Below are 500,425 nucleotides of genomic sequence, written 5' to 3'. Positions count from 1 at the left end.
GGTAGAATACAACAAGGTAGAATACAACAAGGTAGAATACAACAAGGTAGAATACAACAAGGTAGAATACAACAAGGTAGAATACAACAAGGTAGCACAGCAATCGAAGGTGACCGACCGCATGCGTCGTGGCAGGGCGCAGTGTGCAGAGTGCAGAGTGCAGAGACATCATAGCGGGGTACACAGACATCAAGAAGGACACGACAACTCAGGGCAGCATGATAGGTGGCAATACAAGGAGAAGGAGTTACTCGGTGCAGGCGAGATCAATGACCGGAGACGGGGGATAAAAGGGACATACAACAACACGAAACGAGTCTGGAAAACCCAACCGTGATGCAGCGGTGAGGAAGCAATGAGGGTGACATGACAACTGGGCGAGCATGACTTACTTCGTTACGGCGCCATCGTAGCTGCCTCGCGAGTGTTGCATGCATCGCACTTACCTACTCGGCGGCAGAGACGCTGAGTGACAGACCTTACCTTCGTTTGAAAACAACACATGGGCACATCAGCGCATCAGTAGCCAGAGGCTGCTGTGTGAGAGCGAAAAACACCTACGATCAGGACGATCTGGCTCAGTCAGTCTTGTATCTCACACACGTGGTCGTCTGATCAAAGTTACATGCAGCCTTTTTCGCAGCCAACAGAATCTCGACCGTTACGTAAGCGAAAGGAAAATCTGGGCTCACAGCTTGGGGGACTTTGAAAGATCATGATAATTCGTTACCCGTGTTCCTGAAGGCTGAAAGCCTCCCCTGAGATCGAACCAACGTCGGTGTTACCACGTCCGATGGCGAGCGAATGCGCCGGCCCTGGTGGCCGCTGGCTCCCTAAACAATACTGGTCAGTCCGACGACAATGATCCACCCACCGTAGTCCAAATCCCCGGCCTAGATGAACGCTGGGCTTCCGTTTGCCACATTTTGTTCGCCTGCACTCGTGCTCCTATCCCCTCGTCGACTCTTGAGAAAGTTGCTCACCATCCTCTTACTGCCAAGGAGGCCGAACATTTTTGCCGCACTTCTCCCGGCAGAGTAGGATCTGGATGGCATTGCGTCCGTTTCGTCTGGCGCAAGTTCCTTGTTCGGCTCAGTCACATCTTCAGAGATTCTGGGCGCGACGCTCAATCGGTTGTCCCCGAACGTGTCAGGATGGCCAAACGTCCGTTTCCCGAGGTACATGCTATCGAAGGGGCGATTGTGTGGAGGCACATCCATATTGAACGGCCGAGAGAGTCGGGCCACCAGATGGTGTTTGGCATTCTCACTCGGACTCTCGTGTGATCGGCTGGGTGTGCTCGAGACGGAGCCTTGAGGCGTCGAGTAGACACCGTTTCGAGTATAGAACGCCGTTTCGCCAGCCTTCTGGCGTAACCGACCCGTGGAGGGACCGTTTCGGAATTGAAGATGGAGTCGCCCTGGCGTGCTAATTGGCGGCGAGCCCTCTCGAGCCGCCGGACTGTTTTCTTTGCCCGAGCTTTGAGGTCTGAGAGGCTTCTGCGGTTTTCTATCCTTGAACATCTTTGCCAGGTTTCCTGGGCTTAGCTTCCGCAGACTCCTACTGTCCTTACTCCCATCATCGGCCTTGTTGGAAATGTTGCTTAGCGCATCGGCACTCAACTTGTTGCGTAGCTGATCGTGAGCCTGACTCGGAGCAGTGTCAATGCGCACTTTCGGCGTCTCCGTTCCAGGGAAGGCGTTCAGATCAGCGCGAGGAGTTCCACCGGTATTGTTCCCGGAGAGCATTTCATCTCTGCTGGCCGAGTCCTCTTCGGACCTAATCTGAGCTCTTTCCCGGGTGTGTGGGTTGTGTTCGGGCGCAGAGAGTCGCACATCGACTGGGTCTGACCATGGATTCCATTGACTTCGATCACAAGAAGCATGTTTGACTGGCAAGATCGACGCCATCCCCATTGATTCAGATCCTGTGTGCGCTGGGGCAAGCAGCTCCTCTGAACTGTCGACTGGAAGGCGGTACTGGTCGTTCGATCCACCATTCGTAGTTCGCGAGTAAATGCTGGCGCTGCTCAAAGCAAACCGAGGTCGATTCATCACAGGATTGCTAGAATGTCGAGTGATGATGACGCTTGCGCCGTCCGCATCTGCTGCATGGTCGCGACCGCTGCTTCGGCTCCTGCTCCGGTTACGAGCCCGACTTCGCCTCTCGTTCAGGAACTTCTTGAAAGGACTTGGGGTGTCCGGACTCTTTTCGCTCGAGAAGGGAAAGAAGCTTGACTGCGATTCTTGCTCGACTAGCCGCTCCCGTGCCCTGCCAGAGTTCTCCTTACATCGGGCATCCGTCGTAGGATCATTGGTTGTCGAATCCAGGTCCCACGAGGTAGAGCGACTGCTAAAGCGCCGGCTCTGATGGTCGGCCGTTAAAGTCGCCAGCGAGGAATCGCTCTGCACTGCTCTGACAGTCTGTCTTGCCGCAAGTAGACCTCTGTTGACCCCTTCGCGCTCCTGGTCGAGAGTCTCGACCGCAAGTCGCGTCCTTTCAACTTCTGCTTCTTCTTCATTGATTCGTTTGATCAAAGCAGAGTAAACTCGTTGAGTGTTAACAGCAGAGGCTATCACACCATCGTTTGTAACTGGCTGTAGAGGCTCGCGGAATATTTCCACTCCTCCGATATGTTTCCCTGCAGATGACGAAGGCTGGTGTGGTCCACCGTCTTCCTTGATGATCGACAATCGATTGCGTTCCATCAGACCTGAACGCAAACCAATGGAGCCCGTCATGCTGGAGTTGGTCCAGCTGGTCACCCGGGATCCTCCATTGGAGTGAAGGCTCTCATGGCTCGTCGCAGACGCAAGAGTATAGGAAACCTTGTCCAGGTCTTCGAGGACATCATGTTCGGGGACAGAAGGGTCGAAATCCGTCTTTCGCAGAGTATCTTCAGCGGCTGCGTATGCATCAAACCCACACGGAGGCCCGACATCCCGGTCTAGCTCCGAAAAGTAGTTGCGCTGGGCCTCGAGCTGTTGAGGGGGAAGGGTGTCTTTCCTGTTCCAAGTCCTTCCAATAACCTGTCGAACACGGTTGCGAATCGTCGCAGTAAACGAGGACGATCTCTTGACTGCGGGTGGAAGGTGGGCATCTGCAGTCAGACTTCCACGAACCGATTTTCTGAACTTGTGATGCTCTTTCCTGTCGATCTTGTGGAAGCTATACAGCTCTAGTTCTTGTGTGTCGTGATGATCGGACCCGCCAAAGTACTGTGCTCGAGCAAGCTGGACGGCTTCGTCGTGCCTTTCCCATGGTGAACTTGAGCTCTTGTGGAATACGGTTGTGCTTTGCCGACGAAGGAATGGAACAGAACGTTGGATTCGCAGACGAAGGTTGCTACTTTGGTGTACCGTCGCGAGGGACCTTGACTTCCGGATGCGTCGACGGTAAGAGGATGGCAGTGCTCGGTAGTTTTCAGAACCAGCCTCGGAGGAGATCATAGCATGTCTGGCAGCAACCATAGCGAAGCCATCGCCTCCAGTTCTATTGCTCATACTGGATGTATCCAAAATTGCAGGCCTGGGGATATGGCGGCCTGAGGAGCAGAGCACAAGTACAGCTCGTCTAAGTAGTGCATGTCCATGGCGAGGAAGGAGCGACCCTTGCGCATGGAAGCAGCATCTCCCAGGCTCGAGACAAGAGCGATGGCGGCAAGCAGCATCTTGAGTGAAACGCCGTGGAATGATGCCACTATCAGGAATGGACGTCCACGACTATGCGGCTATGTATCAGATCCGGGTATTTTTTTGAGCGACTCATTGTGATCAAAATCGTCGAGAACCCCATGCACATGAATATGGGGTCGTGACCACCATCATAGGAGGCTGCGGATGGTCGGTGTCTGGATATACGGCTTGCCTTGAGTATGCCGGTCTCGAGAGGCGTCGACGCGACGTGAGGCAGCTTGAAGCCTTCGCCGTCGAATGAGAGTGGCATCGCCATGGAGGGTGGATCGAGTAGTCAGCCACAGAAGGTGTCACATCTAGATGAAGGTCAGCAAAAACCGATGCACCGGACTGTTACTTCTCACGTCTGGAGACGAGGATATCGACCTGGTTGACGCGTCGAGCACGCTTCGGCAGATCTAACTCAATCCCATTCGCCGTCGGTGGAGCTTGCCTCGACGCAGCTGAGGATGTGCAAGCTGGTGTGTGCCCCTCGAAATCGCACGTCGGATTGGGCGACATTGAGTTCTAGCAGGCAACCAATCATGCCACCTTGTGGGCGGAAGACGAGTGGCAAGCAGATCATGTGAAGCACGCGGGATGAGCCGGCGGATCAGGCGACACAGCGACACAGCGACACAGCTCGCTGCGAAGCGCTTTACCCTCGCTGACTGGCTGCATGAGCACTGCCCTGGTGTCTCACCAAACTTCCAGGTTCCGCTCTTGCGAACGCCCGAGGCTTGCTGCACTCTCAAAATTAGAGACAAGCTGAGGCCCCCAGATGCGACTAGCACTTCATTTGCTCCGGTCCTTAACTTAATCAGTGAACGTCGGACGCATGTTTCTACGCTTGAACAGCAAAGTCTCAATGTTGAGCAAATGTGCGTCTCACCCACTGATTATTGTGCGTTCTCGGTTCGGAGTGGGGGAATTTCTGCAGCGGCCGTCCGGGGACAGGCTGAGGCATTTTCATTCGCACGCAGGGACTTGAACCTTGCGAAAACCCAGGGAGGTCGCGGAATTCCTCATCTCAGCACTTGTCAAGGGACTGCATATGCAACACGCCAGAACTGAACAGCTGTGCATGGCAGCAGACGGGCGATTCAAGTGCGCTCTCACTTTGGAAGCGAAGCCAGAAATGACATGTTCAACCTTTTTTTTGGGATGATTCGTATATGAGTCTCTCTCCGTGTGGAGGAGTTCGTCTGTACTGTGTAGAGTACAGGTAGTTTGCGATGGCGCTATACCCCATCGCAACTAATATTGGTACATGAGCAACAAACCAGCTGCCGCTTCATTACCAAAAATCCGTACACCCCAAGTCCATCGCTTTTCATTCTTCACCGCGAGGTGCTTTTAGAGCCCATATGTTCAGAAAGATCGACAATCCCCGCCCAAGCTAGTTCCACAGGGACCCTTTGCTTGCAGCTGCAGCTGCAGCAAGTCGTCACCAGTAGTGGAATCTGGCGTCATTGATAAAGGATAAGGCGTCGGAACACATGCCTACGCTGAAAAGAGTAGGGTGACTGAAAATCGCAGTCGAAAAATAGATGATTGTGCGCTGGCCCCCATGCAAGCGTCGCTGAAGCTTGGTGGTGTCAATTGCGCCCCCTAGACGCCGTCGCTGAACCCCAACAAGACAGAATCGAGATGTGCCGTAAAAGCGGTGATGGAGAAGTAGCGGTAATAACAGAAATGCCAATCGGGTGGGTGCGGTCGTAATGTCATCGCTCGTAGGGTATCGGAGTCGTGAGCACCCCCTCCTGCCCATGTCCTCTGCCCGGCATGGGGAAATTCGCCAAGATTGGGCAAAGCAGGAATGGGTAAAATGGAGGATAGGTGGGATTGGTTGAGATGTCGTGTGTTGGGCGTGTTTTCGCTCCTGAGTGGGCGCTACCGCGCTGCAGGGACGTGCTGCATGGTGACATCAGCCTCCGACGATGGAGTCATGAGGCCCGACCGGGAGTTGAGCGGTTGTGTGAGGACCGATCGGTATTGTTTGCTAGGCCGAGTACGAAAGTTGTACATCTGAGAGCAAGCCATGTCAGAAGCTGTGAAGAATACAAGGCTGCAAACAAGCGAGAAGAGTGGAACGTACTCTGCATTCACTGCACTTGGCCCCGGGCGTATCGCATCGCCCACGGCAACCCCGAGGCTGGTTTGAGCAGGAGAACATGGTGCGTTGTTGACGACAGAAGAGCAACACTCGTTAAAAGTGTGGAATCGGTCAACAGTGTGATCGACTGAAGACCGATGACGTCTTCGGAGGATGCCACTGGTGAGGGCCCGAGTGTACCAGAAGACTCCTCTGTGCCTGAGGCGGTTGTTGTACAGTAGCAGTATCGTACGCGAAGGTCGGTACTCTTGTTGATGTGTCTCGTCGATCGTGCGGTGCTTGTGGAGAGGAAGCAAGATCGAAGACTCGAAGGAGGATGAAACGAGAGTGATATACCGGTGCAAAACCAGGGCCGACCGGACAGTTTCGAATAAGGCAGCAATTTGGCAATCGTGCAGCAAACGGGGCTTGAGCCTGTTGACAGGGGTGCAGATCGCATGCAATGAAGATGTCACTGGGGAGGCCGAACCACCAGGGACCACCAAGACTGTTGGTTAGGCAAAGTTTAGTCCACTGGCAGCAGCCTGGCCTGATTCCTGCAACAGGGGGAGCCAGGGACCGCCTGACTGTTCTCCCGCAGGCCGCCCGGCGGTCTCATCACGTTATTCCTTCCCCACCCGCAACAGCAGCGGCTCCAGGGCGTCGCAGGGCATACGTAGGCCTCCCTCCCCAACGCGGTTACCGTAACCCAATATGTCATGCCCACCTCGTCAGGCCATTCTCTGTCACGAAGCTTCGACACCACCCAGGCACAGCATAACCTTGGGTGCTTCCTGTGGAATCATGGCTGAGCACCGCGACACGCAAGTCTCACTGCTGCATTGCTTGATTCAGTTGCTCCGATCCTGCAATACTGAGCATGCAGCAACTCAAAGTCCAGGCTTGCTTGTTGAGCTCATCAGCACCAGCCAGTGCTACTGATCAATTAGCCAGAGTTCCGGGAAAACGGTGGTTTGCCCAACCCATGAAAAGTGCTCGTATTTGTGTTACTCTACAGTTACATTGCGCGTGCTCACTCTAGCAATCCTGCTCTCGTGGTTAGCGCCATCCAGCGTCCTCCGTAGACGCGCTGCGCTTTCCTTATTCTCTCGCATCTGGCTCTCGCACTGCACGGCCGTCGATTGGACCATTCCTCCCAAACTCCGACGGAGCTAAGAAGCCTCACTTAGTCAGACAAGCATAAGGCTCTTGGAGGCAGGCTGCCTTTTGAGGCCTCTCATCCGCAGCTTGAACCGCGACGGATCCTCTCGGCCTCGTCCGCAGGTGCTGTTTTGTACGCAGTACATATCTATTGTTGACTGTCGGCCGCAAGGCCAGTCATCCGTCGTGCATCGTGACCGAGGAGCTTCGTCCCAGTAGACCTGGTGTTATCGATGAGCAGGAGCCGTATGTTCAATTTTGTGTTACGGTCTCAACTGGATGCCAGTTTCAACACGGAGGCTTCGACTGTGCCTGGTATGCTCTTGCGAGCAATGTACTCTGCACTGCAACCACGAGAACGTTGTGTCGCTGGGCTTCACCTTCGGATGCCCGCTCCTAATTGGCACTTTCATTCATTCTTTCCCACCGGCGAGTAGAGCCCCGTCATGCGCCAGAGCTGAAACCACTTGGCGACCCCTGCAACTCAGCTGATGGGCGTAAGGTCCAGACCACAAGTCCGGGAGGAAGGGTCTAGACTGTCTCCGCCCTCGACGCCATGGTTCCTCGGTGCGACGCCACGAAATGGACAGATACAGATACTTCGGAAGTGTCAGGGCTCTTCAACCGGGTAATGCCAACCCAATTTTCACCGAAATGGCAATCGTACGTAACTTCAGCACTCAAGAGCCGGACTGAACCGCAACGCACAGTACTTGTCAATAGTAATCACACTGCAACCTTCAGATCATCGAGATGCGCGTCGGACCGTCCGCCAATACACTACGCCTTCAGTGTCGGGCCATTGCTGACGAGAATGCGCGCAAGACCAACGTCGAATCATCGTCTTGTGTGGGTTATGTCAGCTGCACAGTGACCGGGCAGACTGAGCAGACTCGGGCGGTTGCCGAGACAGAAATCCGAAAGAGATAATCATAATCACATAACGGGATGGGAGGGTGCTCAACAAGAAAGTGCCTGTCGTCAGTCCAATTCGTTGTAGATGTGTCACACCGCGCTCTGGTTCGATTATATTTTTGCGTAGAGAGCCCAACGCAGAGACAGCTGGTGTACACAGTAGAATGTCCCACTGGCTCTCTGGCAGACTGGGTACTCCGTACATACCCGCGGTATCAGGACGTTGTGTGGCTTGGTGGAACAGCCAGCTTAGTGTGCGCCATGCGATTCAGCTAGGCTCATCTTCTTCTGCGTTCCCTTGTGCGGATACAGGCTCAATGTGAAGGATCAGCAGGGGAAATCTCCCAACCGAGTATCCTTCCATGGTACGAATACGCTAGAATGCCTCATCGAAGCTTTTCGAGTCTTCGACAGCTGTCGCTTAATCCATGTTCCTTTACTGGGTAGGCGAATGTTGATTACGGAGGACATCCCCACTCTTATGAATCAGCCAGCCGAAGCACATCCTTTCCTACTCTCATTGTATGAGCACGTGGTCCCGTTCAATTCCTTCAAATGGAAAAGTTCTCTGTCCTCATGCGCTTTCCCAGCCTGGCGAACGCCCATGTCCATTGAATGCCGAACATCCGACCGAGCTTCGCACCTTCATCTCATCCGGTGAGGAGAGATCTGATAATCAACCACCCTCCAATTGCACCAATCGTCGTCGCCAACAACAATCCGTTTCCCTCCCATGTCAGTGCCAGGTAAGCCATAAGACCCACGGCAAGCTCTTTTCTGCGTGCCTGAGCTCGTCTGCTCCTCCAGTCCGGGTCGATATCGAATGGTGCTGCCGTGGGGCCACGTCCACCCTCACCCCCCTGCCCTGCGTTCGCCAACGCCTTCAAAGGTACCGTAGCAGCCAGCACTACTGGACGATGATCCGAGGTTGCAAACAATGGTAGACACGTGTACTTCTGCGGAGTCACCTTGACGTCACCGCTACTTCCACGATCGTTCCAGAAGAAGATTCTATCACACCAGGACGGCCAGCGATGACGCGCCCAGCTCCAGTGTTGTCGATCCTCCTCTTCTCCATTGGCGAAGATGACAGCCTTGCTCCCGTCAGTGTGGTACTTGTAGGTGGGTGGGAAGGTGATTGGTGCTTCCGACAAGCCGTGCAGGGTCTTTCCAGCCTTGACCTGCTGAGTAAGTTGGTCTTCTGCGAGGAGCTGCTGAAAGTGCTTTGGGTCAGCCTCGTTGGTGGTGGGGTGCGGGAATTTCTCATCCACGTCTTGCGGCGACGGCCGAAGCAGTGACGTCCGATAGTTGAGGTCCCCAGCAAAGAACAGATGTGACGATGAAGCATACATGCCGCTTTCAAAGGCCTCATCGACTTGCTGCGACGGATCATTGCCCTGTAGCAGAGGGGCATCTTCATCTTCCTCATCTCTTGACACGGGCTTCTTGCTGCTGGAATCCGGGACGAACACCAGCCTCCTCACAATGTTTTTGTAATCCTCGTTACGCCGCTCCAGGCCGTCCTCCATTGGCGCCAGATGAGCAGACACAAAGGTGAACTCGACTTCGCTTGCCATACCAGGCGATTGATAGCCTATCCTCAAGGCAACCGCGCCTTTGTTGCCCATTTCACTAAAGCCAACACCAACCCCAGCTGTCTTCAGCCATTTCACGTGATCCGCAACATCATCCCTTGCAAACACCATGATCCCCGTCATCCCCACATTGCGGCTTATCACGTTGACATAGCTGTGATCTTTCGAAGTCGAAGCGAGTCTAACGATATGCCGCCAGGCGTTGAAGTAAGGCGTTATGAAGGATCCGCCCAAGAACGCGTAACTAATGGGCGCGAACTCTTGTAAGCAGATGACAAGGAACTCCGGTGAGAGGCTGTTGGCCGGAAGACCGTGGAACAGGTGCGGTGCAAATATGCTGGGATTGACGAGAGTTCGGGCACAGTTATACGTGAGAATGTAGATGTTCAGAGCATTGGTCTGCTCAGGCTGGGTCGGCGCAGCCATTATGCCTCTCAAATGGGTTCCTGTGAACGGTGGTGAGTTTTCCAACAACCTGGATTGCGGACAGGCAGAGAGTGAGTTGGTGCAGGGCCCTCCTGGAGTTGAGCCGATCCAAAGCTGGTTCCCTCGCTACTACATAACGTTCACAGACATCAGGTACGAGCTACCATTTGATAGAGAGACAACTCGATAGAGCTCACGATGCCGTCAATGGACGCTTTTCTGATTCGGATCTGGCTTAGCTTGGCCTGGATTAGCCGAATCCCAGCTTGCGCTTCAACTACGTCATATTCCGGCACGCGTAGCCGTCTGGGTGCTAGCTTCCCTTGCTTCCACGCTTTCCCCAGTTGGTCTTAAGACGACTAGCGTTTGAAGAGTCCAGCAAAAACGTCCTGCGTGTCGTAGAAGCGTCTCCGATGAGTAAATACTCTTCATTGTCGCCCGTCTTTCTCTCGTACCAGGGGCTTCACATGATGTGGATTCAGTCCTTTGATCATGTTGCTCCAGCTCCAGCTCCAGCTGCCACAGATCGCCGAAGGATAATAGCTCAAAGGTCCAGAGCATGAGACTATGCACATCGTCTCAGTCAATGCCCTATATGAGGGGTACCGCAAAGTGCCTGAGACGTCCACTTCGGTGCCCTCTGTTCCCCATTGCTGATGCGGTCAGCATTATTATGTCTATGGCCGTCCTGATCGACGACCTCCGGCCTCATTGTGCTTTTCCGCACGGTATTTGCACTTCATGGCCTGGAGCTAGTATATTGAGGCAACTGTTGCAGACCGAATGTGTCTTGACAGAGTCAAGCTGTTCTCAGGATCATGTTGCTTGGGGGATGAAATACCCATCCACTGCGGGAATATACAAAACGTCTCTCTGGCAACAACGCTTCACCCCGGAGCGTCTTTCTGGTATGAATACTCCCCCTCGTGAATCGTGTATCCCGTCCTTGCGGTCCTCTGTACTGGTTCTGTTTTTTTTTTTGTGGGCTGCAATGTCACTCACAAACGTCGACAATTTCTGCTCTGCTGCCCTTCTAGTCAGCGAGTTCACCCTGTGCAATCCTTCTGCGGGAGGTCTGCGAGAAGGAAAACACCCACCCTTGAGCACAGCTGTGTCTTCCCTTCTTGTCTCTTCCCTGCCTCCTTCCAGAATCTTTTCCAGTGGTCAGACGACAAGAACTCACCATGGCGAGCCGACGCTGTGAAACCACCGACCACCTACGAGCTGTCATTGTCCTTTCACGCACCACCTACGCACAAAACCCAGACGAGAAGGAAGCAAACGCCGAGCACAACAAAGGCACATACGAATTCATCATCCGACACATCCACGCTGAATTGACACATCACAAATGTGCCCCTCCTCCGTCCGGTGGCCGTGCCCCTGACCCCGCCCCAGCAGCCCAGTCCACAAGCTCTGCCTCCTCTGGAGCCGAGATCCAGCTGCTTCCACTACCCTCCCCATGTGCTGCGGCCTCGGAATTTGTAAACATCAACCTCAGCCGCGTCCGACTCGAAGCCAACATCGAGGAACTCGCTAATCGTGGCAACGACGAGCTCGTGAACCTTCGCTCCGCTCTTGACTCCTACGAAGCCGAACCGAACGCGCCAAAAAGCCATGTCATCCTCGCGATCTACGAGAAGAAAGGCCTCGGTACCAACATGATGGGCATCAAGGACTTCTTCAGCCGATATAAGCGCCTCACAATTACGCTGGTCATTCTCGAAGAAGTGCGAAATCAATGGGACTACACCTACCGCTGCTATCTCATGCACAAACTCCTGCGCTCGACAGAGTTGCCACACCCGGACAAGTACCTGGACCTGCTCGAAGATATGTGTGTGCTGGCCTTGGAGAGAAAGAAGGATACGGACACGCTCGCGGAGCTGGTGGCGCGGCTTGGTGCTCCTCCTCCCACGGCCCCATGGCAGATCGCACGAGACCAAGAGAGGGAGGAGGTCGCTCAGTGGTGGCATGACTTTGAGAACATGGTAGCGCGCGACCAGAATTTGCAGGATCGCTAAACGAGACTCGGTTCTAGGGGAGAAGTCATTTCGGAGCGAGACGAGATGAGACGAGGTGATACAAAAAGAGTGGAATGAAGAACTGGCTTCAGGTCGGTTTGTCGGTCGGTTGCATAGCTTATGCTGGAGACGTCCAATACCCCCTCAAGCACCATGTGCTCAACACCGAGATAGCAGTGCCATTGCACCGAGATAGCAGTCTCATTGTGAGCAGTAATCAATGATGATGAAAGGCCATGGCCATAGCGCCAGGCGGTCACACACATACATACTGCTCCCTCCTCCTCCTTCCTATGTACTCAGTACTTAGTACTTCACATCCAGTCATCAGTCCACATGCTGATGAGCCCGAGTCCTCTCCAGCTCCGGCCCTTGTTCCCCGAATGAATCAGGGACCGTGGCGTCTCATCTCGTCAGATACTTCAAGGTACTGCCAGTCAGTCATTCAGTCAGTCAGTCAGTCAGCCAGTCATTCAGTCATTCAGTCACCAAGATACTTATCCATTATACAGTAAGCAACGTTTATTCCAAACGGCGACTGCCTCATTCCCCATCATAATAATCCTACATCCATCCCGGATACCTTGACAATTCTCTTGTATGCCCCTCCCCGCTTTTGGTCCGCCATCACTTGTCTATCTCAGGTTGGGTTGGAATACGATCAGACCAACAAGACAAACAAGACAGGCAGGCGGGCAGAGAGGCGGGCAGACTCCACACCTACAGTAGTTTATGCGTACATACACGTACATACTACCTCGTACGCATCTCAGCGCGGCCTGTGTTTGTATCAGTATCTGATCGCCGTGGGGCGTTCACGACCTCATTAATCAGCTAGATACAGTACTGTAGGGTAATCCATGGGCTGCCGTGTTGTGTTTTGTTGTGCAGAATTGTATTGTATTATATTGTATTGATCGATTGCTTGCGTTGAGCTGTGTCGTGTCGTGCCGCTACAGACTGTAAGATTGATTTGTAAACGCGAGATACAGGTCGACGCTGCCCCCTCCCAGGCAGCTTGCAAAGCCATTACTGACTGTACTCTACTCACGTTGAAACAATCCTCAGACTTAGGTACCTACAGTACCCAAGTCATTCATTTTCATTTTCATTTACATCTTCATATCAATCTCACTCCGACGTCGTTTTTCTTCGCTATCGCTAAATCAAAATCCACGGTGTCCCACGCTTGCTCAGATGCATCATCCCCGCCGTTCCGAACATATGAAACTCGTGTAAGTCTTTGGCGCATTATTGCCAGTTCATCAAGTACATCAGACATCAGATCGTCAGATTGTCAGCCAACGGAAATCAGACATCAGACATCATATCATCAGATCATCGGCCAACAGACACCATATCATCAATATAACCCAATCTAGAACAGATTTATGCGATGACTGCTTTCAACGTCTCCAGCCTGGAGGTGGAGGGGGTCTGCCACCCCGATAGAGGACTTCGCGCTCGATATACCGTTCTTCCTCTCGATCCCATTCCTGACGTGGCCGTGGGGGCGGCGGCGGTTCGATCGCAAGCGGACGAGGGGCAGGTTCTTCAATGGGAGGAGGGAGCACCCTGTTCTCCCACTCAATCTCCTTGATGCGCTTGCGGCGTTCTTTGCGGATGTCATCCGACAATCCTACCAGTCGCGCAATGTCCTCCTGTGATGGGTCAGTCAGTATCTTCGACACGCAGGAACGATCGTAGAGACGTACGTAGCGCAAGTAGGCAATAATGTAGTAGAAGTCCTCAGTCTCCTCAAACTCGTAACCCATCTCCTGGATGGCTTCCTTGACCACCAAATCCTTGGTCACTTCTGTCCACAGGCCATCTTTGGGGTTACGTTCCCTGCCGTACCGGCGCGCTATCTCGCCGTTGGCCGATGGCAGAGGTGCGGGATGTGGAAGAGGTACAGGAACCGGCGCCGGCGCCGGCAAGGGGTTCGGTCGCGGCGGGGCAACCTCGTAGCCATCATCAACCCCGTCAGGGATGAACTTGCTTCTCCTCACTCCGTTGTATCTCTGCCAGGTAATCTCTTGACTAGCCCCACCGACCCCGTCCACTCGCACACGGTTGGTTCCAGGAGGAACATCGACAATAGCCCAATCCCGAGTGGCTCCATGGTAGCCCTCACCGATATAAGCTCGGTCCATAGCACGGGAGTTGTAGTAATCGGCTTCTTCTTGCACGTCCCGGTCATATCCCCGATAAGCTTCACGACGAGGTGGTGCAGGTTCGTGGTACGGCTCACGTGCTGGCGGAGGATGGTTGTACGGTGTCATACTCCTCGGTGTGATTGGCGTGTCTCTTTCTTTCCGGTCGATAACAATGTCCTCGGCCTCGGTGCGGCCGTTGCGGGTTTGCACCCTGCTGATCTCGATCCGCTCCTCCGACCGAGCTCGTTCACGTGGAGGGGGGGGCAGCGGTGCAAGTGGGGGGCTCGGGGGTGACGGTGGTCTCTCGATCACCCGTGGCCGCGTGGGAATTGCTACTTCGAAGCCATGATCGATATGCCGATGATGTGTGATGACTTCTTGGTGGATGGTAGGCGCATTAATGACCGGGGGCTCTGGGGGAGGAAGGGCGACAGGGGGAGCAGTCCGGGCGGACGTGACCGACGTGGCGGGAGACCGAGAGCGAGAACTCCGTCGAATGATGATTTCTTGTTGATTGCGGGTTCCGCTGCGACCTTCCCGCTCCTCTTGACGAATAATGATCTCCTCATTGGAGGCGTCACTCGAGCGTCGTGCCCTTGATCTGGCCCGCTCGTGCGACTTGGGTCGAGTCGGCGGATAGTCATCGTAGCGCCGGCCGTCAACGTTCTGTTCATCACGGCGGATGATGATCTCTTGCCTGTCGACGTCTCCTCGAGCGGGTCTCCGATCGTAGTCCCCTCTCCGGGAAATGACATCGTCATCGTCATAGTATCGCGAGCGTCGGTCTTCCTCTTCATTGCGGCGGATGACAATCTCCTCCCGAGATGAATTGACCGCCCGTGGCGGTGGCGAACGAACGGCCTCGCGCTCCCGCTCGTCGCGTCGGATGACAATCTCCTCCCTTGAGGAATTGACATCCCGTGGCGGAGGCGGTCGAAAATCCCTCTCGCGTTCATCTCGACGGACGATGATTTCCTCACGGTCAACGTCCCTTTCTCGGAATCGGGGGGGAGGCCTTGACCGTTCCCGTTCGTCTCGACGGATGATGATTTCTTCACGATCCACATCTCGCTCCCGCTCCCTTATCCGCGGAGGAGGCGCCCGGACCTCAGACTCGTCCCGCCTGATAATGATTTCCTCCTTTTCGACCTTCCTCTCGGGTTCAGGTGAAGGAGACCGTCGGCGGGGGCGAGCAGCGAACTCGAAATCTTCTTGTTCTCGCTTGCGTAGAACCACAGGACCAGCCGAGGTGCGGCCATAGCCCTCTTCGAGGAAGGCAGGGGTACGTCCAGGACGCTCCCGGACCTCCTCACGCACCATCGTCTCTCTCTCCCGGACAGCGGCAGGTGCAGGAGTGGAGCGGCGGTAGTCTATCTCCTCCTCTGTGTACCGGTCATCGTAATAGCGGCGTCCGTTTCGTGACACATGACTTTCTCGTCTGTCTTCGTAGCGGTCAACCGAGACGTCGTCGGCATACCGACGTCCTGCCATTTCACAGCTCGGTCAGCTTGTCGACGCGAGGTCGAGATACGAGTAGTTGGGGTCAAGTGATGTGGCTGCTTCGTGGGCAGTTTGGGTCCGGTGGGGTGCTTGCGGGAACTTGGTGGAAAAGCGAGGCGTTGGAGAAACTTATACGGTGTATGGCTGCTGCAGCTGTGTCGCCAGCAGGCCAAGTGAAGAACAAGAAGCGAAAGGCCGTTGCAGCAGAAGAAACAGTGGCTGAGCGAGGGCAGATTGGGTTGTCACGACCGGGTGAGGTGAGAGAAGCCCAGCTGGAACCTGCTTCTAGTTTGGGTGGGCTGCACATCGCCTGCTGGGGGGGCATGTGCAGGCTTTTTTGCCAACGAAGCCTACTCGCGAACAACGACGAAACCCTCGGTGCATGACTTGTTGGTTACGTCACCGGAGCCCAATGAGCGGGGGGTGGCCTTTGACACACGTTAATGCAAAGCCCTCCCAGAACAATGCAGCAGGCTCGTTCTGTTATCAACAGCGGGCTGCAACTGGTGGTGTCCTGGTAGGCCCAGTCTGGTCTTCCGGAAAATTCGCTTTACTCGGCCGCTGGCTGGTCCCAACAGACGGCTTTCGTGTTCGTCTCTTGAGCCGGGTCACGAGAATCAGGCACAAAGATGCTTGCCGACGGGTTGGCCCGAAACTCAGTGACTCAAAATCTCAGCCTGAAGTTGGTCGAAGCCCAAGCCCAAGCAAGCAGACTGCTTCCTCACAGCCTTGCCACCATGGACCTTTGGGCATCAACCCTAGCTCACAGTCTTCCGCTGCGTCACGGAGAAGCCACTTGGGCACAGGCAAAGAGTGCACTTTTGTCTTCAGCTCATCTATATAGGCCCTTTGTGAAGCGTCTCGAGACCGCCAGAGGCCGCTGGACAACCGAGTTAAATCCTGGCACGAGTCCACTCGGCAATTCTCAGTGCCTATCCGTGTACAACGTGCACACGCTGGACGCACCAGGCTGATGCCCCAGAAGTTGCTGTGGTCTGTTCATGTCCCACCGTTGTATGTCGAACGCCGGACCCTATTGCATACAAAATCCCTTTCGTGCGTGTCCTGTTACCATACGCCCTCTTTCGCTATGCTAAATGTACATCGCCTCATAAACGCCTCCAATGCTGGTCAACATGCTTGGATCAATTGTTGCAAGTCGCCGGAAGCTGACACCTCGTCTCGTCGTAAAGATCATTCCTTCAGTGCAAAATCATCGTCTTTCCCTGGGTCCGATAAGGGCAGTGTGAGACTGGAGCCTCGTGGCGAGGCTTACTCCGCCGCCCTAGGATATGCCATGCTTTTCGAACTGCTTCCGAAAAGCCGTATGCCATGGGTCTCAGGCCTTTGCAATCAGACGCGTATTAGCCGGCTCTAGCCCGGTTGGGCAGTCGGATTAATCTGGATTGGCCACCTAGCACACAATCAGTCGTCAGCCTCCAACGGCTTGCTGAGCAGCACTTACCCGAAGTTGTCTCGAATAGTCCTGGTTGTCTTGCAGGGACACGTTGCTAACGCGCCCCTGCTCACTCATGTACAAAGCGTACGGATTCAATCTTTGATCCGTGCCCAAACTACGACGATCGGACGCCGAGTTTGATGAAATGGTTGGATCAGCACTCCGTAGATCACTGCCCAGGATTCCCATAGATGTATTGATCCGGGGAGCTTTAGAACCCAGTAATCCAGCCGTCGACATTTGACTAACTTGCCGAGACGGGACAATATTGGGAGGGGAGCCATCTCCGGCCCGAGGGACGAAAGCCGTTTCTGGTCCGCGTTGCTCTTGCAGTTTATTGTGCCGCCGACGGAACCACAGGTAAACCGCAATTCCGATCAAAATGCCGATGCCGAGTGCTACGCCCAGCACAATCCCAACAACCTTGCCAGTGCTGACGCCGCCGCCCCCATCGGTAGAGCTTTGCCCTAAGGTTGCGTCTGACGAGGCAGCGGGAGATGGTGTCACGACCACAGTACGGACTTCGCCCGTAACCGTGGTTACGCTCGTGTAAACCTCCGTAGGTGCGGGAGTGGGCGGCGGGTTATAGGTGGAGGATGGAGGAGTTGATGTTGGCTAGATTTGAATCTTGTCAGTTAAGAACATTCATCATAGGTCAGAGAGGGCGAAAGGATCAAGAGTGTGCTTTTCAAGGTCGGGTTCTCATACAAGGAAGCTTGTTGAGGTCGACGAAGTGTCCGTTGACCAAGTTACAATGCTAGCCTCGGCAGAGCTCTGAGAGGGTCCAGGTGTTACCACTGAAGAGGAATGATACACTGGCCAGGTAGAGGTGGAGCGGGAGGATGTGGCTAACCCAGTATCCAACGGAGACGAGGAGGCGGAAGTAGAGGTGATAATACTAACCGATGAAGATGACGACTGAGATGGTGTTGAATATGTTGCTGAGGGTGTACTTGAACCAGAACCCGAGGTCCCCAGGGGGACTCCTGCGCTCAGGAGGTAATATCCATAGAGGCCATCACTTGTGGAACCACACCATTCGGAACCGTAGCCGGGACACACTTGGTTGCAGTTGTATGTGCTCTCCTGCTGTGTGGGTATGTAGTTGGAACACCAGCAATAGTAGCCTTGGAGGACCGCGAATGCGTAGGATCCTTGACAGTGGCCCTGACATAACCCATTTGACTGAAATTCGCTATAGACTGGAGCCGGCCGTCAGTAATTGGAGCAACTCAAGAACAGGACAACGCTTACAACTGGGATAGCTGCCCGCGTTGTTCTCCGAGGAGCAATAGGAAATGTCGAGCCCATGACACAACGACAGCCAGAGGGAGAATACGGCCGTGTACAGAAACAGGACCGTCCAAGACGAGCCCGGGGACATTGAGACAACCATTTAGAGAGAGAGAGCTGTTCCACCTATTGCTGCATTGCAGTGCTCTTGGTGTGTGCACAAGTGAGAGTCCCCGAACACTACCGCCCTGTTGATCGTGCCAATGGTGTGAGGTCGCCGGATTATCGCATCGAACGTGAGCGGGAGAGCTCGGTTCCGAGGGAGGACGCCGTCAAACTGGTTGGGTTCGTCGAAAGGTAGCAGTGCCGACTCGAGATCCGATCTCGAGCTCTCTTTTGTTCAGTAGGAATATGCCTTGCGACGCCCCGAGGGACACTTGTTGTAGGTCGAGATGGACGCAAGCGCGGACGAAATTGCGCGCCTGGACATGGACTGCTTCGTGGCAGTGGGGACCTTTGTTTCCGTCTGAAATGTAGTGCGACCCGGGAGCCTGATATTGGGTTGTCTACTCCTCCATATGAGAATTATGCCTTCCAGGCGGTAGATGCTGAAGACAGAACGGGTTTGACAACATTAAGAGTCTAAAGCAGGGCTTGAAAGAGAGTGGAGGTTGGCGTGGAAGAGATTGGCAGCAACCCCGACGTTGAGCGAGCGAGAGTTCAGGTGCGGCAGGAGCTCGCGCATTCAGCCACCAGGCGAGATGGGAAAGCGGAGAGCAAGGTTGCAAAAAGACTCGCAGGATGCAGGTTTACAGGGACAGGAGAAGCGGGAGACTGACCGAAAGTGAGTGATAGACGATTGTCTTATTTCCGGGGTGGATCCTTCAGTGACCGGTTTTGGCAGGACAGGACACAGTCAAGAAAAGCAACAATCCTTGAAGAAGCTCCGATCCGCTGCTGACGCTGTAACTTGGGGTGAGCAAAAGTGGCCGTGATAAGAGGGAGAACTGTGAATGAGTGCAGTCGTGCTGTTCGGGTGAAAGGCCGCTGGCAACAAGCTACAGACCTTCAAGAAAGACAAGAGATCAAGGCAACGAGATGACAGCAAGCTGTGTGTGAATTCAGGGCGGAGCCTGTGGACATGAAATTGATGACGCTGATTGACGGGGCGAGCGAGAGTCAAGAAACTCACTGACGACGACGATTCCCTCGAGCTGCAGCCGCCCCAGTTCGCCGAGCCCATGCCCTGGTTCGAATGTCGTTCTCTCGAACCATGAAATTTACAGGGATTTTCGTTGTACAGTACCCTGTACATACATCTATAGCAGATCTCCAACTACCTCACCCATCCAGCGTGTCCGAGTAACCGTGTACCACTCCACAAGCCAGAGCACCAGCCACGGAACTCCCTCGTGCATGTGGCATCGCTGGATCAAAATAACCGCGCAACTCCGTGTGCCTGTCCTGATTTTCACCCGAGCTTCAGAGACAAATCACAGCGGCCTCACGTCTCCAACCTCGGGGTTCTTGATTGGGCTTATTCCGAAATACCCACTGCCACCTGTCTAATACTCATCACTGTTATAGAGGACGTGCCCCACGGCCTTCACTCGTGCGAGAGATCTCCAAGGACTCATCACCCACATATAGACCCTTGGGTTTCTCGCCTTCACTGCGAGGCGCGTCAACCTCTCCGTGACTTCTCGCTTGTGGCAGCTCGACCTTTCTTCATCGTCAAATAATCCGAGGTTGTGCTGGGTAAAGCTCGAGCATGACCTCTACATCCACTGTAGTACGATTGGGTATTGTGGGACAACATTAGCCTTCGAGCTCGACGTCTGCCCTGGTTGCCTTTGAGCCATTGTCCTTGCATCTTGCGTTGCTTTTTCCCGACTCTTTGGGAAGTCGCTTCAAACAGACAGCACATATGCATACGAAGCTGCAGCGCCGACTGACGGATCACCAAGCCGATTCGCCTGAACAAGTATCGTTGGTTGACGAAGCAGTGGTTTGGTGGTCAGCCTTTGCGCCGGCCTTGATTGGACGGTATTTGCCTTTAGCTGCCACAAACTGCATCATGCACTGATCCTTCCCGATGTGGCGCCTGCATTTGTACGTGCCTGGTTCAAGAGCTCTGCCGACGTGATTTCTCGTTGGAGGACTGCTCCGATATACTCTGTGGCTTTGGATTTCATCGCCACGCGCACGATTCAACTGTGTTACAGGACTTGCAATTGATCCTCGTGGTTGGGTTCGGTGGGATTGTCTCTGGTTCACCGTCTATTCAGACCTACGTGCCTGACACTTCCAAACAGGCTTCCGACAGCACAAGCTCTCAAATTTTGTCGCAAGGTCGTGGCGAAAATCACCAGACTCTTCTGGTGGCCGGCGAAAGTTACGCCTGCGCTGTGCGTCGCTTCTTCATGCAAAGTACGTAAAAAAAGGGAGCTCTACCACTGGCCATGTCTCATCTAAAACCGCCGGGCGGCGGCACGCGTGTCGAATTGGAACGTCGTGGACAACCGTGTGCGCAATCCCTCGAAGTGCGGGGGTGGAGAAGCTTCCCAGCTCTCGGCCGCGACACGCGCGCCTGTGACTGCTTTTTGATTGTTCGAAGTTTTGCAACTGGTACCAACCGTGGATCCCATCGGATGGTGAATGAACATTCGCGAGCCAGCAGTGTTCAGATCGAACATGGACCCCCCGCTGTGATCATGGGCTACTGTGCGTTCGATAGTTGCCGTCCGGAGAACAATTACCGGATGGTGCATTATGACTTGCATACCGCTCACATTTGACATTCAGGGCTGGTCAATTGAGAGCTGAATGACAATTGATTGGCTTCGAAGACGGTCTAGACTCGAGGTCCAGCTGCGCAGCTACAGGTATCAAACTTTGGAAACCCAGCCTCGCTATTTTTGATACGCGTTGGTTTCCACGGGTCTGATAAAGACCTCCAGATCTGGAAACGTTACCGGTGCCATCTGCATCTTCACGTCAGTCGCGGTCCGACACCGGCAGGCTACTGTGTGTGCCGGCGCAAGGTGGAAGTTTCGAAGCATGTGACAGCCGAAGCGAGGCTCTACCAAGTTAGCATCACACCAAGCCGGCCTTTGCATTGCGTCGTCCAATGTGAGGAGGGAGTGTATGCACTCGGCAAGCAGAAAAATCACCACCGTCGCCCCGCTTATCGATGGTCCATGCCGTCCGTCCGATCACGAGTGCATGGGTACGAGTTATCTCGACGATAAGTGCTCGGTAAGAATGCCAGAATGCGACTTTCGGATATCAATGTTGTCATTTCAACAGTAATATTTCCAGCTGTCTCACGCGCCGACGTTAGCGAAGAGACCATGTTTCGTGTTCGAGCCGTGTTTAATTTGAGGAAGACGAACTTTGTGGCGATCAAGCGCCAGAGCGCACGCTTGATCGGCAGCCAGATGCGTCATTTGGTTTCAGGGTTCTGTCCGAGGCTGCCGCTCAGCCTTTCGAGTTGAATTGCACGTTCCACATCTCATCTCTTTATTCTCCGATCCTCGTTAATCGTCATGAAGATCGATGTCCATGAGCGCTATGATCCTGGCAGGATACAAGAACAGCAGTGATTTTCGGAGGCGCGTCCTGATGCCTCTGGATCTGAACGTCGAGAAAGGACAACGGGCGCTTACTGCAACCACGATCTTCTTCCCTCCTGATTGCTGCCGGCGTCAACACCACTTCGCTCAGGGGGCTGCAGGCCAACAAGCGATCGGGGGTCAATTGCATGCAAGGTACCCCGTACCTCAAGTTGAGTCTACAGAAAACAATTGTGCGAAGTGCAAATGTGACTGCAAGACGACCAGTCCTACACCAGCCATTTGATCAGTGTACGTGTCTTGATCATCTGAAAGACGGAAGCCTTTTGGCAGTCAGATAGATTCACAGGTACTATCGATTCTTCGGCGATGATGAACCGAACGGGCTCAAGATCTGGATCTGAATCGTGGTGTGCATATCTTGCACTCACTGAACAGGGGGTAACTCTGTTAATAGGCTCGATAGTCTCGGTGCTTTCGTCCTGTCCGTAACTGCCTCGTGGAAGAGTGGTCTTGTACTGTATACAATAGATATATTGGCCATAGTGGGCAGGCTAGACCTCGGCAATTTCTAATGATCTGAACCGCTGCATCGTGTTAGCTATCGATCCTGCTTCCGCAACACCCAGAATGTAGATATGTTGGCCGTCCTCAGGAACTGTACGCCTAAGGAGTTGTCGAGGGTCGCAATCAACTCTGCCTCACGAGACCCCGAACATGGGAAATGGTTGTCCGCAACGGGGAAGTCCCGTGGATTTTGGTCTCCTTCTCCATTCGAACCTCCCCGCGCCTCGGTCTAGATGGGCCATGGCACGATGATGGGCAGACAAACCCAGCTTCCTAAGGACATCTTGAACGGCGTCGAGTTCTCTGGACATGTCGGCATGTCGGCATTTTGTCGGCGTTCATAAGGTGCCGAGTCACGTGAAGGGGCAGGCTCGGGAGTGAAGGGAGCTCAGCGTCCACGGGGAACCTAGGTGCGGGGTGCACCGTCCAATAAATCAGCTAAGCCTGACTGCTGTCCACGGTAGAGCTTAGGCCAGACAATGCGAGACCCGGTGGGAGCCCGGCGGAGCCCAGAGCCAGTGCCACGCCCACACCAAACGGCTCAAGTTACTTACTCGCACCGTCCTTAGGTCATCCCTCTGGGGTAAGTGCTACGCTAGGATGACGAGCTTCTTTTACCTCGGGTAAAGAACCACCTCTGACGCAGAGCCCGGCCCAGCCCAGGCCGGCCCTGCGAGCTGTCGCGTTTCCAATCCCATGGAGCTCGTCCGATCAAACACCGTACCAACCGTTGGTTTTCTGTCTTTGTTGACCATCCTGCGGTCTAGATACGGAGGGGTTTTTTTCTGACACTAAGGGAGACTCCTTGCGCTGCAGCCATCTTCCCTCGTGACTTCAATTCCCAACTACGTCCGTCCACAATCGCAAACATGGTGTTCAAGCCTATGAGCTGGGTACCCCAGCTCCCTGAAGTCCCAGATACCGTGCCGATATGCGAATTCATGCTGGATGAGAAACACGGCCGGCTGCCTTTCTCCGAATCCAAGGCCGCCTACACCTGCGGCCTGACAGGGAAGTCCATCTCGGCGTCACAGCAGAAAAAAGATGTGGACAGTCTATCTCGCGCATTGGCGAAGGAACTTGGCTGGAAGGTCAATGCCGGCACGGAATATGACAAGGTAGCCGGTGTATTTGCGCTGAACACAGTATGCGAAACCCCCGGGTTTGACAGGTTCCACACGCACACACACATCTGACAGCCATGTAGATCGATATCATGACCTTGAACTGGGCGATCCACCGACTCAACGGCGTATCGTCTCCCGCGAACGCGGCCTACAACGCCGACGAGTTACGGCATCAACTGACCAATTCTGGCGCCCAAGTCCTCTTTACCGTCATGCCCTTGCTGCAAACCGCCCTCGCCGCTGCCGCCAAATCAAACATTCCGAAGCACAGGGTCTACATCTGCGAGATGGCAAACGATCCTCCTATTCCCCCGGAATTCAAGACCCTGACACAGTTGATCAAAGAAGGCGAGAACTTGCCCGACCTCGAACCAATAAAATGGGAGAAGGGCCAGGGCGCGAGGCAAACCGCTTTTCTGTGCTACTCGAGCGGCACTTCTGGACTGCCGGTAAGCGTTCCCTCGCACAAACAAGAGTAAAGCACCCTGTGCACCAAGCAGTCCTGACAAGATTACAACAGAAAGGAGTCATGATTTCCCACCGAAATGTCATCGCCAACACGCTCCAGATCTCTCTGTATGACAAGCCATCTCGCGAGGCAAATGGACCGGGGTATCGCGAAGTTGCGCTCGGTCTGCTGCCTCAGTCGCATATCTACGCCTTGATTGTGATTTGCCATGCCTCCACGTACCAGGGTGACCAAGTCATCATCCTGCCTAGATTCGATCTGAACAACTACCTGTCGGCCATCCAGAACTACAAGATCAACACGCTGTATATTGTGCCGCCGATCATCATCGCGATGGTCAAGAACAGGGATTTGACCAAGAAATACGACCTTTCCAGTGTAACGTCCATCTTCACCGGCGCGGCCCCACTGGGCAAAGAAACGGCCGAGGAGCTGGCATCCCAGTTCCCAACCTGGAAGATTCGACAGGGATATGGTCTAACCGAGACGTGTACGGTCGTGTGCTCATCGTCTCCTAGGGACATCTGGTTCGGTTCCTCTGGCTGCCTGATCCCGGGGTACGAGGCGAAGGTGATGAGCATCGAGGGCAATGAAATCACCGGCTACAATCAACCCGGCGAATTGCTCGTCAAGTCACCCAGCATTGTGCTTGGGTATCTGAAGAATGAGAAGGCGACGCAGGAGACATTCGTCGATATGCCCGAGGGGCGGTTCATGCGGACTGGTGATGAGGTCGAGTTCCGCGTGTCCCCGAATGGCAACGAGCACATCTGGGTCGTGGACCGCATAAAGGAATTGATCAAGGTCAAGGTAAGTGCATCGCTCCAGAGGAGTTTGCGCAGCGATTCTAACACCAGCCAGGGTCTGCAGGTTGCCCCTGCCGAGCTCGAGGCGTGTCTGCTCAACCACCCCTCCGTGGCTGATTGTGCTGTGATCCCGGTCCAGGACGACCGTGCCGGCGAAGTCCCCAAGGCGTTTGTCGTGAAGTCGAAGTCCGTAGGTCTGGAGGAGAACGACGCGCTTATCAAGCGGGATATCATCAAATATGTCGAGAAGGAGAAGGCACGGCACAAGTGGCTTGCTGGTGGCGTCGAGTTCATTGATGTCATCCCCAAGAGTCCCAGCGGGAAGATCCTGCGACGGCTGCTGAGGGACAAGGAAAGGGAGGCCAGAAGGAAGGCTTCAGCCAAGCTATGATTCACGTGGTGGCCGGGTCTGGTTGAAATGGATATGAGGAGTATATACGGGTTGCGTCAAGAATGTAGAAATCGCCCGACAGCACAGTGCTTAAAGCCGACTCGATCCAGACTGCACATATATCTCCGTCATACACGCTGTCTTGCTCAAGCGCTGTCCGTGAGCTGGACTGTACTGTGTATATACCGGGACGTAGCGAGGATTAGACGAGAAAGTCTAGTTCGCTCCCTCTCCCCTTCCGTTGGCAAATGATGGTGAGAATCTCCGCCATGTCAAACAGATTGCAGCAGATGCGCTTGAACAGCCTTTGGGAACAATAAATAATGTAGACGCCAATTCAAATGAAACACGGTTGCGAGTACGGAGTATGTACTTACCTCGGAAAATTCAACGTACAGTACGGAGTACTGTGTCGTCTATGTACACTGGATCCACACGTGCCTTGGAACATACTCGTGCGCATCAAGCTGTTACCCGCGCCACCACCGTGTGCACACACAAAAATAAAAAAAAATCCCGCTTCGTTAACTGCCACGCAGTACCCAAAAATCTGTGGACAAAGACAAAAAGAAACGTTCTAGATGTGCCAGTGCATCAGCCGTGAATCGAACACGGGGCCCATCGATGGCAACGATGGATTTTACCACTAAACCACTGATGCTGCGATGCTGATATTGAAGGGCTTTTTCGGTAGTTTAGGTTATGATCAGTAAACTTTGATGAGCCCACTTCTTATAATGAGGGATCTTTAGCGTTCAGCGAAAATGGTATGATTAGGTGGGGTGTCCCCCTTACTGCTCTCACTTGATCGACCCTGACTCGCCGGATTGCTCGTTCACAATAGCTCGGGGGGGTTCGGCATAGAGTTCGCCATTGCCTGAATGTCCTTGTACTTACGGAGTACTTGTACTTGGTACTCTCTCTCGCTTTCATGTGCCCCTTGGGTTGTACTTACAGAATAGCTTCACGAGCTTCACGATGATCTTCTCACTGAGCTACCTACTTAGTATCTTGCCACTTCGATTTCTTCCAGGCAGTCGCTCCTTCGCAAGCAATTCGACAACATGTTTAGACAATACGAGTCCTCATGAGTCCTCGGATATGTTCGCTTTCAGATCTTCGCTGGCCATATATCGATCAGTCCCGACCGTACCCTTCGAGTTCGAGCGTAGGGACATCGAGGACAGTACTCGTTTCATCTCGTATCTGTGCTGGCGACGTTTCAGCAGCTTTTCGATCTGGCATGAACGCAACTCCCTGGACTCTTCTTCTCGCCTGGCGCGATCTGGGTAGTCTAGCACTGGCCTCTTACGCGAGCAAGCGATCGTCCATGTCCGGGTATCCATATTCTCTTTCTCCTGCTGTGTTCTCGTGGCGCTGGGTAGCTCACAAGGATATAGATCAGCTAGCTTGCTGGCAGAGGGCGTCCGATCCAGCATTCATGGTTTGAGGCTGGCTACAGCATTTGGAGGTTTTCCTTGGTTTTGTTGTCCTCATAGGCCGCCAGGACTGGTGTCACCGTGCAGTCTACAGTACGTAGGTAGCACTGGACGTCCCTATGGATAGGACCTCGGGTGCGGTCTAAGCTGTACCGGAGCATCGAGCATCTGGATGTCTTGTGGCCGCCTTCGCCTCAATGTTCCGCCATATTCTTGATCATCTCTTCGATCTGCCGAGGGTTGAAGATGGTCTTCCGATTTTCGTGATCCTCTTCGAGTTCAGGACATTGAGTGCAATATGCCCGGGTCATATTACCTATACCTCTCTCGCCCGCCTGGCGGCCTCCCATCCTGATGTCCTCTAAGAACTGCTTATGCAAATCTTGCTCGACAAGAGATACCCCGGCTGCTTCTTCGGACGATGCGTATCTAACCATAGAGATAGATAAACGCTCTGGAAGACTTCCTTCCTGCCAAGTGAGGCAAGTCAGGTCTAAAAAGTGCGACACACGTCGGCAGATGGGAATCAACCCCGTCGACTGCCCCAGTCCCAGAGCCAGTGTAGATCCAGTACTCGAGATCCTGACATTCTTGAACAGGCGACAAGTTGAACTACGAGCCAGTTTACCGCCGCACAACCTATGTCTGATGTAAGTATGTGACTGTCACGGCTCCGGTAGATTAGCTGCACGTCCTCTACATCTCCAGCTGAATCCTCGATGTCCTCGAAATCTTCGGACTCCACTGTATAGGACAAGACTTCGACTCACCAGATTGTGATGGGTGGACGGCTTATCCGTTGGTGTGTCACTGAGCAAGTCCAGAGAGAAACCCTTCATTTCGCAAACGACTCGAGTCAACGACCTTGAATCTCATTGGAGAGAAGAGGCGTCTAGGCGCTGACCTTGAAGTCGTGATCTGCTGCGAACCCGGCGTCAATAATTGTGTGAGCTGTTGGACGGAATTCCTGCCTTGTTCCGTGGCTTTGTCACGATTGAAGAGATATCGTTAGCAGGACCTCCGACCTCTGGGTACCCCTTGAGCCACGCGACAAATTCCATCACTCGCGCTGCGCTCGACCTTGCTGTCTCGAGCCTGCTGCCGCGATTGGACTTATCCAGACCCGTAAGGATGCCGTAATCTCCTCCGGTTGAGCATGGTGGAGTCAAATGAGGGTGAGATGAAGTGGCGGAGACGAGGTCCAGCATCTGCAGGCCTGGTATTAGCGAGATCTAGTAGAGAAGAGCAGATCTAGCTTTCTTTGAGCGCCGTACCGGAGAGATTCAGTAGCGACACCTGCCGGTCTAGACGCTCCCCCTCCGCTGCCTCATATTGCTCCTCTACCTCGGGGGAAAGAAGGCCGACTTTTCGCTTGTTCTGGTCGATAGCTCTTACTTACCCATACCACGGACAAGTCGCATCCCTGAGGCACGGGGTGTATTTGGCGCGCGGTCCATCCCCTAAAGTACTTTATCAGTCCTGATGAAAACGACAGTCGCTTCGGAAGTACTCACGCGGTCGCGAAGTCCATTTGTCATCCTCCCCTTTGGCCACAGCCACACCCCTGTCACTCACAGACCCTCAATGTACTTATTTAGTATTCTGTTCATTGGCTCACCATTCCTGTCGAGCTTGACGTACGGCGACATTTCCGCAGGCGACGCCAGGTCCGGATTCGAACGTCGATCTCAATGCTGTTCATCAACCGAGACTTTGCCTCTTCGATCAGCGTGGAGACTCCACCACAGTATTTGCAGGTGCAGAGGACCTGTCTCTCTTACACTGACCGGTGGAAACTTGAGGGCAGGCATCGAGCGCCTGTTTGGCACGCAGCGTGTTCATTTCGTTGCGTCTTGCTGAGACCGATAGCTCAGAGTCACAAGTGGCGCGCACTCGATCGCGCATGCCGTCCACGCTTCCCTTGTCTGGGGGACCTCAGGACGCAATAACCCATCCGCTACACCGTCTTCTGACGCTCCGAGTCTCCAGGCGTTCTTCTGGGATGCACATCAAGTGAGACTTTGCGGTATGCCTTTTGCTGCGAGGCATCCAAGCTTCGTACGATTCAGGGTCGGCCGTCCACACTCTGTGTAGGCATGAGACGGTTGCTGATGTTAAAGAACATGGGGCGTTGCGTTCCTCAACAGCGTAGCGCAGGACCGCAGAAGTAGCAACGCTTCGACTGTCATATGATCGACCGGCGTACGATCGGCGGCCACATTGTTCGCGGCGATTGCTGCTCGAATCCGTCTGGACGGCTGTCCTATGTCTAGTCGCGGCGAGTCATCTGGTCTCTGCAGCAAATATCTTTAGTGCACTGATGATTTGGAAAGCCGGATCGTTCGCTGTTCATCAGCCAGAGAAAGGCATTTTCGCATTTGCTGGATCTCGGCAGACAGACGTCCTGCTAATCGGACCTGGGCACCTCGACCAGTAGGTTTCGTCAACCTGGAGACCCAACGGAAACGGACCCATGCGCGATGCCATGAGATACCGACCAACTGCAAGAGAAACATGAACCCGCTCGTTTTTATCTATTGGGGAGAAGGAGGCATCTCCATGGCAGTGGTGAATAGGGGTCGGATCCGTCTTCTCGGCATGGTCGAGCAATGATACCGAGCTTTTCTATATAAACGTCTAGAGCCTTGTTAATATCGAATGGAAAGCGAAGGACTCCGTCAGGGAAGGATCGTGTAGTGACAACCGCATGGTAAGTACTTGACGTCCAAGCGATATGTAGTGTCGGCGCGGGGGACATGTGCCATATGCCAGCTTCGTGAAGAACGAACGCGCAAAGCGATGCTGAAAAGGAAGCCAGGCATTACCATAACACTCATACCGGCAACGGCAGAACCCCACCGATATTCTAGATCCGTCAAATGCTTTGCCATCAAACGATAAACGGCAAAAGAGGTTCCGTGGTTTTTGCGCCGATCACCGAGCTGCTATCCTTCGCGCAATACAACCAGCAGTCCAGCGACCGTAGTATCGAAACGTGCGAGCACTCTAGCAGACTGCTTGCCAGAAGACTGACGACCCATAGCGCACAAGCACGAGTAGACCTAGCTGTGCGAATATCGACAAGGAAAGCTCACCGAAGGCTTTGGAAAAGTCCGGACGCTCTTCCACGCCCCGGCACGCATTGCTGGAGATGATGGTTTTGCATCCCAGGCCATGGGCTCACGGTTTCCACTTGGCACTTGCTCAGTCCACACTCTGATTGAGTCGTGGTCGATGTGCCGTATCTTGGTCGCGATACAAACGCTAGGCTCTCAGCGAGGAGAGTCGTGTGTGTGGACAGAAAGCCGCGCACGAGACGCCGGAAATTGATCTTCCCGGACTCCTAGGACGGTGTTGGTACCCTCAAAGGCTCCTCGCCAAAGAAGGCGGCGACAGCGTGTTGTTGATGCTCTCGACACCTTCGGCCGAGGAGTCGACAACATCGACTTTAGATATGAATATAAATATATATATCCAGAGCCGACTCGATATAGTCAACGAATCCTCAAATTCCCGATATGTCCATCCGCTGGGGTGACCGGGAGCCACCCAACCGAAACGGTGCCACGAGCCCAGAACGTAGGCATAGCGAAGAGTGTCACGGTTCCCGAAGGAGGCAGAAAGCTTATGAAGGGCCCGAGAGCGCTCGCCTTGTGGATACAAGAGGTAAGCAGAGCCACGGACGGCGCCTGGTCCGTAGAGAAATCCTTAGCCCGGTGGCCTCCTCATTGACATCTACTAGTTGTGCAGAAACCCCGACATTCCCAGTCACGGAGAAAGAACCGACAAATGTCGGAAACAATCGAGATAGTCCACCCAGCCCGCTGGTGGCCTGGACTTTGGCTGGCGGTGCTCTTCATAGTTCTTGTGTTGACGTAGCCGTTGTGCCGTGAAAATATCCCGCTATCGCGACGAGAGCGACGAGTGTCCCCGTTGCTTAACTAGCACGCATGTCAACAGTCCTCCATTGCCAGTAGGTTTGGTAGTTTCTCTCCTGGCCACGAGTTTCCCTTCTTTTAAGATTCGACTCCCAGCAACAGGCAACCAGGCACCATCGAACCATGGCACCATTCCGGTAGGCACCAGCGGCAGCCCCCCTTCACCTTGTGAGAGGAGCTCTTCGCGTTCCATGCGTTCTCGCGGAGCTGTGGAAGAAAATTATTGAGGTGCAACAGGCACTTGCCAGGCCCTGGTCTGCCAGGCAGGACATGCTCGAGCGTGTCTTGGCTGAACCCATACCCATAGCGAGATCCTGATCTAGCTCAACCGGATGAAGAAAGCCAACAGAGTCCAGAGACTCTCTATTCCACAGTGTAAATGTCCAGAACACGGAGCGTTGGATCCTCCTCCCCTGCCTGTCCCTATTCCATGGAGAAGGTTGACGCATGGCGCGTTTTGTCCAGTCCACGGACTCGCCACTGCGATTCGGTATGACTGAGTACCGCAGTGTCACCACCGTGTGGAATAGAGCACTGTGTTCCAGGAGGAAGTCTTTTAGAGTTAGCCATGTGGAGAGACAAGCGTGTGCTGTCCAGGGTCGACTTCGTGTCTAGAAGGGCCAAAGCGCTCCCCGAGACCGTAGGTGGTCTTTTTCCGAGTAACCACTCCACCGGCTTAATAAGGCAGACAAGCTGCAAGATTCGTCAGCTCGTCGACAAACTGCCAGCCTGTGGTACCTCGTTTTGAGATGAAACAAAAGCATCCCGCTGACGCTGGAGTCTTACCCAACCCCATGGTGTCGAGGGGAACACCAGTCGATACGCTTGCGGCGAACCGCCCGTGGGATCTCAGTCTCGTCTTCTGTAGCACATATTGTCCGTAATAGTTGCGTCGATCTTGCGTGGCATGAGCCAGAATGACGGAACATGCGTTCAGCTTGAAGTACTTCGTTCGCCCCCCGTGAAATTGCGGTTATAAGCATCGGTCAAGAGCCGATACAATAGACTCGGCCCACAAGCCCAGCACTGCGCGCAGAACCGTGGCCTCTCCACAGTGGTGATAGGCTTGCGCACGCTTATCCATTCGATTCGCGAACTGCTCTCGGCCCAGTCTTCTCTCATGCGAAGCTCGCTCAACCGGTACGTTCTCACACAACAGCTCAGAAGAATTTCTACCTTCTTGATTGCAGTTTCCGTTGCGAAGTATCCGACCGATCATTAGTTCCCACGATCCAGGGTCACCGTGTCGAATCCAGTGTCCCATACTATATTGAAAACGTATTCCTTGGTTTTGACAACAGGTAGCAAAGTGATGATTCTCGTCGGTAGTGGGAGGCTTGGGCGAGGCAATCAGTTCTGAATCGAAGGACCGAATACATTGAAGGAAGTGATCCTTGTGGCCGGTCCGCGTGCAGTTCGTCAAGGTGTCTGGCGAACATCCTTCAGATACATCTGAGTGTGAAGAGCTGATCGTAGTTGATCTTCGAACTGCCGTGCTTCTCGGTGCTCGTGGGTTTTCCGATGGTGTCGAGCCATACCATGTTGCTTAGCCTGGCCTCTTGTTTGTCCTTTGCCGAAGGTGGTTTGATTTCTCGTGCGGCATTACGGGCTCTCAAAACGCAACGGGCCAGCACGTTCTTCATTTCCCCTTTTTACACCGAGCGATTCGACAAGCTCGCGATCTCGGGCACCATGCGGCTTTGTTCGAGTAATCGACTAACACGGGGATCCGAGCTTCTGGAGTCGGATGGGTAGTGGCAGGTAGTGATAGAGGGCGAAAGGCATCTCGTCGCGTGAGAAGATAGCAGGTAATGCAACCCATTGCCTCCCAGCGCCAGGCCATCGTCAAGACCTCATCGATATCGAAGACGAACACAATGATGCGGTCGTCAGGGGGGACCGGCCTACCAACGGCACGTAGCTGATGCGGTCTTACAATACCCCTATCTCCAAAGCCGTAGAAGGAGCCGTACTACAGTCCTGGTTGGCAGGTTCGACACGCAACCAAGCCGCTCGTGAAATCGGGGTTCATATAGGAGGAAGCGCGGAAGATAACCACACTTTCGGCTCTGGATGGCGGTAGAAGGTTGTATAGACGTCCTGAACAGCCGGTCGTAGTCACATCGTGCTTAGGCGTGAAAAGATGCCGTCCATAAAGCCGCAAACAACGATGATTTCTCCTGTTGTCATCGCCAGAGCAGATAGACCGGCAAGAGACGCCTCACGCCGCGCTCCGCGTGGTAATGTCATTTCCAAATCCATTTCCAGATGCACGATACAGCCAAGATGGCCGACTACGCAACCGGATGAACACAGCAAGATGTTCCACAGGAGAAGGACGCACCAGGCCCTAAGTCTTCCTTATGGCGTAGTCCCCTCGTACGCACGATCCAGGAGAAACGAATCTCGGTCGGGTGTAGTCGCTCTTCCCATGACAGCTCGAGGTACGCAATTTCAACGGAATCGCCTCGAATGGAGAATTCTGCTCTACTGACTGCGTACCGTCGATTCGTCGAGGTGTGTATATTATATATCGGCTGGGGACCAGATTGATCTCCAAAGCTGTTGTAGTCGTAGTGATTTTCTGGGATCTGTTGCCTCGTCGTTGTTTTGGTTGCACCTCATCTCCATAGCCAGCACCCGCAGACACGGTCGTTTTGCTTTCGGTTCACATGCGGTCTTGTGCAGCTTCGCAGATCAAACAGCGCACGGGGGATGTCGTATCCTGCTGCAGCCAGCCTTCCGTGATTCCTGTTATCCATGGCAGGAGATCACCTTCAGGTGTCGTACACATAACCAAGTACCCGCGACAAGAGGACCGGAGCCCGAAGGAGCACACCTCAGGAATGCTCGCAGAGTTCACTGCGTGTAGCTCCGTCTTGCACTGCAAAGTCGTGTGGATTGCCATACAATAGTAGCAACAGGGACAAGTAATTCGAGGTGTGTGATGGGGTGTTGCGCCGTCCAAACAATGTAGGGCGTAGAAGCACGGCCGGCAAGATGCTCGAAAGTTCCATCTCGTAACCCCAGTCCGTTGTCGTTGCTCCATACCCTGCACCAGGAAGATGCATGCCGTAGTTTTCGTGAACTGTGCATTTTAACGACGACCGGGACCTTTAGCTCAAGGTCCTCGATACATGGAAGAGCCGACATTTGTTCGAGACGGAAACTGTGACGTCCAACATATTGCATGCATACCAAGCGTATGATCCAGTAGCATGTCCACTGCTAGAGACAGGAGACACAGTCAAAGAGGTGCATGGCTCGAATGATCGCCAACTTCAGCTTCTGCATCCGCAGTGGATTCGCCGATGAGTAGGGACGAAGCACCCTGTAAAATGTAGTAAACGAGCCTCGCACAGACAAGAGGTCAGCCCACATGACACGATGTGTCAAATACTGGACGTGTTATGAGGGAGCCGTCTCTCCATCCGAAGAGATATGCCGATGAGAACGCGACAAGAGCACAACCCACATGTGCGTGGTAGTGGTAGTCGCGCTCTACCTGACCCAGGCAAAGACAGGCCACAGCCGTATCTAGGACGGGTTGATGTTCTTGAAGAAGTAGCATAAGCCTCAGCGGCCTTCATGAAGGCCTCTTGCGTTTCCCAAGTGAGACCCTGGCATCGTGAGGCCGTCATTCCACATCCCTTTCCATGCTCGCTCTTGCAACAAGACTATTCACAGGGGGAAAGTCAAGCCGCAAACAGAGGTGCACGAGATTCGAGTCGTCTCGATAATCGCAGGGGTAGTGTAGGAAGGTCGCTCCCTGACCATGTCCAAATACTCCAACGCATCATCGATCGCGGTCTGGTCCGGCCGCCCGAACCCGTCCAAGCTATCGAATACGGAGCCCTGCCTCTCGGTGAGCTCGAGCTGGCCGACTGAGTCTGCTCTTTGATGATGATCACCTGCTGGGGCATTCTCTTCCGCGTGCGGTCGAGCAATTGTCTAAGCTGACACCTGCTGTCGAGTTCCAAGGGACTGTCGTGGTTAACAGTGCCAGAGATCGGGTTTATCGTCGTCCGTGTCTGCTGGCAATGGCTTCCCATCCCAGGTCCAGAAAAGTCGCTTCTTCTGCTGGTCCTTCGGATCTTCCTTGTCGTACTCCCCGTCGGTTCCCCGCGTGCAGAAGACAAATTGACCATATGTGGCAGGGCATCACAGTATGTCTTCATTGTCTTATTGAGTCAATCCTTGAGAGCTCCAACATCTGATTGGGCAAGGGGTAGTCAGCTCCAAGATAGCTCCGGCATAACCGTAAATTGAACGCGTCCGTGTGCGGAGTTTCGTGCCCAAGACTCTCCTGCTCACGACACAGGCGAGAGGCTCGAAGTGCTGGATGGAAGAGAGTCCGGAGCAGTTGTCGTACCCCCTATTCAGAGGTGGAACGTGAGCTCAGAGTACGTCAGGGCCAAAGGCCCGGCTCCACGAACTCTGTTACTGGACGAATGTTCCCGGGGCTGGTGTATGGGTTCTCACCATCAATTCCACATCGCTCGGGTATATATATATGTATGTGATCTCTGCAGAGTGATAGGGTAGAGTCACGCTACAAGTGGAGGAAAGCGTAACAGGAGAAGGGCAGGACGGGTGCTCTGAACAAGAAAATAGACAATGCTTGCTTGCTGCGGAAATTCAAGGGTACAGAAATGTAGGAAAGGGGTACTTGTATAGTCCAGAGGCAAGAAGGTAGACCGCCGGTGTGTTGAGAGGGGCCCTACATACAAAGAGTCACATAGGTGTCATTGCAGATGTACTGACTCCGAGCGCCGTGAATCTGATATGGTGTGACGATGTTTCGAGACAGGGGTTCGAATACTGTACATTTCTTTCAGTCTAGGCGGACCTCGACGAGTAGGACCCCGGCTGTAGTGACTGTACAAAGCATGAGTCACGACCACCAGACTGTTCCAAGGTGACGATCTCGCATGGATCAGTGACTATACCAGTTCCCGTCCACCAGAATGCCTTGTCACTTCTTCTCAGACGGTGCAAGCATGAGTTCGGGCCGGACATATTTGTCAAAATCCTCCTCGGACAGCGCCTTCAGCTCCATTGCTGACTCCTTCAAAGTTAATCCTTTCTTGTGAGCATTCTTTGCGACCTTGGATGCCATGTCATAGCCGATGACAGGGTTCAGGCAGGTGACGAGCATGAGACTAGATGAAAATTCAATACGGTCCAGATGACTCAAAGGACGTGATGCTTACCTTTCGTGCAGAAGAGTGCTGATTCGCTTCTCATCGGCCTGCAGACCTTCGACCAAGTGCTCGACAAAACCATTCATTGCATCTGACAGAATCCTGGTGCTGTGAAGCAGGTTTCTGATCATGAGGGGTTTGAAGACATTCAACTCGAACTGACCGCTCAAGCCACCAACGGTAGCCGCGGTGTGGTTACCCATGACTTGAGCCGCGACCATAGTCATGGCCTCGCATTGCGTGGGATTGACCTTACCAGGCATGATACTGCTGCCAGGCTCGTTCTCGGGGAGGATCAATTCACCGAGTCCACAACGAGGACCGGATCCGAGGTATCGAATGTCGTTGGCGATCTTAAAGAGACTGACCGCCAGAGTATTCAATGTGCCGGAGGCCTCGACAATGCTGTCATGGGCGGCCAGAACCTCGAACTTGTTGGGAGCCGTCACAAACTTGGTGCCTGTCAGCTTGGTCACCTCTTCGGCAATGCCCTCAGCGAAGCCCTTGAATGTGTTCAAGCCGGTGCCAACAGCGGTACCACCTTGAGCCAGTTGCCGCAGATGTGGAAGGTTGGACTGTATTCTTTCCAGGTTCCGGTCCAGCTGAGCAACGTAGCCACTGAACTCTTGACCGAGTGTCAGAGGCGTGGCGTCCTGCAAATGCGTTCGGCCGATTTTGATAATCTTGTCAAATGCTTCCACCTTCTTTTGCAAAGCGTCCCTCAAGTTTGTCACGGCCGGAATGAGTCTCTGCTCGAAGTCGAGAACAGCAGCAATATGCATAACCGTAGGAAAGGAATCGTTGGAACTGGCAGACATGTTGACGTGGTCGTTCGGGTGGACAGGCTTCTTGCTGCCCATTTGTCCGCCGAGGATCTCAATGGCACGGTTGGAAATGACCTCGTTGGCATTCATGTTGGACTGAGTGCCGGAGCCGGTCTGCCAGACAACGAGAGGGAAGTGGTCGATCAAGGTGAGATCTGCTACCTCAGCCGCAGCTTTCTGAATGGCCTCTCCAACCTTGGGATCTACCTCTCAAAGTCAGCACCGCAACCGGTCAAAAGGCACCAGTTTAAAAGCGTACCCAGGCCATATCTCATGTTCACCGTCGCCGCAGCTCCTTTCAGAATCCCGAACGCACGAACCACGCCTTCCGGCATTCGATCTTGGGGCTGATTGATCTTGAAGTTGCCCAGTGATCTTTGCGTCTGCGCACCCCAGTACTTGTCTGAGGGGACCTCGATAGGCCCGAACGCATCCGTCTCTGTTCGTGTGGAAGCGGCCATGGTTGCGGTGCTGCTGAACGCTCGATTTGGCTTCGACGCAGCTCGGAGTGGTATTGAGCTGGTCCTTCGTGCGGTCTGGGAGGGGCAGGAAGAGAATGTTCGTGACGAAGGAGCTTTCAAACAACTACTCCGCACTGCTGTACGAGTCAAGAGCTTGGATGAAGACGCTGCGGCCTTCCCAGCGACCGAAGCCCGTCCCAACATGGTGCTCCGTTTGTGAACTGGATAGTGTAGACGCTACCGAGTCAGACAGGAGTCTGGACTATATTACCTCTCCTCAAGCAAGGGAACACAGAGAGCTACTATTCGAATGCCTCTCGGGGCGAAAGGAATAATACATCAGAGGAAGCAATTGGTCGGGGAAAATGTTGTCGACACGTTTCATTGGCGGGCGACAGTGACCAAGTGTGGCTTCCGAAAGACCGGATCGAGCTCACCGGCGCCCCGACATGTTCCGACGTGGAACATGCCTCGCACGGTCACGCTCCTTGTTTTCCCGAGAGAAGCCCTGTCAATTGATGTAATTACTATGCTCGCTATATCTATGTATGCAATTCCATTTCCAGCTCAGGCTGTTTTCCTGTCGCGCGGGTGCTGATGAAGACCGGGTATCTCAAGAACAGAAGCGCCAAACAAAATCTTCCGACAATTCCGACAGCGGCGTGAAGCCTTACGCTGTGCCCTCCACGGTCTTGACGGCATTGCCAATCATGAAGTCCTTGCTCTTGGCCATCTTGACCAGGAAACTGGGCAGCTTCCAGCCAAAGGCGATGCCAACGCCACCCTGAGAGCCGATGGGAACGAACTGCATGTCGCTTTGGATCTTCTTGTAGATCTTGTTGGTACGCGGACCGCCTGCGGTTGGGTTAGCCACGGTTACCGCAATGTCAATTTGGGCGCATCATACCTTTGCCTTGCAGATCTAACTTGATACTCTCCAAGATGGCTGGTGTCGCAAATTTGACGTCGACGACAGAGCCATCTGAGTAGCTGCCGACCGTGCCAATGACATAGACGCCAGTGACACCTCGCACGTCCAGACGGAGAGTGTGAGGATCCGTCTTGACCCTCTGCTTGTCGTCGAGCCACTCCTGAGGCACGAATTTGGTGTTGGGTTTGTCACCCGTGGCCTCGATGTAGATGTCGACAGTTTTCGTCTCCCCGTTGCTCAGTTTCAGAACCTCCTTGCCATTCTCAGTGGTGTGCTCGGTGACGCGCAGGCTGTTGTGGATGACCTTGACTCCCATCTTCTCGAGCCTGTGTTGCGCATCGACACCCATCTTCTTGTTATGGAGTCTCGTGAGCAGGCCTGTGGAGCCCGACAACAGTGTGATGTCCTTCTTGTTCCCGTAGACCTCGCCCAGCTCACCGGCTGTCTCGACGCCGGCCGCGCCACCACCGGCGATCAGAATGGTCTTTGCGTTGGGCAGTTTCTGGTGGATCTCGTGGACGGCTTGCTTGAGGGGCTCGGAGCCATCTGTGACGGTCCACAGATGAGAGGAGAACGTTGTGCCGGACGCAATGACAAGAGAGTCATAGTGGATGGAGTCATTGGTACTGGTCTGGACGGTCTTGGTCGAAGGATCAATCGAGGTGGCGTACGCTTTGATGAATTGGTATTGTCCTTTCGGGTACGCTTTGAAGCCGGGGGCGATTGGGATCAGGGCTTTCTCGAGGGGCAGCGACTTCGCGTTTCCGATCACCCTAGGAGCCCCGATCTTCCAGAAGAACTCTTCGTTGGGGGCAATCTGCACAACTTTGTACGACCCTTTCCCGCTGGGCAATTGGGGGAAGACATTCTTCAGGAGACCGTGCGCAACAGCCAGGCCACCGAAGGAGGCGCCAATGATAACAACGGTGTGTCCAGACATGGTACCGGTCAAGAATGGGTCGCTAATCCAGTCTCAGGTACGGTGCGCAGGGAGTCGAGGAAAATTCTTGAGGGTGAGACAGATAGTCGGAGGAGCGCAGTCGGACAGTGTATTTATCTTTCGGTGGAGAAAAGGGGGTCCGTAGTGGCTGTCGGGTCGATGTTTCGGTGTGGTACGTATAGCCCCGGAGCTGAAGATGTAAGATGTACGAGTAAGACAATCTTCAATTCGCCAACAGAGCGGCGAGCCACCGTATATAAGTCTAGCCGCAGGCCTGATAGCACGCGAAGTCAGCTCCCCAGCACCCTCCTGCCTGGTGATATCCGGCCGTCTCCCGCACCGGCTGACAAAATATTCTGTCTGCGTCAAGATTTCAGGAATCGCAATTTATCGATCGCTGGGGTGGCTTGCAAGACGCGATTCCAGGGCGCACTTTCTATTGGCTCTGTGCATCGCTCGCTCCCACTAGTGCCTCCCCATTCGGCCATCGCTCTTTGAAAGGCACGTGAAAATGGCGCGGAACTCCCTCTCGGTCGAGTCGACAAACGCCGGCAAGGAAGTGCAGCCAATCAACGGGCCCCACGTGACGATCACCGGCGATCGATATGTCTAATCAACTCTCCAAGGCTCTCGGTCGAGAGACTTTATTTCCAACAGCTTCTTTCGATAACATCCTCCCTTACGTAGTACTGACGGGGTACTGCTTTTGTGTCCTGCAGCAATCGCCGCAACTGTCCACTTAGTGCAATCCCCACCGTCTTGCATTATTCCATTACGCCGTATTCGTAAAGAAATACGATCAGCTAAAAGTCACGAGCACATCGTTCTACGCAGAGCATGACCAGTAAACAAGTGTCACATAACCTGACTCATCCTCCACACACTCAGATATGCAGGCTAAGACATATTCGGATATTCAGAGCCGACTGTTTTTGCACATACAACAAAATTGCATTCAAACTACTCAAATTTCTGTGGCTGCAATTCACTGATCAAAGCAAAGTTGGGTATCATTCGCGCAACTCAAACCCTCGGCTACCTTCTCATTCCTCTCCTGACCCTGACGATCGATCTTGATAATACATGTGGTGCTGACAAGGATCTGCCTCTACATCTATGGGTGAGGGAGCCAACCAATGCTGCGGCGCCAGGCGCTGACTCGATCTTTCTTGTTGAGAGCCTCGGGGTGCTCAACAGCGGCAGCCTCAGCCTCAGTACTTGTTCTCGGTTGCTCAACAGGAACAGGGGTGGCGGCGGTAGGCTCACTTCCATGGCCAGAGGCTGCCTCGGGTATGGCGATTGAATTCTTCCTCGACTCGAGACCCTCAGTGACAATGCTGTGTCGTCTGGTGGACTTGCTTTCGCGGCGGCCGTCGCGGGTGAAGTGCTTGCGGTAGAACTCAGAGTGCTTGATGAGCCATGGCTCGAGCCAGGACTCGGCGGCGTACGGTCGATTGCCGGTGCCAGCGGGCTGGTCCATGAGGACTTGGCCGTTGAATGCTTCAGCCATGGAGATTATTGGTTCGCGAATTGAGGCTTGCTGACGTGTGATATACCAGGTGGACTTGTTTGGTGCTTTCCTTGGGGTGATCGACCCTAGTTTCACTCTGTGATTGAAGTGTCAGATGTGAATGCTGAACAACGCCTATTGAGACGATCAGCTCGCCCATACTTATGTCTCGTGCTGACTGCCAGGGGGCTCGAGCTCACGCGGGAAAAAATCTCGCAATGACGTCGGACTTGCCATGTGTGAGAAAGTCATATGCTCACACATTAAGCAATCGGAGGGTTTCTTAGCGCGAACCCAGGATGAAAAAGTCCGGGGAATAGTCAGCAATGAGACGCAATGGACTAGCCAGCATGCAACGCGTGTCAGACCCGAGGCTGAAGGGCAAGGCTGTGGTCCTATGGTCCTTCTGATTGCTTGCGATAGCACGGAGTCGGTGGGTGGCCTTCTTGCTAGATGCTTCTAGCAGCGGAGGGCGTCGGATGCACACCTGCATCCGGAACGAGTGGGAGTGCCCCAGCCTCAGCAATACGAGGTAAAGATAACTATAGGTGATGGTTTGATTATGCCCAAGCACAGAAATCGCGCAACGAGGGTCTAGGCGTCCTCGATTCTCGTCCTCAATTGAAGCCTGTTCGCATCTGCACCCAAGGATGCGGAAGTCGTGGTGTTCATCGGAATTCGCACCAGTGCTCTGGCGAAGGGCTTGCTGAGGCAGGTTTCACAGTTGACAACATTCTGTGACATATGATTCTGGCATCGATACAGCACAACTGGCAGCTACTTTGATGCATGCGTGCTGTACCTCAGTAGTGACTGTGCAACGATTAACAGTACAGAACCCTGAGTGATGAGTGATGGGTGAAAGATGTGTGAGATGCCCACCTTGTCCCTCGACGCGCGGAAAATGCCGCGGTGACGTAATATTCGCGCTTTCCCTCTTTGGGACTTGTTCGCGATTTCGTCTACACAGTCTTGACAGCGACACAGAATTTGACGAAAAATATCGGACAGTCAGTCCATTGCAGTGCGCATCAACAGCTACTCTTCTTCAATCCCATCGCATCAGGCTACACCATCCCTCCATTCCTCTTGATCAGCTCCCCAGCGGTGCAAGGCATACTTCATGCAAGCTGAGATGTCAGATAATGGCGCTTATGGCGCAGTCTTCGAAGGTGACCAGCCTCTGTCAAGGACAGCCGGGCTCGTGCTGGTCATGAATACGCCGAAAGGTAGGCCTGGTTGAGCAGGTGAAGACTTGTTGTCGCGGTCGCGAGGGGGTGCAACGCTGCTATCCAAAGCTATCTCCACAGCCCAAGTGCCAGTGCTTCGGATTCCACGTACCTTTGACACTGACCTGGCCTAACGTGTCCGCTCTTCAACAATTCTAGGCCGAGGTGTCTTTGCAACTAAGCACATCCCCAGGGGTACAGTAGTGGAAGTCAGTCCTGTGCTGGTCTTCTCCGAAGATGAAGTGGAGAATCACACTCAGCATACCGTTTTGCAGCATTACACTTAGTGAGTTCCATCAGGCCGGGCGAAGACGAGCACAATGACTGTCCGCGTATCCAACCCAACGCCTGCCCTGTCCATCACCACATCGCTTACCATTATTTGTCGATAGCTACTGGCCATCCGCATCCGGCCGCACAATGACCCAAGCCCTCGCCCTCGGCTTGGGATCCATGTTCAATCACTCGACTCGGGATCAGAACGTCGGGTGGATACGCAACACCGAGACCGAAGTGATTGTCTACACCACACTCCGGGACATCAAGGCCGGGGAAGAGTTGTGTATATCATATGGAAGTGCCAGACTTTGGTTCCCCGATGCCGATGCACAGGCGAACGCCAGCGAGAGGACGGAAGATGACGATGACGATATTGGCGGAGAAACGTTGGCAGAACTTGATCTGAGTGGGTTGAGCAAGATGGATCTCTAGCCCATCTGCGCCAATCGACCGACCGACCACAACCGTAATCGTCAGGACTCGCGGAAAGAACTTGACAGCCGCTTCTGCAGATTGTCGCGCAGCTACTGTGACGATGACTTTCCACGTCTATAATGTCTCAGAGAACCTCTGAACATGTCAAACTTGCTGATGCTTCAAACCCTCTTCCAGACCAGACTAGCCCGACCTCGAAAGTCATAGAGAATCCATGAGATGCGCCATGCTCAACAACTTTACCGAGACGGCGCGATTTTTACCGTGACTCCCACCGGGACTGTCTCAGCCGCATAACGACATCTATACCGTCGTCGGTCTGAATATTACTCCGCCCGGCCCGCTCAGGGCAATCTCATGTCCCGGCTCTCCGGACCCCGTGGTCTTTTCTACAATGCCGACCCATTGGTTTCGGAGCTTCGGGCTCAATTTTGATTAATTAGGGCTGGCTGAGAAGAGGTCCTGAAGGAAATACGTCGCAGATGCGAGTGTGAGCCTCGGCATACAGTAGCATAAAATACAAGTTCGGGCCCAGACGCCGACTCAGATACATATCCTACTACCTACCTAAGTAACATTTGCATATGTATTTTACACAGTACGGAGTATATGAGTGCTGCTTTCTGAGGTTACTTTATTTCTTCAACCGGATCCATCTGTCTTGCTACGAATACCTAATGGTCAGTCTGTCGCATCCTTGTCTACTGTAATTAATTACTGTAATTACTTACCTTTTCACCTTTCCTCACTGCGCCATGTGTCCTACATAGAGCTACTTGTCCGGATACCACGTCCTCCCGCTATCATCCCAACTCAATGTCGTCCTGCGAGTGCGGAACTACTGCAAAATCGCGTCGTGTAGGAGGCAGGCAATACTCTACCGGCGAGTTGGAACATGACAAAGGCATCCATCAGGCAGTCCGCAGTCCGGCAGTCCGGCAGTCAAGGTGCGTTCTGGTCTGGATCTGGACCTGGATCTTTATCTTCGCCTGTACTGTACCAAATACTGCACATGTCTGAACATACTCGGACTGGAGAGCGTATCTAGGAACAACGGGAGAAGACATACTTGGGATTATGTGCCTTCATTCTGTTCGATGGAAACTATCGACTTTGCTATATACGACGGCCACTTCGCTCCGCTCAGCTCAGTTCCGCCCCGCTTAATGCATAACCACGGCAACATGATCATCCATGTACTTGTTGATGTTGCCCAGGAAGACACTGGCCAGGATGGAGATGCCTCCAAAGGCAATACTGGTCAGGTACACGTACTTGTACGACTTGGCGTAGGCGATCTGCCCGGCCAGCACCACCATGTCGTACGCCGTGTCGTTGCCCTCGATGCCGGGGATGGTCCTCAACAGCGGCAGAAGCGAGGCGGCCGTGTATTCGATCGCCTCGGTGATGTACGTGACGTTGGTGATGTTGAGCTGCACGGCCATGGTGCCGCCGATGTATTTGGTGGCGTTGGGCACAAATTTGTTGACAAACACGTTATAGTAGACCGTGTAGCCGATGCAGCCGCCGATGACGCGGATGGACAGCGTCAGCGCCGCGACCGTGGCGATGATGTCGTCGGGACAGATGATCGTCGTCATGATGGACGCGGGGACGACGATGCCGCCGATCCCCAGGCCCCCGAGTATCAACAGTCCCCAGAGCGTGGAGAGGTTGTGGCGGTCTGCGACGGCGAGCGCGCCGCAGCCCGCAGTCATGAGCACCGAGGAGATGATCATCAACTCGCGGTTGTGGCCGCGGAAGACGGACAAGAGCCAGAGCACGACGCATGCGCCCGTGAGGATGCTGAAGCCGATGGGGATGCCGCGGACGCCGACGCCGATGGGATCGTGGCCATACACGTTGAACGCCTGGGTCGGCCAGAACATGATGACGGAGAAGAAGTTTGCGCCGGAAATCGCCGTGATGATCAACGTCAAGGTGAGGATCCTGGCTTCCTTCTTCATCCTCGAGGGGAACATGGGGAACTTTGCGAATTTGATTTCCCATATGGGGAAGGCAACGAGGAGCAGCAGGGCGCCGATCAACAAAGGGGCCAGCACGTGGGCCGAACGCCATGGGTACTGGTATCCGCCCCACTGCAGACCGGCGAGGAAGAGGATCATGCCGCTGATTGAGAGCGCGCCGCCCACGAAATCGATCTCCCCAATGATCTCTTTCTTGGTGAGACCGCGCGAGTTGGGTCGAGGCGGGGGGAAGTAGAAGATCAGAGTCCCGACAAATCCGATGCACGCCCACAGCCCGGAGAAGAGGCCGATGTACCGCCAGCTGGAATAGTAGGCGATCAGTTGACCCCACAAAACGGACGGGCAGAATGGGATGATGGTGAAAACGAGGATGGCCACGTATTTGCCGCGCTTTCTCGTCGGTGCAAGTTCGGCCGTGACGGCGAGGGAAGTCAGTTCGCAAATGCCGGCGCCCACGCCTGAGAAAGTCATGCCCACTGGAGCACAGAAGAGTCAGCAAATCTGGAGCGAGAGAGAGAATAAGATGGGATCCCCCTTACCGATGAACACGTTCATGTTCTTCGCCACACTACAGATAATCATGGCAATGACGAGCAAGCCAGAACCACCGAGTGCCACCCATCGTCTGCCGATGAGGTCTGAGATGGACCCGACAAAAGGACAGATGGCGGCCAGTGCCAGAAGGTAAGCCAGGACAAACCAGATCCATCGATCAACGCCGCCAATGTCGGAATATATATAAGGCGGCACGCCTCCGAAGAGATAGACAGGGATCTGAGAACCGGTCCACAAGAATGCCATGGCGACCAAGCTGAGTGCTCTATGCACCGTCATCTATACACGACGAAGGTCAGTCACGGCCGGTATGTCTCCTGTATGAGGCGGGCGGGACATCGGGCGGACTTACAGGCGGTTCATGGTCGTGGTCCTCATCGTCGCCATATGTTCGCAGGCCATCTTTCTCGTAGTAGCCGGGATGACCTGGAACCCGCTCATTGGTGTGGACTTGTTCGACATGGTGGGATGGATCTTTTTCGAGCGTAGGTGAGTGCGCCACATTGTCGCTGGAGCTATCTTCTTGTGCAGTCATGATGGGTTCAAAGCAGGGCGAGCACGGGAAGAAGGGCACGGGCACGAGTCAATGCGATAGGAGACCGCAAGGGTCAGTGGGAAAAGCAGCAATGTCTGGACGGCGGGTGGGCAAGAAAAGAGTTGAAGGGGAAAAGAGCGACTGAAGTATGTCTGGAGTGGAGGGACATGAGTCGGTACGGTCGCGTCGTACTTGGGTTGGCAAGTAGCACCAACCCTCTTTTCGTCGACATGGCGATGGATTGAGCTTGTGGCGACAAGCGAAACAGAGGTCGAGACCCATGCAGAACGGAGGATGAACAACAACAACATGGGGTAGATGCTTTGGCTCCAGAGCCAGTCTTTGAGCTACGGCGTTAACCCACCGGCAGCGAGGGCTTGTCGCGACGCTAAGGGATATGGATGCGTGGAGGTCGATCGAAAGCAGTAATTGGCAGTTACACAGTATCTGCACAAGGAGCAGATTTCCAGCCGGAGACGTGGACTGATTTGATCGCATGGCTTAGCGTCTTGGACAGTGGGTGGCGGCAATGATGATTTCGGTTCCGACACAAGACTGGCTGGATTGGAGTGGGCAGGGCCATTGCCGCCACGTTATATGCTGGGGCGGAGGCGAGACGAGGGTTGGGAAGCAGAGAGAGGGATCTGGAAAAGTGTCACCGTTAGTCAGGGAGAGTCAATTACTGCGAGACTAGCAGTAGCCTGGCTGCGCCGTGAGGTTGGGTACTGTAATGGCATTATGGCGGTCGGCGTCGATATCCCGATGCTGGCGGAGAACGACTGTTGGTCCTGTGTACCCCAGTACGGCATCTGGACAAAACGTTCATCTTGGACCCAGTAGAGTCCCCGAGTTCTTGGGACCTATTCAGATCGAGTAATGGCTTTGTCCACGCCACCGCTGGGTGACCGCCCGAGCGCGCCGATGGTGCGATTGTCTCAGCTTGCTCCTCGGTGCAGTCGTATCTCTGTGGGCACAAGCAATCAACTGCTGATGCCGCCGTCGGTCCTGCATCATGGGCGCAGGGAGAATTAAGAACTTGTGAATCGATTAAGAGGCCTAGAGCAAGAATTGAAGCTTGAAAGACAAGCGCATGAAAGCATTGCAGCTACTGTAAGCATAACCAGCGAAGCGAAGTCAAGAGAAGTGGAGCTTGCGAGGGAAAGATGAACCTGGGGTTTGGGGGCGAGACGCTCTCCAGGGGAGGCTAAAGTGCGGGGTTGGGGGCTTCTGGGCACGTGGGCACTCTCCCAGAAGCCTGGGGAGCCCGGGGAGCCCGGGGAGTGGTGGGCCTTTGACTTTGGGCGTCGCATGCCGAGATCACCAGTTGCAACCCACCGAATTACTGTACTCTATACATTGACTGGCTACAGCCGAGCAGCATCTTTGTGCCCAGCATCACAAGCGGATCATACGATGGTGGTACTACTCCCTACTCAGTAGATGACCCGGTGCACAGACTGTTTTGGAACTGAAGCCGCGGAAGTCCCTCGAACAACCCACTCTCTCCGCAATCTCAACGCTGCGTTCGTCCCCACGATCTGGAGTAGTGCGAAACCTCGTCTCTGGTTCCCGCAGCTAACCTCGGACACAGTCGTCTGCCCTAATGACCCTCGAAGACGCCACGATTTTCTCTCGTCCATGCCATTGGCGAAGTCAAGCGCATGAGGTGTGCGGTGAGGTGAAGGAACGATACTGCTGCCCGCAAAGGGATGGATGAGCTTCCTCCTCCCAGCCTCCGAAGAGTAGATTGCGGTGACAAGTTTCCTGGAGCTGCGCCATCGCAGATGGGCGGAGCTGAGGTTTAGCTTTGGCAATTCCATCAAGCATGATGGCCATCGCTGAAGCCTCGGCCACAGTCATACTTCCCTTCTCGACTTCAGCTTGGCTGCTCGACAAACCGACTGATGACTGATGACTGGCCCGAATGCAGATAACACCTGCTGCAAAGCTTCTGCAAGTCTACCCTTCCGACTAGGCCGTAACAGCGCCACTCCTCCGATGTCAAGAGTGCGTCCCGAATCAAGTTGGAGGCTCTTGGAATTCCCCGTCCACGAACAAGAACACCATCGGGGGGGAGGGGGGGGGCATATGGAAATAGAAAAGCCGGAACTGTCCAGCCCGATGATCCATCGAGAGAGTAGGGATCACGCGGATACTGTTGCCGTGGTACCGCTGATGTGCTTTGTTTGTCAGGATTCAGGATGACGGTAGTTGGACCGTCGTGGCGGCTCTGAAATTGAGTGTTCCGTATTCAGAACTGGACTGAAGCGCAACTTCGAATTGCTCCTTGACATGACCTGTCGGCAGTTTGGTAAACTGGAACTACTTGTGGAGCAAAACGTGATCGTCTCGATCGAACATGTCGACGGTATTTAACTGTCGTCGGGAGGAATCAGTGCTATCAGCCGTCCGCTGGACCGTGTTTCCTGAACGTCCGTCGCCTCCAAGTGTCAGTATCGTTCCCTCAACTTCCTGGCAGAGTTGAGGTCCGCTAGTGAGAGATTTGCGACAAGTTCGAGGTCCCCTACGACGCAGTCCACGAAAGTCCCTTACCTATCTCTATCGGCGCGCAACCTCTGATACATCGTCTCCTGAGACATCGGACATTTAATCCAGTACGTAGGCATCTGTGTCGCCTACCTGACCCTGTTAAGTCCACTATGCTCCTGCGGACAGGACCTAATAAGTCACCCATACTCGTAGCCTCGCGAGCCTTGTCATGTCCCTAACTACGGCTGACTAAGCTCAAGAGACTAACCTTTTTGGGTGCCTCGTGGTGCCGGTTGCGGACCGGACAAAACATCAGTTAACTACCAAGATAATTATTGTTTTGCGAGCTGGTTTGGGAGTCAACCAAAAGCTGCTTAGATTGTTCATTCTCATCCTATCCTCCTACTTCCAGACTTGGTCCTTGACACGCTTCCCGCGGGCGGAAGCTCGCTAGGTGCTCTTCTATGCAGGCGCTCAGACCTACGCTGTCTCGACAAGCTCGACGAGCAGCTGCTGTCGCTCCAGTAATAAGGCCGCTGCGACCAGCTTCAGCCTCTGGGCTCCTTCGAGCTCGATATCAGCATGGCCAACATGGCCCCCACAAGGAGTATTTTCAGACACCTGGCCAAATGCCTGCGCCCGATACGACCCCCTACGTGCACGGCCAACAGTTCGGAGCTCCAGTCCATACAGTCCCCCCGGCGCCTGGCGCAGGCGGCCGCTCGCTCTTCGTACGCTTCACACGCTCTGTCTTCTGGGCGATTCTCTTCAGCTCCCTCGGCGTCGTGGCAGGCACAGCATTGATAACATGGGAATACCTACAGCCGCCGTTTGAGCCAGGTTCAGAGATGGAGCGGGATCTTCTGGACGAAATCATGGATGCGGTGGAGTTACACCCTCTGGTCGACTCCCTACGCCAGGCGAACTGGATCGAAGACAACTACTACGCGGGTCACGCCGACTCAATAGGCACAGGGGGAATGCACCTCGTGGCAGAGAAACTGCAAGGCACACAGGGTATCACCATGAGAACCTTCAAACACCCTACACAAGAGTTCACCATGATGGTGGCATTCTTGGGCTTCGGCGTGGAAGGCTGGCCGGACGTGATCCACGGCGGAATCATCACGACTCTTATCCAAGAGGGCATCGACCGCCAGATCCACAATTTCTACGAAAAGTACGGCAATCAGCACGCGCAGGCCATTTCGGTCGATTTCAAGAGGCGGATGAGGCCCGGAGAGGTGTATGCGGTGATTGTGCCGCCGGCGCAAGTGGAGATGAATCCGCCACAGCCGGAAGTAATGCATTTGCAGATGATGCCGATGGTGGTCAGGATTGAGGCGCCGCCCAGAATCACTCCCGAGGCGCTAACGATCGAATTGCCGAGTATGGAGGAGCTGCATGCCGTTGCAAACGTGCAGGTGAGGTTGGTACAGGATGTCACTCCGGAGAGGATGGCCGAGCTTGAGGCAGGCTTCGCAAGCCAGAAGATCGAGGACAAATAAGTCAGCCCCAGCACTCGTGCATCCAGGCAACTCAAGGCGGAAATTTCTCTGGCCTCGTTTTGAGTGTGATGACCACTCCGGAAGGACTGCCAACGACAACAGGACAGAGGTCGGGATGATTGCTGCACAGGTAATGCCCTCTTCATAGGACGTTTCGTCCGATTTTAGCTTATCCACCACACAGGAACAGCGTTTCGCGCGAAGCACCGACTCGGGCCAGGCAATTGAGCACTCTACTGTTCCGGCAGTAATCGGATCAAGAGCCGCGTGATATGTCGGTGCTTCCGCCTGCCGAACGTGCACGATGTCGGATCCCGTCCATCCCGGTGCTACCGTGTAGTTGCGAGTCCATCACAAGCTTCCCATCTCGGCCATCTCCCGTATCATCATTAGTTTCCGATGGGTTACGGCAGACGCAGGTGCAAGGGTCGAGTCGACTGCATCGACACGTGGGTGCTGGCTCCCTGGACCTTTGACGGTGGATCCAGAAACGTGGCCACCATCCCCCAGCCCCCAGCCATCCCGTTAGAGTTGCTCCTTCACGCGGGGTAGTCAGGCGCTAGTGGCATCTTTTTCGACGAAAGGGCATGGCCAGAACATTGGCTACTCTCCGTCGTGCAACAATCGAGGGCACGAAGGATTTCGCCGAAGTGGCTAGTCGGCGCTGCGAGCGTCAACGTGCATGACAGCTACCAAGGAACAACGACTCCAGTACTTCCTCTCCCAGATTTCGTGGCCGAGAACGACGAGAAGGCGTCCCTTTATTCGCACAAACACCGAGCTTCGGCTAACATTTGGTCGCCGTCCGCAAACCTTGGAGAAAGGAGGAACCCCGTACGACTGAGACGTGCGGAATGTGTATGCTTGTGCTTATCCCGCCCAACAGCTGGAGCATCGTACATCAGGGGATGGAGCGATCTGTATGCACAAAAACACGAACACGAATTAAGCATATCACGCTGCTTACAGGCACGGAATTCTCAAGACGTCGCTGGGGAAAGGTCTGCGATCACCTTTCGACGCGCGGTCGAATCGCTTCGCGATGCTCTCGTTGTTGCCTTTTCAGGTAGATATTGATGATTCAACCAAATCCAAATGTCTTGCAACGGGTTATCCCTAAAACTTTTCAGAGTTAGAGGCAGTATTCAAGTCTGATCCCGATGAACCACTGGCTGATGCCTTCAGAACACCCGTCTGGAACAAAATCGCAAGGGTCCAATCCCACGTTTCAGCCATGTCGACCTGACATTCAACTGTAAAAGCTAGATCTGCGGTGTGCATTTTGTGCCTGCCGGGCATCGCAGTTCTGACCACTTTGATAGCCCGCAAGTCTCTAGAAAGATCAAGGAGGCGCCACGATCTGTCCATGTGGAAACAGCCGTTGCGAGCCTGCTGCAGAGTCTGGAGGTTCCGCAGAGAGGTCGCGGGAAGAGCTGAACATGGGACCCGGACTCGTACAGTCAGTCAGTTGGTAATTAGCTGATCTTGTCGTGTGGCTGCAGCAGATTTCAAGCATTCTCACCCTCTGTGAATTTACATTGCTGGATGTAAATCGCGGAGAAGCATGCAGTGGGAATGTCACGCGAGCTAGAAGGATTGCATGCGTTTCCGAGGCTCTACTGGGTAATGCACACAGATTGGGCTGAGTTGTTTGCTTACCTTCCCGATTCTGTCCTGTCTGTGCTGGGCGAGGGGCGTACGATGTGGGAAGGCGTGCCAGTGATGCATGGATACATCTTACGATTCACAACGATCGAGAAGCCCGGGGGTCTTTTGGTGTACAGTATCACCCCCCTTGAGTCGACTTGATTTCGCCATCCTTCCGACCACGCCACAAACGTGAGGTGAGACGTGAGAAGACAGCCGAGACGCTCTTCTCTGCTCTGAATGTCCTGCAGCGTGATCTTCGGGAGAGACCCAGTCGATGCGATCTGCGTTCTCATTTGGCCTGCCGCTAGACTCTGCGCTCACGGGAGGACGTTCACGACCACCTGCCCAGATCTTTCAGAATCAGAGTATCCGCTCTGATATAGCGCGCGGTTTAGATATCGACCAGTCTGAAATGGACCTCATCCACTATTGACTGTGTTATCCACCTCGAGACTCGGTGGGACAAGCGAACGACATCCATTGTAACAGATTCGAGCACGTACTGTTAAGCTCCTTTCGCGGTTCCACTAGTCGAGAGCTGAGCTCGGCATCATGGAGCAGGACGAGGATATGAACACAAGAAGTTCTTCTGAAGTTCTTCTGTTGAACCTACCGTGTCCGCCAGAAAACCCCCTCCCGTGTCGACGAAATAGGTCGGGCCAACTTTATACTCTTATACTGTATGCTCGATCCGGATACAGGGCACTGGGCCATTGTTGGTATCGACACACCTACTCGAGAGTGATGAGGTGTGTAAGCACCGCGCTCTCGGGCTTATGCTTCTCGCAGTGAATCTCGGAAGGTGGGCGTGGGTTCAAGAGAAGGAAAAACCATACCGTACATGAGATTGAGACACTCACTATCATCGTCGTCTCGTATTCTGCCCGCTCCGTCCACTTCGTTCCAGGTAGTTACCTAGGTATAGTATCCAGCAGGATGGTTCCGAGGATATGGACATGTATGTATGGCATTTAAAATCTACTTGGCCTAGTTTGCCGCCCCCGTCGACGTAGGTGTGGCGAGACGTGTCGCCAAGACAGGGTCTACGATATGATCGCGATATTGCAAGCGCAGAAAGGCTCACGAGCGAGGGACAACAGACGCTGCTGGGGTTCCGACCAGTGAAGGAATTAGAAAGCGGGACGGAACTACAGTCTGTGTCGAGCAGACCCAGCCAGCGGAGTCGTCTTCTATGCCTCTCATGAGACGAGTAACTAAGAGGGTAAGCGGTTCCTCGTAAAGCAAGCGATGGATCGACTGGGACGAGATTAGATTTGTGGACAAGCCATTCGTGATTTTGGTCTGGCAAGCACGGTATGCTCCTTCAAGAACGCCTTTTCCCAAGCATCAGCGCAGCTGGAGCCGCGCATCCTATCTTCAAGCTCGGGGTGATGCCTGTGCCCGGCTCTAAGGAATCCATGCTTCAATCCACATCCCATGCATGCATTTCGAAGCTGTACGATGCTAACGACATGCTGCCGCTGCCGCCGCCGGCGACCGCCCGCTCCGAAGTCAGTATCGTGTCGCTTCTGCTCTTTACATTGCAGGTTTGTCGACCCATGTCGCACCGATACCACCACTACCACCACTACCGCGAAACATAAACAGAGATTTTATGACGTCGGGTTGGGGTTCATCTGGAATGTGTAAGCTTCGCTCATGGACTGCGGGCCTCGCGTCCCTCCGGCCCCCTGGATGTGTGTGTTCATACCTTTCTCTTGCCACCGGTCATTGTGACGTTGACGAATCGTCGAGTATACGTTATTCTCTTCTTCGCACGGCCCTTGGGCGTCTTCTTCTTCTCTTGAGGTTCGACCTGATGGGGAAGTTATAGTGAGTGAATGTTTGTGCGAAGATTTGGTTGGGTATTGATGATCGAGGACAGGGAAATCGATTCGTGTGGCGCTGCGATACAGTTGGCATGGAAAGGTGCGCTCAACTCACCTTGGGGGTCTGAGACTTGACCTTGCCGGCACGGGCGAGGGATCCGTGAACTTTACCCATGATTGCGAGTCGATTTCAGTCGATTTGGAGATGGATGGTCGAGATCGAATACCAAGCGCGAATATGTAGTCGACGAAGTGATGGTGAGGTGAGGTCTTGGGGTGATGGATTTTGTCGGTGGGCTGCCAAGAGAGCGGCACAAGTGTCTGCAATCCTCCGTATCTACTGCTGTGTAATCACGTGATATGTTTTCACTTTGCCAGTCTCGGTAAGTGGCTAGCTTCGTACGCAGAATGTCAGGTGGGGAGTTTTCCAGAATCATCGTTCATCAGTGTTGCTCGCGCCGCTATCTATGTCTATCTAGGTCCTTCCTGCTGTGATCGCTCCCCATGCATAGCCAGAAAGTAGAATAGCGCGTTGGCAATTACTCATCGATTTCGTCCTTGGTGGGCAGGTCAATGGCACGATAGAGCAGAATCAAGGCAGAAGCACTCTCGCCACCACCCGCAAGAGTCATAATCCTCTCTGCGTCCACCTCACTGACCTTGTCATCGTTGAACCACCACCACTTGCCATCTTCCTCTTTGCGCTTGCCGCCCGGCGCCTTGGGATCATCGACCAGCCGACCCTGCTTCTTCACAAAACTCGTGTAGTGGCCACTGTCAGCGCTTGCACCCTGGTGAGTGATGACTCCTCTGAGCTCATACAAGCCCGACTTGTTTGCTCCCTCGTCAGCTGCGAGCTCGGGGTCGATCACTTCGAACAGTTCCTTCTTGGCTTGTTTGATTGATGCTGCGCGTTCGGCCTCATACTCGGCGTCCGTTTTGTAGACATCCATTTCGCCACCCTCTGGCTCCTTGCTCTTCGAGTCCTTTTTCTCCTTATGCTCCCTTAGCTTGGCAATGGGGGCAGCCTCGGCAGCCTTTAATGCTTCGTCATGTGCACGGTCCGCTTCTTGCTTGTGGGCAAGTTTTTGTCTCTTTCTAGCCCGCTCAACGTCCACTTCATCCTTACGGATATTGCGAACCTTGTCGCGGACTGGAATCAGTCGCTTCCTCAAGTCGTCAGTACAGAACTCGACCACGTCCAGCTCCTCCGGAAAGGTGACCTTGCGCATGATCTTCGTTTTCTTCTGGATGTCTTTCCTCCAGTAGAATCGAACGAAGTGCACCGTCAGGTATTGAGGTAGTCGAGATATCCGCGATGTCTTCACGTACGTTGCGTCACGATCGAGGGTTGGGGAACGCTTTTCAATCTCCTCGGTCAGACCAGCGAGGATTCCATCTCGAAGGTGGTTGATTGTCTGATCAATATGGCAGTCCAGCTTCAAAAAGGTGTCGTCGGACTCGACCGTAGGTTCGTTGTCTCCCACCTCGGCAGGTGGAGCAAGGGAGGAATGGACTGATCCAGCCATGTAGCGATCTATGAAGGTAATGGCTTTCTGATCTTGTGTATGTCCATCTGTGATCTTGAGCTTTCCCCGTAACTGGTGGACTATCTGTGACCAAGCCTCTTCCGCGTCCTGCTGAGCATAACCATGGCCGTTCTTTGCCTTCTGAGCGAACTGAGGATAGATGGCCCGCAGAGAATTGAGGAACATCAGGGGCGGTAACCCTTCTTGCGTTTCAGACATCTGCTTGTAGAGGTCGCGCAGTTGGGCGGTCAAGTCGTTACTAGCGCCGAGCCCGCTGAGCCCGTGGCGACTCAAATCTTGCAGACTGCCAGTAGACGATTCGGCCTTGTAGATTTTGAGGGTGTCTTGCATCTCGGGGATGCTGCGAAGGACTTGGAGAGTAGAATTCAGGTAGCAGGTGTTTCCCAGGTTCTGGAGGCCGGCCGGAGTAGCACCTTCTTGAGCGGCGGCTTCGGCTTCGGTCATGTCCTCAGCGAACTTGATCTTCTCGGTAGGCGGCGCGATCAGTGCGCTACCCTCGCCAGACGCAGTACCGAGCATGGTGAAGATCTGACCGGGTTTTGCATTGAGCTTGGACAAATCGGTGTCATCTTTCAGCTTGCCACCTTTGATGAGGAGAGATTGACGGTCGGGTTCGACGCCCGTCAAAGAGAATAGCTGGAACTTGAGGACTTCGCCGGTCGCGGAGGGGTCAAGATCGACATCGTACTTTTTGCCCTGGTGCTTGACAACAACTAGGGGCAGGTTAGATTTGGTCTTTGATCGCGGCTGTCTGTGGCCACTTACTGGGAATGGTCGCCATGGTGTCAGCCTGAGTCTGCGGAGAAGACACGAACCAGCAGGTCAAGATGTAAATGCAGAAAGGCAGACGATGGTGAGCACGAGCAGTGAAAATAAATGCGGTGATTTGAAATTGGATCTAGAAAGGCGGCGAAATACTCGTACAGTATGCAAGGCTCTGGACCGCCAGGCACAGAAACAGCACGTCACCGGCCGCTGCAATCGCTGCTGGGCGACTGCTGGGCGACTGATGGGCGACAGCCTCTCCCGCTTCCCCACCATCGTGGTCTCTAACTCAATCGAGTCGCCAAGCTGTGGCAGCCACAGGTGAGCATAGGGACGCCCAAACACATCTCCGCGTGCCTGCGGATGACGGATCTTGCGGACCGCTGTATACTTCCCCTCCAACTGTGGTCTTCCTCAATTTTGGAACCGTGTTCAACTTAATACAGTAGACCTGCCAATTGCTCTCGCGAGTAAGACAACGAGACAACACCCCTCCACGTTGAGGTCCTTTGTCTCCCAGATCACCATCAATGCGTCGTTAAAACACGTCCATCTCCCACAGACTTCTTGAGTGAGCGCACTTGAAAATGGTAGGCCTTCTGGTGAAACCCTCTCCGTCGTCGAGAATGTCGCTGACGCTCCACGCAGTCCCAATCGTTGCGCCCCTATCTTCAATGCGTCCGTTCCTCGCTGACCGCCGCTCTTTCACTTTCGAACTTCGCCTCTCAAGCGTCAGAAAGACATAATGTCCCGGAGATCGAGGCACAAAGCTCCCCAGAAGTCTTATTGAACCCACTCACCGTCGCTCGCAACGAGAATGAGAAAGTCTTCATCGAACCCAGTGTCAACAGCGTGCGCGTCAGCATAAGAATAAAGCAGGCTGATGAGATTGAGAACATCCTTGTCCACAAGTTCACCCGGTTCCTCACTCAGCGTGCGGAATCCTTCTTTATTCTGCGGCGCAAGCCGGTCAAGGTCAGTAGCGACGGTTTTCTTGCGGCTCAAATCCGCTAACAGCGAAAGGGATACGACATATCTTTCCTGATCACCAATACTCATACCGAAGAAATGCTCAAGCATAAGTTGGTTGATTTCATCATTCAGTTCATGGAGGAGGTGGACAAGGAAATTTCGGAAATGAAGCTCTTCGTACGCTATCAGCCTCTCAATTGGATGCCGGTACACTAACACACTCATCAGCTCAACGCCCGAGCCAGATTTGTTGCTGAGTCATTCTTGACCCCGGTACGTCCTGGCGTCTTGTAGGTGCTTGTTGATGCTGACAAAGTGCAGTTTGACTAGATGTGGGCGAGAAGATACTTTGGCACAACGAGCTGTAACGAAATCAATGCAGCCATGTGGTTCCGACGCCCGCCACGGTATTCCAGCCCGCGGCACTGAATGAGCCGCTGAGCTCTCACAAGGCTGAATGCGCAAGGCTGCAAAGCGGAATACGGCCCCTGAGATCATGTGACATGTGCAACAGCACGCCTTCACGAGAAATGCAGGGCAGAAGCTATCAACGTGTGATGAGATCCTGACCACGATCGACCATGAATCCAAACAATTACCATGATTGAGACATGCCTGGTACCTCCTGTGTGGTACTAGCTACAATTGTTCACCTGAGAGCCATACTATTTCTTCCCACGACTGTCCAGACATGACCATATGTGACACTTTTGCTGACTGTGAACGACAGTCCTTGTGTGATATGTGTTTTTGTTGAGCACCTGGTTGATTTTCAATGTCTCCAAAGCGAAAGTTGGATTCCTGGACAAAAACAAAGTTCCCCTGGTCTCATGGATACGACCGGACCTCTGTCGATACACATTTCACAAGAACAATTTCTGCTAACTAGCGCGTGGCGGTCAGGACTTTGCCAAGGAACTTCTGCATTCAAGCAGCGACATTAAGGGTTAACAGGCAGGTGAGGTGAGAATAGGCACTTTCCCTTCTTTCAGAGCTTGGGATTGTGTCGCAGCCTTCGACTCGTTACCAAGTTTTGCGGAGCATCGAGAACTCCAGTGACATGTCAAGCTTGTGCCAGCAGATCTGAACTTTTGACTTGTGTTTCGACACTGCCTCTTCGTCGAAGGGTGAATAGTCAGTGGACGACGCGCTCCTCTCCTCCATCTCTTCGACCTCGTCGTCTCTCTTTCTTCTTCGTCTTCCCTCTCACCCTTCTTTCTCTTCATCTTTCCCCCACCCTTCTTTCTCTTCATCTTTTCTGGTATACCCTCCAAGATCGTCATCATGGACGGTCCTGGACAGTACCAGTCTGCTGACGGGAAAGACACACCCTGTTTCTCCTTCACTCAATCGTCACAACGTCCCCAAACACCTTCTGGGCATGGTCGGGTACCGCTCTTTCAGCCTTTCAATTTCTCAAGCATGGCACAGCAGACTCCTGTGACGCCTCAACGAGGAACAAATATCCCACCTCAGCAGCGTGGCGATTTTCACCCTCGGGTTATGAGAGGTCCATTGCCAGCAAACGAGCTCCCTGTCCTGGCTCTAGCTAACCCTTCAACCTCTGTGCCGGCCGGTCAGCCAATCGTGGGAAACCTGTACCACGGTCCAGTGACAATGGCACAAACAGAGGTGATGTTCGACCCAAGTACCCCTCCTCCTTTTGCCGATCGGGCGCAGATGCAAACCCCTCGACGACATGGTGTTCTGAAGATCACAAATGTAAGTCTGCTCTGCCGAATCCCCGTGAACCCGCCCCAAATCAGACTGTCGCACAATGTGCGTGTTCCTCACATATCCGTCATGTCGCTGTCTGTTCTGAACTCGAGCCACTCTGGGCAAATTCCCCAGATCGGCTGGGTTCAGAAAGTGTGCGATGTGGGATTTATTTCTTTCCACTAGACCTCCTATGTGGTTGCCGCGGCCTTGCTATTTTTTTCTCGTCCTCTTCAAGCAGTCGTGATAATGGAGCTGACACCATCTCAATCTCTCCCAGATCCCCTACACGATCAGCATCCCAGAGATGCACCAGTTCATCGGAAAGTACCTGCCTATGAGCCACTTGATCGATGCCCACATTCTCGGCTACCCCACGCACATCATCATGGAAAGATCAACGGGTAAAACCATGGATTGCTACATGGAAGTCAAGTCGCCTGAGATGGCTGCGGCAGACTGGGAACATGCCTTTGGAACGAAGCAGATGCGGATCCCCAAGATCGGCCAACGCAATGTTGAAGTCAGCCTTAGCAGTCAGGCAGAACTTATGAAGGACATTTTTCCCCGTGCGAAGTGCATCTTGTGGGATAACGATGGGAATGGCACTCCGAAGCTCATTCCAAACCGTGATGTGTACTCATCTGGCTTCAATGGCTTCATCACCACCGAGGAACTCACGTGTATGGCTCGCCATGCTGAGACGCCGCAACGTGTCAGTATTGGCCTTCCAAGTCTTGCATCTAACATTGAACTGACACAGTGTCCCCCTTTAGTCGCAGTTCGCTGCTCGAAGCATGCATCGTGCGTATGAGTGCATGATCTCCACGGCCTACAAGGTAAGCTCCTTCAGCACGCCAAGGCAAGATATCTTCTCATACGCTTGCAGTTTCCATGGTACGCTGCATCGCTGTACACAATGCGCCACGTCCTGGAGATCTTCAAGACATACAAGAAACAACTCGACACCCTGATCGGGAGACTGACTTCACCGGGCATGCAACGTGAAGTTGGCCTCGACAACAAACTGCTTATGGATTTGATCTTTGCTGGGCTCAACACTCCTGGATTCTCAGAACGTCAGAAAGGCCTCATTGCCGATACCTGCATCGTCCTTGGTACTGGCTTCCCAGTTTCCAAGCATGCGCGCACCTGGCCTTTTCAGACTCTTTCCGTTCATCCCCACCAGCTCTCGGATCAAGACGTCGCCATGTGGCTGGACGTTTTCGCTATTGGCGTGAACGTCATGGAAAACCAGGGTCGACCGTTCATTGGCATCTCTTCCTATCTTCGGGTCATTCGCGACAGCGATGGTCATGTCCTCTTCGTGCCGACCGAACAAGGCCTTGACTTGAAGAGAGCTCAGTTTGCCATCCTGGAGAAGAAAATGGTGCTCGATATAATGGATTACGGCTGGAATGTCTATCTCCCGCAGATGGGCATTGACCCCACGACCATCTTCGATTCCCCGACCACCCAGGCCATCAAGAACAGCTTGGCCGAAGACTCCGCTCCCTTCAATCCCGTTGCTTCTTCTGGCTCTACCGGCAATAGCACGACATTCGCGGAGACTGGCGCATACATCGTCGACGACAGTGGACATCGTGAGCCAGCCAGCAACAATGCTGCTTCTGACAATATTGAAGATGACTTTGAGTTTATTCAAGCCGGAGCCACGGGTGTGAGCAGCGACTCTTTCAGCGACCCTGAGCAAGCACTCGCTGCAATGCGGCAAGTCGTTGATCAAGTCCGTGAGGCTCCGCCGGCTGAGCAAGACGGCCATACCAACCTTGGTCGTGCCGACTTCAGCCCCGAAGCCAATGATCCTGGTCCCGGGCAGAACGAAATGGTCCCCAACAATGTCAGCAATGCTCCTGTAGCTCGCTATGTGCCGCCAGCTCGACGCACTAGCAGTTACGGCGCCCTTCTGCCTGCACCCCATCTGCCTGCACCCAACCTGGATCCAGAGTCTCCACCGTTTGAACCGACTCGTGCTTACCCACACCATCTTGGACATGCTCAATACCTGCCTGTGGCAACCGCTTTCGCCGGACCCGGCCTTGGTAACGGCGACTTTACGACATCTCCACCACGCATCAGCACTCGACGAGTTTCAAGCATCAACAGCAACAATGGTAGTGACAAGGGTAAGGGAAAAGAGCCAGCTCTGAGTGCTCCTGCTGCTGGTGTTCGTCTCCAACCTGCTCCGATCCTAGGACAACCCGCTTCAATCCTAGGACAGCCTGCTCCGATCCTAGGGCAACCCGCCACAATACTTGGTGCCACTTTCGGTTCCTCTGCTGGCCAGGGACATGCATTTCCACATGGTCAGATCCTGACTTATGGTCAACCGCGGGGCGTGACCAACCAGTACATCTATGGGTTGGCTGCTCACGCTGCACAGCGCCGTGGTATTGCAATGCGTGATCCCAACAATGGCAATGTTCTCAGCACCTTACGTCCAGCTGCTCCTATCGAACCCACCGCTGGTAATGTCACTGCAGGCATTGGCGGTGGATCGATCCTGCCAGGCACTGGTCTTCCTCTGTACCATCCACGCACTCGTCCCAGCAACTCTGTTGCCCCAAACCACGGCACGGACGGCACAGGTCGAACCTTTGACGACACACTGGACGATTGGTTCGAAGAAACCACCGATGAACCTACCCGCATGGCTATCCTCGCAGGCATGAACATGCGCACCGCCTCAGCGACTACTCTTGTTCCGCCGAGCACCCCTCCTCCAGCATATGCTATTCCCAACTCGCGCCTTCGACGTTCTCCGGGCCGTGAGCACCTGCACACCACGTACGAGTTCGACGAGGATCTGCACATGAGTCAGGCGGAGGGAATGCCATTCGGTCGCCTACCCCCTTCGATGCCTACCACTTCGGCTCCTCCCTTCGGCTCGTCGACCAGCACACCAAGCACACCAGCTGGCGGCCCCTTGCGCACTCCGATCCAGAACCTTCCTCGTACGCCGGTGGCCGGGCCATGCCGCAGCGCAGCTATCCCGGCAGATCCAGACAGCTCAGGCGGCGTGCGCTCCTCTCGCTCTCTCATCCGAGATAGCTGGACTATCAGGTCTCCTGCCGACAACGTCCGTGGCCGTCAGTTCGGGGTTATCGGTGATGGGTCGCCTCTGCGACGCAGCAATTCCAACATTGGTGGAAGAGCAGGTCCTCTGGCTGCTGCTACGGCTGCATCGTCTTCTGCTCCGGTGTCTTCACCGCCGTCGTTGCCGCAGCTCTACACGACCACGGAGACGACGGCGCAAGAACATGCACGTCGCGTCGCGATGCACCGTGAGCGCATGCTCCGTCAATACATCATTGACGAGGAGGAGGACAGTGATTGAGCCTGATGATTGAACGTGATGAGCGATGGCGACGGTGTTCCTGTTGCTGTCTTGGTCTCGGGTTTTGGATACCAACTCGGCTTGAACTCTAAGGATGATAAGGCGTTGGACACTTCAGAATGATCAGAGTGCTACGGGAGATGAAGCTGGCGGCCAGGCCGTCCTTCGATACGGTTTACGGGTGCTTGACGATGACACTCGTCACTGCATCACTGACTGCCTCACCAGTGGTTACCTATGCGCACAACCACGGCTGCAATTGTATTTATTAACCCCCATGGCATAGCATGGCAGTCAGGAACGGCAAGAAACTCCTCGAGAGTACGCCTAGCACGTCATCCAGACATAGCAGCGTGAGATGAGATGAACGGAAATGAACTGAAACGAAGAGAAAATGACCATTCCATTCAATTCAATTGAGTGGATTGGGTGGGACAGTCCTTTGGCCGTGGTTCTGCATTTTCGTGTGCGTGTGCATGTGCTTGTACCCTGCCTTCGTGATCGAGTCTAAAGCCCCTGAGGCGTCTGGAGCATGGCATTTCGTGATAGTCTCCTTGATCAATTGTCCCTATGCCTCTACATCTAGCTGCGCAGCAAGGCATTGTAGCACCATAGACACAATAGTCGACCTACGAAGTTACGGCGCGTAGTTATATCAGGGGCATGTACCTGTACTTGTCGACCCGCGTCTATGTAGAGCGCGCTACGTCCCTTACGAGGAAGTAAGTACAGTACAAAGTACGGAGTATACAGCTTTGGCACCCAACTCAACCCGACCCAAGCTGACCCGACACGATGCCAACAGCTCGGTCCTCCCTATGTATATGCACAGGACATACACAGTCTGCAGCACTGACCCAACACCACACCACATAGCTATGTACCCATTTTACTATATCCCTAACAGGCCACCTACCAACAGTACCTACCTGATTAACCGAGTTGACATGGACGTACAAGGAGAACACTGGGTCCGGCGTAGGACGTGCCGCCGTCTACTGTGTTCTCTATCTTGTGTCCTGTGTCCTGCGTCATGCGTCCTGTGTCCTGGATCGCCACGTACTGTGTACACATATATGCAGTGTGTCCTGAGTCCTTAGTCCTGTAGGCCACTTGTGTCCACACCGAGTACATGTCCAGGAGAGGCACATCGCAGCACTTTACTTGTCTACCTCCCTACCCACCTACTTTCCTACCTCCCTACCCACCTACTTTCCTACCTCCCTACCTACCTCCCTACCTACCTACCTACCTACCTACCCACCTACCTACCTGCCCACCCTACTTCCCTTTCTTCCACAGACACGCCAACAGCGAGGCAGATTCCACGACGGACCAACAGTGGCGGTAGATATATTAATGTGTATACGTATATGTGATGCGCGTGCGTACAAAGACAATCCAACAAGGGACAATATCCACCACCCGTACTCCGTACTTAGTGATATCCTGATATATGTACAATATACAGAGTACACCATCCTCAATGATCAAGGATACAAGCATCCATAAAGTCATACAAGGCACAATGCCCGCAATACCCGCAATAATCCTAGAGATATATATAGTCACGTACGGAATACATATATACACACATATCTACATACCTATCTTACTCCGTAAACACATCCGTCTTGTACACTCATGCCTCGTATGTACGTCCCCCTTTCTTACAGTACATCCGCACTGCACACGCACACGCACACGCACACGCACACTGGGTGACTGGGCCCTGACCCTGCAGCGGGACGTCGCGAGAGGCGAAAAAAAGGGGAAGCAAGGCAGAGGCGGGAAGCGGGAAGCGGGAACAGGCGCACACGCACCAAGCAAAAACAACCAAGCAGAGGCGAAAAGAAGAGGCGAAAAGCAGAGGCGAAAAGCCACGATTGAGTTCAAAATTACACTCGTCCATACAGTACATAAGGTATGCACAATGGGACACTGTGACACTGTGACACTCACTGAATGGCTGGCCTGACTCAGATCAGATCCGCACCGTACCGTAGTGTAGTTACTGCTACTGCCACCTGCCAAACTGCCGTTTCATGCGGAAGTGCATGCATGCATGTGGCATGTGGCATGTGGCAGTGTGGCATGTGGCGTGGGCGTGGGCATGGCCGTGGGCATGGGCATGGCATGCATGACTGGCGACCAGGGAGGCCGACCTAATTCCTTACTGGAATGGGAAGCAAGGTTTCGATCATCGCTGCATGTGTGGCACGAGGTGAGGTGGGATTGGCCGGGGTGGCATCCAAAGGTCGCTACAGTACTGTAACGCTTGCTCTCGACTTGTCTACAGGGCGAGTGTGAGCTGAGGAAGGAAGCGTGTGAGAGGTTGGCAGTCGAATGATTGATGGCCTCGTGTTCCTTTTCCAAACAAAGGGACTCAAGCTCGGGACCCGAGCTCGGGACTCAAGCTCAGGACTCGACACTCAGGACTCAAAACTCAAGACTCAGGACTCACTCATCGGCCCTCTGGCAAGGGGACCAGCGCAGCGTTAGCAAGAGCCCAAGGCGACAATCAATAACAAAGGCAAGTGAGTCAAGTCATGCAGCAATTTAACAGACTAGCAACAAAGCCCATCCATCCATACTTGAATCCGCCACCTGTTCAACGCGAGTCCCCTCTTTCGCCTTTCCGGTTCCCAATAGCCAGGGGTTGTTGGATGTAGCTGGCTGGCTGTCTGGCTGGTCTTGAGAACAACCGTCGAGGTTCGTTGAACAGCCTCGATTGATCGGGGTGTGATCGGTCGGCGAATCCTTTCTTTCCACATCCTTGTATTATCCCTTGTTTTCCCGTCGAACACCTCCAGCAGCATTTCCGGACACCTCGACGCAGGCCTCTGGGCGGGCCGAGTCTGCCCCTTCTCAAATTCTCTCTTGATCTTGCCGCCTGGCCTCGCCAGAACCTGTTCAGAGGACCATCGAACGAAGAGCAACCTCGGCCGACACCACCAGCCGCAAGACGATCGCAGGTTGGAAAAAGTACTATGAGTACATGAAAAGCGCGCACATGGACTTGTTCTTCGCAAAAAGCATAAGATTTCAGACAGCCTTCCCAGATACAGTGTGAACAAAAAAGCATGTGCAGCGGTCAAAAAAGCAGATAGCCACCCAGTTTTCCGTCTCGTTCCAGCATTCGCAGCCAAGGGTGAATCGGGCTCTGATAGCCGTGAAACCACCGGGCAAAAAACATTCGTCATAGCTTTGCGGTTTTGGAGAGTGATCAAACAGCCAACCCACTTGTTTATCTCAACGCGATTTTAGCCCTTTTCCTCCGATTCACCGGCGAAAGTCCCCAGTAAAGACCGAAGTCATACATAGAAAGGAAATGGTGGGTTGCCCCGAGTTGTGTATCTTCTTTAGCAAAAATGAAATCCGAATAGCGAACCGCCGTCGCTCTCGGCAACGAGTGCGGGTGTCGATCGTCGTTTCTTCGCAGCCTCCTCCAGACACCTCTGCATGCGAGCGCGCCTTCATGACCGGGCAAGGCGGTCCTACTTCTTGCCATCCAGCTTGTTGAGCATATCGTTGTCGTTCCTACCTCGCTGCTCGGGCGGTACCCGGGTCGGATCCCCGAGCATCTCGTGGACCTTCATGCCGCTTCTTCCGTTGGCAGAAGAACCCGCGGAGCCGGGTTGGTTAGGAGGCGGGGTCCTCCCGTCATCGTGGTTGGGCCCATGATGGGGTGAGTTGAAGCTCTGCGCGGACTGCGGGGTCAAGCCCGACGGGGGTGAATTGTTACCCTTCTGAGACTGCGTGCCATTGGCGTAACGAGGTTGCTGAGGGAAGGACTGATAGCTCATGGTGGAAGTGGCAGGGGAGGTGGGAGCGCCACTGTTGGGATCTTGATACTCGTTGTAGCTACCGCTGCTGTTCTGGCGCGACTCGTATGTACTGTTGCGCGGGCGAGAGTTGGGGTGGGGAGACTGGGATGCATGAGAATTCTCATTGTGGGGGTCATCATCAGGAGGGGGACGCTTAAGACTGACACGTTCATCATGATGCGCAGGGGGTCCCTGCCCTTGTGCGTCATATGGCTGTCCAGCAGGCGGATAGGGAGGATATGGGTACGGCGCAGGAGAATAACCATGGGGAGGGGCCGGCGGGTAGTTGTACTGAGGTTGGCCATGGGGTCCGGCGGGTCCGAGAGGTTGACCGTGGGCACCATAGAGCATCGGCGGCGCTTCACCATCCCGGGGATAATGTTGTCCATTCTGGCCCAGACGGCCATCGGGTTGACCAGCAAGAGGAGCCCTCGCGGCGTTAGGTCCATACACGGCATTGGCCGGGACAAAGGCAGCCTGGGAGGAGACGGGGTGGAAGAGGCACTGCTGATTGAAGCGGACGCAGTTCTGACAACGGCCGTCCGGTGAGCTGTCGTAGCCTGAGCATCGAATCTAGGTCACGGTTAGCATCGGCCTGTCACGGGTCATGTGCGTGCCCGTCTCGCGCACCTTTCTCTTTCTGCAATACTTGCAGGCTATGGCCGTGCGTTGGCGCGGCGCGGCAGCAGGCACCTGAGGAGGATAGGGAGGGGCGTAATAGCCCGGGTGAGGATGCGGGTAGACTGGAGGAAGACGGTAGGCATCAGGTTGCATGGGCTGAGGAGGCTGTCCCAAATCAGGCCGCGGAGGGTACGCATAGCCTGGATGCGCAGGGTCCTTGTGGTGTTCACGTCAGCTGAAGGGTTCGATGCTGGCGACGGCGTGATAGCCAGCACTTACCGGATAGTGAGGAGGATAAGCACTATGCTGCGCTGGCCAACCCGGCGGCGGATATGGATGAGCTGCCCTGGGATCCGGATACTGGCCTTGTCTGGCAGGATCCGGGGGGGGATATGGGCTCCGGTCGTCTCGTGCGGCCGCAGGACGTCCTTGAGGCGACTGCTGTGAGTAGTAGCCACCGTGGGTTGGGTCGTCCGGCGGCGGATATTGAGGACGTGGAGGCTCCCTCGCGTCGGCCATTTGTGCCATGTGTCGTCCAAAGATCGTGGGGTGGGTGGTACAACAGGTCACGGTTCCAGCAGCAGGGTCGCCAGGTGGCCAGGAAGCAACCGAGGCTAACGGAAAACGGGCAAGGCGAAGGCCGTCGAGGCGTGTCTGATTGCTCCCAGAGCGGGCGTGGGTGGTGTGTGTGTATGTATGTGTGTGTGAAGGAAGAATGAAATCGACCTCAGGACCAGCTCAAGGTCGAGCGCAATCGTCGCAGTCGCAAGCACTGCACCGCAGGGGAAACGGTAAACAAGAGGAACAGGTCCTGCTAGGGTGTGTGAGGTGACCGGGCTGCGGTATTAATTATTGTTTAGAAGGCGAAAGGTTGTTTGGTGTAAGATGGGTACGAAGGTCCGTCGGGCCTGGCTGAGCGATGGGGACGCGGATGGATCAGGATCAGGATCAGGTGTTCGCACCGGCTGCGGCAAGCACGTTCGGACGGGAGGGCTGCGTGAGAGCCGTCGCAGGCGAGTGGATGTCGGGCGTGTGAGCGTCGGGTGAGAGTCAAGGTGAGAGTGGACAGGTCGGTGAAGAAGTGACGAGCTGAAGGATGACGATGATGGTCGAGAAAAGGTCGTGGAGGAAGGATGATTGGCGATGTCGCGGATGTGATGGTGGTGGAGAGTAACTGGAGATGTGCTTGGAATTAGGTGGCAAGCGGTGCCTATAGGCTCTCATCCGCCGCAGGCACAACCGAGGGAGGGAAGAGACTTTTTTCCCAGGGAATCGCCTCAAGAAAGCTAGGGCTTCGGGCGGGAGGGGAGGGCAGGCCAAATGTACTCTCGGCCTCTCTGGTCGCTACTGCGGGCCCTGCTGGGTGCTGTTCTGGAAAGCCTGAGGGCACTAGCCTAGGGACCCAGGGAAACGGGACGGAGAATCGGTAGTGACGCCCACTAGCCACTAGCCACTAGCCCTGCAGAACAGGGATTGTCAGGTGCCAGATGCCAAGTGGGGGGCTTCCGTCCCAGGCTCGTCACTGGAGCCGCGGCTAGTGCTAGCGCGGATGTGCTCTCACAAATCCCAGATGGTCTGCTGCCACCACCAGGACAGTAGCGCCTGCGCTCGTAATCGTAGCCTGCACACCGCGAGTGATCTGGCGGCAGTGCTCTTCACCGGCGCCTTCGGCTGCCTGATGAATGCCTTGCGTACTGGCGACGGCTGCTGAACACCGGTGGAGTGCGGGAGCCGAGGCGTCGCAGCCTGTGTCCTGTGTCCTGGCAGCACAGCAAGGGCGGATGACTTTCCCTTACTTTTTGCTTGACCACCACTTCCGTCGGTGACACCTGTCGACTCCCAGAGCGCGGCCGGCGTGTGGCGGGGATTACACTTTTCGGGATGCCTTGCAGTTTGTGCGAGTGTGCCTGCCCCTCTTCTGCTTCGTCCGCTTGACGCACGGCTATTAGCGCTAAACGTGGGGTGGGTTGAATGGCCAAGCGTGATGATGTCGGCCCTCGTCTGATGAGAGGGAGGATGTGAACGACAGACGGGGTGTCCTTGTTGCCCGTCTGAACAGGCCAGCGACCTGTGACAAATGGCGGACGATGGCGCACAGAGTCGAACGAATCTCACCCCCGACCAAGGATGGGATTTCGGTCGGTTGGGGCGTCACCGCGAGTCGATCCGAAGTTCCACCCAGGGTGTGTCTTGCTGCGTCGCTGGAATTAATTGGACGCAGCCTGACCTGCGCGCGGCGTGAATAGACTCGGTTGTGACAGCGTCGAGGGACTCGTCACCAGCCACCAGGGTAGGTCCACTGCGGAATATGGCGAATGTTGATGGAGGGGTAAAATGGGTTTCCAGCAGCTGTCCTGGAATGCCGTCCGTAGCAGTGGGAGCCAAGCGAGGACGAATGCCAGTCAGCTTGTCAGAAAAGGCAAACGGGAGGCGGCAAAGTCACTGTTGCTTCCCTGTCCTCGTTCGCTGGAGATGGAGGGGAGACTTCCCGTGAATCCGATGGCAACGTGCCAGATGCGTCAAGCTAAAAGTGACCTCCGCGGTGACCACGGGAATGGTAACGCCGCTAGGTTCGTCCCTCCCTAGGATCCTGGGACGGGCTCTCTTTACTTAGCTGAGGGGATGTCACTGCGAGTCCGAGGTGGAGGAAGGGGCGCGGGCTTGGACAGAATTGCCGCAACGAGCCGATGAATAATAGGTCGCCCTCTTCCACTTGGTCGTTAGCCTCAAACTCTTTAGATGAGGGGCACTGCCCGAGATGCAACAAATGATGGATTCGAGGGCTCTATTGGTTCGCATGGGCTTCGATGACTGGCTCCAGGTGGCAAGCAACGTAAGTTCCGGGCGTGCAGTGTAGTAAGACCTGGTAGCAGCGCCGAGCAGTGGTCGCTGGCCGTCGGTCGGTTTGTGATTGTGATAGTGGTGTGAGGATGTTCTGGTGGAGGGGCTCTTTTGCACGGCGCAACAGACGCGGATCCGACGATTGCCGTTGCACGCGCTGATCAGAATGCAAACAAGCACAGGCTGATCTCTGCCGGACTCAATCAATGTCAGGACAGGCGAGGGAAGTTTCGAAATCAGGTCTGCCTGTGAGAGAAGGGTGGTCCGCATATATGATGCAGCTAGACGGCACAGAGATCGGCTGTGCGCTGCTTCGATCCTCTTCGTAACCAATAACCATGCCACTTTGGCAGCGAAGGATGAGGGTTATGGCCGTGTAACTTCGCGGAGATCTATTGAAACAGTCTTATCTAACGGGCCGTCGCCGCTGGCCTTTGTGCCTATGCAGAATAATACCGGGCTTTGAGCCAGCAACATTGCTAGAGGAGCTTCCGCCACGCGTCTCGACCCGGATTTGACCTCACTCTTGCTTGAGACCCTTCTAACCATCAAGCTAGAGTGCTAGTCCCCAGAAACAACTGGTGGCTAATCAGCTCATAGTGCTTCGCGTGGAGGTCCGTACATAAGTTTCGAGGAGCGGCCCTCAGGGAGCATGCATTGGCATGCAATGCAAGAGGGAGGCAAGGACAGACGCCGTCGAAAAAAAAGTCGTGCTATCTCATGCACCATGCCCATCCCTGCCGCTCTGTGCAGTCGGCCGGGCTGAGAGACGGAGAGAGCGTCGAGAGGGGCGGCGAAATTTCTGTCTCACTAACCTTGGTATAGAGTACGAAACCGTATCATACGACGTCGATACGAAGTGAAATGGAGGGCGACTCGATGATTGTCCTCTGTACCTATCGCCTTCAGTGTTTCTGGATTACACACTCCGCATCTGATCTCAAATGGCTGAAGCCGAGATCTGATCGGAAATGTGACACGTCCACTCTTCAGAGCGGTGAGTCATCCACACACTCTGAACGGGGCCTCTGCTCTGACATGGATTGGCATGGATGCTTCGTATAGAATGTCGGGTGTCATGACCAACTACCGCATTTGCAGTCACTGGGGACAAACAAAATCTCCGGATATAGCCATGCGTTCATGGTGTGTACGGCACTGACCCTTCCGCCTGCTGTGCGACACAGAAGCAGTCAACCATGATATGACAGCAGTCTAAGTATGCAGGCTCAAGGATCAGTACCACCCTCGAATTCCTGTCAGCTTTGCCCGGTTGGCTACATTTCCACCCTCCCTTGTCTTCAACGGTTTGCTTCAGCGGATGGTGGGTGACACGCAGCCCACTGCAGGATCCTTAATCCATCAACATCTACCCGTACGAGTCTTGACTGTGGCTTTAACGGGTTGCCCAGGAATATCTGGCGAGGCAGGCACCGTGGAGGGAAGTTTGACTCGGAAGCGGTGTGCGTCGACGGGATATCCCATCTCAAGTTCTTTCACTCGAATCCCTTCTTGGGCGGGACGTAGTTCATTGGCAGACCCTTGTCATCTGACCTTGCTTCAGCTGTGCAGCGCAGCCAAATGCAAGACTAGGCCGTTAGCCATGTAAGTCGTTCAAGCAAGAATGCTCAGTGTGACAGGGCTCCCTTTTTAGACATAAAACGCGCCAGAGGTACTAGTTAGACAGTCTGCTCCAGCTTGGGACTCGTCATAGAACACCGTAGTGCGACCTTAGTGGCGGTTAATTACAGGTCGAATGGGAGATGTACCCAGTACTCGTACTCTGGAGGCTGCAGAGACCGCGGCGGATTTTCGCGGGGCGACGCTCACCGTTCAGTGGTGCTGTCTAAGGATGGCCGCTAACTAGCCAGAGGTGAGCCACACCGGTCAGGCTAAACCACGCAAGCCCGCGCAGCCGTGACCCTGCCACCCAGCAGAGTGGAATCACGGACATACCGATGCCTCGACCATCCTTGGCCTTAGGACTGTCTCGTCGAACTACCCAAGCTACGGTCAAGTGTTGCCTGTAGAACTATAAAGTCTGGAGCGAGGACGTTGGAAGGTTGAAGGGACCCAGACTTCGTCAGCCTGCGGGGTGAGGCCGGGAGGCTTGGGCATTGGCGAGCTCGGGCAAATTCACCTTCACTGAAGGCCGAAGCGCCATCCGGTAGGTACGGAAGGGCGACAGGGGGCGTCGAGGCCCTAGCCGAAGGCGAAGAAGGTACCAGGCTCGGCTCTGCCCTAGGTCCCGTCCTTGTTCAGAATGCGTCGATTTTTGCCTTCTACCTGCAGTGATGATGCACTGTCCGCACCCCTCCGGGCCATACCTCCCAGCAGCTTCCTGCGTAGTTGGCCGTGAGTGGTGCATATGCAAGTAGGATGATAACGTGCCGGAACGTTTAGCTTGCCACTCCAACGGTGTCGACGCTCTCTTGAAGGCACAGTCGAATCCTACAGCGACCGGACACGGGACTGGGATGCTATCGAGCTAGCAACGCCATTGGTGCTCAGTTCGCTGACCGCACCACTCCCGTGGTGTCGTGGATCTCGACGGTTGCTAGCGACTTTCTTTATCTGGATCCGGCGCTGCGGATGCGGAGGGAGGGTACGAGTACTGGATCCAAGGAGGGCGGGATGAATGCCTGAAGGTGTGAGAGAGGGTGAGGCGCCTGTCGTGCATGGTCAATCAATGGGGGCTGGTACCGAAGGCCTTTAAACGGCGCATCCTCACAGTTCTGATCCTCGAGTTGCCCAAACGAGCTGAGCATGGCTCCGGGCGCTCCCTCGGCCGTGCAACCGACATGCTGGAAGCGAATGGAGCCCGCATGCGAGATAGGTTCACATGCAGGATGATGTGGAAGCAGTGTAACCAAGCAATCGGGTTGCATTTGCAGACGGGCCGTCCAGTCGAGCCTTCCCTGTCTCTCCCTGGCCTGCTCTTAACGCGAATTGAGCCCTCAGGCCTCATGCATGTGCCCAGCTGACCCCGTTGACGCGGCGGCTGATGAGCTCCGGATTTTGGAGCCGTTGATCGTAACATCAGGATTTGACTAGGGAGTGGTTATCCTCTTTCATCGCACACTTCGACCTGGGGTGGGACAGTGTTAAGTACAAAGGTAGTCGATCAGACCCCATAATTGCCCTCCTGACTGCCGGTACCGGTGAGCCTGCAGCGCAAAGACCCGCGCCTGAGAAAGGAGCAGTCGTGGGAGAGGAAGCCGCAGGAAATTCGACAACAAGTCAACGGTGCGAAACATCAGATTTGTTCCTAACGGCGCACCTGCAGTTGGACCGGTTCTCGTATTGTTTACAGTACCGGTACGTTACGATTCCCTTTGGTTCAGCTCGGCTCGTGTTTTTCTTTTGGACAGACGGTCATTTGAAAAGGTGCTTGGCGTCACATGACCTCAGGTTGATGTACTGCAGCCGAGACGAGACGGGCTTGTTGCTGATGGGTTAGGCACTGCTGCCTCTAGTGAACAAGGCCCCACAGTCGAAGTTGCCCACCGCCATTTCCCGGCCTCATGATCAGCGAAGGGCAGAGTGAAGGGAACACCAGGACACCAGGACACCAGGGCACTACCAGTGTCTGGTTCGATGGTGAAGGTGCGAAGACAGTTCCCTTTCCTGTGTCGACATTGCCTTTGCGACTTGATCTTGCCACGGATGGCGCCATCTTACCGATTGCTTTTCACGTCAAAGGCAAAATGTGGACTTCTAACTTCTCAGCTGAAAGCCTCAGACAGCATGCTCCACGTCCCCAAGAGAGAGCCGCCATCACGACTCCGACACCGCCAGGGCTGATCCTTGCTCTCTCCCAAATTACAGCACGCTACCACGCATGCTCCATGGTATTTGGTCAGCTGGTCTTCCTGGGTTGTCACGTCGGGCCCACCGACTCGAACTGACAGCGATGCCAAATGTAACGCAAACACAATCTTTGGCAAGCCACAGTGCACGACTCTCTCCGCCCACGACAGCCAGCAGGTGACCTCATCGGCAACCTTATCATCTATTGATCCTAAAAGCAAACACATCTAGCTACAACAAAAAATTGGTTGCAAGGTCAATGGTGGGCACATAGGCTGTCGAGGCAATATCCTGCCATGCCGTTCTTTCATGAGATACAACCGATACACACGCAGCGCGGGCGGCGACCCGAGGCCAGCGTCAGATCCTTGCTTATGGTTGGACACGGTGGTGGCGAGATTCGCAGTACCACAGGTGCCCAAACCATCACCTTATTCAGTGGTCCCATCAGAGTCGTCACTGCTGGGCTCATCATCATCTGGCATCACAACGCTGTTGAGGTAGGTGACCTGGTCGTGGAGCTCTGGTCAGCGCACGCCCTTTCATGGATCGGCTCAGAGAAGTTCGCGAACGGGGCACGACTGATCACGCTGGAGTGTTCTTTTCAGAACTGGCTTTGGGCTAAAGGTCGGCCCGCCTTCTTTGCCTGTGCACATGCCAGTTCCCCACCACCGAGTCGCGCCTGGTCGAGGTATGATTGGGTCCTCAGGCCCATGCAAAGTGTACGCCACGAGTTCTCACCAAAGCCCGGAGCGAGTCATGGCTGGAGTTTGCGTGATAGTTTTTTGTGGGCTCTCCGAGTCGTGGACGGACACAGACTGGAGGCGGAAGAGGTGGACTTACGAAGGGAACCATCACGCCAATCAAGTCGAGAATGGTCTGCAGCCCCTGCTCCCCAACGACCTTTTCATCCGGAATCCTCTTGCCCAAAGTGAAGTTGCGCAAACGAAGAAGCTCAATGTTCGGATTATCAGCCTCGTAACCCTGTCAGAGTGGAAACCGTCAGCCAGGTCTAGATCAGGTGGGAGCGAGACCAGATAGTCGAATAGAGGTGAGTCCGATTTGGGCGTGTGCTCCATCCCGAAGGGTATTATCCGTGGTCAGAGCGGCGCGGGCGGCTTGTCACTCGCCACTGAGGTCAACAGGGAGCACCCGGGAGGGTGCTACCAAGAGGGGGGACCGCAACTCGCTGACTGCCGCACTCACTCGCACACTTTGTAGCGCATGCTCTGAAGTCGCACTCGCACTCGCACTCGCACTCGCAGCCGCAGTCGCAGTTGCAACGCAAATGCATATGCAATATGTTCCAATACGAAATGTGGCGTCAATGGGTGCTCAGTCACCAGGTTCTCCTTTTTCCCGCATTTCATATTAGTGGCCTCCATGCTCACCCACTTCGCCCTCTGCGGTGGGAAATCCACGAGTCTAAGCACGCTTCGTCCCCTGACTCTGAGCGGCGAGCTGCTAACCGACCTCGGCCAGAATCAGGGCTGCTGAAACATAGTAGCTACTGCTTATGGCCCCCTGCATATACCAAGGGCTTTCTCGAGACCAGAGGAGTCTTTGCATGGCGATGCATGGCGATTTAGAGACAATGACTGCCAACTGCGCTGGACTCCAAGAGCCCAGCCCAGACGGGACACGAGACGGCCTCGAGAAAAAAGAGAATAACAAGATACACATACCTTCGGCTTAGTCTTCAAGGCATTTTCCTTGTTCTGGTCGGCAAACGCTTTGATTGCCTTCTTCTCATCGTTCGAGTTGACTTCCAGAATCCTTTTCCGCATCTGAGGTCCAGTCAGAACCTGCCGCAGTTTCTTCGGCTTGCGGTCGATGTTCCGTCTGAGCAGAGCCAAAGGTTGGGCGTCAGGCATCCACAAGCCGGAACCTGTCGAGTCAAAAAAGTTCAGAAATGGGTGTGGACAAAGAAAGAGAACTTTCATACCGACAAAACTTCTGCCTCCTGGCTGGATTTGGACATAGTAACAAGCATAGGGTCCCTTACGACCTGTTCGAGACCTATCGTCAAGTCAAAACACCGCCTCGACCGAGCGAGCAGGGAGCTTTACCAAGCTGCCGAAAAATGTGGCTTGCAGGGAGAGTCAGCATCGTGCAAACAGCCTGGAAAGAGTCCTGAAATGCTACAAACCTTGTAAGGTGTAGGATCAGAAGAGAACCTGATATCGCGGTAGATTCTGAAGACCTAGGGTCAAGCCATTAATGCGAGCGTAAACCATGGGATAAGCTGCTTGAACGCACCAGGTCTTTCGGTGGCAGTTCCGGGATTGTTTCATCGATCTCTGTTATCTTTTCAGTCAACACTTCCACAAAGCTTTCCCAGTCCTTCCAAGACTGTCGATAGTCGGGGTCATGCACTGTGCAGTCGGTTGTTAGCACTGACGTGTCATTTACTCGATAGCACATTGCTCGAGCGTGGCAATCGGAGAGCAACCACCTCACTGAATGGGACGCTTACTTTTCAGCCATTCCCGGTCATTGTTCGCCTTCAAGTCCTTCAGGAATGCCATTGTGTTGGGGTGGATGGTCCCAGGCAGATACTTGATGCCTCCGTCACCTCTGGGTTTGGGCTTTTCGATGAACACCTGCTTGCCCGGACCTAAGCCTGTCTTGACGCCAGGTCGCCACAGCTCCTTGCCTTTCTCTATGACGGCACTGACAGCAGCTCCAAGACCGCCAGCACCTTTGGGAGCTTTCTTGCTCTTCGCCTTCCGCTTCCTAACATCCTGCTCGGAGTCATCATCGTCCTCATCTAGTGATTCATCGCTGGATGGCGCCTCTTGTGCTGACGCATCCTCGTCCTCGTAGCCGGAATCGTCGTCCCCATTGTCGCCGACGTTGTCGTCCTCGCTATCTAGCTCGTGGAAGTACTTGCTTCTGGTCGGGGTCACCTTGCCGGTGCGACGCTCCTTTTCAGCCGACTCTTTGATTCTCTTCGATGCCCTGCTTCCCGGCGTAGCTGCTGGGGTAGACTCCGATACCTGGCGTTTGTGAGATTTCGGGGCAACAGGTGTTGCCTTTTTAGATGCCCCTGACTTCCGTGCTGGCATACTTGCTGTCGAGTACGTCTCTCGACAAAGAGCCGATGACGACGTAAGTACACTATATAGGGATGGACAACGTATACACACAACCGGCGCTGGTGAAGCACTGCTCGACGTGGACGCTTGAAGCCGTACGACCACACCAATAAGTGCAACTCGCTGTTGCAGGGGGATTGGCGAGACTTTGGACGCGTCGAGCCGCGTCTGTTGACGTCATTACAGTTTTGCACTTTAGATGGCCCAGCCTTCAGCTCTTGGTTCCTTCGAGAGCGCATTCTCTGAAAATGTGTTCAGCGTTTTCTATATCGTGATTCCTACAAGCCTATGGTCTTGCGCCTCGAGGTCTCTTCACTGTACGCATTGAGAGCGGAATTGTGTTCTATCTGACTCCGCTTCAGCCCGCCCACAGAGTCGACCAGCAACACACTGTGCCAACACGACAATGTTCAACCCAGAGTTTTAAGCATATGCTAGCTAGTCTGAGGCGACGGGTGGTATATTGGAGGGAGAGTCGGTCGAAGCTCCATGGCAGCGAAGAAATCTTTCTGCAAGCTTGACTCGTGGTGAAAGCTGAGCGCAATCCGAGTCCGATCAGTGCCGACAGAGTACGTAGCGAGTCTTCTCCTTCTATCATGCGGTAGACGGCCTCATGAGGATACTCGCAAATGTTTGAGCGTGTCGCCTTCTCATCTTCCCAACCATAGCCGGAGACTAACAGCTTTATCCAAGTTCACGCAGTCGCAGTGGACCCCGGCGACTTTCACATCCCGCAACAATCACTTCGACTCTTTCCCTCAGGGTTCAATACTGTATCTTCCAGCCGAGTCGACAGCTGCTTCTCGGCGCATTCGAGTGCTCAGGCGACGCCACATAAAACGGCGTACTGCACCTCTGCCGCAAACATACTCAGGCTATTTCACGAAGTGTCACCCAGCTCCCGCTGAACATCTCTCCGCAAACGCCCAAAACTCTCCGAGCGCACTGAGTTTCACTTTGGGTGGTATTCCTTCGGATACATTGAGACTGGTCGGGGTAGGGTGCGCTGTGAATATATTGAGAGGCAGCTGCCTAGGTGGACGAGAGACTCTCTGCCCTATTGTTCTTACCGACGTTGAGTTTCTTGAACAATATTCTGCAATTATCCTTATTTACAATGGCGGAGAGCCATCACCACCACAACCACAGCGACGATCACCATCATGGGCATCAAGATCACGAAGCGTTTACTGAGGCGAACCGAACACACTGGAAGTATGTAAGCAGCGGGCGTTTCTCAGCTCCATCTGCCTTCCTTTGGCTACGGCAACATTCCACCATGCAACCCGCGGAGAATAGCTGATTAACCCTTCAACCAACAGTGACTTCGCCTGCAGATACTCAGCGGAACAATGGCAGCGCGACATGCTCAACAAAATCACTGCCTTCATTCACCAGCACATAAACTGGATCGGCGTCGACTTCCTCGATCCTTCGACAGCCTTCGAAAAGACCTTCTCACCGACAGAAGGGAAACGAGGCGTCCGTGTGCTCGACTATGCCTGCGGCCCAGGCACAATCACACATGCACTTGGCGCCCGCGCAACCGAGTACGTTGGCATTGACCTCAGCGAGAACATGGTGAAAGCATATAATCTCCGCTTCGGGCCAAATCCCGAAGCATTGTCGTCGTCCGCGGACGAACTCCCTCGTGGAGATGATGAGATTTTAAACGCGCATGCTGTGGTCGGCAACCTCCTCGATGCAAAAGAACCCTCACCCAAAGGTCTCGCGCCGCCAGAGTATTTCAACTTCGACCTCGTTGTCGTAGGCCTGGGATTTCACCATTTTCCAGATATTGCTCTCGCGACGTCGCGGCTTGTTGAACGCTTGACGACAGGTGGCGTGTTTCTCATCCTGGACTTTGTGACGCATGCGATGGACGAGCAGTCATCTTCAGGCCAGCAACCGGCTAGGCATACCGTCGCGCATATGGGGTTCAGCGAGGAGGAGCTGAAGAAGTACTTCCAAGACGCTGGCTTGACGGACTTTGACATCGTGAGGATGGACGACGAGGTTCTGCTCAGAGGCGAGTCGAGGAGGCGGCCGTTCCTGGCGAAGGGAAGGAAGGCGTAGACCTCCCACGCTAGCAATAATGCATTCGCAGATCTTCTTAATGCCGTCCGTCCAGGCTCACAGTCATCGCCTCGGGGCTCCCCACAGCCTGAAGCACCGCTCAGCCGATGTCAAGCACATCCAAGACATTGTCGATCGTGTTGACCGTGTCGACCTCGTGTCTCCACGTCGACACATCGTCCTTGATGGTGTTTTCCTCCTCGCCTTCCCTCCTCGTCCTCATCTGCCTCGCCAATCCTTCCTCCCTCTTCCGCTTCCTTCTTGCCTCTTTGTCCTCCCAACCGGTCGCCACACCAGAAGCAAGGCCCTCCCTCTCCATCGCCCTCTTCAACTCCTCTCGAAACCGCTCTCTCCTCTCCTCATTCCACCCGAACCGCTGGTTGACCACCGCGACGCACATGCGCAAGTACTCCTCTCCTACAATCCGATGGACTGTTTCATTGTGCTGGGGCGCGGCAGTATCTCCCTCTCCCTCGTCAACTTCGACTTTACTCTCGTCCACGTACCCTACCACAGTGTCGAAGCTCAATCCCGCCGTCCTCACCGCGACCATGACGCCCTTGTCCGCCTCCTGAGGATCGAGCACGCGCAGGGATTGCACGCCCGACTCGCGGAAGCCGGCGTTGATGGCTGCCGCGAGGAGGGGCCGCGCGTGCAGCAGCGACGCGCAGTGAATGTGCAGGATCAGCGGCGAGAAGGTCAGATGGACCAACCGGGGTGGCGACGACGAGGACGGTGAGGACAGGGCCGGGATGGGGGCCGCCTCGCCTTTACCATCCAGGTTGAACAGTCTAGAGAAATATTCTCCATGGATCGTGTTGTAGTCTTTATCGATTTTCGTGCCCGTACCCGTACTCGTATCTGTCATCATCGTCGTCGTTGTTGTTGTGATTGTGCCACAACGTGACCTCGGCACGGTAATCCGATCATGAGACACGAAGAGCCATCGTCCGCCACCCTTGCCGCCGGGTGATGTCGTCGTCGTCGTCGTCGTTGGGGCTGTGGTGGTGGCTCTCGTACTCGCGCCGTTCACTCCAACCCATGAATCTCCACCACCACCACCACCACCACCAACAATGACAGGCCCATGCCGTCCGTCGTCACGGTCGTCGTCGTCGTCGTTGACCAGATCGCCTCCATCGCCCTGGGAATGCCCCGTTTGCGCTCCGCCCTTTCCAACGAGTGAGTCACCGCCGCCTGTGCTCGTGCTTGTGCTCGTGCTGATAATACCTTTCGCCTTGCCCGCGCCCGTCGATTCCCGCCTCGGCCCTTCCACAAACACGGCGACCCGGCCGGCGCACGAACTGGTCGTCACGAATCCCTCGTAGGCATTGATTTCGTCGATCAGGTCGCGGATCTGCGCGTCCACGGTCCCCTTGGGGGAATTGTCCGTGTACGACTCGGTCGGCTGGTTCAGCGAGCGGAGGACCTGCGATTTCTTGGCGTGGAATGATGGTGGGATTGTTCGGATGGCGGGGGGTCGTGTCATTGGGAGGAGAGGGAGGGAAGAGTTACGCGAATGAATGAATGGACAAACCAGACCGAATTTATCCTGAACGTCGATGTGAATGTGGATGCGGACGTGAACGTGGATCTGAGGCAGCCGATCGTGTTTGATCCTATGAGTAAAGATTGGGCTCTGAGCTGAGGTGAAGACAAGACTGATAGATAGATGGACAGATGTTGGTGGGGACGGCGGTAATTTCCTGGAACAAACACGTACTCCGTACATGTACTCACACTCGGCGGCGCTGCTCAAGGTCACGATACGTCTTTACATATGTTACTGTAGCATTGCGAGGTGTTTGCGGGCTTCGTGGAAACTGGAAATTTTATCCCGAGGGATATGCCTGCCTGCGATTTGTGCCGGAAAGCACACAAACTGTACGGGTCAGAGTCTTCCATAGATTTGTATGGGGTAGAGGCAGCGTGATAACAGGGCGTCTGATTAGGTACCGAGCAATTTGTTTCAAGATTGATCTTCATTACCAGTCTTGAGTATCCTCTTCAAAAGGATAATATCTCTCTACACTCTACAAGAGTCTATATCCATCTGTCTAGACGGATCTATTTTTGTTAGATTTCAAGTCTCAGGTCGCCAAACTGTATCTCGGTCCCGTCCAACGCCAATCGCTATCGTCACACATTAAAGAAGTGAAAAGCGAGTCAAGCACATGGTGCTGCCATGCATGCATACATCGCCGGCACAGATCTTATGCCACAGGAGCAGCGACAGCCACCTTCGCCTCCACATTGTGCGGCACGGTCGCTGGCGTGGTGAAGGTGTCTGGCCACAGGAAAGCCTTTTCCTCCTTTGCCGGAGAGAGCGCGGCAAAAATGGGCACGGCGGCTCTGCTGCTGACTCTTCTCCACATGTTCGCACGAGGGTTGAAGTTGGAGGGAAGCCCTTTGCCGCGAGTCTTTTGTTCGTCGACCTTGGCGATCTTGATAACTTCTTTCTGGATATCGGCGAATGTGTCAAAGGGTATGTAGTCGATGTTGTGCTCGACGCAGTAGTCTTCGAGCTTCAGGCCTCGGCGCGCGAAAAGCACATCGGCCTCGCGTGCGGCGGGGAGATCTGAGACGCCGTCACCGATGAACACGATCATTGGTATTGTGCCGTTGTCACTTTCCATTCGGGCAGCAGCCTTGTATTCGTTGATTGACCGAGCCTTGTCATGGCCAAGTTCACACTCGTGTCTCCAGACTGCTTGCCACTTGTTTCCCTCTTCGGTTGCGGTGACTTTGGCATCGTTGGCGACAATTTCAATATGTTTGCTCATGTCTTCTCCAATGAAATGGTCGAGAACTCTTCGTAATACGGGCTTAAGGCCGGCGGAGATGACGTTGAAGGGGATGCTGTTGTTGACACAGAACTCGTGGAAGGTCTGGAAGTCGGGATCAATGTCCAAGGCTGTCTTCATAACTTCGAAGCAGTCCTCGAAGGGCACGTCGAGTGAGGCATAAAGCTCATCAGAGACTTCTCGGAACGTGCGTTCTCCCGACTCTAGCTGGTGTGCGAGCACTTTCCTTCTCTCCGGACCGCAGCCGAAATTGTCGAAAAGGGCATGACCGGTATCCTGCATGAAGATCGTGCCGTCGAAATCTAGATTTAGCGGTTAGACAAACTCTAAACTGCCGCACGGTATGATTGTACCTGAAAAGCAGATGATCTTTCGTTTCGTGCCCATATTGGCAGTATTGGCACGTTGCATGCTAGGTCGAACCTGCTTTGGCTCGACCGGTGGGGGGGTGATAGCAATGGGAGCCATGGTGTTGGTGTGACTTTGCAACTGGATATACTTTTCGTGAACTCTTGATGACTAGAATTTGGAATGTGCAGCGGCTCAAGGTCCTTCTTATACTCACCGATGAGGCGACTCTGGAGTGACACCAGAACATACTCCGCGGTCAGGATGTACGTAAGGGGCGGCGTAGCCTGCACGGGGTCAGCTGCTATGGCAATGGCATTGTAGCGGTTCCCTCGTGGGTCCAGTGGAAGTGCGCCATGTCTGGATAGTATTTTGAAAGTACCATGGGAACTCTGGTACCCTCTGCAAGCCTGAGGGAATCGTCGAACGATTGGTCGCAATCCGCCCAGATACGCGACTGATGCACGTCGACGCCATCATCGAACACAAGAGACGACGGTAATGGTCAGATTAATCGCTGTGGATACTGTGCAGGATTTCGACCATAGATCATTATGAGTGGCGGAGCTGCTGAATGGTATCATGGTACATTGTGCGAGGCGGGAGGCTGCAGAAAACGCACATGCTTAGCTTTGGGGCTCTGTTGACCATGGCATTTTCATATCTTCGGTATGCATGATGACGCTATGGCAGCGCGGGATTGGTTGAAGGGACAGAACGTGGGAGCAGTCCAACAGCGGCAGTGAGAAAGTGACATAGGAGAGGGGAGAGGCGGTCAGCATCGAGCTGCAAGGCCGGGCCGATGATGCCATGACATCTTTACATAGGACGACACCGAAACAAGGAAGAGGAGTCTTCGTTTGATCAGGTGTGAAGCTGGACTGTGTGGAACTGTAAACAGTAAGAATGGAAAGTCATAGGAAAGTCAGGTGAGTGTCAGAAATGAGGAGCAAAAGAATTCAAAGTCAGCTCCTCAGATTCCCGTCGTCTTTCTGTCTCGGATCGGAAAAACCATAAACAGCAACGAAATCTCTGGCGATCGACAGACTCCTGTTGGTCCCGCGATTGAGCGCGCCTTTTTGTCTACTCTGTCCCTGGCGATCGGTGACCGACGACAATCGTTGCAGTTTGCGTACCCAATATTCTCAGTCTTCTCAGTCTTCTCAGTCGCCTCAGTCGCGCGTCCCCCCTGCTGTGTTGTTCTGTCAACACCACAGATCCGTGAATCTCGCGGGCACCTTTGACAATGTTACTGTCTGTGGGTCGCGCTTGCCTGGCAAGGGTGAATGGCGCTCAACTTGAGTATCAAGATGCCATGTAAATATTCTGGTCGTCTAGATCACACAGTCCTAGGTTTGTCATTGTTTCGACAGCATCATTAGTCTCAGTTCACAATGGTTGAAAGAAAACTCTTTATTCTCGAATCCTATTACCAGCGAGGCAGCAATGAACAGAAGTGGCGCATCATCAATTCCGAGGGATTGAGCTGGCGAGAAGACATTGACCAATACACTTTTGTGAAGCCTTCAATCTGCAGAATTGGCGTGGTCGTCGAGGTCACCAGGGTTCAGTCACTGCTCCAGTCTTCTGGCGACACATGGTGATGCTATTGATTCCGGTTGAAGCCCAAACATCTGACTTTCGCCCAGGGACTTTCTCGGGGTCCTCAGCAAGGGTCCAAAACTTGATATCTTGAAGAACGATGGTGAACGATACAGAAAAGCCATCCTTGAGAAGGTCTCAAGCCAACAACATCTCTGCAGCAATTGCGGCATGCCATGCACCCACAAGTAAGAGTTCACAGTTCCTCCACGTCCTCCGACGAGCTGATGGTCGCCAGTCCACCTCCTCAACGCGTCCGATCCGCCGATGAAAGCTCGGTGCATATTAACACAGTCCAGAAGGCACGTGTACCTTAGGGGAGTTCTGATGTTGAATCCTGCAGCTTTGGGCTCGCGTGTTTGCAGTTTCTGCTAATAAGGGACGCGAACTGTGGCTATTGAGTGGGCAAGTCCGCCAACACGGATATCCCTGTCTCTTGATGAAGGATGTCATCCTCTCACTGTGTAGGAGCACGGAAGATCTCACCCTGTCAAAGATCATGTACACTGCTACTGACGATGTGTGCCTGATGTTTCAGCGGCAGGGATGAAGTTTGTGTCTACGGATACACGGAGTCCACGTATTGTGACCCTGCCATTGGGTGTTCTAGAGGAGACCAACCCAGACATTGGGTCCTGTCCGTCCCGGCTGTGTTCAAGGACTTGATAGGAAAGCTCATGAAAATAATCACCCCCCAATCCCGTACTGTGTATCTCCCTCGTATCAGATTTTACCCTCCACATCCTCGGCAACGCGGTTAGAGACGGCATTCCCAAACTGCGGAGCAACGAAAACTAATGCTCCTCTGATCACTTCTTTACTCTCTGTCCCTTCACTCTACCACCTTTCCCGGTCTATACTATCTCTATTGCGTAAATTTGCAGGCTGCGGAATCGAACTCTCGAAATCATGACATGCTCAATTGTGCGCCCGCTGCTTCGACCATGTGCCCGCTTCACCCAGGACCCATCACTCCTCACCTCGTCTCTTCTCCTTCGGCAAGCCAATCGAAGAGCATCTATACGTGCGGCCTCGACAACGTCCAAACATCCCTCCGGCTTCACCCCACCCTCGACTGAAGACCTCTACGAACTCCGCGAGCGCGTTCAGGAGTTTACCCGGCGTGAGATCTCCGAAGAAGTAGCTGCGACCACAGACCGCAACAATGACTTCCCCCACCACATGTGGAAGAAACTCGGCGAAGCAGGCTTCCTTGGCCCGACCGCGGATGAAGACTACGGTGGGCTGGGGATGGGCTATCAAGCCCACAGTATAATCATGGAAGAGATATCACGGGCAAGCGGGAGCATCGGGTTGAGTTACGCGGCGCACTCGCAGTTGTGCGTGAATCAACTGAGTTTGAACGGAAGTAAAGAGCAGAAGGAGAAATACCTCCCCGGATTGATTAGTGGGGACAAAGTCGGGGCGTTGGCCATGAGTGAGCATAGCGCAGGTAGTGACGTGGTGAGCATGAAGACGACGGCAAAGGCAGTAGATGGTGGATACAAGTTGAACGGTACGAAGATGTGGATTACCAACGGACCAGAGGCGGATTATATCGTCGTGTATGCAAAGACTGAGCCCGAGAAGAAATCCAAGGGCATCACCGCCTTTATCGTGGAGACAGCCACAGAGGGATTCAGCGTGTCCAGGAAACTAGACAAGCTCGGCATGAGGGGCTCGAATACTGGAGAGCTGGTGTTTGACAACGTCTTCGTCCCGCAAGAAAATGTGCTGGGCGCGGTTAACAAGGGTGTCACTGTGCTTATGGAAGGACTCGACCTGGAGAGATTGGTACTCAGTGCCGGGCCATTGGGGATAATGCAGGCTTGCCTGGATTTGGTGCTTCCCTACACGCATCAGAGGAAACAGTTCGACATCCCGATTGCGCATAACCAACTTGTCCAGGGCAAGTTGGCGGACATGTATACAAAGCTGCAGGCCGCGAGAGCATACACTTATGCGACGGCAAAGAAGGTTGACGAGGAAGGACAGGTGCGCACTCAAGATTGCGCTGGTGCCATCCTGTATGCAGCTGAAAGAGCCACGGAATGCGGTTTGGACGCTATCCAGCTCATGGGAGGCAATGGCTACGTGAATGAGATCCCTGCGGGGAGGCTTTTGAGGGACGCGAAGTTGTACGAGATTGGCGCAGGAACAAGTGAGGTTAGAAGGATGGTCATCGGAAGAGCCTTCAACAAGGAGTACAAAGATCAGGGCATTTAAATGCTATCCAAAAGGAAGACGACTCTGACCCTTTTCGACCTTCGAGCCCCGGCCTCGAGTTCCACCACCCCCACGCTTTGGCTTACTGCCAGAAGGTCCAGGCGGCCGACTGTTCGTGGGACCAGTCACAGCAGGCCTGTCTTGAGCTTGAAGCTCACTCGCAAAGTGCCAGTCCTCATGCTCATGCCTGTCAGATTCGCTGATAGTCTGATGACATGCCTTGCAAAGGTACATTGCGATGTCTGATTGATGCAGCTGAGGGGTCTGGTGGCATTGGACGTCGTCTTCTGGAGCGAGATCATGGTGCTCGTCATGGATACCCAGCATCTCATTTCCAGATTCGTCCTCGCCTTCTCCGGTACTCTCCCCTCTGGAGAAGAAGCGAGCGATACTGGGAGGGCCTTCGTCGAGCTTTCGCCGCTTCGAAGGCTGTTCCTCGCCTGGGACCGGTGTTGCTGTGGTACTTCGACACGGCACATGCATGGCCGCCTTGGCTTCATCTCCTTTCAGGAGAAACGAATCAATGCCTTTGTTGCCAGATACACCCTCTTCAAAGCCGCCCACAGCCAAGGAAAGATTTGCGCACGGCCATGCTCGGCCATCAACAATGACCTGACCTAATAATGTCTTCGCGAGTTCGAACAGGCTCACCTCATCGATCTTCTTGCCTCCTGGGATGGGGAGTTGCTTTGACCTGGTCTGGCCGCCCTGACGGTGGTGGAGCGTGATGGTTTTGGGCCTTCTTTTATTCTCAAGGACGCCTTCTTCGACCAAGCGAGCGAAGATATCTGCCACAAAGATGCGCAGCCATCTGTTCGCCTGTTCAGTAGTGTTGATGCTCGGCCTGAAAGATTTTGCCGAGAGCATTGATTTGATCTGGGTTCGTGCATTGACCTCACTGTTATCTTCCCCACGAATGATCCCGTAAAGCCACGACCCGGTGTCGGGCCCAAGCTTGGACTTGAGCTGCTCAACAGGAATCTTAAGCAGATCAGTGACATCCTCTGTGTTGAAGGCGTCAACAATTTGTTCTCCGAGTTTGCCGCCCAAATTTCGGATCTTGGTGAATTTAAAACCCGAGAGGAAGTGCTGCACGGCGCGATTGCGCACGATGGTCTGCTGATTTGGCTTCTTGTAGCCTGCCCCCAACTTGGCCATCATCTTGTTTCGTGCAATGCCTGCCGAGCAAGTATATTTCAGCTTCTCGCGAATGGTCTTTCGCACGCCCCGGACGATCTCAGAGCCAATATTCATCACCACATCGTCCCAATCCGGATCGTCGTCCTCCGTTTCCGTGGAGTCGAGGTCTACAAGCGCATCCACTTCCCAATCGAGGGCTGTCGAAGGCGGAGGAGGGAGATTCTCGGTCGGGTCGTCATACGGGGCATATCGAAGCTCCGGATACCGTTCCAGCAAGATCTGATGGATTTGTGCGGACAAGTCAAGGAAGACTTCATCAATGCTGGCCTTCTCTACTTTCTGTATCGGCGCGGGTGGTAAGGTCTCTTTGACCAGAGCGAGGCTTTTCCGCGACTCGAGGCGGTACGGATCCAGGGACACCTTGTCGGTGTGAATGTGTTCCGCGGCATCGTCGCGATATGCCCACTTATCATCCCCCTCGCGCCAAGTCGCAACATGCTGGATCACGACTTCGGGACATTTCTGCTTTGCTTCTGTGACCGTAACGTGTCTGCTCAATCCGAAGTCTCGTGCTGGATAGTTGATTGCGATGAGACCTTGCCACTGCTGAACGGCTAATGGTTGGGTCTCAGCCACGCCCAGTCTTACCATCTCACACTGCGCATAGAAAGCATCATAATCGATTAGTGCGATGCATCGCAACGGACAGGTGGTTGATGATTGCGCGAGCAGGTGGAGATGCTTGTAGGTGAAGCGCGATTTCTTCCTCCTTCCACCAGTCACGGGCGAGGAGGCCAGGAACGGTTGTGAGGAGGAAGACATTCCACGTCCCAGAGCTGGGGCTTTGCTCACATTTCCATGGCCTGCAACGTCATTCGCTGCTGGCTGTCAGCTGGCAAAGATGCTTGAGCCGGCGTGGGCTGAGACGCGATCATCTGGACAAATCGACGCGTCAGTTGCAATATGCAACCTCTCAAAGGCAACGGCGCATCTTATCTTATCATAACGCTTACCTAATGGAGGCGGGTTAGTGTGCTTTCCACGTGACTATGTTGGTCTTGGCAGCCTGGCTTCGTATTGGATCCTTCACTTCTACGCTGTCGGTTCTCTCATGGCCGCCTTGCCTAGAAATTCACTCAAATCCATGCGGCGATGAGCAAACTTTGTCGTCCTGCAGTCTTCGACGCCTTGCTTGATTCGGACAAAGCGTCGACACATATCTTGACCTGAAATAGACAGAGACTGCTGCCTAGACAGTAGCTTCATTCGGTCAAGAGCTGTTCCGCTCCCTCAGCATCTCCTCACTCACTGGGTATAGATATCCCTTCCACAACTGCTCATCCTGAGTTGACAGAGCATCGTGATCAACGGCGGATGAATGTTGGGCAGCAGCCCGGCAGAAGAATGTGGATAAAATACACCGGGCTCATGGGAGCCGTGGCAGCGGGACTGGCCTACACTGGTTCAGCCTTCCTTCTGCAATATCCCGCAGACCAGCACAATGCCAGCCAGGGATTCGACTGGACAGGTATCAGACCATCAAAAGAGCTCAAGTACCACAAGTGCTACGGTCTCTTTGAATGTGCTAGATTAGAGGTGCCGCTTGATTGGTCCAATCTCTCGAACTCGAACACTGTCGCCCTTGCAGTCACAAGGCTCCCTGCTGTCGTCGATGTCACAGACGAATCCTTTGGTGGCACCATCGTCATCAATCCAGGCGGACCCAGCGGCTCGGGCGTTGCAACTTTACTGTGGAGCGGAAAAAGCATTCAGAACGTGGTGGACAGTGACAAACACTTTGAGGTTTTGTCATTCGACCCGCGGGGAGTACAGTTTACAACACCTAGTCTGTCATGCTTTCAAGATGACTCTGTACGCCAGAATCTCCACCTAATGTCAGTGGCGTCTGGTAGCCTCGAATCAAACCAATATGCATTGGACACCAAATGGAGCATCGACAAAAGCCTCGGCCTCCTCTGCGCACAGACGAGTAACGGCAGATATCCGGACGGCTCGAGTATTCGGCGGTATGTCAGTACTGCCCTGGTCGCTCATGATATGGTGGCAATCATTGATGAAGTCGAGGCACACCGACACCGCCAACTGCCCTCAGATGGGAAGCATCTGCAGAAGCAACAGACCGCGTTCCTGTATGACTCGGAAAACTGGCCTCCACTGCTCAACTACTGGGGCCTGTCATATGGCACATACCTCGGTAATACTTTTGCCTCAATGTTCCCTGACCGGATCGGTCGTATGATCCTGGATGGTGTTGTGGACGCGGATGACTATGCCGCTACGGGCTGGACCACCAACCTCCAGGACAACAATAAGACGTGGGAAAAGTTCTTTGACTATTGTTTTGAGGCTGGCGATAAGTGCGCCTTGTCCGATGCTTCGATACGCAGTCCTGCAGAGATGCAGGAGGAGGTTGAAGTCTTTCTAGCCGAGTTGAAGCACAACCCGCTCCCATTAGTGGAGAATGGGAATGCCTATGTCCTCACCTACTTTGACCTGAAAACCATCATCCACGGTCATCTATATCAACCGATCCAGCTATGGCCGGTCTTAGCTCTCCTTTTAAGAGCCCTGATGGAGCGAGACGAGAGAAGCGCGATTTCCGCACTGAGGTCCCCGAGGACGTGGTATACCCGTGGAGATCGACACTTCCACCCGTCTCTGCCCAATTTACCCTTCGTACCCTTACTATCGCAAACTCTCCTGGAGCAGGAGTTGAGCCTGCCAACGAGCTATCCTTGGCAGCAAGAGGCGGCCATCTCCATTCTTTGCGGCGACGGCGATGACATTACCTCCCGGACCAAGGAGAAATTTGCCGAATACCTCACCTTGCTTGAATCTCAATCACCGGTGGTGGGCTCTGTTTGGGCAGAGATCACGTTACCCTGCGTCCACTGGCAGAAGGTGAATCGTCCTTCAGCCGAAAATCGATTCACAGGCCCCTTTGCTTCGAATCTGTCTGACTATGATCCTCGAGGCAGCCCGCTCTTGTTCATCGGCAACACCGCGGATCCGGTCACACCGGTAGGCAACGCGCTCAAGATGTCCAAGAGTCATGAAGGTAGTGTTGTGCTAACGCAGGATATGCCCGGGCATTGCGCCGGATCAAGCAACCCGAGTGTATGCATATTTAGTATCGTGAAAGCTTTCTTTGCGAATGGCACGTTGCCGGAAGCTGGCCTTGTTTGTGAGGCAGCCCTTAAGCCATGGGATGTAGGACGTTGAAACCTTCCGAAAGATTGCAGCACCGAGGTCGAGAAATGTGCAAAGCTAGCAATAAAGTTGGCGGAGCGTGCTATGACCCAGTTATACTATATATGGCCGTGGCATGTCCTTGGAAAGGCGGATAGCAGTGCACGTCACATGGAACACATCAAAAGCGGGACGGAGCAGGAGAAATCATCTATGTGCCCCACGTGAGAGGTACAACTGCGCCGTGAAAATGCGATGCAGTTCTAAGTCCAAGAGCAGTTTCAAGACTTCCTCCAGACAACCCAAGAAACGCCCTTCTTGCTGGTATGGGCCCGTTCGGATGACCATTTATAAGCCACCCAAGCGGCTCTGAAGAGCACTCCCCAGCAGAAGACCGCCAGCAGAAAGGTCCACCAACTGCTCGAAGACTCTCGTTGGATCACATCTGTGGACCTCAGTACCTGCCCATTTCGGTCCAATGCTGCTACACGGAACCAAGAGTACTGCGACAGCTGTTCCAGCTCGAAGGTCTCCTCATAAGACTCCTTGTCCACCACGTCTAAATCAACGAAGCCTTCATCATGCTCGCTCGCGCCCTGCAGCACCCACGCGGCCACCTCTGTGGCCCCATTCCAGCTCACATAGAGGGTGTCGTCTAGAATCTTTGCAATGGGAGGCTCACGAGGCCTCCCCACCCAGTTGGCGGATTTGAAAGCTCGATATGATACGGCCGTGTTGAAGACGTGCAGCCACGGCGCTCCGTAGTGCGTCTCGCACAGCAACGTCCCGTTCAGAGTGAACTCGCTCAAAACTGGAGAGTGGCCGAATCCAACGAACACGTGCCGACTCGCAGGCAGATATTGGGTCGAGCCCTGTGAAGGCGTGCGAGTGTGGTGTAACGAGATGTATGAGTGCAGAAACGTGACCGTCCGGTTGGGCACGTCCAGCTGGAGCATCATCCCGCGGCTGTACGGCCCATCGATGTGCAGCGGACCTCCTTCCTTGTTGTCGAAAAGGGTGATGATGCCGGCTTCCTCATCCATCCAGCGGGCATCGTGCTGCCAGCGGAAGGTCAGGGCCTCGCCCCCGGAGAGGTCTTGAAACTGATTCCGTTGGCCGCCGAGGATCCACAACATCTGGCCGTCGGGGCTTACGCAGCTGACGGAATGGGTGTGGCGCGAGGAAATGAGATAGTTGCCCTTGGAGTCCTTGTCCACGCTGTTGATGTGGAAGAAGTCGAAGGGGATGCTCTTGAAGTAGCCGCCAAACGGGTGGGTCATGAAGGTCTCGTTGACCTGGAAATGCTCCGAGGCTCGCCATTCGAAGAGCAGCTCGCCCGTGGCGATGTCGACTTCTTGGAATCCGCTGTCGATCAGCCAGCCGGTCTTGGTCTTGCCGAGCGACGACAGGTCGGCGGGCGTGACGTTGTAGAAGGTCAGCAGCGCGGTGTCGTCTTTGGTGATGAGAAACTCGTGGAGGTCGCCTCCAAGGCCGACCGCCGAGACGGTGTGTTTGACGTCGTATGAAGAGTCCAACTGCAATATGGGGCGGGCTCGTCAGTATTCCATTCTGGCCCTTTCGCACTCGCTATTCGCAACTCGCGACTCGCACTCACCATGTGATAAACGCCGCTCCCCATGGTCCCTCCCTTCATGCCCGTCCAGTAGGTCACGTACTGCTCTCCCTTGTACGTCTGCACTTTCAGGTTCGTGGTCGTGCCCTCGGTCTCCAGCTTCCACACGAGCTCATTGTCGGGATCGAGGATGGCCGGCCCGGAGCGTGCCATGGACGCGCCATTGAAATTCAGAAACGTGTAGGCCTTGTCGCATTGCGGGTCGGACTTCCTGGTGCTGATGCGCGGCGAGCTCAGGCCGTTGGATATGTACGTCTGCGAGGGCGAGCCGCCATAGAGGCCCAGCTCGTACAGCGTGGGATGGAGTGTCGGCGAGAGCACGATCAAGAGTGGAATCGCCACATACGCGACACTAAGATAAAGCACGCCCGCGCCGGCGGCGACCAGGATGGCATACAAGAGAAGCCGAACAAGCAGCGGCTGCGACTTGGCCTTGAAGCGCAGCCTTCCCATCAAAGGCATTGGACTGGGGAAAGGGCATGGTGCGTGTCAGTGAACTGTTGGGACCCCGAAAAACTGGCCATCCCGGACTATATGTGATTGTGTTGAAATGATGTGGTGTTCTGTCCCGGTCCCCGGTCCCGGTTTTCGTCCAAGATCGTTTGCGCGTGGGTCCTCAAGTCCAAGTCGCAAAACTACGAACTTTGGGGTTGGCTTGCGTCTCGGGAGATCTCAAACAGGGGGAGGGGGGGTGGTGGGTGGATATCCCCCTCTGGCTAACACGCGTATCTGTTCGACAACGGGCGAGGGACTAGGAGTATCTTGTCTTGAGAGCGGCGGATTGGCGACGACACTAGGACTGGGCTCCGTACTCTCCACGGTCAAGGTGGCAACGGCAGCGGCACACACACATCGACCACGGGGCTACGAGTACCACGCTGGTCCGCATAATTTCGGGGGGGTGGGAGGGAGGCTATGACGATGGCCGGCCGGCCACGAGCTTGCGAAGATCTTCACGCTGTTGTCAAACCTGCACACACACACACAACAAGGAGCGAAGATTGGGGATGTGGATAAAGGTCCCGGGCGATATGATGGGCTTCCCAGACGGTGATGAAACACCATCCTATCAAGAGCGCATGGGGCGCCGACGGCGGCACCGGTGGAGAATGCACGAGGCGCGATGCCAACGCTGGGCTGATGCCCATATCGCCAGCCAGCGCGAGCGGAATGGATCACGACAGGTCTTGGAGGCTTGGGAAATACGGAGCAGAGACGCACTACCGGCTTAGAATGGGCCACACTGGGCCACACTGGGCCACACAGGCCGCACAATGGAGTGACAGGCTCCGCCGCCACTTGTCGCTTGCAGGCGGCTGTACCTTGCCTAGACGATCCACTCTCGGCTAGTGCTGCCATGATGGCGAGCATGCTGGCTTAGACACTGAGATATGATACGAGGAACAACACTGTTGATCGGCTATCTGCCATCACTGATTTCACGGTCAAGCAGTCCGCAGTCTTTGTCCTGGCAATTTACCTTTTTTGCCCGTTCGCACAGCATGCTCGACGAAGAAGGCTCGGGTTGTGACATGACAGTATCACGGCAGTTACTTGTATCGACGGCTGTCACTGTCCGGTGGTGGGATTGGCACTGGCACTGGCACTGCCCTGGACACATGCGTTACCCAGTATTGTGTATATTGGGTACTGGGTATTCCGTACTGGGGACTAACTGCTGGAGATGCCGTTCAAGCCGACCGAGGAAGCCAAGTGCCACCCCCCTCCCTCCTCCACCACTACTATCGCCACCAGTAGTAATTACAGTACCCAGCACCACCGCTACCGCTACCGGAGTCTGGCACCGGTAATTAGCCGCTCGCATCTCCTGCCGCGAACATCGTGCCTCATTTACCCCGACAAGCCCAATTCTGGTGAACTCCTTTCGAGATACGCAATACCAAGGCTTTGGATAATGTACTGGATATGTCCGCTTCGACACCTGCCTCTCCGAGGGCGATAGCCCCCTTTGTAGGTTCGAAATAGAGTGTCGGCCGTCGGCCACGAGGTCATGTTCATTCCCATGTCCCATTGTGTACGAAGATACCACAGTATGTCTGGTTTGATGATCGGCGCTTTGCACGGCGAGGGCCACATGATCGATATAGCCTGTCCAAGTACTGTATTCTGTATATCCTCTAGCTCCCAACACCGCACGACGAACCAGCCCACACTACTCGGACACAATAGGCGTCTTGCACATGGAAGGAATCCTCGTGCAGCACATCCCATCCACATGCGTCTCCACGTGTTTCGAAACTCCACTGTTCTCCTCCCAAACCTGGACTGTGCAAGGAACTCTGTACTCCGTCCTGTGGACAAGTCCAAGCTTGGATCGAGGCGCAGCACAGCCACGCAACGCCAAGCAGAGGGACGAGTCAGAGGGCGGCGATCGACTCCGTGGTAAACCCGTTCGAGCTGTGCTGTCCGTGTCATGAGCGACAAACAAACACAGCCGTGTCGCTGGCTGTCACCGATGCCACCTCGTCACTCACTAAAAGTGCCGTCACATCCCACTACTGCGTCTCTGTGTTAGCCGAACTCCCCTCCTGACCTTCACGTCAATTGCACGTTCATGCGGCCCTTTGCAAGATTGGCAAACGGGCCCGCGTCGGCGTTGCGTGAAAACTGCTGCTCGCGCCGCCGAATGCCCAGATACGGCAAGTAATGGCCCGGGTGGATGACGACGAACAGCACGGCGACCAGGAGCATGAGCGCGGAATCAAAGGCGTAGAAGAACCACTCGTGGTCGATGAGGTAGTTGGTGGTGCCCATGGCGAACTCGACGAAGCGCAAAATCGTCCGAATCAGGATCAACACGTTGGCCACGTTGATGGCGGTCAGGAACAGCTCCCAGTTGCGCTCCTTGGGCAGGGCCACGTCGCGCATGCCGCGGCGCAGGAGCACGTTGAGCCGCAGACTCGCGACGACGAAGAATCCAAACGCCGCGAGTTGCAGCGCCAGGCCGACCATGACGATGTTCTTGCCCCGGTTCGCGCTGGCCGCGGTGTTGGCCGCCGCGACCATCGCGCCCCCGATCACCTGGACGAAGAAGCTGAAGACATCCGACCCGACGAAGACGGGCGTGATGCGCCGCGCCGGCACCCAGAGGTGGCGCGCCGTCTGGAACCGCGGCGGCACCACCCACAGCACGATCCGGCCGAACGCCATGTAGCACGCCGCGGCCATGACGGCCGGCGCCACGAGGATGACGACCGTCTGGATGATGAACAGGCCCCGGCTGTCGAGGTCCTTGATCGACATGGCTCGCGTCAGGTAGCCGACAAATTCCACTGCGTGGGCACGTCAGTAAGGGGTCGTCGCACACGAAAAAAGAAGCACTTGTGTGCGCACAAATCTCGCTCTTCTGCTCCTGGGCATCGAACTCGCCGTGCACGCTCCGTGCAAAAGAAAGGTAGGGATGAACGGCACACTCACATGATACCGCGAATATCATCACCCACCAGAACCAGGCTCGGTGCCAGATGAACTGCACCACATTCGCCGCCAGGACGGCGCTGAAAAGGATCAGAAAGATCACCGCCGCGGCGAAGGATGGCGCATAGTTGTATCGGCCCTGGCTCGCGAATTGCTCCGGACTCTTGTTGCCGGGTCCGCTGTCGTCGTTGGTGTCGCCGTCGGCGGCGCGAGCAACGAGGTGCACGAGGTGAGGAATGACGGCGTCGAGAATCGCCATCCGGGAGATCTCTTTCGTAGGTTCTGCTGCGGCCCTGGGAACTGACTTGATACTGTAGCTGATGGTGGTAACGTGATGGGTTGGCCTGGGCAGGCAGGTAGGTAGGTAAGTAGGTAAGGAGGACAGTATACGAAATGCAAGATGCAGACGCCGATGCCACTTAAAGACCAATTCAGAGTACGAGGCTGAGGCTGAGTCTTAAATCCGTGTGGGCATCGCTTATCTGTCGGTCGTTGTGGCAGTGTAGTGTAGGTCTTTCTTGTCGGCGTCAGCGTCAGTGTCAGTGTCGGTGGGGTGCAGCGATATCGAGTCCCTCAGGGAGACGAGACTCAAACGGCTTGCAGTTTGCAATCTACAGCCTCATCACGCAATGTGTGTATGTATGTATGTATGTACGCCCTCCGTAGGCCGTACGTGACCATGCACTCTGAGGAAATGCGAAACCTCGCTTTCGAATCCATCCCCCTATACGGAGTACGTACCCCCACGGAATACAGGTGTATACGACCGACGCGTGTCTTGTCTCGAAATGTCAACTTACTGGCTGATACTGTAGCCAGGCAGGCAGACAGGCAAGCAGACGGGGTACCTCCTCCTGAATCCTAGCCAGGTCTGGATCTAAGCCCACTGAACTGGCCAGTGTGGTGGGTACATATGCAGTCTCGACGGCGATAAGAGCCTCTGTCTGCATTATCAGCACATATCGCGCATAAAACATCAGGTACAGGTACAGGCGGAGGTACCAGGCACCAGGCACCAGGCAATATGAAACCAGGGACTCCGGAATAATCATAATTTCCTGCAAATAAGACGAAATAGGGGCTCCCGATATGATGAGTCTCGCAACCCCTTCCGAAGGCGGTTTAGCGGGTCCTCTCGCGCCCTGGGAACCGAGACTCAATTCCGGAGGATGGAGTACATACCTCGTACCTCGTCCAGTAGAGAGGGAAACGTGTCGACCTCCGAGGCTGTGCGTTCGAGGCGAGGCGAGGCGAGGCGGGACGAAAGCACTCACGAAAGCCGACCAGACAGATGAGAGGAGGCTGTTGCTTTGTGTTACGCTACATGTTCGTTTCAGCATCGATTAGGTACCTCGGTGCTTATCACTTACTACTTACATATGTCCTCTGCAGTACTGGATGGAGACGCACGATTCGGTCACGAAGCATATTTGTGGGTTCGTGGTGTCTGCCTCGCACCGGTGACCGTGATGGGGACTGGGATCGGACCGGCCTTCTGTCAACACAGTACGCTATAAACTACTACAGTCTGCAGTGCTCCGTATTATAGGCCGTGAAGACTGTTTCCTCCCCGCGCATGGGATCGTACTGCGTGTCGCGCGACTTGTTTCGGCAATTGCGTTACGAGGTGCACGCCGAGTCCGGTAAGTAAGGCCTCCTCGTCCGGAGTACTGTACCTCGCAGTGGCCGGACAAGGCAGTCATGGACAGTTGCGCGCGGTTATTGATACTACATTCACATGCATAAGGGGGACCACTGATATAGCATTCCACGATCCAATTACGGAGTACCGTCATGTTTATCCTGCTGCCTGCTGGGCCTGCTCAACCTCTTTCCCCTGGTGTCGCCATGACGCTTCCCTGGTCCCGTCCCCGGTCTGGCCTTTCGATTTGAGCCTCTGCTTCGCCTGTTTCGCCTGCTTGGCTTGCTTCTTCAACTGTCGCTGGCTCTTGGGTGCGTTGGCCACGATTGTCACGTTCTTTGCCCATTTCTCCTGCGCTGCAGCTTCATCCTCGTCAGTCCATGCACGCGGCAGAATCGCAAAGACCAGGTACGACGTATGGGTCTTCAATTCTGGCTCGGTTCGGTGCACAAGTCTCCCTTCGTTGAGGGGTAATTTGGTGGGAGCTTCTGGCTGCCGATTGTTCTGTTTCCTCTTCCCACTCCTGCCATCGTTCCCGGCAGCCTTCCCGGCATGGAAATCCTTTAACCTCTGCTCCACCTCCCGGAGCCGCGACACAGCCTCGTCCACGTCCGCCGCATACAAGTTCACTCCGCGCATCCCGTCGTATCGCTGACTCGTGTATTCGCGACGGACCTCAACGCGCTTGTGCTGCATCTCAACCATCTCAATGTCAATCCAGTCGTGCCTCCGGAGCGCCGAGACGGTCTTTTGCGCCTGCTCAATGCAAGGGCTGAAGGTGCATATATGCACTGTGGACTCAGGGTCGAGGACGGACGGTGTGCCGTCTGCACCTCGCTGCCTGGTTAAATGGGGGAGTGCCTCCCATGGTGCGGGCAAATCGAGGAACACCGCGTTAGCTCGAGGAGAGGTTGGACCCCTTTGTTGGTCAGAGTCATACACCAAGAACCCGTCTCTGTACACGTCGCGGTGCGTGGCGTGGACGATGGAATCAAGCCCGTGCAATGTCATTTCTGCTTTGACTTTCTCGTGGCGTTCTTGGTGGAACTCGTACGTGAAGACCCGTCCGCGAGCGTCATCAGGCTCGCTTTCTTCACCACGAGCCTCTTCTTCGCCATTCAGAGCTTGGACACCATCGGTGTCGGTCTCTACCTTGCCTGCCTGACCCTCGCCGGCAATCCCATCCCCATAGCCGCTGAACACTGCCCGCGCCGCCGCGTGCGTGAAACTCCCACTCCCGCTACCCGCTTCAATCAGCCGAGAGCCCGGTCTCGCGCGGATCCGATGCAAGACGTAGCTGTAGTCGGGCGTGTAGACGACCTGGGTCCGATGAGGCAAGCTGGTCGTCCAGTTCTCCGGCGTGGGGGGCAACACGTGAATGAATCCAGATTCTGCCACCTCAGCCTGCTTGACCTGCGCGCCCTCTCCAAGAGTGGACACTGAGGGCGTTTCAACGTCATCGATCTTCCGTTTCTTGTGGCTTTTCGTGGTGCGACCACGGGAGCCCGTGTCGACTTTACTGGCTCGGACTTGACTTCCCCAGGGAACGTTGATTATCGTGCTATGAGGGAATGATCCGAAGCGTGTGTTGGTCACGACGCCTTCTGCATACCCTTGCTCGGAAGCGTTGGTGACCTGTGTCGAAAGGATAGTGGGCAGGGATTGATCACGGCGGAGGTGCAGAGACGCGAGATCGCCGGGCTTGGTGTGCAGGGACGGGGAGAGAAATGTTGACACCATTTCTTATTACGTTTGATGTTATCCTGTGTCGAATCCCTAACTGTTCTCGAAGCATGAGACAATCCGATCTCGAAGCATGAAAATTGAATCTCAGAATTGTGCATGAGAGGTTAGCGCCGGGGTCGGCCGCGTTTAGGCGAGACGCTAATGCAAACGACCAATTTAGCGGGAAAGGGCGGGCGGAATAATTGGATTTTCCGAGCCCGCTTACCATTGTGGCATTCCATTTCCCTGCGCATGGTGCTGTGACTCAGGACTCGTACCACTTGTGCACGGCTATGGATGAGTCAACGAGCTGGGTGAGTGTCTCATGAATTATATGAAGCGCGCTTTCTCCTCAGCCGCTTTGAATTTCTGCAGCAAATCTACCAGAATGGCACAGCCCGCTTGGTCGCTCCCGTCAGGCTCGACGCACCAGCCCCAATTGAAGGTCTACAACTCCCTGACTCGTTCGAAAGTCCCCTTCGTGCCTGCACAACAAGGGAAGATCACTTGGTATGCCTGCGGTCCTACAGTATATGACGACGCTCATTTGGGCCATGCCCGCAACTATGTGACCACCGACATCATTCGGCGCATCCTGCGGGATTACTTTGGCTTCTCGATTCGCTTTGTGATGAACACGACAGATATTGATGACAAGATCATCTTAAGAGCGAGGCAGAGGCATCTGTACGATGAGTACAAGAACAAACACCGGTATGGTCAAGGTCGGGCTCGAGGCAGGTCGTCATGTGGCTGACCCGTTCCAGGTACATTGACGACCAAGTCCGTCAAGACGCGCGGCATGCCTGGCACTATTACATACACCGCAACTTGAAACGAATAAATCCCAAGACACTCATCACTCCCGAAAACTTCGACGGCCTGATCGAACCCATCTATGGGGACATCTTGGCGGGAGGAAGCCTTGAACCAGGCACCAAGCCAGGTGATAAGGAAGCAAAGATCAAGATGCACATCAATACTGCTAGAGGCACTGCGAGGGCATTGATGCAGGATCCAAAGCTCCTGACGCCGCACGAATTCTACAATCGAGTGAGCGACGTCATGTGCCTGGTCTTGGACGAGCAGCTGGGCAAGACAATCCGCGGAGACGACTACGCCGTATTTACAAAACTCACCAAGGAGTACGAGCAACGCTTTTTCCAAGATATGCATGACCTGAATGTGATGGATCCCGATGACCTGGTGCGAGTGACCGAGCATGGCAACGAGATTGCAGAGTTTGTCAAGAAAATTGTCGACAACAAGATGGGCTATAGGACGGCGGACGGCTCAGTGTATTTCGATATCAAGGCTTTCGAGGCTGCCGGCTACCCGTATGCCAGGTTGGAGCCATGGAATAGGAACGACAAAGAGCTCGTAGCTGACGGCGAGGGCGCCTTATCACAGACTGAAGCCGCCGTCAAGAGGTCGGACGCCGACTTTGCTCTGTGGAAGTCGTCCAAGCCGGGTGAGCCCAGCTGGCCAAGCGAATGGGGCCCCGGTCGGCCCGGGTGGCACATTGAATGCTCAGCCATGGCGTCTGGAAAACTCGGCTCACAAATGGACATCCACTCTGGTGGCATCGACCTTGCATTTCCTCACCACGACAATGAGCTTGCTCAGAGTGAGGCCTTCTGGGCAAATCATGGCCAGTGGGTGAACTACTTTCTCCACATGGGCCACTTGTCAATACAAGGCTCTAAGATGTCCAAGTCGCTGAAGAACTTTACCACCATCCGAGAAGCTCTCCACGTGCGGAAAGACTGGACGGCGAGGAGCCTGCGAATTGTTTTCTTGCTTGGCAATTGGAAAGACGGCATAGAGATCACAGACGATATGGTCACCCAAGGCAGGAGTTGGGAAGATCGGGTCGACAACTTCTTTCTCAACGCCATCGAGGCAATAAAGGAGTCGAAAGCGACGTCCGATCAGAAAGCAACATTGCAAGCTGCACTTCAGGAGGCTGAAGAACGGGTTCGCACTGCATTACTAGATTCATTCAACACCCCCATCGCTATGGAAGCAATTTCGCAGTTAATCAGCATATACAACAGCGCCAAAAAATCTGATTTGACGCCACGAGATCATCACGACGTCGCAATATTTATCACTCGTCTGGTCAATATCTTTGGCTTGAACGGCTCTGAGCCTGCAGACACGGAACAAGTTGGCTGGAAAGGCATCGAGATCCCTGACGCTGCCAAAGAATTCGTCTACCCATTGGCAAGGATCCGAGACGAGCTCCGGCAAGCCGCCATTGCCAAGTCTATCACCGTCGAGAAAGTACAGGAGATCGTGTCGACATCGCCATCGGGCCTAGAAGAGCCGCCTACTGTTGGTAGGCCTCGGCCGTCATATGCACGTGCGTTAAGCGAGTTCAACCGAGACGCGCTTCAAGCAGCCTCCTCACCACCCAACACTAATTCCTCCTCCGATCTGAACAAGCAAATCCTCGCCCTCTGCGATCGCGTGCGAGACGTCGACCTCTGGCAACTCGACATCTACCTCGAGGACCGGGAGAACGCGCCCGCGCTCGTGCGCCCCGTCACCGAAGGTCTGAGAGCCGTACGGCGCGAACGCGAAGATAAAGCCCGCGCGAAAGAAGAGGCTAAACGGCAACGCGAGCGTGAAGCTCAGGAACGACTGCAGAAGGGTAAACTGAGCCCGACTGAGATGTTCAAACCACCGCATTCGAATGAATACTCTGCTTGGGATGGCGATGGTGTGCCCACGACAGGAAGGGACGGTCAGCCACTTACGGCGAACCGGGTGAAAAAGTTGAAGAAGGAATGGGAGCAGCAGAGAAAGGCGCATGAAAAGTACCTCGCTGCTGTGGGAGGCAGTAGTGCGGCGCCCGCATCAAATCGCGATGGAAGCGGATCTGGCTCAGCTCCTCAACAGCCAGGAGACAGGGTTACTGTCGCGGGTGCTGAGGTTGATGCTCGCTAGGAGGGGCCACGACCATCAGCGTGAGCGCTCAAACCGCAATATCGTTCCTCACGCTACCCTTGTCCAGTGAGGTTGAGACCATGCCCGTTCTTGGTCGGCAGATCGAGTAGCTAGCCTTGACCGACGGGTATTCTTACCGGGGTCTCATCGCCACCCATCGTGTCGTATGCTGATACGATTGAGATGACGTGGGACAACTCATGATATTCGGGCGGTGCCCAGAATCAAGAAGTAAAGCTGCTCGCTGTTCAGATTCAAATTCATTCCAGTGTGGTGAGATATTGACTCTATCTCTAGAGGTCAGCATTGTCGAGCTGGCGGACTGGCTGGGTGACTGGTTGCTTCACTACCGTCAGGATAGAGTCGTGTACGTTCTCCAATCGGACTGCCACTTGAGTTCTTGTGTCTTAGAGTTGGCTTCAGCTCGTCGGTCTGATTGGTTTGTAAGACACATCAATTGATACTTCACGATACGCGTAACTGCCTTCAAGACATACTTTCCCCGGCATCCTTCTCGCGTGATGCTCTCAAGACTCAAGACTCTAGACTCTCGTTCCACAGTTCGCATCTCCCGTTAGTTCCAATCAACGAGCTCACCTACTGACCGGAAGAATGTCACCAACAACGTCGACCTTCCACCTTCCCAACACCCAGCCGCCCATCCCCGTCACACACCCAGCATCCATCTCTCGGGACCAACTCCTGGCCTTTCCTGCTTTCAAGACCTGGCTTAATACTTTGCGCCACTCCCTTTCCCTCCAACGGTCGTCGTCGTCCCACCCTTTCCACAACTCGGCCTATTCTCTCAAATCAATAGAAATCCAAGCCGTCGACCATTTCTCGGGCCAGCGTCTGGGCTTCCTGAAACTCAAAGCTCAAGTCAGCAACGAAGATGGCGAACATCTCCCAGGCTCGGTCTTCATGCGCGGCGGGAGTGTCGCCATGCTCATCATCCTCACTCCCTCCGACAGCCCGCATGGCTCAGATCAAAAGCCCCAGGCCCACAACCAACCCACAACACCGGAAGAATACGCCATTCTCACAGTGCAGCCGCGCATCCCTGCCGGGTCGTTGTCCTTTGTTGAACTCCCCGCAGGCATGATCGACGACAGCGGCACCTTCGCCGGCGCTGCAGCCCGAGAAGTCCGCGAAGAGACAGGCCTCGAAATCTCCTCGGACGAGCTCGTCGACATGACGTTGCTGGCTTCCCAACTAGACATGGACAGGTCGAGTGCACAGTCTTCTCCCATCCCGTGTCCCTCCCCCTCGTCAGAAGAACGGCTTCAAAACGCGATGTATCCCTCTCCTGGGGGCAGCGACGAGTTCATCCCCATCTTCCTGGCTCGCAAATCGTTGTCCACGCGTGCGATCGATGAGCTGAAGGGCAAGTTGACCGGGTTGAGGGACCACGGCGAGAAAATCACCCTGAAGATCGTGCCGGTCCAGGACGTGTGGAAGGTCGCGTGGCGGGACGGGAAGACACTGGCAGCCATGGCCTTGTATGAGGGTCTTAGAGGGGAGGGGAGAGTATGAGATGCGAGAGTGAGGAGGGAGCTTTGAACACCCCTGTATATGATGAAGGGGTTGGACTACCACGCTGTCTCCAGCCAGCAAATGTGGCAGTTAGCTGGGAGTCTAGTTTGCCGGGAAGAGCGATTCATTCTGGGGACGGTGAACTGGCAGGCACATTCTACGGCTAGGTAGCATGGAAGCGATCAATCTCATCTTTTATGGGCATAGCAATGAAAAATGTATCAATGGCGAGCGAGAGCTACAACAAGGACAAGGTACCTTGCGCTGAAGAAGCCACACTGAGCCAGTGTATGCGGCCGCTTCAGGCAATGCAAGGCAATGGCCCTCTTACTCTTGATTTCATCTCTTCCTCTTCAGACTCAATCCTATCAATCACACGCTGAGCGTCCGCGGCGAGACTGTAAGTGGACGCGGTATTCCATTGCGATCGTGCATGTCACTCCTCCCGTTCCCTCTCCAGTCATTCTGACACGATCTCTGGTCATACCGGCCGCATGCGTCCTCGACGTCTTGTCAGGTGCTTGCTGCTGCCATTGCTACACCTGGTCATGTAGTCACCGACTTTGCAAGGGGAGCGGTTGGATATCAACATGCACTGGCTGTCGCGCGCTCGGTACGGGCACCATGTGTCCAGTTGATAGTAATGGGCCCTGATTAATTAATAGAGTGAGCGACGATCGTTACATCCATGGCCAATGTTGTGGCGCTGAGCACTGTGCTTTGTCTCTTCCAGCTGATCGATCTTGGTCTATAACAGCTTTGGATTCGGAGTCGATAGACGTGAATCTTGATGCTGAGAAGAGCACACAAGACAGAGGAAGGTCGAGCGGACAGATGTGTCCGAGTCGCGTAAAGATTTTGTCTGACGATGTCGCTCTGTGTGATCACTAACCTACGATCTTTTGGCATGACTGTGTCACGAAGCCTCAATTCTCACTTCGATCTCCAGCCCACTCGAACCACTCCTCCATGAGCCACATCCATCGACACGAGACCACCTAATGAAGTCCAAGCACGCCACAACTAGCATTTTATGTAGCAACACCAGGACCGGGTCGAACCACCGCCTCGCCTCGCCTCATATCACTCGGGACACTTGCGCCATGACCAACAACAAGCCATCACCCAAAGAACCAGCCAGCACAATCACACTCCGCAACCCTCCGTTTTCATATTTCCATCTCCGCTTAACTTCCCTCGAACAACAACCCCAGCAACCTCTCGACGAACTCACAATTCGCTCATATCTCACGGCAGCACTACAGCAATACCTTGGTCTGACAGGCACGGCCATCCCGATCGACATATTAAAGGTCGAGCAGCAGAACGCGTGGATCAGAGTGCCGAGAGATGATGAAGTGGCCATCACAGCGGCGATAAGCCAGTGGGTCGGAAGCAAGGGCGTGAACCTCAGGATCGAAGCAAGAGGGACTTGGCTCGGTGGTGTGGTCGCAAGAGGAAGAGTGGGTGGGAAATTGTGGTCCCTGGAGGAAGGTTGATTCATTCATTCATTCATTCATTCATTCATCCATCACGAGGCTACAGGATCTAACTCGGCGACCGCCAATCTAATCCAAGAGACGCACACTGAACGCCGCGCCAGCAGCAACAACTTTACAGCAGATGAGCCGACATCCAAACCGTCTCAAGCCAAGTTACACGGCATGTTCACGCAGCCAGCGCATCCGTCAGTGTGGTCTCGTCAGAATCACCGTCGGAGTCTTCTTCGAGGCACTTTCCCTCGGCGAGCGTGGGTCTCGACTTCTTCCTGCGACTGGCGCGGATCCATCTGATCAAAGGGCTCATGGTCTTCTGTTCGCCTGCACACACCTGCGTCAGTCTGACTTTCGGCCGAGGGAATGGAAGGAACCCATGGAACTCACCACCACCGAGGCCTTTCGCCTGCTGCAGCGCCGGTTCCCGAGCCGCTTTGGCTTGCGCTCGAAGCGACTTTTCTTCCTGCTTTCTCTTCTTCTCGGACGCTTTCCACGCGGCCCGTCGCTTGTTATACTCTTGGACTTCGAAGTCGTGTTGAACGGAATATCCCGAGACGGACATTTTCGGCGCTGATTAGGACTTAAATTCGAAGATTCTTGATTCAAGTTCTGCTGAGTGACAAATGACGAACCACAAGCGGCAGGTATTAAACGAATGAGGTTTGGGAAAAGAGGCGTCTAGAATACTGCGTTAGGGGGCGTTGGCTTCTGCTTCTGTCGCCCTATGAAGGAAGCTGGGAAACTCGAGGGAAGGAACGGTTGAGAGCTTATTGACAAGATGAGAGCGTGGTCAGGGTGATTGAGACCGAAGTCAGATCTTTCAGGTCGAAGTTTCTAACAGATTTTTATACCATTCACGCGTGTCACTTGCGCCGCACAGATCAGCGACGCCTTATCAATCGGCATACGTATTCAGCTCCAGGAGAACAGGGCGAGAGGGTGAAAGATTTTAGAGCGCGGCCGCCGCAGGACCATCCGTCCCGGTACATGGCTCACGGGCAATGGTTCAAGACCATTCACGCAGAGAAGCGCAGTATACCCCGGGCCATGGTATCCCGATGCAGCGCGTAAAGGGTAGCCTTGGGTCTAGAGCGACAATACGCAGGACTGGTCCTGACAACGCTACAGTACCGACGCCGACAATGACATTCACTGTCTCGTATCTATGCCTGAAGTTATCCCATGTACATCGCAGCTACAGTACCTCAGTACGTACTTACTTAGCTGACCACCTGCGTACCTAGCTACCGACCTAATATACTCTGAACATGACCGTCACATCAGATCAGATCATTATCACCACTCAAGCATAGGGCACTAGCATTGGACGCGGGTTGGCGGACTCAACGTCTTCGTTCGAACGCACAGCGGGCCATGTCCCGCCGAATCGACCCGGGTGTGCCGCTGCAGCGTTGGGGACGCGCCGACTGCTACGGTACATTACCAGCATAGACTGCTCGTTAACAGTGCATTGTGTTGCATTTTCGCTTGCAGGGTGCCTCGATCCTTAACCCCGCAGGAACCCTTCCATCCTTCTCAAGGTACAGTACGAGCTTGGCTGGCGCGTACCTTGTGTGCCTTTGCCGGTCCGGATTTCCAGCTCCGCTATGTGCGGGCCAAACGCCGGGCTGGCTTCCGAAGATGGGAGAGGTACTGTATAATAAGCATGAGTAGACGCCTTCCTACACTGGCTGTCCTGGTCTTCGGTGATACGACCGTCCCTAATTCTGTGTATTCGATCGGCCTGATGACAGTGCTGCCACTACGAAGGTGTCTTTGACTTCTTGTGCTTCTCCCGCATAGCTCGAATTATTGGGGGTTGCGGCTCCCAGCGCCCTCTTGCTGCAGATGTGTCGAGGCGGGATCCTGCGGAGTTCAATATTGGTCCGGAGCACGTAGCGACCAGGGTCAGCATACGATGCTGAACCCAGCTTGGGCTTCATATGACGCGCACAGGAATCAGGGAGAAGGCAATCACGGCAATGCACCAAGTGTGGTTTTCAAAGGCAGTCCTAGGGGCGTAAAGACAGACGAGCTTACAAATGACAGTGATCAACAGCGTCGTCATCCTGGACCCAGGACCACCATATAAAATCAACAACGCGTACATATGTGTATCCTTTCCCTTGATGCACAGTGTTTCGACTAAGAAGATATAACAGAAACGGCCAACGCCTTGTTGCGCCTACTCTCGCACGTCTGAAGATCATAGCATCCAAACCCACACGATGAAGCAGTGGTTCAGTGACCTGTCTGGTCTCGCTAGCTTGAAGCAAGTGACGGCGGATGTACCAGAGCCGGGCGCAGATGAGGTCTTGGTAGAGATCCATGCCGTGTGTCTGAATTATCGAGATGTTGAAGGTAATCAAGTCCGCAATACTCGACACATTCCTTGCCTTGAGCCGAGCCTGGTGCTAACAAGCGGCCCTTGCCCACAAGTGTGTATTGGTGACTACGATCACCATGAATCCATCGAGTCACCTTCGGCTGTCGTTCCGTGTTCCGACATGGCGGGAACGGTGGTGAAAGTCGGACCACGAAGCTCGCCTGACCGCGAGAACCGCTGGAAGGAGGGTGACCGGGTTATGGCGATCTTCAACTTGACACACCTGACAGGGCAGATCACCGACGAGCATCTGCCGTCCGGACTCGGGCTGCCCCTTCCTGGCGTGTTGGCAGAGTATAGATGCTTCCCCGATGAAGGCTTGGTGAGGGTACCGGATTACCTCAGTGACGAAGAAGGTTCAACGCTACCGATTGCTGCCGTCACTGCATGGATGGCCCTGAACTGGATGAGACCGGTCGGAGACAGCATAAAAGGCAACGATACGGTGGTACTGCTGCAAGGCACGGGTGGCGTATCAATCGCCGGGCTGCAAATGGCCAAAGCTAGCGGGCTTACGAGTAAGGCCCCGGCAGATGTGCGCACGTGGTGACTAACAATGCTCTCAGCAATTGTCACGTCGTCGTCGGCAGAAAAGCTGAAACGAGCGAAAGAGCTTGGAGCCGACCATCTCATCAACTATAAGACGCATCCTAATTGGCACGACGAGGTCATGACCATCACCAACAACAAGGGCGTCGACATCATCCTTGAGCAAGGCGGCCCAGAGACGCTGGCCAAAAGCTTTGCTTGCGTCAAATGGGGCGGGCTGATATCCTGCATTGGCTACCTCAGCGGCAAGATCGATAAAGCCGACAGCGTGGTCAACACCAATGTGCTTGCGCTTCGAAGGAACGTCACCTTGAAAGGTATCTGGAACGGACCCAGAGATCGACTCGAAGAGGCGCTGGAGCTCTACAAGGAGAAAGAGATTCACCCTGTAGTGGACAAGGTGTTCGGATTTGACGAAGCGAAGGAAGCCTTTGAGTATGTCGCGGCTGGAAGTCATTTCGGCAAGGTCGTGATCAAGGTGCAAGGGTGATTGCGGTGCAGACAGAGAATCGGATGAGGTGCATAACAGTCCTTGCTGCTCAGCAACCATTTACAGGATTGTGGCGAGGGCTGCGTGCACACATCCATTGAGCTCCAAGTGCAGAATAGGGGAACTTCTCGGCATACCTTCCTCTCCACCCAGCAGTTCGATAGAGATGAACCTCATCTTCAACTCATCTTCACCTCATCTCCACCTCATCTCCGGTTCTCTTTCCCTGTCATCATATCCATCGCTGATGCTCGAGGATAGTGACACCGGCAAAACCACATCATCCCAGAAGGTCTTGAGATCAATGCCGAAGTCTGATGTTCCTAGCTTGCTTTTGACTCGGACTTACCGTGATAGAGCCATACGCGCTTCTGAAGTGATGAGTTCTGGAAGTGGTCCATTGAAACTTGAAACCGACTGTGCCATACATTGGAGTGTTCGAATGAGCTGAGATACGTTGCGATCATGGTCGAAAGCCACACGGCACCTGCGCCTACCGCTGTCTTTGTGAAATCTTGTAGTGAATACCTCCTCCACCCAGCCACCATCAGGAGTCTGCCAAGCAAGGTGCGGCAGTTTCTCTCTCACACACAGAGCTGTTTCCCACAAAACCAAAATGAAATCGAGCGAGAGAAAATCATGACGCAAAAAAGGAGAGAACAATGGGATTTGACGCCGTCATCTTTCTCCTCAACGTCCACGAGCTCCTACACATTTTTGCCAAACTATAACCACTATGGCCCTGTACAAGTCACCAGATCACCCGAGTTAGGAGGATCGCAATGAGAGCCTCTACGTTTCTTTGATGCTTGTACATCCACTCCTGGCTGTGAATAAGGGAGATGTCTGTCGAGGGTGGAAGGATTCCAGCACCCATTGTCGGGAACAATTTTGTGGAAGTAACTGATATGGCCATGATTTTCGAGTGAAGATGGCGGGAACAGCGCTGGCAGGGCGAAGGTGAAGGAAAATATCGACCATTGTACAAGGCGGTCACTTCACTCAAGAGCTCGGATGGACGCAGGTCAGTTCGACGAAAACGCGCTTCACGGCCAACCTGCAAGTCAAACTATGCTGACTCCTCCTAGAACAGCACTACTCGACCATATCCAGGTCAAACTCGTTGCCTAGGCACTCTGGCCTTATGACAGTAAACAGCTTACCGAGCACGCATGTCCCAGGCTAGCGACAGGAACCGCCGTCACGCGGTGTGCCCGTCTGTAGTCAATTCAGTGACCGAGACCAACATCGAGTGTACATTCCCAAGCCCGATGTCGACGATCACGCAAACGGTGATCTGAAAAGTCAAATTCACGACAGCAGAGCCTGTTTGTTCAAGGAAACGAACCTGGTGACTACCTATCTTCCACTGTACAAATACCTGCCCCGCCGCCCTCGCCCTTGATTACATGGTACCTTATCATATGGAACCATCCTCCGCGGCGCACCCACCAAGACAGGCTTCAAGATGAAGTGCGACCAGCCATGGTTTCCACGGGATTGCGATGCAGCCATTGCTGCCTCGAAGCAACATGGGAAGGTAGGCACAAATGACTCTCTCCGTAAATCAGCCTCGTCGGCTTCGGGTAGGATCTCCAGGATGCCGGTCTTTGGCAATTTCCCTGGCCCAGAAGCCAGTTCAGTCAACTCCTCACCAGAGAGCTTCACATCTGAGCCGGCGGTGGGAGCGTCAGTCGCTTCTCCAGTCTTGGGTGGCGCGACTACAGTTTTGGCTTCAAGTTCTGCCTTGAGTCTACCATCCGAGACAAGTTTCAATGCATTGTTGCCTGAGACCCGACCTTCCCAGACTGACGCTGAGCACGGGCCACGGCTTACATCCCGCGAACCAGAGACTGTCTTGAGCCATAGCCATGACAGTAAGTCTCTGCATCATATTGACGACAAGCCTGTCGATAAGGATAACGAAAACAATGATCTCCAAGACATTGCCGTTTGTCCCGAACAAAGTGCTGCTTGCAGCCTGATCCAGACGGACACTTCGAACGGCCGTCCGCCAGCACAATCCTTTGTTCCAATTCTAAGCGACTTTCCTGAGCAACTTTTGGTTCAAGCACAAAGACAAACATGGCTCGACCAAACCGTCGGTTTCGGAACGCAGGACTCACTGACCGATTTCCCGAAGGAGAATATCAACTCTGATCCCGCACGTCCTTACCCAGCTGCCCTGCCACGACGGGGGTCGACTTTAGCAACACCACCGATTCACGCTTTTCATCGAGGTCCCCAGCGCCAAACTTGCAACATGTGTCAGGACTATAAGAGCGGCATGCGATGCGGATTGCCGATCCAGTCATGCAGCCCAACTACGCCATCGCCGCTCTCCAGCACATTCAGTCTGAAGAGCATGCCTGCTACGACGCCGGCGTCAAGCACGTCAAGCTTCAAGAGCTTACTTTCCGCGACAAATTACGCTGCAGTGAAGATGTGTGACGCCGAGCGAGACTACGACAACATGTACCAACACCCCTTGCCACCACAATATGTCGACGCCATGACATTGACAGCTTTGCCGCCTCCACGCCAGCGCCAGCGCCAACACCAGCTGGGAATAGAGCCCTTACCACTCCCGTTGTACGGAGATTTGATCATTGAGCGCGGCACGCATGTCAATGCGAACGTGGATGTCAACACCATCGCCCAAGCCAAACACAACGCCCACGCCAGCCTGAATGACACTGCAGAGACGAACGACATGAAGATCATGAAGATCGCAGATGAACACGACGTCAACAGTGTCATTCAGGTCGCCATTGACACTGCCATTGCCGACGACAATGCATGGGACGAAATCACGGCCGCCATGCCCACCGCGGTAGAGGACTTATCCGTCGCTTCCGTCGCAGGACAAGACGCTGCTCCTATTGCTGATTCTACGTCTACCTCATCCTCTGGCCACCACGTCTCTCTCGCCTCTGTCTTCGCGCCCACTCCCACTCTCACTACGGCATGCGCGCTGACCTGCACCCCAGCCTCACCCTGCGCAGTATACCCTCACAGCCGGGATTTCGAATGCCGCTCCATCCCTCGGAGCGTGGAGCTTCACAACGTTGCGCTTGAAGCCTTGGTTCGAGAGAGCGAGCCTCTCACCTGGGAGGAAGTGCGCGAGCATGAGCGACAGAGAGGGACAGCCGTGGGGGAGGCGGTCCTGGTTCTTTCTCAAGTGCCGGCGGGTCGGCGCGTCAGTATCGCGCCGTAGCGGGATAGCTGGATAGCAGTGCAGTTGTTAGCTGTCTCGCGCTGGGGAGATGATCCCTTGTGTGCATAAGGAAAACAGTGACCGGGGTTTCCACGGGTCACGACCGATGACATATCGGAAGGACGCGTTTGGGCGGTGGGACGCACTGTGTCGGATGGACGGATAGACCTGAAGACACTCTCAGAACATTCAGTGGGATGGGATGGGATGGGATGAACAGCTTCTACCGGTAAAGGGTATCGAAGCAGGAGTGCAAAGTGCAATGTCGACGGCGAGGTTTTAGGACGATGGCGCGCGTAGGATACATAGGACGCCGAACTGCATTCCAATGTTTTGATATTGTACATAATGCATGTCCTCGCACGCAGTACGGGCATCGGCTCGCATGGAATATGGACCGTGCTTCGAGTCAAGGGAGGCAAAGACACTCGATACCACTGACAATACACTACACCGTACCAAGTTTTACCCCTTGCTTCTTTCATGCTTGCAGGTGGGAGTCGCCGAGATATGTACACAGCAGCACAGGCACAAGCACGGTATATCCAGCCCGTACGAGACAATACACAATAGCTGATTCACACTTTGTCCGGATGCGCTACCCACACTACTCGAAGTCAAGACGCCAAAAATCCAAAGACTGTAATTACTTGGAGAACGCTATCGAGGGTATCTGTGATCTGTAAAACGTACATGGTACTTACTCGTCCGCACCGAAGTTCCAATGACTAAAGCCCTTCCCTCCTCGTGTTCCTCGCATTCCTCTCGTCTGCCAGCACTACGGCTGTGCTTCAAGGTCGTCCTTCATGCCATTCTGCCCTGTGTGGTGGCTGTAGGTCGTCCATTCATGCCATTCAAACCTGTGGGGTGGCTGTAGGTCGTCCGTCCATGCCATTCTACTCTGTGTGGTGGCTGTATCCTTCCAGCGAGTTGGACTTATTCCGCCTCACGGCAACTCGATCCTCGCAATTCAATTCTCGTCCGGCGGACTGACGCAGCACCCGCCTCATGACACGCCCTCCGCAAGCGGCGTGGTCACACTCTTACGGTCCAGGATACCCTCATCCGCGGCACTGAGTAGTTCCGCGCCCGTGGCTCGCGCACTGCTGTCTTCGTGACCGTTCTCTTGCGGCTGGCCCATCTCGTCCAACAAGGGGATCTTGTCGATCGACTCCCTCTTGCCGTGGCCCTTGGCCGCATCGCCTCGTGTGATGTGTGGACTTAGTTCGGCGTCCAAGGGGCCTGTCGGCGGAGAGAACATTGCCGCGGGACTGTTCTGCCACTTGGCCACGTCTTTCTTCAACTGCTCCAGTTCTTTCTGGAATCGCTTGCCAAAGACGTCCATGTAGTAGTTGGCGCCGTTCCACACCGACCAGCTGAACACGGTCAACAGGAAGCCGGCGCTTGCCCAACGGTACCAGAACCATATTGGACACGGGATGATCGTGAGGATGGCGTAGGAGTATTGGATCGCCATAAAAGCCGGTTCTTGCAGGTATATGGGTAGAGAGTTGACGAACTTGCCGATCGTGGTTTTTGCGTAAGATCTGCGCAGCCACGTGAACGAGGTGGGTCGTCCGGCCGCGATCTTCTCTTTACGTCGGACGGTGATGAAGAAGTGGTAGGAGAGTTGCCAGACGGCGTAAGGGACAGTCGCCCACACGAGCATTGCCCAGAGAGAATAGTGGTCCGGCGACCCTTTGAGACTGTATTTGATGGTGTAGACGGCAGGGAATCGCTTGAGCAGGTACTCGTCCGGCGTCAGATGGACAATGCAGTGGAGTGCGACGGGAGGCATGACGTGGATGAACAGACTGACGACTTTGTCCATGGAGTGGAAGACCAGCGAGTTCCTCCACATGACGATTGCGACCGCGTTGTTGCCGTACGCCAAACAGTAGGCGCTAATCAGAAGGCGCTTCGACCGCGGGAATGCCCAGATGGCGAGGAGGTCGAGAACGTTGACAAAGTAGCAGAGGTCGGCCAGGAAGTAGTGGTAGCCCTTGCGGTGGTAGGTGTAGGCGCGTATGGGCATGAAGTACATCAGTTGGATGGTGTACCACCAGTAGAAGTACTGCGGTGCGGCGCCTATCAGATATCCGCTGACGAAGACGTTGAGCACGGCCGAGATGAAGGACACCTTCTCGCGGATGGATATGGTAACCACTTCGTTCCACCTCTTGTTCAGGTCGTCCACCGACCTCTTCATACGAGATCGGTATTTGGCGAGTTGCTCGTCAGCCGAGGGGACCCGTTTGCGCCATTCGGCCATGGCCCGGTCTCTGGCATTGTTGCCCGTGGTTCTTATCCTTTCCTGCTGGCGCGCCAGCTTCTCTTTCTGGGCTTGTATTGTGGCCTGCCACTTGTCGAGCTTCGCTGGTAAGGCTAGGTTGTCGAAGATGTCGAAGAAGCTCAGTTTGTCGAGCGGGACTTCCCAGTCCTCCTGCATCGACTGGCTTCCGATGTAGGACGAGTTCCTGGACAGCATCATGGGACTCCCGGGCGAGGACGACTGGTACCCCGACTGATAACCGGGTGTCAACGCACCACCGTTCGACGAGCCTCCGATATCTGATCCGAGACTCCCGGCAACATCGTTGGCAACTCCTTCGTCCAGGGCGGACCCCGACTTCGAACGAGGAATCGGTATGGGTTCAGACATGGTGTCCTACCAGGCTAGAGCCGTGGCATCGAAGACGGGCGCAGGCTGGAAAGGCTCGACGAGGCTAGGAAAAGATATCTGGCCAAAGTGAATGAGGATGCGACGGGAGGAGGATATGAATATGACAGCGGAATTCGAGGCCCGGAAATGCTGGGATGTGGGATGGGGTATTCGCCAGATATACTAGATCGGCGAGGAAAGGGAGCAGGCAAGCAATAGTTCTTAGGCGTTACTGATAGAAGAGAAGCGGCACGTGCCAGTTGAGGAGCGACGGTGTGGGCTTAGAGGTCACGCTCACCAAGAGGCACATGAGCCTGGTAAGAAATAGCCATGTATACAAATCTAGGCCCCGTGGTTTTTGTGGTGTTGAGAACAAGAGGCTGCTCAGCGTGCAGACATGAAGCAATCTTAGTGGCAGATCGCAGGCCACTACGTCAGGGCTAGGCGGCTTCGGGTGTTTTCAGGGTCCCCACAGACTTCCAGTAAGGATCGCCACAACAGCCTCCGGCGCCCCCAGCAGAGGCCGCAGTGGCCCAGGTATTTCACCGCGGCCTCGCCCGGCTTGATGTTTTTCCGTCCCCGCGCGACCTTCCCCCCACGCGCATCGCTAATCGCGTCGGCCCTCCACTTGCGCGTCGCACTGGTCGCAAGTAAAGCGCAATCACCAACGAGCGCAACAGTCTCATCGTCGCCTCTGCGGTCCCCAGTCGTTCCCCTCCAGTCGCAAAATGGGCAAGCTGATCAGGCTCGAGCTGTACAACTTCAAGTCCTACAAAGGACATCATACCCTCCTCTTCGGCGATGCCTACTTCACCTCGATCATCGGCCCCAATGGCTCCGGCAAGTCCAATTCCATGGATGCCATCTCCTTCGTGCTCGGGATCAAATCCTCACACCTCCGGTCGACAAATTTGAAGGAATTGGTCTATCGCGGACGTGTGCTGCAGAAATCCACCATCAATGGAGAGCCGCAGACCAACGGAGTGGCCAGCCACAATGAAGAAGAGCCAGGGTCTCAACTCAATGGCACACAGGAGCGCAATGACCCCAAATCCGCGTGGGTCATGGCTGTGTATGAGGACGATGCTGGCCAGGAGCAACACTTTAAGCGCACCATCACCAATCAGGGTGTCTCAGAGTATCGCATCAACGATAGGGTGGTGACCGCCAACGACTACAACGACTCGCTGGAGGAAGAGAACATCCTCATCAAGGCTCGCAATTTCCTGGTTTTCCAGGGTGATGTCGAGGCTATCGCCACGCAGAAACCTCAAGATCTGACCCGCCTGATTGAGCAAGTCTCGGGCAGCATCGAATACAAGGCTGAATACGACCAGCTAAAGACCGAGCTGGACCAGGCCGCCGACCAGCAGACGTTCCAGCTCAATCGCCGGAGAGGGATCAACTCCGAAATCCGTCAATACCAAGAGCAGAAACGGGAAGCCGACAACTTTCAGAAGAAGGCTGCTGAACGCGATGATGCAATTGTCACCCATGTTCTGTGGAAGCTGTACCACCTGCAGCGCCAGATCGAAGAGTCGAGCGCAGAGATCCAAAAACATCAGGACGAACTGAAGGAATACCGCCGAGGAATCGAGAAGTACGAAAAAGGTCTCGATGCTGCGAAGAAAGATCATGCTCTAGCGTCAAGGAATGTTGGAAAGGCGGAGAAGTTGATCAAGGCCAAAGAGAAGGAGATTGAGGACAAAACTTCTTCTCTCGTCCCCATCGATGAACAGATCTCCGTGTCGACCAAGCAGCTTACCAAATATGCCAGCCGCATCAACAGCATCGTCAACGAACGCACAGCCCAGGCTGGAACCGTGGCACAACTTGAGAAAGATCTTAGCACCGTTGAGAAAGCGCAGGCCCAATGGCAGAAGGAATGGGAACAGAACGCGACGCGCCTGGGTGGTCAATTGAGCGCTGCTGACCTCCAAGAATACACTCGGCTCCGCGAAGAACTCAACAAGCGTGCCTCTGCCGATCTGAGCCGCATCGAGAGACTCAAGAACGACCGAGCACCCATTGAAGCCACGTACAACAACCTCAAGAATAGCGTGGAAAGCACCGAGTATAAGCTGAAAGTACTTGAGAATGAGCACGACGACATCAACGAGAGACAGCAACATCTCAAGGAACTCGTCCAGCAGACACAGAGTGAGATCAACGAGAAGAAGAAAGAGTTCAACGCTGCACAGTCGAAGCGACTGCAAGCCGCTCGGACGAGGACTGAACTCGACGAGAAGCTCGCTGAGGTGGCGCGAAAACTCCTGGAGGCTGATGACGGCCGTCGCACAAGTGAGAAGGAAATCAGAATGAGGGAAACCATCTCGATGCTCAAACGCACCTACCCTGGTGTGAAAGGCCGCGTCAATGAACTCTGCAAGCCCAAACAGAAGAAATACGGTGAAGCCGTCGCGACCGTCCTCGGCCGTCACTCTGACGCTGTAGTCGTCGACACTGAAGCTACGGCCAAGCAATGCATCGAGTACCTGCGTGACCACCGCTCGGGCCAGGCGACCTTCATTCCGCTGGACACAATCCAGGTCAAGGCCATCGGCTCGAACTTGAGAGGTATGCATAAGGGCATGCTTCCAGCTATCGAGACAGTGGATTATGACCAGTCCGTTGCCCGAGCCATCTCATACGCATGTGGCAATGCCATTGTGTGCGACAATCTTGACATAGCAAAAGAGCTATGCTACCGGCGTCACGTCGACGCGAAGGCCGTCACTCTCGATGGCAGCGTTATTCATAAAGGTGGCCTGATGACCGGCGGCCGCGGAAGGGAAAGCAACACCCGACATACCTGGGACCAAGCTGAGATTGACAGGCTGAACAAGCTCAAGGACAAGTTGATGGAAGACTTTGCTGCTCTGCCGCAGGAAAGCGCACGTCGAGCTGAGGAACAGGCTGTCCAAAACGAGATCAGCGGTCTGGAAAACAGGCTACGATATGCCAAAGAGGAACTCGACGCTCTGAACAAGAATCTCAAGAGCAAGAAGCGGGAGGTCGAGCATGTCAAGCAACAGTTGGCCGAGGAGCGTCCCAAAGCGAGGCAAGAACGAAGCAAGCTGGAGAAGATCGATGAAGACATCTCCGATTACCAAGAATCAGTGAGCAATATCGAAAACGAGGTGTTCGGAGACTTCTGCCAAAAACACGGGTTTGACGATATTCGCGATTACGAGGCTCGCCAGGGCTCGCTCCAGCAAGAAGCCGCACAGAAGAAGCTCGAATTCGTGACGCAAAAAGGTCGGATTGAGGGACAACTCAGCTTCGAGAGGGCCCGGCTTCAGCAAACAGACGACCGCCTCCTTGCTCTGAGGGATAAAGAGCAGCGCGACAGGCAGACGATTGACGAGCTGAATGAACAGCGCGAAGGCATTCAGAACGACTTGAATACGCTCAAAGACGAGCTTGACGAACTCCATGCTCAATTGGATGAGCAGAGAGAGCTACTCGCCGCTGCGGCTGATAAGCTGGCCAAACAGAAGCAGGAAGTTCAGAAGCGGGCCAAGGAGATGGAAAGTACTTTCCGGACCATCAGCGCTCTCGAAGGCGAGATGCAGCGTCACTCATCTTCTCGATACACTCTGCTCCGCCGCTGCAAGATCGAGAACATCGCGATTCCCTTGACCGAATCTTCTTCGAGTCTGGACAGCGTCCCGATCAACGATCTTCCCCTCGAGGAAGCCGATGCCATGGATGCCGACGAAGACGAGGATGAACCCAGCTCCTCCGCGCTAAAGACTCACATCGTCAACGACTACGGCATCGAGGTCGACTTCGACGCCTTGGACGAGGATCTCAAGGAGGAAAATAACGAAGCCACGGAAGCGCAGCTGCTGGACGAGATTTCCAAACTCAACGCCGCGCTAGATAAAATGCAACCCAATGCGCATGCTGCGCAGCGGCTCGCCGCCGTGGAACAACGCGCCAGGGACATGGAGCAAGAATACGAGGTCTCCCGCAACAACTACCGCGACTTGAAGGCCCGGTTTGAAGACACGCAGGAGAAGCGCAATGAACTCTTCCATAAAGCGTTCAGCCACATTTCCGAGCAGATCGAGCCGATTTACTCGAACCTGACCAAGTCGGATGAATTCCCCGCGGGAGGACGCGCATATCTCACTGCCGACGAGGATGAGCCCTACCTAGCCGGGGTGAACTACCACACCATGCCGCCGACAAAGCGGTTCCGAGACATGGAGCATCTGAGTGGCGGCGAGAAAACCATGGCTGCGTTGGCATTGTTGTTTGCCATCCACAGTTATCAGCCCAGCCCATTCTTTGTGCTTGACGAGGTCGATGCCGCCTTGGACAACGCGAACGTCGGCAAGCTGGTGAATTACGTGCGGAACCATGCTGTAAGTCCTCGTCCATGTGTTGCCCTGACTTTGACCCCTTCTCTGAAGCAGTCACCGGTGTCCATTCCTGAAATGTGTGCTAATGGAGATCTCAGGGTCCCGGCATGCAATTCATCGTGATCAGTTTGAAGACCGGCTTCTTCCAGGGCAGCGAAGCGCTGGTTGGTGTCTATCGAGATCAGGGCGCCAACAGCTCCAAGGCTCTAACCCTAGATGTAAGTGTTCCCTTTTCCCCGTGTTTTCTATTGCCTGGATCGATCGCTAACGATTCGCAGCTGCGGCGATACGCATGATCGCCTCTTCACTGGTTCTGCGAGAATTCTTGACGGCGTGACTCGACAGAAGCTTGGCTGATGGAAACATATGTATGTACGTTGAGAGATGAAACGGAGGGATATCAGAAGTGGAGGGCATCATGTGACGCGCTGTATTTATCCTGTCTTTGGGATATCATGAGAGACGATGCAGCGAGTCTCAGTACAGTACCGGGTTCTAATGCGACAGTAGTGGGTGTTCCTTTGCGAGGGGGCGGGCAGGAGCTCCAACGACATGTGCGTTTATGCTACCGTGCTCCAAACTCCATACTGCAAGTGCTGTCTGTCGAACAGCCCTCCAGGCTACGTTCGTTCGCAGCCAGTTCAATGACTTGCACGACCTTGGGGCACGGAAAGCCTGTTGATTGCAGCTTCGGTGTCTCTCTCTGTCCGGTCGTGCTGTCCTGTCCTGCGAGCTCGGTCGGCCGGGTATGTACCGTATACCTATCATTGCTCTACGCCTGTACGATTCCCATGAATGTGAAGTGTTAGAGCTGGTAGACGCGATGACGTTGATGAATACGAAATTATGACCGCACTTCGAGGCGGTTCACATGGTGAGTAATCTACGAAGGACACTGAAGGAAGATCTCGGTTTGGTCTGATCTCAACGCTTCTGATTTCATGCCGACTACTCCGTAACAAAACATGACCTGGAACCCAGCCCGGTGCATGCATATCATGGAACTTGTTACATGTTATTCGGCTACATATACTACATAGGCGGTCCGTACCGATCGCAGTTCCGCAGACATCGTCTCAACACTCGAATGACAGACGCCTGATCGTTCGGATCGCGGCTCCTCCACAGCTTTCTCACGGAATTCCAGATCTCTTCCACTTGCGACCGAGAGCCCGTTGCGTTTGCGTACGCTCGTAGAAGCCAGCAGACGAGTGCTCGTGTCGCTTCTACCTGGTACTTGGAGTTGGTGGGAATCGGCTGGCTGTCCCGCTCGTCTTCATCTTCGCGTTTTGTGTCTCTTGCTTGGTCGGGCTGTGTAGGAGGCCCTTCTGCGGAAGGTCCTGCATTAAGATTGGACAGCAAGGAGTGGTCGTCGTCATGCAGCCCTGCGTCCGCTGACGCTTCATTTGTGTCAGACGCAGACGGAGAATTCGCTCCCTCGGAAGAAGTTCGATTGGGGAAGAATGGATCCTGAAATTCGGCACTGGACGGATCAATTGCGAGGATCGGAGACGGAAGCACGTATTCTCCTTCCTGTTCGTCCAGTTTCATATCGCCCAGCGGGTAATAGTGTTCCTGCTTCTGTGGTGGCGCTTCCTTGACTGGAACACGAGAGAATGGGTTCCGAATAAGGCGCTCTTTCTTTTCATGTTCTTCATCGAATAGCTCGGCGTGGACTCGCTCGATGTGTTTCCGCCGTTCACGCGGGAAGGCGGCTAAATCCAACACAAAGTTGTCCCACTCGCTCAGTCGCTTGAATTGATTGATGGGCCGCGTTGGTACTTCTTCAGTACCCGCTTCATTAATGACTCTAATTGATGGCAACTGAGGAATAGAGAGATCGGCCGTCATCCTGGCACGCCTGCGGGCGAGCTGTCCGTCCTTGATCTCCTGCCGGCAAGAATCCCAAGCCATGTTTAATCGTTTCAAGCTCCAAGCCGCATCAGGGTTTCTGGTGGCACCATGGAGAGCGAAGCCCTTGAAGAGCAATTGATAGTGGATACTTTGCAATGGTAGCCCGAATAACTCCGACATTTCACTGATCAACACCGTGATGCGGTTGAGGTTGCCAGACATATTGGCATGATAGGATATCATCGTCCGGTAAGTGACGTGATCTGGCCTGAGGGGTATGATCTCCTGTAGTGCTTTGTGGTGCTCTGGTAGGATATCTTTGAGTCTCCGGGAAAAGAGCAGCGTTCGGTGCAATGAGTTCGCCGCCAACTCGCGATCAATGACCTCTGACCCCGGTCCCGGATACTGTCGGTAATATGCAGTTGAACCATCACCTCGAGTCTCCCGGCGAGTATTGACGTGTAGACTTTTCATGCGCTCGTAGATCTGCTCCGCAGCTGCGGGCTCCTGTGCGTTGTACAATGCTGCCATGACACAATTCAGAACGAGGGTGTCAACAATTTCTCCCGCATCGACAAAATCACGGTAAGCTTTTCGGACGGCATCCCCGTCACCTCGTAGTCCATGATAGTATATGACACTAACACGACCAAGCCTATTGAGGTGCAAGCCACGATCGTGCATCTCCTTGAGGATTGTTTGGGCCAAGGGAAACTTGTTGGCTCTCACGGCGATGTCAAAAAGAATGTTGAAGGTGACGTGGTGAGCCTTCACCCCGGCCTCTTGCTCCATCTGCTTCCACAGACGCATCGCTGCATTGACTTCGGTGTCTGTGACCTTGGAGAAAGACCTTCCGGCCAGGTAGATGGCGGATGCCCATTCTGCACGCGAAATTGGTAAATTGGCCTTTTGCATGTCGTCAATGAGGGAAAGATATCGGATCATCGACTTCTCGCTCTTCTGCCATGGCGTTGACATGCGTTGCAGGAACACCCTGATGGTTCCTTTTGGGAGGAATGCAACGCCTGGCTGGGGCAGCCTTTTGTAGGCCTTGAAAAGGGCTGCATTCGAAGAGCGGTCGTCAAGGAGCAGGTCAACGAAAACCTTGAAGGCAGAGACTTCCCGGAGTTGCCTGGATTTAATCATCCGCTCCACTTCCTTTAGCGGCGATTCGTATGCCTCTTCTTCGTAAAATTCCGCATAAGCCTGCGGCGGCGCGAAGTCCTCGGATAGCTTGAAGACATAGTCTTCCAAAAAGGTCGGAGTAGGAGACGCATGGGGCGATTCCGGGTCGAAACGACTGGTGTGGGTATGAAAGTAGAGATCAACCAAATTCTTGTAATCGCCCTTTGACAGAACGACTTTGGGATGCTCTGCCTCTGATGAGGACGTTGCAGGAAGCTGTTCTCGCGTCTCGAGGTTCTTCCGCAGCGAGTCGCTCAAGCTTATCTTTGCCCTCGCCAACTTCTCCTCAAGCTGTCTCACAGAGTCCATGAGTTCCATCTGCTCTTTCAAGAGGGGTTGGGATGAATTTGGGCCATCGTGTTTCGCCTGCTCGGCTGTCTTCGTGCCTACATTCTTATGGAGGACGTCGAGGTCGTGGAAGAAGGCGAGAGGAAGTCGACTTTTCCTTGCGAATGCCAGCGTATTTGAGTCGAAGAAGTCCCAGCCGGTTCCATTGTCATTGCGCCGGGGCCGTTTCGATGCTCGTTCCGACCCTATGTCGGCTTGAGGAGGAGGCTGGTCAACGCAGCTGCTTATACTCCGGCGCTGGGTCCAAGATATACCGCTGTCCTTCTCTTGCTCGCCATGCCTCTTCCACCGCGCGCTAGTGGGGGGGAGGCAGGATGCACGTGTTATCGACGGACGGCTTCGGTGGCATTCTGAGGCTCGAGATCGTGCATTGTAGGAAATTTCGGCAGCTTCAGGGCCTCGTCGGTATTTGGCGGTGTATTCCCGGTGCCGCCCTCTTGAAGCAATGCCCGAATCGGCCCTGATAGCAGGCGCGAGGAAATCGCAGCTGGTAACCGTGTAGGGTGCTGCTATAGAAGTTGCATTCGGAAGGCTGTTGCATCCGAGAATCTTGGAGGGACGATGCATATGCTTGGGAACATGATGCTCACGGCCTCATCATCTGCTTTGATCGAGTCGCAAGTGCCGATTCAGGTTCAGGTTCGTCAAAGGCATATGTGAGGGAAGAGTGAATCGTGATTGAAATTGCCCAAACGGGGTTTTCGAAGTTGCTCCACTAGCGCGCGTTTTCGCCGCAGCTCCAACTCGCCCGCAAGTTCTGTATTCGGCATCTCTATCTCTTTGGTCGACAGGGGTTCTGTTGACAGCACAGGGACTTCCTGGACGGTAACGAAGTTAGCCCGGATCACAGAGCTTCGTTGCGCCAGACTTTTGGAGCGACAAAGCGTCAGTTTTCCGATCCAACCGCCCATCATGGGTCGTTTGAACCTCACGGCGTTCAATGTCCGTCGAACAGCCCTTGCGAAATTCAAGTCGAAACAAATACCAGCCCTTCCAAATTGGGTGGACATTATACAAGATGTCCCTCCAGCGCAAATCCTCGTCCGCCAGCAACCCATCAAACATGCTTTGACCAAAGTGCGCACACGAACCCTGCCCAACGGGAAGACGGAGCAATACGTACAAATCTCAGAGCCCAAAAGATCCAAGTCAGCCAGGGCTCGTCACGTCTTCCAACCGAAACAACTACGATATGAGGAAGACTCGTTACGCAAAACTTTCTTCAGCGACCACCCCTGGGAGCTCGCACGCCCACGCGTGATAGTCGAAACTTCAGGGGATCAACACAAAAACGCAGACTGGTCAACGGGCCTCGTGCAGCCCGGCATCCCACTCTCAGGCGAATGCGTGGTCCAGCGACAACTCTGGTTGCTGGAAAACGTGCCCGACATCACTGTTGCCCAAGCCTATGACATCGCACGCAAAGAATTCTACACCCTACGAAGAAGAGAAGAATTGAGAGACAAAGTTGCCGCTGAAGAAGCCAGACACATGGGCGCCAAGTTCGGCAAGTCGCAGATGGAGATTGCCATGGGTATTGAGAACGCGATGTACAATGACTGGGAGAAGTGGAGTCGGCAGGTTGTGTTTGAGCAAACAAGCAGGGTGGCCGCCTTTGAGGGCACCGTTGCAAAGGAAGAGGAGGATGTGCTAAAGGACAATGTGCTGGCTGAGGACCCTTCGCGGCAAAGACAAGGTAATGGACGGCCTGCGATTGGGAGTGCCGTGTTTGCTCAGCAGGCGCAGTTGGACTCGAGAATTCAGCGACGTGCTGGTCCGTGATCGCATGGGACAGAAACTCCAGGTGATGTATTTTGGTATCATAAAACTAGTACAGGGTGCGACTTCTTGCTCTTCTTTGTTGGACGTGATCCTCCGCTTCAACTGAAGCCCTGATTCACACTCTTGCATATCTCCCTCGAGTGCAGTCATTCTGAAGCCCTGTCGACTGCCTCTGGATGCGGATACCAACAGACATGTCGACGTCTAACTGCCCCATCTCGAGATTGTCTCGCGACAGCTTTGAAGTCCGCAGAAACGGCCTCTGCGCTTGACGCATATTCAACCACATTTCACGGAAAATCCAAACAGGATTACTCGAGCAACTCCTGAATCCGCTCAATCTGTTCTTCGACACTCTTCTTGCTCGTCCCCCCAAGAACGGTCCGCTTCTCCACACTACTCTCATAGTTGAAGGCCTGCATGACATCGTCGCTGAAGCGCTTGTCCACTCCTTGCAGCTGCTGCAGGCTGAGTTTGTCCATTGGGATGCCCTCCTTCTCCGCAAGTGCCACAACTCGTCCGGAGATATGGTGCGTCTCCCGGAAGGGAACGCCCTTGCGGACGAGATAATCTGCCAGGTCAGTGGCCAGCATGTCTGGGGTGAGCGCAGCCTTCATTTTCTCCGGGAAGATCGTCAGAGTCGACAGCACACCAGTGGCGATTTGAATGGAATCTGCTGTTGCCTTGACGCCTTGGAGCATGGGCTCAAACGATTCCTGCAAGTCTTTGTTGTATGTCGACGGGAGCCCCTTGACGGACATCATCAGCCCGGCCATGTATCCGAATACTCGCCCGCTCTTCCCACGCAGAAGCTCCAATGAGTCTGGGTTCTTCTTTTGTGGCATGAGAGAACTGCCCGTGGAATATGCGTCTGCGAGTCTCACAAAGCCGAACTCGGCAGTCGAGTAGATGATCAGATCTTCGGCCCAGCGAGAGATGTGTTGCATCAGCGTAGAGGCCCACTGCAGTGTTTCCACCACGAAATCTCGGTCTGCGACCGCCGCCATGGAGTTGTTGATTATGCCCTCGAAGCCGAGTTCTTTGGCCATGGCCTCGCGATCGATGCCGAAGGGGTTACCTACTAAGGCACCGGAGCCGAGCGGCGAGCGGTTGACTCGCTTGATGACCTCTCGCAGGCGCTCAAGGTCGGAGGTGAAGACGCTGCCGTAACTGAGTAGCCAGTGGGACCAGCGGATAGGCTGGGCACGTTGAAGATGTGTGTAACCGGGCATGAGGGCAGCAATCTCGCTAGCAGCCCGGGAAGTCGTCACGCGCAACAGGGCGATCAGGTGCTGCTCGACCTCTCGTAGCTGGTCACGCAGCCAGAGGCGCATACCAGTTCCGACCTGGTCGTTGCGGCTTCGGCCTGTGTGCAGTTTACCCGCAATGTGCGTGCCGATTATTTCGCCGAGGCGACGTTCATTCGCGGTGTGGATGTCCTCGTCCACGCCGGGCTTGATCTCGAATTTGTCGTTCTTCCATTCCGACAGGACTTGGGCGAAGCCTTTTTCGATGGCCTCGAATTCTTGCTGCGTTAGGATTTCGATTTTGGCATTTGCACGCGCATAGGCTATGCTGCCTTTGATGTCCTGGGCATAGATGGCGCGGTCAAAGTAGATGGACTCATTGTAAGACACCATCAGAGGGTCGAGGCCACCGGTGAAACGGCCACCCCAGAGCATGCTTGCCTGCGGCTTAGAACCAGAGTCTGCCATAGTTTCGACGACCTAAGGCTCCAAAGTTTCGCGCAGGATGAGCTTCGAATTCTCCTTACACAGATCAGGTACGAGTGACTCGACAGTGAGCTGTGAGGACGAACAAGTTCTGGGGTGCGAAGACCCGATGTTTGGCTGCTCTACTGTTATTTTATTCCGTTTCGGCGAGTTTCAAGCATGCGAGCTCGGTATTTTCTCCCAGTCTTTTCTTTCTCGACATGCGCCGTCGCTCGTCTACCCCGAACTTCTGGCGCTGGAGAAATTTTATAGCTCGTTATCTTATCGTGGCGGGCACGTTTCATTGGTTGAACCAGACCGTGCGTCGAAGTGCTCAGACAAACCCGTGAGCTCACCTTCGACGCTGAACGACGGCCTGACTGCTCCGTACTTTCCGTAGAAGCTAAAGAATGGTAGCACAAGCAAAAGTGGGATCTTACATGGTTAATCTGAGGAAGTTATGTCCTGCAGCACAACGCGAGAAGTTGCACGTGCGTCCTAGTTCAAAAATGGTTTAGTGTAGGGCTGAAGAATTGTAGAGCCTCTCTTGGATTGACCGCTTCCATCCCCGCCTTCCACCTACTACAGCTTTGTGTATCGAACAATCGTCCCTCAAGTTTGGGAGGACTGAGCTTTATGTTCGGCTTCAAAGACGGACTCTCAGGCTGTCGCGATGGCCCAACCCTTTCAGAATGTTTACCACCTCAGAACCGTGGCTGAGGCCTCTTCCAAAGCGTGCTATGTCTGTCACAAACCTTCCGTCAAAGTTCTGATCACGCCCGACAACAAGGTTGGTACATTCCCGTAGTCTTTCGCTCTTGGAAGCTTCATTTCATTGCTTGCGATCGACCTACCAACCGCGATGCTCAGGACTTCTTCTACACCTGTGTTTCTCACCTCAGCGACAAAGGTTTCGCCTCTCCTATTGTAGACGCCGAGGCGGAAGCCGCGAGGAAGAAAAAGGAGCTGCTCGACAAAGAAATTGAAAAGATCAAGCAAGAGTACGAAGAGAAACAGCGCAAGAAGAAGGCCAAGAAAAAGGCCAAAGAGGATGACAAAGACAAGAAGAAAGACGACGACGATGACGACAAGGCTGAGAAAGAAAGGGATGACAAGGTAAAGCGTTCTCATCCCAGCCGGTAGTTGGTCCTCAATGTTGAGAATTTGCAGATCAAAGCGATCCAGTCTGGCGCAGGCGCCACTGACAAACCCGAGGATACACCTCGCGTATACGCTCTGCATAGGTAAGTGCCTTCCTGCGAGCTTTGAGCCTTCCTTCTACTTACCTCTGCAGAAATTTCTTCCAGATGCGAATCGACCGTTTACGCAACTTGGAAATTGCGAAGCGAAACCAACAACGGATCAAGGATCCATCTTTTTTTCCTGCTGCACCGAGAGGAGATGTTCAATGACACACGGCCGAGATAACCTCTCGTACTCGTTCTACAGTACATACCTACTCAGGTGACCCGCCCAGGTTTTCTGCAACGACAGCTTCAGCACGTCTTGAGTCAAGTCGCCGATCCTTTGTGCCGAGTGATCCCCTCTCCAAGGACGCTGGGTCTGCATTCATCATGCACTATTCTAGCTCGTACAGAGTAGTGCCGAGCATTAGAAGCACCAACATGTCCATCCCACGGTCCTCTGCGGATCGTGCCCTTGTAAGCGCTAGCGCCTATCTATGATACCCGTTCTTTCACCCCAGTGGACCTGCTAGCGTCATGTGTTGCTTGACCCATGCTCAAGCTCGAACGGAGAGTGAGCGGCCGACTACGGGATATAATTCCGCACCTCCATGGCTGCAAATGACTTGGGATGATGTCAAAGCACCCGGGATGTCGAGCCTCTGCCATATCGACACGTGGTTGAGTGCGACCTCTGTCTCTCGCAATATGCATACAAACACGAGCTCGCATCGTGCAGTCTCGTGTTCATGCAAGAGCCTGCCAGAAGCTGAGGGAAACGGCCGCAAGAGAATGACCTGTGCTGGAGAGAGATCCCGCCTCTGCAGTTGGGCCTCCCGCCGAGAAAGAGATTTTACCAATCTCGTCCTCTTTAGGAGTTGGTTCGGTTCCATGCCGTATCCGACCGCAGTTGCGTACGAGGCCGCAGGCGCACCGCGGATACTCGGGATCCATTCTCAACTACCCTGCATACTGCTCAAAGGCCGCAACTTGCCGGGGTACAGTGTGCAGTTTGCGCGAGATATGTCTCCATCCGGCTCACATCCAGCCAGCCAACATCGGGTCGCATGTTTTAGCCGCCAAGCGAGATTACGGTGTTGGATCATCGGCCCTTTGATGTTCCGACCGAATATACTTTGAAGGATCCGAACGAGGCTGAATCTCATCTCCAACAGCGTTCCCGACCCGAGCCATCCCAGTTTACTTTCAAGTCATGGCCTTTCTCCATGCGCTCTCTTTTCTTGAGAAGCTGCACCGGGAGTCACTCATATGCCTGACTCAATCACGGCCAACAGCCGCCTCAGATAAGCGAATATTGGCACGTGGGCGATCTTGACAGAGCGATGCCGATTATTGCTGATCGGAGTTCAGGCGGTCAGGAAAGTCATCAAGTTTGAGGGGTAAACTTGCAACATAGCAGCTTTTTCCCAGAGCCACGAAGAAAGGCGTTGGATGCTATTGAGTTTCGGCGCAGCCGATGCCTTCGAGTCAGCGCAACGACATACTAACTCTCCCGATGATGACCTGACATCCGAAGTCGTAGTGAAAGCATGAATCATGCGAAGCGAGCGGATTGTGGTAAAAGGTCAGACGGCGTCTCCACCGTCTATAGACCCTGCAGGCCGCCCAGTCTCGAGAATGACTGGCCTCAGCATGTCAGCATCGCCAGGATTCGGCATCCTTTGTGGAGCACACCAGTATGCGCCCACTAATTAACGAAGGATCACCATCAAGGATTGACTTTGCGGAGGTGATATGAGTCTGCATAGCAGTTACTGTGCTGTTCGGACTACGGAAGCTCGGATGCGATATTACGGTGACCAACGAAGCGCTGTTCCCGCTCCACCATCTAAGCGACAAGGCGCCCCATAAGGCTGAAACTTCGAGGACTGTTCATCACGGACGGCCGTACGAGGAGGCTGACCACTTGTTCCGTATCCTATATCTCGACTCTAGTGATCAAAAGACGGCATGCGAGCACTAGTTGGAGACCTACTCGTCTGCCATACACTTGAGAATGAAGCGATCGAACACGTACCCGGAATCCCTCAGCACTTCGGAGTGGGGATTGCTTCTGCACATTCAAGTGGTCGAAGAATGGTGTCCCGACGCACTCCATTTGAACAAGTCCGATTTACTTCGGACGCCGTGGGTGGGAAGTGCTCGTTGATGAAGCAAGGATACTACGCGATCTTTCCAAGCTTGACCAGTTCTTCCATGTGTATACGTGAAGTCCGAAGTTCTCCCAGTGCCAGCCCGACGACCAAGGATTCAAAGAGCGTCAGACGTCAACACGCACCAGGTGCATGAGGCCTGGCTGAGCTCTCCAAGACTGCAGCCAGTGTTTTGCAGAATAGCGGGGGTGGGATTTGTCGAGACAGTTGGACGCTGCTGACGGTCCCGGCCCAGGAAACTGTCCAGTAGTCGGCTTACAGCCACACCTGAGGTCAGCCGAAGCCAGCCACCAACAGGCATTTGAGACGCCCTATTAGCGTGTCTCAAAGTGGTAAAGGTAACGTTGCTGTTGTGGGACGAAGGATCAGTGGCATACAGCAGCTCTATAACCATTTACCCAGTAGGGTTCATGGAATCATGGCCGACAGGGAATGATGATGCGAACCTTCCTTGCGCGCTCGGAGCGTCCCACGGCGGTCGGCTGCGAATCCTTCAGCCCAGCAAAAGCAGAAGGAAGAACCGAAGGTTGAATCTCACAGGCTAAAGAAGGACTCTGCTCCAACACCGTCATCCCACCCTTGATTAATGCTGCAGCGCGCCTTGCGCATACCAGGGTTAACGACTGAAGTCGAGATTTTGCTGCCATCGAGCCCAGACAAAGCTTCCAGAAGCGCCAATGACGCTAAGCGACTTTCTAGCGCCCGCTCGTTTTCGCGCCTTCACCATAGCCATGGCGAACAAACCCCTCCCCCACGCCATCGAGGCCTGGAAAAGACGCAGCCGCCTGAGCTGACCAAGACGCATTTGCTTCGGCGAGACCCTCTTTCGGGGACCAGCAGGTTGTTTTCGGGCTTCAAAGAGCCCATCACTTGTCGTAAGTTTTCCCGGCTTTCTTGGGATCAGTGAGTGCCTGGGCGATGAGAGACGTGGCTGGCTGCAACGGGAAAGTCCTTCTTCTTCCTGTATGGCGCTGTGGAAGTGCATGGCTTGCAGCAAAACCTGGATATGCAAGGTTTCTCTGCCTTCCCATGCATACGTGCGGCCTCGTCAACTGTTGATCGACCGAGGTCGATGGGTGGGTGTACCTCGATTGAATGTGTCACAGTCTTCGAACCTGCCACCAGTAGTGCTCCGCTGCTCATTATTTCAATCAGGCTGACCGAGCTCGTTCAAGCAAGTGCTCTCGGCAGAGCCAACATTCAAGGTGAAGCACTCGGCATGTTACAGATTTCCGTTACTGCCTCCTCTCTTCATCCCAGGCGGGAACCGCACTCCACTGACGAAGGCTTGTTTCCTACTGGAGTCCACTCCCTTACCTGAGTCTGACCCTCTCTTCTTCCCACTGACACGCATCTCGTCAACCTTTGCCTTTGCGAGTCCGAAGCCCGGCGTCACCCATCCCCCACAGCTACACCGCAACCCCTGCCATGCAAATTTCCCAATATTCGCCCCGCACCACTGGGTCGGACAGACGAGGCGTCCGTCCAACTCGCCCTGCGACAAGGTCGGCCTCATCCACGACAGTGGATGGAGAAATATGTGGGCACACGGGTCCTCTCCCTGGGTGGCAGATGGGTCTCGGTGCGGGGGCGGCTTGTGCGGAAGGATAAAAGTCGATTTTGCCAACAGACGGCGGCATTTGCGGCATTTGATCTCGAGGTTTGGCGGGGCCGCGGGCGCCGGCGAGGGCGACGAGAGGGTTATGTCCGGGTTCCTGATTTCCGTCGGTGAGTCATGCTCGGGGTTAGAGAGGTCGAGAGCCTCGACCCTGTCGGACAGGCTCAGATTATCTGTGCGGTTGGCCCGGGACGGATCCTCGTCCTCGTCCTCTTCGTCCCGAAAGGATATATGCTCCATTTCGGGAGCGCGGTTACCACTCAGAGCGTCCATGACTTGTCGCGAGTTCATCCATCGACGGTAGATCTTGTGCGACTCGAGCTCTTCCTGGGTGGAGGGGCAGTTCATTGCCTCGTACATGCGCAGTTGTTTGATGAAGCCCGAGTTGGGTTCGACCTGGGGCCGGCATTCGCGGACGAGACGCAACGCCGTGTCCACGGTCAGGGGTGTGGGCGGGAGGGACACCATTTCGTGAGCCACGGAGTCGGCGCTGGAGTCAGACGCGGATAGGTGGACTGTCGTCGCTTGTCTGGAGTGCCAGAGGAGGTATGCTATTACGATTGTTGCGGAGCGGGACACACCCATCGCACTGTAAGCGAGGTAAGTGTTAGCCACGCACAAATTGATCAACATAACGGGAATTAGTGTCGACCATTGGTCAAAGGACGTAGGTCATCTTTCGCAGGGAATGGTCATCTACTTGCTTGCTAGCCAGCAAGCAAGCCGCCCGTATCGAACAACTTCGCAGGCATGTACACTCTGCTCTTGCCAAGGCCTGGCAATCAATACACCCACATGATGGCGGCACGACATGTCCAGCCTACCACGTGACGGACGGAGCCACGTGATCGGGGCAAAGTGGATTGCATGTGGCAAGATGAGATATTCGGTCGAACGACATCATTGCCGGAAATAGTGATGCGACCAGTTCAGATGGCCCCAACGCGCCCTAGGGCAGTCAAAAAGGGTTACACAACCAAAGTGGCGAGACTTTGACGCAGAAGTGGAATCTCAGCGTGGGGAGACCCCAAAAGAGGCTTTGCCCCTTCGGCCAAGACCCCCCCGAAAGGGGCAGTTGATCGGACTTCATCAATGGTCATCAATGGCCGCATGACGGTTCTGGCCTGCTTTCCCACGCTCGTAAGGCTGCTAAGTATTGTTCAAAAGTACGGCACCACCGGCGTGTCCGATGCGGTTGCGCGCGCAAAGGTCTTGTCTCACATACTGTGGATCGGATGGGTCAGGTGTTCGGTGGTCGTGGCGAACAGCGCCATGCAAGGGAACCACGCCCGTTTGAAACCAAGCCAGGCAACCAGGTATGATGGTCCCAGGTGAGGTGAGTATTAGTCATGACTCGCGTGAGCGTACCATTCACTTGTGCGCCAGGCCAATCGACCAGACAAAGCACCAAAGACGAAAACATGAAAACATGAAAAGATGAGTGACCCACCAGTGAACAAGGACCCCGCCAGGTAAGGGATTGACTCCGGAGTCGTTCGCATCATTGGACGCGGCGTCAGAGGTCGCGGATTTACTGGACCTGGAGTGCTTCAGACCTTCGTGGATGAAGGCGTTGCTCTGCGGGAAGAAGGACAGGATGTTCGAGTCGTAGACATCATCGAGAGCGATGTGTAGATGCTGGAACCCACGCAGCACAGCCCAGTTATTCGCGAACTTCCAGTCGAGGACCGAGACCACGTGGGTGATGTTGGCACCTTGCAGGATCTTGGGACGACGTAGAGCTTGAAATCTAGAATCACGTCAAGACCCTTCTTTCGCCTGCATCTTCACAACGGTCGTTGATCGGGCACGGACTGGTGCAAGCTGAGAGACACATGCTCTTTTTCTTTTCCCGAGCGGCTGGAGAGATGTTGAGTGCTGGGGTTCGGTAACATACCCGTCGATGTAAAGATCATAGCCCGGCACCTTGCTCGGTAGGGTTGGGACGTCCATGTTGGCTCCCGGACCCTGTGTACGGTAGATCGGTGTTCCAGAGGCTGTCACTCCAGCAGAACCACAGCAGGAATCTGCAGGGCTAAAGGTCGATCCAACGACAAATGTTAGCCGCCGAGCCCGAGGCCAACCAGCCCAACGCAGAGAGCACAGGCGGTGAAGGGAAGCCGCGGCCGAGGGGTAGAATTGGTTGCCCCTTTCGGAGAATGGTTTGATGAATGGGCTTGAGAACTCTGTCTCGTCCTGTTTCGCAGCGGCACTCTCGATGAGAGACTTCTGGAGGCCCTTTGTTGTGTTGACTCAGGCTCGGTTTCTTCAAAATTAAATCAACGACTGCGACCTGTGGATGAGATTGGTCGATGACTCGAAAGACATGGCGGCCTTGCGACAAGGAAAATTTGACGAGCCTCGGTTACTGCCAAGACCGTGAGGCGCCAGTGGCTGGTGATGTGCGGCGGCTTGGCATGTAAGTTGCATCCCGCGTTGAATACGGAGTCCGTCCGAAGTGAACGTCATAAGCCACACGAATTATGCTTAAATGCCATTAACCGGTAGGGCAGGAGGGGTACTCAGCATCAACCGAGGTACTGATCGTTATTGGGCTAATTCACCTTCCCTTTCGACGAAAGAGATACGAGTAATACCTCAGTATGGGTACTGGGTATGAGGACCGCATACTCCGTACTGTGGGGATGGATGAGTTTACTGTACAACTCCTGTCCCTATGATCTGCTGGGTCATATCCGGACAATGGACCTTGGAGACGAACAGCGGCACGTACTGTGGAAAGTTTTCGCAGGTTTCGAAATCATCTGCTTGCCGCAGGTTGCATCCCACCCTTGGGTATCCCACTATGCCCTCTTTGCGATGTATGGAGTTTCGATAAAATGCTCAAGGTTCTGAGACTGTCGCTCTGGAATTCTTGCAGTTCGGAAGTTGTGGAGGGGTAGCCTCCCACGTCAGTAGGATCGATCCCACAGTCTACCCTGTGCGGGTAGCGGTCGGTACGAGTAATGTACTCACTGAAGGCTAGGTATGGTGCTGCTCCATGACTTGAGTTGATCTTGGATACCTACCCGTTGCTCTTTCAGCCACTCAGCAGCCGTTTCAGCGGTCGACGACCCGCTTCCTCATCCCTCTCCCCTTAGCGCGGAATGTGACTTCTCAAAAGGTTCACCCGGACGTTTGCCCATCTCTGGAACTCTTGCTCCGACGCCAGGCTCCATCTTTACATTTCTGGGAGGTGAGTTGTACGAGTAAGTGGCCTGGAAACGTCATCCACGAGCCGACTACCTCTTAGAGCCACTTGCCAGAGAACCTCATCAACGTCACCGCAAAGAGCAAGTCAACCACCCCGGTAATCAGCCTTGTCGGCTCTTGAGGCAGAACACTACCCATACAGATCCACCATTTCCGAAACCATGCCACTTTGGGTGGTCGAAACAATCTCCACAGGCCCGAAAACAAGTCGGATCCTCGGCCGAGAATGACTACTCAGTACGAGACCATCGAACGATGGGGCGATGGGACGCAGCAGGCTTGTCGCCTCTGGCTCCTGGATCGAGGTTTCCATGCCCACCACCATCTTCGAATGACCAGGTTGCAGTCGATTCTTCTAGAGATCCTTAGATCTAGAGATCCTTAGAGAGCTGGCAAACGCCAAAGCACAAATCAGTCATCTCGGAAGCGCGTTGGGCCGAGCTCGTTGGATCAGAATGCATTGAGGTACATAGTACCCAGCACACCGAATATTGCGAGAAAGAGGCGCGCATGCAGCGAATAGAAGGTCGAGGTCAAGCGAGGTCCAGAGAACACAAGATGCCTAATTCAGCGGCGGAGAGTATGCAGCAAATTCCAACTAATCACATCCGCTCTGCCCACTAACTAGCCACAAAAGGCGACGTTTTGAATCTGCAAGGCGCTCCGATCGGCCTCATAGGGCAGAGCAAGGAAGTCGTAGGGCAGGGAATTCGCGCCAACCACTGAACATCACTTGCGGCACTGCAACATCCCTCCTGGGCATCCATGACACCGTATCCCAGTAGACCTTCGTGACCGTCAGTGCTCCACGAACAATGAGATTGAACCCGCTATGTGGCACGGAGGCAAGGGATGAGTCTCGGCACTCATCATGGCGGGTTGTTTGGAATCAACTAGTCATGGGATACGAATTCAGCGATGCCCATGCTCGACAAAGTAGTATCCTCGTGTCTGGGACTCAGTCCTTATTCGAGGGGCATGTTACCGACACATCGGCGAAGAGAAGCCCCGTGACTGTGGACTTTGACTTTCTTTGATTCGTGGTTCTAGAGCTTTTCCCAGCCCCTGGTCAGCGCGCCTTCAGCCTATGACGTGGAGGAGCATACGAAGAGGCGTCGACGAGCGTCTACACTGCGCTCTTTAAATCCAAGCGGAGCTAAACTATCTACGGGGAATGCTCTGCAGTAGCCATGCACGAGCATGCAGCAATCGGCCCGGCGACGTGCCAAATGCTCGCCGTGGCTTGACCTTGACACAGAGGGAGACCGTGAAGGATGCGGTGCCAAAAAGGGCAGCAAATACTCGAAAGGCGAATGTAAGAAAGTGCGCCTCCCGAGAAGCACCCATTTCCAAGGTTCCAATAGACCTTTCACCTTCTCCGGGCGTGGTCATAAGGCTCAGCTTGGGCGCATCTAGAGCAACGGAGGGCTGGCAGCATGACCAATACGGAGTAAAATTGGGTTGGCGGGTTCTATTTCAGTTGCGGTCAGACTGATGCCGTGTTTGCCAACTTGACCATGCTCGTGTCAGGATCTTCCAATCATCCCAGCTTGCGCCGCGATGGCTGCGAATCATAGCACGCGTATCAGCTTGCCTCGCAGGCTCACGCCATGTCGGTGGCCGGCTGGTGGTTTCAGAGACTCATCAGGGAGGTCCCGCGACCCCGGCAGCGATTCGTCGAGGTGTGGGACGGCGTATGGCGGGGCAACCGAGCAGCTTTGCAGGGGTCTCGTCCTTGCTCGTCGGACGGAGGATGGCAGCGGGTTCATTGGCCTGTCGCCTTCATGTCTGGTTCCCAGTACCCAGCAGGTCTGCCCTACCGACCCTGAGAAGCGCAAGGGTCAGCTCACGCCGTTTCGCACCGTCAGCCACTATTACCATGGCTCTTGGCTCCTTTACCCTCCCAAGACATCTGCCTTCCGTCTGTCTGGGCTTATCAATGCCGGTGGATTCAGCCGGTCGTGTGTAAGGCTCATCATGCGCAGATGAGACGGCACGGGAGAACGAGGAGAAAATTTTGCGGACGGCACTGCAGCCTGCAGCGCCGTGGCCGCCACCTCTGTGTCGCAGCGCGCGAGGAAGCGGGTAGACTGGTGCCCTGCAATTACGGAACAGCCAAGGAAGAGGAAAAGCACCCAGTACCGGGTACGAGTGCTGGGTAGACAAGCCGTCGGCGCCGAGGTTCCATCGGCTGGACAGATGGGTAGAGTACGAGTCGCAAAGTCGTTCAGGCGTGATCGAGATTGGCCGCAGAACCCTGGGTTGCGACCAGCTCACAGGCCACCCAGTCTAGCCCAGCAAGGCCCAACGCTACCCCCACCACCCTGGTGCCCTCGGGACGGATGCAGCCTTTACTCTGTTTTGCGCTAGAAGCCCACGCCGATCTGGCTGCGTGCCGTAGGGCTGAAGCCCGCCCGCCCAGACAGCCAGATCAACGGGAACGTGAATAATGGTGAACCTGAACCTGCACCTGCGCCCGCGCCTCCTGCCGCTACGTTTCTGGAGCTTAGGCCTCGCCGTTTAGGCTTTCTGGCACTCGTACCCCTCGAACGGCCCTGCTGCTGCGTCTGTGGCTACCGTATGCGCTCCACCCGAGGCGCCATTCAGCTGTCCACCGTCTCCCCTGCCTAGCTGGCCGACCTGCCTGGTGCGCCTACACTACCCTAGCCCTACCCTTGCAGCACACCACGAGGCGCAATCGCATGGCTTTGCGACTTGCATGACTGACTTTGACAAGAACCGTGGAGCTTCAAGGGTTGGAGCGTGCCATTTTGCCATCCATCACGCTTCCCACACTGACTAGTATTCGCAGTGATGAAGTCTTGCTTCCTGCAGCTCCTCCTCCGATCCTGACCCTCTGCCTTCATCCTTCACCTCGTCCTTCCTGCGTACCCTACACTTGCTCCGGTGTCTGCAGTCGATCCCAAGAACACGACTGCACCCTCCTCTTCCTGCTCGCTTAGACCGCCAACGACGACCGGCTCGAGGGGCCAGTGACATTGCGAGACTGCATCCTGCAGAGAAATCAGCGTAGGCGAGCGGCCCTCACATCATACCTCACGCCTCACACCGCATACCTCATTTTGATGCAGCATGTCTATGCCTCCTCCTCCTACTTGCTGCTCGCCTGATCGTGGCTCGCCGGCCCGGTCACCCAACCCCTCTTAAGCCGTCCCTCATATCCTGCAAGACCTGCTCTTACTGGTTCTCACATCCTGCTGTGTTTATCCTACCGCAACCCACCTTGCGAGAGGGAGAGGCCGACTGCTCTCCGCTCTACATCCTGTCCTTACCGCCAGAACTGCTGTAACAACCCTGTACCTTTTCTCACCGGACGATATAGACTGTTACATTACCTTCACCATAGAGGGCGCCACCACCCTTTTGTACGACCTACGACCTACGACGAGCAAGACCAATTGAGAGAATTAGCCGTCGGCTTCTCACCATATTACATACATAAACTGCAGCAGACGGGGCGTCCAGGCACATGTGCATCGGCTAAGCCAGGCGGATTCCCAAGGCAGAGCACATCCCACACGAGGTGACCACAAGGAGTTACACGTCCTTGCCACATTCAAATCCTCGGAACCGGACGACTACTAAAGTGCGGTACAACCACGCATCTGAGCGATCTTGCCTCCCAACATTGTCCGATGTTGCAGTGACGCTGAAGGTCCCAACTCAGAAAGCATGGATATCCGTGGCGCTGGAGCCGCGGGGTCGCGGATACCGCTGTCGGCCTACAGAGCCAGACCTGCCTCACCTCGGAGTACTTCTCGATCCAATTCGCAAACCTCTGACGACTCCTTTCAGCCTCAACAACCCATCGTGATACCTGGCATACGCTTCGACGACGTCCCTCCACCACTGCCGCCGCCCGCCTACAACGACGACCTGGCCAATGGTGTAGATCTGGCGTGGAAGTGGGCCAACAACTATCCCTTCGAAGGCCAGCGACAGTTGGCGCCGATCAAGCCAGGCTCAAGTCTTCACGGCAGCTACCTAGGATCCAGAAGCCACTTGCCACATGCCCGCGACGACGACAATGACAACACCGACGACGACATGGACATCGATGACGACAATTACCATCGCAGGAGCAGCAACGTGTCGACAGTAAGATCACCGTCCCAGGGAGAAATGCGGTTTGGCGGTCCGGTACCTGCAGGCGGCCGAAAACCGCCCTCTCCAAATCTGGCAAATCAGAGGTGAGTCAGCCGTGCGTGGCACGCTTCGTGGAATTATTTGTGTTTTTCCCAGCGCAATACGGGGTGGTATGGCAGCCCGTTACAATACGGGGCGATGTGGTACCGTATGGAATGACGGCCCCGAATTCCCGTGACGAGCGTTTGTGGGATTCCGGCGTATTGTATCGTGGGGGCCAAGTTGCGCCCCCGTGACCGTTAGCCGCAAGTGGCAACCGACGAAAGAGGATGGAAAGGCTGATGAGTCTTTCTATTTTAGATTACAAGGAGAGGTTCCCCTGGCCCAGCGCAATTACGACCGTTCCGCCCAGGCATACGACCAGAGACTGTTGTCCAAGATTGGGAAGTCCCATTCGCCACCCCAACATCAACGTTCAGGCTCAACCGAAGGCCCGTCTTATGCTTCACAACTTTCGCTGCAGACTGTGGACTCCAAAGTCCAATTGCCGTCAGCCAATGAACTTCCCTCGGCCCTCTTTGATCCGGTGTCCAAATGGATCACGAGTCCGGTCTCAGCAGGCATCTCATCGGGCTCGCGCCCTGGCTGGCGGGACTACAACATGGAGCATCGTAGTCCTTCTATCGACAGCACTGCGAACTCGCTCGTGTTGGACCCGGAGTTGTTCCTTCAGCCTCGGGCGGGTGGTTTGCCTCCCATAGGCGGTGCCGCACCGGGGAACGATGAAGTGGCCAGCCTGGGAGGCCGCTCGTACCGGGGGAGCTACGATCCAGGATTCTTTGCTGAGACAGAATCCGACATCGCAGGCGATGATGGGAGCACGTTCCGCAATCTAAATCTCGGCGACCCGCAGGAGCAGCAGGTGGGTCGGCGATCCTCCAAGCAGGGCATGAAGCGTCGGGCTGGGTCCCCCCCATCCGAAGTGGCTCGGGACGACAAGTCCCCATCACGTGTCGACGCATCAGCAGAAGTGTGCCACCACAAAGTCCCTACGACTGCGGCGGCACGCTCGCCAGGCTCGAGATATTATCAACCCAAGCACGGATCTGTCTCGTCCACCGCGTCGAGTGTCAGACACAACTCCTATGCGTCGTCTGTTGCGCTTTCAATTGCCGGCAGTAGCATGACCAGTATCTCTTCCTTCGAGCGACAATCACCGCTAGACCCTGCCTCGCAGCCTGCATACATAACCTCGGCTCAGCCTATCTCGAGTCCTGCCACGTCAGTTGTGCCATCCAGGACACGGCCTACTCAGTCTCTCCTTGATACCAAGTCCGCGGTCCGCAAACTATCTACACACGTTGCAATGTCTGACTCCAGGCTCCCTCCAGCTACGCGCGTGGGCAACTACTTCATATGTGATTGCTGCCCCAAGAAGCCCAAGAAGTTCGACACCGAAGAAGGTTTGAGGTAAGTCGACCCGGTGACACTCGCTAAGCGCCCCACCCTATCCTTCTCGCTTTCCTCTTAACCTATAACTCCCGCACTCGCCAATCTCTTGCTGACTGCTCTGTGCCAGAACACACCAAATGGAGAAGCAGTACACCTGCCAGTACTGCAACAACCGCTTCAAGAACAAAAACGAGGCAGAGCGCCATCAGAACTCGCTTCATCTGCGACGTCACTCCTGGTCATGTGCGGCTATCTCGAACTATCAGGCAGCATTTCACCCAGCCTCCACACCGCCTGGCTCAGCTGGTCCTCAGGCCGATGTCTGCGGCTATTGTGGAGAGGAGTTCCCCAATCTCCCGCAACCCGACTGGGATCGCCGGATTGACCACCTCACCAACGTCCACAAGTTTGGTGAGTGCAACCAAGCAAAGAAATTTTTCCGGGCCGATCACTTTCGACAGCACCTCAAACACAGTCATGCTGGACAGAGTGGGAAGTGGACCAACGTGTTGGAAAATGTATGCTTGCGCGAGGAAGTCCCCCAGGATTTTGCTGGGATATCACCAACTGGGAGTGACTCAAGCCCCGGACGAGGACCCGGCAGCCTCCCAGAACGGCCCATGGGTGGTGCCACGATCAACGAAGCCCAGGACGAGACGTGAGCGGTGGCTCCTTTCGTCGGGATCCGGCTCGAAAGACCCCTCCATTTTGCATGGATGTCAGGGCGTCGAGGGTTACAACTCATATCTATGGCCGGCGGGAGGACCCGAGGTGCAGGGTAGCATGCTAACCAGCTCGAGGATTGCCTGGCGGCCTGTCAACCCCGCCCTCTCTTGTTGGAGTTTCCTCTCTGGAGGGTCATATGCCGCCAATCACTAGTCTTGCAGGCGTGCGCAGAGGATCGAGCCTGCCGATCCCAGCATTTCCGTCTGCTCATCTGGCTAGCCGCCACGGCCATGGTCAAATCCCAGCTGTTGGCTGTACTCGGTGGTCGACCCTCCTATTGTGCCATGCAGAGAAATCGGACAGGCCTTTTCTCTTTATGCCTACAACGGTCATATGCACGACAAGGTGGCGCTACAGGCCTCGTTCGGTCCGCGTCCATGACGCAGGATTGTCTCGAGGTGCTTGGACTGTGTTTGAAGAGGGGAAAGACAGGGAGCCCCAGTGATACCCATTTGACGTCAGATTTCTCAATCAATTCCATGTTAACGACGATACCAGGTGTGAGCATGTCACTATTCATTGCGTCCTGCTTTCTTGTGTTCCACACCCACTTACCATTTGTCATCCAAAAGAGGAGTACGCCGGACCGGGCTCGGTACAGAGATCACGGACACTGGATTAGAAAAGGCGCTGCCCATATCCGCCATTACGACTTGTTACGATGAATCATGCCAGGATAGGGGTACCTTGATGTTATCATACGTATTCTAGGTGTATGGAGATGCCGGTGGGAACGTATCCATGCCTCGAGTCACCCTTTGATGCAGTCGGCAAGGTCCTCGCCCCAGGGTTGTGCCCAATGAAGACCACGGGTCGTGCTCGTTAGCCAATACAGGATAGTCACGGGCAAGGAAAGCTTCATGCCAGGCCCTGGCAGAGCCTCGGACCGTCTGTGGATACATGCCCGTCCTGGCAATGGTCATGAGAAGACTAGCTGCTCATCTGTCCAAGGTTGATGGGGAGTGGAGTGGAAGTGGGCGTCTGGCCTCTTGAATTGTACAGACGTCTTCGCCCGCTCGGCCGCGCAGCATCAGCGAGCAAAGTCGACGACTCGAGGACCATCACAACCCGAGTCACCAGGCCGCGACGAACCTATTGCATCACGCCACGCCCCTAGAGAACGAGCGAACCACAGTCTGCTGCTGCCGCGCAGCTCGCTATCATCCAGGATGACCGACGAGGCTGCCCATTGGCTGTCGCTCTTGACGGCCTTCCCTGCCATACTGACCAGACCCAGGAAGGCAGAGAGCACGAAAACTAACAAGCCACAACGACCGACTTCTTGCTGACGACATGGCCTCGTTGACCCCTCATCCGCCCGTTAGTGCTTACCTCTCCATCTCATCAGGGGGCCTCTGAAACTTCGCACTGCACGACAGGTGCCGTCGATTTGCTCTGAGATCGATCAACACCAGGTCTAGAGACGGATCGGAAAATGACCAGCATGACATTAATTTAGGAGCTCGGTGCTGTTCTTTTGGCCAAAGACAACTTCCCGGCGCAGGAAAAACCGCAGAATGACCGCTGCGAAACGGGCCAGGATCTTCCCTTATGGACGGTCCTGGTTAGTTCGGAGCGCCTCACCACAGTGCCAAGCTCAACCCACGATATCTGCTCGCGAAGTGCCGCACAACGCATTAGGCCGTGCCCTCGTCAGCAACTGATTCGTCTCCAGGACGCCAATAGCTTGCGCTTTCGGCAGGGCCATCCGACCATTTCCCTGCGCTGGGGAATCCCAAATCCGAGGGCAGGGTTTACGAGTACGGACCACATGCCAACAGGCCGATCCATACCCAGCCACAGACGTTGCAAGTCTGGCCGCCCTTTCCGGATCGAGCCAAAGTGTCGATTTTTGCCAATGGCGGTGGCATCGACTCGTCCGCCGCGACGCAGCAGCGCGTTACGCGGAAAGGCAAGGCCATGCATTCGGCCTACAGGCTGCAATGTAACAGTGTCAAGTGAAGAAATCGAGAGTCTTCACCGACGAAGAGAAGTGTTGTTTAAGATGCAATACAACCACGGCAGCAAGCTTGCCAGGGTCGCAAAAGATGGACCGTCATGCAAGGCTAGCAAATGGCACCATTCTGGCCCTGGGCCCAGAAGCTTTACATCTCTCCACCACCGCCATGGGTGAAGACGCTTTACTCGGGAAAGACTCTGGCAAGCAGATATTGACCATGGTCATACCATTCACATCGTCACGTTCCTATCCGAGAATGCACGGCTCCTATGTCATAAGCTGTGTTCTGTCATCTTGCAGCTGCTTTCTCTTCATTATTGCCTGTTTGCGAGCTAGTCACAACTCTGACGTTTGTAGGAACGCTTCCCCCGTAAAGTTTTGGTCGGCAAAGATGAAAAACGGTAGGAGAACATTACCGGCGAGCCTCTGGAGGATGCGAAGGCGGTCCCACAAAGCTGCCGTGCCTGACCAGGCCGTTTTCGTCTTCGTCGCTCTTGTTCTGGGTCGACCATGGTGCAGATTTTCTTCTCTCCGACACCCTCGTCGCATCCACCGCTTCTTGCACACTGTGTTGATGATATACTGATCTAAGGCGAATATGGCATGTCGTCCGGTGAAATCGGGGCAGATCCAGCACCGAGCTGGCTAGACGTGCTGATCGACGGGACCTGCGCTCATTCAGGTCCGTCTAGCCGGCGGTGGTGTGTATGAGGATGAATTTAAACATCCCAATTCGTCATTGCAGTCTGGAAATGCTGCAAGAGCAGCAGCGAGGCCCGAGCACGAAGGATTGACGCAGTCACGAAGTCAGGCTTGGGAAGGTGCCACGAAGGACCGGCGCTGCTGCTCGAGCTGTTCTTCATTCCTTCCCCTGGCAGCCACCTTGCATGCTCTGGGGGGGTCTCATGAGTTGCCAACTCGACGTCGTACGGCTCGATTTCCCGCCATGAAGTGATGGGCGCGCAGACCGATGGCCGCTCTCGGCCAAGTTTACAAGTCAATCTGACTCAATTATGAGTAATCGACGCTCGAGCTCCCCGAGGGGAGTACTCGTACAGGATGCGGCTCAAGGTGCAGCGGTCGTCGAACTGTAGCCCATGGCTCAGTACATGTTTGCGCTGATTTCATTACGTCGACGCGTTGCCGACCTTTGATACCCGCAAGAGGGGGAAATTTCCGGCCAGAATCGTGTCACACTGCGCGGTCTTTCTGGCCGTCACAGGGGACAAATGACAGGGTGCGCCAGCTTCTCGGTGCTTCTCGGAGACTGGAGGTCTAGGCATTGGATTTTCGAGGTGCGGACCAGGGCTCAAGGGAAGATGTGCTGGCAAAGCAAGGCGAGATTAGACTCTGCGTGCCAGGTCTGGTTCGCCGTAGTGGCTGGTTTTTGGTCTTGGGTTCTTATGAGACTTAGCGGACTTGAACATTCTTCCAAGTCTTCCAGACTAGGTACAGGGGGTATACAGATTCCGACAGTTTGGCAGAAGAAAAGTCTACAGTATCGCTCCGAAGGGTAGGTAGGTCCAATCAGCCCACCCACCGGCTTGCTTGGCACAGTGTCCGCGACTTTTCCATCTGCTTGTATGGTATGGATGGCCGTTCAGCAAAAGTTCCAACAATGCAAAGGAAGTGTTGAGCTGCGTTGGGCCATTTGCACGAGTTCGGATACATGAGGATACGCTTGTAGGCGCAGCGCAGTGTATTGTCGCGTCATATCGTGTCGTGTCATGTCACGCCGTACGGCAGGATAGCTCGAGTCTGTCCAAGCCTACCTAGGTACGTAGTACCTTATGGTGCGGTAGTCGTAGCTGTGCAACACGAAGCGATAGAAATGACCCTCATATCGTGCGTGCGTGCGTGCGTGCGTGCGTGAGTGTGTACTCTTGTCTTTTCGTGGTCTTGTCCAAATGAATGGACCCGAGCGGTCACGTATGCATGGTAGTGGACGAGCTGCGCGGCGCTCCCTCGCTCCCTCTTTTGCTTACCAGGGATGTTGTGAATCTGTTTGAACTACCAAAGACTCCGTACGCTCTACATGACTCTTGCCATCTCGTAGAGTATACTGGACGCATACCTGTAGCCACGCCCACATTGGCTGTGTAGCGTGTTTCGTTTGACCGATTCACGCGATAGACTATGTACGGGGACTACACCAGCAGCAGCAGCAGCAGCAGCAGCAGTAGATGCAGTACCGCCACGGGTCCTCTAGAGTCATGTCGGAGAGTTGGTTGGGAGACCCGGCTACGTATCAAGATCAACATCAAGATCAGTGGAGAGTCGTACAGAGTACATATTCATGTACATGTACATGTACACATATGTACAGTGGTTAGGGGAGGGACGTGTGTGACTTGCAAGGACAGGTGAAAGTGAAAGTAAAGCTGAGAAACCCTGCACAGTAGGTAGAACGAATGAAATATGTGCGAAAGAAACACGGAGAACTGTACAGTACTCGTACCCGTATACTGACGGCAGGCTGTTGGTAAGTAGGTACACGGACGGCATGAAAGTAAGGTAACGTGGTGGAAAAGGAGTACGCCGTACAGTACGGAGTACCTCAGTACAGTAGGTATGTACCTCAGTTCGTACAGCTCAGCTTAGCTCAGGGCTGCAAAACAATACAATACAATACATTGCCTGGCAGTTACCCACCTGTATATGTGCGTGCCTACTGCGTCCTGTGTCCAGCGCTCTGTCCGTTGCTTCGCACAACCACACCACTGACTTTGACGTTGGCTGGGGGTCTCTGTCTCAACCTCCTACTGTGACGGTACAAAGTACATGGAAACGCAAGTGACGACCTGACCGGTACTCCGTATGAGGTACTCCGTACTTCGTATAAATATCCGTCAAGGGAAGTTGATGTAGACGCGTTACTTCGTATAAATACCCGTATAAGCAAAATGATATATATACGCGGTACTTTGTATGATTACTCATGTCGGGGAGGCAGTCTCTCATTCAAGTAATGCGACGGACGAGGATCAAGGACCGAGGACGAAATACTCTCTCCGTAAGTATTATTCGAACACGGGACGGAGTGTTTTGTCGGTAAGTGGTACATTCGCACGGCCTGGTCGATCGATGGTCGTACGGGTACAGACGAGCGTGGGTCGCGTAGTATTTACTCCGCACTGTGTAGCGGGACAGCTACACAAACTCTTTCAAGGGACGATAGAAGGAGGCAGGTATGAATAGATGAATAGATGACTGGGAGTGAGTGACTGGCTCAGTGAGTGAGAAGTGAGTGAGCGTATACGCAAGATCTCGAAGGAATAAAAGATACTCGATCTAGAAGTGTGTAGGTACTCGTCCTGACACTCGTACACTAAACAGGTACTATACACGCGCGCACCACCAATATTTACCGTACTGTACACGTATACAACGGATCAGTGACACCGCGAGGACAGAGGATACCTCGTTACTTCACACAGCTCCTATCCTACGTCCTTGGATAAAACACTACGGTTTGCGTCGGCGTATTCCTACTACGTGCTGTGTCATACACGGTACAGGTTACTTACCCTAAGTACCTACCTTGTGTTATATTGCCTTGTATTGCCTCATGTATGCTGAGTTTGTCTTTATCCAGTGCACGGTGACTCCTGTTGACAAACTGGCAGCCATGAAACAGACCGCAACGGCAGGCTGCGTGGGTGGGCGCGGGTCATGAGCGATCAGCTAACCGGGCGGCCAGCACCAGGCAACCCGTGCGAGCAGAAGGACTATATGCGCGAAAGGATACCACAGGAAGGGTGGAAGCCAAAATTTCGACACATAAACAGAAGAATCCTCAGCTTTGATCAGGGTAAATTCCAGTGCCAGTGCCAGCGCCAATGCCAGCCCTTTCGCTCTGCCGTGTGCTGCGTGCTGTGTGCTGCGTGTTGTGCAGCAAGCAGCGACTTGTGTACAAAGATACAACCCCGAGGCTTGGGCTGATCATTAATCCCTTCGGTAGCCCGGAATGCCCCCCTCTGAACAAGAATTACTTGACCGTGAAGCTCAGTGTGGTCTCTTTCTAGCCGTACACAATATGCTCGTCCAGTCCCGACGGGCCTCTCTCCCTCTCCAGCAGGGAGGATTAAATCGGACTGAATTAATGGTAAACTACTGCAGTACTCCGTACTGTCTCCCGCACTCGTATGTGCGTGCCCAGTACTGGACACGGTAGCGGGAACCATTTTCCGGGTCTAGCTAGGTAGGCGTGCTCGCCGCTCGAGGCTCCTTGGGGCTTGCTTCCGAGTTTGCTAGGGTACTTGCCCCTCGCGCAGAGCACACTGACGTGTTGTGCGGTGCTGTGCTTGGGGACGGGTCGGGTATGGACGGAGCTGGCTGGGGCGTAATGAGGAGACGGTCTGGGTCCGGAGGGGAGCGTCCCTTCCGGCGGAGGCCCCTCGTGCACGGCATCTCGCACAGTACTGGGTACTGGGTGCAGTGCTCCGTACTGCCGTGTGTACTCGAAGGACAAGAATACCCGGCTACTGGTACCGGGGACTGGGTACTGGGGGGGGCATATTGGGTGGAGCAAAACTTAAAGAAAAAAAGGCATGAGAAAATACTCCGGACGTAGTACTACGATGCCCTTTTCGGCTGAGATACACCGTAACGCATCCCGTCCCGTGTGCCGACGAATTCGGTACGTGCGGTGTGTACGAGGTAGGTAGCCAAGCGGGCACGTCGAAAGGGCAGGACTGCGTATCCAGTACTATGTAGATCGCGATCCCGCATCCGGACCCATGGTCCATACCCGTGAGAGATGTCCCGACGCAGCGGGGCATTTTACGGCGTGCATTTCCACCAGGAGGAATAAAGACTACGAAACGTCAGAAGGGATCCTTGAACGGCCCCAAGGAAAATGTTACGAGACTACGGAGTACTCGTACTGGGATCCTGTGCACGTTGTGGGTAAAAGCCATTAAGAGAATGTGTCCGGCAGGAAGCTATATCGCCGATCCAGGCCCACCGGGGGGGACTTTGCTTACATACTAGGTACTGGGTCTCGTGGATCCCCTGGCTACGCGCTTGATGGCGCGTTTGATGGCCGGATGGAAACGTGCCGGCGCTGGGACGAGGTCGAGCTCGAACCGTCCAGTGAAACGGGCGACGCAGCCGTCGGGAAGCAAAAGAGGAAGGTCACGCAAAGGATGTTTTCTATCAGCCTCAACACTTTGGCGAGAGCGAAACGGTAGCCTCGTCCCCAGTTTTATTTTTCAACGGGGCTATTCTCAATACGTGTGTACGAGTACATACCTTGCGCCCCGATGTCATCAAGGCGGTGCCACTGTGGCGACAGGATCAATGCACGTCAGTTGAGCCTCCGTCCGTATACTCGTACGAGACATGTCCGTTGCACAGCAGTCCTCCGTAAGCAGGTCGCGGTCGACCACAATTTAGCACTCCGGCAGCTTAGTCATAGTCACAACAACCTGACGGCGGACGAGGCGGCGGCGGCGGCGGCGACGAGGCTCCAAAAACCCACCGCGAAAAAGGGGGCTGAAAGGTTTTGTAATGACGTCTCACTCTCTGACAGGGAGGTAGGTATCGTATCGAGACTTGCTGTACACATATCCACGAGTCGGAAAATTCTTTCTCACCGTTGTTGACCAGGTGAGTATGGAGTATAACGGAGCCTTCGCCGCGCCTTGTCGCCCGTCAGAGGCCTCTTTCCGATGTGCGAAGGATTCCATGGCAGCAGGAACTCCTCGGGTCCATCCTCTGGCCCCTTTCTGACTGAGCATGTATTACCCACGGTCCCCGCTTCCAGAGGAGTCATTTGCACCATGTCTTTGTCGTCGACTTGGCCCCTTCGATGATTCTATCAGGGATGGCCCTCTCGACCACCGGAGTCCGAGATCGTCATGTCCTAACAGTCCTGAAATGGACACCCGCGGGAATGCCGACTCCTTCATGAGCTGGCCATCTGTGTTGGGGGGTGTACGTGTGTGGTGAGCATATGGTTCCTTCAATTTCCACATTCTCGACACAAGACATGGTCCCGCATGACTGCAGCGAACTGGTGGGACTAGAATCTGGTCGGCCGATTCTGCACTGCCCCAAGCTAACCTTTCAGACGAGGTTTTGGGGCGAGCCGAATCATAGCTGTGATAGGGACCACTGGGATGCCCTTGATGCTCAGCATCGCCGCGTTTGATAACCGAAACTGGCACGACCACGGAGAAATTCTCGTCGTTATACTCACCGACAGTGCGGCAAATAACGTCTTCCGAAACACGACGACACTTATAACCCGTCGTACATGTGGGAGATCACCCGCACCAGGAGCGACGCCAGATCGCCTGACGATAGGGCTTAGTGCGTTAATTCCCACCAACAAGCACAGGACGACGGTTGCTGGGCCTTGGTATTGGCCGCGATGGAAATTCATTCGGACAATCTCACCCGGGAGTCATGTCAGCGGCCCTACTACAAGTGACAAGGCTGAGCAGGAGGAATTGAAGCAGGGGACAGACTTCGACATGCTGGGTTCTGGGTTGCAGAAGTGGTTACGGAGTACTCACCGGACTAGTTCGCTCCAATGATGTGTCAACAATGCATTATCTAGGCGTTGCCAATTTCGTCCGGTATAGGCAGGTGGATATGGCTCTCTTGCTCGGTCGAGCTCCATCAGGCGCGACATGGTGATACGCAGCAGACAAGGGCAACCCACGTATGGAGGCGATTGTAGATGTCTAAATTGCGGACTGAAGCGGCCGTTGTTGGTCTGTTGGGGGGCTTCAGTTCGACCGCTCATCAAAGGAAGAGTTTGACTGCCAGGTTTTAGGGCTGGACTGAACGAATCGGGCAGGTGGTGCAATACACGGTCTTGGCGCGACGATGAGGCTCACCCTGGACCGACCCGACCGGACCCCAAGGTCTTGGACGGCACCACTGGTGTGACGGTGAAAGCAAAGGCTGACTGGGGGTCAATGATTCTGAAAATCTCCACGAGACCAGTCATCCTGCAGTGTGGCGATTGTGCTCAGATTATTCGCTGAGGATAGTTGTTGGCCAATAGTGTTCGTTGCCGGATGCGCCTCATGCATACGGCCTTGTAGGGGATGTAGGCGAAGCAGGGAACACGCTTTCACAAGTCAATTGTTGGTGTCTTCCTGCCCTGTTGGTTCTCTGCAGCCCTTCCTAAGAGCTGCATGTTGGATCAGCCAGGCTGGCAGGGACTTGTCCTCAAATTGTCGTCATGGATGTCCGCAATATTGCTTTAGCTTCGGGCGTAGACTGGGCTGTGGGCATGGTATCTAGCGTGAGAATGTCAGGACATCTCGAATCCTTGGAAGAATCATCGCTTCTGACACCGCAATACGAGTGCTGGCTCAAAACTTTCTCTCCCTTGGAACGATGTCTTACAAGTTGGATGTTGCGGCCTACTGGTTATCCTGGGCAATACAAGATTAGGAACGGTCTCACTCTGTGCTCTCGAGCTCGTACAAACGACGCCATGTCCGAGCTCTCACTCAACTAGCTGAGGCATACGAGCATGCGTTTGACTGTGCGGCCGAGGTCGCTGCCCTTGGCAGAAGGAACACAGTGACGCCGCCGCGATGAGGTGAGAGAGTACCTGCAAGCGGCGGCAAGTGGTCTGTGACCTCTACGCACGCAGCGGAGAATAATGCTTGGGAGTACCGTACTACATGTCTAGATACGAGATGCGATGAGCCCCACGAACGAGGGACTTCCAACCCGGCTCATGTACTAGACTCGCCTGTTGCCTGGGAAAGCGGCTCTCTCTGTGTGAACAACACCGGCCCAGAGGACAGAATGCATGTTCTGCGCACAACGTTTTGCGAATCGACGTGGTGCTGAAAGGTGGTGAGAAGTAATTAACTTCGGAGGAGATGATTGCTCAGAATGAAGTCAGTTGTTGGTTTCCTCCTGCCCTGTCGCAAGGGATGGAGATTTTAGCTCGCTCAACTCCTTGTATAATGACTCGAAAACAGTGAATGGTACTCATATTATGAGCACCAGCTTTTGTGGTGAAGGGAGGCACAATAACTACGGTTTGGCGAGAGGCTGAACGACGATGTCTTGTTCTCGGCGCGGGACCCTCACTCGTTGATTATCATTGGGCATCCCTTCGAAGTAGATCACTTCATCCTGACTTCACATTCACTTGTTTTCACTCCCACCATATGAAAGTGGGCCATCGTCGACGACATTTACGGTGTTTACTCTGATCGCTCGTCTTACGTTGCCAAAGATGCAAATTGCCGCCTTCCTTTCGGATCTCAAATCCCTCACCATCTGCGTGAGCAAGCCTTTGCGCAATCCACTCACGACCAAAGGTGCTAACAATCATGTCTGTAGTCACACGAGGCTGCCATCGCTCTCGTCAAGCCACCAGCGCCTACAGAAGCAGAGGCAGCAGACACAACAGCACCAAAGAAGTCAGAGGACGTGTCGGCACACTCGTCAGGACGTGATACTCGACGCGACGACCAGGACCTTCAACGTGCCAACGAATTGATATCACTGCACTACGACGTCAAGTTGAAATATCTTGAGACTGGCCCAGACCCAGAATTGGAGCAAGCGGGGAGGGATGTCGACGAGGTCCTGGCGGCTCTGAGCAGATCTCGCCGATAGTCTAGCGCAGAAGCCAGGAATCACTCGAGTCGAACATGCACCACTAACAATGAGCCTACACAGTATGTACGCAGTACTGCACTTGAGCAAATCTAAAAAGCGATAATAATATGCCTTCCTCCGGTCAATCTTTAACGCTGCTGGGCCGCCTCCACTCCAGACAAAGGAGGCTCAATGGCAGCCGGACCTCTCAAATGCTGCGTCGGCGCAGCATCCCGGACTGCCACCTCATTCGCAACCCCAAGTAGTCGTCTGTCGCATTTGCACTTGAATACCGCCACCCGACTCATGGCCGTCGCACGCCTGTCGAAGGTATTCATGTCAGGTCGGTCTCTCTTGAGCTGAAGTCGGTGATAACGTCGTAGAGACATCGTCCTCGTCAGCCCTCGACATATCCGGCACCGGTGAATCTCCTCTGCTTCTGCATGGATTCTGGCAGCAGCAATCCGTTGGTCCAACTGGCGACGGCGGAAGTCTCGTTTGCGCTCGGTTCGGCTCGTATAGCTGCTGACCAAGTCACTTGGTCCATCGACAGGCAAGGGCACGCTGCCAGCAACATTGGCACCTGGGTTGAGTTGTGGATGGACAACATTGGCAAGATCGCGCCCAATGATAATGGCCAGAAGGCGCCTTCTGAGAACAAGCTTGCGTGTTTTCCGGATAACCCTCTTTCTTTTGCCAACTTTGCCACTCACAGGCAAGCTGGGAAGTGATACAGCAGACGTTGCTGCGCCGATCGCATTGCTCACGTTGGAGGGGTCGACCGGGAGGTTGGTGGGGGCTGGGATAGCTGCTACCGTCGTCGAAAGGGTGTTGACCGGCGCAGTGCCCGCAGCCGCGGGACTTTGCTCAAGTGCCGACTGCATAGGAGTGGCCGGTACCTTGGCGCTGTTCATAGCTGTTGTTCCTACTGATGCGGCCATAACCGTGCCACTAGGTCTGTGGATCCTGATTGCAGGGACCGAACGCGCCTGACTAGGTCCAAACCCGGCGAATGGTTCCGCTATGATCTCGACGGCACTCTCTGATTGCGTGAATAGGGGCACGCCGGGTCTTGTGGTTGGCATGGAAGCCTTTTTCGGGTCGTCAGGCGCAGTTTCTTGAGCGACACCTGGATCAGAGGGTGTATCGACAGGCTGGGAGTGCTCGTCTCTCGGTAGTTTTGCCGGCGGTTCGCTGGCTCCAGGTGTACTTTCCACTGCTTCGTTCGACCTCTCTGAACGATCGTGCAAAGCTTCGACAACTGTTCCACCGGGGTGCTCGTGAGAAACAAAGACTTGTCCTTGGGCAGAGATGTCAGAGCTTTGGGGTGCAGGAATTGACGCCTCCGAAACGTTCAGTCGGCCTTTCCCACGGTTTGGGAGGAACGGCAAGTTGATTTTCGAAATGATCGCCTGGTTCTCGCTGGCTTGGCTCACAGAACCCTCTGATATGGTATTGCGCCGGCTTGTTCGTCGTGATTGCGATTTGCCGGTATGAATGCCACTGGCCTCACCTGATTCCCCGGCTTGCGGAGCGGACATTTGAGTATCGAGCTCAATATGGCCTGCAGCTTCGACGGTGGCAACAATGGGAAGCTTTGTACCTTCCGGGATTATGATCGATATGGACTGTGCAGAAACTTTGACCTTGATGCGTGATGGCTTTGAAGCAACGTCGGGAAATGAGGCTCGCAGAGCAGGAGAAGGGGTCGATGAGCTTGCAGAAAGCTTGCTCCTGATGGCTTGTTCGATGGACTGTATCTCCTCTTCTCCAGGCCTGTGCTGAGAGATAGCCTTGTTAGGACAACAGCTGGAGGATATCCGTTTCTGCGACTCAACGGCTGCTAAATAACGTTCGCGGAGGATTGGTGCCGGGTTAGTGAGTGTTCGCTCAAAAGGAACTGTTGGGGCTCGACTGAGGCGGTCTTTCTAGTCTGATTAGCCAGAGTCGTGATGGACACCGGATCTACTTACTTCTTCAAAGCGACTGACGAGCGCCTCAACTGACGGTTTTTCGGCTCCGAAGGAAGCGATCGAATCCAATACAGCCGGCGGAGCCGCCCCGACCTGAAGCTCGTGGCGCTTCAATAGGCTATTCCTCCGAGTTTCAATGGTCCGTCTGTGCAAGTCCTAAGCCTGTCAGACATAAGCGGCGCTCTCCACTGTTCGGAAGGGTAGACATGCCGGCTCTTTTTCACCCTTCGGTGGCTCAATGGATTCAAGGTCAACGAGAGGACCTAGAATCAGGGAACTCAAGGAGTGCTCGCAGGCAGGGTGTTCGGGCCAGGGCCAACCCAGGCCCGTGGAATGAGGAGAATAACGTCTATTTGAGCGCCCACACGGACATGATGTGCTCATTACTCATGTTGAAGGAATGTGAGGAAGAATGCATAGCAGTGGCATACTGGCGCAGGAGAGAATACATCAGTAGCAGCCGACTTGCACGGAGCACGATGGAAGAGCGCGGGTGGTGCGACTGACAGACACCTGGTCGCTCTTGCACGGACCCGAGGTCATGGAACTAGGAAAGGCCCAGTGGCCTTGCCACATCATTCTTGCCAGACGTGGATGCGGAAGCACTGAATGTGATCATACACTTTAGCCACATGAACCTCGAGGTCGTGCCGTGAAGGGGTTTGCATCAATTGAATCACAAGGCTGACAAGGCTGAAACACAACAAAACGAGCTCGCTTGACCTTCCCCATGACTGTTACCGAAAGTTCTGCTGCGGAGATCCTCGTCTTTCGAGGTTTATGGTTGTCGACTGCGAGTCCGGAAGCACAACTGTACCTCCTGTTGCTGCAACTCGACAGCATCATGGCCACCGCCGTGGATCAAAAGCTGCTTCGGCAGACAAAGTTTCCACCCGAGTTCAATCAGAAGGTCGACATGAAGAAGGTCAACATCGAAGTCATGAAAAGGTGAGATTGGCAGCACAGAACATTGCTAACGTCGGGTCGCTAACGTGCTTGAACCAGGTGGATTGCAGGCAAGATCTCCGAAATACTTGGTTCTGAGGATGATGTGGTGATCGAGCTATGTTTCAACCTGCTCGAGGGTTCGCGCTTCGTACGTCAGCACAGACCTCCCATATGAACACAGCTGACCAAGGACTAGCCCGACATCAAAGCACTTCAAATCTCGCTCACCGGGTTTCTTGACAGGGACACCCCTAAATTTTGCAAAGAGCTCTGGAATCTGTGTTTGAGCGCTCAATCAAACCCGCAGGGTGTCCCGAAAGAACTTCTGGAGGCTAAAAAGCTGGAACTCATGCAAGAGAAGGTACCACACCTGTAGCCTGTGGCCGAGACTGTGCTGATACTGCTAGATTGACGCTGAAAAGGCCGCTTCCGAGGCGAAAAATCGGAAAGACCAGGAACAAGCACGCGAGGTGGATCTTGACGCCATTCGACAGCGTGAAAGAGCCGAGCGTGGTCGAGGTGGTCGAGGCGGTCCACGTGGGGGGCGTGGGCGAGGTTATGACTCCCGTCCCCGAAGGTACTCGAGATCTCCGCCTCGCAGACGATCTCCCTTCCGAGGTCCTCCCCCGCGTCGGGACGTCGATACCTACGTTCCTGGTGGTCGCGGCAGAGGAGGGCGAGACGCTGGCCGAGGCCGAAATCGTTCTGCCACTAGGTCATCATCTCGTTCCTTATCTAGGTCGCCGTCCCTACCACGAACGCGTCGTGCTCCCCGATCTGTCTCGCGGTCCAGATCTCGGTCCAAGACGCCAGCTTCCCTACGAAGCCCTTCGCCAGTCTCGAGGAGACGGCAGGGCACAAGAAGTCGGAGCCGGACCCAGTCTCCTCCACCAAAGGAGTCAAGGAGGTCAAGGAGGACTTCTAAATCACCGGGTGATAGACGCACAAGATCTCCAGCGAGTTCTGATGTATCACGCTCACGCTCACCTAGAAGACGACGAAATAGAAGCCGTTCCGAGTCTAGCCATAGTCGAAGCCCGAGCCCCAAGCGACGCCGCTATCGGCGAAGTCATTCACATTCACCGTCACGGTCAAGGTCAAGATCGCAAGACACACGAAGAGACTACAGAAGGGGTGACAGACGTCGCCACAGATCTTCCTCATATCACTCTGCCGATGGCAACCGCAGCAACAAGCGCGCTGATATTCTCAGGGGTCGCAATGCACACGACGACCGCCGTCTAAGCCGCAGTCCCGATGAATATAGCGCCCGACGAAGACGGAGCCCAAGTCGAAGTCGAAGCCCGAGCCGGCACCGACACCACAAACGAAGACGGTCAATGCAGCGATACGAGCCAGCCCCACGCAGACAGCGTAACACATCGTCGCCAGAGTCGTCCCCCGAGGTTAAAAGACGCAAGCGTCACGGATCGGAAGATGGGTCAGCGAGAGGCTCAACTGGTAAGCAAAGTGTTAATGGACGTGGCACCGGTGATTCGGATTGATTTTGAGTGATTTAAACCTGCGTTCTACGTGTGTGCATCGCAGTCCAAGTGCGGCCGGCGGCGCTGGAGACCAGACTGGAGAGATCATAACGTGGGATCCGACGGTTTGGTCCTTGACACAAGGCCAATGTCATAGGTGATGCACGCTGGAATCCTGGTGGAAAAGCGGAAGCCTCGGAACGATGAGTAGGACACTACCATCGGTACCTTCGAACCCAGAATGTGGCTGTAACCGCCTGAGCATTGAACATAGCTTGAAAGCCTTGCATACCCAATGGCCATTGCATGACGTTGGTGTGAAAAGTTTGGGGCGTGTCCCTGAAGATCCCTGCGTCCGGCGGGTCACGTGCTTGTTGAGGGACCGATCGCAATGCATGAAACACGTGAATTGAAGTCTGGATTCAAGTCATGCATTCGCCTGCTCCCCAACCTGATCCTTTCACCCTTCAGACCATTTTCACATTAATCAATCATTTTTGTAGACCTTCCGAGATCATTCCTTTTGAAACCCCGCTGACCTGAAGCCTCTGGCCCGTTGCAATTATCGCTACTCCTTGCCCGCCTTCATTTCCATAGCCGACCATGAGTTCAGGCCCCAGGATAGTTAGCAATGCCGCAGCCAGGAGGCTACTTATACAATGTACGGAAGACCGTGGAAGTTGATTCTCGGGTTGATACTGACTCAAGGGACAGCTTATTCCCGTGTTTTGCACTCCTCCTCTCTGACCGGCTACGCTCTGCGGTCCAGCTTTGCTCGAGACCTGCCCCCAAAGCTGTCGGCCCTCGCAATCGCTTTACCTCAGAGAAATTACGCTACAGAAACCACGTCATCTGGAACCGACAGCGGACCTCCTCCGGGATTCAATATCGATGAGGCGAAGAAACCATTGGCCGAAGGGGGGGACAAGAAATCAGCGTCATCAGCGGCAACCACCCCCTCGGTTGCAGAATTGAAAAAGTCGGACGAGCAATTACATGTCCCCAAGTCCGTCGCGACTGCAACTGCAAAGACCAGAGCGATTGAAAATGCCAGTCTGGGCGATTTGGCTGCCGAAAAGGCCGCTTCCGCCCAGACCGATAAGCAGAATTCAGCTGAGGTGGTGGCCAAAAGGGAAGAGTCAAAGAAACTCACGCTTGGGCAGAAGATCAAAAAGGAGATCCAACATTATTGGGATGGAACCAAATTGTTGGCAGCTGAGGTCAAAATCTCATCCAAGCTCGCATTAAAAATGGCTGCTGGGTATGAGCTCAGCAGGCGAGAGAACAGACAGGTGAGCAATATACCATCGTGATCGTTTAACGGCAGATACTGATCGTGCATCAGCTTCAAAGAACCGTCCAGGACTTGGGCCGCCTGGTCCCTTTCTCGGTTTTCGTCATCGTCCCTTTCGCTGAACTCCTACTTCCGGTGGCGCTGAAACTGTTCCCCAACCTCCTTCCGTCGACATATGAAGGCCAGAAGTCCCGCGAGACCAAAGCGGCTCATTTGAGAGAAACGCGCAAGCAGGTCTCTTCCTTCCTCCGAAACACCCTGCGCGAGACCGGTTTGCCTGTTTCCGCCATCAACGCAAAGAAAGAAGAGTTTACTGAATTCTTCCGGAAGGTCCGTGCTACAGGAGAATCACCGTCCAAAGAAGACGTCATCAAAGTGTGCAAGATCTTCAAAGATGATTTGACGCTGGACAATCTCTCAAGACCACAGCTTGTGGGGATGTGCAAATATATGAACCTCAACACTTTTGGCACCGATGCCATGCTCCGCTACCAGATCCGTCACCGTATGCGCCAGATCAAGCGTGACGACAAGGCCATCTCCTTCGAAGGCGTCGACTCACTGTCAGTCCCCGAACTCCAGATGGCGTGTGCCTCACGTGGCCTGCGTACCCATGGCATGTCACCGGGCAAGCTCAGAGAAGATTTGCAAATGTGGCTCGACCTCCGCCTGAAATATAACATTCCCTCGACACTGTTGGTGCTCAGCAATGCGTACATGTACACGTCGGGCAAGGACAGCGAGATCGATTCACAAATTGACGCTCTGCAAGCCGTGCTGAGCAGCATTCCCGAAGAATTGTTCCACGAGATCGAACTGGAGGTCCACAACGCCGAAGGTGCCGCTACGAATAAACAGCGTCTTGAGGTTTTGAAGGAACAGCAAGAGCTCATTGAAGAGGAGAATGAGCAAGCCGAGTCGAGCAAGCAGACCGCCGACGCCAAGGGCGAAAAGAGCGCTGCCTCGACACCCAAGGATGATAAGGATATCGATGAAAAGCCGAAGCCGAAGCCAGCCGACTCCGAAAAGGAGGCAAAGAAGGCTGACGCAAAGAGCGAGGCCCAGGAAGCCGAGGACGATGTTACTGAGCAGGGCAAGCAAGAGCAGGCGCAAAAGACTTCGGAGGCCAAGAAGGAGTAGCTCGGCCTTTTTTGATCGACTTCGACCTGCTCGACCAGAGTGGGAACCGAGCTTACAACTCTCAGCTCGTCTCATGTGCTTGACGGCATAGCCCCAGGGGGCCAGGAGCTCCAAACTATAGACCAAAGCAAGGATTGGAAATGGCGAACGGCAAGGCCTAGTAGGCACTTTGGTCGACGTGTTCGGAGCGAAAACGGCGAACAAAGATCAAGCTCAAGCCCAAGCTCAAAGCTAGCCAAAGGAGTGCGACAACTGGCGTTATAACGAATTCCATAGAATTTACAACTTCACAATGTCAATATTCAACTCTCGAGTTAATCCAGGTGGTCCGTCCTCCGTGGGCCACTGTATCAGGATGTCTACCGTATTCTCCATGTCCGTCTATATAGTATATACCCGCCAAAGGTTCATAACGTTACCAGACGACAGCCCTATTTGACTACAGTTTACTCCCCCTCCTCGGGATTGCAGGCTCAGCGTCGGCCCACGCAACAGCGTAAGGATGCTCCCTCGTGCTCACCACCCACTTATCGATCGCCCCGGAATTGACATACTCGGGCCGACAGTCCCCCACGGCCGTGATGCCGACGTTCCTCATGGCGACCTCGAACTCGTCCTTCAGAATGTCAATCAGCGACTCGACGCCCTCCTGGCCGTAGCCCGTGGCGAACAGCGCGGGCCGCCCAATCCCCGCGGCCACAGCGCCCAGACACACGAGCTTCAGGATATCCGTGCCGCGACGGATGCCCCCGTCAACGAAGATGGAGAACGGCCGAGCCCGCCCGGCCTTGACGGCAGGCGAGGAGGGGTGGTGACGGCTGAAGATCTCGGGAAAGCGGGCGTGCAGCTCCAGGAGCACGAGCAGCGCGGGCGGCGAGGTGTCGAGGTTCCGCCCGCCGTGGTTGGAAAGCACGACGCCGTCGAGGCCGTGGTCGAGCGCGAGCTTGACGTCGTCGGCGGCCATGATGCCCTTGAGCACGAGCGGGAGGGTCGTCTGCCCGCGCAGCCACGCGACGTCGTCCCAGTTGAGGTCCGGGTCGATGAAGCTGGCCATCAGGCGGCCGTAGCCGCCGCCCCTTTTGTCGTTCTTGGCCGACGACGTCATCATCGGGTTGCGGATCGACTCGTCGGCCTTGACGCGCTCGTCGGCCTCGCGCTTGCCCGCGGCGGCCGCGTCGGTCGTCACGACGATGCCGCGGATGTTGGCGTGCGCGTGGATCCGGCGCAGGAGGGCCTCGGATTTCGCCCGCTCGCGGTTGACGTACAGTTGGAAGAGGAACGGGTGGTCGGCCACTTCGGGCTGCGACACGATCTCCGACGCCGAGTAGCTCGCGTTGTTGGATATGCACTGCAGGATGCGGCGTGACTGGGCGGCGCGGGCCAGCGCGAGCTCCCCGTCTGGGTGGATGAGGCGGGCCATGGCGGCGGGGGCGATCATCAGGGGGAAGGACACCGGGTGGCCGAGGATGGAGGTCGCGGTGCTGATTTTGTCGACGCGGCGCATCACTCGCGGCCGGAACAGGACCTTGTGGAACAGCCGCGCGTTGAGGTCGCGCGTTATCAGGTCGTTGGCCGCCGACGAGTAAAAGGCCCACGTCTTTGCGGTGGCGCTGTTGCGCGCCGCGAGCTCGAAGTCGTGTGCGTTGATCAGTGATTCCAAGGGTGGTTTCTCTGATGATGACGAGGCAGCTTTCGATTCAGCCGGCTCCGCCTGTGCTGACGGGGTTGGCCATTCCGCCGTGACGGTCGATCGGTCGAGGATGCCCTTGAGAGCGTCTGCTGGGAGGTTGTTCTTGATGATCGCCGGGGAGTGTGTTTCATTGTATGCCTGTGTGGCGTCTCGGCCGGCATACTTGTATATGATGCCTGGGCCGCCGGGGTGTTCGGGGGCGAATTTCGTGATATCCCATACTTGGCCGTCGACGACTATCCAACAGTCGGTGTCTTTGTCGTGCGACGAGATTTCCGAGACTGAGATCTGACGTGGTGCCATCGTGAAAGCAGGTGGGAATTGAGATCTAAGGTCCTTACGAAGCGTTCTTGCCTGGCTGGACGCGACGAGGGAGACGCGAGAGACAACTCACTGTCGGGATATATACTTACATGCTCGGACGCTGTGGTAGCATCTCCATGTAGATGGTCCTACTCCATCGGCTGAAGGTATTTTCACCGGCTGGCAAGGCGGAGCGTGATCTGTCTAGCCGCTTATCGAGGGCAATGTCGACAATCTTGAAACATACCAGGTATTGATGGAGAAGGATGTCGGCGTCCAGGCCGGTGCGGAGACTGTAAGGGACTTTGACTCGAGATCATTGAGTGACATTGGAGGAGAATCTGTCTGCTTTGTCTTCGGCCTCGGCGGCAATTCAGCCGATTGTACGGAGTACTGTATGTGCTTGTATCGTAACTCGTACTAGTCACAAAGTAGGTACTTCGTACTGTAGCCTTTGACGCGTCGATTGGAGTACTCCGTACTTCCACCGCAAGCTCATCTAGATCTCGTTCCTGCAGCCACCACAAGACCTGCAGCAAAATCTGATGCCATTGCGGCTGCAGGCCGTTCTAGCCCGCACCACGATCTGTCTACTCAGACCTTCTTCAGTTGGGTCCGTTGCTTGCGTGAAATCTGGTGGTGAGAATTCCGTCATCTAAAGCACGATGAGTGACTCTTTACTGAGGTGACCAAGCATTACGTCCTGAGACATGGCCCGGTAAAGGGTATATCACTCTCTGCCACGGTAGCGGATCTCGCTATATGACCATGGCGGGCAATGCAACGCCCTTCAAGTATGCAGATGTAGGTCGACGGCCATGATGCACAACCTTCCGGATGCTGACACGGTTCAGGTCGGCATCAACTTGGGAGATCCCGTCTTTCGAGGAGTTTACCATGGAAAGCAAGCGCATGAAGACGATCTGGACGATGTTGTCCAGAGAGCACTCGACGTCGGTGTCCAAAAGCTGATGATCACTGGTTCAAACCTAATAGAGTCCCATCACGCTGTAGACCTCGCGAAGAAATATCGTAGGCCACCCCTTGCTACCTGCGGCTGTCGTCACTGACCAGCCCCTAGCTGGCGTCTGCTATGCGACAGTCGGCGTCCACCCATGCTCAACCCAAGACTTCGACAACTACAACGGCGGGCCCGACGCGCTGATCAAAGAGTTGCGGGACGTCGCTCTTGAAGCGAAGGAGACAGGCCACGCGGTGGCATTCGGCGAAATCGGGCTCGACTACGATCGGTTATTTCTCTCACCCAAGGATGTGCAGCTCAAGTACTTCGAGCTCCAGCTCTCCTTGGCCGAGGAATTGCAAATGCCGTTGTTTCTACACTCGAGAGCATGCAGTGAAGACTTTGAAAGACTCATCGGTGAGCGCTTGGACAAGTTCCCCAAACGAGGACTGGTACACAGCTTCACCGGTACAGTGCCGGAGATGGAGTCTCTGTGCCGGCTCGGGTTCGATATTGGAATCAACGGTTGCAGCATGAAGACGGAAGAGAATCTGGAGGCGGTGAAGGCTGTCCCACTTGACCGACTTCAGATTGAGACCGATGGGCCGTGGTGCGAGATCCGGGCGTCCCACGCCTCTTCTCAACACCTCAAGGACGGACCTGCCGTGCCGAAAGCAGTCAAGAAGGAGAAATGGCAGAAAGGAATGATGGTCAAAGGCAGAAACGAGCCCGCGACCATCGTCCAGGTGGCTCACGTGATCGCGCGAGTCAAGGGCATCTCAGTCGAGGAGGTCTGTGCAGCAGCATGGAAGAATTCGACCGATATGTTTGGCTTGGGAGCCGCGGGAGTGTGACGACGAATCGAAAGACGCCAAGTGTCGGGGCCCTCGAATGAGTAAACAAGCACGTTTTGTTCGAGAATGGTGAATAATCCGCGTTGGTCATCGTCGCATGATTGTCTCGGAGCGGCGGGGTGAGCTTTGGCCTCGGTACTGCCGCGTGGATGCTTGGTTGATGGTGTTGATGACGGCGAGATGCTATTGCAGGAAAAGATGCAGTGAAGACATCACATTACTGTAGACACTAGGTACATGTAGACAATGAATAGAATCCACTTCATGGGCGACGACTTACAAGAGGCTCAAGCACTGAGTGGATGGGAAACTGAGAGAATGCATGGCCGGTGTCAAATGACATACCTACCTGTGTAGCAACCCCACGCCCCTTCCGGCCCCGAGTCTCGCCCCGAACTTCATACGAGTTAATAACGAGAGGCCGTTCTGGGGCTCTTTAGGCGCGTCCAGGTTAAGTGGACGAGCACGTGCACGCAGCCAAATGCCGCTCGCGTTTCTCTCACTTGTGGCTTTGTTTCCACTCACCCACTTAATTTTTTTTGCCTTCCTTAGCCTCTTCTGTTTTTTGAGTCTCGCCATCAGAGCGACGCGCTTCTTGTTCCCTCGTACTGGGGACTGGAGCTGTTGGCTGCCGCCTGCCGCCGTTTGCCTAGCAAATCGTCACCGCGTCAAGATGCTGCCATACCCACCCGGGTGATTTGCGCTGACTGGATACCACAATCAAGCCGAGCAAGAAATATCTGGTCGGCACAGAGTTTGGTCGTCGCCCTCTCTCATTCCTTCTTTCCTCTAAATCTCGCACACACGCTCGCGTCTTTTCTTCTACCTCGCACCTGGCATGGTACAACCCTCGACTCTGGCCTTGGGCTCAAATATTGTTCCTTCTGCAACACCATCGCAGAGATCCTCCAAGACCGCCGTAACCATGCGTCCAATCAGTAATCCGGGTTGTCAAGACCGAGCACGGTCAAGATAACTGCCTCGATGACCCTACTACACACCTCGCGGCCTCGTCCCTCACTTCAATAGCCACCACCATCGGTTGATATCGACAAGCTGCCCTATACATCCCTCTCACCCTCACTCCGTACTACCTGGTTGAAACCAGCCCGCACATACCTGTGTCTCAGCCTGTCCGTTGGTACACTCAAACCTTGCGCTAAAATGGCCAATTAGTCGCGCGTCCCAGACACTTCTTCGACCGCGTCCCTGGCATCAGGCTGGTAAAGCCGCTGCCAGTTTGCACCCCACCATAACTGGCCCGGACGTCGGAAGTCTTTGGTGTCAACCTCGTTGCTGAGGACCTTCGACTAGTGACCTACATATATTCAGTGTAAACGGCGCCCTCCTCGTCTTCCAGGAATCTTCCCACTCTGACCGTGGACTGCCTCCTCATCCAGCAGACGACCTGAGGACGCCTATTGTACAGCTTCAGCAGTGGTCCCCAAGCTCAGATCAGCGTGTGGTACCGCCACTTCCTTCAGATCAAGGAAGAACTGGGATCGCATGATGAGCGACGAAAAGTATTCAGGGATGGCCGACTGCGGAGTCGATTCCAGCGAGTTGGCGGCCTCGCTGGCTGCTTTGAACGTCTCTCTAGAAGCTGAGACGATTCACGTAGAGGAGTCCCAGCCACCAACACCAGACGGTACAGGGCGTCCAGTCAACTTCCAGATCATTGCTCCCGGGCTTTACCGATCCAGCTATCCCCAAACGCCGCATTTTCTGGAGTTGGAAAAGCTGAGCCTCAAGACCATCGTGACGCTGGTGCCACAAGCACTGTCCGAAGATTACAAGAGATACATGACGAGGAACCACATTACCCACTATCACATCCCAATCCTCGCCAACAAGGACCCGGAAATCTACACTCCGGACGCAGTCGTCTACCAGGTTCTTGAGCTGATGCTCGATTCGTCAAATTACCCCATGCTCATCCACTGCAACAAAGGGAAGCACAGGACCGGTTGCATCACAGCCAGTTTCCGCAGAGTGACGGGGTGGACGTTTGAGGCTTGCATAGCGGAATATGAACGATATTCCAAACCCAAGGATCGGGCGCTGGATAAAGTCTTCATTGAACGATTCAATCCTCTCCCACTGAAGTCGATCGCCATCGAGAGGGGCTATGTTGGCGGGGTCTGGCGACAGCCCGTGTGCGGCTCCACGAACTTCTCAACCTACACCACCACCACTATGGACACTAATTACACGACGACCGATGATTCTGCCACTGACAACCTGGAGCGAACCAAGACGGACAGCGAAGCAATGGAAGCACCGGACGGCATCAGGAATTGGTTATGATCAACTCGAGCCCTCCAAGAACACATGCACGATTCGAGAGAGATGCATGCCTCACCGCTCCAGTACACACTTCAGCACAGATCCGGGGGAAGAAACCTACCTGCGACACTATAAGCCCGCTGATGCTAGAGTTGGTATGACGTGACGGCTCTTGGACACGGCGGATGATCGAACAACATTGATGGAGATAGAAGCCGCGTTGCAAACATTGTTTGCCATCGACTGAAATGAGGCTCATTGCATACCAGAGCAGTGCCCCGCCGGCGAGCGGTTACGCTGCAGGTGCCTGAAAAGGACTAGCAAAAGGATATGACATGGGCTAGCAGCATTATTATGGACTACGGCTTACGGATGGAAAACATGACGTGCGTTGACAGGACAGATATCGTCAGCGTGTCTTCCGATACGGAAGTCACCATAGCCCACCCTTCTCCCTGGCGTCCGACCTCTGGGAGCCCTGATTCTGCTGCAGAGACCCCGATGCTGATATGGCGAGCACGGAATGGTGTTGCGCTTTGCACCCGTGTGAGCAGCATCAAGAGGGAAGCCACTTTGATTGGTGACCTCAAATCAGCAGGAAGGTCGACAGGCATTCGCCCCCTGGGAGAAGGGGAGATGGGTCATGGCGCGACAAATTGGATGTGGATAGGGTCAAGTATAGGAACTGTACTCTGCATTGGATCGTTTAAAAGGTAGAATGAAATAGACACCCAGTCCTCAAAAATTCTGACATTGCTCAGTACGGGACCAGGTTACAGTATGATATTGCGCTGGACGGGAATTGACGAGAATTGACAGAGACTTTTTCAAGACAAGAACCAATTCCTCTTCTCACCACTGTCGCCGTCCCATTCCCAGGTGGAAGTAGATGCCTATTGTTCCTCTTCGGGACAGTGATTCTCCTACTGTGTTCAGGTAATTCTCCATAGGAGTGGTGTGAGCCGGCCATAGATAAATATATTCGAATTTCTTGAGCCTGAGTTCGATGTTCTACAGTACCTCGTAGAAGCTGGACACTGTAGAAGCATGAACCGCTAGGTATGTACAATGTCGGGGGCACGGCCTACAGTAAGTCCACGTCAGGGGGGCCCTTCATCGGAGAGAGCCGATGGCCGGCAAAGACCCTCCCTACCGCCTCCCACCGCGCAGCGAGTCACGTACATAGCTACATGGCTGCATAACTACATACAATACCAACTACTCCGTACATGGGAAGCGTGCGTGATGGCGGAGTTTCCTAATGTACCGACGCCGTTCGAGATGGCACATAATACTCCGTACATCAAGGCACTTCACACACGGGACGCGCGATTCAAGGACGGGGGATTGTTTCGAGAAATTCTACTCCGTACAGAGAGCTTGTAGACAAGGAATTTCGGCGGGAATTAGGCAGACGAAAAGGAGACATACACGGGTGATGGAGTGCTGTGCGGTGCTGTGCAGTGAGAATGCAGTAATTGTCCGTCTACTGTGAAGGTCCAGCCCGAGGTCGTCGAATCTACCATCACTGCTCTACTCTGAAGGTCCCTCTTCGGCGAATTCTAGAAGTTCTAGAAGTGAAGAGAAGACGAGCGTTTGCTATCACGCCGCAGCCATCGTGTTTTCTATGGTAGAATAAAACATCTATTCCCGGCGTCGTCATATATCCCGGCATCGCCAAATCTACCATCACTGCTCTTCGAGCCATCACAATCTGGCGTGTCCGTGTGAAATCTACTTCGTACCCATCACCGCCGTCTCAGCGTATCAATCATAACCTGGCTTGGCCGTTGGACAACTTCTCCCAATCCTCGGGCCTGAACGGGACATAGTGATCGCCCTTGGGAGGCAACCACAGGAACGAGTCGCCCTTGCCCTCGGGCACCTCTGTGCCGATGGCTTTCGGGTCAACCCCCTCCTTCCGCAGCGGGACTTTGTTCTGTTTGTGGTTGTGAATGTGTGTGCTTTCCCTGACAATTCGCAGGAAGACCGGGACCGCGTATCGGGGCAGGCGCGCGTGCAGGTATCTCAGCAGGTCGTTGTAGTCGACTGGAGGCCCTGTATGGTTCGGGTCGAGATGGATGGCCGCACAGCCTGCTCGGCCTTCGTGGTTGGGCACCAGCACACCATAGACGTTCGCCTCAGCAATGCCGGGGTACTGGCCTATCGTCAGTGCCACCTCTGCCGTGGAGACGTTCTCGGACTTCCACCGGAAGGTGTCGCCCAGACGGTCGAGGAAGTGCCATCTGCCGTCGGGCTCTCTTCTCAGGGCATCGCCTGAGCGATAGTAGATATCTCCTTTCTTGAACACATCCGTGCAGAACTTCTTGTCCGTGGCGGCTTCAGCTCTCCAGTAGCCCTGGAATGCTTCCTTGCTGGGTACGGCGACGATCATTTCGCCGCCTTCCTCGTATGGCATTCGCTGTGCGAAGCCCGTCTTCGGGTCCCGCCAGATGTCGCCGGTCTCATGGTCGATCCGGACGGGGATGTAGGTGTTGCGGAGCATCAGCCGGAAAATCAGACCGTGGTGGCCGACACAGGCTCGCAGGTACGGACCTCTGTCGTAGTTCAACAGGCTGAACATGCCCTCGGTGGAATTGAAGAACTCGCCGACTTCGGGGATGTTGAAGCGAGTCTGGAATCTCTCCCAGACGTCGGGCCGCAGCCCATTGCCATAACAGCAGCGGATGTTGTGTTTGCGCTCCAGCGGGTGAGGCGGCGCGTTGAGGAGATACCGTGCCGTCTCACCCACGTAGATGAAGAAGGTCGATCCCGAGTCATGGACGTCGTTCCAAAACCGAGACACGGAGAACTTTGGCGCGATGGCGATGGAGAGGCCCTGAAGCAGCGCGGTAGACGACGAAATGGCACCGGTGCCGTGGTATAGAGGCATGGCATTGTACCATCGGTCTTTGCCGGGAATGCCTCCACACAGGGGTTCGCGATGGCCATTCATGGCGTAGACTCTCTGCAAGGTGAAGGCGCAGCCCTTGGGGAGACCGGTCGTTCCACTGTGACCATGTGTTACTTCCTGTTCGAGACAGCCGGAGGAGATGCGAAAGACACTCACCTGGTGTATATCAAACAATAGGGGAAGCTGCCTTCGGTGCCTTTGCGAAGCTCATCGCCAGGTCTGACCACGGGACTTGCAGCAATCTCCTGCTGTAAAGTGCTGTCGAGGATGGCAATCTTGGTGCCTCGAGCCTCGATCTCGGACTGGCTCTGGCTGATCCTCTTCTGGCATCCTGCATCTCCATCGACAATCAACAGTCTCGACTGACAGACGTCCAGGCAGTGCATCAACGCCTTCCCTTCGAGGTTGTAGTTGATGAATGCAGGCGCCGCACCGACGGCCGTACAGGCGAACCAGACGAACATGAAGTGTGCCGAGTTCGTCATATACATGGCGACCAGCTCACCGGGCTTGACGCCCTGTTCCCGCATCCACTGCGCATATCGAAGACTCTCCTCGTACAGCTGGCCGAAGGTGTATGTTCCCTCCCTCGTCCAGATCGCGGGGTTGTTCCAACTCTTCTTGCACTGTTCCTCGACGGCGTACCAGATGCAGACTTTGTCCTCCCTGACCACGCGCTCATACTCCTTTCCGCCGCGCCTCAGTCTGCCGAGGAATTCAAGGTCTTTCCGAAAGTGAAACTTTGCGTCTAGGTAGGCCGCTGTGGCCCAGCTGCCAGCGGCGACCGCCGCTGCTGTTGCTGTGAAATAAAATCTTAGCACAATGGATCATCTCCGCTGGCTGATGCGGATTCAGGCCTACCAAGAGACATGGTTCTAGGACGACGGCAGATGAGCTGACGCGTCGAAAAGGCCGAAGACAGACACCGTCGCAATGGTCAACGCAAGGACAAACACAAGTAAAGAGTCAGTGACGGCGTCCAGATATATTCAAGGCCACCACGCGCAAGGAACGGACGATCTTCGCAGCCGGTCAGCAATCCCACACGAGATGATTCCTCCCCTTCTACTTGTACTCGTACGACTGCCTCGTTCTGCAGTGCGGCGCATTATTCGAGATACCGAGGTAATCTTCCGCCGGAACACCGTAAACTCAAGCTAAGGATTGGAGGCTCAATCTCTCGGCGATGCCTGCGGAGATCTGGTGGCGCTGTTTCCCCAGCAGTCATGACATGACAGGCAGCGACAGGGCTCAACGTGGAGCCGGTGGCTGACGAGGCGTGCAAGGGTTCGTCGCCCAGCCCCCGTGGGTTACACAGGAGCCAGGGAGCCAGGCAAACTTCCGACGACGTTTAGCATGTCAGTGTCTTCCTCACTGCCTGCGTGGAACACAGTATCCAGAATGGACTGTACTGACTCGGCTCAATGCGACGTTTTGATTGTTGGAGGGGGCATCTTTGGCACGAGTACGGCGTATCACCTGTCGAAAAGCCATGCCGGTCCATCACGGATCACGGTGCTTGATCGCGCACTCGTGCCATCGCCACAGGCTGCGTCCTCAGACATCAATAAGATCGTCCGCGCCGACTACAGTAAGGCCTTTTACATGGATCTGGCCTATGAAGCTATGGAGAGCTGGACGGAAGATCCCATCCTGAAGCCATATTTCCACCAGACAGGATGGGTCATGGTCGACGAGAAGGGCAGCGATCTCGCCGACAGGATTCGCAAGAACTTTCGCGAGAGTGGCCGTCTCGATCCGTCGGCTGATCTCTCACTCGAGGACGTGAAGACGAGATGGGGTGGCGTGCTTTCCGGCATGGACACAACGGGATACGACAAGGCGTACACGAATTCTAGTGCTGGATGGGCCGACGCCTCAGGCGCAGTAGCGGCTCTGATGCACGAAGCCGTCAAGGCAGGCGTGAAACAAGAGGTAGGGGAAGTGACCGAGTTGCTCAGCAATGGTGAACGTCTTGCAGGGGTTCGCACTGCCGATGGGAGGGTCTTTAGCGGGCAGACGATCGTTCTCGCAACAGGTGCATGGACCCCATATCTTATGGCATCGTTCGAACAGAAGATCAACATCTCTCCTGGTGACAGTATTCAGCAACAGATAAAGGCAGCTGGAGTATGCGTCGCCGCATTCCAACTGTCGGAAGCGGAAGCAGACCATTACTCTCAAATGCCGGTATTGATCTACGGCGCGAAAGGTGAAGTCATGCCTCCAAACAAGGACCGCTTGTACAAATTCACCAATGCAAACACATTCCTCAATACGCAGCCGCATCCAGAAACCGGCCAGAACATCTCAGTGCCATCGCCGGACCAGAAATCCGTTCCAGAAACACTCAAGCGACAGTCCATTGAGATCATCCGCCAGCGGGTGCCTGAGATCCTCGACCACGGCAGAACACCTGATGACTGGCGCCTATGCTGGGATGTCATCTCGCCGGATCAGAATCAGTTGATCACGCAACATCCAGACCCGCGACTGTCGAATCTGTACTTCGCGACTGCGGGCTCATTTCACAGTTGGAAGTTCCTGCCGAACATTGGGAAGTATGTGGTCAACGTGCTGAACGGTAAGTCTAACGGAAAGGAAAAGGACGAGGCCTGGTGCTGGAAACGTAAATGGGATGGGAGAGGTGCTCATGAGAAGACACTGCCAAAGGGCGAGCTCAAGGACTATAATTGATTGAGGACGGTACTGGGTTGTGACTATTTCTCACTCGTAGCCGCCGAATTTGGTGGGATTCGGAAGCAGCTCTCAGGCCAATTTCTCTAGGGCCCTCTCTCGCTCGGTCAATGGTGGCTTGCCGTACGCAATCGTTAACGGAAGCCCGAACGACTGGTGCAGGGGTACGGGGTATTACTCGACTATCCCTTGCTACCAGTCCAGGAAGAGGCCCCGAGAAGGTGACTATCGCGATACTGATGGTTACAGAGGACCATGACATTAATACTGTGACGACGGGGACCGGTCAACCGGCATGGCTGTGACGAACTAATGTCAGATGCACAGACAATTCCGTTCGCCTATCGTTTAACCATTCGATGTCTGATTCCGTCCTCCTGTCGAGAGTCTGACGTTTGAATTGATATTGTCGGCTCGTTCAAGGCGTACTTGCATTGCAGAACCAGTTCCAGGTCTCTATCATGCGAAAGTGACAGACCGACAATGACGACGAGATGAGGTATTCTGCGTCCCCTCCATAGCGCAGAGTGCCAGTAATGAAAACCCATCATTGCTCTCCGGCAAAAGAAGCCAGAACCCTACTGTGCGTCCATTCTAAATTACTGTTGATTTCTCGTCAAAGGCCACGTCAGAACCTTCGGTCAATCCAAAGTCAAAAATCAAGCAGGGGACAGGCCACGCGTGGACTGGAGCCGATATTGGCATCGGTCAATCTCAGAAGCCACCCTCGAAGACTTTCCCACGATCATATCCTTTTCGTAACAGCAGGGAGAAAAGAATTCTGCTGTACCGCAATGTAGGAATGAGACCACATAAGACTTGTTCCTGCGATGCTGCGTGTGCTGTGGTCCACGTACTGATGATCTCGTGTCTCTCGAGTCACTCGTGAAATCGTCGACGTCATTTCAACTTGTTGATGTGATCTCCATCCCAATCACCGCGTCATAATTGACCATCAACCACAAAAATCAACAGAGAATAAATCCAGAAGCAGCCGACGCGGGCTCGAGGCTTCTCCTGAACCATGACCTCCGGTATCACCTAGAGCGATCTGTATTCCTGTCTCTGTTCTTACTCCCATCCGTCCGTCTATCCACCGTGGCCTCGAAAAGCGCCGTCGTCGTCGTTCGTCTCACACGCCTCGCCTCCACCATGTCGCAGCACCCCACCCAGTCGACGGTTGCGCCGTGGAAAAAGACGTTCCAGGATCACCTGGACAAGTCCGGCGGGCCCAGCGCCGAGTTCGTCCTCGCGACGGTGACGCCCAAGGGCGAGCCGCGCGCGCGGACCTGCATCTTCCGCGGCTTCTGGGCGACGCTGCCGGAGAACGAGCACAACAAGCTGCCGCGCAACCCGGCCGTGTACGAGTCCGACTGCCCGACGTTCACGACGGACGCCCGCATGGACAAGACGTACCACGTGTTCGCGACGGGCAAGGGCCACGGCGACGTGGCGCAGTCGCGCTCCGGCACCGGCGGCGGCGGGCCCGTCGAGGCCGTCTTCTGGTTCAAGCAGACCAACACGCAGTGGCGCATCCGGGGCAGGTGTTGGCTCGTGGCCGCGGACGACATCGAGGGCGGCACACCGGAGGCACAGAATTCCGGCACCATGACCGTCAAGGCCGAGGTGCAGCGGTATATGCGCACCACCACCACGACGAGGAGGGAGGACGCGGACCACCAAAACTGGTCCTGGCGACGCGAGCTGGAGAATTACTTTGAGAACCTGTCGCCCATGATGCGCGGGTCGTTCAAGAATCCACCGCCGGGCCAGCCCTTGGCGGACGGCAAGGATGACCGGGCGGGAGAGGCGCTGGGGCAAAAGGCAGGTCATTTGGCGGACGAGCCGTTGGCGAGGAAGAATTTCCGCGTCGCCATCATTACGCCGGAGCAGGTCGAGGCCGTAGACTTGACGGATCCGGCAAACGCCACGAGGCAGATTTGGACGTTGGATAAGGAGCACGGCGGTCCGGGCGGTCCAGTGCCCAGTGAGTCGGTCGGAGAGTGGAATCGGGTCGAGACGTGGCCTTGATGGAGTGCGCGAGTCGGCACGGAAGAGATATAGCACACTGCGTAACGCCGTATCTAGTGAACCACGCAGCGGAAAACCATACATTGGCCGTCGACGTCAGTCATGGCCGTTGTCTACGAGGGCTAGCAACTTCGTCTGCTAGGCTGACGACATCACCAGTCACTGGTGGAAGATGGGGCTGAGCTCGAACCCCAGTGTGGATCAGTATCCAGGGGATATTCTCACGGTCAGTGACTCCACCACAGCATTGGTAACAGTTGCAAAGATATGATTTCCAGCATGTACAAGACGAGCGCTGCATGACTCATAATGTGATGGGGGTGGCAGGGCAGCCTCTTCTTAACCGCACGCTCAGAAACCGAAGTCCGCCTGGTCACCACCCCCACCCCCCCTTCCCAAAAGATCTAAATGTAACAAGGTCGTTTCAGCCTCTCTAGTGGACGTGGTCATCATTCTGCACGTATCGTCCCACGGCCAGTTCGCCCAAGAAAACACCTAGAAGCACCGAGAGGAAATATCCGACATTGTACGACATGACGGCCAACATCCTACACCCATCGTCAGTATTATCATTTTTGTCTCGGCGAAAAAAGCCACAAATCGGCCACTCACAGCAAGTACGACAGCGCGGCGATGAGGGTCGTCAGCACGGCTCGCGGGACGTCCACCGACAACCGAAAGGGCGTGGACTGGGTCCGGGCCTGCACGACCTTGACATGCTCCTCCACGCCGTTGACGGTGATGAGGGAGCCAGTCTTGACATCGGGATCCTGGTCGATGCGGCCGGCCTCGGTCGTCCGGCCCTGGACGCGGACGTAGCGGCGATTCCGCGCCGCGATGGCCCAGCGCTGTTCGAGCACGCTCTTGCCCGCGAAGAGCAGGCGCAGCAGGATGGCCAGGAAGACGAGGAAGATGCACGTCCCGGCGTAGGCCCCGCCCGTCGAGGGCGTCCACCCCGTGCCGTAGAGAGGCGTGTGGTGCGATGTCGTGAACACCATGGGCATGGACATGGACTGCATATCCATGGAATCCGAGTCGTGGGATGACATGTCCATGGTGAGAGAGGAAGAAGGAGGCGGGAACGGCGTTCGTTCTTGCTGATTACTTTCTGGGAGTAAAGGAGCCGGAAATGTCCTCCGTTTATCGGGTTTTGATGTGATCGCAGTACTGTGTAGCACAGAACTCAACCCAGCTAAGTTGTATTATGACCATATGTTCGTGCAAAGGTTTCGAGGGGACAGTGTAGCGGTAGATTCGTGGCGAGCAGCGCGGTACGAGTACTCAGGACGTCAGGATACATTGAGGAGGGAGAGCGTGAGCGAGCCTCTGCCCTTTTTCTTCGTTCTCCCACGCAGACAGAAGGAAGTGAGCAAGTTTCCAACGGTCTATCTTTGCCGTGCTGGGCTGTGATTGGCTCGGCTGCGGGGATCTGACAAGGGTCCAGAGGGTCCAGAGGCGAGGCTGTTGGCTGTTGGCTCCCACGGCCACGCACTGGCTGCTTAACGGGCAGCGTCTGCTTGGCTTTGTGTGCGCCGACGGAGACGCCCCGGCATTGCCCCCGCCCACGCATGGCCTCTTCTCTGGGTATGCACGGCTATGTGAACTTGCTCGTCGCGCCTAAATCTTCTCGTTCCGCCGCCCAAACTCCCGGAGCTGAGCTGTAAGATGCTCACCTCTACCACAGTCCGCTGTCTCAATCATGATTAGATGTGAGGATTGACTTGACTCGTCCGTCACTATGTTTGGTGTACGTATTCAATTCCTGTCTAGAGGTTCGCCTGTTCCGCGCCGATGGGCTTGTTGCAAACCGCACATACCCTCTTCTCTGGTCCCTCTGGAGTCTCATCTTCACACGAGTCCGAGACATCCGCTCTGTTTGGACGGTCCTGGTCCTCTGCCCCAAAGCCCGACGCCTCGAATGTCAATTCAAACCCAGAGTTTGGCACTCGCTTCCGTGACATATATGTGCCGTGTCGGTATCCTCACATTCACTGTCTCGCTCACGAGTACAGAGTGGTTCATCTGCGCTATTTGTCCTTGTTCGTACTGCAATATGTGGGAAATACATGGAAATGTGTGAGGCAAAGGGTAATCACATTTGGTCATGTCATTTGCGAGGGATTTAGCAGCCTTAATGTACGTCTTTTTGTGTGGGCAGGTTGGTGGTCAATGATATATCATCCTCGTTAGAGTGAACCGTGATGCCAAAGAGAAGACCAGGCTTGCCTGCTTGTGAAGTTCTGGATCATGACAATCTAAACAGCCACAGTATGTGACACGCTGGTCAACCGAGGATGTGATCATGTTATCAAGGGCTTTCCTTCGTACTCGCGCGCCGTTCAACAGCAACTTAATCATCCTCAGCGCTGCTGCCATCGGCACCTACGTTAAACCATGTTCCACCACAGAGAGGACTAGTGCTTGATGTTGAACGACCATGTTGATTAGAAAAGTGGCCGGCGGTCGGAATTTCGAGGTCACGAATGTGGGATCACGGTCTTGTGATTGGCTCGAATTACGTGCGAGTTCTTGAGCTCCGGCTTTTGAACCTTTGCGCTGGGATACGGAGTGTGCAATGCACAATCGATAGTACTTAGCATCGCATCCCATTCCTTGATTGGACGCAGCGATATGGTGACGCTTTGATTTGGATGCCTTCAACGAGAATGTCAACATTACCAGCAACCTCGGTGTGATTCTTGCGCCGTGAATGGCGCCACAGACCTCAGGACAGCCCAAGGATGCTGCAATTGAGGGCGTGTCAAATGTGAAGCACGGCGCTGATACAGGCAGCCAGCCCTCTGAACCGTCGTCAGATTCGACGTACCAGACTCTCATCGAGTACAAACAGCTCCTCGGCTTCGCTACGGGACTTGTCCTGCCGTACGCTCTACATCCCTTACTTGCAGTCGAAGTCTACCACCCCGGCATTGCAAGCATGTGGCCCTTTAGCAGCACAACATTTGTCCCGGCAACAGCCATCAAAAGCCTCGCCGGCAAAGTCATCCTCGTCACCGGCGGCAACAATGGGATTGGGAAGGAGACGGTGCTGCAGCTCGCGAAGCACAACCCTCGAAAGATTTATCTCGCGTCCAGGACGGAATCCAAAGGACACGACGCCATCTCATCCATTCAATCGCAGACCTCGCAAAATGTTGACATTGAGTACCTCCCCTTGGATCTCACCTCGTTACCATCGATCAAGAAGGCTGCCGACCAGGTCATCAGTCACAGTGACCGCCTGGACATCCTCATTTTGAACGCCGGGATTATGGCTGTCCCACCCGGGAAGACGGCTTCAGGACAAGACATTCAAATGGGCACCAATCACGTCGGACACTTCTTGTTGACGAAACTGCTCCTCCCGACCCTGCAGAGAACCGCGAACGAGCACAACGCCGATGTGCGCGTCATTTCCGTCTCTTCGGAAGCGCAAAACATGGCCCCCGACCTCGACACGATCCTCTCGACGGAAAAGCTGGCGGCGACTGGGCCTTGGACTCGATATGCAGCCTCTAAAGCCGCCAATATCGTGTTTGCCGCCGAGTTGGCCCGACGGTACCCAGCACTGACCAGCGTTTCACTGCACCCGGGCGTCATCAAGACGGACTTGTATCTCCCAAACGCGCAGACCAACGCGATAGTTAGATGGGGGGCCAGGATCGTCGGCCCTGTGTTGTTTGGTACCGTCCAGACGGGTGCCCTGAATCAACTCTGGGCAGCCGCGGGCGCGAAGAAGGAAGAACTGGTCAATGGCGGGTACTACACCCCTGTTGGCAAGCACAGGACGAACAAGTGGTCCACGGACGCTGATGCCGGGCGCAAACTCTGGGAATGGACAGAGAATGAGCTGAAGACAGCCGGGTATTGATCCTGTAGCTACTGCAATGGCCATGGCGAGTATTTCCGATCTACCAAACGATCGTGGCCGAGCATCCTCCTGGAACTTGGTGTTTTTATTCTGTCTGGTGTCAGTCGACCTGCTTGGGAGGTCCCTAGGGGAATAATCTTCGCTTACTCGTGTTCGGGGAAAGTACACGTATTTGTACACCGGAGTAATCTCAGCCGTCATATGTGGAGGGCCTCCGAGTTCGAGATGTCTCCGGAGGGCAGAGACCACAGGAAACGGTCCGCTGCTGTGCGCTATTGAATGGCCTGCACTAGCTGCTCAACGCACATGAAAGCCAAGGCGACAAGGCGACAGGGCGACATTGCTGACTCGTGATTGACAACACAAGCAGAGTAAAGTCCGCCTCCGGCTCACGTGCGGGCCTCCATCGACCACGCCGCTTTTCAATCGATCATTCTCACTCACCTGCGACTCACCGTCTGCTCACCGTCTGCTCACCGTCTGCTCACCCTCGGCGCTTACCTGCTCACCTTCACCCTCGCCCTTACGTGGACCCGCCGGTGGGCTTCACCATGTGCAAGCGACGATTGTCATATTGAGTACGGAGCACTCCCAGAGCTTAGCAATGTTCTACGAACGAGATCTGCCTGGGACACCACCGGACTCTCTCGAAGGATCTGGCCACCTCGACTTGCAGCTCTGTAAACTTAAAAAGAGAGATCCTTAACCTTAGTTCAACCGGAGGGCCACTCCTGGCTCGAAAGACAGCAAAGTCTCACCCCGTGACCCCGTTCAAGAGAGACGCAGTACTCGTATCAGGAGCATGGGGTTTAGGAGCGACGGAGCCGGAGATTCCTGACATGAGTGAAGGAGGCGCTAACGAACAAACCAAGGCTGACTTTTATGACAATATCAGCCTAGTCATTCCTAAACGGGGGCATCTTGCGCGGAAGATGGAAACCGATCCTCCTCTCGAGACCAGTGCCATGTGGCAAGCTCTGCAGGATCTGTATACGCTCGGTGTTCAGGACGTTACCGCTCCGCACCTTCGAAGGCCGTGTCCTGTCAACAGGGTTTGCGGTGTTGCAGGACCGTGTCTTGAGATGAGCAGCATCTGAGGCACATGATCACTCTGTCCGTCAAGTTCGAGACATGCTCCCACAATCGTGTCGATTCACCCCAGCGGTGCTTCTAGCCCCCGCAATCTGCTATGCAATCTGCTAATGCAAGGAGGTCTTCCAGAACCCTACCAGAACAAGGCAAGATCAGATACTAAAGGCTGACTTCTGGAACGTGGTCACAAGTGGCTCGTGGTCGTTTTGAGGTGGGCAGCAAAAGATGACCGCCAAATGCCACACAACCACGGTTCTGCCACGCGGCAGTGAGCACCACGCAAGGAGAGTACCCCGGTTTTGCGAGGCGACGATCACAGCTGCCCACCGCGAACTAGCCAAGTAAAGCCGAGCAACAAGATGAGGTCTCGCTGTGTCAATTGAGGGGAAAGCCATGTCACCCAGCATGTGAGCCGTCTGCAAATACCAGAGTACGAGTATTCCACGGGAGATTGTCGACCGAGGACTACCGGTGCGTCATGTCCGGTCTATCGTACCACCACAACAAGGTTGATCTCGACAGGGACCACTCGAGCCACTGCATTAAAGTTACACCGAGGACTGGGGCAACTCGGGGGGAGCTACGCCGGACGGCACGCCAAAGCAATGTTACTTCGGCCTGTTGAAGCGAAGCAAATGCGACCCTGCCGCCGGACAAGTGCCCAAAAGGGGATTCGTGGGAGAGAGAAGTTGGGGTAGCGGAGGTCAGGCCCGGGCCCGGGGTGGCTAAGCTTCGTTAGATCACAACGTTGCCAGCCAAGCTCGCATGTCCACCACGAGGGTGTCGTCCAAGGATAATAAGGCTCGAGGTCCCAGCCGTCTGGCTTTCTCTTTCGTCCCCATCGTCCATCACTCTCTCTCTCAGCAACACCGCCGACATGAGTAACGTGGTTTCGGACAAGCCGACCTCCATCATGGAGATCGAGGCGCAGCACTCCAAGGTCGACCCTGTTCACGAAGTTGTCGAGAAGGTTGATTACAACAGGGCGGGTGCAATCGAGGCAGAGAACACCGAACACCGGATGGGTGTGCTGGAGGCCGTGCGAGCTTACCCCGCTGCCAGTTGGTGGGCATTCGTCATGTCGTGCACCATTGTAAGTTCGCGCCCACAGTGTCCAGATCATTTCTCTGACAACCGACAGATCATGGAGTCGTACTGTGTGTTCCTGATGGGAAATTTCATCGCCACGCCTCGATTCGCCGAGAATTACGGTAGCTACAACGCCGCACAAGACAAATGGTTCATCGCCGCCTCGTGGCAGTCAGCTTTCCAGTGTGGCGGACCAGTTGGTGCCTTGATCGGTGTCTTCCTCGCAGGTCCCATCACCAGTTGGATCGGATACCGATGGGCAACCATTGGTGGCCTCATGGCCTTGAACGGCTTCATCCTCATCTTCTATTTCGGCGACTCCCTGGGAGTGTTGCTGGTGTCCCAGCTTCTCGAAGGCATCCCCTGGGGCATTTTTATCGCAAATGCACCCGCCTACTGCAGTGAAATCGTGCCACTGAGATTGAGAGCTCCTGCGACACAGATGTTACAGATGTTCTGGGCCATTGGATCGATTATTGTCGGTGGTATCACCTACCACTACCAATCCAAGGACAGCGACGCTTCTTACAGGTTCGACCGCTCCTCTAGCTCTAATTGAGGAGCACTGTGCTAACATAAATGCCAGAGTCCCCATCGCTCTCCAATGGATGTTCCCTACTCCTCTCGCTATCCTCCTCTTCCTGGCACCTGAGTCACCCTGGTGGCTGGTGCGAAAGGGCCGTCTTGCGGAGGCAGAGAAGGCAGTTAGACGCCTCGGACGTTCGAGCGCAACTGATAATCCCGCCGACTCGGTCGCGATGATGCGTCGCACGATCGACCTGGAGAAGACCGAGAAGCAACCCAGTCTCATCGAACTGTGGAAAGGCACCGATCGCTACCGTACTCTCATTGTGTGTGGTGTGTATGCGGCTCAGAATCTCACGGGTAATTTAATCGCCAACCAGGCGGTCTACTTTTTCGAGCGTGAGTTGCCACCCTCTCTTGCAACCTCTTTCTAGACTAATACAAGCGCAGGCGCCGGTATGGCCACCAACACGGCATTTGCCCTTGGTCTCATCACTTCGGCCCTCCAGACCATCATGGTCATCCTCTCTTGGATCCTCACCACTTACCTGGGCCGACGCACGATCTATGTCTGGGGTTCTTTTATCAACTGCGCCTTTTTGGTGGCTCTGGGTATCGCGGCTTCGGTTGGTGGTGGTACTGCGGCTACCCAGGCGCAAGCATCGCTTGGCCTGATCGTCTCTGTGCTGTTCTGCTTGGGACCCGCCCCTGCCTCATGGGTTATTATCGGAGAGACGTCTTCCATCCGTCTCAGGCCCTTGACGACTGGTGTCGGACGTGGTGCCTACTACGCAGTCAACATTCCTTGCATCTTCCTGGCCAGCTACATGCTCAATCCTGACCAGGCGAACCTCGGGGGCAAGTGCGGCTACGTCTGGGCCGGCACTGCGTTCGTCTGCACGGCCATGGCTTACATCTGGTTGCCCGAGATGAAGAACAGATCGTACCGCGAGATCGACATCTTGTTCAACCGTCGTGTTCCCGCACGGAAGTGGAAAAAGACGGTTATCGACATCAACGACGACGAGTAGACGGAAATGTTGTCCCACAATTGTCGAGATGCGAGTGATAGGCCCTTGGGGGAGGATCAGATAGGGGTGTTCGTTGGGGAGGTCGCTGCCCGAGTAGGGACTATCGAGAGCGATCCTCCCTAGAACTGCTTAGGCTGGGCTGTTAACAATACTATCTTGCATGTTTAATACAGCAAGTTCCCTTCTCGCTGATTCTTCCCAGGCGATACTTGAGGCACCGAGCAATGTGTCTTGTTCTCTGCTCATCCAAAATGTACCTGAGCCCATCGGCCTGGACGTCTCTCACAACCGGATGAGAGAAGTCGACCTTCTTCGACCGCCTGATCGAGGCTCATCACTTCCAAGTCGACAAGAGTGAATCACACCCGGCCTTGAACTCGTTTGTCTTCTCTCTGTCCCCACCGTCCGCCTACCGAGTTAGTTAACCTCCAATGCAAATTATTCCAATCAAGCGTCTTTACCTTTGGCCCCTCGTCTGTCACAAATCATGCTCTCCAAGATACTTGTGTATAAGCGACTAGACCGCCTGTGGCGCTGTACAATTATGGCAGACCACTCCGTACATGGCTGCTTTTAGAATCAGCATGAAGCGAGCCGGCGCCCCGTCAGAGCTGCTCAACCTGCGTGGGCTCTCATCTTGGACGTGTGTCGTCCATCCCAGCCAAGGGTAGGTACGAGTAATTAATTACTTGGCTTCCCTTCTCGGCTCCAGCACATGCAGGGATTCTTCAGCTTATGTTAGCAGCTCGCTGGCCGCCGACCTCGACGACTAAACAGAAATTCTCTTCCCAGCACCTTGCCGACACGATCTTCCCCCATCTCGCAGGTAAACCAAGCAGCGACGATTAGAAATCAAAGAGCCATCTCGTCCTTGGCCTTGCACCGACTGCGGGCCCTACTCTTGCCCGGCTATTCGCCAGCAGAATCTTCCGCCGGCACGTCTGAAATCCTCGTCGGGTGTCACTGAGCGATCGGTGATAGGCTTCAGTAGCCGTACGACTACGGTATCAGTAGTAGAGTATCCTTCACGCGCGGACTACCGTGTACTACCGCGTCTGTGGTGTCAAGGGTTGCCTCTGCGAACCCACCCTGCGGAAGTGTCCGGTGGGCCAGGACAAACTGTACTCCGTACCGACATCCATATATAAAGCGGGCTTGTCAATTCCGCAACCCCTCCCCCCCGGCCAGCCCAACCTGGAGACCTCCAAACGCCTCAGTCACCTCTACCTCCGGTCACTCAGCCGCAGCCGCAGCCGCAGCCGGTCGTCGCATTCTCGACCAGTGTCCCCGATGCCGCGCGAGACGAGCGGTCCCAACAACGCGACCGTCGACAATGTCGACTCCGGCCGCGCGTCGGACAAGATCGTCCTCGTGACGGGCATCAACGGCTACATCGCCACGCACATCGGGCTCCAACTGCTCGAGAAGGGCTACAGAGTCCGGGGCACGTCGCGGTCGGCGAGCGCGGGAGACCATCTCGTCGCGGGCGCCTTCCGGGGTTACGACGCCGGGCGGTACGAACACCACGTGGTCCCGGACATGACGGCGCCGGGGGCGTTCGACGACGCGGTCCGCGGCGTGCACGCCATCATCCACACCGCCTCGCCCGTCGACTTCACGCTGCGGAGCGTCGACGCCTTCTTCGGCCCGGCCGTCGGCGGCAACCTGTCGATCCTGGAGTCGGCGCGCACGGCGGCGGGCCCACAACTGACGTGCTTCGTGGTGACGTCGTCGATCGCCGCTATCGTCGACCGCTGGCGCCTTCCCCCTACGCACGCGTACACCGAGTCCGACTGGAACGAGTCCGGCGAGGCCGTGGCGCGCGCCGACTTCTCTGCCCCCGTGGCGTACGGGGCCAGCAAGGCCGCGGCCGAGCGCGCGCTGTGGGACTGGCGCGCCGCCAACCGTCCCCGGTTCGCCGTCGCGGCCATCAACCCGGCCGTCGTCACGGGCCCGCCCGTCTCGTGGCCCCAGCACCCCGAGGCCCTCAACACCACGTTACTCCCCATCTGGCGCATCTACAGCGGCACCACTCCCGAGGGTACTATCCCCCCGCCGATCGGCGGCGCCGGCTACATCGACGTGCGCGACGTGGCCCGCATGCACGTCTGGGCCGCCGAGCACCCGGCCGAGAGCGACGGCCAGAGGTACATCCTGTCCAACGGCAAGGCGCCGCCCCAGGCGGCCGCGGACCTGTTGCGCGAGGCCTTCCCGGACAGGGACATCGTCGTCGGCGAGCCCGGCAAGGGCTACAGGTCGGATTACTGGTTCCCCGAGGACGAGGCCAGCACCGTCGCCACAAAGGCGTACCGGGCCTTGGGCGTCGAGCGCTTCATCCCCTACGACCGGAGCATTCTTGACACGGTCGCCGCGTTCGAGAAGCAGTGGCCGGGGCTGGCGCAGAATTTCAAGCACAAGAATTAGCCGAGAAAGCGAGGGAGTGAGTGACTGGGCGATTGGGCGATTGGGCGATTGGGCGATTGGGCGACTGAGTGACTGAGTGACTAGGTAGGCGAGGCTTGGGGAACGGGAATCCTGATACGGGATTCTACCGAGAGAAATTGCGTATCATTGGTCTAAAAGGGACGGGACCGCAGTTTAGACCACGGTTCTGGCGTCCATGTATAGATGTGTTGCTGACGGAGCGGGCGATGCGTGGCGGGAGAGCGCGATCACAGCATGCGAGCATCACTACCAAGGAAAATTAGAGGAACACTTTCATTGACCCCGTCAAACTTCTAGCTTTTCTCGATTGTCTCTGTGTCTCGGCTTGCATACACGTATGATACGTTGGCGTGGTGGTGACACGTAATCTGCTTTTTCAAACAACCGGAGCTACAGCAACCATGGAGCCAGCGTTGTTCCTTAGCATCATTCTTAGGGTTCGCACGCGATCCCGGATGGTCGCTGCTCACGGAGCGACCGTATTCAATCCCTCAATATCCATCCTTCGCCGAGCTTTCCTATCAAAGACTCCTCCAAATCGTGACCACAGGCACCATGCGCCAAAAGATGCCGCCATTAACGACATCGCAACGATGATGTACCACCACACTTGTGGTTGCCCGGCTTGACCCGTGATCTGTTGAACGTTCATCCCGAAGATTCCCTAGACGGCACCATTAGTGGACGGAACGGGTTTGGATCACATCCGAGCAAGGGCGTGAGCTACGCTGCAGACAGATAACACGAGGACTGTGGGCAGCAAGCTGCCTGTAATGGTTTGGGGTCCTTGTGGATGATAGGAGAATGGAGATTTCGTACCGCCGCCAGAGTCAATGGCAGATACACAAAGGTCAGGACCGTGATCCGCCGAATGCTCGCCGCGAAAGCGTTCGCTGCTTTGCTTTCCGCGATCGTGGCTCTGGTGTCCTGCATCGTGGTGATGTTGAGGATCTGTTAGCTGATCAGCACGGGTGTGTGCGATGCTGGTGGAGCGACGTTAGATACCAGACTGATCAAGTTGCTTGTTTCTTCTGCGAGCTCTTTCGATCGATCGATCTGGTCTTCGACGACGTTCACGCAGTTGTTCATGTAGCCTTCGAATGCCTCATGTTCGTCACCTGTGTAGAATTGTGCGTCATCCTCTGTGTAGTATGGACGAACAAATCTCGATATGAGGTCTGGACGAGCCATCATTTGCTTCGCAACCGTCCTGGTCGCAAGCAGCCTTCGGCGGACCTGCACCCAGAGTGGAGAGAGCTGATGTAGCTCGCGCGTATATCTCAGCTGGTCCGTCGGAGACAGGTCTTCATCGATGCATTTGACGCTCTGCTTCGGTTAACATCCTTCGTGACACAGGGGCCAGATCGCACCCTACGAGATAGCGTAAATGTGCTTCGGCCTCCCCAAGGAACACATCCCATGTGACGTTGATGATATGGAAGAGCCCTGTTAGGACCTGACCTTGTCCAGCAACTGTCCCCATGCCTCCAGTTACCGTGGCCTCGTCACGCATCATCAACTTCTCCAGAGCCTTCGCAATTGCTTGGTCTTTGTTGTCCAGCAGGACGAGGCCCTTGGACAAGTTCTGCCTGGTCTCATCTATGAGGAAGATCACGGCCACTCGCGTCACATGCCATTCGTGCGGCAATGGGCCGCCCTTCGCAGAGAATCGAGTACGCGGACTTGCATCATTGCGACATGCCTCGGCCGGACGTTCACCTAGAGAATACCTTTCCATCAGTTGAAGCGAGAAGAAGCTATCTGGCCCGAGCGTCAGCCGGCAATTGACCGTCATGAGGAGTCTCTAACATTGTCGCACCCGATTCCCGGTGCTGAGGATCGTGTACGGGATATCGAAGAATCGAGGCGTTATATGGAGGTGATACCCCAACGCTTGGATCACCTCGGGACTTGTGTCGGTCACGATGCTGGTGCGAGAGAATGGATCAGGGAGAGCGAGGGACAATGAGAGACGTCGATGATGCTTACAAGAATGTGCTGTAGGCATCTGCTGGAGTCTGAGTAGTCGTAAGCAAGCATCCTGCCCTGGGGGTATCACCCTCACTTTGAGGATGGCAACGAGGTCCTCGACCGTCGCCGCCCCCCTGTAGGGTCTCCACTTCAGTATCGAGATCGCATTCGGAAGATGGCCCTGATAGATATACTCCTGGACGCCACACCCCTTTGACGTAGAACTGAGGGCCTGTGCCAGCACAGTAAATGGCAGGCCTCTCGTGTTCCGATTCCACGGCCAATCTTTGTGAGGCTCGGTGGCTTGGGTTGATGCAGGCTTGATTGCTTCCAAGTCAGATGTATTGGACATCCACCCTGCAGTGTTGACTGCCATTGCTGTCTCGTCTCGCCAGATTGAAAGGCGGTTCTATTCGTACCCACACTTGGGTTGTGCACGCCTTGTTGACCACAAAGACTAACTAGCAGACCGCTGAAATGGCACTGGGGGCGTCGAGGATTGTGAAAGCCGGCCAGCCTGCAAGCATGGACAAAGTGGAAATGGATATTTGCAGTGTTCGGGACTGAGGCTGGAAGTCAGGCTGTATGCCTACTTCATGGCTGGCCCCCCAGCCGCAACAAGGCGACAAGCATGTACTTCGGCAAACCCACCAATCACCAAGTGTGAGAACTCACCTGCACCTCGGGTTCTGCGATCCGATGCAGTAGCAGAGCCTGAAGACCGTTGTCTAGAGTGTGTTCCGACACACCAAACGACGCTCATACACAGAGCGCCGTGGGACGAGACTCATTTAATCTCTTAAGAAAGGCCTGAACTTCAGACAGCGCGGAGGCAGGCGGTACCCTCCATACCTGGTTGAAGCAGTCATCGGTTCGTCTTAGTAGGATGCCAATGAAAGAAGCCCTTATATAGGCATCACGAGCGCAGATCAAATCGCACGTGTGTGTCCGTCGCCAGATACACAGAGCGGCACTGACAGGTAGGACGAGGCTGAAAGCTTGCGTAGCGACCCAAGCGATCGTCCTGCGGCTGCTCAAGGCAGGGGTTGGCCCCGAGAGATGGGCGGTTGAGATGTTGCCATGTAATCGTGCTCCTTCTGTGCCTTCTCGTCCTGCTCACTGCTTGATCAGCTAGGCCTGCGATGCCAGACCAGACCACACCAGCAGCGCTGTGTAACATGACCCCTGGCAATTTGGAATATTCATGACTACGTGGTCTCTTCTGCCGTGTCTTGACTCTTGTGCAACTCCGACCCTCGCAGATATACTCCACCTTGGGAGGCTGTGGACAAAATCTTTCGCATTGCGTGTGCGGAACCGCTCCCCTCCCGGGGTTGAGAGGCGGACGTGCTCGAGGTGAGGCAAGATGCCTTCAGGCTTGCTGTAAGACGGCTGTCTGCGACATGAGGTCGGATATATAGGTAGGAGGTGTCGTTCCGGTAGTCTGGATGATGATTTCAGTGTAACATTGACCCAACAACACGTCTTCAGAAAGTGCGTGTGCAGCTGCGCGTGATAAGATGAGCGGACGTTGCAATCGCTGCGTGTCTATTCGCCTGCGCGGCGGGGCTGCGACGCCACCGTCTCAACGGACGCTGAGAAGAAGTGGATCAGGCCCAGGCCGTGTCGTAGGCGTTCGCCATCAGCCTCGTGCAGTCACTCCCAGTACGGGCTACGAGGTACCTAGTATGGGTAGTGGGTGGTGGGTGCCCCTCACTGCGCGGGCGTAGGGGGTCTCTACCCCAAGTTTCGACGAGAAGCCGCCCTAACTACTCACAGGTACTCATCAGTCTCGCCCTGTTAGGCGCCTGTCGATGCCTGCAGCAGGGCGGCGGAAGCACGGGTGAAGCTCCGTCGCCCAAACTTGCACTGATAGATAACGACGGGGACCATGACAGCCGCCTGGTCTCTCCGGGTTTCGCGTATCTCGCCAGAGATAACGGAACGAATTCAGAATCCTCAAACAGGGTCTCATCCGGCTAGGTCGCTTGGTCCCTCTTTCTCACTTGCTCCTCAGCCACTCGCAGTTGCAGCAACTCGCCGGTAAGTCTGGACATCACCGCTCGCACTTTGCCTCTGGGCTTTTTGGCTTTCCTCCATCGCCGTCGGTTTCCTCTGATGCTCCAGATCAGCCCAGATGCCGTTACGCTCATTGGCTTCCATCCCGACAAGCTCCCCAGTCACGCTGGCATTGGCCGCCAACAGGACCGCACTGCTACCTCACTTTCTCAATTGTGCTGTTGCCAGATTCCCCTCCTTCACATCTCTAGCATTCTGAACAATCTTTCCGTCGCCTCGCCTTTGGTATTGTCTTAATCTGGTTCGGTCCTCGAAACAGGACTGCTAGCAGCAGCGTTGCGCTCTTTTTGCACCTATTTGTTTCCCCGCCTGGGTTGCAGTGCCCACGACACATACCCTCCACTCGCGGACCACGCCATACTGCTCGGACGCTGGTTGAGGTTGACGGTTCTCTGCGCGGGTCCATGTCGCCTGTCATTCCCAGCATCGCATGGAGGTCCAGATCCCTTCTCCGTCCGTTTTCCTAAGAAAGTCTCCCGTCCTTACTCCCGCGCCGGTTGTGCAACCGAAGAAAGCGGCTATCACGAAACCCAAAGTCAATGCTCCTCCTAAGCCAGCGAACAAGTCGGTCCAAGATGGGGCGGTGACGAAACCTAAGCAGAGTAAGAGCCGAAACGGTATGTCCTCTTACTGTGGTGGGAGCACCCACCGGCTCAACACAACCCTGCTTGCGAGTGTTGCTCAACTGACCTATTCGCACAAAGGTTGCATGACATGCAAGAAGAAACGACTGAAATGTGACGAGACAAAACCCTCTTGTGTGCAATGCCAGAAGAGAAGCGTGGTATGCGAAGGGTACAAGAAAGACTACAAATGGAGGACATTCGAGGAAACCACCTTTGCGGCAAGACCGGCGGCGAGGAGAAAGCCCGTTCGATCGAATTCGTTCTCTACAAGCCAAAACGTGACACAGCCTCTTCATATCGCCGGTGGCGGGCGATTGGAGTCGACGCATGTCGTCGTCGATAGCTCCCACCCTTCGCAGACATGGTCACCAGGCTTGCATTCTGCTTTCGAAACAGCAGCTCATGCATTCCACGATCAGCACGAAGGCCAAGATCAGAGCCTGGCATCGAGTCCAGACCGACAGGGAGATTTCGACTTTAGCAATGGACAGTCAACGCCCTTGGATTTGACACCGGAGACCGTCTTCATGCCTGCGTTTGAGGTTGGGGACGTCTCTCCAGGCGGAGCATTTGGCGATGCAATCGATCCGTACAGTCTGGCCACCACCACCACAAGGTCCTCTATCAACGACAGTAATAGTGCCAAGTCATTCTCACCGGGCTCTCCCAAGCTGCTCGATCTGCTTCTGTCGGATACAGAGATGGAGCAGCTATCGGGGCCACGGGAAATACATCCGCCAATGTCTTTGCCCACCGAGATGCAGGTGGAAGAGGACTTCGACGAAGAGATCATTAGATCGGACGCCATCGCTACGTCTGCCGCCATGCAGCTTCCCACCCCCTCGTCACTTCTGGATCCCGCTTTCCCTAAGCCCGACTTCCAGGCGTTCCGTGCATCGTCACCCACACCAAGCGAGACGTCTACCGCGTCCTCACGATCCAGCGACATGACACTCCTTGCTCAGCCCTCACTCGATGCCTCATCACCAGAGATGCTCATGCTGCGCTTCGACAAACAAACCTGCGGTATTCTGTCTGTCAAGGACGGTCCGACGGAAAACCCGTGGCGCACTTTGATCTGGCCGCTCGCTCGAGAGTCTCCAGCACTGTACCATGCTATTTCGTCCATGACGGCCTTTCATGGAGCGCATGAGATGCCGAGTTTGCATGTGCCGGGGATGGCTCATATGACAAAGGCCATCAAGCGTCTCGCGTCCGAGATTGAGAACATGCGCTTGGACTCGGCACTGGCAACTTCTTTGGCCCTAGCTTTCGGCGAAGGGTGGGATCGGCATGTGAGCACAGGTGTGCAACACCTCCGCGGCGCAAAAGTCATGGTCAATAACGCAGTGGTGAAACACAGGCGCGATATGCAAGTAGGCCAGATGACGACTCAAGATGCGAACAGACTCAAATTTCTCTGCAACACTTTTGTCTACATGGACGTTATCGCTCGCTTGACGTCCCTAGAGGAAGCCCATGAGCTCAACTTCGAGGAGATTCTCGCGACCGTCAATGCCTCCTACGGCGATCAAGTGGAGGTGGATCCGCTGATGGGCTGTGCCACAACTCTCTTCCCCTTGATTGGTCGCGTGGCGAATCTCATCCAGCGCGTACGAAAGACAGAGTCCAATTCTCTCACTGTGGTCTCAACCGCCATGGAGCTGAAGGAGCAGTTACAACAATGGCAAGTGCCTAATGTTTTGGTCTTTGAGCGGCCAGAAGACCCCAACTCAGAGGTTCAGCACTCGATACAAACAGCTGAAGCCTATCGATACGCTACCTTGCTCTATCTTCATCAGGCGGTTCCTGAAATCCCCAGTGATCCAGCATTCTCGCTGGCGAAAAAGGTCCTGGTGACACTGGCTTCCGTTCCTCTGTCGTCGCGAGCGACGATTGTCCAAATCTTTCCCCTCTTTGCAGCCAGCTGCGAAGTCACGGACCCGGAGGACCGAAATTGGGTGACTCAGCGCTGGGCAGCCATGATTACTCGGCTCAAAATCGGCAATGTTAGCTCGTGTTGGAGTGTCGTACAAGAAGTCTGGCACCGCAGAGATACTTATGAGAGTGAAAAGGCAAACAGACTGCTCAGACAATACGCGAGTCGTGGTGTCCCAGGTGGCAATTTCGTTCCACCCGTGCTGGAGGTTCCACCTGGGCTGAAGAGAAAGGCACATACCGTCGACTCTGGCGGGATGGGTGACAACGGACTGTTTGTTCGCAACCAGAACCAACCTCAGCGTCAGCAGTCGGGCGGATTGGAAGAGCTGGATTCAACTGGGCGGCCACTCAAACGTCGCGTGACCACAGATGCCATGGGAAATGGAAATGGTATGCCAAACATGCCGTCGAATATGCCATCTATCTCAATGCCTCGCCGCCAAACGAGCGACATAATCTCGCCAGATCAACTGGAACGTGAGTACACAGTGAGAGGGCATTTGCATTGGCTAGGCGTCATGGCCGACCGAGACTGGGAAGGTACGTCGCATTCGTTCCCTTCATCCTCGCCTTTCAATGGTCGTGTGAAGCCAGCTAACGTGCCGTCTTCAGTTTTTCTCGGTTGACTTCGCCCCCGCATGTGCCGGATGTCTCTTGCTAGACACTGCCTTTCCCGCAGGACTGGCGGGTCGATGGTCTCGGTGATGCTGGCGTGTATCTTTTGAAGCATGGTGATGGTGATTGATCGACTTGGCGACACTCTTCGATACCCGGTTTTCACCCGCCGCGGGGAGACCGTGGGTCACATTCCCATGCTCTTTCTTCAAGCTAGCGAGATCCATCCAACGAAACTCGGGCGACTTTTCCCTCCCACTGCCACTCCCGCACTCCGTCCTTCCTTTGCTTCGGTTGGCGTCGTGGTCCGCAGCTCGCTTGCGGTTAGCACCAGCCACATTCTCGATGCTGGCCAGATAACTCCGCATACTGGCAGTATACTCATCGAGCTCCACGCTTTGACTCATCCTTGACATGGGGACGGGTGACAGAGGTGCAGTGGGCGTGGGAGTAGGTTTGTTCCGTTTGCTTTGAGGGTGCAGCTCTAACGAGGCCGACATTTTGATCTTTTGCCGTCAGAATTTCCGATGGAAGATTCGACTGTTTCGAGGTATGGATTGAATCACAACCAGGCAGCTATGGTGGTGGCTGTAGTTCTTGGGTGGCCGCTTTGGAATGACTGGGCGCTTCACGCCTAGGGTGACGAGATATGGAATTTCTAGGACTGAGCTGATGACTTGTCTTTTTGCGCGGCGCTTGGGGGGGTTGAGGGCTTGGGTGGCGTTTGACGGAGGGCAGCTGACCGGACTGGGTCAATGCTCCCGACTGTGCGATGGTGCTTTGGCGCTTGGGTCTGTGGTTTGCCTGGGACGCTTGTGGCGTCGGTGTAAAGGTGCTGTGGGAGTAATACTGCTTTGGTAATGCGGGTGCTGCTCAGGCTCTCTTTGCGATATCGGGTAAAGCGTTACGAGTACGGCGTCTCCGCAAGCTGGACTGGAATTGACTTTTTGGCGCGAGGCGTTCCGTACATTTATCGCTATGGCTTGATTTGTGATGCCGTTCTGGACCGTTCGCAAAGCGTTGTAGGGATGCAATGGCGTGCGTGAACGTGGCGCGGGCGATAGTAAAACGAGATCAGGTCTCCAAACCCAGAGATGTCGCGGCGCGAATATATGTATGTCAGGAGAAGAAACAAGGCGACGTCAGGTTCCCATTGTCGCCAAAAGGTTACGATGTCGGCGGTCCAGGGGATCCTCTCGGTACAGTACCTATGGACCTAATTATGCTGCGTGTGGCGCGCGCTCTCTCTCTCTCTCTCTCTCGCGGATGGCTGCTTCTTTTCACGGCCCCGGTCGCAATGGAGTTCTCTCGGGACTGTCCAAGGGCCTTTAAGCTGTCAATGGTGGATCGATCTGTGTTCTTGTCGCTTCTGGTATGTTGCAAAAAGGAGGGGGGCGCGTCAGGCGGGATATTTACAGGACGTACGGGGACCTCCAGGTCTCACGCGGACAGGTATGTCGCGAGCGCGGGTTGTTGCTGTTGATGCTGCTGTTGATGCTGTTGCTGGTCTGGGGTTGGCGGCCTTTTTTTCACGTGCGGGTTTGTTGTTCGTCGTCGTGTTCTCGAAGTTGCCTTGGGAGATCAAAGTTATCCTTTTTGTGCAAGGGCAGTTTTCCAGAGATCCAGTTGGTGCTGTCGGCTCGTCGTTCAGTCACGTCCAAGGATTGGACCAGAGATTCCGTGGAGAGGTCGAAGGGAAAGAGGATGTGTATGTGGTACGAGAAGTAATAAGTGTAGATTTTCTTTTCTTGGCCCCCTAAGCTATAGAAACTGGTGGGTGAAGAGAGATGGACTGTCAGAGGTGGACGAGCGGAGGCAAAAAGTGTGGGGAAGCTGGGCTTTGTCTTTGTTCGCTGGTCAGCACGTAGCCGAACTTTTCGATGTTGCTTTGGCCCGGGACTGAATTACTTTTCTGTTCTTGTAAGCGGTCAGGAGAGGAGAGTCGCAGTCGTGGGTCGAGGCCGGGAGTCTTTTCGTAGTAGTGCGAGCAGAGATGCGGCAGGCCGGCTATCACGGTCAGTAAGGCTTTGGCGGAAGAGTTCGACAGGTTCCTGCGATCATGTCACCAAGGAGATCCCAGGAGTGGAGTTTCAAGGTTTGTTCAAAGGAGTAAAAATATGAGGGCCAGGAGCAGAGAGCAAGCTCAGGCCTTGCCTTGGGATGAGAGTTTTGCTCTGAGCCGGAAATATCGTGTACTGGTGGTTCTCGATGGAGAAGATGGATGGACTCGGGTGGAATGATGGGATGTTAGTAGTGAGCCTTTCGAGGCTCGGACCACAGGCTTTACCTCGTCTAGCAGGACAATAAGGTATGGGGCTTGCAGCAAGAGGCGAAAAGGCATGATGGCATCATGCCACAGTAGTGAGTCCCATGGTCGTGCATCTTTTGAGACGGCGTGCCACGCTGCGTTCGGCAGGCTCCATGGCTCGGCGGGCGCAAGGTGGAAGACACTAACACGGAACGGACTAAACGACATTATTCGTCAGTAGGACCGTCGAAAGCCTCGACCAGGAGTAAACTATTCGCTCTGAGCAGGATGGCGTGCGAGATACCTTGCCCACTGACCACTGGACTCGCTGGGGTGGGAGAGAAGGAGGGGAAAGATTCTCATGGGATGGAAATCCCACCGAGGGGCCATTGTCCATTCGACTGCATGGTGCGTGTGGAGAACAGCCTATTGGAGGCGAAGCAAAGCCAGTGCCAGGATGACAGAAAGCAGCAGTGTTGAGTCCAGTCGCGAGCTGTGGAGTCGGGCGCTTTGCGAAAGAGAGGGATATCTTTGCATTTAAATGCAGCTTTGTCCCTGGATTCCTCGTGAGAGAATACTGATGAGGAAAGCCAAAGGAGATCTTATCCTAAAACCGAGGGGAACCGACCGGTGCAGGCTGATTATCGAGTTTTGGTACTGTAAGCATTGCAGGCTTGGTGGAGTCTGCGGATTCTGCGCGTTGAGCGTCCCACGCTGAATGCTATCGTCGATATGGTTATGAGATATTTTTATTGTAATCGATCAAGCCCCTGTGCTCTCTCGTGACATTCGTGTGACATCAACGATCGAATCCCCTCCCGGGATGCGACATGTTCCCTGCAAACGGTGGGACGGAGCCTCGTGCGGGTGTGTTACACAAGATACGAGTTACCACCTTCAGTGAAGTTTTTCTCACCCTCAACGGGGACGGCCACCGAGTGCCTGCGGCAACGAATTCCTACCCAGAAGAGGCAAAGTGCGCAAGTCACGCCCCCGACTTCTCGGGCGCTGCGGGGCCGAGAACGCAGGGTTGCGAGCTTGAAGGACTGTGCCGAGGATTGGTAGGTAGGGAAATGATTGCTCAATTGAGTTTCGCGCGAGACGAAGCGGACATGTCCAGACAAGGCTGGGTCTTCGACGAATAACAACTCGTGGGCGGTCTGAGAGACGAGGGAGCTCGAGACGGTAGATTTGAGAAGAGCGAGGAGCAGAAGTCGGAGCGGTCGTCAGTAAAACCTGAAGAGAAAGCGCAGCTTCACATCGCACCTTCCTGCTCGCATCGTTCTTACTGTATCTCGCTGCCCCGCTTCCCATTGGCTCCTGCAGTTGGGCAGCTACTGTAGCCTTGTACCTCTTCGGGGATATGTTTGAGTCGCCCTTCGTGTATCAATATCATATAAATGCATGTCAGCACAACAGCTGGAGCTGAATCATCCCAAGCCCATTCTGCAGAAATCTTTGCTCGAGCTGACCACGAAGCGGCTGATATGTCGACCCAAGCGGCAAATGGGTTGCAAAGCAAACAAACATGCCCAGTCTCCGAGCCTTATCTTCCTTATCGGGTGAGTGACGTGTGCTGATTGGCCCTTGTCTCTTCATCCCACTTACCCCTCCAAGGCCTCGCGGTGAGCTTCCATTCGTTCTCGTTAATCATCTTCGAGGGCTTTACCCTCTCGGGCATGTTTGTCCCTCCACACTGTACAATCATAACTTGCGCGTCTAACCTGTCCTTTACTTCTGGGAAGCGGCGACTGGCTCGAATCCACCGGCTCTGACACAGAGCAGCGTACATGCAATCTGATACGTTGCCGCACGGGGCCTTGCTCAGGCGTTGTCCTCAACCGCGTCGTTCGAAGTCGAATAACTCCTAGCTGATGACTGGGGCAACAGCCGACCGGTAATATGTACATGGTAGGTAGTGGGAGGTGACCGGTCCAGAAGTATAAGTCGTCGAGCTTCGCGTCCTGTCCCTGGACGAACATCTACCCATCTGCAGCTTTCTCTTGTTCCCAAGTCTGTACGCCTTTCTGCAAGCAGCGGGCGTAGCATTCAGCAAACTCACCTCAAATCTAAAACAGCAGTTCCAGCAGCATCAGCAAAGATGGGCGGCACACCAGCATTCAATTACTTCCCCAAAACTCAATCCGAATTCAAGCCTCCTTTGATTGCCAACGAGAACGCTTTCCTTGGCGACGTTGCAAGCAGCGAAAAGATCGACCCTGAAAAGCCCATCAGCTGCGGCATCTACAGACTCGAAAAGGGCACTCCCCTCATTTACACTTATACCTACCATGAGATGAAGATTATCCTGGAAGGAGAATTCGATATCAGTGATGAGACCGGTCAATCCGTTCACGTACATATTAACTCCCAACCAAGTTCTCTGATCCTGACTGACTCTCTACTTCTAGGCCGTCGCTGGTGATGTCTTCTATTTCCCCAAGGGCTCAGTCATCACTTTCAAGACCAACACTTACGGCCTCGCCTTCTACACTGGCCAGCGCAAGCAGGGTGCTGCGTAAAGTGACGTCGGAACAGTCAGAGATCAAGTCGAGGTCGAAAGATCCCAAAAGAGAAAATAGCCCACAATAAAAGACCATCTGTTGAATCCTTATTGGCACCAACATGCTGTCTATGCTTTCTTCGTCTTTTCGCGCCGAGCCCGTGACCTTCCAATGAGCGCGCATGCAATCAGAACCAGCAATATCACCAGGCCGAGTATGAGCCAGCAGTGACCTTGCTTTGCAGAAGTGTCACCTAGTCAAAGCGATTCGCTTGCCGGCAGACACTTCTTGATGAACTCCTCCAAATCATCGATTTCCTCTGGTACAGCTGAATGAGGCAAGCCACTGCGCAAATGCCGTCAGCCATCAAACCTCCACAGAACTTGGCACACATTGGTGATGACCACTTACCGGTACGTCTTGAACTCGACCTTGTGGCCTAACTCCTTCCTCAACACCTCCGCTGTCTGTTGTCCCCATGTGTACTTGACGACCTCATCTGCATCACCATGGCCCATGAAGAAGGGCGTATCTTTGTTCGCTTCGTTCGCTTCTTTCGCAAAGTCCTTGATCTTGTCTCCCAAAACCAAGTAGCAACTCAGCCCAAACACTCCACCCAGCTTATGCGGTGTGGTGACGCCAGTGAAGAGGGACATGGCGCCACCTTGTGAGAAGCCGCCCAAGATTATTCGATTTGAGGGAATGCCCGCCTCGATCTCATCAGTGATGAGTTTGGTGAACGTGATCCGTGAGCGCAGGATGCCGGGCTCGTCGTGAGCTTGCTTCAGATCGGAGAAGTCGGTCTAACCCGTCAAATGTCTTATCAGCCGTTGCGGTCCTCGAAGTGGTGGCTGAAAGCGGGTATATGCAGGGTAGGAGTGCAAACATCTTCGCGGCGCCTTACGATATCGTACCAACCCGGCATACGCATGCCAAAATTCTACCGCCTCCGTTAGCTTTGTTGTGCCCAGCTCCTCACCACCTGCCAGAGCACACCAGCAACATACCACTGTGATGGGGATGTTCGGTGCGTTGGGAAAGACGAATTTGACGTCCTCAAACTTCCCACGCCGTCGCCAGGTTTCAGCCAGCGATACCCTGCCTCCAGTGAGCCCTTTACCGCTCCACGCCCGGGACTGCCGCCGGGTTCCTGTAGAACGCAACTCACCAGCCTGCTCCGCTGCATGTCTCGCGTCAGCCTTCTGCATCTTTCTCTTTTGCAAGCTGGGCTTCAATGTGCCCACCTGTCGCCCAATCCGTGTGCCATGATCACCGTCGCAGTATGCTTCTTCAAAGCAGGGACGATCAGCGCATGCTTTCCCGCCATTTTGACCAAGAATGAGACTTCAGGTAAGAGGATCGAGGCTGAAAGACCGGCAGGGGGTTTGCCCGGATTGTTTCGATAACGTGAATGCAGGTCAATGGGGACAAACTCAGTGCAAACAGAAAGAGAGCATTGACTGCGATATGGCACCACTCTACACGCCGCAGCCTGGGATACCGAGGTTTGTCCGGTAAGCCGACCGATTATCCCGCGTGGCAGCTCTTGTACGGGCACGTGACAAGCTACTGTCCTGTGCAGGATTTCCGCCCGTTCAATCTGAATCAGGTGACCTGGCTCAATTTCGGCTCAGCCTCACCTTCACCTACGTGCCTGCTCAGCCAAGGTGGCCCCTGTCAGGCCGTTGCTCACACTCCTCCTTACTTTATTCACGATCAATAGCGGGCACGATGGCTCTTCAGTTCCTGATAAGGCGTTCCTTTGTGATAGGACGTTGCCCTGGGTACCTCATCCGATGATGATTCATAGAGATCGCCATGGCCGGACTCTCCTCGTTCTTGAGTGTCGGTTGCTCTTGAAACCTTGCCTCGCATTGATCACGTCTCTCCTACCCCCCAGCCACACTCAGGCCTCTATGGTGCGTCTCTTGTGGTGCGACGTACCGCCATTTGCAACATTACCATGTCCCGAAATCGCGTCTACGAATCTGGGACTCTTAAGGCTCGTGCTGGCCAACTTGCCTTGGGGGCCGGGCCTCTCTCATCTGTCCTCCAGTGGCTCTTGTTCGACAGTCTCAGCATGCTCTGCTTCCGATGTGAAACGTATCCTCATTATCATCCTGGGACCTTGGCCAGCTTACCATAGGATCTCCTGCCCATTCTAGAGGATGTCCCATGACCAATGTCTTTGCGGTGCCCGTCCAGGCGTGAGACAATTGCGGTCGCGACCTCGAGCAGGCCGTGCTCGTCGCCGACACCACCGACATCGCTTCGATCCAGCTTGACTACATCGAGGTCGACAGCTGCAGAGCCTAACCGACTGTGACGTGCCAGCCTTCTTGAAGGACCGTTTGAAGTGGCGTGTCGTCACCGTAGGTGACTGATTGACCCCTAAGATCGCGCCAAGCAACGGTCCCATGTGCTGATACGCATTCTCTGTCTAAGCAAAGCACCAGGTTGTTGATCCGAGGACGATTGGGAGCTTGAAGCTAGGTGTAAGCTCAAGGCGTTCCCCACCTCCGCCTCAGAACGGGGTATTCGCTATGAGAATTTCCCAGAAATCATCGAGCAGAGTTGTCGCAGATGCTGTTTGATCACATTCATATTGGCGGACATATGCATGTGTGGTGATTCGTCACGTCTGACCAGTCCAATCACAATTGGAAGATATGAAGTGCCGTTGTGTTCTGAATCAAATCCATTTCTTTACAGCCGGCTGAGTGCTAATGGTACAAACGAGTGAGCTATGACCCATAGCTTGGTTGTGTTAGTCCCTCCAACAGGAGGCAGAGGCCAGACCCGGTCATATCTACCAAGGGATTTCTTCGCCGTTGAACGACAAGAACTTCCCAGATGACCCTTCTCTCGTCGCCCTGTCGATCCGCTCGATCATGCCGTTGACCCCATCCTGAACGGAGACGGGTGCGGCCGCCATCCCTACTCCTCTTGCAGCATGATTTCCTAGCTATGGTGGAGGGTGAGCCTTTCGAGACCACAGGACGTGTAAGTCGACTTACCTCCGTCTGGAGCCATCCTGGGTTGAGGGCAAATGCAGTTAGGTATGGGTTTTCATAGTGGATTCTGCGGCTGACATAGTTGACGGCGGCTTTAGACGCGCCATAAGCGGTGTTTTCGACCGGAAGCTTGACCACCTGGCTGAGACTCCCTGGCACCGGATGACACGACCACGAATTTTGGAGCCGGTGCTGCTTTGAGAAGAGGAGCGGTAGCTTGAAACAGGAGTAACGGTGCGATAGTGTTACCACGAAATGATCGGACATTTCCTGTGCCGGTGTCACTGAGGCTGCTCCAAAATACTTTGAGATACCAGCATTTGCAATGACAATGTCGAGCTTGGTCAGACTGTATTTCGATGTCAGCGTCTCGACAGCCGCTCTCGCATCGGTCCCTGAAGTGCTGTCGAGCTTAACCACTATCGCTTGACTATCCATGCCACGCGGTAGCATCTGGATGTTTTGGGACGAAGCGCTGCCTGGGTCACGAACGCCGGCGACTACAATATGTTTCGGTCTCGCAAGGTACGTTCGACAGAAGACCATTTCCAATCCCTTGGGGACTGTGTCATCACTCAAGAACACACCCTGTAAGAACCCAGGAACTAACCTCGGTTCGCCCCAGTAATGAGAACGACGACCTTGTCCGACATCTTCGAGCAGTAAGAGAAGCTTGACGACAAATGGTTTACTTTGGGTTGAGTCAGGGATACAGTCAACGGCCAGCAGCATGAAAGCGAGAACGGGCCCTGGACAGGGACAGGCGAGTTAATCCTCAGGGTCTGTGCGCGGCGCTTAGGGCTGCACAGCCTGGCACGCCGCACGTAATACATTTATCGAGGTTGCAGACATCAAGCTGACCAGATTCCATTGCTGGATGCCGTACCATGCAAGGCCCAGATAGCTGAAGGGGCGGTGATTTGGTTTCGGTAATTTCATTGCATCCACGACGGCTGAAGTAATAATCCATAAGCTCCTCACGCTGAGCCTGATGGGTGCCTGAGCACCGCTGAGCGGAATGCCTGTGAACAAAGCGATGAGGGTACGGAGTACTCTGTTAAGCGTCACGGCGTGAGCATCGGAGCCCGGAGAAAAATCATCCCGCCCGCACCCGAGGTTAATCCGCACAATGCCAAGACTTTTATAAAGCCCCGGAACACAAACCACTAACACTGACCACTTACCCGGCAGCACTGAGACTCAGTCGGACGAACCATCATCTCTCTTCCGCACGTTCAAACCCGTGCACATCCAGGACGCAAAGGCTTTGATTCCAAGCTTTTGCTGATACCTGTATTCTCCCGCCTTTTTGTCCAGCGGACTCTTCCTATTCACATCTGCCCTGAGGCCTCGGACCGCGGCGATTGAGCCTGGTGTCCTGCCCCATCTCTGTGTGTGTGCGTGTGTGCTTGACTCCGCTCGGCACCACTCTCCCACGCTCACCGACCCAAACCGGCTTGATTTGAGTCGAGTCGAGTTGAGCTGAAAAAGAGCTCCGCAAAGATGGATCAGGAGAAGCTCAAGCGCATGCAGGCGCAGGTGCGAATCGGTATGTCTTTTTCTGAACTTCTGGCCTAGCCTCCAAGTTGGGGATCAGGCAGTGCGGTGCATAGAGCAGCTTTTGAACTAACGATCCGTCTACGCAGGGTATGTCTGTCGCCCGTGATGCGGTGAAGTGTGTCCATGTCATGTGCATGCGAGCAAACAAACACATGCTCATGCTCGTGCTCACACGCTCACTCCCACGCCCTTCCCAAGCTCCAGCTCCAGCTCAAAAAAAAACTAACATTGACGTAACCGCACAGCGGAAAAGGCACACCCCGACGCAAGACCAAGAAGGTGCACAAGAGCAGTGGGACGGACGACAAGAAGCTGCAGACCACACTGAAGAAGATGAACGTGCAGCCCATCCAGGCGATCGAGGAGGTCAACATGTTCAAGGAGGACGGGAATGTGATACATTTCGCGGCCCCGAAGGGTACGTAAGAACATTATACCCCGTCCGAGCAGAGCATTTCGCATCATTCCCAAATACTAGAGAGCAGGTGAGGTCGGGCCGGGCCACGAGAGACACACACGCTGCCAAATCTATGACCTGAGAAAAGGGAGACGCCACTCCCCAGATCTGCATCATATTTTTCTTGGAAGACGCGCACCGCGGTACAATGCATGACATGACAGCCTGCTGACATTTTTTTCTCTGCGCGCGCGCGCATACAGTCCACGCATCGGTCCCCTCCAACACATTCGCCATCTACGGCAACGGCGAGGACAAGGAACTGACGGAACTGGTGCCGGGCATCCTCAATCAGCTCGGCCCGGACAGCCTCGCGTCGTTACGCCGTCTCGCCGAGTCGTACCAGTCGCTGCAGAAGAAGGAAGGCGAAGGCAAGGAAGGCGAGAAGAAGGAAGGCGGCGGCGACGACGATGACGACGACGAGATCCCCGATTTGGTCGAGGGCGAGAACTTCGAAGGCAAGGTCGAGTAGATTGTGGCTGTTCGCCGGGAAGAGCCGGAGAGAACGAAGGAGACTCCGACTGGTATGTGACAGGAGTGAGGCGGGAACGAAGCGAAGCGAAGCGGTTCAAGGCGATGCGTAGAGCGGAAAGAAAGGCAAGAACACAATCCTTGTGGCGCGTGTTGAGCATGCATCCGTGCGTGCGTACGTATGCTTGGGTTGCCGCTGCGAAGTGGCTTTTCCAAAAATGCCTGTCTCTGTATGATGGTAGGTGGCAGTTGTGTCTAAAGAGCGAGGAGGGCGGAGAGGCAAAGGGGGATGGGGTCGCAAGTCTCTCGCCCCTCTCTCCCGACCGGGCAGCGTGCAAGCTACATGGCTAGCACTTGGACAGGGAACGCACAATCAGCAACAAAAGAATGCAATGACTTGAATCGATATTGCTGAAAGGAAAATGGATGGGGCCACTTGTGGTTGGCCACACAGGTCGACCAGCCCGCCCGCCAGTCAGCCATTCCGCCGGTTTATGGTTGCGATTATGATTGTGAGGCCTCGATCAGTGCTTGCGAGGCTACCTTTCTTCGACTTCGCCGGCTTTTGTACATGTGAACGTGACCGTCACTTGAGGCAAGTTTCAGAAGTCGTTGCTGCATCCCAACGCCGTCGCTTGTGCAAGTGCTAGATCAATCCAGTCCCATATGCTCGATTGGAGAGCTGGACACCAACCGTCGTGCGTGTCGTGAAACTTTTGCGCGATTCTTTCCCCAGCGCCGCTCATACAGCTCGACACTCCTCTCAGTCATCCTTCAACCCGCAGAAATCCGTCCCAAACCAGCCGTCGACACCGTGCCAAAAGCTCCAATACCAGCCGTTCCCCAGATCCCAAGTGCCGTCGTCCTTCAACAAAGGCCCTTCTCCAATGACGTCGCCTTTCTTTTGCGCCTCTTTCCCCGCGACTCCTGGCACCGTGCCGGCGATGGTCGTGGTCGCGCTACTGGAGACAAAGTACGACACGATAGGTAAGCTCCTCAAGACGCGCTCTAAGAAGGTCGGCTGTGGGGGAAGTGCCTCGGAGATGGGCCGCAATTTGGCCTTTTTGACCGACGTGATGTGCGTCATGTATTCTGAGTCGTTGTGCTGGATGAGGGAGCGGTCCTGGCTCGGGAGCTGGGGGACAGAGCGGGAGCGCAGACCTTGGGGCGTGGTGGGCGTCAACTGCTGTGGGACTAGTTGAGGTTGAAGCAGAGGTTGAGGAGTCTGGTCTACGCCCGTGGCAGTCGCTGAGGAGGCGGTCGTGGAGTTCCAGGAGAGGTCGTCGTCAGGCTGGCCGTACTGCACATCTGGCATGGTGTGAGATCGCGGCAGGGTCTGTAGAGCTCGCTCGAAGCCCGCGATGGCCGATTCTTTGCCCGACATGGCCCGCGCTCCCTGCGACGAACTCAACGTCCTCGGTCTGCGTCCAGACTCCGTTTTCCGCGGCGATAATTGTGGCTGCAGCAGATCTGCCTTCTCGGCACCCCAGGCCGGTCCACCCAGTATCGGAGCATCCCCGGCGGGTCCTCGTCCCTGCCACATCTCGCAGTGGACCATGTATCCGTCGACCTCGATGGGACTGTAGAAGCATGCCCTCTCCGCGGCCTGGTACGAGTCAAACGTGACCTTGATCCAATGGTTGCCGCCATGGTATATCCTGCTCTTCCTGATCGCCTCGCGACTGAGATTCTGATGAACCACCACTGACGCTCTCGAGAAGCCGAGGGGCGAGTTTGAGGAGAGGAACAAATTGGGGTCTTCGCGCGGGTAGTCTTCACAGATGATTCCTGGGGAGACGATCTTCTCGAACTTGGAGAGCACCTTCCACTCGGATTGTTTGCCTGCGTAGCCGTACAGGAGACATTCCGTAGGCACGGCTTCTGGCTGTATCGGTCGTTCCGCCGCGGCTACCTCGTCCGCCGAAACGGGCTTGGACACAGGTTTTCTCCGCTCTTCTTCCGCCTGTTCTTTCGCCAGGAGCCTCCCGAACTCGGCAACTGCGCTATTCTCCTTCTGCCGGACGGGCGTGGTGCCTGTTCTGGCGCGCGGCGTCCGTGACGCGGTGGATCGTATACTCCTGTTTCGTCCGAAGGGGCCGGATTCTTCGACTTGTTGGCGGGCATTGCGCGAGGAGCTGCTCGAAGAGGACGAGTCAGCACCGGGGGATTCTTGCTCCAGGGGGAAAGTCATCGCGTATGGGGATCGAAACGTGATGATGGGAAGGACTTACTCTGCGTAGCGATAACCCCAGGGCAAAGTGTCACCTTTTGGGTCTCGCGCCCGCTCTTCCGGTAGCACTGAGTGGATTTCCATACTCGTCGTTTGTCCCTGGGGATCCTTGTGCGTGATCAGGAGAGGTTGTTGTCTTGTAGCCAGCTAGCAAACACGCATGATAGTGCAATTGGGAGGGCTGTGTATGTGGCTTCTCTGTACAGGCACGAAGCGAGTTACCGCGAATATTTGTGACGATGTTTGTCGGTGAAGCACAATTGAAGAATAATTAATTTATTTGTTTACCTTCAGCGGCTCGTTGTCTCCGCACTATCTTCTGCGAGGCGGCGCTGCACGTGACCGTCCAGCGACAAGGCTTCGTATCTCATCCCTCCACGCTTTATAGCCCCAAACACGGACAGGCCTGTGGCACAGAACACGACAAATACAATCTTCGGTTTCGTTTCATTGCATTTGCTCTGAACCAAGCCTCATTGCGCGATGAGCGTCCTTATACAGAGATCACGGCCACGTGACAAGGCTAGCTCCCCTATCTAACTACTGTCCTCGAATCCGCCCCTATTACCCACCCTAATCCAGTCTTCCCTTACCTTATGAAACAGCTGTCTTCTCGACATTCTCTTTGCTCTTCTCCTTCTGTTCTTCACGCTTCTCCTGCAAGTCCTTCAGCTTCGTCTCATGCAGCTTGGCGGCATTGATATTCATTGCTTTCATCCACTCCGGGTCAATGGCTTCCGCATTCAGATACGGCGACACATCCTCCTTGTTCACAAGAGCTTTCACTGTGCCCATGCCAAGGTATGCCCACATGTTCTTCTTCGCAGGACCAAGATATTCGATTTCGTAATCCTCATAGCGCGGCGTTTTGATGGCCTCGATATAGTGCAGCGATGAGCCAGGCCAGACGGCATTGACTCGGCCTGTTTCGTTGTTCTTGTACCTTTAAGAAACATCGGGTTAGTGCGGACGTCAAAGCGTTTCTCGCCGCAAGGCTGCTTACCATGACCGACAGTCGTCCACCCAGACGGTATGCTTGACCCATTCCTGGCAGTGCTCATTGAAGGCATCCGTCACATCCTGCTTTGGCGCGATACTCGCAATATACTCGCTCTGGATCTTTCTGATCATCTGCAACGCATAGTACGACACATACATCAGAGGACCCATTACACTGCCATTCTCGACCGGCCAATTTGGCCCGATGAAAGTCAAGAAGTTGGGGAACTCAGGGATTCCGAGGCCAAGGTAGCCTTCGGGACAGACCTTCCACTTGTCGGCCAGCTCGACGCCATTCTGACCCACGATGGGGAAGCGAGGACGGTAAGAAACGTCAAAGCCCGTGGCGCAGACGATCGTGTCGACTTCGCGGTGGATGCCATCTTCGCCAATAACCCCTGTCTCGTCGATCCTCACCACGGGTGTGAAGTGGACGTCGACGTTGGGCTTCTGAATGGCTCTGCATCCCTCGTCAGACGCAGCCGGAGCTAGAACACACGATGAAAGACTCACTCAATATACGGATCTCCAGGGGTGATTCTTCGGCATCCAATGCCGAACTTGGGGGTAAATCCCTTCAGGAGCCGCTCGTCCTTGATCATTTCGGCCATACGAGCCTTCAGCGCGGCCTGTCCCTCTTCTTGGGCTTTGGAGTTCTTGTAGAACGAGCCCCACAACCCGTTGACCTGATCCTCGATAGATTTGGCATGCTCGACGAGCTTGTAAGGATCGCGGAATTCTTGTTTCTGCTCGTCTGTATACTCGTGGTTGGCGCCGAAGTTGTTTGCAATCTGGACGAACCAAACGCCTGGATAAGGCAGATGTGTTAGCTGGGTCAGGCAGCTGCTTGATTGATGGGGCTCTTTCCAGCGGTGTTAGAGAGACTTGCCTGTTCTCACAAACACGTCGATGTGCTTCGCATGCGGCTGCATGGTGGGCACCGTCTGGATGCTGGAAGCCTGCAAGCCGATGTCGTTAGTACGTCCCAATGAGAGTTGGCGAGAACCCTTACCCCTGACCCGATGACCGCAACACGATCTTTCTTCCACTGCTCGGCCTGGTAATCCTTTGGCCAACGTGCGGTATGCATAATCTTTCCTTTGAACTTCTCCATGCCTTCGATGTCCGGCCATTTGAAATTATTCAAGATTCCCGTGCCGTGGAGGAGCACATGGCAACGATCCTCGAAAAGACGCGTAGTCCCATCGGGATTTTTCTGCTTCAGCTTGACCAGCCATTCTCCGGTTTCCTGCTGCCAATAGCAGCCGACGACCTCGGTATTGAAAGTCATGTACTTTCTCAGGCCCCATACCTCACAGACCTTGTCCAGATACTTCCAGATATCAGGGGAGTAGGAGAAGAAGCGAGGCCAGTCAGGCTATAAAAACGCCAGGTCAGAATGGTCCAGCAAAAGAAGAGACTTGACCAGGTGGGACCCACGTTCAGCGCGAAAGGATAGGTGTATGCGTGACTGGGGATATCACAAGCGCAGCCTGGTCAACAGGTATTAGCAGCGTCACAGCACCGACGTACCCCGGAAGGAGTCGAGCCCGGTGGCCGATGGCTTTGGGAGTCTAGGAAGAAACTATCTGACCAAACCAAGACTCAAGACCATCTACAATTTCCAACGGGTTGCGGAAGCAGAGGAGTCAGCAAACTCACCTGGATATCTGTTCTCGTACCAAGTGCCTCCAATATCAGCATTCTTCTCATAGATCACATGCTCGACATTCTCCAGCATCTTCTGGATGTGGTAAGCGTTCATGATCCCGGTCACTCCTGCGCCGATTGAGAGAACGCGGATCTTGCGTGTGTACGGCCCGTGCATGACGATATCTGATCCATCTCGTGTCAGCACATCCTTTGAACAAATCGGAAGCCTTGCAGCCTTGATCGCCCGACGCTTCAGGTGGAGAAATGCGGGTTAGCTTGGGCGACCAGCGCCTAAGCGCCATCAGGAAGCGGGCTGGGGGCGGAAGTCGCACGCATTGACATTTGCAACTCCATTTTCATCATGAAGTAAATACCACAGCCAGCAGGATCGACTTAAAGCTACAACTGCCGTGGAAGCAGCCTGGAGCTCGTTGGGGAACATGCGCAGCTCGAAGCGCGAATCAAGCGGAGCTGTTGTCGTAGAGGCAAATGCTCTGATCGGGGCAGTGAATTTCCAGAGGAAGAGAAGTGGCCACTTGCCAACCTCAACGTGGGCAAGGGGACGGGAGGGGATGAACCCACCAGGAATTTGATATCCTTCTGCGGGCACGCGATCCGGACTATAGCCATCGGTTGACCAGTTGGCCATTGAGTTGATATCTGGAGCCATCTTGAATCCCGATAGCAGTCCAGTCGGTAGATTGAGCGATCGATGAGAAGAGATAAGGTATAGACAAGGTAGGGAGAGGGGTTGAAAGGAGGGAATACGGATCAGCTGTCAAGACGACTTGTATTTAACCTGAGCTGCACCGGGACAAGACTCTCAATAGGAAGCTGGCGTCTTAGAAGTATTTATAATCAAGGCAACCCGGTCCGGTGAGGGTTGAAGTGGTGATATGAGGCCTGGCCGACTACCCGTGCTATGTGTGACGGCCCGTAGTGACTGATACATATGTGACATCGATCCACACAGCTGGCCTAGCGTCAGCGCGAAACCCTCGGCTCAAGGGTGACAAGCTCGCTTCAGGGATCAATCGAGACACCGGAAACCACCGCATATGCCAGTTCGAGCCTTTCCGCAAGCTGATGTACCCCAAAGCCGACTCGACAAAGGTCACAAGAGGTTCCCCGTTTCGGTGGGGGACGTTGCGGGGAAGAGGTGGCAGATGCCGTCCTCGGTTGATGTATGGCTATGTGTTTGGTGTTGTGAGCCACGAATATTCCGAGGTCGTGCGGAGGAATGGAGCGCCTCATAAAGCCAGCAGACCTTAGATCAAAAGGTTAGGCCTTGCCAAGCTTGCTTTGGAGCTTTGGTTGAGAAAGGATCAGCAAGCATTGGCTAGTCTGTACTTACACGTCCCGTAACGTAACCCGTGGCACCGCTACTGACTTACTACGCCTGACTCGACGCGCGTTTGTTGAGTCCATCAGTATGTCCATCAGTATGTCCCTTGCAACACCAAATCACGAGAGCTCTTGCCAAACGCCAAGGTAAACGGTCCGTCTGGCATCACCCAGTTCTGTTGCACCACGGACCAGTAGCTCAGATCTTTTCTGGTCAAACCGAGAGTGACCACCTGTTCTGAACCCGCCTCGAGCTCGATCTTTGTGAAGTTGCGCAGCACTCTTACTGGTGTGTCGATGACCTCGCCAGTCGAGGGCTCCTTGACTGACGGAGGAAATGAGACGTACAATTGTACCACGGTGTGGCCCTTCCGATGTCCGGTGTTGGCTACACGTATCTGCACCTGGACATACTCTTCGAACAGCGCTGGGTTGCCGCCCTCACCGCCTCCAGCTGGACTGGGCTTCTGGACAGCATCGTAGCCATCAGGGTAGGGATATCTGCCTGTCTTCACGCTGTCCTTGCTGGAGATGTACGGATAGATGAACTTCCGAAGTTTAGTAAAGCCCTTTGGCATGAGCGCACCGTCAATAGAAGGGATTTTCTCGTCCAAGCTTGGTGGCGTTATTGATGACGGAGGCCTTGCAGCAGGTAGCGGTGATTTCGATTTCAGGCTTGTGATGACCAAGTCCGAGAAGTCGAAGGTGGTGAAGGATAATCCATGGCCAAAGGGATACCGAGGTTCGACCCCAGCTCGGTCGAAATGGCGATAATCGAAGAAAAGACCTTCCTTAAAGTCCACTTGCGGGATGATACTGTTGGGATAGTAAAGCACTGGAGCCCCTGGGCCATAGTCCGCAAGGCTCCGACCAACAGTGTATGGGAGTCTCCCGGAAGCATCGGCTCGACCGAAGAGGACATCAGCAAGGGCGTTGCCACTTTCCTGACCCGGCAAGTTCGCAAAAACAATGGCCTTGACAGACGGTAGATCCGCAAAGTCCTCAACAATGACAGGGCCAACAGAGTGGATAATGACCACGACTGGCCCGCCACATTCCTCAGCGACGGTGCGGATTAATCGACTACCGCCCTTCTGGATCTCCAAGTCATTTCTGTCGGCACGTTGTGTGGCCCATATCTTATGACCTTCCCCAGAATCAGCGTTGCCAAAGACGAGACACAAGTCCTGTTCATTCAGTGTCTTTTTCATCTTGGTAGATACACTGTTAGTGAGAGAACTGGTAATCTCGACCGCAGCCGTGTCGAAGCTCGAGTTCAAGGCGGTAAGTGGATCAACAAGGTAGGAGAAGTCTGTTGCACCAGAACCCCAGCCAACAGCGAGAGTTCCTTGATTGCAGGCCCGATCATCACAGTAGTTGGGGCCTTTTCCTGGGCCAGCATCTTCCCCGATGATGGCGACTCTCTTGCGAGTGGCGGAACCTAGCTCGGAAAGAGTGGAACTCAATGGTAAAAGTGAATCATCATTCTTCAGCAACACCGTGCCCTCGATAGCCACTTGCCGAGCGAGCTGTCGACTCTCGTCGGTTTCGGCTTCGACGAATTTGTTCACAACCACCTTGTCTTGCCTGCTGTTGCTTCCGGCGTGCAAATAGCCGTACTCATCGTTTGTCCAGGAAGAGAAATTTGGGCCTTCGTCAGCCCAGGAATCCTGTCCCAGCTGATACCAGGCAGCCACAACCCGGATTGCCATGTCATTAAGCCTCGTCATGGGAATTGAGCCATTGAGGACTGCAATTGAGAGTTGTTCACCGAACAAAGACCGACCGTCTTGCCAGTATAGACCGTCGCCAGGCATTGACATGTCAAGGCCAGCGAGGGCGCTCGCAACACCGCTCCGTTGCGCCAACCAATCAGACTGAACGAAGCCCTGAAAACCAAGTTCGTCCTTGAGAACGCCATTCATTAACTTGCTGTTTTGACAAGCATAAGAATTGTTGACCATCTGATAGGAACACATGACGCTGGCCACACCAGCTCTCACACTCTCGGCAAAGGGCCAAGCGTAGATCTCATGCAGCGTGCGGTCGTCGATATTGGAAGACAGGGCCTCAGGGAGACCCCATTCCAGTGGTCGCCGGAAATGCTCCTGCTCATTACCGACGAAGTGCTTTGCTGTCGCGATGATGCCCTGGGATTGAATGCCCTGGATAGTCTCGTAAGCAGCAACGCCTTGCAGAACAGGGTCGCTACCGAAGCCTTCCCAGACCCTGCCGCCAGCTGGGTTGCGGCCCAGGGGACCCATCGCGGGGCCGAGAAGAACGTTGACGCCCTTGAGTCTGGCCTGACGTGCATGAGCAGCACCACGTTTGCGCATCAACTCACGGTTCCAGGTTGCACCGACAGTGATACCAGCAGGGAATGAGGTAGCGTGGTCTGCAAACCGTATGCCCAAGGGACCGTCTTGCAGACATAGCCCAGGGAAGCCGACATCGACAGCAGGAGCAGTATTGCCGACGCACAGATCCATTGCCCATCCTGTGCCAGTCGTGATGTTGACTTTCTCAACAAGGCTCATCCGCTCAACCAGCCTTGCGGCCTTCTCGTAGCTGTTTTGCCATGAGGCCAATGTCCCGCCACGTGGTGTAGGATACCATGGCGGAGACTGACCATTGATCAGACCCTTGTTATAGACCCAATAACCACCCCCACCTATGAGGGAGACGAAGACTGCTAAGACGAGGACTGACAAGGCAATGTGAGACTTTGTGAGTCTGTGGCTGACAAAGGCGCGGCTGGCAACGGCATCGGAAGAATCTCGTTTAGTGGAGGCGGAGGGCCGGAGTAGAGCGACTTCGCTTGAGGAAGCGGCAGCGCCGGCCACTGGACCGGAGCGGAGGGCCAAGGGCTGCTGTGTTCCCTGTGTGCTCGCGGCCACATTGTCATCGGAAAAGTCGCCTTCGTCGGCAGGGCTTTGGAGAGGCTGATAGCGGGCCTGCTGCGAGGGCATCTTGGGCCGCCTTCCAGCTTGCCCGAACGACTAGAAAGTGGCGGAACCGGCCTAAGGTCAGAGCTTTGCTCGAAGCTCTCTAGCGAATCAAAGGGCCACTGAGCAACCTGCCGGCAATGGCCGAGGTAGTCGGAGCTCTATCGGCGTGTGGGACGCTGTGGTGTGTTGCTGCACGGTGATGGTGAGGGAAAAGAGAGCCTCGATAGGTCAATGGCAATTTAGCTGATGGAGAGGCGAGGCGAGGCGTGAGGGTAACGTGAAATAAGATGGTTTAGTAGATAGATTTCGTAGTAGTTGTCCGTTGTTGTTGGCAGGAGACTGAAAGCTCTTGGGGATTTTTGTTTTATTTGATCCCACTGATCCCCGTCGAGCCTGCCTCTCTTCACTCCTCCTTTGCCTTTCACTCTGCTCTTTCCTTGGTTCACTGTGCCATCAGTCGGTGAGCAAGTGACCGGTTCAGGAACACAGGCCTAGTGTCAAGTGAGCGCTGCTGTCCACTGGCTGCTCACTTCGACGTCAATCTTGCGTCTTTCACCCCACTCCCACCCAGCTTCTATTGAACGCATCATGCTGGTGTCTTGTGCCTTCAAGAGAGTCCCAGTGCGAAGCTTAGCTGCAGGAGCTTTGGCTGTACGTGTCCAACCATCCTCAGCAGTCCGCTCGACGACGTCCAGCTTCAGAGCCCCCCGTCCTGCGCCTGCGTGGGCTTCTTCCTTCTCGACCTCTCGAAAGATGGCCTCCTCGCACCCTTCAAAGGCCCCTGCTCAACAATACGATCCCGAGATCCTCGATATTGCCTCGTACGTACACAACTACAAGATCAACTCGGACGTCGCCCTCGATACATCCCGCTACATCCTCCTCGACACCATCGGCTGTGGGCTGGAGGCCCTGCGCTTCCCACAATGCACAGCTCTCCTCGGACCACTTGTTCCCGGTGCAAGTGTCCCTAATGGCACCCGCGTGCCAGGCACTCCCTTCGAATTGGACCCTGTCAACGGTGCTTTCAATATCGGTGCTATGATCAGATGGTTGGACTACAATGACTGCTGGCTGGCTGCCGAATGGGGCCATCCTTCAGACAATCTTGGTGCTATTCTTGCCGTCACAGACTGGATCGCCCGAACCAACAGAGCCGGCGGAAATGTGGCCGGCGGCAAGATTCCCACCATCCGAGACGTTCTGGAGGCCATGATCAAAGCCCATGAGATCCAGGGCTGCTTGGCGCTGGAGAACTCGTTCAATCGAGTCGGTCTGGATCACGTCCTCCTCGTCAAAGTTGCTTCTGCAGCAGTCGTCAGCAAACTGCTGGGTCTCGACGAGGGCCAGACCGCTGCCGCTGTCTCTCAGGCGTTTGTCGATGGACAGAGCCTGCGGACATACCGACATTCGCCTAACACCATGTCTCGCAAGTCATGGGCTGCTGGCGATGCCTGTCAAAGAGCCGTAAACCTCGCTTTCAAAGTCCAGCAGGGCCAAGCCGGTATTCCCACCGTTCTGTCTGCTCCGGTCTGGGGCTTCTACGATGTCCTCTTCAAGGGCAAGAAGTTCGACTTCCAGCGACCATACGGCGAATATGTCATGGAGAACGTCCTGTTCAAGGTCTCATACCCGGCTGAATTCCACTCGCAGACGGCCGTTGAGGCGGCTCAGAAAATTCACAAGATCCTCGCCGACATGGGCAAATCGGCCAAGGATATCAAAGAGATCACGAACCGTACGCACGAAGCGTGCATTCGAATCATCGACAAGCAATTTAAGCCTATGGACAACTTTGCTGACCGAGATCATTGTGTCCAATACATGGTTGCTACGATGCTGTGTTTCAACCGTTTGGAAGCCACTGACTATCTTGACGGCGGCGAGGCCGCTACCTCTCCTCTGGTTGAGGACCTGCGGAAGAGGATCAAGTGTGTTGAGGATCCTCAATTCACCAAGGATTACCATGACCCTGCTCTGAGAACCATCTCAAATGCGCTGACAGTAACCTTGAACGATGGCACCGTGCTGGATGAAGTGGTTGTGGAGGCACCGCTTGGTCACCGTCTGAGAAGAGACGAGGCCAAGCCCGAAATCCTGGCCAAGTACAAGAGACATCTGAGCCATCACTTCGACGATGCCCAGATCAAGGACTTCGTCGCATTGGGAACAGATGCCTCCAAGCTGGATTCTCTGGAGGTTGACAAGTATATGGACCTCTACGCCAAGGACAAGATGAATTGGTAGTTTGTCGTTCTGCTTGGCTGGTTTTATGAGTACTTAAAAGTCGTGTGAGTGGCTGTCCGTCAGTCTACCGCTCGCGCTCAAATAGGTTGGAAGAGGCTGTTCAATATCTATGGTTAAATCTAAAGGCCCTGCTGGGCAGCAGGACAACAGCGCAATGAATATATCTAGTCTGTACGTCACGTAAATGGGAGGACCTTTTTTCCAAGCCTGATCGAAGTCGACTTCTCTCTTCTCTGACGTTCAACCGGCCCAGGGATATCACTCTTTGCCTTAGCGAGACTAGATGAGAAGCCACAGTCGCCTTTGGCAGGAGTACTCCATGCGTAGGTTCTCTATAACCCGCACTTGCTTTGACCGATCCGGAACGTGCTTGCCCGCAACCCATCGACTTTCCACTCAGGTCTCTCTTCCCAGGACCTCGAAGCTTCTGAGTGAACCTCGTCCCTTTTCCAACCAAGCTCCAACAACTCGACGCCAAAATCAAACACAATAAGAGCAACTCTTTAGCCGGTTGACAACTGAACACAGCCCACCGTCCTGGTCCTGCTACTGCCCAAGATGCCTCAGTCCAACAACACTCAATGCAGCAACGATACCGCCAGCAAACCAATGTCTCAGTACGCGATGGTCCGTCAGGCTGGTTTTACTTCCTTCCATCAATTCCTCCTCTCGTATGGCCTGAGGATTTACAACCCGGAGGACGTGGAGGAAGGCAAGGCGATCCTCAGGGCATTGTTCGAGGACAAGGAATAATTAGGTAAGTTACACGCACGACAGTGCTGAATAAGAGGCCAAGGGCGTGGCTGACCATACCGTAGATTTCCCTGAGGTGAGGAATTGCCTGCACCTGCGACAGATGTGAAGCGGAGACGATGGATCTACTTCCCTTGGCGCGGTTTGGTTGATGCCGCAGGGGACGATGCACGCCGACGTCTCAAGGCTTCCTTCGGAAGAGCAGTGGGAATTGTTATCATGGAGACCGGCATTCGGGGGGTTCCGTCTGAAGCGGGAATTCACGCACAAGTATGACCCATAGGCGTTTATCAGAATCTGGCTTGCAGCGATAGGAGCAGACATCATGGATTATAGACAGACGGACGGACGGCTCGAGCCTTCGTGGTACTTCACAACAGAGTATTCCTGTCGAACTCTTGACATGGTCATGCTGCGGAGTCTTCCATCCTATCGTAAAACTCCTTCTTCACCTTTGCATGTCTCCCCATCTCCGCGAGATCAATCTTCGCGGCAACCTTCCCGTCTTGAAGCGCCAACATATACCTCGCTGCCTCGTTCTCGGGCTCGTAAGAAGGACGGTAGATGACGTCCTGTCCGCTGCATTCCGCTACCTGACCAGTGAGTGAGTCGTCCGCCAGGAAGTTGTTTATTGCCTTGACTATCGTTGACGTCGGGGTTATCATATCCGCTTGCAGCGCGTTGGTGAATGCTTCGGGAAGGAGGCCTGAAGGAACGAGGCCGGGACAGATGCAGTTGACGGTGATGGGTTCTTTGCCCAGAGCGGCACCCATCGATCGAGTAAGGCCGACGACCTAGAATTTGTGCCACAGAGTTTAGACAGGTAGATTTGGGAGGACAGATGGTAGACAATGAAAAGTACTCACCGCATGCTTGGCGGCGGAATACAATGCCAGCGAACCGCTCGGGTACAACGCTGAGGCACTGCTCGTCATGACCAGCTTTCCACTTTTATTTGGATTCTTCCGGAAGAAATGAAGGGCGAGGTACGCCGTGTAGACGACGCCGAGGAGGTTGACCTCCAACGTCAAGGTGCTGGGCTTGGGAGGAAACCCTTCAGCGAGTTCTTCCTTTGGTTCGTAGAATTTGCTGCGCTCGCCAATTCCCTGCACGGGCTTCGCTTTAGTTGTTTTGTCCCCCTCAAGCACCCTGCCACCTTACCGCGTTGGCAAAGACTTAATCAAATCTTCTGGTCAGTCTGGTCCATTTTTCACTGCAATGACCTCTCTCTCTCCCACTGTGGAGGTGAGCTTCAGCCCATGACTTACCAAAGTCAATGCTCCCCCTTTTCTTCCACGTCTCTACAAATGCTGAGCCTAGCTCTTCATACTTCGCGGTATTACCCTTGATGAAGGAGACTTGACGCCCGAGTCTTTCTGCGACTTTTGCGCCAGAGATGTGATCAAAGTCGAAGACGGTGATGTTCCATCCTTTGGCGGCGAGGTCTTCCACCAAGGCAAGGCCCATGCCGGACGCTGATTGGCAGTGTTAGACGAGGAAGTACACGTGTTTGTCCGGGCATTACCTCCTCCTGTGATGAATGCTACTTGATCGGTGGCTGTCATTGTTGGAAGGCTGTGAGAATGGAGAATCTAATTAGTAGTGCAGCGCAGTCGCAGAGTGCTGGTTCTGCTCAGCGACGAAGCTCAACCCTTTTATCGTCGCTGAAGCTCGCGTGATGACTTTTTCAGGCTCTGAGTCACCCTCATTGCAGCCCACATCTGTTGGAGGATCATGATCCTTTGGGCAACTATCCCTAATACCGGAAGTATCCCAGACGTGCTGGCATGCTTCAGAGCCCGTAGCTGTTGTCATGAGAAAGGGCAAGAGACGGTCGACCAATGGAACACCACCAAAACCGAGCACGCCAATCGTATCGATAAGCGGCTTCGCGGGCGTGTTGCCCCGTAACAGCCGCGGCACTGTTGATGGTTTCCTGAAACGTAACGTCAAGACACTCGCGGGAATCCTTCGAGCCAGAAGGACGTCGCTGAGCCCTCACTTTAGCCAGCACCGTGCAGCTGATCTCGCTCGTTGCCTCGCTTGCTTCCCTCACAGGCTTTGCTGCTCAGTCTACGGCGAAAGAGGTGAAGAGTCAGTCACTTTGCTCTGCGCTTGACCTTCCCGCTTCCACAAGGGGCCTGGCCTGCAACTCACCGCCGTCTCAATCCCGCCTCACCTCCATCACAACAAACCTCTGTCCGACAACCCGACAACATAATATGGCCGTTGGCGGTACACCCCTCTCGCCGAAATCTCAGCAGGATCTCAACATGGTCTTGCCTGCTCTTCCCCCTCTCCTGCATACTCGTTCTGGTAACGAGATGTACGACCGACCTCACACCCCAACAACGCCCGGTGGCGGTGCCGTCCATGGCTTCACCAGTCCCGTACAAACTCCGACTGGCAGCCCAAGCAAGAAGCAATTCCCTCCGGGCGCCAACGACCTGCCAAATGTATTTGACAATGCCATGAAGCTCGTTCCGATGTCTCCTACCAAAACACAGCCAAAGTCGCCCACCAAGGAACACCAAGATCCATTCGCAGACCCGCCCCAGCAGTCACTTGGTCGCTCCGAGAGTCCGACGCGCCAGTCAAACAAGGAAAATGCCCCTGCTGGCGGATATGGCTATAGCAAAGGTGGGCAGCAGAACCATGCTGCCAATGCGCGCGAACAGCAATATCGAACAGCAGACAAGAAGACAATCGCCACGACCAAAGGTCTGACAAATGAAGAGATGCAGAAGTTGCAATCTCCCAAGGTCAAGCGGCTGGCAAATGTGACTCAGTTGTGTATGTTTCCCGCCGCTCTGCAGCGCAAGATGGGCACTCACTAACCTCTCCTAGACTTCCTCGACTACTACTTCGACTTGCTCTCCTACGTCCACAATCGTCAGTCCCGCGAAGCCGCCTTCAAGTCCACCTTCCCCAGTCCGCCAGAGACGCCCAAGGAAGAATATGATACCGCGTTGCACAAATATCTCGGTCGCGAGAGAGCCAATCTCCGAAAGCGCCGCACTCGTCTCCGCCATGGCGATTTTCAAATCCTCACTCAGGTCGGCCAAGGAGGCTACGGCCAAGTCTACCTCGCCCAGAAGAAAGACACCCGCGAGGTTTGCGCCCTCAAAGTCATGCGCAAGAAACTGCTGTTCAAACTCGACGAAGTCCGCCACATCCTCACCGAACGAGACATTCTCACTGCAGCAAAGTCCGATTGGCTCGTCAAGCTGCTCTACTCCTTCCAGGATGAAGAGCAAATCTACCTCGCCATGGAGTACGTCCCTGGAGGCGATTTCCGCACGCTCCTCAACAACACCGGCGTCCTGCACAACCGTCACGCAAGGTTTTACATCGCCGAGATGTTCTCTTGCGTCGACGCGCTCCATACCCTTGGCTACATCCATCGTGACCTAAAGCCAGAGAATTTCCTCATCGATGCGACCGGTCACGTCAAGCTCACAGACTTTGGTCTCGCAGCTGGCATGCTCTCGCCCATCAAGATCGAGTCCATGCGCATCAAGCTCGAAGAAGTCGGCAACACACCCGTCCCCTTCGGCATGCCCGCTGTGGAAGACCGCTCTGCCGACCAACGCCGTGAGGGCTACCGCTCCCTTCGCAAGAAAGACATTAACTACGCGAAATCGATCGTCGGATCCCCGGACTACATGGCTCCCGAGGTCCTCAAGGGCGAAACCTACGACTTCACCGTCGACTACTGGTCCCTCGGCTGCATGCTCTTCGAAGCACTGGCAGGATACCCACCGTTTGCGGGCGCCACCGTCGACGAGACCTGGCAGAATTTGAAGCGCTGGCAACGCGTGCTCCGTAAACCCATCTACGATGACCCTAACTACTTCCTCTCCAAGCGCACCTGGGATCTGATCACCCGTCTCGTCGCGGCAAAGGACCACCGCTTCAAGTCCATCAACGAGATTCACAAGCACGAGTACTTCGCCGAAGTGGACTTCAACACGCTGCGTGAGCAGAAAGCGCCATTCGTGCCGGAGCTAGATTCCGAGACAGATGCCGGGTACTTCGACGACTTCTCTAACGAGGCGGACATGGCCAAGTACAAGGAGGTGCATGATAAGCAACGAGCACTCGAGGACATGGCGGAGCGGGATGAGAAGATGGCCAAGGCCCTTTTCGTCGGCTTCACCTTCAGGTTAGTAAATCCCGTCATCTTACCTTGAGACTCTTGGGTTCACTTCGATCTCTATGGGTGACCATGAGACTGAGACTGGGACTGATTGACTGACGCTCGCCCACGACAGACACCGCAAGCCAGAGACCGAAGGAGGCAGTCCCCGCAAGCGCATCGACACGGACGGCGCCTTTGGAACCATCTTTTGAGCGAAGAGACATCTGTCGGATAGAGTCAAGGTTGTGGTATCACACTCTCACTGGACGTTTCTGTTCTGACTGAGCCACGCTTGGGTGGCCCGACGAACGAGAAAAGGCAAGATAAGTCAAGCAAGGGATGTTATGCTATGGAATGGAATGGAATGGAATGGATTGGAACGGAACGGAACGGTACGGTACGACGCGGTACGACGCATGAAGGGGAGTTCAATTCGATAACCTTGTATGAATTGAATAGAATATGCAGCGCTGGGTACTGATCGGCTGATGACAAGTCGGGGCTAGAATTGGAGCACAACTGGCACTTTTGCAAAGCAACTGGAACGCGATTCGGAGCTTATTTCGTTGGCGCTGGCGTCGGTGTTGTTCTGATGATTTCGTGGACTCGCCTCGAGGCAGGACAGGTACTGCGTGGTAATGCGATAGAGAAGAAAGAGAGGCCTTTCACACTGTGCCTTGTGCCATCCAGTACTTGTTCCAAGACCATTGACCGAGATGACAGATCGGCTAGTGCCATGATGGCTTGAATGAAGAAAAGTGCTCAGTCACGTACACGTCTCTATTTATTTTGTTCAACGCCGCCTACCGTGCAGATGGGTGCCTTTGGGGACTCTTTCCTTGCGCGATCTAGTGTCTTGTGTATCTGATCTTGCGCCTTGTTCTCACACGGTGGTGACTGCCCGAACAAGCCGTCGTCACGCTCCAGCCCGCGTCTCTCACTGACAAGATAGGTATTAGCTTCTCCGCCCGCGGCTTTGGAGGGACTTGGATATGGGCCACTGAAGTGATTTGCAAAGCGCCGGGGGATTCCAGAGCGGCACGCACAGGTCATTTGAAACGTGGTGTTTGTCTCATGGCGGAGTCGACTTGGCCACCGTTGAGTCATTGCGACAGGTCATGTTGGTGTGGTCCTTGACCTAGGTGCGTAGTCTGAGTGAGTGGTGGGTCTGACCTCCCTCTCCCTCCAGATCACACCTCGGTCAAGAGCCCTTCATCAGAAAGATGCCCGAGGACTCTCGCTGATCGGGCTTTGCACGCTGGCGGAGTCGCTCGGACAGCTCTTTGAGTCTCGTCTGCTTCTCCTCCGAGTTCAGATCGAGGAACGACCCGCGGATCTCCAGCCTGCGAAGCCATGGCGGCTTGAGAAGCATGTCGAGCCCAGAGAGGTGAAGCTCAACCTGTAACTGATCACTGCTTTGAAAAGTCCACGAGGGCTGTACCGTCACGTTGATGGTCAGAGCCTCCAAGGATAAATGCCTGGGAGCTGCCGCTGCGGCTGCTCGGCCGTAAGATCCCAACACCGTATTTGCTGCCATGTCATCAGGTATAGTTACCGTCCTCAGGCGCGGAAAGACACGAAGAATGTCATACAGCGTGCCAGCCATGGGCCTGGGTGTATGGCGCGGCGGGGAGTGGATTTCGAGGTGCTGGACAAAGTTTGCCGTCTTTTGACAGATCTCTAGTCTGCTAAATGGACTGTCATGCGCGTTATCACAATCCGGGAACCGCAGGGTTGTCAGACTGGCAGGCCAGGTTCTAAATAGCGTGTCCCAACTTCGCGGCCAGCTGCAAATGGCGCCCGGAGCATGAAGGAGCGTCAAGTTCTCCGGCCATTGCAGATCACCTGTCAGAGCCTGACCCTTTTCACACAGCATGTCCTTTGGGAGCGCTAGAGACTTCAAGTGCTCGAGGGCGCCAATTGAACCGAGAAGTTCTTTCAAGGTAAAGGAGTATCGGTCACCCGACATATCCAGCAGAGCCAAGTTCACACACTTGGATAGTGGAGCCAACGAGGCCACTCTGTACGGATCGTCAGAACACCTCGATCGACTCAACGGGCAGGTGGATGTACTTACGAGAAGGTAACGGCCGGAGGGTGAAAACTCTGCAGAGAGGACTTTGTTCGATTGATCAATCGAGATGTGAGACTGTTGGAGCTCTCGTAGGCAATGTCCCGCAAGTCCAAATGCTTGATCATACCCTCGATGCCGATTCGGGCTCTGCGCGCTTTGAGAGGCGGACATATCATTCGAGCGAAGAGGTCAAAATTTCGAGGAGAAAGGTGTGGACGGTAGTAGAGATGTGAGATAGAAGCTGCATACCAGGACTTAGATACAAGGCAGCAAGCCCACAACGACTTCTGAGAATCCAAGTGGTTGCTGGATGCAACATGAACCATGATCATCTCGATCACCTCGACTGGCAGGCGCACTTCCGCACCCCTGTATATAGGATCACCGATCTTCATGGTGGTATTCCCTATTATCTCCCAGAGCGGTGTTGTGAATCAGAGGTAGGCCCCTGACGACATCATGGCTCAGGTATTCCAGAAGAGTCTCCACGTCAGGTTCAGGTGCTTGCAATCAGTACAGAGATAGATTGTCGTGGCGGAGGCAATTTTTGGCCGTCAAGAGATCCAACTGATTCGACACCGACATTCTGCCGGACGCGCGAGGCGACATCACCACATAATCAGCCCTTCGTTTCTCCTGCTCTTTCTTTCGCTCTTTCTGTTGCTGGCTTCTGACACCATGATGGCAACCAGAGATCATGTTTCGGCGGAGGGGAAATGGCGTCTACATGCGACTGTTCGTGGCGAGATGTTGATGACTCGCAAGGTATGGTGCTCGGGGTGAGAACCAGGAATATTATTTGCGCGTTGTTCTTGGTCTAAGAATTGTTCTTGCTGCCAGCGATGTCTGTCGTCGTTAATACCCATTGGAAGAAAAAGATGAAACGGAACTGCGGATGGAGGATGAAATGAGAATATTTGCAGGCAAGCACCAACGCGCTGCCATGCCTTCCTTTGCTAAGGTCTCTCTGCCCTTTGGCACGAGACAAGACAGTCACTCGTCCTGAAAGCCGACCTCTTGCTACAAGTTGCTCCTTTGATCCCAGACCGTCGCGTTGAATAGAGAGAGTGTGATTGTTTCCTCCAGCATTCAGTCTTCAGTAAATGCTGACCGCACCCTCGCTCACCTTCCCATTCCCACCAAGCCTTCCTCTTCTTCTCATCGCCTCACCATCTTTCATTCGCTCTCGATTTCTTCACTCCTTCTCCGAAAGTCCGAAAGAGGATCTGCCAGACACTGTCCGAGCCTTCTTACTGTTAGAAAGCTGCTTCGGCATTTGTCAGTTAGAACCAGAACTTAAGAGGCACTTCTCGCTTGACATCATCAATTGCTAACGCATCCGACAGGTGGTTAGCAGCCCAGCTCCCTCCAAAAACAGTTGAGGCAATTGTGAGACAGCCGCTCTCGCAATAAGATATCCAAGCTCTAAAGCGCCCTTCTAATGCGGGAATCAGGTCGAGAGCCGCGACGGCCTCCCCCGGATTATCCCGTTCCGACAGCACCTAGCCTTCACCAAGTTGGCCTCGTTGATATCAACATGTGGACACAGTGGGGTGCAAAAGCAAGAGCCGCTGAATACGACGCCGCCAAAAACGCTGCTGCGAGACGAACAAGCGAAGAGCACAAATTGCCGCAGAAACCCGCACCTGTGTCCCTGAGCGCCTTCACCAAGAACGCTCCTCTCAACCGCAACAAAGGCATCAAGGCTTGGAAGCCGTTGGTTTTGGAAGACACACCAGAAGCCACCAGTGACAACGAGAGCCAGGAGGACATCCATGGCACACCATCAACGCCCACTCGTTTCACGTCGACCGAGAACAGCAACTCTGTGAGCGAGGACAATGACGTCTCTCGGGTGCTTGCGAAAGCCGCGGAGCTCGGTGCCAGTGATAGCACGTCCTCCTCGATCGTAGCCCCGGCTTCCACGGCGCCCAGAGCGATGGTCAGTATGCCCTGCCAAACACCGTCCGCCTTGGTCAACCCGACCCCTAAACGCGTGCAACCACATTCAATCATCAAGCAGGTCCAGCAAACCACGACTCCTAGCGTGCATAGCTCCCCAGGAAATGTGGCCGCAGGTGGTGGGTACCCAAACCCGAATCCGTATCCTTGGGTTGAATGGCACTATGGCTCACATGGATTCCCCGTGGCAGTTCCCTTTACTGTGTCCACAGCGCCCACCCTCGGGCCACTAGCTGTTCAATATGCCGGTAACATCATGGTCCCAGACGACATCAGCCCGACAAAACAGGAGACAAAGCTAGCATTTTTGTCCCAGCAGTTCGCAGGTCCACCGCCGAGTTTTGTTGCCAGACATGACCAGTTCACTGCTGCTTCAGGTGGGATTGGGACCTCGGGACTGCCTCCGATGTCTGCTATTCACCCTGGTCAAGCGGCGAGCCACTACCCAGGAGCAATGTTTCCTACGAACCCAACAGGTCGTCCGCTTCTGCAACATGTCAGTTCCGATAGCGTTGTCGACATAGAGGGAAGCTTCTCTGGGTCTGCATCCTGTAATATACCAAACATTGTCCGACACTACTCTTATCCGGATACCCTTGCCGCACCTCTCGAGCAGCCACGAGCAACTGAACAGACCACAGGCGTAACCGCGCCACATCCGGCTCGTGGGCCAACATTGCACTCTTGCGAAGAGGAACCGTATGACCGAAAGACAAAGATGCAAAGTTTCGTGGCGGCACAGCAGGCTTTGGCCAAGACAGGGAAGACTGTGCTGCACAATCCCGATCTGCACCAAGTGAGGACCACTGAGGCGACATCTCCAGCTCGGTCAGGCAGCACAGCAACGACGCCCGAGCATGGCCTTCGTCGTCAGATCCTCAACCCGGGATCTGTCACTATTCTGAAACCGCCACCCGGATTTGGAGCACAACAAAGCCCTCGCCCGACCTGGGAAGAAGACAGCAACAAGAAGTCTTGTCCCATCGACCAGGCAACTCTGCGGCAGATATTCGAGGTTGACGAACGAGACTGGTTCGAGTTGAAGCCCGTCACCAAGGCACAGCGGACAAAGATGAATAGGGTAATGAATACTTTTGCGAGGGCACAGGCGCCTGATCAAACTCGAGAATTTGGACCCAAGTTACACGAGGATAAGAAGGAAAACCTCTGGCGCTGGATGCAACTCGCCAACAAGGACAACAGACCTGTTACGGCCACACACAAGCTGTTTGAAGAAGCTGCGAGGGAACGGCTTTCCACCGGGGCTGTTGGCCTCGATAGTGACGGTGCTACGACTAATCAACTGTCCCAAGCCGAAATCGAGTGTGCTGCTATCTGCGCCGTTGGAGAGATCGTGGCCAACCTGATCGACGACGGAGGATCTTCTGGCGCGAACACGGACACTGATGGTCTTTTTGCTAAGTGGAAGCCCGCCCCGGAGTATGCGATCCAACGTGGGCGGCTGTTGATGGGCAACAGTGGAAGCATGAGCTTCTTTGAGGACAACGCCGCTGGATTCTATACGGCTCCTAGTCGGATTGCGCGCGACCCTCGATTTAGACCAGCTGGGAAGGAAACAATTCAGGTCAAGGCAGACGATGGCTGGAAACTCCGAGCCGACATGTACGGGAGGAGACGCCTTTGAGAGGAGGTAGGGATGATCAACAGGCAAGACTCAATGCAAGAGACCAAGTTGAGGGACAGGATGTGGGTGGGATATGAATGGCAAGAGATCAGATGTGCGTGGATGTGCGGGCGCGTCTCTTCGCGTTTGGTCTCTGCAGTGTGCCGCAGTCTCTCTCGTGCGTACGCGTACGGACGAGCAACAGCCCCGTGGCGTAACTTAGCAAATCTATGACAGAACGAGTGCGAGTGCGAGTCACGGACGAGTGCATGTGCAGCACCAAAATCCACCTTTGCCAGGCAAATTCGCCCGCGTCAACCGTCGACGGCTAAGCGACACCACAACTCGTCGTTTCGCCATCTAGGCTTGCCCCTTCTCTAAGCTTGCTCACCTCTCTCCTCCTGCGCTGAATTCCTAGCCGCCTCACCCACGCTTTACAGACCTCTCCGCCCGCGATGGCGGCAAGCTACCTGCGGCCGCAATTGATGCGGTCGTCGAAAGCTGCTTTCGAGTGCGCATTTTGTGCCACACGTCGCTCGACCCAGTTCACCAGATTACGCGCCGCAAGGTCGTTACGAGCCCCACTGTCACGATCGTATGCAACAGTAAATCCTGGTGATCCGAAACCACCGTCGGAGGACGAGGAGAAAAAGAAACACCAAGCCAGCAAGGCAGAGAAGGCGGAGAAAGCAGAACAATCCGCAAATGAGCCGGAGAAGGGGAGTCCAGGTGACGAGTCAGAGGCGAAGCAGGCCAGCAGCTCAGACTTCCCTCCCATGACGGCGGAAGAAAGACAGCAGATCGACGACATTGCCAAGATGATCAAGACGGGCCTGCCCAAGTCCCAGGCCGACGCTGTCGACGAAGCTGCCGAGGTGATCAAGAAGGGTGGCATGCCTCAGGAGCTGCGGGACGTGCTGGAGGCCAGGAAGAAAGATCCTACCAAGCGGATCGATCTTGGGACGACGGTCCGGCTGGTCAGCCTCTTTACCAAGATGTCTCGCATGACGGCCAAGGAGGTTCGAGAAAAGTACGGCGTCAAGGGCACGGAGTCGGCCAAGAACGAGGCCCAAGAGGAGACGCCTCTGTTCGAGCAGTCGAACAAGAACAAGGAAGGCGGTAAGCAGCGCAAGGAGAAGCAACAGGGGCAGCAAAGTGGCGGGCCGAAGGTCTACGAGCTGAAGCTCGACGCCAGCACCATGATCATGACCGCCTTCATCACATACTACCTCTATCGCAGCTTATACCCGGGCGAGTCTAGTCGGGAGATCACATGGCAAGAGTTCCGGACGACGTTTTTCGACAAAGGTCTCGTCAACAAGCTCACGGTCATTAACCGCAACCGCGTCCGAGTCGAGCTTCACCGATCCGCCGTGGCCCAGAGATACCCTGAATCACCTGCCGCGCAACCCAATTTCTACTACTACTTCTCCATAGGCTCCGTCGAAGCCTTCGAGAGACATTTGGACGAGGCACAGCAAGAGTTGGGCATCCCCACGAACGAGAGAATCCCCGTCGCCTACTCGGACGAGGTGCCCTTGAGCGCCGCCATCTTCTCCTTCGGTCCTACCATCCTCTTCGTCGGTGCCCTCTTCTGGCTCTCGAGACGAGCAGCATCAGGTGCAGGTGGTCAAAGCGGCATCTTCGGCATTGGCAAGTCAAGGGCGAAGCGGTTCAACCACGAAACCGACGTCAAGACGAAATTCTCCGACGTCGCTGGTATGGACGAGGCCAAGCTTGAGATCATGGAGTTTGTCTCCTTCTTGAAGGACCCTTCCAAGTACCAAAGCCTGGGTGCAAAGATCCCTCGCGGCGCCATCCTGTCGGGCCCTCCTGGTACGGGCAAAACATTGCTGGCCAAGGCAACCGCCGGTGAGTCCGGCGTTCCCTTCTACTCCGTCTCGGGTTCCGAGTTTGTCGAAATGTTCGTCGGTGTCGGTCCATCTCGAGTGCGAGACTTGTTCTCCAACGCTCGAAAGAACACACCGTGCATCATCTTCATCGACGAAATCGACGCCATCGGCAAATCAAGAGCCAAGCAGAATTTTGGCGGCGGGAACGACGAGCGAGAGTCCACCCTCAACCAGATCTTGACCGAGATGGACGGCTTCAATACCTCGGAGCAAGTCGTTGTTCTGGCGGGCACGAACAGGCCTGATGTTCTTGACAAGGCCTTGATGCGTCCCGGTCGCTTCGATCGACACATTGCCATCGACCGACCGACCATGGACGGTCGACGCCAGATCTTCGCAGTCCATCTCCGCAAGATCGTCACCAAGGTCGACCTGGAGTACCTCACCGGCCGGCTGTCGGCGCTAACGCCCGGCTTCTCCGGCGCCGACATCGCCAACTGTGTCAATGAGGCTGCCCTGATCGCCGCGCGCGCGAACGCCACCTCGGTTGAAATGATCCACTTTGAACAGGCCATCGAGCGCGTCATCGGCGGTCTCGAGAAGAAGTCCCTCGTGCTGACGCCCGAGGAGAAAAAGACGGTCGCGTACCACGAAGCCGGCCACGCCATCTGCGGCTGGTTCTTCAAAGACGCCGATCCCCTTCTGAAAGTCAGCATCATCCCGCGCGGTCAAGGCGCACTAGGATACGCGCAATACCTCCCCGCTGGAGGGGGCGACGTGTATCTCATGAACGTCAAGCAGCTGATGGACCGCATGGCCATGACTTTGGGCGGCCGCGTGAGTGAGGAAATCTGGTTCGACACAGTCACGTCGGGCGCGAGCGACGATTTCAACAAGGTGACGCGGATGGCCACGGCCATGGTCACTGAGTGGGGCATGTCCCCCAAGATCGGCTACCTGCATTACCGTGACGACGAGCAACGCCTGCACAAGCCCTTTAGCGAGGAAACGGCGCGTAACATCGACGTCGAGGTCCGCCGTATCGTTGACGAGGCGTACAAGCAGTGCAAGGACCTGCTCCTGGAGAAGAAATCCCAGCTCCAAGCCGTGGCGGAGGAGTTGTTGAAGAAAGAGATGCTTGTCCGGGATGACCTCGTGCGGATCCTGGGACCCAGACCGTTCGGTGATCCGGGCGATTTTGCAAAGTACTTTGACAACCAGCACGGGCAGAAGAGCGCGCCGTAAGTCGTCCGTCCCCTTTATGGTTGCTTATAGTGGCTTTTCGTGGCAGTCCTCGATTTGACTAACGTGTATATTAATCTAGACCGCCACCACCAACAGAACAACAGGCCCCGTCAGGCGATCTACCAGAGGAGCCGGCCCCAGCGTTTAAGCGGCACGAATCATAGTGTCTCGTTCTTTGTAACGCGACCATGGAAGCTTCGTTCTGAAGCCTATGTTCCAAGTCCCAGCCCTCCGTTCTTATCAATGGTTTCCTGCCTTTTTTCACGTTCGTTGTGGTAATTGGCTCGTGCATAGCGTCGGCGTCCTCATACTGTCCGTGTTATATCACCATTGGGGTTTCAAGAATGCGAGGGCGAGATTAGAAAAAGGAAAAGCAAAGAATAAACCGGCATCGAGAGGAGGTATGACCAAAAAGGCGAGACCCAACACTTTTCGGTCCCATGAGTCGAGCACTGCACAGCGCTCGATCCTTTACGTTACGTCTCGGTCGTGGGTTTGCAAGAAGAAGGGAAGGAGGGAGGAGGAGCTTATGCCCGGCCGAAGAAAGCACGGCTTCTGGAGTACTTGTCCTGGGTATGTCGTCGGTCGGTCGGTCGGTCGATCGGTGGCGTCGGCCTGTTACTTTTCCTCTCGCTCACGTCCTCGCTCGGCTCCCGCTCTCACGCTTATCGGAAGGAACGCTCCAGCCGAAGACCAGGAAGTGGAACAGGAAAAGGAACAGAAGGACCCCACGAGCAAGAGCCAAGGCAGCTTGGGTCGGGAGTGGACCGAAGCCCATTCCATTCACTTCTGCTGTGTATATATTTGGGGAATTTGGGGGGGAAACTCTCCTTCCCTCTCTCTCTCTCTGTGTGTGTGTCTGTGGTTGTGGTTGTGGTTGTGTCTGTGTATATCTTTGGCATGCATACCTAGGTACATACATACCTGGGTACATAGGTACATACCTGCTTGTCCGCCGGTTCGCCAGCCTATTGGTTCGACTCTTGGTACCGCATGGGGATGGAGGGGGCATGAATGAGGCCATCATTTTCACGGCCAGGTTGACGCACGCAGGCGGGCAGGCAGGCATGGTCGGTCATGGCTTACCAGGCCAAGGAGAGGGAAAATGAAAAAAGAATCGCCACTTCATTCTATTTACATCTCCCTGAGATTGAATTCTGGTCGTTTCGCCTCGGTCTTTCCCCGAAGTCGTCTACAGTAATGAAACTGGGCGCCGACTACTGTAATGCAAAGTATGAGCGGCGGCGCTCTCTTTTTGCCCATCGGAGACTTGCTGACCTGTTTGCACCATGTTCTGATTAGAGTGTTTGAGCATATCTCCTCTATCTTTCTTGCGCGGGCTGTGTAGAGTGGCGGGGGAACCACATGGCGTCTTTCGTTGGACGACTTCAGGGACAAGACTGTACGAGTAGTACCACCAATGTATAGCCTAAGTACTAATATATTTGCATGCAGATACGTGGACTGAAGGCTTTTTACTGTCTTGATCTTCATGATATTCTATGTGTGGTTCTATCTCTGTCGGGTGGTAATCGATCCAGGTGGGCAGGTCTTGGTCTCGTTCCTCTGGGTACTACTGCTCACCCTCATGCCCGTCGCTACTGCTTCCCGTCGCACACGTCACCTCCACCATCCGTACCCAACCTGTCTGTCAATGACCGTCCATGGCGAACCAAGCATAGCCCTGCCGCAAGGCTGAATACTATTCCTCTCCCTTTGCCTCGTCGGCCAGATCCACCCGCCCAACACTCCACACCTCCCGCTCGTCCTCCTCCTCGTCACCACTCAGTCCTAACCCCCCTTTGACACCTCCTTCGGCCTCTCTTCTCTCCCGCGCCTGTGCCCCCAGCCTCAAGGCCACGCGCTTGAAATAATCGCCCATCGCTCTGCTCGGTCCGACGCCGAGCTTCTTCCCTCCACTCTCGGATTGCATGTACTGGTCGAATATGGCGCTCTCTTCGTCGACGACGTTGAATAGTTCGAGGAAGGCAGCTTCCGCGGCGAGCTTCACGGGGATGACCACATCGCGAACACTGGCGAAGACGGGCGGCACGAGGGTGCTTAACAGGGTAGGACTCGAGCGTAATGAATCCCCATGGTGCCGGAAGATTGTGCGCATGACAACCAGTGCGAGGCGGCGCGAGTCAATGTCCCCTCCTGGAGGAAGGACCGCGGCGAGCGACTCAAAGAGCGGTATACATTCCTTCTCTACGTCTGGCGTGCTGTTGAAGACCGTGGAGGGGAGCGAGAGGATGTATTTCCCTACCGCGAGGACCGCGTTTTGTTGGACGAATGTGCCACCCTTGCCGGCAAGGCCGCTGGTTAGGACGTGGCGCGTATCTTCTGCGTAGGATGGATCTTCGGTGAGACTTGACGCGCTCTCCAGCAGCACAGCGTTCAAAGCCAGGATGGAGGCATTGGTGCTCGGTTGGACGAGGACCCGGGTCTTGATCAGTCCGCTGGCCTTTTCCGCTGGAAGGACCTTGATCATCGCGCCAAGAAGTCTGGCATTGGTAAACATCATGGTATCATCCTGTGTATCGTGTTGCAGGGTATCCATTAAGCCCAGGATCGACTCGCGCGAGGCGTCCGACATGTTCGATCCGACTTTGCTGACGACTTCCTGAAGAGCTTTGAGCATGGCGTTGCGAACACCGCTGTCTGGTGTTTTCGCGCCCGTGACGAGTTCGGCAATCAGGGGATCCACGCGCGGTGTGAGCGTGATCAATGTACTGAGAGCCTTTGTCGCGCGGGTGCGCAGGAGATCGCTCGTCGGGTCGGCAATGGACTTGGTGAAGGTGCGTTGTAGTTGTGGCAGGAAGGGCCGAAGGAAAGTAGGGATCTTCTCGAGCAAGAGATTCAGAGTGGAGAGGATCGCGCATTTGACGTCCATGGATCGCTCGCCTACAACACGAATGAGCGGACCCGTGATCTGCGTCACAAAGGGTTTCAGGGCATCGGGGCTGGAGCGCTCGATAATGTCGGATATTCCCATGGTGGATTGGACTCGCTGCTCGGTCGTGCCGTTCATCAAGCCTTGGAGGAAGATTTGAAGGACGGGGAGGATACCCTTGGGCAGAGCAAAGCCGGGTAGGACTGATCCTGCCGTGCCGGCTTGTTGGAGCACTTGACGGGTCGAGGAAACGAGTGATTCCATTTCTTCTTTGCGTAGATGTGACTGCAATTGGCTCAGCGCAGACCAGGCGGCTTTGACGACTTCGTGATCGCGGTCGCCAAAAGAAATGAGAAGGACGCGGATGAGGTCCTGGTTGTAGCGGGAATAGTCCACGACCGGGTTGGCAAAGAATGTGGCCAGGTGATTTGCTGCCAGCGCGCGTCTTCTATGGTCGTCGTGTTTGATCATTGCTAGCATGACGCTCATGGCGGTGTTGAGGCCGTCGAACTCGTCGACAGACGACAGAGCCGCGCTGAAGGCCTCATTCAGCTCGCCTCGAAGTTCATCGTCCTTGCACATGACTATGTTATCCGCGAGACTGTTCAGGACTGTGGGTAGCCTGCGAGCCATGCTTGCTCCTCCAACTTTAGCCAAAGACGCGAGAGCACGAGCATTGAATCCAGTAATGGGGTTCGTGAGCAGCGTGGGTATGAGGTTGGGCAGGATAACATTAGCTCTCGTTGCCTCTGTGAGCAGGGTAAGCAATGCCGACAAGGCATTTTCGGCCTCGGTTTCGGTGCGCAACAAATTGAGCAGATGTGGTAACACCTGGTCGACTGCTCTCTTACCGAACGTCTGTTGCAGTGAATCGAAGGATTCGGCGGCTGCCTCACGGACTTCGGGGTCAGAATCTGTAAGCGCCAGGCGGACTATGGAAATCAATTGCTTCTCATGGTCTTCCAGAGAATCCGGTGAAGCAGCATTGACAATCTCCCTGAGAGCGATGCAGATACCTTGCCGCTTGTCTGAGTCGGTCGAGGTTTGCAGGCCTTCCTCAAGCGACGGCAGCAAGGTAGCAAAGATGCCGTCCCCAGCTTTGCGAATCACTTCACCCAGAGCATTGGCAGCAATGACCTTGTGCTCCATGTTCGAGGATGCAAGGCGTGCAATGATCATTTGAGAAAGCGTCGGCACCAATTCGCGGAGAGTTCTTGGTGTTGCAACAAGGGCCTTCCAAACAGCAATGGCAGCTGCTCGGACTTGTCCAGAAGTGTCGCAACGACAAATATAGAGGGAGGACAGGACCTTGTTGCGCCTCTCTTCGCCCAAGACTTCGAGGAGCGATTGTCCTGCTTGGGTTGCGTGTTCGCCTTCTTCTTCGGCTTCTGCTTGAGCACTGATGCCGGTGAGGTTGAACAGGAGATCACCGACGAGTTCGACTGAACTGAGACGAATGCGGTAACTGTCATCGGCCAAACCGCGTTGCAATTCAGGTAGAAGCAGGTCGATGGCCTTGGTTGCAAAGTTCTTGACAAGCAATCGTCCTGCTCGAAGAGCAGTCTCACGGATGGCCTCGACGTCGTCGGCCAAACCACTGAGGATCGAAGGGATGATTTGTGCAAGGTAGTTGGCAAAGCTGTTGCCAAAACAGGCCGGCAAGAAGATGAACAGAGTCATGAATCCTTCTCTGACGGTTGCTCTGGGGCTGGCCACGTTTTGCAAGATAGATGGTAGAGTTTCCTCCAGACGACTGGTTCCAAGCCCAGCAAGGACTTCACTGAGGGCTTGGGCAGACCCAAGCCGATCGCTTGCGCCCGTGTCTGTGCGGAGCGAGGCCATCAAACTCGGTATCAGGTCTGGGAATGCGTCTTCACCCAACTTCTCCACCAAGCTGCCGAGTGCTTTTGAGCCAGTCGCGCGTGTTGCGGGCACTGGGTCGATTGATGCGAGCCTCAGGCCTGTGACGAGGATGGGTAAATGAGTGACGATATCTCGCTTCTCTGTCAGATGTGCCAGACTGCCAATGATCTGGGCAGCTTTTCGCTTGGTCGCCGAGCGATCGTTGAGGCCACGCTCCAGGATCTTGACAACAAGTGCCAGTGATGGGGCATCGAGATAATGGATGAAATTGACTTTGATCAATCCGTCCAACGCCTCTTCGGTGTATTTGGTTGGATCACTTAGTGCTTTCAGTAAGACGTCAACGAGACTCTTAACTTCCGGGTTGGTGATGACTTCGCCAAATCTCTTGAGACTGCTGTTGGCAGCGGCTCGGACTTCCTTGTGACTGTCTGTAAGCACAGCCGTCAGGGGCGGGATGATCTCTGGCAGACTTGTGGCCAGTTGCTGAGGGTCAAGATAGGCCATGGCGCCCAAGAGATCACAAGCTCCTTTCTTGCTCCGCCATTGCGTCTCGTCTAGTCCCTCAAGCAACTGAGGCAACACTTGAGAAACGCCAAACGAGCTCAGGCTTGCAAAGCACGTCTTGGCCGTGTCCAAGCAAGCCTCACGGACAGACGCGACAGGGTCACCGAAGCAGGTCAGTAGTTGTGGAAGTACTTCGATCACGTAGGGCTCAAAGGTCCGTCCCAGGAGCGCTGACAATAGCTCGTAGGCCATCATTGCGCCTTGCCGCTTCTCTGGGCTCTTTTTGTCTTCGGTCGCGCTCCGTAACGCCATCATTATCCTGTTTTGCCGCAGAGCTGCAACGCCCTTGCCCTTGACGATGCCTGCCAAACCGTATGCTGCACCTCGACGAGCGGCATACTTCTTGCTTTGGAATAGTTGATCGAGAAGTGCGGCAACATAGGGCCCGGCTTCAACGCTGGCGGGACGGACCAGGGGAGGCAGGCAATTCGCCACAGCAAATTGGACAGACTCAGATGGCGTACTCAACGTGTCAAGTAGCTTTTGGATAACGCTGCCGGTTCGCTTGTCGCCGTCGGGAAGGTGCCTCGCTAAAGATCCATACAGAACAATCACGGCTTCGTTAACCCAATCTGCTTCTTGAGTCCCTTTATCTGGCCCTTGCAAGACCCTCTCAAACAAACCCATTAGAGGTTCAAGACAATCCTTCCCTCGAGCTGCCACGATGGCAGTGCCAGCAGCGACCATTTCTGAGCGCACAGTAGCATTCCGATCGGAGAGGGCCCCGTCTGAGACAAGGAAGTTCATGAATGGGACCAGAGCCTCTGTGTGGAGAACTGAAGACAGCTCCTTGAAAGCGAGAGCAAGGCCACTCCGCTTCTCCCATTGATCGATCAACTCTCCTTTCTGGATAATGCCGAATTTGTTCCGCTTTGGAACAAGCGGTTGACTCTCGGTGCGGTATGACTTTTGAAGAGATACCAATATTGAATCAGTCTTTGCAGGTATCTGAAGGAGTGCTTGAGCGAGAGCCTTGGATGCGGCCGTCCTAGTCGACCGTGCAGCTGAAAATAGGAAATCGGGTATGTTCTCGACCAATTCGTCAGTCACGCTGAATTCCTCCTCATCCCAGATGGCTAGCGCGAGATCGGCATTTTCGTCTTCGTCATCTTGACAAGCGATCCACAAATGAACGGAGTGGTCAATCTCAGATAGGTCAATATCTGAGTGAATTGATTGTAGCACCGCAGACCGAACGGTCGACTCGGGAACGACCAAGGCTGAAAGAAGGATATCCCTCTCTTCGGCAGAAATGTTCTCCGAAATCGAGCGACAGAGTTCAGAAAAGCAATCTCTAATGGTCCGATAGTGCTGGGTATATCTTTGCATGGCGCCGATCAAGTGGCGTAGGATCTGAGCTCTTGGAAGGTGCTCGTCTGCAGCTGATCCCATCTGAAAGGACAAGAACTCAAGGGCGAGGAGGACTTGTGCATCCGCATCGTCCGCAGCCACTTCTCCAATCTTGCCATTTTCCAGGACAGAAAAGATAAGCGGCAGAGCGTAGGCGGTAGTTGCGGTATCGAAAGGACGTTGCTCAGCAGCGAATCGAAGTCTGTAGAGGACTCTGGTCCCGAGCTCCGCCAAAGGCTCAACAGAAAGATGTTCTGGAATGTTTGCATTCCCTTGAGACCTCAAAGTGGCAACGCCGACAAACGGACGCATGGTACCAAGCCGATCCGATATCTTGTCCGAGCAAGCCAGATACGATGAGACAATCTCATCATCGACGATGAGTGCCGCACCCTCTTCGAGTGCTCGGGTCAAGGCGGTAATAGCTGGAGACATCCAACTTCCTGGGTCGGTTGGCGGACCTCGAGCGAGACCCTCGATAAATTTTGCACCCCTTCTTAGCTTACTTGAGAGAAATTTGACTCTTGCTCGGGTTTCCGTTTCCTGTGCAAGCTGAGCATCGACCTTTGCTTGCTGGTCAGGGGTCAACTTCTTCTGAGGAGCCCCTTTCTTCTTTGCCAACTGCGCACGCATTTCTTCCTCCCATTTCAGGGTGTCATAGTCTTTCTGGTTCTTGTTCTCTAAAATGCCATTCGTTTGCGAACCGAGAACATCTATGACGAGGGTACCCTCAGGGGCGCGAGCGATCAGGGCCTCAGTTGGGCCTACACCATCCAGCTGGGCAGAGTCCAAGTCACTCTGGAATTGGTGGATCAGTGCCGGTGTTAACGTCTCTGGCGCCACGAATGCCAAAGTAGCCGCAGCATTGCAAGCTGCAACTTCAAAGATATTCAACGATGCCATTTTGCCAGGCTCAAATTGTGCTAGGATCTCCTTGAAAAGCGATTCCTGCCGCTCTGCCGCAAGTTCTCCGGGATCAACGCCGGTCGCGAGGCAGGTAGCGATCCAGTCAGCGTTAGCAATCAGCTCCGGGCGTAACAGTGCTATGGTAGAGGTGGCTTGGCTCTTGAGAATCTCAGATGCTCTTTCCGAAGGAATGGATCCGAGCTCATCCTTCGAGTAGCTGATGCATTTCACCGCTACCAACAGACGATTATCACTTAGGGAATGCTCGGCCTCATCAGCAAGCTCCTTTGCGCGGCTTCGAAGCACATCCCAGATACCAAGGACTATGCTTTCGCCTACCGAGGCAGGATGCTCTGTATAAGCATGCGACAAAGCAACTCCGGTCTCTTTTCGGACTGTAGAATCGACCTCCGGAGTGAGCATTAGGTGTAACACGGCGGTGGCCCATGCTGTTTTCGCTTCCTTTGACGCTCTCTCAAGACTACCAGCCAGGTTTGTCAGCGCGTAGAGCGCCCAATGGCAATCATCCCCTGCTGTGAGCCGGGTGTAGACCTTTGGATTGAGTATGAAAGATAGCCTGGGTTGAACAGCCAGAGATTGGTTCCGGAGTTCGTCGTAAAAATTGGATTTGTACTCCTCTGCCATCAGAATCGGTGCGTCAAGCAGTCCGGGAAGACCGAACCCTGCGGCAACGTAGCCATTCTGAGTCGCCGGTAGTGGATTAGACGCAACTTCCTCATGTACCTCCCTCAGCACTTTCAGAGCCGCCTTGACAAAATCTTGTGATGATTGCTCGGCAGAAACAGTGTGGAGGTGTTTGAGCACAGTTGCAAGGCACAAAACCCACAGTTTGCGAAAGGGAAGTCTTTTGTCGGCACAGCCCTTCAGCACTGGGTCTGAAAGAGACTTGTCAAGAGCCGCCGAGGCAACAAGAAGCTGCAGGTGAGGAGCAAGTGCAGCCAGCTCTTTTCTCAAAGCTCCTTCGTTAGCTTCCTTGGACCCAGCAGGGACGATGGCCTGCGCAATGACTGCCGATGTCTTGGTCTCTGGGGCTATCTTTAGCAGGACATCGGCAAGAATGCCACGAAGTTCAAAGCTTCCTGCCTTGGAAGCCTTGATTGCCGCTCCGAGTTCTCCCGCGATCTTTTGTAAAGAGTCTGCTGATCCGCCTCTGCCAACCAGCGCGGACAGTGCTTTACCTGCTCCGTCACGGATAGTTGCATTGGTAGAGTTCATGGCTGATAACAGCGGTTTCACCAGTTTTGCACTGACGACCCCTGAGATATCAACATTTGTCGGTAAACATTGAGACAGCGCTTCCACGGTTCCTTGCAAGATCGCCTCAGGTGACCTTAAGATCGACTTCTCGATCGCAGGTATCACGACCTCGCCCACATCTTGGGCAGTGACGAAGTCGAGGAAGAAATCTTTCAGGCCCATTGATTCATGGAATGGCACTGCAGTCTTGGAGCCGACGATGGACTTGAGGTAAAAATCAAGGACGTGTTTCTTGAGACCCAGGAGCTGCTCTTTTCTCTCCGGGATACGGGCGCTGACGCCGGCGATGACGCCCAGGTACGGCCCATGACTGGCATTCGAATCGCTGGAGCTCGCAACGTCCTGGAGGGCCAGCTGCAGCGCCTTCTCACCTCGGTCTGTTTTGAATACATCGCGCAAACCTCGTCTGGCGATAGTCAAAGCCGAGTCTTGTACTCCACCACGGACCACTTTGTCCTCGCACTTGTCCAACAGACGAGCTGCGGCTATGCATAACTTGCCAAAGAACAGTGCAAACGACTTTTCATGGTGTCGGATTTCCTGCTGAACAAGGCAGCACCATTCAAGCAAGACAAAGGCATTTCCAGGTGCTATAGCCGCCTTTTGACTTTCTTGGCCCAAGAATTTCGTGATCGCAGAGTAGACAACACTAGCAGACGATGAAGTTGTGAGATATGCTCGGAGGCATGACTGCACCGCACGGCGAGACTTTCGATCTGGATATCGAGGATAGGTCGCAAGCAGAGCAGGCAGGACAATCGTGTGGTCTGCCGAGATGGTGTCACCTGTACAAACAGTTAGACTCTACTCGTAGGTCGCAATCCAGTTACCATACCATCGGCTTGAATCGCGTGCTGCAGTTTCCGCAGGGCCTCGATGCGGATGTTCGTAGAGCTACTATTGAGCGCGACAAGCTGGGCATCCAGAGTGTCTGGACTAGCCTGTTCCGCAATGTCACCCATCGTCCATGGACTGGGCTTGATCCCTTGAAATCGAGCAGGAGACGGCCTGCTAATTGTGACTGAATCAAACAACGGCGAACCACCAAAATTATTGTGGTGGGATTTCGCGGGGAACTCAGCCTCGTCTCCGCAGCAAGGCTGAGCTATCGTGGCTACCGACTACCTAGGTACGAGGCTTGTGACTCTCAATCTTTGGAATTTTGCAATGTGCAAGAAAATCTGGATTGACAGAATCATGTGCCACGGCTCTAAAATCCGTCATGAGCTCAAGGTGAAGTCCCGCCTATGTCCACCTGGGTGCTCACATTCTCAGCCCTCCTGAGGAATCAATCATACACAGAACGCCAGAGTCCAACCTGCAGGACGGAGCTTCCGCCACAGAAACCACCCATTAGTATGTTGGTGGGCAGATCCTCATACCTCTCAGTTTGGTCTTGTTGCCCCTATACAAATCTGGCTGTTGTTTGGAAGTATGCTGGGCCTTACGCAGACGCGTAGCATGGTGGCGACTGTCGGACACGAGCGCCCGATTATCGATCTATCAGCTTTGTGCAAGAGATCAAATCCATGGCATGCTAGAGTGAATTCTTTGACTTGAGAGAAAGCAATCATATGTTCGAGCCAGACTGGACTCAAGCGAAGGACCCAACACTGGTATACCACGCATGACGAGGGACTACAAACGGCAGGTCATACCGCATAACCGGTCTTCAGCCATTCGTGGCAACAATTGTCGCGATGTTTACCGCGGTTCCAGGACTGTGGAGCGCCTAAAACGAGATTTCGAAGGGAACTGATCTGGTAAGCGGAATCGGGTTGATGTCAATATGGGTACGTTCGATATCAACAGCTGGAGTGCTCGCGCTCAGGCGGAAGGGTCTAAGAGAGTACCAGACCATGTTGATGCCATTCAGATCTTTCGGAGAATGGCCAGAGAAAACTCTCCGCTGTCTTTGGCAATTAGATAAGATCAGTGGTGGGGAAGACTGGATGGAGGCTTGTTGATGATGACTCAATGGCTATCACTACCCGTAAAATCAACGAAACAGTCTCGCAATCATCGACGGTCTTTCCAGGACAGTAGAGCCTGCCGTGCGGCGTGCTTCAACTTGCTGTCCGTGAGGCGCTCAGGTGCGCGGTGTGAGCAGTGCAAAGATGCACCAAACATGTGGCATCCCTGCGAAGAGCGACAGGGTACTGCGGCAATTCAGCGATGGGTTCCGGGCTCAATCCCGGATGGAAAGAGTCTTTCGAACTCGAATTATGCTCGGGAACACTGTCGTTCGTTATGCCGGTGGCTAGACTCACTCGTTGGTGGCCATGCCCTCGTTCGAGTAGTCCATTTCAGGCAAATTATCTTACTCGTACTACTGGGTACATTGATCGCCACGGCAGGATGGCGAATCTGACAAAGACGATTGCTGACGACGGCGTTCTTACCAAGGTTCTGTTCAGGTAGGCGGGTACCATGTTATCGAGACGCTTTGGAGATGCGTCTTTCATTGCGGACGACATTGACCGCAGTATCATGAGGTCTTGCAGCTGGAGTTGGACTTTTGACAGCGGATCTAATTTCCAGCTCTGCTGGACTCATCAAGGTTCGGAGATTTTACCGTAATGACCTGCAGGACGCGAGCGGAGTTGAGAGTTCGGGCATGGGGAACCTGGTGCAGTAATCAACATGTAGCGACCGGCACCTACTGTAACCATTCTTTGGAATCATGATATCGCATCATGTCATACCTAACTAAGTGTACAGGGAAGGTCCGGAGAATATTTGGAGGACTGCACCAGACCAATGCGGATCTGGCCAACCTCCAGGGGTGGTCAGCGTTCAGAGATTTTTTGACTAGGCTCTCCTATCTCGGCTGGTCGAGTGTATGCATGGATAATACGGGTCTAACGTGGTCGTTCCATCATGGCAACAGCTTGGAAAGATTTCAGACTTTGGTAGGCGATGAGGGGACGATTTCGAGGCCTGTTGCAGACCTCCTGGGAGCAGGTTGGACGAGCGGCGGGTGCGCCGTGCCCTTTCCTCCGACACAGGCGAACCTAAATGAGGTCGACAGGCGCCAAGGAACCGCTCCGTAGGTGCATTGCTGTGATTCGTAGGCTCCGTGCTTGTTCCCGCTTGTTTCTGGGGTCCTCCCCCTTTGGCCTGGCAGCCTGGCTAGGTGCCCCTTGCTCGCACAGGCCTCGCTTGGACTTTTCCTCGATGGCTCTTTTCCTCTTTCTCTCTGTTTCCAATCTCTGTCAATTTGCGCCGCCAATCATTGCCCTTACCTGCGCTCTAGACTTGACGCCTTTTTTACATCACCCGAAGTTGCATCCTCGCTTATGTTCTTTCACAGTCCTTGGTGCCGACTTTGGGATCAGATAGGCCAGATGCTAACCTCACATCCCACTGGTCAGACAAGCCACCGCGTGGATGGCAGGATGGCAGGCCCTGGACCCCTTGCTGAGCTTTATCCAATGGCCCACTCACAGATATGGCCTTCACGAGGTCAGCTTGAAGCTGAAACCTCACGCTGACTACTGCCAGCTCACTGCTGATCGTAATGGATACATCGACCAGCATAATACTAATATCACAATCTTCGAGGTGTCACTGACTCCTCCCTTTCGCGTCGCTGTGATTCTTGTTGTACTTTACCTGACTTGCTCTTCGGCTCGATACATCAGGTGTCTACCCTGGTACTACCATTCACGGAGATTTTCTGTGACGAGTCGAGGGATCTTCCGGAAGGCAATAGAACGACTGTTTCCCTGGAGGACCATACAGGTTGAAAATTCACTTTCGGCTCCGACATGTTGTGGACGAGGTTCACCTGAACCTCACATGCATGTGTCTAGCATCTCGGACAAATTGCCGTTCACACATCTTCAGTACTCCTACAACGTCGCGATTTCTTCAAATACAGGCTCTACAGACACCATGAGCAGCAAACTTGGGTTGCCGGCGAACACTTCGGTATGAAAATTATCGCGGCTATACCGGGGTCTAAGCTAACTTATCGCCAGTCTCTTATCCCCAAAAAGTACCGGGGAGACGACGATGACCCGCATTTCATTCCAAGCTCACCCATCATCAGCCGGCAGGAACTCAGCGCACAAGAAGAGGGAGAGTTGAAGCGGATTTGTGCCCTGGTGTTGGCACATGTGCCACATTCGGACGACATGTCGGATGATCCTCTCAAGTACATCGCCGCCCAGATTCAAGAAGGAAATAAGGCAGCGCAGCAAAGCATCGCAAAACAAGAGCAGAAACCGGACCCGGTACAGAACACTGAGACTACAGCCAGTGTGACACACCAATTCCTCGACGTACAAGGTGACTCGTCGACACCCTCAGAGGCCTCACACCGCGATACCATCAGCGCCACCGACTATTCCACGCCTCTGACGAGTGCGGGCATCACACCTGGCGAAACGGCGCGACGCTTCTCTGACGCCGCACGGAAGTCCATCACAGGTGCCAAGAAACCCGGTAGTAACCTCCGCAACGACTCAAATAATATGACAAATAGCCGGACAACATCAACCGGCGTGCGGTCGGTCGAAGCACACAAGCACTCAGGCGAAGCAGAAGCCCTCAAAAAGACTCTACGGCTCATCACCGACGGATCATCACGTCCACAAAGTGGCAGTGCCAAATCCATGGAGCAGTCGCGCCCAGTCAGATTTTCGGCTCCTGATCTGAACAAAAGTCTACCTCCGCCTCCACCTGAGTTGTCCACTCTCGAAGAACAGAAACAACCTCACATTAGCAGGCTAATGAAGAGTATCCGCAAGAAGAAAAGTATGACCGCTGAAGGGAGGAGTTTTTCGACCAGCTCAACGCCCCCAATGCCTGCAATGCCGGCGATCGAGGCCCCCAAAGCATCCCGTCCTTATGGGTCTTCCAATCAAATGGCGGCCCAGGAACCCCCCAAGAAGAAGTTCAGGATTCCAAATCTATTCCACAGGAGACAACGACCGGCCGACGTTCTGGTCACCTAAACTTCCAGAACGAGCTTACCCCCTCTTCTGCTCAGATTTATACGGTCTACTTTCAGCTTTCACACTCTTTACGACACCAGCAGCGTAGGCGTTCAGGACAATGGGCACAGGAGTTTTAACAATCGCTCTCCCTCGTGGTCGAGGAAAGGAAACATACCCAACAAAAGCAACCACCCTACCATCTGTCCCACCTTTCACGAAATGTTCCGGGCTGTATTTTCACGACCTTTGTCTAATGCTAAAATAGCAAACTTCGAGGTGCATTGTGCCCTCGCACTTCCTTCCCGGGGGAGGATCTTCATGTCTGTATTGTGGGTGGGTTATCTGAATTTACGAGCTCATCTGCGGCGGCATACACAAGTGAGAACATATTAAGAGCTTGGTGCTTGAGGAACGGGTGCCGCGGCCGTCTTCCGAGATATACATGAGCTTTGCCCTCGGGGCTGAAATACGTTGCAATAACGACATACATGCCGTCGAATGATTCTCCAATTTGGAACACATGGTCCTCTGTGTCCTAGCCCTCGTGGAAGATCCGTCGGTCTGCATTTCATCTCGCAAATTCCTCGCTGGGACAAGCGTAAGCGTGACTGCAGCAGAGAAGCGGACTTTCATGGTCCTTCTCAGATTGTGATATGGTTTTTGCCTTTTCCATTTCTATATCCGCCGTCGGGCACGCCGCCGTTTTCCCACCGTGCCTGTCATGGTCCTCTCAACGCCGTCGCTATGCCATTGCTGCATCGTAAAGAGGAGCCCGCTCCCGTCTATTCGTCATGCGTGATCAATTCCCCATCTCGTCTGATCTCAGCTGATCTTCGTGCTTGGGCTCATACTCCTGCTCCGGGATTGGTATCGGTACCGGTGCTCTGACGATTCTGCACCCCCTGTATCCACCATCACTGACCGATGATAGCCATCATTAGGCACTGATACAGGTGGACAGGAAGATCGGTGAAAAAGAAGCCATCCCTGTCTCCAGAATTGTGGGTTTGTCTGCTGGAGAGGTGGCGTTTCGCGACAGGTTGACTTTTTCCGCGCCTGAACCCTCGTGTCGGAATTCGGTTCTTCACTTTCACTTGCGTTTGTTTCGTGGTATCTGCTTTCCACATCGAATCGACCGAATCCCTCTTGGGATCCGTCCATTAGTCTGGCGAAGCCAATGACCTATGCATTACATCAGCGGGCCGACGGTATTCAAGGCCTGGGATCCAGCCCCGCCAAATCCACCATCACCGTTACCCAAGCCCGAGAAGCCACCTCCGGCACTGCCCATTCCGCCTCCAACGCCTGCTGTGCCTTTCGCCCCGGCGCCTGGCTGCTGTGAGTGCTTGCCTTTTGTACCGGTTTTGTTGGATTCCACCGTGGAGAATTTGCGGCCCAGTTCACTGAGCGATTGGATGTCTTGGCCGAGAAGGGACAGTATGGAGGCGAGGGAGACGTCGTTGGATTGCGAAAGGGAGGCCGATGCGAGTGCTTTTTTCGCAGAGGTGGACGAGCCATCGCTTGGGGGCGTGAGAAGGGCGAGTCGCGTGAGGAGGGCTTGGATGTTGCGCAGGTGAGGGAGGTGAGCTGGGTCTGGGAAGGCGGAGTCCGAGGACGGCGGGCTTGAGAGGCATGATGGGGGGAGAGACTGCACGAATGTTTGGATGAGAGCGAGGCGGGACTGCAGCATCTTGACGCTGTTGAGCCGCGTCGTTATCCCGGCGATTTGGTCTTCTTCTTCCGCTGTCAGTGTCTTGAGTGGTTCCTCGACGCCGTTGGTCGGCTTTGTCTCCACGGCCTCGGGGCTTGGGTCTGCGCGCTTCTTGCCCTTCTTGTCCGCCGGAAGAGCCTCGCTTGGCTGGACCGCTATGGGTGTGTCGTCGATGGCCGCCGCGCTACCGGCGCCTTTTGCGATGTAGTCTATCGCAATCATCTCCGTCTCGTCCGTGTCGATCGAGTAGGGTAGTGGGCGAAACTTGATGACCGATGTCTCATGGCCGTCCACTTGCATTGAGCCTTCATCTTTTGGTTCAGCGTCGATGACACTCTCGTAGACGGTGATGGGCAATTTGCCGCCTGTCGGGGCCCCGACCGCAATAGCTTCGGGGTGCAAGGCGAGCAGGATCGCATTGTCGCTGTAGAAGGTGATGGCTTGTTTCTGGAGAGACACGAATTCAGGCAGAGGGCCGTCAGACGGGCAGAGGGCAAACCAGCCTACGAACTCGAGCGCTGGCGCTTTGTGGACGTCCTTATCTGGTGCGCGTCAGAGTCAAGGGCCGGCAGCGAGAGTGCCAACGAAACTCACATTGCTGTATTCTCGTCCCCATCCACTCGTAGTTGAACTGCCATCGGCCATCCGGTCCTTCCACCAACGCTGCGGGGAAGGCATGTTCCACTGTGATTTCTCTGCCTCTCTGCTGGCCTAGAAGTGCGCCAGCAACAGGCCCTTCTTGTTTTCGTACTGAATGTCTTGTAACTTGATCGGAGACTGTGAGCAGGGCGAGAGGGTGCAGAGACACGGTGAGGCCGCTCTCGGAGGGTCTTGATGATATGAGAGGGTTGCTGGAAGGTTCGGCCATCGTGACGGTCAAGGCAGAGGGAAGGAGAAGGGATGTTGAGGTGGTGGAATCAGAGATGAAACGGGTTTCACGATCACTGATGCGGAGCCTTGTGAGTTGGAGATGATGAACTTCAGAGACGCCGGGGGAAACATCGGCGAGCAGCGAGTCAAGCGACTTTCTCGTTTACCAAGTAGTGGGGTACGACAGGGTAGCGAGGAGGCGAGGTGAACGCAAGGCTGCCACAACATTCGTAACGCTCGTCTTCACTCCGTCTGGGTTCAAAAACTCTACAATGTCCTCGAATCTGTTGTCACAGAGCACTTGAAGTCAGCCCTCAGAATGGATGCCTTGGTTGATGATACAGACAAATTATTCCCTGAAGTCTTTGCGCATCTTGCCGCTGTCGGGACGCAGGGCTCGCCGCTAGATGAAGAACTTTTGAGGCGAGCAGACAGGAATCTTACATTCAACTCACCAAAGGACCTTCTGTGGAGAGTTCTGAGCACTGGTGAGAATCTACTACAGACACTCCAACAAGACCCGCGGCCTCTCACGCGGCTCCTGGAGCGCGTCATTTCACTGCTACCCTTCGACGAGCTCAAGACAACCATCTCGGCAGAGAAACTCGAAGGGGGTCTGACCTCGTCCTCAGTCCCAATACAATTGCTCTGCTTGGCCTATCTTCGCAAAGCTGCAGACTCACCGAGCGGAGCATCGTTCGTCGCGGCCAGTTCAAGTCTTGTTCAATGTCAATTCACGACATGGCTGTCTTCGGAGAGCACGGAAGTGGCAGAGCGCTCGTTGGAGGTTCTTGAAGCTCTGCTCGCGGTTGACAGTCCCAACAGCACAACCGTACTCTCGGCCGGCCGCAGCTTCGCCGAGGCACAAGGTCAGGGTCTGCTGTGGCGGCGGGTGTTTCACGATCCTGAGGTGTATGTGATTCTTTATGAATGGACGTCATTGTTGAAGTCGAAGCGAGATCTGAAGACAAAGAAGGGCATACAACTTGTGACGATATCTCAGGCGAGGCTATTCGACTTCATTGCCAGGGTCGCGCCTTACGACTGGAGTGCTGTAACGACATCGTCACTGCCTCAGATCGAGACCCAGTTTATGGGTCAAACCGATGGGCACGAACCCGTCGGGGGAATCCTCCTCTACGCTTCATCGAACATGATCGACAAGGACGACATCCTGATGAAGGTGCTGCGGCAAGATTTCTTCCAGAAGCTACTCGGCGTGGTTGAAGAAAGCAACGGCCAGAACGTGCCTCCTACGCTTCTCGAAGCAATTCAAGAGGGTGCTGGTGTTGAGTCCACAAGAAATACAGAGGAAGGGGGCTTGCATCTTTGAAGCTTGTTCGCTGCGTAGGGCTCTCATCCACCAGGAGGTATCGCCGCATTTCAACATATGGGGAACCGTGGAGATATCCTTTGAAACCACGTTCTTCGCGACCCCTGCTCTGGTGAGGAACAAGGCACCTTTGTGGTGAGTACCAAACTTGAGTACGGGAAGCGATGTTCGCGTGACTCATGGCAAATGAATGGTGATTGATCAGAGACAAGCGTGTGGATGTATACAAAAAATCAACAGGAGAGAAAAGTAGTTGAACAGAGAATCTCGAGAGGAGAGCAGGAGAGCAGGAGAGCCGCTGGAGTGGCACGAGTGGCAGCCGGAGGACAAGCCTCTTTCAGGGGCAGCCAGTGAGGCACGTGAGGCTTCGGTCAAGGCTGCGCTCGACCTTCTCCAAACGGACGCTGCGGAGTGTCGCGACCTTAAAACTTTTGTCCATATCCGCCGCAGGTCGCCTCTTGCAATACAATGCAATGCGACATTAAGATTTCTTCGTTGTTTGTGTATCTTCACAAGTTTGCAGATGGTGATGGGTCCGCAGTGTAGGGGTCGTGTCTTCACTTCTCTCCGTTCATTCTAAAAGGTTGTCCTGTTCCTGTTAACGCGCGATACCGAACTCATGGCTACCGTCTCGAATTCCGTCCGACCTCTGCTCCGACTGCGAGCCGCCCATTCATGCCTATCCCGTCGCTGCGCGAGCTCTGCCACTGTATCTGCCCGGAGCAGCTTGAAGCAAACCAACACCGTCTCTCAACCACCCGTCTCAAAGTCGAGTAGGCCGAAACCTCAAGTATCTCTGCAGCCCCCTAAAGCCCCGAGATCCAGCATACCCGTACTGGATGCAACAGAATCGCGGCTGAACGATCTTCCCCCTGAGCTCGCCAGGAAGCAGTGGTACGCCCAGAAGCTGTATGATTCTGGGCAAACAGCCATCTACAGGCCTCCGTCGCACTTTGGAATATACGCAGCATCATGGATCATGGGTGGCAGTGCTGTCACCATTGCGGGCTTTCTCGCGTATGCGAATCTGTGGGCGTGGGAAGGGGACACCGGCTTGCACTGGATTGTGCCGACTGCGCACCGTTGTGGCATCATCGTGTTCTCAGCCATCGGCTGGCTTATCATCATGCGGTCGTTACGGATCATCAAGTCCATTGATTTGGTCTCGATGGATGGTATGGTTAAGATGGCGGTGCAAGTGCGCCGGCCTCTGCCCTTTCTACGGCCGAAAGTATACATGATTGCTCCCTATCACTTTCAGATGGACCAGAAGTTTGTGACGCAGATGGAATATCCCGAATTCATGAGGGACGATGAAGAAATGCCGGAGTCGGAAACACCTCCTTCACGGTCACTGCTAGCAAGGGTCGGGCGGTCAATCAGTCAAGCAGTGTATTATCCATTCGCCTCAACACGGAGGCTGATGACTCTAGAAGGCTTCATGTGGGTCAGTTTCGAGGGAGCCAGCGGCAAGATGAAGCTGGACACACAGGGATTGTTTTCGAATGGTGCGAAAGATCTTATTGAAATGGGAACTATCCAACGGTGATCGTCGGCTACCGCGCCCCAAATTGGCGCATATTCGACCCAAAGGCTAAAGAGAAGAGGTCACGACCATGCCCTTTGGCCCAAACAATTGTTCTGGAAGTGCCTTTCAGGTCTCTCTCCATCCAATCTAGGGAATCATCCCAAAGTAGTCGACTGAACCGATTGCTGTCCTGATTCACAACAAATGAGTGGCAGGAGGTTGCAGCGACGCGTTGTACAGTGCGGACGGAATACCGCAGATCTGACGCGATAGGGAACAAACATCTCCCTAGAAGGGCCAGTGTATCACCACCAATGCGTAACACTTCACATACTGTACATTTGCGGGTTACGGCCTCCGCTCGGTCCCTCTCTATGTAGAGGCAGCACAGCTCAATCGTTTTCGCAAGGAGAGTGAATATTTGCCGAGACAGTCGCGCCATAGGCAGTCACTCCTTGAGGTAAACGCGTATAGATCTGCAATTGGCAACCTCTCGATGGAAATGCAACTCCGGTTGTACGTGCTGGCCGATCGATTGCAGGCGGTCATGCTCAGCGGCATCATCCGTGCGACTCTCGGTCGGATCACCGGCAGGTTCCTTCCTTAAGCGCAACTAGGGAACGTCTTCGGAAACACAAGACCCTGAGATCCTCTACGTCGCACATTGCATCCCACGCTGGGGAGAGGCGGCGAGTACACCGCCTTGCTTTCCGCTCAGTGACAGGTTCGCGAGGCTTGTCTGCGAGAAGTATGCTGGCGAAAGTAACCGGCTGAAGAGAATGGAGGCACTGTAATGAGCTTCTTGACCCAAGAATGTGCTCGCGGGTTCACGGATGCAAGACGGGCCCGAAAACCATGATCTTTTCATCAGGGCAGCAGCATACGAAGAAGGAGAAGAAGTGGAATGAGTGCCCAGATGAGGATGTGCCACGATGGAACTCCCATGGTGTGATCACAGTCAGCGCGTAGCGTCTCAGCCTACTCTGTTCCGATAGAGGGACGATACTTTGTCGCTTAGGTCTACATTATGTAGAAGGCGCGTGGAGGTAACAACGAAGGAGCAGATAGTCCACTACGTACATGGCAACAGCAGTGGTTGCGTGCGAAAACTCATATTACCAACTGTAACGAACCCATCCCCGTTCGTCATCCTCTGTAGCCATCGTCTGTGGGACAAAGGGTTGCATGGTGTATTGACCCAGAGAGGGGAGATTCGATATCTATTAAGAGCACTCGCAGCATGAACCATGTCCAGTCAGCTCGCTCACTCAGGTTCCCGACACGTCTCTCGTACTGTAAGTCCGGACGTCCTCGTTTGATTGTATGCTGACAATGTCAAGCTTCTGCAAGCCTCTCATCTGACAGTCACCTTCACTTCAGGAAGGGTGAAAGATTTCCAATGTATTCACTGCAATCAAACCGTTGTTGATCTTTCCCCCTGACACCCAAGGCTTCTCCCTGGAGTGGAACTCCAAAGAAGGTCGTCGGCGATGGAACCACAGCAGCTTCTGCAAACGCCAATGTCAATGTCAAACACCGCCCCTTTTCCTGCCTTCCCATCCGGACTCTCACCACAATGAAATTCGACAGAAACTTAACCACAGCTCCGCCTGGTAATGCCACCCAAACTTCCTGCTGCACAGTCAGTGTGACAAGACGAGCATCCGGTGTACTCCTCCCCTGGACCCTTATCCACTCGGGCAATTCCACGACTTCAGCGCCACCCAGTTGTTCTCGAATCCTCCTTCGTGTTACAGCAACATACAGCGGCGCCGAACATCTCTTCTTGAAGTCGCTTGGGGTCATGCCACTTGGAGGGTGTTGTTGTTGCATCGGGATTGTCGAAGAGACATTGGTAATACCGTCTTCGTGAACAGTCGCTCGCGGCAGGGGAATTGCGGCTTGACAGAAGCTGTAGATACACAGTGTGACATGTGAACTCCATGATTGGTGGTGTATGGTCTTAACTCGTGTCAACCAGTGGTCTATCCTTGAGCGCCCCAGTGATGCGAGGAGCGTCTTAGTCGCAGTCAATCAAATCCACCTCAGAGTCTCCTCAGTCTTCTGTGTTCCCCAGATAAAGTCTCGCGTGTACCCTTTGCATGCCCACAGGCTCTCACCAATGCACATTATTCACAGGGCCAGCAGCCGGCGGTGCCTCACTTGTCACATAGGCCTTGCTCAAGCCACCATCAACCACAAACTCGGTTGCGTTGACGAAGCTGCTCTCATCACTCGCCAAGAAGAGCACTGCCTGCGCTTGTTCAATAGCTTCACCGAATCGACCCATGGGGAAGTGGACCTCGCGCCTGTGTCTCTTGTGCAGATCATCGCCGAGCCAATCCTGTAACAAGGGAGTATTCAACGGGCCCGGACACAGCGAGTTGAATCTTATGTTCTCTCTGGCATGCACGATGGCTAGTTCTCGTGTCATGGCTAAGACTGCGCCTTTCGATGCCGTATATGCCAATTGCGGTGTCGCTGCGCCCACCAACGCGACAAAGCTGGCCACATTGATGACAGAGCCTTTGGTCTTCTTGTTCCTCCGCATGGACAACACAGCATGTTTGCTTCCATACCACACGCCCTTGACATTGATCTTGTGCGTCAGGTCCCATATGTCTTCGGGGGTGTTGATGGCATCATCGTCCTTGGCGTGCATAATCCCGGCATTGTTGAAGATGATGTCGATTCCGCCATGCTTGTCTTGAGACTCGATTGCCCCCTGGACATCTGACTCCTTCGACACATCGCATTTGATGGTTTCTAAGCGCGGGTGGTTGGGCACGAGTTCCTTGACCTTGGCCAGGGCCTTTTCCAGGGCTGGTTCTGAGATGTCGGCCATGAGCACCGAAGCGCCCTCTTTGGCGAATAGAACCGTGGTCTCGAGACCAATCCCGCCTGCTGCTCCAGTGATGATGGCGTTCTTGCCCGCCAGGCGACCTGGTCGTGACTCTGTGGCCATTTCGGAGGCGCCTTTCTGACTCGACCTGATGTATGAGTGAGTGAGCGGTGAGAGTGAGGTGAATGTCAGCGACAAGAAAGTAGCGGCTGGGAAATGAACACCGTATCACCGGTCGTGAAGGGAACCGTGGTACAATGGGTGTCAGCGTGCTGTCAAGGTCACACAATGCACCATGAAATAATATCGTTCGAGTCGCTCGAATATCGTGGCTTGATGGAAATCGGAGCCTTATCTAATCAAACATGGTCTTCTCCGAAGCAACCCGCCATGGCCCATTCATACCCACGCCGTGGACACGCCGGGCCAATGGGCGATTCTCCCGACTGGAGCTGCGTCTTCTTGTCGATCGAAGCACATGAGCTCTTGCCCTGTAAGGAGCCTTGAGTCGGTGGCTGGATCCGCTGGTTGCAGATGATGGGCAGGCACGGGCGTCATTGATTTTCCAAGGATGCAGCTGTCAGCCTTGTATTAATTATTTCAAGACTCTGTACGGAGTACCGAGGAGGAAGTAACCTCATGATCTAGCCTTCGGTCTCTCGACACCGACATACCTCAGAGCCTATCGCTTCGATTGAGGGAGCTTATCAGCTCAGGCCCGCCTCCACCTCCAAGCCACTGCCTTAAAGCACCGTTCTGCGCCAATCATCTTCCCCGCTTTGTGTACTTACTCTGTGAGGTAAGAGGGTGCGCAGCTCGCTCCCTTCCGGGCTCTTTGTTCTTTGCTCATTATTGTTCGCTGGTCCTAGCTCTACGCTCCATACCCCGTACTCTGCCGACCTCGTCTCATCGTTCAGCCATGGCCAAAAAGGAGAGTCTCACTCTTGACGACCTGGAGACCGAGTTGGCGACCGATAACAAGGTCAAACTCGCAGGCATTGATGTTGACGGCACGCGCCCACGCAGCTTTACTCATGGCTCCTGCTAACTCGCGTAGGCATCCTTCGGGGCAAGTTAGTCTCCAAAAAGAAGTTCCTCTCGGTGGCCAAAGATGGCTTTGGCTTCTGCAGCGTGGTGTTCGGCTGGGATATGCACGACCTGACCTACTTCCGCGAACTCAAGATCAGCAACAAAGAGAATGGATACAAGGATCTGGTTGCAAAGATAGATCTCTCCAGCTTCCGCCGCATACCCTGGGAGGGCGATGTCCCGTTCTTCCTGGTCAGCTTCTACGATCCAGATACAGACAAGCCAATCGCCGCATGTCCGCGGAGTGTCCTGCGCACCGCAGTCGGGAAGTTACACAAGGCAGGCTACGGAGCCATGGCCGGCGCCGAGTATGAGTTCTTCACCTACCGCGCTCCGAAAGACGAGACCATTCAGACCACTCACAACTCCTCTTCCACAACAGCTTCCTTCCTCCAGAAACATCCGGTCAACGCCCTGCAACACCTAACCCAGGGGATGTTCGGCTACTCCTTGACCGACCCGATACACAACCAAGACTGGTTCTACAGCGTCTTTGAGACTTGCGAGAAGTTCAGGTGTAATGTCGAGGGCTGGCACACAGAGTCGGGTCCCGGTGTCTTTGAAGCAGCCCTGGAGTTCGGAGAGGTCACCGAAATGGCAGATCGAGCAAGTCTGTTCAAGTACGTGGTGAAAGCAATGGGGAGCAAGCACGGCATCACACCCACGTTCATGGCAAAGCCAAAGGAAGGACTACCGGGCAACAGTGGGCATATGCACTGCTCGATCGTCGACAAGTCAGGAAAGAACTTGTTCTACAGAGGCGAGAAAGACCCCAACCCACCATACAAGGACCTCGAGTATGTGTCGGATCTAGGTCGATATTTCCTTGCGGGCCTCTTAGATGGTCTTGCAGACGTCATGCCCATCATCGCGCCCACAATCAACTCCTACAAGCGGCTGGTTGAAAATTTCTGGGCCCCCGTCACAGTCTCCTGGGGCCTGGAGCATCGAGCAGCATCCATTCGTTTGATCGCTCCTCCAGTAGCCTCGGCCAAGGCCACGAGGTTCGAGATCAGGGTCTGCGGTGCGGATGCCAATGCATCTCTAGTCCTTGCAACCATTGTTGCCCTCGGTTGGAGAGGTATCGAAAAGAAGCTGGAGATCAAGCTACCACCCCTCGGAAAGGGTGAAGAAGTTGGGGGTCTCGCTGACAAAGGCGAGAGATTGCCCAAGAACCTCAAAGATAGCACGGCACGATTCATGGCCAAAGGCAGCGTCGCCCGGGAAATATTCGGGGACGATTTCGTCGAGCATTACGGCGGGACACGAGAGCACGAGTTACGACTATGGGATGAGGCAGTCACGGATTGGGAGGTAAGGAGGTATATCGAGACCGTATGAGATGATACCCGTTCATGACCTGAGAAATGAGAACAACTGACATGCGAGCTGTGCGGAAACACTCTCCGAGTACATTGTATGACGATGTCCACCAGCACACAGCCCTAGGCGACAGGAACGAGGACCGCCAGCACAATGGGCACCAGCGGACCTTTTCACAGGTTGTGAGACCTGCAGTACGATCGGCGACTACCCAGTGCCGAATGACCGGCGCATTATCAGAGGCAAATCTGTCTTGCAGACCGACAGGGCCGTCCTCGACGACGACATCGTGACGATTCCGCTGACGCGGGCACGAAGCATCAGACTGATGACAAGCGGATCCATCTGTCCACAAACAGCAGAGTCCAAAGCAACAGCATCGATGCGAGGTGGGATACTGCACTACATCTACTCCCGAGCGAAATCTTCTGGCATGCATCTTCGACTTCATCTCCAAGAACATCTTACTAATAATAGGACACGATCCCGTCTTTGTTCGTCGATATGATTCCCACAGCTAATGCCTTGTCTGTGGTTGCCGACACTCTACTTTGTCACAATGGCCTGCTCCAGGAATAACCGTGTGTGGTTTCTTTGTGCCGGACCTGTCGACGCCTGCCGTCCCAGTGCACCTTCGAGACCTATTGTCTTTGTACTCACATCTATTATGTCTGTTGTATCCAGAATTGGATGCTTCGACAATAATGACTATCATTCTCAATCCCCAATGCTGCTATTCCTGTCGCTCGTGTTGTGTGCTTTGGTTTGCACAAATGTTTCCCATGTTGCAGTTTGTCCTGGTGTTTTGCCTTGTTTCCTTCAGTCAATCTCGAAGTCTTACGGTTAATTACACCATCTCCAATAAGGAATCTGCCGAACTGGCTCTGCGATGAGTTCACAAGCACAGAATGCACAGCCCGGACAGGATAATGACAACCTAGGAAGGGGACAGAGGACGAAGAAGCCAACAGCTAAGGGCCAGGAATATAGAAATACACTATTCAAGGGAAGTATTGCTCAAGGTATTGCACAAGGTGCTGCTCCGTCTCAAACCCCAGCCCAAGGCACTACTCTGGGCGTTGACCCAGGCACTGCTCAGAGCGTTGTTCCAAGCACTACTCAGGGCGTTGTTCCAGGCACTACTCAGGCTCAATCCCAGGATGTGGCGCAAACAGACCGTCGTATCACCAGATCTCAAACAAGAAGCCAAGCTATATTGAGCGCTCAGGGCAATGCGCCCTCCGACGGCACTCAAGACCAAGCAGCCCCCCCTGCCCAGCGCTCGGCTGGAGGATCAACGAGGAACCGACCCAGGCGAGCTACGATATCACAGGTCAAGATTGACGGTTTAATGACGAGGATCTACGAAGAAATTCGCTGTGCAGCTATTACTAAACAGTCTTCTCGCACAAATGAGATCTATGCTGTAAGAGAGTTCCTCTTCCGAGCTCGATTGCGTCGCTTCTTCGATCTTCAGCCAGAGGACAACCGAGAAAATCTACAACAATGTCTCGAAGAATACGATGTGCACCACCCCCGCGGAGGCTCAGTCGCAAGGGATGTGAAAAGGGCACTTGACTTTCCGGAACCGGACAGACTGACAGAATTCTGCGACGGTCCCAAGCTTCTTCTTTTGACATTTTGCGCACATTCTGCGAGCTTTCGAGACGTCATCCAGCGTAGCGACGCCGAAAGCAGACGCGAGGGAGTGCCCAGATGGAGCGACATCTACCCGGTGATCAAGTCGTGCAAGTCAAGCCTGGAGCTGTTCGCGCGTTGCTTCGATTTCAACTGGGTAGGCAATCTGCGGGCATTTGAAAAGCATTTCGATACACTTCTGAGGTATGTATATAGCGATGAGCATGGAGGCCTCGAAGGCATCAACCAGTCAAACTTTGGAATTGACGATGGCGATCTCGCCGAGATTCACCGAATTCCAGATGAGGAGGAAAGCTACGTCCATCACCATTGGGCACTGCCCGCCGAAGACGACAGCCTGCTGTCCGGCCCACAATCAACTACACCGTCACGCGTCTCATGGAGAGTCCTCCGTTCGTAAACGACTTTGATGCCGTCGTCGACCGTCCCAGACTCCGAAGGAAAGCCAAGAAAGCGAAGTTACCCGTCAAACTCCCACTCGGCTCCAGCCAAACGCTGAAACAACTGGACATTGTCAGGTCTGTCATCCTCGATCCGGATAACAATCTTTGGCCGGCAGGGTCGCTTTCCAACGTACTTGGAAGGCCAGACTTCTGCGGCGGCGCCGGCCACGAATGCATCGCTTGCGGTGTGGCGGCCCCTGAGGCAGTCGACCCGTCCAACGCGGATAACGACACGGTAGTCGTTGACAGCAATGGCAACGCGGAGCCGTCTTTGACGCCCGGAGAACTCTCGCCTGAGCCCGAGCTCGCGTCGTCTCCAGAATATCCTTGCCACTGTACGCTGAACGAGCTGATGGAGCTGAAAAACGACAAAAAGGCCGGCCTCACGCGCCGGGACTCCCTCCTCGTCGAGCTCTTCACAACGCCCAACAAAGGTCGGGGCGTCCGCACTCTTCAACGCATACCCAGAGATAACTTCATCGGCGAGTACGTCGGCGAGATATACCCGGAGCGAGACGCCAACACTGGAGAGGGCATCACCCGCTACGGGCCTCCTGAAGGCAACGTCTACCACTTCAGCGTGCCTGTTGGGCCGCCGCTTCCGCCGCGCACGCCTGACCAGCGGCCCCGCTTCACGGTCGACTCGGCGCACCTGGGCAACTGGACGAGGTTTATGAACCACTGCTGCTATCCGAACGCTCGCTTCGACACCGTCAATGTGGGCCAGGTGTGGACCACCATCGTGCGCACGGTCCGGGAGATCAAGTTCGGCGAGGAGATCACGGTGCACTACGGACCCGATTACTTTTACTATCGAGGCTTGGATTGTCGGTGTGGGCACGCCCGGTGCAAGTTGAGGAATGTGAGTGAGCAAGTAAAACGTCAGAAGCGGCCGCGGGATGGGAATGCGGAGTCCGGGAGCGATGGTGGTAGTACTAGCGAAGAGCAGCGGAACGGGACGACAAAGTTCCCCAAGAGGGGGACAATTAACAAGGCGGTGAGAGAGGGGCGGGACGATGAGGACGTGAGACCCAAGGGTACGGGTAGGAGCAAGGGCAAGGGCAAGGGCAGCGGTGGTGGTAATGGCAAGGGGAAGGGTAAGGGCAAGGGTAAGGGCAAATGTAAGGGCAAAGGTAAGACTGCCAAGAAAAGGGGAACGAGGCGTTGAATGAAAGGCGACGTTAGATCAAGTTCACGATCGTGTATCAGGTAATATGTACTACTACTGTGTAATTTACGTAGCGTATTGAGTAATGATCTTCTGTGGAATCTCTTTCAGCCTCCGATCTTGCATCCTGCACCAAGCCGTTGACTCCTGCGCGAAGTGAAGCGCTCAGGACAAGGAATTAGATCAAAGGCGCCTTCCAATCCTCCTCATTTCCCCAAAATGCCTTGACTTAGTGTCACACAAATCATGCCCTCGGTCCCATCGGTTCCCGTGTTCTATGCCTCGCGTGCTGTGTGCGCACTTTGTCCCGTTGGCGATAGTGCGTGCTGTGCTGTGTGGTGCGCACGAAGGGACAATCAAGGACATGACTCACTGCGGAGGAATTGTTCGGCATGGCTTGCGGCTTGCGCCCCTGGCGTTCCTGGAGCGCCAGGACCAGACATCGCAAGGTACTAGGTACCAATACTGTACCGTGTATTCGAGTAACCACGGTTCTCACGGATTTGAGTTGCGGGAGAAAAGATCCCATATCTTTTTGCTGTACTGACGCGCCTGTCCCTGCCGTAGGTACTGTAGCTGACGAGATTCGTGCAGGGGTAGCTCCATCTAATGCCGAGCATCGCCTCCATGTCTACAGCTCCGGTCTGTCGAGGACTGGATACCGGGGTACGGAGTACTCGTACGAGAACTTACCTAACGTGTTCCACAGTACGGAGTATTCCTGTGTAATTCAGTAGCCTCCTCGACGGTAGCCCCACCACCGGTACCTACGAGGAACCTAAAGGTAGGCATACTCTAAGTACGGGTACTGTGAATACAGCGTCGGCCAACATGATTAGTCAACTAGTAGTAACTTGAAGGTACGAGCTTACTGTGGTACCTCCACCCATGACCCGCCCCGGACGGCACCCACATGGTTGAACGAGGCAGGCTTATATAAACCGAGAGGTGGGCGAGGTGGTCGCCCAGGTGGTACACGCACCCACACGTCTCCCAAAGACCTCAGGAAGACACCAGGACGCGAGCCAAGCAGGTGAGAGGTAGTGCGAGCGTCTTCACTCATCTGCGGCTTCAGAGTCTTTCCTCATCCCTCAATCGGAGGATTCTGATGGATTAATCCGCGCAGGACGGGTGGCTCCATCTCATGCCGAGAATCGCCTCCATGTCGACAGTACAGGGTGGTATCAGTGGCCTTCCAAATCGAGCCTGCGATGCCTCAGTGCTTGCTCCCAAGTACGATATCGTATGGTAGACATGGTATACCTGAGCATTCGTGGTATCGAGACGGTTCGACTCCACGGACCACCCCTCCTAGCTAGCAACAGACTCCTTCGCCGCATACTCGCTTACACTGACTTATTTCGTGCGGACTGCGAGGATGCAGATCTTGAATTTACACAGCACGCTTACCGATGTCCAGCACTCCGGATTTGATCTAGTTAATACCGTAAGTGTCTCGTCGCATATGCCCTAGCGGCTGACGCGGCGCGGGCAGACTCCGTTCGGTGGGTCAGGCACGGCTTCCCTACAACAACGTATCGTATATACCCGTGCAGTCGGTATACATATCTATACCTGTTTCTGTGAGCTATATTGAGGTGATCTTGGGCTTCAATCCGTCAACGGTTATCGACCTAGGTCTACCGAGACCATGTCCAATCCATCGACCCAGGCCACGACCCACACGGTCGAGGTCAACGGGTATAATTTCTCGTATCGCGAAAGCGGGCATGGCGAACCGCTGGTCCTTCTGCACGGGCATATCAGCGACCAGCGCGGCTGGGACGAGCTCGAGCCCAAGCTCGCGACCCGGTTCCACGTGTACAACTACAGCCGCCGGTTCGCGTGGCCGAACAGACCGATTCGGGACGACGAACGGTGTCCCTGGGAACAGGACGCCCTGGACCTGGCGGCCCTGATCGAGACGTGGGAGATCGGCCCCGTGCACGTGCTGGCCAATTCCTCGGGCGCCGTCATCTCGCTGTACGCGGCCAAGACGAAACCACAGCTCTTTCGGACGTTGATGGTCGAGGAGCCGCCTCTTGTGGGCCTCTTCCTGCCGTCGCTGCCCCCGGCTCTCCCGGCGCTGCTCTCCTTCCTCGTCTGGCATCCCATCACCTTCTGGCCTGTCATGCACTTCGGCGTGACGACGACGGGGCCCGTCATCGCGCTCTGCAAGCAGGGAAATTACGAGGAAGCGACCGAAAAGTTCTGCAGCGGCGTCATCAACGCAAAGTATTGGCCTCGGCTGCAGCGAAATCCGGACCGCAAGCGCCAGGTCGAGGACAACGCCAAGTGGCTGTGCCAGTTCTTCAGGTACAGCACCCCGCCCAAGTACGGGCCGGGAGATGCGCAGCGGCTGGAGGTGCCGACGCTGGTGATGGCCGGCAAGGAGACCACGGCCCATCAGCGATACACGGCCGCCGAGCTGTACAGGCTTGTCGGGGCCGCGAAGAAAGAGATCGCCTATATCGACGAGGCGGCCCATCTGATGCATGAAGACAATCCGGACCGGGTGTTCGATGAGGTGGTGAGATTCGTGTTCGAAGATGCAGCGGAGTGAGAGTCAGACTGAGGAGTGACGGATGCAAGTGCTGGCAATTGTGCTGTTATGCTTTCACGAAGGCATGGAAGAGAATTGATGAGTACTTCGGACGTGTCGATCGACCTGTCAATCAGCAGTGTGTCAAGGCTACCAGAGTCATGATGCTGGGGGTTATCATAATGTCAGCTCGTTGTCTTCTGGTAGCCCTCACGGACGAAGGTCACCTTTGGTTAGTTCTCACCGAGGGGCATTTGTTGCTGTAACTTTGAGGTTTGCCTCGAAATCGCAAACAATGCCCGGTTGTTGATCGCCCTAGTCAGGTTTCATGCAGCCACACATCGACCAGCTCAAGATAATACAGATCTTATGCATGATCTTCTTGTCAAGCAGACGATGTACACGTTGGGATTCTTTAATAACCCACTTTCGCTGTCAGAAAACCCCCTTATGCGCAGCCATCACTGCTACAGTATTGGATATGTCCTCATCTGTCACCGGAGCGCCCGTGACCTACGGCTCTCAAGTTGTTGCCGGGTAAAGAGCTTGCCATACAGACGCTTCAGCGCTCTGGTGTCTAGTACGGTAATTGAACTCCCAGGTAAGGGCGAGGAAATGTCGGAGGAGTTGTTGGCAGCACTTGGCTGGCCACCATCAGGGCACCAGAGAGCGCGCTTTTGACTAAGCAAGGCTGCAAGCTAGCCTTGTCCTGGATTTCTGAACCCGATCACAATCTTTGCGGGCCAGAAATCTACTAGTACCTTCGCCTACTAGTATATTGCTTAAGGTATGAGCCTTTCATGTCCGTACAGCCACATCCCATACTCCACATGGCGTCTGGACGTGTTCCGGACCTTGTTCCAATCGCCCAAGAAGGCTCATCGCAGAACCTACGCCTGTAGCGGACGGCCGAACCATTCAACCTGCAGACGCAGTTACAGCGATTCACAGTCTCCTGCTCCGAGAGACCGTGTCCTTGACGCTCCAAATGATGCGCATACGAGATCATCAACCGCAAGCGAGAAGAGCGGCGAAGATGCAGGACCGACGCCGCCTTTCAATCCCTACAGTGTTGCCGGACTACAAACGGTCAAGGACTTGCTCGCAGAGCTCCAGGCAGTGAGCAAAAAGGTTCATCACGGCAATGCAGACAAGAAGAGTGGGACGGACTTCAAATCGGTCGTTATCGAACCTCCAGCAGAGCCAGGAAGGAAAAGGAAGACGTACAAGAGGATCTCCCTTGACGCGTCGACGGAACCCGGACCATCAATATCCAAGTCGCCAGTCGTGCGCTGGGTTGAGAAGGCAGAGAGGCGGCGGACACAAGAGAAAATCCACCCTTCGTATCACCACATTAGAGGGTTGAAGAATAACCCTTGGGCAGAGATCCTGGCAAGCCCCATCCGGGCATGTCAAGGCAGCGGTGCAAGGCTGCCGGTGGACCTATTGCTGGACCTTGCATATGTCAAAAACCCCAAAGATGAAAAGGTATACCTTTTGCCGGCAAGGCTCGCGGACCTGGATGCTCTGGACGCAAAAATGGCGACCGAGTTAAGGGCAAGCCTGCGACATCCTCCGCCAGTCGCACCTCAACTGGAGCAATGCAGCAAGGAAGACGAAAGTACTGGGAAGGACAATACAGCTGAAACTACTTCCCAGGACGATACACCCTCGGGTTTGCGAAGACCTCCCCTGCCACAGAGTCGCCTGTTCTTCAACCACACCTTTCTCACTCACCTAAGCGACACAGTAACCCAGCCGGTGAAAAAAAAGACATCCAAGTTCCCCCCACCCACGGGTCGCGAGAGTGTACCAGGCGAGGTCAGCAAACTCGTCCACTTCGAAGCCCGCGAGGCCTTTTCAACGGCACAGCACTACCTACAGAACAAACGCCGTTTTGTCAGCGGCCACTCCGGAACGAGTGACACCCCCTCCACTGACCTAGGAAGTTTCAACCTGAACAAACTACAATGGCAAGTTGAGCTGCCGTCACGCGTCGTGACCATCATGCGACAACGTATTCTGGTCGCCATGAGCGCGCTTGCAGAATCTGAGTCTGCCGCAAAAATCCAAGGCCTGCCCGAGAGACCCTCAGGCGTCGTGCCACTCCCCTTCCCAAAGAACGGTCTGCTGAACGGCGACGAGCTACGACTCCAGTGGTCCACAGCTGCAGTGAACCACTCGACCACCACGGAGATAGCTAACCCTACCTCCAAGATCCGAAGAGTTGGAAGCAAGTCGCGAGCCGCAGAGGACACCACAGCAGGCGAAGCCATCTCCTCGACCAGCGGGTCTCCCAGCGAGCACGCTCCATCCCTTCCTGCTGCGCCCACGGAAATGACCTACCAGCGCCTCGGCCACCACGAATGGCTCCCAGGAAGTATATTCCTGCACATCGGCGCCGGTGACCTTTCTTCCCTGGTGTCGAGCTCGTTGTCCTCGTCCTCATCGTCATCATCATCACTCCCCGCCTTACCGACAGACAATCCTCTCATCCCACCGATGCTCCCCGTAACGGACACGTACCGTTTCCCCGTCTTCTCCCTCGACCGTCTCTTCTCTCACACGCCCGTGCCCCCAACCAGGCAGCACACGGACGAATTGAACGAGCTACTCTCCCGCCCGATCTTCCGGCCCGCGCAACCCCATAGCGAAACCGACAGCTTACTATTCGTCCGTTCACTGCAAGGTCCCGCCCGGGCGGTGATCGAGGAAGTGTGGCGCCTGTGGCGATATCTAGGCGGCCAGAACATGCACGTGTCGTTCTTCGCGGGGGACGATATGTGAGAGAGTCAAGGTCGAGAAACTCGAGACTGGCCGAAACGAGGGGTTCAGCCCGCGACCACGAGGAAGGAAAACAAATCTCCGTCGTCCAGGCGAAGAAAGAGGGGGACGACGACGAGGACGACAAGGACGACGACGAGGACGACAAGGACGACGACGAGGGAGACGTGTTATCTTGTCGCTAGCTAGGATGAGACCAACCGAGAAAAATGACGCGGTGGCATCATGAGTGTATAGTACGGATTAGTGACAGGGCAATTCTCTACCCAACCGACCCAGCGTGTAATGTGCGTAGGTTATAATGTATAGACAATGTTGAGAGTGTTGTCGGACACTGTACCATCCCCAGCCACCTGCATGTACATTGTGTATCGGCGTATACCGTAGACGGTGGAACGCTGAGACGATGATACGCCGTCGAGTTGATCTCGGACCTTGTAATCCGAACGCCGGTTTCACAGTTCTAGATACTAGTTACTTTCCCGTAACTCACACACTGCCTACGTCCATGAAATTGGAAACTGACACCGACACCGAAATCGAAATGAGAAACAAGTCCATTCCTTGCGTATGCTATCTCGCCACTGTACGTACGCTACCCATCCAGTCAGACGGTCGCATCCCTTGATGTATGTTCATACAAATCATCATTAGAGCCCGTCGCAACGCCGCTTCCCTAGCTTTGATATTCCGACAGTGACGATGCTCCTGGATATGAAATTCCCTTCAACCCCACGTATCGACGCCGGAAAAGACGCGTCTGAAGTCGACTCACATACCGTCTCTGCGATCGTCACCCGCTTGTCCTCCATCCTGGATACTCCGGAGCCTCGCGTATATCGATAGTAAAACAAATCCGGCAGAGCAAACATGGCAAAGAACATGTATCGCCCCCGCCCCTCAAGTGATACATTTGTCAGACGAACCCGTAGCTCGGCGTCTTCGATCGCTCTCGTCTTTGGGTTTATCCGTTCGCATTGGAAAAAAACCCTTCACGTCATTGAGGAAGAACTTCTCTAAGATCAATCCGTCTGACTCAGGGATTTCATCGTCGACAGCACCCGCATGAATGTCATTGATCGATTCAGACCCCTAGCCGACTCGATACGCGTCGTAGATTACTAGCAGGCGTTGGTCAATCACGGGAGTCATGGACTTCGTTCACTTTAAGCAGACTTACTTTCGCCGGTTCTTCGACTTCCACTCGCCATCCATAGACAGGTGTTCAGAAAGGCATACCTCTCATCACCCGTCTCGAATTCGACCGTCACGCGAAACTTGTACTGATTAGCTGGCACCGTGTCCGCCACTGTAGGGTCATTCAGTCGTTCGAGGACCTCTTTCGGGCCACTACGCCAGCCTTTGTGTCTTGCGGTGATGTACGCGGGAGGATCATCGTTGGTCTGAAGAAGATAACTGGCATTGCTGTGTGTTGCGAGGTCTTTCACCACGAGTTGGCTGTCTTGTCCGCCGGGCTGCCGAGACATTAGTACAACATCTTCACAGAGGTCGAGTGGTGGTGGGCTCAAGCTCACAATGACAATTCCTTTCCCCCATCGTCCCGCCCACTGCCCGCCTACGATACTAACCCAGTCGCGGTGGCCGAATAAGCCTGACCCCACACCGATCTTGGGATTGACCTTGATGCTCATGCGGAAATCCAGCTCGAGCGTTGGAGTCGGCAACGCCAGCGAACGCGCAACATCACCTTCATCAAATCTGTGAAGCAAGTTGTTTGCAGGTATGGACTCCTTCATGACATTCTGGTATGTCGCACACTCGAGAAGATGCTGGCGTTGCCTCGATGTGTTCTTGGCTCTGATCTGGTTGCAATAGATGCATTGCACAGACAAGCACTTGTCCTCCTCTTTGGCCCGGAACTCGACGAACGCAGCATGGACATCGTCGAGAGGTGGTGCAGGGAGGCTGGATCCCGGTGTGGTCTTTGGTGTCTTGTTTGGCTTCGGTGGTTGTCGCTGGGTTGGGGTTGTGTTGGCACCTTGCGGGGGCATCGAGGTGCCGTTGGTCAATCCTTGGATGGGCGTGCTGCCGGAGGGTATGCCGTTGCTCAAGGGGGCATTGGATGTATGCGAGACGGAGGGCGTGCGGAATCCATTGACGGCGCCGATGCGATCATCAGGAGATGGTTCGGGTCGAGGGGCATTGGGGTTGTTCTGGAGGCCAGGACACTCGAGGAGATGCTGCTTCTGGCGAGACGTGTTCTTTGCGCGGATCTGTTGGCAGTAGATGCATTGCACCGACATGCACTTGTCGTCCTCTGTGTGGAGACCGAGTCAGTCAGCGGCTTTTCGACACTTGTCACAGTACAGTATGTTGTATCTCGATACGCGTGTACAGTGTACAGTACAGTCAATACTGGAGGTGACGATACCGACGTACCTTTGGCCTTGAACTCGACAAAAGCCGCGTGGACGTCCTGGTCGATCGTACGCCCCATGCTCACGGACAGCCAGAGCTAGTGACAGCCCGCGGTGACCGACAAGAGAAGTGCAGTTGTGACTGCGCGTGTCACCTGTGGTCTGCTGAAGAAGAGCCTCCTTACCGAAAGGTGGTGTGCGCAGGTAACGATTTGGGTGGCAGCGTCGTTCCGGGAGGCGCCTCTGACGAGTCATGACTGCGGATCCACTAAGAACCGCGCTAGTAAGTTTACAGGTCTGGGCTTGTCAGGCCAGCATCATCGGTTTCACCTCACTCTCAGCTCACTTCCACCTCACATTCAATTTGCTCACTGCTCACGGGACAGAACTGCTACGGACCATCTCCGGACGCTTCGGTCTCAGCCGATATGAATACTGTAAGGAGCAAGCCACAGGTAGGTTTCTTCCCGTTGACTCGGATTGAGCACTTCCGCCTTCCTCACATTTCCCACCTCGATGTTTGACTCCCAACGGCCTGGTACAGGACTTGAGGGCCAGGTAGAGGGCCAATACAGTGCGGACAACGTAAGAAGCTAAATAAGTGTTCTCTGGAACCCCATACGTGCATGTGCAGTCGAGAGCCGTACATAGTGTCGCTCAGCCCGTGATTGTGCGCACACCACTTTCTCGACCCGTCCCCAGGCAAATGTTTGCGAGATACTTGATGCTGGAGCCGGGAACGGTGGCAGGAGCAGTTGTCGCTCGAGTATTGACAGGCGAAAGCGCTCAGTCGACACTACCGCCAAAGAAGGCTCTGTTTCTTCGACGACAGTATGGCCGAACTGGATGCAGGAAAACGCTCGGAGAGTGTGGGTGCTCACCTGATACGAGTTCGAAGACGACGGAACGCGAAACCAGCAGTTTCCCTTCCAGCCTAAATAAATGCACCGCTTAATGAAGCCGGACCTGTTGTCCTAGAATGATCTGAAGGAATCGCGATATTGCTCATGGGATTTCCTGAGTCTACTTCAGAACCTTCGAGGCTGACCGAAGAGGTGAGTTTGCATTTGATATAGTCACCCGTTCCTATATGCTTCAAGATTCAAGGCGTAGCCTGCATCGACGACACGGACAATGTGCAGCCGTCTCTCAGCAGCAGTCGGACAGGTCCAGGGAGAATGTCCTTCGAACAGGTCTGTTTACAATTCAGATCTTACCCCGCTGTCTCAAGCAGATTGCACTGTAGGTTAGTGGTGAACCAGGTCTTCCTATCTGGACAACCAACACCTGCTTCACCATAGATAGTGTCCGTTTCCCCTCTCGGGCGCCTATTGACTGCGTTCGTGCTAGTTGTCAGCGCATAAATCGCTGACCTATGACCTCGGAAGGGTGACGGCATTCCGGGGTGAGTCTCAGAGGTCGAGTGATGAAGATACCGCTGAAAGCGGCACCAGCACCTGCGAGTATCTGCGACGCAATTGCGCTACGGGCCCGGAAAGAATCCCCGTACGTGCTGAGCATGATCTCTTTTACCAGATCTGCGGCGCCAGAGTGACGGCATTCCGGGGTGAGTATCAGGGGTCGAGTGATAAAGATGCCGTTGATAGCGGCGCCAGCACCTGCGAGTATCTGCGAAGCAACAACGCTGGGGGCCCGGAAAGAAGCTTCATATGCGCTGAGCATGGTCTCGTCTGCCATATCGGCGGTGCTGGCTGCGATGGAGTCGGGCACTATCATGGCTGAAGAATCGTCCTCGATGAGGAGCGCCAAGTCGCTAACGGGCGAACAAGAATGTGAAAATGGGTCTTCCTCCTCGGGTAGATCTAGAAAATTGTTAGTCGCCGCTCACTTCTCGGATGGTACGTCTTTACCCGTGGTAAATGAAAATTGCGCCCCAGTCCCCCCTAGATACGTCTCGTGATTGCTTTCATTCATAAGTGGAGCTTCCCTGCACCCGCAGGTCCAGCAGCCGCGTCCGCAATCAGAGTCATGTCGTCGCCGAGGAGTCCCTGTCGATTCAGGGTCTCGGCTTCCGGACCACATGATTGATCGACGTGCAAAAAGTGAACCTTGGGCAACTGTGGAGATATCTCTGCAGACTCGCTGTCCCGATAGGAGGGTATCCGGCACTGTCGGATTCAAGGATAAGGGAGAGATTGCAATGTGTCTTGATCGAGTTGAACTGGTAGCACGCGAATGATCGGCCGAGTCGTGTCCGGCATTAGAGAAAGCTTGGGAGTCGGCCTCCCTCACCTTGCGTGTCATTGCCTCGGAATGTGGAAAGCGTTGTGCTGGCAGAAGGAGAGGCAGCCATGTAGCTTCCTCGATAGACGCCTTCAGCGACGCCGCAGAGACCATGAATGCTTGCTTGGTTCCTGGATGCCCAGCAACAACATGACCGAGTAGTTCCCTCCGCAATGGGTCGATTATCCACATACCGCAATCACCGTAGTCTGGCCACATACCTCAGTCTGGCTCAGTCTAGCAGTGTCAAGGGTCACTCACCGATTTCAGAGCTCAGTCGAACTGCATATACCTTGGCGAATTGCTTTGAATCGGGTAGCCGAATGTACTCCGGCGCTCCGCTCACATACGCTTCCTCAGGAACCCCACTGACGCCTCTGATAGCCTCGGCGTGAATCGACTCCCAAGGCGGGCCCCTTACGTCTGTGACCAGTCTGGCGGCACGATCGCTGTCTTCCTGTGAGGGCGGAGCACAAACTTGTTCGACCAGGGTCGAACCGTTTTCTAGGCTGATGAGCGCCCAATCTAGACTGTCGTCCGCGGTTCTGGAAGACTCAAACTTGACATAACCCAGGCGTCGTGATGCGTTCGCGGCCAGTCTCGGAGTTGATCTCATTGGTATAGATTCTCGCGTTGAGCCTTGGTGAATGAGCTTCCGCGGCATCAAAATTCTGGAGATACTACTCACCGAAGCTCTCCATAGACATAGCATCACTGTCGAACGCATCGTCCGGCTCTTCGTCCGCATCATCAGGCTCTTCGTCCGCACCATTAGGCTCTTCGTCCGCATCATCATCGTCCAGAAAGGTAAAATAGGTTTGTCCGTCTTCTTCATCAACGTCCGGCTCTTGGTCGTCAGGAATGACAGTTTTCTGCACCGCATGCGCAACGGTGAGGCCATAAGCATAGCCACCCAGGAATACCACACCGCCAATAACTGCCCTCAGCGTTAGTACGTCGGCCTCTTCATCCGCGGCATAGAATGGCGCCCCATAGAGCGAGCTAGTCGCGTGCGAGGTATAGACTTCGAGTGGCTTCAGTGTATCGGTCCTCGCCAGGTGTCGGGTTTCGTTGCCTAAGCTCCTCGGCCGGGGAGCATTGCGAACCTCCACCAGTCGGAAGCCGGGATATTTCGAGGTAAAATTCAGCCACCACTGCTCATGCTGCAGTGCCGCTGTCGCGCGCTGGCAGTACACTTTGCTTTCGCAACCAATTGCTATACAAGGCCTGGCACTGGACGCCTTTCGACCCACCATATAGCAGCCGGCAGAGTGAAACAAATGCGTCTTCCGCTCCCCTTCGAAAAAGTCGTCACGCGAGCTGAGAAAATGATGAAGCGTTTCGTCGATCTCTAGATAGGCGGCTAGCGCAGGTCCTTTGACGCCCCACCACTTGTATGGTACAATCCTATCCTGAAAACGGTCGTTGAGGAGGTGAAAGCAGCGTGCAGCATCTATGGATTCTTCGGGGTTTGGCCACTGTTGTTTTCGCGACGGCAAACTCAAGACCATGATGTGCTGTGAGGCTGTGACCTTGGTTCTGGACATCACGGCAAGCGCTTGGTCTGCTTTGGAGAGGGGTGCGACCGAGCCATCCGCTGTCGAAGTGCGCATCTCTGTGCATAACTACAAGAGCTCAGTGCTCGAGAGATTGAGTGTCCGCAGACTGGAGGTGAACGACGACGATCCTTGACTGCTCGAACTGAAGTCGCGGGTTTGCGGCGCAATGTCCTGGCTGGCTGCGCCACGACTAGCTGCATATGTGGCTGCAGCTCAGAAGCAGCTTTAGTTGCCAGTGCGAGATCTAGGAGGGCGCAGCACCAGCCTCCAGGCAACACTGATGATCGCTTCTGCCTCAAAGTGTGCATGTTCGCCGGTAGGTACCAGAGGGTCATATAGAAAACAACAGCAGAGATTGTGGTCCACCTCTTTATTCCCTGCGTTCAATAGTGCGCCTTGCAGATGGCCACTCCGATCGAGAAACAGGAGATCGAGAATTTTCGCATGGCTGAACTGCTTCGAACAACATCGATAAACGCTTTGTGCCGCTCATGGTTCTTAGACGAGATCTGGGGCATCAAATCAGCGGCTAATGACATCTCTGCTTTCGATTTCTACTTCGAGCATTATGAACATCTCTGTTCAGCCGTCGAAGAGTCGCTTTTCTGGCTCACGCACAGCCATGCTGTGTGCGCCGTTCAACGAATGCTGACCCAGCGCCGCGGATCTTGCGTGGATGAGCTTCTAACATTTGTCCCGCCAAGCACTGTCAACAAGACATTGACCGTGGACAAATGGATGGCGTTTGTTGCGCACTCTTTGCTCTTCATGGACATATCGAAGTGGCAACCAACGGAGACACTCCCAGAAATGATTGATCGATCGGTGGCTGTAAGATCTGTGCAGGACGACTCCTTCCGATTACCGAGATCGTTCAACGCGCGGACGATCGCAAAGGTTGCGGGTATCAACGTTCAATGGACCACACGGCTGACCTCTCACCTGGAGGTATCCGGCAACGACTGTGATGTCGCAGTGTTCCATTGCGGATCGGTGCTTGAGCTCTACCAGCGGTCGAAGCATTCAACCATCTTTCCGGACGGGTTCTTGGCTGAGACTGGCAAGACCATGTCGTTGCTGCTACCAAAGTCAGAAACATCTCTACGAAAATGGCTCCTGAATGAGAAAAGACAGCTCCGGCTTGACGGCTCGGTTCTCGCCTGCCCATATCTCCGAGCGTCAGAAAGGAACATCCGTTGCTTTGACTACTACCGAGAACGCCTGATCATCTTGAAAGAAGTTTTCGACGAGCATGAACCTCGTGGCATTGGACAGTTTTGGCGCGACGACCGGAAGCCTGTACAATGGTGGACCTTCTGGATCGCCATCGTCGTCTTTGTACTGACGTTGGTCGGTTGCGTTGAGGGGGCTTTGCAGGTGTACAAAGCCTATTACCCGGAGGGTGACTCGAGTTCAGCGTTAGGATGTAGAAGAAGATTATGAGAAAAGCTTCGAGGAACAAACAATTGCAGCAGTGGTGCGGATGCCAAGCCAACGAGGCTCATATGATGGAAACAATCACATCGAGCACTTAACATCGTCAGGAACGTTTTCCGTGTCTCTTGAGTTCAGTCAAGCCTGCTAAATAAAGACCTAAACTTGGACGACACAAACTGCCAGATGGCATTTGTCGGCCGAAAGACGCCGAGCTGTGTCTGCCTGAAGCTTGACTTCCTTAAAGCATGCAATAACGGAGGGGTTCCGCTCTCCAGACAGTCGCTTAGGTAAGGCATGCTTACCAGGTCTCCAGATGGGTGACAGAGACAACGAGCCTATTGGCATTGCCGGGCGTCGTCTTCGTTCCGAGCACGTCTTTTCTGCTAAACATCATACAAATCAGGAAGCGACAACGTATCCATAATCGAAGTGCTCTGGTACCACTCTACGAAAGTGTGGAGAGGAGGAAAGCAAGTAGAAGGCGAGGAATCTCTATCTAACGCAACGAGGTGGTAGATGCTCCGAGATATAAGAGCAGCGACGGCGACTATAGCATCCATAGCAGCACTTGTCACACTCCTGCTGGCAGTCAGCCTACATCCAAGCTCTCCATCTCGACAACTGAACCTGGACGATCTGGCTCCTTCCCGACTCTCAACCCCCTTGAGACTGCTCTCAAGCTTGATCAAGCCCTCCTCAGCAAACTCAACCATGGCCAAAAGAACGCCAGTATATTTCGTTTCTCATGGCGTAAGTCTGCGCCTCACGCACTCGACTGCTTCCTCTCGTGCGAGTCTGACATAGGTAGATAGGGACCCAACACAATGTACGAGATCAACCACCCAGTGTTCCCCCAACTCCAAAGCATCGGCAAAGAAATCACCACCAAGGTCAAGCCCTCAGCAATCGTAGTTTTTTCCGCCCACTGGCAAGCCGAACGCCCCAACACAATCGAAGTCAACGTCTCGGAAGAAGAGCCTTTGCTCTACGACTATTACGGCTTCCCGCGCCACTACTATATGGAGAAATTTCCAAACAAGGGCTCCGTGAAGGTCGCTGAACGAGTCATCGATGTCCTGGGGGAAAACGGTATCCGCACGGAAAAGACGGAAAGGGGGCTCGACCATGGGGTCTTCGTTCCCTTCAAGGTCATGTTTAACCCGGAAAAGAACCCTCTGACAGTGCCCATCGTCCAAGTTAGCTTGTTTGACGACGACACGGACGCCGCAGCACATATTAAACTGGGTCGCGCGGTGGAGAAACTCAGGGAGGAGAACATCCTCATCATCTGTTCGGGAATGAGCGTACACAACCTTCGTCATCTCATGATGCTAGGCAGAGGGACAGGTCGAACGATGCCGTACACCGTGACCTTCGACGATGCCTTGAAAGTCGCGACAGAGACGAAACCGGGCGAGCAGAGGGATGAAAATATGATTGGACTGCTGGATAGGCCGGATGCGAGACAAGCTCACCCGACTTTTGAGCATTTGTTGCCTATCCATATTGCGGTCGGGGCAGCTGGTAGCGATCAAGGTAAGCAGTTGTGGACGCTTACCGAGGCCAGTATGGGATGGGCGCAGTATCGCTTCGGGGAGCTTGCGGCGTAAACCAAACTGACAAATATGAAAAATTGTCGGTTGTCATCCCTTAAGCATGCAGTCGTATGTACAATGGTATTCCTTTTCGCCCGCCAGCTTGTTCCGGTATAACAGCATAGCTCTTTTGCTGCTACTTTGTGTTGCTTTTCGAGCAGATCGAATATCGTCCACGTGGTTTCTTGGAGAATGGCTCATGAAGCGCCTTCGTCACTCTTCACCAGGGTCGTGACCTTGTCTTCAATTTCCTTGTCTGAGAGTCCTGCAGGAACGTGTGAGAAGGAACTCGATGCTTCCCAGGCGCAGCCAAGCTTACCTGCTAAGGACTCTGACTTCTCCCTGCCGAATCCTGTTTTGTAGACTCGTCAGCACTCCAGCGCGACCGTCATATGTCGAACGAAAATTCGTACCGTATCTCGCCCACACTTTTGGCTCAATGCCCGTGGCTTCTCGTATTAAAATGGGGATGTTGGGATTGTGGTGCTTCATGGTAGGATATGCTCGTCTCAGGAACGATCTGAGCCGCCGGTCAATCTTCCGCACCGCCGCATGGTCATGTAACGGGTAGACATACCTGCAAGCATCACTTCCCTGACCTGAATTGCTGAGGTGGAATCGAAGCTCTCTCAAGCCTTGAGTGAAAGCATACTTTGTCGCCATAGCGGCCCGTCGGAAAGGCACAGAATAGCGTCTACTTGGAATGTCACCAGCACACCACTTCGTCACGAACAGGCGTGAGAGTCCTCAAAGTACACAGTAAATGCAGATGCAGTCGTTGGAGCAGCAGCCGCTTCAAACCCAATCAAGCTTGACGGTATCGCTGGCTGAATTGTGATCGTCATTTGAACCTCCTTTTTGAACTCACGCAAACGCTCTGGCACAACTGAGCGTCATTTTCCGTATTTGCTTCGTCAGATCAAAAGCACAAGCGTTCGGCGTTGATCCAACGGAGATTGTGAAAACGATTTACCGGGAATGGCCCCGGATTTTGGCCTAAACTTCTCCTCATCGCCAATTCAGATCAACCTTAACGACCTTGACTCACGTTCCACCATCACGTCTGCTACTCTTCACAAGCATCGTCATCTCCAGGCGACACTCTCCACTCCTTCAACGCTCTCACGTCGCCGTGTTATCGTGTTCAATTGCACTCACTCTCGGATCCGACTGACTCACCCATCGGGGGTTCGCGATTATGTCCGCTCGATTCGGTCTGCGCTTCGCGCAGCAAACTGCCCGACAGCCATTCGCGTCGCGGACACCTTTCCAGTTTCGACAAGCCTTCAAGCGATGGCAGGGAACGGCCGCCAACCCTGCCGTCGAGGGCGCCCCGGCGCAACAGCAGAGCCTGTTCCAGAGATTGTGGACTAGTGAGGTTGGGATAAAGACTGTGCATTTCTGGTAAGGCCACTGGCTATGATAGTGCTTAGGACTTTGGGAGTCAAGATGCGATGGCCACAAACTTCGAGATCAATTCAGGACCACCAGAGTTGACAGATGTGACTCAATAGGGCACCTATCATGAAATGGGGTGTTGTCCTGGCTGGTGCTACGGACTTCCTCCGGCCTGCCGAGAAACTGTCTCTGACACAAAACGCCGCTCTCATGGCTACTGGTTCTATCTGGACGAGATGGTGCTTCGTCATTCGACCCAAGAATATGCTGTGAGTCTTGCACCTTCTCCATCTCCATCCTGGCGTGAGGTACCTTCGAGCGTCTTGCTGGGATTTGCGTACACGGCCGTCTGCCATGAATTGATGCTGATGGTATATCGATCCATAGCCTCGCCGCAGTGAACTTCTGCCTCTTCCTCGTTGGTACGATCCAATGTACGCGTATCTTCCTCTACCAGTCGTCACAAAAGGGCAGCGAGACCGAAGCATTGAAGGCGATGGAGAAGGACATCGTTGACTCGGCGAAGAGCGTCGAGAAGAAAGCTGAGGCAAAGTTGTAAATACGAGTGAAGTGTGACGTTGACTGGGTTAGGCGAACGCAATGATTAGCGGTTTCTGTCTTGGCGGGTTGCTGTGCAGACAGAGACCATTGCCTTTAGACTTCAGGAAACGAGACATTGCCTGCATATTTCCGTGATGGACGTTGCATGCTTGCCCTGGGAGAATCTTCTGTTGAGAGGCTCACACAACTCGCTTCTGCTAGCGACTCAGTTTCCATATCTTCGAAAGCGACCTTTGAGGCAAATCGTGCCCTGTAAGGCAACATGGTGCCATTCTGTTTCGCCAGTGATGGTCAAAGATCTCGGCCAGATAGTCGGTCGCGCACATCAGCGCTCAATCCAAAGTACGGAGTACAGGAGATTCCATTGAATTATGACCCGAGACTTGTATCAACCCCGTTCACACCAGTATGTGGGACTTTTGTGCTGCGGTGTCTGGCATAGAAGCGAGCTTCTGTCGTATGTGTACGAGAAGTTGAAGCTCGACCAGCGGAGGCCCCCGAATCAATACTCTCTCGCATACTCACTCAGCCTGGTTAAGGGCTTTTCGGAGTCTGGCGCCGATAACCAAATCAGGCCTTGATACTGTAACAGCGAAACCATCTGCGGGTCATGCGCTTGACATGTTGCGCCACCACGGCGAACTAGCATGTCGATCTCGTTTCTATCGGATCGAGCTGATGAAACAATGTCCTCAGCAGTCATGTGGATAGTCTCATTGTGTGCTTGCCTTTCGCCTTTGTTCGCACCACGAGCTACTCGTACTGTCACGTCAAGTGACCATCCCGGCTCATTGTGCATAACGCGTGGCCTGATTCGCTCCTGATCGATCTGGGATGAGACCTGTATGGACGGAACAACGTCCCACGGTGATCCGGAAATGCAGGACCAAAAGCCCGAACTCTCTGGGCTGACGACTAGCGATGCTCGCCCTGTCGTTTAGGGACATTTGGGAGTTCCTCAAGCCACCGCAGGCAAGAGACAAATCTCCGATTAAGCTAAATCTTTGTTCATCGTCATGCGTCGATCAGAGATTTGACATCGTACGAGTTACGGCTCGCTAGAGGTAGTGGCGATCAGAGCCCATGTCAGAGAACGTGGGGTTACAGACTCTGGTACGCTGCAGATTCCGTCGAACACAAGAGCCACTTCCACCACTTTCTTTGTGCTGCCTGGCTTCCCCCCATTTGAAGAGCGCAGTGTCTACCCAGTACAAGTACTCGTACGGATCTTTGGCCCGGCTCGCCTCCGCACAGAATTTCTTCGGCTCGTACATATTCAACGTGAGCCAGAAGTGAGTTTGAGCATTGGTGACGTAGTCTCCACTTCTCTGCATATCATACTCGTACTTCATACAGCTGCACCCCAGACTGCTGGTACTGGCGAGTGTGTCGTCGTACTCTTTACTTTCCAAGTCTGCGACCGTTCAGAGGGACACCTAGAGACGTTGGACCCTGCATTTGGTGCAGACAGCAGCCTCAACAGCATCTCGAACCAGATCACATCAGTCTCTCACCACCATGGCCTCGACCATGATTCGGTTCCCAACATTTCGATCGACCCATACTGCCGACGACAAGCCTAACGCGCAACAATCCTTGCGTGAAATCCTCAGGAAAGCCTCCGAAAGTCCTTCGACAACCACATCACCGTCGTCGTCATCACCATCTCGCTCACGACCCGAACCGGTCGGGCCACATTCCTCTCAGCACCACGGCGAGAAGACCAGAACCAACTCCATCTCGACGACATCTACTGGCACCAGTTCGAGATGGTCGCCCCCAACCTCGATCTCGACGCCGAGAAGTAGCCAGTCCTCGTCGAACAGCCACGAAGAGAAATGGAATTTCAACTTCTTCACCGGTCGATAGCGAAGTCGGCGAGATCAACTTGAGTTGAACGTACAAGCAGCGTCAGGGGTTCATGTTCAAGCAGTTGGCCCTTCTGGTGCCTCGTCCCACAAGACTCAGTGGAAGTTCCGAAACACCTCAAGACGCTGGCCGGCGGACAGACCACAGATACCGCGCTTCACGGCCATTACTACTTCGGGCTCGTTGGACGCAGCTAGAGATTAACACCAAGCCATAAAATATACCGGCTCGAACATAATGTGTATCGACGACTCAAAGTCAAATCACATCTCATTACGGAGGACAGGGACCCTAGATTCATGGGATCATACGAACATACCGACGCAGGTCCTGGATCTTAGATCTTAGCTCGAAACGAAAACCTGCCGAAGAGTAAACTGCGCAGTTCGCAACCCAACTCTGGCCACGGATCAAAGCAGGAGTGGATGACCACAGACCGAGGAAAGGGTGTGTGCGGTACTGATTCATCTCCCCTTTACGTTAACGGACGTCTGCCGCATTCTTCCACCATGCAAGCTATTGCGGAGTGCTAGGTGGGGACAGACCATTGATCAACATCAAAGTCAGGTGAGGAGTATGCTTCGATTCTGGGCTGGTGTTGCCTCGTTCGGTCTGGTGGAAGAAGAAGAAGAAGAAGAAGAAGAAGAAGAAGAAGAAGAAGAAGAAGAAGAAGAAGAAGAAGAAGAAGAAGAAGCACTTCCTCGCCTCGGATAGAGTGTCATAACTCCATCATGCTCCGCCAGGCATCACCATCTATGTCCGGGGATGTGGCGGCATGCCATATGTATATATATGTAATTATAGCTCTATAATCCTCTTATACTTCGAGTTTCCGATCCTAGATATCGGATTCTAGTCCAGATTATCTAATATAATACATGATCCGTGGTATAGCATACTCGTACAGAGGATGATGAGGAAGTAATTAGGACGTCTGACGTCTCTTTTTAGACACACACCAACCTACGTTCCATCAAGGTACCGTATTACACACACACGTATATATATTCTATATATATCTCCTGTAGATCGACCGCTGTAGACATATACATGTACTTGTCCTCTTACTTAAGTAGATCCATCCACTGATGCCCGGGCACGTGCATCAACTCCAGATATTTCCGGATTTTTTTACTTCTATTTCCTATTTCCCGTTCTCTGTCCTGTATCTAGGTATCTGTCTTCCCATCTCACTGCATTCCCCCGTCTTCCCAACTTCATCGCCGATCCCGTCTCTCTCATCCGAACCCCTCTTGCCTCGTTCCAACCTCCTAGACCCATCCAGCCACCAACAAACGGCCGAAAGCGATGTAATGTAATCTCGCGTTGTTCGTGCCGTGTTGTTCGTGCCGTGTTGTTCGTGCCGTGTTGTTCGTGCCGTGTTATGCTGTGCTGCGTGATGCTGTGTTAATATTGTATTGTATAACGCATGATCCACGCGCCCACGCCCTTCTTCCAGTTCAATGGTGGCACCACCACCGGGTAGGTAAACCCCGGCTCTTCAGCCCCTCGTCGCGCCGTCCGTCCTTTCTACGTTCAGTGTACGAACCGAAAATCCAACCTCTTCGGCCCCTCGTCCTTTGTGTTGTGGATATATTCCATCTTCTCCTCGCCCGTGAGTCGACTCCACTCCCGTTCGCGCCTCTTGTTGCGCGTGACGTAGTAGAACTTGACGAACATGAAGAGCACGATGTTGAAGCAGCAGATTGCCAGGAGGATTCGGTTGCCGCGGAGGTCTGCATGGACAAAGCGTTAGACAAGGGACCGGGCACCGCGTGTAGCGAGATAATGTAGCCAAGCGCGGGAGGAGAAGAAGAAGAACAAGAAGAAGAAGAAGAAGAAGAAGACAAAACAAGTGCTCGCGGGGACCAACTTACACAGCGGACGATCGTCTTCGCGGTAAATGTTGGAGCCGACGATATTCCCCGCCTGCACAAACATGTTGTACAAGGCGGCGGAGACGGCGCGGTTGCGCACCGTGTTCGAGTTGCGCGAGTTCCACGCGACGAGAATGGCGTGGCAGTAGGGATAGGAGAGGAGACCCGTCAGCAGGGCGTAACGCACCCACGTGCTCGTCGTGGCGGGGAGAGTGACCAGCGCGACGAGCCAGGGGAAGATCCAGATGTTGGACGTCGAAGACACGAGCGACCTTTCGTTCACCCACTCGCTGATGCGCGAGATGATAAGGAGGTTGACGCCGAAGAGGAATTGTGATGGGATGGTGAGCAGATTGGCGTTGAAGGTGCTGAAGCCCATCTGTCGAAGGATAAAGGCGAGGTAATTCTGCGGCGGGTTCGGGGGGATATAGGTCGTCAGCCCGACCAGATAGAGGGGCCAGAGGTCGTAGTCCTTCAGACACTTCCAGAGACGGGTGGCGTCGACGGCTTGTCGATTGTGCATGTCCCCTTTTGAAGGATCGTCGCGGAGGAGCCGGTTGACCAGAATCTTCTCCTCGTGCTCGGTAAACCAGCCGTTTCGACCACGGAACCAGCTGGCTGTTTGGCACGGGCTGGCGGGCATGAGGCCCCAACTTAGAATCCCGACGACACCGGTGATGACGCCTTCGATGAGGAAGAGGTATTGCCAGCTTGCGAGAACGTCAGCGCCGATAGATGGACACTCCTCTTGGGGCCAAGAAGATTGTCAAACTTACCCTGACCAGCCGTGAATGCCGCGCATCTGGAGGATGCCAGCGGCAAGCAGAGAACCGACAATATTGCAGGTGCTGAGGACGGTCCAGAACCAGCTCAATCTAATGGGCAGCTCACGGCTTTTGTACCAGTACGTGATGTACAGGACCGTGTCGGGCTGAGAAGCGATGAGTCCCCAATGCCAGCGCACGATTTTGCCAGACTTACGATGAAGCCTCCCATGAGCAAGCCGAGGAGAGCGCGACAGACATAGTAGCCAGTCTTGCCGCTAAGGCCTGCCTGTGACGCGGAGACAATAGACCATGCCAATATAATGAAAGGGATCCAACTGCTCTAGGTCAACGGCGCACACGTCGAAGGACGCTCTCGGCAGACACATACATATCTGGTCCCAGCTTCTTCGAGATCAGGCCTGAAGGAAGCTCGGCGGCAAGAAAGCAGGTGAGGAAGATTGTCTGACCGTAGTTGAAGTCGTTGGTATTCATGCCGAGCTCGGGCAACATGTCATCACTGATCGCTATGGCACTGGTCAACTGGCGGATCAGTATAGACCAAGGCTGCTCAGCGTACCGCGGTTGATGTTTCTCCGGTTCAGGTCCAGAGCCAGGAACATCATCCAACACCATGCCATGATCCGGATATCGATCTGCGCACACGTTTAGCCTCAGCTTCCAGGGCCGGTTGGCCCAATTTCTTCCTCGTACCTTGCGCTTCAATCGTTTTTCTTCAGTAGCAGACCACGTGAAAGACGGATCGAATCGATGGCGACCCTCGTAGTGGGCATTCTCATAGACATTCCGCCAATATTCAGCTACCTGTCCAAGGTCAATAAGCGAGGTAAGGCTACGGGCTCGGCCGCAGTACTTTGGGATCGGAGAAGACGTGATTTCCATAAGAGCCATAATCGCCATCAACGTCTTCAATCGAGCTGGTGTCGTCACTGGTTGGAGGAACGGCTGTTGCGCTCGGGGCCTCCTTGTCAATGATGGTCTTTTCCTGGTATGCCTGCGGAGGCAATTCAGCCACAGGAGACATTGCAGCTCTCAGGGGCCTCTTGGTTCAATGGGGAAGAAAAGGGGATAGAATGGTGCCTGACGCAACACTTCTCCTCGGACAGTCGCGATCCGGCCTTTTCTACTGAGGAGTGGTCGACATTGACCTTCCTCTTTGGTGCGATAACATCATCCTGCGCGATGATCTCGACAGGCGGTAAACGTGGATTGCCACGAGCATTGTGGATGAGGGTGGATGTGCCACCAAGACAGCGACGCGACATCGAGATGCAGAACACCCCCCTGTATGGCGTTCGGTCGAGCGCCATGGAGCGACCTTGCGAATCTCGAAGAGACGAAGAAGCTTGAATAATCTGGGCAGATAAGATGACGACCTCGGGCGTATCACATGTGGTCGATGCTCAGTGAAAAGCATTGAATCTGGCCGACTCGCGATTTACGCCAAGAGTTGCGTGCTTTCGCTGGACTTTACAGAAGTCATGTATCGACGCCTGGAAATGGATAGGTTAAGAAGGACCTCTCCACAAGACATACCGTATCTTCAAGCCGTGAATGGCGTCAAGAGCCACAGAGTCATCGATGTGCCAACGCTTGACCATGCAACCGGAGCAGGGCAAGCCATGATTGTCGGCCCGCGTGAAGTACACGTAAGTAGTCGGATGAAGGCATTTTTCTTTCCTGTGGCTGCTCCAAGCGCCCAGATCCGAGATCCACACCAGTCTTCGAAAGTGGACATGTACCTGGTAAGACATCATATTTAACGGATGAAAGGGCTGTAGAGCAGGGCCAACAGAGTGTGTGTGAGCAGCGGAGACTCCATCGAGGACGTCGAAGGTGAAAAGTCGTGACTGTCCACCACAGCGGGCGAGCCTTCAAGATCTAGAACGAGCATCGACGTAGTTATGCTCCTCCGTATTGCTCAAGTGAAGCATATGCCTCATTACCGCAGCATTAGAGCGTTGGTGACTCGACGCTGAGCAGGAATCTGTAGTCTCGATATATACCGAGCTGGAGGGTAAATTTCACCAAGTAGTCGCCCTTGGCGCTACAGGCCTGATGAAGAACATGTCCAAGTCGGTCGATAATAACATTTCATCAAGTGCATCGTCGATACATAGACATCGGCTTTCCGCGTGTCGGGACGCTCCCGATTTTCGTCGATGAAACGCTTGCAAAATGGAGGGCCATGTTTTACAAGAAACCCCCAAACAGAGCCTTTTGCCGGAAGAACCTTCGCCAGCTGGATAATCACCTTGTCCCGCTGGCTCCGCGTGCTCGTGATCATCGGGCTCAATGTGCTGAAGCTTGGAAGCAACGGCGGTAGTCTCCCCCTCTACATGACCACGCACTCCCCATCACTCTGCCTGTTGACATTCGATCGTGACATGCGAGTCTTTTGCTGCTTTGGACCGCCCCTTTTCAGCTCTTCAAGTCTTTCTCGCGCTTTGGCAAAGTTTTGTGCTGCAAGAATGCGTTAGCCCGTTCTTTCTCTAGAACCGAGGAGGAATACTCACAAGCCGCCCTATAATACCACCGCTTCGCCTCCTCCATATCCACCGCTGTGCCGATACCCACCTCATTAAAATAACCCATTGCATACTCGGCCTTTGCAAGCCCCGAGCTCGCAGCTTTCCGCGCCCAGAGGAATGCCTCGGTATCACTTTGCGAGAGCAGGGGCTCCGAACCAGTCAAGTACCACCCACTCAGCGCCAACTCAGACTGATGTTCCCCTTGAGCTGCGGCTCGAGTGTACCAGGCAATGCTTTGTCTTGCATCAATCGGGCAACCGATGAGTCCGTACTCATACGCCGATCCCAGGCGGAATTGTGAGTATTTGTAGCCCAGTTCTGCAGCTTGCTGGAACAATTGCACCGCGTACCTTTCATCGCGGACGATGTTGTCTGGCGGTGTCGTCGACTCATACAGTAGGCCGAGCTCGTGTAGCGCGTGTGGGTTGTCTACGTCTGCACGCTCAGCCGCTCTTTTCAACCATGAGACTGCTTCGCGCGGATTCTTCTGCTGACTGAGTAGCCCCTTCAGGAGGATCATACCCATTTTGTACATGGCCGGCGTGTCACCTAATGTTGCGGCTCGCTTGTACCATTGCATCGCTTTGAGTGGATCCCGTCGGGTTCCACCACCCTCTTCAGATCCCAGTTCACAGCACACGGCCACTCGATAGGCGCTCTGAGGGTGGTTCAGCTTCGCGGCGGATTGATATAGGGTAAACGCTTCCTTGGCATCCACCGCAAGTCCCAACATTCCCTGTCCGTAACAGTCCGCCAGATAGAACATTGCATCTGGGTAGTTGGAAGCCACCAGTTTCTTGATCAGCTTGTGCGCGTCGAAGATGTACTTCTCGCGGTTCTTTTGAGCCGTTTTCGCGTCCGCCCTTCCATTCTCGTCTGAAAGCACTTTCGCGGCTTCGACCATCTTCTTCGCGAGCTTCAACCCGAGAGCGTGGTCGCCGGGGTTACTGCTGTACATTTGCCGCAGGTTATTCAGCTCCTGGAGGGTGACCGGCTGAGGGGATTCCGAAACAGCACGCCGCTGCGGAGTCGGTGCAGGTGCTGCCTGAGTAGACTGATAACTATTGCCGTTGCTCAATCCACTCCTGACTGGCGTGGGATGGGCTGGAAGAGCGTCGGGGTTGGTCTCGCCATTCGGCACCGGTCCATAGTGTCGGACTGGAACTGGATGCGCAGAGCTGATTCCACTGGATTTAGGATGTCCCTGGTCGTAGGGGCCTTGGGGAGTCTGTCGAATGGTCGGATCTTGGCCATACGGCTGGCGAAATTGCTGGTTCTGGTTGTAGCTATCTTGCGAGGCCTTGCGCATGGGAAGACCTTGCCCATACGGCTGCTGGTATTGGTTGTTCTGCCCAGGTGGACCAAATCCCTGCTCAAATGGTACGGGCGCAGCAGGCGCCGACGGAGCTCGGTGCGTGTAATCTTGATCATATGGATTCATCACCTCATAGCTTTGGGGCGCTGCCCGTTGTGCATTGCTAGTATGCGGTCGCTGAGGATAGGTATCTTGGCTGAATGAACGATACGGCTGGCCGTTGTTGGGCAATGGTGGCTGTGAAGCGGCATTTTCCACCGGTTGCTTCATCCCATTCCGGCTGGCAGCACGAGGTGGATACTGCGATCGGGGTATTTCTTGGGGCTGTCTCTCCCCATACCTACTCGACGCTGCCCGTTGACCGGGAGTATACTCATTATGTCCTCCATGATACATGGCCGCTTGTGCAGGATTTCCATTCCTAGCAGCATTTGTGGGTCCAGCAGTAGCCGGAAGATCAAAAGAGAACTCAGCCAGAGGAGAATTGGTTTGGTTTGGTGGTGACTGCTGTATTCCTCTAGTGTCAATTTGTCCTGGTTCTCCTGAAGCAGCACCAGGTACCTGATAGGTCGGTCTTCGATATATGTTTTGGTCAAATGAAGGTTTCTGGCCTGCAATGAAGTTGTCTTCCAACCTTTCGGTGACATTGGTCGGGATGGCGTCGAAGTTCGGCAGACCGTTGTTCTCCCTCTGATTGTGCACAGCGGGCTTGGGAGGCGGTTGCCTGCGGTATGGATCGGCAGAATAGTCCTGCAGGGGCGCCTGCTGGTATTGATTTCCTGGAGGCATCCGGTCTATCGGTGAGATATGTGCTTTTGACTGGGGAATGTAGTCAGAGGCATAACCTTCGTCAAATGTGTGGTTGCGGCGTAACCGTTCATGAGTCTGGTCATACTCATGAGCCCCGTAACTTCTTTGGAAGTTATGGTCCGCTGGCGGCCTCTTGACAGCTGGGCCTGGACCTGGACCTGGGTGGAGTGGATCTTGCCTCAATTGCGGTTGCTGACTCGGTGGTGGTGGACCTCGTGACGGACCTTGTGGCACTGACGGGCGCATACGTGGACTATCTATCCTCTCCTGAGGTCTAGGTAGTGGCTGTTGCTGAAAATGCATATCCGGCGAGTTTCTTCCAGCTGGCATTGGGTAACTTTGAGGCGGCGGAGACCGGCCCATATCTGGGGGACGATCATGCGAAGTACTTGGGCGCGAAGCCTCTTTTCTGCGGACCGTAGGGGTCTGTAGTCGTGGTGCCGGGCCACCGCTACCTGGACGCTCATCCACATTCAGATTTGCCATTGCATGATCGAGGCTTGCATGTCTCTGGTGTCTTTGCTCCTTCGCCGCGGGCTTCTTTTTGCCAAGGTCGTTGAATGCTCCAAAGGGATTGTCCCAGGCAAGGTTCTTGGGTGAAGCCGGTTCAGTCAGAATGCGATCGCGAGCTATATGTCATCAGCAGCAGGTACAATAGACTGACAGTCAGAGCTCTTACGTTTGGGTCGCTTCTGGGGCGTCGAAGGCTGTGACCACTGATCCCTTGGTGGCCTTGGGCCTTCAGCATAGCTGTGATCCGTTGGCGGTGGCCTGCCTTGTCCGTTGGTGCGGTATCGCTCATCGTACTGATATTGGCGATCCTGGGGTGGTGGGCCTTGATCGAAGCGATCCCGCCGAGGTCGACCAGAACCGTTCCCTGTCTCGTAATGCGGTTCCTCGTAACCTCCTTGCCGGGCATACTGATCTTGACCTTGCCATTGCTCGTTCCCGTTGTTCCGTGGCGGTGCTGGCGCTGAACCTGGCCCGTACCCGTTGCCACTCTGCGGGTAGTCATTATAGCCCGCATAACCTTGGTTGTATGAGCCTTGCCCGTGCGCAACCTCTTGCCGTTGTGGCTGGTAATCCCTGCCGTCGTATTGGTATTGAGGTGCTTGGTTCTGCGGCCACTGTTGGCCATATTGATTGCCCGCCATCATCGTGAAGAGTGAATATGGGGTGCGACTTGATCAGGCTAGCTGCGGTCGCCTGTCGTTCTTGCGTCTGCGCGCGGGAGGCTGTGGATTCGATCGCGGACGACCTGATGCGGACAAAGGAGTCGCGACAAGAGCTCGTTCAGGTTACGATGGGACTCAAAATGGACTTGTCATCCATGGCCCGTTTCGCACTGTGATTGACTGAGAAGTGAGACGGAAACTGAACCACCGAAGTCACGACCAGGGGACAACAGTCTCGCCGATGTGCCGGTAGAGACCTGACGACCTGTAACACTGCCTCTGGACGTCCGCCGGCTCAGCGTGCTGCTGAGGGGATTCAAAATCAAGTGAGCAGTGTCAGTCCTGGGAAGCGAGGTATACACAGTGAGTGCGTCGCTCTAGGTCGGCATCGACATGTTCCGATTTGGGGTTTAATTGGGTACTGCTGGAAAGGGCACCGGCGTGCCTAAAACGCGGGAGGGGCTAATTAGGGTTACCAGCGGCGGTGGTGGTGGTGGCCCGTCCAGCCCGTCCAGCCCGTCCAGCCCGCCTAGCCTGCCTCGCTTAGCACGTCCAAAGGGCAGGCTCCATCGGCCCAATCTAATGTACGAGTAATCCTACTGCACCCAGTAGAGATATTTTTGCCTGGGATAACACCTCCGGGTCAGCGCACCTGGTAGCGCTCGGGATAAATTGATTATTGTGTCCTATCGAGCATGACGCCTACGTTTTACACAATACCACATCGTGGCAAGGACTGACTTGTGCTGCGCCAGGGCTGGCAGGGTCAATGCCTGTTGGTCGTTCGTCATGGAGGGTGAACACAAAGACAATACTGCGCGAATGTCAGGCACAGACCCATGATTCGCCGCAACCAGAAGTCTTTGTGGTTCCTTGGTCGCCAGGATCAACCGCTAAGAGGAAGCTTCCAACCTTGATGGGTGGTAGTCGAGCCAGTTTTTGCTGTGCCATTCAAGCCAACAAAGCCACACATCTCCGCGTGCGACTTACATAAACTACGGAGTCCTGCTCCTTCGTGTGCTTGAACTGGTCAAAGCAGCTGGCCACACGAACCTCCGGAAGCATGGCTTCTTACTTGCTTGGCTGGAGGGCTGTGCAACCAGATACGAGAGAGCGAATACTGACGGAGCATGGCCCTGCAGCTTCGTCTTCCTCAGGCGGGATGGGCGTGCCGAACAGCATCATAGTATGTACTGGGTAGACCGCGGGCCTCCAACGAAAAGGTCATGCGCATCATCCCGCCGAACTCTGAAACGATACGCGTGTCATGTTAAGAGCAATTGTGGCTGGAAAGGCGATTTGGGTGGAAGATGGACGCCTGCGCCACATCACTCATTAACGCTTAGCGAAATTTCCAGGTCGATCAAACAACGATGGTCTCGTGCTTCCAGTGATCATCCTGGTTCGCATTCCCCAGGATAGTCCTGTGACGTTCTTGAGATGAGCAAGGCTGAACCTCGCTCGAGGTTGATACGACGAAATTGCGTCCGGCTCTCAACTTCCCGGTCGCAGAAGACACTTGTGCGATACCCTGTCACGCCTGTACTCGTACTCCGTACTCTCACACCTCAGTTCCTCTCATGGCTCAATCCTTCACAGCCCTTGACACACATCGACTCGTATCACACATTTGATATTCTCGGCACTCAGTCAAGATCCGAGGTCTCAACCATCACAGCTCAACACCACAGCTTCCGGTCTCCGCGCTCAACCAATCGCCTTAATGGCTAACCACAGAGATCTGGATCTCCCCGAAATGGTCAGCCTGGTACACTTCTAACAAGCCCTTCGTGGCTAACGCGAGCACGTGAAGCAACGCCTGAGCGCCCACAATAGCCGAGTTCTGTGTCGGTGGAAGCAATTCATCCAACGTGATGTCTTCCTCTTGCGTCTCTGGTATCTCTTCAGCCGCCACCCGGTTGTGGGTAAGTCCTGCTTTCTCCTGGACCTTGGTGTTCACGAACGCGAGGAAATTGTATGCTTCGTTCTCCAACGTCGCGGCGACCCATTGACTTTGCGCGGCCGTTTGCGTATCAACGGTTGCGGAAGGCCCGTACAGTTCGAAGTCCGGATCGAGACCCGCACCGAGCTGGGCGTCCAGATCTGCAAATTCGTCCTCATTGCTCGTGAGACGTGAAGCCTCCCCAGGGCCTTGGCTGCTGTGTCTCGACAGAAGCGGCACCCCTCTTCCGAACAGTGGACTTGCGGAGGTGAGGCGCGACCCTCGTCTGCTCAGAGTCGGTAGTGGCCCGAGCTCCAACCCACCTGGGAGACCTCCAACACTAGAACTCAATCTTGGTATGAGCCCGCTGCCCGGTGGGCGAATTGAGCTTTGTCGAGATCCCCCAAGAGACAAATTCCATGGCATACCAGACGAATGATCTGGTAGAGAAGGAGGAGCATGTCGACCTACTTCAGCATCAATCTCAAAGTCGTCGCCTAGTATCATGAGCCCGTCTTCGTCAGCCAATTGGTGAACATCGCCATCGGCGCCGCGTACGACTTCTTCCTGCGGTGTTGTCCTTGCTCGGACCCGTCTTTCCTCCAGTTGTTCGTCATCGGTTACGGAGGGAGTACGGGCTCTTTTTGTCCCCCGTTCAGGTCCTTTCAACATATCCCACAGTGACTGACCGCTGAAGACGGCAAGTGGATGCTGGTCTCCCTCGACTCCGAACGTAGATGCGACATTGCCCAAGCCTTGTAGGAAAACCCAGAACTCGGCATTCCTCTTTGCTTTGGAACCTGAAAACTGTCTCTGTCTGGCCCGCAAAGCCAAGGCCATATTCCCGAGATAGTTCTGATTCCACTCATTGAGAGCTCGGTTGGTCAACTCTGTCTCTCGATCTGGCTGGATTGCTTTGGTGGTTCGTCTCGGTCGCTGGAGCGCATCTGCCGTTACAGAGGACTCTTCCGTCGGATAGACCGAGGAACTGGCTCGTTTGTCTTGTTGAGTATTCTCGTCGTCAGGTTCTGGAGTCAGAGGGATCTGGGGAGCCGCTGGCAGGATCGAGGGTTCATCGTCACCAAATACCACCATGTCGTCGTCAAAGTTGAGCATTGGCTCATCCTCTCCCGCTGCAGATAGATGCTCTGTGCGAGGCTGGCCGCCAGTTCTTGTATCGCTCCCATGTGGTGTTTGCGCTTCAACGGAAGGCAGCTCAGGCTCATCAACAAAACCACGCGGCATAGCTGGGCGGAGAAAGCCATCGTCGTCGACGTCGAACACAGGGTCATCGATAATGGCGGGCTCTTCTCCGAAGATAGAAGGAAGGCGACCGACTCGGCTGCCAGTTTTCGCCGCGGAGCTCGTTCCTAGGCCCGCAAGGATCTCAAGGCCGCCGCTCCCAGCAGCTGGGGTGCTCAGGGATGGGATGTTAAGACCAAGCTCTCCTGCCTCTTCATCGTAATGCAAACTACTTTGGCTTGAGTGCAAACTAAGCATGGACGATCCGTTTTGGGACGCGCTGGAGCCCTCGGAGGAGAAGCCAAACGCAGAGAGGTCGAAGTTGATATCGATTTCTGGCATAAAGTAGGGATCTTCAGCGAGGTTGAGTTGTTCAGGCCTGGTAGCCTTAGTGAGCGTGCATTCAAGAAAGTCTGGCTGATACAATCACTGACCTCGTCTTACCCACCTCAGGATCCAGCTCCATCTCCTGGAGGACAACCCTACTTCTCATATTGTCCCTTAGGCTCGTCACGTCCGTCAAGACGTAGCCGCACTGTTGCTGGAAGACGCGAGAGACACCGAACAACAAGCTGCCTTGCAACCTCAGCGCCAGAGGCACCTCTGGCTCGGTGATGGTTTTGCATGCTTTGAGGAGGTCGACATCGAGAATGGCGCGGCGAGTGATCTTTTTGAGGTTTGATTTGGAGCCAAGTGTAGCCACCAGCCTGGAAATATTTCGACGTGGACATGATCAGCAGGATGTTATGAGCTGACAGCAAGAGAGAGAAGACCACACTCTGCGAGGAACAAGGTGGGCAGCAACGTTTGATGCGGACGTGAGAGCTGAGGCAAAGCCAGACTCACCAGATCGTCGCAACACCATACTGACGATTCGTCAGAACTGCAGTTGACGATTGTCAGCACGATTCTGGCCAATGTTCTCAGAACACATCAGGCAGACGTCACTCACTCTCGTGGCTGTAGAACATCTTGATGGGAGGGACGGACGACAAAGATGAGTGCCCATCAACCCCGACTTGGGCTTCGGATTATCGACTCAGGGAGGTCTCGGCGGAAGAAGAATGGGAACCGCGTCGGCAGGTTTGGAAAGCACGAACGCAGGTAGCAAGAAGGTGAGCAAAAAGAAGGTCTACACGGGTGTGGCAGTAACTTGTGCGGGAGTGAGAGTGAAATGAAGAGCAAACTCAACTTGCCGTCAACATGGACGAGGGAGAGATTCTGCCGCACTCGCGTCCTTGAGCAGACAGGAACTTGGATACACGTAAATTCAAAGTTCGAGAAAGAAAACGAAATCGTAACAGTAAAGTTTTCAACACGGTTCGCTCAATGCATCTCAACTCGGATTGAGAGGTGTTCCTTGTCACAGCATATCTTCCCGTGTAAGAGCTCATATGCCTGTCTCAGCAAGAGTCAGATAGCCTTTTCTCAGTCAGCTTCGCTTTAGCATGGACCCAACCTAGGTTGCCAAAGGAGGAACACATGAGGCGGGACAGAAATTCTACCGCTTGTGTGCCTTTACTGTGTCGATACGGGGAGATCGCGGTGCAAGGAAGTAGGTTCGTTCGAGGAATTCGTTTCATTAATGTGGTAAAAGCGTACTTTCCCTTCCATGGCCCTGGCACATGCGGCATTGATGGACCTCGGACGTTCTAGCGTCTATCATAACCATGTATCGCCAGTCCCGACACCCGCTCAATCAAGCGGAATGCCCTCAAACTCTCCATATCCGAGCGCCAAATTCATGTTTTCTGCGCCCGATGTCAGTAGAAGCCTCCGGATAACAGGGGAGATGACTTACGAAGACACTGTGTTGCCGCGCCCTTCAATAAATTATCAATGGTCGCACAAACCACCACCCTCTTTCCACTGCTGTGCACAGCGAATCCGCCAACCTCGACGCCGTGTCTGTTCGCAATGTTTTTCACCGAAGGCGCCTCGCCAATGATTTTCAGTAGCTTCTCTCCCGCATAACGATCCTGATAAATATTTCGAACGTCGCGAGACTTCATCTCTTGCTTCAAGGGAATGTTAATCGTGTGGTGGATACCCTGGAACCATACGGCGACGTGCGGGATGAATGCCACGGAAGTCCCAAGTTGTGTCGAGATCTCGCGTTCGTGAATGTGATCTGTCAAACTGTACGCGACAATGTTGTCTCTGAGGTTGTTGACATCGTTCTTGGGTGACGGTTTTGTGCCTGCCCCTGAATATCCGGAAACGCCAAAGACCGTGGGTTCACCACCGAGATAAGGTACCAATGGAGCAATGCCCAGCTGGGCAGCAGTTGCATAGCAGCCAGGGTTGGAGATTCTGGTGGCTTTGGCAATGGATGAGCGGTCAACCAGCTCTGGGAGACCATATGTCCAGTTGGGGTCAAATCTGTAGTCGGCACTTAGGTCAACAATGACGCTGTTCTTGCCCACTTGGTCAATGGCATCTACAAATGGCTTGCACACGCCATTGGGGAGAGCCATGACCCAGCAGTCGACAGCCCCGTTCTCCTCCATCTGTCGGACGTCTTCAACGCTCAAATTCTCGTAAATGATTTCACGCTTGTTGTAGCCTTCAAGCTTCTTGCCTGCAAGCTCTCGTGACGAGACGTGTCGGAGATCCATGTTAGGATGGCGGTTGAGCAGGTCAACCAGAGCTTTACCGGTGTAGCCCCGAGCGCCGATCAACGCTACCCTCGAAGGCTTACTGTTCGAGCTGTTCTTCGAACCAAGCGGTGGGTTGGGATTCGTCGTGGTGGCGTACGTGCGGATGGCAAGGGCTGGCTTAGTGACATACCTTGCTTGTCGTGCGGCACGTAGAGGATTGGCTGAGGTCGAGTATGACCGTGTTTGAGCCACTCCCTTGGAAGCGGCACGTGCAATGCTTGAAGCACCTTTTCGAGCAGCATCCGCCACCTCGGAGGCCGCTCTCGCGGCACGCTGCAATCTCGACTCGAGATTGATATCACCGAACATCTGTCGTCCGTGCTTGGTGAACTCAACCATCAAGTCCTTGACCTCGTCGCTTGTCTCCAGGCCGTACCAGAACAGCACCTCGCCGTCCTTGGACAAACTGCCGTCGGCCTTATCGAAGAACCATGTCAAATTCTCGTCATCCTCCTTGACCGTCCACATCAACTTGGGGAAATCCTTTTTGATAGCGGAGAAGATGTTGTCGGCGACGTTGGTCAGCCAGCCGTCTCTGGTGATGGTCAGTGTCGCAAGTTGAGCCAAGGTCGTCTCGCGGCTGGGCGGCAAAACAAGAGCAAAGGCCTTCATGGGCTCGTCAAAGTAAGTCTTGAATTCGCGCTCTCGAAGATGGCTGATGTATCGATCCACAACGGCTCTGGCGTCGAGCCCAGCACGGTCACGGATGAGGACATCCTTAAGCTGTTCAAGGTCCTTGAATTGGTCAATCGAGGTGTTGACGTGGACCTTGTTTCCGCGCCGGATTAGGGTGCCGGCACCCGAGTCCGTGAACAACTCTTTCTGCAAATCCGCCGGATGGATGATAGCGACGCTGGAGCTACGGGGGAGGTCCATGAGAAGGTCCTTCATCTCCTTGATCTTCAATCTGGTGCCGTGTCGAACCCACCATTGCTGCATGAGATGGTCGTACTCCTCGTCCAAGTTGATGGCGGATATCTTCTGCTTCGTGTCGCCGTTGAACAGACCACCCTTTTCGGAAAGATAGACGATCTTCAAAGGTTGAAGTGCTCGAGCCAGCTCGCCCGCCGCCACGTCGGCGTTGACGTTGAGCACCTGGCCCTCTGGCGACTCGGCCATGGATGTCAAGATTGGGAGGCATCCTGCCTGTATGGCTGCCTCTATGGGTTTCTTGTCGACCTTAGTGATCTTTCCCACGAGGTTGTATTTCTCCTTGTCGAGGTAGTCTGCTGTGAAAACACCAGATGTGATCGGTCTTGCTCGGACTCCTAGACGTTCAAGTTCTTCGACCAAACGCAGATTCTCTTCCAGAAACAGTGCTCGGGCGATCCCCAGCGTCTTGGGGTCCGTGACCCGGATGCCCTCCTCAAATTGCGGCTCAACTCCTGAGTCTTCCAGGATCTTGTTCAGCTGCGGGCCCGCACCGTGGACAACAACGGGATATAGACCGACATGGTTCAGGAATGCCAGAGCAGACGACAAGGTTTGGAGATGCTCGGTCAAAATAGCACCGCCAACCTTGATAACTGCGAATTGCTGGGAGGAGACGGAGCTGAAGTGTGACAGATATTGCTGCACCTCTCTCTTAGAACCGATGTTGCTCAATAGCTGCACGACTGTAGACCGCGTGGAAGCGTAGCCTTGCGAAGGTGAGGAATATGGTCGTCGAGCAGAGGTCGTCTGGACGGCAAGAGGGGTGTATGAAGGTCTGGCACTTCGCAAAGCTCGACCACACAAGGACGAGGAAGCCGCTCGTCGGGTAACTGCACGCGCAGTAGCAGCTCCCAATGCCGACATTGTGCTCTCAGTACATGCGGCAGCTGGCGAAGAATACGGGGTAGAGGTCTGGGGACGGTGACGTTTCGTCGTCCGGCACCGTAGCGTGACAAAGTCGTGCTCGAGAACTGCGGAGGGGAGATGGAAACAGGAAGCAGAGAACGCAATGAGCCAACCACAGTTCTATCGTCAGAACGCCAGGTGTATATGCCCAGAACGAAGAGAACAAAACTCTGCACAGCGAGCTTCGTCGGTCAAAATTTTCTGCTCGTCTACGGGGTGCAGATAGCAAAAATATTTTGCTATTTTGCGGGGGTGATCATGGCACGAAGTCGACAGTGGGAGAACCAACCACGACCCCAAACCCTGCAGTCCACCAGCCAGAAAACAGCCTCTGCGGTGCTCCTCCGATGGGCGGCGGGTGGCGTGCCCTTTCTCCCTATCAGTGCTCCACCGATTCTCGGCCTAGGCATTGACGTGAGAAGAAAAAAATACTTGAAAATTCTCCAGTGAGGGTATCTTGTCTTCATGCACGATGAGCGCATGTTACTGGTCCTGCCCCTGCCGTAAGTGTCTGATCTCGATGCGAGAGGGCCAACGATAAGGATCGCCGTATATCTTGTCAAGATGTTGGCGATACACACGGCTACTGTAAGAAGGGGATGCGCAGTCAACACAGGACAAAACACTGATAGCTCAGGGACGCATCACCACAACCTGCTCACCACATTTGGTCAATCCTCGTAATCATTTCGTGGATCAGACCTATGATCAGAGAGCAGGATCGGTAGCTTCAGAAATGTCGGCGACAGCGCGGCGTAGAACGAGACACATCGGGCAACACGAGCAAGTGGTTGAAGCATGATCCATTGCATTGACTGAACGCCAGGTTGATAGAGCAAAAAGGCCCGAGGCGCATTATTGTAACAGGAATAGCCCATCCGACCCATCATCCATCAGCAAAGCGCGCTTGAATAGGTGTTGTTCAACTGTTTGTTCCAAGACTTTACGAGCTTCTCTCGCTTCGCTCTTGCTTTTGCTGGTCGTCGTCGTCGCCCATCGTTCCTCCACTGCTGGGAAGACTGTGCTGATCGTAACATTCCAAGTATGGAGCAACCGGTTTCGAAGGCAGACGTGGAGTGCTTATCGGGTAGCCACAACTACAGTCAAGTCAGCACTCTGCAACACCCGTTCATGCGCACAAAGGCACCACATACCGGCTGGGACGATAATCACAATGAGGAGCACAATGACACCGACAATCAAGCACATGCGCATCTTCATATCCTTCCACCACATCTGTTTCCGGACTCTGTTTGCACCCCTCCGGAATCCCTGGGCCGAGACGGCGAGGTTGTCGGTCTTGTCTTGAAGAGAGTCTAGTCGCTCGCCTCGCTGTGACACTTTGTTGATGTTTTCACGCATAACACCAACGGTATCATCGATTTGCTGCGAGAGACTTCAGGTTAGCTGTGGCTCTTAAGCGGAGACGAGGACGGTATGGTCGTGCAGCGTGGCGCAAAGTCATCTGCCTGCGATTTTGGCTTGGACCTAGCCATTGGCAATACAAAGCGGATACATTGCAGTGTCAACCTTGGTCGGCTTAAGACGACCTTCGTCTGCGACAGCTTCGGCTGCAGTCGTCCGCGGTCGACACCGGCAACCTCCCAGTGTGCACGTCAGAAACAGCGGGTTGACCTACCGCTTGTAGAGCAGCCGTTCTCTGGTTTCCACCCTGTTGCGCACCACCTCCCTGGCCGCCCTGAGGGATGTAGGGGTCATAAGGCGCTTCTCTGTCCGACATGTTTGATACAGGTATAAGCGGAGGCTGGGGGAAATGGGTCGGAAAAGGAGGCGATTCAACGAGTGAGCTGTGAATGGACGATCACGGTGACAGTAATGTTGCTGAAATCGGCGACTGATGATTCTGGGAGAGTGTGCTATGTAGTTGAGTGTTGGATCAGGCGAGGATGGTTGATGGGAAAGATAGGTTGAGATGGAGGTTGGAAGAGTTGCTGACGACGGCTGGTAAGTTGGCGCTTTGACCTGCGACAAGCCCCCGGTCTGAGAACGACAGGCCACCGCGGCCGATTCTGAGACGAGCAGCAGCGCCACAGAAATGCGACTCCGGTTCAGAACACGTGATACAGCCAGATCCGTGCTCGCTCTGCTGTCACTTTGCTGTCATTCGATCATTCCTTATTAAAGATTATTTTATGATCTGTTGCAAATTGAGGTGAACTGTTTCCCTGGTCGGGACAGCATGGAAGCCCAGCCTGGACCACGTTCATCTTGACCTTCAGAGGCGCCATCTACCGTCGGCGCCCGTGACTCCACAAAGTCCGACGAGTTCCCAAGCATCGCTGACATGTCCTTCCGCCTCCATCCCTACGCCTCCGCAACCTTGAAGAGGCAGTGCTCTAGGCGAGCGACGTACGGAGTAACATGACAGCCATTTAGCGTGTGCTGCCTAGAACGGAAACAGTTGCAGCTGCTCGGCTTTTCGCTTCCTCCATGCGTGCATTAATAGCGCACTGGCTGCATACCCAGTACTGCACGTTGCTGTGGTTATACATAGCGTGCGTTATGGCTCTCGTGGTGCTTCGTTGCAAGCTTCGATGGTCTCTGTTTATGATGGGATCCTGTCTACATACGCTAGCTATCGTTTGCATCTTGCTAATCCAGTGACCTGTCATTGCGTTGCAGCCAAAGAAATGCGCGCAAAAGGAGGATTTAGTCCTCGTTGCGAGATGAGCCGCGTTCGCCAATCAGAGCCTGCCAAGCACATCCTCGATAGAAATGTCGTGCATCATTGATGTTCCCCGTACTCTGTACATTCACGCGGTCTCTGCACCTGCACTCCATGCAGTCCAATCCTCGACGAAATTCGCAGGCTTTGCAAGAGGCCATTTGTACCATAGTCCTCTGTCGCGCAATGCCCACTTGACGCGATCGTCAGCAACACACCGCGACAGCACAGGACAGGACGGCAGCGGATCGGTTCGTAGCTGCTCACGAGCGCCGCATTGTCCGAAGCCCAAGATGGCTTCCCGGGGGTGGATGTACACCAAGATGGCCGGCATGTATGGATTTTCCTCCTTCACACACATCTTAGATCTATGGACTAAATCATTACAGCTTCACAATATGCTGCATCGGCGGACCAGCACTGATGTACTACGTAACCCCCGCTGAAGGGGAGGTCTTCAAGCGCTTCAATCCCGACCTGCAAAGGCGCAATCTCGAACTGCGTGAACAACGCCTTAAGAACAACGAAGAATTCGTGTCCAAGCTGATCGAGTACTCGAAGTCGGATAAGCCGATATGGGTCGTTGCGGCCGAGGATGAGAAGAGGCAGAAGGCCGAGCAGGTGAAGAGAGCGGCGGGCGAATTGGCGGATAGGGAGAGGATACGAGAGGAGATGAGAAGAGCCCAGGTGGACGGAAGATGATGCGGTAGACACTGCTGCGAAAGGAGATGCCTTGTACAAGTCAACTCACCGGACCTGCTGAAGCAGGGGATTCCTTCAGCACCGGGCGCCATGGTTGACCGAGTCCTGTGCAACGCCGGATGAGTATTGGTCACATTGGATGCTCAATGTCTGTCTTGATGCCTGACCGCCATTCGGTTGGCACTGTCACGCAGAAAGAATATCTTACACGGGGTATGCCAGCTCCCACCTTCCAAAGCGTCCATCATTTGTTTCTGAAAAATCCCCAACGCCAGCCCTTTCGAAGCTTTTTCGCTGAACAACTCTACAAGCCAATGTTCCTTCGGCCTGGAGCACCTCGACGCCTTGCTCATGCCAGTCATCAATCCATTGAGATTCCCAATCTGCTTGAGATCTCGAGCCAGGTTGAGTTCTTTGCCATTCTGAAACTCAACTCTAAAGTATGATCCACCATGCCCCTCCGACAATGAAGAAAATGAGCAGAACAGTCAAGATGCCTGCTCCCGCTTTATCAGCCGCGGTCACCTCGTGTTTGTGCAGATCTCCAGGGCCAATGGGGCTCGATGTTCCAGCATTGGGGTCCCCTTGACTTGTTCCTCCGGAGCCTTCTGTGACAGGCCCTGACACCTCGGTGATCAGATTCGACTGAATTACCTCTAGGGCACACATTTGTTGACCAACTCCGGTTTCGCCGTCGAATATGGCCCCTTTCCACCATTTTGATCCGCAGGACGTACCATTAACACCACCAGTGCAAGTTGCTGCCGCTGCGGCGGCCGATTGCTCCAAGATGGGTTTCAACAGTGGATAGGTGAAAGGCGCTCTGACGATAGTCGCCGCTATCCATCGAGCAAGATAGGCCTTGAACGAGCGTTGGTCCACGTTGCAGGTATCAGAGCCATCGGCATTCACAGCTTCGCATGCCGTCTCCTTCATGATGTTACCCTCTAGGAAAACGTTGAGTCTGGAAATGATCCCACTGATGCGGTCTGCCCAGACTTGACTACCATCAGTCTATTTGGCAAAGGTCAGTCCTCCCGTGTTCCCTTATCGAGGAGTGCGCACACTTACATAATTGTACATATTGGCAGCCCCCACGAGAAAAGTGCCGGCGTTGTAAGTCCACTGAATATGATCGAGCTCGGTGCAATTGAGATTGTCGTCACTTCCGTCGAAAAAATTGTACTGCTCGTCTCGCAATCCGATAGCCGTGACCCAATCCCACATGCGGTCGGCCCAGTCGGCGTATGTCTGGTTGCCAGTATACACAGCCAGTCGAGCCCCCATGTTGAAGAAGCAGCCATTGGAGATGGTGTTCTTGTAATTGTACCCGTTGTTGAAGGCGAAGATCTGCCACTTCAGTCCACCACCGCAGGACATGGTATCCCAGCGAGCGGCCTGGGTGTTGAAGACGGCCTGCGCCAAAGCGAGCCACTGTGGTTGGTCCGAGGGTGGATTGGGGAATACATTTTCTGCGGCAGAGAGAGCGGCCATGCCCCAAAATGCTTGGTCATCGTTTCCTTCGGTCTTGGTTTGGTTTGGAGGCATAAAATCATTGTCTGGACCAACTTGATGAAGCATGGCCTGAGTCGTGATCTCATTGTAGGAGGCGTCGCCAGTAAAGTACCAGTAGTCGATCAGGGCTCCGAACATGGCACCAGCTTCCCACCAGTAGTACGGTGCAGGAAGATTTCCAGGAACATCTCCAGGGCGGTACCCGGTATAGTATGTTACCATCTCATCAGCGACTATCTTTGCAGCACTCTTTATGGAGTCGGGACTCGACAGGTCGAGGTCTATCGCTAGCGCATTCTGGGTAAAGAGTAAAGCGGACAAGGTGAGGTGCAGGAGAGGTCTTCTTCGAAAAGGCCTCATTGTTCTTTCGTGGGGTGGGATAATCAAGGGTGACAAGAGCTTCCACGGACAACGAGCCTGCTCAAGTCGCCGTTTGTCTCGTCAATCACCACGGGAATTCTCGAAGTACTCGTGCTCGCAATGGTCTTCGAATAGCGATGAGTTTCCGTTAGGATTGGTTCGTTTAACGTGGGGGCGATCTCAATCCCGGTCGCAGATCTCAGATCCCCCGATGACGTGCCGACGGCGCCGGGAGGTGGAGCGAGAGGCAGTAGTAAGGAAAATAACGAGTGGCCGGTTCTGCGCAACAAGTTGAGAGTGAAAAAGATTCGAGCACGGCGACGAGGAGTGAGGGTTGGGTGAAGGAGGACGCAGTCACCGCGGCGGAGTGGATATTCTTTGATTCTTGTGTCCTTGTTCTGTCTCGAAAGGTCTCATGCACGTCCGGGAATGCAAGGCACTGCGCAACGCAACACCAAACGCCACGGCTGTGACGGGATGTGGCGGAAGGACTTTACAGGTTAGGCGGCGGGAGTGGGGGATGCCCGTTGGCTGTATGACGCCTAGGCTTGCAGAGGGCATTCCAAACTTGCTCTGAACAAACGCTACGGAATGCACGGCGGTGGCATGCCACCTATGTCCCTCTTCTCTCCCTGCGATACTCAGATAAGGACAAAAGGACTAGTTCGCCGGATCTTTGAGGATGGATCTGGCTGTGAGCACTCGGTGGCAGGATGCAGCTCCAAGTGCTTCCTGGGAGCGAGCTGTGCGTTATCTTTCTCAAGAGCTGCTGGCCCTTGATCACCCAAGGATGGTGCCCAGCTGCCCAGCAGCCCAGCCTCGTGCCCAGAAGGTCATCCCGATATCCGCGTCACCACTTTCTTGTCTGCACGCTTTCGTCACCACTTCTTCACCCGACCGCTCTTGCGAGAGGTTCCAAAACGGTAACAGTGCTCAGCCCCAGGTCAAGTGACGGTTGCAAGCTACTGGAGTAAGCCACGTTGCCTTGCCTTGCGACGGTTTAATATGCCAGCGTCGGTCCCTTGCTCCATGTTTGACAGGAGCCCCGACGTCCGCACTTTCTCCATAACAATTGTCTCACCACTACGATAGGCTTACAGCAGCCCGCAATATGGCATGGCAAGCTTGGAAGTATCAGTTATCCGTCCTGCAGCTGGCGACAAGCAATTAAGGAGACATGAACGGAGTAGACTTTTAGCCGCCGTCCGACTCCAAGCCGGCTCGACCTCCTCCGTACGGAGTACTCGGGCCCCAATTTCATCTCTAGCCCCGGGAGGAATTTTCTACCGTGGAACAGCCGCCTTGATCCAGGCTATCTGCACTCTATCATTTGGTGTAGTACTCTTAACGATTGCATGAAGTCCCCTTCGGATTCCTACAGGTGAGGTGAGGCTGGTTCGAAGGCTTAGACTCAGCCTGCAGGAGGTGTCGAGGCCCGCTCCAGTTTTGTGCAACTCCTCGTGGCGGATGGGAGCGTGATAGCCAATTGAGCAAGCCGGCCGAAATCAGCTTCAGACAAGCACCTGCAGCTTCTCGTCCGAACAGCAGGCCGTTCAGAACGCATTGCACTCGGTTCTCTTTGAGCGTGATGAAACATCGAATTGACTACTGTCACTCCGGTGCAGAGAAGCTGTTGTCCCACAGTCGTCAGCGAGGTCCACATTCCCAACCTTGGTCCCTCCTCCGTGGATTTCAGATGGAAGAAACCTTGACCTTCGTCACTGCACCCGGCAAGGGGGAGGACAAGGGGCCTGGGCAGAAAGGATATTAAACCACACGTGATTCTTGGATGGCGGATATGAGCCAACTCGATTTTCAGGTATTCTCTCCTCCCTCTTTCACCTCCGCAGCGGACACATTCTGAAGCCTCGGCAAACTGAGCAGGGATCTTGTCGGGATCGCGACGAGGGAGAATCCGGGGTGATACTGTGGGAACAAATCAGATTGTGGCTCGCTTGTGGATGTCTTCCATCAATGAGACCCGAGAGAGGTGCCCATCCTGGAGGGATTCCCTACGGGAAGTTTAGCCAGAAGCCTGGTGGCTGTAGTTGCATCAAAGAACGCTGCCGGTATTTCCATGGCAAAGGCGATGCCGGATGGGAGTTTGGAGAGGCAAGCTTTCCACCTGTAGCACACTCACATCCGGAAGATCGGGAGTATCAGCTCCATGTCAACACGACAAGCAAATTGATCTTCAACTGCTCAATGTAGTGCAGAATTGCAAAGCATCACAAGTCAGTGAAGAAGTGCACAACGGCGATAGAACGAATAGGTCATTCTGAGAATCCAGGGATACCCCCAGCACGGAGGCGAGACTTGCCATCTGATTGATTCGTACCGGCCAACACCCTCCTCGGTTTCGCTATATCGTCCACGGGCCAGAGCGTAGACTAGCAATCCAAGCATACAGCCTTTCCTGAGACTTCTCTTTCCGACCGTAGCAGTTTCCCCGCAAAGTTGTTGTACCACGCTGCCACCACATAGCCCAACGTAGCAGCCATCGGAGCTTCCATTAAGTTGGACATTCCTACTGTTCTCGTCCGCTTCATGGCCCAGCCTCGCTCTTCTTGTCCATCTTCAACAACTTCAAAATCTCACTGTCGTTGTCCCCGATGACGGCGCGCCCCTCGTTCCAATCCACCGTCACCGGCCGAATAAACAGACCTCCGTCCTCTTTGACCTTCCTCAACGCATCACTCTCGCTGGCCGCACCCTTGACCAGCTCCCCGGCCCTGCCACTGCCCACATACTCGAAGATACTCCGCAGCTGATCGGGCGTCGGTGGCGCCTCTGTGACTTCCAGATCGAAGGGATCGGTGCGCGTGACGGTCTGGTTCTGGTGGGAGTGATCGGACGCCTGGTCTTCCGTGGCGCTCTGGGCAGCCTGCGCGGATGCCTGCTTCAGGAGGGTTTGGGCCCGGACGCTCGCTTGGACGGACGGTCGGTGGAAGAGGGTAATTACGTCGAGTGTTTTGCCCTGCCAGCGGGTGAGAGAGGGATGCGTTAGTCTCTGCTCGAACATGCATGACAGACTGTGGAAGCTTTCATACTGCGCGGAACATTTTGGACACAAAACCTTTCATAGGCTTGGGCTGCCACATCAGAAGGGAGAATAATGATCTCGGTTTCGGTTTCGAAGCCGGAGGAATGGGCGCGGCTCCAAGGTGGATATATGAAGTAGTGGTCAGTCCAGTCTACGTACAGTAACAGGTCATGGCACTCGCTGGTGGTGCTTGCACGTAATTTGCAACACAGCGTCGATCGCTTGAAGCTCACGACGATCAATCAGTCGCTGTGGTCTCCAAACTACGTCATTGGATTGGACGCTACGTTCTCCGCTTTGATCTACACCGCAGCTTGTTCTTTCTTCCCCAGCTTCAAATATTGGCCCTGGACGAAGGGAAGAACACGTTGAAGACCAATTTGCTACTGCAGTGGTGTGGCTGCGTCAAGTCATCAACCGCCGCTTTTCTGATCCCTGTGATATGCCTTTCCTTCGTAGAGGATTCCTCTAGGCACGGCATCAACCTACGTCTTCACCTTCGACTGCTGAGCCTTGTCTGATATTCCGAGGAACCCTTCTTTATAGCCTGACGCCTTAGAAGGATATGCAAGGGACATGAAAACTCACGCTCTTTCCATACCGGGCGGAGCAGCTTGCCTACTGCTAGACTTGATCTCCCGCAATGTCAAGATCTCTGTTGGAAGTTCACATCGAAATGGTTGCACTGCACGGAGTACTGCTCCGACCTAATTGTGTTCGAGGGCAACTCCCTTGCTATGAATGCAGCAATTTAGTCAACTCCACATACGTTCTGAGATCGGAATTGCCTGCAATAGATATATCCATGCACCAGCTGGTCGGAGTAATTGCCATGTACAGGCGGCTTTGAGACTTCTAACACGCCGTCGCTGCATCCTTTCCGTTCCAGGCACCAGGAGGTTGTTCAGAAACAGTCCCCATTCATTTGTGTTGGGCTTGCAAGATCAATACAAGAAGAGTGGGAGCTGTAGCGCCGGCCTGGACACTCAGGAGAAATACCTCGTCCTTGGCGCCAGATGGTGCGTAGAACTGCACAGTTAGAAGGAGTGTGACAATCCAGTTTCCTACCTGTGCTTCTATGGAGCAACTTGCTTAAGACGGATGACGATTTTGAAATGCATTCCTGGAGAGAGTGGCATATCTCGGCGTGTGACAATCTGGAACTCTGCCTACCTCACAGGGCGAGCATTATATTTTGGAAGACTACTATGTATACAAACGTGCGTATACTTTGCGGCCAGGATGAACACGACGAATAGAAGAGGTTTGACTTTCGATTGACGGGTGGAGCGTGCCACGCTGGGCGCAATCCGTGTCCCTCGTACTCCGTACAGTTCTGTGGGTTAGTGGATTTGCCAGCCTGAACTCGGTAGAGAACTGAGCCTGACGGGCGTGATCGTCTCCTCTTCCGAGCGCCGTCTGTCACCCCCCTCTACGCCGTACGCTCCGTCGAATGAATGTCCAACGCTCACGGCTGGTGCGCCTCTGCGCACAAATGCAACACTGCGGCGACTTGCTTCTTTCTTGCCGCCAGGCACTGCCACGTGGTGTGCGCGACGATTAGTACCTTGCATGATGACTGCCCTAGCATTATATAAGAGAAAAGTGACACGTTTCGTGTTACCTTCTTCGTGGCGAAGGGCAAATTAGTTTCTCGATTGATCCTTTTCACCACCGGGTTCCAAAATGCCAGGCTAATCGTCGATGGTCAGGTCACCCCGATCATGGCCTCCGTCGCAAGGTGCGATCATGCCAAAGCGCAGCGGCTAGGTCTACTTGACCTCCCACCAGAAGTACGCCACGAGATCTACAGGCAGCTCTTCTGCCACAAGCCGTCGCCCATCACCTTGGGCGTGCAAGATTTCTTCACCCGGTGGGCCTCGTTTTCACCGGCCGACGAGCTACAGGAGCCTACCTTCTACACCGCGCTGTTTCGGGTGAACAAGGCCATTTCGCGCGACGCGCTGCAGTACGCCTACTCGGCCAACTCGTTCCGGTTCGACAGGGACATTGAGACCTTCTGCAACCTCGGGCCTGTCGCGCTCGCGTCGATCAAGACTCTTCGCGTCTACAAGAACGCGTGGTTAAACAGCTCCTACGCCACGACCTTTTGGCAAACCATCAACCAGTGCTGCTCGAGTCTCGAGCTTCTTGTCGTCGAGGCGGCGTCGCACGTCCTGCTGAGCGCAATACCCTATTTGAGGCACTTCATGGCGTCGATCCCTGCTCGTCAGGCAAAGCCGAGGCTGATCTTGGATCTTACCGTGCTGGACCGGCACTTCTCTTTTGACTTTCCAGACCGCGAATATCAATCGGCTCGGCAAGATCTGGAGGAGAACATTATGGGAAACAAAGCCTCCGCGGATTATGCGCCCACGCCACAGTATACGTACGTGATGCGACTGCCAAGGCACGTCAAGGAGATTCGGTTTGTACTGGACATGGGGCCGGGCGCGTTTCGGGCGTTGGCGGGGACGTTGAAGGAAGCCACCGACCTGTTCTTCGTGGAATCCAATGACATTCCACCAGTCGCTGGAGACGGCATTGAAGGTCGTGGGATACGCCACTGCTTCGTCTGGCAGGAGACGGGTGCCCAGGTGAACAACAAGCGCTAGCCATGAGATGCGCCGAACGACATGGAAATCTGGCATCGAGTCGGTGGTTGTTTCCACACAAGGCAACTTCGCCAAAATGGATATGACTGAGATCTGGTGTGAAGAGGAACATGAAACTCGAGGAACCACTACGTCGTGAAAGCAGTGGCTGCGGTAGCGCCAGCGGCGATGATGCGACTTCGTCGGCACTACCACCCACCGGGAGATGGTGTCGTCTTGGTGGCGTGCACTGCCCTTGAAACGACGTTTTCATCCATTGCATGCTTCATCAATGTCCAGTTCCACCAACATATGGCACTTTCACGTTCGGGGATTGCCGTCATAGCATGACTGTGCCTCGAGATTGGAAGCAGAGGCCTGAAAAGAGAGTCCTCAGTCGACAACTTATCACAAATGGGACCAGATGTCAGGTGTCAGATCAACAGTGGAAGACAAGATCTCCAGTACGGAATATGTGAGATGGATTTTGAAAAAAAAACGCTCAGGAACTCTGCTACGGTATTTCCCACACGTGTGACCACGCGAGACGATAAAGTCTCTTGGGCCGGGCAGGCAAAAAGGGGCCGAGACGTGATGAGAGGTCTCAACAAGGCTGTAGGTGGCGTCTGGACGACCAGGATTTCGCGCCTCGTCGGCACATCTAGCATGATCCGCTGAGATCGAGGATGGGGAATCAATCAGGTGAGGGAGGACTGAGGCAAAAGGGGGCGTTTCAGCCCAAGGAGGCGTTTTCGATTTTAGACTCCAAGCCGTTGGGGGCCATAAGGTTCAGGCCCGGACGCATTCGCAGCTCGATGCTTATGATGTTGAAGAATCCCAGTTCTACATAACCTCAGGCCCTTGTGGCAGTGGGGAACCGTCGCTCTAGCGATGGGTGTCGATTGATGACCGGTGTCTGTCCGCAAGAGATACTTTAGCGAGGTCACCGTAGGGACATTCTGGGTACAGTCGCCTGCTGCCCGACTCCTGAATGTTGCGGGTACTCAGTACAGGTTGGGAAAGCATGGAGTTACCCAAACCGATCGCCGGCACGGCAGGCATGTCTGGCAAGAAAACGCCCGTACGCGATCCGTTCTATCAGAACCAGGGGACTGGCGCTTTGACATTCCCATGTGCGACGTTGAGGTCTGCGCTTGACCTTTTTCCCTCCGACGCGGGACAATCTGATGTTCGTCCGTCCGCATGTAGATACCCGAAACATCTGTTGAGAGACAGCCACCCACAGCCTTGCCGAAAAAGCCGAGATTACAGGTGTCCCAGAAGAGGACGATTTTCACGTCAGCTCTGGGCGATCCGGCGTATCGAGACAAAAATGCACTTCACCACCGGCCAATGAGTCTCACACCATTTACCAGGTTTCACTACTTGATTTCGAGGTCCAGATAGAGACAGAAGACCAAAGAGACAAGGCGGGTGCGGGTCAGGCCACGCCCCCCTTTTGTCATTGTGCAATGATACGAAAGTCCTCAGCGCGAAGGTGGTCCGAAGGCCATGTTGGAAGGCCAGTTCGTCGTTGGGCAAAGGCCCGCAGACCGGTTGACACAATCTCCGACACAGGGTTTGATACGGGGTTGTGGACTTTGCCTCGAGGAGGCTGAAGGTCTGCAGACGTTTCAAGGGCAACGTGAGAAGCGGTAGGACATCAAATCGACGAGCCCGAAACGTCAGGCCCGGTACGGAGTACTGTGTAAGGCTGGCTAAGGATGGAGAATAATGAGGGAGAGGGCGTGCCTTCGGATGCTGCAGGAGGGCCGCCCGTCCAGCGACCAATCGCGCACTCCTAAGCCCAATGAGCCTTCCGGAGCGGAGCAGCCCCCAAAAAGAGCCCCCGGGCGAGCAGCTGTCAGCCCCAAGACCCGGGAAAAACGCGATCTGCAGGGGCAGCGTGGGCGATGGTTTGGAACCCAGCGCGGTGCGTCGCCTAGGGACGCCGCCCATTGGCCACCCCCTAGACTGTTTGTCCTTCCCGCCTGCCCCTCCCTCCCAGTTAGTGTCGGCAGAGCCTGGGCATTGCTCTTTGCCGCGTGACAACCCCAAGTCCGAAATTGCTCTGGTACAGCGAGGCACTCATGTTTGACGTAAAGTGCTGACTGAGGTCAGGTCGAAAAGGCGAATCGCATGGGATGCGAGGCCACGCGACAACCAAGACCGCCCCGAAACAAGTGACAATCATCACCTACAGATACCAACTGTGACCTGGTAGGACTACTCATAGGTTTCGACGACAAATACCTGCACATCAGCGACGGGGCAGAGAAACGTCGATCATCAGGGGAAAAATAATTAGAGTTACTGTGCGGAGAACGGAGTCTCGTAGTGAAGTCAATAATAATGAGCCTGACGCTGGCGACGATCCGCACACGAGTCTCTCTACACACTAATGGGCCTGATTTTCAGCTGGCTGGTGCAGGCACACACGGTACGGAGGACACAGGTGGCCACTGAAAGAGCGGAAGCATGGCTTTGTCCCATAGTCATAGAGACTTCCCGTTATTCTGCATGTCTCATGCGGCCTCATCCTTGCTTCAAAAGCGTGGCAGCCTCAAGGCGCTGCGCCGATCGAACTAAGGGAAGGATATCGATTCACGGTGGCGGTTTCTGCAGCACATCATGGCTGGCTGAACCCCCAGGAAGACGGCCATGCTAGGTAGAGTCGGGTTGGACTCAGGTGGTATGGATGCGGCGTGCAGTAGAGGCATGTGAGGATTCGATGAACAAGCAAACGCCCAACAGGTGTGGAGCCTCCCACCCGAAGCGTCTGCATGCTTGGGAGCAAATGCCGGCGTCTGAACAAATGAGGTGGCAGCCACATGGCTCTGGAGATTGCTTTGATCGGGCTCAAGTCGCTTAAAGGAGTACGACCAAATGGGAGAATCCGCTACGGCGCTGTGTGGCAAGACTTAGCCCGAAGCTAAATGATGGATACGAGGAGGCCGGAGTGGGGTTGCGAAAGGTCACTGCGGTGCAAGTGACCTGCCTGACACAGCGACAAGTGTGGTTTGCTCCAGGCTCCCCATGGTATCGAAGCGCTTGTTTGACCCGTCACGTTCAGTGCGCAGTCCTCTGTACAGGCCGCCCATTGATCAGTAAGGCTCTGTCCTAGTTGAGTAAAGAGTGAGGCCGAACAACTGCATGACGTCTGCGACAGCGAAGCAGAATGTCGTCGCACGGCGGGGAGAATCCTCAGAGTGGGTAAGTAGCAGAAAAAGCGTCAGTATCACCATCAGTCGCAGTCGCAGGCTACTGTGTATCAGAACAGAACCTCGGATGGAGACGACGTTGACGGATAACCCTTTGGTGGTGACCACGCCGGAAGGGATCCGACGCGATGGCTAATGTCCTTTGACTTTGCTCGTGGTCGTGATGGGCCCACTCGAAACGCTTTGATCAATGTCGCGTCCGTGCGAGTGGGGAGTGATGTTCTGGTGCCGACAACGATCAGGATTTATTCCTTTTGCCTGTCTCGTCTGTCCCTCTCCAGACTGAGTTTAGTCAGATATAGATTGAGGGGACATCAGATCGGCAAACAGACTAGCTCCCTGGCATCTCGCCTATATTCCCTACTAAGTCATCGTGGTGTGAGCTAGAGTGATGCCCTGGAAGCCTTCATGGTCATTTACCGCCTGGCTTGTACTTGGTACACCGCGCGCTTTGTGTGCTGGGGTATGTTCGAGGATCCAAATATCCACACTACGTACTCCGTATTGTGTATAACAAGAGGCCAGGGCCAGGGTGTCTGAACGAGTAGGTGGAACACACAGAAGAAATGGTCATTCGACACCAAGTCGAGGATGGTGGGCACCAAATGAACGCCGAACACGAGTCACTATTGCAGGGGGAAGTCGGGGTCTGGAGAACGAGAAATCCTGCTACTGTGGTCACCCAATCAAGGGTAAGTAAAATAGGATGCATGCACAGATCAGGACATCGACACCCCAAAAATGCTCCCGATCTGAAGATACACAGACTCATTGGTGACCGTGACCGTGATTTGACTGAATCACTGTATGCTGGTACTGTGGCAAGTGCGGGCGGGCGTCCATCTTGCATATCCAAGTCTGGCAGGTCGTAAATGTGAAGTGAGGTGCGAGTGAGGTGCAAGTGAGCTGATGCTCATCAGGGAAAGTATCACATTGAGTTGACAGACACAACCACCTGACCATACTGGGTATTGTGCGATCAAAGTCACTGCCTTGTTCTATACCGTGAACTTCTCTTTTCTTTGTGCCCAGTTTTGTGCCTCAGCCACAGGATGTACCCGTAATACGTGACAAGTCCCAGACAGGCGATTCGTACCGGAGAAGGCAACTGGCACGGCTGGCAAAGTTTTCCCTATTATTCGGTGGTCAGCTTCGAAATAATTCATCGTCGTGGACCAGCTGCCAGTGTCTCCGGAACCCGCGATCCCCAGCGCTTGACACCACTCCACCCACAGCACTCCCAGTAGTCAGTGCCAGTAGTGTATCTTGTTCCCGTCACAAATGGGTCCAAGCTTGTTCCAGCATAGTCGGGCCTCAGCATCCAATTTCTTGCCATCCCTTTTCGGCGTCGAACTCTAGCCGCAGCGCTCGGTCCAGACTGCTTTCTTCAACGACGGAAACTGAGACCAACCGACTGGGTCCCCTGTCGACATATGGACTATTTGGTCATGGTGAAAAACTGGTCGGAGGCAGTTCGCTCGGTCCCCCTGCCTGCGCCCCTAGCCATTTCCGTGGCCGCCCACCTCCCTTCCCTGGGACTCTCGAGTCTCCATCTCTGCATGTCCAGATGGGTGTGACTCCACCATCCACACCAGCGCATCCTGGCAATCAGCAATCAGCAATCAGCGTGTGCCAATGTTGTTCACGCTCACGCCTAACCCCTTCAGAGTTTACGGCCTCGCGTCCACCCCATCCCAGCGCCCGTCAAGCCTGCAGCCGACAGTCAAGTGCTATCGCGCCCATGCCCATCACATCCTAGCACCTCCTGTCTCCGATGTCCATTTTCGACCAGCACTCCTCTTTTTAGGCGAAGCAGGCGACAGGCCCGTCCAGCCAGCCGGCCGCCAGCTGCCCGCTAAGAGCGCCATGTGCTGCCCCGACCAAAAGGATCGGGACTCTGGTACTCTTCGAATCTTTGAAATCGTCTTGCAATCGCTCTTTTCGCAGCCTGATGTGAAATCTTCCCCAATCTCTCCATCTGCGCGAGCGACCTCTGCCTCAAGGGCCGGTGACGAGCCTGGAAACGACGTCCTCTGCACTTTATCGCACCAGCCCGTCCTCGATCAGCACGGGATATAGCAATCTGAGTCGGCGCAGATCTCTTTGCCCGATCATCAACAGGACGAGAGCCGATTGAGACGCAGCCCCACGGCCACTGAGAAGCCCCGAAAAACCATCCGGTCCCAGTCAGAAACTGATCTTCATTCAATATCGATCCACCCTCCGACACGGTCTTGCATCGCACCAGATCGTGCTGTAGAACACACATTTTTGGAGATACATTTCAACGGAGGTCCACACTTTCGAGCAGCAAATATTGGGTACCCTTCAGATCGCACGCGCGGGCATATCCAACAGTAAGGGCAACGAAGTCACCCACCAGGGCTGTACCCATACTCGGCGAACCACTACGATCATTTTCAACAAGACAGCGCTCTGTGAAGGCCTCGCTCAACCCTCACAGCTGGGGTTTGTCTATTCTCATTCGGCTACTGCAGGCGATCGCGCACAGAACACTCTCATCCAGTCACTCTGGCGTCAGTAGCAATTCCCCTTCCGATGGGGACATCCCTCGATGGCCTCAATGCACCTTCTGGCCTGAGCCAGCGCAGGCAAGCGACGTTCAATCTCGAACTTCCACCTCCGACAGCTCTGCAATTCAATCCGTTGATATCAAGCCAGAAATTCCTTCCTCTTTCCAGCATCAACACATCTCATGCTGGACCCCCGCCGGTCAGCGTGGGCCAGCTTCTGACGCCTCCGTCCAACTCAGCCTCTGAGTCAAGCGCTATCTCATCATCCATCCCTACCGGAACCACTCCGAACAGCGCGGCAGTGCCAGTCTTGCCCTACACTCCGACGTTATTTGGTACAGGGACCACGCCGACTGGGTATCATACGGGCTTTACGCCCCCTTCCTGGCAAAATGGTCCGCTGGTCCCGGCACGATCGATGTTTTCGCCGATGACAGGCGCACCACTCAGGACCAGTACAAGCTCTCCCACTGCTGGGCAAGCCTCAGCGTTGCCTCCGCCGCCCTATGACATGCATGCAGTTCAGCCTTATGGCGGCCCCTTGCAGCTTTCCCCTCCTACCAGTGCCACCCACCCCAGCGGTCAGCATAATATCATACCGCCATTGCAACATGGGATGCGACCACCCAGTCAGCAATCACCTATAACACCGGGTGATGTGAGTCGGCCGGCTTCCAATCCCACCCTCTACACGACCATACCAACGACGGCGCATCCACACCACCCCGGCTACCATTACGCAGCATCAACTCCAGTGTCCCAAAGCCCTCATCCGCACTCCCTATCCGCACCGCGCGCCTCCCCGACCCTGCATCACGGTCCGGGGCCAGCTCAACCTCCATTCATCCGTCCCCCACCGCCCTCATACTCGTTGCCGGGGATGCCTGGACCGGTCATGTCAAATGTGCATAGTCCTGGCGCCCAGATGACCATGTTGGGTAACATGCAAACCAATATGTTGCCGATGTCATTCAACAGTGGCTATGCCGCAAATCCACAAGCTATTTATGGCCAGCCACGGACAAACACTCCCCATCAGCAGCCCACACACGATCGGCCGTTCAAGTGTGATCAGTGTCCGCAGAGCTTCAACCGCAATCATGACCTGAAACGGCACAAAAGGATTCACCTTGCTGTGAAGCCATTCCCATGCAATCATTGCGACAAGAGCTTCTCTCGCAAAGACGCGCTCAAGGTAAGTCGAGTCTGTCGGCTTCGTCCACGAGTATGCTGACATTCGTTACAGCGGCACATCCTGGTCAAGGGATGCGGCAATGGGAACCCTGCGGAGTTAACGAGAGAGGAAAATGTCAAGTCCGAATCCGGAAGTGATGGTCTCAACGACAGTCCAACGGCTGCACCGGCAGCGTGATTTAAAAGCGTCGCGTTTACATTAATTGGGCCCAGCTTTCCTTTTTGATCAGCGATTGTACAATACTACGGCGGCGTACTGTCCTTATACGGTTTCTCTTCTACTCGACTTATGACTTGATGGATGGCAGCCTCCAGCGACAGGCGAAACGAGACGGATCAATTTTGACGGATTCTATTGCTAGGAATGTGCATTTGTGAGATACCACTTTGTTCAGATACCCATTGGAAGGGCATGGCATCACAGGACTATGATGATAGTGGTTATAACAGAGCGCTGGGTACTGAGATGGCAGACTGGGAGGCCCGGATGAGCGTTCTCGAAAGTTTCCGATGGATTTATACAGCCTTAATGGAGATGTTGCTTGCTCTTCAAGACTGGGCTTAGCTACTACGTTGGCGGCGAGCCCGCAGTAGTCAACAAAGCCACTGTCGGAGCAACAGTGTATTTTGCAAGTCTGGGAACAAGCGGTAAGAGATGTCAATCTATTCGGCCAGCTGCCCTATAAACGACTGTGACCACGTAACTCGTACCAGGATCAAGTCCCAAGGAAGTTTCCCTCACGAAAAGATCCCTGCAACCATGCGACGGTGGCTTGAATCCGGCTTGAAGATGGCGTCAACCTCGCTTGCGGATGAGGCGCACGGAAGTGTGGGATGTTGCAGCCTTTTCAGCCTCGGCACCCGCCAAAAGAGGCGGGGCGAGAGATCACGTGGGATGGGGGAAAGAGGGAAAGCGCACTGACAGATTGAAGACGGTGTGGCTTGCGCATTGTCATAAAACACCCGCCTGTTGGGTGCCTGTCAGGTAAGAAACCTTGCGTCTCTCCCATCTCGCTGCATTTCGGGTCCTACTTCCAGGCGCCACGCCTCCGCCCTCGTGTTCTCTAACGCACCATCGGTGGCAGCCTGCGCCAGTTGCATCCCTTTTCGACAGGCCTGTTCGAAGCGTCCCCGACCACGCTGTCGAGTCAAGCAAAAGAGCATTTTGGTACACCTTGGGAACAGCATTGCCATACCCAGATCTATCTGCGCATCTCTTTCTGAACAGACCGGTGCTGTTGCACGATCCATGCAGGTTGGGCGATAATGAGCTGCTTCCAGAGTCCCTCACAGTAACTTCGGAGCCAAGTCACAGCACCACCTCCATCATCTGGGCCAATCACACTCCGTACTGGGCGAGCAAATCGAGGCAAGCTAGAGCATGTCCATGCCTGCGCCGTGCACAATTGGAGCCAATAGACCTGGATGGCAATTGCATCTCGTATCACAGGAGATTGCGCAGTCGTGATGGTGGCCTTTGCGGGATGACAGCGCTTCGGTCGCTCAACACGCGCACTCCGTGCACCAGCTGTAGCATGTACGTAGCATGTACGTACTGCTGCCACGTTTGCAGCTTGAAGCTCGCTACGAATCCACTTCTCCTGCACGCGCCAACCATGCAGGCAGACGAACCCGACACCTCTGTCATCTCTCATTGATCGATCGCTGGATCCCGGCCCACACGAAATCTCCAGATCGATCGTCATACTCAGATCTCGCCAGTCGCCAGTTTCGCTTCCGTGTACCTGCGCCCATACCGGCACCGCGATGATGCTTGCTGGCCCACGCTGCGCTCATGCTCGCTGTCAACCTCGGACGTCTAGCCAACCCGCCTGTTCAGTCCCCAAGCACCAACCGGATTGAGCCCGTCATGTCACCACAGTCGACTCGATCTAGGCGAAGTTTATTCCAGATCTTACACGATCTGGTCCAGAATTCGAATGATGTCGTGCAAAGGATCAGTACCACCGGGACCACATCTTGCTCACTTGTTGGCCCATCGCTGGTCGTGAGGCATCGGAAACGGGCATCGTATCTTTGTTGCGTCTGCGACACTCGCGGTCCTCAGATCCTTTAGCGAGAGAGATACTCGGTTGCTACTTTTTTGTGATGTAGCTATCCATGATCGCTGACTCGCCGCCGACCCTGCACGCCTCTCAATCAGTGAACGACCAAAGACTTTGGCCATCGAAGTGGCGCTTGCCGGCCGCTGCCAGCCCCAAGGTTTTTGGTAAAAGTCAATCTTTTGTTTAAAGGCCGGAGGATAGAACCCAAGGAGTTTTCGTCAATGGGGACAGCTTGACCTCTCAACACGATCACCATTGCAGGAGCAGTTTAACCCGCAAGAGAGGTACATCTGGCCAACTTTCGAATTCCCCACCGGTCCCGAGCCCGCCACCAGCGCAGGCCTGCTTCTGCGATCGGAAAGGCCATCAGTCTGGGCACCGGAGCGATGACAGCGCAACGCGTGCTCATCTACTTGTTACGGCGAGACCTACGACTCGCCGACAATCCAGTCTTATATGAAATCCACAAGCTGTCGCAGCAGCCCCAATGCCAGTTCAGCCACGTCTTGCCACTTTACGTTTTCCCAGCACAGCAGATCGAAGTGTCCGGGTTTCTAGCCGACCGGAACTCAGAGTCGCCATATCCAGAGGCCCGGTCAGAGATCGGCAGATTCTGGAGATGTGGACGCCACAGGGTGAAGTTTCTCGCAGAGTCCATTTGGGATATGAAGATGGAGCTTGAGAAGGCAGGAAGCGGCCTCCTTATCCGAGTCGGTCTGCTCGGGCAAGTCATAGAAGACCTCTTGCGGCAATTCCAACAGGCAGAGGAAGAAGTCTCGGTGGCAGCAGTCTGGATGACCGAGGAGGAAGGTGTCGAGGAAAAAAGGGAGGAACGTGATGTGAGAAAGGCAGCCGAGAAGTTTGGGGTCAATTTTCGGCTATGGCTGGACGAGAAGTATTTCATTGATGAGTATGCGACGGCGGCGACACTGCAAGTGGTGAGGCTAACAATTCCGCAGCCGCGACCTGCCCTTTGACAAACCTACAGATCTCCCAGATGTCTTTACCAGTTACCGGAAATCAGTGGAACCGTTGAGGGATGCGCCACGGAAGACTGTGCCGAGGCCACCATCGCTGCCGCCAATGCCATCTCCTATTCCTGCAAAGACAGAGCCGTTCTCGATCCCTGACACGTGCGAGGGACTGGAGTCGGCACTGATGAGGCCTCTCAAAGACAGTCCTCCGCTTCCCAAGCCGCCATCGTTCCCATCCTCAGGAGTCAAAACTGCTCACCCCTACCGAGGAGGTACGTCTGGCGGGCTGAAACGCGTCCAGTCGCTGATTGGATCGGGCGCCATGACCAGATACAAGGATACACGCAACGGCTTGCTTGGGACCGACTTCTCCACCAAGCTCTCGGCTTGGCTCGCGCTGGGATGCATCACCGCCCGCCAGATACATTCTCAGCTTCTCGACTTCGAAGACGGGAGGGACGATCAGTATCACGGCACCGAAGGGTACGGCAAAGGCGAGAACAAGGGCACCGCCGCTGTTCGCTTCGAGCTCTTGTGGCGAGACTATATGAGGCTGTGTACGCGGAAATTCGGTCCTCGCCTATTCCGGCTGGAAGGGTTTCGAAACGATACGTCTTACCCATGGAAGACGCCAGGTGCCAAGGGCAGCGGACCCGAGGTGGCGACGATGCTCGACCGATTTCTGCGGGGTACGACCGGGACTTCTCTGATTGATGCGAGTCAGCGGGAACTCTTCCTCACGGGATACACCAGCAACCGAGCACGACAGAACGTGGCGAGCTACCTGGCCAAGCATTTGGGCATGAATTGGAAGCTAGGGGCTGAATGGTACGAATGCATGTTGACCGACTACGACGTCAGTTCCAATTGGGGCAACTGGCAATATGTCGCGGGAGTGGGCAACGACCCACGGGGAGAGGCGAGAGTGTTCAACCCGATCAAGCAATGCTGTGACTATGATCCCCGGGGCGAATACTGCAAGGCGTGGGTCGAGGAGCTGCGCGGCCTCGATGATCCGCAGGAAATTTTCCAGCCGTGGAAGGTCAGCAAAGCAAACAGAGCCGAGCTGGGACTTGCGGGCCTCGAGACGGTTGAGGATCCACTGAAGAAGATTGACTTCAAAGTCGGTGGGAAGGGAAGAAGCGGTACCGGCGGTGGTCGATATGGAGGAAGTAGCAGAGGGAAGGCTAATGGGGGAGGTGAGGGCGGACGAGGGCGAGGAGGAGGCAGCTTCGGTGCGAGAGGAGCTTATCGAGGACAGGGGAAAGGCGAGCGACGTCGTGGGTATGGTCGTCAGGGTATTATGGACAAAGCTGCTGGTCAAGCAGTGGCCGCTGCACAATCGCGTTGAGCCAAAGAAGCATCCAGCACCCATGCAATTCGGGTGAGACAACTGGTATGCACTTGGACATTTGATGACAGTGGCGGCCACTCATTATAGTATGTACTGAGGGTGGTCCTGAGGGTGGTCCTGAGGGTGGTCCTGAGGGTGAGTTCGCCGACATCCTCCATCCTCGTACTACCATAAGCCGGCCGCGGTAGAAGGAACGAATCTAGTAATTATCCGGTGTTCTGTCGCGAGCAGACTGAAGGACCCGAAGAAAGGCCTTGGAGCCACCTTGCCATATCTGCCAGCCTGACCGTTTGGTGTAGCCGTGGTGCCGTCCGCGCAGTTAGAGGGACCGGCGACTTTGGAAGGATCGCAGGAGGAATCAAATGCCAGTTGCCGAGAGCTTGGCCTGCGCGCCCCTTTAAAGAAGCTCACTCATCTTCTGAAGCTCCCTCAAGCCTTGGAGACTAGGCCGTCCATTTTCTGAGCGCTGTTTCGAACCCTGCTGGGCCCTATGCTGCCACGCTGCTCCGCCCAGCAAAAGGCCTGAATATCCACTTGGATCGCCCCCACCCTCCGTGTTAGGCAGTCGGTGGGAGGTTTCGGACACGCGTCCCTCGGTCGTGCGAGTACGAGTTGGTGTCGTAGTGTGTGTGTGGAAGCGAGATCAGAGATGTCTGGGTGAAGGACGCGCAGGACCGGTGAGAAGGAACAACCAAGAGCCCGTCGGGGGGATTGGCCTGAGTTGTCACTGGTCAGCATGTGCGAATGGAGGCAGCGGAAATCATGTTGGAGTGCTGACATGATGGAGGAACCGAGCAATGATCCTGTACCTCAGTACTCCGTACGAGTCGCGCATAGACGTTGACACACTAACGCCGAAGCGAGGGCGCAATGAGTGGCCCCTGGTGGTTTATGCTCCCCCAGACTGTGACCTTGATTCGACGCGAGAGATGGTCGAGTGTCTTGCGTATCGCATACGAGGTACCGGGTATCTCGTACTGGAGGTCCTGACGCAAACCCTCGATGCCGCAACAAACATGCCTCGGCATCTTCACGCTGCGCTGCGTCTGAAGATGGTGAGAGCTCGATGAATGCACCATCATTATTGGGCGGGTTGCTGGCTTCGACGTCTCGGTTCCCCGCTTGCGAAGCTTTCCATGAATCCATCTCGCCATGCACGCTTCTGGTGCCTCCACGGTCTGGCAAGAACAGGCAGATGACAAAAGAACAAGGCCGGATTCGAGGCCGTGCCGCATCGAGTTTCAGGCTCGTGCACCCTACAAGGGTACGAGTTACGAGTAACGATGCGTGGCTGTTGGCTTATTGACTGGCCACTTCGGATTCACCGACAGCGCAATTGCGGCCGGGCGGCATCACTGTCACATACATATTAATTACGGTCCACCCACACGTTCGACCTCGGTCGTGTCAGCTCTCTACACTCGATCATATGGTCGATCACCTCGTCGGTGCAGCTGAGAGCACCCTCGCTTGCGACTGCCTGTTACCACCGTTGGAGGCGTGCTGAACACGGTCGGCTCGAGCATTTGTTAACATCCAATAACGACACACCTTTATCCGAGTAGTCTGACTTCGGTACACGACAACTACTTGCAGCACTGTCCACTTTGAAACCAGATATTCCCTGGGAGCTGCTGCTCGATCGGAATCCTCAATTGTCTCGGTCAGATAGTGTCAAGACTGCTCCAACATCAACCATGGCCGCCATGTCGATTCCTCATGTTCCCATCCCGGTCATCTTGATCGCGATTGTCGCCGTCTACGCCATCCAGCGGCTCTACTATGAAATGACGACTGGTGCTCGGCGGCGCCAAATGATCAAGGACAATGGGTGTGAGGAAATCCCATGGTATCCCCACCAGGGCATCTTGGGCAAACTGTACGGCCTCGACAGGATCAAGGATATGGTCGCAGCGGCCAAACAAGGGCGGATGCACGAAGCCACCCGGATCAAAAACTTCGGAGACGGCAAAAAGACGCTCAGGCTCAGGCTTGCAAGTAACAATAGTCAGTACCATTTCATCGGTCTTGTGTTGCCGCGCTGACCCGGGAGTGCAGTCATCTCGACGATCGAACCCGAGAACATCAAGACGGTCTTGTCCACCAAATTCCAGGACTATTCTCTGGGGGAGAGGCGTAAGGAGGTGTTCCTGCCCATTTTCGGCCACGGGATCTTTGCAAACGACGGCGCCGCTTGGGAGAGATCGCGCGCCATGGTGCGGCCCAACTTCACCCGTCAACAGGTGGCGGATCTGGACATGTTTGAAGCGCACGTGTCTCACCTGATCGACTCGATTCCCCGAGATGGCTCGACCGTGGATTTGCAAGATTTGTTCTTCGGCTTGACCATGGATTCCGCCACGGAATTCCTGTTTGGCAAATCGACAAACACTCTTGCACCGGGCCTGGAGACCAAGTCGGCAAATGAATTCGTCAAGGCCTTTGTATACGTCTCTGAAGGTGCGTCGTCCCTGTTTTCCGCGTGCTGCGCCGTTTGTTTCTGACGCACGGGGCTCTACAGCTTGTGCAAAGGACTTCCGCTCCGGCGGTCTCGCCAAGTTCATTCCCGACGCGAAGTGGCGGAAGAGCGTCAAGATCATGCACAACTTCGCCGACGAGATCATCCACGAGGCGATCGAGGAGTTGAGGACCGGCAAGCAGGGCCCCAACGGTCGATATATCTTCCTGCACGCCCTGCTCAGGCAAACGCAAGACCCCTATGTCGTCCGCTCCGAGTTGCTCAACATCCTCCTCGCCGGCCGGGACACCACGGCTGGATTGTTGTCCAACACGTGGCACGTCTTGTCCAAGCGGCCCGAGGTATTTGCCAAGTTGAAGGCCGAGGTCGACCAACTGGGTGGTGCAAAGCCCGATTACACGACGATCAAGGAGATGAAGTACCTGAAGTGGACGCTCAACGAATCCCTCCGGCTGATGCCCGTCGTGCCGGCCAACACTCGTGAGGCCATCCGTGACACCGTCTTGCCCCTGGGTGGCGGCGCGGACGGCAAAGCGCCTGCCCTCGTACGGAAGGGAGAGATCGTAGGCTATTCAGCGTGGTCGAGTAAGTACAACTGAGCGCCCTGCCCTTTCCTCCCTGTCACCACGACGCTAACGACAAACCCCAGTGCACCGTCGCGAAGACTTCTACGGACCCGACGCGTTGGAGTTCAAGCCAGAGAGATGGGAGCGCTTGCGACCAGGTTGGGAATACCTCCCCTTCAACGGCGGGCCGCGTATCTGCGTGGGCCAGCAATACGCCCTGATGGAAGCGTCATACGCCACGATCCGACTGATCCAGACGTTCCCCCGGATCGAGAGTCGAGACGACGAGGAATGGCGCGAATGGATGACCATCACGCTTGCCAGCGGCACGGGGGTCAAGGTGGCGCTGTTCGAAAAGTGATGCCTTGGACGTGATGTAGCAAGCGACGTTTGGAATTCTTGTCATTACTAATTCAATAACCGGTCACGATGTTATGACACGCGGTTAACCACATCGCACGCACGGCACTGCGAAATGGATATCTCGTAGGTAGGTATTGATTGTACCACAGTATTGTAATTCTAGAAATCTCCGCAGCAGTGGCTCCTTACCTACTCTTTCTCCTCCCTGTCAAGTATGTAGTACTGTGTCGGCTGTGCTTGACTGGATACGATCGAGACGAGGGAAGAGCGCTACGACAGCGACCTAAGAATTACAATAGGCGGATGGTGTGCGAGTCCAGAATCTCCCTATGGGGTTCGTACTCGGATAACAAAGCAAAGCACAGGGCAAGCAGACAAGCGGGCAAGCAAGCAAGCAAGCAAGCCAGCAAGCAAGCCATGAGTGATGTGACGGGCGTGTCCGGTTCAGCGCGAGGCACACTTTGCGAGAGTCGGATATCGTGGCAAGCTTGGCTGCTTGGAGGCGACGGTGCAGGGGCATTGGACCTTTTGACTGCGAAGTACGAGGTAGTTTGAAGGGATGATGTCGCATTACTGTGTGCTGAACTCGGCACGGAGTACTACAGTAGAACACGGTGTTTACTGGGGACTGAGAACCGTTCAATTCGTCGTGGGAAAGGCAGAAATACTGTACTGCGCGGGCACCCACTGTAGTGTACTGTGTAGGCAGACACTCTACTCCGTTCAGGCCCGCAGCTTGTTGGGGGATCGTCAAGCACATACTGGACTATCGTACTCGTACCCGTACCTAGTATAGACACAATCATTAGGCCGGTAATGATTCTCTATTCTGATGTCACGCATCTGTGGACATGCGGACTCGGACTCGGACCCGGCCGTGGAAGTCTGCCTCGTGGATGCCATGCCGACTGAACCGTCGCTTAGTTACAGTAACGCATTGGTGATGTTTCCAAGGCACACCGGATGCAAGCGAACACGACACGACTGTGTATCGACTTATTGACCTTTCTGAAGGGGTAGCGGCCCTGTGTCTGGGTGGAATAGTTCATGATCTGAATATCTACGAGTACTGTGCACGTACTCCGTATTCGTACCCCAGAATTCTCCTGTTCCGTGCCTGTGGCGTGGCGAGCGTGGTGAGCGTGGTTGACTTTCTTGGTCCTGTGGCGTGCATGGCTGGCATCTTGGCTTGGCCGCCTGGGATTTGCGGGGGTGCGCGTGGTGTTTTATGGACCTCCTAACGTGCCGTCTGCGTGAGCGTTGGGCCGGCAGAGCATGCCCACCCTCCGTGCCCTCCCTAGGCATGGCCGGCATAATGTTCTGTTCTGGGTATGAGTACCCAGTAGCGTTCCAACGTGGCGGCACCTGCAACCGAGGCATAGAACCCGGGGCTTTGCACGGTACGCGCATACCTAGCTATGAGTAGCTCATACGAGTACGGAGTACACGGTACTCTTACCTAGCTGCCTAGGTAGTTGAGTCCCACCACATACCCAGTACTCCGTACTATGTACGGAGTACTCTACTCGTCACTACTGGGCGCGTCCCTCTCGGGCACAACGGTCCCCCAATGCCCACCATGTCAACTCCTCTCGGCCCCATGATTTGTGGCTCAACGCTCCCTCAACGCTCCCTCACCACCACCCACTTAGCGAGTCCCGCCGGCTGAATGCCCGTCAGAGCTAGAACGGCAGATGGTCATGCCCCAGGGAACCAGCAACTCGGTGCCCAGCGCGCCCTGCTTTAGTGACCGCGGCGGACTCGATGCGCCTGACGGACGCCCTGCATTTGATGCCGGCGATCTCACGTCCTGGTACGCAGTACTCTCACTCCTTGTCCACCATCAGCTCTGATTCCCCAGTAGTTTTCCAAGCGCATCCGCTAGCGACGGCTCTTCAGCGCAGCTGACTCGCTGTGGTGCGTCAACTATGCACACAGCACTTCGTCCTCGGTGCTTGTCCTCGTCGTTCTGGGCCGCACTTCCTGCCCTAGCTGTCGTCGTCCTTCCCTGCTTCGTCGCTGCTCGCTGTCGCTGCGGACAAAAATATTCTCTCACACTGTATTGGAGCTCTTGCTAGCCACCGGCCACGTTCGAAGTCCAGGTTCCACGAGACTGGTGCTTGACCAGCCCAATTGAACAACGAGGCGGAAACGACGTGGGACAGGCCACCACTCCCTTCTCTCCTTCTCTCCCTCCCCAGCATAGGCACCTACCGCCACCTGCAAGTGTCGCCGTCGGTCGAGCTCGATCTCCTCCTTGGGCGGCTTAAGATTCATTTGAGCGTCTCGACAAGATGACGGGATTGCGCATGTAGCCAAAGCGTCGGTATGGCTCCCAGATTCGACCTGCAGCGGCGAAACGACACCGTCGGCGATGGCAACTGGCGCATGCTTGCCTCGGACGAGGATTTCATCCTGGAAGGCTGGTCCGAGGGGTTCATGGTCGGCGCACTCGTCATCATGGCTTGCATCACCATTGCGAACATGAGGAGGAAAGTCCTTTTACACAAGTTGATCCTGGTCGAGGTAAGTCGAAATGCGCGGGCGGGAGTGATGGAATGCCCGTGCGGGTCATCCTCACGTACGGCGTTCTGGCACCAGTACATATCACAAGTGAGGCTGACACATCCATTTTCCTCCAGCAACTCGCAGCACTGTCACACGGTGAGCGTCGCCGAACCTGGACCAGCAGTGCCCGTCGAGACATGTGCACTGGACGGTAGGGTGACATGCTGACTGCTTGGTAGGAACGTTCTGCTTCTTCGGCTTCGAGGGCTACGGCTGGTACCTGTCGTCGACGGCCATGTTCCTGTATTTCTCGTGGATCATTCACAACGTCGTGGCGTGGATGAAGATCAAGCCCTTCTTCATGGACTCGAGAAGCATGTTCAAGCCTGACACCGGCAAATGGGTGCGCAGAATCTACTTGGGGACGTTGGCCCTGACGGTGCCGTTCATCTGCTGGCAGATCGCCAACAATTTCCGCTTCTTCAACAACATCAACAACTACTATGTCAGGGTCCGGCCGTATGAACCCCTGATGAGGGACCCGTGGTGGGTGTTCACCTGCCTGACACTGTTTCATGTGATCAACTCGGTCTACGGCACTGGCGTCTTCGAGCTGATCAGACGCTCACCGCGGTTCGCCATCCTCTTGATCGCCATTTGTTTGGCCTTGATCTTCACCGCCGTGGACATTGCCGCAAGTATCCATAACTTTATCGGTAGTACTGATGGGTATGTTGTATTCTATTCTCTGACGCTCGATCCCGCCCCATGACTGACCGGAGCTTAGCATCAATCCGTGGTGGAAAATCAGTCTGGTTTTCAAGTGTCTCACAGACACAATCATGCTCGACGATTTCAAGACCGAACTCAAACGCCTCAACGTGAAGCGCGTGAGAAAGGAAGAAATGAGGAGGCAAACCTTCGCTCTTGTCGACGACCTCCACGACCCCAAGTACGGCGACGACCATCACATGGAGTTCACGGACGCGCTGAACGCCAGCCCCCTTCGATTCCAGACAATGCAGAATCTCGACCACAGTCCAAGCCATAGCCCGATGGGCCGTCCGAGGCAGGATTCGGTCGCCGACTCGCAGCCGAATGAGAAGGAAGCAATCGGGAAAGCGGGCAAGAAGATCTCCAAATTGCCGGCTTTCAAGGACTTCGCCTTCGCCTCGGGGGGTCGAAAGAAAGCCAGGATCCAAGATCCTGAAGGGGACGCGCGAACCGACGCCTCGCAGCCTCCTACTCAACCACAAGCGTCGGATCGACTGGCCGACATGCGCCGGAGTCTCGGCGTGATTGACTATCATACTAACTGAAGGACGAGGAGCTTTTCGTGCGCCCGCAAGCCTTACCCAAGTCTTTATGTGCTCACGAAGTCACGACCTTACGTCCTGTACCATCAGAGTGTTCGCGGAGATACAAATATAGGCGGCTTTTGTTGTTTTAGCTAGGCGCGACGGCGATTTTAGATTCGTCTCGCTTTGAGCCGTTCGCGGGCTTGGATTTTGCATCTTGCAGTGCCTTAAGCCCTTGGCTACTGTGGTCCAGAATGGATGCTCCTTCTCTGTTGGCTTGCTTGATCACAGCAGCTGCCTTCGCGCCGTGGGTATCCGTTCTGTTTGGAGGAGCAGTCTTGCTGGATGCCATCCGGCGGTTGATGAAGAACATGGATCCTTTCATCCTACTCCGCAGGGGTCAATCTGTGCAACAACATCTCGTTGTACCACATTCGTACCGTCTCAGTCGCTCATTGCTACACCTTATCAGCAGTGTCAACGTGGTCAGCAGAGCCAAGTCTACCTCCGTGCCGGTCCATCTGCCACCTGTTGACCTACCTTCAAGCATCACCTAAAATGGCTCCTCTTTCAAGATTTCCATCACCTATCTTCGAGGGGAGTGACGACAAGGCCTCCCACTCAGACAGTGTTCCGCATTACAACTCCGTCGTCGATTTGGAGCTGGGAATGGAAGAATTGACACGCCCGCTCCCGGAGTACAGCTTGGTACAAGGAGAAGATCACTCTGTCTTTTGGGACTCTGCTAATTGTTTGTATAGGCCAGACCGTTTCCACCAGCACACGACTCGCAAGTCGACGGCGCCATCGGGACGCCCCACGTCGAGATGCGCGATCTTTCGGCTCACGGCCACCACATGGAAGATACGATACAGCGACGAAAAGATGTCCCTCGAAGAAAGCGCTGGCGGGCCTTGCTCATATTCATTGGGTGGCTGTTGCTCGTTCTCGCATCTGTTGCATGTGTGGTGCGCATAAGTATCCTGGTACGGCGCCGCGAACTCATGGACACGATCGAGGCAACTTTCTGGTTCCTTGTCCAGTTTGCTTGTTTATTCTTCCCACTGGCTCGACTTGTTGTTCGAGACGTCGCTGTTGCTGGACCTAAAGCTTCCCGTGGTCGGAGACTCTACGCTCCAACTGTTGCACTATTGTCTTTGGCAACAGCAATTGGGCTATCTCTTGGATTCCTCTAGGAACGAATGCGCCGGGGCTATCTGTACACAGGACAGTGATTCGAAGGACGCGATGCAGGAACCGATGGTCGTCCTTGTGCTTCTCTTGGAAGAGTGTCTGAGGTCCATCCCAAACGTGGAATCCTGTGGTGCAGACAGGCAGGACCCATTGCAAAGTGCGCCCAATGTTGTTGTGGATCGGAATTGATCAGATGGACCGAGAAGTCAGATTATCCTTAACACAGTACATTCCAAATGCCACGCCATCAGGACAAGTCTGGATTTGCGTTTCTTGTCGTCGTTTGTGTCCGTGGATATTGCTAGGGAGAGGGTATCCAAAGATCGTCTTGGCCCAAGTATCTCGTGAAGGTTGTGAAGGGTACATCAGTGTTTCCCCGGACGCCTCTGCCTATAATTTATTGCCTCCTATGTCGACTTACCTGGCCGTCTGTGACTGACTTCCAGGCATTCATCTCTCCTGGTGTTGCCTCTTCTCTTCCTTGCCGGCAAGTTCTCAATCTTCTCATGCTCTCCGCAAGATGGAGCATATGACCATCTGTCTCGGATATTCCTGGGTGCAGACCACACCGATGCACGCGTTAAGACGATGCTGTTTCACTCTTGGGTAGGGTCTTGATCTTGGTCTGGTACCGGTGTGGTGTTGGTGTGGTGTTGGTGTCGGTATTACTCCTGCTCTTGCTCTTGCTCTTGCCCTTGCTCTTGCTGAGCCTGAACCTGAGCCTGAGCCTGTACCTAAGCCTGTACCTAAGCCTACACCTAAGCCTATACCTGCGCCTATAACACTCCATATTTCAATATCCGGACTTGATCGTGCTTCTGCTCGCACTCCCTCTCTCTCTGCCTTCACTCCTTCCTCCAGTCCCGTCCCATCTTCCAATGGCCCCGGCGAACGTAGGCCTAGGTACCTCTTCCGAATATCAGCAAGCCTCAATCAGGGCAGCTGAAGCTGCTGTTGGCTTGGCCGGGCACGTCCCTCCAGTGTCCATCTCCCTATCCACGTAAATATATGGTCCTTGGTTCCCTCGCTTTCTTTCCCCCTCCCATTCTCTTGATTTTGTTTTTCTTTGGCTTTGCCTGCCATGCCCTGTTCTGCCCTACTCTGCCCTGTTCTGCCCTGCGCTGCCTTACTCGCTCTATTCCCCATCCACCTATCCATCGATCCTCAAACCTAGGAGAGTTCCTTTATTGGTAAGAAGGGTTGAGCTGTAAACTCAATAGTATTATGCTTTTAAGAGTTCGAGTCTCTTCCACGAATAGGTAGTCATACCCTTACTTGTACCGTGTAATCGTTTCGACATCGCACATCATACATCTCACATCAAGAAATTCTACACTGCTGTGACCAGAATGCCACGGACGTACAGACCCGTAATTAGAGACGGAGAGAGAGAGAGAGAGAGACAGACACTTAAGACCACTAATTCAAAAAGTCCCTTGCCCTCGCCCTCGCCCTCCCTCCTCAAGCGCCACTGAGCGCAACGCGACGGAAGCCGACAAAAGGCAACGACAAGAGACCTCAATCGACGCTCGTGGTACATCATCCGTACGGAGTACATTCTTCGTATATTATACGGAGTATAGTACATAGTACTCCGCCCCCCCCCTACTCCGTTCAGTCTACAGAACCTACAGAACCCTTGACGGAACAGTACACGTACAGTAACTACAGTACAGGTACAGTATCGGCCTCGCGCGCACGCGCACGCGCATGGGCATGAGCATGGGTATGAACATGAACATGAACATGCCGTGTCCTGAATGAATCAATACTGGGTACAGAAAACAGGACGACGCTCTTCGAGGACTCAACTCGCCCAACTCGCTCATTCATTCATTCACTCATTCAATCATAGACTCACTCAACTTACTCACTCACCCATTCATTCAAATATACTCACTTACGGTACAGCATTGGAGTCGAGTCGAGGCACCTCCGGCTATTTATTCTCTTCAGCTTCAGGGGCACTTTCCGCCTTCCGCCTTCCGCCTTCCGCCTTCCGCCTTTCTCCTTTACCTTTTACCTTTTTGTTTTCGACGACATCAAGTCCGGGAACGTCGTTGTCTCTGCTCATAGGGTGCGGTGCAGGGTCCGAGGTGCATAGTACTCCGTATTTAGGTTGCAGATTGGTCCTGCCTAGGAACCGCGCTGGGTTTGCTGGGCGGGCGCTTCCGTTGCCTTGAAGCTTCTCGAGTATGGCTGTCTGTCCCGTCAATCTCAGACACACCGCGGCAAACTCTGTCGACGGGTCGTTGTGGAGATATTTGAACTTCATTTCGGGATTGAATCGCACACGACTACGAGGCACATTTTGAGACGACGGATCAGCACAACCAAAAATATAGACAAACTTAGCAAAAGCAAATCTACACGAAAAAACTTCATTGAATGCATGTCATTTCCTATTGCAAGCTAAAGTAAAGGAGAGGCTGCCATCTGCTAGCTGTCGAGATAGGCTCATTGCTGCAGGATGGCGGGCAGTCGAAGACCGACTCAAGCGCACCCTCGAGGAAGAGGCATGGATGAGAAGTGTCTGGTGAGACTGTCGTTGAATCGAAAATGGAATGAACTGAAGTGAGATCTCCTGGCCATTCTGGATTTTCCGCCACTTTTCCAAGGAAAAAAAGGAAACAATACTGAAAAAGTAAGGAGATGTTGGCCCGCTTAATAGGGCTTCGTCTTTTGGTTTCGAAGCAGAGACTTCAACTGCCGTGAAAAAGCTCTGAAGCACGAGTTGCATGGTAGACTGCAGTTGCCAGCCGTCGAAGGCCAGCGCAATCGCAGCCACAGTCGGTCTGGTATCACTGATGTGGTGTATCTGAACAAATTGCCTGCTGATCGTGCACTAATCGCTGCATCGGTGTGCAGAAGACTGTGTCGATGTTGCCGGGACTGACTTAGATGTACCACATGGCAAAGGCAATGCCGTTGATGTTGAAGAGAGGCATCAGTGGTCTGACTTCAGACTCGGAGGGCTCAGAGCTGCGGCTGGGAGCTTGTTGCTTGTAACCAGCACCACCTTGAGGCCCAGCCGATGCAGGTAGGTCTTCGTGAGCCTTTGCACGGTTGGATGCGAGATGGGCGTAGTACACAGCAGGATGCAAGGACACCGAGGTTGTCGAGCGCATGTACTGGTAGCAATGCTCGTAGATCATGTTCTGAAGCTGCTCCGGTTTGTGGTTCAACTCATCGTGAAGGACAGAGTAGTGCACTGGTCGAGAAGTGCCTTGCAAGGCGATATGCGAGTAGAGATAGAAGTCAAACTCGTTGGGTGTGGTCACATCTCTCTCAATCAATGTACCGGGGAGAGGATTGCCATTCTTGTCGGCGCCAGCTTTGTCAGGGAAAGCTCGGACATGGTGGCGCTTGGACGCGACGATGACAGTAATCTTGCCGTTGAAATCCTCATGGACGTCTTTGAGAACTGACTTGATGTGTGGCACTTCCTGTCGGATGACGTGCTCGAACTGACCTTCGGAAACGCCGTCTCGAATGTAGTAGATGTGTTGAGGCGGACGGTTGCCACCGACACTGATCAACCATTGGCGGGCAAGAGGCTTGAACATGTTGATCCAATTAGCCTCTGAAATCATCTCGACGCGATAACCGTTGGTTTGGCACGCAGCAACATAGCGGCCGGCAAATCGATCGAAGGAGACGGTGATGGCCGCCATAGACGCCTGTTGACTGCCAGGAGAAGCATGAGACACATCGGCGCCGATGATCATGGTTGGCGCAGTGAAGGCCTTGAAACCGCTCGCGGAGTTAGGCACGACCTGAGACGTGGTACCGCCTAACTTGGCGTTGATCTTCATTAATACATTGGAGTAATATTGCGGATTTCCTTTCTGCACTTGCTCGATCTGCATGACCTGAGATACCACACCGAATCGACAATCGCAAGACTTCTTGATGCGGAGGTAATTGAAGGCGTTCTTATCCTGAACAAGGAAGACAAGAAGCTGAGGGCGTCGCTTGAATTTGTTACCCGTCTCCTGGTGCAAGTTGGCCACCGCAGCACCTGTGTCATTGGGGAGCATCATGGTGTGAGGAGGTGCGTTGGCGACTTGGCCACCGTGGGCGCGGTAAGCTCGAGCGAAGTTGAGCGCGAACTGGTCGATCTGGGCTTTGTCAACGCGGATTTTGCCGGGGAAGACACCAATACCCCAAGAGACAAGTTCCTGGGGATTGCCGGTGAGGAATAGCTTGCCCTTCAGGTCCCAGCGACCACGAGTACCAGGTTGTTCGACGCGGTTCTGACCAAACTTGATGCCTGGAGCTGGTAGAACTCGGGCCTGGGTTCGGATCTGTTGTGGGTTAATCCGAAGACCATAGCCTTTCAAATAGTTGTCGCCTTCCCAGTTCAACCAACCCTTTCCTTCGTTGATGGCATCAAGTCGAGCGCGAGGTCGAGACACAGCAAACTTGATCATAGTGCTCGTCTGCCATTCATCCAGCTTCGAAGCATAGCGTTGGCCTTCCATGATCTGCAGGAATTCCATAGGGTAGAGGACATTTTTCTTGCTCATCTCTACCAGGGGAAGGTTAGGATACTGAAGGGTAATGTTGTATTTGCGGCGGAAATATTGAGCAACAGAAATTGTCTCGCCGGTGGGCTGCTTGGTGTTCGGATCCTTCCAATCGATCATCTCCTGATTGGCGTTGTTGGTGGAGAATCGAACAATCTTCCACACTTTGTTGGGGAGTGGATTGCCTTTGTAGACGGCCTTGACCTCGACGCCCTTGAAGGCACGCTGGACGGTCTTCTGCAAATTGTTGGCTTCACGGGCACCGTTGTTCTGTGTCGGGCGCATCTGATTCGCGATCGAATTGACGTCGGTGAATTCGCGCCACTTCGTAACCAGAGCAGACGTCAGGGAAGTGGGACGCCAGAAACAGGTATTCGCGACATCGAGGTTGATGATGAGCTTCTGACCTTCAGCAAGGCGCATCGACTGGTAGATGCCGCGCCAGGCCTCAATGCTGCCTCCAAGATCTTGGCGCTGACCTTGTCTCTTGAAAAGAGAACGCTTGATTGCAATGAACTGCGGATTCTGGGAAGGGCCCTCGCGGAGCAGATGGTCCATGAAAATGATGGCCTCGGCAACTTCCTTGGACATCTGGATCTTGCGATCGAGGAAGCTCTGGATGATACTCGGGTTGATCTCACGGGTCTTCTTGATATGCAGACGGAAAGAATTGCGACCATCTCGAGAAGGACGGCCGTCTTCGGCGTCAAGATCGACCGTAGTGCGAATCTCGCCGTGGTCTTTGAGCGACCAAGCGAGACGATTGCCATCCCAGATCATCTGAGGACCAGTCTTCTCCTTGCGGGCCTTGGAGTCCCAGACCTTGCGATTGACAATTCGCTTCTCGGCGCCGGTGCCAATGACAACATCGTATTGGTGGATCTTGATTGTGGGGTATCCGGTGACCTGGAATGCATTGACATTCATCGCAGCTGCTTGGCCAGTGGTATTGAAGCCGGGACGCTTCGTGAACTGTGTTGGCAGCGTGTACTGTTGTTGATATTCGTCAGTGCCTGGGCCACGAATATTGCGGACATATGGAATGTAAATGACAGCGGGATTTGCTCTAGGAGACTGGTTCGCTGATCTTGCTTGAGTCGGGGATGTTGTGACAGAGGCAGATGGAGAACCACCGCCAGAGGTCGGACGAGACATGTTGGCAACTTGTGATTGTGTTGAATGATTTGGTGCGAGATCTCTGGGAACAAAGCCACAAAGTATGGGGGGAGATAGGGGTATAAGTAGGCCGGAAGCCGAGCAAAGGCAGCCATTGTGCTTTGGTGAAGATAGGGTAGAGGGAAAGGGATGACTGTGCCACTGAGACAACTCGGCTGACAGTGCAGGGCAGCAGATGCCTGAGTTGTATGGAAGGAGAGAGATGTGAAGGCAGGATTCGATGAGCTTCAACGTGAAAGCATTGTGGACGACTGCAGATGTGGAAGAAGGGGTGACAGTGGAAGAAAGCGTGACACCGGATGGGAGGTCTGAGCGGGAAGGGTGGTGGCCTCAAGAGTCATAGTGACACCAGAGGCGATGACCATGGCAAGATAATGAAGCCTCATTGTAAACCGGGGTGACAGACACGAATGGTGCAGCAGAGAATTGAAGGAGAATGACTCACCAGTTGATCAATGTTGTAGAATGAAGGAGGCAAGTCGACATTCCGCATCTGATCGGTGAATCGTGGCGGACGATCGCGAGCTGGGTCTCCTAGAGGAGCTGCTGCTTGAGGTTGAGTTTGTTCAGGGCCACCAGACTGACTACTGCGATGGCTACTGCTGGTTGGCGCTTGTGCTTCGAAGCCTCCAGCTGGAGCACCGGGACTACCGGTAGCAGACTCAGCTGAGGGAGCTGTGGAACCAGCACCACGACCGGCAGTGCCAGGTCCGGACTGCGAACCACTGCCTCGAGAAGCAGGGCCATCAAAGCCACCGGCCTGTTGACGATCTCCACGACGAGAAGCGGTCTCTGCTGGCTGTTGACCTCTAGTCGCACGGCCAGCACCGCGCTTGCGAGCGGAGTTAGACATCTTGCCAGAGTGATTGGAAGTCTGGGGAGAAGGGCGTTAGTGTGGGATCTTGAGAAGGAGGGAAAGGATCCAACTTGATTGCTTGGTGCTCGATCGAGGAAATCAAGCTCAGACGGCAGATCGAAGATGGAAATGGTAAGGAAGGTGTGAGGTTGTACGATGCTGAAGAGATGAGACGTTGGCAAAGGGATGAGAAGGATGTAAGAGATGAGGTGATCAAGATATCTCCTACTCAAGTGTGTTTGAGGAAAGATTCAGAGCGTGTTTGTCGCTTTGTTGTGAAGTGGGACACAAAAGAAAGGCAGGCACGAGGCGTTCGCGGCGCGAGGGCAAGACCAAATACGACACTGAAACTTGGTTTCAGAGTCAAATGAAGAGGACCTGAACAGGTGCCAGAGGAGACACCAAGAGCTCTCGATTGCTTACCTGGAAGATTGAGAGGTTGTTGATCCCAGCTAAGCTGGAAGTTGAGGTTGGCGAAGTTGAAGCTGTCTCATGGAGGAGCGAGTCGCAGAGGTGTCACAGCGACGGGTCTTGAGTTGCAAGGACGTGTCTGAACTGATCAGGTTCAAGAAGCAATGATTGACGCCAGGTCAATCAAGAGAAGGAAGAGATGATAGATGATGGGAAGAGAGAAGAAGGTCAGAAGGTCAGAAGGTTGAGAGAGGAAGGGGATATTTGTAGTCGAGCGACGGCGACGTGCATGCTCGAGGCCTTGGCAATATGGGCCCAGGGTCGGCGCCAGTGACGACGATGATGTCGTTGACGATGGATTCACTGTTGCCGTCGTCGCCGCGACGCACGTTCTGTCGACTATTATGAGGTTGAGTTCATTGTCAGGCTCGTCTGAGCGCTGCGGTGAGGTTGAGTCTGAAGTCAGGCTGAGAACCACATTGACAGACAGCTAGCGTCATGGTTGCGCTAAGCTACATTTACACTAGACCTTGCAGGCGACGAATCACCGACATCCTGCAGAGCTGGCTTCTGAAGGCCGGCGCCTCCAAGGGCATGGCTCATCCCCCCAAAGAAAGACCCAGCAGAGCCAGTTCCAAGCGCCAGACCTCCAAAAGCACGGCTCATGCCAAAGAGACCAAGCAAGCCCAGAATACCGCACCAGCCTGTCAAACGCTTCTCCCTTTCTGCAAACAGTGCAGCCAGACTACTTGATGGCCAAGGAGCAAGCGAACACCGAGAAGAGCAGGCTTTTGGGCTTTGTGGGACTACACTTCGACAGCGTGTACGGAGGTGCAGCTGTGCTAAGAAGTACCTTGAGTGGATACCCAAAAGGTTCAAGAGAGGTCAACCATAAGAGGACTGAGTGGCAGAAGAGGCAAGCGAAGATCAACACAAATGATATGATTGCCTGAGTGAAGACTCGCTGAGTTTCTGCAGGCTCGACGACCCTGAATGAGGCTTGATCCCACTCGTGCAGGATGAGTTCCCAACTGGCCATCTTATGAGAACGTAGCATGCCATGAATACCGGATGCTGCCGACACGTCGTGCATGAATATTGAAAGTTGAAAGTTGAACAACTGCCACCAATGATATCGAGCATCAGGATGCCTCCCAATGCCTTCCAACGCCTGTGACATGCTTGGTAAATATGCTAATGCTACATCGCACACTGTTCTTATGCGTATCGAAAGGGTGCTGGGATCAAGTCAGTCACATAGCTCGTGCACACAGAGTCTCAGATGCACTTACCCGCTCCGTATTGACCTTGTGTAACGTTTGGTGGCGGCGAGAAGCCCTGCGGCGGCATGGGTGGATACGGCGGCCAGCCAGGTTGCGGCTGTGAGGGCGGCGGTTGGAGGGTTTGGCTCGAAATAGCGGATGGCGCAGGTAGCTTAATGTCGCGGATCAACTCCATCATCTTGACCGCGTCAAATCGAGTTTCGACGTAGGTCGAAGCCTTTGGCAGGATGCTCAGGATATAGGCGATCCCCGGTGGCAAAGGCTGAGGAACTGGAGGGAACGAAGGTAGCGTAGCAGGCGCGTTTACCTGGCGTTGCTGCTGTTGCTGATTCATGCGGCGACCGGCTGCTCCCTTCAGCGGAGATTCGCCACGCGCCATCTTGCGTGGCCCGCCGCTATCATCCAAGTCGTCGGGGAATGGTCGCTTAGGAGAATGTGTTGTAATCGCGTCAATGACTTTCTGGATGGGAGAATTCACCATTTCCGTCGACGTTTCCACGGACGGGAGGACGTGCGACTGCAGGGGCCGGACCTGTTGGGGAGAAATGATGGGATGGACATGGATGGTGTCGAACAAGGGAGTGCTGTATCGACTGGAGAAGAGCTTGAGCGTCGGATCTTCTGGGAAATGCTTCCTCATCCTCTCTTCGAGGGCCTGAACCTGGGCCAATTCACCGTACTTGGATTCATAATTGTGCATGAACGCAAAGAGCGGTTTAGCTTTGGCAGTTTGTTCAGGATCTTCGTGGCCGAGGAGTCGTTTGACAGTCGTCTCGAAGACTGCTCGTGCATTCGTAACGTCTTGAATATCGAAGAGATGTTGAATATACTGAAGCGGCAGGTAGTCGTCCTCGGGAAACAGCTTCATGCCGCGCTCAAGTATCTTTGTGCCAGCAGGATCTCGGTAACATTGCCATTCGATGCGTGCCGATTCCACATAGAAGTCGCTTGTGAGTTTACCTCGTTTGCGTGCTTCAGTAAAGATAAGCCGAAACCCTTGCGGTCCTTTTTCGCCTGGAGGTCCTTTGCCTTGGACTCGTCGCGTCGAGCGCATCAATGCAAGCCACGCATGTGAAACCATCCGGCTGAGAACGTCCGTCTGTGCTTGAGCCCCCTTCTTGATCACCGCGATCTGATTGTCGAGGGCGGCTTTCTTGGCTGCGACGTTAGAGGCGTTGATATCGTCGTCGCCATTGCCATCTCCTTCTGCGTTGCTAGCGGCAGCAAGCTCTATCCTCTGCACATCTTGTTTTTCGCGTGCGGAGACCTTTTTGATCAATTCGTAGATCGCATCGAGTAATCTGTCGTACGGTTCGCGAATCTTCTTCATCCGCTCTTTGGCGCCGGGGTCAGCGCTTTCATCGTTTTGAGTCGACGCCTCAATACGGTCTGCAAGTTTGAAAGCTAGAAGAGGCGATTCAGGGTTGGCCGCAATGCCGTGGTTGAGAAGTTTCATCCCATCGGTTTCAAGGCCGTTGGTCAAACAGAAATCAACCGCATCGTACCACATTTCTGGCCAAAATTGTAGTGCCATGAGGGCTTGCTTATATGTGAAGAGAATGCGACTCCGGTACAGAGAAAGATCTTCATCCTTGAGGACGAGGTTGTCTTCTTTCTCCCATTCAATCCACTGCTTCCACAGGCCGACCTGCTGCATATACTCGGCATGACCTTCAAAGCCGGCTGCTGGTGGCAGACGTGGTTTTGAGGTTCGCTTGAGGTCCCTCGTCAAGTTCTGCAGTTGCGTGTATGCAGTCCTCGCAGTCATGTAGACAGGGGATTTCTCCTGGAGGTATTTTCGACCCTGTGAAGATGTTAAAGGCAGATTCATAAGCATGACAGACCAGTATGCATACGTTTATCTTGCTCAGCCCTGTCTCAAATGCATCATACTCTTTCCAGAGAGCTGTTGTTGCTGCCGTGGGGACAGCAATTGCCTTTTGATAGGCTGCGCGAAGAGTATCGACCTTTGCTGCATCTTGCCAACCAGTACCACCGACAGTCCCTGGCCCGGTCTTCAGGAAGTTGATATAGTCCTGCCATAATGGGCCCGACTCTTTGTCCATCCCGATGGTCTTGAGAGCGAAAGAAAACGAGTCGTTGATGATGCCATACGATCTGGCTACATCACCCGTCTGCATGCTATTTCGTCGGCGGATGTAATTGATGTACAGGGACCAGAGAGGAACATCAAGGACTTCCAGAAGAGATCGATTGAAGAGAGTCTCCATAGGGCGCATGCGATCGTGCTCCTCCTCAAACTTCACATAGGCGCACCATTGATCAGCCTGCTAACTGTCAGTCACGGTTCGGCACAATGCAGGCGAGTTGACACGTACAGCAAAGGGAAAGACTTTCAAGTACTCCTCGTACACTCGGCGGGCGTCTTCTTGTTTGTTTCGAATCTTGAATTCGTCGATTAGTTCAAGATAGGCATCAATATCACCACGAGGGTCATCTTTGATGCGATCTTCCAGGATTCCAACCACATCATGAGCAAGTCGAGACTTGGGCAAGCCTGGAGCAACAAGGCCGTTCACATGAGGATGGGGTGGAGCAAGCTGAGCTGGAGGATCAGGGACAGTGTGAGAAGGTGTCGCAGTTGCTGCGCGCGGAGCATGCAGTTCAGTACTGGCACCTGGGGCAGGAGTGGAAGAAGAAAGGTCAGCGTCAGCAGGACTACCAGTGGCCTGGACAGGAGCAGGAGTGATTCCATTTTCTTTTTCTGGTGACTGGGAACTTCTATCAAGCGAGGTGGAGATTTGGTTTGCAGAGTCATCAGCAGGTGTTGGGGCATCGAAGTCCATGCCCACAGAGGGGTCATAGACATCAGCATCATCCTTCTCGTCTTGCGCGCCTTCCTCATCCTCAGGGTCATCATCAACTTCAAACCCGCCGACAATGCGAGGCTTGGGTTGCGCAGGGACGGACTGGGCCATGGGTGTTTGGCCGACAAAGTTACCGACTGGCGCAGCAGGTGGATGGAGGTCGGACTGTATTGGCGATAGTATGGGATCTTTCTGTGTATTGACCGGACTCTGCTCGGAGGTCCCGAATGTCTGCGAGGGCGATGCGCTAGCCTGATCGTTGCGAGCGGCACTTCCGTTGTTGAGATATGATAACTGCGGAGCATTCTCAGGTGAAAGCGCCTCCCGATCTGGAGTGGCCATACTGGCGGCGGCTGGCCTGTGCACCTCGGAGAAGTCGAGGATGGAAGACGAGAAGGAGAGCTCTGAAGGTGTCAGTGGTGATGGCTTTTCTGACCTGTTGATGCGGACAGACTAATGTTGCGACAGAACCTTTGTTGTCTTCTCACGAAAGGATACCATAGCCTAGAAATCTGGGAAGTCAAGCAGAGGAGAGTGACATGTTGCGAAGTGAGAAGAGAATCCTGTATTCGGTTTGATGGCCGCGCGAGGGCAGTGACGAAGTTGTGAAATTGCTCGCGTGCAGAGGAAGATCGAGTGAATTCATTGTTCGAGATTCAGTCATAGCAGCGGCCGCGGCAACCTCGGGAAACCTGCCCATGGTTCCGTTTCTTCATCAAACTCCCCACTCAGCCATCACTTGCGGCATCCTCAAATTTAACTGACATTCAGACTCATCTGTGGATTTTCACGGAACCCGGTTGCACAGGAAGCAGACACAGGAGAGTCTGTCTCGCAGCGTAAAAGTCATGAGGATGGATCTCAAGATCTTTTGAACAAACAAAACATCATCTTGTCGGAATGATGGAACGGCTATGATTGAGGTCTACTCCTCTCTAAGCCTTAAGTCAAGTGATTACTCTGGCTGTCTCATATTTAATTAATCCAGTTCTCAACGCACACGTATCATTGTGAGAGCTTGTTAACTTGCTGAATACCACCCGCGACATGCGAGCTGCAGTCTTAAATCCTCGACCGAGGACAGGACCCTCGCCATAGACTGAACCTGGCCACAGAAGTCAGGTAGGGGATTCTCATAGAGATATAGGTGATGCTCCTATTGTGTCTGGCCAGCAGGGGCAATGCTGAAATTGTGCTAACCCTTCCATACAACAACGGACAGATATGGCAATGCCATGTCTGCTATTTCGTTCGGACCCATGCAATACAGGTTCGGACGCTGCTCCCTCTACCTATACACAGGGCCCTTAAAGCGGCAACAAAGACCACAAGCCTTGCAGTGGCGTCATACAAAAGCAGCGATATGTATAGACAAATTCGGTAGTCATTAAGACGCGACTTTTCGCGCCATAGAGATTCCTCACCCCAGCCTGTCGACAACCAGACTCCTTATCACGATCAATCTTCTACACTCACACACCTCTATTGCCACTTTGTCACATTGTCACTGTCGTATAGGGACTACAGTCACCGTCGCGTGAGCCGCAACCATGTCGGTAGTCTCGCTGCTCGGCGTCAAGGTGCTGAACAACCCTGCGCCGTTCAACGCGCCGTACAAGTTTGAGATCACCTTCGAATGCCTGGAGCAGTTGCGAGAAGGTGAGGCTGTTTCTGCCACTCCAATGCGCGCACACGTGAAACGCGCATCGACTTCCCCCATCTACCGCAGATCGGCTGACCAGCCAACCGCACAGATCTAGAATGGAAACTCACCTACGTCGGCTCGGCCACGTCTGCAGAACACGACCAAGAGCTCGACTCGCTGCTTGTCGGGCCTATCCCCATTGGTGTCAACAAGTTCATCTTTGAAGCCGATCCTCCCAACACTCAGCGCCTGCCTTCGTCTGAAATCCTCGGCGTGACCGTCATCCTTCTGACCTGCTCCTACGATGGAAGAGAATTCGTCCGCGTCGGATACTACGTCAACAATGAGTACGACGATGAGATCTTGAATGCCGACCCGCCTGCCAAGCCCGTCATTGAGAAGATTCGACGCAACGTACTCGCTGAGAAGCCCCGAGTCACCAGGTTCGCCATCAAGTGGTACGTTCATCTATCGCTTTCAGCTGACCGGCACAATGCTCAATGGCTAACGTGATGCACTCGACGTGTTATAGGGACTCGGAAGAATCAGCACCAGCCGAATATCCTCCTGATCAACCGGAAGCGGACACCCTTGACGACGATGGCGCAGCGTACGGAGCAGAGGAAGCCGAGATGCAAGCCGCACTCGAGAAAGAACTCGAAGAGACCGAAGCCAAGATGGTCAAGGGCACCAACGACGCTGAAGACAAGGAAATGACAGATGGTAACAAAGTCAAGGACGAAGACGAAGTCAGCGAGGCCGGTAGTGAGGATCTCGAGCAAGAAAGCAGTGATGAAGATGACGATGATGAGGAAGGTGAAGACGAAGAAGCTGCCGAGGGAGAGGACACTGAGATGGCGGACGGTGACGAGAAGCCTACTGCTTCTACTGGCACTGCCACCGCGACTGCTGAGGCGAACGGCGAGAAGAAAGGTGGAGAGTCCAAGCCGGAAGTCATGGTCCACTAGAGCGGAGAGCGACGCATGCGGCAGTGCCGCTGCGCGATTCCAGGATGGCCTGGTTTTTTTGTCGGCCAGGTCCTAGTTTGAGCGGCATGGTTTCGAACAGACAGCAAGGCGTTAGGCGTACCGGGTTATCGATCGACTGGTTCCAGTATGGCGACGACATGACAAGGGAAGTACAGCATGAGGGTCGAGGGCAGAGCCTGGCAGGCGTTGATGACAGAGATCGTGGCATAGCTCTTTCCTGCAAAGAACATGAATACGGCCTGTACCAGCATTGGTGGTGTCTACGGTGGGTTGGGGACCAGGGACATTACGACGTTCGCATGGTTCCTGAATAGACAGACATTCACATGCACGGGTTAATGGCTGAGATGAATTGCCTTTGACAGTACTCGAGGTCTGGACTGGCTCATTGCCCTCTCGGCTCGTCTTTCAAACTCCCGAATATACAGCAGTCACATTCCTCCCGCACTCGACTCTCTGCTCCATCCGGACCTTCCTCCCTTTGACGTTGACATTCTTCATCGGCGTCAAATGGAGTCTATGCTCCTCTTTCCTCCCCGCCTCGACCTCACTCGCCATGTCCAAGGGCTTGATATACACTGGGCTCGCGTTGTTGTTCCGCTTGCCTGTACCCAACTGGTAAAACTCATTGCCTCCCCACCAGAGCACGTCCGACCCCCAATTTGTATCGTCCTCGGAGGACTTCTCACTGGCATTGAGATATGTGACGTTGTCTAGAACGGCGGAGGCGTGGGTGCTCCCAACGGAGATCTGGGCCATGCGGATGGGGACGACTTTGCGGGCCTTCTCATCGTACTCGAACATACCCGAAAGGGCGGGGATCTTCGTTGGTGTTCCCTGGATATGCGTCCATTTCCCGTTTCCTAATGTTCCTTTGATGCCGGTGCCGCACGTCCAGGTATCTGCAGTGACTTTGCCCAGGTTGGGGATGGAAGACTGGTCCTCATCGGGGCCAACGACACGGGTGGCTTCCACCGTGAAAAAGCTGTTTTGGCCGCCGGCGGCGATAGATGTGACACGAGGGGTCTGATTGGTTCCTTGGTAGAGGCGAGTTGTGGGTAAAAGAGAGGGTGTATCAACGAAGGGTGCTTCGGGATTGTAGTCGAAGCCGAGTTGGCCAGAGGAGTTGTCTCCAAACGCGAAGACCCGGCCTTCTTTGTCGAGAACGAGTGAGTGGTGGTCTCCTGTGGCGAGTTTGGTGATTTCGAAGCCCTTCAGGGTGGTGAGTTCGTGACACATGTCGTAGCGCCCTTCGGGGCGGGTGAGCCATGTTACACCGGGGACTCCAAGTTGGCCACGACTGGGGAAATCCTCTGTCCCAGAGGCGGCCGAGAAGACTCGACCAGATGATGTGAGAAGGAGGACATGTTCTAGACCACCGCTAATAGCGGTTACCTTCTCGCGCGCCCCCAGGTCCTTGGGTTCTAGCTTCCTGTAGCTGATTGCGGAGGTCGAGCTCCAGAACGGTATCCAAGAACCCTCGGTCTGCTTGTGTCCACTTTCTTGGTCCGCTTTTGAGACTGGGATGGAGTAGACGGTTCCGTTTTTGCTCAGACCGATGATTCGATCTTTGGATATGGCAATCGACGTCAGATCCTTGCCTTTCAAGGTGACTGTTGGCTGGCGGATGTCCTCTGAAAACGCATTGCCCCATTGCACGAGATCGCCATTCTCCAGCACTGCGGCCCCGAATGTCCTGTCAAGCTTGAGATCTCGCAAGAGGACATCATCAAACCAACTCAGCCGCCGCGGCGTCTTGATATACGTCTCGTTCGACTCTGGAGCGGCGACTCGACCTGTGTTCGATCCCCAAGCGTAGACACCTGGATTCTCCCAGCTCTTCTTGACTTGTAGATGCTGTGAGCTAATGAGATCCCTGTTCTCTTCTTTCGACACTCCTTTCTTCTTCTTCGACTTCTCGATCAGCAGTTCTGGGGCATCTTGAGCCGGTGCTTCTGCTTGGGCTGGGGCAGGCGACCTGGTACTGATATAGATCAGAGCGAGGGCCGCCGCTGCGACGAGAAGCTGGGTGCCCGGGCGCTTCGCTCCTCGGCGAGGAGGGGAAGGCTGTGGATCGGCAGCTTTCTGCGAGGCGTGCCTGGTGCTAGAGAAACGCCTGCACGGCTGCGCATGGCCCAGAGAAGCCCGCTGCGAGCGTGCCAAAGTACGCAGGGTAGAAGTCGGCAGGCTCCTCGACATGGTTGCTTGCTTGATGGCTTCAGTCTGTTCCAGGCCGTCGACTCCTCTTACAACCCCCCCAGCATCTTGCTCTGCGATGATAGCTGGACTCAGAAGCCAAGTGATCAGTGAGAGACACGGCACGTATTCGGAAATCGAGAACGTCATGAGGGCATGCGACAGCCTTGTCGACTTGGAGGTGTTTTAATTGGCGGACTCGTGAACTCGCTCAGCCTTGTCCGCTCAATGCGATGTGGCATTCCTCAGAAGTGACTGGCACGATGCACGGATGGCGACCCTGCTAGAACGACACGTTGAGAGCCGGCTTTTGCGAAACACAGCTGGCTTACGGCATGGCAGAGACCACAGAGCCAGCCGAGGCGGCAAAGAAAGATGGTCTACTGGCCCAGCTGGAGGAAGCCGACACTGAACTGGCACTGTTCAAGCTCTCCGGAGACATTGACGACGCACTGCTAGACGCCAGCCTCGATGAATACCAACAATATCTCGACCAGCTCGACGCCGCTCGCTCGCATCTAGACACTCTCCTCGCGTCCACCGCGGCAACCCTGTCCGAACTGTCCTCCATCTCGGCCTCGTTCAGATCCATCGACTCGCAGACAAAATCCTTCCAAGCCCAGTCCGCCTCAATTCGTGAAGAACAGCACAAGAATGAAGCCATTGCACAGGACATCGCCGACAATCTTCGGTACTATGAGCCCCTCGAACGCATTACTCGACGGCTCAATGCACCACAGGCGGGCAACTTTGTCAGGAGCCAGGATTTCTCAGACATGCTAGTCACGCTGGACGAGTGCATCGATTACATGCAGACACATCCCGCTCATAAAGAAGCCGAGAGTTACAGATCGAGGTACAAACTGCTCCTGACACGGGCACTGACTCTGGTACGCAATACCTTTATGGCTGGCGTGCGGGAAACCACGACCGAGGTCGCCGGACGGATCGCCGCGAAGCAGCTGAACGACACGACCATGTCAGCACTCCTGTATGCAAAATTCCGGGTCGGAGCGGCCGAGATGAAGGAGCTCGGGTTGGAAATCCAGAAACGAGCCAACCCGCCGGCCGACGCTGAGCCAGGCACCGAGGGAGAATACCAGAGTCTGATGAATGAGTTGCACGCCAGTTTCGCCGCCTGTCGAGGGAGGTTGATCCTGCCCATCGTACATAAGCGGCTCGCCGAGACGGCTCAACTGCCGAGTTCGAAGGACCTGGTACCGTTCGCCAGAGCGGCGATCAGCTACATTCGCGGGATATGCCTCGACGAGTTCGAGCTGTGGGCAGAATGGTTCCACGGCTACCGTGGGCTCTACGACTTCCTCGAGTCGCTGTGTGAACCACTGTACGACCACCTCCGGCCACGGATCATCCACGAGAACAAGCTCGCGAAGCTGTGCTCGCTCGTCACGTTGCTCCAAACCCGGTATCTGCACGACGAAGAGGAAGACGGCCTCCCGGACCTCAACCAGCTCGACTTCTCCGCCCTGATCCAGCCGGCTCTCGAAGACGCACAGACCCGGCTTGTCTTCCGCGCCCTCGCCATCCTCCGCGAGGAGATCGAGATGTTCAAGCCCAAACCGGAGGATCTCGACTATCCGCGCCTGACATCCGTGCCGCCCGTCTCCGCCAGCAAGGCAGCCCTCTCCGGCCGCCGAGGCTCTCGCGACCCATTGACCTCCCTTCCCAAGACATCCATCACCGATCTGGACGAAGACTCCGCCGACGAAGGCCCCTTCTCCTGGACGTTGTCGGCGTCACGCCGCTCGGCCCTCAGACACAGCTACCCGACGCTCTCGCGCTCGATCCGTCTCCTCTCCCGCATCTACAGACTGGTGAACTCGTCCGTGTTCGACGACCTGGCGCACCAGGTCGTCCATCAAACGACCCTGTCGCTCGTATCCGCGTCGAGCCAAATCTCGACGAGATCCTCCGCCGCGGACGGTCAACTCTTCCTGCTCAAACACCTGCTCCTCCTCAAATCGCAGATCGTGGCCTTTGATATCGAGTACGTCACGCCGGACGTGAGTTTCGACTTCTCCGGCGTGGCGTCTACGTTCTGGGAACTGCGCGAGCGAGGCGGGCTCTTCAACCCGGCCACGTGGATGAGACTGTTCAGCTCAGGCGGGCTCCTGCCCAAGGTCATGGAGAACATGCTCGACGCGAAGCAAGAACTCGACGGACGACTCAGGCAGGTCATCAACGAGTTCACGGCCGGCTTCGCAAGGTCGATGTGCAAGGACTTGCCTCGGGGCGTGGACAAAGTGGGCGGTAAGAAAGCGGACAGGGAAACCGTCCTGGCCGAAGCGGTGGGCAAGACCCGCAGCACAATCGAGAAGGAGATCCCCATCCTGCGGGCCAAGTTGGAACAATATCTCGACGACCATCGCACGCGGGAGACGCTCGTGGCCGCCGTGGAGGACCAGGTCGTCCAGATCTACGAGGCCTTCTTCGATGACTATGCCGCGCAGTCGGCCTCGGCCGCGGCGAAGGGCCAAAACGGCAAGGTCAACGGTAGGTCGGCCACCCCGATCTCGCGCAAAGGAAAGGGTCCCGAGGATGCGGTGTGGGATACCGACACCTTTGCCGAGTGGGCCGAGGGTTTGTTCAACGTGGCGTTGCCGAATGTGGAGGATGAGGAAGACGGAAGGGGAAGCCATGTCGCGAGCAGGAGTCTGTCCAGGAGTCGGAGTCCTTAGGCGGGACTCTGCACACCCCGGTTGCGTGGCGTCGAGGCGAAATGAAACAATGAAACAATGCGCCATGCGTAATGACGGGATGATTGCGACGATGAGGACGTATCTGCGAATGAAACATGTTCCAGCTGGTTCGAGCCTTTTCGTGGTGTTCGTGTCCGTTGAGTCTTCGTCAGCGGTCACTCTGTCGGTTTCGGCCACTCTCTCGCTCAGCTTGCCCGGTCTAATCATTGACATGCTGTACGTTCTAGCAATGAGCATGACGCATGTCTAGAAACCGGCCGTGTGCTTGTGTTATCAGCGGCAGCGGCGTTATGAGCTAGCGGTAAGCCGCATGTTTGTTTACTTTCCCGGCGAAACGACAACGTCGTCATCTGCCTTGGTATCAGTGATGCAAAGCGCGCATTCACCCATGTCCATAGTTCTCTTCTGGTTTTCCACCCAGATTGACCTTCCCTCTTCCCGGGCCCTTCTGAAGCTTCTGTGCTCGTTCGATCCATGTCCTTGCCGCCTCGGCTATGCCTCCCGACATTGCACATTCACGGGTCAGCAATTGGTCGACTTGATCTTGTACCGCAGGTGCTGACCCAACCGCTGAGTTGTTGGTGGTTGATTCTCTCTGCAGATCGACCTCGTGGCTCTGTGGCTTCGCCTGACCGAGAAAACCGTTGACGTTGCCGAACGTCCTCTTCCTGTTCCCCACGACGCCGATGTTCCTGGTACTTGGGATCCGCATGAGTGTCAGCTCGACATCACAGCCCACTTCCTGTGCCAGAGCTACGACTTTCTTGGTCAAGCACGCGTACATCGACTTGTCGTCCTGATGGGTTGCGGCTTTCAGCTTCGCTGCTCGGAGAGCTTTCAGATCTCCATTTGCGGGTTGATGTTCATTACCGTTGATGCTTGGTGAGGGAGAAGGTGAGGCGATGTCTTTCGGTAAATAACGATGCTTCGCACCACTCAGAGCGTGAGAGCAGCATGGGATGGCGAGGAACGGAAGGGGTGACTCCGGACATGAGAGGGCCGCGAGCAGTGGCGTCCACGGCGTGAGTTCGTCAGCATGATTGGAGATGATGAACGTGCCGGGCTTGAAAACCCCGTTTCGAAGTCCATTAAAGACACCGTTGAAGAGCCCGTTGTGAATCTTCATGCCTGCCTCGTGGAGCCGATCGATGGTAAGTTCGGCGGGCGCGTGATCCAGGAATGGCTGCGGAATGCAGACCATGACGTCCAGATAGTCTTCCATCTCCAGGACTTGCCAGGTAGCGCGACGGCGGGCATCGAACCCCCGTCCACGGAAGCCCTCCTTGATCAGCACGTAAGTGAGCACGCCATTCCCGCACGCGAAGTCGATGAAGCCCGGAAAGGTCCCCGGAGGATACATTTGCTTCCAAAGCTCAATGAGGAAGGCGGCGATGGAGAGATCCTCAAAGACGTGCTTGGACGGCTCGGTCTTCTCGACCCAGCGGGAAATGAGGTCATGCGCATACTGTTGTTTGAGGCGAGCGTAGGTGTCCTGGACGATATGTTGGGGGAGAATAGTGTCTTTCAGAGCAGCAGGTGCCAGAGACAGTTCTGTTGCTGTTCGCTCTTCGCCACATTGCTCTCCCGTCTCACGGCGCTCCACTGTCGTGCTCTTTGAAAGTCTAACGAACGTTTGGAGTAAAGAAATCATGGTGCGATGCAAACGAGTCGGCAACGGATCTGAGGATTTGTAGAAAGGCAAGAGGTGAACAGATAACGCTGACTCACCCTCCTTGTGCTTGACTTCGTAGACGTATGCCAGTGCCTTGACTGGTGGATGGTACCACGGCATTCCAGCTTCTCCTTCCACGACCGGGACATAGAGCACAACATAGCCAGATATCTCTGGGCCGTCAGCCAGTCTGTAAATGTAACACCACTGGTCCAGGGGACGATCGACCTGTGGTTTCCGAGGAATGAGCCTTCTTAACACCTTCCTGCGCAAGATGGCGCCCGGCACGAAGGGCGCTGCATTGGAGGCTGCACCGACAGGCTCTGTGGGAGAGGAAGCCTCGTCTTCCATGTCGACCGAGCTGCCAATGTGACAACATGTCTCTTTCTCGGAGACTGTTCTCAGGAGGTGGGCGTCGTCGTAGAGGATATCGGCTCGGAACAGATGAGTCGAGTTTAGATTTGGATTCTCGAGCAATAGATCTGTCACCTGCAGAAACCTTTCGACGGTGAATGTGCACCGTACTTGATACTCCGGCGCCGTCTCCCACCCGTCGTCAGGAGTCTTCAGTCTCGAGGAAAGCATTCTGAGCTTGTGACTTCCTGGAGGCTATCATTCGCGAGATGGTAGCAGGATGTGGTAAGGAGTAGCCGCCAAGAGATATACCGGAAATTTCGTGTAACGGCCTCAGCCATGCAGTGCAGTCGACAACTCAGCTTTCAAAAAGTCTCCAGCGAACCAAAAAAAGGTTCCGCAGCAAAAGAAAAACCATTTAAAAACGCCCTGGGAGAGGCTCGAACTCTCAACCTTGAGATTGACTGCTTCTGAAGAAGTAAAAGTCTCACGCGCTGACCAATTGTGCCACCAGGGCCTGTGAAGGCCAATCTCGACCATCAGTTTTGACCCAGTTTTTATGCTGTACAAAATATAACCAGAATTTAATGACAGAATCTACGGAGCACTCCAATGAATGTTGAGGACCTACGGGGTAATGAGTCACAACGAGTGACCAGACAAGTGCTCGAGTGGGGAAGCAGTTTAAGCCTCATCAGCCTTGCCCCTCTTCCATTCTCCTCATTGTATGGTAAGCAAGCTGGCAGGATCAGCAGAAGGGAAGCAATCTTGGTCACGACAATGTTAGAAAGCGTTCCAACCAACAAAGAAAAGCTTGTCATCTCGGAAGTCCTGAAGGACAGTCGAAAGTGCTGATCACTGAAAGTGTACGGAGTACGTCTGGCTCGCAATGCCTCGGAGAGAATCTGCAAACAATTTGGGTAATCGGTGATGAGGTCCGCTTGGACCACACCTACAAGATCATCATCGAGCTGGTGGCATTCCAGCGGACTTTGCAGCGGGTTGTCCTTGCCGGCGACAACACTCCGCTTCGCCCATATGTTGCGACTTCAGCAGGTGAGGTTGTGTGAGCATATCTCATTCTTTGAGAAGTGGGTTGAAGGCGACTGGACTTTGTGTTCGTAGTACTGCTTGACACCTGCCTCCACACAAGTTCATCTTCTACAATACAACACCACCTACTGACCAGGCAAGACGTGGGCGGATGGGGTGAGACTTCCAGCCGAATGAGGACGAGGTAAGGCAGTCAGCAAGACACACGCAGTTCCTAAGCAGGGGTCCCACGGCACGGAAGGAAGGCATCGCACTGATCGATGTACACAGTCCAACGTGTACAAACGTGACTTTGCATTTCGTATGTCATCCCATGGATGAACTCGAATGGAGCTAAGCTCAAGCTCTGTGTGCTAATGTCTGCTGTTGGTCATGAGCCTTGCTCTGCTCTCACCGTCTTTATTCAGCCCGCTTTCCTAAGTATGCTCCTGCTAGGCTTGTGCCATAACTCTCAACTTCAGCTCATCGTTTCAAGCCATTGGCTCTGTCATGACTTCATGGCGACCATCTCTGAAACTCCCGTCATGATGACTGACAAGTTCTCTCGTCCTTCTCTCATATTCGTGTCATCTGCAGACCTTGATGAATCGACACTCATTTGAGGCACACATGCTCATCTCACTCAAGGTAAGAGACAGACCAGGTGTACTGGCTGCGATTAGCGTACCTCTTCCCAGTTGACCATGAATGGCGCTGCTGGTCCGACGGAATACACCATCTTGACTGGCTTTCTGGCTTCCTCAAGCTTGACTCTATTCCCGTTTTCGTCTCTCACCCACATCACTTGCTTGATCTTGTCCTTGAGATTGTAAGCACATTTGTGGCTGCTGCTGAAGAACTGGTTGATGATGACGAGTTTGTAGCACTTCATCTCGGTGAGAGCTCTCAAAAAACGGCGATCGTACTGGGTGACCATGGCGCGACCGGCAAATTGGAGAGCAAGGGTCTTGAGAGTAGCGTTAGCCGCAATGAGTCGAAAGATCTCTTGAAGGTGAGGGTCTTCGACAAATCTGCGCTCCGTAATTTGTCCAGGGACAGATCTCGTGCGATTGTCCGGTGCATCCGTGAGTTGGAATGAGATGTGTTTGAGGCAGGCAATCTACATAAGTCTGTTAGCCTCACCCGTAGCACTCTGTTCTGTCACTGCTCGTGCAGCTGGACGTAGAAAGGAATCGGGACTTACGTTGTCAGGACCAATGCCTTGGAGGAATCGTCGGATGTCCTTGTAGCCAATCTCTTTCCAGACCTTGTCATAAAATTTCCCTCGAGTCCTAGTGTCACGGGTGAAGTGGAAGGAATTTTCGCCATAAAGAATTTCTCTGCCTTCGTCGTGGGCCTGCTTGCAGGTTCGCAGGAACTGAGCTGACGCTGAGACCTCACTCTTTCCAAATTCAATGGGCTTGTCCAACTTGGAGAGTTGTTTGTAAATTCGCAGACGCAACTCAGGGCTGAGAGTCTCGAAAAAGCCTGACTTCTTCATCTTCTTCTGCTTCTTCTTCTTTTGACCAGGTGTGGTATTTGCAAGATTGTCCATGTTGGAAGCAGCTTTCTCACCTGCGAATGCAGCTGGCAAAGTCAAGGTCAAGTTCGTCATTCCCGCGTTGCTGAGGAGAGCTGCCAGGTCATGGCTGATGAGTGTCTTAGCTTCACCGTTGCCAGTGATCTGAATGGACCTTTCAAATTTGTTAGACGAGCGTGGGACGGCAGGCGGGGCATTGAGTGAAGGGTAAATCAAGAGGCGGATGGCACACGCACAGTTCTGGAGCAACTTTGTTCTCCTTTTCCACCGCCAATGCCGCGCCATTGCTGCGACGCGAGGTAGACCAGAGACCATCGTCATCTGACTCTGCGGCAGTCACGTCTTCGTTGCGAGCATATTCATTGTCAGAGAGATCTCCAACAGGCAAGGGTGGTGGTCCTTCGAACGTGGTCAAGGGTTTTGGCTTTGCTTTCTGCCCTTTGTCACTCTTTCTCTTGCGCTTCTTGCGACCGTTCGCCACATAGTCAGAGTGATCAGAGTCATGGTCGGACTGGGCGTCAGGGAAAGCGTCGTCGAAAGTGTTGTCGATTTTGTCATCGCGACAAGAACCTTCTTCGGCAACGTGTGAAGTTCCACCGGTGTCGGCGCCGGCAGAATCAGACGTCGCGGCTGTCTTGGCTCTCTTTCTAGTGGTGGGCGCCATGGCGACAACGTGATGCGACGTGACAGGGTGTGTAAGTTGGTCTGTTGACGTGTCGGCAAAGCTGATCTCTGGCTGAAGGAGGCTTGACTTACAAATATTATCCTCAAGACGATGTTGAAGGCCCTTGAACGGCCGGTTACCTGCACACGGACAGGCCAGATCAAGACAGCGAGGAGAATGGTTTGAGAGAGAAGTCAAGTGGTTTGGGAGGTGAAAGGGCTCAGATCGATAAGAGTTGCAGGCAGGAAGGCGGCACCTCATCTTCACCAAACGCTTGGCAGTGGTCTGTACAGCACCCACGTGACATGGTATATCGCTGGGGAGGACGCACTGACTGCCTTCAAGATGCCCTGATAAAGCAGCGGGGAAAGGAAGGTGTTAGTGAAGACAAGCAGAAGTCAGCCCGGTTGCCCCACGCGCAAGCGACAGTGATGTCTAGCTTCGACAATGGGAAGGAACAACATGACGTTGGTCGCTCAGGGCAGGAAGAAGAGCTGTGATCGTGAAGGAGACTTTGGTGGACATCATAACCAAGGAGGCAGCTAGTCAGGAGGGTAGGAGATTTCAATGCAGTCGATTGATGGTGGTAAGAATCCCCAAGGAGATCATGAATACTCAGCCTCGGAGACTTCCGAACTTTCCACAATCACTGCCTAGCAATTCTCGGGTTCGACCAGCAGAGGGATGAGAGATCGTTGCAGAGCCCAAGACGAGTCCGTCATACACAAGTCCTATACTCAAAACCCTGCGCGCATCGACAATTGGAACCACAATAGTCAGGTAGAGATGAAGCCATAACCGCCCGTTCTTGTTGGTGATGGTCTTCGCCAGGGATTTAACAACATTTCCAATCAGTCCTTTCAAATTGTCCTTCAAGGTGGTGCTTGGCCCAGGACATCTCAGCACCGCCCACAGACCTCCGGCCCAAGAGCCAGAGCGCGGGAGCTGTGTTTGACGTATAGGTTCTCTTCATCTTGGATTTAGTTGTGAAGAGGAGAGAGCAAAGCAGGAAAGAAAGCGGGTTGACGTTGAAAAGTTTTGGCTTTCGCGTAACCTTCCTCAATAACTTCGGCGGAGTAATTGGACGCCGGTCAAGCCTCCGCATCCATTGGACTTCATTCCTTGAGGTGACGCCACTCTGGAGGAGCATGAAGAGTACATTATCAGTCATTCCATCTCCTGAATTGCAGGTCGGTCTTGCTTCCAAAAGGTAGACAAGGGTGAGGCGCCATGTGCAGTGCGGCTAGGCGATAGTTTTTGTCTGCATCCATTACCAGAGCGAGACTCTTGAGGGCGCTCACATCGAGACCTATTGAATTATCGAGATCTTCTATCCCACCACCGTTTTTCAGTTGCGATTGTGTCTGAGATTTGTTAAACAGGCTGCTCGCCACTGCTCTGCTCCGACCGAACATGGCACGTTCAGTGCTCACAAGGCGGGTATGGCGGTCGCCGCTTTCCACGAGGCCGTCAGTATGCCTCTCGTGCAGGGCTTCTGTCAGAAGGCTTTCGTCCTCTCAACCACTGAGTTCCCCCCAAACAGAGGCCCAAAACAAGGTAAACTCCATCCTGTTTCAGATGGAAAGTCATCCTCTTACACGTTCTTAGCTCTTGGGCGAGCACCTCAAAGAGGCAGATCCAGAGATCTACCAGATCCTGCAGAAGGAAATCCGGCGACAAAGGCATTTCATCAACCTCATCCCCTCAGAGAACTTCACGTCACAGGCAGTGCTCGACGCTCTCGGGAGTGTAATGCAAAGTAAGATTCTTATTTCTCCTCCGAGCACGACCCATCCTCACACCGGTACAGATAAATACTCTGAAGGTTATCCTGGAGCACGGTACTACGGCGGCAATGAACATATTGATGAGTCAGAAACACTGTGTCAGAAGCGAGCTCTCGAAACGTATCGTCTAGATCCTCAGGAATGGGGGGTTAATGTTCAGCGTCAGTGATAAAAGCCCCTAACTGTTGATCATCAACGCTGACCACCCCAAGCCCTCTCCGGTTCTCCCGCGAATCTGTACGCCTATTCGGCTTTGCTCAACACCCACGATCGGATAATGGGGCTTGACCTCCCACACGGTGGCCACTTGTCTCATGGCTATCAGACTCCAACCAAGAAAATCTCCATGATCTCCAAGTATTTCGAGACCTTCCCATATCGCCTCGATGAGTCCACCGGTCTGATCGACTACGACAAGCTGCTGGAAAATGCGCTGCTGTATCGACCCAAGATTATCATCGCTGGCACTTCTGCTTATAGCAGACTGATCGACTATGAGCGGATGCGCTCCATTGCTGATCAAGCAGGTGCCTACCTCTTGTCCGACATGGCTCACGTCTCTGGACTGGTTGCTGCGGATGTGATTCCGTCGCCGTTCCAGTACTCCGACGTTGTGACCACCACGACCCACAAGTCCCTGCGTGGACCTCGCGGAGCGATGATATTCTACCGCAAGGGCGTCCGTCGAACGACCAAAAAGGGCGAGAAGGAAATGTACGATCTCGAAGGGCCCATTAACGCGTCCGTGTTCCCGGGTCATCAGGGGGGCCCTCATAATCATACCATCACGGCTCTAGCGGTAGCCTTGAAGCAGGCTCAGTCGAAAGAGTTCAAGGAATACCAGAAGACTGTCCTTGCAAACGCGAAGGCTTTGGCGGAGAGACTGGGCAATTCTGCGTATACGGGTGGTCTAGGCTATAACATTGTCAGTGGTGGGACAGACAATCATCTAGTCCTTGTGGACCTGAAGTCGAAGGACATTGATGGCGCTCGTGTGGAGCGTGTGCTTGAACTCTGCGGCGTGGCCGCCAACAAGAATACGGTCCCGGGCGACAAATCGGCTCTCAAACCCGGTGGGCTGAGGATGGGTTCGCCAGCGATGACAACGCGGGGGTTTCAACCAAGTGACTTTGCGCGTGTGGCCGAGATAGTGGATCGCGCCGTGGCGATCGCCATCAAGGTTGACAAGAATGCGCGGTCAGATGCCGAGGGGAAGGGAAAGAAGAACCCGCGGGCCGTGAAGAGCTTCTTGGAGTTTCTAAAAGATGGGACGGAGGTGTCGGAGATCTTGACGCTGAGGCAGGAGGTAGAGGACTGGGTGGGCACTTTCCCGGAGCCGTGGGTCACGGACGGGGCGGCGAGATGAGGAACACTGAATGAGACTGCGGGACTCAATGGGTGAGGATGAGAATGAGGACTGTGATGCTGCGAACGACACTTCTCGCCCAGTGTCTAAGTCGAGGACCGGAGGGTCCAAGGCACGCGAGCTTCCTGTGTAATGCTGCTGCGGGCGTGAGGTCTATCCAATCGTGGCTTCAAGGACTTATGAGGGCGTTCGTTGGCGAGCAATAGCACGATGCCGTAGCACGGTAAGCGAAAAGCCCAACAACAACCAAGTCGAGAACTCCGTTTGTCGACTCCTTTTCTGGGTGGGTGAGAAACGGCTTTCATTTCACACACTTACGGGGTGCGTACCCAATAATTATGCCGACGCGATTTGGAGTTCATCATGTCGAATTGGCACTTTGACGACTCTCGAGCGGTGAAATTGAGAGCTCACGTGTCCAAGGGGGAACGGGGACGGTCGGAAGTTGTGGCCATGTTTCACCGATAGCGAGATCGAGATCTTTCCATCTCGCATCCAGTTTGAAGCCCCCCTAGGCGTTGTCTCAGACCAGGGCGAAGGTCGAGTTTCAGACTACTGCAGTCGCCGTTCCGCACCGCGCCTCGGTGGCTATAATGCAGGACTGCATGGCGGAGAAAGCGATGGTAGCAGAACCCGGACAGCAGCTGTAGGTAGAAAGCATGTGCACTGTGCTGTGTACTGTGTAACTGCTTGTCAGCTGCTCCGTACGTTGATTGAACTGGCTTCTGTGCTCCTTCTCGTGTTGAAGCAGAGAACCTTTTGGGCAATAGTGGATTAGGACAGTGGACCAGTGCCTGTTTGATCGACAGGAGAGCGAGCGGTGCAACTTTGTCCTGGGTCTACTTCATCGGGCCGCTCTATCGTGAATTTAGGAAAATCGATAGGCCATGCGCCACGTGGATGAGATGTCGTGTCCACAAGCCTGGCATCGCGTACGTGACTCAGGCTCTGGACCTGAGGGACAAGAAGCGCTGCTTTCGACTGCCCATCGTTTGTGGGATCTAGTAATCTTTGCCGGGCAAGTTGCGACGGATCTTCATGACGGTGAGGACGGGGAGGGTATTGATACTCTGTTGTTCTTGCTGTCTTGGATCGAGGGGGACCACAGTATAACCCTCAGGAGACGGGATGAATGATACTGTACTCCGTATTCCGTATCTCATTTCTCCCGCGGCAGAGTACAGCGGTTGGTTTGATGAACCCGACCTTGCACAGTATGCGGGCTATGGGAACGGAATACAATTCCCAGACTTGGTGTCCATAGAGTATATCCGTACGCTCGTTTACTATATTCAGCGACTCGTGGCTACCCTGGACACCGGCAGGGGGCTCGACTTCGTAGCGATATGGCCGCCGGCCTTCGAATAAGAAAGATTCGCATCGTCGTGTGTGTGCCAATGACTGCTGTTACACAGTACGGAGTACTGACAGTCATCCTTCCAGATCATCGGCTACTGATCTCTAGACAGCAAGAAGCTGCAGGTCATGCTCGAAACCACCGATGGAGCCGCGATCATTGCCCATTGTAACGCTGAACATTCCAATCAAACGTTCAAACAGCGGCTCGATCAGGGAAGGAGGTACAACTGGAAGAGGGAAGGCGCGGGCGGTGCCGGAGTGGCAGGTGCGGCGCTCGCTGAATTCGCCGATTCGTTGGCTCCCTCAGCACAATCTCACCCGCTCATTTCCGACAGCGCCAGATCAGCAACCGCGAAGGCTTCCCCTCCACTCTTCTGCGCTGCCATGGCGAACACGACCTACTCACTCCGTCCCCATACTGTACCCAGTAGTCCAGAGGGACCACCCGCACGGCCTCCTTCACGGTCCCCGTCCACAATCGCCACCTGCCCAGGAGCGGTCATGCACGAATTCACGGTGATTCGAAGCCGTACACAGTCTGCAGTGTCGACGCTGACTGCTGGCCACGGGCCAAGCTCGGCTGGTCAGAGTCAGAGTCCCTGAGAGGAGTATTCACCTCAGCTCACACACGCCGATTGTCACCGTGCTCGTGGAAGGCGAGGAAGACGAAACACAGCACTGGACTCCGCATTCATCATGGTGTTGCGCTCGAGCCATCTGGGAACATCTCGGTTAACATCGCGGAGGTGGTTAGGCGGGGCCATCTGCTCTCCTATTCTCATACCCGGTAAACACCAACCGATGAAAGTCGTTTCTTCCAGGATCGTATGCATCGCAGGTGTTGCTGGTGCTACCAGAGCAATTGCCTGCGCACTACTGGCAGATATGGGAAGAGAAATGACCGTCCCTCAAATATATGATCTTCCGCCAGTCCTGCTGTCAACTGTTGATTTGACAGTCGACAAATAACGTCACGATGCAGTCCTTCAGCCTCCAACCTCACACGGGCGTCCCAAGCTTCGATGAGACAGGTCCAAAGGTTGGTGAAAGCCGTGGCACTTTTCGCCGCCACAATCTCGGACGAAGTCAACGTCAAGCCAATGGCAGCGGCCGGAGGCTTGATGAGGCTGCCCCAAGCACACCATGTGGGCGCCGCTATTGCGTCGGCGACCAGACAGACCCGCCGCTACCCCTGACAGAGGAAAATGGCCTCCTCCACCACGCAACCCACCCAGGACCGTCGCGTTGTTAAGTATCGACACTAAAATGATACCCTAATTTCCCATACACTCTTCCATGGGTCAGCACCAGTGTATATGAGGCCAGCTTCTTCGCGTCGACGGTCTAACTTCTCTTTTCTCTCCATCCCACGATCAAACTCCAACTTCCAGTCGCTCGTTAGCAACCACAACGCCGGTCTTTGTACCACCCACACTCGTTTTTACAACAAACCCAGCAACCTCAAATCCACCACCTAGTTTTCTAATCCAGAAACTACTCCATCCATCAAAATGAAGGTCACCGCTGCTGTTGCTGCCGTCGCGGCTTTCGCCTCCACCGCCTCCGCTGGTGTCGCCACCTGGTCTGACTGGAGCTCCTCGACCACCACAACCACCACTCCCGCCGCTGCCGCCAAGACCACCACTTCCTCCCACTCCTGGGCTGACTGGACCACCAGCTCCAGCGCTGCGGCCGCTACCACCACCACCGTCAAGAGCGTTGCCGACTCGAGCACTCACACCTGGGCCGACTGGTCCTCCAGCGCCCCAGTCAGCTATACGACCACCGTTGTGAGTGCTATTACGACTTACGTTCCCGGGGCAACGTCGTTCAACCACGCTGGCAAGACCTATGAGATCTCATCAGCCACGACATTGACTATCACTGATTGCCCGTGCACCATTTCTGTTCCCGTCTACACCAAGACCTCCACATCTTGCAGGTATTTGAACCAAGCTGACTGTTTTGCTTTTCCGCAGACTGATTCTTCCAGCACCCCTGAGGCCTCCGCAACCTGGTCTGACTGGACCACGTCGACCGCCGAGGTCGCCACCTCGTACACTCCCGTTGCTGCTGAGAGCACCACCGCTGTCTGGTCCAGCTACGCCCCGTCCAGCACCGTTGCCGCTGTGGCCACCTACACCGGTGCTGCCAACGCCCTCGTTGCCAACGTCGGCGCTGGTCTTGCTGGTGTTGGTGCCATCGCTGCCTTCCTCCTGTAAATTGGAGATCTTTGTTCGCTATGATTGGAAATGGTCGACAGGCAGGCTTAGCTTCGACTTGACAATATGGACGTGCATTTGCATTCTCAGCACGGGCCTGGGGTGGAATCAACGGCCAGCCAGGCCGGCTGTGACAAGCCTTGACCATCTGCAGCATGGTCATTTCGGCAAACTCGCAGCGGCCGCCCTGGACAGGACAAGGCTGGCCGATTGAACGAGGTGGTCGATACGATGTACAGTACCGTGCATAGGACAATGACAATCCGCCCTCAACCTGGGTGCTAAACATTTAATGAATGGATTTTCTGGATAGCATTTTTATTGCGTCGTGAGGTGTGAGATGAAATGACATGGACTGATTCCCCTCGATGTATATCCATCCTTTGGCTCTACAGCTGTTGCGGGCTGATCTCCCATTGCGTGGGCTTCCTGCACTTGAGCATTACTAAATCTTTGTATGGCATGGTTCATCGTGAAGCCTCTCGACTGTCTCCCGGCTTTGTGTTGCTAGTCGTGTTGGTGCCAGAGCCACAAGCCCTGGAGATTACAAACCAAAACAGTCGGGCTTCGTTTGGGACGCTGTATCAAGCTTGGGTGCTCATGCCAATGCTTGCTACTCGTAATGGAATCGACGTCCCTGGCCACTGAATGTTGCCTGACCCCTGCGTATGAGCTTCCTTTACAGGGCCCTTTCTCCATATCAGGAGACACCAAGACCGCCGCGAAATGCACCCCCGAAGCATCTCCGACGCTGCTGCAAGAGAAGCCCGGTCAGGCCTGGAACACCGCCTGGCCCCCTTGCACCGGGACTCTCCAGCCTCGGATCATTCCCAGCACCCCGGCTTCTCATCCCCCACAATCGGTGACGATCGTCTGATGTCGCTCTTCAAGCACGCAGCTCCGCTTGCCCGACCGACTTCGCTTGCGCTGCCGTGAGCAGCTCCTGACAGCAAACAGTATTCTCTCTGCAGTGATTGGATCCTGGTGCTCGTACTGTCTTTGTTGCACGAGCTCCAGCTTCATAACTGCTCAGGAGCTGGACCGCAGCGACGTGTCTGCGAGGCTCCTCGGATAGAATGCCAAATCCACTGAGCGGCCTTGTCTCATCAGTTGCATCTGTATCTGTATATGAATTGAACGGTTGACTCCACCCTCGAACAGGACAAACAGGCTCTAAGGCGCTCGACCCGTTGGTCCTTGCCCTCGCCAGTATTACACAGTACATCTTCGTCCCGAGTTGAGTCGCTGTCTCTGCACCAGAGGTATTGTCGACCACACTCGACCGAAAGCGCTCCCACAGCCACAGTTCCACCTCCTCCCACCATGGCACCGCATAACACCGTTCAAGACGCGGTGCAGCAGGCTTCCCTCTCTGATCCCACCCGGTTCTGGGACAAGCACGCAAAAGAGCTTTACTGGCACAAACCGTACAGCACGGTCCTCCGCCAGCACACCAAGAAGCTGAAAGACGGCACGACACATCCACACTGGTCGTGGTTTCCTGATGGCGAAATCAGCACCACCTACAACTGCCTCGACCGGCATGTCAAGGCCGGCAATGGCGACAAGACGGCCATGATCTGGGACTCGCCCGTCAGTGGGTCCAAGGAGAAATACACGTACAGCCAGATGCTGGAAGAGGTGGAGACGCTGGCGGGCGTGCTGCGGGAAGAAGGCGTCAAGAAGGGCGACGTGGTGCTCATATACATGCCCATGATCCCTGCCGCCATCTTTGGCATGTTAGCGGCCGTCCGACTGGGCGCCCTGCACGCCGTCGTGTTCGGAGGCTTCGCGGCCGCCAGTCTGGCACAGAGGATCGAAGCCGCGAAACCGAAAGTCATTCTGACGGCAAGCTGCGCCATCGAGGGCGCGAAGGGGCCCCTCGGATACCGGCCCTTCGTGGAAGGTGCCATTGAGCAGAGCAGTTTCAAGCCCGCCAAGACGATCATCTGGCAGCGGGACATCAGACGGTGGGACCCGGTCAAGAAAGACCAGGGCCAGCGAAACTGGCAGCGTCTCGTCAAGAGCGCTCGGAACCGCGGCGTCAAGGCCGAGGCCGTCCCCGTGGGCAGCACCGATGGCCTGTACATCATCTACACAAGTGGCACGACGGGTCTCCCCAAGGGGGTGCTCCGCGAGGCTGGAGGCCATGCGGTCGGTCTGAGCTTGAGCATCAAATACCTCTTCGACGTCAAGGGGCCAGGAGATGTCATCTTCACGGGGAGCGACATCGGCTGGGTCGTCGGGCACTCGTACATCGTCTATGCGCCGCTCTTGGCCGGGGCGACGACGATCCTGTACGAGGGTAAACCCATCGGCACGCCCGATGCCGGGGCCTTCTGGCGCATCGTCGAGGAATACAAAGTCACGACCCTGTTCACCGCGCCCACTGCTCTGAGAGCCATCCGGAAGGAGGACCCCAAAGACGAACTGTTCAAGCAACGCGGCGAGAAAGGCTCGTTGAGACATTGGCGCTCGCTGTTCCTGGCCGGCGAACGATCCGAGCCCTCCATCATCACTCATTACCAGGAATTGATCGGCAAATACGCAGCTCCCGACGCGAGAGTAATCGACCACTGGTGGTCCAGCGAGAGCGGTAGTCCGATGACTGGACTGGCCTTGCGGCCCGCCATCGGCCTCGACCCTCACAGCCGCGAAGAGCACAAAGCGTTGGCCATCAAGCCCGGCAGTGCAGGAAAGCCAATGCCCGGCTGGGACGTGCGAATTGTCGACGACGAAGGCAACGAGGTCAATCAAGGCAACATGGGCAATATCGTGCTGGGCATGCCGTTGGCACCTACGGGCTTCACGACCTTGTTCAACGACGACACACGCTTCTACAAGGGATATTTGAAACGATTCCAGGGCAAGTGGATAGACACTGGCGATGCCGGTATGATCGACGACGACGGCTACGTCCATGTGATGAGCCGGTCGGACGATATCATCAACGTGGCGGCCCATCGATTCAGCACAGGTACGTCTCTTCATGTCATGCTCACGGGCGTCAGGCTTGCGTCGAACTCAATCACTAACACATAACCGTACGTACGTTACAGGTGCCATCGAACAAGCCATCACCTCGCACTCGTCAGTCGCCGAGGCTTGCGTCGTGGGCATCCCTGACGCCATGAAGGGCCACTTGCCCTTTGCGTTTGTGATCCCTGCGGCCGCCACGTCGGCAGACCTCCCCGCCACGCCGGACAAGGAGTTCTTCACGGCGATCAACAACATTGTGCGCAACCAGATCGGGGCCATCGCTTCGCTGGGCGGCATCATCCAGGGGAAGGGCATGATCCCCAAGACGCGAAGCGGCAAGACGCTGAGGCGAGTGTTGCGGGAATTGGTCGAGAACGGCGTCCAAGGGAACTACGACAAGGAAGTCAACGTGCCTGCCACGGTCGAGGATAAAGAGGTCGTCGAGGTCGCGAGACAGAAGGTCAAGGAGTGGTGTGAGGAGAGGAAGAAACAGCAGGGGACCTCGAAGCCGAAGCTGTAGTCGGGATGTCGTGGGTAGAAGCGTGGACACCGAGGTGAAATGTATGTGGATGTGTGTGTGGGTATTCCATGTGCGAGCTGTAATTATGTGGGATATCTGATATGAGATACTTGCGTCTAATCCCTGCCTCGGACTTAGCTTACTTACCTTACATACTTATGAACCTGCTTCTTCTTAATTACTTAATATAGAATATAAGTGGACGGACGTAGCCTCAATATCCAAGAAGCACTGACATGTTTACAGTCGTTCAGATTAGAGCAGACAAGACAATACATCTACGATACATATTCTCCGTGTGTCAGACAGACCTCCAGCATACAGCATACAGCAAGCCGTATCGACGCCAACTGGTAAATACTAATCCTTGCCTGAACCGCTCATCAGCGCCCCTAATCCTGCTCTTGAGTTCATTACGCGGACGGTAATTTATGCACTTGCCTAGGATCCCCATGATACCGTCTGAAATTACATACCCACTACACAAACGTCCATCTGTCCGTCCGACTGTCTATGTGTTGCCGACCGGTCCTACAGAACATGGACGAGCCACGAGACACGAGTAATACCTTGTGTGTCGCATGTTGAGTCGTCTTTGTTCCCCATCGAGACGAGGCCTGAGACGTACTGTCATTTGTCATATTTGTCCGCGGATTAATACGAGTGGACTGCCTGACTGACTGACTTCCTGCCTGACTGCGCCGTGTCCAGGTCACTCTGGCGAGGTTGAGACTCTCGTATCACCCATTCGACATCTGGATACGGATATGGATATGGATCTCGATGACAGACATGATGAGAACATGGACTGTGGGTGAGTGCGTTCCTCCTGCGAATAGGAGTGTTCGAAGGGGGAATGTTCAGCGGCGTAGGAGTAACATAGGAGGGAATGCTCAGCTGTGATGGATGCTTTCGGAGGGGAATGTTTGGCCGTGTAGGAGTAACATAGAGGGTATGCTTAGCTGTGATGGATGCTTTCGAAAGGGAACATAAGGAGGCGTCACACGGCGTGGATACATGTTGGAAAGCACCCAGACACGTCGGTCTACTCTTTTACTATCCCACGATCCTACTATCCCACTATCCCACCCTTCTTCTTCATGCCTCATGCTTCGTGCTTGTGCTTCATGCTTTACGCTTGTGCTCATCGCTCGCTAACAGCCTCCTAATGCTCGATATCATCCCAACTTCGACCCTGCACGGCATTCAACTCATCCATGGACATGACTTTGCCGGTCGTAAAGTATCCGGCGTGGATCTTTGCGTCGATCTCCACCCTCGAGTCCTCCGGGATCATCTCATCCGGGATGGGCACCCTCTCGAGAATGGGGATCCCCTGCTCGACAATGGCGTCGTGCTTCATGTTGGACATGCTCAACATGCGGTCGATCTTGGTGATGCCCAGCCAATGCAATATATCCGGCATGAGAGCCTGGAACCGCATGTCCTTGACCCCGGCAATGTTCTCGGTGCGTTTGAAGTACTCGCTCGCCCGGTCGGCGCCGCGTTTCCGTGCATTGTACACCAGGTACTTTGTGACTTCGCCGAGCGCGCGGCCTTCTTTGCGGAAGTAGATGACCACGCCGGACCCGCCGCGTTGGGCTTCCTTGACGGCCTCTTCGATCCCGAAGATCAGGTACGGTCGACACGTGCAGATGTCCGAGCCGAAGACGTCGCTGCCGTTGCATTCGTCGTGGACCCGGAGCGCCAGGCGCACGTTGGGATCCGCCATCTTCGCCGGGTCGCCGAAGCAGTATACCGTCAGCCCGCCGATCGGGGGCATGAAGACCTTGATGTCGTTCCGCGTGACCAGCTCCGGGTATGACCCGCCCGTGTGCTCGAACAGGGCGCGTCGGAGGGCCGATTCTTCGATCCCGAACCGTTCCGCCACCCCGGGGAGGTACCACACGGGCTCGACCGCAAACTTGGTCACGTTCAGTTCGCCCGTGTCGTTCAAGCAGATCCGGCCGTCGGGTCTCAACCGGCCGGCTTTGACGGATTGTTCCAGCTCCGGGATCTTCATGTGCGCCTTTGTCACGGCGATGGTGGGCCGAATGTCCACGTCCTGCGATTGGATCAGGTCCTTGTACAGCCAGGGCGCCAGATGACCAAAGGGATCCATGGCGACGATCTTCTTCTTGTCCCCCCACGCCGGGAAGGGGCCGATCGTGGCGGCCGGTTCGGTGTTGGTGAAGTCGGGTTTATGCTCGAGGTTCAGGTTGTGCGACGCGACCGCTAGGGCGTGGTAAATGCTGTACGAACCCCCGTGGGCGCCGATGGCATTGCGGCGACGGATGGTGTTGTGATGCCGAGAAACCACAATCGGGCCACGTTTGGCTGGGTCCGGGTCACCCCATTCCATCGGGATGGGATCGATCCCAGATTGGCCTGGGTACGTGGTCAGGATGATGCGTGACGTGATGGAGGATTTCCTGGCTCCAGATGTGGGTGACGACGGTGCTCTGAGAGTTGCGTCTGTGGGAGGCGAAGCCGCTCCCGTGGCCGACTTGCTCAACTGGATGGGATCCAGGCTAGGCGAATCTCGCGAATCTCGATTGCCTGTTCTCTGGCCAGGTGCCGGCCTGAGCTGGCTGATCGAGTGCGAAGTATCGACCTTGCTCTGCAGAGCCTCGACGCTGGCTGCCAGGTTTGCGTGGTCGGCCTGCATCGTCTTCAGGGTAGAGAGGATCTCTGAAAGGACGAGCTCGGTGGTCACCCCGTTGGCGGGAGGTTGTGAAGAAGCAGCCATGGTGTCAAACAGACAATAGACCAACGAATCTCAGCCTCGCCTTTCAAAACTGTATATATGACGAAGGACTCCGTGCAAGCTGGCGACTCTCAATCCTTTCTGTGTGCCGTTGCTGACGAATACCCAGCCTCCACGATGTTGGTACGCCCTTGCGCTGATACAACCCGTGAGATCCAGACGTCGCGTCTTCCACAGCGGTCTAAAACAAAGGATAGACGTACAAAGACATAGATGCGTGTACAGAGTAGTACGGGATAAAAAATAATCGAAAAGGACCAATCTATCTATCGATGAGGTGGCATCGTGACGAGGGTGACAGGAGGAAGCTCTTGAGGCAGATCCCCGGTGTCTGTGTGTGGACGTGCCCCTCGATGCGGCTGGTGTCTGATTGGTGGGGCGGCTGTCGGAGGCTACCGACTGCGATAAGATAAGCTTTGGGTAGTGCACGTGACTGAGACGCGCTTATGTAAGAGCCGCCGCTGCTTGTGCATCCGCGATCACTAGACAAGACGACGTTCATTACCACTATCCCATCAGCGAGCATTCAAAACAACTTCGAACCTCCCCTTTCGATCCATAACCAGCTCGATCGAGAGAACTGTTGAGATCACAATGGTATGCCTTCAGAAAGATCCCAGCACGGTCTCTGTCTGACAAGTCGCGCACAGGGCAAGCGCAAGAAGTCATCACGCAAGCCGCAAGGCCCAAGGAAGGTTGGTAGCCCATCCTGAATTCGCAGTCTTCGTCCATCACCATCTCAGAACGCCGCATGCCCTTAGACTGACGTCCTCACTTCAATTACATAGCGCGAACCGCTCGCCTCGACATTTACCTGCCTCTTCTGCAACCACGAGAAAGCGATCCAAGTGAAACTTGACAAGAAGGCCGGCGTCGGCAACCTGCACTGCAAAGTCTGCAACCAGAAATATCAGACGGGAATCAACTATCTGTCGGCCGCTGTCGACGTGTACTCGGACTGGGTCGATGCTTGTGAGGAGGTCGCGAAGCAGGCTGCCGAGGAGGAGGCAGAGGATGCAAAGTTCAGTAGTTATGCTACTGGCACGGGAGCGGCAAGGGCTGGAGTCCCGGCTGGTAGTGGCGGTGGCGGAGCCGATGACGAGGAGGACGATGCAGAGTACGGGGATGATTGATCCTTACTTACGGCGGGTGGAAGGGGGCAATTACGGGACGAAATGCATAGCATGGCGTTTGGTGGCGGGACTTTTGTACAACTATGACCTGGGGATACCAAAAAAAAGGACTCGAAGGGCTGGCAGATCTCACGCAGCGTTTCTGGTGGATTGACATCGACATGTGAGCACGGGCTATGATGCGTCGAGCTTGAGAGCAGACAAGCACGCCCTTGTGGGGAGGAATCAGGAGACACCACGTCTTACAACCCATCCGAGGCTGTGGTTGCAAGATTATCTGACCTTTGTGCCATTGCTCTGCTACACGCGGTCCTGGGTTGTCATTACAAGAATGCTATAGCTGGACAGAAGGGGAAGACAATCACTTGTCACTTTGAAGCCTGATCTTTACTTGCCGTCATCCTCCTTAACCAGCTTCCCTCGCTCGTAGGGAGGTCCGATGGCATCTGGGTGTACTTCTCCGGACGAGAGGGGAAGCGCGTCTACAGCATCGATGTGCTGAACAAGATTCAGGAGTAGGAGAGCAACTGGTGAAGCTGCCAGCCTCGGAAGCAGACGCGCTACACGACATGAGATGGATATCCCTCGCACGCAATCCCAATGGATCAAGGGACGCGGAACCTCGAGGCAAGCAGGAAGCCTCTCGCCCTGCGTATCGGTGAGTGCTAAAGCCTCGCAGGGCTGGACCTTTTTTCCTTTCTTTTTGACTTCGCATTGATTGACCCAGGAGTATGTTGTTTCAACCTGACCACCACTCAGGATCGTGGAAGCATCCGGCTTTCCAAGTCATCGACATAAATGAGTGCGCTGCGTTCGAAGGAGCTGGAGTGCCAGACACTGGCCGCAGGGTTGATTTCAATTGTGATGAGTTTGACTCAACTTTATGATACCCTTGAACGTCCCCGTCGCTAGTGATGGCGACGCTCTTTCGTCTTATTGGACTCCCTCGTGCCGGATGATCTCCGATCAGCGAGAGGAAGTGAGGAATGGGATGACACGGACGAATACAACACACCTCGTATAACGATAGTGTGCTGACCAGACAAGGCGTACCACTTCATGTAAGGGGTTTGATTGTTGGGTCCGGAGCAGCCCTGGATCTGACCATGCAAGACATTGTTGCTGTGCGATTGCTTCGTGACATGTTGCCACGTTCTGGATCCCTCTTTCACCCCCTTCTCGAGGCTTGTCCGACGTATTGGATGGCGTCTCGTCTCGATGCGGTGCCTGCAACTGTGATATGCATGAGAAGGGGAAGGCTGTTCCGTCGACTTACCGACAGGAGCTCGGATGAATCACAGCCAATCGAGCGCTGCGCCTGTGAGAAATTCGAAACACGGCGTTCACTAGCCCTTGGGGATCCGGTGCTTGTCCCGACATTCGCGGCTGCTTCGTACTTCCTCGTCCCTTGTCAGAGGCCCTTTGCCGCTTTCGGAACGGGGTTATCGTTGCTTCTGCGTCGGCTAAGCGAGGTGCTACGTTGAGCTCACGACGGCGATCTGGTGGCCATTTCTTTCAATGGTTGGCCGTCGTCAACTTTCTTCTGGTGCAGTGCTTCCTGCACAGGCGATCGATGCAAGATCGTTGAACCTGCAGTGAGCAGGCCATCGGATGCAGTGCAATGCAACACCGGGAGAGAAGGCTGGACATGGCAGGATGTGAAATGTGTCTAGTTTCTTGAGATGGCTCACGACTGACACCACGGGACAACGGCCAACACAGAACTCCGTAGACACGACAGCCACCTTCGGAGCGAGCGACGCGGCCGTGGTGAAAAAGTCACGCTGTGGATGCGTCGCCAAAAGAAGTAAAACCATGGCTGGGAGCACAGCAAGGCATCCCATCTTCAGAGTTCTTAGTACTGTGTAACTCGTACAGGATGGACGGAGACATGGGCGCTGATCTAGCGAACCGTGCGACCGCTGTGGAATACGGAGTACAGTAATTGGTCACCCGGGGCCACACCTGGTCGAAGCCAGGAAGAGGAGCGGTGCTGGGGCACATGCTCCGCAAATCATGCATTGACAACACAGCAGATGTTGGGATGTGGGCGGTAAGGCGGGCTGTGGATTCTGAGCCGGCCTCCGCCAAATGCTCGACCCTGGCTTCTCTTTCACCAACGTTCCGGAAAGGGATGGTGATGGCTAACAAAAAAGGCTATTCATGTGATAACCCAGAGTGCGGATCTGCACGTCGCCATCTAACTCGTACTCGCAGTCATGGGCTAAGACACCTCCGAGTCATTCCAAGCCGCGTATCCTTCCATGACAGTTGACATGCGGATCAGGAACCCGAGACCGTCCTGCACCTGAGACGGCGGGATGAGCGAGAGGCTGAAAATCGGAAGCTGGTCGACGCGGCTGCATATGCCACAGTACGGAGTGCTGTGCCTGTGCATGAGCATGACAGCTCCATGTCGAGAGCGAGTCGGGTTCAAGCGGGCAGACGATTGGAAAGACGAACTCGACGACGTGATCAAGCTTTGCAGAAACCACACTTTGATCGCGCTGGCTCATCATCCACGCATTGCGGCCTCAGGAAGCTACTGATCTTGCAGCCTGCACACCTCTGGTTGGCATACGCGGCGATTCGAGCTGCAATGCGACCTTAATTCTAGCGGATACAGATGCACAGCGGGAACTGCCCCGTGTGCATCCCCGCATGCACGCAAGATGAAGGTCCCTCTATCAGCAGTGGATGAGCTTTTGCGGTACGGAGTACCTTTGTGTGGCTAAAACCGCGACCACTCCAGCACTTACCACAACGCTGGCATGTCTTGATCGTGCCCAGGTCTGTGTGTGATTAATGCATCTCGCGAATAACAGGCCTTCAAGAGGATGAAGGACTGCTAATACGCCCTGAATCTCCATCTGAGAAGGATGGCCCAGTAAGACTGGATGGAGCGTTATTTGGCGACTAGGGCCCTCTCGAAGAGGAAGTAGTGGGAACAAAGGTATTCCGTGTCAAGGTGAACGATAATGTGTTTAGTCCAGTACGTCCTGACTGCTCTTCAACGTTTTGCCTGACTGAAGGCGCGTGAACGGAGACCCACGGTTGTGGAAGACGGGTACATAACTCATTCGCGAGTGAATGAAGCCGTCACTACTCCGTACTCAGTAGGAGTACAATCTCCGTCATGTTGGAACATCGCCAGTCCTTGCATTGACTATCGGTTATGTTGAACGGCGACATCGATACCACGCTTCAAGCGACGCATCCGTCCGAAGCTTGCGGCACAGCTCGGCGGTCAACAGCCGGTTGGCCATGAGCATGACGCGCAGCAGCCGGATCAGGCTAAACCTGAAACTTGTCATGACCGAGGGTCCGAAGCTGCGCTTGCCAGCCACATGCTGACAGATGGTGCCATCAGCTCCGAGACTGGTTTCGGGATCGGCCTTGGACCTCTCTGGAATGCCAGCGAGAACAATGCTTTGTAGCACAGGGCGTCTGAGACCGACTCGCCTCAAATGCTTGTACAGAACCGTATGGGATATTCTTGAACCTTGAGTCTGCACTCAGAATCTTTCGGAGGAGGTGGCCGTCTTCCTGGCGATCGAAGCTGATTACCGCCGTACCTCACTTTAGCGTCAAAGAGGGCGCCTCAGATCCCCCCAATCTGGAGTTCGTGAAGAGGAAAATCATCATCTGTGTTCTGTCCTAACCGAGGCCAAGGTGCTCTTGCGGCACGATACCGCGAGAGTTTGAGCAAGGGACTGGGATGGACGTGTCTTGACCTCAACGACGGAGTCGGGGCTAGAGAGGTAGCGACGCGAGAGCTAGCTGATCGCGGCTGAGTGCGAGATGGCTTGTGCACCTCTTGCGAGCATCCGCAAGTCAGTGACAAGGAGCAGGGGAGCAGGAATTCCATGACTACTGACCAGGATGTCAGGGGTGGCCTTGCCGGTCACTTGTCACCGGTCTTCCCCTCACTCAGAATGGGCGCCATCGCTTTCCGTTCCGGACTAAGCGCGACTCTCAGGACAGGACACGCCTCTGTTGGTTGGTGCCACCTGGAAAATCGTCCGACACTGTGGCACAAGCCGTTGCGATGAGGCCGACCAGGTTAGAATCCAGACCGAGAATTTGAATGGACAAGAACTGAGTAACGTTGTGACGAGAATAATGTCGCAGCGGGAGGAACCAATGCTCGTGACATGAAGGCAGTAACTGAGGTCGCACTGATTGAGATTCAATGGCAAGGTGAGGAAGGCGCAAGCGCGAGTGCGGGCGTTGGCGGCAGTGCCTGGACGGTGGCTGGGCCCCTTCGATGGCCATGGCCCTCGGGCTAGACAACACTAGGCCCAATGTCCACCGTCCGGGCTTTGCCTCGGAGTACCCCGGTAATGATGGGACAGAGATGTTGGAAGGCGATTTGGTGCGGGCTGGTTTGGTTGGGGCGTTCCTTGGGGGCTGATCGTGATAAGGTCGAAGATTCTCCGACCGTGTATTCCGTACTCGTACTGATAGGCATGCCACGGGCGGTACGCGGTGGATGCCAGGTGGTGAGGAGGGATTCGCGGGCGTGGTTCTAGTCCGGCTCTGTGGCTTGAAAGACATCCAATCGAGTATGGCTCGGTGGGCCTATCCTGACTGAATGGCTGGGAGCTTGAAGGCTTCGGACCTTCTCAGCATGTCTAGGCTGCTGAGACGAGCCGGAAGAAATCTGCCTACGGGTTTATAGCAACGTACGAGTACGTTTCTTCTAGTGTACTCCGGATGGAGTACGAAGTAGATGTGGTAGTGGTGCGTGGGCGCAAAGAACGGGAACCAGAAGAGACTGATGCCGCAAAATATCTCCCCTGGGACAACGACGAATGTTCCTGAAGTTGACCAACTCTTAACCAGAACCAGCAACCTCCGGGGACACTGGGTAGACGCCGCTGAGTGCTCGAGAGGGCTTCCCGCTACACTTTTTATGAGTCTGACACAGGCCCCTCACCACGGTTCGGTTACTGGGACTTTTTATACAACCACAGTAGCATCCATGTCCTCGACAACTAGCCCACTGCGTAAGGTGAGCACTTGCTGCAGTCCTGTATTCACAATACTGTGTGCGCACTCCGAGATGCCCGTACCCTTTGTGGCGAATCCTTCCTTGCTGGGAAGAACCCTTGGGAGGAAAATATGGCCAGTGGCAGGAAGCTCTCGGCTTTGTCCAAGTGCTCCTCTTCGAACCTGCCCCAGTAGCTCCAGGTGCTCCCACGCGATCGTTGGCCAGGGTGCAGGCAGCTTTATCGATTCGAGGAGTTCCTAGCCGGAGGGCGTCAGTCCACGGTCATCGCCCCTCGCGTCGTTTTGAGATTAACTCCGGAATGGAGGATGAGGGACAGCCAGCCGTTTCCCGCCTGCGATTGGCACCCTGCGTCCGCCCGCCGTGGGTCTTTGTTCGACCTTTGATGGAGGGTCAGGTCAAGTCGCCAGTTGCGGGACGCTTGGGATCGCTGGCAGCATCGCCTGCGTGTGGAGCGTCGACACTGGGCAAAAGGCCACGGTTGGGAGTGGAACCCCTCTGGATTTTAGAGGGCGCAGTGGGCCACCTGGGAGGACGTGCCCCTAGGCAGGTCAAGGAACAATCTGGCGCCAATCACAGCGTGTGGCCGGCGGGTGATGGGCTAGCTTAATGGGCCAGTTAGCGGGCGGCTTATCTGGGAGGGGAAAGGATCCATGGCGGACGAGCTGGGGGGTGCTGGTGGGTGCTGGGAAAAGAGCCAACTGAACAGCGGCATCGGCTTCGCTCTGGCCTTCTGGCTTTTCTCTGAAAAGAGACCCCAGCGTCTCCATCCACTGCCCGCCACCCTTCTGCCTTTTCTGCTCTAATGCACCACCTGCACACCTTCCTGTCCTCCCGCTCGGCTACTGCACACCGTCTGCATCCTACCTGCTTCTCACACCTCGTTGCCTCTTTCTCCAGATCTCCATTGAACGCTTCTTCCTGCATATCCCAATCCAATTGTACGTGGTCCTCCAGTCAACAGTTATGGCCTAATTGCGCATTCCCGTCGTTGTCTCTGTCCGTCCTGTTTTGAGGAGCCGTCCCCAGCGATTTGGTACGTGCGAAAATCCACTGTCAGTCGCTGAGAAAAGATCCGCTGCCAATGCCCAGTCGTTCGCACAAAATCTGACCAAGCTGCTACTTTTTGGCTGATCTTGCTGCATGCTTCATGTGCCTGCATGCTGCAACACCTCCATCATGAGCCATTGCTGACGTCTTGCTCGACTGCGCAGTTGGCGACCCATTGACGGTTCTCGTTGCTGTCTTCTTTCTTGCGCGGCAAGTCCAACCACAGTCGTAACCTCAACCCGGGGCAGGCGACGGATCAGTTTGGACCCCGGCCACCGCATCCAGCTGTATACGCAGTAGCCGTGCTCATCCACAATTTGGTCTTCTTCGTTGAAGAATAGATTGCTGGACGTGGGCTGCATTTGCACCGTTTGAGGCGACGACAAGGCTTGACACGAAGCACTAGTCAATTGCGCTCTCCGGCCCCCACGGAGTAAACAGAGTGTCGACGCTGGACTCCAACTCCATTCAAGCAGCCTGTGGCGATCAGGGAATAGCATCCTTGTCTCGGTCCGTCGGTCTGTTCATCACGGATTAGCGGCTACGGAAGAGTGCGTAAGAGGTGGTCTATATTACTAGAGTCCGGTTCCTCAAGTACACCCACCAACTGGGAGATTCGCCCCCCGGCGAGTTGTCGACGTGCAAAGGAAGCAGCTACCAGGTCACGAATTCCAAGCTTCCGAAGGGGAGGTTGTTGTCCTTTGCTTGAAGTGCGGCTTGCGCGGAGATAATATCTTGACAACCTCACTCACTCACTGACTGACAACATCGGCCCAACATGAACCAAACTCAGTCGTACATGGAGATGCATCCCGGCTCGCACATATCGTCGGGACCGTCCTATCCACATGCTGCTCCTACCGCGCCCTTGGGGCATTACCAGCAGTATCCCCAGCCTCCGCCTCCTTCTACCTCCCATTACGGCCCGTCTCCAACCTACGGTACTTATGGCTATCCAAATGGTGTCACTTCTCCCCAGTCTGTGACTGGCGCGGTCCCGCAGCAGGTTCAGTCTCAAATCACGTCCCTGCCTGGTAAGTTTGACGTGGCTGAGCGAAAAAAAGGTACCCTTTGACTAAGATGGTGAGCAGCAATTATGACTGGCGGCCCCAATTCCCAGCATTCGTACGTGTCTCAAACGCCGACCCTACCGGCTCCGAATCAAGGCTATGCCCAACCACAACAACCATTCGATACCACCGGCCAGATCGCCCCTCCAGGTATGAAGCCACGGGTCACGGCAACGCTTTGGGAAGATGAGGGCAGCCTGTGCTTTCAAGTTGAGGCCAAGGGTGTTTGTGTTGCCCGCCGTGAAGGTACGCCGATCAGAAGTACAAATCCTCTGAAGTTGCTCGGTGCTTACTTGCGTGATAGATAACCACTTCATCAACGGCACGAAGCTTCTCAATGTTGCGGGGATGACTCGAGGACGTCGTGATGGCATCCTGAAATCTGAGAAGACTCGACATGTGGTCAAAATCGGACCCATGCACCTCAAAGGTGTCTGGTAAGTCTTGGGCTCCGTTCCTGCGGGCCTGCTTTTTCTGACCCTGTCCAGGATCCCCTTCGAACGTGCCCTGGACTTCGCAAACAAGGAAAAGATTACAGACCTCCTCTATCCACTTTTTGTACATAACATCGGCGGCTTGTTGTACAACCCTGAGAATGCCCCTCGAACAAACGCGGTGGTACAGGCGACGGAGCGACGCCGTATGGATAGTGTCGACTCCAGCCGTCCATCTCAGCCGTCTGGGGCACCAGCACTTCCACACCACAACAGTATGCCCGGTCCTGGTCAAGCTCCACCAACACCGCACTCGATTGCTCCACATCCAAACGCACCTCGTCCGGGCATCGATCGCGCGCACACATTTCCTACTCCCCCCACGAGCGCATCGAGTGTGTTGGGCATGAGTAGTCAAGGAAACTCATATGACTGGGGCAATCAGAACCTGACGAACGGCGCCGGAGCTCAACCTCTGTCCATCGATACTGGTATGAATGCGCGATCCATGCCCACCACGCCGGCCACTACTCCGCCTGGAACGTCCGGCCAAGGCATGCAGTCATATCAAGGCCAAGCAGGTTACGAGAACTCGAAACATTATTATAGCACCACGCCAAGTTCGCAAACGGGCTATGCGCAGCATCCAGACGGTAACAGATATGGCCAGCCCATGCCTCCCATGCAATATGGCAAGACCGACATGGGCCCTCCAATCGCTCCAGGAAGCAACAGTGCAGGCGCAGATGGTCACGATCCGAAGCCTGACGCGTATTCTACTCAGGGCCATCCGTCACAACATGAAAGCGATCATCCGGACAGCGGTTACATGAGCGCAAATGCCTCGGCATATGGTGCCAACCGGCAGTATTCCTATAGTACCACCGGCGACCATCAGCACATGTCACCTGAGCAGATGTCGGGTTCGCCGACACACCAAGCTGGGTCAGGACATGCGACACCCCGGACCATGCCTTCAGGTCAGCCACAATGGCCAGGCGAATACAACACCCCACCGCGGCCGCCTACATCGAGCAATGTATATAACGTCATGGGTGGCCGCACGCCACAAGGGGCCCCTACGGATAACTATGGGAATCCAGCATACTCCGGCTCAGGTCATGCCACAGGCGTGCCTTCAGCAAAACGCGGACGAGAGGATGACGACCAAGACCGCCCAGGCAGCCGAGATTATGATGGTTACGACTCGAAACGACGTAAAACGGGACGACAAGATACATTCGGTATGCCTCTCAATGCGCCTCCCCACATGCAAGCCATCAAAACCGGCGGACAGCGATAGAGATCCCGCATATCCTGTTTGGGATGAAATCTATCTTTATGGCCGACACTCCCGGCCGTTGGAGAAAATGACTTGCACCTTCCGATGGCTAAACCTCCGACATAATGGCCGTCTCACGATACACTTCCAAAAGCGATTACGAGATTATGACGGCCTTCGAGCCAAAAAGATCAAAGACTTGACGAACGGAACAAGCGTGTATGGTTTGCTTCCCAACCTAACGACCTTTAACGAAACGACCTTTTTTCTTTAGCGCTTGCAAATGGCGAAAATTCACGATTGTTTTTGCGATTTAGGCCACTGGGTCAGGATTACGGGCTTAGATGATTTGCGCTTCTTGTTGTGTATGAGGGAATGATATATGCGTGGACGGATTATGATCTGGGATGAATGGCTACGATACTTGAGGCGCGAGCGATGTCCCTTGGCTGCTGGATACGAGAGCAAGACTACATGTGGTCCATGGACCTTTGTCAATGACACGACATTGTATAACTGAGAGTCAACCTTATTCATGGTGATGAGGAGCGTGCCTCATTATGCAGTATCACCGGTGTCAGCCGCCGACGGATCGATGGCTCTAGGCTTCTCAATCGTGGGACCTTCACTCAAGGCATGTCAACTACAACAAAAGCTCTATTCTTAATCATCATCGTGTTGCAAAATCAGGTAAATCGCCGGCAAAGTGGCATCCTCACATGGGTGATTGACGGACCTTTTGGTTTTCTTTGCGATGATCACGATTGCAGGCAGTCGGTTTTTGTGCGCATTAGTGGCACTCAACCCCTCCAAGCCCTCATTGGTCCAAGATAATTAGCGCACAATTCGAGGTCTTGGCAGTCTCGCACCGAAATCTGAACAAAGCCGTTGAACGTCCACAGGCCAACTCTCATTCATCGACGTCGACCCTCTCACCATTCTCGCATCAAGATGTAAGTGACAAAGTGCTTGTTGAGTGGTAGTACTCAGTGTTTCTCATCTTTTGGCCGGTACCTGCACCGAGGTTGTGGAGGAGGATCATGAGCTCATTCATCTTTTGAGTGACCATCTCGAGCTAATACGCCTCTTCTCCAGGGTGAACCTCCGAACTCAGAAGCGCCTCGCGGCGTCCGTTGTTGGCTGCGGCAAGCGCAAGATCTGGCTCGACCCGAATGAAGTCAACGAAATCTCCAACGCAAACTCCCGCCAGACCATCCGAAAATTGGTTAGCGATGGCCTCATTATCCGCAAGCCAGTTGCCATGCACTCGCGAGCCCGTGCCAGAGAGTTGAACGCCGCGCGAAGAATTGGTAGACATCGAGGCTTCGGTAAGAGGAAGGGTACAAAGGATGCGAGAATGCCTAGGTATGAGGGATCGAGCCCATGACGCCCAGACTCACGGGCTACTCGAGGCGGAGCAATTTACTGATGAATATTGTTTTATACAGCCAGGTCCTCTGGATGAGACGCCTTCGTGTTCTTCGACGCCTTCTTGTCAAGTACCGTGCTGCTGGCAAGATTGACAAGCACCTCTACCACGAGCTCTACCAATTGAGCAAGGGTAACACATTCAAGCACAAGCGTGCATTGGTCGAACATGTATGACACCCAGCTTGTATCCCTCATGGGGCTTGAACACTGACAACGCATGATAGATCCACAAGGCCAAGGCCGAGAAGCAACGTGAGAGAGTCCTCAAGGAAGAAATGGATGCCAAACGTGCGAAGACGAAGGCTGCTCGTGAGAGAAGACAGGAGCGTATCCAGACCAAGAGAAACGCTTTGGCCGGTGAGGCCGAGGAGGAGACCAAGGCTGAGTAGATGGTTTGCACGATCAAGGGAGTCGGCGAGATGAGATGATCGTTACGATGATGTGGACAACCATAGTCAGCTGCGAATGTCCATGGAAGAATTGGACCATGAACACTTCGGTGCCGGGACATGCCTCACTGGGTGGCGGCTCTTCAGCCAGCCTGGACCACCATTGAGAGGCTCGTGATTTTCAATCGGCGCCACGATCAAGCCAGGGAGAAATCCATTAGAAGGTGTTTTCTCCCAACAGAAGTCTACAATACAAGGTGCTAGTCTTGCCTTGTCTCCTCGTCCTAGAGTAGTCGAACAATTCGATATGATTGAGCCTCTAGCTTTACAACTCGTCGATCCAGAGGATTGCTACCCTTGAAGTCGATGAGCCAGAGAGGATGCTGCTGGTGCTGGAGTGTCGGCGCTCCGGCAGCACAACCTCCTCACTTCCTCGACCTCTTCCGGCTAGGCGCCATCATCGCCTATTTGACTGCCCATTTCCTTTCCTCTCCCAGACGCAGGTCCTTGCATCACGCCAGCGTTAGAGCGCCTGCAACCCAATGCATGATACCCTGCCACAGATGCACACGCTTCCGTCAACACAGTGGGCAGTCTGAACCGCGTATCCACTGCAACGCTGAGTGTGACGAGTCGTTTCCTCGACTCACAAAGCACGCACGAATCGTTGCTCTGCTTTGGCATCGATGCTTAGCCTTGTCGATTGAGCCAGCACAGATTCCACCAGTCTTGACTTAGCCCGTGATCCTTTCAACTTGACCCTGCTCTTCACACTGCTCTTCACATCTGGAGGACAGACGAAGAGTTGCTGTGTCCCAACCATATGCCGCCTTCCACCCTCGCCGCAGGTAGCAATCTTGGTCACGCGCCCTCTCTTGCCATATCAACCATTGGGACCGTTGGACGAGAACTTGGCCATCCCTCATCAAGAGAATGATTTGGCTTCCATCTGCAGTCCTTTCAGATTGAGCAACATTTTGCACTTCCTCTCTGGGCTAATGAGGCTCGAACACGCGGACACATCCTGTCTGACTGCTGTAACCCATGCTAAGGTGTTCAAGGAATTCCAGAGCGAAGGATGTTCGGTGGTAGTTGGGGAGCTGTAGGTGAGTTCGAATTGATTCATCGAATTCCCCCTCCTCCATCCAAACCCTTCCGCTTCTGCCTTTATGTAAAACAAGTCTGGGTGCCGCCCCTGCAGGCTCCTCTTTGCAGCGAGGAAACGAATTCATGATTTGAGGACGAGGAAACATAACACAAACCCAGACACGCCTGTCTGGCTTGGGACGCACTTGATCCGAACTGGTTCTGCGATGGTCGCCGACACGCAGCACCATGTACACACTCCGTCGGGGTGTCATTCTTCCCACCGTCCTAACGACCAAAAGATTGACAACCCGCTCCTGCCCAAGTCCTCTCCCTCCCTGTGTCTTGGAGCATTCATCGATGAAGCAGTGTCTAATTTATGGCAATAGCTCCTGGGGGAGAGAACTTAGCCGACAGAGAGCGCAATCCGCCCCCCAAGACTATCCCGTTGGAGTTTCCGAACTATGTGCCACCACGATGTGAATCGCCCTTGAGCCAGAACCATATCAAAACCGTTTGCCGGAGTCTAGCATCCATTCGTCGGCTTGCAGACATTCAAGACTCCCATCTTGCACATCTCAATATTCAGCTCGACCAAGATGTTCCCCCCTCAGAACTGATCCCCGACCAGCGGTTTGAGGCTCGCCCGCTCTTGTACGACGCTGATCTCACAGCCATGCTTGCGGAACTCGAAGTTGACAATGAAGACGCTTACCGGGAAATCCTCCGGATGCCTCCATTAGAGGGCCGGAAGAAACCTCGCCTAGCTTACTCTAGGAACTTTTTTGCGAGTCTAGAAGATATGAGTCGGTATTGGGACGACAGTAAGGACAACTACTATGAGGTTGAGTCGAGTCATGCAGAAGACCCGGGCAAAGATCTCGAAAACGCTGGCGACAAGTCCATGGAAGCCGTGAAGTCGAATGAAGTCGACATGACAGGTGTTTCCCGCAACGGGCAGAATACACAACGCAGCAACGAACAAATGGTCAACAGCAGCCATTCTAGCGCCGAACTTAATCCACCCACTACAGAGCTACCTGCTCGGCCGAAAATGAAGCAGGTATACAAAGGAAACCGATTGGGCAACGGTGAGCAAATGACTGCAGGTACACGGGTCGCGGCACTGCGAAACCTCCTCAAGATGGCCGTCCACAAATTCAACTGCCGGGATTACGACGTCAGTCCACGGGAGAAGCTGCGGATCCAGAACATTAATGTTCCTGCTGCGTCGTACAACTTCTGCGTTGCAAAGCTGCCGGCCGATCCGAAACTTCTAAGATCAAGAATGGTGGAAGGTCCGCTTATGGCCGTGCATTGTCGGAATGAAGTGCGATTCAAATCGAGAGAGGGTCTTCTCGGTCCAACCAGTGATTTTGTGGGCGAGAAGTTCGATCTCTTTCGCGAAATAGGGGGCATGTTGATGCTTGCGAAACAGAGAGCGCGAGAAGGGCAGACGCTGTCCAAAGAACCAAGAGAGGATCAGTGGTGGGCTATCAAAAGCCGGTGGGGCGGCGGCGAGATGAAATGGGGCCAGCTTGCCAGTGAAGTTTTCGAAGACGACGATCCTAGCTGGAGCGTCGAAGAGCGACGACTACAGCTGGAAAAGCGAGAGAAGGAAGAAGAGGAACGCAGAAAGGCAGAGGCGGCGGCCGCGGCTGACCTGAATAATCTCAAACCAGAGGATTTGATTTCCGGACCGCTGACACCCGGCAGCGAGCGGCCAAAGAAGAAGAAGAAAAGCGGCGCAGAAGGCGGACCAACGAAAGACAGGAGCGAGTACAAAGACGGACGGAAGTTGATGTACGTTCCGCCCTTGCGGCGGAAGTGGTATCAGGAATGGCTGAAAATTCGACCGAATGGACCTTGTTGGGACGAAAAGATCATCTATCGAACAGTTGGCAAGGTCGGCGAAGGTGAAGCAAACGTTGGCTGGGACGACGTCTACATGCTTTCGGGTGCCAATCACCACGCCTGCATCCTGAGGATGAGCGTCCACGACAACTACCTCGAATGGCTGGAGACCGGAAAACCTGGCAGTGTGAACCGAAACGGCACACTCGGGAAGTCAAGCTCGCGACAGGACCATGTGCTCTATGTGAGTCGAAGCCCATGGTATGATCTGTTTGAGGTCGAGCAACGAAAAGAACTCCTCGTTGCCATATGGCGGATATTGAGCTGGATGAACAGGAAGGAAGTGCCAAAAGAAGAGATTGAGGAGATGGAAGAGCTCAAGCAGCAGCAAGCGGAGCAGTCGCACGGAGACCACGAGATGGAAGTCTAACGGCGACAACGCGCCGGTGACCTGTGGTATAGCTGGCATGAAGGAGAAATCCCAACATTGAACGCTGAGTTGAGAACGAAACCTTCTAGCCCATCCGTATGAACCTGGCACTGTCAGACAGGCATAGCACCTTGTTCTGATGCCATCCGGGTACGAGTTGCAAGGATGGCAGGATTAGATGCCGCGAACGCGGTTTAAGTGCACCTATTTAGCTACTCTCCACGAGCAGATCGTGCAACCCTCAGAGAACGAATGAAAAGGAAGAGGCTGTTCAGCCTGGCTTGCCGCCGAGTGGTGCGAGTGGTGCTAGACATGAACTACCTCCCCCACCTCAGCCTCGTGCATTGCATTGCGACGGAGACGAGCCAATAGAATGCACTGAGTCGCGGACAAGGCTGTAAAGACGTCATCTTGATCTTAAATTTTGTCCCGCAGTCTTGCGAGGAGTCATTATGCTATTCCACCTGCTCAGCTACACCTCTCCAAGGGACCACCGCTTTTCCTGCCGTATATCATGCCTACTTCAAACCTCACAGAAAGCATTCGCATACCCAACAATGGCGCCAACGGCGATCAACAGCGCCGAGAAGTCTCGCGCAGCCTCTCCATGTCAACCTCTCCCGACCACCACCGGAAAGTCTCGTTCGGCGTTACGGACGGCCAGAGCTACGGCACCTCGCCGAATTTGAGAAGAGTGGCAACCGGCCCTCAACCAAAACTCCTCAAACCTTTCCGAGAACAGGATGTCAAGATTTTGTTGCTGGAAAACGTCAATCAAACCGGGCGGGATATACTCAAGGGCCAGGGCTATCAAGTGGAATTCATGAAAAGTTCTCTGCCGGAGGATCAGCTGATTGAGAAGATCAAGTATGTTACAGTCCATCGGCGTTCTTCGCTCCGCCTCCTGCCGACCGATATGATGAGATATCCGGATGTAAATTCACAGACCTGTTCTGAAAGCGCAAGCTGTGTGGATATTTCCGTTGCCTTCCTTCTGACCCCAGGTTCCATCCGGTGTCCTTACCGCGTGTACCCACTCCATGAGAGAGAGTCGATTCTAACCATCATTTGTGGCATTTAGAGATGTCCATGTCATAGGAATCCGGTCCAAAACAAAACTCACCTCCCGAGTGCTCAGCCACGCAAAGAACCTCATCGTGATCGGCTGCTTCTGCATTGGCACCAACCAAGTGGACCTGAAATATGCCGCCTCGCATGGAATCTGCGTCTTCAATTCGCCCTTTTCAAACTCTCGCTCGGTCGCTGAATTGGTGATCTGCGAGGTCATCGCCCTCGCACGACAGCTAGGTGACAGAAGTAGCGAGCTGCACGCTGGCACGTGGAACAAAGTGTCCAACAAATGCTGGGAAATTCGCGGCAAGACCCTCGGGATAATCGGGTATGGACACATCGGATCACAGCTGTCCGTGCTCGCCGAAGCGATGGGCATGGATGTGATCTACTACGACGTGGTCAACCTCATGGCAATGGGCACGGCGCGCCAAGTGCCCACACTAGAAGCGCTCCTCAAAAACGCCGATTTCGTGACGTGCCACGTCCCCGAACTGCCCGAGACGATGGACATGATCGGGGCGCACGAGCTCGAGACGATGAAATCCGGCTCCTACCTGATCAACGCGTCGAGAGGCAGCGTCGTCGACATCCCCGCCCTCATCGACGCCATGCGCGCAGGCCACATCGCCGGCGCGGCCTTGGACGTCTACCCCGCCGAACCGGCCGGCAATGGCGATTACTTCAACAACAACCTCAACCCGTGGGCCGAGGACCTGCGCTCGCTCAAGAACCTGATCCTGACGCCCCACATCGGCGGGTCCACGGAAGAGGCACAGTCCGCGATCGGGGTCGAGGTCGCGGAATCGCTCGTCCGCTACGTCAACGAGGGCGTCACCACAGGCGCGGTCAACATGCCGGAAGTGACCCTCCGGTCGCTGACCATGGACGAGCCCAACCACGCGCGCGTCATCTTCATCCATCAGAACGTGCCGGGTGTGTTGAAGCGGGTGAATCAGATCCTAGGCGATCACAACGTCGACAAGCAGATGACGGATAGTCGGGGGGAGGTGGCGTACTTGATGGCAGATATCAGCAACGTCCGGGAGGAGGAGGTCGCCGAGTTGTACGGCGAGTTGGAGAGGGTCAAGGAGCGGATTCTGACGAGGATTCTGTATTAGAGGATAGATGAGGAGGAGAGCGGTGCGAACCATGGTGTTGGCGGTGTTCAAATGGAGGAAGACAGAAAAGATCGGGAAGGGGTCTGGGCTGATCTGATCTGAACTGATCAGCTCTGGTCTGGTCTGGTTGATGGCTTCTGCGGGTCGACTAGACTTTCATTGAAAAGTTAAGTTGAAAACACGGACGGGCGAGAAAACAAAAAAGCAGTGTGGGTGTATTTGTGACATAGACCTCTCCCGATGATGGAATGACACGAGACAGCTTTCAACAGCTGGATTGGACGTTTCCCCGGAGCACGGCATGGGACGGAGCAAAGGGGCTGGTTGGGCCGGTGACTTCAGGAATGCTCAAAGGTTCAACAGTGACAGGGAGGAAAAGCAAAAGCTTGGAACTAGAATTCCTCCGTAACGACTGGGTAAAATCTGTATGTGTCCCCCACAAGGGAGTTTCCTCTCGTCGTGATCGAGCCCTGTCCAGTCCACTCCGATGTTGAGAGTCGCTCGTTCATACGACTGATATACTGTGGCACCAAAATTGAGCCCGACATCTCATGGAAAACCTACTAGCTTCCCCGGTCCCTGGGAGCCCCGGGATCTGTTGTTTTCGTCTCGGGCTCGTCACCACAGGTACCTCATGGCTTCATCAAAGGGGAGTAACCCAACTTCGTCACATCCTTCTCGAACTATCATTTCGTTGCTGAGATCAACAGGCTGGAAAGATCATTCTTTTGATGCCACAAGAGCAGCTCAGAGCAGCTCAGAGCAGCTGATCACAATGTGAAATATCGGTCGCCAAAATCACCTAAGCCAGGGACAATATAGCTGCAAAAGTAAGCATGGGGGGTCTCGACCAGGGACGGGATCTACTCACTTCTGGTCGTTGAGGCCTTGATCCACAAACGCCGTGATGACTCTCACCTTGGGCACCTTCTTGGCAAAATTCTCAATGCCTTCGGGGCTGGCAATCAAGTTCAAGAAGAGGATATGTTCTTCGGGAACGCCCTTGCCCTTCAACACCTCGACCGCCATGATGGCACTACCACCCGTTGCCAGCATGGGGTCCAGAAGCAGCACCCACCGGTTGCGGATATCAGGAGGCAGCTTCTCATAGAAAAGCTTCGGCTTGCTGGTCTCTTCGTTGCGCTGGATAAGAATCTTGCCTATCCTCACGGAACGACAGCATTCTCTTAGACCCTGCTCCATCGACTCGCCCGCTCGCATGATTGACACGCCACAGATCTTGCCTTCAAACTTGACACCCACATAGTCCTTGCCGACCGGGGACGTGACTGTGTGGGCGACCACTGGTAGGTGATTGAGCCCTTCCTCGACCAACAGGCGAATGATTCGATTCGAGTAGAAGATGAAGTCGGCTCGTTGCGTGTCTTTGTCTCGGATCATGCTTGAGCAGACATGTCAGTCAACTTTCAACGTGTCCCTGCTGTGTGAGACCTACGTCAGGAGAGCAATGAGCTGAGGGGTCTGTGGGAGAACGTGGACGTTTTCCTGCGGCACGCTTTTTGAGACGGTGGCTGTGGGCTTCTCTTCTTCAGGACGATAAGAAGGCCCAACGCCCAAGGCGGGTGACTGAACACCGTTGGTGCGAGGGATTGAAGCCATCTCCTGGCTCCGGCTCTCGAACGCAGCGTTTTGTGGGAAAATCCGCGGGTGACTGCTCGCGTGACCTTTGAAGGGTTGTCCGCAGGTTGCCCTCAGGTCTTGCAAGATGTCTTGAAGACGACGAGGGGCGCGGCCCGTGGTAGCCTCGGGAATGATGGTATGTAGAGAAGTGGAACGAGGTTACGAGGTCAACGACGCCATAGAGGGTTTGCTGAAGAGCATCTCTCTAGACCACTGCGATCTTCGTGGCTCACTGATCAAACAATGGAGTGAAGCTGAGCTGTGGTGGGTGTGTGGGTGCGCGCCTCTCCTGGGGAAGGCGCCAAAAATCAATTCGTGGTTAAGATCGGTAGGCAAGGGCGCGCCCGGGAGCTTAAATGAAAGACCTGTGAGGCCCGGTCCAGGCATGTGCCTCGTGTTTCAGCGTCTAACTAATTGGTTGGAGACAGCTTTGTTTATGCTTGACATCACCCCGCATGTCAAGATCAATAAAACACCAGTGCCCGACTTTCCCAAACTTTCGAAGCGCAGCCGGTGTCTTTCTACGACTACTCACTTCCAGTGGAATTGGTCGACTTTGACCTCATTGTCCTTCTGCTCAGCCAGCCCGACACTCACAGCCATGTGATAAAAATGAATGCGTCGTCCTTATTCTTGTGCGCTCCTCGAGAAACCCACACCGACAGACGAGCGAGCGTTCCACCCACCGACAAGAAACAAGTCTGAAAGAGTCGACAGCCCTTGCAAACCGCCCTAAAGCGAAAATGATGGAATTTCCGGTGGCTCGCCGGAAGGTGAACACATATGGGAAAGGCGCACGGAAGGTTCGAGTGCATGACCTTTTCGACGTCGGCGCGCAACCGTTGTTCGAGTCAACAAAATCAATCGAGCACCATGCGCCCACGCCAGTTGCACCCAGCCAAGCCACCTATACAGCTCAGGATGACGATGGAATCCATGGAAGAGCTAGGACGGTACATGAGACGGGCGGGACAGAGGAGGACGCCATGGCAACCAGACCGTCAATCACGCGCCCGGGTAATACCTCTGCTATGTTCGACATCCAGTCTTCGGAGGACGACTCGGGCAAGCTCAAATCGAACCGACACTCGAAGAAGAGAAAGATCGTCACCGTCGGTTCAACCCGAGATGATGGATTTGCAAGTGCGACAAGTGACACGAGAGTCGCAGTTCACAAGGTCAAAGGTGCACAGGACTTGGTGGAAAATGACAAACCGAAGACGCTGCAACATAAGTCAACGAATGCTAGAAGGATGGTCGGAGGTTCGAAGTCAGACAAGCCACCGCCTACGGCCAGAAGATCTGGAAAGGCTGGCGTAAAGAGCATCACAAGACGTGCACCCTCCAGCAAAACAGCGTCTTCGAGCAGTGTTGCTGCTTCTAAAACATTCCTCTCCAGAGAGCTTCAGGCCAGCAGCGGCTCCTCTGCAGACATGTCGGATGCTTCCGATCACTCGGGTATGTCTGGACGAAGCACTCCGAAGAGAAAGAGAGTTGTTTCAGATGAAGGCATCGCCTCGCCCACTCCTAGTGATCTTCATCTGACCGCGCTGCGCTTGACCCCTGGTTCTGGTTCACAGAGATCGCATTTTTCGTCAGAAGATGAAGAGATGAAGGATGCTCCCATTGCGGCTGCATCAAGAGGTCGCGCAAGACTGATCGATCGGCTGGATGCTCCTCGGACGCAGAGTGCCGGGAATTTGTCGAACCCGGCCCTTCAGAAGGAAGTATCACAACATCTCAAGGAGCCTGCCGTTAACAATGCACCGTCCAAGAATCCAACCCGCCCAACGCTTGAGAAGCATACATCCAGTCAAATAGTTGCCCCTTCAGGACGATTACGAGCCACTTACGCGAAGCAAAGGTCGTACCTGAGCGATATGGTCGATAGCGTGGACAGCGACCTACCCGCTTCTGCCAGCCAGGCATCCTCCCAGCAGAGTTATTCGCAGGCCTTGTCCTTCACAAGCGGGATAGCGCCGATAGAGATGGACCTAGATGACAGCGACGAAGCTGACACCGGCAGTCGGATCAAGAGCATTCACGAGTTGCGTCGCGGTGGAGCAGTCAGGAAATTCGACCTAGAGCTTCAGACCATTCTCGAAGACATTGAATCAACAACGAAGTCGCTTCGAGTCACAGGGCTACTGCAGCTTGCCGATAAATTACACGAACAGATGTTCCTGCGACATTTCCAAGACTCGGGCAACTTTCAACGCTTGATAGATTGCGTGAACGACGGCCTGGATGAAGTCAGCGCCTTATTTGTGGCATTAATTTTCCAGTCTGTGATATCGACAGAAAGCTCATCCCCGAGGGTTTTGTTACAGGTATTGGATGCGCTCTACAGGCTACCTCCACGCTTTCTCTCGGAGACGCGTTCAGTGTCCAGACTTGCGAGAGACCGAAGTCAGAACCTCTCCAAGCTGTTGGCCAACGATATCGCCGACTTTGAGAAAAGACGGGTTACGGTTCTAGGACAACCCTCCCTGGACATGGACAGAATCTTGCTTGGTGCTATCGAATCTGCCCAGCGCAAACTCATCAGCCTCAAAGAGCCGCTACCAAGACTGCCACGAAAATTGGTGGCTGAGGTGCTGTCCCAGTTCACAAAGCCGCGAGGGGAAATTGCTGCAGGTGCAACATCCCGGCAAATTGAGACCATCCGACTGTTGCTTGCCTTTCTGGAAATTGCTTGCGCAAACAGCGAACTGGCTGGTTCTCGCTTTCCGCCGTCCCGTCTCCACGAACTGGGACAAGCCGTAGCGAGCACCATGAGAGAAGCTCGTCACTCTCATCCCGAGGTGGAGCACTCGTGCCTTCGACTGATCGTCAGTCTGAGCAATAACGAGGCAGAAGTCTGTGAGGCTTTAAGCAAGGGTGACCTTATCGACGCCGTTTTCCAAGTGGTTGATGAACAGTTCTTGACACTCGCAGGGCTCGCAGCCCTTGAGAAGGAGTTCGACAATGCCAGACTTGAATCCGTTATTCTCGCCGTCGGCTGCCTCCTCAATCTCGCCGAATGCGCCGATGCGGCCAGGGAGAAGATGCTGATTCGGGACTCGGGTGGAAAGAGCCTTGTCCACAGACTTATCGACATATTTAATCGCCATGTCGATCATGCGACCGAGGTAGGGCTTACTGTCACGAAGTCCGAAGGCTCAATGCTAACAGCGACAGGCGCTGACCATGGACCAAACGCAGATACTTGTCGCCTTTGGGTACATTTCCGCATTGCTATGCACACTGTGCCTCAACCCCGCCGCCTGCCGAAGGATATCTAAACATATCAAGGGAGAGGGACTCTCACAGCTGTTCGGCGCTGCGGACACATTCCTACAGCATCTACAAACAGTTGAAGCGGCCCTCGAGGAAGGGGAAGGTTCGTCAGTAGGATTTACCGCGCGGTTCACAACGGTGCTCGAAGCTGTCAAAAAGCAAGATGTATGATATCCTCCGTTCCGAAGGAGAATAACGCCTCATGAAGATAGACATTGGGTAAATGGGTAGCGTTGGAAACGTCAATGCATAGTCCATTCGGCACATGGCAGATTCTTCGGGACAACTCTCGCTGAGACCGCAATGAACTGGTCTGAAGACGCCAGTTGTCGCGGGCAAGCCCCGGTGTAACTGCTTTTGGGGGTTATGGGACTCTGCTGGATGCCACGTCGTGCATCCCCGGACACCATCCTCGACCATCCCAGCGTAGGCGGCTTCTAGATCATGTGCGGAAGGAATGACGATTGGCTGCGGGGCCCGCAAGATCATCCGGGCCACGACTCGAGGTCGCGACAATCCCCGCCAAACAATTCTCGAGCTTGTCTTGCCTGGCCTGAATTCCTTCCGATCATCACCAAGATGCCATTGCGCTTTCCGTCGCAAAGAGTCGGTGAGATTGACCATCACCGGTTCCTGCCTGGCTGAATCTCCTCTTGGATCTCATCTAATGAGACCAGCACGAGGACGGCCCCGTTCACATGTGCCTCGAACAAAAATATCTCAAAACTACAAAGATTCGTGCATCTCGTAACACTTTGTACTTGTAACTCCGCAGGAAGCCGTCATTCTTGAGTTCTTATTACATACTGAGTTCCTCGATCTGGTTCCCGACCGTCATTCGACCGTCTTAGGGCCTGACTCTGTCGCTTCAAAGTTCTCACGAAGCTCATTTCTTGCTTTCCTTTTCCTTGCCAGAGGCTTTGCGCTCGGAGACGGAATCCCGAACCATTTTTCTGGGACTAGGATCTAGAGCCGCATTTCGGTGCCTGGCAACCTCCACCTTCGACCTTCGACGACCACTGTCCCCAGCATGGCTCCTTCGGTTAAGCAGAGAAAGATTGCCATCCTGGGCAGTCGATCTGTCGGTGAGCGCCCCATTTCCAGCGACGGTGATACACGGCACATGCCAAGACAAACAGAGGGACCAAGGACTGACATCGTTTACCGGAGCATAGGCAAATCCTCTTTGACCGTGCAGTATTGCGAGGGCCACTTCGTCGAAAGCTATTATCCCACGATAGAGAACACGTTCAGCCACGAGATCGTCTACAAAGGCCAGACCTTCCTGACGGAAATCATCGACACCGCAGGCCAGGTTCGAATCACTCAAGGACAGGCGGGTGGCGCCAGTACCAGCTGACAGCAGGAGTGCAGGATGAATATAGTCTATTGAATTCGAAATTATACATCGGCATCCATGGCTACCTCATCGTCTATTCGGTCGCCTCGAGGCAGTCGTTCGAGATGGTGAGGATCATTCGAGACAAACTACTGAACCATCTGGTATGCGCCGCCACCGTGGTTCCCTACTTGCGCTGACCGGTCAATGCAGGGCGCCGACTCTGTCCCCATCATGATCGTGGGCAACAAGAATGACGTTGACGCAAAGAAACAACGGAAAATATCCGCCGAGGAAGGTCAGAAGCTGGGGCAAGAACTCAACTGCGGTTGGATTGAAACCAGCGCACGAAACAATACCAACGTCGCGAAAGCATTCGAGCTGATGATCGCCGAGATCGAGAAATCGCAAGAGCCTGACAAGCCTGCTGGGGGAGGAAAGTGCATGGTGATGTGAAGAGCGGCCGGACGCACTCTCAAGAATGTTTGGAAGCGAGTCGAGGCCTACGGACGATCGGGCTGTGTCCTTTGGCGACGCCTCCCTCCTCGGCTAACCCGTCGGAAGGGTTCCGGTGATCTGATCTGGTGAAGATGGCGTTGCATATCTTGGTTCAACCAGTGATTGGTACTCCCTGTCAGGATAGACTCAAGCGGCGTTGGTGTTTACGACGGATCTTGGGTTGGGCGTTTTCTGTTGCTGGCGTCCAGTTGGTCATGAACAAGTGTACTGCTTAGTGTATGGCAGCAGCTTAATGTGGGCGGCGTTCTGCCCCTGTATACAGTAAATAGAGGAGGGAAGAAAGTGGTTGTGCTATTGTGATGGGCGATGATATCGCTGGCGTCAAGCGATTCGGAGTGACTCACGAGGCTCCGAACCTCTGCGGGGTGAAGGGGCAGGAATATTGTGCGGTGTCTCGCCAGTTTCACCTGCACCACACGTGCCGTTGACCGGACACTCATTATTCCACCGTTCACCTAGATTCGCTGCCTCTCGTTTCTCGACTTCCCTCCGACGCCCCTGTGCCACAATGATAGAAGTACAAGACCTCATTGCCGAGAGGTAAGTCGAGCCTGCAGCTGCTGTATTTTCGTTGGCTCATCGGTCGCGCAGAGGCGGGGACCCGCAGAAGGTGAAAGACAGCCTACAGAAGAGATACACCTCGACCGACGTTGTTGACCAAGTCATTGCACTGTGGCAAGATGCGTATCAGAGTCCGTCGCCTCACCGTCTGCCAATGTGTTCCCACTGAGTCGTCGTGCAGCGCGGTACAAAGCCAGCCAAGTGGGCGCAAAGATCAATGCAGTACAGAAAGAGATTGGCCAGCTGAAGAAGGTCGGCGAAGCACCCCTTTCCCACACCCCGCGGTCCATGACTGACGGAGACATACTTCTAGGCAAAACAAGATGCAGACCACCTCCTGAAACAAAAAGTGGAACTGGAGAAAGAGAAGAAGCAGACCGAAGACGAAGCCACAGAGAAGGAGAAGCTGAGAGACCGCAAATGCAAGATGATCGGCAACTACGTGCACGAGTCAGTGCCAGTAAATGACAACGAGGTCAGCAGAAGTCCCACGTGTCCATAACTCAGGGCCAATCCTCACGCAATAGGCTAGGACTTCAACGAGGTCGTGAAGAAATGGGCGCCCGAGGGCTTCACGGAAGAGAAACGCGACTGCCTCTCTCACCACGAAGTCATGACCCGTGCAGAGATCTACGACGGCGAACGAGGCGTCAAACTGGTCGGCCATCGAGGGTATTTTCTGAAGAAATGGGGCGTGCTGCTCAACCAGGCGCTCATCAACTACGGACTGCACTTCCTCGTCGCGCACGGTTACGATCCTCTTCAACCGCCATATTTCATGAAGGCCGAATATATGGCCAAGACGGCACAGCTGGAGCAGTTCGACGAGGAGCTGTACAAGGTCATCGAGGACAAGGATGCAGAGGATAAATTTCTCATCGCCACAAGCGAGCAGCCCATCTCGGCCATGTTTGCCGAGGAGTGGTTGACCGCGCAGGGCTTGCCCATGAAATTTGCCGGCTACTCGTCGTGTTTCCGGAAGGAAGCCGGTGCGCATGGGCGAGACGCCTGGGGCCTTTACCGGATACACCAGTTCGAGAAGGTGATGCATTTGTACCATACGTCGTCGTGCCGCTGCTAACGATTGGGATCAGATCGAGCAGTTCCTCTTCACCAAGCCCGAAGACTCCTGGCAGGCCCTTGAAGACATGAAGTCCATTGCCGAAGAATTCTACCAGTCCCTGAAACTGCCTTACCGAGTCGTCGCCATCGTTTCCGGAGCTCTCAACAACGCGGCAGCCAAGAAGTACGACCTGGAGGCGTGGTTCCCGTATCAGGGCGAATACAAGGAACTGGTCTCATGCTCTAATTGCACAGACTACCAGACTCGAGAACTCGAGATTCGGTACGGACAGAAGAAAGGCGCCATTGATTCTAGAAAGTCGTACGTGCATGCTCTGAATGGGACGTTATGCGCTACCGAACGGACGCTGTGTTGCCTGCTGGAAAACTACCAGAAAGAAGACGGCTTCGAGGTGCCTGAAGTGTTGAGACGGTACATGCCGCCGGGCACGCCGGACATCATTCCATACACGAAGGAGTTACCCAAGGATACAGTGACGGCGAAGGCTAAGCAACCAGCCAAGCCCAAGCCTGACGGAGGTGCCCCTACTGGTGGACCAAAACGTGAGATGCCGGCCGCGGACAATGTCGCCGACAAGATGAAGGACAGCTTGAAGGTCTGAACGTGTCAGATAGCAAGGAGATTCATGTGGCATGATGAGACATGAGGGCATGTTAGAATATGCACTTGCATTGAAGTGGGAGCACACCATGAAAGCAGGGAGTACCTAGCAAGGCACGAGAACGGACTGCGGGCTGCGCGTGCGAGACAATAGATGAGCGTAGCTCAAATCATGCTCATAGAACAACCACTATTCTCCCTGTAGTTGAGAAGGTAAGCTGAGAATGGCCATCCAGAGGAACTGAACCACACCCAGAAGGCAAGCACCACAAGCGCAGGCAATGGTGACTAAGCGGGGTGGTGAAATCTTGGCAGCCTGATCACGTGGTCCCACGAACTGATGATTTTCACTGCGACTTCATTTGGCCAACCCAAAGAATCCACCTGCCCATTCTCTTCCTCGCAACCCTTCAACAACAACCATCGTGCGACTTGACGACCCGTCGCAATCATGGCTGTTGGCAAGAACAAGCGCCTTTCTAAAGGCAAGAAAGGCCTCAAGTCAGTGCCGCGGTCGTGTGAAGCCGTTTCCTCCCCGTGCTAACGATCATGGCAGGAAGAGAACTCAAGACCCCTTCACCCGCAAAGATTGGTATTCGATCAAGGCGCCTTCGACCTTCAACCAGCGAGAGTACGTGATCCTGGCATCTCCCCCATGAATTTTTTGACCCACACGAAGAGAGAGAGAGAGAGAGAGGATTCGAAGCCACATCCGTCGAAGAGAGAACCAAGCCATTGACATGATATTTCTGGGCAACAGTGTAGGCAAAACCCTCGTCAACCGCACGACCGGTCTGAAATCGGCCAACGACGCCCTCAAGGGCCGCATCTTCGAGGTGTCGCTCGCGGACCTGCAGAACGACGAAGACCACGCCTTCCGCAAGGTCAAACTCCGAGTCGACGAGGTGCAGGGCAAGAACTGCCTGACCAACTTCCACGGCCTGGACTTCACATCCGACAAGCTGCGGTCGCTGGTGCGGAAGTGGCAGACGCTGATTGAGGCCAACGTCACGGTCAAGACGACGGACGACTACCTGCTGCGGTTGTTTGCCATTGCCTTCACCAAGCGACGGCCCAACCAGATCAAGAAGACCACCTACGCCGCTTCGTCCCAGATCCGGGCCATCCGCAAGAAGATGACCGAGATCATCCAACGCGAAGCCACGTCCGTCACGCTCGCCCAGTTGACCGGCAAGTTGATCCCCGAGGTCATCGGCCGGGAGATCGAGAAGTCCACGCAGGGCATCTACCCGCTGCAGAACGTGCATATTCGAAAGGTCAAGCTGTTGAAGGCCCCCAAGTTCGACCTCGGCGCGCTGTTGGGCCTACACGGCGAGAGTGGCGAGGATGATCAGGGCCGCAAGGTCGAGAGGGAGTTCAAGGAGCCCGCGCCGTTGGAGAGTGTCTAGATGTGAGCAGACCAGAAGGGGAGGCGATCGACAGGCTGTCCATCTATGTTCCAAAGCATGCTTTGGCGGCTTTCGATCTATTTGAGACGGGCCAAGGAAGGAACGGAAGAAGTGAGCCCTCGTCCAGGTCCAGCCTGCAAGCAGAGGCGTGTGTTTGCGGCGGCGTCTTGTCATCCAAATGTAGACGCAATGCAAGCGGATCATGCCATGGTAGAGGGCCGAGGCGGAGTGCCTGACCACTTTGGCAACGTTGACCTCAATGCCGTCGACTGCGCTGAAGTAGGAGATCGGAAACGATGTACGTAACTGGTATGCTAGATGATGGCACGGGGCTTAGCATTCTAGCATTGCAAAAGAAAAATTGAAACTTTCCAAGTCAGGTTCGAGCGCGACCTTGAGCGCCTGCCAGTGTTCGTCTCGTACCGTCCATGAGCTTCCGCAGTAGTGTAGTTCGGCCTCGCCTCGCCATGGCATCGCATCTACGCCGGCGCTCGTTCCTCACTCCCGTGTGTTGCCAAACCGGATAGCCCATTGCTTTCTGAGCTACATGATTCAGACGTGGCGGGAATAACCACAGCCCAGTTCAACGCCTCTCGACTTGACAGCCATTCTATTCCTCCGCATCACAACTCCTATAGGATCTTTATAGCTGCTTGTCCCCGGTAGACGTGGCGGTAATATACTACAGCCCGCTCCCACGCCTTTTCACTTGACTGCCATTCTATCCCTCCGTATCACAGCCGCTACAGGATCTCTATGGCAGCTTATCCTCAGTAGACGCGGCGGTAATATACTACAGCCCGCTCCCACGCCTTTCCACTTGACTGCCATTCTATCCCTCTGTATCACAACTCCTACTATTACGTAGAAGAGAGATTACTGCTCATCGACGACCCTGGTCATAAACTCGGCGACGCCCCTGCGAAACTCGTCGAACCGCTCACTCATGACCCAGTGCCCACAGTCGACATCGAGCAGTTCGAAGCGCGGGAAAAACGCGCCAATGACGGGCAAGGTCTCGTCCGCGACGTAGTGGCTCTTGGTGCCCCTGACCACCAACGTCGGTCCCTTGTACTGATTCGCTTGGGGATCCTTGAACGGGAAATCCGCCATGTTGGCCAGATTCTTGGCCAGCGTGGCGACGGGGATGCGGAACTTCAGTTGCGGCTTCGGCTGCGGGTGCGGCTGCGTCTCGTGACTGCCGGGTGAAGAAGTGCCGCCGTGAGATCGGTGGTGCTCGTGCGCGGCAGTACTCGTATGTGTATCGTTGGTCTTGACCAAATTGGTGAGCAGAAACTGGCGAATGGCCAGGTCGGGCTCGTATTTGGCGAGGACGCGGTCCGCGTCCTTCTGGCTCTTGAGCGGCGGTCTGTGCTCTTCGATCTCGCGCATCGCCTGCACGTATTTGGCAAAGTCGCCCGCGAGCGCGGCGTCGACGGGCGCGTTGTCCACGGGCACGAGCGCCGAGTAGTGCGTCGGTTGGCGCAGGGCCAGCGTCATGGCCACTTTGGCGCCCATCGAGTGGCCGATCAGCGTCGGGTCGCGGATCTGGTGCCTCGCCAGGAAGTGTTCCACGTCGCGCGCCATGGCTGCGTAGGTGTGTGTGGGCGAGTGCGGGCTCGCGCCGTGGTTGCGCAGGTCGAGGTTGTACACCGGGCGGGAGAGGTCTTTGGCTAAGGCTCTGTAAAAAAGGCAGAGAAGGGACAGTTAGTTAGCCAGCTAGCGAGGAAGAGTTTGATCATCGCGCCCACCCCCCGCGCGCACAAAAGAAAAAAGAAGCTCTGGAGGAGGAGGCCTGCTTACTTACTCATGGTGCGGTTGTTGCGCTGCGACCCGAAGAGACCGTGCATGATGATGATGGGGCCCGGTCCTTTCATGCTGGTCTTCTCGGGCGGGTCGTGGCGTGAGAAGGCCAGCTCGACGATGTCGTCGTCGGCCGGCTTTCCATGGCGCAGGAGCGTGCGCGAGCTGGAGAGCTGTCGGCGTGAGAGCTCGGGGATGGGTTGCGGGCTCGGAAGCGCGACAGCGACACGGTGGAGAAGACGGGGAACGCGCATTGCCCTTCCGGCGTGATGGGTAGAGAATTCACAGTCTAGACGAGAGCGTAGGTGAGAACTCGTAGCTCTTCCTTACGAACGGAACAAGCTGTATGTGAAAGGAGAAGCTGAGGGTATCTTTGAGGGACTCGGAGAAATAATGTTACATAGATTGTGGTGCACGAGGCTGCGAGTGTGACGTCGGCGGTTCAGCCTTGCGGTCCCGGAGCTGGCACCGTGGCTCCTACGGCAGCCCTTATACGGGACGCCGCGTACTCTTCTTGTCCCGTTCTTCGTCGGCCTCTTCGTCGGCGAACTCGTCCTCGCTGTCCTGGCCCTCATTTTCAAATGGGTTGAATTCCAAATCCAAGCCCGCTCCAAGCTCTCTCCGTTCGATTTCCAGCCTCCGCTCCCGGATGCGAGCCGCCTCCTCTGGGGTCAGGACCAAGTTGGTCAAGCCCAGCGCCTGCGAGACGTCTCCCATGGTCAGACGCGCTTTCCGCCGTGCTTTTGCGCCGCCGTTTTCTATCTCGTCGCGCAGTCGGTATTCATTCTTGTCGGCCATGAGTTCCAGAAATCGCTCGCGGACGCCCCTCAGTGCTGCAATGATTTCGTCGGCAATCAACTCCTTGAAAGCGCGCATGCTGAGGTCGGCGTTGTCTTTGGCGATGAACTCGCTAGGCTCTCGTGACTCGGTGACGTGCTTGAGTATTTCCACCAGATTGGAGACTCCAGGCCGCCGCTCAGGGTCGAAAGAGATGCCCGGTTCCGAGTCCGTTACGGCGCCCCTGATTTTGGCATGTATTTCCTCGGGACTGTCCGTGATCAGCACCCGCGACTTTGGATCTGGATCGGATTTGGACATCTTGTGCTCCGGTCGTTTTAGAGACATGATCCTCTTGGCCGGGGCTGGCTCTGGTCAGCAAAGGTGAGGGAGCAGGAATCGACAGGGGGAGAACTCACATATTACTGGCCATGGTAGTCGGAATATCTTCTGGTTGACATGGGCGTTGAAGCCTCGAGCCAACGTCCGCGTGAACTCGATATGCTGGAGTTGATCTTCCCCAACGGGAACAATAGAGGGTCTGGTCGATGTCAAAAAATGCCATGTCTGATGATACCGAGGTCGGAACTCACTGGTAGAGGAGGATATCGGCCGCTTGGAGCACAGGGTAGGAAAATAATCCGAGTTTGAGCTTTGCCGTGGCCTCATCACTGTCGAGATTGGCGTTTTCGGGCAGGTTCAATTTGCTCTACAGAAGATGCCGTTAGTACTGTATACGGTCATTGTTCCATCAACGACCTTGTCCCACCTTCCATTGAGTCATTCGTGACAAATAGCCAGTAGATGCGATAGTGCTCAGGATCCACATCAGCGACGCATGTTGCGGGACCTGTGAGTTCTGATGAGCCATGCATGCCGTGAATCAGGTACCGAACGTGCTCACATCGGATTGGAAGAACAGGGTAGTGTTCGTGTTATTGTTCAAGCCGATGGCCAGAAGAGATGCATACGACTCCTGCCTCAGACGCGAGCGCTCCGAGCCTGGAACATCCGAGGTCAAAGCATGCAAGTCGACGACCGAGAAGTATTGCTCGTAGTGATGGTCGACGGAGAACTTGGGGTTGGTCGCTTGATCATGAAGCTGTTTCCATTGCCGCAGGGCTCCAAGATAGTTCCCCAGATGCGGTACCCCCGTGGGCTGAATGCCGGAAAAGGATCTCCTTATTGTCGAAGTCGGCGAGACTCGCGCCCACTGAGTGTATATCGAATCATCATCGGCCTCGGCCTCCCCGTCTGAAGCGACGCGGGTACGAGCCGGCGACTGTGACTGCTTGGAAAAGTCCAAGGGCAGCCTCTTGAAAATCCGCGGTCCTTGGATGCGGCTGCTATGGCGAGATTGAGCCCAGTGTGGCTTGCACGTCCTCGTCAACACGTGGCGGAGGCTGGGTGGCATTTCATTTAGCAAAGGAGTGTACGCGCACTCAAAGTACGCAAGGGGCCCAAGGAAGCAACGTCGGATGATAGAATTGATGGTCGAGGTCCCCGACGTGATGCTCGTGAAGGAAGTTTTAAGAGGAACGGGAAATACGGGCCAAGACGAAGCGGCGCGGCGAGATCGGTGTATTATTACCGTCACAAACACGCGCAATACCGTTCGTTGAGCTCTCCCTCAATTTCTACATCGGTGGCAGTTCTCACAGTTTACTCTCTTCTTTACTCTCTCTACTTGTAATTTCTACTCCTCCGCCGTCGAGTCACTCTTCCTCCTTCCTTACGCCTTTGTCCATCTTCCCCTGACCAGGTCAGCCGCTTTCTCGCCAATGCCGTATCTGCAACGTGTCAGCTCCCGTTCACCGCGGTCCAGAGGCGACATCCTTACGCTGGCATCTGAGTGTGGCCACCGTGCAACGTAGGCATGATGCTAGTATCAGCTACGCTGAGGCCCTGGACACCACGGACCAGAAGCTTCTCATCCAGGACTGCCATCTTATCGTCCGCCCGGCCCATCTTACAGGTCCCTGCGGCATGGTAGCAGGTGGTGGCCTCCTGCTTGACGTACGGGATCCAGTCTTCGCGCTTTGTATAAGCATGGTGCGTCAAATCTGTAGCCTTGGTCAGTGTGGTACTCTAACTGTGCTGCCCCCGCGTCATACCCGATGGCCATGACCCTTTTACAACCTCTTCCCCGGCGACCTTATTCACGTTCATAGCAATCTCATTTCCGAGCCTGCAACCTTCGGTGAGCACCAGCAGGTCGATAGGGTCAGAAAGGTAGTTGCAGTCCACAACAGGATTCTCCAGCGGGTCTGCGGATTTCAACGTCACTGTGCCTTTGGAGCGCGGTGAAAACAGTTCCGTGATCATCGCAAAGGCATGCTTCTTATCTGGAAACAGATGGTCAACCTGTCACTGTGAAATTCGGCCGCTCAAAACTCACCGATGGGATATTTGTCGTACTGCTTAGGTCCGCCATACAGCTTCGCGACGTTAGCAGGGCACTTCCCTCTGCGGTCACGACTTTCGACGACGTACTTCAGTGGTGAAAAACTCGACATTCGGCTGTTTGGAGGTCAAGCCCATTGGATCACGGCCGGCCTCCCTCTTCGCTTCCTGCCACAATGGGTCGTCCTTGAGACGCTCATCGAGTCTCGCAAAGGCGAACGCGCCAAAGGGAAATGTGGAGAGAACGCCTTCCTTCTTCTCCTTGTACAGCATATACGCGGCCATAGCAGCGTCGCCGTGATACCTGCGATCCGGTCAGAAGGAGTCTCCGCATCCGATGGAGGTCTCGTACACAAGATGGTCGTTTGTCAGGCCGTCCTTGATAACCTCATAGAATGCAAAGACGATCTGTGCCTAGTCAGTGGATGAAGCTATCGATGGCGTGGACGTCGTTCACCAGGTGATCCAGTAAGTTCTTTCCTACTCCCGGTGCATCTACAAGACACTTGATTCCCAACTGTTCCAGCTCGGCTTTTGGACCGATCCCGGACCGAAGGAGGATAGCAGGAGAACAATATGCGCCTTCAAAAGTCAGTCATGTTCAGCAAAAGCGTGGCCTGCCGAAGCGTTACCTCCCGAGACAATAATCTCCTTCCTGGCCTGTACTGTTTTCTTCTCGCCGCTCTTGTCAACGAGCACGACACTAACGGCTTGTAATTGGCCATTTCTCTCTTCAAAGTTGATTTTGTCGACAACGGTCTCAACGACCAGATCGATGTTCTGTCTATGGTAATCGTTGGTCACGAAGTCGGCACCTGTGGTTCTGATACCTTTGTGAACTTCGCAAAGAGTGTTAATACCACTACTACAGGAACGTGTTGCACAACACGTACCGGTCCGGATAGCATGTCCACTGCCATGGGCGGTCTCGCCGTTGCTGAACATGTCAGGCACCAGGGGAAGACCTTTATCTTCCATACTCTTCAACAACAATTCGGAAATGGGTGCCAGATCGTGCGGCTCGGTATGTAGTGGTCCGTCGTAACCGTGTGCCTTTTCGTCTGCTTTGAACCATGGCTTGTTGTGGAACGTCTCGGCCTGTTTATCATCAGCCACGGACACTCACGCTCGATTCAATCCTGCACACCTTCCGCATGTACTCGAAGAATTCTTCACCCGACCATCCGGGAAGACTAGAGGAGTGAGCAACCAATTATGTCGGGTGAGAGCAAGGTGGTCCGTACTTCCAGTCGTCATAGTCTTGCTTGCTGCCTCTTACGCACAACGTTCCATTGACACCACTGGATCCGCCCAGGAACCTCCCTCGACTGAGTTTCACTTGTCTACCGTCGATACCTTTCATAGGAGGTGTGACGAGATTCCAGTCCAGTTCAGAGTCGAAGTTTTTCGACCACCCTCCGACCATATGGACATTCTCGAGATCCTTATTGTGAGGACCTGCCTCGACGAGGAGAATCCGAGCATTGCTGTCTTCAGCGAGCCTGCCAGCCACGACACAGCCAGCTGTGCCTCCGCCACTGTCATGGCTCAGTACTGTATGGGGGAAGAACAGGCTGTGGGGAGACGCACCAGACGATGAAATCGTACTCGTCCTGTTCGAGTATCCGACCCGGTGACATGATGCCGAGTTTTGATCCAGCTGAATTCGACCGCGAGACAGAATACAGTATGACAAGGTGTGGATTCTACAAGCAATGGTCGGATAAAATGGCGGGATTCGACCTATATCTCTAGGATACCATATATACGCCCAGTATGGAATTATTCCACGCCACTCCAGACCACAGGTACCACATTTGACTCGTTGGGCCCGAGGCCACCACGTTGCCTTCTATACGCTGAGTCGACGACAATGCAGGTCCCATTGGACGACGCAGGACTATCACCCCCACAAAATCCACGTCTACTGCGGTGTACTCTGGGGCTCCCAGCCGAGCGGAGATGGCACCGCGGAACAATTCCTTGGCTTTCCCTCTACGACTTCCATCGCAGTGAACCACAGTTACAGAGGGACATACGCTGTTGCAGTAGCAGTAGCAGTAGCGCTGACTTTCGAGCCCATCATCGGGTTCCTCATGGGCTCGTTAATGCATGATATGGAATACTGGATTCTTACACCCAACCAGGAGTATGCACGCAGGAGTATGCACGCAGGAGGCTGCACACAGGGATCTGCCGGCGCTGTGCTTGCTGCTTATCCCAAGAGGGAAGTCAAGGGGGCCAATGATATATATACATGACCGGCGTGTCGCCGACCCGCGGAGGCATCGTCCACGTTAAAATCAAGGCGGCCTGTCAAATGAGAGGTCGAGTACGAGTACAAAGTACCGTAGCAAGGCTGACGCATTAATGAACGAAGCTCTAGAGTATAAGCACAGTCATCCATCCGTTGTCCCATGCTCGACAGCGGACCGGCCGCGGAGTTACATACTGTTCCGAGCAGAGCAGAGCAGAGCAGAATAGACCAAAAGAGACACTGGAGTCTTAAGGCTTCCGGTTCGGTCCTCCCATATCTCGCTCTCGGTGGAACGTACAATTACCGCCGCTGGAAACGTCGTTGTTACTTGATTCGATCCAGGTCTATGCTCGCTCGCTATAAACCTAGAACTTTGACTTGGGACCGTATGCCGGTCTGCCGGTCTGTGCGCCTACCTACCCACCCGCCTAGGTATATATAGATGCATGGCAGTAGAAGTCGAAGTCAAAGTCGAAGTTGAAGTTGAAGATATAGGACGGTAAATGGATCACGCATGCATACATACGTAGTGAGTCCTCGAGACTATGTAGGAGACTATATAGGTGGTTTCGAGTACTGCGTACCGTATGCCTCAACACCACTTTTTGAACGCAATCAAGTGACGGCGGTCTAGTACGGTATGGGCTTTGTCTACCTGTAACGACGCTGCGAGAGCCCATGCATCTACATGTCCAGAAAGTACCATAAGCAAACGTATAGCTGGGATAAGTGAGGAATTTTAGGCAAGTTCAGCATACAGTACGAGTTACTCCCTCAGTCGCAAGGCAACCGGACAGTGGCAGAGGAAACTGAAGTACAGTAATTAGGTTACTATACTGTAGTAGATCATCCGTCTCCTGGAGGAGTACGGAGTATACATACATACATACATACATACATACATATATATATACATACACCACCCCAGGATATATCTACATACGACGGAGAAGCGACGGTTCTGTCCTATAGATACGTAGGTGGGTACATACGTTACTCGGTGCTGTACTGTACGCTGGACTCCTGTACGCTGGACTCCATACGCATGCTGCCCTGCCCGGCCTTTCTCACATTCTAGCATCGTGTCCTCTCCTCGCCTGCTCTGCCCAGCCCAGTCGAGCCTGCCCAGCCCAGTCAGACGCAGGACCTGGGAATAATGTACTGTACGGGCATCATCGTGAAATTCTTGAAGCCTGTTGATCGCGGGACTTCGACAGCGAGCGCATGCATGTTCCCTCCCCTATCTCTCCCTCCCTCCCCCCCCCTCTTCTTTGATACCTGTCCTTTCTTCTCTTCTTCCCTCTCCTCTCCTCTTCTCTCGTCTCGACCCTTCTGGCATGACGTTCATATTCGTCCCCGTATGATGCGGTGTACGATCCTCACACTGGTCACTCTGATAAAGTGCATGACGGATCCTTCACAAGTACTCTGGGCGCCATAAATGTATGTTTTATACAGTATACAGACACGGTGTCCATTCGGGGTACCGCTGACTGCACTCCGTCTCGTTCCATTCGTCCCATCGATTCTGGACAGTTGCGAGACCAATCCGTTGCCCACTCTTTTCCTCGGATGAAAGGCACGGCGGACGTGGCAACACCTCGCTCCTTTACCGGCAGATTTCACGTCATGCCCTCCACGCACGTTCAGCCTCTCACCCTCACGCATATTCAACCTCTCCCGCTTATACACGTACAACCTCGCTCCCAAATATCACATCTAATAATGGGCCACGAGCTTGGGATCATTCGGATCCTTCTCTCTGGCCTTCTCCCGGACTTCACTCATGCCTACACCCTCACGCCTATGGTGCTGCCGTTCCATCAAGCCCAACAAGTTCCGCTTGGCGGCCACGTGCTTGTTGAACCCAAAGAGCCGTAGCTTGTCGTCGAGCTCCTTTTCGAGATTCGAGAAGTCGGCGTCCATTTTCGACGCCACGTCTATAACCACCGAGCCATGTCAGCATGGGGGAATCGTGACCACACAGGAACGGGGAGGCGCGAGACGAGAGCACAAGAGACGTACCTGTAGATTCCCACCCCCACACATTCGCCTTCATGCCCACGCCGTAAAACTGCCAGCGTCGCACAAAGGCCAGCCACGTCTCGACCACCTCGGGGGCGCCATCGTAGACCGTGATCAGCCTCTTCATTGTGATTCTTTCAAAGTTCTCCTGCGATTTCTTGTGCACGAAATTACTCCTCAGGACGGTCCAGCGTTCGATCTTCTTGGGCAAGGGCGTGGGCCCTGTACAAGGGAGGGAGAGGTAATATGCGGCACGGACGCAAAAGTCGGCGAAGAACTCGAGGTTTCGCGTGGAGAAAGAGCGCAGCTGTAATTGCGCGACGGGGATGCCGTGGGTCAAAGGGTGGTAGAGAGGGGTGCGGTAGGCCGCGAGCACGTTGGGAGGCACATTGGGCTTTGTGTTCTCGTCGAGGAACGGGGCTGCGGGGGCGAACTCGGCAGAGGAGGCGAGAGGTGAAGATTTCGAGGATTGACGGGACGGAGAAGGGACGTCTGCCAGAGTTGAGGACTTTGTGGTTCGTGTGGGCGGTGCCGACGCCGACGACTGTTGTAAGGCTTGCGCTCGAGCCTCTGATACAATCGCTGGCTTGACCGTCTCCGTGTGTATGGAGGTTGCTGTGTGCTTTGGCTTGCCGCCGGGACGTTGATGCTCCATGCTGTCTTCTTCTGTGGACTTTTCAAGATTGATCGGTTCCGAGATTGTGATGGACCCCGGTTCTGGCATGGAGAATCCGGCCGTGATATCGATAGGGCCAGTCTGCGCCTCCCCAGGCTTGTTCTTATTGTCTTTGTCATTGCGCGACCTGGTGCTCGAGAATGGTCGTGTGGACGTCGTCCGAACCTTCTGGGACGGGGCCGCAAATCGAGGACGGAGGGAAATTGTAGCAGTCTGATCAGGAATTCAGAATGAGCCAGCAATGCCAAAAGTAGACGTTGAGAGAGGGTGATTTCTGCTGACAGGGTTGGATGGATCATACCTTCTGCGGTCGACATGCTTCAATAGCTACGCGCAGACAGCGCGGTGTCGACATCTTCTCACGAGGGCAACTCGGACGCTGCGACGGCGACCCTTGTGTGGGCGAAGCTTCACCACCGCTGACTGGCAGGTCAACCTACAAATCGCAGCGTACAAACTCCTCAATCCAGCACGCGACGTGCAGCGTTGCGGAAGAGAAAAGCGAGAAAGGTTCGAGGTGAAAATGGCCGAAGATGAGCCGAAGCCTGAGCGTCTGGTATGCACAACATTCTGTTGACCAACACGACGTATCACTCCTCTGACCATTGTTAAGTCTAGGTATCACGTATATAGTACTGTAATGCTGATGACTCTTTCAAGCCTTTTCTCGCGCCGGCGACCATCCAAGACATCGAACGCCTACGATGGTCCGACTCTCAAACAACACACGCCCATTCCTTTCCTCCACACTCAATCATCCCCCAGCCCAGCGAGCACGGTCGCGCTCGGCACGAAGAAGGTCGTCCCCGTCAAAGCCCGTGAGTAGTCCAATATGCGGTCATGCAACCCCGGCGGACTGCCTACAAACATCCTCTCCAGCATCTGCTCGATGACCCACAACTTCCTCGAATACCCGATGAAATACGTGCCGAACTCGCCCTGCCCGGCATTCCCAAACGGCATGTTGTCCCTGAGGATGGAGAGCTCCGCCCCGCTATGCGGATCCTCAATCGTGGCGAGTTGCTTGTGCGGCTTCTGCTTGTCGTCGTCCTGGTCTGCCAGCTCGACGTTGTCGAACTTCCGCCGCCCGATGACCGCCTCCTGCTGTTCCGTGGACAGCGTCTTCCACGCCGCGAGATCGTGCACGTACTTTTGAATGACCACGTAGCTTCCGCCCGCCGAGTTGGAGTCGTCGGCCTCGGTGATCAGCACGGATTCGTTGACCGCCGGGCCCACGGGGTTCGCCGTGCCGTCGACGAACCCCAGCAGGTCGCGCACATCGAAGTAGCGGAATCCCACGGTCGAGTCGACGACCGTGACGCTATCACCGAGCAAATCCATGAGTTGGCGCTCGAACTCGAAGCATAGATCCCGGCGCTGCGCGCGGATGTGGAAGAGCAGATCGCCCGGCGTAGACACCGCGGTGTGGACTCTGCCTTCGATCTTGGGAAACGGGTGGAGCTCCGCCGGCCGGGCCACGTCGGGGAGAAGACGGTCCCAGATGTCGCTGCCGACGCCGACGGTGCAGGCAAACGAGGCATCGAGATCGCGGATCGACACGTTTTTGCTGAGATCGTCGACGCTGGCGAGCGCCGAGCGCGCCGTCTTGATGGCACCAGGCTGTTCCGTGACTGACAGCACGAGAAACGTCGCCGACTGCGTGAGCGGTGCATCGACCCGCTGCGACTCGATAGGCGTGCGTCGACTCATTGTTCTTCTTCGACCCCCCGTAAGCCCCGCAGCTTGTGCTTGATCCAGTAGCGATTGAGAGAACGGTCGGCGGCCGCTCTGCGTTGACATGGGATGTCGGCGGTGCGGGCGTAGTGTTGTGTATCCACCCCTTCTGGCTGCTCGCTTCGTGTCTGCCGCTGTCCAAGGTCTGAAGATCGACCGGACAAGCGAACCACTGCTGACCACCCGACGGATCCTGTTCGTATTCATGCCAAAAGACATGGAACAGGAAGGACGTGCTCTTATCCTCAATTGCTTCCCGACGTGGAGAACGTGCAGGTCGTCCTTTAGCTGCGCTCGATTACTTTGTCATGCAAGTGATTGGAAGAGAGATCTGCCTCTTATGTCGGATGACTCAGCATGCAGCGAGGCTGGCGACACGCCCTTCTCGTTGACACTGGACGGTGGTGTGATTTCCTGGAACATCGACCCATGGTTCAATGTCGTGGCTGTCGACCTCGTGAGAGTAGGGCGTCTTGCAAGGGGATGTTGTTGCTTGCGCCAAGCACCTCATACAGACGTTGTGTTGACGACAGGGACCATGAAAAGACCGAACTACGCCAGAGGGAAAGCGAGAATGTGCTCTCTGCTCGCCTTGATGGAGAAGATTCATTGCATTGCTGCTGAAGTATCTAGGCCTCGTTGCAAAGGCATGCGCCTGTATCGAGGTAACAGTCGCCATTATTCTGTCATACAATCCCATATCATCATAGCAAGAATGGCATGGAAGCCAAGTCATAAACTCTTAACATCGTACGAGTAGGGTCTCTCCGCGGACACTGAGAAAAAGGAGAGACCTTGCGTGCCCAACCAGCCCGCACCGTCGATCGTATGTGGATCGCCGTGACATTCGGAGCTGTGGCCAGAATTTCCAACAATCTGGTAGTGCTAAGACAAAAAGAGTCGACATGAAGCGCCGTTCCTCCCAGCTGACAGAAGTGAGCAATCGTCATTCAAGTACATGAACACAAATTAGAAGCGTGAAGTGAAACTGCGACCCAAAGATGGACGTCCCCCTTGTTCACTCTTCATGGCAGCGTTGGGCACACCGATCTTTTCGAAGCCTTGCAGGATGTCGACGCCTTCATCATTGTCGTCGGAATTATCGTTCTCAAACGACTTGAAGTCGAAGAGGTCGTCGACCTGATCAAGGATCTGAATATGGGCGGTCGAGCCTTTCACCGGCGACCCATTTTGGGTAGCTCGAACGCGAGGGTTGAGAAGGGATCCACGAGTGGGCGTCTTCGCGTTTAGCTTGTAGCCATGGCTGAAAACGTCGGAAAGGACGTCGGTCGAGGTAACTGCACGTGCGACCGATGGTCGCTTAAGGGGTGAGGAGGCAAATGGTGGTGTCGCCGGAGTAAGCCCAATGGCCGGGTCCGAGAAGATTTCAAAAGCGCTTTCAGGCAATTCACTTGCTGCCAGGCTCGGCCACTTAAGAGGACTGTAGCCTGTGTCATCTGACATGAAGAGGCCAGAACCCTTGATGGGTGAATTGGCAAACTCGCGCATTGCCTTGCGATGCAGCAGGAGCTGTGTGTTCGGCGAGACTGAAGGTGGAGGACGGATCGGCTTCTTAAAGACCACTGCAGGAGTCATTGGGTTCATTGTGACGGCTGGACTGACTCGAACAGGAGAAGACGACGGTGGAGGTTCGGCGGTACAAGGTCGGAATCTGGCGTGACTAGGAGTCAGGTCGTGAGAAGAGCTTCGGATGCGAACTATCTCCTCTTCGGCACGGCCTCTCTTCTTCCTCATTGGCTCAATGTCCAGCTCTGAGGTTAGCACGACGGTATTTTTGTTTGGCTTCAGAGCCGAAGATTCGATGGAGGAGAAGTATCCACTGTCGTCATTCTTGGTGAGGGTTTGAGCTTGCCGATGAGACGCCGCCGAGCGCGGCATGCGAGCTGAAGGCGAAGAGATGGCTCTGTGATGGTTCGACACGACCACAGGTGGGGAAGAGTTGATTGCATCTGGTGGGGGCGACTTCAGAGCTGGCGCAGTGGCGCTGTCCTCGAGGTCGGCGGTCTCATGCTCGTGCAAGGCGGCGTCTGAGGCTGGCAACGTGGCGTCCGAGGACAGCTCGGGCAAGGCAGGAGCTGTTTGGGGTCGAGGAGGCTCACTTGACTGACCGAGGTAGGCATTTGGTGCCAGCGCTTCCGACAGCTGCTGGGCAATCTGGGGTTGCGGGCGAACCGCACTGGGAAGGTTATACATTGGTGCCAGCATATTTCCTCTCGGTTTTTTGTCTTTGATAAACTGTGCCTCCATGCCCGGCACAATAACCCAGTAGCTGCCCTTCCCCGCGTCTCCTTTCGGCCTCTCTTGCTTGGTGAAGGCCTTGTGCAATGATAGATTATGTCGGATGCTGTTGTGCCAGCTTTGCTTGGTGTCTCGCGCGTAGTAGGCAAATGTGGTTGAAATCCAGTCATAGATTTGTGCCAGCGTTAGACGTCGATTTGGTGCTCTCAAGATAGCCATGCCAATCATTTGCGCATAACTGTAAGGAGGTTTGTTGCCGTCGTCCTCAACAGGCATCATGTCTTCCGGTTTCGGCAGGTGGAAGGTCAACTCTTCGTCTTGTCGCGTCTTCTTGAAGGGTCGATCCTGCGACAACTGCGCGTCCGAGTACGATCTCTTCATAGGCTGCTTACGAGGGTAGGAGGGCTCGGGAAAGTCGACGAAATTCTCGTGGGTTGTTGGTGCAGGAAAGTTTTCTTGTTCATAGGTGTCGAAATTACTGTTGAATGTGGTGAACATTGGCTGTACCATCTGAGCCGGGCGAGGTGGCTGACTATGCAGCATCGCAGTTCTCTTGGTTGGTGACCCGGCGTGGCTATGGTTGGCTACCGGGGGTGGAGGGATAGGGACATAGTTGAGATCTCCGAAGTAGGGTCTGGAAGGTGACAGTGTTGTGGTCTTCTGCGGCGAGAATTGATGGCACGGAGCCATCGGAGCAGCCAGAATCACTGCAGGATGGCGAGATGCAGCCGGAGGATTTCTCATGGGCTGAAGGGGCATAGCTGAAGGTTGCAGGCGTGGTGGTGGCTTCTCGACAGGAGACACGTTGGTAGGTGGAGGTGGCATTGGATCTTGGTAAATCTGTACTAAAGGATGCGGACGCGTCGACGCCATGGCGACGAGTCGTGGAAACTGATCAGATACACCTAATAGGCAGAGAGGTGCGTGAAAGTCGCGTCGTCACGAAGTTCCTATGTCCCATGAAGCAGTCATGGGGCGGGTGAAGATGCAGCCTAAGTTGAGCCCAGAGCCTCAAACCCTCGAGCAGACGGTCACTGCACCTTCGAAGGGGGGTCTCGATTTTGAAAAAGGGCGAGACGAGATTTGATGGACTTTGGCGAAGTGTAATAATCGAGACTAAGAGGTGGGTAGAGGTATGGGTGTGTCTGTGCGGGAGGCCGGAAGATCGAGGCCGCGTTTGTGCGGTGCTGCAGATCGAAGGGGGCCGGTATTCAATGCTGAACCGTCGAAAGGGATACACAGTGGTTATCGAACGATGACTACCGAGTCAGAGAGGCCATCGTGTGAAGTAGACCGCGCTTGGATGCTGAAAAAGTGTTGTTTACTCGATGCTGAAAACCGCGTCAGTCGATGTCAGCCGGAGTCGAGCATGTGTGTGGGATGGAAGACATGGAGGCGGGCGGCAAGCCAAGTTCTTAAGAGGAGTACAGCTGGAAAATGGCAGGTCGGACAGGCGCAGAAGTTCGTTGGAAGCGGAGAAGAGTGACGGAAGTGGGATGCGTCAGAAATCAACCACCACAGCCTACTGAAAGGCGACAGGTGACAGGTGGGATGAAGCGAGAAGCAAGAAGCAAGAAGCAAGAAAAGAACGCGACAGAGGCGCGTCTGACCCACGCCGCGATCGGCGCTACCAGGACGCCTCGATGCCTGGACACTTGGAGTTCGCGCTTGGTCGGGCCTTTGGCTTCTCTGAACCATGTCCAATCATCGACATCTCGATCGACCATGACCGCGGGCCATTTGACGTGGCACGTCCGCTCATTTTCTTGTGTGTCTCATTGAGTTGCGGGACAATGCACCGAGAGTCAGTTTCATTGGCGGAAGGCTGTTCAACAAAACGCGCCCTCACATGAGTGCAATCACCCCGGTCCTAGCGCGTTTGGCATCGCGGAACGGAACATTATGGTCCCGAGAGTGCTGCTTGATTCACACCTGCTGAGCCTCTCACGTGCATTGACTCTTTCAAGAAATTTATTGTATCTTAAGATTAATCAAAGTGTAATCTTCGATTGTGCGTATTTCCGACATCTTGATCCTCTCTAGATATGGTTATGATGGGCACCGCTTGATGTCTGCCATATCGTAGAAGAAGTTGGATTCTCCCGACTGACATCTATCATCGCCGCAGTGCTTCCTCAAGTCAAGCCTCGATTGTTGGAATCATCCCCTCTAATCATTTCCAGCGCCCACATGACGTTTCTATACACGCTGCCGGTGCCGCCAAACCAGTAAGCATGTCGCAAGGTGCATCGACCAGTCAGAAAGAGCCTGCCCTTTTACCAATATCCATACTTTTGCCGCCTCCTTTTGGGTAGCCATATTCAGGCCCAAAGCTCCTGTGAATGCAATAACGGCCGCTCAAGTTGCTCGCAAGGTACAATCATGGGCCGAGGAAAGTAAATAGATTTGTGTGCAGAATGTTGAGCGCTCGATCGGCGTCCCGCTCCTCAATTACGCAGGAGATGTTGATCTCACTGGCGCCTATTCGAAGGTCAGCACAACCAGGCCTACGGTTTGAGAGCCATTTAACATACCTTGTGAGATCATTTCGATGTTCACATTATTTGCACCCAGCGTGGAGAACATCTTGCCAGCAATGCCAACCATATTCTTCATCTCTTTGCCCACAAGGCTCACGATGGCCATCTCCGGGATGATATCCACGGTACCGTAAGTTTTGAGTTCTTCGATAGCTCCTCTCAGGTCTTGATCGACAATGCGGTATTCATCGTCGCCTCCTCCAGTATATAGAGGAGCTTCCGAATGTAATGCCATGGACATGTTGACCTCGCTCGTAGAGATGACGTCCACTGATAGTCGCCACTTATCCAACGTCGAGAAGATCCCGGCAAAGAACCCATGGGACAGCGCCCTTTTGTTGGAGTGAATGTTCATGACCAAAATCTTGTGCTTCATGGTAACAGCTGTTGGGCGCTTCGGTTTCTCGCGGTCTGTGATGAGGCTGGAACTCCTGGAACGCCGGAAAAGCTTGGGGTCATGGCCTGACAACGACGAGTCTAGCTCTGATGGTGTGTCGGGATAGATGATGGTGCCTCCTCCCCGGGGATTCATCACGTTCTTGATGCGTATGGGTATCCGCGCCCGAATAACCTGGTCCATGGTAGACGGATGGATGACTTCGGAGCCGTAAAAGGTGAGTTCCGCAGCTTCTGCCGGGCTGATTTGGGGGATAAGTTGTGCTGTAGGTACTTTGCGCGGATCAGCTGTAAAAATGCCGTCCACTTCTTTCCATATCTGTAACTCCTCGGCCCTGATTCCCACCGCGACCAGCGCCGCACATAAGTCTGTGTATCCCCGCCCAACGGTGGTGAGCAGACCCCGAGGTATGGCACCAAAGTATCCAGTGATTACGGGAACTGTGCCTGTCGGGATGTCGCGCAACCGTCTGGCTAGTCTCGAGGCCATGTCGTCGTAAAATTGCTGGTCCAGGCCGTGTGAGACCCTAAAATCAATCACATCTGCCAGATCGACGTATTCGGCGTCGATTCCGCGATCTTGTAGCAGCGCCGTCATGAACCGGCAGCTTAGCTTCTCCCCCGTGCTCATGACTTTATCTCTTGACCTTGGGCTGGTCTCGCCCAATGTTTGCGCCGCTTCGAGTATGCGCACGACCAGGGCGCATTCATCGTCAATTTCTGCCTTTAACCGCCACCGTATCTTTTCCGATTGTACGAAGGTATCGGCAGCCTCGACGTGGTCTAGACGGACATTCTCCACTAGTTGCTGGAAATCCCGGTGGTTCTCGGCTTCAGTGGCGGCTCGCAGTAAGCGGTTCGTGGTGCCCGCGGCTTTCGTGCTACTTGATCTCTGTGTGCGCTTGTCAGTCTACCGTTACGCAACGATAGGGATAAAAACTGACAGCGGAGCAGACGATAGCGACATTGTTTTCTAGTAACCTGGATTTGACCACTTTGACAATATCTTGGGGGAATTTGCCCACACTGGTCCCTTCGGGAAATGAGTCAGACTCTGGCTGGACATGGAGGGAGAAGCTGCATACCCCCGAACTTCAGGACATGGATGGGTCGGACTCTGGGTGTGCTGGTCCCATTGACTCTATTAAGAATAGGTAGCTGTGGGTGGACGCCATTAGGGAGTGTCGAGGGAGTCATAATGAGGAGAGAAAATTCGACGACAGATGACTTATGTGCATAGTACTCTCAATCGAGCAGGTGTAGGAGGAAAGCAAGGACAGCAAGCTACAGCAAACGGAAGTGAGTGACTCTGCGCAGACGACTTCGAGCCGGGAGCGACCATTTTACGGGGTCAGAGTCAGTTTGGATGAGTCTTCGGTGGTAGTGGTACAGTAGTTCCATCCCACTCGCGCAGGCGCTCCCGGAGCGTCTGGCCCCAGCACACAAGACTTCCGATGGCAGAATTTTGAAAATTCTCGAGGGGCTTCCCAGGGCGGTGAGTGCGATCAGCATCCGAATGCAGGTGGTGTGCTGCGAAATCGGCGAATAAACTGCCGCTGAATCGCTGGCGTCATCCGCTCGTAGTTGCACTGGCGGCGCTGGTGGTGGTGCCCGTGTTTGGCTTGTCAGCGTGCCAGTTTACCACCATGACTCGATGCAGCTTGGTCATTTCAAGGGCTCGTTGGCCCGTTGTTTGTGATGCAAGACTGGGTACGAGCGAGGGTGAACACCTCGTTCTCGTAGAGAAACAGGCACCGCAGGCGGCACCCCATGTGTCAGGCAGGCCAGCAGATCATGAAACCAAGGTGAATGTAGTCTTTGTGCTGACTGAGAAGAGCCAGAGCCCGGGCCGGAATCTTTTCGATGGAGTCATGGCGACATTCCTGTCAACTTCAGAAGTGCAAACAGCCTTTCGATTCGCCCACCTTCAGCCTACCCCAGCCTTTCTTTCCTATATGACCGCTCCGCGACTGAGACGTCTTGTGCATTGCGTCTTTCAGCCAAGACCCTGGTGAAAGCTGCCCCAGTTCCGCTCTCTTTCACCCGGGACAAGCAAAGTAGAACAGCTCGGTCTGCAAGTGAAATCACGCCTCCGGGTGAACTATCCTTGTTTGCCTACATCCAAACTGTGCCAGGACAAGATGAGGCTCTGACAGCCGACTCCTTCAACTTTCATTCCAGAACTTTTGGTCGTCGAAGATGTCACATCAAACTCAGCAACAATGTCTGGCGTGCCCATTCTGCCGATTTGGAAGCCATGACTTCGGCACTCTCGAAGGGCACGTGCAGCAATTCCATGCTGATCCACAGCCCGACCCGAACGGGGGACCCCGGCCTGACCACCCTTCGGCCGAGATGAGTGATGCAGAACTGGCGCAGCTTCTCGCCTTTGAGGAGGCAGGTCTACCTACCGAACTTGCTCTATCTGAACGACCCAGTGCTCCTGCCCGATGTGAGAACCACAAGTCAGAAAGAGCGGTGCAAAATGGGCAGACTACCTTGCCCTCCCCTCCAGGTAGCGAACAATCATGGGTTCAGTGTGCCTGTGGCGAACGTGTGCACTTTCTCGAGCTCGATGCCCATTCCGATATGCATGCTCAGGAGGACATTTCTATCGACGAGCCTCAGATACCGGTTAAGGATGTGGAGCTATCAGTTTTGAAGTCGACGTCCCGGCCGTCGCTACCCGATATTTCCAACTCGTTCAGCACCGATATCCCTAAGTCGCTTCGGAACCATGATCAGCTCCAGCCCCGCAGACCTCCTTCACACACGGAAAAAGGACGTGGCCCTTCTCTTAAGGAGATTTTCTTGGGCACACCTGCGTCTCCCAAGAGGAAGTCAGCGTATTCGGCCGTGTCTTCAAAGCATGGTAGGACTAGACGGCTGGGGGTGAGTGTTAGCATAATTACCTGCTGTCAGACAGGAAGGCTAATAATTGACAGAGATCAGAGCTAGGGCCATACGCGCACGAGCACCAGATGCCGAATTGGCTGCGGAAAATGCTCGAGGAGGGTGCGAAGGTCACAGTCACTAACAAACTTGGCCCAGACGGTACCGTAATTCGAGTCGAGACCGTTGCCAACGAAACGCCAAACCTTGTGCCAGTTCTTGCCCGATTGTCTCACCTGGACGAGGTTGTCGAACGTGCGTTCTACTGCAGTCCTGAAGTGCGCCACGTATGCAAGATGCAGAAGGAAGGGGGGTTTTGCGGGTATCGGAATATTCAGATGATGATATCCTACATTCAGGATGCAGACGCCACGGGCTCGGAACACTTCCGTGGAAGGTTGCCATCGATACCGAAACTACAGGAACTGATCGAGAACGCCTGGGACCAAGGCTTCAACGCCAGTGGACGGCTCGAGACCGGAGGCATCAGGTACACCCGAAAATACATAGGCACCCCCGAGGCGCAAGCACTGCTGATGAGTCTGAAAATTCCTTGCGAGGCGACTGCGTACACCACCACCAAGGAAGTGGAGGGCTTTGAAACAATGTTGTGTGCCGTTTGCGAGTACTTTGACGACGACTCAACCAAAGATAATATCGACAAAGTAGTCATCACCGACAAGCCACCGATCTACTTCCAGCATCACGGTCATTCTATGACCATCGTCGGGGTGGAACAGAGATTGGACGGTTCTGTCAATCTCGTGGTTTTCGACCCTATGTTCAATCCAAGCCCTGCACTCAAGAAGCTGGCTTTGGCCAACACGACCGCCTTTAGGAGTCCTGAGCCCGAAAAACTGATGAAGGCTCACCGGCGAGGCGAGAAGTACTTGGAAAAGTACAAGGAGTTCGAGCTGCTTAAACTGAAGTGAGGGACCAGATTGGACACCACCGGCATTGATCCAGTACAGCACCATGCATTAGGGAGGCCACAGGTAGGCATGACAGTAGGAAATTCGTTCGAATGCGGTGTTAGGGGAGGATCTTTGGTATGCACAGCGACGGGGTTAGTGGGTTTTATTACAGTAGAACAGACTGCTGCTCGGCGCAGAAGGACAGCATTATCAGCACAACCAAGCACGATAGTCTCGGCGAGGACATTACATAGAGGGTGGACAATCGACAGCATGCTTTTCTCATACAGGCGCTCCTTAGCACATATTGATGCCGCACTCATGTCAAACGCCTGGACTGTCAAGCCATGTCGCTCTATCGTAACCTCATGACTCACTGCAGTGACTTCATCTGCAAACTCCCAACAGCCTGAGACATTTCTTCTCGACACATGGGCAAGTCCGCGCATCGTACATCTAACTGTTATCGCATGAGACGTATATGAATCCCCACCACACAAAGGTAGACTTCAATTAATTGATGCTCAGCACTTTTGGCACCGACCGCCAACACCAATCGCCGCATACCTGGATTGTCTTGATCCCGGCACATCAAATTTCTGCGCAGTGGAAGTCGCAGCCTACTTCATCCATACTTTGTACTTCTGAATAAGCCACATTACCCATTTTACGAATTTCCTGCCAATTAAAGAGCCACTGCAATCCCGTAATTGTCTGCCTGCCCTTTCCAAAGATGGCCAACCAACCACGGCCCAAACTCCTCAACTTCATCACCGGCAACGCGAACAAGTTGAACGAGGTGCGCGCGATCCTATCAGAAGTGCCGGGCCTGGAACTGCAGAGTCGCAATGTTGAGGGAGTCGAGATTCAGGGGACTATCGAGGAGGTGGCACGGGATAAGTGCTCGAGGGCTGCGAGGGCGGTAGGTCTCTTGTCTTTCTTGTCTATATCTTGATTTTGTTGGTACGGCTGGGTGGTGAGTGGTAAGCTCAGGAGAGAGGCAAAAGCAGTGTTTTTAGATCAGAGTACCGAGATAAAAAGGGCCTCACAACTGCTATCATGCGCGTTGGGCACAGACTGCTGGCACTTCTAACGACATTGAACTCACAGGTCAACGGCCCGGCTCTGACGGAAGATACGGCACTCGAGTTCCAAGCACTAAAAGGTCTACCTGGGCCGTACATGTGAGACTCCCCCTTTCTGCCTTCAGTCCCTGTTCTCTGGGACCTCCAAAGCACTTTCTTTGCCGCCCCGGTCATGAATTTGTTCTTTTCAACTTTGAGCTCGTTACAATTTGTTCTTCTTAACCTTGAACTCTATGTCCTTCAAGGCTCGAAATATCACATGGGCCAAAGTACTGACCGCCGACTTCTCGGTCATTGCAGAAAATACTTCCTCCAAGCCCTCGGCCACGAAGGCCTGAATAATATGCTCGCCGCATATGAAGACAAGACTGCCTTTGCCGTGTGTACCTTCGCGTACTGCGCGGGCCCCGACCACGAGCCAATCCTGTTCCAAGGTCGTTGTCAGGGGAAGATTGTGCCGGCTAGAGGGCCGCCTGTCTTTGGTGCGTATGATGCTCTTGCTCGTGCCCGTTCAGTGCTCGCCGTTTTCTTTTGAAAATAACCCGAGCTGACCGTCGGTCGTCAGGGTGGGACGCGGTCTTCGAATTCGAGGACGGTCAGACGTATGCCGAGATGGAGAAAGAGAAAAAGGTATGTTTTCTCCTTGGTCCGATCCTGGAGCCCTGGCTGATCCGGGCAGAATTTGATCTCCCATCGTGGCAAGGCGCTAGCCAAGCTGAAAGCCTGGCTCGCCGGCGGTGACCTCGAGCCTTGAATGTGGTGCCGTCACTGCCCTCCGAGAGTCATAGATATAGACACCTCTAGTGGCATGGAACATCAGAAGACATCTTCATGATAGAATGGGTCCTTCTCAATCGTCTTTCGCCGGCGACGCATGATCTTTGACCCAATTCTTCACCCACTGTAGGATCCGCTCTGCGTTTTCTTCGATATCTTCAGCGTGGACACTCTTCAGCTCGACGACTTGCCCTTCTTCCTCCCACCCCTCCTTCGCCTCTTCACTGACGACCCCGAAGATCTCGGCGTCCATGTTCTCCTGCACCTTGTTGTCCTTGTATCCCCTTGCGGTCAATCTGTCAAAGAGCACGTCCGTCTCTTCACACCTCAACACCACCACCAGATCCACCCACCGTACCGCAAAGCCCGCGGTCGAATGCCAGTCGATCACCCACCCGCCGTGGCCTCCGCCGTCCTCAATCTCTTTCTCGACCTCATCCATCAACTTGTCCTCATCCACGACGAGGGTTTGCAGATCTTCATCGAAGCCTGTATGGCATCCGCGGGATTTCACCAGGTCATTGATCGAGAGATGTCTCAGGTTTATCGCGGGACTGGAGGATGATGCCAGACTGAGGAGTTGGGTGGCAGTGGAGGTTTTGCCGACACCGGGGGTGCCGGTTATGATGATGTTTGGAAGAGAGCGCATTACGCGACTGCAGAGTTGGACTGGACTGGAGAGAACAATGCGATCAATATCTGGTTCCAGTACTCCGTAGTTTTTCGCGACTCGCTTCTGTGTACTCGGTATTTTTTACTCCGCATCTTCTTCTGTCGTGCGGTTAAACTTCCTTTTCTGGAATCGTTCGGGGCACGACTGCGGCAGCGCAAATGCTCCAAGCGAAAGCTATTCCATCGCTGGTCTCATTACCAGCTGCAGTAGGCGCACCGAGAGGGAGCTAGGATATGTCGTACTCTGCCACTCTAATCTTCCCACCATGCTGATTTTGTTGAGCCTACAGCCAGAAGTAAAACCGGAGAGTCAAAATGATAATGCGGGTGTGGCGTACCGTCGCCCTTCTTGGATTTTGTGCTCAACCGTATCTGCGCCTAGTGTCTCTAAGCATGACCGTATTTGTGCTTCGTGATTGATACTCAACCAACAGTCTTATTGCTAACCTGTTTGCAGACCCAAGTTCCAATCTCCTAGAAACTGCCACCATAACCATATTTACAGCAGTAAAGACAGCGCGCGGCTCGAGCGTCGTCGGCCATGTGCTGCAGAAGCCATCCATCTCGCTCGCCACACTTCTTCGAGCTGCGCTATTCCAGGGCACTGCTTCCGCATGTTTACAGGTCTTCACAGATTGGCATGCTCTGGAAGATGAGTGATTAGATGCCCGATGGCTAAACTAGGAATCTATCTCGGGTAGTCGTCTGGTCGACGCCAGCTCGACTCGCTACGTCTGCCGTATTACACCATGGCTTTCAAATGCTTGGAAAGATCCTCATCTCTCCACAGTACGAGCCTCTATCGTACCACAGAGACCGTGTCCTGAGATAGAGCTATCGGGCCACCAGCAAATCCATGAGACGTCATGAGAAACCAGCGCGAAATCTGGGGAAAGGCTGCTTTCTTTCACCTCATTTGCCAAGGTGTCTTTCAGTGCGGGTTAACCCGTCCTTACGGTGAGGTTGTGCAAGGCCATGCAGCCGGCGAGCCTGATTGGTACAAGCCTCTCTCTCTCTCTCTGGCGAACCGCAGGACGAGGTGTACCACGCACTAAGGTCTGCTCAATAAGTTGGCCTGCCACCCTCTTTGAAAACGATCGCTCTCCCGATCGATTTTTGGTAAACGAGCACAGGATACCGACAATTTAACAGTTCTGCTGGCCATGGATAGCATACCCCAGTACCAGCATTCAGCTTCAATTGCGGCTGCTGCAGCCTGCGGCGGGGGGAGCAGCCCGTTATGCCTGTGATCGTCCCTTGCATACCCTACTTTTGCCGATGGAACTCGGTTTCTGGACGATTACAGGCTCATGCAAACGAAAGCTCGGTCGCACGCGGCCAAGATCAGAAGGGGAAACCATGCCAACAGAGTCGCGTTCGATACGCATTGCAGAATCACCTGGGGAAGAGGTCGCCCGTTCTTCGCCAAACAATCAAGGATCAAGTAGCTTGTAGTGCAAGGAGACGAAGATGCCAACATACCAAGTAACGGCCGGCCCCATGGCCTCCTGAATCATCAAAGCGAGCCTGAAACAACAATGAAGACAGCTTCCCCCTGGCACTGGACGAGAGGTGCAAGAGTCGGCGCCTTCGATTGCGTTACCGGGTGCGATACTTACAGAGCCCCAATCCATCTCGATTTCCGTAAGTGCTCTTGCAGTTTTTGGTATGCTCTGCTTAGGGTTTCTAGTTGTTCAGTACGTTATTCCGACTGGTGGGCGTTACCCTCTAGTACTCTCCTACAAATGGTGCTAGGTGGTGCTAACTGTGGATTGTAGTTGCGTCTATCATGAAGTATGCAATGCCGCCACCGTGTACGGACCCTGGGTTCTCGTGAATATTGCCAGATACAAAGACTTCTTTCACATTATGCCAGGACTCACGAAGGTAGCTCATACTGCCCTTGCAACCCCGGGTAGTCCACGCGGCCCACAGTACAAGGAGAAGAAAAGGGAGGACCGATCAATGGTTTTCGGGCCTGCTGCTGGCCAAGTCTGGAATTCTTGGGACGCTTGTACCGCCTTTCGGGGACCCGATAGGCCTGGAGGCCTGTCGCTGGAGAAATTGATCTGTCTCGCTCTGTCTCGCTCTGTTTCCGCTTCTGTAACAACCGAGCCAACCGATCCAGGCCAAGAGCATGCATGTATCACTCGGCGACAACGAACCTGACAAGCACAATTACCTCACTCTATGTTACCTTCATCACGAATGGGACGAGACAGCCTCATCTGGATTTGTTCGTAGCGGTCGGTGTTGGGGCGCGCCGATCAACAGCAGTGACCTCTCTACGGTAGGATTGGAACTTCTGGCTGCCATGCGGGAGACACTGCCCAAGCTTCAGGACTGGGAGTGGTGGGAAGGGGCGTTTCTTGCCCAGAAATTCTTCTAGAGGGACGGTCGTGATGACCTGCAGGAAGCCAATTGGGTATCGACCGGCCAGCAAGTCGGAACCAGGCAGACTCTGCATGAAGATGTGTATATTATGGCAGTTGAAGGCCTGAATCAACACCACAACTTCCTAACCGTGCCCTGTGCAAGAGTTCTCCTGTCGGAACCACCCTAAGAACAAACCGCAGTATGGCCGAGGCTCTAGAAAATCTTCCCATCGTCTCTGGCCCAAACACCGGCTTCGATCACGCCTTCAACTTGGCATACGCCATTCCCAGGTACGACGTGGCTGCTGTTGCAGTCACGATGGACGCCAACATCTTCCGCAAATCTAGCAGCCCTCGAGTCAACGCAATCAAGCGCTTGTGCCATCGAGGAGTTTCGGGATCGATTGCTACAATGCAGACCTTGGGCCGATGCCGGTCGTCGTGGCGAAAGAGACGTAATGATGCCCAACCCAGACAGCGGAGGCTGGGGTCTTCGCTGGAGAACGCATCAGCGGCCATCTCACTAGGCCTCATGATCGCCGGGAACTCTTCTCAGAATCCGTCAACCGTATTGGTGCACCGTCCGCTCAAGAAGAGTGTTGCGAGATGGCCGTTCTTGTACTGTCTGCAGCGAGTCCAAGCTCAGTATCCGGTCGAAGGTGATGGCCCCTGCGGTGACGACACAATTGGATGACTCGATATTCGCCATTCCTCACACAAGCAGCACTTGATAACCCAACCTTGACATGGCCGTGACCCAATCAGCAGAGGGAGGCTCCTGATTTTCTTGACTCCGAATTTGCCAGCACGTCTCCATAACTTGAAGCGCTTTCCACAGAGTGTCCGGGCGGTGGTTGGAGATGCCGGCTAGGGACGCGAGGTGTACGAACGACGACTCTTGGTCCTTCTGCGCCATGCATCCGGTGATGCAGAAAGGCCAAACCAGGCTTCGCAGTAGTTGACGGTCAGGAAGGGCATTGAACACCGTCAGTGCCTTGGAAACAGCGTCCCGTATCGCAGGCAGATGGGGATCCGGCCCATCAAAGCCCACAGTAAGATAGACCATGGCTGCACATGCGAAGATGTAAGTGACTATCGGAGACGCCTGGATCAGTCCAATATCCTGCTCTCGACCCTTGGTTCGTCGGGCCAGCAAGGAGAGGTAGCTCTCCCAAGACTCTACGAGGCCCAGTTCCAGACGCTCCCTGAGCTCGTCGTGTTTCCTGATGATGCCCTCATCTCTCGCAATATGTCTCCCTCGTCCACACGTCGTCGAACCGCCGCCTAGGATCGCGATGTCTCGGATGATGATCATCACCCAGTTTTCACAGCCCATGATGTTCCGCAGCCGAATCTTGCTTTCTCTGGGGCCAAAGGCCGCCGCGCAGACGTCGGCATACCGCGGCGGGCGACCCGTGGAGACGCAAGCCAGAGTGTCGAACCACAGCAACACGGCACTGAAGAATTCCATCGCGGCATGGTCGACGAACGACAGCGCCGAGTCCAGGGAAGTGGCGTCCCCGATTGCCGCATCGACCAGCTCATCCTCGCCGTGCAAGACCGAGACGCCGGGATCCGGGAAACTCGCGCAGTAGGTTGTGAGAAATGGGAACAACCCAGGCGATGCGGCCATGTGCTTCTGCCAGTTGTTGAAACGACCTCGGGTGTTCTGGAGGGAGAAAAATTGGCATCAGCAGGGGAGGGGGAGGGAGAGGGAGCGACGAAGGGAGGGTGGAAATGCAGTGGCAGCGAGCCATTCGTGCGTGCGTGATCAACGTCCGGCCGGACAGTATACAAGTACTGTAATTAGGTAGACTCGGGTGAAAACTTACTTCAAGCATGATCAAATAGATGACACAGACAAACACCTCGATCCCATCGCGGAGACCTTCGTGCAGACTCTTCCTGCTCACCCGGTCGATATGGTCGCGCAGACCCGAGACAGCCAGTGCGTACAATTCTTCTTGTTCCTGTTCCTTGTCGCGCGATTGCCGACTGTGGTGGTCTCGCATGTCATCGTCCTTTGCATGTCTATTATCCACTGAATATGGATCTGGATCTGGACCTGGGTCTGGACCTGTGTCTGTATCTGGATCCGCAACCGCCAACGCAAGGACCGCATATTTCAGCGATTCACACCGCAAGGCCAGCACGCGGAGCCAGCCGCAATCCTTCTCCACCAACGAAGCGTGATAGAAGGGGAACTGGCGGGGGAAGACACGCTCAAAGTACGAATCCAGGAGATGGTTCTCGTTCTCACCCTCACGGGGCCTTGGCTCGTCGGTTACAGTTGGCGTTGTAGCCGTCGTCGTAGTGACTGTGACAGGGCGAGGAAGGGGATCCGACCCATGGGCCGCTGGAGCCACTTGACGTGCACTCACAGTAGGGTCGGCAATGACAGTGACAGTGGCGGTAGCGGCACCGGCACCGGCAGTCAAAGGATGTCGTTGGCGCAAAGCCTTCAGAGCTCGTCCCCGTCTCAGTCGCTCGGTCGTGGATTTGACGCCGCTGCGGATCTCGGCCAACATGTCCTGTTCGCGGTCGCCGCCGTCCATCCAGCCCGGTTTAGTGCCGTAGGCGTAGCACGGGATCAGGAGGCGGCGGCATGTCTGGCAGGTCGGGTGCGAGGCGTCGCATTTCTTTTTGCGGAGACGGCAGGTCCAGCAGCTTGAAGTCGAGGTTAAAGTCGAGGTCGCCATTTATCGAGGTGGGAGTGTCTATGTCCTATGTCTCGACATAGAATTTTAAATCGGTGTCAAAGGTAAAAGCCATGGACATCGACATGGGTGAGGGACGGATATATTCTACGCGGTATCCAGTACTGTCAGTACCCCTTCGGTATTCTGGATGGGATGAGGCTTAATTCTTCTCTTATTCAGTGGCGGCCGGTAAGGGCTGACTGCGTCGCCGGGCCAGGATTACTAAAGTTGATCTACAGTATCACCGCACTCCATCTCAACTTGAATGACTGCCAATCAAGACTGATCTACTGTACGACAGCGTTGAGTCATGTGTCTCGCTGCCTCGCTGCACCCACTGCAGGCCGTCGTCCTCACCCCGTCAGCCGGTCTATTCGGTTCATGCCGACCCCCGTATCCTTCAGGACCCTCTCGAACACTGCCTCCTTATGCTCTGCCATGGCCTTTGCTATGCGTTGCAACCCGATCTGTTCATCCAGCACGAAATACACCTCCTTGTCGACGCCGTCGGTTGCCGCATCAAAGGCCGCCTTGGCTACCGCTGCAGCCGGGACGCTGGGATGGTTGATCATGCTCTTCTTGAACAACCTGACAAAGGGCCCTAGAATGACAAGGATGTTTGCCAGAAGCTTCAGAGCCGTCGGCATCTTGCCCCGGGAGAGGTTGCTGTTGTGGTTCATCCCGCCGGGATCCAGGGAGAAAATGTTGACTCCCTTGGTTTTGCCCTGGACTCAAAATCAGCTGCACGGACGGAGCTCGGAGTTACGACCAGTGTCTCACCTCCAACATCTTCTCCCTCAAAGTATACATGGTCAGGTCTCCAATCAACTTACTGCTGCCATATCTTGTGAGTCCCTGCGTGACCGCCAAGCTGGAACCGACAGGCATCTGTTCGGTCGGCCCCCAGGAGTCGAAAAAGTCCACTTGGCCCATCGACACGGTCTCACTGGTGATCTGTATGATTTTGCCACGTGGCGCGCCATCCACCACCTGGAATCCGTCCTCCAGCAAGAGCACAGTCAAGAGGAACGGAGATAGAACGTTTGTCTGGTATACCGGATCCAATCCATCCGCGGTTTTCTCGTCCACCTCGTACGACGAATATGCAGCCGAGTTGATCAGGACGGCGATGGGTGGGATGGTCTTCGACCGAACTCTCTCGGCCACCTTGGCTGCGAAGGCTTTGACCGACGCGAAGCTGGCCAAGTTGAGCGCCAAGAACTCGAAAGCGCTCACGCCACTGTCGTGCAGCTGAGCCGTAATCTTCTGCGCCTGCGCGTCGTTTTCTCTACGCGACGTGAGGATGAAGAAGACTTCCGGGTGTGTCTTCGCAATCTCGAAGGCGATATGTGATCCCAACGCCCCATTGCCTCCTGTAATGAGAACTGTTTTGGAAGACTTCGTCGACATGGTCATGTGCTTGACTTTTCAGACGCAGGTGAGGCGATTGAGTTGCTGGACCGGATCTCTAGAAAAGAGAAGACTTGCGAGGAATGCTCGAGTCGACAATGTATGGGCTGCGCGTATGTGGCTGAGACGAGCAAAAAGGTGCCTGGGGCTGAATCACGCTATGCCAGTCTGCTCGGAGCACTCACTGTCTTTTAAAGATGTGATAGACGGCCCGTGAAATTGAGATCTGCACATCTCGGAGCCATGGCGATATGCAGAGAGATATTAGCAATAGGCAGGCGATGCTGGTCTCCCGGACTCGGACAGACACGGCGGAAGACGAGCAAGACGCCACGCATTCGGGCCCTTGCGCTCGCCTTGAGCATGATAGCGACCCACTCGGTCCAGTATATCAGCAGCGACGGCGTAATGGCTGCCCCGCGGATGTTGTCGACCAGGTGCTGGTGCTGGTCACAGACTCCAGTGTCAGTCACGGTCGACAATCGTCCGGGAGTTCGGCCGTTCTTGGCTAGCGTAAGATCCATGGGCAGGCAAATGAAGCCGAGGGTCTAGCTGTTTCTGGCTAGCGGTCTCCGTCACGTTCTCGGCTCGCCTTGCCTCTACCTGTTCTGTCCGGTCGACGAAGTAGCCGCAGGGAAAATGTCAAGGCGATGCCAGCACCATCATCCTCGTATCTAGAGGCTCTTTCCCAAAAGACTGCAGGAAATGCTGAGATGTCATGGCGGCCCACACAGCGGACGTGTCGGCCGGCGGATCGTGTCAGATCGCCCTAGCAACTTCCCTTCAGCAAGAAGAATACAGAGCGAACATCTGCCATTGCCATTGCCCTGTAACACTTCCTTCCATCGCTTACAAATGTCATAATAGCTCGTATACGGACTGCCGACGCCGATACCGTGACCAAGCCTTGTACATGAATTAATCGAGGAGCCAAGCAGAATCAAGACTCAGACTTGCTACCTTTGATCTCGGATCATACTTTCCACAGCTTCCAAAGGCCGGCGAGAAGGCTGGTCTCTTGGATACATGGCTTTAGCGTACCGCCCTGGATCTGGCACACTATCCCTTGCTCAGAACTCTGCGGGCCTCCGTCAGTAGTCGTATCCATGCTTTCGTCCGCTCCCTTCGAAGGACCAGACACCATTCTGCAGGCAGGCCCACAATGTTCGGGATGTATGTCCAGTGCTGGACCCATTTCGAACAAAGGTAGAACTCCCCGGCAAGGCAATGTGACTAAGCCGCAGGAGACCGGGAAGACTGACCGTAAGTCAGGCTGCGATAGCGTTTGCCGGTGTTCAAGATGAGGCTTGTGGGCATCCGTACTCACATGCAGATGCGTACAGACCTACACAGCAATGCGGAGTCGGTACTTTGGCCGTGTCTTCGCCCCTTGTTGGCCCTGCACCTACAGTACCTTCGGGGCAAAAGCACAACCGACACAACGTATCAGATCAAATATGGAGACTTCGACTACGGACGAACGCACCACACTGGAAGCCTGATGTGTTCGGAACGTCAAGCGAATCTCTAGTTCCAACTCTTGATTTCAATCTGGGTTATTAGAGATGTTCATGCTATATGCCACACACCCACTCGCCCATGCCCGCCATGCAGGAGTACGGCCATTATATGTAGGCTGATCGATCCACCAACACGGCACTCTCATGACAATAATCCCGTACACGATACATGTAAGTAGAGGGGGCTCACCCAAGAGGACGTAATCATCATGTGACATGTTGTAGGCTCGCTCCTCACGGGCCGGTAACCAAAGTTCACAGTCAGTTCACTCGTCCTTGGTCAAGTTTTGCTCACACCTTCTCCGGCCTCCTCACGAGTTTCCACGTCGCCGCCTCGTTGGTGCTGATGCTGATGCTGATGCTGTCCAGACCTAGCAGCGGCGCCACCAACCGTGTCCTTCTCCATCCGTACCGCTGTATGATTCGTCAAATACTGCGACGAATCCAGCACAAAGCACGCCGCAACGATGGCGATGACGCCGAACGGGATGGTCGCCCAGAACACGCGCTTGAAAGCATACCCATACGCGCCGCGGAAGGCGGCCAGCGTCGCGGCTTGCACCTCGGGCGTCGCACCCTCGACGGCCCCAAACGCGTTGGGCACGCCCGTCGCCGCACCGACCACCGCGGGGATGAGCTGCTCGAGGTTCGCGGCTGGGAAGCCGGCGGCCAGGGCGGCGGCGGTGACGCGCTTGGGCATCTCGACGGTCACGACCGAGGTGAGGATCGTGTTGAAGATGGCGTTGCCGACGCTGCCGCCCGCACTGCGGAACGTGCCGATGAGGCCGGAGGCGATGCCGAGTTCGCGGAGTGGGACCTAGGGGGTTGAATTAGCCCGGGGTTGACGAGGCTGTGTTGGCAGAAAGGAAGGGGGACATCAAAACTGGCCCACTTTCGCCAAAAGGGAGATGAACAAGAGAGGAGGCGGCGAACACTCACATGCAGACCCGCGATAAAGTAACACAGCAGGGTGATCATGCCGAAGCAGCCCTGGCCGAAGAACTGAAAGGCCATCCACGCGGCTTTGTTCTGCGGCACGGCGACCGAGTAGAGCGCGACAAAGACGAGTTGGATGGTCAGCGCCACGATCATCTGCATCTTCAAGTGCTTGATCTTGTGGGCGATGGCGGGCATGAGTGTGCCGCCGACGAAATTGCCAATGCCGTTGGGCAGCTGCGTCAGGCCGATCTGGATGCCGTCGCTCTCGAACATGTAGAGCGTGCCCTGCGGCAGGATGCCGGACATGGAGTAGAAGATCATGCCGGCGACAAAGACGACGACGAGGAGGACCGTGAATTCCCGATACCGGCGGAACAAGTCGAGCGGGAAGAAGGGCTGCTTGGGCACGATGAAGTCGTAGACGAAGCAGGCGATGAAGACGAGCACGCCGATGACGATCGGTGCGATGACCGACGCGCTCTTCCACGGGTGCGCGGGCGTGCCGGCCCAGGTGAGGCCCACGAGGAAGACGGTCAAGCCTGACGTATACAAGATGATTCCCATGTAGTCGATCTCCTTGATCTCCTGCCATCGCGTCTTCTCGTAGTCTCGCCGCGGACGCGACGGCGGGAAGTAGACGAGCGCTGTACCGACAAAGGAGATGACCGCGTAGATGATGGCGATGTAGAAGCACCATCGCCACGAGGCCTTGGAGACGAGCTCGTTGGCGATGATGACACCGCAGATCGCCCAGGGGATGGCCATGGCGCCTTCGGTCCACGCGAGGCCGACATTTCTGTCTTCAAGTCAGCTCCATGAACAACACACAATCCGCAGCCTGGGATGAAGTTGCGACTGCGACTGCGGTAGGGGCTGCGGCAAGAAAGCAGTGACATACCGCCACTTATTGGGAAGCAACTCAGGAATACCCGCATACGCCACGAAGATGATGCCGGTTGCAAACCCGAGCAAGGTACACGCCACGACGACGGTTGTTGTGGTTTGTGCGGTCGCGCCGACAATCTTCACACGGCCGTCAATCTCAGCAATTCTTGCATCTCTCGGACAAGGGACAACAACTTACCGCGCCAACCACGGCGAAGAGCTGGCCGCTGAGCGTCACGTATCTGCGGCCAAAAATGTCGCTGAGCGAGCCTGCAATGGAGAAGGAGACCGAGGACGCAATGGACCAGCCACCGGGCATCCACGCGATGTTTGATACATCTCCCAGCTCGGTTCCGATCTGGAACAAGATCGCGGTTATCAGGAGGAAACCGCCCGACACGGGTCCCACGAAAGCGAGGCCGAGAAACTGTATGGCAAATCAGTTAGGATCTGACCGACACGCGGGATCCGTCTCAACTTACGAAGATAGACAGCACCGTGCCCCAGGTGAGCTTCTCCGGCCTGTCGGGGTTGTCTTCAAGCGCGGCACGATGCGGATCATCTTCCAGGTAGGTGTCCTCAGCAAGAGGCTTCTCGTGGGCCATGGCTTGAGGTTTCTCGGTATCGCTCATGGTTGCACTGTTATCACCCGGGTACTGTGGCCGTGATGCTGAGCTGTCCGAAGCAGGGAGCTGCGGAAAATGGGCTGCGAGCGTTATTTCGACCCACCCAGGATATATACACCTACTCGCCACCCATGGGTGGTTGTTCGAGACCCATCGAAGTTGGGGAAACAAGGGATACCTTTCCCTCCCACGAGGTCGGCCCCGCCTTTTCCCCACACTTTATGTGGGGTCATTTCTCTAGCCTCAAGCTTTTGGTGGCTGGTATTGGCTGTGCTTGCCGAGAGCGTGGAGAAGACCCATCCTTGGCTTGAGCTAGGCTTTTTTCGTCAGAAGCTGGAGAAGGACAACGACATTGTCGGTAGCCCACGTGGCGCTGGGAGAGCCAGCTCAGTAACAATATTCCAGACCGATGTGAGGTAACAAGCGAAGCAACTGTAACCGCAAAACTCATGGTACATGATTCGACACGCCGGCAGTCTTGGAAGGGACCACCTACAACGCGAGTGGCACACCAGTCATGTGACATCACGTGCACAGGTCTTGGCGAAGTATTGCGCCCGGCAGGATTTCATCGGACTGTGATCTTTTAGTTCACCCATATAGAATATTACAAATGAATACTGCAATCGACACTGTTAGTACTGCTACTCGTATCACGACGGGGCTGTTTCGCAGCTGGTCACCTTTGTGGCGTCTCAACGCCAGTCTCCAGATGTCTCCCAATGGCAGCCTTACGCCGTCACACACCATCTTCTGGAATGGGGCGGCCGGCTGAAAAGCATGGAAATCCAAGTCAGATCCTTTTGTTCATAATCTTGCTGCAAGATCAACCGGAGTAAAGTCATATGGTGCGCCAAAGGTAAAGAGTACCACTCGAAATACTCCGTACTCCCCAAACCTTTTGCCAGGCTGCCAGGAAGGGACGGACTGATTTTCGCCTAAGGGGACAGACCCTTTTTCAGTCGCTTAATCAGGGAGTCTGGCCCCTTGCCAGACATTGACCTAACCGATTAGAACCACCAGCTGGGGACGAAGCTCCACACTGAAACGCATTTCCTGTCCCGCCTGTCTGCTACCCTCATACTTCGTGCTCCGATTTGCTTCCTACTTGCAGGTATCTTCCTCAGCTCGCTTCGAATACACTCCCAATGCCATGCGCTCGGGAGGAAGTTGCGACTATTACACAGGGACTAGGCTTCATTGGTGCCGACACAAGCACTACAAGCACTCTAAGCACCACATGCCGACAGCTGGGCAGGCTTCGCCTCGAGGAATACGAGGATGCCGTTCTGTACCATATGCCTGCCGCACGATAGGTAGGCAGGCAAAACGCAGACCACGAAACGCAAATTTCAGCCTGTCCGACCGACCGGCTGGCCGGCACCGGCAGAGGATGACATTCTGACCTTGACGTGCCTTGGTCCAGGTCCCACGAAGGAGGGTTTGCAGGGACGCAAAAGGTATAATTATTACTCTCAGCCGCATCAACCCTCTCCCCTCGTCGCAGGCATTGTGTTCAGTGTTCGGTGTTCACTCTGAGAGCCTTACACATCCTGCATAATGATCCCATCATCCTGATCCTACCTACTTTTTGCTCGTCTCTGACGCTCTGTCATCCACACTGAGTACACTCCGTTCCCGAGCGAGCGAGCAGTCTGCCAGCCAGAGACCACAGACAAGCATCCACATTTGCACGCATCCTGCCCGCCTTCCCACAATGAGCACGACGCAACACCTAGGCGTGGCCCTATGCTACGACCAAGCACGCCTACAGTTCTACGACTCGGCATGCCACACGGTGTCTCCACTGGGCAACTTCGGCAGAGTAGTGACCGGCGTGTCCAGGAGATACAACTGCTTCGGCGCCGCCATGGGGTTCTTCTACGACAAGCTCGTCGCGGGAGGCGAGATCAACGCGTGCGTCTGCACCTTTTACAGCCCAGACGGCGGCGCCACCGTCCCGTGGGAGTTCGTCACACATTACGGGCCTTGCAACGGCGCGTGTGTCTCCAAGACGTTCACCTGCAATGGCTTAAAACCTGTGGCTCATAACGGCGCGGACGACAAGGTCAAGAGGGATCCGTACCTCCTATCGATTGGTGAGGCCGTTCATGGAGAGCAGTACCTCGTTGCCAAACGGAGTGCCGACACGGCCACGACCACGACCACGACCACGGTCGCTTCTTCAGGGGCTGCTCCACTTGCTGGTGCTGTCAATTGGAAGGTGGCCGTGTTCGTTGCGACAATCATGTTGAGCAATGCGCTATTATGAGCCCGAGGAACCCACTGAACCAGCGCGCATGCTAATACGAATGACATCGAGGTGCGAATGGACGTCGTGTATGTGGGTAGTTAATGGGCAGGTTGTGGAAGGAAGGGCTTGACTTCCGAAGCATGTACTGAAATCGTGGCTCTAGCCTGCTCATGCTATTCTGTTACCCGTACTGCCGGAGTGCCGTCAAATCGGTTTGTGGCCATAGGGTCCGAATAAGGTGTTTGTAAAGTTGTTTACGCGACTACGTATATTTCCTCACGCCACCGGCCTGTCATTGTGGAGTAGTGCTCGAGCACTGCTATGGCCGTCCTCGCGGCAACGGCCTACCCGGATACCTTCCCTCCAGCCTTATGCTCTAACCCTTTGTCGCCATGTTTCCTTTGATAAACCGCCGAGCCGGTCCTACCTGCTTGGACGGCGACGGCAGGACCGGCTCAAGGCGCATACCTGAACCCTTCAACGCCCTCAAGAGCGGGCCTCTTTCCTTCGTCCGCAAGACGGTTCTGTCGCTTCAGGTACATGCTCATGCCAAACGTCACGGCCGAGTAGAGAACCTGCATGGCAATGGTAGACCACATGCCGGGCAAATATTGCTACAGACAGGGCAATCAAATCAGCATCGACGTTTTCTTTCGGGAAGTCGCAAACAAATTCGCAGCTCCTCTGGGAAGGAAGGAAGAAAGAAAGCAAGACTTACCGGCGCATCCTGGCTTCGGAAGATGGTGCTGCCTGTGATACCACCCGCGGCACCCACACTGATCATCACCGCGGCCACGACACCTTTCTTGCGCACCTCGGCGGTCTGGCTCTGTCCGTACGCCAACGTGCCCGGAACGTTGGCCTGGCAGCCAAAGACGGCCAGGAAGAGGCCAAAGTACCGCACGCCCGGCGGCTTCGGGTAGAGAATGACCAAAAGGCCGACGATGCCGACGACGCTCTGAAACACCAGCACGGGCCAGCGCACGCGGTAGTGGTCGGATACCCACGCCATGGCGAGCGAGGCGATGATGGCAAACACGTAGGGCGGCGAACCCAGGATCTGGGCGAGCGCGTAGCTGAAGCCCATGCCTTCGCGGAGGATGATGGGTTGAAAGTAGGCGATCGAGTATACGCTGGACGCGGCGACGAAGTATTGGATGGAGCTGCGCAAAGGGGGATTAGTCGGCTACATAGGACAGAGACTCGCACGTGCCGCTCCCCCAAAGAGAGAAACAGGAACGTACTAGATGATGAGTTTCCAATCAAGAAGCATTTTCATCGATTCTCTCAATGTCGGGTGGACGTATGCTTTCGCCGCCTGGTCGCCTTGTAGACGCGCTTGAGCAATGTACTTCTGCCGTGGGTTCAGCCATTTGACTCTTTCCGGAACTAGTGGTCCGTTAAGTTAGTGCTTTGCTTCTCCTTTGCACAAAGACGAGGGCCAACAACGGTGGTTGCTGCGGAAGACCAAGGCCCGGGACGGGCGATGCTGCACATGACCCAAGCCAAGGACGGTGATGTCGAACGCTAACACTCACATTCAACCAGGAAGATGGGGGAGATCAGCCCAGCCACGACGGTAGCGATTCCCTCGATGATGAAGATCCAGCGCCAGCCGCTGCGATACATGCCGTCGCCAACACGGATCAAGGAAAGCGCGTAGGCGAAAATCGGACCAAATCCCGACGACAGCAGAGACGCCATGTAGAACAGCGACACACGGCGGGCGGTCTCGAATTGACGATACCACGAACCGATGATGAAGACACCACCGGGGAACACTTCCAACACCTGTCAGCTCACGACACCACCGAGTAGGCAGAAGGGCAGCAAACTCACAGCCGGCTTCAAAGATACCCAGCAAGGCCCGACAGACGGTGAGAGCCTCCCAGCTATGTACAAAGCCCATGCCGAGCACGCAGAGTCCCCATGCAGTGATGAGGAAGCCCAACCATATCTGGGCGCCCAGCCTCCGGATCACCAGGTTGCTCGGTAACTCGAAGATGGCGTACCCTTGGTGATGAACATCAGCATGGACTGCACACTGTCGCTTTTCGAATCGGGGCTATAAATACTGACCAATGAAGAAGACCAGTAATGCAATGGAATACCTCGCTCCGACCGTGAGCTCGAGATCTACGGCCATGCCAGCAATGTAAGCCGCAGAGATGTTGGTTCTATCGAGCAACGACAGGCCGAAGACCACGCAGAGCATGGGAAAGACGCGCCAGTCCAATTTCTTGCTGGCAGACTTGTCAGTCTTCTGGGCATGTGTCGCATGAGGAGCAGGGCATACATACACAAGCGCTCTTTCCTCCTCTGGTGTCCAATCTTGCCCTGTAGGCGTTGATGTCTCTTCATCGTTGCGGTCAGAGCTGTGAGACAAGGCCTCGTCTGACTTCTCAACGTGAGACACCGAGAGCGGCTTCTCTGCCATTTCAAAGCCTCTGGAATCGCGAAGAGTACCAAGGTAACAGACGTCGGAGCGGAGTAGGGTCGAGATCATCCGTCGGTTCAGCCCTGGTCGCCTCAGACTTATATCACAGCATTACCGCCATGTTCCGACACCCTCGGTTTCTGCCCTGCACGTCGTGGCCCCGCGTCCTTGTCCCGCGATGTGTATAACCGACGCTGTTGCGCCAGAAAAGACATGCATGCAGCCAAGATGCTGCCAACGGTCCGCGACAGGAGAACAAGGGCCAAGAACACAAAACAAGACTTTCGAAAAGCCGACGCCGAGCCTGGGGGCCCCATCTTTCTCGAGGGAAGGCGAGCCAAATTCGTCGAAGAATGAACTTGAGACCCGTAGGCGACGTCGAAAGAACCTAGACAGTCAAAGATCTGGGGGGATACTCGCTCCGGTGGAGAAAACAAGACGTAGGCAAGGCGGCAATGCTCTTGGCAGGCTGTTTCGAGGAGATCCGGGGAAATCTGTCTCCTCGTATTTCCGCGTGCCTAGAAACTTGACAAGGGTTAGAAGCATCGGGGAATCTGCCGATCGCCATCGAGTCAGTCCTCTCGGAATCAGAAATCCAAACTTGGCTGGCTTCTCGAATTGTCGGGCGCTTCGCGTCCCTGCTTTCGAGATGTGCCTGCTGCATTATCGAGAAGCGATGTCGGAACCTGGATCCACAAGTGAGTAGTACCATCAGGAAGAAGGGGCAGCTTCGTCTTCAACAAAGGTCCATTGGTTTCAGAAAGGCTCGGTACTTGTTCTTGAACTCTCGCTCAACATTAACATTGACATATAGTGTTCGGGTCCAGGACACATAACAACGCCACGGCCAAAGTTTGTGCCAGTGCAGGGCTTTGACCAGCACTGCACAGCAGTCCAAGTGTCTCGATAACTCCGTGGTGCTATGCCCAAAGCTTGTGTATAAAATTTGCTCGTACAAATCCTCTTAGCCTCCGTTTGCGCTCGACAGCTCCATCCAGAATCCAGAGGCCAGGCTCTTAGGCGCCAATGGCTTCTGAATCACTGATCGCTCCGTCCGGTATCCCTTGTTGCTCCTGCTGGGCCATGGCTTGGGCGGATACGATCTCTGCGAGGCGCTTGAGACGCGGTGTTTGAAGCCCTATTGCGCGTTACAGTCAGTAATCATCAGAATAGTTTGCCGGGCAACAGAGAACGCGCAGAGTTAGACCTCATGGGGATGAAACTTACATGACGGAGTATACGTCTCTAACGCGGTGATGACTCTCGGTTCAGCAATCTCATAAGGCCCGCTGTCTTCCATGTCCACTGGGGCAAGCAGCAGCACATCACTCTTCTCGGTCACCCTCGAGGCCACGGCTTTCATGATCTCACCGTTAATGGGCTGCTCGTAGTCTGCGACGAGGTACTGATTGAGAAGTTTCTGGATCTGGTTGGGCGATAACATCCAGCAGATGTCCTGAATGATCTCGATATCGTTGAGCGTCGCTTTCTTCAATTGCAGCAGTTTCGTAGCTTGCATGAGATGCTCCAATTGCAGTGTGCCCTCGGGCATATCATGGCTCTTGCACCATTCTTCAATCCTCGTAATATTGTAGTTGATCTGCAATCCACGCTTCCACGAGAGGAAGTTGCGCCTCATGAGGAGATCGTTGAAAGCTGTGACACCGACGAGACGCAGCAGTTCCGTCACTGTCTGAGTGATGATGCTGTCCTCGAGGTAATACGCTTTCATCGCTTTGAAGACATTATTCAGCAAGCTGAGCAGGTTGTCCATGCTGTAGGCAGGCGTATTGTTGGACGGAAGCAACTTGCCCAAGAAACGGTTGCTCTCGTTCGTGACGAAGCCGGGAAGGGACTGCGATTCAATGATAGCGGGCACGATCATCTTGTGCAATTTCTTCTTCAGCACCTTCATCCAGGTATGGTAGATGTTGAACTCGAGACTCTCCAGGTCGTGCTTGACAATTTCAAGCAGGCGATCATACTCATAATTGTCCGTCTTTTGAGCCTCATACCAGTCCTCGGCCAAGAAGACGAAGGATAGCATCTCGTGGACGTTAGACAACCAGAACGCGCCCGGGTTGATTGCTTCCTCCCCTTCGTGTTGCATAACTTCTTGCTGGATGGATTGCATAACATTGGCGAGGAAGCGCTCGGATTCCTTGACGAAGCCATTGTTCCACATCTCCGAAGTCACCAGATTGATGAGGTAGGAGGGGAACAAGACTTCTTTGTCTGTCGGAGGAGGGTTGGCGCCTGGCTGAGGGATCTTGATGCCTCGAATGAGACCCATCGTGACTTCATCGTTGAGTTCTTCCTCTTGCGCAAGGAGGTTTTCAAGTTCCACTTCCACGCTGTCCAAACCCGGATTGAACGTAGAACCGGAGAGAGTCTTGCTGTGGGTGTCAATCGCCATGGACATAGGCCGAGCGCTGTATGCGCCGCTGTATCGGTCCGTTTCGCTTCTCTCAGCGGCCCCAGCACTCCGTCGCTTGACAGGCTTTTTGGAGGAAACGAGATTGATCAGACCATTTGCGAGCTGTGAGGTGCCGTTGACATATTCTCCGTTGGTGGCACCGTTCGTCGCCGGCGGAGGAGGGGCGCGTCTGGCGATTTCAAGCTGATCTTGTAGCTCGTTAATTTGCTGCCTCAGCGTGCCCTTTTCGCTCTCGTGCGCCGATACCGATTGCCGTAGGCTCTCCAGCTCGGCATTGGAAGTTTTGAGCGACTCCCGCAGCTTGCGTTCTTCTTCTTGCAGCCTCTTAGCATTGCCCATATGCTCGTCGTGACTGCTCTGGAGCTTGGCGTGATCTTCTTCCAGCGCAGCCAACCGCGCTGCGACAATGCCAGCTTGGTTGGCCTCGCTTTGAAGTTCTCGAGTCCGAGTTTCCAGAGCATTGTGTCTTGACCTCCACGACTTCAGTTGACTCTCGTAGTTCTCCAATTGCGAGACCAGACCCTTGTTCTCTCGTTTCAGAGCTCCCAGCGATTGTGTAAGCTCCACGACCTTGTTTTCCAGTTTGTAGGAGATCTGCTTGAGATCGCGTGCCTCCTCACGCATCTTCTTGTAGTCTCGCCGAGCAACCCTACCACGCCACAAGTTCTGTATAATAACCACCTTTCTGCGGTGTTGTCTCCAGGCACGCAGTGCTCGCCACGAGCGGAAGGCCCGCTGAATTGTAATCGCTGCATTGCCAATACGTGTTTCGAGGATGTTTTTCCTGCACAGATAGCCTTTGGCAATCGATTCGAACAAGATGAGGTTGCTTCGGATCCGAAGATACTCTTTTCGCACCTTTTGGCCCCTCCACACTCTCTGGATATCGGTGGCAGCTTTGGTCTGTCTCGTTTCCTCAGCTTTCCGTCGGGCGAGGAATGCACGTGTTGCGGCTTGAAAGCCGAGGATGGACTGTCGAGCGTCAAGATACTTGTGGCGGTAGTATTTCGCGCGCAAGTTCTTCTGGATCATGATAGCACACTCCTTGAGACGGGCAGACCGAAGGTTCTCCAAGAAAGCGAGCATGCCGGCGCGGAAGAAGATCTTGGTCAGACCAAGCTGATATTTGTCCGACTTCTCGTGGGCAAGCTTGCCTAGCGCTTTCACAAGAATGTTTTGGGCCATGGTACGAATCTCGGTCGTCCATTCGGCGGATCGGCACAACATGTAATAACGAAGAGCAAATTCCTCGTAGGTCCATCGCGTTGGGTAACCGGCCGTGCTGATGCGGACAGTTTCAAGGACGCCACAAGCCCGAAGTTGATTCAACACCATAGGACCTTCAAACTTCCACGACTCCTTCGCTTCATTAGGCTTGATACATCGGATGTAATGTGCATCTGTCGAGTTGATGGTTTGCATGAGCTCGATCAAAGAGCTCTTGAAGATACCGCCCAGGGTGGGCTTGCGATTAACAGCCACGCCGACTCGGCGTCCCCCCCCGGCACCAACCGTCTTCGATGAGGTTTGGGCTGTATCCTTTTCTCTGACTGACGCGGCAACTTCAAGCACCTCGACCAAGAAGCGGTTCGTGGACTTCTTAAGGACTTCCATCTGTTCATCAGGTACCGTATCACGATTCTTGTCGATGAAGCCATCGGACTCGTAGGTGACATCAAGGGCGTAATGACAAACCGTGAAGGCTGATTTGCCAAATCGGGGCTTCTTGTAAAACTTCTGCTTATCTGCAGCAAAATGGTGGTGCAGTTTTGTCACGAATTGCTCATCCGAGCCCATAGGGAGCCTAGATTCCTCATCCAGAAGCGATAAGATACCCAGTTTTCCTTCGATCAGGTCGATACAAGGCTGATTGTCGGAAAAGTCAATAAAAGTCCAGTCGATCTCTTCCCGCATGTATTCTTCCTGCTCAAGTTTGAACACATGTTGATTGAATTCTTGCTGGAGCTTTTCATTGGCGTAATTGATGCAAAATTGCTCAAAGGAGTTCTTCGCAAAGTGTTCGAACCCATAGATATCGAGCACGCCAATGAAGGTGTTGAGTCGCTGAAGGACTTCGTCAGTCGCGAGGCCGTGATTGATCGTCTCGACCAACCAGTCGAACAGGCTAGAGTAGATGAATTTGGCGACTGAATCTCGCACAACGGTGGCTTGCTGTTGAGTGAGATTTGAGGTGATCTTCTCTCCTCGCGTAATGAGCTGCTTCTTCACCGTCCATTTTGCGAAGTCACCCGCATCAATACCCAGGATCTCACAGGCCTTGACCACGGACGGCTCGCTGGAAGAAAGGGTGGAGTCAGTTCGCGTGGCAGTAATCTTGATGTTACCGATATGCAGAAGAGCTGCAAGGACCCGGAAGATCTCCTTTTGCGAAGCTGGAGAGACGTTGATCGTGGTCAGCGACTTCCTTGTCGCAGCGAACTCAGCAGCATCGTCAACGCCGTCGATTGTAGGCTCGTTTCCTTGGTTGAGGTAGTCGAACTCCTCTACCGATAGCAGACCGAGCTCTTGCTTCTCCTCTTCGGTGGCGCCGGCCACCAACTGGTAGAATATGTGGTAATTCCTCTCTTTCAAGGGCTGAAACACGAGTCTTGATCGTTCCAGCAGATACGTTCTTATCCGGGCACCAATAATGTCGGTATTCGAGTCAAACATGATTTCGATGTATTTTCCGAATCGAGAGGAGTTGTCGTTTCTCGTTGTCTTCGCGTTGCCAAATGCTTCCATGACCGGGTTGGTTGCCAGGATCTGCTCTTCCGTCTCGCTGATGGCATCAGCTCTGGGTTTGGTCCCCTTGCTCGCTTGCCCAGGGGCTCCTCTCGTCGCGAAGTAGCGCATGATGTATTTGGCACTGACTGTTTTACCGGCGCCAGACTCTCCAGACACGACGACGGTCTGATTCCGCGAGTCTCGCAACATGTCTGTGTATGCTTCTTCCGCGATGGCAAACAAATGGGGTGCTTGGGACGCTCTTTGCTTGCCAGCATATACTTGCACCATCTGGGGCACGTAGAGGGAGTCTACCCGCGCGAAAGGATTGGTTGCTATGAGAACGATACCGCTATACGTGTAGATCTCTTTCTGGGCATATCGAAGCTTGATGGCCTGCAGGATGGCCGGCTCGTTCAGATGGGACAGATTCGTCAGATCTTCGGCGGCCTCGAACATAGGAGGGTTCATCAGGGGCGGGAGGGAGGCATTCTGCGTGTCGAGCAGCGCGGTCTCTGTGGTTTCGACGACTTGCTTTGACTCGTCGGAGAGGGTGAAGACGAGGGCTATCTTCCCATCTCCTAATGCCTTTCGCTCCGCCAGCTCGCCGGGGATGAAGCCCTCGGCCTGGTTGGGGAACCAGGCCCGGGTGCCGACTTCCCAGCTCGCCATCGTGGGCGGTGAAGATCAATGCGTGGGCTCAACTCTCAGGTATTGCCGATGAGGACAGCCATGTATTCGGAGATGCAAGGAGGTGCCTGCAGACGTGTCAATCGCTTTCTCTGGCCCGGAGGGCGCTCGAGGTATGGCCACAAAGGGGACTAACAGGCAGGAAAGAAGCGAGTGATGGTGATGAGATGGTGATTGAGATGTGTGTCCAGAGGCCTGCGCTGAGGTGCGGCTGGCCGTTGACTTTCTTGGGGACAAGTTTGCGGGTGTCAGAAAGTTCTCGGGTTCAGCGAGACGCGTGCGCCAGAACGAAAGGGTCCGCGGCGTCACTAAGCCCGTTCCACCCAAGCGCAGCTTCATCGCCAGCCCCTAGCTCGCCCTGGCTCTCCACTCCAGGCCTCAGGAGCCTCATAAATTGTCCGGCGCCCGTTGATGGGCTGCTCCGGGCTAACCCAGGCACCCCTTTTTGCCGCCTGTCTGCACGAGCAAGGGTTAAAGCGAGACTGTGACAGGCTTCTGCGCGCCTTCTACGAGATCTGCCCACGATGTTCCTACTGTGTACAACGGTCTCGATTCCGGTGATACGCACAAGGAGGCCGCCTTTCTTCTTCATTACCCACTAATCCTAGGCTGGGAACAACTTTCCAGATACCACAATGTACCTACTGCTGGGACGCTGGCTAGGAAATGTTCTGTTGCTCTTTTGTCTTATGCCGTCTCAACGCCATATGAAACCCGCAAATGGACTTTGATTTCATAACAGGACCGGAGGAAAGGACCGCCATGGGCGTGACTTGCCCGTTGTGCCCGGCACGCGTTATCAATGAAATGGATCGCAGCATTCTCAAACGCCCATCAAGCTCCAAGCCAGTCAGTTTGCGGCGCGCCTGCTGTCTGTGGGACCAGCATCGTACGCAACTGCTGCCTCAACAGCATACTGCAGACCTACTGCTCCTATCCGGGTAGACACAGCCGTTGAAGTCTCCCTTGACAAGCTGTGTCTACTGGTTCTTGCACTCTGATGTTTGCTGAGAACGAGGCTTTCCACCTTCTTCCTCATCATCTTCGTCGGATTCCGCCTCCTCTTCGTCCTCGTCGTCGTCTTCGTCCTCATCGTCGAACTCGCCCTCTTCGGCGTCCTCAAATTCTTCAAAGGCCAAAGCTTCGCCCGTGAACCAGTCAATGGCGCGAGGAATGAGCTTCTCCTTGATGTCCTCGCCCAACTGGTAGTCGAGCTCGAGGCGCTCTTCAATGTCGGAAGCAACCTCGTCGTCCTCGCCGGGGGCGGCTGGGGGTGCGAAGAAGTTGAAGAATGACTCTGTAGGGACTGTCTTCTTGATGACTCGGGTTTGCTTAGTGTCTGTTCAGTGGTCAGCAATCAGTCCTAGTGGTGGAGATGGCTTGCGCACTCTTGTTTCTCTGCTTCTTGCTCTCAACTCTAACCGTCAGATCTTTGCCAGCCTTCCAGTCAATCTTGTCGCCCTCGGCATGATCGTAGATGAAGTCTCCACCGTAGCCACTCTCCTCCCGATAGAAGTACGTCTTTGAAATGGTCTTGTTTGTGAAGAAGTCATTAGGGGCGAACTCGAAGATCAGGCGGAAACCCGGGCGATCCAAGTATTCCATGCGGATGTCAGTCAGGGATCGGAGGGCATCCTCATCGCGGTCGGTGATGAGTTCGGCAAGGGAGATCTGGTTCTTCATGGCAGACAGCCAGAACTCTGGGATACCCTTTGTATCGTCTGCGGGTGTCTCTTTTTTCTCCTCTTCTTGTTCATCATCCTCCTCGTCCTCCTCGTCCTTTGCTTTTCCGGCGGCCACCTCGTCCTCGGTAGGTTCAGCATCGCCATTGACGATTTTGGCGCGCTTGACGTAGAGTGGGGTGAACTTCGCAAAGTACTTCTTCTCAAGCTGTAACACCTCTTCTTGGAATTCTGCTTCTAGCTTTGCATGGTCCTTCTGGATGCCTTTCAGACCATCGACTCGACGGCGCACTTGAGCAGGGAGTGACTCGATATAACCGGAGGAACGGCCGATCAGCCCGCCCAATTTCGCCTCCATCATCTGCACTAGGGCTCTGAGGAGAATGTCAGTACGTGTGAATCTGGGGCGGGCAATCGCAATGCATTTATTATAGACGATCTGATGAGGGGGGAAGACTTACGGGTTCCGAGCAAACAAGCTTGCCGCAGCAGCTCGATCGAGATCCTCTTTGCAACATCAGTACTTTGCCACAAAATTCGTTGGGGCTTCCGCAGGCGGGTCGTGCTCACCTTCCTCAATCGATGGGACACCTGGCTGGGCGGCATGACTTGAAATGGGTGCGTTCGACGCGGGTGCTGTGCAAACCTGTGAGCAGCTTCCTAGGTGTGGGTAGGAAGTATTCACATACTGTTCTGAGGTGTAGGCGCCGTGATGTTGTTGCGCTTGGGTATTTCTGACGCCATGGCGACGGTCACGGTCTTCGTGTGACAAGTTCAACGAAGTGGGAAAATTCGGATGTTGTGGGATGTTGGGAGTCACTCTGTCCTGGCGACGGCCACTTTAAAGTGAAACTGCGGTCAAAGGATTTTCACAACAGCCACTTGACAATGACGTTGCCACGGTCAGAGCCCAGAACTGAGAATTCCGGTGTTAGGAGGCAGCGGACGGAAGGGATAGCAGTGAGACGTGAAAGGTTGAGAGGTTGAAAGGTGCGAGCATCAACTCGAAGATTGACGATACAGATTCAACCTAAAACTTCCAGCCCACCCCATTTCCCATTCACGTTGTGCAATCCCGCGCAAGAAGGTGGCAACCCAAGGCCCGTCCACGCACGCCACGCTACACCGAAGCTGGACTGGACGTGGCCTGCCCGCCTCGGCGGAGCACAAGGAGCGCTATCAGCACTACGGGGGTGCAGATACTTCGTGCTCCGTATTGTTGTCGGGCTCTTTTCTGACACGCCTGGACGTCATAGTGCGGCACGTTGAAATTCTATGGAGCATACCTACATAGATAGGTACTGTGTACTGCTATCTTAATGCTGCGCGGAGCACCGAGTCTCGCCTGAACCACCCTTACTTCACCTCTTACCACACGGTATCCTTCTCCCTCACCTATCGACAGGCCAGCATGTTATAGGAGTCCCGCGCATAGTGCCGTAGCAGGCACTCATCTGCCCACCATGGACATTGATGGACATCGTCGGTCGTTCCGGCGCAGCTCGAGCGCAGGACGACGTTCAATGCAGAGAAGAGACTCAAATCTCTCGAACGCAGCTTCCATTCTCTCCCAAGTGGAAATGTCGAGTGATGACATTTTCAGCGGTCCTATATCGGAATCAGTGCCGTCCAGTGTAACGGGCTTCCAGTACGCCCTTCCCCGACGCCGCGCTGGGAGCATCGCCAGCTTCACGTATTTCCAAGAGCAGGAGGATCAAGAGACAACCCCAGACGTTTACTCCGATGAGGAAGCGATCGAGAGCGACGACGAGCTGGGCAACGTACTTGATGAAGCCCGAGATCTGGAGGCTGGTGTCGAGCAGGAAACTCCCCGGCGCAAGAGTTCGAGTCGGTATCGATCGTCGGCCGACCAACCACTCCTCCGCAGGCATGAGTCGGCGCGAAGCGACACCCAGAAGCACGACGATGGCGGCAATTTCAGCCAGAAGCTGTATATTGAGAGCGAGGATTTGACAATGGCCATTGCAGGCTTCAGAACCAGCAATCTGGGCTATCTAATATACCTGGCAATCTGTGTCCTAACGGCTGGTATTGGATATCTTGTGTTCCGCTGGATGCCGCGATGGCGTATGTCTCTTGTTGGATCTCCTGCCCCGCTCAGGAAATGCTCTTGGGTTGTCGTAGAGGTGAGCTATGGCCCAGAGCGACAGCGTCCCAAGAAGAAGGCTAAGAAGTTTCAGAACCAATGGGGCGAGTTCACGGTACACAATGTATCTTCGGAGGAGTATGGCCACCCAATGTCAACCGTCTTCACCGCACCGAGCAAGGAGAAGATGAACGGACATCGATACGACGAAGATGCCGAATTACCTCGCCTTAGATTTGTCGACTACCGGTACATGAGGCTTCTGTATCATCCACTGGAAGACAAGTTCGTGTTGAACAACGACTGGTGGGACCCGCAATGGATATCCGTCAAGGCACTTCGCGAAGGACTTGATGCCGAGGAGAGGGAGCCGCGGGAACAAGTGTTTGGCAAGAACCTGATCGAGATCCATCAGAAGACCATACCTGAACTGCTGCTGGATGAGGTCGGTTGTCCAGGACTCGTATGGTTTGGCAGGAGCTGACATCGTCAAAGGCTTTTCATCCTTTTTATGTCTTTCAGATCGCCAGTCTCATTCTCTGGTCAATGGACGAGTACTATTACTATGCAGCAGCCATATTCCTGATTTCAGTCTTCTCCATCACCACTACTGTCATCGAGACTCGTTCGGTAAGTGGTTCTCTATGGTCCGTGCCACTGATGCTCATCGATGTGCAGACGATGCGCCGCCTGAGGGAAATCTCCCGCTTCGACTGCGACGTGCGTGTCCTTCGCAACGGCTTCTGTAGGTTATGCAAGTATCGTATCGGGCCTTCGCTAATACTGTTACAGGGCGTGCGGCACTCGCCAGTGAACTTGTCCCTGGGGACGTCTATGAGGTTTCCGACCCTTCACTGACACAACTTCCTTGCGACAGCTTGCTTCTTGCGGGTGATTGTATCATTAATGAGAGCATGCTGACAGGTATAGTCGACACACGACACGATGTACAAGACTGACAGCTGCAGGTGAATCTATTCCCGTTTCAAAAATTCCTATCACCGACGAGGCGCTTCCCTATGTCGATCTGGGGGCCACATCGATTCATCCAAGTGTAGCTCGGTATTTCCTGTTCTGCGGGACGAAGATCATTCGTGCTCGAAGACCGCAGGATACCGATGATGACGAAGCCGTCGCCCTCGCCATGGTTGTCCGCACTGGCTTTAACACGACCAAGGGTGCATTGGTCAGATCCATGCTCTTTCCCAAACCTTCGGGTTTCAAGTTCTACCGCGATTCCTTCCGATACATTTCGGTCATGGGTTTCATCGCCGCAATTGGGTTTGTCGCCTCCTTCATCAACTTTGTCAAGCTCGGTCTGGCATGGCATCTCATCATCGTAAGAGCCTTGGATCTCATCACCATCGTAGTTCCCCCAGCTCTCCCCGCAACCCTGACTATCGGCACCAATTTCGCACTATCAAGGCTGAGGAAGCAACAAATCTTTTGTATTAGCCCCCAAAGAGTCAACGTCGCGGGGAAGCTCGATGTGGTTTGTTTCGATAAGACAGGAACGCTGACTGAGGACGGCCTGGATGTGCTCGGCGTACGCCTTGTGCAACATCCAGAGATTCGGTTTGGTGACATCCTAGAGGAAGCACGCGAGCTTCTTCCACCGGCTCTGTACGACCGCGACCCAACGATCGACTATCGGGTCAACAGGAACATGCTATACACCATGGCAACTTGTCATTCGCTCCGACTCGTCGACGAGGAGCTAATTGGCGACCCACTTGACTTCAAAATGTTCCAATTCACTGAGTGGTCATTCGAGGAAGGCTCGCGCAACACAAGCCATTTCGTTGAACCAGGAACAGTTCAGCCTGCACCAAGCGTCGCTCGCCCTCCCCAGGGTCTCGAGTACGACCTGGACGAGTCGCAGGACAACGACAACCCAATCCGAGTTGAGCTCGGGATTTTACGCTCCTTCGAATTTGTGTCGCATCTGAGACGTGCCAGCGTCATTGTCCGCCAGCAAGGTGATCCTGGTGCCAACATCTACGTAAAGGGTGCTCCCGAGGTCATGAAAGACATCTGTACCCCGTCTAGCATTCCCGACGATTTTGAGGATCTGCTCAGCTACTACACCCACAAAGGCTTCCGTGTCATTGCGTGTGCCTCGAAATATGTCTCGAGGTTGAGCTGGGATGATATCCAGAACATGGACAGATCCGACGCCGAATCTCGCCTTTCACTCATCGGCTTCATCATCTTCGAGAACAAGCTGAAGGAGATCACCACCGAGATCATCGAGGAGCTGAATGAAGCTAATATCCGCAACGTCATGTGTACGGGGGACAACATTCTCACAGCTATCAGCGTGGCAAGAGAATGTGGCGTCATCGACCGCAATGCACATTGCTTCGTACCCCATTTTGTTGAAGGCGACAAGATGGATCCAAAAGCACGACTCACCTGGGAGAGCGTGGACAACCAGATCTATCAGCTCGACGAAAACAACTTGCTCCCAATGCCGCTTTCTGCCGAGGACGACACTTCTGCTCCGTATGATGCGCTCGCTATCGGCGAGTACACTCTGGCTGTTACAGGAGACGCATTCCGCTGGGTCATCGACTTTGGCTCCAGCGAGATCTTGCAGAGGATGCTAGTCAAAGGCGCCGTCTTCGCACGGATGTCCCCTGACGAGAAGCACGAGCTGGTCGAGAAGTTGCAAAGCATCGATTACTGCTGCGGGTTTTGTGGCGACGGTGCCAACGATTGCGGTGCACTGAAGGCTGCAGACGTCGGCGTCTCCCTATCTGAGGCGGAAGCGTCTGTCGCTGCACCATTTACCAGCCATATATTCGATATCTCCTGTGTTCCCGCGCTGATCAAAGAAGGCCGCGCAGCCCTGGTCACGAGCTTTTGCTGCTTCAAGTACATGAGCTTGTACTCTGCAATCCAGTTCACCTCGGTCAGCTTTCTCTACGCTTCGGCATCCAACCTCGGAGATTTCCAGTTCTTATTCATCGACCTTGCTTTGATCCTACCCCTGGCCATCTTTATGGGGTGGACAGGCGCTTATCCGGTCTTGAGCAAGAAACGCCCGACGGCGAGTCTTGTCTCCAGGAAGGTCCTGACTCCGCTACTTGGTCAGATCGTGCTCCAGCTGCTTGTACAGCTGGTAGCCTACGAAACGGTCCAGACCCAGCCTTGGTACATACCGCCACGAGTCGACAGACAAAAGTCCAGCGTCGATAACTCTCAAAACACAGCTCTCTTCCTGGTCACCTGTTTCCAGTACACACTGTCCAGCGTCGTCCTAAGCATAGGACCACCGTTTCGGCAATCGATGGCGACGAATGTCCCCTTCTGCGTTACGATCGTGGCAGCGCTGCTCATTTCCTTGTACATGCTTCTTGACCCAGCCAAGTGGTTGATGCGGTTTATGGACCTGACTGAGATGTCTACCGACTACGACCTCTTCTTACTTGCACTGGCGGTGGCCGGATTTGCGGTTGCATATCTGACAGAGCGCCACTTCTTCCCGTTACTGGCGAAATTCATTGGGCGGGTCAAGTCGAAACTCCGCCCTGCCCATCCGAAGAAGAGGAAGCAGTACAAAATCATAGCCGAAGAGATACAGATGAGTAGATAGACCCTTTTAGCTTGCCAAATAGAAGGATTTGGGCAGCAGACACACGGCGTGCTTGAGTCGCCATGTGTATATATCCCTGGCATAGCTTGTCTCCTCGGGTTGCAACCCGGAATATCAACATCCCTTCACGCCAAACGAGGGCTTGTATTGTCAAGCGTAGATACAGCAGTACACGTCCAAGTGCAGCTGCCTATTTACCAACGTCTGAAACCAACCGCTATGGTCATTTGTCGACCGGCATTGTCGACGTCGAGCTTGCGGAAGGGGTTCCATGGGATCGCATCACCACGTTCACTAAGTCCCGTGCTGAAGGGATGTTATACCGAGGCGGTGCAACTTTCAAGTCATCTACCGATATCTTCTTGAGAGGGAAAAGCTACCAATATCTTTTGGGAGGGAAGAGCTAAGGGGGTGACGAAACAAGGGGAAGGGGAAGCGGGCAAGTTTAGTTGAAATGCCAGATCAGGCGGCAGACTTCCAGGCTCACCGCACTTGCTATGTGATCCGCCGGTCCAAAAGTACAGAAGCTGATGTTGTGGTCTGATGGGATTGCGGGTTCGCCGCGAGAAGATCAAGAGAAGGGATCTTAGGGATCCTCCCTTTTCCTGACCGCAGGTGACAATAGCACTTTGGTGTGTGTGTCGAGCGAAGTTGTGTATTTGCGGTCTGTTTGTTCTGTTCGCTCAGCATTGATGTGCGATTCTTGACGTCGCAAGCACAGCTCCCTCGAACACCCCGGGCAAATGCCCCGTGTGGCCGAATGCCATGTATGTATGTATGTACGTATGTACGTACAATTGGTGGTCCGTGGTGGTCCACGCTGTTTTGCCATGCGCTTGTCGACGAACATGTGCCGCCTTCGAAAACCTCTCATTCTGTCTTGTGTCCGGCCCTGGATTTGGTTTCCGCGATCTCCATCTCCGTCTCTGTCTGATCTCCTGCTCACGGGGGTCTTCTCCGCCTCAGCTTCCGTGCAAGTTTGCAGCTTGCAGTTTGCCCGCCGGCTCAATGGTCCCAAGGATGCTTCCAGCCCAAGAGCGCGGGGCCGTCCTGCTTCATCCGGTAAAAGAGCTATACGTGCCCGTTAGCTTGGGCCGTCCGCTCTGCCCCTCAGACAGTTTGCTCGTCTGAACTTACGAAAAACCACATGGCGGCTCCCAATCCTGTTGCTGCGACTCTGTATAACCGGGGGGCGGCGTTGATCTGGCCGACCGGGTGGTTCCCTTTCCAGACGGGTTTTCCTGAGGGTGCGCCGGCCATTGTGGCAGATGTGGGAGGGGACCGAGTGGGTGTGGCGAGGTCGTCCTATCTCTGTAGCTCCCCTGTAAGGAGGGACTGGAGGAGTTGATGAGCTCAGTGAGGTGGCTGGAGCTTGAAGTGAAGGCGCAGTAGGTTGGATGGATGGATGGATGATGTTGGAGGTACTGGATTCGCTAAGTGGGAGAGTGCTCTGCCGTATATTTGTGCTTCTGCACTTCTTGCGTTGTGCTTCGCCAGGATACCATCCGAGATATTTAATGCAGGAGTGGCAGGATGGAGTACTATGTACTCGTACGGAGCACAGGGCACAGCTCGTGTTCAACTTGACTATCATATGTCTTGTCGTCCATGTCCCGAGGCTGCGCCTACGATGCTACAGTAACCATAAGTTCTCCCGTCCAGTGGCTTCTCCCTATAGGCGGTAATACTGCGTAATTCTCCCTACATCCGGGCTTGTCGCATTCCAAGTATTATATCGGTGATACGAGTTTTGGGCTTGGAGATGCCTCGACATATGTCGTTGGGCATGGTGCATTTTACGTCTCTTATTTAACGCCCATATGGTAGGTGGTGCAGATTGCGCAGGGACGTTCAAAGTTGTAGATACGTACCAGGCCGGTGGATTGCTCTGTTATTTCAGCCTCTAGGAATGGTAGGTCATGGTGCATGGTTGCAACATCGAAATCCAGAAAATTGGGAGCCTACAATAAGGCTTGAAGCAACAAAGACTCTGCCCTTAAGCCATCTGTCATGTTGTTTCCATGAGTAGATGGGTTAGAGGTAAGCGAAGCCTTTCTCATGCGGGAGTGGTTTTTCTCGCGCGAGGCAAGTACACGACAATCCATCCTTCAAAGCACCCATTAACTGTGAAACCGTTGGTCTCATTTCTGCACCCTTGGTCAAGAAGCGGATGGCTTCGTCCAGATTGTTGGCAGATATTTGGAAAGCGCAATTAACCAACGAAGAATTTGTGGTGAGTGAAGGGTGGTGCGGCAGAATGCTCAATGTCCATTGCCATGGGGCGGGATGTTGACCGCCACTCTTCGTCCGGACCAGCACCCGTCGCCGATCCCTCGAAACGGCTCAGGACGGGTTTGTCGCATCTGAGACGTGCTGGTCCTCAAGCGCCCAAGCGGTGGTACTGGTCTTATTGCTCGCTCGCGACTGCGGAGGTTGAGCAGGCTGCATGCCGACGTATGATATATCTCGACCCGAGCAACGGCCAGCCTTGTCTGCTAGCTTCGAAGGCATGCAAGTAGACTAGCTTCGGGACATGTGCTCTGCTCACTCTACCGCTTGCCCGATCCATGCTCGGGCATGACTTCAGCTGACGGGCATACGACGCACTCGCATATTGTGGACACCGCCAGTCAGAAGGCTGCCCCAACGTACGTGGCCGAGTCACAGGAAATGGCACTTTGTTGATATGTGGCGCGCTCAGAATCCTGCAGATCTAGCATATTGCAGCCGGTAACAGGCGGGAAGGAAGATCTGATCCTGTGTACTCGAGCACACCGTATATTGTACCTTGGCTATTTTTGGCCATCGACAATCTCTCCCCGGGAGACTGCTAAACAGGCGGCAAACCTGACCGCCATCTGGCCGATTCATGAGACATTCTTTGTCATTTTCTCGTAATGCCTGATAATGTCATCAGGAATGGAGGACCGAGAGGCTCCTATGTCCCTTGAGCCGGCCAGAAAATGCCGCGGACGAGCTGCCTCACTGGTGTCACTGGGTAATTTATTTGGTGACCAGCTCCAGCTCCAGCTCCAAAATAGCGGTGGGAACCCACGGCCATGTGCACGATTCACGTTCTCGGCCGGAGTGTGGGTTTGGCATCTCGCACCTCGGCGCCATTTGTGCTTCGCTTTCCGAGTCTCCGGCACGAGGACCATGTACATCCCCATTCATTGCTCACGACACAAATGCGGGTACGAATGCAGCTACCCGAGGACCAACCACGACGGTGGTACTCGTACTCGTAGGGGTGGTTGGCAAGGCAGCAAATGCCGTGCAAGCGTGGCACCATGGTGATGAAGGTTTGGGGAGGATGATATCAGCGGAGGCCGCTTCTGGTGCTTCCAGTTCAATCAGATCTCAGCATCATCGAACAGTCTCCCCCTGTCTTCCCACTTGCCAGAGGGCTTTGGGCACTTTTGACATCTGCGTGCTGAGGTTCCGGCCAGCCCGTTCGGCTCGCTAACCACGTAATTCTGGCGGGAAATGCTCTGGAGTCGGTGCTAGTCTTCGAGTATAATCGTTTCGGCGCGCCTGATACCAGACCTGTCCCGTCGCGCTGGTACACTCTACTGCGGTCAATGCTCTCCGATCTCTGGATCTTGTCAATTACATCTCTTGTCACTTCTGAACAGCCGTCCCACTGCATATTGGCATTCCCTCGACTCCGGGACCGCTGCTGCCGCCGAAGTTCTACCCGTCCTTCCATCCTGATTTGTCGACCGGCCTTTGATTCGCGATGAGCGCTCTCTACAGAACCCTCACCGGTCAATCGCAAAAGTCGCATCATTCAGATCACACCGTCGGCTCACAGGCACACCCAACCTTGACACGGACGACGACCACCGATCCGCTGACCGGCACACTGAACCATTTGACTGCCCCTCAGGAGCAGAAACTAGAGGAGTTCAAGGAAAAGCTACAACAGGGAGGATGGTGGTCACCGGCCGGAGTCAATGGCAAACCTTCCCACGATGACGGCACACTGCTGTACGACTGATCTTGCTACGAGCAATGGAAGCATGCCACTAACATGTGTTTCCTAGCCGGTATCTGCGAGCCCGCAAGTTCGACGTGCAGGGCGCAATCGGCCAATTCACGGATACGGAACAATGGCTCAAGGAGCAAATGGTTGACGAGCTATATGACAACTTTGACGTCGAGATATACGAACGGTCGCGGCAAGTGGTAAGCAGAAGATGAACGTGCGCTTGGAATCACAGTCTGACACGACACGCAGTACCCTCAATGGACTGGACACCGCGACAGACGAGGAATTCCCATCTACGTCTACGTGATCAAGCAACTCGACAGCAAGCACGTGAACAAGTACCAGAAAGAGTCGCAGACATACAAGGACAGCCTTCCCAACCACAAGAAACTGCAGACGCCGGCCAAACTTCTTCCCCTGTTCGCACTCTATCAGAATCTCCTCAATTTCGTCCTACCGTTCGTGTCGACCCTCGAGCGGCCGAACCCCGAAGTCCCCGTCACGAACTCCACAAACATTGTTGATATCTCGGGGGTGGGCTTGACGCAGTTCTGGAATCTGAAGAACCACATGCAAGATGCATCGGTGCTGGCGACGGCCCATTACCCCGAAACTCTGGATAGGATATTTGTGAGAACCCCTTCGAAGGCCCCAGTCTTACATACACGCTAACCCGGACTCAGATCATTGGCGCACCGTCATTCTTTCCCACCGTCTGGGGCTGGATCAAACGGTGGTTCGATCCCGTCACCGTGTCCAAAATATTCATCCTCGGCAAAAACGAGGTCAAACCGACATTGTCGAAATTCATGGATCCCAAGGACTTCCCCAAACGATACGGCGGCGAACTAGGCTGGGATTGGGGTGATCAGCCACACTTGGACGACGAGACTCGAGCGGCTCTGGAACGGGACGGAAACAAAGGTTGGGTTCGTGGTCCATGTCTGTGGCTCGACGGGAAGCGAGTCGCCGTCGGCTCGGAGAATGGAAAGCCGCGGCGGCCGGCTGCAGACATTGAGAAGATGAAACCCGTCGTATATGCGGCCGATTACACGGAAACTCCAGTCCATCCGGACAAGAAGTTGTCGATTGTCTCAAAGACACAGGTTTCTAATGGGACAGCACCAGCACATCACGCCGCCGAGGAACACGCAGCGGAGGCGAAGGACGGAGCGACCGCCGCCAATATCCTTGCAACCAAGTCGAATTCAGAACAGCCCGCACAAGTAATACCGCAGCCTCAGTCGACAGAATCTCAGCCGGAACCGTCGACCGGCTCAACTTCAGATGCACAGGCCTCCCAGCTAATCTCCTCGGCGACATATGCTCATCCTCCGTCACAGCCGCAACCGGGCCCCATCCCGGAATACACGGTCGCACTAACTTCGGCCATCGAGAACAATCTCGCCGATGAGTCCGTGTCGATAATTCCTCCGACGGCCAATGGGCACGCGAACGGACACGCCACAGCACCGGGCGAAGGACACGCCGAGGTCGTTGTGGCGAGCGATCTGAGCAAAGGTCTGGCCATTGAAACCGAGAAACTGAACATGACGGACGATCCACATCAGAAAGAGGGCGGGCCGCAAAGGCCTGGAATGGAGAGGTTCGTCACCGCTCAGGAAGTTTGAGCATAATGCAGTCGGACTCTCTGTGCGAGGCAAGACCGACGTGACTGTGACTGTGACTGCGACTGCGACGAAAACCCTAGGTGGAGAGGGATCATGGTTTGCCATATGGATCACGTCATGGCAGATGTGAATTGTGATTGTGACTGACGATCTGTGCTTTGTTTTCGATCTGGCCTTCTGGCCAGAGCCGTACGAGGTACGTCAATCAGGACACACGGGGATAAGGATGATTAGAATCACGGGGCGGTTGTGGCTCAAGTTGACCAAAGGCGTGGAGAGAGAGAGAGTGTGTGTGTGTGATTTCGTCGCTCTGGGGTTATTTGGAAAGCATTTCTCGACAAGGGAGGCATGGAACGAGCTTTGTCCCTGTACCGTAATATGCGTGTGTATTCGTGGACGTGTTTGGGAGGAGCATTGCGCCCGTGTTTTTGTGAAAGGTCAAAATACCCATCGATATCAGGCTGGTAGGAGTACGAGTACGTGTGCACTGCGCACGCAAGTAAGCAACGAAGTCCTGTGTATCTGTTACAGTGATCGATTGAGGCGCCCTTCCTCCCGAGACTCATGACTCAAGGTCGTCGATCCTTGATCATGCCACCGCATCCTGCTGTGTAAAAGAAAGTATTTCTGATTTGTCTGGTGGTCTGGGTACCTTGGCCCCCTTCTGGCGGAAAAGTGAGGACCTTAAAAACTCTGGACACGGCTTACAATCAGACGTCTTGCTATATAAGAAAGCTGTTGCTCGGGCCTTGGGAGGAACATAGTCCGTAAGAATATGTTTTGACTTTTGTACGTGTTGGCTTTTTTGCTATCTACGGCGAGGTAGGTCGCTTCGTCTTTTGCTGCTTACAGGTGGAAATAGCAAGAAGAGAGCCTTTATTCAACCATTTCCCCCCCAGCTTTATCTCAACAGACTTGAAAGCAGTACATGCCGGTTCACATCGCAGCCTTTTTCAATTGCTGGCCCCTTCATTCCAGATCGGACTCGGACGAGAGTTACCCACGTTGTCAGGTTCTCGACTGCTTGGCTTCGGGTGACTGGGTGGCGGCACGACATACCCCAGTGTCTGCTGACGGGTGAAACAGTGTATTTATGCGGCGATGCCGATGACACCGCAGGCGGGGCGAGGCCCGGCGTTTCCGGTCTTCTTGCTCTCCTCGTTGCCGCCCTTGCCGAGGTCGTCGGTGCCGGCGTGGACGACGATGGTTCGCTGCACACGCGGTCAGTGTCAGTCACTTAGTCATGCTTACACACGACGTGGACAGGGAAACGGGGGACAATGGGTGGTAAGACGGGGACAACATACGCCCAAAACGCTGTGCTCGCCGATCAGCTTGATGAAGCTGTCGCTGACGCTGCCCTTGGAGTTGCCCTGGGCGTCGGTCTTGAAGTTGCCCAGATCGCCGACGTGGCGTTCAGAGTCGGATGGGGCGCCGTGCGTCTTGCCGTGTGGATTGTCTGGGGCAGTCTTGTCAGCTCTTTGCTCGATCATCCGTTTGGGACGGCCATCGCCGACATACAGTGGGGGCCTGCGCTTGTGCAGCCGTTGGTGTTGTCACCGAATTGGTGGATGTGCATGCCTCGCTCGGCATTGGGGTCATGACCTGAGATGTCCCAGGTGACGGTGGTGGGGGAGGACTCGGAGCTTTGCTCGAAGGTCACATTCCCGGTGACTTTGGAGTCTCCTCGGAGGACGGCGACTGGGTAGAGTGAGGTTAGTGGACAGTTCGTGATATGAATGCTGCTTCGGCGAGTGTCCTCGACGGTCTCGAGTGACATTGACGAGTTGTCTTGCCCCGAGCTGCGGTCGTCATGATGCTGACAAACGTGGTTGACGTGTTCCGGGGTGATCGGAGCTGGAAAGGTACATGGGGAGAGACGTCGAACTCACCTGCTTTGACCATTTTGACGGATTGAAATCTGATTATACTGGGACGTTGATATTACAAGATGTACAGCGGGAAGAGTACAAGGGGTGAGATGGAAGCAAGGAGAAAGGCCTTTTTAACGAAGAATCGAGAAGTAATCAGTCGGCCAGTGGAGTTAACGGGGACAATCGCCAGCTGGCTCACAGAGCATTCGCTGCAGTGAAAGTTCGATGAAGCAATCATGGAATGAGGGGTACCTCGCACCAGCTGCAATTACCAGTACGCCGTCCGAGACCTGCCGTGGTCGCAATGAGGGGCACCGCGACCAGTGCAAGGGTCTGCTCTCTTCTCGTCCGATCACCTGCTTCGGCCGATCCGGATAATTCAAGTTCCGGTCCCGAGAAATTGACCCGCACCACCCGCGCTGTCTGGTGACGTAGACGCATAAACAGAACTCCAACAACACAGCAATTGTCTTCCACACCACTTGCATGTGACATGAGACTTGCAGATCATGAACGCACAGTTTCTCCACAATCTAAAATGCCCTTGATATCGTGAACTGAACGATAACTCGTCTGGCTGTCGAACGAGGCTGATGAAGATAACGTGCCATATCACTGCACGACGAAGAGTCCTATGTCCGTCGTTTCACAGTATCACCAGCCGTGATGGTGCAACGCCAAATGCTCGCTTGAGACCAATATATCCAGCACGCAGGTACTGCTCTGGTCCTCCTTCTCGCTCCAGAAGCCACCTCAGTAAGTTCCCTTCTAGCCAGTCTGACGTTCCATTCAAGCAACACGCATCTGCCCTGTCACGCCATCCTAGCGTCCACCTAGCAGCCATGGCCTCCCAGGACAGCACCGACAAAGTCCCCAATTTCCTCGAAGCTATGGCCTTAATCTACGGACCCCTGCCCTCCTCAACAGACCCACACCTCGATGCCTGGACTCCTCCTCCCGCAGCAGAAGGCCACCGCGGCCGCTACCTCTGGACCGACGGCTTCGCGGTGGTGAACTTTCTGACGCTCTACAATCTTACCCACGAAACCCCCTATCTCACATTCGCCCGCAATCTGATCACCGCGGTGCACAACATCCTCGGGTATACTCGAGACGGAACTTCACGTCTCCCCGGGGCCACCGACGACGCACCCCTCAAAGGCGGACTGCGGATCGGCAAGCACGACGAATCCGGTCCGGACGGCGATGGGCAGTATTTTCACTACTTGACTGTGTGGATGTTCGCGCTGAACCGGTTCACCTTCGTCACGGGCGAGAAGTGGTATAATGAGCAAGCCATTTCCATGGCAGCAGCGGTTTTGCCAAAATTCATGACGAACCGCGACGCAGCACGGCCGCGCATGTTCTGGAAGTTGAGCACTGATCTCTCTAGCCGGTTGGTCTTGTCGGAAGGAAACCTCGATCCCATCGATGGCTATGTCACATACAAGCTCCTTCAGGCCACACATAGTGCGGAGTCGGAAGTCTTGAAAGAGGAGATTGCGCTGCTGAAGAAAATCGTGGATACGAAAGTCGACAGCTACGACTCAACGGACACACTCGATCTGGGCATGACATTGTGGACTGCGCATTGGCTCGTTCCTGAAGAAGAATGGGCAGTGCAGCTTAGTCGTCGAGCGCTCGCGTGTTTGAAACGTCTTACCGAGAGCAGACATTTCGAAGGCTCGACAAAGCGACGGCTCGCGTTCCGGGAGTTTGGGACCGCTTTAGGAGTCAGGTCTGTAGTCAGGGGAAAGAGCGATGGCGGTGGACTGTGCCGCGAGGATGAGCTTGTTGATGCCGAGATAAGAAATCTGCCGGATCAGATTTGCAGACAGTGGGAGGACGCTGGTTTGGTACCGACGCCGACCGAGCAGATGCAGGGACGTATGGCGGAGCTGATGCCTATAACAGCGGTGATGTACGCGAGCGCTTTGATACCGGGTTTGATGGTCCGACAGTCGTGAGTCGGAGGACATAATAACCATGAAATCAGTGAAGATGTCGGAAATCTCAGTACCGAAAACTATCTGTGCTTGTGGTGGGAAGGTGGACTGATGATCAACCCTGCAACCCGTTGAGCATGGACCCTGTCTTACCAACAGCGTCGCAAACCGCTGCGAGCCAACATCGACCAGACGAAATCTACGACAAGGCCCCTATTCTCCTCGTCCTTCTCACACAGGTAGCCGCAGACTAAGCGCCCTCTCGATTGCCCAACCACCAAGGACAGAGATTGCCATCGGTACGACAACTTTCCTCATCCACAGCTTCAACCCGACGCGCATTCTCCTTTGTACTACACCTTTTATCTCTTCTTGCTCGGTGTCCGTCATGGGGATACCGACTTCCGGCTCCTTCCTGCCCAGAAAATCGCACAACGGAGCCCAGCCCATACTCGAATCCCAAACCAGCACGTCTTTCCCCCTCCTTCGACAAACATCAAGCACCCACTGGTTGTGCATGTCATACAAGTCCTTACTCCAGACGGTTTCGACACGGAACTTCTCCCTAACAAAGCGTTGCCATTGCACCAGACACAAACGGTGCCACTGGTCAGGTACACTCCAGAAACCAGCAACGCGATACTGCCAACTCATGAACGGCGCGATCCTCGCCTTTACGCTGGCGGACCATTCTTCGCCGGCACCACCACCACCATCAACACCACCGCCTTTGTGAACGTTCAACACAATCCTGGCGTCAGGGTACATCTCGATAAGGTCCTCCAGGACCAGGTGGCGCGGAAAGTCTGCAGTCGCGGCACACCCGGCGAAGAGCTTATACAAGATGGCGCGGCGCTTCTGCGCGTCTCGTTCCTGCAAAGCCTCCCAGATGAAGCGCAAGTTCGGCGGCAACGGGAGACAGACGACCCATGTGCATGGTCGGATCGATGTTAAGAAAGTGAGGACTCTCAAACACATCTTTCAAGGTTGTCGTGGCGCACTGAGGTAGTCCCACCGCGAGGACCTGCACGGGACCTCTGAAGCACGTTGCAATTGGAGGTTTGGCTATCGGTGGCGCCATCGTGGTCGACAAATACGTGTATACAGTACACGTATGTATATACTCGAGGCTGGCGGCAGAGGTGGCAAGGTCGGAGAATCAAGAGAGGTATAATACGAGGTTCAGAGACTGTGAGAATCGCAAGATCTCACGGCGTGCTGATACTTGGTATCCTCGCGATCTCTACAACTCAGCTGGGAGTGGAGAGAGAACTCGTGTTGACTTCACTCACGCTCATGTATGCACTCTCATGATGTATATGAGATATAGCGGCATTGGTGAACCAAGCCATCATGTACGGAGCATAGTAACTAAATAGATAATATACAGTACGTGCCTGTGTGTAGCCACACCTAGTTAAATTAAACCTCCACTCCCAGCACACGAAAGCAACACCACGCTTTCGACATGAAAAAGGCCGACGGACTCGGGGAATCGATGATCCTAGGTGGGTGCGGACTTCCCGCGCTGGGCATTCCTCCCTGTGACTGAGAGGTTTCAAACTCGGAGGGGTAGTGCTTGTGTGTATGCGGTTTCCGAGATCCTTGCTTCTTCAATCAAGGACAAGAACGGCAGGACTTGCTCGGTGTCTTCTTGACAACCCTTTGGTTATAGCATGTATAACTCGTTGGTTCAGAGCCCGGTTTCATACTACTGTAGGTCGGTAGATACTGTAGATAGGTCGCCATGTCTTCATCAAAGCATTGCGTTATGGACCGCGAAGTCTTGTCTTGATTTATTCTAACCTGACATAATATCCAGTACGTGCGTGGCTCACAAGGACCGCCCGTGCCCTCCCTAACACCCCCGTGGGTATCATGTAGTCGTCTCATCCTAATTTCGAAAACAGCCCGAAAAACTTGAGCACCACGTTGATGACCAAAGCAAGGGTAGCCAACACCACGTAGAGCTGACCAATTTCCATCCAGTTGTTAAGCGTCATCTCGGTCTCGATGAAGCCGTCCTTGGAAATACCACTCTTGGGGTCCGCCGACTCGGCGTCGGATGGAAATCGGCCAGTGTTGTACCACTGCTCGAGGATTTCATCCTTCTCGCGCCATCGCTCGATCAACCACTTCTCAAACTCCTTGCCGTCGGCGAGAGGGATGGAAGACACGGAAAAGCGACGCCAATACATGTTCACGCTCTTTGGTGGGCGACCCTGTAAATAGGTTGAGCGGATGGTGAAGATCTCCGGGGCGAATCCTCCTTTCCTGGTGAATTGGTCAGTCTTTGTGGGTGGAGTCTCTCACTTGAGTTCAACTCACGGCGTCCCTTCATACGCAATGGTGCAGTCATACACCCAGTCAACAGTGCCCTGCAGTTGCTGGAGAATGAAGAAGAGACCGGTGCTTCGCGGAAGAAGCTGGTGTTTCATGTCGGGTATCCCCTGCTTTTCGGCCCACTTGGCACTTCCCGTCCTCATGTTTGCGGACAGGTTCGTGCCCTCGGGAAAGATCAGCAGCCACATGGGGTCCAGCCCGTCCGAGCCAGACATCGGGCCCTTGTGGCGGGTCTTGAGTTTGTTCAGCCGGTGCTCCAGGCGCGGCTTGTCGGACAGCCACTTGCGGGCCATGAAGATGAAGCCATAGAACATCATGCCCGGGCCCAAGATCGGCACATACTTGAGTGACTCTTTGAGAATGATGAAGATGTGTCCGTGCATCCTGCTCGTGTACGCGATCCACCAGAGGTACAGCCACTCGGTGTACACCTGGTGGTTGGCAACGTAAACCAGCCGCTCCGGAAACATTGTCTCAAGTCTCCCTGCCGATGTCTTGCGAAATTGCCCTCGCAGTTCTTTGTCCCAACTCACGCGGACTTTTGTAGGTGCGAACCACCTGGTTCCTGCAATGCCCATGATAGCAAACGACTGCTTCGTCAAAGCCATGTACGCATAGTAGTAGTCCTTGTTGATCCAATACAGCGGTGCACCAAGGAATTGGGTGGCATTGATGCAGACTGCCCCACAGTTGAACCATGTCGCAAGCAGGAGCGCACGAATGACTTGGCTGGCGCCGCTGTACTTGACTTCTCCCGCTGGGTGTGGTAGTACATCGTCATCTCCGGCCACGCCCAGGCCGCCCGATTCGACCTTGGCCGATGACTCGGGATTGCGCTTTCTGACGGTCCCGTGATGGGTCGCCATGGTGTGTGGCTTCGAGATGAGAGATGAGCAATGCTAGGTTCTTGAAGTGGTCATACGAGCTTCGTCAGCAGTCAGAGGAGGGAACGTAGGCAGGCAGGACCAGCGCTGCCATTGACTCGGTCACTTTGCAGAGTGCCCCCAGGAAACGACAGGAAGTTGTTCGAGGAAGAGAGGGAGTGATCTCAAGTTAGACGAGGAACAGCGAACAGAGGATCGTGCCACCCTCCTATGGGGCAACGACAGCATAGCATTCAGCTATGATGATGTTGTCGACTGCGCACGAAACGGCGTGCAGTCAGACTCGTGGGGAGCCGGAGTATCCGCAGTTGTTGCCTAAATTTAATGTGACGGGCATGGACCAAAGCCCGAGCAAAGCCTATTCCGGATCGTCGGGCGCGTAGTGGGTCCTTCCCAAAGAATGACTAAGCACATCGGGGCTCAGCTGCAACAACCGCCATCATGCAGGACACGTTGGCTATGGCGCCTCCAAGCAGCCATCCAAGTCCCATCTCTGGGTGCCTCTCACCACAGCTCAGATATGTCGCTCACGACTGCGTACCAACGTCCCAGATTGCCGCATCATCCTCTCTGCCCATCTTCTGCAGCAATCGGACGACTCGATCCTTCACCAGCTGGACCTCGTCGCTATCCTCGGCAAACTTCGTCCTCACCAGCCTCAAGTTGACCCAGAGCTGCTCCAATCTTGCCTGGTCATGCAATGCATGATGGGTTCCCGAGCGCTCAAAATGTCCACCGTACATGATGGCCTCGTGCATGTGGATTTCATCCTTCATCAAGTCCCTCAGGCGCATGGTGCTATTCTCCTGGATTTCCCAGTTATCGAGCTCTTTGATGAGCCGCTGGTCTGAGTAGCTGAGATCGTGCGGCACAGGCCATGGGAGAATGCGCAATCTCATGCGGTCTCGCCGACGACGATTGTTCAATGTACCCCTGCTAGGTCTGCCTCTGCCTCTCCCACTCCCACCTACAACCGTGTTCGGAAGCATGCGGTCGAGGAAGTCTTGGTTGCAGAGGTCAGCATCGAGGCGACAAAGCGCTTCCATCTCCCAGCCTTCGATCTCAGTGGACACCTTGTACGGGATCGATTTCGAGAACTTCAGGGGTCGGTCGTGGGCGTTGAGAAGAACGCGGCCAAATACGTCACACTGGGGCCGGAATTCTTGAGGCGCTTGCTTACGACGACCATTCTCGGCGGTGTATGCGTACTGGCCAGTCGGGTAGAGCTCGAACAGGACCGCGGGGCGGACAGCGCGTTCATTTGCAACGGAGGGCACGTGCGACGGCCAGTCACCACATTGATATCTTCGAATTGTCGTGTTGGTACCACCTAGCAGGTACTCGGCGTTGACGGCGTACAGGAGGTGAGTATCGTCTACTCTGACAAATTTCTCGCCCTTGATGGTCAGGATCGTGGAGCCGGAACGGACACGAGTGCGCGCGTCGGCCACCTGCATGAAGACAACTGGTGGGAGTAGAGGAATATTCTCTCTGTCTTGTGCTCGTGCTTCTCGACGATACTGCTCTTCAAGGAATTGTTCGTGGTGACTCTGCTCCCACTGGCCGAACTGGCCGAGCTGGGGCTGAACATAGCCTGGGTAGGCAGGATGAAAAGGGAGAGCAATCGGTCGCCAAGGTATGATCAACGGAAGAGCACCTGGTCCCTGAGGCACGGAGACCCAGCCGGCGAATGCCTCCTCAGCATTTTCATGGACGGTCATCACAGGGATCTCAGCGGGCCCGTGGTCCAGAAGTTGGGGAAGGTCGGGATCACGGTTGGCTGCACCGCGAGCTAGAAGGTGGAGGATCTCGCTTCCTCGGAGAGCTGGATACCTTCTCGCGAGCTCTTCGTCGGCGATCTCGTCGACAGGCGGCCAAGGCGAAGCAGTGAACTCCCAAGGTGTGAAAACTGGGGGAAGGTCCGGGGCATTAAGGATTGCAGCACCGACCGCGGGTTCTTGAGCGTTCTCGATTCCCAAGGCAACGGCCGCTCGACCAGCCACCACCATCTCTTCTTCGGTACCTTCAGCTTCGACGTCGACGATCTGCCGTGCAGCAACGGGCGCAACGCGTGGAACAATGTTCTCCTCGGTCTCTTCTCCCACCATCTCGTCATTGTCGAGAACTGTTGGGCCTACACGAACATCGTTAGCTATCCGCATGCTGTACGCGCAAACACTCGGTGCTCACCTTCGCCTGGTTCGGCCGAGCTCGCAGGCTCAACAAGCTTCGTTCGTGCATACGACTCTCGATGCCGTCCCACCCTCAGATGCAACCCAGTCATCGCAGGGTGGATTGGACCGAGATGGAACTTCTTCTTGTTCGAATTTGGACTCTCAGTTTGGGCAACGCCATGCTCATCGGTCGCCAGTCTTGCAGTCTCATTGTCAGTTACAAAGTGACGCTTGTTTGTCTGCTTGGGGAAGACGGCTCTGGCGACACCTTCCTCGTCGATTTCCAATCTCGGTGCGTCTGCGTCTGTGTCTCTGTCGGCGTCACGTCCGGGAGGCACCTTGATCGGTGGCATGGTGATTGAGGTATGAGCGGACAATTAACAAAGGTAGGGTTGCGAGGCCTCACGCCTGCTGATTGTGAGAAGGACAAAGATGAAACGTCGAAGGTGAGTCTTGCAAGAAGGAAGAAGAAGTTCGACAAGATATTCTGTCGTCGTTTGTTGTTCTATCGTCACGGGTGACGCCGAGCAATGCCGACGACCGCGACGACGACGACGCTTCTCGGCGACGGTGGGGTCTGGCAGCGCCGCTTGATCGCCCCAGTGACGGTACGAGAGGATTATGCGCGGGCAATATGCAAAGTTCTAGCTGGACTCGCAGTAAGTTCGCTCGATTCTGTCCGCAGGCATTTCCGCAAGTTTTGGCAGGAGAACTTTCTTCGATGCCCTCCGCGCGCACACGTATACTGGTCCGTCTTCGACGCCCGTCGAGGCACCCAACAAGATGCGAGCACAGAGCATATGAGCACGAATACTGCAGCCCGACTGATCTCTTGACCCCGCCATGTGTCGACGATGAAATTCACCGTCGACCGAACACCATGAAACACCAGCACGCCACTCGCCAATATCCCCACGTCCGTTCCTACGCACGCACGCACGCACACATATCCGCCGTTGCCGAAACCGACTCCCTGCAAAGTCATTGTTTCTTCACCGTCGACAGGCTCTGCGGTCGTCACACTCAAACGCTGAACAGCCGCACGGTGAAAGAGACGGGCTCGGGTGCTGGAGGCCGTACCGACCCTCCCTCCCTCCCTCCCTCCCTCCCTAGAATAAGCATCACGACTCGTACGAGTACCATGTATGCCAAACGGCGTTTCTTAAACAAGCGGTCCTCGGCTCCGCGGGGGGGAAAGGATGTCTCGACTCTCACGTGGTCCCGTATCGTTTGTTGGAAGAAAAAAGGGGTCAAACTTGACTATATCAAGCGAGGGCGTCGATGAACGCCAACGGCTCGGGACGCCGTGAAACAGAGCTCAGGCGGACGTTGTGTCTAGGACATACATGATGGATACAGGCTTTCGGCACTGTGATTCCGCTGGGGGCCTCAAATGCAGTTCTTCGGGTCTTTGCTGTTCGTCTTGTCGGTTAGCGAGGCTGTCAGATGTGAGGCAGTCTGTGGAGTGGCCCCAGCGTAGACGACGGGTTTTCTCTCGCTGGACGATGCCCCCTACACACTCACCCCAAGTGTAGTGTCGCTCTTGTTGGAGTCGGCCGATATGGCGACTAGACTCACATTCAGTCACATGGACGCCGTTGGAGATCTCGCCATTATAGATTTATATTTCATCTCATCCACTCATATTCTCATAGCACAGTAAAAAATACATTACGTTTTCGTATCTCCACGTCACAATGCCGCCATGCACTATATACAAACGCCGCCTTTCAGAAATTATGTGACGCCCCTAAATGACCGGGCCGATAAGGTACTCTTCCTTCCATGCGCTGGTGAAGCGGCACTTCCGGATCCACACCGCGATATCCTCCTTGTCCTTGGGCAGGTTGCGCCGGCCCAGGCCGAGGACTCTGTCCGGGTAATTCGTAAGACTCTTGTGCCGAGGGCGCAGATGGCGCTGATGGTGCTGACGGTGCCGAAGGCGCTGACGGTTGTCCAGACCAATACCCATCGTGGCCCATGTTGGCTTGTTGATAGGATTGGTGGGACATGACATCGTCGTTGGGGAACGAGCGGTCATTGGGATGCGGCGGAACGTCATCGGGTAGCTGATGGATGTTTCTTGAATTGTCGGGTAACTCGTTGGGAGGAGGAAAGTAGCCCCCCCCTGCTGCCGCTACACCAGCAGGCGGCTGTTGTTGTGGATACTGGTTCCCGAAGTGGGACGCATACTGGTTGTTTCCTTGCGAGTATTCACTCTGGTCGGATACGGACATGTTGGAAGGGCCTGGGTAGCCCTGGGGAGGCGGAGAAGTGGAGCCCCAGCTCCGGATTGTTGCCGCAGTAGGTGGTAGAAGACGATCCGGAGACCGAGGCGGTGGGGATGGAAGCGGTGGAGATGGGAGGTCTGAGCGGGTGACGTCTGTGAGTCTATCTGAGCGGTTTGAGGTATCGCGGTAACCCGATACGGCGGCCATTGCACCCATTCCTGCTGCTGCTCCGCCTCCGATGCCCAGTCCAGTCATTTCCGGGCCCAGAGGATTGTCCGAGTATCGATCGCTGGCCGAGTAGGATTGTCGTTTCCTCCGGCGTCGCATGAACCAGCTGTACCAACCTCCAAAGATTGCGGCGGCTAAAACAAGGACACCGACACCGGCGCCTATGCCGGCTTTCGCACCTGTCGACAAGCCCGAAGAACTGCTGCTGTCGCTGTTAGCCGCAACGAGCGTCGGAGCACCCGGAGTGCTCGTAAAGGTTGCTGGTTCGACAATTGTGGTGGCTGCTTCCGTGGTGATGACGACTGAGGTGATTGTGGTGTAGCCGGCGACACCATCTGATGAGGTCACTGGGAGAGTTTGGGTGACGAACGCTGTGCTTGTTTCATACACGACCGAGGAGGTTGAGGTCGTGATCACTACCGGAGTTGCACTAGAGGTACTCGACTCGGATGAAGTGGGTGGCGGCTCCGATGTGGTCGTGGATGACGATGTTGTGGGAGGCGGTGGAGGTGGGCTAGAGGTAGTCGTGGATGACGATGTTGTGGGCGGTGGAGGTGGGCTAGAGGTAGTCGTGGTTGAGGACGTTGTGACAGGAGGTGGAGGCGGACTCGATGTGGTGGTCGTCGAGGATGAGGGTGGAGGCGGAGGAGAGGACGTAGTCGCTGGAACCAGGTCAGTATTCGGTCTAACGCGAAAATATTGCTGGCAAACAAGATGGCACACACGGCAGAGCAAACGACAGAACCTATAGTAAACATGAACTCACTGGTACTGGTGCTCAATGTCGTGGACCTTGTCGTTGTACTGCTAGTAGGCGGCGGAGGCGTGGTTGATGATATTGTGGGGGGTGGAGGGGAGGAGGAGGAGGAGGTTGTGGGAGAGGGAGAGGGGGTAGCTGTGGATGAAGGGGAGCTATGAGTGGACGTCGACAAGCTAGATGAAGTGGACAACGGGGTGGTAGTTGACGAGGGAAGGTCACTTGGAATGGTGCTGGTGGTGGTCAATGTGGAGGGAGAAATACTTGAAGTCGTTGTACTGCTCTCGGATGTGGTCGTCGAAGCAGAACTAGTGGAGCTATCTGACGACGTTGGAGGAGGTGTGGATGATGACGATGTCGTTGACGAGCTTGTGGTAGCTGCCACAGAGCAACGCGTTACAAACAGCAAACGGCTGACGCATTCGTAGACAAGGCTGAAGTGGTGGGAATATCAAAGGCAGAGAGCAGACGACGATCAACTTACTGGTTGTGCTAGATGTGGTAGAGCTCGAGGTGGGAGTGCTGCTGCTGGGCGGATCAGAAGTGGTGCTGGATGTCGGAGGAGGCAAGGAACTCGTCGTCGTTGTGGTGGACGACGTATCTGAGGTGGTACTGGTAACCAAGGTCGTTGGGCTGCTGGTAGAGTCGACAGTGGTCAGCGAACTGGTGGTGTCGCTAGTGGTGCTGGCCATGGCGACAGATGCCAGCAATGGCGCGCCGCACAGTGCTCTACAACGATGGTGATATGGCCGTCCGCCCTGGCGGGGTCAGCTGGCGACGGTGAGGCTGCGGAAGAAGAGAAAAAGGTTCAGCAGGAGCGGGACAGCGAGATCTTGAACATAGCGGACGCGGCTCCCGCTGAGCCTGGCCAGGACAGCTAGCGGCTACAACCCTGCGAGCGACAGCCGGTATCTGGGAGGTGTGCGTCTGTACCTGCACGGTTTACCTATGGAAAGCCTGCCAGGCCGCAGCTGCGCACATGTAGCTGGTAAGCCCTACATGGGAAAGCGGGGTTCTTTTTTCAGCTCTGACCACAAGATACCACTCCATTGGGGCAATGGCAGTGTAGTTCCGAGGGCGGAGGGGTGGAAGCGAGAGTTTGGAGTTGGTCCGTCACAGCACGGCTTATGGCCGAGAGATGCCTAGCGGCAGCACTGCGGCAAGGAAGCGGAACAAGCATAATTGTCGGCAGAGTGTCATGGTCGAAGCCAATGAGGCAGTGATGCGAGGGCAGCAGAGCCCGATGAGGCCAAAATAGCCAGTGACGATTGCGCATCAGCGCCATTTCGGACCCATTGACCTTTTATTCCGGCGACTGGAAAGGCGAGAACTCGTGAAGAAGGGATCGATACGAGCACGTTTAGCGAGACTACCACGCCCTGGACGTGCTTCGTCAGCCGGTCGCATTGGGAGATGGAGGGCGCAACGTGCTCTGTACGGGCTGCGGCAAGCTGGTGCGGATCAGAGAGGATGCGTAGGAACGTCTCGGCTTCGGATGGATGAGGCCGGAAAGGAGGAGGCTGGTGAGGCTCTGCCAGATAAGCAGTAATCAAGAAACAATCAGTTACATCCGTGCGACAGGATCACTGAGAAGAGCAAAGTTGCGGGCGGAAAAAGAAGAATGGGCCCCAGTCCGGTGGGTAGAAAAGGAAGGTGTGGCTCGTCGGAACCATGAATGAAGAATGAATGAATGGCTGCGTTGACCCCTCCTTTGCCCTCCACTGCCCTCCACATCCATCGACCATCAATCATCGACATCAGCGACCGTGCAGGCTGGAGCCCACCATGATCGCTCTCGGACTGTCGGAAGTGTACCTCTGTACCTGATACATGTAATCATCTTCTTCCTCATTCATTCACTTTTGCTTGACTCACCGCTGAACCTCCGTGAACAAGTACTCTGTTTCAACGATGCAACGACGGGGAGCTCCGATGAGGAACCAGGTTCTCCAGGCGCTTCACGTGGCACCAGCGAGGCCCAGTGCTGCAACGTCATGTTGACTCACAGGCCAATCCGCTGACCACTTTGACAGGTGAACAGTCTTTCCAGGCCAGTGCTTCACTGCCAACAGATATATTCGAGCCCCAACCAGCGTGCCACTGCCTCTGCACCACATAAACTGTATAGACTTCATTCGTTTTTGGCTTCTCCTCAGGTTACTGGTGAAGGCTGCGCGATCCCTGACCGGCAGCGTGACGGCTAATTCGGACACCGACATATAAAAGTTGCATTCTCGATCCCCTAAGCTGTCTAGATTTCAGTTATTGGTCTTCAACGGAGTCCCTGCAAGATGCCAGCTTCTCAGGAGAATGGGGCCGTTCCAGTGGTCTGCGTGTTGTACGTGGAGAACCACGGCCTCAATTTCAAGTCCTAAAAAGTCACTGATATCTTCTCTAGCTGTGCGTCCTCACCAGGAATAGACCCTGTCCATCTAGAATCAGCACGCAAGCTCGCCAAGTCTCTCCATGAAGCGGGCTACCAACTCGTCTACGGCGGCGGTACCATGGGCATCATGGGCGAAGTCTCCCGCACTCTGGTCTCACTGTCCGGCCCCCGATCCGTGCATGGGATCATTCCTCGGGCATTGATACGCTCGGAGAAGGACCCCAATGCACGAGGCAACACCAGCACGGGCAATGGAGGGCCGAAGAGGGCGGAGAGGACCATGTCATCAGAGGAGCTGCAACGGATAGACAGCAATGAAGACCCCGATGCTCAAATTGTGCCAGAGTCCGAGTTTGGACGGACGACCATCGTACCGGACATGCATACCAGGAAGCGCATGATGGCGAACTCGGTGCAACAGGGTGGTCCCGGATCGGGGTTTGTGGCGTTGGCTGGCGGGTACGGCACCATGGAGGAGGTTATGGAGATGGTCACCTGGAATCAGCTAGGCATTCACCAGGTTCCAATCATTCTCGTCAATATCAATGGGTACTGGAACGGGTTGCTGGAATGGATCAAAACAGCCATCAGAGAAGGATTCGTGGGCAAGGGCGCGGCAAACATCTTGGTTGAGGTTAAGAGCACCGAGGAGGTGATAGACGCATTGAGAGGGTATCAAGTAGCTCCTGGCAGGTACAAGATGGACTGGTCATGAAAGTGAACGAGAGGTCAGCAGGAAACGAAGCTTTTCGACCGAGTCCGCTCTGTTCCTCCTGTCAAAGCACCCTGGTGGGTTTGTGACTGCCAGTCCATGTCCTCTGTTTGCTCCAGACGCCGTGCGGTATGCATTTCCGTCGACTCTGTTCCTATGAGTCTGTCTCCATAGCATCGCCTTCTGCCGTAGTCGACTCCACGTTGGCTTCCAGCAAAGGTCCAATGTCTTGTCCGTCGTAGAGTTTGAAGGCCTCGAACTTCTTGCGGCCGTCTTTCTCGCCGATGCCAATCACCGCCAAACTGGTGTTGTCCACCGTCAACTCCTTGTCTTGTGCAAGAGACTCCTTCAGCGCAAGCAGAGCGTGCTTGATCAGTTCGTCCCGACTGCTGTCGGCAAACTTGTCCAAATGTCTCTCGAGGTACGTCCTTGCCATTTGACTTCTCGCACCAATTGCACAGGCCAGCATCTCCTGCGTCATACCAGAGGGGGAGAACTCGAACAGATGCGGCCCCAGCTCGTCCACGCCCGCAACCAACAGTCCAACACCGTAGGGTCTCTTACCGTAGTGTTGCGTGTTTGTCTGAGCCCGGTCTCCTATCATGTTGACAATGCGCTCGACGGGTATGGGGCGACCGTAGGTCATTTTGGAGGCGAGGGACTGTTGCTTCATGAAGTTGGACAGGACGCGAGCGTCGGACGCGAGACCAGCCAGGGCGACTCCCAAGTGATCATCAACGCCGACGATCTTTTTCTGGTAGGACGATAGTTCTTCTGCGTTTCTCTGCATGGGTTGGTGAGCATGGGCCGTATAACCATCGGCAGAGACGCTGTCGACCAACCTTGAGAGCCGTGAGGACAACATGTTTCTTGCTGACAACTCCAACAACTACTGAGCCTTGTTTGACAGCCTCTTGAGCATATTCGACCTGGAATATCCGGCCCTGAGGTGAACTGGAGATGGGTTTAGTACTCAGGACACTGGCATAGATGCTCAAAACAGGAACCTTACAAAGTAACAGAGTCGTTGTCGTAATTGTTCCTGAACATGTTGCCTGAGAGGTATTCAGCAGCTCTACTTGAGAGAGGTCGAAGCCAGGGAAAGGTAGTGTAGCGTGAGTTGGTGGTGCTTCAGCATAAAATAACTGAAGCCAGGCAATGGGCAGACGCGCAAACCGCAGGCCGCTTCTTCGCGATTCGCGGAGCTCGTCCAGAGCCGCACCAGCCCAGCCACAACTACACCTGCCTGGCCCTGACCTTGGCCGTTGTCACTCGAGCGACGACAAACCGACCTTGTAATCAATTCATTCTCCGACAGTTGATATACCCAACGTCAGCCCGCGCCACTCGGCTCCCTCTCGCTCTACATCATTACCGAATTGCGCACCCGCCTTCGATAGATTGTCTGGCGACGACCCTGCACATACGCAGGCGCCGAGTACACCTTGACACTCAACCGACCTCTCACTTCGCCTTGTGGCAGACCTCGCCATGACGACGGCTGGACTGAAGACCATTATCGCTCTCTCTTTCGTACGGCGCATCCAAGAGGCTTGTAGCTTCGCAAAATCAGGCTAACGCACTCAGATCCTTGCCATAGGATTCCTCCTCGTCATCCTCTCCGCCGCATTATTCCACAACTTCCTCACGCTCCTTGTGGTCGCTACCTATGTGTTAGCGCCCGTACCAAACTGGATCGCATCGAGATGCGCCAACCCAGATGACTTCATCGAGAGTAACTCGGGCGCATGGATAGATTTGGGCCGGTTTGCTACGGGGTTCCTTGTGCTTATGGGCATTGGTACGTTGGCGGTCTACGGGAGAAGATGTTGGTGGTACATACTGACCAGCGTCGAAAAACAGCTCTGCCCGTCCTCCTTGCACATTCAGCGCTCATCCAAGTGCCGGCAATGGTCATGTCAATCATTGGTGGGCTTCTGATTTATGGGACCATTATCAGCTTCACCCAATTTTTTAAGGAGGAACAGGACTTCTGATGTGATGAAGCCGAGGACGTCGACTAGTTGTGTGTGTACCAGGGCGTGGTGGCATTGCTTTGGCTTTGGCGAAGATACTGGGCAATTTGGACGAACAGTTCCGCAGCACAAGGACTATTGGCAAGCCTCCGCGGTGCATGCGGCTTGCGCAATGGGCAGTCAAGTATATCTGTATAGTGGGAAATGCTCAGAACGCTTTTCGAACTCCTGTCGCAGGGCTCAACTGACTACGGGGCATTTCATCGACCTTCCCTTCCATGTTGGTGCGTCGGTACCAACCTGGGTCTTCCAGTCATATCTATGTCCATGCCCTCGACTGCATGTGGTGATGCCATACAGCCCTTCCAGCCAGGGCTGAGCTGGTCGATCATGGTCCTATGCGGAATTAACCATATTACTCCGTAGACCGTTGAGAACGATTTTAACACGTGAGGGTCACACTACGCTTCGAAGCCCCCAGCCACGAGTTTGCAAGGCTCAAATGCAAGCTTATCGGAATTCATTTCCGATTCGTCACGTTCTGCCTCCAGCCTCCAATTACGAGGCACGACCCGGCGGGCCTTGCGACACTTGAACCCAGGCTGCGTTCTGCTCACTGCACCTTCAACTTCCAGGTTGCGCAGGCACTGTATTGTGCATCATCCATCTCTCACATCTTTAACGACACCGCTGCACCACCTCTCGAGACGCCTACCCACAGTTGAAATATCCTGACACTACTCCGTACTGAGACACACAATCATGGACACGTCGCAGCGCCTGTTCCGCTTCACGAAGCCGCAATGGCTGAACAGCGCAAACACCCGCACCGCAGGCGTTTACATGGCCGGCGCACTCGTACGCTCCTCCCACATCCCCTTCTCTTCGTAGGAAATCTTCCTGCCCCCCTCACTGACTAATGTTTGCACTCGGTGTACCCAGTTCTCGCTCGGCTTCTTCTTCTTCATCGACGCAAGCGTCTTCTCCAAGTCCCCCCTCAACGGCTCGACCGTGCACATCAGCTTCGTGGACTGGATCCCCTTCATCTGCTCCGCGCTGGGTATGCTCGTCATCAACAGCATCGAGAAGTCGCGGCTGTCGGCCGACTCGTTCAGCTACAGCGGCAATGGAGTCGCCTGGAAGGCTCGCACCGTCTTGTTCCTGGGCTTTGCGTTGATGGCCGGCGGATTGGCGGGCAGTGTCACGGTCATGGTGCTCAAGTATCTGTTCAAGGATTATGCCTTGCAGACCGTCTACATGGGGGTTGCGAATGTCGTGGCCAATGGCTTGGTGATGCTGAGTTCGGTCGTGCTGTGGGTGAGTCAGAATATGGAGGATGATTACACCTACAATCTGCAGCTGTGAGGCGCGAAGAGACGGGCGCAAGGCATGAGGGGTGGGCTAGAGATATAGCCATAATGCTCTGTACACAGTACATCTCTTCTGAAGCATGGAACTTGGAGCAAAGACATTGGCGCTACAGCAAGCAAAATGGTCGTTCGTCTCACAGACTGTTATTATGACAATTGCAGAATATTCTTCCTTTTCCATTGTGGAATCTGTCTACTCTGCTGTATCTTCGATTCCAATCCGTCCTTAGATTGAAGGGGAGACGAATGCACGGAAGTGCAGCCCCAGTGGCGGTGGTGGGTTCTTCTATTCCATCGGCGCTAACTTGACGGCGCCATGAGCTACTCGCCGCCTTGGTGGCAGCCTGAGCCGCGATGCTGCTCAAAGGTGGTGTGACAGCCAGCGTCGTCTGACCTGTGTCAAAGGAGGCAACGTGCTCCGTCGCGGGTCTATCGTGAGGGTCTCAACTTTGCCCCAAGATACCCGACGCGCTGTTTGATTCGGCGGAGGTTTCGCCTCTTTGCCTGTCCGTCCTGCCAGAGACGGGCCAGGGGTTGGTGGAGCTCTCGGGGTCCTGCCTTCTGCTGCGATTCATTGAACATCCCTCAATTTACCCATAATCGCATCGATAACGTCCATATCCGTGGCGGAGACGTGATCCGGTCCGACAATGTCTTTGGGTAACCGCTTGACTGCTTCGTTCATGGCTGGCTGATAATTCCGGATTGCCGAGCTCAGTGCGTAGACAGCCTTCTTCCGAGTAGCTTTGTCGGCATCGTCAAGTGACACCTGCACTAGCTTTTCGATCCCGTTGAGGGCCAAGAGTCGTTCTTGTGCTTTGGCGTTGTTCTGGACCGCCGTGCCTACACACCAGGCCGCCATCCGTCGCAAGTCTGCAGAGGCGCTGCTCAGTTGATCCAGCAGTGGCGTCCACAGTCCGAGAGGTTCCATGTTGTTGGCGTTGTCGATTTGTTCGACTAGTTGCTCGAGGTTGTCGAAGGCGGTCATTTTCGAGTCATGTGTGATGTCGGGATCGGAGGAGGTGATGATTGCCATGGCTTCTTTCATAAGGTCGGCATCACTGGGTCCTCCCATCAGGGAGCGAAGTACCTCTGCTGACAGGCCTTTGGGTTCTTGAATGGGCTGGTCCGGGTTGCGACTTGCATCGGAGTTTTCAATGCCCCAAGACAGTAATGAGTTCAATCCTTTGTCCATACCGGCGAAAGATGTCGATGATTTTTCAAAAACTTGAGTTTCAGATTACGAGTACTAGGCAAGAACTTTGCTGGGAGATGTCGTCTCTTCCACAATGTTGAGTCTTCATATACACAGCAGGCACGCATGCAAGAGGAGAGCGTGGTTGGATATGGGTGTTGTGGCGCTAGCCAATCAGGAGAAGGTTCCAGCACTTGCTCGGTCTTTCTTTGCGGTTCGAGGCTCACCAAGACAATCACTCGGGCGACTTGAGCACCTACCAGTTTTGGCCGGACCAGGACCGCCGACTTAGGTCATGAATAGGCCGTCACCCCAGTGTTGACTGTGCAGTGAAAGCCCACCGAAGATGCCAAGGTCACAACCCGGTGAAAACATACTTGTACTTCGATAGTGACAGTGCACCTGCAGTCACTTAAAACTCGGACGAGGCGCATGTCAACGGCGTTGGTGGCTGTGCTCTATGCCCGAAAGCGGAGGGCTCAAGCTTCTAGCCACTTTATCCCCCACAATCTGTGGCTGGTCCACACAGAAATTTAGACAAAGAAATACAAAATTCCCATGCTTCAGCCGTTGCCCCGGGGTTGAAAGAGCCGAGCCGGGATTGAATGAACGCCGAGAAGTAGGCTCGAGATTTTTAACATGTCTTGCATGAAGACAGGCAGTCAAGCCAAGAAGGGCCTGAAGAGCACTGTACGAGGCAGAGTACGTCCCAATGTGGGGGCTTAAAAATTAGAGTAAAAGCGTACCTAGGGAACGCAGGCGGATCGGTCATCTTCAGCCGCAGTAGGTACCACCGGTGGGTGGAACGGAGCCTATCGCATTGTCATCCCTTTGTCAGGAATCGAGGGGACGATCAGAGCGGTGGTTCCGGAATGGCAGCTGCCTGCGAAAGGTGACGAGGCTCATCGATCAGCGAGGGAGGGACATTGCGCGGCTCCCGCCACTCGTGCAGCATCGCATGATCTTGGTGATCTAGGTGCCAACCAACGGCTTTGCATAAAGAGCCAACTGCACAGATTAGGATTCCATAGGTTCAAAGCACTGCATCTCATTCCAACACCTAAACGACAGTCAAGGTGAAAGGGACTGTGCCTGCTCCGGGCCGATCGAGTCTGTTTTCACTTGACGTTCCACAGGTATATGGGGTTCTTGCAGGCACCTTTAAATGAATGGAGAGACTGACTAGATAGATAATCGGCCTCCAGCTAGTATCAGACTTACATCGCGGACTGTATCCAACGAAAGCTAGACTCACGGCGACCTGACCCAGCTTGGTCTTGGCGGCTCGCAGCTGCCCGATTCAGCCCACCGCCCAAACCACCGCTACTTCTTTTCTTCCATCTCACCCTTCTCAGCTTCTCGTGTCCATCTCCATCCCCCTTACCTATCCAGTCTCGTCACTCGTCTCCTTGAAGGCCTATTCACCTTCGACGATTCGAGTCTTTTCTGCTCCTGCCAGCTCAATCGCCGCCTCTCGTTCCCCTCACTTGAATCCTCAGTAATCCGTCACAATGGAGGGTAAGCCAGATCCCGCCTGAGCCCAATGGTGTTGCGGCCACCGTTTACAGTTGTGAATGAGTGCTGATGTGTCCGCTCCCCTACAGAAGAAGTTGCTGCGCTCGTCATTGACAATGGGTAAGCGCCTGCACCCTTGAGCTAAAGTCTCTGCCTGCGCCCCTCCGCTATCTCCTTCTGGACACACGAGCGCCAGTCGCGGGATCATCGGAAGAGAAGGCAAGACGAGAGAACTTGAACACCGGACTGACCATGATTTCTCCAGCTCTGGTATGTGCAAAGCTGGCTTTGCTGGCGACGACGCACCGCGAGCCGTCTTCCGTAAGTTCGCCCTGCCCCGCATTATCAAGCCCGGACACAATTTGACGCATGCATCAGCATCCATTGTCGGTCGGCCCCGTCACCATGGTATCATGATCGGCATGGGTCAAAAAGACTCCTACGTCGGTGATGAAGCCCAATCCAAGCGTGGTATCTTGACGCTGAGATATCCCATCGAACACGGTGTCGTGACAAACTGGGACGACATGGAAAAGATCTGGCATCACACTTTCTACAATGAACTTCGTGTCGCACCCGAGGAGCACCCTGTCCTCTTGACCGAAGCCCCCATCAACCCCAAGTCCAACCGAGAGAAGATGACCCAGATCGTCTTCGAGACCTTCAACGCGCCCGCATTCTACGTCTCGATCCAGGCCGTCCTGTCCCTCTATGCCTCCGGTCGTACAACCGGTATCGTGTTGGATTCTGGTGACGGTGTCACTCACGTCGTTCCCATCTACGAGGGTTTTGCCCTTCCTCACGCCATTTCTCGTGTCGATATGGCTGGTCGCGATTTGACCGACTACCTCATGAAGATCTTGGCTGAACGCGGCTACACGTTCTCCACCACTGCCGAACGAGAAATCGTCCGAGACATCAAGGAGAAACTCTGCTACGTCGCCCTTGACTTCGAGCAAGAGATTCAGACTGCGTCCCAGAGCTCCAGCTTGGAGAAGTCCTACGAACTTCCCGATGGTCAGGTCATCACCATTGGCAACGAACGATTCCGAGCCCCCGAAGCTCTCTTCCAGCCATCTGTTCTGGGTCTCGAATCCGGCGGTATCCACGTCACTACTTTCAACTCCATCATGAAATGCGACGTCGATGTCCGTAAGGATCTGTACGGCAACATTGTCATGGTAATTTCAAGACCTTCACGCGTTCGAGCGAATAGCTAACAACCAAATAGTCTGGTGGTACTACCATGTACCCGGGTATCTCGGACCGTATGCAGAAGGAAATCACTGCTCTTGCTCCATCGTCCATGAAGGTGAAGATTATTGCCCCTCCTGAGCGTAAATACTCGGTCTGGATCGGTGGTTCCATCTTGGCCTCCCTGTCGACCTTCCAGCAGATGTGGATCTCCAAGCAAGAGTACGACGAGAGCGGTCCTTCCATTGTCCACCGCAAGTGCTTCTAAGTTCTTGATGAGCATCCAGCAATTTTTGGACCTCGACGAATTGCAGCCACCCTTCTAGAAGAGTAGTCAACGAGAACAATGTCACGACGAACAGGGGAGAGGTGCAGAGCATAGATTTGTGTCGGGCAAAGTGCGAAGCGGCTGGACAAAAGTACTTGTGGACTAGCTCAGGTGAGGCGTGTCTCACAGGTCTCCGGGGAATTGGGGTCGTTGGAGCCTGCATAAGTTCACTCTTATCTTCAATGAATAGCGCTCTTCCAAAGTAGTGCCTAGAATGCAGGGCTAGTCAGACAGGTCTTTCACATCTCCTTTCTAGTTCGTGTGCGTACGACCGAGTGCTTAGCTGTGGTGGGACGTGTCCTCCAATGCATCGAATCAGGTCATCCTGTCGCCAACCACGGGAGCGAAGCAGCACAGCGATCTTCGAGGTTCGAGAATCCTTCGAGTACATTTCAAGCCTGGGTTTCGCAAGCACTGCCAATGTCGTTATTCCATGCCAGCCACGATTTGCTTAACCCAACCGGTTCTCCCGTCGATACATTGGCACATCCCCGGGAGCCTCCATCACCGTGGACCCATCCTCGGCGGGCTCCAAAAGCTTCCACTCAGCAGTGACTCCTTCGTGCCTGAACTGATCAATAATCACACTCGCGATACTTCCGAAATTGTCCGTCGCAAGTGCCAAGATCGTCGGTCCAGCGCCGGATAGACAGATGCCCAGCAAGCCGGGGTGGGTCTGGGGGGACATGGAGGAGAGGATCGAAGGGAGGGCAGGGATCAGGCCGGCGCGATAGGGTTGATGGATGCGGTCTTGCATGGCAGAGTAGATCAGTTGGGGGTCGGGAGGGGAGTCACTGAGGACGGTGGTCAGGAGGGCAATGCGTTGGAGGTTGAAGATCTGGAACGTGTTAGCGAAAGGGGCGTCTCCTCACGGGAAAGACACGATCTCGCTTTTGCTATCCGGCAGCGCTCTGCGACCGCGCTGATCCAGACAAACGTCGGAGGCTCGGGAACTTACCATGTCCTTTCGCGAATACTGCGTGGGTAACACCTCCCTCGCTTTTGCCGTGCTGACCTCGAAATCTGGAATGATTGCCAAAGCCTTGATCTCCTTCGACCAGTTGAACCGTCTGTAATGTCCGATGTTCTCTGGTGGAATAGGCGGCACGAGACCTGTGTCCTCTCCTCCCGCGGGTTGAGGCAATACTTCCGAGAGGGGGACTTCCTTCCTCGCCATGTCCACGGGATCGAGTTCGTTGAGATACGTACCCACAAAGCCGCCGTACAGCGCCGCAGCAACGTTGTCCGGATGCCGTTCCACCATCAGCGCAAAGTCTAGGACGCGAGGTTTCGGCAGGTTCAAGCCTCCGACTACGTTCCCCAGCAAAACGCCTGCCACGACAGCCGCGCCGGAGGATCCTAACCCTCTTCCCAGGGGGATGGGGTTGTGGATGTGCACATGCGTGTGCGCTGGAAAGTCATGCTGGCCGTGACACCTCAGGACATACAAGGCTGTGCGGGTGAGGAGATTATTCTCCGGGTTGAGGTCGATGTCTTCGGCGCCGACCCCGGTGTAGGTTACTGTGCAGTTGAGTGGGATCGACCGGACAGGTTGCTCGGACGGGGAGATGCTGACGCGGAGTTCCAGGTACATCGAGAGGGCGAGGCCGATCACGTCGAACCCTGGGCCTATTGTCGACAAGGGTGGACATCAGGACCGGTTCAGGCTTAAGTTCCAGTTGGGCAAGAGCAAGCCTTGCTGTCGACTTACCGATATTGGCCGATGAGCATGGCACCTCTAGTCACGTTAGTCCCTCAGTAAGGTGTTGATAGACAGGACAACATACTTATGATCCACATCTTGAGCAGGCGGGAAGGTCAAGGACGGAGAGGGTTCCTGATATTGGGCGCGAGCAGATGTTATCACGGTGGTTGCTTGTGTGATTTTCGTGTCTCTGAATTGTCCTCACTCCATGACCATGACCATCGGCCGACTAGACACACGACCTTTGGCTCTACCAAGGGTTACAATGACTCCCATTAACGGTGATTTTTGGGAGAGAGAACTTTCACTGGCTCTTGAAGCCCAGCACAGTCACTTCATGGCCAGGCTGACCAATCAGTGAGCAGGGCGCAAGCGAAAATCGGTGGGCGGGACGCGCGAGGGAATTTTTCCGGTTTCAGCTTGGCGTCAGAGGTTTGTATATTTTTCTTCGGCGAGAAATTTTGGACGGCCTGGCACAGGCAGCCCGGAGGACTCTGTAATAAGTACTGTAAGTGAGTGGAGCGATCCATCCTTGGGCGGCCTCAGAGTCATCGTTCATTCTTCCCTCACCTCAAAATGACAGAGCGGCTACGCATCCTCGTCATCGGCGCGGGCGGACGCGAACACGCTATTGCGTGGAGGCTGGCCAAGTCGCCGTCCGTCGATGTGGTTCATGTCGCACCTGGTAATGGCGGCACAGAGTCCTCTGCGGACAACATCGTCAATGTCAATATACCCGTCAACGATTTCACAGAGTTGGTGGCACACTCGCGGAAACATGGCTTGAACCTAGTGGTTGTAGGGCCGGAAGCGCCCCTCGTGGCAGGCGTAAAAGAATTCTTCAGTGCCGCAAATATTCGGTGCTTCGGGCCCTCGAAGAAAGCTGCACGAATGGAAGGATCCAAGGCCTTCTCCAAAGACTTTATGCAACGGCATGGGATCCCTACGGCGGCCTTTAGAAGCTTCTGCGATTACGAAAGTGCACGGGAGTATCTAGATTCCGTCCACCATGATGTCGTGATCAAGGCGGACGGGCTTGCAGCTGGCAAGGGAGTCATCATCCCCACAACCAAACAAGAAGCACACGATGCACTCAAGCAGATTATGGTCGCGCGCGAGTTTGGATCAGCAGGCTCCCAGGTCGTCATTGAGGAGTTCTTGGAAGGTGAGGAGTTGAGCGTGCTTTCCTTCAGCGACGGCTACACCATTCGGTCCTTACCACCCGCCCAAGATCACAAGAGAGTCTTTGATGGTGATGAAGGTCCGAATACGGGAGGCATGGGCTGCTACGCACCCACTCGAATCGCCTCGAAGGAGCTGATTGCACAAGTCGACCGGGACATCGTACAGCCGACCATCGACGGCATGAGACGAGAGAAAATGCCCTTTGTTGGCATGCTCTTCACCGGCTTGATGATTACCAAGAATGGGCCGAAAGTTCTGGAGTACAATGTCAGGGGAGGAGATCCGGAAACGCAGACCCTGCTTCCACTTCTCAGCGACGACACCGATCTTGCCCAGGTCATGCTGGCATGCACTGAGCATTGGCTGGACGGCGTCGACCTCGAAATCGAACCCAAATTCTCTGCCACCGTGGTTGCATGCTCCGAAGGCTATCCTGGTGCCTATGCCAAAAATCGACCCATTACCATACAGCAGCAGCAGCTTCCACCAAAGACCCACATTTTCCATGCCGGTACAATCAGGGAAGGAAAGCAAGTCATCTCGATGGGTGGGCGTGTAATCTGTGCCACGGCAACGGCAGACACGTTGGAAGAGGCCGTCGCTCTGGCATATGGTGGGATGGATACCATCAAGTTCCAGGGCATGCATTTCAGGAAGGATATCGCTCACCGGGCCTTCAAACGCAAGGCCGATACCCTGGGGCCCGAGCAGAATGGGATGACCTACGCCTCGGCGGGAGTGTCCATCGACGCGGGCAACGACCTGGTCAAGAGGATCAAACCCTGGGTGAAGAAGACCGCACGGCCCGGTGCTGATGCTGATATAGGCGGCTTCGGCGGTGCCTTTGACCTTGCTCAGGCAGGTTATCACAAGGATTCTCCAATCTTGATCAGCGCAACCGACGGAGTCGGCTCGAAACTCAAAATCGCCCATGCTATGAATATCCACGACACTGTTGGCATTGACCTGGTTGCCATGAATGTGAATGATCTCGTCGTCCAAGGGGCCCGACCACACATCTTCCTGGACTACTTCGGCTGCAGTATTCTCGATGTGGACACCGCGAGCGCCTTTATCCGAGGCGTTTGTGATGGCTGCCAGATTGCAGACTGCACTCTGGTTGGTGGAGAGACTTCAGAGATGCCTGGCGTCTACAGCGGCACAGAATACGACGCTGTCGGGACGGCTGTTGGTGCTGTTGACAAGGCAGCTGGCCAGAAAATCTTGCCGGACATGGAGAGTATGGTCGAAGGCGACGTCCTTCTGGGCCTGGCGTCGAGCGGAGTGCACTCGAATGGCTTCTCCCTGGTCCGACGAATCATTGAGAAGATGCATCTTACCTTCTCAGATGCTGCCCCGTGGGATGTGGAGACCACCATCGGCGGCTCCCTACTCATCCCGACGCGCATCTATGTCGTTCCGCTGTTGAAAGCAGTGGATCGAGACCTGATCAAAGGAATGGCGCATATTACAGGCGGTGGAGTGCTGGAGAACGTACCAAGAATGCTTCCCAAGCGCCTTGCCGCCGAGATCGATGTGTCCGCGTGGGATCGACCCCCTGTGTTCGAATGGCTTCAAAAGGCTGGAAATGTCAGCAACGAAGAGATGAGTCGAACGTTCAACAACGGAATAGGCATGGTTCTCGTCGTGTCGACCGTTGCTGCAGGAGAGGTGAAGAGGATTCTCGAAGAAAATGGGGAGACAGTCTTCAGGATCGGCAAGCTGGTCGACCGGGAGAATGACGGTTGTGTCCTCAAGAATCTCAGCAGCTGGAGTGGATTCTGAACAGAAAAGGTCCGTGCGTGCATTGGCTGGTTGCTTTCCAAGCAGAAAAGGAGAGCATAATAGCCACGCGCGCAACCCTGGATGCCACATGGACGCTACATCCGCTGTAGAATGTGAAATCACGACTTGCTGCACGGTTGAGACTGAAACGAACCCAGTGGACCGAAGACCGTCGGAACAAGCGCATGTGCGTTAATTTTGTGCTTGTGGTTATCTCAGCCCGGGGGTAGCAATGCTAACCCTCCGCATCATCTCATGCTTTGGAAATACTCGACATGATTTTCCCCTGCGTCTTTTGCGCTGCGACGCTGCGAAGTGTTTTGAGTCAGCTGCGAGTTGCGGAGCTTCGGACGCTGTTGTCCTCCGCACCCTCCGCACCCTCTGCAGTCCAGCTTCAGCCTTGTGCGCGGCCTCTAGCAATGAGAGTGACTAACTAATGTAAATGTAGGAGAGCACGGAGTAGTGAAGAACCATCATGCCCGCTGGTGTCCGTGCGTAGGAAGTATAAAGCTCAATGATGTCTGGCTTCTTCAGCATGAACCCTGCATCTTCGACACCCCAGCCATCTGCACACACAGACCCTTCCAGCACGAACAAATATACAGATCTCCAAGCTCGATAATAGCACGACAAAACATAACGCCATGCCCTCCAACACGACAGTCGTCATTGGCGCCAGCCGGGGGATTGGCCTGGAACTAGCAAAATTCCTCGCTCAATACCCTGACGACCGCGTCATTGCAACCATGCGGAAGCCGTTCAATTTCGACCAAGCCAACATTGACGTTCTCGAGCTCGACCAGACCAACCAACGATCCGTCGACATTGCGGCTAAGAAGGTCGCAGAAGCCGACACCTTGATCGTCAACGGCGCCATCGGGGAGGAGGAACTCCTCACGCAGATCTCCTCGGACAGGCTCCTCCACTACCTCGACACCAATGTCGTTGGGCCCCATCGAGTCATCAACGCTTTCCTGCCTGCGCTGCGAGCTCGCAAGACCCGCAAGATCATCTACATCTCTTCCACGGCAGCTTCGCTCACCGGACAAGTGGGCGAAAAATGGAGCCTTCGTGGACCGTACGCGACCTCCAAGGCTGCCGGAAACATGTTGACCATCCAGTTCCACAATGAGCTTCATGGGGAGGGATTCACCGTTGTGGCCATCCACCCTGGCTGGGTCGCCACGGATATGGGGAATATTGCTGGCCCAGGCGCAATGCCAGCGACTGAATCTGCGCAGAAAATCATGACGATCGTCGACGGTCTTGAGAAGGCGGATGGCGCTAAGTTCTTCAACATAGATGGCACGATTCTGCCGTGGTGAGGATAGGGGATTTACCCGCGGGCCAAACGTTGTGCAGAGTTAGCATGGGGACGATAGAAATAAATGGGCGCTACATCACAAACTAATCCATATACACTCTGGCCTTTCGTTCATGTTCTGTGCAGCCGCTGCAAGATACATCCACAGTATTCTGTACCACATAGAAATGTAAGAAATCAGGAGTTCAGGAACGAGTACTAAGTAAGCGGTATTCTCTCGGCGTCGGAGCCACGAATGCGCGACGCGACGAGGCTGAGGCACGGCTGAGCTAAACCAAATTTGGTCGAGATTTCGTGAGTGGGTCTTAGAAAAAGTTCCCAGTCTGCGGCGAGGCGCTGCACATTGAACTTTCTTGGGGAGTATAGCGTTCCTATTTATCAGCATTTTCTGCTGGGATTCATTTGGCATCAGTCCCCTCGTCCATCTCTCCGTTTCCTTCTACTGAGTGACTCAAGCCTCCGCCGCGGAAGTGAACTATTCCACGGATCAGAATAGTTCACTCTTGCGGACTCAGTCGACATCCATCCTCACATGCTGCCTCGTTCGCTGAGGCACAGCATATGTCCACCATGTCGAAACGATCATGGCACTTGGACGGGCGCTCTTGTAGCCATCACCGTCTTGCACACCTGCAGTAACATTCGGCATGTTCGAACGCGCGCTCGACGGCCGCCGGTCCGCGATTCTCGGAGGTCCCTTGACGAGAAACGTGGCGAGCGGGTAAAAGGGCTTGCGAGCAAGACACCGACGAAAGAGAAAGATGGCTCTGAAAACCCCGCAAAGGTCGACACGAAGGAAGGGCAAGCTCGAAAAAAGTTCGGCCTGCGTGGGAATGTGAAGCATGAGCTCGGCGTTCTGGAAGATTTCCGGTTATTAATGCGCGAGACTGGCATGAAAGCGGAAGAGAAAGCCTTGCCTACCACTGAACCAATGACCGTGGACAAAGTGATAGCGCTCATGGACGTCAAACCCAAGCAAAGAGGCTATCACCGCGTTGCGTCGCTGCTGAAGTCGGTGTACAGCGGACGAGACTATAAAGAGGTGGACCGTGATTTGAAGACGGTTACGCCTCTCAAACGCGGGAAGCACCCTCGGTCAGAGATCCTGGAGGAAATCTTGTCCAGGTTGGGCTTTCTGAACCAGTCAAAATCCGTACGGGCCATTTCGGCCACGTCTGATCGAAAGACCTCTTCTTCGGCAGGAAAGAAAAGTGCAACCAAAAAGAAACCGTCATTATTAAAGATATCAAAGGTGTCATCTGCGGGGCCGCCAGTCCCAGAACAACAATCCATCACGCTCGAGACACCACCGAATTTCTTAGATCTCAGGCCACAGTCGCTGCTCGTGGCAGATGGAGCAGAACAGGACGATGTCCGCCATCAGACACCCGAGCGTTTCGTGATAAGGCGTTACCGAGCCCTCAAAACGAGTAAGAGTCCACGTTTGGCCAAGCAAGATAGAATTGCCGATATGAGAGGAGGCCCGGTACAGGTTGCCAGTGCAGACAAATTTCCGCTGATACCATTTCCAATGGAGACATCCGAAGTGCCGAGACTCAGTCACGACTTGTCGCGTGTTCTCTTCAATCCTGGTGTTTATCAATTGCAGGATCCACGATCCAGGGTATGGAACTTCGATCCCTATCTCGGCAATCTGATGCCTGTGTCCGAGTTCAATTACGACGCACTGAACAGGTATATCACTTCGTCTGAGGACGTCAATCTTCGAACCGTCGCCCAGGCAAAGGACAAGCGGTACATCGGCTCAACTTCGAGCATGTCGGGCGTTCTCGCCCATTTCCATTTCCTCCTCTCCGGGTTCCGTGACTTGAACCTGGACCATCTGAGCCGGGGGTTTAAAGACGAGGGTCAAGTCAACTTCACCAGGATTCAGAAAGGACCCACGGCAATCTTTCTCCGCTACAAGGACGGGGTATATGCAGTAGACGCGGACAAGGAGTTCGACTCCGCCAATATTCTGATGAGTCTTGGCCGCTCCATGGAGAAACTCCTCACATCTGACAAGGAGGAATTTGAGAGGTACCGAAGGACTGAAGATGCCACCAAGGACGCACAAATGAAATCAAGTCATCCCGAGGCATACCACTACTCGGGCCTTGGCCAGTTCTTGCTACGATCACAACTTGACGCCCACGACCCCCGGTTGCCCGGCACAGGCATGTTTGACCTCAAAACACGAGCTGTCGCGGCCGTGCGAATGATGGTCCATGACCATGAAAAGGGCGCGGGCTATCAGATCAAGGAGAGATTCGGCACGTGGGAATCTTATGAACGAGAATACTTCGACATGATGCGATCGGCCTTTCTCAAATACTCTCTCCAGGTCCGGATGGGCCGCATGGACGGCATCTTCGTTGCATATCACAACACCGAACGTCTGTTTGGCTTTCAGTATGTACCGCTTCCGGAGCTGGATTTCGCTCTTCATGGCCAAGAGGACAGAACACTGGGGGACCAGGAGTTCTCCCTAAGCATACAGCTCTTGGACTATATCTTCAATGAAGCCACGATGCAGCATCCGGGTCAGTCCTTCAGGTTTCACTTCGAGGCAAGAGAAGCGACGGAAGTTTCTCCGCATTACATGTACGTCTTCGCGGAGCCGGTCACCGAGGAAGAGATTGTGGCGATTCAGAGTCTGAAGAAAGACGAAATCCGGGCGTTCGAGGATCGCATATTTAACCCAGGGCGTGCAAAGTCACCCAAACTCGACGAGGATGACGCTGATGAAGCTGAGGATGGGAATGAAAGTGACGAGGTTGACTCGGCTCCATCAGACTCCTCGACCAATACGGGTTTCGCCCAACAATCCAACGCGGCCGATGTTGCTTTCCTCGATGGCGTGTTGGGGTTGAACATCAACGAGGCTATGGCATCGGAACCCAAAGAGGCGCCTGTGCCTGAGTGCACAGAGGAGCATGCAGCAGGAGGCCCGGAAGCCTCCACTACAGACACACAATCGGCATCAGCGTCCAGCAAACCCTTGTTGGCCTGGAGACTCAACATTCGCAACATAGTTAACGGCTTGCCGGTGATGCGGCCCGAAAATTTGAAGGAAAGCGACACGTGGAGTCTGCAGTACACGTTGGTCCCCTTGTCCCCCGGGGAAGCCGAACGGCACTACACGCTGTGCAAGAACCGACGCAAGAACGCGCTGGAAGCTCCGCAAGAGACAGATGCGGCAGCCAATTTCTACCTGAACAGGCTTGTGTCGATGAGCCGGAGTGGTGCGCAATGGCGGCAGCATCTGGACAAGCTGGATGCGGGCAGAGAGCGGATTGTACTTTACGGCGAATGAACGATTGTATTCCCACGATGTATTGTATATTACAACCCCTGTCTGGGTGGCAGCTCGCATAGAAGCCATACAACCGACAGGCACCCGGCAGAAGATCGTTTACTTGGACATGTAATCAGTCTACAGTACATCATGTCGGGCTTGTGTTCAAGCGCAGTGGCACAGCAGGCGAGAAACATGTCTCACAATCAAGTGCTTCGGTGCGACTCATGGAGCGGGAATGATGAGAGGCGTGGTGTATTTGTATCAGTCGTCCGCCCCATCTCTGAGACGTCTCATATCTAGGATTTTAAGAAGTGTACTCGTACCCAGTACGGTCTGTCCGATCACTATCTATGGATCCCAGTCACAGGATCTGGACCAAGAGGCTCGAGGCCGCCGAGACCCAGGTTTGCCGGGGACCTGCGCCGCCTCAATGGCCTCAGTGGCGTGGTCCGGGAATCTCCAAGATCATCCACGCTCCCACGATAGCCTCCCACGCCTGCGACGTGGCTCGCCAATCGCTGCAGCTGGTGCGCCGGCACGCCTGCCGATTGCCCTCGTCGATGGCGTTGCCCTGTTTTCGAGGTCCCTCCCACGTCCTGACCACCCCGGTTGGCGGGTTCGCGCAGCTGCCGATAGCAACCGAGGGGTAGTCCCTGCATGGTTGCAGCGGAACTTCAAGCCTGAGCAGAGTGAAGATGCTGTGAGTGGCCTGCGGAAACTCCGTATCATCGAGAGGACATGCAGAGCGTCGACCACTGCCGGTGCCATGCTTGCTCGTGGATACTTTACCCGTGTCCGCGTCGATCAGTTGGTGAATGAAAAGTCAAGCAGTGCTGAAGCCAACCTTTTACTCGTCCTCCATTACGTCCGACCGCCGATCCACCGCCTGCTCCATTGCTTGACAATTGATACTTGACATGCCAATGCTGACAATTGCCTGCTCCTCCTCATAAAGATCTCTCTGTACCTCCCACTGAGCACCGACTGCGTACAGGCACGGAAAAGCTGACACCTCCATCCCCGACCACCACCTCACGATCACCCTCTGGAGCGGATCTCCGTGCGACCTGTCAAGCCTGCCCCGTTCCCACGGCGCCCTATCAGCTCGCGTCCTCGACCTGGTTACCTCAATATATTGCCAGTTGCGCGCCACCAGGTTCTAGTCACGAAGCACAGTCTCGGAGACGTCTCTTTGTTGCAATCTGCTCTGCTCGACTCTGCTTTCGAAACCACAACCGTTTACGCCCCTAACGTTGTTCCGGGCCATGGGACGGCACCCACCAGTGTCTCGCTGAAGAAAGAGGGAGACTACACAAGACGGCGGGCCGGCGTTGAAGGGAATGCTCGACTCCGTGAACATGTGTACCCCGAGAGAACCCATGAGTCTCTCCTGAGACCCGACAGCCATCAAAACAACCGGGCGGTTCAGTCAGCGTTTGCTTGATGAGAAGGACCTGGCAGATCTTCCCGTTTACATACCTGTCGCCAACATGGCAGACAAACGCAGAAGGAAAAGCCTGAGCATCTTCCGCCAGAAGGCGGACCCCAGTCCTTCAGTACAAATACCTGCCAGCCCGCTGTTCGAGAAACACTCCAGCGAATACCTGCACAGTCCGGTCGAGTCGGATCCGGCCAGCCCCAAAAACCGGCCAAGGACACTGCAGAAGTCAGGTCGCGCCTCCGTATTTGGATCTCTACGCTCCTTGCACTCGCTCGATGAAGACGAAAAGACTGCCTTGACGAGATCGGACTCGAAATCTTCGTCGCTCCAAGAAGAAGTGGACATGAATGTCAAGGGATTGTTGGGCAGCAAAGTCCTCCAGTATGGTGAGGTCCAAGCCGGGAGCAGTAACGTCTTCAGGAAACGAAACCAGTTCATGGTGCTGACCGACACGCATCTCATTCGCTTTCGAAGTCAGGTCAAAGCTGCCGAAATGTTTCCTAGCATTCCCAGCAGTCTCAGTAAAGGCCACGTTCCGAGGTCGTCTTCAGTGAGTTCGTATCAAGAACTCCAATCGTCGGCCTATTCAGACATCACCTCGGGCGTTCCTCTGGAGCAAGTGGTTGCGGTGTTCAAGGTCGACGACGGACGACTCTCTCCCACGGTGGAAGTGGGATACCTGGACGAACGTGCGCGGAGAGCTTCAGCGATACAGTGGCAACTCAACGATTATCGCGAGGCCGAGTTGTGGATGACCGCGATCCGTTCGGCTTCTCAGCAGGCAAGGATGCTCGTCCAGCAATCAATTCAAGACCACACAGTGGAGCACCTTGCACGAGTCCTTGAACGGGAAAGAGACTACGATCCGGAGCACTTCCACGTCTTTAAGGTCGTCCAACGGTCCGTCAACAAGTCTTTAGGAAGGGCATCTGCGGAAGACTTAACAAGGCACGGGTCCGCAACCGCATGTTACCTGGTCATTGGCTTGCACAAAATCCACCTTGTACCTCTGCAGAGATCCTCGACACGATCGTCAAGCACTTCTCTAAGCGAGTTGGATGCCATGACGTCCTACGCCATTGTCACTTTGACATCAATCAAGGTTGTGGCTGGAGAGGATGCCTTTCAATTCTCTGTCAAACCTCCCGTGGGCCAACCATACATGATACACCTGGCCTCATATGCCGCAAGCGATATCGCGCTCCACCTCCGAGCCGCTTCCGAGTATCTGCGACCGGAGTGGGTCAGGCAGCCCTTCTTCTTCGACGTGCCTCCTGAGATTGATGACCAAGCGATTCCGCCGACTTGGCCGAAAGAGGACCATGATTGCTTCGACCGGACGTTGATCGCATATTGTGCAGGCTACGACGTGGACACCTCTCGTATCTGCTACTCTGTGGACTACGAATGCGAGGACGCGCCGTGCTTCCTCTTACTTCCTCCATCGGGCATTGCTTCGTACTCTGCTTTGGAGTTACTCGCCGTATTTCGAGCACTGCGATACAATGAGTCCTTCTCGTCCATTTCGTTCGCGCGAATCAACATAACGCCGCTGCGCCAAATTTACGACGTGTTCTGCTCGGACGTGGACAGCCTCTTCACACGATCTGGGAACCCCATTAACATCGCCGGCCATCAAGATCTGCCCGTTCTATGTCAGGAGATCAGAGCGCTGGCCTTGAAAAGTCGACGGTTGAGGCGGATGGATTTCTCAAACACTATGCCGCACACCGCTCGGGCAGACGGCGAAGAGCCCTTTGATTGTGGCATCCTGGAGGCTCTGGTACCGTTGTGCAAGAGGTCTCTGACCAATGTGGATTGGATCGTGCTTACAGGGTTGCGACTTTCCGACGGGGACTTGAACTACCTCGTGGATGCAGCTTCGGAACGAAAGTGTCATCTTCGAGCGCTGGAAATTGGAGACTGTGGGCTTTCCGTTCACGACATCGATGTGCTCCTGTCGTCCTTGTCTTGTCAGGAAAGCACTGTCGAAGTGATAGACATCTCGGGAGCACAAGGCCGGTTCAGTCCCGAGCTATTTCAGCGTGGTATAGGAGCCTTTACCCGCATTCGGCGCTTGAATCTTACGCGGATTCAAATGACCGCCGGGCCGGAACCTTTGGTTGCTCCCGAAGTGCTGTTGGCCTGGAGACTAGAGGCACTGTATCTGTCACAGACCACTCTCAACGAGCAGTCAGTGGACTCGGTATCAGCTTATCTGGCCACCTCGAAGTCCGACATCCTCCGGGAGTTGCACGTCAACCAATGTGGCTTGACAGGGAATGACCTGGCGACCTTCTTCCGGTCCATGAGTCGGGACGACAAACAGCCGCGGATAATGCACGTCAGTGCCAACGAGAACCGATTGAAGGTGGGCAACACGGTCATGTTCCGGACACTCGGCCACGACTGCGGACCAACATCTCTGAGCATGCGGATGATGGACTTTGAGAAAGAGAGCCATTTCCGCGAACTGATCAACGCTTTGAAAGTCAACAGGACTTTGCGAAGTCTGGATATTTCGCGTGCATCCCTGCCGTACGACGCCAGCATCGAGACTTGCGAGGCTCTGAGGGAGATGTTTGCCACCAACCAGACCTTGGAAGAGCTCGATATCAGCGGGGAACACGCGCATTTGGATGCTACCCGCTTCGGCATCGGCCTCAATATTGCGCTGAGAGGGCTGGAAAAGAACAAGTCCTTGAAACTGTTGCGTATCGAACATCAAGGGCTTGGTCTGCAAGGGGCTAGTACCTTGGCCGAGGTTTTGCAGAAGAACGAGACGCTGCTGGAAATCCATTGCGAGCACAATGACATCAACCTGCAAAGCTTCACCGCGCTTGTAAACGCCCTCGAAAAGAATCACACCTTGCTGTTCATGTCGAGCATGGACCATGACCGGGCGAAGACATTGGAGAAGGTGCGGCGGGAGATCGAAACCGTGGACCGAGGGGACAGTCCGAAAACACCCAAGCATCATGGTGGAGCGCTTAAGAAAGCATTCGCCGGGACATTGAGCGGCAAACCACACGGCAAGGGACACGGCCATCGGCACAGTGGCTCGTTGTCTTCGACGGGCTCGTACACCGATCAGGACATTGCAGCGGTCATGACCACGTTGGAAGAAAAGTGGAATGCGCAAGTTGCGCGGATGCAGAGGTATCTGTTCCGTAATTATTGTCGTGCACAAGGCGTGCCTTGGGAGGAAAGTACCGTGGACGAGATCGCGCGGCCAGCGACAATGGCGGGTGAATCCTCGCTAGCTCAAATTCTGCAGCGTGTCAAGCTGGACAGGACGCCGACTGCCGGGGCTGTGGATGCCCTGGATTACATTGATGAAAAATTAGGGAGGGACAGCAATGATCGCATGGTTTTTGAGATGCCGAACGACTGAGCTCTCGGAAAATGATACCGATTTTGACCTTGAGGGCACTGGTCGATACTGCCGTTCCCGCAAAGAAGGTCTCGGGTTAAAAGAGGAGGGACTTTGCTTGCACGGGACGGTTGTTCTTTCATTCGTTTTCATGATACCCCGTTGTTTTCTGGCTTGGATGATCATCCCTGGGCTTTGCACAGAGTCGTACGCCACGCGTGATACGGAGAAGTTGAGACCACGAGGGAAGATGAGGGAGGCCAGAGTCAATGATCGGGCCGTTGTATGTACGATTGACCGAGTCAAGAGGCGGTCATTTGCGAGCGTTGCGATAGATCTTCCAAGGCAAGCTGATGGTTATTGCTAGCTGACAGTCTGTCGCCAACGAGCGCGAATCTTGGAGCCGAGAAACACCGTAGAGGAGAGGCATCGAGGGGATGTGCGTGTCCGGTAGTCCAGTCTGCTTTTCGTCGACAGTGCACGACACAATCATGCAGAGACGGATATGGAAGGCGGTACGAGGTACTGTGTGCTCGTACTCCTCAGATCCTACGCGTACTGGGTACTCCGGACGGCTGAATTCTCCGCTCAGGTACCCGTCAATCGAAAGTCATACCCGTTGCGGTCGAGTGGGTGGTGATTCATCCGGGAGTCAGCAGCTTGGGTTTGCGGCCTCCCACCATCCTGCACCTGCACGCCTCGAGTTAGGGCCTGATGGGTGCGACGACTTTCTCGTGACCTGTTGGTATTTTGCTGTGGGCTAAAGTTTGTCCGCGGGCTAGGCGAACTCATAGCTGGTGCATGAATACACCCGACCGCGACATGGGTTGTTGGACTGACCGTGAACATGGCAGATGGTGGATAGCAGGAGAGCGACATGGCCGTATTGGGCTTCATCATGCGACGATGCGTGGGTGTCCACTGGTGTCCAAGACCACGGGCTGTCATTGGCATGCGGTGATTGATGGACCACGATGACAACGGAGGCAGCTGCAGGCACTGCCACAATCTTAACAACCTCGCCCTCGCACGCTGCCCTGCAATTGGCTGCAGGCTCGTCGCCGCGTGCTGAATGAATTGCCTCTCACTTTGGCCTCTGTTTCTCTACACAAGGTCGAAATATTCTTGCCCGACATCATCGCTCAGTCGTTAGTCCCTTGTCACGCGTTCCTTTGCAGTCCCTCTTTTCTTGTTCATTTCCGTCGGCCTCAGACGACCGTATCTCGACATTGTGCCGCGCCGCCTTAAGAATGCACTTCGCCCTCCCTTCCCCTTAAACTTCTCCATCCGCGACCAAGAGTTTCTCGACCAAGGCATCGGGGAGTGACTTTGCAGGCTTCCGTACATGAGACTGCCGACCCTCCTATCTCGACTCTCCGCCGCACCCTCACCCTCACCCTCACCCTCAGCCTGGTCCTCGGGCTGTTTCAGCATGCGGCGCAGTCTCTTGATCTTCCTCCTGTTCGCCGTCGTCGTCCTCACCTTCCTCTTACACTCTGTCTCGACGCTCTTGGCCCTGCTCATAGAAGATGCGTCCCGGGACGCCATCCACAGGTCCGAGCTGCCTGCGCCGAACTCGACGTTGCTCGAAACACGTCCGCAACTGATCCCCAAGATCATCCATCAGACTTACATCAACGAGTCGATCCCTGCCCACTGGGTCCCCGCTCAACAGTCATGTATCGACCTCCACCCGGACTACGAGTACAAACTGTGGACGGATGAGAAGTCGCACGATTTCATCGCCAAGGAATACCCGTGGTTCTTGTCCACATTCGTCGGCTACAGACACAACATCCAACGGGCCGACGCCATCCGATACTTTGTGCTGGCCCACTACGGAGGCGTGTACCTCGACTTGGACGACGGGTGCAAACGACGGCTCGACCCTCTTCTCTCATACAATGCGTTTGTGCGGAGGACGGTCCCCACCGGGATATCCAACGACGTGATGGGGGCAATTCCCCAGCATCCGTTTTTCCTCCGAGTCATGGAGTCCCTGCCGGGCGCCGACCGGAGCTGGATCCTGCCCTACATCACCATCATGGCGTCGACGGGTCCGCTGTTCCTGAGCGTCATCTGGAAGAAATGGATGGGCGAGCACGCCCACTTGGACCCCGACACCTGGGTCGGGAGGGTGCGCGTCCTCATGCCGGACGAGTACAACCAACATGCGTGGTCGTTCTTCGAGACATACAAGGGATCGAGCTGGCACGGCAAGGACGCGAGGCTGATTTTTTGGATGGGCAAGAACTGGCTGCTCTTGACGGTCCTCGGCTTTGTGCTGGTTCTGACGGTGGGCTTCCTTGTCTGGTTCGTCTACTCGAGGCTCCTGATCTGGAGTGCGAGGAGAAGAGGAAGCCCGCGGATGGCTGCTCTTAGGTTCGCTGGCGGTGCCAAGATGCCCCTCTGGCGGATGTGGGCCGGCGGATTAGGAATCAACAAGCAGACTTACGAAATGGTCGCCCAGCATGATGCGTGATGGGCCATTGACGCACGACACTCTACTTGGATCTCTCGTCGAGCACATGAGCGAAGCAGTCGGAAACTCTCCGGAACAACGAACGAAATTCCCGCAAAACATACACACAAATATACACGGCGGTCGGAACCATCTCATCAGAAAATTCATCTGCGTTTTGAGCGAGGAGTTTCGGCGACAGCATGGGGACATGCATTGACTGATGTTGAGGTGGTTGCCGGTGACTTGACTTTGGCCGGATTATCACCACAGCAGGAGATTAGAATCCACGACCTTCTGATTCCGTCTATTCACGGGCTTTCATGGACCCGATACGTCTGGTGACGGTTTAGAATCATAGAAGTTATATATTTACCATATGACATTGTAATAAGACTAGTGTTGAATTATTTTTTGTGTATGGAGTACTTTTTTACTGTGTACTATCTGTGCCCTACCCGGAGCAAGGTCCCGAGGAGTGATAGGAATATATGTAGATGTATGTGTGTATGTGTATGTATGTATGTATGTATGTATGTATGTATGTATGTATGTATGTATGTATGTATGTATGTATGTATGTATGTATACAGAGCACAGAATCACGGGATATATGTTACTAAGTATATTCTGTGCATATGTATACTTGTACTTGTCCTTGTCCTTGCACGCAATGCCATGCCATGCCATGCCATGCCATGCCATTTCGAGGAGGAGAATTCTTACCTTCCAAGAGGGCAAGCCTGTAGAACTCCCGGTTTCGCTTTCGATCTTTGAGAACCTCCAGGACTATCTCACCCACGAAGGATTATGAATACAGTACAGAGTACCTCTCGATCCTGTGGAACTCCCAGTGCCCTCTAAACCACCACCCACGTAGAAGGGAAGGATGTACCTATTCGTGCTGCACTGCCTCTCGATCCATTGGGACTCACAGCACCCTCTAACCCATCACCCACGAAGAATGTACTATTCATACTGCACTGCCTTTCGATCCCGTAGAACTCCAAGACCCTTCTACCCTCTCGCCCACGGAGAATGTCCTGTCTTCACACTGACACAATGCGTCGAATGGTCCAAGAAACTTTCCCTCCCTCCCTCCCCTTTTCTTGCCTAGCCTCGTTGGAGTCATCGCCAACGTCTCTTGCCTGGGCTGGCGCTCTATTTGGCGTGGAAAGGGAAGGGGAAGAGTCAGAGTCAGAGTCTCTCCTTTGAGGACGTTGTACTTGTAGGATTGACTTTAAGGTCGGGAACGCCGGGTCTGAGAGTTGTCCTTCTTCTCCCTTAAGGGCCCAATCAGATAGGGGATACGTGGTGTGGTGTATGGCGGAGCAACAGATTTCCTTTCGTCCTCCGGTACGGAGTACAGCTACAGTAGGTAAAATTTCCCAGGATCTCCAGCCGGCCAGCTAGCCAGCTAAGCGAGTTCCGGGCTCTTGGGTGGCTCTTGCCCATACTATTATACAGTAATATGTGGAGCTTCCATAAAGTACTACAAATCATGGAGGGCCCAACTCATCAGCCTGGAAGAATCTACGTCCTATATAAGCCACGTCCCCGGTGAACAGTAAACAGTAGCCAGGGCCAGTAGCCAGTGCCAGTAGCCAGTGCCAGTAGCCAGTGCCAGTAGCCAGTGCCAGTAGCCAGTATAGGACCCGGTTCGTACTCGAAAATGCTGTGCCGGGTCGTCTACCACACTAAATAGACGGACTCGGTTACATACAGTACGTACGTTTCGTATGGATGCAGGGGGATCAAATCAGACCTTTTGTCAAAACACATGGAATCCTCGACCGGACGAGGCCAGTTCGGGCTTGTTGAGTGACATTATCGACCACGGAGTACGGCGTACGAGTACTTTTCCAGGTCGTCTCATCTCTCGCGTCTTTCCACGGACGGATGAATTTTCGTTGGGGAGATAATTACGAGCTGAATGAATCCTCGTCAAATGGCATCCACCACCACAATGGGAAGGGGTGTCCAACCGAACGGACAGCTGTCTTGTAGTGATAGTATACCTCGTGGCCTATACCACCAACACGGCTATGACCTTATAAGGCGCTATAACGACAGACCCTCAACACTCGGACGAACTCGACGAACTGGGAGAACTGCTGGATCAAGGACACTAAAAGGATGAGTATAGACGACCACGTGTCATGGTGTTTTTCCGAGGGGCCCTCAGAGCTTCTTGTCGCCAAGGTGTGGAAAGACTGCTCGCCGGCTTACCCAGGACTGCTTAACTTGGACTATTTTATTCAAATCAAGCAACTATAGTTCCCGGTAAGGGCGGATCGGCGCGATCCCGGCCCCTATATTGAATTCGTCAAAGTTTGTTGAATGGCGTGATCAATCCTGGACAAACCCCCTGTGCAGCTGTCTCTCAGATATAAACAGGTTCCGGATTGAAGATCTTGATGCGCTTTACTGTTCATGTTTCATATGCCGTGCGACCCAACTGTTAGTATATAACAGGCTTTCAATCTGCAATGGTAGAAAGCATACTATGTGGCCTTGGGCGAGAGGATTCTTGAGAGACGGCGTAGCCTCGCAGCACAAGAGTCGAAACACGCTCTATCGCGTCTTCGCCTTTACTGCAGGCCTGAAGGATCCCGGAAGGCTGGTCGGTGGCATCTTCGCCTTTACTGCAGGCCTGCAGGATCCCGGAAGGCTGGTCGGGGGCATCTTCACCTTTACTGCAGGCCTGAAGGATCCCAGAAGGTCGGTGTGCTTCACCTGCGGCGGTGCTGCATACTTTCAGGATAACCGGCAGAGCACATAGCAGAGGGGCAAGGTAATAAATGACAGATAAACCCGCATCGGAAGTTGTCGAAAGTAAAACATGTCCGGAAATGTCTGTTGGTCCATTCTCGATTTTCGTCAACGACATCCAAATTGCACAACCAAGTTGCCCGACGGCGAACAAGCTCATGCAGTTGATCAGTCTGCCATTCGAATCTCTTCGAAGTGGCTGGACGAGGAGTCGAATCAAGGCGTTAAGGCTGACGGACAAGGTCGCCACGGAGTAGAGACTCATCCGTTCAGAATGAAACAGGAGCATCGATCCCGCAAACGCAGCCAGATTCAATGTGCTCGAAAACAACTGAGTCGGAACGTGCATCCATTGATGATGAGACACTCCCCCACAGCAGCCTCCGAACTGACAGCCGACTCGCCCGATAGACTCGCCCAAGGGCAGCGATATCAGTAGAGTTGCAATCAGCACACGGGCGTCGACCCGGAAAGTTGCACCGCTGAGCAAGACTCCAAAAACCGCGCCGACAACGCCGGTCTGAAGCCAATAGCCGGCCTCTGAGAGGATTTGGAACCGTAAAAGACCGGATGATCGATATTCACTCAGGATTGCAGGTAGGCGGGCTCCAAACAGTGCACAGCAGATGGTGAATAGCACAGTCGCGGCAATGTCCATCGAGCTGAGGGCTTTCCAGGCATTTGGAAACGCATTGGCGTAAAGTGCCAGTGTGGAGGTCACGACTGCGAGCACCGCGGCACAGACAGCCACCCCGTACAGATACAGCTTGTATCTTTGACAGATGATGGCGTGGGCGGGCTTTCGCATTTCAAGCTCAATCATCCGCAATCTTTTCGCCTCGGAAAGAAACATACCAACGCTGAACTTGGCGTATATGGCGACTCTGGCAATGTTGAGCCAAAATTCCCAGCTTTGTCCCGGGATCGAGGGGATGAGCATCGCACTGTAAATGATGGGCGGAATCCGTAGAAACAACAGGAGAGCGGTGTTGCTTGCCTGAACTCTGTAGGCAAGCGAAGAATTTACCGCCTTGAGGCCCATGATCGCGAGCACACATCCCAGGTTCGAGAGCAGCTCGGTCGCCAAGGACGCATAGAGGGCAAAGTGTGGTCTCATCGGCATACGGGCGTGCAGCTGGTACGCCAGGTCCAACAACGAAAGCACATGGTGATAGACGTAGCCGCTGGCGTAGTCGAGACGGTTGAGCTCCGATGTCCAAAGCACCGTGCGGGAGGCCACGCACACTTGCGCCGCGGCCGATGAAAGTAGCGGTTTCCCTCTCACATCATTGTGGTCGGTAGCTTGCAGGAATGCCACCGTGCACGCCGGGGTCGAGATGAAGGTGATGGCAATTCCGAGGATGAAAGAAAAGTATCGAACGTCCTTTTGATCCTTTTGTAGCTGTGTATAGAACTGGGGGCTGATCCGACACGCAACGAGCTGAAGCAGGCGATGACATCCATAGTACAACAAAAACGCCCCTACCGTGGCAGGCAGGGACAAGAGATTGATGCCAAATGACGAAGAGTCCATGGTGTAAATGCAAGTCGACACTGAAAGCTGTCGAGCGATGACCACTGTCGCGGAGAGCAGCTATATAAAATACTCGTAGGCTCAACCATTGAAGGATCAGAGGTGGATGGATATCGTGAGTGTCAAGTATGGATCCAGGCATATCGTAGAGAAGTAGATTTAAATCTCACGTCAGCTTACACAGAGCACTGTATCGATCCCGATAGTCGTCTATTAAAACACACCTTGATTGACATAGTATATCTCATGCTTGCACACGAACCGGTGTATCGAACAGAGCTTAGCGGCTCCCTTCTCGTCCCCACATCAACACTCCTAGCCTGTATTTCTCCGGAGTTTGTCGTATATCGTACCCTTTCATTCGCAGGACCTGGAATATACCCCATCTTCTGCCTCCGGAGAGCAAAGTTGCCGAGCTTCCCTCGGGAATGTGGTTCCGAGGAGGCTGAAAGTTATGCGGCGAAGCCAGTAGGGAGCAATGGCAGTTCTTCGCTGCCTTCCCGACAGGAGTGTGTCCTTGTTTGAATGAGGATTCGCGCTGGAAGGGGCGAAAGGCCCGAGGAGGAGCTATCATGGGCCGCCTGAGGGGGAGATCGGTCTTCATATGTCGGCACATGGTTTGGACGGAAACCCGGCATCGGCGTAGATATCCACGATTTGAAGTCAGTCCAGACAAAACGGATTCGATTTGCGAGTTTCTTTGCCCAGCCAAATGGCATTTTTCCGTCAATCGTTTCAAAGAGACACTGTCTCACTGGCAGGATTGTGTGTGGTGGTGCTCACCGAAAGCATTGATGCTACCTCGATCGCGGTCGCCCTGCCTGTGAGTGAACATGTCCTAACGTGCACGTCCGAGATGTCCGTTGTACTGACGCGAATTTCTGGACAGACCATTGCAGAAGCAGTCTCAGCCTCCACAACTGCAGCGTACAGCTTGGGAACGAGCTTCCTGGTTGCGCTGACTCTGTGCCAACCAGTCTTCGCTTCTGGGTCGGACGTATTCGGTCGCAAGCCTGCGCTTTTATGTGCGCTTGTCGTCTTCCTTGCGGGTGCGGTGGTGGCAGCGGTCTCGAAGAATGTGGCCGTCCTTTTGTTGGGCCGGGTCCTTCAAGGAAGCGGGGGAGCTGGCGTCATGGTCCTTGCCGTCATCGTATTATCAGACATCTTCCCGTTGGGAGAGCGGGCGAAATATGTGGGCGTGATGAACGCAGTCTGGGCTGTAGGGAGCGTCTCCGGACCTGTTCTAGGTGGTGCGCTTGCACAGGTATCCTGGGTAAGATCGTGCTTGTCAACCTCATCTATGCCTCGATGCTGACCCGGCCCATTTTTTCAGAGATGGATCTTCTGGATCAACATCCCCCTTGTCGTTCTCAGCATCACGAGTATCGCGGCCTTCTTGCCTAGGAGAGCCGCGGACATTCCGCTGTGGACCAAGCTGGGACACATTGACTATGTCGGCATTGTCATGTTCCTTACCTTTGGAGTGTCATTCTTCCTACCGCTGGTCTTTGCCGGTATCATCCGTCCTTGGTCATCGTGGGAAATTTTGGTTCCTTTGCTGGTGGGCATTGCAGGCATGGTCTTGTTCCTAGGGTATGAGAAGAAGGTCGCAAAGGAACCCATGCTCCGTCTGGCCGTGTTTGCCAACCGTACGGCGAATGTTGGACAGTTCGGCATCTTCGTCCATGGCGTCTTGCTTTGGACCCTAGTATACTATTTGCCGCTGTACTATGAAGGCGTCAAGGGCTACAGCCCGCTCATAACCGGGCTGGCCGTCTTTCCGGAAACTTTCACCGTAGCCCCAGCCGCAGTGGTGACCGGTTTTTACATCAGTTCGACAGGTCAATACAGGTGGGCGGTCTGGGCCGGATGGTTTCTCACCACGTTGGGTTACGGACTGTTATGCTTGCTGAAACCGGGGACCACAGTCCCTAGCTGGATTTTTTTGAACCTCGTCGCAGGTCTTGGGGTGGGCATGTTAGTCCCGGCCTTGTCGATTACGGTACAGGCGGCCACTCAGGGTACAAACGTTTCCCACACGATTTCGATGTATGCTTTGGTCCGCGCCAGCGGGCAGGCGTGCGGTGTCGCGATCGGAACGGCCATTTTCCAGACTCAATGCAAAAGTGTACTGGCGGGTATGTCGGGCGTCAATCTTACCGCGGAAGCCCTGATCCGAGAGATTCAACAATTCTCAGGAACTCCGGACCAGCTGGATGAGCTTCAAGAGGCGGTTGTGCGGTCAGTTCGCATTGTCTGGGCATCAGGCTGTGCAATGGCCGCCCTCGCCGGCGTCGCTTCGATCTGGATCAAACCCTACGCGTTGAGAAGCAAGCCTCAAGCTGGGGAGGCCGGTGTTGAGACCGCCGCGAGTTAAAGAGCGTCTATGATCATGGTGAGGTGCAAAAGGCCACTTACCGCTCTTTCTCAAGGCACTGTGTTGCGAGAGGCAATCGTAAATTTTTGCAAAGAAGCTTCGGCTGCTAATGACCTCGACAGTTTCCAGGCCGAACTTGGCATACGAGTACCAGAGTTCCAAGAATGAGGTCATATAACCCCTTGGGGTGGTGGAGGCCTCGGCGGAAAAGACTGAGTACCCAAGCATTTTATGCTGGATTCTTCCTGGCTCATGGGAAGATATCTCACTGCCTTTCCTCAACCGCTCGTGCTGTTGGTGATCGGCCTTTCCAAGTCTCTCATGTTGTATGGCAGCCACGCAGTCGGGTTGTCAATAATCTGAGGGTTCGAGGCATCCGTTCACCTCAACCCCGGAAGGCCTCCGGAGCTCCTCATCGACAAGAATCCAGGCAGTACGAGGTACGAGTAGTAGCAGCAGCTACTACAGTGGCGGCGGTGGCAAAGGAGTCTGAAGTAGCCTAGAATAGCACGCCTTGTGCCACTACCATCCGTCACAATTAAATTCCGTACTGTGATGCTACCGACCGACCCCTCCTCGTACTCACCCTGTTCTGGAAGTCGCTAGTGTCGGCGGATGATCGTCGTCATGGCTGGATACTCGTGAAAGGCGTGGGCACGGGTCAGCGCGAATGTGGTACCCTGGTACGTGGGGGCAGGGATCAAGCATCAAGAGGCTCTCTACAGTAGAGGCTCAGGGCCACATCACGCACTCCACGCACATCACACCCCCCCTATCCCCCCAGGCCGGCGCACAAGCACTTTCGCAACATCTGGGATCGAAGCCTCGACAGCCCTCCTACCCAGTACGAGCGTACAGTACTCGTATCCACTTTAAAAGACGCAGGGGGATGCGCCCCGAAAAAAAACCTGTCCGTTCAGAGCCAAGCAGCGAATCGCGGTGCTACGTCTCTCCTCCGCCCCCCCTGACGCTCTGTTGTGTTCTTGCTCACCACTGGCAGCGGCGTCACAGATTGGCCCCGGCCACTGAGCGGTCAGATGCGCGAGGCCGCAGACGGGCGGACAAAGGCGAATCAGATCATAGGCAGGGAGTGTGAGAGAGGCGGTTCGAGAACAAGAAGATGTATTCAAAACCGTCTCTGAGGCGCTTCATGTCGCTCCAGCGTAACAGCCCCAAGATGCAACCAACAAAGGAGACGTGCTCTCACTTTCGCTCGCAGCGAAGCTTGGGCATTTTGCTCCGAACCCGCCATGCTCTTGCGTGTCGCGAAGAAAGGGGGATGGGAAATCGAGATAGCCCGAAAGGTGCCCAGCCAACAGGACCGCAGCTATTGTACATTGCGTGCCTTCTTTTCGAAACCCAGCTGGTCAGAGCAAGCAAAAAAGTAAACAGCGGTGCCTCCCAATAATGTAATGTCCCTGCCATTTGCCTCCATGTAATGCTTTTCGGTCTAGGCCGGGCTGTCCGGTCTTCCCAATCATACTCGTACATCATGCAGATTTTCAAGCAACTCCAAAACGTGGTGGTCATACAAAACGTGCAGCTCATGTATCATGCAGAGAACAGAGGTATCAATCATCAAGGAGAAAGCCGTTGGTCACAAAGGAAAGGTTTCCGAGTCGTTAGTCGTCGTTCAGTCGTGATAGAAGAGACCGATAGAGGCGTCCAAGCGTGCCTCAACTCGCGCTCGCACCCGTGTCCGGGCTCGGATCGCTGGGAGGAAGGAGGTCGAGGCAGGCGATGAAGATGTGCGTGATCTGCTCCTCCCAGGCGCCCATTTCAAAGTCGACCAGCCCGTACTGTTCGAGCTGGTCGCACATGGCCACAAACTCGTCCATCAAGCTGGTGATGGAGTTGGCCGAGAGGATGTCGGGAGGCTCTCGTCTGGTCCTCAGAGCTTCCTCGGTGATTTCCTTTTGCTTCTGCCCAAGCGCCTCCCACGCCAGATTGAACTCTTGCCACAAGTCGATGCGCTCGGCGTGTCTCGTCTCGTCATCGTGGTGCAGCCCTGCGAATGGTTAGCCTAGTCCCCCCTTCTCAAGCGAGCATCCGACTTACCCAATGCGGCAACAGATTTGACCAGCCACCGAGACGCCGCAAGCAGCTTCTCGCGGGCCGCTGTCACTCTGCCTGCGATGATGGCGTCGAACACGGTCCTGAGTTGCCGGTGGTAGTTGCGCAAGTCCTCATCGAGTGCCTCCTGCACCCGATTCGGCTCGGCGCCCTCTTCCACCTCTCGAGGCTCCGCCATGGGAAAGTCGACCTGTGGCGCACCATAGGACTGAGGCATCGATGGCCGACTCACAGCCACGTGGCTATAGCTGCTTTGTTCGGGTTGCGAAGTCATGTACTGAGCCGGGGCCGAGCCTAGAGTGGCTCCGGGGTGCTCGCCGGGGGTCATGTACTGCGGGACTGCGAATCGGCTCGACATCACGTCAATTGCCGTTTGCGACGGCTGATACGCAATGTCCTCGTACAGGGCTTGCGGGCCAACTGGCGGAAGCATCGAAGAGGGCGCGTACTGCGCATACTGCTGCTGTTGTTGGGGCGAGGCCTGCACTTGCTGCTGTCTGGACGCCTCCGACATGAACGCTGGCGAATATTGCATTTCCACTCCTTGCATCGGGCTACTGCTTTGCATCTGCGAGCCCCCATAGGGCTGTTCTTGGTAGCCGTAACCCGAGTAGCCAGACAAATAAGGCCGTGCCATCGAAGATCTGCCGATATCTGTTCTAGCCGGCGTCGTGGGGTGCGCGAATCTGTCAGTCGAAGGTGGTCCCATCGCCTGTCCGGGGAGAGGACGCGCGGGCGCTGGTGGTGGGTATGGAGGTCCATACTGGGAGCGCCGACGGTCATTGCCGTCCATTTAAGGGAGGCGGATCTCAGCCGTCGACGCCAGAATGGCAGCCTTCGTCTCGCGTGTTTCGTACCCCGTATGCCGTAATATGGTATGAAGCGTCGGAAAGAGCTGCCACCTCCTGAACCACTGATGCCTCCCTTGTACCACCGCCTGATCTCGGGCCCTTCATGCAACCAATCCAAGGCAAAAAAGGGAAAGAGCGACAATATCGCAGCCGCGGCTAGGGGCGTTCGCCGAGGCCGTCAGAGCGGGTAGTCCTCCCTGGCGTCGTGGGCGGTGGGAAACTCGACGAGACACTGGCGCCGCCGTTATCGCTGCGAACAGGTCCCAGAAAAAAGCAATCAAAGCGCACAAAGACAATGTCGGATGGCCGCCTGCTCCAAATACTATGCTGAATCGACTGACAGGATGAGTTTTCGCGGTGGATTTTCGGATCGCAATCTGGTTCCCTCGAGCCCAGTGTGTGGAAGCGCACGCCGCCGAAATGGGGGACCGAAAAATACACCTGGACGCCTTCCCTTATGGAAATCGTGTGAATCGTCTCCAGAGCTCCTCGCGCGGAACAGCAGGCCAAGACGAAATCCCGTGCAGAAATTTCGTTCGAGTGTGCGTGCCCGGGCGGTCGAAGGAAAGCAAGGGTAGTGGGGTTAGTGGAATCCGAGGGTGGAGGGACGGCACAGTTCGATGGTCAAGACACGAACGCGAGGACATTGAGGACAGGATCGTAGGAAAGAGATAAATGAGCGTTCGGTAGCCTAGGCAAGGAGGGAGAAGACCCAGGTACCTTGGAGTTGTGGAAGGACACAATGTATACAAGAGGCCTGAGGTGCAGATGCCGTGGCAGGCGGAAGTGCGCACGACGCAAATCAATCAACACTTGACTCAAGGAGACTTGATGGGGAATGGCGCAGAGACCGCATGGCAATAACGGATGGGTCGCTCGTCCTGGTACGTCGAGGCCCAGCTGCTCCCAGACGCGGCCGATGATATCGTTTTCAGCAGGTCCCAGCGCAGCAAGCAAGGCGTTTCTTGCCGGCTCGAAAAGTCTTTTGAAGTGGACAGCGCCACAGGAGGGACAAGATGCCCACCGTGCTGGGGGGGCGGCGTATGCAGAGGGTCCATGGGAAAGTGGTCAGCTTGTTCTCGGGCGTCAAGGCCAGCTGTGCGCAATTCCCGGTCGGCCGGCCGGTTGTCGTAGGTGCGCCGGATGGGTAGGGTGCGAAGGGTGCGCACTGGGTAGGGGAGCGTCGAACCAAGCTGTCACTGCGCCGTACGGATACGCTGTCCAAGGTTCATGGATGCTGAAGGAAGACGACCCCAGCGGTGCCAGGGCCGGCGCAGGCGCGAGGACGAGGTGAATGGGAATGGCACTTGGAACGCGACGAGCATCCCCGCTAGTGGAGCCGCGCCTGCCTGCAGCATCTTCTTGGTGCTTCCAGGACCTCGCCAGGGTTTCGCTAAGGGCCTCTCCAGGCGCAAGGGAGCTGAACTAGCCACTGGTCTGACAAGGCTTGCATCTTTAGCCTGCCACTGGCCTCCACCTGCCGCAGCGCCAGGCGAGATTTATAGTGTGGCGCCCGAGGAACGTCAGGCAGGGGGAATGATCAACATCTGCATTTCTGGTCGTCTCCGGCTGCGTGCCTGGCACATCACAGCTGAACCGCCATCATGTCTCGCCACGGATTGGCTGCCTTGTCGCGACTATTGATCGTCGCGCAGATGGAGCAGCTGGGCGATGCGCAATGTGCGATGCGCGATGCTGAACCTCAGCAGTACCGGCTCACGGCGACGGGCACACCTGGCATCAGCGCCAATTGCTTAAGTAACAGATATGCCATAAGTCCCAGATGGGGATGTCCGTGTGACTGTGCGGTGCGAATGGGTGCCACTCCATCTGGCGGGTGCCGCGATCGCCCAGGTTGCACCGAACCGCCGTCGGGCCTCAATCCTGTCTCCGTAGCATCACGCTGGAATCAGATATTGCCTCATTCCAACTGGTGCCCAATGTCCGCCTGTCTGCGCACGAGACGTGTGGCCCGTAGACGTGGTTATTCTGGTTGGGTCATCTCCCAACTTCCTACGGCACCTGGAGCTTCGCCTGGTGCCCGAAGTCCTCGGGACGGGCTCCATGTAATCTCGCAGGAGGAGACGCTGGCTTGGCCCCGGAGCATCGACTGTTCCAGGCATGGGACAGCAGATGCCAGGATTATGTCAACGATACGCAACACGCACGGCGGAGAACCGACGGAACTAGCACCAGTACATCTCGCACGTCTACAGGTTCACGCAGCCAACATCGGGACGGAATAGAGTGCATCGCACTCGATCGGAAGGTGGTGCCTGTCACAACTCAGGCGGAGCCTCCGTAGCCAGTCGGATTCCGGCAAAGGTTGGCATCGACCCAAAGATCTGGCAGAGGTGTCAAAGGGCGATGTGATGTGCCTGTGTCGGACGTGGCTGCTGTCGAGATCTCCACGCCTGACCTGTCATCTGCTACTCGTTCGAGTAGTCCAGGGCTGAAATCTGCAAGGTTTGCTCCGACGAGGATGCATTTCGTCCATTTGGCCCGTCTCGTGTCATAGCCTTTGAGTTGTGTGGTTTTTGCTTCCGGTTTTCACTAATCTCGCGTTCATGCAAACAATGCGAATATGCACCACTTGTCGCTCGCCTCCCGCTAGGCCTCGGGCTTGGGCTGCATATGCAGTAATTAGCTACGTCTTGCACCAACCAGTCAGACCAGGCAGAGGCTTCACTGCGCACCCGCCAATGGGATCGCTGACACAATCTCCAAGGCATCATTGTGCAACCGCGGGCCGGAGTGGAAACAAGGATTTCATGCCGCATGCATGCCTGCTGCTGCGTAGGTTTCACATCTGGGTCCGTGGTTTATTTAGCACTCTGAACTCCCGTCATTCCGCCGCAGACAGCAGACGAGCGACGTTGGATTGTGAGAGCTGCACACAGTCAGATTGACCAGTTGCGGCGACGGATTCGAAATTGGCTCGAACACAACAACCCTGTTAGGCACAAGGCTCGGTCAAATCGTGAGGCGGGGTCGTCTATGTGCTTGCGTGCCGTCCTAGCGCTGGTGGTGTGATCTTGATCTGCTTGGACTCGAGGCTTCGGTTAGGCTGTGGCTAAAACGCGCGTTTCAGGCCCTCGTTTCAGGTTCCTGTGGCTCGGTCCTTGAGAACTTGTCAATAACAATTGTACTGGGTATCACGACACGAATCGCGCAAATACCTTGGTGGGAAGGAGAGCGCTGGCTGTCTTCTACCCGCTTCAAGAGATCCGCTGGCTGTGCTGGGAGAAGCCCGCTTCGTGACTGCATGGGCCTTCGTCCGTACAATCCCAGTTCTGTATTTGGGTGGACTTGGAAAGCCTACCGGGCAGTCGGCGCTCACCACAGCGTGCTTACTGTGTACACCTCAGTGCGGTGCTCAAGCTCGAAACTATGTTCCAAAGTGTGCAGTAAGATTTTAAGCACGGGTTTCGTGCCTCGTTTGAGGAAGATACATCCGGAAGATAGTTGCAGTGTTGAGCCGCGACCATGATCCACCGACCGGGATGCAACAAATTAGTCCCTGGGAATTTGCGCGCACAATGGTGGAGCCGGACGTTAATGGATGACGCGAGCCGTTGGCTTGAAAACTTGATCAGGCACGAGCTTTCCACGAGGAGGTGAGCATGTCGGACGCTCTCACTTGCAAGTCCTCAGGTCTGTATACGGCGCAAGCATACGGAGTACTATGTGTATCATGGCATCTCGCTTAAAGATCTCCTCGACTGTCCTGGACCCATGGTTGCCGTGATGTGTCGACATTTCTTCTGGTCATTGTGCGATGAGCAGTCAAGATCAAAAGTGTGCTGCCCTCGTTAATAGATTGTGCGACGAAGAATGTCGGGTGGAAGTCTGGGTTGACCAGCGTCACGGTGCATTGTATCAGATGGCGCACGTGAGCTGGCCCAACGTCAAAGGGCCCGTCAAGCTCTCAATCCTGCTTGTGCAACACTGCCACAAGGCTGACATGCTCTTTTGCTCCTCCTCCGCCGCCAAACTGATGGCTCAGCACGAGATGTTTTCCAGCGGATGCCAAATCGTTGTTTCGCACGATCATGTGAGAGACATCGATCTTACATGAGCGTTCCGACGAGACGTCCGAGCCACCGCAATTGTCGGACACTACTGAGAATCCTGTTTAGTTGTACAAACGCATGGGCTCGATCTGGAACAAAGTCTTGTGCATCAGAGACATTGATACATGGTGATGTACAGACGAGTACCACCGCTCTACCTCGAGTCCCAGGACCCTTTACCGTTTGACCCACGTAGGTCTCTTTCGGGCCTTGAGGCGACCAGGCTTCTTCCGTTCGACACGTCTGGGATCCGAAGTAACACAGCCGGCTGTATTGTGAATTAGCGACCAACCATGAACGCGGCCGGGACCACATCTGCTTACCTCGTCGTAGAGCTGGTTTGAGAGCCGGTTCGTGTACCAGCAGTGCCTTGGCAAGGGCCAATGTGATGGATTCGGCCTGCCCCGTAACTCCACCACCAGATACCAACGCAAAGACGTTGTATTTGTCCATCCGTTGCGTGATCTTCAACGCCCACAGTGCGCTCTCCCTATCGTGGACCCGCGGGAATGCCTGCACGATACTATTCCCATTGACTAGCACTTCTCCTGTGCCCTCCACTAGATAGACCTTTGCTGACGACTCCTTCCTCCGCCCTATGCCCACAGACCTTCCATATTCATCGATTGTTCCAGGCTTGGCTTTCTGTATCGCTTCTGATCCCGGACGTCTGAACCGAGAAAGTATCTGCTTGACTTCTTTGGGGCAGATTCTGGGGTGTATCTTGTTCAGTCGCGTCAAGAGCAGCAGTACCTTGGAGTACTTCGAGGCAGCCACTTGTTCCCCAGTCGAGCTTCGATATTGATTCAACCTCAACCACACTGGCCGCGCTATCTGGTCTGTAGGGGCCGTAGGCAGCGACGCATGCTTCTTGACGAGAGACTGTAGCGTCAAAAGGTGGTCGTTGAAAACCGGAGATGCTGTGAAATAGGAGGGCGAGCGAGGGAGGATCCGAGCGGGTGGTGACTGAGACTCATCGAGGTCTATCTCCGGTGCGGCGCGGATCTGGGTCTCAGCAGACAGCTTTTTGGTCGTGAACAGCGTTTGACGCTGTATCGTCGGTTGGAGCCATTGAGGGTGAGCTCGCGCTAGAATCTTCTGAGTCCGACATTGGCGACATATCTGCGAAAATGTGGAAGGCAACGCCTGCACTGAGGGGCGTGCCATGGACGTAAGCAAGCGCCTGTTACCTCTTGCCCAGAAGCATTGAGAGACCGCTACACTCTGGGGGAGTGATTTCGACGGGAAAGTCGAAGGTGCAAGCTGATCACAGGTGCTGAACCTGCCAAGCTTTTACGGTGGACCAAACGCCCGTGCTAGTGACATGGCATCAAACTGAGTCAAAATTTATTTCATTGACACGACTCCGACTTTGCTTGGAGACCAATCCACCGCCAGTCCCCCAGAATTCGCATCGTACCACCCAAGATGTCGTTCGGAAAGCTTTACGGTTTCAAGGTACGCTCTGTGCAAAAGCAGCTCCGCTCTTTGTGAATAGCCGATATTGATATTCGCCCTTTAGGAAAATGCCCGCAGCACTGCCCTCCTAGCAGTTGCAAAGGAGAACAACCTCGACCTTGAGCTCGTTGAGACGAGACCTCCCATTACCGACACAGAGTACCTCAAGCTCAATCCTCTGGGACGAGTTCCTACATTCGTCGGCGCCAACGGGTTCATCTTGACCGAGTCACTCGCGATCGCTATCTACTGTGAGTGTTGCCCCGCCTTCGCCCTTACGAACAGTCTAGGATGAGCCATATTATCACATTCAGTTATCCCTGTCTGAATTTTCCTTGTTGACTATATTGAACTCTGAGCACCACCTTCGCATTGTCCTTCTTCGCTTCGTTCGAATTATCAGTTCCACAAAGCCATCGCTAACGGTCGGTGACAGTCGCATCGCAGAACGACAAGACCACCCTTCTTGGAAAGACAAAGCAGGACTACGCCTCAATTGTGCGATGGATGTCCTTTTCCAACTCCGAAGTCCTCCCCAACCTCTCTGGCTGGTTCAGCCCGCTCATCGGCAAGATCCCCTACAACAAGAAGTCGGTTGATGATTTCAAGAAGGCTGCCCTTGATGCTATTCACGTGCTTGAGCAGCACTTCCTCGTCCACACCTTCCTTGTTGGGGAGCGCATCACCCTCGCTGACCTCTATGTCACCTCTCAAATGTCGCGCGGCTTCCAATACGTCCTTGACAAGGAATGGCGCGCCGAGAACCCCAACACCACCCGTTGGTTCGAGACTGTGGTCAACCAGCCAATCTGGAAGGCCATCATTGAGAACCCCATCTTTGTTGAAGAGGCCGTCAAGTACACCCCTCCCAAGAAAGAGGCAAAGCCTGCGAAGGCCCCTGCCGCTGCTGCCGCGCCGAAGGCCGAGAAGGAGCCAGAGGAGGAGGAAGACGCCAAACCCGAGGTCAAGGCCAAGCATCCTCTTGAGTCCCTGCCCAAGCCTACCCTTATCCTCGATGACTGGAAGCGAAAGTATTCCAACGAAGATACCCGTTCTGTGGCCCTCCCTTGGTTCTGGGAACACTACAAGCCAGAGGACTATTCACTGTGGAAACTGGATTACAAGTACAACGACGAGTTGACCCTCACATTCATGTCATCCAACCTGATTGGTAAGTCCCGACCTAGTTTTGTATTCACTCTGCTCCCAGCCGACACTGACTTCTCCCATCAGGTGGATTTTTCAACCGTCTCGAGGCCTCCCGCAAATACCTTTTCGGTGCAGCCTCCGTGTACGGCCAGTCCAACGACTCGATCATCCAGGGTGCCTTTATGGTCCGCGGTGACGAGGCTCTGCCAGCCTTCGACGTCGCTCCCGACTGGGAGAGCTACGAGTTCACCAAGCTCGACCCCAGCAAGCCCGAGGACAGGGAGTTCGTCGAGGACCAGTGGTCTTGGGATAAGCCCATCACGGTCAACGGCAAGACCTACGAGTGGGCTGACGGCAAGGTCTTCAAGTAGAGTGGTGCATGCACTGACTACCCTTGAATGTGACCATGCCTAGGCACCGTACCAGTTGGTGACTCATGACTTGGACGGCGATTGACGAGAATGACGTGAGAAAAATGCCATGATGAGCGAAATGGACATGATTGATCGAATCCAAGAGTCGACACATTCTCACCGCAGCATGGAAAGCAGCATAGACATCTGTCCGAACCTGCAGGCACCTCTATGCCGCACATGTCATAGAGCAAGCAAGAAACAATGATGATTCAGACAACCATTTCCGCTTTCAATCTTTCGAACGTCCCGGTCTCTGGGTGTTCTGCTGTAGTCGGGCTTCGAAGCACCCACCCGCGTCCTCGCCATATCAGCAAACCACACCATTTACATTGCCCTGTTATGACACGGGAAATCGTGCAGTGCTGCTGATCGATTTCGTAGCGAATAATGAGCGCCGCTTTGGTGTCTTAGAAAGGTTGGGGGACATCAATGAATGTCCCGCTGCTCAAGAAGGCTGGCGGGCTTCAGAGCTGATGAGCCAACCTGGCTCGTTAACACCAAATTTGAAGATGAATATCGCTTGCTACTGTATCTCGGCTACGGCAAACCCCTCCACCACCACCACCTCCCCTTTCTTCATAGAGTCGCGCATGCATCTAGATAACAAATGTTGAAAAGGCCGTCAAATCAAACGTGGGTTATGCTCTGCGCATATGATGGACAGGGGTGGAGCCCTAAGTGTGACGACTTGCGCATTGTGAGCATGTACATGAAAAATGGGATTCGTAGCATAAATCAAGGCCAATAGACGCACTCGACATGATTGGAAGCGGTGTGTGTGGAGAGATGTAGTGGAAATGCGGTTGAAAGGTACAAAAGGGGGTAGGAGGGAGAGGCGCAGGGGGATAATGGTAGAAGAAAAGTGGTACGTAGATGTGGCAAGGATGGAGATGGTGGGGGGGGGGGGAGTCGAGAAAGGGTGATAAGAGGAGAGATTTTGGGTGGTAGAAGATGGTAGAAGAGAGACGTGGCCCGGGTGAGAGGCCCAAGAAGCATAATAGTTGGAGGGAAATACATAACAGTAGGAAGGGACGCAAAAGAGCGTGAGCGAGAGTTGAGATAGGAAAGATGTATCCCTGGTTTCGGGACGCTTTTCTGCTACTTGCAGTTGTGAAGAGGACCCGCGGATCAGTCAGTACGCGCTGGCATTGACTGATCAGACCTCGCAGAGCGTATTCCATGTGTCCACAATGGACAGGCTGAACAATTGGTCCTGCACAAGGATCTGTGGCGATCTGGCAATGGGAAAAGTACGCGTGCGCAAGTGCGAGAATCCAATTGTAGTCTGTGTAGTCTGAGGAGGCTCCAGTTGGAAACATCTGATCCCTGCGTCGTGCTCGCTATGTCTGAGGTCCTTCGTAATGCACAGCGCCTGTGGCGGCGGTTTGTCGTCTCAGGCTCTTGGGGTGGAATCCAGGGTGATTGATATCGTGGTGACCCAGCTGCCCAGAGTCGCTGCGACAGGTTGGTTCCCGGCTGCTCTGGCAGATAGATTCGCTGCTGGTTGAATATAAGTGCCGCCAAAGACGCTCAATGAAAGGACAAGATCGGTCAAGCTCGCCGGTGGCCGACTGCTGTGCTTGCCGCAGAGATTGAAGCCGTGCTGGAGACAGATCGCAATGTGGTGCTTACCGCAAATGGAGAACAAGGGCTTCAAATAGTGTCGAGTATCGTGTACCCGTAACGAGAAATCCTCCTTCAACAATAAAGAACGATTCAATACGTTCGGTATGCTGAAGTCGGTCTGAGGTGTTGCGGTTGGGATTTATGTTCGAAGGCGTAACTCCCGATGCGTACTGTGTAGACTGCTAATACATGACAGCCTCACCAGCCCAGCCTTGTCCCATCATGTGACCATTGCACAAGTGAAGAGTAGTTGCCTGATATATTTTGTTGCCGCAAAAGTTCCCAACAATTCAGGCCTCAGAGTACAGATCAAGTTTGCCAGCTATCCTACGAATCGTTTGGAGATGTCTGCAATGCTGTACTCTGAGCTGGATTCCCTCTTCGCCAAAGAGTTGTATCACTATTCTGATTAGCCCTATCCTTACTAAGCAGGCCATGAATAGTTGTATCCAACTCTGCTGGGGGAGAAGGGTCGATATTGAGTACCTTCGGGATCAATTTCGGGTTGCAAGACCGAAGTTCGACACCAGACAATGCGGGAAAAACCAACCTCAAAAAGGCGAGTTTTACCTCGCAGTGAACCAGCTCTAAACCCATGAGCTGCTTCAAATGCAAGTTTTTGCACTTTTTGTGTCTTTGAGGGTAGGTCGAATTCTTTTGTTGTGGGAAGGGAGCTTGGCGGCCAGGTAAACACGAGGTCCGACAGCTTCATCAAGCTATGCAACAATAAGGAAGCAGAAGCCGCGGCATCGCCCCATCACCCTCGCCTCGTCCACGATTATTTGGAGGGACAGTTGATTCGAATTGTGGTCGGAAGAACTGATGTCTTGAAACATAGTAGTTCAGTCCTGTAGTCCTAGGCTCGTGATCAGCTCTCACAGAGCATATATGCAGTGACACGGGTCTGCGCTTGAAAGTCCCTTTTTCAGCGGTATGCAGTATGCGATAGTCGAAGGTTCCGTGGTAGATCGAGTCAACTATCAAGTATGTGATCTTGATCTCAATGATTGGAGCCAGGGTGGTTACAGATGTTTACCAGTAATTGGGTGAGCTGACCAATTCCAGAGCCAATTAATTGCATTGTGATCTCAGTTTTGCTCATCGAACTTCGCCTGGTCGAGCCGCTGCCGCTGCGACGTCGCCATCAATATTCCGAACACCAGTCTCTGCCCTTCGGCCCTCCCAAAGGCGTACCCAAAAGTCAGGAGGATCCATCGGTCGCGAACCCTCATGCAGGCCTGGCCAGACATCGGCCAAGAAGTAGTAGACATGGCCAACAATAACACCTAGGATTTCGTCCTTTGGAACAGTGCCGTGCATGAACATGTGGAAAGCCATCAAAACCCATGGAAGGTATGGGGCGGTGAAAACAAGAACCCCAAGGAAGCTGAGTCTAGTGTCCGGATTCCTCCTCGACCAGATGTAAACCAAAGTACTTGAGAGCGCTGACCCAAGGAACGGGATGGACGTCGTCAGGGAACTCAAAACCAGCAGCGACGTGCATGCATAGAGCAACAGCCAGGAGAAGACGGCGGGTGAAGGACCAGAGCCTTGTTCCAGAAGCCGGGAATACCTCTGAAGGAAAAAGACATGAAAGGCTAGGTCCAGTGATGGTGGTCCGAAGTATATAAATGTGGTTATTAATCGCCAATACTTGATAAAGTCAGAAAGGTTCCTGTATCGACCTGAGGTCAACATACCTGTGACTTGTAGTAAACTGCTCGCCACGAATAGAAGAGCTGTAATGGAGTGATAACCTTGCACTGCAGCAACACCGATGTTATGACGGTCGCGGTCGTCCAGTATCGGGTACAAGGCGGCATCTCGAAGAACCACTGTTCAAGGGGAAATTGACCGAGCTGGCCCAGTCCCTCGTCACCCCCTCCACCAAGTATTGCAGCCATGATCAAGGGAGGAGGTCCACGAGTGGAAGGAGCGTGCGCGAAAAGTCCAAGAGGAACTCAGGTGTCTGAACGATGGTGTAGACTTGGAGATGACACGGACTGTGTCAGGACTGGGGAGCGCAGGTCAAAGTAATCATCGCAGAGTTCGTCTGAAGGCTGTACCGGAGTCCAGATAGGGGAGGACAAGTCCATATAGGGATCGAAGGATTGTCGTTAGGTGGCCTCTTCAACCACAGGGAATGAGGCCTTGGTGCAGCGGCGTGAAGATGGAAGCGGAAGACGTGGAATGATGTCGAAGGGCGAGTCGACAGTTCGGAAGCCGTCCCGAACAATAGGCGGATGAATACGGAAGGTAAAACGATGCCTGCGATGGGGGGGCACGTGGGATTTTAGGCCTGCCCAGGGCCACCTACTGGGTACAGTAAGGGTCGTGCTGCTGTACCCAGTAAAGCGCGCGTGCGCTCAGATATTAACGACGCGACCAACGCGACTTTCATCCTGCAAGTCTTCCACCACTCTCACTCACAGACGTTGGGAGCGCATCAATATACAAGGTGCGCCGAGGTGTCTGTTCGACTTTCTCTCTTACCACTCTCGTCAATCTAGTGGGTGTTTTGGAGCACGGCACTGGTGGCATTTGCACTTCCCAGCCATCCATTTCTCCACTTCTGCAAGGCGGCGCATGCCCCCAGGTCCGAATCGACCGAACTTCCAGCGCTCGTTAGAAATCCCGATCCTATTCTGCGTGACATGCCTCTGGTAATTTAGGCGTGAATCTGTCAATACATGGCCCAGACGAAGAACATCCGGCGCCGCTCTGGGCCGACCACTCCCAGAAGAGGGCAGGCCCAAAGGACCAACCCTTCTCCCAGAGTCACAGCAGGCAAGCGCCCTCGAACACAGCGTGAGTGGCAGCCGTGCGGACAAGATCCCAGCCGTATACTGACGAGATCTGATAGCCGGCGATCCTGTACCGATGCGAAAGCCGCGACGTTACAAGCCAGGCACTCTCGCGCTCAGAGAAATTCGAAGATACCAGCAATCGACAGAACTTCTCATACTCAAATTACCGTTTGCGCGCCTCGTCAGAGAGATAGCCCAAAGCATCCTCCCCTACCACGCAGCGCAAGAACTTCGGTGGCAGAGTCAGGCCATCCAGGCATTGCAGGAAGCAAGTGAAGCATTTCTGGTGCATTTGTTTGAAGACACGAACCTGTGCGCAATCCACGCCAAGCGCGTAACAATCATGCAGAAGGACATTCAATTAGCGAGGAGGATTCGTGGCGCTTGGGGCGGGTTAGGATGACTATTCATTTTCCCAAGCACGGTTACGCGTTATGACTTTGGACGGAGGACCTGGCAGTGTTGGATGCATTATCGGATACCACAGTACAGATATGGAGTTTGGTACGGTTTACGGAGGCTGTCTGGGCTGGGAGTATTCGAGCCCCTGTACATGCGTCTATGGTCTACCTGAACAAGCTTGAGTTGTGTTGGTTTGCGGAGCCCCGAGTTGGCTCATTCTTGTCCGGGCTGCCGACCGGAGAAGCAGAAGACGGGCATGATGGATACCACAGAAATGGAGAAGCCGCCAGCTTCACCCATTGACACTCGAGCCAAGAACGCCCTTCGTACTCGTCACATCCCCCGCTCCGACGGTACCCTCTGCTCTTCTCTCACAAGCAATTCTGCATGCCACCGCAAGCGCCTTGAACGCGCTCTCTGCTCTGTGGTGGTTGTTGTGCCCGTACACGCACTTCACATGCAACGTCACGCTTGCAGCCTGTGCGAAACTCTCCAACCCATGAGTCAGCATCTCCGTGCTGAGGTCGCCGATTTTCTCCCTGGTGAATCCAAGGTCAATGACACTATAGGGCCGGTTCGAGAGATCAATGACGGCCCATGAGAGGGCTTCGTCAAGCGGTGCGTCGCCCCTGCCGAAGCGAACAAGAGAGGCTCGTTTGCCCAAAGCGGCGTTGAATGCCGAGCCAAGCGCGAGAAAGACGTCTTCGGCAGTATGATGGTCGTCAATCATCAGATCTCCGCTTGCTCGAATGGCCAACGACCAGCCAGCGTGCTTTGCCAGGGCGTGGAGCATGTGGTCTAGGAAGCCAATGCCGGTTGAGATGGCGATTTGCTGGCTCGGCGTTATTTGTGTGGCATGGTGGGAAGTGGGCAGAGGTACTAAAACGTCCGGCTGCGATTGTTTCTGAGCTTGAGGTATTGATGACGAGAAATGTGGTGACTCTTCATATGCCAGTAGTGAGCCGCCATCTAGTGACAAAGAGACTTGAATTTTTGTCTCATTCGTGATGCGCGACAACGTTTGGACCCTCCGCGGCAACGAGGCCGGGATGACTCGCTCGATTGATCCCATAATGGCCAACACAAAGCAGCGGCGTAAGTGCTTGTGATTTTGAGACTGTGCTGGTTGTCCGGAAACATTTGACTTGATGATTTTCGAGGTCGGAGAAGTGACGCCAACTAGCTGCGGCCGAGCTCCACTCGAGGAACTTCCACTTCGACATCAACCCTCGCTCCTCACCTCCGACCGCGCGCAAGCTTCCCACAATCCTGTCCTAGCTCTATGTGAGCGCCGCACTCCACCATGGTCATCAATCCCACCTATCTAGCACAGCGGTCACGGTCGTGTACGTCCACACAATAGGCAGAGATCTCACGGTTTCGGGACCGGCACTGACCAATCCACAGCAATCAATTGGGCAGACGCGCGACGAAGAGTGCTGAAGGGCTACAGAGAATGGCTGCGCGCTGTACGTTGCAAGGCACCGGTTGTGTCCCGATTATGAAAGGAGGCATTGCTAAGGAGCCGAATGCACACAGGGCCCCGAAATCCAACAACTATACTCCCTTAACATGCCCGTCTCCCGCATCCGAACGAAAGTCAGAGAAGAGTTTGAGAAGCACAGATACGTCAACAACCTGTCAGCGGTCGATGTGCTATTACAACAAAGCCATGCGGAATTTCAGGTGGGTAAAGATCTTGGACAGACTTGGGCTGTAATAATACAGACACTGATCACTGGCTGTCCACGTTAGGAATTGATGAACTATTGGAAGCAGACCTCCCATGTTATGAAGTACTTCAGGAAGGATGAAGACGAGAATGCAAGGTTGCCCAAGAACTTCATACAGGGCTTCCTTGAGGTATGTGCTCGCATACCCATCTACATGAACACCCGCGGTCGCTGTTCTCCATGGCTAATTCGTGTTTGTTACCTTTTTCAGGGACGAAACTGAAGCGACAATCCACCCCGACGCAGATCGAAACAAAATGTACATAGCCTGAAAAAGACAGACAAGGAGACAGGCACTTCCAAGCGCCACCGCAATGCAAACAATACAATGCCCAGCCATCCAGAGTGATGCCATCGGAACCGTCATGACGGCTGAGGGTCGAACCCGTCCCGTGCGTCATGGAACTTCTCCGAGATTACGTCGCATGCCTCGATCATATCTTCCAGTCCCTTCCTTAGTGCGTCAGTTGCTGTTGTCTTGGTATCCTCTGCACTGCAGTCAGTTATGTGGCCCCTCCAGCTGAGAGATTTTGCTCGTA

At 54.6% G+C, this 500,425-nt stretch overlaps 173 protein-coding genes and 2 non-coding genes across 175 annotated transcripts in view; 86 read left to right on the top strand and 89 right to left on the bottom strand.

Moving 5' to 3' along the window:
- Nucleotides 1-893: 893 nt before the first annotated feature.
- Nucleotides 894-3,503, bottom strand: G647_05015 (uncharacterized protein; the record flags this gene model as incomplete). The annotated part of the gene is made up of 1 exon (XM_008729350.1): nucleotides 894-3,503. The coding sequence occupies one exon, from the start codon at nucleotides 3,501-3,503 to the stop codon at nucleotides 894-896; it is 2,610 nt and encodes an 869-aa protein (XP_008727572.1).
- A 4,992-nt stretch (nucleotides 3,504-8,495) lies between these two features.
- Nucleotides 8,496-9,866, bottom strand: G647_05014 (uncharacterized protein; the record flags this gene model as incomplete). Its single annotated transcript, XM_008729349.1, has 1 exon — nucleotides 8,496-9,866. One exon carries the CDS (start codon nucleotides 9,864-9,866, stop codon nucleotides 8,496-8,498), a length of 1,371 nt encoding a protein of 456 aa, XP_008727571.1.
- Nucleotides 9,867-11,050: 1,184 nt separating this feature from the next.
- On the top strand, nucleotides 11,051-11,890 carry G647_05013 (uncharacterized protein; the record flags this gene model as incomplete). The annotated part of the gene is made up of 1 exon (XM_008729348.1): nucleotides 11,051-11,890. The coding sequence occupies one exon, from the start codon at nucleotides 11,051-11,053 to the stop codon at nucleotides 11,888-11,890; it is 840 nt and encodes a 279-aa protein (XP_008727570.1).
- Nucleotides 11,891-13,296: 1,406 nt separating this feature from the next.
- On the bottom strand, nucleotides 13,297-15,537 carry G647_05012 (uncharacterized protein; the record flags this gene model as incomplete). The annotated part of the gene is made up of 2 exons (XM_008729347.1): nucleotides 13,297-13,551; nucleotides 13,606-15,537. The coding sequence occupies 2 exons, from the start codon at nucleotides 15,535-15,537 to the stop codon at nucleotides 13,297-13,299; spliced, it is 2,187 nt and encodes a 728-aa protein (XP_008727569.1).
- Nucleotides 15,538-16,978: 1,441 nt separating this feature from the next.
- G647_05011 (uncharacterized protein) lies at nucleotides 16,979-18,401 on the bottom strand (the record flags this gene model as incomplete). Its single annotated transcript, XM_008729346.1, has 3 exons — nucleotides 16,979-17,620; nucleotides 17,714-18,207; nucleotides 18,260-18,401. 3 exons carry the CDS (start codon nucleotides 18,399-18,401, stop codon nucleotides 16,979-16,981), a joined length of 1,278 nt encoding a protein of 425 aa, XP_008727568.1.
- A 4,848-nt stretch (nucleotides 18,402-23,249) lies between these two features.
- G647_05010 (uncharacterized protein) lies at nucleotides 23,250-25,173 on the top strand (the record flags this gene model as incomplete). The annotated part of the gene is made up of 4 exons (XM_008729345.1): nucleotides 23,250-23,525; nucleotides 23,588-23,956; nucleotides 24,028-24,786; nucleotides 24,838-25,173. 4 exons carry the CDS (start codon nucleotides 23,250-23,252, stop codon nucleotides 25,171-25,173), a joined length of 1,740 nt encoding a protein of 579 aa, XP_008727567.1.
- Nucleotides 25,174-25,763: 590 nt separating this feature from the next.
- On the bottom strand, nucleotides 25,764-25,834 carry G647_05009. The gene has a single exon. It is a non-coding gene; the product is annotated as a tRNA-Gly (tRNA).
- Nucleotides 25,835-35,525: 9,691 nt separating this feature from the next.
- Nucleotides 35,526-37,039, bottom strand: G647_05008 (fumarate hydratase, class II; the record flags this gene model as incomplete). Its single annotated transcript, XM_008729344.1, has 3 exons — nucleotides 35,526-35,712; nucleotides 35,764-36,787; nucleotides 36,838-37,039. 3 exons carry the CDS (start codon nucleotides 37,037-37,039, stop codon nucleotides 35,526-35,528), a joined length of 1,413 nt encoding a protein of 470 aa, XP_008727566.1.
- Nucleotides 37,040-37,709: 670 nt separating this feature from the next.
- Nucleotides 37,710-38,910, bottom strand: G647_05007 (uncharacterized protein; the record flags this gene model as incomplete). Its single annotated transcript, XM_008729343.1, has 2 exons — nucleotides 37,710-37,894; nucleotides 37,947-38,910. The coding sequence occupies 2 exons, from the start codon at nucleotides 38,908-38,910 to the stop codon at nucleotides 37,710-37,712; spliced, it is 1,149 nt and encodes a 382-aa protein (XP_008727565.1).
- Nucleotides 38,911-40,024: 1,114 nt separating this feature from the next.
- On the bottom strand, nucleotides 40,025-40,420 carry G647_05006 (uncharacterized protein; the record flags this gene model as incomplete). The annotated part of the gene is made up of 1 exon (XM_008729342.1): nucleotides 40,025-40,420. The coding sequence occupies one exon, from the start codon at nucleotides 40,418-40,420 to the stop codon at nucleotides 40,025-40,027; it is 396 nt and encodes a 131-aa protein (XP_008727564.1).
- Nucleotides 40,421-41,555: 1,135 nt separating this feature from the next.
- On the top strand, nucleotides 41,556-42,360 carry G647_05005 (uncharacterized protein; the record flags this gene model as incomplete). The annotated part of the gene is made up of 3 exons (XM_008729341.1): nucleotides 41,556-41,649; nucleotides 41,809-41,935; nucleotides 42,042-42,360. The coding sequence occupies 3 exons, from the start codon at nucleotides 41,556-41,558 to the stop codon at nucleotides 42,358-42,360; spliced, it is 540 nt and encodes a 179-aa protein (XP_008727563.1).
- A 1,166-nt stretch (nucleotides 42,361-43,526) lies between these two features.
- Nucleotides 43,527-45,441, bottom strand: G647_05004 (uncharacterized protein; the record flags this gene model as incomplete). The annotated part of the gene is made up of 3 exons (XM_008729340.1): nucleotides 43,527-44,827; nucleotides 44,891-45,185; nucleotides 45,259-45,441. The coding sequence occupies 3 exons, from the start codon at nucleotides 45,439-45,441 to the stop codon at nucleotides 43,527-43,529; spliced, it is 1,779 nt and encodes a 592-aa protein (XP_008727562.1).
- A 3,119-nt stretch (nucleotides 45,442-48,560) lies between these two features.
- Nucleotides 48,561-49,439, top strand: G647_05003 (uncharacterized protein; the record flags this gene model as incomplete). The annotated part of the gene is made up of 1 exon (XM_008729339.1): nucleotides 48,561-49,439. The coding sequence occupies one exon, from the start codon at nucleotides 48,561-48,563 to the stop codon at nucleotides 49,437-49,439; it is 879 nt and encodes a 292-aa protein (XP_008727561.1).
- A 3,355-nt stretch (nucleotides 49,440-52,794) lies between these two features.
- On the bottom strand, nucleotides 52,795-53,093 carry G647_05002 (40S ribosomal protein S30; the record flags this gene model as incomplete). Its single annotated transcript, XM_008729338.1, has 2 exons — nucleotides 52,795-52,905; nucleotides 53,034-53,093. 2 exons carry the CDS (start codon nucleotides 53,091-53,093, stop codon nucleotides 52,795-52,797), a joined length of 171 nt encoding a protein of 56 aa, XP_008727560.1.
- A 364-nt stretch (nucleotides 53,094-53,457) lies between these two features.
- G647_05001 (uncharacterized protein) lies at nucleotides 53,458-55,249 on the bottom strand (the record flags this gene model as incomplete). The annotated part of the gene is made up of 2 exons (XM_008729337.1): nucleotides 53,458-55,181; nucleotides 55,234-55,249. The coding sequence occupies 2 exons, from the start codon at nucleotides 55,247-55,249 to the stop codon at nucleotides 53,458-53,460; spliced, it is 1,740 nt and encodes a 579-aa protein (XP_008727559.1).
- Nucleotides 55,250-55,820: 571 nt separating this feature from the next.
- On the top strand, nucleotides 55,821-56,535 carry G647_05000 (uncharacterized protein; the record flags this gene model as incomplete). Its single annotated transcript, XM_008729336.1, has 5 exons — nucleotides 55,821-55,835; nucleotides 55,882-56,208; nucleotides 56,257-56,382; nucleotides 56,434-56,478; nucleotides 56,527-56,535. The coding sequence occupies 5 exons, from the start codon at nucleotides 55,821-55,823 to the stop codon at nucleotides 56,533-56,535; spliced, it is 522 nt and encodes a 173-aa protein (XP_008727558.1).
- Nucleotides 56,536-58,228: 1,693 nt separating this feature from the next.
- G647_04999 (uncharacterized protein) lies at nucleotides 58,229-61,279 on the top strand (the record flags this gene model as incomplete). The annotated part of the gene is made up of 3 exons (XM_008729335.1): nucleotides 58,229-58,636; nucleotides 58,698-58,760; nucleotides 58,811-61,279. The coding sequence occupies 3 exons, from the start codon at nucleotides 58,229-58,231 to the stop codon at nucleotides 61,277-61,279; spliced, it is 2,940 nt and encodes a 979-aa protein (XP_008727557.1).
- Nucleotides 61,280-64,776: 3,497 nt separating this feature from the next.
- Nucleotides 64,777-66,246, bottom strand: G647_04998 (uncharacterized protein; the record flags this gene model as incomplete). The annotated part of the gene is made up of 3 exons (XM_008729334.1): nucleotides 64,777-65,679; nucleotides 65,737-65,943; nucleotides 66,007-66,246. The coding sequence occupies 3 exons, from the start codon at nucleotides 66,244-66,246 to the stop codon at nucleotides 64,777-64,779; spliced, it is 1,350 nt and encodes a 449-aa protein (XP_008727556.1).
- A 7,639-nt stretch (nucleotides 66,247-73,885) lies between these two features.
- Nucleotides 73,886-75,446, bottom strand: G647_04997 (uncharacterized protein; the record flags this gene model as incomplete). Its single annotated transcript, XM_008729333.1, has 7 exons — nucleotides 73,886-73,939; nucleotides 74,064-74,266; nucleotides 74,324-74,397; nucleotides 74,448-74,467; nucleotides 74,528-74,581; nucleotides 74,638-74,753; nucleotides 74,855-75,446. 7 exons carry the CDS (start codon nucleotides 75,444-75,446, stop codon nucleotides 73,886-73,888), a joined length of 1,113 nt encoding a protein of 370 aa, XP_008727555.1.
- A 1,395-nt stretch (nucleotides 75,447-76,841) lies between these two features.
- G647_04996 (uncharacterized protein) lies at nucleotides 76,842-77,552 on the top strand (the record flags this gene model as incomplete). The annotated part of the gene is made up of 1 exon (XM_008729332.1): nucleotides 76,842-77,552. One exon carries the CDS (start codon nucleotides 76,842-76,844, stop codon nucleotides 77,550-77,552), a length of 711 nt encoding a protein of 236 aa, XP_008727554.1.
- A 100-nt stretch (nucleotides 77,553-77,652) lies between these two features.
- Nucleotides 77,653-79,041, bottom strand: G647_04995 (uncharacterized protein; the record flags this gene model as incomplete). The annotated part of the gene is made up of 1 exon (XM_008729331.1): nucleotides 77,653-79,041. One exon carries the CDS (start codon nucleotides 79,039-79,041, stop codon nucleotides 77,653-77,655), a length of 1,389 nt encoding a protein of 462 aa, XP_008727553.1.
- Nucleotides 79,042-79,765: 724 nt separating this feature from the next.
- Nucleotides 79,766-80,824, bottom strand: G647_04994 (uncharacterized protein; the record flags this gene model as incomplete). Its single annotated transcript, XM_008729330.1, has 2 exons — nucleotides 79,766-80,658; nucleotides 80,710-80,824. 2 exons carry the CDS (start codon nucleotides 80,822-80,824, stop codon nucleotides 79,766-79,768), a joined length of 1,008 nt encoding a protein of 335 aa, XP_008727552.1.
- Nucleotides 80,825-82,098: 1,274 nt separating this feature from the next.
- Nucleotides 82,099-82,623, top strand: G647_04993 (uncharacterized protein; the record flags this gene model as incomplete). The annotated part of the gene is made up of 3 exons (XM_008729329.1): nucleotides 82,099-82,304; nucleotides 82,354-82,494; nucleotides 82,545-82,623. The coding sequence occupies 3 exons, from the start codon at nucleotides 82,099-82,101 to the stop codon at nucleotides 82,621-82,623; spliced, it is 426 nt and encodes a 141-aa protein (XP_008727551.1).
- Nucleotides 82,624-83,215: 592 nt separating this feature from the next.
- Nucleotides 83,216-84,532, top strand: G647_04992 (uncharacterized protein; the record flags this gene model as incomplete). The annotated part of the gene is made up of 1 exon (XM_008729328.1): nucleotides 83,216-84,532. The coding sequence occupies one exon, from the start codon at nucleotides 83,216-83,218 to the stop codon at nucleotides 84,530-84,532; it is 1,317 nt and encodes a 438-aa protein (XP_008727550.1).
- Nucleotides 84,533-84,535: 3 nt separating this feature from the next.
- G647_04991 (uncharacterized protein) lies at nucleotides 84,536-86,494 on the bottom strand (the record flags this gene model as incomplete). Its single annotated transcript, XM_008729327.1, has 1 exon — nucleotides 84,536-86,494. The coding sequence occupies one exon, from the start codon at nucleotides 86,492-86,494 to the stop codon at nucleotides 84,536-84,538; it is 1,959 nt and encodes a 652-aa protein (XP_008727549.1).
- A 606-nt stretch (nucleotides 86,495-87,100) lies between these two features.
- G647_04990 (uncharacterized protein) lies at nucleotides 87,101-88,915 on the top strand (the record flags this gene model as incomplete). The annotated part of the gene is made up of 1 exon (XM_008729326.1): nucleotides 87,101-88,915. One exon carries the CDS (start codon nucleotides 87,101-87,103, stop codon nucleotides 88,913-88,915), a length of 1,815 nt encoding a protein of 604 aa, XP_008727548.1.
- Nucleotides 88,916-89,163: 248 nt separating this feature from the next.
- On the bottom strand, nucleotides 89,164-90,977 carry G647_04989 (uncharacterized protein; the record flags this gene model as incomplete). The annotated part of the gene is made up of 2 exons (XM_008729325.1): nucleotides 89,164-90,417; nucleotides 90,498-90,977. 2 exons carry the CDS (start codon nucleotides 90,975-90,977, stop codon nucleotides 89,164-89,166), a joined length of 1,734 nt encoding a protein of 577 aa, XP_008727547.1.
- Nucleotides 90,978-93,071: 2,094 nt separating this feature from the next.
- On the bottom strand, nucleotides 93,072-94,212 carry G647_04988 (uncharacterized protein; the record flags this gene model as incomplete). The annotated part of the gene is made up of 2 exons (XM_008729324.1): nucleotides 93,072-93,808; nucleotides 93,954-94,212. The coding sequence occupies 2 exons, from the start codon at nucleotides 94,210-94,212 to the stop codon at nucleotides 93,072-93,074; spliced, it is 996 nt and encodes a 331-aa protein (XP_008727546.1).
- A 1,539-nt stretch (nucleotides 94,213-95,751) lies between these two features.
- Nucleotides 95,752-97,335, bottom strand: G647_04987 (uncharacterized protein; the record flags this gene model as incomplete). Its single annotated transcript, XM_008729323.1, has 1 exon — nucleotides 95,752-97,335. One exon carries the CDS (start codon nucleotides 97,333-97,335, stop codon nucleotides 95,752-95,754), a length of 1,584 nt encoding a protein of 527 aa, XP_008727545.1.
- Nucleotides 97,336-97,708: 373 nt separating this feature from the next.
- Nucleotides 97,709-100,272, top strand: G647_04986 (cysteine-tRNA ligase; the record flags this gene model as incomplete). Its single annotated transcript, XM_008729322.1, has 2 exons — nucleotides 97,709-98,034; nucleotides 98,088-100,272. The coding sequence occupies 2 exons, from the start codon at nucleotides 97,709-97,711 to the stop codon at nucleotides 100,270-100,272; spliced, it is 2,511 nt and encodes an 836-aa protein (XP_008727544.1).
- Nucleotides 100,273-100,884: 612 nt separating this feature from the next.
- Nucleotides 100,885-101,805, top strand: G647_04985 (uncharacterized protein; the record flags this gene model as incomplete). The annotated part of the gene is made up of 1 exon (XM_008729321.1): nucleotides 100,885-101,805. The coding sequence occupies one exon, from the start codon at nucleotides 100,885-100,887 to the stop codon at nucleotides 101,803-101,805; it is 921 nt and encodes a 306-aa protein (XP_008727543.1).
- A 1,103-nt stretch (nucleotides 101,806-102,908) lies between these two features.
- On the top strand, nucleotides 102,909-103,304 carry G647_04984 (uncharacterized protein; the record flags this gene model as incomplete). Its single annotated transcript, XM_008729320.1, has 1 exon — nucleotides 102,909-103,304. One exon carries the CDS (start codon nucleotides 102,909-102,911, stop codon nucleotides 103,302-103,304), a length of 396 nt encoding a protein of 131 aa, XP_008727542.1.
- A 169-nt stretch (nucleotides 103,305-103,473) lies between these two features.
- On the bottom strand, nucleotides 103,474-103,863 carry G647_04983 (uncharacterized protein; the record flags this gene model as incomplete). Its single annotated transcript, XM_008729319.1, has 2 exons — nucleotides 103,474-103,625; nucleotides 103,689-103,863. 2 exons carry the CDS (start codon nucleotides 103,861-103,863, stop codon nucleotides 103,474-103,476), a joined length of 327 nt encoding a protein of 108 aa, XP_008727541.1.
- A 1,945-nt stretch (nucleotides 103,864-105,808) lies between these two features.
- On the top strand, nucleotides 105,809-106,726 carry G647_04982 (uncharacterized protein; the record flags this gene model as incomplete). Its single annotated transcript, XM_008729318.1, has 2 exons — nucleotides 105,809-106,205; nucleotides 106,254-106,726. 2 exons carry the CDS (start codon nucleotides 105,809-105,811, stop codon nucleotides 106,724-106,726), a joined length of 870 nt encoding a protein of 289 aa, XP_008727540.1.
- Nucleotides 106,727-108,326: 1,600 nt separating this feature from the next.
- G647_04981 (uncharacterized protein) lies at nucleotides 108,327-109,943 on the top strand (the record flags this gene model as incomplete). The annotated part of the gene is made up of 1 exon (XM_008729317.1): nucleotides 108,327-109,943. The coding sequence occupies one exon, from the start codon at nucleotides 108,327-108,329 to the stop codon at nucleotides 109,941-109,943; it is 1,617 nt and encodes a 538-aa protein (XP_008727539.1).
- Nucleotides 109,944-110,949: 1,006 nt separating this feature from the next.
- G647_04980 (uncharacterized protein) lies at nucleotides 110,950-112,605 on the bottom strand (the record flags this gene model as incomplete). Its single annotated transcript, XM_008729316.1, has 1 exon — nucleotides 110,950-112,605. One exon carries the CDS (start codon nucleotides 112,603-112,605, stop codon nucleotides 110,950-110,952), a length of 1,656 nt encoding a protein of 551 aa, XP_008727538.1.
- A 728-nt stretch (nucleotides 112,606-113,333) lies between these two features.
- On the top strand, nucleotides 113,334-117,271 carry G647_04979 (uncharacterized protein; the record flags this gene model as incomplete). The annotated part of the gene is made up of 3 exons (XM_008729315.1): nucleotides 113,334-116,978; nucleotides 117,074-117,193; nucleotides 117,254-117,271. The coding sequence occupies 3 exons, from the start codon at nucleotides 113,334-113,336 to the stop codon at nucleotides 117,269-117,271; spliced, it is 3,783 nt and encodes a 1,260-aa protein (XP_008727537.1).
- A 736-nt stretch (nucleotides 117,272-118,007) lies between these two features.
- On the bottom strand, nucleotides 118,008-120,929 carry G647_04978 (uncharacterized protein; the record flags this gene model as incomplete). The annotated part of the gene is made up of 1 exon (XM_008729314.1): nucleotides 118,008-120,929. One exon carries the CDS (start codon nucleotides 120,927-120,929, stop codon nucleotides 118,008-118,010), a length of 2,922 nt encoding a protein of 973 aa, XP_008727536.1.
- A 345-nt stretch (nucleotides 120,930-121,274) lies between these two features.
- On the top strand, nucleotides 121,275-122,144 carry G647_04977 (uncharacterized protein; the record flags this gene model as incomplete). Its single annotated transcript, XM_008729313.1, has 1 exon — nucleotides 121,275-122,144. One exon carries the CDS (start codon nucleotides 121,275-121,277, stop codon nucleotides 122,142-122,144), a length of 870 nt encoding a protein of 289 aa, XP_008727535.1.
- Nucleotides 122,145-122,455: 311 nt separating this feature from the next.
- On the bottom strand, nucleotides 122,456-123,859 carry G647_04976 (argininosuccinate lyase; the record flags this gene model as incomplete). The annotated part of the gene is made up of 1 exon (XM_008729312.1): nucleotides 122,456-123,859. One exon carries the CDS (start codon nucleotides 123,857-123,859, stop codon nucleotides 122,456-122,458), a length of 1,404 nt encoding a protein of 467 aa, XP_008727534.1.
- Nucleotides 123,860-124,529: 670 nt separating this feature from the next.
- On the top strand, nucleotides 124,530-125,268 carry G647_04975 (uncharacterized protein; the record flags this gene model as incomplete). Its single annotated transcript, XM_008729311.1, has 4 exons — nucleotides 124,530-124,646; nucleotides 124,727-124,972; nucleotides 125,027-125,100; nucleotides 125,151-125,268. The coding sequence occupies 4 exons, from the start codon at nucleotides 124,530-124,532 to the stop codon at nucleotides 125,266-125,268; spliced, it is 555 nt and encodes a 184-aa protein (XP_008727533.1).
- A 3,168-nt stretch (nucleotides 125,269-128,436) lies between these two features.
- G647_04974 (uncharacterized protein) lies at nucleotides 128,437-129,300 on the bottom strand (the record flags this gene model as incomplete). The annotated part of the gene is made up of 1 exon (XM_008729310.1): nucleotides 128,437-129,300. The coding sequence occupies one exon, from the start codon at nucleotides 129,298-129,300 to the stop codon at nucleotides 128,437-128,439; it is 864 nt and encodes a 287-aa protein (XP_008727532.1).
- A 903-nt stretch (nucleotides 129,301-130,203) lies between these two features.
- On the bottom strand, nucleotides 130,204-130,785 carry G647_04973 (uncharacterized protein; the record flags this gene model as incomplete). Its single annotated transcript, XM_008729309.1, has 2 exons — nucleotides 130,204-130,582; nucleotides 130,730-130,785. The coding sequence occupies 2 exons, from the start codon at nucleotides 130,783-130,785 to the stop codon at nucleotides 130,204-130,206; spliced, it is 435 nt and encodes a 144-aa protein (XP_008727531.1).
- Nucleotides 130,786-135,738: 4,953 nt separating this feature from the next.
- Nucleotides 135,739-138,266, top strand: G647_04972 (uncharacterized protein; the record flags this gene model as incomplete). The annotated part of the gene is made up of 3 exons (XM_008729308.1): nucleotides 135,739-136,256; nucleotides 136,513-137,622; nucleotides 137,732-138,266. 3 exons carry the CDS (start codon nucleotides 135,739-135,741, stop codon nucleotides 138,264-138,266), a joined length of 2,163 nt encoding a protein of 720 aa, XP_008727530.1.
- Nucleotides 138,267-148,505: 10,239 nt separating this feature from the next.
- G647_04971 (uncharacterized protein) lies at nucleotides 148,506-148,891 on the top strand (the record flags this gene model as incomplete). The annotated part of the gene is made up of 2 exons (XM_008729307.1): nucleotides 148,506-148,553; nucleotides 148,613-148,891. The coding sequence occupies 2 exons, from the start codon at nucleotides 148,506-148,508 to the stop codon at nucleotides 148,889-148,891; spliced, it is 327 nt and encodes a 108-aa protein (XP_008727529.1).
- Nucleotides 148,892-149,022: 131 nt separating this feature from the next.
- Nucleotides 149,023-150,414, bottom strand: G647_04970 (uncharacterized protein; the record flags this gene model as incomplete). Its single annotated transcript, XM_008729306.1, has 1 exon — nucleotides 149,023-150,414. One exon carries the CDS (start codon nucleotides 150,412-150,414, stop codon nucleotides 149,023-149,025), a length of 1,392 nt encoding a protein of 463 aa, XP_008727528.1.
- A 1,276-nt stretch (nucleotides 150,415-151,690) lies between these two features.
- On the top strand, nucleotides 151,691-153,039 carry G647_04969 (uncharacterized protein; the record flags this gene model as incomplete). Its single annotated transcript, XM_008729305.1, has 5 exons — nucleotides 151,691-151,794; nucleotides 151,852-151,942; nucleotides 151,991-152,155; nucleotides 152,202-152,307; nucleotides 152,372-153,039. 5 exons carry the CDS (start codon nucleotides 151,691-151,693, stop codon nucleotides 153,037-153,039), a joined length of 1,134 nt encoding a protein of 377 aa, XP_008727527.1.
- An 842-nt stretch (nucleotides 153,040-153,881) lies between these two features.
- Nucleotides 153,882-155,712, top strand: G647_04968 (uncharacterized protein; the record flags this gene model as incomplete). The annotated part of the gene is made up of 3 exons (XM_008729304.1): nucleotides 153,882-153,939; nucleotides 153,993-154,570; nucleotides 154,624-155,712. 3 exons carry the CDS (start codon nucleotides 153,882-153,884, stop codon nucleotides 155,710-155,712), a joined length of 1,725 nt encoding a protein of 574 aa, XP_008727526.1.
- A 439-nt stretch (nucleotides 155,713-156,151) lies between these two features.
- G647_04967 (uncharacterized protein) lies at nucleotides 156,152-157,705 on the bottom strand (the record flags this gene model as incomplete). The annotated part of the gene is made up of 1 exon (XM_008729303.1): nucleotides 156,152-157,705. One exon carries the CDS (start codon nucleotides 157,703-157,705, stop codon nucleotides 156,152-156,154), a length of 1,554 nt encoding a protein of 517 aa, XP_008727525.1.
- An 821-nt stretch (nucleotides 157,706-158,526) lies between these two features.
- On the top strand, nucleotides 158,527-159,520 carry G647_04966 (uncharacterized protein; the record flags this gene model as incomplete). The annotated part of the gene is made up of 2 exons (XM_008729302.1): nucleotides 158,527-158,737; nucleotides 158,787-159,520. 2 exons carry the CDS (start codon nucleotides 158,527-158,529, stop codon nucleotides 159,518-159,520), a joined length of 945 nt encoding a protein of 314 aa, XP_008727524.1.
- Nucleotides 159,521-161,053: 1,533 nt separating this feature from the next.
- Nucleotides 161,054-161,827, top strand: G647_04965 (uncharacterized protein; the record flags this gene model as incomplete). Its single annotated transcript, XM_008729301.1, has 1 exon — nucleotides 161,054-161,827. The coding sequence occupies one exon, from the start codon at nucleotides 161,054-161,056 to the stop codon at nucleotides 161,825-161,827; it is 774 nt and encodes a 257-aa protein (XP_008727523.1).
- Nucleotides 161,828-163,577: 1,750 nt separating this feature from the next.
- G647_04964 (uncharacterized protein) lies at nucleotides 163,578-165,591 on the bottom strand (the record flags this gene model as incomplete). Its single annotated transcript, XM_008729300.1, has 3 exons — nucleotides 163,578-164,817; nucleotides 164,877-165,519; nucleotides 165,582-165,591. 3 exons carry the CDS (start codon nucleotides 165,589-165,591, stop codon nucleotides 163,578-163,580), a joined length of 1,893 nt encoding a protein of 630 aa, XP_008727522.1.
- Nucleotides 165,592-166,121: 530 nt separating this feature from the next.
- G647_04963 (uncharacterized protein) lies at nucleotides 166,122-167,417 on the top strand (the record flags this gene model as incomplete). The annotated part of the gene is made up of 1 exon (XM_008729299.1): nucleotides 166,122-167,417. One exon carries the CDS (start codon nucleotides 166,122-166,124, stop codon nucleotides 167,415-167,417), a length of 1,296 nt encoding a protein of 431 aa, XP_008727521.1.
- A 1,152-nt stretch (nucleotides 167,418-168,569) lies between these two features.
- Nucleotides 168,570-169,448, top strand: G647_04962 (uncharacterized protein; the record flags this gene model as incomplete). Its single annotated transcript, XM_008729298.1, has 1 exon — nucleotides 168,570-169,448. The coding sequence occupies one exon, from the start codon at nucleotides 168,570-168,572 to the stop codon at nucleotides 169,446-169,448; it is 879 nt and encodes a 292-aa protein (XP_008727520.1).
- A 433-nt stretch (nucleotides 169,449-169,881) lies between these two features.
- G647_04961 (uncharacterized protein) lies at nucleotides 169,882-170,503 on the bottom strand (the record flags this gene model as incomplete). Its single annotated transcript, XM_008729297.1, has 2 exons — nucleotides 169,882-169,996; nucleotides 170,061-170,503. The coding sequence occupies 2 exons, from the start codon at nucleotides 170,501-170,503 to the stop codon at nucleotides 169,882-169,884; spliced, it is 558 nt and encodes a 185-aa protein (XP_008727519.1).
- Nucleotides 170,504-172,386: 1,883 nt separating this feature from the next.
- On the top strand, nucleotides 172,387-173,319 carry G647_04960 (uncharacterized protein; the record flags this gene model as incomplete). The annotated part of the gene is made up of 1 exon (XM_008729296.1): nucleotides 172,387-173,319. The coding sequence occupies one exon, from the start codon at nucleotides 172,387-172,389 to the stop codon at nucleotides 173,317-173,319; it is 933 nt and encodes a 310-aa protein (XP_008727518.1).
- Nucleotides 173,320-175,288: 1,969 nt separating this feature from the next.
- G647_04959 (uncharacterized protein) lies at nucleotides 175,289-177,056 on the top strand (the record flags this gene model as incomplete). Its single annotated transcript, XM_008729295.1, has 4 exons — nucleotides 175,289-175,504; nucleotides 175,553-176,031; nucleotides 176,087-176,424; nucleotides 176,476-177,056. The coding sequence occupies 4 exons, from the start codon at nucleotides 175,289-175,291 to the stop codon at nucleotides 177,054-177,056; spliced, it is 1,614 nt and encodes a 537-aa protein (XP_008727517.1).
- A 1,290-nt stretch (nucleotides 177,057-178,346) lies between these two features.
- G647_04958 (uncharacterized protein) lies at nucleotides 178,347-179,480 on the top strand (the record flags this gene model as incomplete). The annotated part of the gene is made up of 1 exon (XM_008729294.1): nucleotides 178,347-179,480. One exon carries the CDS (start codon nucleotides 178,347-178,349, stop codon nucleotides 179,478-179,480), a length of 1,134 nt encoding a protein of 377 aa, XP_008727516.1.
- A 487-nt stretch (nucleotides 179,481-179,967) lies between these two features.
- Nucleotides 179,968-181,848, bottom strand: G647_04957 (uncharacterized protein; the record flags this gene model as incomplete). Its single annotated transcript, XM_008729293.1, has 7 exons — nucleotides 179,968-180,165; nucleotides 180,321-180,452; nucleotides 180,507-180,827; nucleotides 180,877-181,262; nucleotides 181,311-181,429; nucleotides 181,491-181,519; nucleotides 181,567-181,848. 7 exons carry the CDS (start codon nucleotides 181,846-181,848, stop codon nucleotides 179,968-179,970), a joined length of 1,467 nt encoding a protein of 488 aa, XP_008727515.1.
- Nucleotides 181,849-183,981: 2,133 nt separating this feature from the next.
- On the top strand, nucleotides 183,982-186,744 carry G647_04956 (uncharacterized protein; the record flags this gene model as incomplete). The annotated part of the gene is made up of 1 exon (XM_008729292.1): nucleotides 183,982-186,744. One exon carries the CDS (start codon nucleotides 183,982-183,984, stop codon nucleotides 186,742-186,744), a length of 2,763 nt encoding a protein of 920 aa, XP_008727514.1.
- A 4,338-nt stretch (nucleotides 186,745-191,082) lies between these two features.
- On the top strand, nucleotides 191,083-191,503 carry G647_04955 (uncharacterized protein; the record flags this gene model as incomplete). The annotated part of the gene is made up of 2 exons (XM_008729291.1): nucleotides 191,083-191,337; nucleotides 191,393-191,503. 2 exons carry the CDS (start codon nucleotides 191,083-191,085, stop codon nucleotides 191,501-191,503), a joined length of 366 nt encoding a protein of 121 aa, XP_008727513.1.
- A 239-nt stretch (nucleotides 191,504-191,742) lies between these two features.
- Nucleotides 191,743-192,812, bottom strand: G647_04954 (uncharacterized protein; the record flags this gene model as incomplete). Its single annotated transcript, XM_008729290.1, has 5 exons — nucleotides 191,743-191,830; nucleotides 191,897-192,288; nucleotides 192,390-192,425; nucleotides 192,493-192,607; nucleotides 192,730-192,812. 5 exons carry the CDS (start codon nucleotides 192,810-192,812, stop codon nucleotides 191,743-191,745), a joined length of 714 nt encoding a protein of 237 aa, XP_008727512.1.
- A 1,482-nt stretch (nucleotides 192,813-194,294) lies between these two features.
- Nucleotides 194,295-195,152, bottom strand: G647_04953 (uncharacterized protein; the record flags this gene model as incomplete). Its single annotated transcript, XM_008729289.1, has 3 exons — nucleotides 194,295-194,450; nucleotides 194,503-195,062; nucleotides 195,110-195,152. 3 exons carry the CDS (start codon nucleotides 195,150-195,152, stop codon nucleotides 194,295-194,297), a joined length of 759 nt encoding a protein of 252 aa, XP_008727511.1.
- Nucleotides 195,153-196,392: 1,240 nt separating this feature from the next.
- On the top strand, nucleotides 196,393-196,988 carry G647_04952 (nascent polypeptide-associated complex subunit beta; the record flags this gene model as incomplete). The annotated part of the gene is made up of 2 exons (XM_008729288.1): nucleotides 196,393-196,477; nucleotides 196,720-196,988. The coding sequence occupies 2 exons, from the start codon at nucleotides 196,393-196,395 to the stop codon at nucleotides 196,986-196,988; spliced, it is 354 nt and encodes a 117-aa protein (XP_008727510.1).
- A 762-nt stretch (nucleotides 196,989-197,750) lies between these two features.
- G647_04951 (uncharacterized protein) lies at nucleotides 197,751-199,301 on the bottom strand (the record flags this gene model as incomplete). Its single annotated transcript, XM_008729287.1, has 2 exons — nucleotides 197,751-199,122; nucleotides 199,219-199,301. The coding sequence occupies 2 exons, from the start codon at nucleotides 199,299-199,301 to the stop codon at nucleotides 197,751-197,753; spliced, it is 1,455 nt and encodes a 484-aa protein (XP_008727509.1).
- Nucleotides 199,302-199,811: 510 nt separating this feature from the next.
- On the bottom strand, nucleotides 199,812-202,044 carry G647_04950 (uncharacterized protein; the record flags this gene model as incomplete). The annotated part of the gene is made up of 7 exons (XM_008729286.1): nucleotides 199,812-200,160; nucleotides 200,221-200,676; nucleotides 200,730-201,059; nucleotides 201,102-201,175; nucleotides 201,229-201,594; nucleotides 201,657-201,709; nucleotides 201,879-202,044. The coding sequence occupies 7 exons, from the start codon at nucleotides 202,042-202,044 to the stop codon at nucleotides 199,812-199,814; spliced, it is 1,794 nt and encodes a 597-aa protein (XP_008727508.1).
- Nucleotides 202,045-203,308: 1,264 nt separating this feature from the next.
- G647_04949 (uncharacterized protein) lies at nucleotides 203,309-206,182 on the bottom strand (the record flags this gene model as incomplete). The annotated part of the gene is made up of 1 exon (XM_008729285.1): nucleotides 203,309-206,182. The coding sequence occupies one exon, from the start codon at nucleotides 206,180-206,182 to the stop codon at nucleotides 203,309-203,311; it is 2,874 nt and encodes a 957-aa protein (XP_008727507.1).
- A 567-nt stretch (nucleotides 206,183-206,749) lies between these two features.
- On the top strand, nucleotides 206,750-208,408 carry G647_04948 (2-methylcitrate dehydratase; the record flags this gene model as incomplete). The annotated part of the gene is made up of 1 exon (XM_008729284.1): nucleotides 206,750-208,408. The coding sequence occupies one exon, from the start codon at nucleotides 206,750-206,752 to the stop codon at nucleotides 208,406-208,408; it is 1,659 nt and encodes a 552-aa protein (XP_008727506.1).
- A 1,160-nt stretch (nucleotides 208,409-209,568) lies between these two features.
- Nucleotides 209,569-210,628, bottom strand: G647_04947 (uncharacterized protein; the record flags this gene model as incomplete). Its single annotated transcript, XM_008729283.1, has 4 exons — nucleotides 209,569-209,955; nucleotides 210,028-210,276; nucleotides 210,323-210,336; nucleotides 210,430-210,628. The coding sequence occupies 4 exons, from the start codon at nucleotides 210,626-210,628 to the stop codon at nucleotides 209,569-209,571; spliced, it is 849 nt and encodes a 282-aa protein (XP_008727505.1).
- A 755-nt stretch (nucleotides 210,629-211,383) lies between these two features.
- Nucleotides 211,384-213,514, top strand: G647_04946 (uncharacterized protein; the record flags this gene model as incomplete). Its single annotated transcript, XM_008729282.1, has 3 exons — nucleotides 211,384-211,954; nucleotides 212,009-213,326; nucleotides 213,436-213,514. The coding sequence occupies 3 exons, from the start codon at nucleotides 211,384-211,386 to the stop codon at nucleotides 213,512-213,514; spliced, it is 1,968 nt and encodes a 655-aa protein (XP_008727504.1).
- Nucleotides 213,515-214,503: 989 nt separating this feature from the next.
- On the bottom strand, nucleotides 214,504-215,771 carry G647_04945 (uncharacterized protein; the record flags this gene model as incomplete). The annotated part of the gene is made up of 2 exons (XM_008729281.1): nucleotides 214,504-215,323; nucleotides 215,380-215,771. The coding sequence occupies 2 exons, from the start codon at nucleotides 215,769-215,771 to the stop codon at nucleotides 214,504-214,506; spliced, it is 1,212 nt and encodes a 403-aa protein (XP_008727503.1).
- A 1,142-nt stretch (nucleotides 215,772-216,913) lies between these two features.
- On the top strand, nucleotides 216,914-218,983 carry G647_04944 (uncharacterized protein; the record flags this gene model as incomplete). The annotated part of the gene is made up of 1 exon (XM_008729280.1): nucleotides 216,914-218,983. One exon carries the CDS (start codon nucleotides 216,914-216,916, stop codon nucleotides 218,981-218,983), a length of 2,070 nt encoding a protein of 689 aa, XP_008727502.1.
- A 434-nt stretch (nucleotides 218,984-219,417) lies between these two features.
- Nucleotides 219,418-222,060, top strand: G647_04943 (uncharacterized protein; the record flags this gene model as incomplete). Its single annotated transcript, XM_008729279.1, has 1 exon — nucleotides 219,418-222,060. The coding sequence occupies one exon, from the start codon at nucleotides 219,418-219,420 to the stop codon at nucleotides 222,058-222,060; it is 2,643 nt and encodes an 880-aa protein (XP_008727501.1).
- A 1,702-nt stretch (nucleotides 222,061-223,762) lies between these two features.
- G647_04942 (uncharacterized protein) lies at nucleotides 223,763-231,879 on the bottom strand (the record flags this gene model as incomplete). The annotated part of the gene is made up of 2 exons (XM_008729278.1): nucleotides 223,763-231,702; nucleotides 231,753-231,879. 2 exons carry the CDS (start codon nucleotides 231,877-231,879, stop codon nucleotides 223,763-223,765), a joined length of 8,067 nt encoding a protein of 2,688 aa, XP_008727500.1.
- A 2,973-nt stretch (nucleotides 231,880-234,852) lies between these two features.
- Nucleotides 234,853-235,878, top strand: G647_04941 (uncharacterized protein; the record flags this gene model as incomplete). The annotated part of the gene is made up of 1 exon (XM_008729277.1): nucleotides 234,853-235,878. The coding sequence occupies one exon, from the start codon at nucleotides 234,853-234,855 to the stop codon at nucleotides 235,876-235,878; it is 1,026 nt and encodes a 341-aa protein (XP_008727499.1).
- Nucleotides 235,879-237,049: 1,171 nt separating this feature from the next.
- Nucleotides 237,050-238,439, bottom strand: G647_04940 (uncharacterized protein; the record flags this gene model as incomplete). The annotated part of the gene is made up of 2 exons (XM_008729276.1): nucleotides 237,050-238,113; nucleotides 238,166-238,439. The coding sequence occupies 2 exons, from the start codon at nucleotides 238,437-238,439 to the stop codon at nucleotides 237,050-237,052; spliced, it is 1,338 nt and encodes a 445-aa protein (XP_008727498.1).
- Nucleotides 238,440-238,760: 321 nt separating this feature from the next.
- On the top strand, nucleotides 238,761-239,774 carry G647_04939 (uncharacterized protein; the record flags this gene model as incomplete). The annotated part of the gene is made up of 1 exon (XM_008729275.1): nucleotides 238,761-239,774. One exon carries the CDS (start codon nucleotides 238,761-238,763, stop codon nucleotides 239,772-239,774), a length of 1,014 nt encoding a protein of 337 aa, XP_008727497.1.
- A 619-nt stretch (nucleotides 239,775-240,393) lies between these two features.
- G647_04938 (uncharacterized protein) lies at nucleotides 240,394-241,323 on the top strand (the record flags this gene model as incomplete). The annotated part of the gene is made up of 1 exon (XM_008729274.1): nucleotides 240,394-241,323. The coding sequence occupies one exon, from the start codon at nucleotides 240,394-240,396 to the stop codon at nucleotides 241,321-241,323; it is 930 nt and encodes a 309-aa protein (XP_008727496.1).
- Nucleotides 241,324-243,418: 2,095 nt separating this feature from the next.
- G647_04937 (uncharacterized protein) lies at nucleotides 243,419-244,267 on the bottom strand (the record flags this gene model as incomplete). The annotated part of the gene is made up of 1 exon (XM_008729273.1): nucleotides 243,419-244,267. The coding sequence occupies one exon, from the start codon at nucleotides 244,265-244,267 to the stop codon at nucleotides 243,419-243,421; it is 849 nt and encodes a 282-aa protein (XP_008727495.1).
- Nucleotides 244,268-245,063: 796 nt separating this feature from the next.
- Nucleotides 245,064-246,574, top strand: G647_04936 (uncharacterized protein; the record flags this gene model as incomplete). The annotated part of the gene is made up of 2 exons (XM_008729272.1): nucleotides 245,064-245,147; nucleotides 245,171-246,574. 2 exons carry the CDS (start codon nucleotides 245,064-245,066, stop codon nucleotides 246,572-246,574), a joined length of 1,488 nt encoding a protein of 495 aa, XP_008727494.1.
- An 871-nt stretch (nucleotides 246,575-247,445) lies between these two features.
- On the top strand, nucleotides 247,446-249,826 carry G647_04935 (uncharacterized protein; the record flags this gene model as incomplete). Its single annotated transcript, XM_008729271.1, has 2 exons — nucleotides 247,446-248,607; nucleotides 248,661-249,826. 2 exons carry the CDS (start codon nucleotides 247,446-247,448, stop codon nucleotides 249,824-249,826), a joined length of 2,328 nt encoding a protein of 775 aa, XP_008727493.1.
- Nucleotides 249,827-251,477: 1,651 nt separating this feature from the next.
- On the top strand, nucleotides 251,478-252,389 carry G647_04934 (uncharacterized protein; the record flags this gene model as incomplete). The annotated part of the gene is made up of 1 exon (XM_008729270.1): nucleotides 251,478-252,389. The coding sequence occupies one exon, from the start codon at nucleotides 251,478-251,480 to the stop codon at nucleotides 252,387-252,389; it is 912 nt and encodes a 303-aa protein (XP_008727492.1).
- A 768-nt stretch (nucleotides 252,390-253,157) lies between these two features.
- Nucleotides 253,158-255,155, top strand: G647_04933 (uncharacterized protein; the record flags this gene model as incomplete). The annotated part of the gene is made up of 1 exon (XM_008729269.1): nucleotides 253,158-255,155. The coding sequence occupies one exon, from the start codon at nucleotides 253,158-253,160 to the stop codon at nucleotides 255,153-255,155; it is 1,998 nt and encodes a 665-aa protein (XP_008727491.1).
- Nucleotides 255,156-256,244: 1,089 nt separating this feature from the next.
- G647_04932 (uncharacterized protein) lies at nucleotides 256,245-257,610 on the bottom strand (the record flags this gene model as incomplete). Its single annotated transcript, XM_008729268.1, has 4 exons — nucleotides 256,245-256,273; nucleotides 256,333-256,627; nucleotides 256,688-257,430; nucleotides 257,553-257,610. 4 exons carry the CDS (start codon nucleotides 257,608-257,610, stop codon nucleotides 256,245-256,247), a joined length of 1,125 nt encoding a protein of 374 aa, XP_008727490.1.
- A 1,273-nt stretch (nucleotides 257,611-258,883) lies between these two features.
- G647_04931 (uncharacterized protein) lies at nucleotides 258,884-259,228 on the bottom strand (the record flags this gene model as incomplete). The annotated part of the gene is made up of 1 exon (XM_008729267.1): nucleotides 258,884-259,228. One exon carries the CDS (start codon nucleotides 259,226-259,228, stop codon nucleotides 258,884-258,886), a length of 345 nt encoding a protein of 114 aa, XP_008727489.1.
- A 799-nt stretch (nucleotides 259,229-260,027) lies between these two features.
- G647_04930 (uncharacterized protein) lies at nucleotides 260,028-261,387 on the bottom strand (the record flags this gene model as incomplete). Its single annotated transcript, XM_008729266.1, has 2 exons — nucleotides 260,028-260,413; nucleotides 260,463-261,387. 2 exons carry the CDS (start codon nucleotides 261,385-261,387, stop codon nucleotides 260,028-260,030), a joined length of 1,311 nt encoding a protein of 436 aa, XP_008727488.1.
- Nucleotides 261,388-261,735: 348 nt separating this feature from the next.
- G647_04929 (uncharacterized protein) lies at nucleotides 261,736-262,776 on the top strand (the record flags this gene model as incomplete). Its single annotated transcript, XM_008729265.1, has 1 exon — nucleotides 261,736-262,776. The coding sequence occupies one exon, from the start codon at nucleotides 261,736-261,738 to the stop codon at nucleotides 262,774-262,776; it is 1,041 nt and encodes a 346-aa protein (XP_008727487.1).
- An 818-nt stretch (nucleotides 262,777-263,594) lies between these two features.
- Nucleotides 263,595-264,380, top strand: G647_04928 (uncharacterized protein; the record flags this gene model as incomplete). Its single annotated transcript, XM_008729264.1, has 1 exon — nucleotides 263,595-264,380. The coding sequence occupies one exon, from the start codon at nucleotides 263,595-263,597 to the stop codon at nucleotides 264,378-264,380; it is 786 nt and encodes a 261-aa protein (XP_008727486.1).
- Nucleotides 264,381-264,562: 182 nt separating this feature from the next.
- Nucleotides 264,563-265,028, bottom strand: G647_04927 (uncharacterized protein; the record flags this gene model as incomplete). The annotated part of the gene is made up of 4 exons (XM_008729263.1): nucleotides 264,563-264,630; nucleotides 264,685-264,717; nucleotides 264,779-264,885; nucleotides 264,943-265,028. The coding sequence occupies 4 exons, from the start codon at nucleotides 265,026-265,028 to the stop codon at nucleotides 264,563-264,565; spliced, it is 294 nt and encodes a 97-aa protein (XP_008727485.1).
- A 535-nt stretch (nucleotides 265,029-265,563) lies between these two features.
- Nucleotides 265,564-266,322, top strand: G647_04926 (uncharacterized protein; the record flags this gene model as incomplete). The annotated part of the gene is made up of 3 exons (XM_008729262.1): nucleotides 265,564-265,769; nucleotides 265,880-266,032; nucleotides 266,151-266,322. 3 exons carry the CDS (start codon nucleotides 265,564-265,566, stop codon nucleotides 266,320-266,322), a joined length of 531 nt encoding a protein of 176 aa, XP_008727484.1.
- A 3,407-nt stretch (nucleotides 266,323-269,729) lies between these two features.
- On the bottom strand, nucleotides 269,730-271,879 carry G647_04925 (uncharacterized protein; the record flags this gene model as incomplete). The annotated part of the gene is made up of 8 exons (XM_008729261.1): nucleotides 269,730-269,929; nucleotides 270,071-270,780; nucleotides 270,847-271,001; nucleotides 271,052-271,172; nucleotides 271,226-271,361; nucleotides 271,415-271,490; nucleotides 271,549-271,659; nucleotides 271,709-271,879. 8 exons carry the CDS (start codon nucleotides 271,877-271,879, stop codon nucleotides 269,730-269,732), a joined length of 1,680 nt encoding a protein of 559 aa, XP_008727483.1.
- Nucleotides 271,880-273,190: 1,311 nt separating this feature from the next.
- G647_04924 (uncharacterized protein) lies at nucleotides 273,191-276,665 on the bottom strand (the record flags this gene model as incomplete). The annotated part of the gene is made up of 4 exons (XM_008729260.1): nucleotides 273,191-273,318; nucleotides 273,372-274,573; nucleotides 274,643-276,140; nucleotides 276,191-276,665. The coding sequence occupies 4 exons, from the start codon at nucleotides 276,663-276,665 to the stop codon at nucleotides 273,191-273,193; spliced, it is 3,303 nt and encodes a 1,100-aa protein (XP_008727482.1).
- A 1,741-nt stretch (nucleotides 276,666-278,406) lies between these two features.
- G647_04923 (uncharacterized protein) lies at nucleotides 278,407-280,841 on the bottom strand (the record flags this gene model as incomplete). Its single annotated transcript, XM_008729259.1, has 4 exons — nucleotides 278,407-280,249; nucleotides 280,305-280,577; nucleotides 280,717-280,753; nucleotides 280,823-280,841. 4 exons carry the CDS (start codon nucleotides 280,839-280,841, stop codon nucleotides 278,407-278,409), a joined length of 2,172 nt encoding a protein of 723 aa, XP_008727481.1.
- A 724-nt stretch (nucleotides 280,842-281,565) lies between these two features.
- Nucleotides 281,566-284,327, bottom strand: G647_04922 (N-acetyl-gamma-glutamyl-phosphate reductase; the record flags this gene model as incomplete). Its single annotated transcript, XM_008729258.1, has 2 exons — nucleotides 281,566-281,621; nucleotides 281,672-284,327. The coding sequence occupies 2 exons, from the start codon at nucleotides 284,325-284,327 to the stop codon at nucleotides 281,566-281,568; spliced, it is 2,712 nt and encodes a 903-aa protein (XP_008727480.1).
- A 1,122-nt stretch (nucleotides 284,328-285,449) lies between these two features.
- G647_04921 (uncharacterized protein) lies at nucleotides 285,450-286,110 on the bottom strand (the record flags this gene model as incomplete). The annotated part of the gene is made up of 3 exons (XM_008729257.1): nucleotides 285,450-285,466; nucleotides 285,524-285,755; nucleotides 286,009-286,110. 3 exons carry the CDS (start codon nucleotides 286,108-286,110, stop codon nucleotides 285,450-285,452), a joined length of 351 nt encoding a protein of 116 aa, XP_008727479.1.
- Nucleotides 286,111-287,478: 1,368 nt separating this feature from the next.
- Nucleotides 287,479-287,757, top strand: G647_04920 (uncharacterized protein; the record flags this gene model as incomplete). Its single annotated transcript, XM_008729256.1, has 1 exon — nucleotides 287,479-287,757. One exon carries the CDS (start codon nucleotides 287,479-287,481, stop codon nucleotides 287,755-287,757), a length of 279 nt encoding a protein of 92 aa, XP_008727478.1.
- Nucleotides 287,758-288,192: 435 nt separating this feature from the next.
- On the bottom strand, nucleotides 288,193-289,632 carry G647_04919 (uncharacterized protein; the record flags this gene model as incomplete). Its single annotated transcript, XM_008729255.1, has 2 exons — nucleotides 288,193-288,771; nucleotides 288,829-289,632. The coding sequence occupies 2 exons, from the start codon at nucleotides 289,630-289,632 to the stop codon at nucleotides 288,193-288,195; spliced, it is 1,383 nt and encodes a 460-aa protein (XP_008727477.1).
- A 2,545-nt stretch (nucleotides 289,633-292,177) lies between these two features.
- G647_04918 (uncharacterized protein) lies at nucleotides 292,178-292,654 on the bottom strand (the record flags this gene model as incomplete). Its single annotated transcript, XM_008729254.1, has 1 exon — nucleotides 292,178-292,654. One exon carries the CDS (start codon nucleotides 292,652-292,654, stop codon nucleotides 292,178-292,180), a length of 477 nt encoding a protein of 158 aa, XP_008727476.1.
- Nucleotides 292,655-294,399: 1,745 nt separating this feature from the next.
- Nucleotides 294,400-295,290, top strand: G647_04917 (uncharacterized protein; the record flags this gene model as incomplete). The annotated part of the gene is made up of 1 exon (XM_008729253.1): nucleotides 294,400-295,290. The coding sequence occupies one exon, from the start codon at nucleotides 294,400-294,402 to the stop codon at nucleotides 295,288-295,290; it is 891 nt and encodes a 296-aa protein (XP_008727475.1).
- Nucleotides 295,291-301,049: 5,759 nt separating this feature from the next.
- Nucleotides 301,050-302,396, top strand: G647_04916 (uncharacterized protein; the record flags this gene model as incomplete). Its single annotated transcript, XM_008729252.1, has 2 exons — nucleotides 301,050-302,219; nucleotides 302,271-302,396. 2 exons carry the CDS (start codon nucleotides 301,050-301,052, stop codon nucleotides 302,394-302,396), a joined length of 1,296 nt encoding a protein of 431 aa, XP_008727474.1.
- Nucleotides 302,397-304,670: 2,274 nt separating this feature from the next.
- G647_04915 (uncharacterized protein) lies at nucleotides 304,671-306,609 on the top strand (the record flags this gene model as incomplete). The annotated part of the gene is made up of 2 exons (XM_008729251.1): nucleotides 304,671-305,194; nucleotides 305,244-306,609. 2 exons carry the CDS (start codon nucleotides 304,671-304,673, stop codon nucleotides 306,607-306,609), a joined length of 1,890 nt encoding a protein of 629 aa, XP_008727473.1.
- Nucleotides 306,610-308,309: 1,700 nt separating this feature from the next.
- On the top strand, nucleotides 308,310-310,018 carry G647_04914 (uncharacterized protein; the record flags this gene model as incomplete). The annotated part of the gene is made up of 4 exons (XM_008729250.1): nucleotides 308,310-308,619; nucleotides 308,671-309,072; nucleotides 309,134-309,676; nucleotides 309,741-310,018. 4 exons carry the CDS (start codon nucleotides 308,310-308,312, stop codon nucleotides 310,016-310,018), a joined length of 1,533 nt encoding a protein of 510 aa, XP_008727472.1.
- A 2,330-nt stretch (nucleotides 310,019-312,348) lies between these two features.
- G647_04913 (uncharacterized protein) lies at nucleotides 312,349-313,847 on the top strand (the record flags this gene model as incomplete). The annotated part of the gene is made up of 4 exons (XM_008729249.1): nucleotides 312,349-312,546; nucleotides 312,663-312,684; nucleotides 312,768-313,257; nucleotides 313,316-313,847. The coding sequence occupies 4 exons, from the start codon at nucleotides 312,349-312,351 to the stop codon at nucleotides 313,845-313,847; spliced, it is 1,242 nt and encodes a 413-aa protein (XP_008727471.1).
- Nucleotides 313,848-317,917: 4,070 nt separating this feature from the next.
- Nucleotides 317,918-320,704, bottom strand: G647_04912 (uncharacterized protein; the record flags this gene model as incomplete). Its single annotated transcript, XM_008729248.1, has 1 exon — nucleotides 317,918-320,704. One exon carries the CDS (start codon nucleotides 320,702-320,704, stop codon nucleotides 317,918-317,920), a length of 2,787 nt encoding a protein of 928 aa, XP_008727470.1.
- Nucleotides 320,705-321,107: 403 nt separating this feature from the next.
- Nucleotides 321,108-321,578, bottom strand: G647_04911 (uncharacterized protein; the record flags this gene model as incomplete). Its single annotated transcript, XM_008729247.1, has 1 exon — nucleotides 321,108-321,578. One exon carries the CDS (start codon nucleotides 321,576-321,578, stop codon nucleotides 321,108-321,110), a length of 471 nt encoding a protein of 156 aa, XP_008727469.1.
- Nucleotides 321,579-323,210: 1,632 nt separating this feature from the next.
- Nucleotides 323,211-326,445, bottom strand: G647_04910 (uncharacterized protein; the record flags this gene model as incomplete). The annotated part of the gene is made up of 4 exons (XM_008729246.1): nucleotides 323,211-323,230; nucleotides 323,285-325,079; nucleotides 325,132-325,563; nucleotides 325,615-326,445. 4 exons carry the CDS (start codon nucleotides 326,443-326,445, stop codon nucleotides 323,211-323,213), a joined length of 3,078 nt encoding a protein of 1,025 aa, XP_008727468.1.
- Nucleotides 326,446-327,653: 1,208 nt separating this feature from the next.
- Nucleotides 327,654-328,716, top strand: G647_04909 (uncharacterized protein; the record flags this gene model as incomplete). The annotated part of the gene is made up of 3 exons (XM_008729245.1): nucleotides 327,654-327,762; nucleotides 327,858-328,206; nucleotides 328,281-328,716. 3 exons carry the CDS (start codon nucleotides 327,654-327,656, stop codon nucleotides 328,714-328,716), a joined length of 894 nt encoding a protein of 297 aa, XP_008727467.1.
- A 429-nt stretch (nucleotides 328,717-329,145) lies between these two features.
- G647_04908 (uncharacterized protein) lies at nucleotides 329,146-330,936 on the bottom strand (the record flags this gene model as incomplete). Its single annotated transcript, XM_008729244.1, has 1 exon — nucleotides 329,146-330,936. One exon carries the CDS (start codon nucleotides 330,934-330,936, stop codon nucleotides 329,146-329,148), a length of 1,791 nt encoding a protein of 596 aa, XP_008727466.1.
- A 332-nt stretch (nucleotides 330,937-331,268) lies between these two features.
- Nucleotides 331,269-333,632, top strand: G647_04907 (uncharacterized protein; the record flags this gene model as incomplete). Its single annotated transcript, XM_008729243.1, has 1 exon — nucleotides 331,269-333,632. One exon carries the CDS (start codon nucleotides 331,269-331,271, stop codon nucleotides 333,630-333,632), a length of 2,364 nt encoding a protein of 787 aa, XP_008727465.1.
- A 403-nt stretch (nucleotides 333,633-334,035) lies between these two features.
- G647_04906 (uncharacterized protein) lies at nucleotides 334,036-335,910 on the bottom strand (the record flags this gene model as incomplete). The annotated part of the gene is made up of 1 exon (XM_008729242.1): nucleotides 334,036-335,910. One exon carries the CDS (start codon nucleotides 335,908-335,910, stop codon nucleotides 334,036-334,038), a length of 1,875 nt encoding a protein of 624 aa, XP_008727464.1.
- Nucleotides 335,911-336,104: 194 nt separating this feature from the next.
- On the bottom strand, nucleotides 336,105-336,196 carry G647_04905. The gene has a single exon. It is a non-coding gene; the product is annotated as a tRNA-Lys (tRNA).
- Nucleotides 336,197-337,390: 1,194 nt separating this feature from the next.
- On the bottom strand, nucleotides 337,391-338,915 carry G647_04904 (uncharacterized protein; the record flags this gene model as incomplete). The annotated part of the gene is made up of 3 exons (XM_008729241.1): nucleotides 337,391-337,831; nucleotides 337,916-338,405; nucleotides 338,488-338,915. 3 exons carry the CDS (start codon nucleotides 338,913-338,915, stop codon nucleotides 337,391-337,393), a joined length of 1,359 nt encoding a protein of 452 aa, XP_008727463.1.
- A 1,413-nt stretch (nucleotides 338,916-340,328) lies between these two features.
- On the top strand, nucleotides 340,329-342,068 carry G647_04903 (uncharacterized protein; the record flags this gene model as incomplete). The annotated part of the gene is made up of 4 exons (XM_008729240.1): nucleotides 340,329-340,472; nucleotides 340,524-340,674; nucleotides 340,726-340,863; nucleotides 340,915-342,068. 4 exons carry the CDS (start codon nucleotides 340,329-340,331, stop codon nucleotides 342,066-342,068), a joined length of 1,587 nt encoding a protein of 528 aa, XP_008727462.1.
- Nucleotides 342,069-344,938: 2,870 nt separating this feature from the next.
- G647_04902 (uncharacterized protein) lies at nucleotides 344,939-345,649 on the top strand (the record flags this gene model as incomplete). The annotated part of the gene is made up of 2 exons (XM_008729239.1): nucleotides 344,939-345,369; nucleotides 345,421-345,649. 2 exons carry the CDS (start codon nucleotides 344,939-344,941, stop codon nucleotides 345,647-345,649), a joined length of 660 nt encoding a protein of 219 aa, XP_008727461.1.
- A 1,323-nt stretch (nucleotides 345,650-346,972) lies between these two features.
- Nucleotides 346,973-349,148, top strand: G647_04901 (uncharacterized protein; the record flags this gene model as incomplete). Its single annotated transcript, XM_008729238.1, has 2 exons — nucleotides 346,973-348,626; nucleotides 348,709-349,148. The coding sequence occupies 2 exons, from the start codon at nucleotides 346,973-346,975 to the stop codon at nucleotides 349,146-349,148; spliced, it is 2,094 nt and encodes a 697-aa protein (XP_008727460.1).
- Nucleotides 349,149-350,313: 1,165 nt separating this feature from the next.
- On the bottom strand, nucleotides 350,314-351,897 carry G647_04900 (uncharacterized protein; the record flags this gene model as incomplete). The annotated part of the gene is made up of 1 exon (XM_008729237.1): nucleotides 350,314-351,897. One exon carries the CDS (start codon nucleotides 351,895-351,897, stop codon nucleotides 350,314-350,316), a length of 1,584 nt encoding a protein of 527 aa, XP_008727459.1.
- A 617-nt stretch (nucleotides 351,898-352,514) lies between these two features.
- On the top strand, nucleotides 352,515-353,048 carry G647_04899 (uncharacterized protein; the record flags this gene model as incomplete). The annotated part of the gene is made up of 2 exons (XM_008729236.1): nucleotides 352,515-352,610; nucleotides 352,704-353,048. The coding sequence occupies 2 exons, from the start codon at nucleotides 352,515-352,517 to the stop codon at nucleotides 353,046-353,048; spliced, it is 441 nt and encodes a 146-aa protein (XP_008727458.1).
- A 6,839-nt stretch (nucleotides 353,049-359,887) lies between these two features.
- On the top strand, nucleotides 359,888-361,916 carry G647_04898 (uncharacterized protein; the record flags this gene model as incomplete). The annotated part of the gene is made up of 4 exons (XM_008729235.1): nucleotides 359,888-360,143; nucleotides 360,201-360,425; nucleotides 360,484-360,616; nucleotides 360,668-361,916. 4 exons carry the CDS (start codon nucleotides 359,888-359,890, stop codon nucleotides 361,914-361,916), a joined length of 1,863 nt encoding a protein of 620 aa, XP_008727457.1.
- A 1,362-nt stretch (nucleotides 361,917-363,278) lies between these two features.
- G647_04897 (uncharacterized protein) lies at nucleotides 363,279-363,715 on the top strand (the record flags this gene model as incomplete). The annotated part of the gene is made up of 2 exons (XM_008729234.1): nucleotides 363,279-363,494; nucleotides 363,551-363,715. 2 exons carry the CDS (start codon nucleotides 363,279-363,281, stop codon nucleotides 363,713-363,715), a joined length of 381 nt encoding a protein of 126 aa, XP_008727456.1.
- Nucleotides 363,716-365,180: 1,465 nt separating this feature from the next.
- Nucleotides 365,181-367,085, top strand: G647_04896 (uncharacterized protein; the record flags this gene model as incomplete). Its single annotated transcript, XM_008729233.1, has 1 exon — nucleotides 365,181-367,085. The coding sequence occupies one exon, from the start codon at nucleotides 365,181-365,183 to the stop codon at nucleotides 367,083-367,085; it is 1,905 nt and encodes a 634-aa protein (XP_008727455.1).
- Nucleotides 367,086-367,599: 514 nt separating this feature from the next.
- G647_04895 (phosphoglycerate dehydrogenase) lies at nucleotides 367,600-369,277 on the top strand (the record flags this gene model as incomplete). Its single annotated transcript, XM_008729232.1, has 2 exons — nucleotides 367,600-367,952; nucleotides 368,167-369,277. The coding sequence occupies 2 exons, from the start codon at nucleotides 367,600-367,602 to the stop codon at nucleotides 369,275-369,277; spliced, it is 1,464 nt and encodes a 487-aa protein (XP_008727454.1).
- Nucleotides 369,278-370,047: 770 nt separating this feature from the next.
- On the bottom strand, nucleotides 370,048-370,897 carry G647_04894 (uracil phosphoribosyltransferase; the record flags this gene model as incomplete). Its single annotated transcript, XM_008729231.1, has 3 exons — nucleotides 370,048-370,099; nucleotides 370,149-370,679; nucleotides 370,734-370,897. 3 exons carry the CDS (start codon nucleotides 370,895-370,897, stop codon nucleotides 370,048-370,050), a joined length of 747 nt encoding a protein of 248 aa, XP_008727453.1.
- Nucleotides 370,898-371,664: 767 nt separating this feature from the next.
- Nucleotides 371,665-374,368, top strand: G647_04893 (uncharacterized protein; the record flags this gene model as incomplete). Its single annotated transcript, XM_008729230.1, has 2 exons — nucleotides 371,665-374,049; nucleotides 374,099-374,368. The coding sequence occupies 2 exons, from the start codon at nucleotides 371,665-371,667 to the stop codon at nucleotides 374,366-374,368; spliced, it is 2,655 nt and encodes an 884-aa protein (XP_008727452.1).
- An 859-nt stretch (nucleotides 374,369-375,227) lies between these two features.
- On the top strand, nucleotides 375,228-375,992 carry G647_04892 (uncharacterized protein; the record flags this gene model as incomplete). The annotated part of the gene is made up of 4 exons (XM_008729229.1): nucleotides 375,228-375,282; nucleotides 375,373-375,512; nucleotides 375,572-375,700; nucleotides 375,750-375,992. The coding sequence occupies 4 exons, from the start codon at nucleotides 375,228-375,230 to the stop codon at nucleotides 375,990-375,992; spliced, it is 567 nt and encodes a 188-aa protein (XP_008727451.1).
- Nucleotides 375,993-376,563: 571 nt separating this feature from the next.
- On the top strand, nucleotides 376,564-378,301 carry G647_04891 (serine-tRNA ligase; the record flags this gene model as incomplete). Its single annotated transcript, XM_008729228.1, has 6 exons — nucleotides 376,564-376,595; nucleotides 376,647-376,747; nucleotides 376,798-376,868; nucleotides 376,930-377,091; nucleotides 377,149-377,658; nucleotides 377,711-378,301. 6 exons carry the CDS (start codon nucleotides 376,564-376,566, stop codon nucleotides 378,299-378,301), a joined length of 1,467 nt encoding a protein of 488 aa, XP_008727450.1.
- Nucleotides 378,302-378,751: 450 nt separating this feature from the next.
- Nucleotides 378,752-379,709, top strand: G647_04890 (40S ribosomal protein S1; the record flags this gene model as incomplete). The annotated part of the gene is made up of 3 exons (XM_008729227.1): nucleotides 378,752-378,801; nucleotides 378,857-378,931; nucleotides 379,061-379,709. The coding sequence occupies 3 exons, from the start codon at nucleotides 378,752-378,754 to the stop codon at nucleotides 379,707-379,709; spliced, it is 774 nt and encodes a 257-aa protein (XP_008727449.1).
- An 876-nt stretch (nucleotides 379,710-380,585) lies between these two features.
- Nucleotides 380,586-381,766, bottom strand: G647_04889 (uncharacterized protein; the record flags this gene model as incomplete). The annotated part of the gene is made up of 2 exons (XM_008729226.1): nucleotides 380,586-381,390; nucleotides 381,513-381,766. 2 exons carry the CDS (start codon nucleotides 381,764-381,766, stop codon nucleotides 380,586-380,588), a joined length of 1,059 nt encoding a protein of 352 aa, XP_008727448.1.
- Nucleotides 381,767-382,001: 235 nt separating this feature from the next.
- Nucleotides 382,002-383,703, bottom strand: G647_04888 (tryptophan-tRNA ligase; the record flags this gene model as incomplete). The annotated part of the gene is made up of 5 exons (XM_008729225.1): nucleotides 382,002-382,654; nucleotides 382,709-382,830; nucleotides 382,883-382,998; nucleotides 383,059-383,139; nucleotides 383,194-383,703. The coding sequence occupies 5 exons, from the start codon at nucleotides 383,701-383,703 to the stop codon at nucleotides 382,002-382,004; spliced, it is 1,482 nt and encodes a 493-aa protein (XP_008727447.1).
- A 422-nt stretch (nucleotides 383,704-384,125) lies between these two features.
- G647_04887 (uncharacterized protein) lies at nucleotides 384,126-386,332 on the bottom strand (the record flags this gene model as incomplete). The annotated part of the gene is made up of 11 exons (XM_008729224.1): nucleotides 384,126-384,352; nucleotides 384,404-384,634; nucleotides 384,688-384,727; nucleotides 384,783-384,996; nucleotides 385,045-385,100; nucleotides 385,150-385,274; nucleotides 385,325-385,531; nucleotides 385,586-385,790; nucleotides 385,840-385,885; nucleotides 385,937-386,230; nucleotides 386,283-386,332. 11 exons carry the CDS (start codon nucleotides 386,330-386,332, stop codon nucleotides 384,126-384,128), a joined length of 1,695 nt encoding a protein of 564 aa, XP_008727446.1.
- A 2,336-nt stretch (nucleotides 386,333-388,668) lies between these two features.
- On the bottom strand, nucleotides 388,669-389,698 carry G647_04886 (ribosomal protein S10; the record flags this gene model as incomplete). The annotated part of the gene is made up of 2 exons (XM_008729223.1): nucleotides 388,669-388,889; nucleotides 388,975-389,698. The coding sequence occupies 2 exons, from the start codon at nucleotides 389,696-389,698 to the stop codon at nucleotides 388,669-388,671; spliced, it is 945 nt and encodes a 314-aa protein (XP_008727445.1).
- A 702-nt stretch (nucleotides 389,699-390,400) lies between these two features.
- G647_04885 (uncharacterized protein) lies at nucleotides 390,401-391,360 on the bottom strand (the record flags this gene model as incomplete). The annotated part of the gene is made up of 1 exon (XM_008729222.1): nucleotides 390,401-391,360. One exon carries the CDS (start codon nucleotides 391,358-391,360, stop codon nucleotides 390,401-390,403), a length of 960 nt encoding a protein of 319 aa, XP_008727444.1.
- Nucleotides 391,361-392,353: 993 nt separating this feature from the next.
- On the bottom strand, nucleotides 392,354-394,516 carry G647_04884 (uncharacterized protein; the record flags this gene model as incomplete). Its single annotated transcript, XM_008729221.1, has 1 exon — nucleotides 392,354-394,516. The coding sequence occupies one exon, from the start codon at nucleotides 394,514-394,516 to the stop codon at nucleotides 392,354-392,356; it is 2,163 nt and encodes a 720-aa protein (XP_008727443.1).
- A 1,507-nt stretch (nucleotides 394,517-396,023) lies between these two features.
- Nucleotides 396,024-397,776, bottom strand: G647_04883 (uncharacterized protein; the record flags this gene model as incomplete). The annotated part of the gene is made up of 4 exons (XM_008729220.1): nucleotides 396,024-396,124; nucleotides 396,178-397,471; nucleotides 397,524-397,612; nucleotides 397,665-397,776. The coding sequence occupies 4 exons, from the start codon at nucleotides 397,774-397,776 to the stop codon at nucleotides 396,024-396,026; spliced, it is 1,596 nt and encodes a 531-aa protein (XP_008727442.1).
- A 1,002-nt stretch (nucleotides 397,777-398,778) lies between these two features.
- On the top strand, nucleotides 398,779-400,403 carry G647_04882 (uncharacterized protein; the record flags this gene model as incomplete). The annotated part of the gene is made up of 2 exons (XM_008729219.1): nucleotides 398,779-399,471; nucleotides 399,525-400,403. 2 exons carry the CDS (start codon nucleotides 398,779-398,781, stop codon nucleotides 400,401-400,403), a joined length of 1,572 nt encoding a protein of 523 aa, XP_008727441.1.
- Nucleotides 400,404-401,118: 715 nt separating this feature from the next.
- On the top strand, nucleotides 401,119-402,224 carry G647_04881 (RdgB/HAM1 family non-canonical purine NTP pyrophosphatase; the record flags this gene model as incomplete). Its single annotated transcript, XM_008729218.1, has 5 exons — nucleotides 401,119-401,307; nucleotides 401,496-401,569; nucleotides 401,771-401,952; nucleotides 402,036-402,100; nucleotides 402,150-402,224. 5 exons carry the CDS (start codon nucleotides 401,119-401,121, stop codon nucleotides 402,222-402,224), a joined length of 585 nt encoding a protein of 194 aa, XP_008727440.1.
- Nucleotides 402,225-402,320: 96 nt separating this feature from the next.
- G647_04880 (uncharacterized protein) lies at nucleotides 402,321-402,896 on the bottom strand (the record flags this gene model as incomplete). Its single annotated transcript, XM_008729217.1, has 1 exon — nucleotides 402,321-402,896. The coding sequence occupies one exon, from the start codon at nucleotides 402,894-402,896 to the stop codon at nucleotides 402,321-402,323; it is 576 nt and encodes a 191-aa protein (XP_008727439.1).
- Nucleotides 402,897-405,496: 2,600 nt separating this feature from the next.
- G647_04879 (uncharacterized protein) lies at nucleotides 405,497-405,988 on the top strand (the record flags this gene model as incomplete). Its single annotated transcript, XM_008729216.1, has 1 exon — nucleotides 405,497-405,988. One exon carries the CDS (start codon nucleotides 405,497-405,499, stop codon nucleotides 405,986-405,988), a length of 492 nt encoding a protein of 163 aa, XP_008727438.1.
- An 18-nt stretch (nucleotides 405,989-406,006) lies between these two features.
- G647_04878 (uncharacterized protein) lies at nucleotides 406,007-407,993 on the bottom strand (the record flags this gene model as incomplete). The annotated part of the gene is made up of 2 exons (XM_008729215.1): nucleotides 406,007-406,963; nucleotides 407,127-407,993. 2 exons carry the CDS (start codon nucleotides 407,991-407,993, stop codon nucleotides 406,007-406,009), a joined length of 1,824 nt encoding a protein of 607 aa, XP_008727437.1.
- A 353-nt stretch (nucleotides 407,994-408,346) lies between these two features.
- G647_04877 (uncharacterized protein) lies at nucleotides 408,347-409,403 on the bottom strand (the record flags this gene model as incomplete). The annotated part of the gene is made up of 2 exons (XM_008729214.1): nucleotides 408,347-408,718; nucleotides 408,774-409,403. The coding sequence occupies 2 exons, from the start codon at nucleotides 409,401-409,403 to the stop codon at nucleotides 408,347-408,349; spliced, it is 1,002 nt and encodes a 333-aa protein (XP_008727436.1).
- Nucleotides 409,404-411,203: 1,800 nt separating this feature from the next.
- Nucleotides 411,204-413,379, bottom strand: G647_04876 (uncharacterized protein; the record flags this gene model as incomplete). The annotated part of the gene is made up of 5 exons (XM_008729213.1): nucleotides 411,204-411,740; nucleotides 411,863-412,658; nucleotides 412,761-412,885; nucleotides 412,947-413,174; nucleotides 413,230-413,379. 5 exons carry the CDS (start codon nucleotides 413,377-413,379, stop codon nucleotides 411,204-411,206), a joined length of 1,836 nt encoding a protein of 611 aa, XP_008727435.1.
- Nucleotides 413,380-415,090: 1,711 nt separating this feature from the next.
- Nucleotides 415,091-415,645, top strand: G647_04875 (uncharacterized protein; the record flags this gene model as incomplete). Its single annotated transcript, XM_008729212.1, has 1 exon — nucleotides 415,091-415,645. One exon carries the CDS (start codon nucleotides 415,091-415,093, stop codon nucleotides 415,643-415,645), a length of 555 nt encoding a protein of 184 aa, XP_008727434.1.
- A 437-nt stretch (nucleotides 415,646-416,082) lies between these two features.
- Nucleotides 416,083-418,064, bottom strand: G647_04874 (uncharacterized protein; the record flags this gene model as incomplete). The annotated part of the gene is made up of 6 exons (XM_008729211.1): nucleotides 416,083-416,241; nucleotides 416,346-416,790; nucleotides 416,872-417,016; nucleotides 417,166-417,408; nucleotides 417,467-417,640; nucleotides 417,707-418,064. The coding sequence occupies 6 exons, from the start codon at nucleotides 418,062-418,064 to the stop codon at nucleotides 416,083-416,085; spliced, it is 1,524 nt and encodes a 507-aa protein (XP_008727433.1).
- A 1,201-nt stretch (nucleotides 418,065-419,265) lies between these two features.
- Nucleotides 419,266-423,900, bottom strand: G647_04873 (uncharacterized protein; the record flags this gene model as incomplete). Its single annotated transcript, XM_008729210.1, has 1 exon — nucleotides 419,266-423,900. The coding sequence occupies one exon, from the start codon at nucleotides 423,898-423,900 to the stop codon at nucleotides 419,266-419,268; it is 4,635 nt and encodes a 1,544-aa protein (XP_008727432.1).
- Nucleotides 423,901-424,898: 998 nt separating this feature from the next.
- Nucleotides 424,899-426,344, bottom strand: G647_04872 (uncharacterized protein; the record flags this gene model as incomplete). Its single annotated transcript, XM_008729209.1, has 5 exons — nucleotides 424,899-425,257; nucleotides 425,307-425,974; nucleotides 426,062-426,107; nucleotides 426,171-426,236; nucleotides 426,290-426,344. 5 exons carry the CDS (start codon nucleotides 426,342-426,344, stop codon nucleotides 424,899-424,901), a joined length of 1,194 nt encoding a protein of 397 aa, XP_008727431.1.
- Nucleotides 426,345-427,063: 719 nt separating this feature from the next.
- G647_04871 (uncharacterized protein) lies at nucleotides 427,064-431,305 on the top strand (the record flags this gene model as incomplete). The annotated part of the gene is made up of 6 exons (XM_008729208.1): nucleotides 427,064-427,747; nucleotides 427,802-428,152; nucleotides 428,203-428,337; nucleotides 428,386-428,452; nucleotides 428,500-428,631; nucleotides 428,676-431,305. 6 exons carry the CDS (start codon nucleotides 427,064-427,066, stop codon nucleotides 431,303-431,305), a joined length of 3,999 nt encoding a protein of 1,332 aa, XP_008727430.1.
- Nucleotides 431,306-432,310: 1,005 nt separating this feature from the next.
- On the bottom strand, nucleotides 432,311-432,565 carry G647_04870 (uncharacterized protein; the record flags this gene model as incomplete). Its single annotated transcript, XM_008729207.1, has 2 exons — nucleotides 432,311-432,376; nucleotides 432,443-432,565. The coding sequence occupies 2 exons, from the start codon at nucleotides 432,563-432,565 to the stop codon at nucleotides 432,311-432,313; spliced, it is 189 nt and encodes a 62-aa protein (XP_008727429.1).
- A 2,479-nt stretch (nucleotides 432,566-435,044) lies between these two features.
- On the top strand, nucleotides 435,045-436,927 carry G647_04869 (uncharacterized protein; the record flags this gene model as incomplete). The annotated part of the gene is made up of 4 exons (XM_008729206.1): nucleotides 435,045-435,295; nucleotides 435,352-435,493; nucleotides 435,546-435,926; nucleotides 435,980-436,927. 4 exons carry the CDS (start codon nucleotides 435,045-435,047, stop codon nucleotides 436,925-436,927), a joined length of 1,722 nt encoding a protein of 573 aa, XP_008727428.1.
- A 1,091-nt stretch (nucleotides 436,928-438,018) lies between these two features.
- Nucleotides 438,019-438,707, bottom strand: G647_04868 (superoxide dismutase [Cu-Zn]; the record flags this gene model as incomplete). Its single annotated transcript, XM_008729205.1, has 3 exons — nucleotides 438,019-438,138; nucleotides 438,235-438,386; nucleotides 438,449-438,707. The coding sequence occupies 3 exons, from the start codon at nucleotides 438,705-438,707 to the stop codon at nucleotides 438,019-438,021; spliced, it is 531 nt and encodes a 176-aa protein (XP_008727427.1).
- A 936-nt stretch (nucleotides 438,708-439,643) lies between these two features.
- Nucleotides 439,644-440,768, top strand: G647_04867 (uncharacterized protein; the record flags this gene model as incomplete). The annotated part of the gene is made up of 1 exon (XM_008729204.1): nucleotides 439,644-440,768. One exon carries the CDS (start codon nucleotides 439,644-439,646, stop codon nucleotides 440,766-440,768), a length of 1,125 nt encoding a protein of 374 aa, XP_008727426.1.
- Nucleotides 440,769-440,978: 210 nt separating this feature from the next.
- G647_04866 (uncharacterized protein) lies at nucleotides 440,979-441,725 on the bottom strand (the record flags this gene model as incomplete). The annotated part of the gene is made up of 1 exon (XM_008729203.1): nucleotides 440,979-441,725. One exon carries the CDS (start codon nucleotides 441,723-441,725, stop codon nucleotides 440,979-440,981), a length of 747 nt encoding a protein of 248 aa, XP_008727425.1.
- Nucleotides 441,726-442,636: 911 nt separating this feature from the next.
- G647_04865 (uncharacterized protein) lies at nucleotides 442,637-443,956 on the bottom strand (the record flags this gene model as incomplete). Its single annotated transcript, XM_008729202.1, has 2 exons — nucleotides 442,637-443,021; nucleotides 443,076-443,956. 2 exons carry the CDS (start codon nucleotides 443,954-443,956, stop codon nucleotides 442,637-442,639), a joined length of 1,266 nt encoding a protein of 421 aa, XP_008727424.1.
- A 545-nt stretch (nucleotides 443,957-444,501) lies between these two features.
- On the bottom strand, nucleotides 444,502-446,501 carry G647_04864 (uncharacterized protein; the record flags this gene model as incomplete). Its single annotated transcript, XM_008729201.1, has 2 exons — nucleotides 444,502-446,108; nucleotides 446,165-446,501. The coding sequence occupies 2 exons, from the start codon at nucleotides 446,499-446,501 to the stop codon at nucleotides 444,502-444,504; spliced, it is 1,944 nt and encodes a 647-aa protein (XP_008727423.1).
- Nucleotides 446,502-447,878: 1,377 nt separating this feature from the next.
- Nucleotides 447,879-450,056, bottom strand: G647_04863 (uncharacterized protein; the record flags this gene model as incomplete). Its single annotated transcript, XM_008729200.1, has 2 exons — nucleotides 447,879-449,269; nucleotides 449,849-450,056. The coding sequence occupies 2 exons, from the start codon at nucleotides 450,054-450,056 to the stop codon at nucleotides 447,879-447,881; spliced, it is 1,599 nt and encodes a 532-aa protein (XP_008727422.1).
- A 1,599-nt stretch (nucleotides 450,057-451,655) lies between these two features.
- Nucleotides 451,656-452,465, top strand: G647_04862 (uncharacterized protein; the record flags this gene model as incomplete). Its single annotated transcript, XM_008729199.1, has 2 exons — nucleotides 451,656-451,702; nucleotides 451,763-452,465. 2 exons carry the CDS (start codon nucleotides 451,656-451,658, stop codon nucleotides 452,463-452,465), a joined length of 750 nt encoding a protein of 249 aa, XP_008727421.1.
- Nucleotides 452,466-452,616: 151 nt separating this feature from the next.
- G647_04861 (uncharacterized protein) lies at nucleotides 452,617-453,252 on the bottom strand (the record flags this gene model as incomplete). Its single annotated transcript, XM_008729198.1, has 1 exon — nucleotides 452,617-453,252. One exon carries the CDS (start codon nucleotides 453,250-453,252, stop codon nucleotides 452,617-452,619), a length of 636 nt encoding a protein of 211 aa, XP_008727420.1.
- A 701-nt stretch (nucleotides 453,253-453,953) lies between these two features.
- Nucleotides 453,954-454,459, top strand: G647_04860 (uncharacterized protein; the record flags this gene model as incomplete). The annotated part of the gene is made up of 3 exons (XM_008729197.1): nucleotides 453,954-453,995; nucleotides 454,050-454,263; nucleotides 454,326-454,459. The coding sequence occupies 3 exons, from the start codon at nucleotides 453,954-453,956 to the stop codon at nucleotides 454,457-454,459; spliced, it is 390 nt and encodes a 129-aa protein (XP_008727419.1).
- Nucleotides 454,460-455,200: 741 nt separating this feature from the next.
- On the top strand, nucleotides 455,201-455,803 carry G647_04859 (uncharacterized protein; the record flags this gene model as incomplete). The annotated part of the gene is made up of 2 exons (XM_008729196.1): nucleotides 455,201-455,296; nucleotides 455,381-455,803. The coding sequence occupies 2 exons, from the start codon at nucleotides 455,201-455,203 to the stop codon at nucleotides 455,801-455,803; spliced, it is 519 nt and encodes a 172-aa protein (XP_008727418.1).
- A 576-nt stretch (nucleotides 455,804-456,379) lies between these two features.
- Nucleotides 456,380-457,003, bottom strand: G647_04858 (uncharacterized protein; the record flags this gene model as incomplete). The annotated part of the gene is made up of 1 exon (XM_008729195.1): nucleotides 456,380-457,003. One exon carries the CDS (start codon nucleotides 457,001-457,003, stop codon nucleotides 456,380-456,382), a length of 624 nt encoding a protein of 207 aa, XP_008727417.1.
- A 1,511-nt stretch (nucleotides 457,004-458,514) lies between these two features.
- On the top strand, nucleotides 458,515-459,980 carry G647_04857 (actin, gamma; the record flags this gene model as incomplete). Its single annotated transcript, XM_008729194.1, has 5 exons — nucleotides 458,515-458,521; nucleotides 458,608-458,638; nucleotides 458,784-458,839; nucleotides 458,897-459,699; nucleotides 459,750-459,980. 5 exons carry the CDS (start codon nucleotides 458,515-458,517, stop codon nucleotides 459,978-459,980), a joined length of 1,128 nt encoding a protein of 375 aa, XP_008727416.1.
- A 511-nt stretch (nucleotides 459,981-460,491) lies between these two features.
- G647_04856 (homoserine kinase) lies at nucleotides 460,492-461,634 on the bottom strand (the record flags this gene model as incomplete). The annotated part of the gene is made up of 2 exons (XM_008729193.1): nucleotides 460,492-460,878; nucleotides 460,999-461,634. 2 exons carry the CDS (start codon nucleotides 461,632-461,634, stop codon nucleotides 460,492-460,494), a joined length of 1,023 nt encoding a protein of 340 aa, XP_008727415.1.
- Nucleotides 461,635-462,321: 687 nt separating this feature from the next.
- G647_04855 (phosphoribosylamine-glycine ligase) lies at nucleotides 462,322-464,715 on the top strand (the record flags this gene model as incomplete). Its single annotated transcript, XM_008729192.1, has 1 exon — nucleotides 462,322-464,715. The coding sequence occupies one exon, from the start codon at nucleotides 462,322-462,324 to the stop codon at nucleotides 464,713-464,715; it is 2,394 nt and encodes a 797-aa protein (XP_008727414.1).
- Nucleotides 464,716-465,359: 644 nt separating this feature from the next.
- On the top strand, nucleotides 465,360-466,040 carry G647_04854 (uncharacterized protein; the record flags this gene model as incomplete). The annotated part of the gene is made up of 1 exon (XM_008729191.1): nucleotides 465,360-466,040. One exon carries the CDS (start codon nucleotides 465,360-465,362, stop codon nucleotides 466,038-466,040), a length of 681 nt encoding a protein of 226 aa, XP_008727413.1.
- A 583-nt stretch (nucleotides 466,041-466,623) lies between these two features.
- On the top strand, nucleotides 466,624-469,355 carry G647_04853 (uncharacterized protein; the record flags this gene model as incomplete). The annotated part of the gene is made up of 2 exons (XM_008729190.1): nucleotides 466,624-466,646; nucleotides 466,676-469,355. 2 exons carry the CDS (start codon nucleotides 466,624-466,626, stop codon nucleotides 469,353-469,355), a joined length of 2,703 nt encoding a protein of 900 aa, XP_008727412.1.
- A 1,475-nt stretch (nucleotides 469,356-470,830) lies between these two features.
- G647_04852 (uncharacterized protein) lies at nucleotides 470,831-474,175 on the top strand (the record flags this gene model as incomplete). The annotated part of the gene is made up of 1 exon (XM_008729189.1): nucleotides 470,831-474,175. The coding sequence occupies one exon, from the start codon at nucleotides 470,831-470,833 to the stop codon at nucleotides 474,173-474,175; it is 3,345 nt and encodes a 1,114-aa protein (XP_008727411.1).
- A 1,411-nt stretch (nucleotides 474,176-475,586) lies between these two features.
- On the top strand, nucleotides 475,587-476,636 carry G647_04851 (uncharacterized protein; the record flags this gene model as incomplete). Its single annotated transcript, XM_008729188.1, has 1 exon — nucleotides 475,587-476,636. One exon carries the CDS (start codon nucleotides 475,587-475,589, stop codon nucleotides 476,634-476,636), a length of 1,050 nt encoding a protein of 349 aa, XP_008727410.1.
- A 2,458-nt stretch (nucleotides 476,637-479,094) lies between these two features.
- On the bottom strand, nucleotides 479,095-480,921 carry G647_04850 (uncharacterized protein; the record flags this gene model as incomplete). The annotated part of the gene is made up of 1 exon (XM_008729187.1): nucleotides 479,095-480,921. One exon carries the CDS (start codon nucleotides 480,919-480,921, stop codon nucleotides 479,095-479,097), a length of 1,827 nt encoding a protein of 608 aa, XP_008727409.1.
- A 712-nt stretch (nucleotides 480,922-481,633) lies between these two features.
- G647_04849 (uncharacterized protein) lies at nucleotides 481,634-483,298 on the top strand (the record flags this gene model as incomplete). The annotated part of the gene is made up of 3 exons (XM_008729186.1): nucleotides 481,634-481,744; nucleotides 481,811-482,194; nucleotides 482,255-483,298. The coding sequence occupies 3 exons, from the start codon at nucleotides 481,634-481,636 to the stop codon at nucleotides 483,296-483,298; spliced, it is 1,539 nt and encodes a 512-aa protein (XP_008727408.1).
- Nucleotides 483,299-484,974: 1,676 nt separating this feature from the next.
- On the bottom strand, nucleotides 484,975-486,080 carry G647_04848 (uncharacterized protein; the record flags this gene model as incomplete). The annotated part of the gene is made up of 2 exons (XM_008729185.1): nucleotides 484,975-485,306; nucleotides 485,357-486,080. The coding sequence occupies 2 exons, from the start codon at nucleotides 486,078-486,080 to the stop codon at nucleotides 484,975-484,977; spliced, it is 1,056 nt and encodes a 351-aa protein (XP_008727407.1).
- Nucleotides 486,081-490,471: 4,391 nt separating this feature from the next.
- On the bottom strand, nucleotides 490,472-491,462 carry G647_04847 (uncharacterized protein; the record flags this gene model as incomplete). Its single annotated transcript, XM_008729184.1, has 2 exons — nucleotides 490,472-490,563; nucleotides 490,619-491,462. The coding sequence occupies 2 exons, from the start codon at nucleotides 491,460-491,462 to the stop codon at nucleotides 490,472-490,474; spliced, it is 936 nt and encodes a 311-aa protein (XP_008727406.1).
- Nucleotides 491,463-491,723: 261 nt separating this feature from the next.
- On the top strand, nucleotides 491,724-493,273 carry G647_04846 (uncharacterized protein; the record flags this gene model as incomplete). Its single annotated transcript, XM_008729183.1, has 4 exons — nucleotides 491,724-491,753; nucleotides 491,818-492,004; nucleotides 492,190-492,924; nucleotides 492,987-493,273. 4 exons carry the CDS (start codon nucleotides 491,724-491,726, stop codon nucleotides 493,271-493,273), a joined length of 1,239 nt encoding a protein of 412 aa, XP_008727405.1.
- A 2,769-nt stretch (nucleotides 493,274-496,042) lies between these two features.
- Nucleotides 496,043-496,848, bottom strand: G647_04845 (uncharacterized protein; the record flags this gene model as incomplete). Its single annotated transcript, XM_008729182.1, has 2 exons — nucleotides 496,043-496,597; nucleotides 496,645-496,848. The coding sequence occupies 2 exons, from the start codon at nucleotides 496,846-496,848 to the stop codon at nucleotides 496,043-496,045; spliced, it is 759 nt and encodes a 252-aa protein (XP_008727404.1).
- A 786-nt stretch (nucleotides 496,849-497,634) lies between these two features.
- On the top strand, nucleotides 497,635-498,154 carry G647_04844 (histone H3-like centromeric protein cse-4; the record flags this gene model as incomplete). The annotated part of the gene is made up of 2 exons (XM_008729181.1): nucleotides 497,635-497,752; nucleotides 497,808-498,154. 2 exons carry the CDS (start codon nucleotides 497,635-497,637, stop codon nucleotides 498,152-498,154), a joined length of 465 nt encoding a protein of 154 aa, XP_008727403.1.
- Nucleotides 498,155-498,445: 291 nt separating this feature from the next.
- On the bottom strand, nucleotides 498,446-499,225 carry G647_04843 (uncharacterized protein; the record flags this gene model as incomplete). Its single annotated transcript, XM_008729180.1, has 1 exon — nucleotides 498,446-499,225. One exon carries the CDS (start codon nucleotides 499,223-499,225, stop codon nucleotides 498,446-498,448), a length of 780 nt encoding a protein of 259 aa, XP_008727402.1.
- A 231-nt stretch (nucleotides 499,226-499,456) lies between these two features.
- Nucleotides 499,457-500,109, top strand: G647_04842 (uncharacterized protein; the record flags this gene model as incomplete). The annotated part of the gene is made up of 5 exons (XM_008729179.1): nucleotides 499,457-499,499; nucleotides 499,561-499,622; nucleotides 499,693-499,839; nucleotides 499,909-500,016; nucleotides 500,098-500,109. 5 exons carry the CDS (start codon nucleotides 499,457-499,459, stop codon nucleotides 500,107-500,109), a joined length of 372 nt encoding a protein of 123 aa, XP_008727401.1.
- A 140-nt stretch (nucleotides 500,110-500,249) lies between these two features.
- G647_04841 (uncharacterized protein) overlaps nucleotides 500,250-500,425 on the bottom strand; it is a gene marked incomplete at both ends in the record, with an annotated part of 602 nt that continues 426 nt past the window's right edge. The window contains one exon of the mRNA XM_008729178.1: nucleotides 500,250-500,374. Coding sequence (XP_008727400.1) covers nucleotides 500,250-500,374 — 125 coding nt within the window. The remainder of the gene's footprint in view (nucleotides 500,375-500,425) is intronic.

Source organism: Cladophialophora carrionii, assembly GCF_000365165.1.
Source record: "Cladophialophora carrionii CBS 160.54 unplaced genomic scaffold supercont1.4, whole genome shotgun sequence".
NCBI classification, from domain to species: domain Eukaryota; kingdom Fungi; phylum Ascomycota; class Eurotiomycetes; order Chaetothyriales; family Herpotrichiellaceae; genus Cladophialophora; species Cladophialophora carrionii.
Note: the sequence above shows the minus strand (reverse complement) of the source record. Positions and strands in the feature narration are given on the sequence as shown.